This window comes from Symphalangus syndactylus, chromosome 1, assembly GCF_028878055.3.
Source record: "Symphalangus syndactylus isolate Jambi chromosome 1, NHGRI_mSymSyn1-v2.1_pri, whole genome shotgun sequence".
Taxonomy (NCBI): Eukaryota; Metazoa; Chordata; class Mammalia; order Primates; family Hylobatidae; genus Symphalangus; species Symphalangus syndactylus.
This window is the reverse complement of record NC_072423.2, coordinates 28,707,114-29,283,829: the sequence shown is the minus strand read 5'-3', so window position 1 is coordinate 29,283,829 and position 576,716 is coordinate 28,707,114. Positions and strand designations below refer to the sequence as shown.

At 43.1% G+C, this 576,716-nt stretch overlaps 7 protein-coding genes, 5 long non-coding RNA genes, 2 other non-coding genes and 1 pseudogene across 31 annotated transcripts; 10 read left to right on the top strand and 5 right to left on the bottom strand.

The window, feature by feature from the left end:
• Window positions 1-15,622: 15,622 nt before the first annotated feature.
• LOC129461112 (U6 spliceosomal RNA) lies at window positions 15,623-15,727 on the bottom strand. Its single transcript, XR_008650381.2, has one exon. It is a non-coding gene; the product is annotated as a U6 spliceosomal RNA (small nuclear RNA).
• A 55,408-nt stretch (window positions 15,728-71,135) lies between these two features.
• ST8SIA3 (ST8 alpha-N-acetyl-neuraminide alpha-2,8-sialyltransferase 3) lies at window positions 71,136-95,423 on the top strand. Its single transcript, XM_055298124.2, has 6 exons — window positions 71,136-71,202; window positions 72,443-72,505; window positions 87,368-87,866; window positions 89,246-89,368; window positions 91,761-92,318; window positions 94,828-95,423. The coding sequence occupies exons 1-6, from the start codon at window positions 71,136-71,138 to the stop codon at window positions 95,108-95,110; spliced, it is 1,593 nt and encodes a 530-aa protein (XP_055154099.2). The 3' UTR covers window positions 95,111-95,423.
• Window positions 95,424-98,378: 2,955 nt separating this feature from the next.
• Window positions 98,379-103,891, top strand: LOC129492819 (uncharacterized). The gene is made up of 2 exons (XR_008660961.2): window positions 98,379-102,797; window positions 102,848-103,891. It is a non-coding gene; the product is annotated as an uncharacterized lncRNA (long non-coding RNA).
• Window positions 103,892-178,501: 74,610 nt separating this feature from the next.
• Window positions 178,502-234,994, top strand: ONECUT2 (one cut homeobox 2). Of its 3 annotated transcripts, none has more exons than XR_010121326.1 (3): window positions 178,502-180,091; window positions 220,117-222,536; window positions 232,167-234,994. XR_010121326.1 is itself a non-coding variant. In XM_055298110.2 (2 exons), exons 1-2 carry the CDS (start codon window positions 178,864-178,866, stop codon window positions 220,401-220,403), a joined length of 1,515 nt encoding a protein of 504 aa, XP_055154085.1. In that variant the 5' UTR covers window positions 178,502-178,863; the 3' UTR covers window positions 220,404-234,994. The 3 variants fall into 3 exon arrangements, 1 of the variants encoding a protein (XP_055154085.1); XR_008660959.2 differs by having other exon boundaries at window positions 223,178-234,994; XM_055298110.2 differs by having other exon boundaries at window positions 220,117-234,994.
• Window positions 234,995-287,463: 52,469 nt separating this feature from the next.
• Window positions 287,464-325,672, bottom strand: FECH (ferrochelatase). 7 transcript variants are annotated; one of them, XM_055298080.2, is made up of 12 exons: window positions 325,425-325,606; window positions 324,735-324,844; window positions 318,898-319,024; window positions 311,787-311,906; window positions 309,929-310,077; window positions 304,583-304,717; window positions 300,987-301,093; window positions 297,252-297,350; window positions 292,933-293,040; window positions 292,349-292,513; window positions 289,427-289,486; window positions 287,464-288,959 (listed from the first exon to the last, which is right to left on the bottom strand). In XM_055298080.2, exons 4-12 carry the CDS (start codon window positions 311,882-311,884, stop codon window positions 288,825-288,827), a joined length of 1,056 nt encoding a protein of 351 aa, XP_055154055.1. In that variant the 5' UTR covers window positions 311,885-311,906; window positions 318,898-319,024; window positions 324,735-324,844; window positions 325,425-325,606; the 3' UTR covers window positions 287,464-288,824. The 7 variants fall into 7 exon arrangements, with proteins under 7 accessions (XP_055154055.1, XP_055154026.1, XP_055154020.1 ...); XM_055298051.2 differs by lacking the exon at window positions 324,735-324,844 and having other exon boundaries at window positions 325,425-325,672; XM_055298045.2 differs by lacking the exon at window positions 324,735-324,844 and having other exon boundaries at window positions 318,880-319,024; window positions 325,425-325,617.
• On the top strand, window positions 308,425-308,828 carry LOC129492795 (large ribosomal subunit protein eL42-like). The gene has a single exon (XM_055298099.2). It carries the CDS (start codon window positions 308,461-308,463, stop codon window positions 308,779-308,781), a length of 321 nt encoding a protein of 106 aa, XP_055154074.1. The 5' UTR covers window positions 308,425-308,460; the 3' UTR covers window positions 308,782-308,828.
• Window positions 325,673-325,920: 248 nt separating the features above from the next.
• On the top strand, window positions 325,921-327,718 carry LOC134736878 (uncharacterized). The gene is made up of 3 exons (XR_010121302.1): window positions 325,921-326,048; window positions 326,797-326,894; window positions 327,416-327,718. It is a non-coding gene; the product is annotated as an uncharacterized lncRNA (long non-coding RNA).
• Window positions 327,719-335,365: 7,647 nt separating this feature from the next.
• On the bottom strand, window positions 335,366-360,127 carry NARS1 (asparaginyl-tRNA synthetase 1). 2 transcript variants are annotated; one of them, XM_055298029.2, is made up of 14 exons: window positions 359,887-360,127; window positions 358,756-358,835; window positions 354,380-354,538; window positions 354,204-354,293; window positions 349,487-349,565; window positions 347,510-347,580; window positions 345,224-345,310; window positions 342,362-342,583; window positions 342,051-342,250; window positions 341,532-341,667; window positions 340,464-340,577; window positions 337,448-337,579; window positions 336,991-337,122; window positions 335,366-336,425 (listed from the first exon to the last, which is right to left on the bottom strand). In XM_055298029.2, the coding sequence occupies exons 1-14, from the start codon at window positions 359,894-359,896 to the stop codon at window positions 336,294-336,296; spliced, it is 1,644 nt and encodes a 547-aa protein (XP_055154004.1). In that variant the 5' UTR covers window positions 359,897-360,127; the 3' UTR covers window positions 335,366-336,293. The 2 variants fall into 2 exon arrangements, with proteins under 2 accessions (XP_055154004.1, XP_055153998.1); XM_055298023.2 differs by having other exon boundaries at window positions 358,756-358,838; window positions 359,887-360,121.
• Window positions 360,128-360,142: 15 nt separating this feature from the next.
• On the top strand, window positions 360,143-367,955 carry LOC134736670 (uncharacterized). Its single transcript, XR_010120836.1, has 2 exons — window positions 360,143-360,395; window positions 367,713-367,955. It is a non-coding gene; the product is annotated as an uncharacterized lncRNA (long non-coding RNA).
• Window positions 367,956-368,532: 577 nt separating this feature from the next.
• Window positions 368,533-413,974, top strand: LOC129492755 (uncharacterized). 4 transcript variants are annotated; one of them, XR_010120830.1, is made up of 5 exons: window positions 368,542-368,982; window positions 369,771-369,848; window positions 378,342-378,480; window positions 383,052-383,148; window positions 412,567-413,974. It is a non-coding gene; the product is annotated as an uncharacterized lncRNA (long non-coding RNA). The 4 variants fall into 4 exon arrangements; XR_010120828.1 differs by having other exon boundaries at window positions 368,564-368,982; window positions 378,014-378,480; XR_010120831.1 differs by lacking the exon at window positions 369,771-369,848 and having other exon boundaries at window positions 368,533-368,982.
• Window positions 382,087-529,506, bottom strand: ATP8B1 (ATPase phospholipid transporting 8B1). 6 transcript variants are annotated; one of them, XM_055297963.2, is made up of 28 exons: window positions 529,119-529,502; window positions 461,180-461,382; window positions 446,330-446,427; window positions 444,365-444,478; window positions 440,804-440,902; window positions 440,628-440,689; window positions 437,015-437,087; window positions 436,839-436,909; window positions 434,656-434,738; window positions 434,377-434,535; window positions 433,786-433,874; window positions 432,005-432,195; window positions 428,500-428,708; window positions 425,195-425,238; window positions 424,148-424,304; window positions 414,888-415,076; window positions 410,217-410,329; window positions 408,071-408,235; window positions 407,195-407,306; window positions 405,536-405,611; window positions 400,933-401,065; window positions 399,644-399,932; window positions 393,588-393,811; window positions 392,379-392,462; window positions 390,886-391,131; window positions 390,436-390,574; window positions 386,051-386,181; window positions 382,087-384,370 (listed from the first exon to the last, which is right to left on the bottom strand). In XM_055297963.2, the coding sequence occupies exons 2-28, from the start codon at window positions 461,358-461,360 to the stop codon at window positions 384,146-384,148; spliced, it is 3,756 nt and encodes a 1,251-aa protein (XP_055153938.1). In that variant the 5' UTR covers window positions 461,361-461,382; window positions 529,119-529,502; the 3' UTR covers window positions 382,087-384,145. The 6 variants fall into 6 exon arrangements, with proteins under 6 accessions (XP_055153938.1, XP_055153929.1, XP_063495442.1 ...); XM_055297954.2 differs by having other exon boundaries at window positions 461,180-461,385; window positions 529,119-529,487; XM_063639372.1 differs by lacking the exon at window positions 444,365-444,478 and having other exon boundaries at window positions 529,119-529,506.
• Window positions 448,607-461,105, top strand: LOC129492752 (uncharacterized). Its single transcript, XR_008660942.2, has 3 exons — window positions 448,607-448,986; window positions 453,370-453,513; window positions 460,967-461,105. It is a non-coding gene; the product is annotated as an uncharacterized lncRNA (long non-coding RNA).
• LOC129461219 (U6 spliceosomal RNA) lies at window positions 480,775-480,881 on the top strand. The gene has a single exon (XR_008650428.1). It is a non-coding gene; the product is annotated as a U6 spliceosomal RNA (small nuclear RNA).
• On the bottom strand, window positions 489,046-489,536 carry LOC129492749 (small ribosomal subunit protein uS17m-like; annotated as a pseudogene).
• A 25,438-nt stretch (window positions 529,507-554,944) lies between the features above and the next one.
• LOC134732226 (probable ribosome biogenesis protein RLP24) lies at window positions 554,945-567,442 on the top strand. Its single transcript, XM_063615250.1, is given in 3 exon segments — window positions 554,945-554,956; window positions 566,567-566,856; window positions 567,184-567,442. Coding segments are annotated over 3 exon segments (561 nt in total).
• The last annotated feature ends 9,274 nt before the right edge of the window (window positions 567,443-576,716 follow it).

Here is a 576,716-nt window from a genome sequence, read left to right as displayed (position 1 = left end):
GTCTTTACAGTAGCATGATTTATAATCCTTTGGGTATATACCCAGTAATGGGATTGCTGGGTCAAATGGTAATTCTAGTTTTAGATCCCTGAGGAATCGCCATACTGTCTTCCACAATGGTTGAACTAATTTACACTCCAACAAACAGTGTAAAAGTGTTCCTATTTCTCCACAACCTCTCCAGCGTCTGTTGTTTCCTGACTTTTTAATGATTGCCATTCTAACTGGCCTGAGATGGTATCTCATTGTGGTTTTGATTTGCATTTCTCTGACGACCAGTGATGATGAGCATTTCTTCATGTGTCTGTTGGCTACATAGATGTCTTCTTTTGAGCAGTGTCTGTTGGCTACATAGATGTCTTCTTTTGAGCAGTGTCTGTTCACATCCTTTGCCCACTTTTTGATGGGGTTGTTTGTTTTTTTCTTGTAAATTTATTTAAGTTCTTTGTAGATTCTGGATATTAGCCCTTTGTCAGATGGGTAGATTGCAAAAATTTTCTCCTATTCTGTAGGTTGCCTATTCACTCTGATGGTAGTTTCTTTTGCTGTGCAGAAGCTCTTTAGTTTAGTTAGATCCCATTTGTCTATTTTGGCTTTTGTTGCCATTGCTTTTAGGCCAGAGGCCACATTTTTTAACAAGCACTAGGTGATGGTGATTGGCAGGACTTGGAGAAATACTCATCCAGCAGGACCCTTTGAAATACAGATGAGCAAATTAAGGCTGCAAAAGGTGTGGTGACTTACCCAAGATCACAGAGCTGCTGGTGGTGAAAGCCATCAGAACTCTGTCATGCTGACCAAAAGTAATGCTATCAACTCAAGACAGTCCATTCAGTGGTCCACAGGGCTGTACCTGTTTCCCCCATTGCCCAGGACCTCTCACCACTTCCCAAAGTCTTCATTACAAAATGGAACAAAATCAGAGGGAGATTAGAATTTGGGGCAAGCATTGTCTGAATGAACATTAGGAGTGCTCTAAACCCTTAAAATATCGCCATTTATTTTTTCTGTCCCCATCTCCTGTTTATTGCAGAGGATTTGCATCAGTGAACTATGTGATATGTGTGGTTATGGAATGAGCAAAAGGCTGATCTAAGACAAATAGTCAAAGAGCCACATAAATTTTAAGAATTAAATTCAAATAATTTCAACATGTGTGCAATTAATACTTTTGCTTCTAACAACTTCTTTTTATGACAAGGTAGTACCATAAGCTTTAGCTCACAAAAGACCATTTTAAACACATTGGTTTAGGGTTGAGAAAATAATATTTTACAAGATTATCAGAGGAATCCAAGAGGAGGTGATTTCCTCCTCATGTGCTTGAACTTGAGAAGACTTTCAACATAATGGTTGACATATAAAAGACATTTATAATAATTACTCAGGCACTAATGACAGTTTGAACAATAAGAAGCCTTGGTTCCAAACTTCCTTGATCAGCAGTGTTTGCTGTGACTAAGGACCCTGTAGACGGCAGGCATTGACTTTGCTTAACCTTTGCACTTGTAATAAAAATGCAATAAAGTAATTGGTTAAAATAAAGACATGTCTGATAAACAGTATTTGCTTTTTAAGGTAACTGATTAAAATAGAAGCATATCTGATAAATGAGTTTATGGGGGCGGAAATCCATGCCTTGCTAATTAGTCAAGATTCTGTTCCCTACATGGACTTTTTTGCCCCTTTGATGAGAAATGAAGCAGTGGAACGATGACAATGCTGTATAGTACTAACCAATAAATAATATGTGTGTTCATCAAAGAATAAGCAGTTGTTCACATGCTACATGTTTTAAAACACCCTTGCTTCACAACACCAGAAGATACAGCTTTCAATGGCCTATTCAATCACAAAACTGTGCTTCCCATCAGGACACCAATATACTTTGACCTTCTTTGCCATAAAGCTGAGGACACTGACAGGAAGAGCGAGACTCTCTAAATCTCCCCATTACTCAATTCATTGTGATCCACCCTAGAGTTGAAAATCTATGAATGTCTTGATCAACCTTATTTCCCTTGAGAATTTGCTCTACGTTACTTCCCTTTTAAAAAGTTCCAATTTTAATTAAAATTTTCTTTCTTAACTATTAAATATATGAAGGATGACATTCTGTATAATTATGAGCAGACCAGAACAAATTACACATCGAAATAGTAATAAGAATGACAAGAACAAGGGTATCATAAATAAGCAGGCATTGATTGCTCACCTCTCTGTGTCCCCCTAATAGCAGTTAATGAACCTGGAAGGCAGCCATATTGACTCTGGGCACTATATAGAATAGAGGCCCCCAGGACCCAGGAATTCATGCTCCCTGAGCTGCTATGGGCTAGCCCCTAGTGACTAACTTTAATGCAGGTACTTGAGGTTACAATCTTCTGCTGGGATAAACTGCTTGGTCCAATTTGGGAGGAGCTACAAGTTAAACCATCTGTGGGGACCTGCTATTAGGGCAAAAGAGCTGTTCTTTACAGAACCCAGCAAAGGGGGAGAGAAAATTCTCAAGTCATGGTGCAAGCTTGCCTGACACCCAAACCTGGGAGCATCAAATAACAGATGCAGACAAGATAAGCCCTCGCCTTCATGATCAATTGGTACCTCGGAAGTGTCTGTATAGCTACAACCTTCTTCTGGGAAGAAAAATATCTCCCAGAAGAAACCTTTTAAATGCCCGATACTTCTAAACCTGTGTCATGCCTTCTCTTTCTCTCAGGGTTAGAAATAAATGCATTTTTTTAAAGACTTGCCTATTTACTGAGGACTCGCAATTAACCAGAATCCACCTAATTAGAATTTTTGTTTAACTGGATAGTTCCCTCTTGAATAAAAGTGTTTAATAATGCAAGTAGCAAACATTTGCATGGTACTGATCATGCTTCAGGCACTCCACTAAGCACATTACCTCTAAGCTGCATGATTACCCGCAAATATGAGGCAGATGCTATGATTACCCCAATCTGGCAGATGACAAGTCTGGGGCTCAGAGAAGTCACTGCATCTTTGCCCAAGGAATGGAGAGTGAGCCCTGGCCTCAGAACAGGGCTTCTTAAGTTCAACACATTCTCCATTAAAAAAGATGTAACTCTGGCTCCAAGGCTGGGCTTTCAAAGCCCAAAGAAAACCTAGAGGCTTGGGAAAGTTTTGAAAACATTAGGTGTTAAAGTGAACTGAATGATGAAACTTCAGTTGCCCCAGAAATTCAATTAATGTGTCTACCCCATTAATTAGCTTGTTCTCTGTGGTCCCTCTGCATGGGCCCCCCAGCCCTTGAGTTATCCATCTGAGGATAAAATGCCCCCCACATCTAAGGTGACTTACAGCAGAAACACTCCTAGTCAGGCACTAGAAGATTTGGAATACAGCTAGGTGTTAACATAGAATACCCAGACTCCCACTCCAGTTCCCAGAATTATTTGAGTATCACTGATACCAAGCTGGCCTGAAAGGAAGTCTCAAAGATTTCTTTAATAGACTCTCAAATGATTAAGATTGGGTTCTGTTTTCTTCACTTCTAGCCTTAAAAGAAGAGGCCTCACCACCACGGGGCTTTTTACTATATCACCATGCCCTGAAAGAGATAATGTAACTATTTTGTCACCAAGGAGAATAACTACAGCTGTGAAAAGAATTGATGGAATTACCAGGTTAAAGGAAGTAAAGTTGTTCTCTACTCCTTCCCCAATGAATACTGAAACACACTAACTCTGTGCATCAATAATACGTAGAGGCAATATATAATATTACAATATAAATATTAACACATTTACTGAACACATTTATGTTCCAGGATCTATTCTAAGCCCTATACGTATATCATATCATTTGATTCTTATGAAAACTCTGTGAGGTAGATGATGTTATTACTCTACTTTACAGATAGAGAAACTGAGGCATAGAACTCCTAAGTAACTCATCTACTGATAGTAGCTGATGGAGGATTGAGTCTTGGCAGGCTGACACCAGAGTCTAGGATGAAATTAGATTCTTAATGAATAAATATAAATTTGATTAATTGAGAGACTCCTGTGTTTTGGTTGGTCACTCTTGTACCATAAGTGCAATGGGCTGAATGTTTGTGTCCTCCCTAAATTCATATGTTGAAATCCTAACTCCCTTTATGGTGGTATTAGAAGGTAGGATCTTTGGGAGATAATTAGATCACAAGGGTGGATCCCTCGTGAACGGATCTGTGGCCTTGTGAAAGTGACCCCAGAAAGCTCTCACCCTCTTTTCCACCATGCGAGGACACAAAAAGAAGATGGCAATCCTCAACCTGGAAGAGGACCCTCACCAGAACCGACCATGCTGGCTCCCTGATCTCAGACTTTCAGCCTCCAGAACCGTGAGAAACAAATCTGTTATTTATAAATCACCCAGGCTATGGTACTTTGTTATAGAAGCCCAAACAGACTAAGACAATTAAGTACGCTGTACATATTAAGTCCCTAAAAGACAAACATTTGTCAGTTCTCTGATAAGGCTGGAATGTCCAGTTACACAAACATGAGGCCAACCCCTCCTGGGAGAAATGAAGGAAGATGAGAAGACAGAGTTGCTGGAAGCTGGAGGGCAGAGTGCGGCTCCGTAATGATGCCTGCTCCAAGTCTTCACAGAGTCCCAGGGGCCCAGATGGCATCACATTTTGTGGCAGACACAGGTTCCTGGACTACCCCTGGTCTGGGAAGAGTCCATACATTCTCTGTACATGTCCTCTGAGGGCTGAGAAAAGTTGTCCTCTCACTCTACTGGTTGTATCTGAAGTCAGAAAATTTGGGGACTGGAAGATGCGTCTGAAGTCAGAAAATTCGGGGACTGAAAAAAGCCTTAATTTCTTCTCATGTTTTTCCCTTTAGGTCGAACGGTACAAATGTGAAAAACACATCTCAGAAACAGTCTTGCTTTCCTAAAGTTCTTAAGAATTGTTAGGGAAATTAAATGACAACAATGTTCTGGCTCATATTCACTGGGGACTGGAAATGCACTTTTTACAAATCCACCTTGAGATGTCCCCAGGCTGCCCGATGTCCTCCTGAAATGCCTCTTCCTCCTACGGTGTGTTATGCACCAACTCCCGATGTTTCAGGCTCAGTGCTAACCATGTCCTTCTTCTCTATGGATCTGAAATCAGAGGGAAGTGCTACCCAGAGGGACTGCCCAGACCTGGGCTCCTTTTGTTGGGTCTCCACATGCTACCTAACCAATTCAGGTACTTTGTGGAAGACTCTGCAGGAAAACTCAGAGATGGCAACTCACTTGTGTTATCATCCCCTATTACTTTTCTCCACTTGAATTGTGACGATCCACCTAAGCTTTTGGAATTGACATTTTAGTTAAATGTCAATTTCCAAAATTGTAAGTCCACACAAATGGTTAAAACCAAAAGACAATAAATATATTAAAGATGGACATACTCTACCCAAATGGTTAATTCCATGGGGTTCCTTAAGAAAATGTTATTTCCAACATCTGATGGGGCTAAAATTACAGGAAATGTTTATCTTGAGTGATATACTCCATTCAAAGACTTTTCAATAGAGATTCTTAGGTATCTGAACCCCAGACAATGTACCTCTCTATTGTCATCTTCTCTGTAGTCCATTTTCCTCATTATGCCAATTCTCTGACCTCTTCCTCCCTAAATATGTAGTTAATAACTGAAGATAAAGATACAAAGGCTTACAAGTGACCCCTACATGATTCTAACTCAACTTGGGGGAAAAGCAAAGAATTGAGTCAGCCAAGCCTCTGATTTGCCCCTACACCACAGAATTACCAACTTGTTTGATACTATTTTCTAAATTAAATTGTTTTCACACTAAATTGAACAGCTCCAGCATCAACCAGGGCATGAAGAGTGTATTAGGAGTAGTTCTTGTCGGTAACTAGGTTAGGTTCACTATAAATTTTTAGGCCTTAGAACGGAACAGTCCCAGCTGTAAAATGTTTACCCCAATCACTCATAACCATGGCCCTGTGTGACTACCCTGTGTGTCTGTGAGCTTTTCAACAGCTCCACTGTTCCACTGACCTATTTATTTCTGTCTCTCAACTCCTTTTGCAGCAAGAGAAGAGAGAAAGTGTTGTAGCAACAGTAGCCTCATAATCCTAAATCCTTCTGAAGAGGAAAGTGATAATAAGTAAAATGCAATTTCACTTGTGTTAAACTATTCATGGATGCAGGAATCAGCTTGTTAGGGAGTTGGTGGCAACCCACAAAGAAATGAACAACGGATTCTTCTTTCCCAGGCCCTTGAGTTTTTGACCAGGCTCCCTAGGATTCTCCAAGTTCTAAATGAGCCATGAGAGGGCTCCCAGGGGTTTCCTGGAGTGCAGAAGCAGGTGGAGAACTGCAATTAAAGCTCAACTGAAGGCGCAAACACAAAGACAGTTTAAGTTCAAAGTGCTTCCCCACCCAGGCAGTTGCTCAGGTGGGAGTAATTGAGGACAGAGAGGAAAGTGACAGGTGCTAGACGCCAGCCTAACAAGAACAGGCTTGAACTTTGAGGATCAGCAGGGCAGGAGAGCATTGCTCATCCTCTTTTCAGCAAAGTGCAAAGAGATGCTGTGTGCTTGCAACGTAAAGTGCACTGAAGATGCACCTAGATGTGGGGCTTCAGAGAAGAAAACTAAGGTGTGGGCCAGACAGACCTCCCTCCTCTAATCCTTCTAGATCCCAACAAGCTGATTTGGAAAAATGATTTCCTTTACCCTGTGCCTAATGCCCTTAGACGTGAAAGGATGTTGCCACACCCAGATGTTTTAGACAATGTTGGGAGAGTAACACCAAGGCCATTCTTTTTACACCTATAACCCATTCTTTTTACACCTATATTTCCAAATTCTTCTGGGAATTATGTTCCTCATTTAAACTGAGCCATGGAGAGGCCATGAAACTAGCCTTGCTCACCCAGGCAATGTGTGCTCCAAAGCTGATCCAAGACCAAGAGGCATCTGGGGCTACAGATTCCTCTTCACCTTCCTTTTCAAAGAGGAAAGGAATCGAACTGCTCACATTAACCCCACTTGTCTGAGTCTGATAGAAGACCCTGCAGAAGAAGAACCACAGAGTTCAGAAAGGCACACTTCCCACCTTTCCTGACTTCTCCCTTCTACCTCCTTCACATCACAATCCCATGCATTTATCTCTTTCAAACTAACGAAATAGCACTATTAACCTATCAGGCGTCCTTGACTGATTGATTGAGGAACATTAATTTCATTGAAATAAGCTTGACCTCTAGAACCCAAACTGTTAGCAGCTCGATCCTTGGAAGCCAGTAACTGCTCTATCCCATAGAATCTCCAGTGGCATACTACATGCAAATTGTCAGATATTTTCCTTCTATGTTGGGCACACGAATCGAATTGGATCATTATCTCTACCCTTCCTCGCTCTTCACACCTTTAAAGCTCTCCAAGGAGAAGGACCTATGAGTTTTCTTGGTTGGTAGCAGAGCATGCGGACATTGGCAAGTTGCCTTGTAAGAATTGAATTGAAAGAATCTGTAAAGAGGGAAGGAACCAGAAGAGATGATTTAAACAACCCTTTCCAGTTTAGTATTCCCTAATTCCATGATGCCTTTGAAAGGAATGCCTGTTTAAAGTCTCCTTTAACTGGAGGATTTAAGACTTGGGATTCAGATGCTGCTTCTCAGGAAGTGGATTTGGAACCAAGACCTAGGCTTCTAAAGTTGGTCAATGAGCAGAAGAACCAAGGACAACTGACAGACAGTAAACATCTTTTAGAGTAATTTGAAGCAATTATCATGAAACTTCTGATTCATCAGAGATCCAGCCCACCAACAATAAGACTTTTTAAAAGGAATTTGAGGCTGTTCTGCTGTTTAACACAAAATACGACAGAAATTGGTGTCACGGTCTATGTCCTTGTTACTACAAATAAGCAGGTACATTTCTCTCAAAATATCCAAGGCTTTTGTTGTAGAGCCAAAATTGATCAAAGGTTACTGCAATCTAAAAACAAAAGAAAGAAAGGGAGAGAGAATTCTCCAGTTGCCCGGTTGCTAAGCAACCCTAGTCTGTTCTGGTAACTGGGTCTGGGGGTCTTTGCTTTCATTTGCAGCTGACTTTCACGCCATATATAATATATACCAGCATGTTTATTCTCCTGTAAATGCCCAGCAAATAAAAAGCGATAAAGCCCTTTCACTGAAATTATTCATGTGCTAAAAGCTTTTATCCACATCACTGGTGTGACTGACAATATCATACCAGCAAGCTTCCAGAATTAGTTCTTGTTCTGGCATTGTACTCCTGGGCTTTCTTTCTTTAATAAAAGAAAAAGAGCTACAGTTTTATTTAAGCTTCCTATAGGCTGGCATTACAGCTCTTCAGTACCAATGATTAAGATGTCATGTCTATTCCAGGCACATTTATTCTAGTGGCTGTCAACTTTCTAGAGAAACTACCTTTTACATGTTTTTTTCCCCTTTAAAAACTTTGGTTTGCCTCTAGGACTAATCTGCAAGACAGAATTTGAATGAGTTACTTGTCCATTCTGGGAGCTTTTTAAGGAAATCTGAATGGCATACAATACCCTCAGCACTGTTTCTCAAAGTGTGTACAAATGATCACTTATGTCAAAATCAATATTCAGGGGTCAGGCCTGGGAATCTGATTTTCTCAATCGTCACCCATCATGCTCTCCTTCTCATCAGGCGATTTTGATGCATGCCTGAATTTGAGCATTTCTGACTGAAAGAATGCCTAAATGCCTAAATGGTTTTATTTGCACAAATTAATCAATCCTGGCAAACCTGTATTTTAAAATCAGAGACGGGGGGTGGTGTCTCTTCAGGCAAAGGCTTCAGAGTCCCTCAGAAATGACTGACTCTTAGAAATAACACTGTAGGCACTGGCAAGCAGACTGGCCCCCTCTTGCCAGGGAAGGATGGCCTCCCACTAGACAGAAGCCTGACAGTAAAGATGGTCACACATGTGAGGCCTGGCTGAAGGCCACACTCACAGAAGGGGAAAGCTTGCTGGTAAACTGTGTTGCTGGCCCAACCCCTTTCCCCTTTTCCTTTAACTAAAGATTTTACTTTGACACTAAAGATTAGTACCCAAAAGTATATGTAGTGGGTACAAATTTTCTAAGTCACAAATTCAAGTGTGAGAAAGTATCACATTTTTCCCCTCTAACAGGATTTGATTTCTCTCTCAATACCTTATTTCTACCAGATGGCCAGAAACATAGTCTTATTAATTCAGGGAAAACACTGTCGAATTTGGTGATATCTCAACCATTTCAGGTTTAAAACTCAGTCCCATTGAGGATTTCCCACCCTCTCTTATGCCTTCCTGGAGTTGATCCTATACTCCAGGAAAGGAGGGAGCAGGCCTTGTGCAATGTTGCTGTGGTCCCAGTAGAAGCGAGTGTGGAGGGCCTCTCTCTCTCTCTCTCTCTGTCTCTCTTTCTCAGCCTTTGCAGCTATCATGGGTGGCTCATCCTCCCTGGTTCTGGCCACAGGAAGATCCCTTGCAGGCTGGCCAACTCTCATTCTCCCACAGAGAACCCAGAGATTAAGCTGATGTCCTCCTCTCCACATACCTCCTTCCACCCTGATGGTTTGGAGAACTTGTCTATGACCCTTGCTGTGTCCCCAGGTGTTGTCTTGGAAGTTAGTCACATGAGTCCTCTCCACTCTCAGATTTCCAAATTTTAAAAGGAGTTTCAAGAAGAAGGAAGAGTCAGGTGCCCTGCCCTGAACCTAACTCCCTGTCTTCTTTCTCATCAATTTCTTCTTCCCTCCTCCAACCTAAAGTTTCCACCTCCTTGTTGGGGTGAACACTGGGGAAATAGGTGGCTCATATCAGAAGCTGAGCTCTTAGAAGATTAAATCTAAAAAAAATAGGGATGGAAATGAGTGAGGCGTAAGTAAAGGAACTGCAGGAATAAAAATGACCACCTGCAAAAGATAGCCCTTCCCATCTCATCACAGCACATGTACACTAGGTCCCTGGCACTGCATTTATTATGCAAAATGAAAATATACTGTCAACAAAAATACCTTTAAGTTTGCTAAGACTTTTGGTTAAGATGGAGCTCCTTGGTTAAATATCCAAAAAGGTGCCTCTGCAGTAGATTTCAAAGTCTTTCTTATCTTGCTGTCAAGCTGTGGCAGTCAAGGAGACTTTTGAAATAGGCTCCTGATTGATTGATTGTACTACCATGGTTGCATGGGACAAAGCTCCATCTCCAAGTGACTCAAGCTAAAGAGAGGAAATTACCAACTTGCATAACAGAGACATGTGGAGGTTTCAGGCACAACTGGATCAGGAATGGCAAATGATATTATCAGGGCTCAATTTCTCCATCTCTCAACTCTGCATATCGCTGCCTGACCTCATGCTATGAAAGATGATTGCTGGTAGCTCCAAATTCACAACCCCATAGCTGAACAATCCCAGTGGAAATGGGGATTGACATAGCTCTGGCAGAAAAGTCCTGGGGAAGGTTCTCATTGGCTTAGCTGGAGGTAAACTCCCAGCTCTGCACTAATCACTGGGCCAGAGGCATGGCTGTTTGGACAAAAAGGAACAGGTTCTGCTCAAGAAGGAGTCCTGTGGCCAGGTGAGAAGGAGTGTTCTGGGCAACTAGCACCAAATGTTCACCACCCTGGAGACCTCACTGCTATTCTTTCACCTCTTTGTACCAACAGAGTTGCTATTCCAAAGCATGAATAAAACCTCATAACCCCTCACCTCAATAGTCATTTCCACATTTAATAAACATTTATTGGACACCCACTCTGTGCCAGGCTCTGGCCAAGTCTTGAAAACAGCCATAAGCAAATAGATAAGGTCCTTCTAGGTGGGAGCCTACTTCTCAAGACACCCCTCCCAAGCCCTGATTTCTCTCTGTCTCTCCAGCCCCGTTTCCTTCTCCGGGCCAACAATCACCAGCTGCAGCCATAGGGGCCTCGCCCCCACCCCATCTGCTCCAAGTTACACTGTTAGTCTGGACCAGGTTTTCTTGTCCACATATGCAGTAGATACTTCCCACCTGCTCTATCTTTCCCATCTAATTCATCCTTCAAGGCCAGCTCAAATGTCTCCTCTTCCTGGAGCCATACCTGATTGCCCATCTGGATTAATTGTTCCTCCCTCTGCACTTCCACAGCACTGAGGTTCTTATGCAGGTTTTGCATGTCTTCCATCCTGTCTGGTATTCTGGTTATTTGCATGACTGCTTTCTCCAATAGACTGTCATCCCTTGAAGGTCATCATGTCCCTTTAGCCCTTGATTCCCACCCCAGAGCCCCAGCTCTATGCTGTGAATATAACAGGCACCCACTAAATACTAGTTAAATAATAAAACAAAAGCTAAGCAAAAAAGTACTCCAGTGATATCTGTCCATCAATCTGCCCTCCCCTTGGGTATTGGCTGATGTTGAGCCAGGCCACTGTGTAAGGCACACATAGTTATAATATATCCCTGAGCTCCACTGGTGAAACAAATGTGAACACCATCATCAGTCTCCCCACTTCTAAACATGCTGTCCCAAAACCTGGTGGCAGAGCAACATGACTGAAGATGGGGCAGAGTTTCTCCTGTTGCCTCAGAATTCCAGTGAAGATCCAACACTGAAGACAAAATGTGTTAAAATAGTCAACATTCTTAGCTCAGAAAACTAGCAGTTGGGTTCCTTCTTCCTCAACATTCTTAGCTGAGAAAACCTCTGGCAGTTGGGATCCTTTTTCCAGAGTTGACTGAGAGGCATCATTTTAAAAACATCCCTATCACCTCCAATCACTGTTGAAAAAGTATTAAACTGTAAGAAGGGGCTAGTGTTGGGGGAAGCATGTCGTTTCTAAGAATGGGAAAGGAAAATGAAGTGCTCCCCCTCCCTGATCCAAGAGAGGCAGCTTCATGAAACTTCCTTATGAAAATGGGAGTGTCTGTAGGAAGAGGGACTCTATTTACATAACTCAGGTCTGAAAAATAATCTCTGCAAAACCTCATAAAGACAAGGTCTCGACATCGTCCCAGACAACCCATGTGATCTCACTTCCCTTGTACTTTCCAGACCTTTTGTGAACTTGAGCACATTGGAACATGCTTGGCCTCCCTCAAGACACTGTGAGGCCAACTGGTGGTGATATCCAACGCTCATACAGCACTTTATACTCTTCAAAGGCTTTCACATATATAGTTGCTTATTTAATTCTCACATACATAGTTACTTATATAATATGCTTTCACATATATAGTTGCTTATTTAATTCTCATAGGAAACATAATATACCCTAGATCAGACAGACAATTTGAGGTGGAATCACCTAGAACCAGCCATCCTAACTCCTGAATCAGCAATTACTCCTTCCATTGGAACATGCAGGTGTGTTCCTGGGACTGTTTTTGGGTGGTGCCAACGTAGATGTGCAACCACTGAGCAGGCCTGTGTATGACTGGCTGGTGCAGAACTAGTTATCTTCCCATCACTACTGCTTATTCAACCAAATCTAAGGCCTTTTTGTTAAAAGAATGATATTCCCATAAGGCAGAGTCTGTGATCTATACAATCACAACAATTTATGTCTAGAAAGATTCTACTTTGTTTCAGGCACCGGGCTGACATCTATTCTCTCTTATCTTTTGGACATTGAGAAGTAGACATCATGATCTGTCCTTTATAGGTGAAGAAACCAAGGCCAACACTCCTCTGTCAACACTGGACATCTGTGATTACCAGGGCCATGCTTGTCAGGTGTCTAAAACTTCTTCCTGTAGGCAACTCCCTTGGGTTGCATTGTTACCTGCAGAAGGTCCCCATTCAAATGAAAACCAGTTTGCCTGGAGAAAACACATAACACAGACAATCAGGAATGAGGAAGGCCTTGAGGAGATGGGACATTCAACAGATGCATGTGATGAAGGAAAGAAGGTTGGCAGGAAGGTTTAGGGGCTCAGCTAGGTCTGAATAAGATTCCACAGTGAGACCAGGACCCCAGCGTTAACAGAAAGGTATTTGAAAACCAGACATAGTAGACTGGGAAGAAAGTTTCCATTGGTTCAGGTTTGCCCTGGGCCAGTCTTCTTTTACAGAATCAATCATTGAACAAATTAAAATCTGTGACTACTATAGTGCTTCTTCTCCTTCTAACAGGTCCCCGCAGCCACTAGCCTAGGAGTAAAAGGAATTCTCTTCTTGAGTGGGTCACCATGACCAGCATCCCCAAAGAAATCCTCCAAGTCTTTGCAAGCTTCGAGTGGTTTAAATAGTCATTGTGTTCATACATTGCCCTCTTTCATCACCATCTTTTATGCAGCATTAATTATTTTTCCTTTTCGTTCACTGAAAAAGCTTTCAACCGAGAGAATCCTAATTAATTTGAGGCAAGAATAATTTTTCCCACATCTTGCTGCTTCCAGTCTGTGATTAAAATGGGCAATTTCAAAGTGACCATCTTCAAATCTCACGTATAATATTGAGTGGTTCTGCTAAACAGCTTTCAGATGTGCTGTTCATGTGTTATTTTGATGAGAGCTGGTGATGGTGTTAATTTCTGATAGAATACTACAGAATGCTGGGTCCTCTTTTTAAGAGATATCTTTGTGTAACGGGAAGGACTCTAGCACCTCACTTCATCAGATTCAGTTAAGTAACTGAATGTCATATATTGCTCATGGCCTCTCCTCTTCTGTATATTCTCGCACAGGTTGTATACCACATACCATACAGTATACAACTATATGGTATGGTTTCTTTCACATACCATATATTTTACCTTTCCAACTAGATTATAGTCTATTTCAGAGTGGGGCCAAGCTTTTTCCTAATATAACAGATTGGATTATCTTGATTAAAAGTACCATCTCAATTTTGCTAGCTTGACTAGAAAAGAGAGATCATTTAATTTTTTTAAAAGGAACCTCATTTGTGGGCCAGGTACAATGGTGCATGCCTGTAATCCCAAAACTTTGAAAGGGTGAGGCAGGAGATCAAGACCAGCCTGGGCAGCATAGTAGAACCCAGTCTCTATTAAAAAAAAAAAAATTTTTTTTAATTAGCCAGGTGTAGTCCCAGCTATTCAGGAAGCTGAGGCAGGAGGATCACTTGAGCTCAGAAGGTTGAGGCTGCACTGAGCCATGATGGCACCATTGCACTCCAGCCTGGGCCAGAGAGTGAGATGTGAGATCCTCTCTTTCTCGCTCTCTCTCTCTCTCTCTCACACACACACACACACAATCATGTATGTTTCATGGCTTCCATGGGGCACTAACACTAGAAATGGAAAGCCATTCTGACCCCAAGAGGTGGGCATGCTGGGGTTCAAGTTTGGGTGTCATCTGCAGTTAGAGGATTAGCAAAGCCAGGATAAAAGTGAAATTACCCAGGGAGAGAGTGTAAGGTGAAACAGGAACGAGAGCCTGGGGTAGTTTTTGAGCAATGCTATTCAGTGGCTACATGGAGACTTCAGCGGGAAGTGTTTCTGTGGAGTGATGGGGGTAGAAGCCAGGAGAGGTAAGATATGAAGGCAGGGTAAAGAACTAGAAACAGCAAATATGTGCAAGCCTTTTTTTTTTTTTAACTTCAAGTTCCGGGATACATGTGCAGAACATGCAGGTTTGTTACATAGGTATATGTGTGCCATGGTGGTTTGCTGCACCTATTGACTCATCCTGTAAGATCCCTCCCCTTGTCCCCCACCCCGCAACAGGCCCTGGTGTGTTGCTCCCCTACCCATGTCCATGTATTATTGTTCAACTCCCACTTATGAGTGAGAACATGCAGTGTTTGGTTTTCTGTTCCTGTGTTAGTTTGCTGAGGATGACGGCTTCCAGCTTCATCCATGTTCCTGCAAAGGAATGATCTCATTCCTTTTTATGGCTGCATAGTATTCCATGGTGGTGTATATGTACCACCTTTTCTTTATCCAGTCTATCATTGATGGGCATTTGGGTTGGTTCCACGATTTTGCAATTGTAAATAGTGCTGCAGTAAACATACGTGTGCATGTGTCTCTATAGTAGAATGATTTATATCCTTTCAGGTATATACCCAGTAATGCGATTGCTGGATCAAATGGTACTTCTGGTTCTAGATCCTTGAGGGATTGCCATACTGTCTTCCACAATGGTTGAACTAATTTACACTCCCAGCAACAGTGTAAAAGCATTCCTATTTCTCCACAGCCTCGGTGCCATTTCTTGGCTTTTTAGTAATCACCATTCTGACTGGCATGAGATCATATTTAATTGTGGTTTCGATTTGCATTTCTCTAATGAACAGTGATGTTGAGCTTTTTTTCATATGCTTGTTGGCTGCATAAATGTCTTTGAGAAGTGTCTGTTCATATCCTTTGCCCACTTTTTGATGGGGTTGTTTTTTTCTTGTAAATTTGTTTAAGTTCCCTGTAAATTCTGGATATTAGACCTTTGTCACATAGGTAAATTGCAAAAAAATTTCTCCCATTCTGTAGGTTGTCTGTTCACTCTGATGATAGTTTCTTTTGCCGTGCAGAAGCTCTTTAGTTTAATTAAATTCCATTTGTCAATTTTGGCTTTTGTTACCATTGCTTTTAGTTTTTTCGTCGTAGTCTTTGCCCATGCCTATGTCCTGAATGGTATTGCCTAGGTTTTCTTCTAGGGAAAAATATGGAACACTTCATGAATTTGCATGTCATCCTTGCACAGGGGCCATGCTAATCTTCTCTGTATCGTTCCACTTTTAGTATGTGTGCTGCCAAAGGCAGCATAGCAAGGCTTTTAAGAAGTGTGTCTACCAGCTGGGCATGGTGGTTCATGCCTGTAATCCCAGCACTTTTGGAGGCTGAGCTGGGAGGATCACTTAAGTTCAGGAGTTCGAGACCAGCCTGGGCTACAAGGCAAAATCCTATATCAACAAAAACTGAAAAAATTAGCCAGGTGTGGTGATGCACGCCTGTAGTCTCAGCTACTCAGGAGGCTGAGGTGGGAAGATGGCTTAAGCCTGGCAGTTGGAGGTTGCAGTGAGCCATGATCACACCACTGCACTCCAGCCTGAGCAACAGAGCCAGTCTCTGTCTCAAAAAAAAAAAAAAAGAAGAAGTTCGTCTACAAAGGGGAGGAAAGAACAAGAGTGGTAAATGAATGGGACCAGGATCCAGTAAGTTTTCTCTCCCATGTTTAGAATGATCCCATCATATAAATGCAAGCTTCTATAGATATGATTATAAAGAGCATCTTCTTTAAATATGTACACTCCCCCACCCCACCCCCACATATGCACATGTGAACCCTGAAAGATCCAATCCTTCAAAATGGATCCTGGCCGGGCACAATGGTTCATGCCTGTAATCCCAGTGCTTTGGGAGACCAAGCCTGGAGGATCAATCACTTGAGACCAGGAGTTTGAGACCAGCCTGGGCAACATAGGGAGACCCATCTCTATGAAAAATTTAAAAATTAGCTTGGCATGGTGGTGCATGTTTGTAGTCCCAGCTGCTCAGGAGGGTGAGGCAGTAGGATTGCTTGAGCCCAGGATTTCAAAGCTGCTGTGAACTATGCACTACTGTGCTCCCACCTGGGTGACAGAGACCCTATCTCTAAAAAATTAATAATAATAACAATAAAAAGATGAATTCTGAGTGGTTAACTGCACTTAAATTCAAAATAGAGCAAGCTCTATTCTATACCATGAGTTCCCAGAAAATCCATATTTGCATAACTTTGGTACTTTTATAGCTGCCTGTTCCTGCTTACACCACCTGAACTAACCAGTAGGTTGTAGTTCAGTGACCTACAACAACCAATCACAACTCAGCATTAACCAGTCAGAACTAAGCAAGTCTACATCCTTCATTTGCATAAGCAAATCAGAGTGGGAACCCAAGTAGGAACTGTCTCTATAAAAAACAATTTCTCCCTTTGTTTTCTGGACTGCACTTTTACTTTTTGCTGAAGGCTGCATCTACCTATTTTGCAAACTGTTCACTGGAATCTATGAAGCACTTCAGTACTTGGTCTTTCTAGTAGAAAAATTCTCTGGATGAAAAAGTAAAATCCAAAGTTACTGCTTTAGCATCACCATCTAGCCTGGCTATTGTGGTTGGTGGGTCAGTCACACAGTGACACTTGAAACGCCTCTCTGGAGAAGCACAGGGCCTCCTTCCACAGGGAATGGTGGACCCAATCCCCTGGTGCAAGCACTCCCGGGACTCATATGGTCCTTGTCCCATGAAATCTCAGAGGGCTAATTCCACCAGGCTCTGAAGCCCTGTGCTTTTTGTCTGGTATAAAAAGATCCCATAGTACTTCCTGTGTATTTTTAAGCAGTAGTTTGCACCATCTATTTTTAAGTCCAACAGACAGGTCTGGGGGAAGTGTGACTTGCTGCTAACCATGGCAGAATTGGGCCTGGACCCCACACGCCCCAAGGCAGCACCAGGGTCCTCCCGCAAAACACAGGCTGCTTCATTCCCCTCTCTTGGTGACAACAGTTTCATTCTTGACTCGCAGCAAACATTAACTCAAAAAGCTCTGATAGGTTACTTGTCCACACCACAGCCACACCCATTATATTACAAATGAGGAAAACTGAGGTGCAGAGAGGATCAACGACTTGGCTAAGTGCACGGAGCTAGATGTAAAACCAAGACCTGGATGGGTGCGGTAGCTCACACCTGTACCCAGCACTTTGAGAGGCCAAGGCGGGCGGATCATGAGGTCAGAAGTTCAAGACCAGCCTGATCAAAATGGTGAAACCCCCTCTCTACTAAAAATACAAAATTTAGCCAGGCATGGTGGCATGCACCTATAATCCCAGCTACTCAGGATATTGAGGCAGGAGAATCACTTGAACCCAGGAGGCGGAGGTTGCAGTGAGCCGAGATCGTGCCACTGCACTCCAGCCTGTGTGACAGAGCAAGGCTCCATCAAAAAAAAAAAAAGACCTCCCACCCTTAGACCAGCATATTTTTGTCTGCAACAAGCACCAGCATGCATGCGTAACAGACAGGCCTGGTGTATCCCAGTGGCTCAGTAGAAAGGAGTGGAGACCCACTTTCTTAAAAACCTCAGAGCCCTCCAGAGACATGACATTATCCAACGTACTCCCTCTGGAAGAGCCCTGAGTTTCCTGAGCTATAAATATTGAGTCTTGTGAGGTTTCCTCTCAGAGCTAAGGTACAGCTAATGAAGTTTCACATCCGTGCTGAGTTTGACCTAAAAAAAAGTTTAAACTTTCAGGCCCATCAGAATGAGGAGCTTTTTCTTACCCCAATCTCAGTGAGCCAACAAGCCCTTTCAAGAAAGAAATTCCCACAAATGGAGACTGTTGAGGCATCAGTGGTTACTTCTGATCACCACAGAAACCCCCAAACTACTACACCCCTCGCTTCCACAGGGGCAAGGCTGCCTCACCCTCCTACTCCATCTTCTCCAAAGATGAGATGCTGCTGAGTCCACCAGCTTTTATCAACCACTCAGCACTCAAAGTCTACTCCCCTCACATTCAACCCAACTTGGTTCCTTCGTGGTCTTCGCTACTGCCAAGACCCAGTTTTTGGCAGCCTAGAAGATTTCAGTGGCTTACATTTTTCCTCTTATCCCAACTTCTCAATGGCCTACAGCCCTCTGTTCTCTGCCTTGATCCCAGGGAGTTCCATTTGAACATCTTGAAACCCTCCTTGGTTTCTGTGGCAGGTGCTCTGCAGGCTAAACTCCTGGCCTCTCCCAGCACCTCACTCTCCACGGCCACTTTCACTTCTAAGATCTTTGTCTAAAGTTTTCAAGGAAATTAAAAGGCAAGCTAGTTACACAAAGTAATGTGACTAATGCCCTTTAGGCCCATCACCTCCCCTGCTTTGCTGCCCATTCTCCCTAAATCTTTGCAAACCTGATCAACCTGATTGTCTGTCACCATCACATTAACCTAAACTGTATTCTTTAAGGTTAAATCTCAAGTGCTTTGTCTGACCACCCTGCTCTCATTTCTGAATAGCATTTGACAACAGTTGACAACTCCCCCACCAACCCTTGCCCTCCCATGCATTCACATAGGTGCACACACAGGCACACAGACTTCCTTAAAATTATCTCCCTGGTTTTTGTAGCTTTCTCTGCAAACTTTCTGCCACCTCTCTCTCTCCAGTCTGATGATTTTCAAACCTTTCCCCTAAGAGGTTCTCCATCTTGACATATCTAAAACCAAACTCATGGTCTTTCAGACCTACTATCCTGGATCTTGAGTGTCATTACCATCTTCCAGCCCGCCAGACTGGATACCAAGGAGTCATCTTTGTCTCCTTCCTATTCTCAACCCTCACATTTAATTAGTCCCCAAGTCCTGCCAATTCTTCCTTCAAAACATCCCCTATACTTATACCATCATCTTCATTATCACTCTGTTCTCTCCTTTCTAATTCATGTGGCCCATCTCTGCTAGATTAACCCCCTTAACACATTCATCGAGCCTCATCAATGGTGACTCCTATTTCCCATATGAAACTAAAGTTCTGGCTCTAAACTTAAAATGCCCAAACATGCTGATCCTATCCTGCTCAATCACAGTGATTTCCCATTACTCTAAAGCTTGAATTCTTTGCTGCAGTCAAACTCTACTTGTTACATTTCTCCCTTCATGCTGATGAACGATTTGCACTGCCACCACCACCAGGTTGCTGGTCCTTCTCTCTGCATGGAAAGCACCCTGCTCCATTCCACTTTGCCTCATCTCATTCCTGCAGGGCCCTGTTCAACCCTCACTTCCTCCCTCAGGGCAGTTGGTGACACCTGGACACCCCAATCTTGTCTCTAATTCTTTTTGGTCTCTCTGCTGATGCTTCTTATATTAGTACATAGTGCTAATTATTTTATGATGGGTGTAACTATTCAACATATGTTGAAGATTTATTTTGGCCAAGTCACCAAGCTAGGAAATACAAAGGTAGGGAGGGAATATAAAAATATTATTATTATTATTACTATTATTATTATTATTGAGATGGAGTCTCCCTCTGTCACCAGGCTGGAGTGCAGTGGTGCACTCTCGGCTCACTGCAACCTCTGCCTCCTGGGTTCAAGCGATTTTCCTGCCTCAGCCTCCCAAGTAGCTGGGACTACAGGTGTGGGCCACCACGTCCAGCTAATTTTTGTATTTGTAGTAGAGACAGGGTTTCATCACGTTGGCCACGATGGTTTTGATTTCTTGACCTCGTGATCTGCCAACCTCGGCCTCCCAAAGTGCACCGTGCCTGGCTAAAAATTATTTTTAATGGTCTGTACCAGTGACAGGCTTGAGGGTAGGAAGAAGGATTCTGGTTTTCTCATAATCCCCCTCAGCCATCCCTCCCATTCTTTAACATGAACAATTGATGTTTCTTCAATTTTAGGTAAAAGCTATGGAGTCAATACAGGTGCAGCATTCCCTTCTACCCATTGGCAATTCTGGAACCTCCCTTGTTCTGTTAATAGACCAAAAAGAAAAAGTTGTTATTATGTTGAGTATTTACTGACCACAATGTAATACAGTTAGAAGTCCACAACAAATAGATAACCACAAAAAACATCTGAAAACGGATTTTCAAATAACTCTGAAGCTTGATAAGAAATACAAGAAAATTACAAACTGTTTACAACTCAAGAACACTACATGACAAAACTTATGGGATGCAGCCAAAGTGGTACTTAGAAGCCAATGAATAGCAGTAAACAAGTTTATTAGCACAAAAGATTGAAGTTAAATGAACTTAACTTTCAAATCAGGAAGTACAAAAACAACAACAACAACAAAATGACCCAAGGAATGTAGACGAAAGGAAGTAAAAATAATTTTTAAAGAAATTACAAATTAATCAACAAAAACAATGCTTGTCCTTTGACAAGACCAATCTTTGGTAAATTTCACTAAGAAAGAAAGTATACAAACATGTTGAGCCTGAGAAAAGCAGGAAGCTAAATTTCAGCCTGAATTTCAGTTACAAAGCAGGGAACTGTGCAGTCTCAGGCAAGTTTCTTAACTTCTCAACACAGACCCACCATCTGCAAAATGCAGGTAACAAAAAAACAATTCCTACCTCAAAAGTTGTTGTCACAATTAGATGAGATAGCATATGCAAAGGACGTAGCACAATGTCTGGCTCACAGAAACAGACAATAAATAGGGCTATCATAATGGCATTTTAATGTCATAAACCTAAATGAATAGAGTAGTAGGTCTTAGTCCTGGGTTTGCATCAGGATTACCTGTGATGATTTTTAAAGTTCATGTTGAATGATTATTTTTTATTATTGGGAATCTAATTTTCTCATCACAGGAATAATTTTTTTAATTCACCAAACTCTATTGTCAACACAATTGTGTTCCAAAGATACACCCAAACTTGGAGATTTCTGATTCTGTAATATTTTTTCCCAGGCATTTCTTTTCTGATTTCTTCCCATGCAAGCTTCAAGGATGGGAAAGTCTGACACCAGAAAATTTTCCAACTTTTTCATTTCTTCTTCCTTATGAACAAGACTCCATATTCAATGGTTAGATTGGGCACCAAAATATATCACTCAAAAAAAAGGTGTTTTTGTTTGGGTTTCCTTAGAACCAATCCCTCAGACAAGAGTTTTTGAACATGCAGTTTATCTGGGAAGTGTTCTCAGGAAGAATAGTAGGCTAGTGGGAAATTGAGCAAAGTAAGCAAAGAAGCCCAATAAAGTTATGAATGCCCAGGTTGCCACTGTGGGAAATTGAGGCTCAATGCCTTTGAGGGCCTCTGGGACAGCGAGTAGAACACACCTCAGAATTGTCCTACTCAAGGAGTGAGGAAGCTTAACCACCAACTTTCATTTGGCTTGGGTTGAGGGGAGCTCTTGAGCAATTCACTCCAGTGGCAGAGAAAGCCCTCAATCAGAATCATGTTGCTTGCAGGAGGAAGCCATTGGCCTTTAGGAGACTCAAGGGACTGTAGGCATCGGCTACAGAAGCCAACCAATGTCAACCCAATGTTCATGCCTAGGGTAGTTTGTGCACACATTGAAGGGTAAGCAACATACTTTGGAAATTCTTTCATGCTTCCCTTCTACGCCAGATTACCTTTTATTTAACCATCCTAGTCTTTAGGAAGCTCTTCACAAAAATGAAAAGATTTGTGTTTTTTAATAAAAGGACTTGGAATTTAATATAAGTGATCTACAGGGTGCTTCGTGACATACATGCTACTAATTGCTCCCTTACCTTTTGTGTTACCCTGTTCCAAAATTATTGTTCCCTAAAAAAAAAAAAATAATAATCACAGAGTTATCTGTGTGATTGGATGGTACATGTGATCAGGGTACCATGGAAGGGCATGGTATGGGGAGGTTCCAGCACATTTAGCAATTAATATGCCATGCTTAGAGATCTTCAAGAGTATTTGCAACCTTTTTAAAATTAATCTTCACAAAACTTCTAACAGCAAAAATAACACTCACATATTTTTTGCTTTTAGGAATCTCTCAGAAGTCTCTCATCACTCTTAATTCATTTTTTCATAGCTTCTGCTATAATTTATTTTATTTTATTTTACTTCATTTCAGTTTTAAGAGGGAATCTCGCTCTGTCACTAGGCTGGAGTACAGTGCCACAATCTCGGTTCACCACAACCTCCACCTCAGGTTCAAGCGATTCTCCCACATCAGCCTCCTGAGTAGCTGAGATTACAGGCATGCACCACCACGCCCAGCTAATTTTTGTATTTTTAGTAGAGACAGGATTTCACCATATTGGCCAGGCTGGTCTCAAACTCCTGACCTCAGGTGATCCACCTGCCTCGGCCTCCCAAACTACTAGGATTGCAGGTGTGAGCCACTGCACCCGGCCTTCTGCTATAATTTAAATGTGTGCCCTCCAAAATTTAGGAGTTGCCAATGTGATAGTATTAAGACGTAGGGCCTATAAACGATGATTAGGTCATGAGGACTCCCTGGTAAACAACCTTAAGGCCTTTATAAAAGAGGCTTCAGTCAGCCTTCAGTTTCTCTTGCCCTCCTCTCATGTGAGGATACAGGAAGAAGGTCCTCACCAGATTCTGGTACCTTGGTCTTAGGCTTCCCAGCCTCCAGAACTGTGAGAAATGAACTTCTGTTTTTTATAAACTTCCAGCCTTGGGGATTCTGTTACAGCAGCACAAGCAGACTAAGATAGCTTCCTTACAAGACCAAGAACGTAGATGTCCCCATTTTCATATTGAAACACTGAGGCATAGAGAGGTAAAATAAATTGCAAGAGGTAGCAAAAGGTCTCTTTATTATTATCCTCACTTCATAGGACTGTTGTTTCCTCTGCTGAAGAACTGGCTTTGGCTGAATTCTCTCACCAGCTTTTGGCAAGGTCAGATCTGAGCATGATGGCCCATCTCAATAGAAGCAAACCCGTAGCTTGTTGTGGGGACAGAAGTAAGTTCTGAGCTTCATCAGAGAGCCTTGGGACATGGGATGTGCCTTGGAGTAAACTGGACTCACTTGATAAATAAAGATATAAAAACATCTATTTCTCAGTGAAAGTTTTACTTCACTTCAAGGACCTAGACAGTCTCAGTTGCTTAAACCACATCCAGAAGGCCCCATGGGAAGTGTCTTCACAGTCAGGTTAAAAGCTTTCTGCTGCACGGGACACCATCCAGCAAAGGGAATGAACATGCTCAACTTTAAGCAACAATATGGATGAATCTCACCACCATATTGTTGTGCAAAAGAAGCCAGACTCCAAAGTAGACATGCTGCTTGCTTCTGTGTGTATAACACACAAAAACAGGAAAAACGAAAAATTCTGTTAAAAGTCAGCATAATCATTATTCTTATACAGAGTCGTCAATGACAGAAAGTGGGTATTTGGAGACTTTTAGGGATATGGTGGTATTCTGTTTCTTGATCTGGATGTTGCTTTCACATACCTACAGAAAGTGAACAAATCGAAGTGTTCAATTTGTGAAAATGTATACATCTGTACACTAATGATTTGTTCACTTTCTGTATGTATGGTATATACTTTTTAAGTAGACTAAATTTTCAGAAAAATTGAGTGGAAAGTACAGAGTTCTCACTCTGCCCCCTGCCCCTACACACACAGTACACCCTGCCCCTACACATGCAGGGGACAGAGTGAGAACTCTGTACATGCAGTACTACACATGCAGTACTACACACACAGTACTACACATGCAGTACTACACACACAGTACTACACATGCAGGGGGCAGAGTAAGAACTCTGTACATGCAGTACTACACATGCAGTACTACGCACACAGTACTACACATGCAGGGGGCAGAGTAAGAACTCTGTACATGCAGTACTACACATGCAGTACTACAGACGCAGAGGGCAGAGTGAGAATTCTGTACACGCAGTACTACACACGCAGAAGGCAGAGTGAGAATTCTGTACATGCAGTACTACACACGCGGTATTACACACGCAGTACACAGGCAGAACTCTGTACACATGCCCCTGCACATGCAGTACGCCCTGTGCCACACAGGCACAGCCTTTCCCATTACCAACATCCCCACCAGAGTGGTGAATTTTTTACAATTGATGAGCCTGCATTGACACATCATTATCACCCAAAGTCCATAGTTTACATTAGGATTCACACTTGGTGCTATACATTCTATATGTATATAGCCATCTCTCTTCCATTATAGCATCATACAGAGTCATTTCACGGCTCTAAAAATCCTCTGTGCTCCACTGATTCATCCCTTCCTTCCCCCAGCCCCCAACAACTACTAAATCTTTTACTGTTTCCACAGTTTTTCCTTTTACAAAATGTAATATAGTTGGAATCATAAAATATGTAGCCTTTTCAGATTGGCTTCTTTCACTTAGTCGTATGCATTTAAGTTTTCTCTATGTCTTATCATGGCTTGATAGCTCATTTCTTCTTAGTACTGAATAATATTCCATTGTCCATATGTACCACAGTTTATCCATTCACAGACTGTAGGATATCTTGGTTGCTTTCATGTTTTGGCAATTATGAATAAAGTTTCTGTAAACATGCACGTGAAGGTTTTTGTGTGAACATAAATTTTCTTTTTTTTTTTTTTTTTTTTTTTTTTTTAAAGAAGGAAGGGGTTTATTCGGCTGGGGGCATCGGCAAGACTCCTGTCTCAAGAGCTGAGCTCCCTGAGTGAGCAATTCCTGTCCCTTTTAAGGGCTCACAACTCTAAGAGGGTGTGCGTGAGAGGGGCATGATCAATTGAGCAAGCAGGGGATACATGACTGGGGGCTGCATGCACTGGTAATTAGATCGGAACAAAATAGGATAGGGATTTTCACAATGCTTTTCTACACAATGTCTGTAATCTATAGATAACATAACCAATTAGGTCAGGGGTTGATCTTTAACTACCAGGCCCAGGGTGTGGTGCCGGGCTGTCTGCTTGTGGATTTCATTTCTGCCTTTTAGTTTTTACTTTTTCTTTCTTTGAAGGCAGAAATTGGGCATAAGACAATATGAGGGGTGGTCTCCTCCCTTATTCCCCCTCTTTGAGACTCTCACTCAATAGTGGGAGTTCTCACTTTCATTTTTACTACCTATGTCTTCTTGGAAGATAGATGGATAGTGATTCATATAGTACACTTGTGCTGAAGCATTTTGGTGAACTAAGGTAGTGATGGAGCTATTTATCATTTGAAGAAGTACAGGTAGCAAACAAGGGAGCAGTAAGCAGGTTGCTATTACTATTATAACTCTTATTATAAGAGTTTTAATCCTCCTATAGCTGGGAACTATTTTCTTTTTTTTTTTTTATTATACTTTAGGGTTTTAGGGTACATGTGCACAATGTTCAGGTTTGTTACATATGTATCCATGTGCCATGTTGATTTCCTGCACCCATTAACTCGTCATTTAGCATTAGGTGTATCTCCTAATGCTGTCCCTCCCCCCTCCCCCCACCCCACAACAGTCCCCGGAGTGTGATGTTCCCCTTCCTGTGTCCATGAGTTCTCATTGGTGAACATAAATTTTCAACTCACTTAAGTACTGAAGAATACAGTTGCTGCATCATATAATAAGAGTATGTCTAGTTTTTTAAAAAAATGCCAAACCATCTTTCACAATGGCTATACTACTTTCCAGTTCCATCAGCAATGAATGAGGGTTGTATATTTTAATTAAAACTTTTTTTAAAAAAAGTTGAAAAATACAAACAAAAGCCCACTCCCAAATCCAAATAAATTGAGAATATTTAAAAGAATGTGCCACAGATTCTAAATACAAATCTAAAAAGTTTTCAAAAATATTTTGATCAATAGGAATGTCCTTAGAATATAAATAAGTACATAGCCCCCCTATTTGAGCCTCACTGGAAAATGTGTTCAAGCAGGCTTATTAAAACCACAGTGAGAGTTGGTGTACTTTGGGGTCACAACAGGGCAGACCCACCAAATCCAAATGAAGCTTCCAGTTCCTACTAGACCCTTGAGACCTGTGTAGACACAGCCTTTAGCCAAATGGCTTATCTTCTCAGTCTAAGGCAGGTGAATACCTGAAGTCCTCTGACTTCAAACCACATATTTAGATGTCAAATTCTTTTTTACTATTTGCTATTCGGAAAGTATGTAATGCACCCCTCCACCTTAAAAAAAAAAGGTTATTATTTTCTGTTTGTGACAATGAGCTATCCAAAGGAGACAAATGCAACCAGGCACAAAACTTGCAGGATACGAGCTTCTACAGATCATTTGAGGTTGAGAGGTTATCCTCCTTAGTTACAGATAGAGCAGGGGTCCCCAGCCCCCAGGCCATGGACTGGTACCAGTCCGTGTCCTGTTAGGAGCCAGGCTGCACAGCAGGAGGTGAATGGTGGGTGAGCAAAGCTTCATCTGCATTTACAGCTGCTCCTCATTGCTTGCATTACCTTCTGAGCTCCACCTCCTTTCAGATCAGCAGCAGCATTAGATTCTCATAGGAGCACAAACCCTCACATGTGAGGGTTCCAGATTGCCTGCTCCTTATGAGAATCTAATGCCTCATGATCTGAGGTGGAGCTGAGGTTGTGATGCTAGTGCTGGGGAGTGGCTGCACACACAGATTAACAATAGTAGGGAGGTTTGACTGCACAGAGACCATAATAAATCAACTGCTTGCAGATTCATATTAAAACCCTATCAGTGAGTGGCAAGTGAAAATTAAGCTGCATCTGGTGGCAGACTTTATAGTGGCAAGTGAGTTGATGTACTTCAATTGTATGGCTGCATCTGGTGGCCTTAAAAGTATGTTTGAGACAACTTCAAATCTCCATACGATCTGGATTAAAGTCAAAGTAGAATATCCTGAGATTGCCACAGAAGCACTGAAAAGCCTGCTTCCATTCACAACATCTTATCTTTGTGAGGCAGGGTTTTCTGCAGTGACAGCAACCAAAATGAGATGATGGAATAGACTAAACAACACACTTCAGGTGTCGCTGTCTCCCATCAGCCCCAGATTGGACTGCCTAGTTGCAGGAAAACAAGTTCAGGGCTCCCACTGATTCTACATGATGGTAAATTGTGTAATTATTTCACTGTACATTACAATGTAATAATAATAGGAATAAAGTGCACAATAAATGTAATATGATTGAATCATCCCAAAACCATCTCTCTCTCCACCCACCACCCAGTCCGTGGAAAATTTGTCTTCCTGATGCCAAAAAAATTGAGGACCACCGAGATGGAGGGCATCTGTTTCTTGAAATATAAGTTAGAAACAAAAGTAACAGTAATTCTGTGGTTTGTAGTATCCCTTTAACTTTGCAAAGGGTTGGCATATCCACTTAAGCACTCATTCAATGTGCCTTTACTATAGAGTCATATTTTATGAGAAGCAGTAGGTTCTGAAGAAAGTACATAAGGTCAACATTGCCCTTATAAATTCCTTAAGTAATTGTGCAGCACACACGCTCTGTGCATTCACAGAGTTGGCTCATGTTTAGACACCATGCTGTACAAACATGTGGCTTTAAACACTGGGCTGATGATCACACCCAGCACCACAAGATGCTCACTCTAAGCAGGAAGGGGACAGAGACAGACAAAAGAAAACCATGAATTGAGTCTCCTGTCTCACCCTCTCTCACCGGAGCCGGGGTCCACACACTTTTTCTGAAGAGAACCAGACAGCAAATATTTTAGGCTTTGCGGTCTCTGTCACAAGTCCTCAAGTCTGCCATTGCAGCACAAAAGCAGCCATGGACAATAAGTAAATGAATGGGCATGGCTGTGTTCTAATAAAACTTTATTTCCAAAAGCAGGCAGTGGGCAGGCTTTGGCCCACAGCCTATAGTTTGCAGCCTGTTCTTCTTAACATATACCCATTGCCTGGGATTGGCAGCAGAGTTGCAGGCACTATTTAGATTGTTTTCTTTCTCTATTTCTCTATGCAGCTAAACTTACAGAAATGAAATACACAGATGATGCAAGTCTATTATATTGAACATCTGTGTCAGGAGCCATGTGGGGTGCTGAGACATAGGGAGAACGATATCTTGCCCTCACAGGGGTCTTGGATGACTGTGAGCTATCCATCAAAGGTTCATGGTTCTTCTCCTTTTGTCCTGTAGAGTTGTCTCTGGGGTGCAGCTGCTTGTGGCCTCCTTTGCATCTAGGTGGAACTGTGTGACTGTCCTCAACAGTGAAATGTGAGCAGAAGTAACATGAGCCACTCATAGCCAAGATGGTTAAGAAAGAGCTGTGCTCCTCCACACATTTCATCCCATTTTCTGGCTGGATTTATACAACTCCAAGGGTCTAAGGAATGACAGAGCCACAAGACAGAAGGAACTTGGGTCTCTGGATTCCTAAATGGAGGTTCCCATCAATCAAGTGGTTGATAAATGTATTTCTATTGTAAACCTCTAAAACTTGGGGGTTTTAATTGTCATGGCCACTAGCAGTACCTTAACTAGAACAATAGTCCAGCAGAGAGCACAAACCATGAAAACTGTCATCACTTAGGGCAGTGAAAGCCATATAAACAATGTGCTGGGAGGGTACTGAAGAGGAGTGATAGGAGAGCAACTTCTACCTGAGAATTCATGCAAGATACATCAAGAGTCAGTGGGTCTGGAAGGATCAGCTAACCCAGCTTCACAAACGACCCTTTTGACATAACAGGACTCTAAGGTTCGGAGAGGTTAAATGACTTGGGCAAAGTCACTGACCTGTCATTGGCAGAGTCAGAGCTCCTGACTCAACTCTGGTTCTCTTTTCCCTGCATGACGCTGTCTCAAACCCATAATCTGGAAGACTGATGGGACGGGCCAGGGAAGAGTTTGACCAGAAGCTGCATCCTCTGTTCCTCTCCACCAGACAGCTAGTGCCCTGCTTCCAGAGGCAATTCTACTCAGGGATTCATGAATAAACCACCTCCTTTCCTTCCTTAGGGTCCAAGCAAATCAGGACACATGAACTTAGGCTGTAGGAAGGGTCTGGTCCACAGGGCGGAGGTGCTCCCTGCAGTGAGACATCCATGCCCACCGCAGAGGCTGACTGACCCACTCACCGTCCGCCAGCAAGACAGTCAGCATGGGAGTCGGAAGGCAGACAAGAAAATGGAGCACAGCGGGGGCTGGGGGTGGGGGAGAGATTAATGGTTTCTATTTTTTACCATGATAAAAGATTTTTGACATATTAAGTAGAAGAATTTAATACATCTGCACACACCCAAAAGCCAGTTTCCCTAAAGTGGCTCTTCCTGGTTCCAACATTCTTCCTGGTGAGATAATCGGCCCACACTTCACCTTGCTTTTTCTCTCCCTTGAGCATCTCAAAAGCAGATTTCTTCTTTTCTCCTATGGAAACAACCAGGCCTTGGCTCAAAGGGCTGTGAACCACAGGGTGAATAAGTACATACACACACACACACCACTGCACACCACAAACATGCAGCTATCCGGGACATGCTGTTTTTGCCCATTTTAATTATGCTGAAAACAAATCCACCTCCTTTACACTCATGCAAGTGTACAACATAAGATGTTTTGCAACCTCATATCAGATAAAAACTGGACCTAAACCCACTGGTCTGTTTTAAAGAGCAGCAGAATTTCAACCAGAGCAGACTGAATTAAGGCAAACAGCTTTAAAAATATATTAACTATTTTATTTCTTTCTCCCCATCCCACCTCTCATCCATTTGTATCTACATACACAAACCAGTCTGACTGAATACACTTCAAACCAGCTAGAATACTGGTGGGTAAATTGATGTGACCTTTCTGGCCCTAGGTATCATACAACTTTAAAACGTACATTTCCTTCAACTAGTAATTCTACTTCTATGAATTTATCCCCAGATAATAATCACACAAGCAGGCAGAATTTTTTTTTGAAACAGGATCTCACTCTGTCTCCCAGGCTGGAGCGCAGTGGGGTGATCTCATGAACATTCAAGTAATGTTCATTCATATAATGTTCATTTTTCTTTTCCATGTTCTCGAATTGTTTTTCATCAAACAAAAATTACTTATACTACAAGAAGTAATAAAATAACTAAAATAAATGAATAAAATGGAGCAGAGTGACTCAGAGAAACTTTTGATAACCAAGATGCCAGCTACCTGGTATGCCTGAATTCTTCACTAACCTGTCAGCCACTGCAGCATTCAGAGCAGAGTGGCCTAAACGGAAAAGGACAGTTCAAAGTACGCTGCTAATTGACATTTAAGCCCCCTAGTCCTGTGCTTGGGCTGCTAAGGCCCCTTGTCATGAGGCTTCTATGAGGCTTTATAACATAAATATATTTTTTCAAATACAATTATAGTAATTGGAAGACCCTTCTATTCCACTCTTCCCTATATAGGCAGAGAGGGGAATAGGGGCCCTAGAGAGAGGGGCTTGCCTGGGTTTTTGTTGTTGTTGTTGTTGTTGTTGTTGTTGTTGTTTTTAAGCAGAAGGAGCAGAGAGAACAAAGAATAACCTGCAGTCAGCAGGTCATTTGATGGATGCCCTGGCCATCAGAGAGTGGCCCAGAGCGCCTTGGATCCTGGGAAGCCATCCAGGAACTGGCCAGCAAGGAGAGCTCCCAAGTCTGAGTCTCCAGGCTGAGGAGCAAAGGCTGCCTTGGTGGCATTAAAGAAAGGTTGCAAGATTCATCTGTTTAATCAGCAAGCTCCCAGATGATGCTTGGAGTTTGGTATGGATCATTCCAGCCTCTCTCAGATCGATCAACAAGTATTGATTGAGTGCCTACTGTTTGCTGGGCTTGATGCTAGGCATTTTGGGAGATGCAGAATGAGTACAGAACGAGGTCTCTGTCTTCTTCAATTAGCACCACAAGCCCATGCGTAGCAAAGTGGGAACTGCCTGAGTGTGAAGATATGAGCAAAAGAAATGTGGGCGACAGAGAACACTGAGATCAGTGAGGCCAGGAGGACTTCAGACAAAAGAGGTCAGACTTGGAGCTGGATTCAGGAGTAAGGAATATGACTGGTAGAGGAAATATGAATATGTATTAGAGGAATGCTGGTTACATTAACAAACACTCTGAAATATCAGTGCCTTGACACAATAGAAGGTTATTTCTAGCTCACATAAAGGCCTTGTGGCAGTGGGGCTGAGGGACAGGACTCTTCTCCATGTAGTCATTCAGGGTCCCGGGCTACCCAGAATTCCACTAACTTCAATGCATGCCTATCAAGGGCAGCCGGAGCCTCAACATCCAGCCAGCAAATGGGGGAAAAGGTGGGCAGGAATCTCATGGGAGGTTTATGTAGTCCAGGCCTGCATATGGCTCACATCACCTCTCTCACATCACATTGGCCTAAAGTCAGTTTATTGTCCCACCTAGGTGAAAACAGGATGAAAGTGGGGTGCAAACCTTTGGTGGAAGTCTAGCCACAGCAGACAAAAGCCAGAGGCGGGACTCAGCATGGCCAGGTGTGAAGCTGCAGGGAGATGCCATGTTGGAGACCAAAGCTGGACATGGACAAGGAGACTGAGGTAGGGAGGAAAGAAAGAAACTCTAGCAGCAATTCTAAGAGCAAGACTCTACCCAGGCTTCTGATCCCAGACAAATTATAAGTCTGAAAAGCTTAATTCAGGCAGAGGCCTTCATTGATGACCAGCACAGTTGGGTTTGGGGACTTGAATGACTTCAGGGAGAGCCCGTGCTAATACCTAATATGTCATGATGACCACTTGCAGTGTCTCCAACAGGGCCCAATACCCCTCGGCACTACAGGGTTGGCCAGGAATACCAAGGAGTTTGCAACCTCTTCTTTCAATGTAACTTGGGTTTTAGAGAATGTTCACGTTCCTGATGCCAATCAAAGAGACACCATGAAGAGCCTAATTGGAACAGAGGGTCTTGGGGGTTCCTTAGATACCCTATGACAACCTGGTGAGTGGGTTTTCAAGAAGGCTCAAAGCATCTTATCCCTGAAGCTATGGGTGACCTGCTTGTGAATATTAGCTCTAAAAGCTCATTGAGATTTAAGTCCCACTGTATCCCAAGGCAAGAGTGGTGATGAGGTGTTATCCTACAGCTCTATGAGTTCCTATGTTTATGTTTTTTTTCAATGATGGCACCATGGATACTGGCTTCAGACAAGTCACCAGACGTCCCTAGGCCCTCATTTCTATAAAACAAGTAAGTTTGACACCTTGATCTTTAAGGATCTTCTCAGCTGTGGCATTCTGTGGAAGTGAGTTCTTTCCACACAGGAAGCCCACATATGCCTTCATAAGATCTTAGAAATTTTAGAATTAAAACATAGAAATCAAAATGGGTGGGGAGGGGGTCAGAATTTTAGAGATTATAAGCCTAGCACTTCCCAAAATGTGTTTTAGGAATATTAGTTCTGTAAACTAGGATGTGTGAGTATGTGTTTGTCTGTATCTATATCTATATCTATATATCTATATATATATAAAAAACATATCTACATATGACATATACATACATATCTTTACTGTACTTCTATATATACATACCATATATGTGTGTATACAGTATATATATAGTGTAAAAGTTGATGTTCATACTCATGCCAATATGCTAAGAACTATGCAAAGAGTTTTTCATGCATTGGTTCTTTTATTCCTCCCGGCAACCATGTTGTCACCACTATCCCTATTTTATAGCTCAGGAAATTCATGTCTAGAAAGGTTTAGCCCCTGCCCAGGGCCACAACAATTCTAAGTGGAAGGGGAAGATATGAAGCCAACCACGTCTGACTCGACTCTGTGCTTTCAGACATCACACCCTGCCGCTTCCTGAAAGCCTTTGGTCACATCAGTTTGAGAATTGCCGGCTTCATCAAAGGTTAAACAGGTCTCTTTGCTGCAAAACTTCTCAGAGCCCTGAGATTCTCACAGTGTGCACAGAGTGACATGGGGTTAATTCAGAATCTGAGGTGAGATTGAATGGCCTGGAAAGCAGCTTTGTCCCTTACTGGCTGTATGATCTCAGGCACATCGCCTAGCCTCTCTGTACCTCATCTGTAAAATAAGAATAACAACAGCATGTGCCTCATAGTTGCCTGCAAGGATTAAATAGTTTTTATGTTTTGAGATCAAAAACAAGTACTATTTAAGTGATGGCTATTACTAGAGTGGGCGGTGCTGTCGCCTAAATTGAGCCTTGAGCCCAGTTCTCACGTAGCGTCTCTCAGGGGTGGTGGCATGATCTGGGTCATCTTTCTCACTTAACAATGAGGAAGCTGAGGTGACAGGCCTGTCTCAGGGCCACATAGGTTGCTAGTGCAAGAGCCAGCTGAGCTAGAAGTCTGGTCCCCAGACCCCCAGCCAGTGTTAGCCCCTGAAACCCACCCTGCCTCTCTCTAGCAGATTCAGACATTTTTTGCAAATCTAGTTACAGAATTGTAGCTAAACATAAATTCACACAGTGCTAGCTCCTCACCGCCACCCCCCGACACCCTGCCGCATTTAAAGTGTCTATCTAATGTCCAGTACAGGAACTTGGTTTTACTCGGAACAAAAGCGATGTGAAACAAAGTCTTCTGCAGTGGCTGCTGTGTCCCCAGAGGGTGATCTCTCTGACAGTCTCACTACTCTGGCCTTTGAGCTGCCTAAGGCAAAATGACACTATCCGCCAGAAGCACTGGGCATTTGCAGCCACTGACATCCCGACCTCCTGCAGCTGGGGCACTTCCTCTGTCCTAGCTCCGCCCAGAGCACGCCCTGGGAGCTGGGTCTGCTCACCCCACAGAAAGGGGGAGAAAGAAGGAAAGAGGACAGTAATCCCTCTTGGGATCTCCAGGGGAAGCATTTTAGAAAATACAAAGAATTAAATGTGACAATGATCATGAATTAAAAGCAAAGTCAGACAGGGTTTAGGATGAAAATCATCCTATTAGGATGATGTCCCTTCAATATTTATGATTTCTTTGTGATGCTTTATGTATCTCACTGCTCTGGTTTGTGCAACAAGAATGTGTAGGGTGTGTGTGTGTCTGTGTGTCTGTGTGTGTGTGTGTGTGTGTGTAGAGAGAGAGAGAGGGAGAGAAAGAGTGACAGAGCAAGAAGGGGAGTGCAACGGAGAGCTGGAGAGAAGCCTTTGAGCTTCAGGGTTCCATTCTGTCATTCTTTCTCCAGCCACGGCATTGTTTTGTTCCATCTGCTCCCAATGGTTTAGTTATGTCTGCCTGTCTGTTTAAAAGGTCTGATATAAGCACCCAACTTGCTATCCTTTCTTCATCTTGACCATATATGAGAGAGCTCATAAGTTCAGGTACAATATGCTCCTTTTTGCACTCTAGATACAAAATACCTTTCATCCTAGGTTATTGATTACTATTGATTGCTTATAAGGTTCTGAGTACACTGAGAATCTCCCTGGACCAGTGCTCCAGTGCACATCATCGCCTCGTAAAGGCAGAAGACTCTGAACTCACTGCCTACTGAATGGTCTACAGCTCACTGCCTACAGGAACGGTCTATAGGCATTGGCTTGGTTAAAGGATTCAAGTTAATGGACTTCACCCATAAAGTCTGTGAGGTCTCCTTACCTGGTTTGTCCACCTCTGGGCAGCAGACACATGGGAGAGGCCTTTGAGCTGCTGAGAAGGAAATATCGCTCTCAGGCCTGCCAACCAAATAATCACAGCCCATGACCAGCCTTTACAGTGGATGCTGCATACCTACAAACTGATGCAATTAAATAAGAGTTTGCTGAGATCCTTCACTTGAGCTCAAATAATTTTCCTTTTTTACTAAACAAAAAAGATACTAAGTATGTACATTCTATTCATTGCTTTCAATACATCCAAGAGTATCTGACTGAATGAAATCATTTTACTGTTATCCCTCTTTTGATGACTTAGTGCTATGTGTAGATTCAGGCAGAGTCTGTACATGGCATAGAGATGAGAAACATGGGAAAATGCCAAGAATGTCTGACCTTGTCCAGTGCAACTCTGTACATCTGTTATTATTATTCATCTTTCCCAAGAGATGTTTTAGGATCAGCAACACCTATTGTGCAAGTGGTCACAACTGAAAGAGCTCAGGGGCAGTCATTTATTCAACAAGAGTTTATTGAAGACTTACTATACGCTAGATATTGTGCTAGATACCAAATACCCCGCTACCAAAAAGAAGGATAGAGTCCCCATCTTCTGGAGTTCTCATTAAAGACTTTGAGAGCTGGGACCATAACATCCCATTCCCTGGTTAGACAAGTGAGGATACTGAGACCCAGAGGGAAAGGTGAGGATGTTGAGACCCAGGTTGCATGAAGCTACCTGCACTGAGTGCCTGAGCTGGACCTGAAACCCAGGTCTGCCAGCACTGGGCTGGGCTCTGATGCAGCATGCTGCATTTCACCTCGCATTGAAGAAAATGGCCCCAGTTGACTTTCCTGTGCCTATGGCAAATGGCTGGTCAGAGGGCCATGACAATGGGGATCCAACGGAAAGTCACATTTCACAATTATGATGTTGCTGTGGCTTCTGCTTTTTGTGTGCTACATGGACACGCAAAGTAGATCACCAGCTTCCAAATGGCAGCTGCTGGGGCTGTTGATTACAAATAGCAATTTAAAAGGCAAAAAGGTCCTCAAAATATTTATAGAAATTGCTTAAGAATTTTTTCTAGACTAGAGGAGACTGGCTCTTTTCAGATCCCAAGGAGATTACAGACAGAGTAAAGAGTGAATTGGGCTGTGGTGGGAGTCAGGGTGGAACTCAGCGTGGAAATCACTGCCATCAAATTTCTAGGCCCCCATACCGTCAGTGTCCCCTGCAACTGAGATCTGGAACCTAGAGAGCCAGAGGTGCAGCACAAGAAGAGAATAAATAATGATGCAAGCTATTATTTGTTAAGCACCTTCTGTATGCTTGGAGTTTCATTACATCAACATGTCCTTAAATTTCATTACAACCCTGTGAGGTGTGTATTAGTTACCCAGCCGGTAAGTGGTGGGATGTGGCTCTGCATCTGATGCTAATGACCATTCTTTGTCCACTGCACTGCAATAATATGGAGAAGTTTTCCTGGGAAGGAGTGGTGGGAACAAGGAAGGGGGCAAAATTAAAGGAAGGGGAAAGAGAGAAGGCTCAGATGAAGAATTAACAATATTTAATGAGCACATGCAACACACAAGCATTCTGCCAGGCATCTGCTGCAAGGACATCAGGTAAAACAGTACCTCCTGCCATCCCCAACCAGGTTGTGGGCCCAGTGTTCACCCATTGCAAAGCCAGGGACTGTGGCAACACCCTAGACTGCTCCATGTTCCTCATCCTCCACCTCCTGTGACTCCCATTTATCCTTCTGTGTGCCATCCGTCTGCTCTGCTCATTTGTAGAATGGAGATAGTCAGGTGCCTACTTCATTCATGCAATAATATATATATAGCAATTAACACAGCCCTTAACACATAGCAAGTTCTCAGTAAATGTTAGCAGCCATTATTGTACTTTCTTTAACAGCATATTGAAATAATAGTGAAACTGACACATGAGTCTTCCAAGAATAAGATCAAATGCAGGGAGACCTAGGGGTGGGTTTGAGGCCAACTGGTCTACCCTTTTTTGGTAAACACACTTCGTGGTTCCAAGTGTGTGTATTTTTTCCATGTAGAATTTCATTCTCCTATCTTTTCATATCTTATAATTTCTTCAAGACTTAAGTGAAATGCAAGCATTCAAGAAATGGACATCCAGACAGGGTATCTTTTAGGGTAGCATTGTCCAGTTCAAATAAAATATGAGCCACATATGTAATTTTAATTTTTATGGTAGTCACATTAAAAAGAATAACAATTATTCAAAATTTTTATTTAACGTAACATCTCCAAAAATTATCATGTTAACATGTAATCAATAAAAAAATTACTAATGAGGTATTTTACATCATTTTGTTTGTGTACGTCTTCAATATATGGTGGTTATTTTATACCCACAGCACATCTGCATTTGCACTAGCCACATTTCCAGTGCTCATAGCCACATTTGGTTAGAGGCTACCATTTTGGACATTACCCCTTTAGAGAAAACTGACAGTATTCCTTTAAATATCATAACATCTCCTGCATTAATTGTGGGTGTGTGGGTAGATCATTAGAGTAGCAGGTGGGCCTGTTGGTCTCTCTGCCCCCAGGGAATGTGTGAAGAGGGAGCCTGTTTCTGGCCAAAGCAAATCACACAAACCTATCTAAGGCCCTGCTGATAATACATTCATAGAGTTTCACACCCCAGCACACAAACAGACTCTGGCTAAATAGGCTTTTCAAAATACTTTCAGATCCGTAACCACCCCTCCCCAAAACCAGCTTCACAGAGACAATACCTCTGCATCCCAACACACCCTTTGAAAATGGGCACCAAAAGCACCCACTTTCTCTAACTTCCTGATAAGGACACAGCTCTGAATAATTTATTCATTCTTTACAGGTTTCCTGGGCACCCACTGTACTCTGAGCATCATGCTAGATGAATAAGGCATGGCTTCTGGCCTCAAAGCTTCAATAGGGAATAGAAATAATACTGAGAAAAGCCTTTTGGTCTCTTTTGGAATTCTAATCAGAATGATCACGAATGTGTGCTAGAATGGGAACTTTTATGGCTGCCTGGCCTGACAACTTGCTTTTACTCTTGGTTTTGGTTTTCTTTGTTCATTTTCTGTATACTTCCACTCCTCCAGGGTACCTAAGTCAGCTGCCCTCCACTCATTACCACCAGGAAAGTACCAAGTCATTCATGAGGGATACACTCCCATGACCAAAATACCTCCCATTAGGTACCTCTCCAACACTCAGTGGGGGTCAAATTTCAACATGAGATTTGGAGGAGTCAAACACACCAAACTATAGCACCTGTCTTCTTGAGTCAGTTATGATGGTCATCCATTTTACTGTTTCTTTTGTGGATGCTTTCATGAGTCTTCTGGGAGATCCTTCTGGATAGAAGGAAAATTTAAAGGCAAGCAGAGCTCTTGATTATTCTCAATGTCTTACAGGTAACTGACCACAGTTGTCTCAAGGCTGGTCCTCATGAAAGAAAAGGGTCAGAGGCGGCGCTAGGGAAGCATCCCTTCTCCAGGTTAACTGGGTGGCCACGGCTATGTGTAGGTTCCCCAGGGCCACTCAGATAGCCTGGAGAAGGGATGCTTTTCTAGCTCTGCCTCTGGCCCCTCTCCTTCATGAGGACCATCATGCTCCAGTGGACAGGGGCATGAAACTGGGGAATACAATTTGGCCTCAGATAAACTTTGTTTCAAATCCCTACCACCACTTCCTTATGATGCAAGCTCGAGAAACTTATTTTCCTCCATGCATCCCAATTTTGTTTCTTATAAAAGTTTTCTTAACTTTTATTAAATGGTTTAGTTCTTGCCATTCCTCATAAAACCCACTCTAAGGTCTTCTAAATTTCTTTCAAAGTGTAACTTACAGTCCTGATGACATAACTAACTTTTAATCAAACTCTTCAAAAATGTAAAGTTGCCGTCAATACAGGATATGGTCACCATCGTCATTGCCTTTTCTCCTTTTTCTGAAATGGGGATCAATAATAATTGCTACTCAAACCATACCTTTAATAAATGATTGATACCTAAAATATATAAAGAGCTCCTACAACTCAATACCAAGAAAATACATGACTCAATTAAAAAATAGGCAAAAGAACCAAGTAGATATTTATCAAAAGAAGATATACAAATAGCCAACAGGTATATGAAAAAAATGCTCAACATCACTAATCATCAGGGAATTGCAAATTAAAACTACAATGAGATATTACTTCACACCTGTTGGAATAGTCATTATCAAAAAGGCAAAAGATAATAAGTGTTAGTGAGCATGTAGAGAAAAGGGAACCTTTGTATACTGTTGGTGAAAATGTAAATTGGTATAGTCATTGTAGAAAATAGCATGGAGGTGGGCCTCAAAAAATTAAAAATGGAAATGCCATCTAATCCAGCAATCCTACGGCCAGGTATATATCCAAAGGAAACAAAATTAGTATGCTAAAGAGATAACTGCACTTCCACATTCACTGCAGCACTATTCATAATAGTCAAGATAAGGGATCAGTCTAAATGTCCATCAACAGATGAATAGATAAAGAAAATGTTATTTTACACACACACACACACACACACACACAAAATACAAGCCAGCCAACCTTAAAAATAAGGACATCCTGTCATTTGTGACAACATGGATGAACCTGTAAGACATTATGTCAAGTGAAATAAGAAAGACGTAGAAAGAAAATCCAAATGATCTCACTTATATGTGAAATCTAAAAAAGTGAACTCATAGAAGCAAACAGTAGAATGGTGGTTACTAGGGCTGGTGGGGGGAATTGGGGAGATGTTTTTCAAAGGATACAAAATTTCAGTTAGACAGGATGAATAAGTTCAAGACATTTATTACACAACGTTGACGAGCTAAAACAATGTATTGTATACTTGAAAACTGCTAAGAGAGTTTAATTGTTCTCACAACAAATAAATAAGTATGTGATGTAATGTATATATTCATTAGCTTTATTTCACTATTCCACAATATATACATATTTCAAAATATGCTGTACCGACTAAATAAATATAATTTTTATTTTTCAATTAAAAAACAAATAAACAGAAAAAAATTGCTACTACTTATTAAGCCTTAATATGTGACAATCACATTATATTACTGCATCTACCAGTAAGTCAATGATGAAAGAACCTCCATTTTGGAGATTCTGTATTCATTTGACAGATGATTGTTGAACAACTACTATGTCCCAGGCATTGTCCCAGGTGCTAGAAATAAGCAGTGAGCAAAACTATATTTAAATTTCTCCCCTTATGAAGCTTACATGCTATCTTGGGAGAGAGACAACAAGAAAAATATATAGAATATCAAATAACAATAGGCCCAGTGGAAAAAATTAAGCAAGTTAGCAATCATAGCTAAGGTGGTAAGGAAAGTTCTCGCTGAGAGGAAGGTGGGGGCAAGTCATAGGGATATCCGGGGGAAGAGTATTTCAGACATAGGAAATAGTGAGGGCAAAGGTCCTGAGGCAAGAATGTTCTCTTCATGTTTGGGGAAGAGCAAGGAATTCTGTGGCTAGAGAGAAATGAACAAGTGGAGATGTGAAAAGCGATAAGGTCAGAGGCATAACAGGAAGTAAAAATGCAAATCACATAGGGCCTTGAATGTAAGACTTTGGCTTTTACTCTAAGATGGAAATCTATTCAAAGATTTTGAGCAGAGAACTAACAGAATCTGAAGTGCATTTTGAAAGGACCATCTGACTGCCATGCAAAATAGGGAGGGTAGTAAGAGGGAAGCACAAACTCCAGGAAATTGTTGAGTCCTGTATATACTGCTATGGAGAGCCAACAGGATCTGCTGATGAATTGGACATGAAGTGTGAGAGAAAGAGAAAACTGACTCGAAAGTTTTGGCCTGGGCACTTGGAAGGATCCAGAAGGATCCAATTGGGATCCAGAAGCTGAGATGGGGAAGTTTGGAGGTAAAGATCAGAAGTTGAGTTTCAATGATAGTGAGTAGAGCCATTAAGTTGACTGTTAGTTCTGACTCTGGAGTTTGGGATGAGAACCAGTGTAGAAATAGAAACTGGTGAGTCATCAGCATATTGAAAGCTAGGAACTTAGATAAGATGATCAAGGGAGTAAGGGAAGAGAGAAAAGATAGGAGGTCCAAGGACTGAGCCTGCGGCTCATGCCAACATTTGGAAGTTGGCGAGATGGGGCAGATAGCAGGATTCTAAGGAAGTGCAGTCAATGAAGTGGGACAGAAGCCAGAAGGGTGTAGTGTCCAAGATGTCAAATGAGGAAAGTATGTCGAAGAGAAAAGAAGGAGAAACTGAATAAAGTGCAGGTGTTCAGTTAGAATGGCCATCATTAAAAAAGCAGGAAACAACAGGTGCTGGAGAGGATGTGGAGAAATAGGAACACTTTTACACTGTTGGTGGGACTGTAAACTAGTTCAACCATTGTGGAAGTCAGTGTGGCGATTCCTCAGGGATCTAGAAATAGAAATACCATTTGACCCAGCCATCCCATTACTGGGTATATACCCAAAGGATTATAAATCATGCTGCTATAAAGACACATGCACATGTATGTTTATTGTGGCACTATTCACAATAGCAAAGAGTTGGAACCAACCCAAATGTCCAACAACGATAGACTGGATTAAGAAAATGTGGCACATATACACCATGGAATACTATGCAGCCATAAAAAATGATGAGTTCATGTCCTTTGTAGGGACATGGATGAAACTGGAAACCATCATTCTCAGTAAACTATCGCAAGGACAAAAAACCAAACACCGCATGTTCTCACTCATAGGTGGGAATTGAACAATGAGAACTCATGGACACAGGAAGGGGAACATCACACTCCGGGTACTGTTGTGGGGTGGGGGGAGGGGGGAGGGGGGAGGGACAGCATTAGGAGATATACCTAATGCTAAATGACGAGTTAATGGGTGCAGGAAATCAACATGGCACATGGATACATATGTAACAAACCTGCACATTGTGCACATGTACCCTAAAACCTAAAGTATAATAAAAAATAAAAAATAAAAAAAAGTGCAGGTGTTGTGGCAAATAAAATGAGGACTGAGTGTGGATTGTTGGTCTCAGCAGCATGGAAGTCATCAATGACCTTGACAAGAGCAAGACCTTTGGATTGTTGGAGGGTAAAAGCCTTATTATCATGGATTCAAGAGAGAATGGAGGAAAGTAATTAGATAGCAAGTGCAGTCACTCTTTGGTGCCCATGAGATATTGTTCTAGGGCCCCCTACAGATACCAAAATCCACAAATGCTCAAGTACCTTGTATAAAATGACATAGTATTTTCATGTAACTATGCACATCCTCCAAAAAATCATCTCTAGAATACTTAAAATGCCTAATATGAGGTCTACATATCACGTCACTCATATGGATTCAGCACAGTACTCAGCACAGGGGAAATTCAAGTTTTGCTTTTTGGAACTTTGTGAATTTTTTTTCTGAATATTTTTGATCCATAGTTGGTTGAATCCATGGATGTGGAACCCATGGATACAGAGGGCCAACTTGTATAGACAACATTTCAGATGTTTTGCTGAAAAGGAGAGCAAAAACATGAGGCAATGGCTAGAGATGGGCAAGAGAGTTTTGTGTTTTATTAAGGATGTAAGAAATTACATGTTGACATGATGATGGGGCTAGCCTAGCAGGGAGGGAAAAAATTGATCATGCAGGAGAGAGAAGGACAATCTCCAGAACCACTTTCTCAAAAAGGGGATGAAATCCAATGCACAAATTCAGGTTTTGGATCACAAAGGAAAAGAGATTGCTCATCCCTGGTAAGATGAGGGAAGGCAGTACTTTCTGGGCACTGATGCATAGGTGATTAAATTTGGTGATGGAAATGTGTGCAAGTTTCTCTTCTGCTGGCTTCTACCTTCTCAGTGAAATAGCAAGCCCAGGTCATCAACTGAGAGAGGAGATGGGGAAATTTGAGAAGAGACAGTAGAAAATAGTGAAATATGAAATGATCATAATGAGTGAACCCTGAAGATGTAGAAAGACTGCTTCCTGGAAGTTACTGGTCATGAATTCAAGCTGAAACTAGTCAGTGTGGTTGCACGTATTTCTCCTATCCTGTTCAGCTGTGTAGTTGTGAAGCAAGGAGACAGTTGGATTTCATCAGGATTGGGCTTTTGAGAGAGAGTAGCTAACAAGATGAGGATGTCTGTAAGGATGTAAATAGAATGATGGGCCATGAAAATTTAAGGTGGGTGAGGAAGTGAATGAGGACATGGTGGGGGAGGTGAAGGACAGTAAGAAAGTGGCAGGCTCAGCCGGTTGTAGTGTTAAATCAAGTTTAGCCTAAAGCTGCCTCCTTGCATATCTTAAGTCCAGCCTAAAGGTTTCTCTATACATCACGAACTATAACCTAAATAGACTTGTAAACAGACTATAGCCTATTCTTGTGCCAATCACTGAGTTTTGGTCAATCAGTGGTGGCCAACTGTTCAAACTGTGTTCAAATAAGGCAAATGCCATCTGTAACCAATCTGGCTGTTGCTGTACCTCACTTCCATTTTCTGTACATCATTTTCCTTTTTCTTTCCATAAATCTTCTTCCACCACATGGCTGCGCTGGAGTCTCTGAGCCTACTTTGGCTCCCGAGGCTGTCTGATTCATGAGTCATTCTTTGCTCAATTAAACACCTTTAAATTTAATTTGGCTAAGATTTTTCTTTTCATAGTAGGTACTGGGCAAGGAAGCATTATCAAATTTGGGGAACAGAGAGAAGGAACTGACAGATGTGATATGGTGGTCACAGAGTGAGATGGCTAGAACTGAGAGACTGATGGTAATGACAGCCAGAGGTATGACTTGGGAGGACTGTAGGCAGGAGAGTGAGATGAATCAGATGCAGGGAGATTAAGGATCAGGTAGGCTAAAGTAAGAGAGGATCGTCTAGTAGGAATTATGGCAGGAATATTATTGGAGAGAGTAACAGCAAGCTGGGAGGTAAAGCCTTCAAGGAACAAGGGGGATGACTATGGGGTTTGTGAGTGGCTGCAACATTGAAAGGAAGTGGATGGTAGTGTAGGGTGACATGAGATTGGAGCCAGGACTTTAGAGAGGCAACAAGCGTAAGATCGAAGAGCACAGACTGGAGCCAGTCTGCCTGGGTTGGCATGCCAGCTCTGGCATTGATTAGCTCTATAATCTGAGTTTCACTTTCCTAGTCTGTAAACTGAGGACAATAACAGGACCAAACCATAGGATGTTGTGAGGACTGAGTGAGTGCAGGACACTCTCAGTACACGGTGAATGTCATCCAATGTTTGTTGCGTTTGTTACTAAGGAGGAAGACAGACGATGTGGAAACGGAGGTGCCCAGCAATACTTTAATAAGCTGTACAAGGTCTCTCATCTGGTAGGTTGTTCTGAGACCTCAAACTCAGTTCCATTCAGCTCTGAAGTCCATTCTGAACCTCTAGGCTCCACAACTCCGATTGGTAATGAAAGATAGTTAGACAGTCACAGCACGGCCAACACATGTGACCCTTGGCCCCCAAACTGAACAAACTGTGTGGTATATGGGACAGTCCTTTGCTCCCTCTCCCCTGTCCCTCTTTAGTGGTCTGCTGCCCCTCCACTCTGCCCACCTTCCCCTCCAGGCCCTGGTGGTCTCCCTTCTAAAGCCGTCCTCTCAGGAAAACATCTGATGTTTATTCATGCCGAGATATAAAGACTTGAAATAAGATGCCTCATTCCCCCACACCTTAGCTTTGAAACAAAAGGAATCAAGTATAAATAATGGATTTCCCTGATGAGAAGGAGGCCTCTCAGAATGCAGCTGGGCCTTCTGGGATCCCCTAAAAACCCTGCCCTGCTTTTCTTCAGTGTGTTCCCCTCGTGACTGACAACATTGACCTGCTGAGCAGCTGCTGACAGAGATATGAGTGTGGCACCGTGACCTCTGTAGTGGACCCTGGAGGGCCAAGAAGTGGGAGTCAGCCATAAGAACTGAAGTTAAGTGCTCTCGGAGGAAATCACCTGGGCTCAGAGACACACAGCCATTTGCTGGGATCACATGGCTGCTTCCTGGAACCGGGGTCATCTGATGTCCAGCCCTGAACTCTGTACTCTGTCCCACACAGAGGGACAGACTCAGGAACTGACAGCCAGATAAAGGATAAGGGTTTTGTTATCCACACTTAAAACACCTTTTTCATGAAAAGAAATGAAGCTAAGCCTTCCCCCTCACTTTGCTACACAGAGTTTTGTCAGTGCACCATATGCTGTGAGGACCAAGTATAGTTTTTTTGTGAAAAAAATAACATGGTCATTAGAAACTGTGAAGGAAACAATCAAAAAGCTGAGTTAGAGGCAGAGCAGAGGAACTAAATTGTCCTTCTCCTCTCTGCAGCACTTCTGGGCCACCCACGCAGGCGAGGAGGAGCAGCAATGCTGTGGTACTCCTTTGCCTGTGCCCTGCTCCCAGGTACAGGTGCCCTGGGGTGGGAAGGGGTCTAGGTAGATCATGCAGATAGAACAATGTCATGGGGAAGGAAGGAGGAAAGGGAGGAGAAAGAAGGGGAGGGGGAAGGGGGAAGGAGAAGGAAGGGAAGTGGAGGGGGGAAAGGAGGAGAAGGAAGGGGAGAAGGAGAAGAAAGGAGAGCTGGAGAAGGAAGGGGAGGAGGACAGAAGGGAAGAGGAGGAGGAAGGGGAGGAGGAAATGAGGAGGAGAAGGAAGGGGTGGAAGAAAGGAGGAGGAAGAGGAGGAACGGGAGGAGGAGAGGAGGAAGAAGAGAGGACGAAGAGAAGGAAGGGAGGAGGAAGAGAAGGGGGAAGACATAATGATAATAAGCACTCATATTATTATCATCATGCCAGGCACCCTCCACTCTCCACAGCACTTTGAGGCAGCTGTTATTATTGTTCCCACTTTACAGATACAGAAACTGAAGCAAAGGCATGTTAACAAAATGGGAAATAAATGTTTCCTGGCCTGGGAAGAATGTGGAAGCTTTGTCATTCACTTCCATCTCCCAGTCCCTCCTTGCTGGTGCTTGACTTTAGCACAGAAACATTACTGGGTATATACCCAAAGGATTATAAATCATGCTACTATGAAGACACATGCACATATGTTTATTGCAGCACTATTCACAATAGCAAAGACTTGGAACCAACCCAAATGTCCATCAATGATAAACTGGATAAAGAAAATGTGGCACATATACACCATGGAATACTATGCAGCCATAAAAAAGGATGAGTTCATGTCCTTTGCAGGGACATGGATGAAGCTGGAAACCAACATTCTCAGCAAACTGACACAGGAACAGAAAACCAAACACCACATGTTCTCACTCATAAGTGGGAGCTGAACAATGAGAACACATGGACACAGGGAGGGGAACATCACACACCCGGGTCTGTTGTGGGGTGGGGGGCTAGGGGAGGGATAGCATTAGGAGAAATACCTAATGTAGATGATGGGTTGATGGCTGCAGCAAACCACCGTGGCATGCATAATACCTACGTAACCAACCTGCACATTCTGCACATGTATCCCAGAACTTAAAGTATAATTAAAAAGAGAGAGAGAGAGACACAGAGAGAGAGAGAGAAACATAAACTCGTTATCCTGGCTTTCTCAACTCCTGAGGCAGCTTCCAGCCCCCCAATGCACCCTCAAGATGACTTCAAGTGAACTAGTACTGGTGGACCCAGGGTTCCCCCCTCACCCCTCTTGTATTCTGTCACTCTTGCTGTTTTTCTTTTTTTTCTTTTCTTTTTTTTTTTTTCTTTTTTTTGAGATGGAATTTAGCTCTTGTAACCCAGGCTGGAATGTAATGGTGCAGTCTCGGCTCACTGCAACCTCCATCTGCCAGGTTCAAGCAATTCTCGTGCCTCAGCCTCCCGAGTAGCTGGGATTACAGGTGCCCACCACCACTCCTGGCTAATTTTTGTATTTTTAGTAGAGACGGGGTTTTGCCATGTTGGCCAGACTCGTCTTGAACTCCTGATCTCAGGTGATCCGCCCGCCTCAGCCTGCCAAAGTGCTGGGATTACAGGCGACACTCGCTCTTTTGTTCTCTCCTTGAGACAGCCCTGAACAGCCCCTCCTGTACCACCACTTGGGATGTCCTCTTCCTTCATTATCAGTAATTCTGAGGTCTCCTACCTCCCTGAAACTCTGCCTTGGAACTTTCACTAGTTCCTCTTCCTATGCCTACCTCCTACATTAGCCCTTCCCAAAAGTTTTGAGAAGGTTTTAAGGGCACAAAATTTTGGTGTCAATAGATTCTGTTCAAGTCCCAGCTCTGCCTTTAGTTAGTTGTGTGATCTTGGTTAACCTACTACTACAAAGGCTATTACCACTCCCTGAAGGAGTTCCTTATATATTTTGGATATTAACTCTGTGTCAGATATATGGTGTGCAACTATTTTCTTCCATTCTGTAGGTTGCCCTTTCATTTTGTTGATAGTTTTCATTGCTGTTTAGAATCTTTTTTTTGTTTGATGTCATCCCACTGGTCTATCTTTTGCTTTTATTGCCTGTGTTTTTGGTGTCACATCCAAGGGATCACTGCCAAGACCAACATCAAGAAGTTTTTTCCTATGATTTCTTCCAGGAATTTTGCATTTTCGGATCTGAGGTTTAAGTATTTAACTCAATTTGCTACACAGGTACAATTTATTGCAGATTCTATCCCCATCGTTTATCCTTGGTACCCTTGTTGAATATCATCAGTTGACCATATATGCATGGATTTATTTATGGGCTCTCTATTCTGCTCCATTGGTTTATATGTCTATTTTGATGCCAGTAGAATATTGTTTTGATTATTGGAGACTTACAATGTAATTTTTCATATTTTTGACCTTTTTTATTTAAAGATCTTTCTTTTATTTCTCTATCAGGCCACTGTTCTTGATGATTATTATGTATTCTTTTCTCATTTTTTAACTTATTTTTTAATCAATACATTGTAATTGTATATATTTATGGGTGACAATTTATGTTTCAATGTAATATAATTTAAAATCACAAAGTGTGATGCCTTCAGTTTTGTTCTTGATCAAAATTACTTTGGCTATTTGCGGTGTTTTGTGGTTCCATATGAATTTTTAAATTATTTTTTATATTTTTATAAAAACTGCCATTGAGATTTTTGTGGGGATTGCATTGAATCTATAGATTACTTTGAGTAGTGTGGATGTTTTAATGTTATAGATACTTCCAATTCTTGAACATATGATGGCTTTACATTCATTTGTGTCTGCTTTACTTTTTTCACCAACGTTTTACAGTTTTCAGTTTATAAGTCTTTCACCTCCTTGGTTTAGTTTATTCCTAAGTATTCTATTCTTGTTGATGATGTTATAAGTGGAATGATTTTCTTAATTTCCTTTTAAGAGAATTTGTTGTTAGTGTATAGAAATGCAGCTGATTTTTGTACATTGATTTTTGTGTCCTACAATTTTGCTGAATTCATTTATTAGTTCTAACAGTTTTTTGGTGGATTCTTCAGGGTTTTCTGCATATAAGATCATGTCCTCTGCAAACGAATAATTTCACTTCTTTTTCTCTTATCTGGATGCCATTTATTTCTTTTTCTTGTCTCATTGCTCTAGCTAGGACTTGCAGTGCTATTGGGAATAGAAGTGGTGAGAGTGGGCATCCTTGCCTTCTTCCAGGTCTCAAAGGAAAAGTTCTTAGTTTTTCACCACTGAGTATGATATCAGCTGTGGGTTTTTAAATATATGGCCTTTATTGCATTGAGCTAAGTTCCTTTATACCTAATTTGTTGAGAGTTTTTATCATAAAAGGGTGTTAAATACTACAAAATGCTTTTTCTGCCTCTGTTGAGATGACCATGTGATTTTTATCTTTCATACTGTTAATATGGTATATCACATTGATGGATTTGCATATGTTGAACCACCCTTGCATCCCAGGGATAAATCCCATTTGGTCATGTTGTATGATCCTTTTAATGTGCTGTGTAATTTGGTTTGCTAATATTTTGTTGAGGATTTTTACATCCATGTTATCAGAAATGTTGACCTGTAGTTTTCTTGTGATATCTTTACCTGACTTTGGTATCAGGGTGATGCTGGCCTCAGAAAAAGTTTGAAAGTCTTCCCATTTCTAATTTTTGGAAGAGTTTAAGAAGGATTCTATTAATTCTCCTTTAAATGTTCGGTAGAATTCACCTGTGAAGTGTCTTATCCTGGGTTTTTCTTTACTGGAAGGTTTTTGATTACTGATTCAATCTGTTCATTTATTATTGGTCTGTTCAGGTTTTCTGTTTCTTCTTGATTCAGTCTTGGTAGGTTGTATACTTCTAAGAATTTATCCATTTCTTCTAGGTTGTCCAATTTGTTGGGTATAATTGTTAGTAATAGTTTCTTATGATCTTTTTATTTCTGTGGCTTCAGTTATAATATCTCCTATTCCATTTCTGATTTGTTGGGGTATAATTTTTAGTAACAGTTTCTTATGATCTTTTTATTTCTGTGGCTTCGGTTATAATATCTCCTATTCCATTTCTGATTTTATTTGTTTGAATTTTCTCTTTTTTTCTTAGTCTTGCTAAGGTTTTGTCAATTTTGTTTATATTTTCAAGGAACTGACTCTTAGTTTTGTTGATTTTTTTCCTATTGCTTTTTCATTCTTAACTTCATTATTTATACTTTAATCTTTATTAATTTTTTCCTTCTGCTAATTCCGGGGTGAGTTTGATCTTTTTTTCTAGTTCCTTAAGGTGTAATGTTAGGGTATTTATTTGATATCTTTTTTCTTATTTAATGTAGATATTAGTCACTATAAACTTCTCTCGTTATACTGCTTCTTTTATATCCCATAGGTTTATAGTGTTATTTTTTCACTTTTATTTGTCTCAAGATATTTTCTAATTTCCTTTTTGATATCTCCTTTGACCCAATGGCTGTTCTAATTTCCACATATTTGTGAATTTGGTCATTTTCCTTTTGGTATTAATTGTTAGTTTCATTTCATTGTGGTCACAAAAGACAGTTCGAATGGTTTTAATCTTAAATTTGTTAAGACTTGTTTTATGACCTAGCATGTTATCTGTCTTGGAGAATGTTTGGTGTACGCTTGAGAAGAATATGTATTTGGCTGCTGTTAGGTGGAATGTTCTGTACATGTCTGTTAAGTCCATTTCGTCTGTAGTATTATTTAAATATGCTGTTTCCTTATTGATTTTTTTGTCTGGATGATCTGCTTATTATTGTACTTGGGGTATTGAAGTATCCTATTATTGTATTGCTATCTATTTCTCCCTTCAGATCTGTTGATGTTTGTTTTATATATTTAAGTGCTCTGATGTTGAGTGCATGTATATTTATAATTATTATGTCTTCCTATTGAATTGACCCTCTTATCATTATGCAATCACCTTCTTTGTCTCTTGTGATAATTTTTGACCTAAAGTCAATTTTGTCTGATATAAATATGGACGCCTCTGCTCTCTTTTTATTTCCATTTGCATGGGATATCTTTTCTCATCCCTTCATTTTCTCCCTATGTGTGTTCTTAAGTTCAAAGTGAGTCTCTTGTAGCTAAGAGATAATTAAATCTTGTTGTTTTTATCCATTCAACGACTATGTCTTTGATTGGTGAGTTCAATCCATCTTATATTTAACATAATTACTAATAAGTAAGAGCTTACTATTGTCATTTTGTTCATTGTTTTCCGTCTGTTTTGTAAATCTTTTGTTCCTTTCTTTCTCTCTTGTGGTTTTCTTTTGTGATTTGGTGGTGTTTTTGGTAGTGATATACTTTGATTATTTTCTCCTTATCTTTTTTGTATCTGCTATGGGCTTTTTGGGGGTTGCCATGAGGTTTGCACAAAACTTCTCATTGTTATAGCAGTCTATTTTGAGATGATAACAATTTAATTTCAATTGCATACAGTAATTCTACATGTGTGTTTACTCTTTTGCCTTCACATTTTGTTATTAATGTCAGAATTTACTTTTTTATGTTTCTTATTCTGTAACCAATTTTTGTGGCTACAGTTATTCTTAATACTTTTGTCTTTTCACTTTTATACTGGAGTTTAAAGTGATTTCAGGCCTCAAGGTCTTTATAGATATCATTGAGGACTCCAAGTAAAGATATTGATAAATTATTTGGCACACTGCAGCTGGTCAACATATGGAAGCCAATTATCAACTACTCTTTCTGGATTGTCTCATTTCTTCCCACAGCATTGGCTTCTGATTTCCCACTGTTGACTCCTCACTGTTCTTTCCATCCCTTCACACCCTTCTGGCCTCCAGACCTACATTTCCAATCATCTACTGCTAGTCTTCTCCACCTAGATATCTTGCAAGTTTACCAAAGTTGATTAGATTAATTACACCTCCTGGCACACTTCAACACTGCACTCACCAGGCTTCAAACCAGACCTTCCTCCTATACTCCTACCTTGGTTAATATTGTCAGCACACAACCAGCCACCCAAGTAGGAAACCATCCTCTAATCAACTCTCCATATCCAAGTGGCCATCAGGCCATCGTGGGTCTCCATTAAAAGTGTATCTTGGATTTAGCCCCTCTTTCTGTTTCATCCTTTATATATGAGGAGACTCAAAAGGCTCAAAATCATACCTCCCTATATACTGACAGTTATCTGAAATGCCTCCAGTAGGACTTTGTTCCTTTGAGCATCAAACGCAAATACCCATAAAAGATAGTGAGAATACTGGGTCCCTGGAGTAGACAAAATGCCTTATTGAAGAAAAAGGCCACAAACACTAGCTTATTCATGATACTATCTCCAGATGACCTTAAAGAGATCCAACAACTCCAAAACCATGAACTTTAGAGGCTCTGATGCAACTATCTCCACATTTTCAAATCAAAGAACAAGAAGAAATCTATCCATCCTCTATCTATCAATCTTTTTTCATTCACTCATGCATCCCTCCATACATTATAACAGGTGATGAACAATGGGCACAAGCCACCATCTATGGAATCATAAAAAACTATTCAGAATTACAGAAACAGAGAGAGATGCAGAGGTCATTACATTTCTTTATATTTTACATGTATAGGCTGCTTTTCACTTATTGAGAATCCTCTGTGTATTGAGTGCTATCGTAAGCATTGAGGATACAATGATGACTATACCCAGCCATGGTCTTTGCTGCTGTGGAGCTGCTCAGAGGGATGCGGCAGAACATCAGGACATGGCTGAAACTGCCCTTAATTCACACTTTCCATTCCTCTCTTCTGATACCAGTTTTCTCAGTTATGAGGTAAGGTAGGGGTGTGAAGGAAAGAAAATGTCATTGGAATATATAACTAGAGGCTCAACTAGGCTAAAATGAAGATTTATCACTAGCACAGGTGGAACAGTTCACTCCTGTCTCAACACACTTTTCAGTCCACCTCTACTCAGTGCTAGGAGCCCCAAAACAAAACAAGAGGGGAAGGCTCCTGAGTATTAGGACAGGGAGGAAAGGAGGCTTGACTCAACGGCTCTGTTTTCCCTGACAGGGCTATGTTGAGATGCAACTGGGAACAACAAACAAGTTCAAAGAGAATCAGGAGAGAAGACCCCTCTGCATCAGAGCAATTAGAAGAAGTGGCTGGCCCGTTGCAGCACCTGATGGGATTCTGGTGTGCCCCTGCCCATGCTTTTGACAAGCGAATTCTATCTTTCTCCTAAAAAGAGATGTTTACCAAGGGACTCACACATATTGGCCATTCCATGCCCCACTGTGCTTGGACTTTGCTCTCCAACCTTGTCCCAGGGGAAGCCTGGACCCTGTAGGGCAACACCACGCAGCTCCTGGGAAAGTGAGAAATCCAGCTGTCTCCATGGACAACATGACTCAAACAGCTATTTTACTGGATTACTGGACTAAGCAGTGTGGGAGATAAATCCAAATAGCAGCCTAGTGGCTCAGCCCCAGTGTGATGGCCTCAAGGCAAAGCATAAAGCTTTTTCCTATAGCCAAATACAGTCATGTGTCACTTAACAACTGGAGTATGCTCTAAGAAATGCATAATTAAGTGATTTCATCATTGTGTGGACGTCATAGAGTGTACTTACACAAAGATGATATAGCCTCTTACACGCCTAAGCTACACAGTTTTACATATTGCTTTTAGGCTACAAACCTGTACAGTATGAGACTGCACTGAATGCCATAGCCAATAGTAACACAATGGTAAGTATTGGTATATCTAAATGTATCTAAACATAAAAAAGGTACAATAAAAATACGGTACAAAAGATAATAACTGGTATACCTGTATAGAGCACTTGCCATGGATGGAGCTTGCAGGACTGCAAGCTGCTCTGGGTGAGTCCATGAGTGACTGGTGAGTGAATACAAGGCCTTGAACATTACTGTTCACTACCATAGACTTTATAAACACCATACACTCAGACTACATTAAACTTATTTAAAAATATACCTTGCTTCAATTCCAAATTACTCTTAGCATACCTTAGCTTTTTTGCTTTATACACTTTTGAATTTTTTAACTTTTTTATTCTTTTGTGGTAACAGTTTAAAACACAATATATTGTAGAGCTGTAAAAAAATACTTTCTTTACATCTTTATTGTACAAGCATTTTTTCTATTTTTAAATCTTTTTTTTTTTTTTTTACTTTTTAAACTTTTTTGTTAAAAACTAAGACACAAACACACACATCAGCCTAGGTCTACACAGAGTCAGGATCATCAAGATGGCACAGGTGATTGCAATTTTTCAGCTTCGTTTTAGTCTTATGGGACAACTATACACGCAGTCCATTGTTGACTAAAATGTCATTATATAGTGCATAACTGTACTTGACTCCTAGCGGACCCTCAGCTCTGTAGAAGATTACTCAACAGACTGACTCTTAATTGAAGCTTTATTGTTTTTAATTTAGTTTGGCTTTAGACACATGGTTCAACTTGGCCTAGTTAGGTCTGGTATTTACTGGTGCCTCTCATTCATTTCATCATGTTGATTACCACTGGCTTTTCCCAAATTCTGTTCTCCATAGTAATATGTGGCTCTAGTATGGTTCTCCCATTTCCTTTGATGATGTGTTAATATTGAAGGGCAAATGGAAGCCCTAGTTCTGAATGTTATGATCCATGATTGACCCTCTGTCATATCCAGCGCTGGTAGGCTGTGAAGATGGGCTGGGGGGGATGTTGTCAGCAATCAGGGGCAGGCATGGCAAGGACTGTGGAAACAGACCTGGCTGAGGATCTGCCTCCAGGATATAAGTGAGCCAGCCAATGGCCAGGAGCCAAGAGGCATGGCCCAGTGGTCTCCTTGCAGGTCTGAGAAGGTTCAATCTGGTTGGTGGAGGTTGTTTATAGAGCTGAATCCACAAGGAGATTGGATGAGATTAAGTGCAAGGTTATAGGCTCAATATGGAACAGGAGGTTCAGGTGGGGAAACTGAGGCAGAGTCCTGTGGTATGGACTAGGTTAATATGAGAAAGAAGGGGGCAAAACTGTTTATGTGAGATCTGTTCCATCCTAGGCAGCTAACCTAATTCTGCCCTCCTAGGCTGATGCGCTAGGTTTGCCTCAGTCAGGATTGTCTGTTGTCTGGATCAGGGCTGAGCACATGGATAGCCATGGCTCTTGCTCAGAAGTGCGATGGAAGAAGTGGCTAATAGCAGCAATTTGGGGAGCCCATTATGCGAACATCAGACCTTCCCCAGATACCCCCACCTCACTGGTGGTGAGGAGTTCCCCCATATGTTGCCAGAGGAATCTGGCTGGGACTCTAACAGTGATGGTCCTTTATTACCTGCAGTTTGACAGGGAAGGAACAGGCAGGAATAGACCAAGGTTCCGATAAAGATACAAATACATCACCTCAAAGACTGACCCATTAAATGATTGTAACTTCTAACATCTTAGTCTAATCCAGCTTCTCACATTAACAGCTTACTCTCATCAAGTCCCCAAAAAGAATGGAAGCCAGGACAGATGAGTTTGATAAAGATGGCAATGGTTCTCAGCCCTGGTGACACATTAGAATCATGCGCCCCAGTCCCAAAATTCTGAATTAATTGATCTTGTGGGGGACCCAGTATATATTTTTAAAGTCTCCTGGGCGATTCTAACGTGTAGTTGGAGTAGCAATACTCTGATTTAGGGCACTGTGCACTTCCAGGGGGAGGGAGGGAGTACAGAACAAAGGAGCCCAGAGTGAAAGGAGGTCATGAAAGGCTAGGAAAGCCTCCTCCCACCCAAAGAGTTTGCTCGGTGTCTGTCCTGCTTTTGGGTCCTTAGGCCACTTCTAAATCTTTTCACTTCTAATTATTCCCCAGCAAATCCCATCTCCTTCCCCAGCTCAAAGCAGACTGCTATAAAGGAAAAAGGAGTGGAGTAGACCAATGTCTCTTTGTTAAGAAAGTTCCACAAGCATTGTTTTACTGCTTTATTTGGAGTCTGATTTTTTAATAAGACCGGGCAAAAATGGGCATTAGTATTTGAATTAGTCCATTTTTATGCTGCTAATAAAGATATACTCAAGATGGGGCAATTTACAAAAGAAAGAGGTTTAATGGACTCACAGTTCCACATGGATGGGGAGGCCTCCCAATCATTGTGAAAGGTGAAAGGCACATCTCACATGGCAGCAGACAAGAGAAGAGAATTTGTGCAGGGAAATTCCCCTTTATAAAACCATCAGATCTTGTGAGACTTAGTCACTATCATGAGAATAGCACAGAAAAGACCCACCCCCATGATTCAATTATCCTCCACTGGGTCCCTCCCACAACACATGAGAATCATGGGAGCTACAATTCAAGATAAGATTTGGGTGGGGACACAGCCAACCCATATCAGTATTCCACACATCCACAGAGGTACCACTGGTATTCAAGGAAAAACAGTACAAAGCAACAGACCACTCACATTAGGATTATATTTGGTGGTTTTCTCACCCCTAACAATGTTTTTGTAATTGAAATCATTAAATTGGAGCATTAAAAGGGCCCTTCAAGGCCATCTGGTTCAGCCCATACACCCCATGAGGAATCAGCAGGGCTGCATTCAGGAGACATGAATTTACCTTTACCCCAACCTGAGTTTCAATCCCAGCTTGGCCACTTGCTAGCTGAGCCACCTTGGGCATGTAACTTATGTTAAGTTCCCTCAGTTTACTTGTCCATATAATGGGACTCATTATACCTACCTCCACAATACCACAGAGTGGTTGTGAAGATAAATGAGTCAATGACAAATATTAGTCCACTTCCCTTATTAGAATTTTGAATACTGAATGTGATATTTGATCCTCCCACCATCACCACACACAAAAGCATTTTAGCACCATCAATTTCTGTCATTAGCATTTGGGATGTTCTGTGGTGTCAACCTCATTTGATGAAGTTGACTAATGGGCTACCTAGGTAGAAGCAGAAAATATCTTCTCCTAGCAGTTTGCCACAGTGACAGGAAATTCATCATTATTGCTATGCCTTAACTAGCAAGCAGTATTGTCAAAAAAAAAAAAAAATGGAAGGGGGCCCACACTTGGAGTCAAAAGAATTAGGCTCTGATCCCAGTTCCACAAATGTGTAGCTGTATGATCTTGGGCAAACAACTTAAACTTTCTGAGCTTCAGTTTTCTCATATGATAAAACTTGCTCTGCTCACCTAGATATGATAAGCGCCAAATGAAATTGTATATAGCAGCAGTTCCCAATCAGTAGCAATTCTGCCTCCACCCGACCCGAGGTACATTTGACAATACCTGGAGACACTTTTGATTGTCACAACTAGTGAGTAGAAGGAAGGGATGCTGCTAAATAAACATCCTACATTGCAAAGGACAGCCTCCCACAACAAAGAGTTATCCTGTCCAAAATGTCAATAGTCCTGTGGTTGAGAAAGGGCTTTGTAACTTTGAGAGGCTCAGGTGTCATTCTTAAACAACAAGTACCTATGAGGAGGTTCACCGTGGCTTTCAGAGTCATTGCCACCTTCATTCAGCTAATTTCTCAGACCCCTTTCCTACAGGACACAGAACTATGCGGAGGACACACCCCTCTAAGAAGCATTGCTCAGGGCAAAGAGTGCAGGGCTTAGCAGGCTGGGCCCTGTGGAGGGCAGGTCTCCTGCCAGCCAGGGACACTTAGAAGAACAACCCAAGACAACAAGGGCTGTGAGCATGGGGAGGTTTAACCCAGCATCTTCATGTAGGTTTTTCAAAGATGCCTCAAACCCAACATGACTCATATCAAATTCATGTTCATCCCACGTTCACTCCTTCTCCGTGGTTCTCTGCATCAGCAAATGCTACCACCCTTCATCCATGAGTTTGCTCAGGCCAGAAATCCAAATATCTATGGATTCCATCCACTTCTCTACATCACCTGTTTTCTCTCTCTCTCTCTCTCTCACACATACACATACACACACACACATATGCTGCTTAAAAGCCATTGAAATGCTTTTCCGATAAAGACCAAAATTTTTAACACAGCCTGGCCCCTGGCCTGACTCTCCAACTTTATGTCTTACCATTCTCCTCACCCCTGATGCTAGCCAATCAGTTGTGGCTTATTTTAGCTCCTTGAAACCACCAGGCCACAGGGTCTTTGCACATTCTTACCTTATTCTTAGACACTCTCCCATTTTCTTGCCCTAATTAACTCCTACGTTTCCTGCAGATTTCAGCTTCCAGCTTTAGCTTCCAGTCATTACATTTTCAGGGAACTGTTTTCTGACCTCCTTGACAAGCCAGTTCCCTCTGTTATCCCTCTTGTGACCCCACCACCTCTCCTCCATAACCCCTACCCTGCTGGTAGTTTACATTTGTAAAAGTCTTGGATCAAAGTGTATCTCCCTCACTAAAGAAAACTTTCCACCAGATTTGCTAACCATCATATTCACCACATAGTACACAGTGCCTGCCACATAGCAAGAAATGTATCAATATTTGTTGAATATGTGAACATGGATACCAAAGGCAAATTTGAGACCAACTATAAAACAAACAAACAAAAGGCAGAAAAAACACTCTCAGGTTCATTTTAATTTTTGAACCTCTTTTGTGCCAAGACTAGCTTTTGGCCTAATGGAATATTTTTATGCTAAAATGTCTGAAATGCTGTCTGATGCCTCTGAGCACACTTAGGCAAACATGTCTGGTACAAAGAAAGATTATCAGGCAATCTGCCTTCCCTAGCACCAAATACTGTTTTCCCTGGGCACATCCCAGCAGCTGCTGATAAATCCACAGACAGTCCTTCTCAATGATCTTTTTCTCCCAGCCTTATCAAGGCAGCTTCCAGGAACAATGCTTCCACTTAGGCTGGTCCTACATAGGGGTCCATTTTAGGAAACTCTCCTGAAAGTTATCTGACCTGCGCTTTCCTCATCTGTGAAATCCATAACTAGCAACAAGGCAGGAACCAGGCTCTGCCCACCAAGGCCCACGGGGGTGGCTCTGCAGGTGAGGGGATGATTCTTCCACCTCCTGTGTGGTGGAGCCCCCAAAGCGAGCCCAGGCCTTCTCTCTGCATTCTACTCCAAAGGGCAGTTCTCAGATATAGCAACTGTGAGTGATATATTTTTATTTTCCCAGAGCTGCTGTTCAAATGAGATTTAAGCCAACATGAAAGATGGAATGTGCTATTTTTTTTCTTTCCCAAGGTCCTCGATGTCACATCCAGCAAAAGCAGGTTGCCCATATCGTGGTAATTATTGTCTAAGCTCTTATTTTGAACAAAAGGAAATTGTGTGTGTGTGTGTGTGTGTGTGTGTGTGTGTGTGTGTGTGTGTGTGAGAGAGAGAGAGAGAAGGAGAGCGAGAGAGAGAGAGAGATTGACCTGGGGAAGGAGAGGCAAAGAGGGAGAAAGGAAGGAAATAGAAAGAAGACGGAGATGGCAGAGACAGAAAGAGGAATGATGAAGGGAAAGAAAAGGGAGTTCATTCCAGGGAATATTTTTTATTAAATTCCAACACGAGGAAGCTCTGTGTACATGGGCTCCCCGTTTTCTCTTTCTGAAGCCTGAAGGCAAACCAGGATGCTGTGTCAATTACAGAAAAAAATCAATGAAGATACTGTTCAGGAGTCCTTTTCACCATTCAGTGCGGATGGTATCCTTCACTTTCTAGCACTGATTCATTTACTTTCAGCCTCTCTGGGGGCTGCTGACATATTGCTATCTCTGAAGAATCTGAAGCAAAATCACCTTTGTTTCCTACTGCAACTTGTTCCTCCGTGCAGTTCGTTAGAGGAGCCACCACATGTCCTCCCTCGGCTTGTAGGACTGAAGGGCAAGACCTTGCTGGGCTCGCCATGGGCTTTGGTGCCTCCCTCCATCAACCTGCCATCTCCCGCTGAGGCACCCAGGGCCCAGTCAGGCCTCCAGCCTGCAGGCTGACAGCCTCGTGAATTTTCAAACCCTGTTGACTGTGTCTATTCTGACTCTAAAACAAATTCCTGCTCCAGTGCTAGTACCCTCCTAGCTCACTAGCATTGTAGAAGACATCTTCTAAAGAAATAAAACCCATTCCAAAGCAATGGCATTGATGAAGGAAGCCCAGGCATTAAGACACAGAACATCCCTGGAGCAGGCATGGGAAGTGAGGTATGGAGCCACCTGCACAACTGGATTTCAATTATGACAGCGCCGTTCATTTGAGTTAAGTAATATCCTTCTCTTTTGGCCCCATTTTAGATTTTGAACATTTCTAGAGAGGTTAAGCCTTCAGTCCTTGTACTAGTTTCTTATTGCTGCTGTCACAAATTATCACAGACTTACAGCTTAAAACAACAAAAACTTATTCTCTCTCACAGTTCTAGAGTTCAGAAGTCCAAAATGGGTCAACAGGATTGCATTCTTTCTGGAGGCTCTAGGAAAGGATTCATTTCTTTGCTTTTTCTAGCTTCTAGAGGCCACCTACATTCCTTGACTCATGGCCTTCTCTCTCCATTTTGAAGGCCAGCACATAGCATCTTCCAACACAGTGCTCTCTCTCTTGCTCTCTGTCATCACATCACCTTTTCTGGCTCTGTTTCCTTTGTCACATCTCCTTCTCTACCTTTACCTTCTTATGAGGATCATGTGATTACATCAGGCCCACCCAGATAATCCAGGATAATTTTCCCAACTCAAAATCTTTCAATAAATCGTACCTGCAAAGTCCCTTCTGCCTGTAAGGTAGTCTGTTCACAAGTTCTAGGAATTAAGACATGGACATTTGGGAAAGGCATTATTCTGTCTGCTACACTCCCTGACTTTTTAGTATAAGCAAATAAGGCCAACCAATTTCTCCCCAGTTGGTGACAGAGATCAGTGGAGAGACACAGGAGTTGGGTAAGAGGGGAACGGTGTGCACTAAAAAGGGGGCAAAGAGTACAGAGTTGAGAGGTAGAGGTGGTATAGCATTGATTTCATTGATTTTTTTTCCTGACTTTATGAGTCATGTAGAAGGACTGTCAGCTAAAACGGTGCTGTAAATTTATGGTGTGCATTCTTTCCACCCCACCTCTATTCAAACACGATGATGACAGAAAAAGTGAAACCTAATTTAAAAAATTTAAAAGACACAAAACATCCCCACGAACCAGGAACAGAAAAAAATAGAAGCATAGTTAAAGCACCAGGCTTGCTGGGCCTTGAATTCAAAAGGATGTACTCGTTACCGAGCAACCAATGGGCTATGGCTGCCTGATGTGAAGCCAATACCATGGCATCAGCTTTTGAGCAAAGAAAAGCTTTATTGCAAGTCAACTGGCAGCAGACAGGAGGAAATGCTCAAACCTGTCTCCCTGAGCTGGGAGCTGGGACTGGTATTACAAGCATAGTATAATGAGATGTGATCTGATTGGATCTTATAATGAGATGATATCAGGGCTCCATCTGATTGGATCCTGAATCCTGTCATTCAGTGTCTCCTTCTTAATTCAGTTCTTGCGCCTCCATCTTAGCACTTAGGTTCTGCCCATGGTTTCATACTTGGTTCATCTGGGCATGTTCCAATTACATGAGCTTCAACATGGAGGTCTGTGGCTACTGCAAAACAATTCACAACTTTGTCACATAAAAGTTTAACTAGATTGGTCTGGTGTGGCTACATATTCAGTCAACTAAGAGGGTGGTCCCTATGGAATTAAAGGGGTCCCAAGTTCCACGAGGTGAGGCTGACCGTGAAACCAGAGATGGGTTGGGGGTTCCCTGCTTGTGAAAGGGATACAAAAAAGCTTTCTAGATACCCCGGCGAGGGGCTGATGCTGAGTTGAAGCTGTGCACACCTAGGGAGGCAGAGAGAAGCAGGCACAGCTTCACAACCAAGACCTGGGCCAAGCCACCCACTGGCTCAATGAACACTTGTGAGATATTGGCAATATTATTGTGGGCTGGGATTCTCAAGCCAACAATTATTTAGTTCTGACAGGGTGTTCCAAAGGTCCAAACTGCTAGACAGAACGATCATTCTGGTTATTACTGTTGCATAGCAAATCACCCAACAATTCTGTAGGGTAAAACAAGTCATTTTACTTTGCTAATGTATTCTGTAGCTTAGGAATGCAGACAGGGCACAGCAAGGGTGTCTAGAGCCTCTGTTGGAGGTGACTCAATGGCTGGAGTCACCACCTGGAGGCACGTTTGTTCACATATCTGGAAGTTCATGCTGGCTGTAATTCGGGACGTTAGCTGAGCTGTTGGTTGCCCTCTACATGTGTTCTCTCCATGAGGGCTATTTTGGCCTTCCTGATAGCGTGGTGGCTGTGTTCCAAAAGTGAGAGTGAGCATCCCAAGAGAGGAATGTGGAAGTGTATGGCATTTCTTTTTTTTTTTTTTTCCTTTTTTTTTTTTTTTTTTTTTGAGGTGGAGTCTCGCTCTGTCACCCAGGCTGGAGTGCAGTGGCACAATCTCAGCTCACTGCAACTTCTGCCTCCTGGGTTTCAAGTGATTCTCCTGCCTCAGCCTCCCGAGTAGCTTGCATTACAGGCACCTGCCACCACGCCCAGCTAATTTTTGTATTTTTAGTAGAGACGGGGTTTCACCATGTTGGTCAGGCTGGTCTTGAACCCCTGACCTCAAGTGATTCATCAGCCTCCACCTCCCGAAGTGCTAGGATTATAGGCGTGAGCCACCACTCCCAGCCAGTGCATGGCATTTCTACGGTCTTGACTCAAAAGTCACAGTGTCACCTCATAATAATCTATTGACTGAGGCAGTCACAAAGGTTGGTTTAGGATCAACGCGAGTGGACATAGACCCCATCACTTGTGAGGACCATTAGTCAGATTCCAACACAAGCATGTAAGATGGGACGTATTTTTTGCCTAATAACTTGCTGAGAAGTTTTGAGATATCAGAAATATTATTGTGGGTTGGACTCTCCAAGCCAACACTCCAACACTTAGTTCTGATTGAGATACCCCAGGAGGAAAGTAGAGATACCTACTAAAGTATTAGATAGAGTTAGCCAAAGGAGATGGAAGGGAAAACTTCTGCCTCACTCAAAATGAGTCTGCAAACTAATATTCCAAAACCCAAAATGTAAATAATGCTAAGAAAGCTAACCAGAAAAATCAACAACTGAGAGATGAAATCACTTCACAAAAAATTAAAATAATTGAGCAATAAGAAAATGATTTTTATTAAATACTTCTGTGATAATATCCTGAAACAATGAAAAAAATAGTATGTTTAAAAGTAATAAGAGATTATCAAATTAGAAAGCAGAATTAATCAAAACAGGTGATTATAAAAGGTAACTGTAGAAATCTTGAAAAATAAACCACAATGGATGAGATAGCTCTAAACTTGATATGGTAAAAAAGATAATTAGAAAATTTAAATATAGGACAAAATAATTTGCTCATAATATACAACAGAGAATAAAAGGATGAGGACATTTAAAAATGGTGAAGGAGACAGTTTCAGTTGTGGTAATAGTATTGTAGCTTGTTTCAGACTAACTCTCTCACACATAACAATTATAAACTCTGTAAAAAATATTAAAACTAACACTTGAAGACACTGAAGAACAACAAAAAGCAGGCAAAATCTGGAAGAGATATGTCCCTTGAGAGGTGGAAGCCACGTTGGATGACATATAGCCATTTTCAGTTGAGAGCAGACTCCAGACCATACAGTGAAGAGTCACTAGATCTCAAGCAGAAAGCTGCAGTCTTAATGACTTCAGGTGTCAGAGGATAGAGTTCCAGGGCAGCTGGAAATTAGAGAAGGAAATCCTGGAAAGGAGGGAGCCATGGCATGAGGTGCCAAAAATCTGCATACAAACTCCCCTTAAATTATTGGCTCACCCCTAAAATGCACATTCACAATAAGGATTCTAAAAAGACAAGCAGAAATCAAGTTGAAATGGTAAAATAACTAAGCAGAGATATCAGATGACCACCCCAAGAGAGTGAGACCTATCAAGTTGGGAAGTCTCGCTGAACACCTTGAACTTTCTACAGACACTCCCTCTTACTAAAGGCAAAACCGTGCCTCCACATGTTCAAAGTGATCAGTCAGTGATTTAACTTCATGTTAGAATTCTTCAGAGGAGGGTCACAGAATTCAGAGTCACCACAACATATCATCACAGTGTCCAACATGCTATCAAAAATCATTAAGCATGTGAAGACATAGGAAATGTGACTAATAGTCAAAAAAAAAAAAAGTCAATAGAACAGACTCTCTGTCCAACCCTCAGCCCCAATGATTCAGGAAATTTGATTAAACAAATTTTGATATTTTTCTACAATAAAATTCTACTCAGCAAAAGGAAAAAAATGGACTACTAATACATGCAACAAGATGGTTGAATCTCAAAAACACTTTAAGTGAAATAGACCAAACACAAAGATATGTGCTGCGTGATTCCATTTATACAAAGTTTGAGAACAGGAAGAAACTACCCTATGATGAAAAAAATCAGAACAGTTGTCTATGAGAAATGAGAATTGACTAAAAGGAGGCATAAGAAAATGTTCTTGAAGATGGAAATGTTCTTAATTTTGATTGGGATTGTGGTTTCACAGGTGCATACACTAATCAAATAGTACACTTAAAATCTATGCATTTCAGTGTGTATGAAATTCACCTCAATTTAAACGGTAAAAGAATAGTTGGGAGAAATGCAAATCAAAACCACAGTGAGATACCATCTCACACCAGTTAGAATGGCCATCATTAAAAAATCAGGAAACAACAGGTGCTGGAGAGGATGTGGAGAAATAGGAACACTTTTACACTGTTGGTGGGACTGTAAACTAGTTCAACCATTGTGGAAGTCAGTGTGGCGATTCCTCAGGGATCTAGAACTAGAAATACCATTTGACCCAGCCATCCCATTACTGGGTATATACCCAAAGGACTATAAATCATGCTGCTATAAAGACACATGCACACGTATGTTTATTGCGGCACTATTCACAATAGCAAAGAGTTGGAACCAACCCAAATGTCCAACAACGATAGACTGGATTAAGAAAATGTGGCACATATACACCATGGAATACTATGCAGCCATAAAAAATGATGAGTTCGTGTCCTTTGTAGGGACATGGATGAAACTGGAAAACATCATTCTCAGTAAACTATCGCAAGGACAAAAAACCAAACACCGCATGTTCTCACTCATAGGTGGGAATTGAACAATGAGAACTCATGGACACAGGAAGGGGAACATCACGCTCCGGGGACTGTTGTGGGGTGGGGGGAGGGGGGAGGGACAGCATTAGGAGATACACCTAATGCTAAATGACGAATTAATGGGTGCAGGAAATCAACATGGCACATGGATACATATGTAACAAACCTGCACATTGTGCACATGTACCCTAAAACCCTAAAGTATAAAAAAAAAAAAAAAAGAATAGTTGGGAAACATAGAGGATAGATTGAAAAATTTGAAAACACATGTAATCAGACTTCTAGAAGAACTGAAGAACTGATGGCAAGACAACATTCAAAGAGGAAATGGCTAAGAATTGTTGAGGGATGTTGACTCCTCAGACTGAACGTGTACACCAAGTGCCAAGGACAATAAACAAAGATAAATCCCACTTAGACATAGCATCGTGAAACTGCAGAACATTAAAGATAACATCATAAAAGCTATGAGAAACAGGGAAAAAGAAAAGATTTTCTACAAAGACATGCTCATTAAGCTGACCTCAATCTTTCCATCAGCAGCATGGATGCCAGAATACAAGTGAACAATATCTTCAAAGTGTTGAAGGAAAATGTAATAAAAGCCATATACCTTGCTAAGTACCATATACCTTCTAGAGTCAGGGCAAAATAAAGACTTGTTAAATATAAAAAACTGATAGTTTTTTTTAACCACTCACATGCTCCCTGAATAAGCTACTAAAGGACATTTTCCAACAAAAAGAAAAGCCAAATTAGAGGCAAGGTGTGGGGCTAACCAGAAAACTCAGAAATAGCAGAACATATTGGCAACCACCACTAATTAGTAACTACGGTCAGTCAAAGACAATTTTAGTATTTTAAGAGGTAATTAATGTAAAAGTAATATAATGAATGTTCATTGTAGAAAATTTAAAAAGTACAGAAAATTATAAAGAAAGTATAAAAACCACCCAAAGTCCAGCACTCAGAGATCACACTGCTGTTTCCACTAGTCATGTACCCATAACTGAGAACCTGTACCAGTGCATGTTCTTTTCAAGAAGACATTTAATGATATACATTATTACGTTAGATGATTGTTCCACAATGGATATAAACAATCTGCCTTTTGATTTGTCCCTGTATTTACTATTTTCCATAATGTTGCTATAAAAATCTTTGTAGATACATTTTTGTATGAGTCACTGGCTATTTTGTTAGGATAGATCCCTAGCAAAGGCAATTCTGTAAATTCTGTCCATTGTAGCAAGACCTGGCCTTGTTGGAGCAGTTGGAGCATTCAGTTCCTCTCAAATGAAAGGCATCTGGGGAGCATAAACAACCCTGCATTGAGAAGCCAAGATGGGATTTTGAATCTATCCTTGTCTCTGACCAGGCCAATCAATTGCTTTTCTGGGCTCCAGGATCCTCATATATAACAATGGAGTTAGGTAGAGTATTTGGCAGGTCCCTTCCTGCTGTAACTTTCTACAACACACAGGCAGATATCATGTTCAAATCACCAATGATAAGGCCTGATCATGTCCAAAGGAGCCCCCCTTTCCCCAGAAAAAGGTCTGGCTCTACAACAGTGGAAAAATTCTCTCTAGTCCCAGCTCCCAGAGCAAGTGACACCATGAGGCAACAGCTGCTTGCAGAGAGAGGTGAAGCTGAAACCGCACCCCTGGGTGGGATCAGATTTCTCCAGTAAAGACTGACCTCGACACCCAGAATGTGCTCCTGGCTCAGGGTGCTGTGCTGGAGGCCAAGTCGCTTCTCTCACGTGCTCGCCGGGGCTAGAGTTGGCCCATCTCCTCGACCTGTGGCCCTTCAGGCTGAACAGACCCGCAAGCAATGTTCTGGTGCAGCGCTTCCCACAAGCAGAAGATAGAAGACAAATCCCTGAGGTCTGAAAATCATGCATAAAAAGACCTACAGCAAAAGAGAAAAATCCGTTTTTCACTTTAAAATGCATGTGCTTTTTCTACCTTATTCCATAAAGTTTCTGTATTTATTTTAGTGTAGAAAATGTTTCCCCCACTCTTCAAGTAAAATTGATATCCCCCAGAAGATGAACCACATTCATTGTGCGGCTTAAAGTAACCCCAGCACACACAACATCCCCGACCAGTAGAAAGTGCAAGTAGCTGGGTTAAAGAAGCAAGACTGTCCTCTGCCCCCCACCCTCTGTGCTTGCTGTCAGTAGCCTGGCTGTCCTCAACCTCATCACTGTTTCCAGTCCTCAGCCTGGGGGCTACTCCATTTGTCTCTCCTGTTTTTTTCAGTGGTCACATTTTGAAGATGCTAGATGTGTTATTCTGAAAACCAGCTGTCCCTAAATGAGCTATGCCTCAAAGTAACTCCATAGTTGGTGATAGGATATTTCATGATATAGGAGTATTCCACATAAGTGAAAAAAAATAGATTATCATCATCTTGCAACCCTCTAATGAATTAAAAGATCTGGGTCATGATCATCAATGGCTGCTCACACCAAAAGGGAGACAACAAGACACCTTGGGACTTCTGACACAGCACTGCCTATAAAGTACGCCAGGGAAACAACAAAAAACAAGCCTGAATCTGAAGAAGATTCGCAATCCAACTACCAGTTTGCAGGAAATACAGAGGAATATGTTAAATGACATCAATGCAATCAGTGAGATCCACAGCAAAACATCCAATTTCCTCAACAGTAAATTGTAAAAGGGGGGAAAAAGAGAAAGAGGGAAATCTATGAACTAAAAGGAGATATCAAGCACATGCAATCTATGAGTCTTACATGTTCTGATACAAACAAACTCACTATTTAAAAATCACTGGCTGGATGCAGTGGCTCACGCCTACAATCCCAACACTTTGGGAGGCTGAGGCAGGCAGATCACCTGAAGTCAGGAGTTTGAGACCAACCTGGCCAACATGGCGAAACCTCGTTTTTACTAAAAATACAAAAATTAGCCGGGTGTGATGAAGGGCATCCCTAGTCCCAGCTACTCAGGAGGCTGAAGCAGGAGAATCACTTGAACTTGAGAGGCAGAGGTTGCAGTGAGCTGGGATCGTGCCACTGCACTCCAGCCTGGGCGACAGACTCTGTCTCCAAGAAGAAAAAAGAATGATGTGTTCAGTGGGTACAGAGCTTCAGTTTGGGATGATGAAAAAAATCTCTGGAGATAGATTGTGGTGATGGTTGCACAATAATGCAAATGTAGTCAATGGTATTGATCTATACACTTAAAAATGGGTAAAATGGTATATTTCATGTTTTGCATAATTTACTACAGTAAAAATTGTTTTTCATTTTTTAAATGATTTATTTTTCTAACTGCATGCTAGCATGTAAAAAAAAGTTTATGAAACTACTAGGAAAATTTGAACACTGACTAGATATTTGATGATAGTAATGAATTACTAGGGCTGTATTTTATGTGTCTTTATCTTTTAGAGATACATATAAAGGTATTTATGGATTAAATGATGTGATGGCTGTGATCTGCCGCAGATTAATCCAATGCTGGTGGAGGGGGTGGTATAAGTTATATAAGAGTGGCCAGGAATTGGTGACTGTTGTAGCTGATGATGGATACAGGGGTTTATTGTATATTTGAAATGTTCCCTAGTACAAAGTTTTTAAAAGAAGACTCTGGCCTTATATAGTTTACATTTGGCTGTGAGAAAATAGATAAAATATTTAGAATATCAGCTAGTGATAATTGTTAAAAAGAAAACGTAACCCGGGAATATATGAGGAGGTGCAGGCTGGAAATATAAGTTGGGAAATTTTCAGCATTTATAAATGCTTAAAGTCCTGAGCTTTGAATGAGCCATGGTTACGTTCATCTAGGGAATGAGTATAAATAGAAAATAGACTGAATTCTGAACTCTGGGGCCCTCAGACCTCTGGCTGAGAGGTTGGAGAAATGAGGACAATTCAAAAAATAATTCTGAAAAGTCAGTGAGGGAGCAGGAAAACCCATAGTAGCAGGAAGTCCCTAAATCCAGAGACAAACCCATTTCAAAGAGGGAGTGATCGCAAATGTCCAATGACGCTCACAGCCTAGTAAATTCAGTACTGAAGATGGGCCATTAGATTTAGCATCTAAATAGCTGGCCTCATGATACTCCCAGCTTCTGATCTCCAGCTGGCGTCTTGCGTGAGTTAATCCAGTCTAGAGCCAGAGGGCAAAGAAGCCCACAGAGGCCGTCCAGAATGGAGAGGGGCTATGGGAGAGCACCCAGGAGACAGCTGTCACAGGAATCTCGCCTCCTTCAATCCCCATCCTTTTGGAGCATAGACTTCAGAATTGTAGGGACTGTGTTTCATTAGAGCCACAGTAAAGCTATCATCACCATCTTCATCTTCTTCATTTTCATCATCATTCTTGTTTACCCAAAAGGAATCTTAATCATTCAAGGTGCCATGTTTCATTGTGGCAGAGCCAGGATAACATCCCAAGCCTTTGGACTCCTGGTGCAGTACATTGCACCATCTGCCCCAACAACTCCCCAGTCACCCTGCTCCTGTGACCACATTCTCATGGCTGGAAGTTTACAATAAGCACCCCTGCACAGAAATCCCCCAAGTCTGCACACTCTGTAGCTGTTTGTTCTTTTTTTTTTTTTTTTTTTTTTTTTTTCTGAGACAGAGTCTTGCTCTGTCGCCCAGGCTGGAGTGCAGTGGGGTGATCTCAGCTCACTGCAAGCTCCACCTCCCAGGTTCACACCATCCTCACGCCTCAGCCTCCTAAGTAGCTGGGACTACAGGTGCCTGCCACCACGCCTGGCTAATTTTGTTTTTGTATTTTTAGTAGAGATGGAGTTTCACCATGTTAGCCAGGATGGTCTCAATCTCCTGACCTCGTGATCCGCCCGCCTTGGCCTCCCAAAGTGCTGGGATTATAGGCATGAGCCACCGGGCCCGGCCTGTTCTTTCTTATTTGTACCACATGTGGCATCATCCTTAAGTCCCTGGAAACTGGGAGCACAAGGGCCACACTAGGTCCTGATGAAATCCTGAGGTGAGTGGGAACTGTCATTATCAACAAAGAGCTACCTCATCTAAGTGGTCTCTCCTTTCAGCAGGACATGGTGTGCTGTTACCATGCCTGCTGCCAGCAAAGGCTGCCTTCCAGATCGGCTCCTTTCGGACATGTGCAAGGAAATATCCTGGGCAGGCAAAGGTTCCATTGGTTTTCAGATGAAGGGGCTGTTTTCCAGGGGTTGATCCAGGAAACATAAAAGTGGAGACCACTTGGGGCTTCAGTCCACCCTGTGATGTTATTCTTTTTTTTTTTTTTTTTTTTTTTTTTTTGAGACAGAGTCTTGCTCTTTCGCCCAGGCTGGAGTGCAGTGGCGCAATCTCGGCTCACTGCAAGCTCCGCGTCCCGGGTTCACGCCATTCTTCTGCCTCAGCCTCTCCGAGTAGCTGGGACTACAGGCGCCCGCCACCATGCCCGGCTAATTTTTTGTATTTTTTAGTAGAGACGGGGTTTCACCGTGGTCTCGATCTCCTGACCTTGTGATCCGCCCGCCTCGGCCTCCCAAAGTGCTGGGATTACAAGCGTGAGCCACCGCGCTCGGCCCACCCTGTGATGTTATTCTTGAAGATTAAGATAATTTAGGAAGAATAATAAAAAATATGAGCTAATATTTGTTGTGTGTTTGTTATGTCAGGCACTGTTCTCAGCACTTTGTGTGTGTTTTCTGGCTGAATTATTGGAACAGCTTTTGGAGGGACATGCAGGTATTACCCTGACAGTCCAGTCACTCCACTGCCCCACTCATCTGGATGACTGTGTCACTCCTCCTCTCTTCCAAAGCTGCAGGTGTACCACCTTCCTCATTCTTGCTCTCATCTGATGACTCCACTGAGAAAGTACAAGCAACAAGAACAGAACTTCCCCAGCTGCACGTCTTCTACCACCAGAGAGTCTGTGTCAACATGACTCCCCTCCTGCTGCCACGGAAGATGGCCAGCCCTTATGCATACACAGTGGACCCTATCCGCTCTTGCCTACTCTAGGGCATCACATCAGTGGTTCTTCTCTCTCCCATCATCATGTTGTTACTCTCTGCTAGTTCACTCCCTACAGCCTACCTACGTGCTTTAATTTTTCCCATGTTAAAAAAATTCCACTCTTGACTCCATATACTCCTCCAGTTACCACCTTGGTTTTCAGTCCCCATTTACAGCAAAAATCCTTGAAAGAGTTGTTTATTCTTGATCTCTCCAATTCTCCCCCATATCTGTCCTACTGGGGCTTTTGCCTACACCCTTGCATAGAACCCAGTCCTGCCAAGATTACCAGTGACTTACCTAAGGGGCCTCGTGCCCTGGGATGCCTTGGAGACCTTCTGTGCTTTGCTAAGATTGAGTGCGGGAGGGAACTGCCTAGGGCTGCCTCACTCTGTCATCTTCTTCCCCTATTCCCTCCACCTTCCCTTCTCTCTCCCCAGGGGTCTCTACCTCCTGCTCTCCCCACCCCCTCTCCATTTCCCTTTCCCCTTCTTCTTCCCTCCTCTCCCTACCTGCTCTCATCCCACCCCATTTCCACCCCATCCATAAGAGGTGGGCTGTGTGGAGCATGGGTCTCAGAGCCAGAGACACAGGCTTGCACCCTGGTTCTGCCACTCGGCAGCTGAGAGACATGGGTGAGTTGCTTAGCTCTCAGAATTCAGTTCACTGCTCAGTGAGAGGAGAAACTAATGCCTTGTGGTGTTCTCCAGAGGGGTCGGGAGGCCATGTTTGTGTCAGGTCAAATGCAACTCTTGGTGTGTCATTTGCTCGTAGTTTTCCTCTCTGTGGCACTGTCTAAGACTGCCAGAACAAATCACTACAAACTGGAGGACTTAAAAGGCAGAAATTTATTCTCTCACAGCTCTGGAAGCTAAAAGTCCAAAATCAAGGTGTTGGCAGCGTCAGTTCCTTCTGGAGGCTCTGAGGGAGAGTCTGTTCTGTGCCTCTCCCCTGGCTTCTGATGGTGGCTGGCAGTTCTTGGGGTTCCTTGGCTTGTGGCCACATCACTCCAACCTCTGCCTCCATCATCACACGGCCTTCTTCTCTCTGTGCCTCTGTATCCAAATTCCCCTCTTCCTATAAGCACACAGTCACTGGACAGGAGCCCACCCTAATCCAGTATGACCTCATCTTAACTTGACTACATCTGACCTTATTTCCAAATTAGGCCACATTCACAGGTACTGGGGGTTAGAACGTCATATATTTTGGGGGGGGACAAATTCAACCTACAATACCATCCTGAAAGTTTGTGCCCATTGAACTGCAGGCTCACAGATTAAGCAGAGTAGAGCACCATAAGCAGAGTCAGAGAAAAGGCTGTGCTGGGAAGGAGGCCTGAGCCTTAAGCCCTGCAGGAAACACATGATTGCAAGTGAGAACCTGGGCTTCAGGAGGAAGATGGAAGTGGGTTGAAGCCCACCTCCCCCATTTGCTGTGGTGAGCCTTAAACTTTTCAAGGAATCACAGATGCACCCCCCTCAGAAAAGTACTCACACACACACACACATACACACACACACAACTGAGCTTATGATTTCAGGGGCTCGTGGATCTCAAGCACCCGAATCTCAGAAGAAACCCTGACTTCCACACTTTGTGACAGTAGGCAAGTTACTTAGTCTCTCCGACCTTCAGTTTCTGCACTGATGACATGGGGATGTGGTCATTACCTGCAGGCTGTTGGGAAGATGTGTGAGAATTCAGTGTGGTGACATCTGCAGTGCACGTGGCGCAGGTCTGATCTCCAGGGGCCCCAGGGAATGGCAGTCATTGCTCGTGATTCTCTTACCACCCTTCTTTCCCTCCCCGCCGCCTGCTGCTCCTGCTCCCTGGGCATGGACTCTCATTTCCCTCTTCCTCTCCCTCTCCCAGTTGGGCTGGAGATCTTCAGGCTATTGAGCTTGAAGAAGGTGGAAGCTGGGGCAGAGAAGAAGTGTAAGGTGATGAGGCGATGCCCTACTGCTCTCATCCATTACCATTAGAAACGTCTCTCTGCAAGACGTCCTAGCTGACATGGACCGGGAACCATATTTTTAAAAAATAAACATCAGACCTTAAACAACATATCATGGGCACTGTGTCAGAATGTCTCTGGCCAAATTAAACCCCAGCTCATCTGGTTTAAACAATATAGAATATTTGATTTTCCTTCACATAGCTAGAGGTTCTGGTGAATGGAAGCTGCAGGATCAGTTAGTTCCATGGCTCACGACATCCTCAAGGGCCCAGCTCCTTCTGCCTTTCCACTGTATCATCCTCGGTGTTAGCTTTGTCCTCAGCTGTCTCCCCTCATGGTCACAAAATGGGTGCCATCGTTCCAGATCTCCCAACAAACACAATGTTCAGGGGAAGAAGAGGGACTGCTCTTCCTTGGGTCTTATTTTAAAACTGAGGTCATCTTTCTCAGAAATCCTCCCAGACACCTCCCTTCATATCTCGTTGGCCAGAAGGGGCTTGTGCTTCGCTGAGAGAGTGTGTGGAAAGAATATGGAATTAGGATAGTGGGATTAGACTCACCAGAAATTAATCTTTTTTTTTCTTTTCTTTGAGATAGAATCTCGATCTGTCGCCCAGGCTGGAGTGCCATGGTATGATCTTGGCTCATTGTAACCTCTACCTCCCAGGTTCAAGCGATTCTCCTGCCTCAGCTTCCCAAGTAGCTGGGATTACAGGCACGCACCACCAGGCCCAGGTAATTTTTGTATTTTTAGTACAGACAGGGTTTCTCCATGTTGGCCAGGCTGGTCTTGAACTCCTGACCTCAAGTGATCCATCAGCCTCAGCCTCCCAAAGTGCTGGGATTACAGGTGTAAGCCACTGCACTCGGCCCCAGAAATTGATCTTAAGGAGAAGATGGGTGTAGAAGCATCCACCGACAGTGCCTGTTACAGGTACCAATCAGGAGGCTCAGTGTGTTCTGAGGTAATAGAAGATGCATAGCTTGTGGATGAGTCAAGTTTCAATGCAATGATCCAATTGTGAAACACAGTGTACAGAAGATTGCTTAATCCTAAATTGTAAATTAAGGGGAAAATGTATCATTAATGAGAGCAGATAAGAGAAATGCCTAATTCTAACTCTTTATTGGAGAATGGAGAATGAGGGCAGGAAACTGGAGATGCTTGCTTAGAGGAGACGCCAATAATAAAGTGAACACATCTTCAGCATTTAGTATACACCCAACACAATGCTAAGTGCATCACATGCATTAACTCACTGAACCCCTTCAATCGTCCCCTGTCATAGTTACTGCAAGTTCCCATTTGGTAGTGATGAAACTGACGCACAGAGAGGTTAGGTAACTTTTCCTAGGTCATTAACTTGGTTCACTGGTCCCTGAACTAACTTGATTCTGGTTGACTTCAGACCCATTCTGTTACTTAATCCCTGGCCATTCCTCCTTCCTAACCTCATAAAACAAAACTTTCTAAGAAGACAAATATGAGTTCCCCAGATGGTGAAGCTAGAGAAAGGAAGTTAGGAAGTTCAGGCCGAAGGGGCAGCAAATCAGAAGGAGACAAGAAGGATCAAATACGCCTCCTAGAAATGTATTAGCAGGTCTAGGCAGGAGGCGGTTAGGACCTCTGTTAGTTGGTCCAAAAATAAAGGAAGAGGCAAATTGAAAATATATATATACATTATTTTTAAAAGAGGAAGTATTAGTATTAACATTAATATAATTAATGATGGATGGGTGTTGCCAGAACAGAGTTTCACGTCATCAGCCTTAAGAAAAACTGAGTTTCTATAAAGGATTCTTGAGATTTGGAAATGAATCTAGAAAGCCATTCAGTGTCCAAGCAAGTTGGCTCGCAGGCCATACTTGTAGTTCCTCCATATCTGCCAGTCAGTATTCTCCATTCTCTGCCTCCATGTTCCAGAGGGAACTAGGACCCTTCCTCCTTGGTCACCACATAGGCTATTGATCAATGGGTGGGTGGACCACAGTCATGGGTGCACAGCCCAGCACTGTTTCCCAAAAAGGGCCATAGGCAGGGCAGAATCAGCTAAATAGATCCTAACACAAGGCAGGATAACAAAGAAGGGAGAGTCAAAGCTGACCCAAAGAACTGGGAAGATGGGGTTACTGGAAGCAGCAAAGTGGATGGAGAACATTTAAAACAACAAGTTTGTAGGAGGAAGGAAGGTGTTCAGTTTTGAATAGTTGGTTTTGAGAAGACGATGGTACATCCAAGAGATGGCATTAGAGGGGCAGAACTAGAATGCAGGGCAGGACTGCATACACAGGATGAGATTCAGTCACATTGATGTGACCATTCATTCCGTTATTGAGAGTGTATCTGGCACTGTCCTAGGTTCTAGAGCTGCAGCCATGATTAGAATAAAGCCTCTGCCCTTGTGCAGCATGCAATCAAGTATCCAAGCCCTTGAAAAGAAATGATCCTCTGCACAACTCTCCATACTATTTTCTGTATCCTGTGAGACCATGCAAAGAAAAGGTTGAGGCTGAGTTGGGAAAACACAACGAAGATGGTGAACAAACAAAAACTGAAACAGGGAAAGTGCCATCAGAGAACAGAGAATCAAGAAAGCATCATTTTATGGAAGCCAAAAGAGGAGTGAGTTTAAAGAAGAAATTAGTATCAAATGGCCCCAGGCTAGCAGCAAAGAAAAAGTCATGAAATTTGACATGAGGGTTGCCATTGGTAAGCTTCTAGCAATGGTTTTTGATCCCCACTGTGCATCAGAATCAACTGAGGAGCTTTGAAACACACAGATGCCTGGGAGCTAATTTCAAGTTCCAGACTCAGTTGGTCTGAAGTGAGACTTGGTCACCAGTATTATGTTTCAGTGACTCTGATGATGCTAAGAGGCAGGTACAGTCAAGAAATACTGCTTTAAGTCTAACATTTAAGTCTTTAATCCATCTTGAATTAATTTTTGTATAAGGTGTAAGGAAGGGATCCAGTTTCAGCTTTCTACATATGGCTAGCCAGTTTTCCCAGCACCATTTATTAAATAGGGAATCCTTTCCCCATTGCTTGTTTTTGTCAGGTTTGTCAAAGATCAGATAGTTGTAGATATGCGGCATTATTTCTGAGGGCTCTGTTCTGTTCCATTGATCTATGTCTCTGTTGTGTACCAGTACCATGCTGTTTTGGTTACTGTAGCCTTGTAGTATAGTTTGAAGTCAGGTAGCGTGATGCCTCCAGCTTTGTTCTTTTGACTTAGGATTGACTTGGTGATGCAGGCTCTTTTTTGGTTCCATATGAACTTTAAAGTAGTTTTTTCCAATTCTGTGAAGAAACTCATTGGTAGCTTGATGGGGATGGCATTGAATCTATAAATTACCTTGGGCAGTATGGCCATTTTCATGATATTGATTCTTCCAACCCATGAGCATGGAATGTTCTTCCATTTGTTTGTATCCTCTTTTATTTCATTGAGCAGTGGTTTGTAGTTCTCCTTGAAGAAGTCCTTCACATCCCTTGTAAGTTGGATTCTAGGTATTTTATTCTCTTTGAAGCAATTGTGAATGGGAGTTCACTCATGATTTGGCTCTCTGTTTGTCTGTGATTGGTGTACAAGAATGCTTGTGATTTTTGTACATTGATTTTGTATCCTGAGACTTTGCTGAAGTTGCTAATCAGCTTAAGGAGATTTTGGGCTGAGACAGTGGGGTTTTCTAGATATACAATCATGTCATCTGCAAACAGGGACAATTTGACTTCCTCTTTTCCTAATTGAATACCCTTTATTTCCTTCTCCTGCCTGATTGCCCTGGCCAGAACTTCCAGCACTATGTTGAATAGGAGTGGTGAGAGAGGGCATTCCTGTCTGTGCCAGTTTTCAAAGGGAATGCTTCTAGTTTTTGCCCATTCAGTATGATATTAGCTGTGGGCTTGTCATAGATAGCTCTTATTATTTTAAGATACATCCCATCAATACCTAATTTATTGAGAGTTTTTAGCATGAAGGGTTATGGAATTTTGTCAAAGGCCTTTTCTGCATCTATTGAGATAATCACGTGGTTTTTGTCTTTGGTTCTGTTTATATGCTGGATTACATTTATTGATTTGCGTATGTTGAACCAGCCTTGCATCCCAGGGATGAAGCCCACTTGATCATGGTGTATAAGCTTTTTGATGTGCTGCTGGATTCGGTTTGCCAGTATTTTATTGAGGATTTTTGCATCAATGTTCATCAAGGATATTGGTCTGAAATTCTCTTTTTTGGTTATGTCTCTGCCAGGCTTTGGTATCAGGACGATGCTGGCCTCATAAAATGTGTTAGGGAGCATTCCTTCTTTTTCTATCAATTGGAATAGTTTCAGAAAACCTAGGCAATACCATTCAGGACATAGGCATGGGCAAGGACTTCATGTCTAAAACACCAAAAGCAATGGCAACAAAAGCCAAAATTGACAAATGGGATCTCATTAAACTAAAGAGCTTCTGCACAGCAAAAGAAACTACCATCAGAGTGAACAGACAACCTACAGAATGGGAGAAAATTTTTGCAACCTACTCATCTGACAAAGGGCTAAAATCCAGAATCTACAATGAACTCAAACAAATTTACAAGAAAAAAACAAACCACCCCATCAAAAAGTGGGCAAAGGACATGAACAGACACTTCTCAAAAGAAGACATTTATGCAGCCAAAAAACACATGAAGAAATGCTCATCATCACTGGCCATCAGAGAAATGCAAATCAAAACCACAGTGAGACACCATCTCACACCAATTAGAATGGCCATCATTCAAAAGTCAGGAAACAACAGGTGCTGGAGAGGATGTGGAGAAATAGGAACACTTTTACACTGTTGGTGAGACTGTAAACTAGTTCAACCATTGTGGAAGTCAGTGTGGGGATTCCTCAGGGATCTAGAACTAGAAATAACATTTGACCCAGCCATCCCATTACTGGGTATATACCCAAAGGACTATAAATCATGCTGCTATAAAGACACATGCACATGTATGTTTATTGTGGCACTATTCACAATAGCAAAGAGTTGGAACCAACCCAAATGTCCAACAACGATAGACTGGATTAAGAAAATGTGGCACATATACACCATGGAATACTATGCAGCCATAAAAAATGATGAGTTCATGTCCTTTGTAGGGACATGGATGAAGCTGGAAACCATCATTCTCAGTAAACTATCGCAAGGATAAAAAACCAAACACCGCATGTTCTCACTCACAGGTGGGAACTGAACAATGAGAACACATGGACACAGGAAGGGAAACATCACACTCTGGGGACTGTTGTGGGGTGGGGGAAGGGGGGAGGGGCAGCATTAGGAGATATACCTAATGCTAAATGACGAGTTAAGGGTGCAGCAAAACAACATGGCACATGGATACATCTGTAACAAACCTGCACATTGTGCACATGTACCCTAAAACCTAAAGTATAATAATAAAAAATAAATAAATAAAAGAAAAAAAAAAAGAAACACTGCTTTAAAGAAAGGGATTTCAGCAAATGTTCGTTGACTCCATTTAGCCTTTCCACAATGTGTATATATTTCAAAACGTCAAGTTGTACACCATAAATATATACAGGTGTGATTTGTCAATTTAAATAATTAATTAAGGGAACTCTGACAAGGAAAATAAGGAAGTGATTCTTGTAGAGTGATAGCAGTAGAAGCTAAATTGCAGAGATTAAAAAGAAGGGTGTGTTTTTTTCATAGAGAGACTAGCAGTCTTAACATCAGACATGGATGTTTAGCCTCAGTCTCCTGCCTTACTGTGTGATTTAACCTCTTTGTGTCTTATCTGTGAAATCAGGATAGAAATACTTGCTGTGCCCAACTCACAGTTTCCTTGGGAGGTCAAGATGGGATAATAGATGTGACAGTACTTTGAAAAAAGATTGAAGTGCTATAAAAAAGTAAGATTTATATGGTTGTCAGATTTTTTTCCCCAAAGATGGTCCTGAAGATAGTGATTATCAACTGTAAAGACCTACGTGGAACCAGCATCCCTTTCCACACTGAGCTCACAAAGTCAGCACCCTTTGATAAGTGCTCACAGCTACTATCCAAAGGCCTAATGCTGTTTGCAACTCTCGCTTTTTCACAGCTAGCTTTGCACTGGATCTATAATAGATGCAGTTTCCATAGTCTTGCAAATTTTGCCTAAAATTGCTGAACAACACAGCCTTCTGGCATAACACTAGAGTTGAAGGATGCTGCTGTAAAGGTTAAAAAGGAAGTTTACTGTGATAAGGTCCCCAATAGATTGTCAACCCTGTGGTTATAAAGAAAAGGGAAAGCAGAACAGATTGAGAGACATCTGTGAGAGCAAGCAATGCTGCAGGATCTGAAGAGCCTGATTCCTCAGGCAGATGGGGAAGGATTGGCAAAGATCTGAGCCAAACCCAGCAGTTTTTTTCAGTGACCACCTTGAGGTCTACTTGAGTACTTGGATATGCCCACCTACATAATATATGCCATGCTGGGTCTCCAAGAAATGAAGCAATACTTCTCTCAATCTTCTGCAAACTCTGACTGCCCTTGGGGTAACACCTGTACCCAGGTGAGCAGTGGAACTTCTTTGTGGTGACTAAGGTCCAGGAGAGAGGCTTTCTTTAATCATAGATGATCTTAAATGTGAAGAGTAGGATTACAAAGTGCTTTCTACTCACTTTCAGGCTGACATTTTCCTTAGGGGAAAATACCAAAAAAATACAATTCTTTGTCAAGGTAATAGCATACTTAATAGTTCAGCTTCTTTTTTTCCAATTAGCGGCTTGAATTCAGAGCAAAAAGAAAATGAAGGACAAACTGCTAACTAGGAGTGAAGCCAGGTGTCAGATAACTGGAGAAAGCATCAGAGGTATCCCCGGGAAGATCAGTTACCTCCATCTCTCCTCTGAGCCTGCCCTGGCTCCTTCTACTCTGGTTGCAATTAGGACGAAGGTGCTAATTACATTCTCCACCTGCAACTCCTCTGCTATTTTTCACCCAACTTCTTCCACCAGCAGAAAGGCTCACTTCAAAGCTGCCCTTCTCCAAACTGAAGTACAGACACCAAAGCCAGCCACCCCCTCATCTTACACCACCTCCAACAGGACTCAGAGCTTTTTTCATGTAAAACCACAGGACAAAATGGGATTTTGAAATGAAGATATAAGGTTGCTTCACAAGGGTACATGGATCTTCTTATCCGGTGAGAAGTCACTTTCCCTGTGCTCAAACATCCTTGTAAAAATCTTACCAGGAGGAGAAAGGGGCACAGAAGCCAATGGAAATACCAAATCCATGGCTCCTTTCTTAATGACAAATAACTACTTTGAAGAAGGATCCTTCATGCCTCAGGGTACGGAAGCCTAAACCTCTGGCTTGGGAGGAAATGAGGAATAATATTGTAGTCATTCAGTCCTATATTAAAATCTTATCTTTTAAAAAGCTGCTGTGATCTTGGCCAAGTTATTTAACCTTCCTGAGTATCTTTCTCCTACATTAATGGAAAAGAATAAAAATGTTATCATACAGCATTATTGTGAGCATGATTTGAGATAGAACATGCAGGGCCATAATATCAAACATGGTGTAACTCAATCTTTTTTTCTTTTTTTTTTTTTTTTTTTTTTTTTTTTGCTGCTACTGAGACTGAGTTTTTCAATATTAGAAAGTCCAGTGACCTCCTTACTATGTGAATTCCTTGTGAACACAAGACAAGAAATCTCAGCCTGGGGTATGTGCTTATAATTGGAACAGGGGGCCCAGAGCCCAGGGAAGGGGGTGCTTAGTAGTTTATTCTTCAACAATTCCTATCGTTTCATCTGTGGAAGTAGTACTCATCAATAAATCAGCAAGTAATAGGACATTTTTCAAAACTGCATGGAAATGTTACCATTTTATACTGTTATAATCATACACAAACAAGAGTATTTTTCCCCTGCTCTCAAAGATAACGTTGTTGACAATTATAGTTTCAGAAGCACAAGGCAGAAAAACTGCCCCAAAACTCAAGATGAAGGCTAAAATTAGATTTTTTTCAAACACCTCCCCTGACAGTACCTAGTAATGTTATTGTGGCTGTTGTAACCATGGGTGATTGCCTATACACACAGTTGGTGCAATGAAGAGACACAATAGCTTAAAACTAAACTGTAAGATTATTTTTCAAGTAGCTTCTCCAAGTATAATACCTTAGCTTCTAGAAAAAGTAATCTCTGCTAACATTTGAAAAGTCAAAATCCTATGCAAGAGTCTGGGAGATTAACACAATTGAGCATAATAGCTCCTTTCAAACCATTTCCTAGGGACTAGGCTGCAAAAAGCCTTAAGCTTTAAGATGGCTTTCCAAATATATTTTATTTATTCAATGAAGAAAAAGACTATTTGAAGTTTCCATATTCCTTTCACATACAGACACTTCACTGAGCTTTAAGAGAAGCATTCGTCTGTAGGCGCAAAATGAGTAATTCCCCAGCTTCTAGAAAATGCAATCAGTGCAAACATCTGAAATGTTAAAATGTTGTGCAAAATGTCTTTTGTAGAGATATAGAAAAAAAAACCCTGAAGTAAATATCATTTTAAACTGGTCTCAGCATTTATGTTTAAAAATGAATACATACTCATATGCTTAGTATCTGAGGCATAGATCATCTCCGGACAGCAATAGCAGCTGCTTCTTGGGAGGGTAACTGAGGCCCTGAGAGATAACAGTGGGAGGGCGTTTGTTCACAGGGCATCCTTCCTCGGCTTTATATTTTGTACTGTGTGCATGTATTAATATTAATCTAACTTAATCTAACTACTTAATTTAATTAAACATGGTCTCTTCAATAAGCGAGTCAGATCATCCATGCCGGTGGAGCAGATCTTTCTCTACCATCAGTACTGGATACTGACCTTCTCCCTGGCCTGGACACAGCAAACTTCTCTGACTTCTTTTCACACTGAGCACTAGGTGGGTGCTGTGCTGGCACTAAAAGGATACAATGAACATAAGAGGTTGTCTCAGGGCAGTCTGCACAGGATTGCTAGCCCTCCTTTCCCAGGCTCCTGCCTTACTCAGCTTTCTCCAGAGACCAGAGGAGGCCTCTGCATATCTTATGTACCACTCTGGTCCTTTCCTTATTGCCCCCAACCCCTCCACCCTTGCCAACATGCACTCCCTTCCTCAGGAACTCTGAGACACAATGAATAAGGGAAAAAGTGAAAGCCCCCCTTCCTCTGGGCTCTGAAGTACCAGTGAAACATGTCAGGGCCAAATCATCTTCCAGAACACACTAGCCATATGACCTTGATAAAGTCAACCTCACTGAGCCTGATTCTGTACTCTTGAAATGGTGGTGGTCATTATATCCTCAGGGGAATGGAATAGAGATTGAATGAGATCAGTTATGTAAAATGCCCAGCGTTATACTCAACACATAGCATGTGAGCAGTAAGTGTTGGATGATATCGTCATCACTGTCAGTAGAAGCAATGGTAGTTCTCACTGCCAAAACATGATTGTTTCAACCTCCGCAGGCCTGTACACATCTCCAGCTCTCTATCCTGGGACTCACTTACATGCAGTGTGGAATAGTGGAAAGGGTGGGCTTTCCAGCCAGAGGGGCTTTACCCTGAGCAAATCCTTAACTTCTTTTAATGTCAATTTATTTAACTATAAAGTGAGAATAATTCTATACCTTCCTCATAGGAGTGGGAGCAAAGATTATAGATAATATCTACAATGCCCTAGCACCTAAGTGCCCTACATATCTTGGCTGTTTTGACTTTACTCCAAGGGGGCTGATCTATTTACTGGCTCCCGTCAAGCCTTGCCCTCTTCTGCCTCCACATCTTTGTTCACTTCTGTGGCCCTGCCTGCCCTGTTCTCTCTTTCCATCTCCATCTCTGGAAACTTTCATGCCTCTGTTTCATCTGAGAGATTTTATGACACTTTCTCTGACCACAGTGACTTTTCCCACCATTGAGTTCATAGACTGCTTATCTTCTGTAGGGAAATAGGAGGGGCAAACCCAGAAGACTCCAAGACCCTTCCTCTGAGTCCTCTGTTAGACTTATTAGAAATCAAGGTGTTAGGCAACAGCCGGCAGAAAGGACTCCGGTCACATGCAGCCAAAGAGCAGCTCCTCAGTGGACTCACTCTGAGTTTCCCACACAGTTATCTCCATACTGTCTGGGAGGGGTCACTTGCCCTCCTGAAAGTTAATTCCCTGATGCCTTATTCAGGGGTGTCTCATAACATAAAATGGCCAACTGGTTCATTGATAAATTAAGGCACACTGGGGCTTCTGGCACGTGGACAGGCTGGAGGGCCACGAGGTGCATCCGCTGACTTCCGCAGGAGCAGCTGGTGTCTCACCTCCCCACAGGCCTGGCTCCAGCTGCTTCGACACCCATTCAGTGCAAATCACATTGAGTCACTCCTCTCTGTGAACTTTGGATGGTTCTGAGCAGTGCTGCGAGAGGATCCTGATCAAGTCCTTATCATGTCCCACAGGCCCACCCCGATCTGACTCTAGCCTTCTAGGCTCTTCTCTTGCAGCAGTCACCTCCTACCTCTTGCTCTTCCCCAAGCCCACCATAATCTTTCCTGCTTCTAGTCTTTCCTTTACTTGGAATGGCCTTTCTAAACTTCTGTACCTAATGAATCTTACTCATGCTTTAAAATCCAGCTCAAATGTTATCCCCATGAAGAACTTTGCTAACCTCCCAGACAAAGCGTGTTGCCAGTTTTCTCAGCAGTCCTCTAGGGTGGAGCTTTTTGCGTAGTACCTCTGTTACGTTTACATCCTTCTCCCCAACAAGACCATAAGCATCTTGGGGTCAAGGATGATTTTATAATCCCTAAGTCTGCCAAGCATGGTGTCCGATAACCAACACATTTCATTTCATGAATGATTAAAGAAAACAGAAACAAATTAATGAATAAACAATGCTCTTTTTGTTTTGTTTTGTTTGAGACAGCCTCATTCTATCACCCAGGCTGGAGTGCAGTGGCGCAATCTCGGCTCACTGCAACCTCTGCCTCACTGCAACCTCTGCCTCCTGGGTCCTAATGATTCTCCTTCTTCAGCCTCCTGAGTAGCTGGGATTACAGGGGCCCACCACCACACTCGGCTAATTTTTGTATTTTTGGTAGAGACAGGGTTTCATCACGCTGGCCAGGCTGGTCTCAAACTCCTGACCTCAAGTGATCTGCCCGCCTCTGCCTCCCGAAGGAACAATGCTGTTTCTAACAAAATACACCACCTTTCCTGGCCTTCCCACCTAAATGGGTTCCTGGAAATTGTTCTTGGCCAGTATGGGTTGGTGAGGGGCTAGCCAGGGAGCAGAGTTGTGTTCCAAAAAGGTGGGCACTCATGAGAGTGGAAGAAGGGAAGTAAGTTCCTATGTCTAGAATAACACTCTCCTAGAAAACATTAAATCTGGGGGATTTTTCACTTCTGTGCTTCTTATTTTCACTCTCCTATACTCTTGCACAGGGCTGATTTCCAGTGAAATTTGATAAGTGATATTTTGTAAAAATGTCCTGATTTTTTTTTAATTATTAAATAGCTATAATCCCAGGCCTAAAAAATCCCTTATCCAGTAGCTACAGTTGTTTTTTGAAGCACCACCACCAAAATTATTCCCCTGGTAATTATTGAGCAATCTGTTTTCACCCATAAGCCTGGCACATGTAATAAGGATGCCTGCCTGCCTATTTTCTGGCTAATTTGGTCCCTTTACATCATGTGACCTTCAGTGGCCCATATGCAATATGAAAATCATCCTCCTAGGACTTTCTTTAGAAGGTTCACAGAGGTGTGCTAAGCATAAGTAATACATCAGTTTTTAAATCCAGGCAGAGTGAACCCATATCAGATGTCTCAGGAAAGCCTGCAATGCTGTTTTATAAACGGAACAGAAGAGTTTCTTGATCTTTGCTATTCTCTGCAAGAAAATATCTCACCCAAGTACATCTTTTCCTATGTACTCTGTAGCAGGACATTTACAGGGTCAGAGAAAAAGACACTAAAAACTTACCCAAGCTGTTAGCTCATATTTATTAACTGCTTAATATAGGCCGGGGTGCAAAGGCCTTTATATGCTTTGTTTAATCTTCCCCCAAACCCTGGGAGATTTTTATCCCAGTTCTGCAGATGAGGAGACTGAAACACAGAGAAGTTGTAACTTACCCAAGGTCACCTGGCTGTGGATGCCAGAGTAAGCATTTATTTTAATTGATACATAATAATCATACATATATAGGCACATAGTGATATTTTGATACATACAATATATAGTGATCCCATCAGGGTAATTAGCATATTTGTCATCTCAAACTTGTATCATTTCTTTGTTTTGGGGCATTCAATATCTTCTATTCTAGGTATATGAAAATATACAATACATTATTGTAACTACAGTCATCCTATAGAACACTAGAACTTATTCCTTCTATCCAGCTGTAATTTTGTATCCTTTAATAAATCTTTTATCCTCTCTCCCCCCTACACTTCCCAGCCTCTAGTATTCTCTGTTCTACTTTTTACTTCTTTGAGATCAGCTTTTTTAGCTTCTGTGTATGAGTGAGAACATGCGGTGTTTAACTTTCTGTTCCTGGCTTATTTCACTTAACATAATGTCCTCCAGGCTCATTCCTGTTGCTGAGAATGAGAGAATTTCATTCTTACTTATGGATGAGTGGGATTCCATTATGTATATATACCACATTTTCTTTATCCATTCATCTGTTGTTGAATACTTGGGTTGATCCATATCTTGGCTATTGTGAACAATGTGGCAATAAACATGGTGGTAGATATCTCTTTGACATACTGATTTCCATTCTTTGCATAAATGCTCAGTAATGGGACTACTGGATCTTATGATAGTTCAGTTTGTAGTTTTTTTCAGGTACATCTGTACTGTTCTCCATAGTGGCTGTACTAGAATGCATTCCCACCAACAGTGTGTAAGAGTTCCCTTTTCTCTGCATACTTGCCAGCATTTGTTATTTTTTGTGTTTTTGATAATACCCACAGTGTGCTTTTGAAGTCAGGTCTTTCTGGCTCCAGAGTCTGAAGGTGTAACACTACCTCGGGCTGCCTCTCCATAGCATGTTCTTGTTCAAGAAGACTTTTTCTAACAGGTGTCATTCCTAGATGGCTCTCTTAAGATCTTACTCCCTTTGGCATTTTACACCTTACTCATACAATCATTTTTTTAAAAAAAACAGCAATTAAAAAAATACAGTTCAAGTGTTCATCATATCCAGGCATGCAAGCCTTTTCTAAATTTTTTTAAATAATAAAAAAGCCTCACAGAGGAAAGGAGGTTATTTGTGTCCTCCTGACACACACTTTTAGATTTTGGTTAAAAAGTCCCTAGTGGATGCAAAGTGACCCCCTTTGTCATTGGAAACAAATAGGAACACTCTTTGTGCCACTGTCCACAACCACACAGATACGTTTCCCAAGGGAGCTCATCAGGTCTTCAAACATTTAGCAAGCATGACGTGTGTGTAAGAGACAGTATTGGAGAAGGAAGACAAGCCTTGCTCTGCAGAAGCTTACAATCCAGGAGCTCACCCCTTCAAGGAATTTACAGCCTCCAGACAGATAATAACATTAGGTCCACGAAAGCCCACAAGGCAAGAAGTTCAGGGAGAAAGAAGTCATAACCATCCTGGAAAAATCTCAACTTGTTTTGTCAGAACTCAAAGGCCAATTTCTCACCCCTAGCTTCCCTCATTAGTACTTTTTGACTAGTATTGGGAGGACCAAGCGAAGAGTAAAGCTAGGGTAGCAGAGGCCATAAGCTGATTGCAAAGGACAGAGCTAAAGAAACATGCAAGTTTCCCCTGAGCACCCAATTGCGTGACTGAAAATGGATTAATTTGTATTTCTAATGGATATACAAGAAACATGTGAATATGCTAAAATAAATTTAAGTTCAAGCAATGCAAAGTGTTAGTGCGTTTGCCTTCCACTCTCAGAGGCAGCCTCTCTTAATTTGGTTCCTGGGCTCTTTCATACAAAGTTCTGTGTTTTTTAATGGCCTCAGCTTCTGGGAGGCTCAGGCCACCTAACCCATCAGGAGGCCAGGCCCGAAGGATGAGTGTGAAGAGTGGGCAACGGAGAGTTAAGCCAGGGCTGACTTCACCAGGCCCAGTCAAGTCAGGGGCAAGCACATTGTCCATCCACTGGAAGACGGAAAGGGGAGAGGAAGGCAGGCCCTCCCGACTCACAGGTCACCTCGCAACTTTGCTAGGCACTACCCACTCTTAAGGGATAAGTGAAGTATGTGGTGGGCATAAAAGGCGGATAGGGGACTAATTCTGGCAAATTCCAAGAAGGTTTTAAGGGCTCCTGAGGCAGGCAGGCCCAGTTGCTGTTTGGAGCTTCCTTTTTGGGTGGGGGGCCAGGGCGGTGCCTTAATGAGGGGAGATGCTTTTAAACAGCTGCCTTCCAAAAACCATTCTCCCTGCTTCTTTCAGCTGTTGTTTACCCTCCAGGACAGAAAATCCGGTTATTTGTCTCCCTATTCCGTGATATTATAAAGTAATGAATGGTCCATTAAACTAAGTTTGGGATCCCGTCTCCCCACAGCCGCCTCCTCGCCGGCACCCTCAGCCGGGGAGGCCATAGGCTCGGGCTGCAGCCTGGCAGCCTCAGTCCCCCTCCCTCCACCATTTCCCCCTACTCCCTCCCTCTCCTGCACCCCCTCCCCCCGGTTATTTGGGAGATTAGAGTTCATTAATTAAATCCTGTGCTTAGATCGAACTGTAACATTATTCCAATCACATTTATCTTGCAGGCGGCGGCGGAGATGGCAGCCTCGCTGGAAACGCGCGGGGGAGCCTGAGCCGGCGGCCGGGGACGCACGGCGCTGCGCGCTCCTTCGCCACGCCGCCGCGCAGCCCCTCCATCTTCCTGCTCGGCACCCGGCCCCGCGCGCCCCTGCCTAGGGGGTCCCGCTGCTCTCCGGGGCTCTTGCCGGCCCCAACCCCCGGCCCCTGTCGCCTCCCCCCACCCCCGCCCGGGTCCCCCTCCTCCGCCACAAGCGCGCGCGCTCACACACACACACACACACACACACACACACACACACACACACACGCCAGCGAGCTGCTGGCCGCTCAATGGACCGATTTCCCCGGTTTCCCTGAACCCAGCCCAGCCCGGGATGAGAAATTGCAAAATGGCCCGGGTCGCCAGTGTGCTGGGGCTGGTCATGCTCAGCGTCGCCCTGCTGATTTTATCGCTCATCAGCTACGTGTCCCTGAAAAAGGAGAACATCTTCACCACTCCCAAGTACGCCAGCCCGGGGGCGCCCCGAATGTACATGTTCCACGCGGGATTCCGGTGAGTGCGGGCCTCTGTGTTAGCGCCTTCGGGAATTTGGTTGATGGGGTGTTTGGGGAAGGGGAGGTGTGGGGGAGGGGTGTTTTGGCTTCTCCGAGACTCTTTGGGCCAGATAACTGCGCGGTCCTTCCACTCCTCTCTCTAATTCTCCCTTCCCCCTCCCTGTTATTTTTTTTTAACCCAAAGCCCCTAGAAGCCGTTGTCCAAATCTATGTGATTGCATTTCTCCTATTCTTCCTCAGCATCCCTTCCCTCATTTCAGAAATGGGGGTTGGGGGAGGCTTTCAGGAGGGTGAGGGTGGAGGGAAAGACGGTGTGTGTGTTCGGGAGGGGGCGGTGAGCGGAGATGGGCAGGCGTGAGGGGAGCGCCCTCCCCGCGCCCTGTCCGCAGACTCCGCGGGCCGGGCCCGGGTCGGTGCGGGCGGTTTAATGGCGCAGGCGCCGGACTCCCCTCGCGCCCTCCTCCTTTCCCCCCCCACCCCTATCAAAGGACACGCGGGTTTATTCTCAGGAAGCCTGTGGGGCGTTCTCCCTCGACCCTTTCCCCGCTGCCACCGAGCCCCTCCACCCCCCACCACCCCCGCTTTCCGGGATTTCTGCAATTCCCCCACCCCCTGCGGGAAGCGAGCCTCGGAAGGGCCGCCCACCCTCGCCAGGTCGGAGTCACTGCCCGGCGCTGGGCCGGACTGAGAAGGCTCCAGGCGCAGCTTGACGCCGCTCTGCGAGAGCCCCCGCCGCTACCTGTGACCCCGGGAACTCTCCCAGCGGGGCCTCCTGACGGGCAGGTGGCAACTACAAAGTGCCACCTGTGGTCTAAGCTGGGACCGAGGCGAGGAACCCAGAGGAGCCCCGCCTGGACAGAGGAGCGGAGTTGGCCGGGGGTCCCCAGCCAAGTTATAGGAAGTGAAATCGGACGTGGGCTCGGGAAGGAAGAGGTTAAGGCAGGAACCACCCCCAGCCTTTCCCTGGGTCTCCGGTTTCCTCTGCCTTTTCTCCAAAAACAATTCCTCGGGGCTGCAAGGGTGTAGCGGGTCACGCTGGCGGGGTGGCCGCTGTCCACGGTGCTGATTCCCTGGTCCTCGCAGCGCCGCGGGCTTCAGCCCTGCGTCCCGCGTGCACCCTGCTCTCCGCATAACCGCCATTTTATGGTCTCTCCGGCACCCGGAGGGATGGACAATGCAGATGGGGTTCCCTAGTTTTCTTTCTTTCTCTCGGGTGTGTGTGGGAGCAGTGGGTGGACCAAATGAGAGGGGCTCCGGGACGGAACGGAGCCCGCGCGCGTGCCAGCCGCCCCCGCCCCGGCCGCTGGACTTTAATGGCTACCTCGGCTTCCCCGAGCTGAGGCCAGCACGCTTGTCTGTGCTCATGCTCCTCTCCAGGTCACAATTTGCACTGAAGTTTCTAGACCCGTCATTTGTGCCCATTACGAATTCTCTCACCCAGGAACTCCAAGAGAAACCTTCTAAGTGGACGTTTAATCGGACAGCGTTTTTACATCAAAGGTAGGATAGGAGGAAAAGATCCGAAAGGTGCTTTTAAGGATTCTGGAGCTCAAAACAAAACAAAACAAAAACAAGCAAACAAAAACATCTAAAACAACAAACATCTATACCCCCCACTCTCACCACCAGGTGTATCTGCATTGTTTTCTTGGCATGACTGCACAAAGCAATGATCAGGAACCTTCTCCTGCGTATGTAGTGTCCTCTCATAAAAAGGACACATCAGGACCAATTTCAATAGCAAAAAAAAAAAAAAAGTATTTCACTTGGGCTTGATTGAGCACCATGATTTACAGCTAACAAGTCTGGCAAGTACTGCCAAAGCCATCTGTTTTTTAAAAAACAGACAAAAGGTTAGTTGCAAAAAGACCACCCAATGCATTTTCATTTCCTCACTGAAAAAAACTTGAAAAATAGAATAAAATGGTATTGTTTCATTGAAACACACGGAAAATGCCACAATCTGTCTCCATCAAATTGCTCGTGAAAATGCTGGCCCAAACGTATGTAGATATTTAACTATGGTTTTGTTTTAGTTTTGCCTGTTTTCATTGTCTTTACAGATTTTAACTTATTGTAAAGCTACCTAACTTAATTCATACTAATTGTAGCAGTTTCATTTTATACACGTAAGATAGTTTTGGGGTTTTGTTTTTTTAGGTGGAAGGAAGAAGGATGAGATTTGTTCAAATATATTTATTCTACTCAGTGATTCTGGTCTACTCTTAGCAAACCACAATAACTCATTACTCCTTCCTTCATGGTGGGATTATTTTATTGCTAAATGGGATGTGAGCCATCTAGTGTATTCATTAGAAGTGTGAATACTTATTTTACGAACCACTCTATTTAGGGAGTTGTGTTTTGGTCTTAGCATTTCTAGTTATTGCTCTCTCTCTTTTAAAAGTTTAATCTATGGGCAGAATTAAAACAAATTCACTGGGTATTCATGGTCTCATGAAAATACTGTTTAGATGAAAAGTCAACATACAGTCATATGATTAAGATTAACATTTTAAAAACACGTGTTTAATTATAAACTAGTTCATGAAAACTGATCAATTCTAAAACTCTAGAAGTTTTTTTTTTAAATAATTGGAAGGGTTTTAATTCAATATTAATTTTATGGACAGCTGAGAAAATTTTCATGGGTAGAACACATTCTAGTTTTCCCCAAGACACGTTTCTAACTCAATAAAAAATATTCTTCCCACACTAGGCCATGTGACCCAAATGACCAGTCAGAAGAATATTTCCTTCTCAAAACTTCTCTCATTTTAATTAATTAATTAAATTTTTACCAGTAGCATTTTAAATCTGCCTTACCTTTTTAACAACTTGTAAGAGTGGTACTGGTAACTTGGGGAGTTTCAAAGATTTCAGTTGCTGTTGCCTCTATTTTGAAGAATGAAGTCATTTTTAAATTAAAATTCCAAGCAACGTGATGATATGCAAAGCATTTCATTTCATTCCTTCTACATTTAGGCAAAAGTTGTAAGAAATTCAGTGGGTTTACTTAACATTGGAGAATCTAGCAGCAAAGTAGCTTGTTACCAGTCTCTCTTGAATATTTTAAATAGCTGAAACTTTAAGAAGAGATACTTAATTTTACTTAAAGCTCAATATGAAAGCAACGTGAAATTAGTTCTAAGTATCAGTCTTGCCCTGTTTATGTAATGAATTGTTAGAATATGGACATATTTTCAGGATTTATAATAGCCTTCTTTTCTAAGGATTAGATTTATTCAACTAAATTGCGTTTCTATATAATCAAGTAGAAAAAAACTCCCTGTTTCATTATTCAAAGGACCTTAATGAGATTATCATCTCATTTCTATTAAATATTCAGCTACACCCACTGCTATTACCATCTTCATATTTTAATAATAGATAGTGCTATACTGACTCATATCTATTTGGCTCTTATTTGGACACCAGTGATATTTGATATTCTTTGAGCACTTCAGTACAGTAGCAAACAAGTAGACCCTAGTTACAAACTCTATGTTACTAATGTTTGTGCATTAATGTGAGCTTTTTCAGGCCTATGTAAATTGTCTCCCTGTATTTCCTGACACAATTTGCCCTATACCTCCCTGCTGATCAAATAAGATACACTCTTCACGTAGAGCAGAAAACCAAGGTATGGAAGCTAAAACTGTAAGTTGCATTTACAAGCCTCAAAGAATACACCCAGAAATTGACTGAAAGATTAGAATATGTGGAGATTCTGAAGCAGTCCTCCCTTCAAGGACCACAATTATGTATGTATAATCTTTTTTGGATTCAATGAGCCTAAGATTCCCTCTGAATGAAATGTCAGCATAAGACATAAGATGGAAAATCAGTTCTTCTGAATGGAATGCTTTTCATGAATTTCTTTTTATTTTAGGCAAGAAATTCTTCAGCATGTCGATGTAATAAAAAATTTTTCTTTGACCAAGAATAGTGTTCGGATTGGACAACTGATGCACTATGATTATTCCAGCCATAAATATGTTTTCTCTATTAGCAATAACTTCCGGTCACTGCTTCCAGATGTGTCACCCATTATGAACAAGCATTATAATATTTGTGCTGTGGTTGGAAATAGTGGGATCCTGACAGGGAGCCAGTGTGGACAAGAAATAGATAAATCAGATTTTGTTTTCCGTTGCAATTTCGCCCCTACGGAGGCTTTCCAAAGAGATGTTGGAAGAAAAACCAATCTTACCACCTTCAACCCCAGCATCCTGGAAAAATACTACAACAATCTTTTGACTATTCAGGACCGTAATAACTTTTTCCTCAGTTTAAAAAAGCTTGACGGGGCCATTCTTTGGATCCCTGCATTTTTCTTCCACACTTCAGCAACTGTGACCAGGACATTAGTTGACTTTTTTGTTGAACACAGAGGTCAGTTAAAAGTCCAACTGGCTTGGCCGGGAAATATAATGCAACATGTCAACAGGTGTGTATATTTTATTACATTTTACTCATACTCCACCAGATGGCAAATCAATGTTGTAATCTCTTGGGCGTGGGAGCCATCCAATTCATTAGTTGTTGTGATGAGTTTAGTAGTAATTAGAAGAAACTCATATCTTTTGTAATGAGCGAATGAATGAATTATTCTAGCTAAGAAGTTCCATCTACCCACAGCTGGACCAAGTGTCAGATGGAAGGATTGGTGCTTCATCAGTCTCCCGTCTGTATTCTCTGTCCTCTCCCTTGGTAGTAAGGCTATGGAGCAGTCATGGAAATAACCACAAATCAAGAATTTTCTTTAAATAGATAGCTATATTCCAAGAATGCCAATGGCTAAATTAGAGACAAATCAAGTGGTTTTTCTTTTCAGAAACGATGCAGTTGACTTAAATTTATGTGTTTTGTGGATGTCCAAGGTTAGCAAAACACCTAGATAAATCATAAATTGCACAATCTGCCTTTATAATCTGATATTTGAGTGCAAAAACATGAAAAAAGTATTTTATGAGCATGTTGTTATCTCTTGGAATTTGATAGACAGATCAGCCAGAGATGCAGTATTTTCATCTAGTCTGGTGATTTTCAACTCTGGTTGTATATTAGAATCACTTGAGAGCTTTAAAAATACTATTATCTAGGCTCTGCCTCAAGAGATCCTAATGTAATTTATCTGGTGGGCAGGGAGGTGGAGACCAGGTACTTGGTATTTTTTAACAACTCCCCTGATGATTCCAATATGCAGTCAGAATTGAGAACCACTGGTCCAGGGCATTTTATAAAACAAGATTAATTGTAGATTTTTTTTTCTTTTAAATCATCTGGAGAAAATTATCTCAACTTCAGTTTCTCCTATGTAAGTAGCCTCAGTGTCCTAACATAGCCCTAAATATTATTATAAGTTGGGGTGGGTTCTGGGAGACCTGGTAAACAGGGAATTCTGAAGATCTTTGTTCCACAATAGATTTTTCCCATCCTGTAGCCTCCTAAGATGTAAGATCTGTTTAGTTGACCTCTCATAGGAGGAGGAATTACAGCCTAATAAACTGGTTTGTATCTCAATGGTAGAGTGATGCCATAATTTACAGTCCAAACTGGGACTTTTTCTTTGAGAGAAAGAGGGTGCTATTAATAATTACAACACAGATAACTGACAAACTGGGACTGTCCCAGTTCCCCAGGATATATAGTCACCTTTTTAAGTGGTCATGTCGCCCAACTCCTAAGTTTAAAGATAAATCAACTGAGGTACAAGGAGCAGAAGTTATTTACCCAAAGTCAATGCCCTAAATGAGCAAGACCAGACTTAGAAGTCAGGTCTCCTGCCAACCTGTCCCATGGTCTTTTGATCTCCTCATTTTGCTCCTCTTTTGTTCAGTTTAAGTTTGACTATACTGAAAGGGTTGTCAGAGTCATTCTAGCTCCTTAGACAGGAATATTAAAACCAAGACTTAACTTTTAAATTTCATTTGGAAGGGGAAAGGTTCACCTTTGAAATCTTCAAGTAGTGAAGAAGAAACTACATGTGCTTAGAAACTTCCAGAAACTATCCTGTGTGGCTGCCTGCCACAAAAGTGGAGTTAATCATAATGTTTCATAGCCACTCAGGCCTCAAAAAAATACGTGGGTTCAATGAAAACTGGAAGGAAATACAGTCCACAGAAACCTGACTAATGCACAGTTTCATTCTGCCTGCATCTCCAGTGATAAATACACACACCACATAGAAGCCTCAAATATTTGGCAGTGTCAGCAGGAAGGCTTCAGAGTATTAATATTATTTAAATGTGGAAGGACTAATAACTGTAATTTATTATTTACACTTAATGTATCTTACACACTTTCTGAATTTAAAAAATTTAGCATGCCAGATTGTGGCATGCTGAAGATAGGCTTGGGAACCCCTAGTTAGAAGACAAAGAAGCAAGGAATACAATTTTTCACAAGAGAGAAGAAAAATAAGGCTCCACAATCTTTCTAAACCCCGAATGAAGGGTTTATCTCTAGGTTTGAGAAAGGAAGAGACAGAGGAGTTTCCCTTAGATTAAACGACCTCCTTCACCCTATCCAAGAGCCCTTTAAGTAAGAAAAGCACAGTCATTCTTTTTGGTGGCCTTCTGTTGTGTCACCGCTGAGTCAGAGCCACACCACTTCAGAAAAACCCGGGGGCAGCTTCAAAGGCCAGCTTCAAAGGTGTGCAAACAGTGTGATCCCAGGAAATCCCATGCTAAGAGGGGCCCAACACTTGGTTTAATACTTAGCTCTTGCACTCGAAATTTTCAATACTTTTTGAACCAAGAGTCCACATTTTTATTTCTTGCTGGATCTCACAGATTATGTAGCCAGTTGTGCCCAGAAGTTGTTTTTGGTCGCCTAAAAGCAAGCACTATTTAAGTTACATTAACAAATCCGCTACCCAGCCCAGTCAGATAGACCTTGCTGATTGGAACCTTCAACGCTGACCTCTGAATCCACATGTACTTATTGTTCCACAGGTACTGGAAAAACAAACATTTGTCACCTAAACGGCTGAGCACAGGTATTCTTATGTACACCCTTGCATCAGCAATATGTGAAGAGATCCACTTGTATGGATTTTGGCCTTTTGGATTTGACCCCAACACAAGGGAAGATCTTCCATACCATTACTATGACAAAAAAGGAACCAAATTTACCACCAAGTGGCAGGAGTCCCACCAGCTGCCTGCTGAGTTTCAGCTGCTGTACCGAATGCATGGGGAAGGGCTCACAAAGCTGACTCTGTCACACTGTGCCTAAGAACTCTGAACGGAAAGTGCCAAGTGGCTGTTTAAAAAGTGCCCCAAATCAAATTGAATAGTCTTCAGAATAGAACCCTAGAGAATGTCTTAGAAGGATTGTCTGCCATTTAAAAGGAAAGATATCTTTTCTCTTTTGCACTGCTCTTTTAAGAGTTTTAGCAGATTTAGCAGGACAGATGCATTGAAGCCACATGGTTTAGACTTGATTGATAAAGGGAATGTTGCATTTGGGACTATGCTGCTAACGAAAGGGTTTGAAGTATTTTCATGTTTGGATTTTAATAATAAACTGCCTCTCATTTTTATGAGGACTAGCGCTATAGTTTCTGCAGCTCTGCTCAGATAGTCCTCATAATCAGAGGCCACTGGCCAACTGGGGCAGGGTCTGTTTTGCTGGTGGGATCAGACTCTGAAAAATGGAAACATAAAAAACTGGTTTGCATATCTCATCTTCTGTCTATCTCCCTATCTCTATCTCTATCACCATCTCACTCCCTCCCTCTGCAACTACTCCCTGCCCTACCACCGTGGAGTTTAATAATTTGCTAGGAATCCTATTGAATTCGCTTTGCTTGTATGTGTTGCATTTGTACTTGATGTGTTTAAGGTTCTGGGTAACTTTGATGCTTCATGACAAAATAAGCAAATCACGATGGACACCCTTGTGATTCCTTTTTTAAAAAAAAAAATGCCTCTGATGCAGTCCTCACCAGTCCATCCAGTCATTCTACAGCAGGATGATCCCTCTGTGGTGAGTGGGATATAAGGCAGTGCATCTTTCATGATCACAAAGAAAGCCTATGTTGTGGGTAGCATTGCGTCTCTTGATGTAGGCATTGTTATGGCAAATAATAGCACTGTGGCCACATCTGTAAGGCCATTCCAGCCTAAGTTTAGTGTCTCCCATAATCCCAACCCATACACTGGGCTGGGTGTTCTCTCAAAATATAGAGGCAGTGAATCAGCTTAAGACCCTGGGACACATAAAGGAAAAGGAAGAAGAATATTTAGAAGTTGTTATGGAATCCTGTGTACCCCAAAATGTGGTAACCATGTTACCCATTCCAGCTGGGTTAAAGTAGAGGAGGATCTTGGCCAGGCCAGGCGCCCAGGTGACTAGTGCTGAGGTGCAATCATTTTCCGTATCATTGTGTGCACCACCACCAATCCAGAACCATTTGTTCTCTTTGATAACATTGTAGCACTGGATATTCCCTCTTTCCACTGAAGTCAGATCTATACAACTACAAATTAAGCATTTCAAAAGAAAAAGCCATAGTGCAGTGGCAAGAGTTGGAATCCAAGATTATGTAGACCTGCGATGAAGGAAGTAGCTGGCCATTCTCATTTTCTTTATTTCAGCCATATGAGTAGAAATCAAATCATTCCCATCCCTGGCTTTTTACTGAGCAGCACTTTGTTCTTCCAATTCAGCCCAAAGTCTGGCCAAGTTGATGTTAAATTTTAATAAGTCTCTTTCTTCTTTCCAAATGCCAGCCAAGCATATTTGTTATGCATTTGAGTGGGGTAGCTCATTCTTTTCCTGAAATCTCATCTAGATTGCTTGCAATGCGACAAATAACTCTTTAAAAATGTGCTATAGTTCAGTGATCAGCTCATTGCCCCTCTTTAGGAAGGTGAGATCATGCCTAAAATTAAACCAAATATGGTAAGGAAAGACACTATCCTTACGCTCACGTTCTGCCTGGTTTTAACCAAATATGGTAAGGAAAGACACTATCCTTATGCTCACGTTCTGCCTGGTCCTAAACCTGCCTTATTTTTCTTTTCAGAAAGCAATCTAATTAGAGCAACTTGCGTAGATCTAGGTATTAACTAATGAAAGAAACACCAAGTTCAAATGTGTTACAAATTGTGGCACACATTACAATATAATTATAAGGGGAGACATTAAAAACATTTTGTAATTCAGTGGTATAATTTGATGGGTATCACAACCACACTGTGTTTGTTCCCTGTCCCTTTGAAGAGGACTGTACTACCGTCCTCACACTGTGCTCTGTTGGGATCACTGAGAGATTGACAACTGACAGAAGTGTTTAGTTGGCTATTCCTGAGCACTTAGTTCATTTGGTTATAGCTAAGTGATATTAATGCCAATATTACATGGGCCAGATTCTGACTCTGGAGTTTTAATCCCAATGTGCCCATTTGTTTTCACTAAATATAAATGCATAGACACTTTAAACCAAGAAGGTTAAAAGAGGAAAAGACTAGAATCTCTAAAAAAACAGTTTATTGTTCTGTAGTGGACAATTTAAATTTTATCTCATCATAATGCCAAGGATTTTTGTTTGTTTTTTTAAGTTCAGGGAGATGTTTAAAATCTCATTGCAGTCTTGGCTCCATCTTAACCTTAGAGTGGGAGGACTTTCCCATCCCCCACCACCGTGTTATCTATCACTTTAATGAAAACTCAAAATAGTGAGGAAATAGACTTTTCTTCAGAATTTGAGGGGTTTAGAGATTAGGCTCATCTCTGCTTATAAGGAGGACTTCTTGGAGATGATCCCAATAGATCACCCTTCTCTTTTGAAGAATAGCAGCTTCTAGCTGACCATGCAAAATCTCTGTTTGTTTTTCAAGACTGTTTCAAAGATTAAATCTATACAACCACTTTTATGACCAAAAAACTTGGTGTGTCCCAAGTGTCCTAATTAGAAAGGCAGCTGGCTCTCCTGCAGCTCCCAGGCTTGTATAGTCAAGTGCAGTGAACTGGGCAGTAATCAGCTCAGGACCATTGGCTCTTTCCTCCTCTTTCAGCTACAGACACATGCCCTGGCTTTTGCATTGACCTTGCTTTGTTGGTTCTAGACTAATTATATCCTTTTGTCAGACCCTTTCCCTTTTTTAGGATACTTACAACAGAGTCCACTTTCAGCTATTGGAATACATTTTACCATAAAGCCCCCAAGGCTTTCTACCCATAACCCCAACACAAAAAACCAATTAAGTTGCGGCGGGGGTGGGGGAGTAATCACAAACTTTTGGCAACCTGCTTAATGCTAGACCCTGTGTTTTCATCGGTTATTCTGAGTGTCATATGCAGATGCAGATCCAAGGGAGACAGGGCTAAATGGTGGTGTCAAGAATTCCTCCCACACCCCAAAAATTCTTTCCAATATTTGATTATTAAAATGTCTATCATTTCTCCACCTTGTGTCTGTGTCTTAAGTGTCTGTGAATATTGTAAGAGTGCTGTATGTTTAGTAGTGCTGTGTGCCTGGCAGTGCTGACTATGACTACTGTGCCATCTGTCTGTGACCTTGATGTCAGGTACCTGGCCATGGGGCTACCAGCAAGGATGTGCAAAGGAAGAACTGCTGCCCCTGCCCTCAGCTTCCTTATGCCCGAGCCACTACTTATCCGTGAATGTGAGTGTCAAGAGAAACCTAATTTGGTGGGGAAGCCAAGGAATGGGAGAACATTTCTTCTGATTTGAGTCAAGGCACTAATTATTAGACACTCTCAGACAACAAAGCAGTATTGACCTGAGGTCAAAGGAAGCAAGGACAATATTGTAGAATGCTAGGAAACTGGAAATGAAGAGTCCTTCAGCTTTGCCAGTCTTGATTCTTGACTTTACAAATTAGAAAATGGAGACACAGAGAGGCTAGGTGATTTGCCCCAGATGACACAGTCAATTAGTGGAGAAATTATGATTCCTCCTCTAGTACTTCTTGGCCTTACCAGCATCAAATGAAGCTGGCCTCACAGGGAAAGTGATTTTTGGTCTGGGATCTGCAGAGCACATAAAATAAGTTAGAAAGGCTATAAAAGAGGAAAGAAGGTTCTCCTCTCCCTCCCAAAAATGACTTCCCAACACAGAACAATAAAGGAAATGCTTGTGTGGGTATACAACTGTCCACTAATTATCACCTACCTTCTCCCTGAGATGAAAGAAAACACCCTTGGTAAATCATGATTTGATAAATAACAAGTTACTGGTGGTTCATGCTTGACAGCTGGAATCTTACCCAATAAGCTATTCATCTTAGTAAAACCTTGTTTTAGTAATGTATATGCATAATTTAGAAGTTGAAGGCTGAAAATTGTTGTGTACTTCTCCATATATATACAGCTTTCATCCAGGTCCCTTAAGAAATGCCTTCTGTTTTATAGGTAATCTCAACAGCAGACTTTGAAATATTGTGTTTGGTTCAATATGCTAAGAAGATATACAAATAATAACTTTGTGAGTCTTCATGTACACAATGACAAACTGAGCAATTTCCTCTATAATTCTAGATTCTTAAAACCTTTTTTCCCATAATTGTTTGCATGCACTAGGCACAAGCTTCTGTTTAAGTCTCTGCTTCTCCCTGAATGTGTAGAACTGTCATTTTGCTTACAAAGGGGCTGTGTGTTTGTGGCTGGCAGCCCAGATAGAGCACTCTGGGTGCTGGGGTTTGAGGGCACCTTGGCCAGCTGATTGACCTGTCTGGACTTTGTGGCCCAATTAATCGAGGCCACAGATCAGTTGGTACTAAGCATCAAAATGACTCATTATGCCTCTCTCACTCTGATTGCTTTGCCACATAGATAACAACATTTGCAATAGGAAACATTTTAGAATGTCATTATTGTATTATATATTGTCTTATGCAGTATTTCTGAAAATTTATTTTTATTGTGATGACTGATTGAAGACATGTGTATGAATAGATGTTCCTCAGTGAAGCCTATTCTCTTGTTGTTGATGACAGTGGCATCAGAGTGAATGAAGAGTTGTTGCAGAGTAACTGACTTCAGTTTAAGGTTACCCTGGGGTTCTGGGGTTAGGACCCGGATTATGCAGCTGATCTCCCAGCAAACACGGCTGTATGAAATAAGCAACTCTTCAAAATACAATTCTTGCCACTCATTCTGGACCTTTGATTCATAATCTCCTGGGATAAGTCCAACTTACAAAGATTCCCAGGTGATTCATGTGACCACCATTTGGAAACCAGTAATATATACATCCGGAGTCACATATACCATTTTGAACAAAGTAGCTAAATGCTTATCTCCCCTTGGGCGATTGGTTTCACGTGTTCCTTGAAGTTATCATGTTTAATGGCAATATAGACACAGTCTTAGTGACTCAACAATTCAGCTGTTTCAGCCAAATTGACCAGTTGCTAATTTATAAGCAAATAGTATCTGATCAATTTAGTCAGAATGGATGCAAGCCCAAAGACAAGGTGGAGAGCAAGCTTTAATATATACTTTATCTCAAGGCCAGCTCTTCATATTTCCCTCTTTATATTTCAAACTAAGAGACAGATCTCAGGTCACTCATCTTTAGAACTGGTGAGAATGAGAAACAGGGAACTTAAATGATTCATTCAGATTCAATCTGGAAGTCATTCCCAGAGCCTAAAATATTTATCTAAGGGGTCTGATTTATCAACCTCAGGTAGTATCCAAAATGCAAAGGTATTCAGGCTAAAATGAAACCAATCAAAAAAGGAAATTCAAGAGGCTGCAGTTCTAAGACTAACCCAGTATAACAAGGGTGATCAGTTATTACTTGTGGCCTTGTACCACCTCTGTTGGATAATGTGCCACCATCCTAATGAAGCTTTGGCCAGACTTCTTTCTATAGCTGTGCACATAGAAAGGCTTTAGACAACAGTGATACCAAAGGGTTCCTTTGATTTTCCTTCTGTGTGATTCCCAGACAGTTTTAGCTCTTTGGTGTGCTGCCAAATGTTTAACAACTGGCTCTGGAAAACAGTGGAACCCAGATTTTTAGCACCTACCAATTTCCATGGTGTAAACACTCTCATCTCAGCCAATTTCAAGCTACTAACTTAATGTCAACCAGCTGAAAACATAACAATATGTTTTCAAGAGCCAGTATAAGTTGGCTGTAATACAGCATGAGCCAGCTCCAGCATAGCACTGCCTGAACAATTTTTAAGTCAGTGAGTACCAAATAGGAGAGGCAAGCAGAGGTTTTGGAGGGACTTTTAAATGTCCCCTCCACCAAGGGGAGCATTTCCATGTTGGTTAGTTTTACTAATTTTTAGTAAAAGCATATTATTGGATCCTAAGGTGTTCAAATATTCCACGTGACTCTTAGGAACCTCTCAACAGACTCCCCAGTATCTTAGGAGATTACCAACTGTTGCTTTTCTAATTTCTAAGGGTGACCCTTCAGGAAAATATTCTTTAATTTAACTACCAGTTAAAACCATGTTTGGCTGATCTTTTTTAAAAAATCTGTACCTATAGTTCATCACTCGTTTCCCCAACTTTGTCATTTTCCCTATCCACTTGCCCCTCATCCTTCTGACACAATAAAAAAAAATTACAGGTGCCCACAAAACAGTGCCTGCAAAGGAGCAGGGGAAGAACAAGGCACCCAGTAAGCTCACTTGGCTCTACATATCTGGAAAGGCTCTGAGGTTCCAAGGTCTCTACCCCACCAGGGGACACCCAGTAAACGTCACACTGAGAGTTTAAGTTGCACTCAACTGGAGTTGATTTGCCCTCAGAAAAGTTTCCAGTGGTCAAGAAATACCACTGGGTAGGAATATCTCTGGGCAACTTCACTGCTGACTGGGCAAACTTTGTAGGATAAGGTGTCATGTGATGCTTTGCAGTTAGCTAAGCTAATGTAAGGCTGGACCATGAAAAACAAAAATCTGCTAATACACATTTGGCCCCTGCAGTCCCCTGGCACTGAACAATAGAGCAACTGTCCTTTCTCACCACTAGTTGTGAGTGTACTTCCAACTGAGTGTTTAGAAATCAGATACTCTGGTAATCCACAGAACAAGCTTTGTTTGCAAATTGCAAGTTTTTCTGGTAGAAGTCATTCTTAGGTGGGCTTCATTAAATCTTTAGTGAGGTAATGCTGGGAAAAAATATGCCTAATTCCTAGGACACAGTGAGTGGCCATAAGTTGTTATCTGCATGTAGTAAATCAAAATTAGGTCATGAAGGACCAAATCTACTTCTGTTGCTACAATAAAATACCCTACAGGTTCTGTAAGGCATTTCTAAACTGTAAATGCTTGAAACGCAAGTTGGACATTTTCTATACTACGTGTAAAACGCCAGATTATACCCCTATTTTCTTTCTTCCTAATGGTCATTGAAATGAGCTTATTTCTCTACATTGAGGAAGCTACATTTTATTTTAAATGAGTCAGGTGCATGTTCAGATGTTTGTCTGTATTCCCAATAAATTGCATGCAGCCTGAGCACAAGTATGCCCTCACCCTCTGGCTCTTTTCCTGACACCAAACAGAGAAGTCCACAGCTACAAGCACAAGGGGCTTGACAGGTAGGCCTTGTTTTATTATGAACAAATTCACCAGAAAACCATTCTTGAGGAACCAGCCACTCCCATAACATTTTTAGTCTTAGGGAAGAAAATTGGTAGGGACGAAAAATTGGCAGACAGTGGGAGAGAGGTTTGGTCAACATGCATAAGTGGAATAATGTCATTGAAGTACTTGCAAAAAGAAGAGGGAGGTTTCCCTCTGAAGGAATCTAGACCATTTTTTAATACGGAGAATAATTGTACCCCATGTTAGAAATGCTCTTTAGCCATATTTCAAGATCTAGATCTGAACCCATACTGTGCAGAAAGGCACAAGAGCCCTTACAGCCAAGAGCCCTGGGAGGAGTTGAGTAACAGGCTGAGATCCGGTGAGTAAGCATCATTAGTTAGCACTGAAATTCTCCATCGCTTCTCGGCCTTTTGGCTAAGATCAAGTGTAGCACTGAAATTCTCCCAGGACACAAAACAAATGTATTGAAACATCACAATACACTATCATTTACTCACATGGGACAACCACCTAAGACCATAGCAAAACTTTACAGATCTAGATGTTATCTCAAGTCAGGATTCCAGATCAACATCCTCCATGTGGAGATGAGACAACTGAGATTCAGAAAATTGGAGTGACTTATTTGCCCAGGTAGCTAAATGGAATTAGAGTCTGGGTCTCCCAACCACTGATTTCTGCTACACCACACTGTGCTGCTTCCATTGGTTAGATGGACATTGACAATTAATTGTGAAAGCATTAATTAGAAGTCAAGACAAAAGAATGTTTGTGATATCTTCTCTCACTTAACATACTTTGGTTTCACCATTGCATTTTAGCATTTTAAAGAATAGTGTATCAGTATAGAAGGAGGAACAAAGCTCTTTAAGAGTAATGATGAAACCAAAAGGTCAAAAAGTAGAAGAATAGCGAATGTAAGTTATTAAATAAATGAGCAAGAAGTATGTGTCAGGGAAAATAAATGCTTCTTATATTGTTAATACCATGATTCCCTACCCGCTCACCCGCTCACTCACACACTTGATGCATTTGTTTTGGAAAGTGCCATTTTATGCTGAGATACTGGTATTGAAGACTTCCCTCTTTCCCAACTCTATCAGAAGTTCTCTTTCTCTTTGGAAGAAGCCGAGGGCCTTAACGAATCAGACTGACCTCTCTTGTGACAGGCAGCCTCGCCTGCCCTTGGAAACAAGCTGCCAGACTGTGAGGGCCACAGAGACCCAAGAGAAGCCAGCACTGCTAGACTGAGGAACTTGTAAATATCTTCTGCTTTCTTGGTGAACAAGGACAGAGGCAATTGCGTGTATATTGTGACTGTAGTTTGTGAAGAAAATGCAACGGTTTGCTTCAACAGCTCCTCAAATGTACTTGTTAAGTGTGAATGTGCCTGCCTCATTGCCTTGTGTTCCAAACACAGTACTGAATGCGTTGTTTTTAAATAAACTGTTTTCTTGTGCTTTGGGAAACACTGCTGGTTGTCTGTCACATTTGGGAGAGCCCCCCCCAGCCTCCACACACACACACACGTACATGTGCTAACACATACTCACATTTCATCCAGTGAAGAGATTGAGTGCTTCCTCCTGTTTTATATTCTCAGCGTTTTGAGGTCCTTGGAAATTTGTAGGACCCCAGAAAGGTTAAGCTTGGCTGTCTACATCCATGAACAAGCAGGAAATACTCAAAGTTGCCACACGTAACTTTTCCATTGGTCCTTTAAATGCTAATCATGTGACAGGCCTTAACATTATTAATAATAATACATTACTCTGGAAAGTTACTATTACATACATCATTTTATTTAATGAATAATCAGGTGAGGGAGAGATGCTGAGGGAGTTGTCCCTGCTGTGCAGTTAAGTGACAAGTCAAAATGAGAACTCAGACTGACTCCCAGTCCAGTGCTCCTTCCTCTGTACCTTTCACCCCATCCCAGGCTCTCTCTAGATCACCTCCTCATAGAACCTTCCCCAGCTGCTACTGTCAGCCTCTATCCCCTTTCCCTGTGCTGGTTTTCTTCATATCATTTTTAATGGTACTATTAACTTGTTTACTCATTGCTGATCTGTGTTATCCACTATATTATAAGCTCTACCTTCAACAAAGCAGGAAACGTTGCCTGTCTATTCCCACTACACCCCCAATGCCTAGAACAGTGCTATGAGCTAAGTAAACTCTCAGTTGATATTTATAGGATGAATAGATGGATGAATGAATGGGAAGATGGGGGGAAGGAGAGATGGACAGATGGATAAATGGCTGGACAGGTGCACCATGGAGTCTGTGTAACACTTTAACTCTTTCTCATCATCCTCCCCATCTTTGTACCCACACCACAGACACCAAAAGTCTTAGCTTTTCTCTGACTGTGCTGCCTCAGACAGCATTGTGAACAAAACTCAGTAAGCATTTATGGACTCAAGGAATGAACGAACAGTCCTAGGAATTATTTTACTCAATATCTGTGCTCCAATGTCAAAAATGTCTCAGCCTATCAATGCACGAAAACACATCCTGTTCTTGTTCCTGGTTGATTTCAATTTCCAGCAAAAGGAGAAACTCAAGTTGGGTAAAAAAAAATACAGCATGATTGAAAGCATTCCACCTTCAGTAGACAACGGTTGCATCTGAGAGGGCCTGTGGGTCTTTAATTCAAACCTAAAATCCTTACTGTTCACTGCACATAACACTGGGCAAGATATGAACAGGATACAAAATTAGCAAAATCACAATGCTTATCTGAAGGAACTTAAAAAATCTTCTTGGGGAAATGATGCAAAATACTACAGGAGTATTATCTTATAAAGAGAAAGAGAGAGATAGAAAAGGATGACCCCGTGGCCCCATTAAATTTGAGTGAAGACAACAAAAATTTTGGAGGTCAAATGTAATGCTCAGGGCTTATATTTTCTGAAAACTATTTGCCTGGCTGATGATCCCTGGCAAATACACACACACACACACACACACGGTAAGTTCTGAAACAAAACAAAACACAAACTTCAGCAAAACATGAAATTGACACCAAGTTTATTGCAGGCTCTCTGCCTGGGGCTGATTAGTACAAATTAAATTTTTAAAGTAGAAATTTTTTTTCTAAGAAATTACATTACCATAGCTTGATCAAGACAAGGAAGAATTTTTTTAAAAGAGATAGAAAGAGAATCCCCTCTCATAGAAGATCCAACCTAGCCCAAGGCTCCCAGGCCAGTAAAGATGCTGGCCTTCTAATTCCGTCTAAGCAAGAGTGTGAGTTCGCCCTCGGACTAGGTTCCCACACAGGTTGAGGGTCCAGGGGTGGCTGGTATCAGCCTCAGCTCCTGAATCATTCCCCGTTTTGAGTGTGCAATTCTTGGTAAGTGAGGTTGGCTGAAGGAATATGCTGCTCTGAACATTAACTCATACTGCTCAGAATGGCAGAGCTGATCAGGAACTTAGAGATTCAGTCAATTCAATGCTCTCATTTCCAGATGAAGAAACTGAGGCTTGAGAAGAGAAAGTGACTTATTCAGATATGCTCTCCTAGTGAGCAATAGTTTAAGTACCTTATCAGTTTTATAGAAAGAAAAAGAAAGTTCTTTTTTATATCAACTACAAATTCTCAACTCTAAGTAAAAGTATTTAAAATGGCAGTCTGCTCATTTCACTTAAATTAACTTATTTTTATTATTACTAAACTATTCATCAAAGATGTTGGAAAATAGAGATAAGCAAAAGAATATTTTTAAAAGACCTAAACCTTTCATCTGTTTTTTTCTGAGTGTGTGTTTGTTCTGTACAATACATACTATTGTGTTTTCTAGTTTCTTCTCACTTAAAATTATATCAACAGCATCGTTCCATGTCATTAAATATTCTATGATAAACTCAAAACATGAAAGCACTATAACTTATTTAACCTCTTCTTAATTATTGTTTTAAATGTCGGTTCTTTGCAACTTTACATTGCTGTAAACAGTGCTCTGATGAACATCTTTGGAATTAAATGTTTGATTATTTCCTTAGATAAATCCCTTGAAGTGGATTTTCAAGAGGTATGAACAATTTTTGTAAGAGGAGTCTTTTTCAGGAATATTTGAGAAAAAACTCAATGACCAAATTTCTAAATCTTTATTTTCCTAGGAAAGTTACCAACAGGTTAGGAGAAAAACATGCGTCATCATTAAGGAAGACTTCCCTAACAGAAGGATTATGCATTTTTGTGTACTAAATAAGGAAAATAAATAAGCTATTGTTGTGTGCTTCTTCAATTCACTTACCACATCTCTTGTTTAGAATCTGGGAGAACTTCACACACTCAAGACAGAAAGCCTGTCCAATTGCATTATCATTATTAATCAAATAAGAAGCACCCAGGACCATCTGGAAGAGACGGACCTTCAATACAATGATAGATAGCTCTTTTCCTTATTCTGAGAGTATGTTTATTGCTTACTCAATCCTACCAACCTAATAATGCTTCCAATTCACATTAAGCCCAAGAAGTCAAAATGAGGAGGTTGAACTAAACAATCTACCTTGAGGCTACACAAATCCTATAGATCAGTTGTTTTTGTTGAACCTCTTTTAATCAATATCTCCACTTCTATAGGAGAGATGTGAATTTGCTTTAAGCAAATTCAAACTATGAACATACAGATTTTTAAGGCAGATATTATTAAGGGTAGCCAAAGCAGTCACCACAGGCTTCCCTACTACCACTGTCGCTCTCTTAAGTAAATCTGTATTTCTGCCCAACTAAAAAATTGTAAATATGGCCAGGTACAGTGGCTCATACCTGTAATCCCAGCACTTTGGGAGGCCGAGGCAGGTGGATCACAAGGTCAGGAGATTGAGACCACCCTGGCTAACACGGTGAAACCCCGTCTCTACTAAAAATACAAAAAATTAGCCAGGCATGGTCGCGGGTGCCTGTAGTCCCAGCTACTGGGGAGACTGAGGCAGGAGAATGGTGTGAACCTGGTAGGTGGAGCTTGCAGTGAGCCAAGATCGTGCTACTGCACTCCAGTCTGGGCGACAGAGCAAGACTCTATCTCAGAAAAAAAAAAAAATTGTAAATATATTTATCTTCGTGGGCCTTATGGCTTCTGTTGCCTCAGCTCCACTGTTGCAGCACAAAAGCAGCCATAGATGATATATAAATGGATGAGCACGGCTCTGTTCCAATAAAACTTTATTTACAAAAACAGGCAGAGCCAGATCTAGCCCATGGGACCATAGTTTGCCAACCTCTGCTTCAAGAAACAAACTCCTTACTGTATGTAAAATATTTCATTTGACCTTCATCGTATTAGTCTCCCAGGGTGGCCATAATTAATTACTGCAGGCTTGGGTCCTTTTTTTTTTTTTTTAATAGGGTCTTGCTGTGTCGCCTAGGCTGGATTGCAGTGGTGTGATCACAACTCACTGCAGCCTCAACTTCCCAGGCTCAAGTGATCCACCCACCTCAGCCTCCCAAGTAGCTGGGACCACAGGCTTGCACCATCAGGGCTGGCTAATTTTTTATATTTTGTAGAGACAGGGTCTCACCATGTTGCCCAGACTGGTCTCAAACTCCTGGGCTCAAGCAATCCTCCCACCTTGGCCTTCCGAAGTGTGGAATTACAAGCGTGAGCCACTGCACCAGGCATGACTTAGTGTCTTAAAACAATAGAAATTTATTCCCTTGAGGTTCTGGAGGCCAGAAGTATGAAATCAGCATGTCAGCAAAGTTTATTCCCTTTGGAAGCACTGAGAAAGAATGCATTTCATGCTTTTCCCTTGCTTCTGGCAGCTGCCAAACCCTTGTCATTCCTTGGTTTTTAGAAGCATAACTCCAGTCTATGCCTCTATCTTCACAAGGGTTTTCTGTGTGTCTGTGTCTGCTCCCCTTCTCTTCTAAGAATTTAGTGCCCACGCAAATCCAAGATGATCTCATTTCAAGATTATTACTTTAATTACATCTACAGAGACCCTTCCCTCTGGAAAACATTCTGAATGTCCAGGTGGATATAATCTTTTTGGGGTCACAATTCAACTCACTACATCCATTTACAACAGGACCCCTCCACCAAATAACTCAAGGATTCACAGAGTAGAGCTCAGGGAACACAATTCAGTGACACACGGACTCAGATGTACTCTAGATGTGACTGGTCCCCTTCAGAGGTAACAAATCTACCTTGCAAAAGTCCAACAGCATTACTGGGTGATGGAAGTTATGTCCTCAAATTATATTTTATAAAACTTTCCACTGTATTAGACAGTAAATATATGCGCTTCCAACAACAGATTCAAAAACAAACACCACCTCCAAGATCAACAAATTCCAAAGATGTTCCTAATATATAAGAATTTATGTCCCATACCAAAGACATGCTCAGAGCCAAGGATATTGATCTCATATGAATTTTCCAGCTGGGCTGCATGCACCACGATGAAAAAAAAAAGCATGGATAGAGAAAATATGAAAGTTGATCAACCTGTGACATGAAGTGATAAGTTCAGAAAAATGTCTAAAATGTTTCAGTGGACACAGTTGTTCAACACCTTAAAGATCAATTTAAAACTCATTCTCATCTTTGCAGCAGATATCACAGATATATAGATATAGATTTAAACAACTTTAGTCACAAACACTAATATGTCTGATTTCGCTTCCAGAAACCTTTGTGACCTAATCAGCAAACAAAACCTATTGGGAACTAAGGTGGAAATTTAGCTGGAAATATTTTTCTCAGAAATGGAACACATTGAAACTATCTTTAACAACGTGTAGAAAATAGAAACAGTAGCTGATTAAATGGCTTAAAGGAGAGAAAAGTCAGAATTCAATAGGAAATCAGAAACTAAAATGTCCGCAAGACTTGTTTCCTCCTATTGGAAGTACTGTGTTCTTCAAAATGAAACATGAGCAAGAAAATTTTCTGCCTTCAAGTATGTCAATACCAGAATGGCTGCTTGGATCCTTCATCCTTTGGAGACAAAAGTATATGTAATGTGAAGACTTCTAAGAGGACATGGCCTGACTGATCTTTCCTGCAGATAGCCTAGAGTATCCAGATTGGAGGCACACCACATCACATACCCCCAATCTGGGTGTCTAGACCAGGGAATTATCTTCTTGTGCCAGGGACCACTACCTGGCTTATTTGTTCTCATTCTTTAATCCAGCCCTAGGAGAAAGTATTTCCATGTGATGGATCCAGCAAACACTAGGGGAGAGAGAAGGGATGATGGAAGAGGTAAGTTCACTGAGTCTTTGGTACAAAAGGAGAAGGGTCAGGTTGATCTGGATGTTATCTAAAGAAGAGAATCATGAACTACAAACCAGGGACAAAAGATCATTCTCTTAGCTCTTTGTAATTCCCTGGGTTCCTTATTGATGAATACCTAGACTGTTTCCATGTTGCAGGTATAGCTTCCTCTCTGACAGCCCCTTTAAGTATTCTGTTATGGCCTGGGCACGGTGGCTCATGCCTGTAATCCCAGCACTTTGGGAGGCCAAGGCAGGCGGATCACGAGGTCAGGAGTTCGAGACAAGCCTGGCCAACATGGTGAAACCCTGTCTCTACTACAAACACAGAAATTAGCCAGGTGCAGTGGTGGGTGCCTGTAATCCCAGCTACTTGGGAGGCTGAGGCAGGAGAATTGCTTGAACCTGGGAGGTGGAGGTTGCAGTGAGCCGAGATCACGCCATTGCACTCCAGCCTAGGTGATAGAGCAAGACTGTTTCCAAAAAAAAAAAAAAACAGTAGTCTGTTATGGTCTGAATGTTGATGCTCCCCACCCCAATGCATATGTTGAAATCTTAAGCCCCAAGGTGATAGTATTAGGAGGTGGGGCCTTTGGGAAGTGATTAGATCATGAAGGTAGAGACCTCATGCATCTCATGGATGGGACTAGTGCCTTTATAAAAGGGACCCCAGAGAGTGCCTTGCCCCTTCCACCATGGGAGAGCACAGAGAGAAGGTGCCATCTGTGTACCAAGAAGTGGGCCCTCACCAGACACCAACTCTGCCAGTGCCTTGATCTTGAACTTCCCAGCCTCCAAAACAGTGAGAAATAAATTTCTATTGTTTATAAGCCAACCAGTCTACTGTATTTGTCATGGCCACTCAAACGGACTAAGACATGGTCCCAGGATGCTGCTTCAGGAAAATCCTCCTCTATTTCTTTCTTTCTGCCTACACTAACCTTCCTCACACATAGACCCTATAGTTCCCCATCACTCAGCTCCCAGCTTGGTGCCTCCTTCTCTGCTGCCCCTGTATGGATGTAACTCCAACTCCAGATTTCACCTTGTTTTGTAACCAAGATCACTCTTGAGATGCACAAGCCACAATCTCAGGCTTATGATGGTGCCCTCAAACCTAAGCCAGGCCCTTGGGAATGACTGACCAAGCCCGCAGCACCCCAATAACCAAGCCCATTTAGGGAAGGCAATCAGACAGTTATCAGAATAATCCCAGGAGCTGGGAACTAGAAATCTAGCCTCCTCTGCTGCCAGTTTGGGGACATAAAGAAGCCCAAGGGATAAAATAGGAAGTAGCATGGTGATGAAGAAAGAAAAATTAAAAGAGAAATTAACTGAGTCCCTGTAGGTAGGGAAAAAGTTTCTGTAGAAAGAGAGGCAAGAAGCTGGAGTGGGCAGATTCCTGATAACGTCATAGACAAAAAGGCATCTTCAAAAACATATTCATGATTTTGCATTTCTAGCAGTGTTTTAGTCAGCCACATGAATTTCTGCTGTCAAACCACTGAGTTTGGGGATTAATTTATTATCAAAGCATAACTTAGCTTATCCAGATTAATACAATACCTTAGACTTTAAGCTTTCAAAAACAAATATGACCGAAGAATGGTGTGCATATAGAAACTGCCCCAATTTAACCTATTGGTATCCAGCTACAGACCTGACCTCCCCCAAATAGGCTTGCATTCGCCACTCCTATTGCCTCCTCCTGACGTGGAATTATTCTCCCACACTGCCCTAAAGTCCCCACCATGGATGGCATTCCTTGTATTTGTTGCTTCTTTGGACTTTAGCTCATCTTGCTTTGGATTTCTGATGTGTACCTTGTAACCCAACTAATGTAAGTTCTTTAGGGGCCAGGACCACCTCCCCAACCTCCTCATATCCTTTACTCTGATGCATTCCTGGCAGGTACACAGTGTTTGCTAACCGCACAATTGCCGAGATGTACCTGTTGCTCTTCTTACAATCATGTCTGTGAAGTCCCTGTAACAGCTCATCCTGTATCCTTGGCAGTATCAGTTCTATCAACAGAAAGTGTCTCACACAGTTTCAGAAACAGGAAGATGGTGTATCTCAGTTTGTCGTCTTTGTACTAAACAGCAAATTGTAGGATAATTTACTCCTCAGTGATTGGCCTGTCTCAGGCCCAGCCAGAAAGTTCTGTTGTGGTCGTTGTTGCTTTTCTTCAAAAGCAAATTGCTCTGAGAAGTCAGCACAAAGTATGATGCTAATAGAATAGTAGAGATAGTTTTCATGAGTCTATATATCCAGAAATCCCTTCACCTTCCAATGTTCAATCATGACACTTCCCTCTTATCTCTTTAATTAGCATGTTAATTAACAATGGCTGGCTGGGTGTAGTGGCCCACACCTGTCATCTCAGCACTTTGGGAGGCTGAGGTGAGTGGATCGCTGAGCCCTGGAGTTTGAGACCAGCCTGGGCAAAATGGCAAGACCCCAGGCTGGGCGATATGAAAAGACCTCACCTCTACAAAAAAATACAAAAATTATCTGGGCATGGTGGCCCATGCCTGTAGTCCTAGGAGGCCAAGGTGGAAGGATTCCTTGAGCCTTGGAGGTAAAGGCTGCAGTGAGCTATGATCACACCACTGCACTTCAGCATGGGTGACAGAGTGAGACCCTGTCTCAAAAAACAAACAACAAAACAATGGTTATCTCTGCACGTTGAGATTTTTGTGCCTTTCTGTATTTTGTAAATTTTCTCCAGTGAACATTTATTTTTATGATCTGATTTTATGATTTATAAACATTTATTTTTTGCCTTCTTCCTCTACCTCCCATGCCTCCGTTCCCCCCAACCCCCCACAATAAAACCTGATGATTTCATTCAGAATACAGTTAAAGACATGCTAAAATTCCCTCAGGGGATATCAAGGCCTCATCTATGGCTCAGTCCCATCTGTAAGTGACCATCCTGACTGGGGGAAGTACTGTGATGGGTGTCTTCATCCATCGACAAAAATGTTCAGCCATACAACAGAAGCTAAGCAAGAGAAGTCAATAGGCCCCTACACTTGTACAGCTACACACAGGAGTCTCAGTCTCCACAGAAAGTTGTCCCAAATCACCAATTTGGGCTGGATGCCAGTGGTGCCCCATTAACACTCCATGGTGTTCCTGGTGGGGAGACCCAGAGTGGGCACCAGCAGCTCCATGAACCAGGACTCAAACCGGGGAGCAGGAAGGAAATGTCTTGGTCAACACAACCCCAGCCTACTCCTTTCCACTACCTAGAAACAGGACGCCAAGAGATGATACTTTCCAGGTGAACAGGCACCAAAAGTGTAGGCTTCTCAGATTGAGAACCAGAGAATATTTAGAATATTAATATTGGAATTTAGAATGGCATTCACACATTTCAGAGGCTCAGAGAAGCAAAATGATGTCTCCTAAGTCACACAGCTTGTAAATGACAGAGGCAAGACTGGACTCTAAGTCCCTTGAGACTTCAAGTAAATTATGCTTCAATAGGAAAGAAAGAAAATCCAGCCTATAGATATGGAAAAACACAGCAATATTAGCAGTGTCTGCAGTCATGAAGTCATGGAGATGCAAGATTGGACTCTAAGTACCTTGTCATGCAAAGGCATGACATCACACTGGAAAAAGCACAGGGACATCAGAACCAAGGGTGCCTCACCTTCCTGGGACCAGAATCGCCCCCTCCTGGTTCCTTAGCCCAGGATAGATCCACTGGGTCATGTTTGGGTACAAAGAGATCATATTTAGCAGCACAAAAATTGGAAGACTGCCTCCTTTTCTATCTAAGGTCTGGATTTATTTATAAATAAACTTATTCATAAAAGTCTCTGTCCTCCTAACTCTGAGCAGGATATCTGTTCCCTCTTCTAAATTCCACTTCTCTCCCATGACTCTAAGGAGGGTCACTAACTTTTGGAATATTATCCAGTTGCCTCCTAAATATTTTCTACTCCCTGTAGCACTTAAATACACATGTATATTACTCATTGGATGGCTTCTAGGACTGAATTCTAGTCATATGTCTCTTTTAGTAAATTGAGTCCCATCAACTTGATGTTCTAATATTTCAGAATGGCTAGAACCTAGTCACTTAGGACCTTTTCCTCAGTCCCTTCAAATGTTTGGCAGCCAGAGGTGACACTAATAGTTTTTATTCTCTATGGCTCTTATAAATACAGATTAATCGGTTGCCTTCCAAGATTTTTTTTTGAAAGGTGACCGTTGTAAAGGAGATTCATTATTTTCGTATCAGAGCAGGGGAAAGCAGGATCCATTTTTCATCCTATTGAGAAATTAGCTTCATTTTAACAATAGTTTTGAACCTACAAATGTCAATGTCTTCTTATCAGGAAGTCTGTATTATTTCACAGGCATGGAAGGTGGCAGCCCATAGACTGGAAGGGCTGGAGGCCTTTCTAAAACCCCTCTCACTGCTGTGCAATATCGGCTATGCTGATGGATCCTGATGTGGTATCAGATCAAACAGAACCCCTGAGATCACTCATACGATCCAACTCCTGGATGCAGACTGTTGCTGATATGCCACTATCATCTCATATGGCCTGAGACATTTTAAAAATGCTTAGTTATAGGGCAGAAATTCATCCCTCTTTGCCCAGGACAGGAGCAGTTTCCAATTCTTGTACTGGCATAATTATCAATAGAGCTTTATTTGATTCACTCTAATGTCATGATTTGGGCAATATATAATAAAATGGTCATCCTATTTACTGATCATCTAGTCTGGCCACTTCTTTTCATACAAGGGGAAACTAAACCCCAGGGAAGTGAATGAAAGATATCAGCTCCCAAAGGGAGGTGATAGCACCAACTGACCACCCCCAACCACCAGCCAGCCAGGCTGTACTGGCATCTTCATGACTTCATGACCATAGACACTCTGCTAACATTGCTTGTTTTTCCATATCTATAGGCTGGATTTTCTTTTTTTCCTATTCAAGTATAATTTACATATTTAAAATACACAGATTTTAAATGTTCAGTTTCATGAATTTTAACTCCCAAAACAAGATACAAAATATTTCTGTTAATCCTGAAAATTTCCACTGGGCCCCTTTCAGTCAATTCTCCCATCCTAGAGGAAAACATATTCTGATCTCTGGCCCCACAGATTATTTTGCCTGTTCTTTGACTTCATATAAAAGGAATCATACAGCTTATAGGTCTGGAAGGGGTGGTGGAGGGAATGTAATCATTATAAAATATACCCAGTTAGAGCCTTATCTTTAATAAAGGCCCACTCTCCAGAGGAAAATATTTTGCCAGGGCCTTATAGCAGCTTGGGGAAAAGAATTCCTCCCACTCTAGCCTGCTGTAGCCATCCTGTCTCACCTAAGAGAGAAAAAAAATGCAATCCACAGAGCTCAGAGCTTAAAGAAAATAGATTGGGAGTGGTGCAGCCAGGGATAGGAAAGAGAACTAAAGGGGAAAAGAATATGACTGAAGAAACACTTGTGAAGTTCACCTCTCTGAGACACAGGCCCACTAAAAGACTGAGATTTAGGTTAGAGAACGTTCTTTCCTACATATACCTTACTACTACACCAAAAGAATACTAGTATAAAACAGGCGTGTACCGCCGAAAGAGCCACAAAAACATAGGCACTGTCTGAGAAGGAGGACTTAGGAAAGCCCAAAGTCAAGAGGACACAAAAACAGGATAATACAAGAAGCTGAAGCCTCTGGCACCTGTAACTACAGCACATATTAATCACAATCCAAGTCTTAGTCAAATTAATGTAAATTCTCACACGAAAGGCCTATTTAGCTCAGTTTCTATTACCCAAAGCAGCATGCTTTGCTTTCAAGAAAAAACTACAAAGCAAAACAAAATGGAAAAAAAAAGAAAAAAAAGAAAAAAAAAAAAACAGAATCGAAAGAGACAATCATTAGGTCAAGAGTCAGAAATAATACAGATGTTGGAGCAACAGGGAATTTTAAATAACTATGATTATTATGATAAGGACTCTAATGGAAATAAAAGACAACATGAAAGAACAAAACATGGATAGAAATGGAAACACTAAGAAAGAATCAAAAGGAAATGCTAGAAAGTAGAATGGTGGTTACCAGGGGCTAGGGAATGGGGTTTGGGAGATGCTGGTAAAAGGATACAAAATTTCGGTTAAGTAGGAAAAATTAATTCCAGAAATCTATTTCACAGCATAGTGATTACAGTTAATACCATGTATTGTATTCTTGAAAATCACTAAGAGATTTTAAGTTTTCTCATAAAAAATGATAAGTATGAAGTAACGCATATGTTAATTAGCTCAATTTAGTCATTTCACAAGGTATTTGTGTTTCAAACACGTTGCACATAATAAACATATGCAACTTTTGTTTGTCCACTAAAAATAATTATTTTTAAAAGGAAATGCTAGAAATCAAAAATGCTATAAGAGAAATGCAGAATGCTTTTGATGGGTTCATCAGTAGACTGAACACAGCCAAGGAAAGAATCAGTGAGCTTGAAGATAGGTCAATAGGAACTTCCCAAGCAGAAATACAAAGAAAAGAAAGAGTGAAAACAATAGTAACAATAACAGAACATTCAAGAACTCTAGGACAATATCAAATCGTACACCACATGCATAATTGCAATACGAGGAGAATAAAAATGTAATGAAACAGGAGAAATATTTGAAGTAACAACTGTTGAGAACTTTCCAAAATTAATGACACCAAACCACATATCTAGGAAACTCAGAGAACACGATGTTGTTCAGTTCTGCTACTTTATCACTGATTTTTCTGTCAATTGTTGAGGGGGTATAAAATGACCAATTATGACTGTATCTTTGTCTGTTTCTCCCCTTAAAAGGTTAATTTTATGTCATAATATTTAAGTTATCCCATTAGGCATAAGTACAATTAGGAATATTACATTTTTTCATGAATTGGCCCTTTTATCATTATAATATATCCCTCTTTATCTCTGGCAATACTCTTGACTTGAAGTCACTTTTTAATATATTAATAAGCTACACAAACTTTCTTATGCTTAGAATATGGATGGTATAGGTTTTCCACCCTTCTACTTTTGATCTGTTTGTATCTTCATAAAGTGTGTTTCATGCAAAAATCACATAGATTTTGTGTGTGTGTGTTTATTTAATCTGACAACAAAGGTCTTTTATGTAGGATATTCAGATAATTTACATTTAATGTAAAGTTTACTGGAAACAATATATTTGAACAGATGCTTCATCAAAGAAGACATCAGATGGCAAATAAGCACACGAAAAGATGCTCAACATCATTAGCCACTAGGGAAATGCAAATTAAAACACAATGGAATGCTACTACATACTCATTTAAATGGCTAAAATCAAAAAGGCTCACTACCAAATATTGGTGAAAACACAGAGAAGTTGGTTCTCTCATACACTGCTGGTGCAAATGTAACATGATACAGCCACCTTGAAAAACAGTTTGGTAGTTTCTCAAAAAGTTAAACATATATCTACTCTATGATCTTGCCATCCTATTCCTTTTTATTTACCCAAGAAAATAAAGCATAGGTCTATACAAAAGTTTGTGCACAAATGTTCACAGCATCTTCGTTTGTAGTAGCCAGAAACTGTAAATAACAAAAATGCCCATCAGCAGATGAATGGATAAAACACACAGTGGTGGCCGGGCGCTGTGGCTCACGCCTGTAATCCCAGCACTTTGGGAGGCCAAGGTGGGTGGATCACGAGGTCAGGAGATTGAGACCATCCCGGCTAACACGGTGAAACCCCATCTCTACTGAAAATACAAAAAATTAGCCAGGCGTGGTGGGCACCTGTAGTCCCAGCTACTCAGGAGGCTGAGGCATGACAATGGCATGAACCCAGTAGGCGGAGCTTGCAGTGACCTGAGATCGTGCCACTGCACTACAGCCTGGGTGACAGAGCGAGACTCAGTCTCAAAGAAAAAAAAAAACACAGTGGTATAGCTCTACAACTGAATACCACTTAGCAATAAAGAGAGAGGAACTAGTGATATGCCCAACAACATAGATGAATCTCAATGTAATTATGTTAAGTGAAACAAGCCAAACCTAAAAGAGTGCGTAAATACTGCATGATTGCATTCACATAAAATTTTTGAAAATACAAACTAATTTAGAGTGACAGAGAGCAGACCATTGGCTGCCTGAGAATGGAAGGGTAGGTGAGGAGGGTTGAGAGGGAGGATTACAAGTGGACAGAAAGAAACTTTTGGAAATGATACGTACATTCACTACTTTGTGGTGAAGATTTCATGGGTGAATACTGATGTCAAACTTATCAAATTTTATACTTTAAATATTTGCAATTTATTGTTATGTCAATTATAGCTCAATAAAACTCTAATATATTTTTTAAGTTATTTGGAGTCCAGTTGGTTTCTTATCCCTGCCTTTGATGTGTTCTCCCCCTGCCACTGCCCTATTCTTCTTTCCTAGGAAAAGCTCATCACTTTCTGGGTTATATTTGCTTCAGGTTTCTTTCCATCCTTGGCTGATTTTTTATAGTAAAGTTTATGTAACATAAGATTTATAATTTTAACAACATTTAGGTGTACAGTTTGGTGAAACTAATCACATTTACATTGTTTTGCAACCATCACCACCATTCATCTCCGGAACTTTGTCGTCTTCCTGAGCAGAAATTCTGTCTCCATTAAACAATTCCCATTTCCCTCTTTCCCAGCCCTGGGCAACCACCATTCTACTTTTTGTCTCCATTAATTTGACTACCCTAGGTAACTCACAGAAATTGACTCATATACTATTGGTCCATTTTTGGCTGGCTTATTTCACTTAGCATAATGTCCTCAAGGTTCATCCATGTTGTAGCATGTGTCAGAATTCCCTTCTTTTTTATGGCTGAACAATGTTCCACTGTATGCAAACCACATGTTGTTTATCCATTCATCCATTGAAGGACACTTGGGTGGCTTCTACTTTTTGGCTATTGTGTCTGATGGGTTTTTTAAGTTACGGTTTTGTAGCTTATCTGGCTTATTCTTCTTTTTAAGGTGGAAACAGTGGTATTTTGCAACCGCCTATTCCCTGACAAGAATTAGAAGTCCTCTATATATTGAGTTATAATCTCATTTTTTAATCTGTCACAAAATCCTAGAATTGAAAATATATCCATGGCCTGTCAAAGAATAATAACAAGTCATTAAAAAAATCCATAAGTGGAGGTGGAGCCAAGATGGCCGAATAGGAAGAGCTCCGGTCTACAGCTCCCGGTGTGAGTGACGCAGAAGACGGGTGATTTCTGCATTTCCATCTGAGGTACCGGGTTCATCTCACTAGGGAGTGCCAGACAGTGGGCGCAAGACAGTGGGTGCAGGACAGTGGGAGCAGCGCACCATGCGTGAGCTGAAGCTGGGCGAGGCATTGCCTCACTTGGGAAGCACAAGGGGTCAGGGAGTTCCCTTTCTGAGTCAAAGAAAGGGGTGACAGATGGCACCTGGAAAATCGGGTCACTCCCACCCTAATACTGTGCTTTTCCGACGGGCTTAAAAAAATGGCACACCAGGAGATTATATCCCGCATCTGGTTCAGAGGGTCCTATGCCCACGGAGTCTCGCTGATTGCTAGCACAGCAGTCTGAGATTAAACTGCAAGGGGGCAGCGAGGCCCGGGGAGGGGCACCCACCATTGCCCAGGCTTGATTAGGTAAGCAAAGCAGCTGGGAAGCTCGAACTGGGTGGAGCCCACCACAGCTCAAGGAGGCCTGCCTGCCTCTGTAGGCTCCACCTCTGGGGGCAGGGCACAGACAAACAAGAAGATAGCAGTAACCTCTGCAGACTTAAATGTCCCTGTCTGACAGCTTTGAAGAGAGTAGTGGTTCTCCCAGCACGAAGCTGGAGATCTGAGAACAGGCAGACTGCTTCCTTAAGTGGGTCTCTGACCCTGGAGCAGCCTAACTGGGAAGCACCCCCCAGTAGGGGCAGACTGACACCTCACATGGCTGGGTACTCCGCTGAGACAAAACTTCCAAAGGAACGATCAGGCAGCAGCATTCGCGGTTCACGAAAAATCCACTGTTCTGCAGCCACTGCTGCTAACACCCAGGCAAACAGGGTCTGGAGTGGACCTCTAGCAAACTCCAACAGACCTGCAGCTGAGGGTACTGCCTGTTAGAAGGAAAACTAACAAACAGAAAAGACATCCACACCAAAAACCCATCTGTATATCACCATCATCAAAGACAAAAAGTAGATAAAACCACAAAGATGGGGAAAAAACAGAGCAGAAAAACTGGAAACTCTAAAAAGCAGAGCGCCTCTCCTCCTCCAAAGCAATGCAGTTCCTCACCAGCAATGGAACAAAGCTGGACAGAGAATGACTTTGACGAGTTGAGAGAAGAAGGCTTCAGACGATCAAACTACTCTGAGCTACAGGAGGAAATTCAAAACTATTCCAATCGATAGAAAAAGAGGGAATCCTCCCTAACTCATTTTATGAGGCCAGCATCATCCTGATACCAAAGCTGGGCAGAGACACAACTAAAAAACAGAATTTTAGACCAATATCCTTGATGAACATTGATGCAACAATCCTCAATAAAATATTGGCAAACCGAATCCAGCAGCACATCAAAAAGCTTATACACCATGATCAAGTGGGCTTCATCCCTGGGATGCAAGGCTGGTTCAACATATGCAAATCAATAAATGTAATCCAGCATATAAACAGAACCAAAGACAAAAACCACATGATTATCTCAATAGATGCAGAAAAGCCCTTTGACAAAATTCAACAACCCTTCATGCTAAAAACTCTCAATAAATTAGGTATTGATGGGACGTATCTCAAAATAATAAGAGCCATCTACGACAAACCCACAGCCAATATCATACTGAATGGGCAAAAACTGGAAGCATTCTCTTTGAAAACTGGCACAAGACAGGGATGCCCTCTCTCACCACTCCTATTCAACATAGTGTTGGAGGTTCTGGCCAGGGCAATCAGGCAGGAGAAGGAAATAAAGGGTATTCAATTAGGAAAAGAGGAAGTCAAATTGTCCCTGTTTGCAGATGACATGATTGTATATCTAGAAAACCCCATTGTCTCAGCCCAAAATCTCCTAAGCTGATAAGCAACTTCAGCAAAGTCTCAGGATACAAAATCAATGTACAAAAATCACAAGCATTCTTGTACACCAATCACAGACAAACAGAGAGCCTAATCATGAGTGAACTCCCATTCACAATTGCTTCAACGAGAATAAAATACCTAGGAATCCAACTTACAAGGGACATGAAGGACCTCTTCAAGGAGAACTACAAACCACTGCTCAATGAAATAAAAGAGGATACAAACAAATGGAAGAACATTCCATGCTCATGGGTTGGAAGAATCAATATCGTGAAAATGGCCATACTGCCCAAGGTAATTTATAGATTCAATGCCATCCCCATCAAGCTACCAATGACTTTCTTCACAGAATTGGAAAAAACTACTTTAAAGTTCATATGGAACCAAAAAAGAGCCCGCATCGCCAAGTCAATCCTAAGCCAAAAAAACAAAGCTGGAGGCATCACACTACCCGACTTCAAACTATACTACAAGGCTACAGTAACCAAAATAGCATGGTACTGGTACCAAAAGAGAGATATAGATCAATGGAACAGAACAGACCCCTCAGAAATAATCCCACATATCTACAACTATCTGATCTTTGACAAACCTGACAAAAACAAGCAATGGGGAAAGGATTCCCTATTTAATAAATGGTGCTGGGAAAACTGGCTAGCCATATGTAGAAAGCTGAAACTGGATCCCTTCCTTACACCTTACACAAAAATTAATTCAAGATGGATTAAAGACTTAAATGTTAGACCTAAAACCATAAAAACCCTAGAAGAAAACCTAGGCATTACCATTCAGGACATAGGCATGGGCAAGGACTTCATGTCTAAAACACCAAAAGCAATGGCAACAAAAGCCAAAATTGACGAATGGGATCTCATTAAACTAAAGAGCTTCTGCACAGCAAAAGAAACTACCATCAGAGTGAACAGACAACCTACAAAATGGGAGAAAATTTTTGCAATCTGCTCATCTGACAAAGGGCTAATATCCAGAATCTACAATGAACTCAAACAAATTTACAAGAAAAAAACAAACAACCCCATCAAAAAGTGGGCAAAGGACATGAACAGACACTTCTCAAAAGAAGACATTTATGCAGCCAAAAAACACATGCAAAAATGCTCATCATCACTGGCTATCAGAGAAATGCAAATCAAAACCACAATGAGATACCATCTCACACCAGTTAGAATGGCCATCATTAAAAAGTCAGGAAACAACAGGTGCTGGAGAGGATGTGGAGAAATAGGAATACTTTTACACTGTTGGTGAGACTGTAAACTAGTTCAACCATTGTGGAAGTCAGTGTGGCGATTCCTCAGGGATCTAGAACTAGAAATAACATTTGACCCAGCCATCCCATTACTGGGTATATACCCAAAGGACTATAAATCATGCTGCTATAAAGATACATGCACACGTATGTTTGTTGCGGCACTATTCACAATAGCAAAGGCTTGGAACCAACCCAAATGTCCAACAACGATAGACTGCATTAAGAAAATGTGGCACATATACACCATGGAATTCTATGCAGTCATAAAAAATGATGAGTTCATGTCCTTTGTAGGGACATGGATTGAACTGGAAAACATCATTCTCAGTAAACTGTCTCAAGGACAAAAAACCAAACACCGCATGTTCTCACTCATAGGTGGGAATTGAACAATGAGAACACATGGACACAGGAAGGGGAACATCACACTCCGGGGACTGTTGTGGGATGGGGGGAGGGGGGAGGGATAGCATTAGGAGATACACCTAATGCTAAATGACGAGTTAATGGGTGCAGCACACCAACATGGCACATGGATACATATGTAACAAACCTGCACATTGTGCACATGTACCCTAAAACTTAAAGTACAATAAAAAAAGTCCATAAGTAATAAAGCCTCCAATTTCTAAAAGAGTTTATGTTTTTCAATGTCTGTGATGAGATACCTGTAGCACAAATAGGTGTGCAGTCACAGCTGGGTAGAAACTAGAATTCACATGCTTCAATTTTTTTTTTTTTTTTATACTTTAGGTTTTAGGGTACATGTGCACAATGTGCAGGTTTGTTACATATGTATCCATGTGCCATGTTGATTTCCTGCACCCATTAATTCGTCATTTAGCATTAGGTATATCTCCTAATGCTGTCCCTCCCCCCTCCCCCCACCCCACAACAGTCCCCGGAATGTGATGTTCCCCTTCCTGTGTCCATGAGATCTCATTGTTCAATTCCCACCTATGAGTGAGAACATGCGGTGTTTGGTTTTTTGTCCTTGCGATCGTTTACTGAGAATGATGTTTTCCAGTTTCATCCATGTCCCTACAAAGGACACGAACTCATCATTTTTTATGGCTGCATAGTATTCCATGGTGTATATGTGTCACATTTTCTTAATCCAGTCTATTGTTGTTGGACATTTGGGTTGGTTCCAACTCTTTGCTATTGTGAATAGTGCCGCAATAAACATACGTGTGCATGTGTCTTTATAGCAGCATGATTTATAGTCTTTTGGGTATATACCCAGTAATGGGATGGCTGGGTCAAATGGTATTTCTAGTTCTAGATCCCTGAGGAATCCCCACACTGACTTCCACAATGGTTGAACTAGTTTACAGTCCCACCAACAGTGTAAAAGTGTTCCTATTTCTCCACATCCTCTCCAGCACCTGTTATTTCCTGCTTTTTTAATGATGGCCATTCTAACTGGTGTGAGATGGTATCTCACTGTGGTTTTGATTTGCATTTCTCTGATAGCCAGTGATGATGAGCATTTCTTCATGTGTTTTTTGGCTGCATAAATGTCTTCTTTTGAGAAGTGTCTGTTCATGTCCTTTGCCCACTTTTTGATGGGGTTGTTTGTTTTTTTCTTGTAAATTTGTTTGAGTTCATTGTAGATTCTGGATATTAGCCATTTGTCAGATGAGTAGGTTGCAAAAATTTTCTCCCATTTTGTAGGTTGCCTGTTCACTCTGATGATAGTTTCTTTTGCTGTGCAGAAGCTCTTTAGTTTAATGAGATCCCATTTGTCAATTTTGGCTTTTGTTGCCATTGCTTTTGGTGTTTTAGACATGAAGTCCTTGCCCACGCCTATGTCCTGAATGGTATTGCCTAGGTTTTCTTGTAGGATTTTAGTGGTTTTAGGTCTAACATGTAAGTCTTTAATCCATCTTGAATTAATTTTTGTATAAGGTGTAAGGAAGGGATCCAGTTTCAGCTTTCTACATATGGCTAGCCAGTTTTCCCAGCACCATTTATTAAATAGGGAATCCTTTCCCCATTGCTTGTTTTTGTCAGGTTTGTCAAAGATCAGATAGTTGTAGCTATGCGGCATCATTTCTGAGGTCTCTGTTCTGTTCCATTGATCTATGTCTCTGTTGTGGTACCAGTACCATGCTGTTTTGGTTACTGTAGCCTTGTAGTATAGTTTAAAGTCAGGTAGCGTGATGCCTCCAGCTTTGTTCTTTTGGCTTAGGATTGACTTGGCGATGCGGGCTCTTTTTTGGTTCCATATGAACTTTAAAGTAGTTTTTTCCAATTCTGTGAAGAAAGTCATTGGTAGCTTGATGGGGATGGCATTGAATCTATAAATTACCTTGGGCAGTATGGCCATTTTCACGATATTGATTCTTCCAACCCATGAGCATGGAATGTTCTTCCATTTGTTTGTATCCTCTTTTATTTCATTGAGCAGTGGTTTGTAGTTCTCCTTGAAGAGGTCCTTCACATCCCTTGTAAGTTGGATTCCTAGGTATTTTATTCTCTTTGAAGCAATTGTGAATGGGAGTTCACTCATGATTTGGCTCTCTGTTTGTCTGTGATTGGTGTACAAGAATGCTTGTGATTTTTGTACATTGATTTTGTATCCTGAGACTTTGCTGAAGTTGCTAATCAGCTTAAGGAGCAAACACATTCAAAAGCTAGCAGAAGGCTAGAAATAACTAAAATCAGCAGAACTGAAGGAAATAGAGACACAAAAAACCCTTCAAAAAATTAATGAATCCAGGAGCTGGTTTTTCGAAAAGATCAACAAAATTGATAGACCGCTAGCAAGACTAATAAAGAAGAAAAGAGAGAAGAATCAAATAGATGCAATAAAAAATGAAAAAGGGGATATCACCACCGATCCCACAGAAATACAATCTACCATCAGAGAATACTACAGACACCTCTATGCAAATAAACTAGAAAATCTAGAAGAAATGGATAAATTCCTCGACAAATACACCCTCCCAAGACTAAATCAGGAAGAAGTTGAATCTCTGAATAGACCAATAACAGGTTCTGAAATTTGGGCAATAATCAATAGCTTACCAACCAAAAAGAGTCCAGGACCTGATGGATTCACAGCTGAATTCTACCAGAGGTACAAGAAGGAACTGGTACCATTCCTTCTGAAACTATTCCAATCGATAGAAAAAGAGGGAATCCTCCCTAACACATTTTATGAAGCCAGCATCATCCTGATACCAAAGCCTGGCAGAGACATAACCAAAAAAGAGAATTTCAGACCAATATCCTTGATGAACATTGATGCAAAATCCTCAATAAAATACTGGCAAACCGAATCCAGCAGCACATCAAAAAGCTTATCCACCATAATCAAGTGGGCTTCATCCCTGGGATGCAAGGCTGGTTCAACATACACAAATCAATAAATGTAATCCAGCATATAAACAGAACCAAAGACAAAAACCACATGATTATCTCAACAGATGCAGAAAAGCCCTTTGACAAAATTCAACAACCCTTCATGCTAAAATAAATTAGGTATTGATGGAACGTATCTCAAAATAATAAGAGCTATCTACGACAAACCCACAGCCAATATCATACTGAATGGGCAAAAACTGGAAGCATTCTCTCTGAAAACTGGCACAAGACAGGGATGCCCTCTCTCACCGCTCCTATTCAACATAGTGCTGGAAGTTCTGGCCAGAGCAATCAGGCAGGAGAAGGAAATAAAGGGTATTCAATTAGGAAAAGAGGAAGTCAAATTGTCCCTGTTTGCAGGTGACATGATTGTATATCTAAAAAACCCCATTGTCTCAGCCCAAAATCTCCTTAAGCTGATTAGCAACCACATGCTTCGATTCTTAGTCTAGTTGCTCTCCTGCGACATTGTGTTGTCTCTATAGCATTAGTGGGAGATGTAACATCAAATTGAGACACAATTTCACCAATTAATCCATTTTTAAATAAACTGATACGTAAGTTTAACAAAATTCCAATAGAAATTTCAACCAGATAATGGTAATAGAAGGCAGAGATCAAGCAAAGGCCGACTTAACTTGACAAAATGAATATTAAGCTCAGCCTGAAGAATAACCATGAAAAAAAAATCCAAACATTATTGAAAAACAATTAGTAATGAATGACTAGCCTTGGCAGACATTAAAACATATTAAAAAGTTACTATAATTAAAAGCATATTGCTAGTGAATGAGTAGACAGAAAAATCAATATGTTCTGTTCTTGAACAGAAATTCTGAAAGCAGATCCAAGAATTCAGTATCTGATTATAACGACATTTTAAATCAGTGATTAAACAAATGGTATTGAGAAAAATTGGCTAAACATCTGGGAATGAATAGTAAGAATGTTACGGTCATTCAGGTTTCCATATCTAAAGAGAGGTTGTTGTTGCCATTCTCATTGTACTGTTGTTTTTAACACCATCTCTCATGTTTCCATTAATATAATCTGTCCCATTGTATTTATTTTTTTGTTTCATTCACCAGGAAATTTTTACCAGATCACTCAAACATTTGGATAACTAATCACCTTGTAAATAGTCATTTACCCAAAGTAAGCAACATTTTTTACTGGCAAATTTTTACAAATTGGGATTTCTTTCATAGTATAAGCTGCAATGGAAAAGCGAAGGAATATTCTTTAGATATTTTCAAGACTGACATATTATTTACAAATATTCAACAAACACAAATTAAACTTATTCTATGAGGCCATCAGTGTGCTAAGTCCTGAGGATACAAAAGTGATAAGGCTCAGTCCTCCCTTCAAAACGCTGTTTAACCCATCAGTTATGTCAATAGTCTGTCTGCGATATACGTCACCAATTTGCTCATTGTTAGATCACATTGTTTGGTTGTAATAAGAGCACATGGGGTAAAAATATAAAATACTAGACAAAAGTCTAAAATTCCAGAAAAAGTATTCAATATAGCTTTTGCTTATTAGATCTGTGCAGAGATTAAGCAATATCATTAGCATCTGCTACCTGTGTCTGAGGATGTTCACTCTAGCAGATTTGCTGAACAAGATGGATCCTCCAGTCTTTCCCCTCTCGCCCCACAAAGCAGACACAGCTGGATGCTTTATCATTGCTCTACCCTCTCCCTGAACAAATCTGACAAGCTGATCACATTAGGCTGTGACATACAAAATATGGCATAATTGTAGACTGTAATCATCATGATGATAGCTGACTTGATAAGAGAGGTCAAATCCCATTTTTATATCCTGAATTCCTAAAATATTGTTTCGTCAAAAAAATCAATTTCTCATTTTTCTAGCGTTAACTTGAAAAGGGTATAATTGATCAAGCCTAAATCCTTTAGATCACCCAGGACTGTGTGAAAGGCTCAGACCTAGCAAGCCACTTGAGTTAGGGCCCGGCGAACAGCAGTTGTCTCCAGCATCTAACACCCATGGGCCTGAACGGCTTCAAAGCAAGAACACGTTTTATATCCTTTGGTTAAGACTGTGGGGAAAACACAGGCTCACGGAATATAGACGCTCAGCTGGCTCATTTGGGTTTTGTGGTCCAATTTGTGGATGAGATATTTATAAAATCCGGTGATTACAATGCCATCTCATTAACATTCGTTAAATGAAAACCACAAAGTGCAGGATGAGAACTCCAGTCTGAGGGGAGAGGAAGAAGATGCATAGGGAGACTGGTTTGGCTACCTCAGCACAGGCTAAAAGAGAGACCTCAGACAGAGAACCTCTCCCACTTCCTTTAAGTAAGACACGTGACTGAAGGACAAAGGGAGGGAAGAGGAAGGAGGGTAGCTTTTCTATTTGTCAGTTTTTTTCCATCTCTGTGGAAACCAAATCTAAGTCAAGGCCAACCCGATTTTCATATGAATTCAAATTCTCCATTCCTTGTAAGATTTAGCCAAGGAGACATCTCCTCCAGGATATCTGCCTAGGCTACATTTACCCCTATGAGATCTTTGCATGCTCAATGAGGCTGTGTGGACTGGACTCCACTCACAGTATTTCAGCACACAGCTGCTGTTCCTGCCTTGTGACTGATTTCTGCCCTTGTCCCTGTGGGGAGGAATGTGGCTTCATAGAACCAAAACTACGCTGTCAGAAAAGCCTGGATTCCAGTCTCAGCTTGGGCACAAATAGTCCCAGAAGCTCTGATAATATTCACTTTGCAAGAAAGATACAGGGGCAGGGATTGGTGGAGGAGAGATTATGCAAATTCCACAATATCTATCCAGCAAGTGGGCACTCAATAGTAGTTATAATTATTATTATTTTATTAATATTGCTGACTTTTCTCTTTTAGTCAATCTCAAAGTCACAGGCGGTTTAGATAATGCATTCTATGTAGACTCAGCAATAGGATAATTCATTCAGTGGACAGTCAGTAAATACTAACTAAATGTATGAATTATGCTATGTCCACTAGGAGAACATTTCAAAGTTGGGCTCCATCTTCAGTGATTTTATCAAATTTAGTGATTACGGCTAATCTGTGTGCAGAAGCTTTACTTAAGGACTCTGCAAAATTTTCAGACAGGTCTGTCTTCCTTCTTGGTCAATTATAGAAAAGTCTAGATCTCCAGCTTTCCTCTCTCCTAACACCCTACTGCACCCTAGTCCCCATGACAGGCACTAATGCACACGCACAGACACACACACATGCACACATACACAGAGCCAAGATTGATTCAATGGTGCTGACTCACTAAATGGGGAGCCAGAAACTTCAAAGGAATATGCAGAGGCACAGACTACCAGACTTCTGCCACACAGTCAACCAAAAATCCTGACCCATGTCTGTATCTTTTGTGTATTTGGGGATGACAGGCAGAGGACCATCAGCTAGAAAGAACTGTTTCTGTGACTTTAATTCCATGGGGCCTTTTGCGCTTTTCTTTTGCAGACCGGTGCTGCATGTATAATTAACCCTCTGCAGGCTGAGTAACTGAAGCACAAGACTGCTGTCCAGTAGAAGCAGAAGACTGAGGCTGTTCTCCTGGGGGCCAAATAGAGACCAAGAAGAGGAAGTTACAAGTGTGAAGACGATTTTCTAACCCTACTATCCTGAAAGCAATAGAATAGACTGCCTCAGAAAGTAACAAAATTTTCCAGATGATAATGACAGGAACTGTTGGAAAGATTCTTGCATTGGGAGGAAACAGAAGTGGCCAGGTTTTGGGGTTCCTTAACCTTCTCAGATTCAGTAAGCAGGCACCACTGAAAGGCTAGGAGGCAGAAGTAAAGTGAGCACCTTTGATGCAGTAGTTTTGGAGCCATTTAGAAGCTACTGCACTTCCCTGTTTATTATGTCTATGTTCATATGAGAGAGTAGATTGTTATACACAGAGTCACATCATTCTATTCATTAAATCCTTTCACCAAGGGTAGAAGAGGTTTGTAGAAAATGTTTTGTTTTATTTTTCAGCACAAGAATCTTAAAAGCCTTGACTTGTCACCCAATGGTTCCTTCCTTACAGCTGGAATATCCTTAAACTCCTTGTTCGATCTTCCAAACACACACTCTCCTTGTCCCTACGTTTCCCTCTCAATTCTACCCTATGAAGCATAAGTAGAATAAGCAGCAGACAGCCTGGTATGATTTTAAAGACATCCAAATTCCCTTCCACCCAAAATCTAGCTCCTCTACCTAATTGCAACTGTCCCTGAAAAAAAAAACTGCTATCAGAGACACGGATTTAGGTCAAAGCAATTGTTCAAGAAGGACCCTGGCAAGTGCACAATAAGCACCATAAACCTAGAGGCACACATTATTTTTACCAACTTCCTGGCAAAGAAAGTGTCCTGAAAACACTGGTAGCAAGACCAGAAGATCTAGATGAGGGCAGGGTTGGGGAGGAAGCCAGTATGCAAGGTGAAAGATGGATCATAGAGTTAAGAGAATGGCAAAACCACGAGAAGTATCAAAGTAAGGGAGGGGAGATGAGTAGCCAACAGTTCTGGAGTAGAGTGGAAACACTTCCTGAGTGGCTACTCTGTTCTGAGCACTGCATAGTGTACCGAGAAACATCATGGCCTTTGATGTCAGCCAGGCCTGTGCTCGGTCACTAACTCGGCTTACTCATGGTGAGGTATTTAAGTCCATCAGCTCTGGTTTTCTCCTTTGTTTTGCCGGGGCATTAAATGAGATAACTGTGCATGACACTGTCCTTGGCACATACATGTCATTCTTCTCACCCTCCCTTCACCCTAGTTCTACAATTTGACAAGATTGACTCTTGCTCTTTGCTAGAGGTTCTATCTGTTCCAGACAACCACCCTACCCAAAGCACACTCAGTTTCAGGAAGGTGCGAAATTCCACTAGCCTTGGGCCTCAAGCAAGCATCCATCTCCAGAATCTCAGCAGAGCGGTTCTGCAGCCATGCTCAATGGTGAATACTATTTTTCTTTGAAAATAATGACAGGGAGGCAGAGCAAGATAGCAGCATAGAAGGCTCCACCAATTGTCCCCCCTGCAAGGACACTAATTTAACAACTATCTACACCCACAAATAAAGCACCTTCGTAAGAGTAAAAAACCAGATGAGCACACACCGTACCTGGTTTAACTTCACATTGCTGAAAGAGGCACTGAAAAGGTAGGAAAAACCATCTTGAATAGTCACTGCCACTCCCCACCCTTCTCCATGCAGCAGTGGTGTGGTGTGGAGAGCATTTTGCTTGCTGAGGAGAGGGAGAGTACAGCAGTTGTGAAGCATTGAAATCGCTGCTGCAGAAAGCAGAATCAGACTGAACTCAGTTGACACCCACCCACAGACAGAGCATTTAAACCAGCCCTAGCCAGGGGAGAATCACCAATCCCGATAGTCAGAACTTGAGCTCCCACTAGCCTCACCATCACAGGCTAAAGTGCTATGGGTACCTAAATAAACTTGAAAGACAGTGTAGGCCACAAGGACTGCAACTCCTAGGAAAGTCCTAGTGCTGAACTGGGCCCAGAGCCATGAGACTGGCAGGGAACATGACTTACTGTGAGACACTAGCTGGGACAGTTAAGGAAGTGCTGGAATCACCACTCCCCTAACCCCAAACTGCACAGATCACAGCTCCAAAGGAGACCCTTCTTTTCTTCTACTTGTAAAGAGGAGAGAGGAGAGTGGGAAGGACCTTGTCTTGCATCTTGGATACCAGCTCAGCCACACCATGATAGGGTACCAGTCAGAGTCATGAGGCTCCCTTTCCAAGCCCTAGTTCCCAGATGACATTTCTAGACACACCCTGGGCCAGAAGGAAATCTGCTGCCTTAAAGGGGAGAAAAAAAAAAACAGCCCTGGCAGGATTAATCACCAGTTAACTGAAGAGTCTTTGGGCCCTGAATAACCAGCAGCAATACCAGCCACTACATAGAAGGCCTTGGGTAAGACTCTGAGACTCACTGGCTTCAGGTGACAGTCAGCACATTCCCAGCTGTGATGGCTACAGGGTGAGACTCTTTCTGCTTGAGAAAAGTGAAGGAAAAGGAAAAGGAACTTTGTTTTTCACCTGGGTACCAGGTTGGCCGCAGGAGGGTAAAGCACCAAGTAGCCTCTTGGGATCCCCAATTCCAGAACTTGGCTCTTGGGTGGCATTTCTGGACCTGCCCTGGGCCAGAGGGGAGCCCACTGCCCTAAACGGTGAGAGGGTGATTTCCAGTCCAGGCAGCATCTACGAGCTGACTAAAGAGTCCTTGGGCCTTAAGGGAACATCAGCAGTAGTCTGGCAGTACTCCCCATGGGCCTGTGGTGGTGATAGCCATGGGGTGAGGCTCCTCTGCCTTTGGAAAGAGGAAAGAAGAGTGGGAAGGACTGCATCCTGTGGTTTGTGTGCCAGCTTAGTCACAGAACACCAGGTAGACTTCTAAGGTTTTTGACTCTAGTCCCTGGCTCTAGGATGGCACTTCTGGACCTACCTTGGGCCTGGGAGAACTTGTTGCCCTGAAGGGAAGGACACAGGCCTAGCTGGCTTGACCATCTGCTGACTGTAGAGTCCCAGGACCTTGAGCAAACACAGGCAGTAGCCAAGGAGTGATTACTGCAGGCCTTGGATGAGATCCAGTACTATGCTGGCTTCAGGTCTGACCCAGTACAGTCCTAGTGGTGGTAGACACAGGGGTGCTTATGTCACTCCATCCCCAGTTCCAGATGACTTAGAACAGAAAAACAGACTTCATTAGTTTGTGAGAAAGTAAGGGAATAGAACAAGAATCTCTACCTGATAATCCAGGGAATTCTTCTGGATCTTGTCCAAGACCATCGAGGCAGTACCTCTGTGAGTCTGCAAAAACCACAGCCTTACTGGGCTTGGGGTGCCCCCCAAAAGCAGATACAGCTTAGATCACAACACCCAAGTTCTTTCAAATATCTGGAAATCCTTCCCAAGAAGGATGGGTACAAACTATCCCAGACTGCAAAGACTACAACAAATACCTAGCCCTTCAATGCCCAGACACAGGCAAACATCTACAAAAATCAAGACCATCTAGGAAAAAAAAGGCACCAGGGACCAATCCTGGAGAACAGAAATATGTGACCTTTCAGAAAGATAATTCAAAATAACTGTTTTGAGGAAACTCAAAGAAATTCAAGATAACACAGAGAAGGAATTCAGAATTCTCCCAAATCGATTTAACAAAGAGATTGAAATAATTTTTAAAAATCAATCAGAAATTCTAGAGCTGAAAAATGTAATTGGCTTATGAAATAATGCATCAGAGTCTTTTAATAGCAGAAATGATCAGGTAGAAGAAAGAATTAGTGAGCTTGAAGACAAGCTATTTTAAAATACACAGAAGAAACAAAAGAATAAAAAGCAATGAAGCACACCTACAGGATCTAGAAAATAGCCTTAAAAGGGTAAATCTAAGAGTTATAGCCTTAACGAGGGGGTAGAAAAAGAGATGGCATAGAAAGTTATTAAAAGGAATAATAACAGAGAACTTCCCAAACCTAGAGAAAGATATCAATATACAAGTACAAGAAGGTTGTAGAACACCAAAGAAGACTACCTCAGGCATTTAATAATCAAACTCCCAAAGGTCAACATAAAGAAAGGATCCTAAAAGCACAAGAGAAAAGAAACAAATAACATACAATGGAACTTCAATATGTCTGGCAGCACACTTTTCAGTGGAAACCTTACAAGCCAGGAGAGAGTGGCATGACATATTTCAAGTGATGAAGGGAAAAAAACCTTTTACCCTAGACTAGTATATCCAGTGAAAATATCCTTCAAACATGAAGGAGAAATAAAGGCTTTCCCAGACAAGTGGAAGCTGAAGGATTTCACCAATACCAGACTTGTCCTACAAGAAATTCTGAAGGGAGTACTTTAATCAGAAAGAAAAGGATGCTAATGGGCAATAAGAAATAATCTGAAAGTATAAAACTCACTGAAAATAGTAAGTACACAGAAAAACACAAAATATAACACTCTAACAGTGATGTATAAACTACTCTTATCTTAAGTAGAAGGTCTAAACAATAAACCAATCAAAAATAATAACTACAACATCTTTTCAAGAAAAAGACAGTACAATAAGATATAAATAGAAACAACAAAATGTTAAAAAGCAGGGGGACAAAATTAAGGTGTAGTATCTTCATTAGTTTTCTTTCTGCTTCTTTGTTATGCAAACAGTGTTATCAGTTTAAAATAATGGGTTATAAGATAGTATTTGGAAGCCTCAAGATAACCTCAAACTTATACGGATACACAAAAAGTAAAAAGCAATAAACTAAATCATATTGGCCAAATGCCTATAATCCTAGCATTTGGGGAGGCCAAGGCAGGCGGACTGCCTAAGCTCAGGAGTTCAAGACCAGCCTGGGCAACTCAGCAAAACCACGTCTCTGCTAAAAAATAAACAATTAGCCAGGCCATGTAGCATGCACCTGTAATCCCAGCTACTTGGGAGGCTGAAGCACAAGAATTGCTTGAATCTGGGAGGCAGAGGTTGCAGTGAGCTGAGATTGAGCCCCTGCACTCGAGCCTGAGTGACGTAGTGAGACTCTGTCTAGAAAAAAAAAAAAAAATCACCAGAGAAAATCACCTTCAAATCACCTTCACTAAAAGGAATATAGGAAGGAAAGAAAGAAGGAAGAGAAGACCACAAAACAACAAGAAAACAAATAACAAAATGGCAGGAGTAAGTCTTCACCTATCAATAATGACATTAATGTAAATGGACTAAATAAAAAAGATATAGAGTGGCTGAATAATTTTTTTAAAAGACCCATTGATGGGTTACCTCAAAGAAACACACTTTAACTATAAAGACACTCATAGACTGAAAATAAAGGGATGGAAAAAGATATTCCATGCCAATGGAAACCAAAAAAAAGAGTTATACTTATATCAGACAAAATGCACTGCAAGACAAAAACTGTAAGAAGAGACAAAGAAAGTTACTATATAATGATAATGGGGTCAATTCAGCAAGAGGATATAACAATTATAAATATATATGAACCCAACATTGGAGCCCCCAGGTATATAAAACAAATATTATTAGAGTTAAAAAGAGAGATAAACCCCAATACAATAATATCTGGAGACATCAACACTCCACTTTCAGCACTGAACAGATCTTCCAGACAGAAAATCAGCAAAGAAACATCTAACTTAATCTGCACTATAGCCAAATGGATATTTACAGAATATTTTATCCAACAACTGCAGGATACACATTCTTTTCCTCGGCACATGGATCATTCTAAAAGAACTTATGTCAAGTCACAAAACAAGTCTTAAAACTTCAAAAAATTAATAAATTTATAGCTGTAAAAGTGTTTACATCAAAAAAGAAGAAAAACTTTAAACAACCTAATAATGCATCTTAAAGAACTAGAAAAGCAGGAGCAAACCAAACCAAAAATTAGTAGATGAAAAGAGATAATACAGATCAGAGGAGAAATTAATGAAATTGAAATGAAGAAAACAACACAAAAGATCAACAAAATGCAAAGTTGGTTTTTTGAAAAGCTAAAGTTGAGAAACTTTTATCCAGGCTTTAAAAAAAAGAGAGAAGATCCAAATAAACAAAATCAGAGATGAAAAAGGAGACATTATAACTGATACTGCAGACATTTAAAGGATCATTAGTGGCTACTGTGAGCAACAATATGACAATAACTTGGAATCTAGAAAAAAATGGGTAAATTCCTAGATACATGTAACCTATCAAGATTGAACCATGAAGATATCCAAAACCTGAAAAGACAAATAACAAGTAATGAGATTAAAGCCATAATAAAATGCCTCCCAGTAAAGAAAAGCCTGGGACCCAATGACTTTACTGCTGAATTCTACCAAACATTAAAAGAAGAACCTATACCAATCTTATTCAAACTATTCTGAAAAATAGAGGAACAGGGGATACTTCCAAATTTATTCTACAAAGCCAGTATTACTCTGATACCAAAACCAGACAAAGACACATAGGAAGGAAGGAAGGAAGGAAGGAAGGAAGGAAGGAAGGAAGGAAGGAAAGAAGGAAGGAAGGAAAGAAGCAAGGAAGGAAAGAAGGAAGGAAGGAAGGAAGGAAGGGAGAAAGAAAGAGAGAGAGAAAAGAAAGAAAGAAGGAAAGAGGAAAGAAAGAAGAAAAGAAGGAAAGAAAGAAAGAAAACAAACTACAGGCCAATATCTCTGATGAATATTGATGCTAAAATCCTCAACAAAATACAAGCAAATAAAATTCGACACTATATTTAAAAAGATCATTCATCATAACCAAGTGGGATTCATCCCTGAGATACAAGGATGGTTTGACATATGCAAATCAATTAGTGTGACACATTATATCAACAGAATGAAGGACAAAAACCATATGATCATTTCAATTGATGATGAAAAAGCATTTGATAAAATTCAACATCCTTTCATGATAAAAACCCTCAAAACTGAGTATAACATAACTCAACATAATAAGAGCCATATACAACAGACCCACAGCTAGTATCATACTGAATAGGGAAAAACTGTAAACCTTTTATCTAAGATCTAAACATGAAAAAGATGTCCACTTTTACCACTGTTATTCAACATAGTACTGGTAGTCCTTGCTAGAGCAATCAGACAAGAGAAAGAAATAAAAGGCATCCAAATTGGAAAAGAAGAAGCAAAATTATCCTTGTTTGCAGATGATATGATCTTCTATTTGGAAAAAGCTGAAGACTCCACCACAAAACTATTAGAACTGATAAACAAATTCAATAAATTTGCAGAATACAAAATCAATATACAGAAATCAGTAGCATTTCTTTTTTTTTCTTTTTTTTTTTTATTATACTTTAAGTTCTAGGGTACATGTGCACAACATGCAGGTTTGATACATAGGTATACGTGTGCCATGTTGGTTTGCTGCACCCATCAACTCATCATTTACATTAGGTATTTCTCCTAATGCTATCCCTTTCCTAGCCCCCCACTCCCCGATAGGCCCCAATGTGTGATGTTCCCCGCCCTGTGTCCAACTGATCTCATTGTTCAATTCCCACCTATGAGTGAGAACATGTGGTGTTTGGTTTTCTGTTGCTGTATTAGTTTGCTGAGAATGATGGTTTCCAGCTTCATCCATGTCCCTGCAAAGGACATGAACTCATCCTTTTTTATGGCTGCATAGTATTCCATGGTGTATATGTACCACATTTTCTTAATCCAGTCTATCATTGATGGACATGTGGGTTGGTTCCAAGTCTTTGCTATTGTGAATAGTGCCGCAATAAACCTAAGTGTGCATGTGTCTTTATAGTAGCATAAAAATCGGTAGTATTTCTATATGCCAACAGTGAACAGTCTGAAAAAAAATTTTTAATTAATCCCATTTACAATAGCCACAAATAAAATTAAATATCTAGGAATTAACCAAAGAAGTGAAAGATCTCTGTAATAAAAACTATCAAACATTGATGAAAGAAACTGAAAAACACCAAAAAATGGAAAGATATTCCAAGTTCATGGATGGGAAGAATCAATGTTGTTAAAATGTCCATACTACCCAAAGTGATCTACAGATTCAATGCAATCCTTATCAAAATATCAATGACGTTATTCACAGACATTGAAAAAACAATCCTAAAACTTATATGGAACCACAAAAGACCAGGATAGCCAAAACTATCCTGAACAAAAAGAACAAGATGGAGGAATCACATTACCCGACTTCAAATTATACTTCAGAGCTATAGTAACAAAGTAGCATGGTACTGGCATAAAAATAGACACATAAACCAATAGAACAAAACAGAGAACCCAGAAACAAATCCACACACCTACAATGAACTAATTTATGGCAAAGATGCCAAGAACATATTCTGGGGCTGAGAAAACTGGATATCCATATGTGGTAGAATAAAACTAGACCTTTATCTCTTGTCATATACAAAAATCAAATCAAAATCTATTAAAAACTTAAATCTATGACCTCAAACTATGAAACTAGTACAAGAAAACATTGAAGAAACTCTCCAGGACATTGGTCTGGGCAAAAATTTCTTGAGTAACACCCCACAAACACAAGCAACCAAAGTAAAAACGGCAAATGGGATCACATCAAGTTAAGAAACTGCACAGCAAAGGAAACAATCAACAAAGTAAAGAGACAACCCATGGAGTGGGAGAAAATGTTTGCAAACTACTCATCTGACAAGAGATTAGTAACGAGAATATATAAGGTTGTCAACCATTCTATAGGAAAAAAATCTAATGATCCAATTTAAACATGGACAAAAGACTTGAATAGACATTTCTCGAAAGAAGACATACAAATGACAAACAGGCATTTGAAAAGGCACTCAACATCACCGACCATCAGAGGAAAGCAAATCAGAACTACAATGAGATATCATCTCACCCCAGTTAGAATGGCTTATATCCAAAAGACAGGCAATAACAAATGCTGGCGAGGATGCAGAGAGAAGAGAACCCTCATATGCTGTCAGTGGGAATGTAAATTAGTATAACCACTATGGAGAACAGTTTGGAGATTCCCCAAAAAACTAAAAATAGTGCTTCCATATGATCCAGCAATCCCACTGCTGGGTATATACCCAAAAGAAAGGAAATCAGGGGCCGGGCACAGGGGCTCACGCCTGTAATCCCAGCACTTTGGGAGGCCAAGGTGGGCGGATCACGAGGTCAGGAGATCGAGACCATCCTGGCTAACACGGTGAAACCCCATCTCTACTAAAAATACAAAAAAATTAGCCAGGCAAGGTGGCGGGCGCCTGTAGTCCCAGCTACTCGGGAGGCTGAGGCAGGAGAATGGCATGAACCCCGGGGGGCGGAGCCTGCAGTGAGCCAAAATCACACCACTGCACTCCAGCCTGGGCGACAGCGAGACTCCGTCTCAAAAAAAAAAAAAGAAAGGAAATCAGTATATCAAAGAGAAATCTGCAGTCTTGTGTTTGTTGCAGCACTGTTCACAATAGCCAAGATTTGGAAGTAACCTAAGTGTTCATCAACAAATGAATCAATAAAGAAAATGTGGTACATATACACAATGGAGTACTATTTAGTCATAAAAAAGGATGAGATCTTATCATTTGCAACAACATGGATGAAACTGGAGGTCATTAGGTTAAGTGAAATAAGCCAGGCACAGAAAGACAAAGATTGCATGTTCTCACTTATTTGTGGGATCTAAAAATCAAAACAATGGAACTCATGAAGATAGAGAGTAGAAGGATGGTTAGCAGAGACTGAGAACGGTAGTTGGGAGACGGGGGTGAGAAGAAGGGGAAGAAGGGTATAGTTAATGGGCACAAACATAATTGTTAGAAAGAATGATAAGACTAGCATTTGATAGCACAACAGGGTGACTATAGTCAATAATAATTTAATTGTACATTTTAAAATAACTAAGGGGGTATAATTTGATTGTAGCACAAAGGATAAGTGCTTGAGGGAATAGAGACCCCATCTTCCATGATGTGACTATTATGCATTGCATGACTGTATCAAAACATCTCAGCTGGGAGCAGTGGCTTAAGCCTGTAATCCCAGAGATTCGGGAGGCCGACACGGGTGGATCACCTGAGGTCAGGAGTCTAAGACCAGCCTGGCCAACATGGTGAAACCCTGTCTCTACTAAAAATACAAAAATTACCCAGGCATGGTAGCGCATGCCTATAATCCCAGCTACTCGGGAGGCTAAGGTGGGACAGTCACTTGAACCTAGGAGGTGGAGGTTGCAGTGAGCTGAGATTGTGCCACTGCATTCCAGCCTAGGCAACAGAGCAAGAGTGAGACTCTGTTTCAAAAAAAAAACAAAAAAAACCAACTCAGGTATTCCATAAATATATACACCTACTATGTACCCACAAAAATTTAAAAAGAAAATAATGAAGCACTGCAGATGGAACCAGCCATTATACAAACAAGCTAAAAACCTTTTGGGAAACCATGTCAACCAGACAGTGCAGTGAACCAGCCAGTGGGGATGAAAAGGTATCCACAAGGTTTACTAAATGATAAGTCCAGACTGCCTTGAAAAGGGGAGAAGACTGGCCCAAAGAATGCATAAGTTTAAACAAATCCTCAGATCATCACCACAAGGCTGATGTCACCAAGGCTGAGTCACCATCATATGTGATTCCAGAAGCTAGGGCTGTAAGAAGTCACTGCACTAAAGTAAAGGCAAGAAGAACACATGCCAAACATAATGTCTAAGCAGCTGAAGGTGCTGTGGCACTTCCTGCTATTTACCCAGGCCAATTATGTCCGGTTCTAGATGAAAATGGGGTGAACTAGAATAACTTCTCCAGTGGTAAGGAGTCTTGACTACTAACAGTTCAAGTATAAATGTCTTTATCCAGTTGAATGGACCTCATTCATTCCATGAACAAATATTTATAGAGCACCTACTATGTGCCAGGCACTGGTGTAGGTGCTGGGGATACAACTGTGAATCAAACATAAGCTCTGACCTCTTGGATTTCACATCTTAGCAAGGAGACAGACAATAAACAAAGACAAAAAGGAAGAACAAAGGGAGCGAGGCAAAATGTATCACTATCTAAAATTAAAAGCTGGGGTCATATGTTAGAGTGACTAGGTGACCTGAATGACAAGAAGCCGGCCATGCAAACATCTGGGTGACAGCTATGAGTTCTTGCCTCAGGTTTCATAGAATCATGTATTTTCTTACTGAAAGGGACCACAGTGATCAACTTCAACACTCCATTTTTTATATATAATGAAATTGAGACTCAGGCAAGTAGTATGATGTCTCCAAAGTCACTGAAAATTACACAGGGGCTTCTCTGTTTATTTGCAAGAAGGCTTAAACAGACAAAATGATAATTATTCAACAAACATGTATTGAGCCAGTCCTTTTTTTTCTTGAGCCCTGTAATGACCACTCTAAATTCTTCAGAGGAAAATGAGAAATACACAAGTGAAGTAAGCAGAGACTCCTTCTGTACTAACTGCAGGCCTGACCATTTGATACAAAGTAGCAAGGAGGAAGATTTACATGGGTGATTCACCCCAGAAGGCTGAATAGAGGAGGTGGGATGAGTAGGATTTCAATAAGCAGGAAAGGCAGGAGGGTGATCCCATCAGAAGAAACATACTGAATCAGTGCAGAAAACACAAAGAATGGGGCGGGGGGACTCAGGGAAACTAGGGAGTAGTTGAGGAGGGATGGGGCATCAAGACTGGGGATGGAGACACCTCAAACACAGAAAAAGAGTTGGTGGAAGAGGAGTTATAAGACATATAAATGTCACCAGGCTCACCCTTTGCCCATCACTCAGTACCTATCACCTTCCAGCTTGCAAAGGTGCTAACATTTGAGGTACTGAAACTCATCTTGATCCTTTTTTCTCATCTCCTTCACTTTTTCTTCACAACAGGTGCTGCACTGGGTACCCTATACATATCAGCTCAAAATAATACCAGTTATCCACTCATTCATTCAGCACATCATGCCTCCTATGTGTCAGGCACGAAGCTAAGCACTTTACAAAGAATATGTCTTGTAAGCCTCACAGTAACCCTATGAGGTAGGTACTTGTCATTACAATCTTAGCTAGCAAACTGAATCTCAGAGAGGTTAAATAAGTTGCCTGAGGTCATGCAGCTGGAAAACAGTGGAGCTAGGATTTTAATCTCTGTCTTTTGAACACCAAAACCCAAGCACTCTCTAATTTTTACTATGAAAATATTCAAATACAAAATTATATAGAAAGCAAAATGAAACTTTGCCTCCTTCATCATCTAGCCATCAGCCGGTCCTACCTGCTTGAAGACTAGAGGTATTTTGGCTCCCTCTGAAATTCTCTTTTTACCTCTTGTCAAATTTCCCAGACGTAGCTCAACTATGGACAACTTGTACCAACATTTGTTTCACAAGCTATTACTAAGTCCTCCACACAGGAAATATGGAATGTATTTCCACAGGTTTTTGAGCCTTTGCAGGTGGCATAGTACTATCAGTATCACATCTTTCTGAGACACAGAAAAAAAGAATTGGTTAAAAGATGGAAGAGGAACAACAGGGATGAGCCATGAGCAAGTTCAGAGGATACATGTAAGCTTCATGAACAGGTGGTCCAGGCCCACATATCCTCCACCCCTGTTGCCCCAGCACTGCACCATTTCTTCACTGTGAGGGAGGCCTTCGGGACCAGCTGATGTAGGAGAAAAAAGGCTGAGTTGCTGCTGCACTTCAACACACTCTTGGGTGACCCAGAAGACTGCAATGAAGGCAAATCTTCCCAGTAGTCAGAGCTTCAGGTGTTGCCCCATCACCCACCTTACATGGGAAGATAAGTGGTCCAAGGCTAGGCTATACAATAACTCACGGACAATGGCCTAGCTGGTTATCAGAGGTTTGGCAGATCATTTGGAAGACTGAGGACAAGGAGGTCTAGGAAGAGGCATGTGAATAACCTATAGGAAAAGAATATGAACGATGAAAATCTTCATATTATTTGTTGATTCTCATTACATAGCATCTCTGATGGAAGACACCAAACAACCAAGTTGACAGAATGAATTGGCCAACTAACTTCAGCCTATTTTTTTCATCAGCCACTCCAGTGCTGGGATGGTGCTTGATCACATTTAGTAGCAGTGATTGCACAAATGAAGTCTATGCATGGCCCCAGCTTACCAAAGCTACTTGTTGCTGCTACTTGCCACTATCATCACCAAATGTCCAGCCTGCCAGCAACAGAGACCAGTGCTGAGCCCCCAGTGGTGATACCATCCCTCAAAGAGATCAACCAGGCATTTAGTCTCAAGTCAATTACATTGGACCTCTTCTACCCTGAAAAGGGCAGCAATGTATCTTGGCTGAGATAGACACCTATTGCTGCTATGTGTTTTCCTTTTCTGCTACTGCTATCCAATGATTCGCAAGGTGTTTAATGCACCAACATGGGATTCCACAAAACACTACCTCAAGACCAAGTGACCCATTTTACAGCAGAGGTGGTATGACAAAGGAATACATGACCATGGAATCCACTGGTTCTATCACATACTGCACTACTGAGAAGACACTGGCCTGAAAGACCAGTGGCATGCCCTCTTCACGATACAGCAAAGGGGCCATTTTGGATATTATATCCTGGAAGGATGGTGCACTATCATCCAGGACTCAACATATACCCTAAATGACCTATATGATTCTGTGTCCCCAGCAGGTAGAATACATAGGTCCAGGAACCAAGAGATGGAATGATTTATCAACACTGCATCCAGTAACCCTCCTGAGATATTTGTTTTCTATCCACTCAAGGTTAGGCTCTGTAGATCTAAAGATCCTAACTCCCAAAAGAGGAACACTTGTACCTGGGGACACAGTTAAGAGTCCCTTTGAACTTTAAGCTACAGCTGCCACTCAATTACTCTGGGATCCTCATACCAAGAAACCAGCAATAAAGTAAAGAAATCAACCAACCAACTAGCAAGGGTAATCGACCCTGCCCATCAGGAGGGGCTTAGCTTCTGCTACACAATAGAAGTAGGGAAGAATATGCTTGGCAGTCAGTTGGTCCACTAAGAGGTCTCTTGATGTTCCCATGCTCACCACTTAATGGTAAAGCATAAGAATAGCAACCATAGACTGAGAAGGGCACAGTAACTTGGGGCTCAGGACCCTCTGGGATGAGGGTTTCATTACTTCCAGCAGGTAAGTTACCTAGTGAAGCACAGGGAATAGCCAGAGTGGAGGGGAATGAGTGTGTTTAAAAAAAAAGGAGGGGGGCAGTAATAAGCCTTGAAACCAAACTGCAGCAGCAAGCGCTGTAGTATTTCCTACTAAACTTTCACTTGTAAGCTCCCAGGAAACAAGACCAACCAAAATTCAATAGAAGACTTTCCCAAACATAGTGCAGTTATTATAAGAAGAAAGTGGGTTTGAGCGACATGAGGGCTGGATGGGGCATACCAAGGAGATCTCCACCCAGATCCTCTCTTCAGCACAGACACACTCAACCCCTTGCTGCTAAGAATATTGAGTGCTGGGGACTCACAGCTGAGTTACTCACCAGCAATTACCTCAGCTGCAGGGAACTGCCTCATCCAGGATGACAGCCCCTCCTAGGGGACAGCCTATGGCCAATGACTGGCTTATGAAGGAATACGGAGGTCTAACCGTGTGCTTCAAACAAGATTAGCTCCAAGAGGCTGTCCCAGCTCCAAACCTCTGTGTAGAGCCACCTGAGACCTTTTTTACCACAGGAATACAGGTCAGTTGCTTCATCACCTTACAGGTGTATCTCCTGAAAACACCTGCAATAACTTTCTATGTCAAGTCTATTTCAACTCTGTTTCCAAGTCTGTTTCCCAGTACACAATCTCAGGCAGCTTCACTCACACCCATTACCACATGGCCCAAGCAGAACAGCACTGGAACAGAGAGCAGGAGAGTTTCTTGTCTTGGCCCCATCTCCTTTAAGTTCTCTGTTTATTCAAACCTACCTACCCTCTCAAAACCTAGGTGGGTAATCCTCCCTCCATGCCTCATTTTGAATCTATGAGGGTACAGAGATTATTAAACACTTTGCAAAACACTCTGCTCCTTCTAACAAAAAGGGTCAGTAAAGACAGTAAAGTAAGGACATTTCTGACATTTTAATGTCAGAAAGCTCACATGCTGGTGTCATAATAGACTAGTCCATGAGAAAGGGATAAGAAGACTAGGTCATTAAAGTCAAATGACTCTATGAAGGTCATTTAACCTCCATGATCGTGTTTTCTAATCTATTTTAAAAGCTTGCTCTGACTACCCTCAAAACTTTCATGAGACTATTCTTGGTAAAGATAACAATACCTACCTCATGGGTTTCTTAGAAAGACTAGATGAAATCATATATTACAGTATCTGACACATGGTAAACACACCACATATGGCTAAAATCAAATGATAAAATGCCTGCCAATGACTTTGAAAACTCGAACATGCTACAAAAATGACAACAATTATGATTACAATGCAACATATTTAATATGTAATGTTTTACATGTTTTCAGAGGATTGGCCTTGTGTCCCTAACGTGAATACGGTTCCTCTTTTCTGTTTCTTTTAACTACAAAGCAACTAGTGCAGTGTATGCCATTTGGTAAATGCTTAAAACCTCTTGCCTGACTTGCAAGGCAGGGATCAGTGAGTAATACCATGCCTTGGTAACCTGTCACTACTAGAAAGTGCTTCTGTAATGTTCTGTGGAAGAGAGATTTTTTATTTTTTGCATTAGACTGGAAAAGGGGAGAAGGAGCTACATTTCCCCAAACCACCTGAGACATCACCCAATGATTTCAAATGTACTTCTATTTGTCTGAAAGTATTCTATTCAAGAGTTACTTCTAACCACCTGATATTTCAGGGTGCTGGTGTATGTGCACCCATTTTCCTTTGCATTTTATTAAATGAGAAACCAAGGATTATATCTATCCTATGCTCAAACTTTTTAATGGAATCAAAATCCTCTAAGATTATCTTAAATCCGGGTAATATTTTTAAGTGGGACCTGAATTTAGCCAAATAGCTGGGTGGTTTAGAAACATGTCTATCTGTCTCCTTAAAGTGATTCCATGAATTTGGATCTCTGTGTCACTGATCCACTTCAATGTTGGCATATATATTATGAGGAAACACGTTGATAGAAATTCAAGAAACCCTCAAATAAATGCCAGTATATCTCTAGATGAGGATATTTTAGACAGCCCTAAGCTATGTATTCCCTTTCCATGAGTGAGGCTTTTTCCCTTATCCCTCATCTCCCTCTCTTTACCTATTATTAGTGTCCCAGTCTCTGCATCAACCAAACAGCTTTCTTTCCTAGAGTTATCTCAAATCTTACTTTCTACTGCCTTCCTAATACACATTAATTTCCAGAACTCATCTCACTTGCAAAACTTGGAATTTCCCTCATATAAATAATCACTGCAAATGCCAGGCCAGGAGCTTTGTTCAGCTTGATTTCTCCCCAGAGGACTGAGTCTAAGGCATGCGCTGCCACCCGTTATCATGGAAAAAGTTGTAATCATTATAGAATAACTACCTAAGATAGGCCAGGCGCAGTGGCTCACACCTGTAATCCCAGCACTTTGGGAGGCTGAGGCGGGCGGGTCAAGAGGTCAGGAGATCGAGACCATCCTGGCTAACATGATGAAACCCCGTCTCTACTAAAAATACAAAAAATTAGCCGGGCATGGTGGTGGGCACCTGTAGTCCCAGCTACTTGGGAGGCTGAGGCAGGAAAATGGCATGAACCCGGGAGGTGGAGCTTGCAGTGAGCCGAGATGACGCCACTGCACTCCAGCCTGGGTGACAGAGCGAGACTCCGCCTCAAAAAAAAAAAAAAAAAAAAAAAAAGAATAACTACCTAAGATACTCTGTAGCATTTGATATTTGAATGACAGGTCTCTGTTTCACAGAGGAAACATATTATAGCATTTTTTTTTCATTCATTCCTATTATAAAATGTTGTTTCTTCACATTAATGATCTACATTGATATTACCCTAGAAGACCTATAAGATTCACTCATACTTGATTAATTTGAGACACTGATCCCCATACTTCACAGCAGCCATATCTCAAGCTGACTTTTGCATAGAACCTAGAAAACATATCCTTGCAGAGTTCCATTCCCTGAGTTACTGCTCTATGCCAGAGCAACATGATAGAAGCATTAGTGCTAAAGTTTTGATGGTTGAGTCTATGTTCCTTTTCAGGATAATGCCTGTTTTTTCACAAGATCTTCACTGGCTGACCTTAAAAAAAAAAATGAGAAGAAACAGAAATTTCAGATGCCATGGAAAGCCAGGTAAAGGGTCATTTTTTAGCAAAAAATTCAGAAACTCTATCAGACCATCCCATGTAAATGGTCAATTTTATGTCAAGCAGATTCTTCAATCCTCTTCCATGCTGTGTGTACCAATATGCAAATGACCCAGCTGTATAAACAGACAGTGGCTCATGAGACTTAAAGGTGTCAGGGCTAAAGAGAAACACTCCTCTCACTAGCAAGACCATGAGGTGAGACATACAGTCCAAGCACCCACCATGCTGCTGTCCAAGGTCTTCATTCCTGCTTCCTCCTCCTCTTATCCAGTCTCCAGATGAATTTCACATCTGATCCTAACACACTTAAATAACAGAACTTGTAAGAGAATGCCCATATAGAGTGGTAATTAGTGGCATGGTCAGGCAGACCTCCATTCAAATCCCAGCTTCACAACTTATTAGCGGTATGATCAAATTACTTAACCAAATTCTAAGTTTCCCTTTCTGTAAAATGAAGATAGTAGCAGTTTCTATCTCATAGGTTTGTTGTAAGGATTAAATGAGATCAAACAGGTAAAGTCATTGCATAGTAGAACACACAGTGTGGGTTTAGTCATTGCATTGTTATAGCCAACATTTGGCCACTCAGAAATCTAGCCACCACCAAAATATGCCGGCTGCAAAATTATCATCAGTCTTGTCTTGTCTGAATCTAGTCTTCAACATGGCTGAGAGTGTGAGGCAGGGGGATTCCTGAGCCAAGACCAGGAACTGGAATAGAATAAGTAATAATTGTCCTTGCTTTGCCAGTTACCAGATGTGAGTTTCAGTAGCCCATTGACCTTTCCTGGCTTCAGTTTCTTCACAGATAAACCATGAATAATAATGTTTGCCCTGTCTACCCCAGTGAGTTGTAGTGATACATAAATGAGATAAAGTATACCATAATACTTTGAAACTGTAAAGTGATATAAAAAAGTATTATTATTAAATCTCCAGCAATAGGTTCTTATCACAGCCATAGCTGGCAGGATGCTATTCAAACCTAGAGATCCATTTCTTCTCTCACTCTCTCGATCTATTTCTCTGTCTATATTCTAACTACCTATCTATCTATCTATCTATCTATCTGTCTCTGTCTCACTAGATAAGGGAAAAGTCTTCTCAACTAGAGATTCTTTGCTTCAGAGTTAATGCTATATGAGTTGTAAATTATATTCAATAGCAATAGTAGTTTGCATTTGTAGAGTCTCCTTCCTATTGCAAAGCACTTTAAAACTGTCACCAGCTGGAATTCTCACAGTAAAATCTGTTTTGTCTCATTCAGCTTTGTATCCCAATGATCAGCAGAGTAATTTAAAATTTTTTACATCTTGATCAAATGAATAAATAAATCCAAAAGAGAGAGAGAATTGACCAGCAAGCAGGAGAACTATTGCTTGTCCTGTCCCAGACAAGTGACTTAGCCTCTCTGGATGTTACATACCTCATTAGTGAAATGGGGATAAGTATAGCTTGCCTCCTAATGCAGAAAGCTGGAAGGGAGTATAATCCTCTTATTCTATAGTTGAAATGAGGATAAGTGACTTTATGGCCTGGAGTTGGTAAGTACTTAACATAAATATATGTTACACCCCACAACACACTATTGTTTTGTGTAATCAATGTTCACTTATTTACCCACATATTTGTTCTTTCCAATGCTCTTCACTCCTTCCTGCATTTGTTTCCAGATATCATCATTTTCCTTCTGCCTGAAGAACTCTCAAGGTCTGAGAGCAACAAAATCTCTCAATTTTGTTTATCTAGAATTGTATTTCTTTTGCCTTCACATTTGAAGGATATTTTTTCACTGGGTATAAAATATAAATCAGCTTCTTCCCCCAGTACCTTAAAGATGCCATTCCATTGCCTCTAGCTTTCATATTATTATTCTGCCAATTATATATTTGGATTATTTTTATGCATTATCTTTTTTCACAAGCTTTCTGTAAAATTTATTAGAAGTTTGAGAGTTTTCTTTGTATTTATCCTTTTTGAAGATCATAGAGGTTTTAAAACTGTTACTTGATGCATTTCAACTGTTTTGGAGGATTTGGGGAATTATGTCTTCAAATATTGCTTCTATCCCATTTTTTCCCTCATTCTATTCTGGACCTCCAATAATACACGTATTAGGCCTTTTCATTGAGTTGAATAAATTTTTTATACATTTTTCTATTTTACATCCTTTTTCCCTTTCATGCTTTAGCATAAATGTTTTCTATTCACCAGTCTTCCGGCTCCCCAAAAGAGTAACTTGGACGTCTACCATCACCTGCCAATAATGAGGCAGTCTTCCTACTCTTCCCTGGGAAATGTCAGAACAAGCTAGCTAAAACAAATGTTTAAATAAAATCCAAAGTCTCGTACCACAATACTCAAAACATCCACATTTCAGTGAAAACTCACTTACACAAATAACCAAGAAAATATCAACATTAATTTTAAAATAAGAGCAATAGTCACCAACACTAAGATGACAGAGATGTTAGAACTGTATAACAAAGATTTTAAAGAATCCATCATAACTGTTCTTCACTGAGCAATTATAAACATGCTTGAAACAAATGAACAAATCACCTCAAGAAAGAAACACAAGATAATCAAATGGATTTTTTAAAACTCAGTGGATGAGTTAGACAACAGAGTGGAGAGGGTAGAGGAAAGAATCAGTGGAACAGAAGATAAAACAATAGAAATTACCCAATCTGAATAACAGAAAAAAATAGACTGGAGAAAAATAAATAGAGCCCTAGGGACACATGGGACTAAAACAAAAGAGCTAAAATTCATATAATTAGAGTCCCAGGAGATAAAAGGGCAGTGCTGAAAAAGTACTTAAAGAAATACAGCAAAAATTTCCAAATTTCACAAAAGATATACGCCAAAGATTCAAGAAACAGGGTAAACCCCAACAATATAAACCCAAAGAAATCCACACTAAGACAGATCATAGTCAAACTTCTGAAAACTAAAGATAAAGAAAAAATATTGAAAGCACAGAAAGAAAGAAATGATATCTTGCCTATAGAGAAAATATCATTCAACTGGCAGTGGATTTCTCATCAAAAATGATGGGAGCCAGGAAAAAACATGGCACAACATTTTTCAAGTGCTGAAAGAAAAGAACTGTCAACCCAGAATTCCGTATCTGCATAAAATATCCTTCAGAAATGAAAGATAAATCAAGGCTATCTCAGATGAACATAAACTAATTTTTTTGCCAGCAGAACTAACCAAAAGGAATGGCTTTTAAAAATCCTCTAAGTAGAAATAATACTAGAAAAGAAAAAATATTGGATTATCAGAAAGAAATATACAAAAAAGCAAAAATATGAATATACTAAATTTTTCTTCTACTCTTGATTTCTCAAAATTATGGTTGACAGTTGAAGCAAAAATTATAACACAGTCTGAAGTAGTATTAAGTAAATGTAAATGAAATATTCAAAACAAATATAAATGGGGAAGGTAAGGTATGTAAAACAAAGTGAAGTTTCTACACTTCACTTGAACTGGTAAAATGTCAACAATAGCAGGCTGTGATAAGTTATATATATGTAATATAATACCTAGGGCAAGTGCCAAAACTATATAAAGATACAAATTTTAAAATGTAGTAGATAAATCAAAATAGAATTTTAATAAATTTTCAAGTAACACACAAGATATCAGGAACAAACAGAAAGACAACACAAAGCAAAAAAATTAAGCACAATATATCAATAGTTACATTAAGTGTAAATCATCTAAATACATCAATTAAAAGACAAAGATTGGCTTCCTTCCTTCCTTCCTTCCTTCCTTCCTCCCTCCCTTCCTCCCTCCCTCCCTCCCTCCTTCCTTCCTTCCTTTCTTTCTTTTCTTCCCTCTGTGGCCCAAGCTGGAGTACACTCGGCTCGCTGCAGACTCCCTGCGTCCGGCTCCCGTGATTCTCCTGCCCTGGCCTGCGGGCTGCCTGGGATTGCCGCCACGCGCCACCACCTCTCCCTGGTTTTTCTCCCTTGGCTGGAGGCGCGGTTTCGCCTTGTCGGCCAGGCTGCTCTCCAGCTCCTGACCTCGAGTGGCCTGCCCGCCTCGGCCTCCCGAGGTGCTGGGACAGCAGACGGAGGCTCGCTCACTCGGTGCTCGGTGTTACCCGGGCTGGAGTGCGGTGGCGTGGTCTTGGCTCGCTGCAGCCTCCGCCTCCCAGCCGCCTGCCTTGGCCTCCCAGGGTGCTGGGATTGCAGCCTCTGCCCGGCCGCCGCCCCGTCTGGGAGGTGGGGAGCGTCTCTGCCTGGCCGCCAATCATCTGGGTTATGAGGAGCTCCTCTTCCCGGCCGCCCCGTCAGGGAGGTGAGAAGCGCCTCTGCCCAGCCGCCACCCCGTCTAGGAAGTGAGGAACGTCTCTGCCTGGCCGTCCATCGTCTGGGATGTGAGGAGCGCCTCTGCCTGGCCGCCACCCCTTCTGGGACGTGAGGAGCGCCTCTGCCCCGCTGCCCCGTCTGGGAAGTGAGGCGCGCCTCTGCCCGGCCGCCCGTCTGGGAAGTGAGGAGCGCCTCTGCCCGGCCGCCCCGTCTGGGAAGTGAGGAGCGCCTCTGCGCGGCTGCCCCGTCTGGGAAATGAGGAGCCCCTCTGCCCGGCCGCCACCCCGTCTAGGAAGTGAGGAGCGTCTCTGCCCCCCCACCCTGTCTGGGAGGTGAGGAGCACCTCTGCCTGGCCGCCCCGTCTGGGATGTGGGGAGCACCTCTGCCCGGCCACCCCGTCTGGGAGGTCTACTACAGAGGCCAGAAGCAATGTGGGGGCTGGACGTGGTGGCTAACGCCTGTAGTCCCAGTACTCTGGGAGGCCGAGGCGGGTTGATCACTTGAGGCTAGGAGTTCGAGACCAGCCTGGCCAACATGGCGAAACATATGAAAAATACAACTGACAAACCAACCAACCAAGCGACAACAAAACAGGAACCCTGCAATAGATTATATTCCATTTCCTGATCCTCTCGTGATAGAGCCCCTGTCCACAGAAGGCAGACAGCAAGGCAAGAAGGCCTCAGCCAGGACACTCCACTGCGGAATATCCTCTCCATGCCTCTGGGAGCTTATGAGTGTTTCCAGATATGAACTGTTTCTGGGAAATGTCTGATCTCACCTTACCATTTCTGCCTTCAGTTTATTGACATTAACCTACAATTGATGCTGGTTCACCTAAAACTCAGACAAAGACTCCATGAAGAGCAAGAAATCAAGTGATGTGCAAGAGAGAAGAAAAAGAAAGTCGAAGAGATGCAATTAGAAATGCATCCTCTGTCTGTGTCTTCCCATTGAAAAGTGATGAGTTCAGTTAATAGTTTTTATACTTCCTGAAATCTACACGTTTGATACCCCATAGTCAAAATGGGTGCTTATCTGACTTGGAGGGTTTCCTTCAGATATTTGAAGTTGTGCTAACATGACAGCAATGTGAAATACAAGAACATATGCTGGGGATAGGCAGTGCTCAGGACTCTGAGTGGTACATGGTAATTAACAGAATGTTTCTCATGTATGCTGAGAACTGAACAACCCTGTATTTGATTGTATTATTTTATATTTGTAATTAAAAACATACACATATGCACCTATAATGCTGTATATTATAAAATAAATAAGGAATGGAGTAATGACAAAAAAAAAAAAAGACAAAGATTGGATGAGTGGGTTAAAAACCATGACTACAGGAATTCGAGTCCAACATGGTGAAACCCCATCTCTACTAAAATGCAAAAATTAGCCGGGCATGGTGGTATGTGCCTGTAATCCCAGCTACTTAGGAGGCCAAGGCAGAATTGCTTGAACGAGGAGGCTGAGGTTACAGTGAGCCAAGATTGTGCCACTGCACTCCAGCCTGGGCAACACAGTGAAACTCTGTCAAAAAACAAAACAAAACCATGACCTAACTATATGCTGCTGTCTACAAAAAACACAATTCAAATATTAACATAATGAAATAGGTTACAAATGATAGAAAAGGATATATCATGTACATATTAATCAAAGAAAGCAGACATGGCTATATTAATATCAGATAAAATAAGTTTCAGAGCAAAGAAAATTACCAGCAGGAAGAACATTACATCATGATAAGGTCAATTTAATAGGAAGACATAGCAATCCTAAAGAGTTTTCACCAGACTCAGAGCTGCAAAATATGTTAGGCGAAAACTGATAGGACTGAAGGACAAATAGATAAGTCCACAATTATATTTGGAAATGTCAACACCTCTTCCTCTCCCAATAATTGATAGAACATCTTTTTAAAATCAGCAAGGATACAAAACTCAATAACATCATTTACCAATAGGAACTAATTAGCACTTGTAGAACTCACCACTCAAAAACAGAAGTATATACATTATTTTCAAGCATTTATGGAACATAAACCAACATACAACATATCATGAGCCATAAAACAAGCCTCAAAAAATTTAAAACAATTGGGCAGGCGTGATGGCTCACGCCTGTAATCCCAGCAGTTTGGGAGGCCAAGGCAGGTGGATCACCTGAGGTCAGGAGTTCAAGACCAGCCTGGCCAACATGGTGACACCCCGTCTCTACTGAAAATACAAAAATTAGCCAGCATTGTGGCAGGCACCTGTAATCCCAGCTACTCGGGAGGCTGAGGCAGGAGAATAGCCTGAACCCGGGAGGTGGAGGTTGCAGTGAGCCAAAATCGTGCCACTGCACTCCAGCTGAGCGACAAGAGTAAAATTCTGTTTCCAAAAAAAAAAAAAATTAAAACAATTGCAAAGATAGAATGTGTTCTTTGTCCACAAAGGAAGCAAACTAGAAATCAATAACAAAAGTAACAGGAAATCTTCAAACACTTGGAAACTAAATGATACACTTCTACACAATTCATTAAGGGGTCCAAAGAAAATTTAAAGATACACAGAACTAAATGAAAATGAAAATTCAATATATCAAAAGAAGTAGGATGCAGATAAAGCAGTGCTTACAGGGAAATTTATAGCACTAAATGCTTACATTAGAAAAGAGGATAAATTTCAAATCAATAATCTAAACTCCCATCCCAAGAAGTTGGGAAAAGAAGAGCAAAATAAACCCAAAGCAAGCAGAAGGGAGGAAATAAAGAGCAGAAGTCAATGAAATTGAAAACAGAAAAGCAATAGAGAAAATCAATGAAACAAACAGCTAGTTCTTTGAAAACAGATCAATAAAATTGACAAATCTTTAACTAACAAAGAAAAAGAGAGAAGGTACAAATTCCCAATATCAGGAATGAAATAGTGGATATCCCTCAGACCCTGCAGAAATCAAATATATAATAAGAAAATAATATGAATAATTCTACATCATAAATTTTAAAGCTTAGATGAAATTTACCAATGCCTCAAAAAGCACAAATTAGTATCCAGTATGAAATAGATTGAATAGTGCTTTAACTATTAAGAAGATCGAATTTGCAAGTTTAAAATTCTCAAAATAGAAATCTGCAGGTCTAGGTGATTTCATCAGAGAATTCTACTAAATGTTCAAAGAATTAACATCAATTCCTTTTTTAATTTTTTTATTTTTTTAATTGACAAAATTGCATATATATATGGGGCACAACATAATGTTTTTTTGTTGTTGTTGTTTTTGTTTGTTTTTTTAAGATGGAGTCTTGCACTGTCGCCCAGGCTGGAGTACAGTGGCGCGATCTCGGCTCACTGCAAGCTCCGCCTCCCAGGTTCACGCCATTCTCCTGCCTCAGCCTCCCGAGTAGCTGGGACTACAAGTGCCCGCCACCACGCCCAGCTAATTTTTTGTACTTTTAGTAGAGATGGGGTTTCACCAGGTTAGCCAGGATGATCTCAATCTCCTGACCTTGTGATCCACCCGTGATAATTTTTGTGAGCCACTGCACCCAGCCATAATGTTTTGATATATGTGTACATTACAGAATGAGTAAACCAAGCTAATTAACATATCTATTACCTCACATACTTATCTTTTTTTGTGGTGACAATATTTAAAAATCTACTCTTTTAGTAATTCTCAAGTATACAATGCACTGTTATTAAGTACAGTCACTGTGTTGTGCAATAGGTCTCCAGAACTTATTCTTCCTGTCTAACTGAAATTTTGTATCCTTTGACCAACACCTCTCCAGCCCACCCTCCACAAGCCCTTGATAACCACCATTCTATTTTCTGCTTCTATAAGATAATTTTTGTAGATTCCATATTTAAGTGAGATCATGCAGTATTTGTCTTTCTATGTCTGGTTTATTTCACTTAGCATAATGTCTTCCAGATCATACAGTATTTATCTTTCTATGTCTGGTTTATTTCACTTAGCATAATGTCTTCCAGATTTATCCATGTCACACACAAATGACAGGATTTCTCTCCTTTTTAAGGCTGAAGAGCATTCCATTATATACATTTCTCCCCCTTTTGAGGATGAATATATATATATATATATTCACACACATATACATGCACACACACACACAGTATATATATATATATATATATGCGTGTGTGTGTGTAAGTGTGTGTAGGTGTATATAGTAGTCTCCTCATTATCCACAACTTTGCTTTCTGTGGTTTCAGTTACCTATAGTTAACCACAGTCCAAAAATATTACGTACAATAAGATATTTAGAGAGAGGCAGAGAAAGATCACATTTATATAACATTTATTTAATTGTACTGTTATACTTGCTCTATTTTATTATTAGTTACTGTTGTTAATCTCTTGCTGTGCCAAATTTATAAACTCTATCATAGATATGTATATATTGGAAAAAAACATAGTATTTATAGGGTTTGATAGTATCAAAAGTTTCAGGCATCCATCCACTGGAGGTCTTAGAATGTATGCCCTACAGATAAGAGGGGACTACTGTGCCACATTTTCTTTATCCATTCATCAGTCAATGGATCCTTAGGTCAATTCCATATCTTAGCTACTGTGAATAATGCTACAATAAACATGAGATTGCAGATATCCCTTTGACATACTAATTTCATTTCCTTTGGATATATATTCAGAAATGGAATTCCTGGACTATATGGTCATTCTGTTTTTAATTTTGTGAGGAATATCCATTTTTTAAATAATGGCTGTACTAATTTACCTTTCCACCAACAGTATAGAAGTATTCCCTTTTCTTCACATCCTTGTCAAATTTTCTCTTGTCTTTTTGATAATAGCCATCCTAATAAGTGCGAGGTGATGAATTAAACACCAATTCTGTGAAGTCTCTTCAAGAATGAGAGAACAACTCTCAGTTCATTGTATGAAGCTAGTATTATTCTGATATCAAATACAGACAAATATAAAAAAGGAAAACTACAGACCAATGTCCTCATGGATTTAGATGCAAAAATCCTAGCACCAAAATATGAGCAAATGGAATTCAGCAGTATATGAAAATAATCAGACAGCATGACCAAGTGGGGTTTATTCCAGGGATACCAGCCCAGTCCAATACTAGAAAAGCAATCAATGTAACCCACCATATTAACAGGCTAAAGAAGAAAAATTACACTATTATATCAATCAATGTATAAAAAGTATTTGACAAAATTCAACCTCCATTCATGGTAAAACTCTTACAAAAATAGGAATATAAGAGAACTTCCTCAACTTGATAAAGTGAATCTGCAAAACCCAACAGCTAACATTATACTAAATGGTGAAAGACAATGTGTTTGCCCCTAATATTGGGAACAAGGGAAGGATAGTCACTGTCACCACTCTTATTCAATACAGTACTAGAAGTACTAGCCAGTACAATAAGGAAAAAAAACGTTATACAGATCAGAAAGGAAAAAATACTTTCATCCTTGTTTGCATGTGTCTAAATGTTTATATAGAAAATCACAATGAATCTATTTTTTAAAATTAGAACTAATAAGTGAGTTCAGCAAAGTTGCAGGAGACAAGGTAAATACACAAAAATCCATTGTATTTCTATAAATAGCAATGAATATATGGCTATCAAAATTTTAAATATAATATCATTTATAATTTTTATCACCCAAAACAAAATTACTGGGGAAAATGTAACAAAATATATATAGGACTTGTATGCTGAAAACTATGCAACACTGATGAAAGAAGATATAAATAAATGAAGACACATAAGTACATAGATTGGAAGACTCAACATACTAAAAGATATCAATTCTTCCAAAACTGATATACAAGTTTAACATAATTCCAACCAAAATCCCAGCAAGATTTTTGTAGATATAGACATGATTATCCTAAAATATATATGGAAAGGTAAAAGAATAAAACAGATAAAACCATTTTTTAAGGAAAGAATAAAGTGGGAGGAATTAGTCTACCTGATTTCAAGATACTGTCTAGCTACAGTAATCAAGACTGTGTGACATTGGTGAAAAGATAGACACATAGATCAATAGAACAAAATATGGAACCCAGAAACATACCCACATATTTATACCCAATTGATTTTTCACAAAGCTGCAGACACAATTCAATTGAGGGAAAGATAGCCTTTTCAATGAATGGAGCTGAAACAATTGTTCATCCACAGGCAAAAAATAAAAAAAGATCTAAACTTCACACCTTATACAAAATCAACTCAAAATGGATCACAGACTTAAATGTAATATGTAAAACTAAAAAACTATAAAACTAAGAAAAAAATGTGAGAACATCAGGCTCTAGGACCAGGCAAAGTGCTCTTAGCCTTGAAACAGAAAGTGTGGTCCATAAAGAAAAAATTAATAAATTGGACTTCATCAAAATTAACCATATTTGTTCTGTGAAAGGTCCTGTTAACAGGGTGAGTAAACAAGCTGCATACTAGGAGGAAATATTTACAAATCACACATCTGACAAAGGACTACCATCTAGAACATAAAAAGAATTATCAAAATTCAACAGTAAAAAACAAAAACAGTAAAAAAAAATCCAATTAGAAAATGAGCAAAGGTATGAACATTTACAGAAACATATATACAGATGACAAAAAAGCATATGAAAAGCTGTCCAACATCATTAGTCACTAGAGAAATGTAAATTAAAACTAAAATAAGACACTATATACTTACCAGAATGACTAAAATGAAAATATCAATACCTAAGCTGGCAAAGATGTAGAGAAATTGAATCACATATTGCTGGTGGGGAAGTAAAATGGTACAGTCGCTCTGGAAAAAAGTGTGTAATTTCTTTAAAACATGAAATATGCAACTACCAAATGACCTAGCAACTGCACTACTGGGCATTTATCCTACAGAAATGAAGACTTATGTTCACAAAAAAACCTGTACATAAATGTTCATAGCAGCTTTATTCATAAGAGCCAAAAACTGGAAACAACAATCAAGTGCTGAATAGTTAAACAAACTGTGGTACATTTGTGCCATGGAATATTAGCCATAAAAAGGAGCATATTACTCATATACACAACAAACTAGATGGATCTCCAGAGAAGATGAATAAAAAGCCAGTCTCAAGGGGCTACATACTATATGGTTGCGCTTATGTAATATTCTTGAGACAACAAATTATAGAAATGGAAAATAGATTAGTTAGTGGTTTCCTATGGATAATGAGGGAATGGATATGTGAGGGAAGTGAGCATGGCTATAAAAAGCCAATGCGGGGGATCCTTGTGATGATGGACATGTTCTGTATCTTGATTGTATTGATGTTAATATCCTGATTGTGATATTGTACTTAGTTTTGAAAGATGTTTTCATTAAGGAAAACTGGATAAAGTGTACAAGGGATCTCTGTATTATCTCTTACAATTACATGTGAATCTACAGTTATCTCAAAATTAAAATTTAATTTAAAAATTGGGAAGTATAGAGTTACCAATTACTTTGACGGGAAGACTGTGAGAGAAATTTTGGGAAGTAGAAATCAAGAGTGCTTACACGTGTTGAGTTTTAGGTCATTATTACAGACCCAAATATCAAGTGAGCAGTTGGATATATTTGACTGGAGTTCAGAAAATAGTTCTGGACTCTATATGTAAACATGAATATCATTAGCAAATAAATGCTACTTAATGCTATAGAAGATCTCCTTGCATAAGAAGGAAAAGAATATCGAATCAAAACAAGAGAGAATCTAAGATCAAGCCTTAAAAAATTCCATCATTTAGAAGTCAAATAAAGGAGATAGAACTAGCAAGTCTGGAAAGACTGACCAGAGATACAAGCAGAAAAGCATGTTGTCACAAAATAACAATCGAAGGGTGTTTCGGGCCAGGTGCAATGGCTCATGCTTGTAATCCCAGTACTTTGGGGGACAGAGGCGGGTGGAATGCTTGAGCCCAGGAGTTTAAGACCAGCCTAGGCAACATAGCAAGACCTCATCTCTACAGATAATAATAATAAAACATAGCCAGGCATGGTGGCACACCTGTAGTCCCAAATACTCTAGAAGCTGAGGTGAGAGGATTGCTTGAACCCAGGAGGTTGAGGCTGCAGTGAACTATGATCATGCCACTGAACTCCAGCAAGACCCTGTCCAAAAAAAAAAAAAAAAAGTGTTTCAAGAATGCAAAGGTGTCGTCCACAAACTGTAGTTGAGAAAATACAAGATAATGGGACCAGACTTATAACAATGAAATTGCCTGGTCTCTGATTTGCATGATCTAATGCAAAACTGTCTGTGCAATTTTAAGTCTTTTTGTTTTTCTCATTTTTTTTTCTGGACATAGGAGAAGGAGGAAAATCATAGGCTCTCTTTTTGGCCCTAGTTTCATTACCTCAACTGACACTACTTCCTAATAAAAACATTCCATTTTTTTAAGGCAGGGCTTACACTTACTCTCCTTCATATTCATTTATTGGACTCAACCTCTGCTGTTCTCTGCAATTCTTCTACCCTCACTATCTCCTACCATTCTGTCCCTGCTCACACCGTGTGCAAACATCCCAAGCACACACCTCACTGGTTTGTTCTTCTCAGCCTCTTTTGGTACTCTCCTTACATTTCCAAACAGTTCCAGATCCTTACATTTTCCCTATTTAGATCTACTCTCTAGATTATCTCAACCAGTCCTATGGCTTTCACATATCACCTATACACAAACAACTCTTAAATTTCTGTCTCTAGCCCCAACTTCTCACTTTGACTCCTGACATATCCGATTGCCTGCCCAATATTTCCTCTTGAATGAATAATAGACACTTATAGTTAACATGGACAAACACTTGATTTTTCCCCATTCCCAACTTGTTCCTCTTTGTCTTCCCCAGCTTTCATGGAGCTCCCTAATAAATGGTGTGATAGTTTTAAAACATGGTCCCAAATTCTTTGATGCTCCAATGTCCCCTCCTCCTTGAATCTGGAATGGGCCTGTGATGAATTCTAATCATAGACTATGGTGGAAGTGACGTTATGTGACTTCTGAGGCTACGTCATAAAAAACCATGCAGCTTTCTCCTGGTTGTCTTAGAATGCTCATTCTATGGATACTTCCTAATGGAATACTCCTTCTTAAAGCCCAGTCATCATGCTGTAAGAAGCCCAAGCCAATGGAGATAGCAAAAATGATTGTTGTTTAAGTTCACTACTTTGGGGCATTTTGTAGTGATAGAGAACTGGAACTGGTGGAACCTGATGGTAGCTTTATTGTTTCAATTTTTGAGACCAAAACTCTAAAGTCATCCTTGATGCCTTTCCTTTTCTCACATTCCATATCCAAACCATTAGCAAATCCTGTCAGCTCTCTCTTCAAATATGCCCCAAGTCTGACCAATTCTCACCAATCTGACCAATTCTGACCAACATGTCATCTATAAAGTGAATCTCTCCTAGGCAGAGACTCTTGGTGGGAAACAACAGAAACCGACTAGAGCTAATTTTCACAGAAAAATATTAGGCAAAAGGAACATAGATTACTCACAGAATAGACTGAAAGGGATAAGAACCAAGTTCAGAAAAGGATCTGAAATCAATGGGAGTTAGGTGTAAGAAGCACAGCCAGAGAACCAGCTGGGTTGACGAGCTGCCTCTGTTGGACACAGAATGCACCAACACACCAGTGTGAGTTGTAGGCTGTCTCCACACCATGGTCTCTCTGGCATCTGACATCCAAGGAGGTGTATCTTACTGGTTGGATCTAGATGACATTTCTGAGTCACAGCTACCAGGGGATGGGGAAAAAGAGAGTTTGGGCTTTTTGGATTTCACAGTAAGAAGTAGGATCCTATCTTCCATAAAAACTCATTTTACATTTCACAGTGCATTCTCTAAACACAGTAAGTGGGTACAAATTCTGAGCAGCCAAGTAAAAGTGAATGTCTAAGGGTTGGGTGAAGAGAAAATGAAACATTTTCTTTTACAAACAGGCTCCCAATGTATGTTAATGTGTTGGAAATATAACTACTTTGTGAATTAAAGCCTTGGATTCAAGTCCTGTTCTACCACTTACTGAATGTGTGACCCTTAACCAATTCCTTAAGTTCCCAGAGATTAAGTTTTTTCATCTTCAAAATGGGAACAATAACATCACTCCCGCTTATCTTACGTGCTGTTTTGAGGATCAAATGAGTGTGTGAATACTTTGAGGCACTCTTTTAGTTCTCATTCATCTTTGTAACATGGTTGCCTAGCTTAAGGTCAGCCTGGAGTAGGTGTTCCATAAATGTTCCATAAAGGTCCAGAATTAGCAATAACTACAGAAAGGATTTGTAATAATGAAAGCCATTAATTAATTCACGCAAATAAGTCATCTATGTAGGCCAGAAAAGTATGATATTGTCATCCAAGGCCAGTCTTTTTTTTTTTTTTTTTTTGAGACAGAGTCTTGCTCTGTCACCCAGGCCAGAGTGCAGTAGCGCGATCTTGGCTCACTGCAACTTCTACCTCCCAGGTTCAAGCAATTCTCCTGCCTCAGCCTCCCAAGTAGCTGAGATTACAGGCATGTGCCACCATGTCCTGCTAATTTTTGCATTTTTTAGTAGAGACGGGGTTTCACCATGTTGGCCAGGCTGGTCTTGAACTCCTGACCTAAGGTGATCTGCCCGCCTCAGCCTCCCAAAGTGCCAGAATTACAAGTGTGAGCCATTGTGCCTGGCCCAGGGCCAGTCTTAAGTAGTATCAAGTATGGGAGGAGGCCCTGACACTGATCATTTTCGCCACTGACCTCTTTATAAAATAAATATGGAAATAGCAGGGCAACTTATTGCTTCATTATATAGCACAAATTTGGTTCACAGAGAAAACTCCTTCTGTGACAAATTTGAGGGACTCATTAATAGTTCTTGGGAATTATTGTATCATAGGGAAGTTATATAGCTTATTGTCTAAATCTCTGGCCAATGGATTCGAGTTATCCTGAGAAACAAGAACTATCAAACTACAGGATAACTAATAATATAAGTGCACAATCTCTTAACCAAATCCTTTACAGACAGATGCTTTAGAATTGAGAAATTTTCAGATATTTGAAAAATTTTAGTGGTAAAAATTATTTATTACATAACCCCCAGGAAGGTCTGGGGCAGCACTTTCTCATCAAACACAACAATATTTCTGCACAGGTATGTGTGAATACTAATTATAAGTGGAATAAAGACTATAAAAAGGCCGAGTGCAGTGGCTCACGCCTGTAATCCCAGCACTTTGGGAGGCCAAGGTGGGCGGATCACTTGAGGTCAGGAGTTCAAGACCAGCCTGGCCAACATGGTAAAACCCTGTATCTACTAAAAATACAAAAAAAAAAAAAAAAAAAAAAAAAAAGCCAGGCGTGGTAGCATGCACCTGTAATCCCGGCCACTCCCGTGGCTGAGGCATGCAAATGGTTCAGGAGGGAGGCAGAAGTTGCAGTGAGTCAAAATCGCACCACTGCACTCCAGCCTGGGCGACTGAGGAGGCTCTATTAAAAAAAAAAAAAAAAAAAGACTATAAATAGCTTCATATCAGTTCAATTATGGTTACTTCAACATATGAAATTCAAAAAAACTTTTGGTTTTTAGAGCTTTTTGGAATTTTAGAAATGTAGACAAGAAATAATTCTTGTACTTTCCATAAAGAAATTGTACTTTTCATAAAGAAATAGTTTTTATAGAGATAGAAAATGCTCCATGTACTTTTAAAGTCTTTATAAGCTTGAATATTAATATTACTCTAACCTTTAAAATTATCTACATAAAATTACTTTCACAATATCATTTTTAAGTTTTATTTTTAATTAAAAAATAACTGTACGTATGTAGGGAGTATAACATGATGTTTCGATACATGTTTACATTTTGTAATGATCAAATTAGAGTAATTGGCATATTTGGCAACTCAAATATTTATCATTTCTTTGTGATGAGAATACGCAAAAACCTCTTTTCTATTTTGAAATGTATGATACATTGTTATTAGCTATAGTTGCTCTACTATGCAATAGAACACCAGATTTTATTCCTCGTATCTAATTGTAATTTTGGGCTTATTGACCAATGTCTCCCTTTTCCTCTTCCACCCCTTTCCCCCAACCTCTGGTCACAATAAGGTCATATATGACAGACCCACAACTAATATTACACTGAATGGAGAAAAGCTGAAAGATTTTCCTCTAAGATCAGGAACAAGACAAGGATACTCACTTTCTCCTCTTCTATTCCACATAGCACTGGAAGCCTGGAAGTCTTAGCCAGAGTAGTTAGGCAAAAGAAATAAATTAAAAATATCCAAGTTGGAAAGGAAGAAGTTAAATTGTTCCTGTTTGCAGAAAACATGATCTTATATATAAAAAAAAATACCCTAAGGACTCCACTAAAAAACTGTTAGAACTAATAAGCAAATTCACTAAAGTTTCAGGATACAAAATCAACATACGAAGTTCAGTAGCATTTTCATACACTATTAGCAAAAGATCCGAAAAAGAAATTTAAAAATCCTATTTACAACAGCTACAAAAAAATAAAATACTTAGAAATAAATGTAATCAAGGAGGTAAAAGATCTTTACACTGAAAACTATAGAACATTGATGAAAGAAATTGAAGAAGACATAAATAAATGGAAAGATATTCCGTGCTTATGGACTGGAAGAACTAACATCGTTAAAATGGCCATGCTGAAAACCAAACACCGCATGTTTTCACTCATAAGTGGGAGTTGAACAACTAGAACACATGGACACAGGGAGAAGAATATCACACACCAGGGCTTGCTGGAGGGGTGGCAGGCTAGGGGAGAAATACCTAATGTAGATGACAGGTTTATGGGTGTGGCAAACCACCATGGTACATGTATACCTCTGTAACAAACCTGCACGTTGTGCACATGTACCCCAGAACTTAAAGTATCATAATAATAAAAAAATAAACAAGAATAAAATTTTATTATAAGTTTGAATAAGGCAGTAAATCAAATAAATCACCTTTCATATATAATTTTAAAATATACCTCCAGGAAAAAAAAATGGCCATGCTACCTGATATGGTTTGGATTTGTGTCCCAGCCCAAATCTCATGTCAAATTGGAGGAGGGGCCTGGTGGGAGGTGATTGGATCATGGGGGTGGATTTCCCCCTTGCTGTTCTCATGATAGTGAGTTCTCATGAGATCTGATGGTTTAAATGTGTGTGGCACTCCTTCCTTCTCTCTCTCTCTGTCTCTTACTCCACCATGGTAAGATGTGCTTGTCTCCCCTTCACCTTCACCACAGCCATGCTTCCTGTACAGCCTGTGGAACTGTGAGTCAATTAAACCTTTTTTCTTAATAAATTAATAAATTATGCAGTCTCAGGTAGTTCTTTTTTTTATTTTTTCTGAGACAAAGTCTCGCTCTGTTGCCCAGGCTGGAGTGCAGTGGTGTGACCTCGGCTCACTGCAACCTCTGCCTCCCAGGTTCAAGCGATTCTCCTTCCTTAGCCTCCTGAGTAGCTGGGATTACAGGCATGCACCACTGTGCCCAGCTAATTTTTGTATTTTCAGTAGAGACAGGGTTTCTCCATGTTGGTCAGGCTAGTCTTGAACTCCTGACCTCAGGTGATCCACCCACCTCGACCTCCCAAAGTGCTGGGATTACAGGCATGAGCCACCATGCCCAGCCCAGGTAGTTCTTTATAGAAGTGTAAGAATGGACTAATACACTACCCAAAATGATCTACACATTGAATGCAATCCCTAGAAAAATACCAGTGACATTCTTCACAGTAGAAAAAACAATCCTAAAATTTGTACAGAACCACAAAAGATCCCAGATAGGCAAATCCATCTTAAGCAAAAAGAAGAAAACTGAAGGTATCATACTAACTGACTTCAAAATATACTACAAAGCTATAGTAACCAAAACAGAATAGTACTGGCATAAAAACAGACACACAGACCAGTGGAATATAATTGAGAGCCCAGAAATAAATCAATGTATCTACAGCCAACTGATTTTCGACAAAGGTGCCAAGAGCACATAAAACTGATATCCACATGCAGATTAATGAAATTAGACTCATCTTTTACTACATACAAAAATCAACTCAGAGTGGATTAAAGACTTAAATTTAAGACCTGAAACTATGAAGCTTCTAGAAGAGAACACAGGGGAAACTCTCCATGACACAGGTCTGGGCAAGGGCTTTTTGGATAAGACCTCAAAGCACAATCAACAAAAGTAAAAACAGATAAGTGGGATTACATCATACTAAAAAGCTTCTGCACAGCAAAGGAAACAATCAATAGAGTGAAGAGACAACTAACAGAATGGAAGAAAGTATTTATAAATCAGACATTTGATAAAGAGCTAATATCCAAAATATATAAGGAACTCAAACTACACAGTAACAAGAAAATAAATAATCTTATTTAAAAATGGGCAAAAAACTTGAATAGACATTTCACCAAAAACACATACAAATGGCCAACAGATACACGAAAAAATGCTCCAAGCAAGCAAAAACTCTCTAAACATCAGAAAAATGCAAATTAAAACCACAATGATACATCACTTCATGCCTGTTAGGTTGGCTATCAGCAAAAACATGGAAGAGAACAAGTGTTGCTGAGCATGTGGTGAAAAGGGAACCCTTATACACTCTTGGTAGTATTGTAAAGTAGTAAAGTAGTAGAGCCATTTTGAAAAAAATAGTATGGCGGTTCCTAAAAAAAACTAAATATAGAATTACCATGTGATCCAGCAATCTCACTACTGGGTATATACCCAAAGGAATTGAAATCAGTATGCTGTAGAGATGTCTGCACTCCCATGCTCACTGCAGCACTATTCACAATAGCTAAGATATGGAAACAACCTTAGTGTTCATTAATGGATGAATGGATTTTAAAATGCAGTATATATATGAAACGCAATACTATTCTCCTATTTCAAAAAAATAGGAAATCCTGTCATTTCAGGCAACATAGATGAACCTAGAGGATAATATGTTAAATGAAATGAGCCAGGCACAGAGGGACAAATACTATATAATCTCATTCATCTGTGGAAACTAAAAAAGTTGAACTCATAAGAGCAGAGAGCACAATATTATTCTGTTTAATATTCAATTCAGCAAATCCTGGGATTCAACCAAAGAGATCATCTATTTCAACCTGCTGCCTAATTCAGCTGATTCCTACTAATAGCATCCTAGCCAGGTAGTCAGTTAGCCTTTGCTAAACAGTCATATGAGTGAATAATTCACTCCTTCATGGGGCAAGCTGCTGTCCTCTAAGACAACTTTAATCATTGGAATCAAAATCAGCCCCTCTGTCACTTTTACCCTTTGGTCCTAACTCTGACTTAGAACAGGAAAAACTAACCCCTCTGCTGTGTGACAGCTATACAAATATTTGAAGTGGCAGCCATGCACCACATTATTGGACGCTTCTCTAGGCTAAACATTTGCTCTAACTCTTCCATGTAAAGCATGTGTACACACACACACACACACACACACACACAGACACAGTGGAATACTATTCAACCTTTAAAAAAGAGGAAATCCTTTCATTTGCAACAACATGGATGAACCTCGAGAATATTAAGTGAAATAAGCACAGAAAGACAAATGCCGCATGATCTCACTTACATGTGAAATCTAAAAATGTCAAACTCATAGAAGCAGAAAGTAGAATGATGGTTACCAGGGGCTAGGGAGTGGGAGTGGGGGAAGGGAGACATTGGTCAAAGGATACAAAATTTTAATTAGACAGGAGAAATAAGTTATAGTGATCTACTATACAACATGGTGGCTCCAGTTAATAACAATGTACATATTGTATACTTGAAAATCACTCAGAGTAGATTTTTTAATGTTCTTGACACAAAAAAACAAATATGTCAGGTGGTACATATGATAATTAGCTCAATTTAGCCATTCCACAATATAAACAAATTTCAAAACATCATGTTGTAAACCATAAACATACAAAAATTTTTGTCAGTTAAAAATATAAATGAGAAAAAATTCTTTTCCTTCCTGAAATGTATGTATATATACACACATACATATATTGTGTATATATATCACATATATAACATATATATACAAGATATATAACATATATATACACAAAAAAAATCAATTTCCTACTATAGGTCTCACCCAGAAAGTTTACAAACACAGTATTAAAGTATGAGCGGGATTTGAAGTAACACAGACGAGAGGAGAAGCCAAGGAAAAATCTTATCCCATTAAGGATGAATAAATTCCTACAAAACGTAACTCCTTCACTGACCACTGTACTCACCCCACCCCAACTACCCACCACTGTAAGCCATTCCAACATGCAGAAATCAATATTTTAAGTATATATATTTTTAAGTGATTGGTATTCCAAGGTATTACTCACTTTTAAAATTGGTCATATGAGGGCTCAGGGTAAGTGACTCTGGTTTAATATATGTTCATTTGATGGACACCCAGCTTTTTAAAAAACACCAAGAATACAAATACAAAATAACCAGGATTTCTGCTGTTTGCTTATATTGTGTAACAAAACTAATGTTAAACATGACCCTTGAAACTTTCCTGGCATCCTTCAGTCAGATACTATGATGAGTATGATGAGCCAATAGTAAATTTCACTATAGTTCCACTTGGAAGAAAATACTTTTTCCTAAGTTCTTGGATGGGAATAACTTAAAATCTCTTTAGAAGAAATACCCACTCAAAAATCTATAGTAAATTTTAAGACATCACGTAACTCTGAAGCAATTCTGGCTCAGTGATCACTTCAAATTATGACTGTTTTGTTCCTCTCTCTCTGTCCTCAGTTTCTTTTGCCTTTCTTGGTCTGAAAATACAGAGAGGAACCAAAAACTCAGTACATAATTTGAAACTAAAAGCAACAAACCCATTCATTGAAGTATAATAGGTCATTTGGAAATAAAATTCATTTTTTAAAAAGAGAATCCTTTTTTGGAATCCATTTTTGGAATATGAAGTCAATCATTATGCCTTTATTCCATCAGAAATAGCTTTTTAAGGCTATAACACCCAAACTATTTGGATTAAGAATTAAAATATCTAAAGAGCCCATAGGAAATTAACCCAATCATCATAAAGGTCCCATTTTAATAAAAGGGGATCCATATCAAATCAGACTTTATGTGTGGAAGGGACCTTGAAGAGCATCTACAGAAGGAAATGCAGGCTGTTGGTCACACAGCTAGACAATAATAGGATTGGGACCAGAATGCAAGCCCTGCCTCTTGATCCAGGACTTGTTTCCACTGCACCCTTGACCTTAAGAGGGTGATGGAGTAGACCTAATTCCTCTTAAACCAGTCATTTATAACTTCCTCTGACCAACATCCAACCACGTCAAAAGAGAACAAGAAAAAGCAAACAAAAAACAAAAAACAGGTAGAAACTTAGTCCATTACTTTGAGATGGAATCGGACTGTTTTTTCTCTTTGTACAGAAAATGGAGTTATCATCATCACCTCACTAAAATGTAAGGTCCATGAGAACAGGGACCACATCTAATTTATTCATGGTTCTCTTGCGAGCACTTATGTGGTGACATATTTTGGGGTGCTTTTTATTTATTCGTTATTACTGCCCACTATTCAAACACTCTATTTTGAGGTAACTCCCTAAAGTGGGCAGTACAGGTGAAATGCAGTGCCCCCTCTCAGTCCCTGGCGGCTAGGACTCTCGTACATGCTCTAGGAGAGGTCACACCCTAATTGGCTCTTGTAGAAGTGACACAAAAACATAGGACAGTGTGGACGTTACTCTTGGCTGCGGCAGCAGCAGCAGAGACAAGTGGGTCAGCAGAGGCTTCCTAATCAGTCTATTGCAGGGCATGATCCTGGCTTTGTTCCTATTCCTAGTCTCCCTTGGAACTAGGAATTGGTTCCTGCTTCACTCTCCTGCCTTCCTATCACTTCTTCCTCATTTATTCTTCCTGAATTATTTGGTTTCTTCCTCAGACATTCTTTTCTACTCTTTTGTCTAAGGCAGCTTTTGTTGCTTGCAACCAAAAATTCTAATAGGCACATAGTAGGCACTCAAATAAGTCTTAAATGAAAATAAAATTAATGAATTATCATAATTTTTGTAGAACACTTCACAATTTCCAAGCACTCTCTCGTATCCTAATTACTGCACCTGGTTACTGTCTCATTTGTCTTCCAGTTAAGTTATAATATTTAACAAGGGCAAATCCTTCTTGTGCAAGAGTCAAGTTAAAGAAAATTTTAAAAATCTAAACCAGGCTTAGACATGATTTTTCCAAAGTATGCTATGCAATCTCATGGTATTAGGTACCACTATGAATGGTATCATTAAAGTAAAAAGGAAGCCCTAAAAAATGAAATTTAGAATACGAAGTGGGGAGTAAGAGCTGGAAAGTATACGGCATGAAATAAAGTTTAAAACTTTTTGAAGGAGGCTGGGTGTGGTGGCTCATGCCTGTAATCCCAGCACTTTGGGAGGCCGAGGTGGGTGGATCACCTGAGGTCAGGAGTTCGAGACCAGCCTGGCCAAGATGGTGAAACCCCATCTCTACTAAAAATACAAAAATTAGCCAGGCGTGGTGGTGCATGCCTGTAATCCCAGCTACTCAGGAGGCTAAGGTATGGGAGGTGGGGGTTGCAGTGAGCCAAGATTGCACCGCTGCACTCCAGTCTGGGCAACAGAGTGAGTGAGACTCTGTCTCAAAAAAAAAAAAAATTTTTTAAGGAAATTTGATATGCAAATAGTTGCACAGAAGAGATCTAGAAGTGATAACTGAAACTTCAAATATGAGCTGGCATTCGCCAGATGCAATAGCATCAAAGAGCTCTAGAAAAGAGCACTGAAACTTCAGATAGGAAGTTCACCCACCACTCACCAGGTGCAGTGCGGGTAGAAATGGTTCAGTTTAGAGGTCTAGAAATGAGCACTGAAACTTCAGATAGGAGCTGGCATTCACCAGGTACAGTGGAGGCAGAAGTGGTTCGGACACTGAAGGACCAACATCTACAAAGGCAAAAACTATGTCCCTTCAAAACACAAAGAATATTTGCTTTAATCACATGGCTCTAACCAAGGGGGGGAGGGTTGTGAATTCTTAAAAATATCTTCACCCACCCCACCTCACTTTACTAGAAATTGAAGTCAACCATAACCCACACCCTTCTCCAACAATTAAATGGGAAATTTTATAATTACAAATGGTATTTCAAAACTTGATGTTTCAGAATTCCATTAATAATTCCACTACCTTGTTATCAAATTATGTTGATAAGGTAAAGAATTTGACACAGGGCATCCTATTTGGTCTCTGTCAACACGAAGCCCCCAAACCAGGTTTCCTCAGTCTGATAGTTGGAAAACAGTTACAAAATCCATTAGTCCATCTCAGTAAGGGGGAGAGGAACGGCCATTTTGTGTGCAGTGACCTATCCTCAGCCCCATGGACTATGTAGCAGGAGATTTAGTGGCGAGGTTCCTTTTTTACTCTCTATATCTGATCTCCAAGGAGTCAGTGCTCAACTCTTTCCAGGATAAAGTCTGAAGAACACATTTCACCAATAAAAAAAGATGGTAAATACTTGAGTCGTTTCAGAGAGAGAAAAATATGAAACACTGAAGATGAAGCACTTAAAACTTTCATGTTTTTGGATAACACAGTCTATATGTTTTCTGCATAATGTATGATTTCTTTAAACTACAGTATTAAAAATAATTTCAAATTGTAATGAAAAGTCATTTGGCTTTAAAACCACCCAGGAAGAGGATATAAAATGCATATACCAAAAGACTACGACGCGGCTTCCAGTGCTTTTCTGATATAGATCATAATAATTTAAAAAGGCTTTTGTCAGGCTGTTTGAATACATCAAATACTTCCTCATTTCTGTGTCGGCTGTGAGGCTCTAACTATAGTGGCTTCTCTAGCAGGTATTCTCCGCGAAACTGTGCCAAATCTTTCTGAGGACACCCAGATTCTCCTCTTCAAAACAGACATTCCTGACTGGGTCCTAGGGCAGGGAGAGGGGCGTTGGACCCCTACTGTCCTCTGGGTTCTCCGAGCACCAGGACTTGTTGCTCCGGCGGGAACTAGCGCGGATCCACCGGCTCGGCACATCCTGCCTACAAGTAGGGCGGCTTGTGCTGGGAGCCGGGCCCCGGGCCGAGTCGTCCGTGCCGCAGCGGAGAGCTCCGACCGGTGCGGGCCCACCATCCGCTGACCTTCGCCCGGTCCGGCCTGGAGCCCGGTCGCGGCCTCCCTAGGCCTATCTAGGCCGGGCGCTGGTTCAGCGAGGACCGGAAGCTCCCGCCGCCCGCCCTTCCGCCTCCAGGCCGCGGGCGCCAGGCCCGGGGCAGGCTGGGGACGCCCTGGGAGTGCCCCGGGGGCCGCCTTCTTCCCCGCAAGCCCGGGGCGGGCGTCGCTCCCGCCCCCGCCTCGTCTTCAGTTCCCCCGGCGCTTCCCCCGCCGAGTGGGTAGAACAGACCCCAGCCGGGAGCCAGGCCTGCGGCCCCTCGAACACTAGCCGCGTCTGGCCCGCCGGGCCTAGCACGGAGAGAGGCCCTGGGGCTTGGCGGCCGGGGCCGGGAGAGGTCGCGCGGCCGAGGACACCCGAGGGCCTGGGCTGCCTCCCCGCCCTTCCCGGCCCCTCCCCTCGGCCCTGGAATCAATAGTGGCCGCTGACTTTTCACGACAACTGCAGCTGTCTAATTCATCAGCGAATAATTAAATCAGAGGCCGCTGGGCCTGCCTGGAGTCGGAGACGACGGGTAGCTCCTCTCAAATCCTGTCAAATTGGGGAGACAGTGGGCAGCGCGGAGAGCGGACAGGCCTCGCCCTGCGCGGAGGCTGCGAGAGCTGCCTGGACCCGGCGCCATTCCGAGTGTAGGGGGAAGCAAGCCCCCAGGTGTGGGGAGCAAAAGGAATGACGAGGGCACAGGCGGGGGCCCCGCCAAGGCTGGACTCCCTGGTCAGCAGGGCCCTCCTGGCCGGTGCGTGGTCCGGGTGCCCGGCGTGGGGCAGCGGCCGTGGGGCCCATAGACACCATCCTCGCGCAGACTTCGCGATGGTCGCCGAACTCCATCCTCGGGAGGCGCTTTGCCTTTGAGGAAGATGGAGAGGAGTCGGGAGAAGCGCCTAGAAACCGCATTGATTTAGACATCAATCCTGGCCGGCTCCCTCCGCCTCCCGAGCTGCGGGGCCGCGCCGCCCCGTCCCCGAGAAGCGGACCTAGGGTCCGCCGGGCTCTGCCGGGCCGGCAAAGGGAGCGGCCTGCGCGGCCACCCCGCGCCCGCGGCCTCGACGCCGCAGCCGCCACACCAACAACGATTCCTCGTGGCTAACAGGTTTCTCACAGCCCTCCGAGTCGGCAGCGCCGCCCGCGTCCCTCTTCCAACCCGGCCGGCGGGACGCCCTCGGAGCTTGTGCTTTCTGGAGGCCGCCGCGCCCACTGAGCCCGGCCGGGGAGCTGGTTCGCGTGGGCCGCGGGGAGCAGGTCCCGCTTCTCCAACGACCACGGCCCCGGCGGCTGCGAAACGGCCACCTCCGACCCTTGAGTCCGCCAGAGTCGCTTTCCCTTCCACGTTTGCAAGCAAAACAACATTCGTAATAGTGACATCGAGGCACTTTTCCAAACTAAAATGATCCTAAAATAATCTGAATGTACTCTGTTACTTTTGATCGTGTTACCCCGAAAGATCAGCTCAGATTCACTTGGTTCTTTTATTTCTTTGGGAGATGATACTCGAGGAATCTGAAAAAATATATGATTTTTAAAAACGATCTGATTCGCATACCTATTTTAACCTCTCGGTTGGTTTTGTTAGTTTCCAAATAGAAATATTGCCTTTTGAAATCGGAGATGATATTTCTCAAGTTTAAAATCTAGCCAAGTCTTTTTTTTAAATACTCCGTATGAAATTTTTTTCCATGGTAGCTAGACAGTTGAAATTATACACAAAGATTTTTTAACTCTCGGGTTTTCATTGGAAGGGGACGTAATAGTTTTTGTACTAATGCCTAAACAATATTAGATCTTCAATCAAAAAGTATTTCCAGGGCAAATAAATGATAGTTTAAAGAGGGTAATAAATAAAAGCAACACCCGTGCTTAGTGTCTCAGGGCAACTTGAAAACAGCTCCACTTTCAGGGAGTTAAATTTGTCCTTTTTACAGTCAACTGCAACTTTTGCCTTCCTTTGGAAAGGACAACAAAAAGATTTCACGCACAACTTGACCGGAACAAAGGGACATCATGCCAGTTTTTCTTTTGTGGGGTGACAACTAGAAGAGAGGAAAAGTTTATTTTAACCATACTTGAGTTGTACTTTTGGAACCCTCCTTTAAAGAGAAAATGTGACGGCAGATCTTACAACTTAAAAATCGAAGCTATGGGGCTTTGGGGCAGAAGGGACAGATAGCGGAAGCAAAACTGAAAGTCGGTGAGGGGAAATTTAGTCTTCGTTCTCAGACTAAGTTGCCTATTTAAAATGAAATTTTCTTCTAGAGCAAAATCTCCGTTCCCCTAAGAGCTGTGCTTCCCCCACCCCTTCCGCGAAAAGAAGCCCTTGGGTATTTGCAGGTTCGAATCCTCAACCTTCCCTCCTTTGAATTTCATTTTCCCAAAAGAGTAGAATTATTTCTCCCACCAGCTTCTGCAGCGTTAGCAGCCGAAAAATCGGGTGGGTGGGGCGTTGCAGAAAGGGTCTGCAGTTGGCCCCGAATTGGGAGGAAGGAAAGTCCTTGGAAGGGACCGCAGTCCCAGCCCCCAGTCCTGGGGACCGGTCCGGATCAGAGGCCCGGCCACCCACTTCTACCCAAACTCCTCACGGGAGGGGGCTGTGGAAACCAGAGAGGGCAGGGAGCCGGAGAAGCAAATTGTGTGTGTGTGTGTGTGTGTGTGTGTGTGTGTGTGTGTGTGTCAGGGAAGTAAGCGGTTCCCGAAGACACAAAACTTCAACAGTCTCCTATCTATATGTGTAGAGGAGGGCGATCAAGGTCGGCCGCCCTGGTGTTCTTTAAAACTAGACAGGTGGACGCGCTAGCAGCTTAGCTAGGCAGAGCTGGGATTCCGGTTTCCCCTGCAGACTGACACTCACTGGAGCAGGTGCCAAAGCTCTTTGGGGTGGGGTCTCCTCCCCTTTCCCCTCTCTCAAGCCTGCCCACTCTCGGCGTCTGGACTGCGGAGGAAATTGTAGCTTGCTTCTCGCAGCCCTACTCCCCACCTTCTAATCCAGGTGTTGGGCTTGGGGCTCTGAGAAAACCTTCCCCCAGCACCCAGGGCTCCTATAGCTTCTTTTTCCTTTCCCTAAGAGGCCGGACAAGGGTGAGATGAAGACTAACAACCCTATATCTCTCCGTGCTCCCACGCAAAGTATCTTTTGTCAACCAAAAAGTTAAGGGCAGTCCCCTGCCAGCTCTGCTAACCTGGCGTTTTGAATTTTAACAAGATTAACGGAGAAGAAGGAGACAAAAAAGGACGCGTTTGGCCTCACCACCCAGAAAAACAAACAAACAAAAAACTTTCCAAGATCCAACTGCGAATATGAAAAGTGGCGGTGAATTGTGACAGTGAATTTCTGAGCTGAGAAGCCAAAGAGAGTTAGTGGGGCCCGGCTTCGGTTTTAGTTTTATTCTCCCTGGGCTCAGCCAGCCCGAGCTTTCAAACAGAAGAAAATTGAAGCTAATGAAGATCTCAGAGCCACAATTCCGAGGGCCCCTTTTCCGCCACAAGCACCCACTGTCCATCTGCACGTGTAATCACAGAGACTTGCCGTGTCTTCATCACCAGGGGATCCGAGGAAAGGGGAGAAAACTCTCTGTCGTGAAAAGGAACCTTGTGTTATCACTACTATTAATTGTGTATAGCGACCTAAGAGTTTCCTTGTCCTCTTCAAATTCCCCTACAATATTGAAACAGCATTTGTTGTCCCATTCTTACAAACGCTTGAGGCCTTTCTGGAAAACCATTACCATTCAATGGCTAGAAAATTGCTCTCCTTCCTTTTTTTTAAAAAAAAAAAAAAAAAGGGCAGGTGAAGCAGCAGCTACAACAGACAACAAAAACTTTCTCCCGCATAATCTTCGCCCTCAGAATGACAAAGAAATGATATTGACTTACCCTCGAACGGATGATGTGTTTGATAAGGCGGGTGGGGGGGGGGACTTTTTTTGTGTGTGTGAAGATTTCTGTTGAGGAGCTGCACAGACAGCTGCAATTCATGGGCGACGCTGATTGCCAGAAACGCTATGGATTGGCATGGGGTCTGCAGCTCACAGATCCCTGATCAATACCCCTACACTCACACGCCAGATGGTTTGGGGAAGGACAAAAATAAAATAGTCCAAATCAGCCCACCGTTATGTTTGTGTGTGTGTGTATTGCTCTGATAAACCTAGTTGTAGCATAAATGTGTTCTACCCTGACACAAAACCTGACAAGATTTCGAGCATTGGGGTAAAAATTAGCAGCCCTCCTCTACCCTAGATTTCGGTCGTGGTTACTGTTGTATAGTACAAACAAAGATATGGGGCCCCTTATGCAGATTGGGTTTACCTGTGGTCTGTTTATCTTTTTCCGTGAATAATTTATAAAGTCTCTCTTTTAATTGAATGTTCACCTCTCTTTGTGTGTCTCTGTATACCTAAAAACAATTTTAATGTGGAAAACACATATGAAAAACTCCAATAGTAAATATTGTTATTTTCCTGCAATTGCTCACTCAAGTTCAGAATGTTTTTCTTTTACAGTGCAACAGTCTATAATAGCCTTGTTGGCGAAGCTGCATTTTATTTTCATGCTTCTTTTGACCCATTTAAGTTTCTGATCTTCAAGAAAATTGGACCTGTGAATATGGCATGCTAAGTAAATATCTAGGTCCTGATATAATGCTTGGTACAACTGTTTGTCCAGATTCTAATAGCTGTGAACTAGCACTTATCATACACATTTCTGTACAGTGTGTTTGTAAATCAAATGCTGGTGGGGAGCGGGAAGAAGAAGAGAGTAACTTCAAATTAAAAGAAAAATTTCCAAGTTGCAGAACTTCTGAAGGTTAAAGTATGGATGCTAAACAAGGGGCACTTAGAAAGCAACTTTCCCTTATATTTTCTTAAAGAACTATAGAGAAAGAAACATCAAAAATATTTCAAAAAATACTTGAAAATCGTATTTGTATTGATACTCCAAAAATTGTCTTGAAGTAGAAAATAAATATTGTTCTTTTTTAGAAAGAGAAAAGGGCATCCAAACCTAATTCAGTAAAAATTAGGGTGCTCACTAAACAAGCACACCCATTTTCCTTTTAAATGGATTTTGGGTTGAAACATAAAACCTCAAACCACCATTAGAAAAACAACGTGAAAAATCTGCTTTAATTCCAGCCCAATGAAATTATACACAAAGAAGCCAATACGATTTCATGATTTCCCTGAGATCGCCAATATTGATCGAGGGAAGGCGGAGGGATGGTGGGAGTGAGGGAGGAGGGAGGAGGGAGGGAGGAAGGAAGGAAGCGAGGCAGCGAGAAAATACAACTCACCTTTCTGCTCCCAGGCACACTGAAATATAATTCCGAAAAGCAGGTTTATCTCGGTGTCCTGGCAAATGAGTTTAACATTTTGAAAATTTATTTAAATGGCAATTTATATACCTAGGTTTCTGTATGGAGGAAGCATCAGCCTAGGGTAACTGGCCACTCCTTGAGCCTGAAGCCAGCATAGCAGCAGAGGCTACCTTAGCACTGGGGCATATCAGACCCACTACTTCCCAGTTCTGCTTCTCTACTGCCGTATTTCAGTCCCTGTGCACTCATGGACCAAGAGCAGGTTGCACTCTTGTGAACTTTTGTTCAACTCAGTATTATATTTCAAACATTAACTGATTCACATCATCCCAAGTGTCCAGCTGCCATATATAAGATAGGGAGTGCGAAGAGAGACAGTAGGAGGGGGTGAGGAGGAGAGGAAAAACAGAGAAACCAAAACCTGAGTTATTTTACCTGGCTCTTGTTGTGACACTAGAGATGTGAGCAACCAGAAAAGTATGTCTGGCAAACCAGAGGATCTGCTGCTTTCTTACGCAGGCTTTGATAACACAGAGAAGACGCTATTTGAAAGAATAATTGGCAGCGTATTGGCCAGAGCTCAATAAAGTTGATCTATGAATAACGTCACTGTACATTCATGTGACAGGGTGGGGGTGGGGGTGTTGCTCTGAAGCTAGAAGAGAGAGGAGGGCAGCAGAAAAGGTCACTGAGACTAAGAACTGTTTTCCAAATGAATCAAACCTTTCTCTGGCACCAAGAAGGGACATACAGTATTCCGAGCTGTGCCCTTGTTTTCTTATCAAGTTTTCTCTAACAGCTGGAAGTGGTTGAAGGGGGCTGTCTTAAGGAGACCCCCTGCTCTTCTTTTGACAGCTGATCAAAAGAAAATAGGTCACGCTTCTCAAACTTATGGCCACTCTGTCCTTAATTACTGTCTCTTTAAACAAAGGCAACATCTGCGCAACCTCAGCTAGCTTGAATCTTCGGAGGCAAACAGAGCGCAACCTGCTTGGGGAGAATCTGTTACTTTTAAGGCTTTATGCCGGGGGTTGGCCTCTCTGTCTTCAACTACTCCTCCACCCCCACTCGGGCTGCAGAAATCTCCAACTCCTCTGTCCCCCAGTTCCACTCCCACCTCCAGACCTGGGGTTGCCAAACAACGGAAATTCTAGAAAGATGTAGGTGCACTTTTTAAAGCCTTGGCTTGCGAGCGTTCTCGGACTGGCCGGGGCGCTGGTCATTTCAGAAACAAGGTTTGAATATGCAGATGTCAGCCAGGACTCCTTGTCGTCTGCCCACCGCCGTTCCTCTCCCGGGATTCCAGAGAAGCGGGAGTGTGTGTGTGTGTGTGTGCGCGCGTGTGTGTGTCGCGTGTTAGGAGAAAGGTCCGCGGTTGCCGTCTCAGCTGGTTTGCTTACTCTCTGCCCCCAGGAGAAGTTTGCTCACTAGAGACACCAGCGACCCTCCTCACCTCCACCCCACCGGTTCTACACTCTCCCCACTTCTTTCCAAGTCGCTGATGCAGAAAGCACTTGATCACCTTGAAACGGCAGCTCCCGAAATTCTAGTTTTGTTTTGCAATCTAGCAGGGCTCTTCGGAAGCCTCATAACTGAGATTTATGGGCTCATCGGGTAATTAAATGATGTTATTGTGTTAACTTTGCATGCATTACGGCTGCCCGCGCCGCTCGTGGGCCGCCGGCCGGCCGCAGCTCGCTGGCAGCGAGGGCGCTACAGTTGCTCTGGCCGCGTAGATTATGCACGCCCCGGCCTCGGGAATTTACCATGCATTAGAATACATTAGCGCCTGCATTTTAAAAGACTAAACTATTGGCTCCCTGCTAGGGACTCTCGGGAAGTGGCTTGTTAGTGACGAGTGTTTGTCTACACTGGCACATAGCGGAGTCTTTTGCTCCCGGCTTACTCGCCTCCAGGAAAGCTTTGGGGTGAGGCGAAGGCGATTGAAGCACTGCCCCTTCCCCCAGATCGCAGCTGCTCAGGGGGGACACAGCACGGCATCTTTCTCCGAATCTCTCTCGCTCGCTCGCACTCCAGCCTCCCTCTCCCCAGCGACCCCCCCCCTTCCCCTCCCTCCCTCTCCTTGACGTTTGATTCCAGTAGCAAAGGAGGTAAAAAAGGCACCGAGCCGTCAGCCAAACCTGAAAAGCGCGGCCCCGCCCCCTCCACAGCCACTGGTAGCTTCCCGTGGAAGGCCCGCCTCCTGGGGCAGCTGCGGCCTCGGAGTGGCTGGGTGTGGCGCCCGTCGGGCGTGGCCCCGCCCCAGGTCCGGGAGGGTAGGTTGGCTGCCCCGGCGAGCGGCAGAGCCCTTCTGGACAGCTCCCGCTCACCCAAACAGAAGACGTCGGCGCCGGAGCGGGCTCGGACATGGCGAGGCTGCGAGCCGGCCCGAGCGGCGGGGCCCGGTGATCCCTCCCTCCCTCCTCGTCCCCTCCCCTCTCCCGCACGCACGCCCCGTCCGCCCCCACCCCGCCCCCACCCCGGGCGAGCCCGCCCGCAGCCCGGGACGCACACCCGCACGCGCGCTCCCCTCCACTCACTCCCGCACTCCCGCGCCCGCCCCCACTCCCGCGGCCGAGCCCCGCCACGCGCGCCTTGCCCGCCCGCCGGCCGCCCCCGCCGCCCCTGCCGCCCCCGGGCCCCGATGGACTGAATGAAGGCTGCCTACACCGCCTATCGATGCCTCACCAAAGACCTAGAAGGCTGCGCCATGAACCCGGAGCTGACAATGGAAAGTCTGGGCACTTTGCACGGGCCGGCCGGCGGCGGCAGTGGCGGGGGAGGCGGCGGGGGCGGCGGGGGCGGCGGCGGGGGCCCGGGCCATGAGCAGGAGCTGCTGGCCAGCCCCAGCCCCCACCACGCGGGCCGCGGCGCCTCTGGCTCGCTGCGGGGCCCTCCGCCGCCTCCAACCGCGCACCAGGAGCTGGGTACGGCGGCAGCGGCGGCAGCGGCGGCGTCGCGCTCGGCCATGGTCACCAGCATGGCCTCGATCCTGGACGGCGGCGACTACCGGCCCGAGCTCTCCATCCCGCTGCACCACGCCATGAGCATGTCCTGCGACTCGTCTCCGCCCGGCATGGGCATGAGCAACACCTACACCACGCTGACGCCGCTCCAGCCGCTGCCACCCATCTCCACCGTGTCTGACAAGTTCCACCACCCGCACCCGCACCACCATCCGCACCACCACCACCACCACCACCACCAGCGCCTGTCGGGCAACGTCAGCGGCAGCTTCACCCTCATGCGCGACGAGCGCGGGCTCCCGGCCATGAACAACCTCTACAGCCCCTACAAGGAGATGCCCGGCATGAGCCAAAGCCTGTCCCCGCTGGCCGCCACGCCGCTGGGCAACGGGCTAGGCGGCCTCCACAACGCGCAGCAGAGTCTGCCCAACTACGGTCCGCCGGGCCACGACAAAATGCTCAGCCCTAACTTCGACGCGCATCACACTGCCATGCTGACCCGCGGTGAGCAACACCTGTCCCGCGGCCTGGGCACCCCGCCTGCGGCCATGATGTCGCACCTGAACGGCCTGCACCACCCGGGCCACACTCAGTCTCACGGGCCGGTGCTGGCACCCAGTCGCGAGCGGCCCCCCTCGTCCTCATCGGGCTCGCAGGTGGCCACGTCGGGCCAGCTGGAAGAAATCAACACCAAAGAGGTGGCCCAGCGCATCACCGCGGAGCTGAAGCGCTACAGTATCCCCCAGGCGATCTTCGCGCAGAGGGTGCTGTGCAGGTCTCAGGGGACTCTCTCCGACCTGCTCCGGAATCCAAAACCGTGGAGTAAACTCAAATCTGGCAGGGAAACCTTCCGCAGGATGTGGAAGTGGCTTCAGGAGCCCGAGTTCCAGCGCATGTCCGCCTTACGCCTGGCAGGTAAGGCCGGGGCTAGCCAGGGGCCAGGCTGCTGGGAAGAGGGCTCCGGGTCCGGTGCTTGTGGCCCAAGTCTGCGCGCCGAGTCACTTCTCTTGATTCTTTCCTTCTCTTTCCTATACACTTCCTCTTTCTTCTCGTTTTTATTTTTTCTTCCATTTTCTCTTTCTCTTCTGCTCTTCCCCTACTTTCCCTTCTCCCTTTTTTTCTTACTCTCTCCTTGTCCCTGAGATTTCATTGACCGACTCCCCCCATTTCATTTGCCCTCCTCTCAATGTGCCAACCTTTGCCCTCTTTCCGATCTTCCCAGGTACTGGGAGGTGGGATGGGGGTGTGCGTTTTCCTCTAGGAGCCCTGTCTTTCCAAGACTCACAGAAACCAGGACCTGCCCTTATTCAAAACCCCATGCACTTCAAGTCTTTTTTAGACAACACATTTCAATTTTCCGGGCTGGGTAGTCTCCCTGTGCAGAGGCAGTTGAGAGGCTTTGCTCTGCAGAGGGAAAAGAGCTCTCTACTCTCCCACCCACCATATAAGCAAACTTATTTGGTTATTGGCCGAAGGCACAGCCTTGCCCGCGCGGGGAACCGGCGGCCAGGATACAGCAGCGCTCCTGGAGCCCATCTCTGGCCTTGGCGTTGGCGCAGGGACTTTCTGACCGGGCTTGAGGGGCTCGGGCCAGCTCCAATGTCACTACCTACAGCGAGGGCAGGGTGTAAGGTTGAGAAGGTCACATTCACCGCTTTGGGAGGACGTGGGAGAAGAGACTGAGGTAGAAAGCGCTTTGCCTTGCTCACCGGCCGCCCTTGCCCCGGTCCCAGCGTTTGCTGGGATTTGCCAAGATTTGCAGGGGCTCCAGGAGACCCTGAGCACTCGCAGGAAGAGGTGCTAAGAAATTAAAAATTCAGGTTAGTTAATGCATCCCTGCCGCGGGCTGCAGGCTCCGCCTTTGCATTAAGCGGGCGCTGATGGTGCGCGCCTGGCGACCGCGGGGAGGACTGCCGGCCCGCGGGAGGGGACGGGTAGAGGCGCGGGTTACATTGTTCTGGAGCTGGCTCGGCTCTTTGTGCCTCCTCTAGCGGCCAAGCTGCGAGGTACAGCCCTCTATTGTTCTAGGAGCACAGAAACCTCCTGTGTGGGCGGCGGGTGCGCGAGCTAGAGGGAAAGATGCAGTAGTTACTGCGACTGGCACGCAGTTGCGCGCTTTTGTGCGCACGGACCCCGCGCGGTGTGCGTGGCGACTGCGCTGCCCCTAGGAGCCAGCCACGGGCCCAGAGGGGCAAAATGTCCAGGCCCCCCACTGGGAAGGACACACTATACCCTATTGCAAGCCAGGGTGGGCGGCTTCTCATGGACCGGGTGGAGGGGGGTATCTTTCAGGATCGGCGGGCGGTCTAGGGGAACAATTCGTGGTGGCGATGATTTGCATAGAGCGGATCTTGGGATGCGCGCCGTTCCGAGCCAGCCTTGCACAGCTCGCTTCCGGAGCTGCGAGCTCAGGTTTCCACTCCCGATCCCCCGGGCTTTCCTCGCACCGCTGAGCCCAGCTTGTGGGGTGCACTCGACCGACGCCCGACAAGGCTGGGGAATGTGACAGGCAGCAGGTTCACCCGGGCTTGGGGAGGGGGCGTTTCCGCTTTGACAGCATTTTCCTTTGCCGTCTGCTGGTGGATTCCTATTCCCAGTCGGTAATCGCCCCGCAGTGTTGATCTAAGAAGGTAAAGAAAACCAGGTTTCCCTGCAAAAAGCCTCCCCCAAATCGGCGGACTCTGGATACTTTGAGTGGATTTAGAAATTTATGTAATCTTTCTCCTTTAGTTTATTTTTCATCCTCTCCTGCAGTTTTCTCTGATTTGCTGTTGGTTCGGGGCAAGATAAAGCAGCCAGTAGATAGTAATAATTATAGCGGCAGGAAATAAACTGGAGGCTTACTGATAGTTCTTAACATTTTGTCATAGATCCCCCCGAATATCCCAGTCCCTCGCCGGTGGGTTTTAGTACCCGCTGGCTTCTTGGGCACCGGGAACCAGAAGGAACTTGGCAGCTGGTCTTAGGGGTACAGTTAAAGGCAGGATGACAGCTATTCTACTCCTGCTCATCTCAGAGCGCTGCCGCCCCCTCATGCCGGTCGCGCAAAGAACACAGCTTTTAAAAAACACGTGCCTTCTGCCCATATAGGTCTGAAAGTGATGAGGAAAGTAATGCTTCGCCTATTAGCGAGTTTCAGCTTTTAAAATGATCCCAAGCATTGCTAAGATGAGAAAGCGTGGCATCCCGGGGGTCCTCAGCCCCACCCGTGCCCATGGTGCAAGTCTCCAGGGGCAGGCCCGGGAGAGCACTGCCCACTCCGCTAGATTTTCCGCAGAGGATCGCTGAAGCCGCCTTCGTGGGAGACAGAATGCCTCCTCCAGCGAGTGGAAAAGGCCTGCTGAGGACCCCGCTTTGCTCGAGCATTCAAATGTGTGTCTGTTTTATTACCCTGGGTTGAAAAGGGACAAGAGCTTTAGCCTTTTTATCTGGCCATTTTATCAGCAACTACAAGTGTGTTGAGTGGTTATTATTACATAGGAGGCTTTTCAGTTTGGGGTCAGTAGATCAGTCTCTTCAGACACTGACGCAGAAGCTGGGACTGGTAAGTAGGTATTATGTGCTCGGAGCGCTAGGGGACAGGAGCAAATGGAGAAGAAAAGCGGAGGCTTTCTCTGCCCGGAGTATCGATCTGAATCCCCGCCGGGACGCCGCAGAGGGCCCTCGCCGTTGGGCCCCGGGGGTTTAACAAGCCCAGCGGCTCCGCAGGCGGCTCGGCCGGACTCCCAGACCCGTGCCTGGAAGACACCGTCCCTGCCCCCCTCCCGCCAAACCTGCCTCTTCTCTTTCTCTCTCATAGGTTATAGGTTCCCTTTCTCTCTCATTTTGGCCCCGCCCCCGGGTCCTGCCAAACGGCCAAGCAGGCCGGGGTTTAGGGGGCTCAGAGTGAAGAGGTCTGATTTGGCCAGCGCCGGCAAAGCTCACCCTTAGGCGAGGTCACAACAGAGGCAGGGCCTTCCTCCCCAGCCTGCTGGTGTAGTCACAGCCAAGGGTGGCACTTGAAAGGAAAAGGGAGAAAACTGCGGAGAAATTCAGATTGCCCCAACATTAAATTTCAGAGAAATTGACTCCAAATGCACGGATTCGTTCGGAAAGGGCGGCTAAGTGGCAGGTGGTTGCAACCCCGCCCGGTCGGGCCTTCGCAGAGGTTCCCCAAGACCAGCCCTTGCAGGGCGGTTTTCAGCAACCTGACAAGAGGCGGCCAAGACAAATTTCCGCGGGTTCGAGCACACACTCTAGGGCGTTGGGCCCCAGAGACCTCTAAACCAAGCACAAATAAGAAGGGAGAGAACCCAGGCTAGAACTTGAACGGACGTCCCACTGAGGAAAAGCGAGGCCTCGGTGGCAGGCATGGTTTCTTCTGACGCCCGAAAATCGAGCAGAGCGCCCGACTACATTTCCTGCAGAGGTTTCCCGCCTCCAGTGAGCCCGGATCCCCCAGCGGCCTGCCCGGTCTGGAGACTGCTGGTCTCCAGTCCCCGCCGTAGTCCGACGCACGGCCCTCTCCTGGCAGCAAGCTCCCAGCGGACAGTCTGAAGCCAATTCTGTTCAGGCGGCCGACGGCCCTTAGCCAACCCACCATGATGTCGCCTGGGCCACCTGACGCCCGCAGCGGCGGGACACGGCACGGGCAGTGCGCAGTGGCTCCTGCTAGGGGCACCGCGTGCGTGCTTGTCTCCCGCTGCGCCGGGGACGTCCTTGGGTGACACGGGCCGCTGGGCACCTCCCAAGCTAAGGAAAGCGGACCCCCTTCGCAGAGTTTCGCGCCCACCGCCCAACCTCCCACCTCGTCTCTCGCTGCTAGGGCTCCCGACTCAGCCCACCTCTCCTGGCGGTTTAGTTAGGGATCTGAGCTGGAGAGGCTGAAAGCAACCCGTGCCAGTACGGAACAGACGACATGTTTGCCTGCTAGCTGCTTGGATGAATAATTGAAAAGTTCGCTGCAGTCTCTGCTTCGTCAAGTCCCGGGTGCCGGGAGAACACCTTCCCAACACGCATCAGGGTGGGCGGGAGCGGGCAGAGGAGGCAGGACCCGAGGGAGGAGAATGAACCCGAGCACGAGAAGCAGCCCAGGCAGCCAGGCGCCCTCGATGCGAGAGGCTGGGCATTTATTTTTATTCCAGGCTTTCCACTGTGTGGTTATGTCACTTTCTCAAACAAATGTGTATATGGAGGGAGATCGATGCTGATAATGTTTAGAAGATTAAAAGAGCATTAATGCTGGCAACAATAACGTAAACGTGTGGACCCAGATTTCATTGATCTGGAACTTGATCCGGCGCGTTTCCAGTAAGCCCGACGGCGCGCTCTTCCCAGCAGAGCCCTCGCCAGCGCCACGGCCCCGCGGCTTTCCAGGGGTGCCGCTTCGCCAGCTCTGCGCGGGTTCTCCCGCCTGACCGCAGCTCCTCCCCCGCTAGGCCACAGCCCGCCTCTACTTCCCCGAGGTTTTCTCCTCCTCTCGCGGGGCTCCCTGCCCTCTGCACACCCGCCCCCACCTCTACACCCCCCCCCACCCCTTCACCACCCGCCCCTGTGTGCACACACCGCTACTTGCGCTTCCGTCGATCCGCCTGGGCGGCTGGGTCCGCGAAGCCAATGCGCGGAACGGTGCCCGAGTCTTCCTAACTATCCTGTGCCTGGCCGTTGCCACTGGGCCCTTGTGACTAAGCCCAAGTTTGAAAATAACGTGGCTAAACCTGCCTGCTAACGGCAGAGCTTAATCAGCCGCAGATCCCCTCCCATCCTCATCGGTTCTCGTGCTAAAAAGGCTCGCGCACACTTTTTACGCAGGTGCATTCGTTTGACAATTAAACGTGGCCCTAGTAACAAAAGCCTGAGCTTCATCCCTCTGAGTAGCAGGCTCTGCGCTGGACTGGTCGGGTCTAACAGGGAGAATCTTGTGCCCTACCTTGGCTGGGACAAGAAGTGAGAGAAGCAAACTGGGGAACCCCTGCCCCACCACTTCCCACCCCCTGGACGTCCTGGGCCGAGGCCCGGGTCACTGGCCCATCGCGTGTAAGGAGGTGTCATGTGGAACACCTGCATTGACTGGAAAAGAAAGAACTTTAAAGCTCTTCCTTCCCGCTTCCTTCCCACTACACCCTGCCAACCACTCCCCTGGCCAAATGGTGGCTTGTTTTTCCAGAAGGAGCACTAAGGTGAATTTTATGGAAAAAAAAATAAAAGAGCAGGGACCAAAGTGGGAGTAGGATGAGAACTAATTCTTCTGGTACTTTTTTCTTTTTGAAATTATTAATCCCTCCTGTTGAAGAAGGCTGAGCTTTTCCAACAGCGGGTCTCAATCGGGAGGGAAAGCAGTGTTTTCCAGCCTTCTCCAAGAACAGTAATTAATAAGAGGAAGGAAAAGAGAGATGGGAAAGCAAGTCGTGCATTGTTCTGCTTTGAGTTGAGGCAGAGGGTAGGCTGGTGTTTCTTCCTCATCTTCCCACTAGTGTTCTTCCTTAAGTAACCACCTTGGTTCCTAGTCAGAAAGTGCCCTGCCGGACCCTTTTAAACTACAGTGAGATAGCTGGGTAATCAGATATGTAACTAAGGAGGAGAGTAGGTGGTTTCCCTTTGGTCTGGCAGACAACTGGCTCCCTCCCCACAGCCCCCACTTGAAAGACTCCTAGGCTCTGGGAGGGGCGAGTGGGTCTTTAGAGGATAGAATCATAGACTCTCTCCTACTCTCATCTTAGAATTCCAAGATTGGGCAGGATTCCTGGTGAATGGTGAGGGCTGGGCAAAGGATAAACTGATTACCCCAGATTCTCTGTCCCCACAAGGCACCAGCAGCTGTTTCACTCTCCTTTTGAGCCAGGTCTGCCCTGAGATAACAGCACCCTAGGCCAGTTTTACCATCCCAAGTGCCAGACTTCATCCCTGAGGGAAGTAGAGCCAGCCTCTCCTGCTGTCTTCAAACCGAGGCTTCATTTTACAGTCACCCCCTGATGTGAGAGAGAGCCTCCCCACCAGGTTTGCTGTCCTTTAGACATTTCCTCTCTTCAAAGAAGAGACCAGAGGAACAGGACCGAAAAACTCTCAGGAAGAAAGTCCTGGGCTCCATACTCCACGGCTAGTGGCTGGATTTGGCAGAAACTGTCTTCATGAAAAGTGGTATCACGGAGGGGGATCCCTGGAGCAAGGAAGACCTCAAGGGAGAAGCAGAGAGATTTAGTTTCTGGGTTCTTGCCAAAGGAAGGGAAATTAGGAGGGAATAAATAGAAATAACTGCCTGTATAAAGGGCCCTGGGGAGGAGGGTGAAGATGGAGGCACCCTAGGCCTTAAACTTCATCTAGACTCCCTGGGCTGTGCTGACTTCTGACCCTTTTAGGGACCTTTGTTTTTCCTGACTTGGGAAAAGTTGCTTCCTCCAGGGAGACAACTCTTCTTAGAGGGGAGAGTCCATAATGAGGAAGCCCTCTGGGGTGATTTATTTATGCTGTCAGATATAGAGCTCCATCAGGCTAACTCACCCTGTGGGGCCTTGTCACCCCCTCTTATCACCCAGGCTTTTTCCCTAACCAACCTCAGTGCCTTTGGTGCAAAGGCTTTTTGATTTCCCAGTCTCATTCAAGGCAATGGCTGATAAATGTGCATAGGTTTTTCTAGGGGCAGGTGGGGAAGAGGTAGGGATGTGGATTGGGTGACCCAGCCCATCTAATGCCTGACATGGTGCAGATGGGCAAGACTTGGAGGCAGACTGTGGGCTGTGCAGATAGAGATAGCCTCACTTCGGGAGCAGGATTCCTAGAAGCTGTGGACGTTTATTATGAAAAACTGTCCCACACAAATTGTCCCAGAGGGCAGCGAGGCTCTGCATTCCACCTCGGCGCCTCTTTCACCATTTGAGGACCCATTACTCTTCTGTAGAAAGCAGACTTTGTTTGGGTTGGAAGCACACCTCCAATGTAATTTAATCAGCATTGGACTTTGGCTCTTGTAATCAAATATACATATACTTTATCCAGCAGGAAGAAAAATAATTTCTCTGTAACTGGTATTGACTTGAAGTCATGTCATCTCTGGAAAGCATCACATTTTTAAAGGGAAAGGTAAAATTAAGGGGAAAAGAACCCTCAGTGTTAGTGGTTTGCTTTGTCATTACTAAGAAGAGCCAGTTACCACTTAAGAAAGGGCAGAAGAAGCATTCCTAGAGCACAAATACTTGTGCTGCTCCAATGGTAGATATTTCATTTACAGTTTTCTCTGTGAAATCAGCCTCAGAGATGGTTAAGGATAGGAAACTAGGTTGACTGGCTCGCCAAATTCTAGAATGCAGGCTTTATTACTTACGTTGCATTGACATCCTTGAAGGAACCTGTTTGACGGCTCATTTTTCTGCCCTATTTGGAGAGGCCACAGGCAGCAGCAGCTCCTTGAGTTCCAGCAGGATCTGGGTGGGTAGCAAGCCTTTCCTTTTAAGGGTGATTGGCAGCCATTGGCAGCTTGCTTCCCACTCCACCCCAATGCCCTTGAGCATGAAGCTCTCTGCCCTACCGTGTCCTCCTGAAGCAAGCTTGGAGTCCCCACCCCCCAGGGTGAAGTTCTGGGCTTTGCCCAAGTTGAGTCTGTTAGGGAATCTGTTGTAAACACAGATCCATTGATTTGCATTTGTCAGAGAGTAAAGTTAAACCAGTGAAAAGCGAAGCCCTTACCCTTTTATGCAGGGCCAGGGAAACCTTTCATATTGATCCGATTGATCCAACCTTTCCCTTTAAGGAAACCACATAGTTAAAGACCCTCGTTCAATAGATTTACCCTTCGTGCTTGTGATATTCCTTTAAGTGTTCTCATCTAGGATAGCTGGGCATTAAGCCCATGCTCCAAACCAAACAAAAATGAGAAGGGGGGTGGGAAGAGAGGGGGTCAGGAGGCCGAATTGTGGGAAGTGAAATTAAATCAAACTGAAATGTGTAATGACCCAGTTGGGGATGTTTTTCTCATTCTTCTAAAATGACATGCAGGGATAAAGACAAAATAGATGCATTTGGCATCTTTTTTTTTTTGAGAAAAGAAAATCTGCTTATATGCCTAGAGTAAAAATGTCTAAGGAACATCATTTTCTACTGTAAAATTATTTCAATTAAACCACCAGTTTGCTTCATTAAGGTTGGTACACTTAAAAGTAGTGATGTTGCTGCAATTATTTTGGTTCATTTGTAGCAAATCAGAAAAAGGATTGCCCCCAGAAATGCAGTATTTTGGACTCTGTATTTGAGCATAAACACTGAAGTCACTAGAAAAGAGAGAGGATTTGGAGTTTCTGTGTTCTGATGAATGTGGGAAGCAGTGGGTAGAACTTTTGTTGTGGAGCAGAGTAGATGGAATAGGAATTGCCAGATATTGCTCAGTATCCCTCTTGCTTGTAGATATGAAAATGAAAGTCTCATTTGCCTCCAGAACCATAGGCATAATCCATTTCATTTCTTCCCTGATCCTTTTTTCCTCTCTAAATAGCATCCATTTGTGATTTTTTCCAACGTGGTACATGACCTATTCCTAATTGGCTATCTCTTGCATTGTTTTTTTACATTCATGTTTGTTTTATGTGATTGAAAAATATTAATGATTTCGTAGGTGAGCTAATGTATTTATCTGCTGAGCGAGTTCAAAGGGCAGAGTTCAGCTATGGTTCAGGTTAATTGAACAGGAAGCAGTGAGCTCTCCAGGCTGTGTTGAAGAAGGGATCAGTCCCTTAAAATATCACCCTCAGCAAACACAATTTCACTGTATTCATCCTAGAGTCTGATATAAGAGGCTCAGATCAACTTGGATCACTTGTTTAAAAAACCAAAGCAAAGCCCAGTAACTGCAGCAATACCCTGGAGTCCCCCTCGGGGAAGAAGAGTTTTCTCATTGGCTAATTGCTTTATTGGTAGCACTGACCTACAGAGCAGCTGCAGGAGCCTGGATGAAGGCTTAGGCCTCAGAATAATGTGCTCCATTAGAACAGGGCAAGGCATTTTTTGTTTACTCAATTGGAGCTCCCTGCAAAGTGCCATTAACCCCGGCCCAACTGCTTGTGTGCTGCAAAAGCCAAAGGTCACGCCAGTCAGTCTGTAGGCATAGCAGCTCTGCCCTGGTAGGAAGGTTGGGGGCGCATCCTGCTGGCACTGCCCTCCCAGGGGCTTGGGCCAGCCCTCTGGGCCCTTTCGAGAGTTTTGACTAAAGCAAGCAATTGCACAACTTGTTTACATTTCCCAACTGCTGAATCATGTTTGGATGATTAAACAGTTTTGATCTGAGCACCATCAATCACAAACATACAGAAAATCCCCCCACTGCCCCTCTATTTTCTATTTATGTCCCCTTCATTACTGTGCATTACAGTAGACAGAATTGTGCAAATGGTGCTTTTAGCAGAAATATAGTTTGGATAAGTGCTTGGATCAAGGGGAAGACAGACCTCCAAACATGGCTGGGGGGCTGTTTGGTGGAAGAAAGGTTTCAAGTGGAGTCGGGGAGCACAGTCAGGGCTTCCACCGCCAGCAGGTGAACTAGAGTGCCACCTGCCAGGAGTCTTCTAACTGCACTAAGCCCTGCACCTCCCACAAGGTCCAAGCCCCTTCCTTCACTTTGTTCCTAATATCCTTGTCCCCATTCCCCACCCTCCAGATCACTACCCATGCAAGCATTATCTTCCTAGAAGTAGCTTAAAGGGCTTTTTCCTGGTCCTTTGAAACTGTAACCTCTGCCTCTTCTAATTCATTGCCAAGGAGAAATCAACAGTTCTGCTGTCATAGGTGAGGTGATTTGCCCATCCTGCACATTGAGGTAATAGTCTCCTGCTTAGTTGGACTGTGCCTGGGGGAGGAGAAGCAAAGAAAGCAAAAAATAGCCATGGGAGGGAAAACAAATGATTATGTGTGGAAGAAAAATGGCTCCGTTGATTGTGCCAGTGAGGGCTGTGCCAACTGTAAGGTGTTCTGCAAAGATAAAATATTGTACAAAGGAGAGAGGATGGGAGAGAATTAGCATCTACAGGGAGGACATCAAGAAAGAGATATGCCAAATCAGCAAACTCGAGTTGGGCTTTGTGAAATCCCCTGGAAAGAGAAAAAGTGAACCAGCCGTTGTGCAATTGCAAGGAAGTGAGCCAGTGAGCTAGACTTCGAGCCAGACTGTGGAGCTGGCTGTAGCTATGTGGGTGGCAGCTATTTCCACACTTGCTTCACATGGACCTCTGCCTGGAGCCCCTTGGTAGCCGAGCGCCTATGGGTGGGTTGCTGCCTCCACGCCCCGGCGCAGGCTTCAGCACCACGAACAGCGCCATGGAGGAACGCTGTCTGAGCGAGTTGGAGATGGACCCTCTACTGCGGTTAAATCCAGGCAAGAGCCTGACCAATACCTCCAGCTCTGTAGGTCTCAGTGCCCCAGTGCAGAGCCTCATATTTTCCTCTGGAGCCCTGTGGCTTTTCAGTTCTCTGTGCGAGATCAGCGATAATAAAGGGAAGAGGAGGCGGCATCTGTGTGAGAAGACAAAAGATGCTGAAAGACTCCTTCTGAAGAGGAAGAGCATTACCACCGCTGGGGGGCGGGAGATTGAACTATTTTTCTCCATCTTGCTGCCTTCTGCAGGCATGATTGCCACCCTCAATGGGATATTTTAGATTTAGGATTTCCTTTCAAGTGTTACTGTCTGCCTGCCCCCACGCCCCACCCTCCAGGTATACACAAAGGGATGCTTTTGTTTCCCCAGTTGCATGCTCCTGATTTTTGAAAGCATGAATTTCATTATATTAAACAATATTCTCACATTATAGCAGTAGTAATGTCACAGGGAGAGCCAACTGTGGAGCATCACCACCTTCGATAAATCTAGAAACTGGATTTGATTTGTTGAGAGCCTAGTGATGAGGCTCTTTTTAAGAAAAACCTTGCCACTGCTTCTATCCCTGACCCCCTACAAAGGGCCAGAGATGTTGAGTGACTTCCTCCAGGCCACACAGTGGAGTCATATGGCACTGGCCAGGGTGAGAACTGACAGTAGGCACTGACCTCTGACTCTGGCCTTTTTCAATCAGTTGCTCTGCTTTATTTCTGTTTTTATTCCAGAGAAAAGAGATAGGCTGGTCTTTTTGGTCAATGATTGAGCACAACTCACATCTCTTTGGGTTTCGAGTAAAATGGCCCTTGACTTCTCAAAGCTAATTAAAATGTAAAACTTTTGCTTTATTTCAAGTAACTTGAGTTCAGACCTAATTTATTGCTAAGGTGGTTCTCAGGGAGGTGGAGCATTGGAACAGACAAGTATGTCTCCCTTAAAAGTCAAGAGTATGATAAATGAGAATTTTTTTTCCCCGTGACAATTTATCTTCAAGTTCCAGGTAGCTCTTGTGTAAAAGGAGGGGAAATCCAGCCCAAAAAAAAAACAAACCTGGTAGAGCATTCAAATTTGATGTTGAAAAAAATTTGTTTCTGTGTGTCTAAATGCCCAAAATTTTGTTCTAAAAATAAGCAGGAACATATCTGAATCAGATATAAAAGTGGGTGTTAAATATATTTTGTAAGCTTTGACTAAAGAAGTTTCTTCCAGCTGTGTAGTCTTTGAATCTGTGGACATGCCTTTCTCAGGAGTTGTTGGGTTCCACTGTCAAAACCTTTTCCAGTAAAACATGGATTTGGCGACAGTAAGTGTAACCTTTTTGGCCTACTTTATATGCATCACTGCATCTTACTAAAATGAGGCATTACACTCTACAAGGACTTGTACTAAATGCATTTCCTTTGTAGTGAACTCAATATGCTTTTGAAAAGATATTTTGACAGAACTGCCACATAAACAAGACCTTTTCTATTATCTGTTTTGACTCTAAATACTGAAAAATGTGTGGAGTAAGATAATTTTATGCTTTTCTGAATTAGTGCCATAGATCCCCAAACCTAAAAGATGTAGGGGAAAAATCCTTGGATGCAATTGCCTCCTAATGTATACCAGAGTTCATTTCAGTTCATGTTCAAGGGACAAGAGCGAATTCTGTATTCACTTTCAATGACTAACCCTTCTCATCCTTTCTTTCATTCTTCTGAAGAGGAAGAGGTGGACTTCCTGTTGAAGACCAAATCCTCTCCTGCCTTCTCAGGACCCCATTTTTCCTATATATATAGATGTCCCTGCTTTTGTGAAGTTTTCTCTGTCCTCCTAAATTGGGATCTCCTTGGACCATCCCTCCCTTTGCATTTAGAACATAGATAGGTATCGCCTGCTGACTTGTCAGTGTCAGCCCATTAGATTAAGATCCAGAAGAGGAGGTTGGATACAGCATGCAGGAGGCAGCCAATAAATATCTGTGAATAAGTTAATAAATACTTTTCTTTTATATGACACTGTTTCTAGCCATTGTATTTCCCCCATATTATTGTAGATGGCATCTGAACAGGAATCATCAGCCCCAGCACATCATTTAGGAGAAGCATTTCACAATGTCAAGTTCTCATCAATGTCATTTTCCTCCCAAATTACGATATTATAACTACGTATTAATTTTAAGGGAATCTCAAAGTAGGGTTGAGTCTTATCCAAATCTTCAGATTATCGCCAATGGAGCAAGAGATGTGAAATGATCATCACTAGACACTAGACTAAGGACCCATTTTGCCAGTTGGCTCTAGTTCCCCCAAAGTAACCCTCCCCAGTCAGTCAGTTCTCCTCGTTTTCCTGCTCAGACATTGTCCTCACTGTCCTGTCCATGTCTTTGCACATTCTGTTCCTTCTGCCTGGAATTCCTTATCTCATCAGTCCCTCTCCAGGTCCTATCATTCCTAGCCACCTCCAATCCACCTCTGAAATCTTCCCAGCTAACTTTGGCCCATTCCTTTCTCTTTCTTTCTGAACTCGATTTGCAATCATTGCAAATGACAGAACAGCCTTTTTGGCTCTGGTCTTACATTGCTCTCTAGGTCTTTTCTGTCTCCCTTTCTTCCACATGGCTCTGGAGGGGAGATAGCCCATATCTGAGTTCCCCATGACTGCTGATCCATGGCTGAACCCACACCAGGTATTCTTTTTTGAGTAAGTCATTTGATGGCCTCCTGTCTATCTTTACAGAAGCCCCTATTCTCAACGAGAGAATAGATTGGGTATGTTCACTTACATCTATCATTCTTTTCCAGCTTCTTCTCTTAAAAGGGGATATTCTTTTCTTATTTTATTTTTTTGAGCTGGAGCCTTACTTTGTCATCCAGGCTAGAGTGCAGTGGCGCGATCTCGGCTAACTGCAACGTCCATCTCCAGGGTTCAATTGATTATCCTGCCTCAGCCTCCTGAGTAGCTGGGATTACAGGCACCTGTCACTATGCCTGGCTAATTTGTGTGTTTTTAGTAGAGATGTGATTTCACCATGCTGGCCAGGCTGGTCTCAAACTCCTGACCTCAAGTGATCCACCTGCTTTGGCCTCCTAAAATGTTGGGATTACAGGCGTGAGCCACTGCACCCAGCCTGAAAAAGGGGTATTCTTTTCTATAAATGCTTTGGTCATTGATGGAAATATTGGCTTACACAATTTAAAATGGATTTCTATGTTAATCTGAAATGAGACATAAGCTTAATATAGAGAAACAGGGCTTGTGAGGTCTTCGTTAATAGCAAAGGTTGTTCTGCTTCATACAAAGTGGAAAATTTTACCCACCTCAGGGCAATTGTGCCAGCAATCATATCAGCAAATCAGAGGGACTGCTTTCTTATTTTAAGTCATTTTAATTATCAGTAAACTAAACTTGCATTTAAATAGCCATTACTTGAGATACTGCAACTGCTTAGGTTGTTAATAACGTAAAGTTACCTGTGAAGAAAAAAACCAGAGGTTAATATTTTTATGTTTTTATTTTATTTTTATTTTGTATTTTATTCTTTTCCTTTGATGAATCCATTGCTGCCTACACTGTACTGAACTAAGTAGTTAGGAGTGAAAATATATGAACTAGCCCTTGTCCCTCTTTGACTTTACTGTATATTTAAGATTTGAAAGGATATATCCTCACTTACCTTTACAATATCCATATGGAATTGAGTGAGAACAGAGTTTATTACTATCTCAACTTTAATTGGAAACTGAAACTAAGATCATTTATTTGCTATACATCTTATGTGGAATTTATATATTGCCTTGTGATATTTCATCTTTTTTACAGTTATGTTTTGACATTCATATTACATGAGTAACAAATTATGAAGACTAACCATTTATGAACAGAATTTAGTGTTAAATGAAAGCATTCCAGATTTTTATTTTCTGTTGCCTTGAATTGAATGCCTTGCTGTGCTGCATGATAACTAGGTAAGCAATTGACCTGTGTGACTGTCATTTTTGTGCCTTGCATAACCAAACCAAGTTTCCTCTGACACTGAGGCAGAGACAGGCAGGGTTGAGCTGGGCAGGAAGCAGCTCTGAGGCCTCCCTGAAGGGCCTTAGACTCCCAGTGGGGGAGTCAGAGGCCACCCTGTTCTCTTTCTACGGCACCATAGCCTAGACATGGCTGGCACCAAAGGCTATACACTTCTTTAGCCTCCTTTTCTGCCCTCTTCCTAAAGGAAGCAGCTGGGACCAGAAGGAGTCCATATCGCTAGCCCCACTCCTCCCTAACCAGTTTTCCGTCCAGAGCCTTAGATTAAGGCTTGCATAGGCAGATTCTGGAAAGTCCATTAAAAGGGCAGGGTGTGGAGTAAATAGGTGATTGGACTGGAGGGTAAAGGGCGGAAAATTCACAGCAGAGACAGGTGGACTTTTCTAAGTGGATAAGCTACACCAACTCATGAATCCAAGTATTCCACCCCTGGAAAGCATGAGGTGAAAGTAAATTGGTTCCATTGGTGAAAGCAAATCACCTGCCTGAGCCCAGAGACAGGGTGGAAAGGCTCTACAAAGTTACATGGCAAGAAGCGTGGGCACAGAAAAGGCAAGCATGAGGAATTGGGGGCGGGGGGGTTGGTGTTTTTGTTTGTTTGTTTTGTTTTGTTTGCATTCTACCTCATGCCATGTATTTTCGGTCATTTATTCTTGGAAGATGCCACTGCTATGGTGATACACAGACATCAAGGATGTCCAATAGTATAGGGCTAATTTTGGCAACAGACAGAAGATAAGTGTGGGGGTATTTCACATTCATAAGTAACAAACCTATGCCCACCTGGACAGGAACCATGCCTCTTTGTACTGTGACTGTTTGTGACACGCTTGGTCTTCTCGACTAGATCATAGCAAGCAGGGACCCTGAGCTTTGTTCTCCTGCATATTCCCTTTAGCCCCACCACAATGCCTAACACATAGTTTGCACTTAGTAAATATGCAAGGATAAATGATCCCCAGCATCCCACTGCTCAAGTGTCCCTATGGGAGATCCCCTCAAGCCCCACCAGGTGATTGCTTGTAGCTCAACCTGTATTTTATTTTATTTTATAGACAGAGTCTCACTCTGTCACCCAGGCTGGAGTGCAGTAGTGCAATCTTGGCTCACTGCAACCTCTACCTACTTGGTTCAAGCTATTCTCCTGCCTCAGCCTCCCAAGTAGCTGGGATTACAGGTGCCCACCACTATGCCCAGCTAATTTTCATATTTTTAGTAGAGATGGGGTTTTGCCATGTTGGCCAGGCTGGTCTCGAACTTCTGACCTCAGGTGAGCTGCTCACCTTGGTCTCCCAAAGTGCTGGGATTACAGGCGTGCACCACCATGCCTGGCCTCAACCTGTATTGTAAAATAGGGTTTCACTTTAAACTTTTAAATTTTGCTCTACTACAATAATTACCAAATTCCAGGGGAGCAAAGGTCCAAGCCTGTTGCCTACAGAAGTTAAGGCATCCAATTCATATCTCAATTATTTTGTGTTAAGAAAATCTAAACAAGGCAAACACTGCTTAGGGTTTACCAATGAATATAGAAGCAAGTTGGAAGTGGTATCAAAAAGATCAAAAGGTTTGCTCATTTATGACTTTAACAATGTCTAAGTTTTTTTAACCTTAGTTCTACATCTGGAGCATACTTTTTTAAAAATCATAAGCAGTGTTAAAAAATACTTGACAGTTTTGTCTTTATTCTTAATGTGGGTGTTAAGGGATGCTGTCCATTAGTGAGTATACCCCAGGTCATGTGTTTATTGCATCCTCCTTCCCTGCCTGTCCCCTAATGATCTGGTGCACAGAGGGCTACTTGAGCTGACTTATATGGATCTCAGTTGCTGTCGTTTGTGCATACTTAATTCAGAGAGGTGATCACGTTGATTTCCAAGACCCAATTTTTAAGACGTAGATATCTTAGCTGCTCTGACTATGTTGTCTGAATAGGAAAACACTTTAAGCCTTTGGAAGCAATTTTGATGGACATTTCATTGTTTTCTATATTACTCACATAATTAAATTTCCTTCACGTCAAAGTCTGTTTAAAATTAAATTGAGAAATATTTTTGAGTTCCATCGGGCAGATAACTTTGTTTAGCTAGATTTGTTCTGCATACATATGAAATGGCATCCTATGAATCAACTCCCAGTGCTCACAGTTCCCCTGAATGTGAAGAAATGGCGCCCTTAGTAGGCAGTTATAGTCTCCTGTAATCCATAACAAGCTATCCCTAGTTATTGAACATGTTTACCCTGTAATCCCAGAAAGTTCTTGTGTTTTTATGCCTATGGTTTGGCAGGCTGATTTATTCAGATGCTGAGCATTGTGAACTAAATTCATAACTTGTTTCATGCATTAGCTGGAGTCATAGGACTCTTATTTACAGACTCACAGTCCAGCTCACAGCAGCTAGCTTTCTTTGGGTCATACTGGAGTCTTATTTGCATGGCCAGAGGGGTAGAATTCCAACTTGGGTTTGAAAGCAAATAGGGTAAATTATCACAGGATGTATTCCCGTGTGCATCTCTGGAAACAAGACATAGGAACAAACCCTTATTTTTCAACTCCACCCTCCCTGCTACTGAGGACAGAAGAACAAGCCCTCCTCATCTTTTATCCTGCCTCTCCTTGAGACAGTCATTCCACCAAATTCTATGGCAAGGGAATCTATGGTGTTAGAGCTGTAATTGAAGAATTGGCATTCCATAAACGCTGCTTTAATTTTTTTAAAAAAAATTGTTACAAAGAACTGCTTTTTGTTGCATTGTTAATTAGCCTTTGAACATTTTTTATTTCATTATAACCTTCAAGGTCTGCCAGGGTCTTTAAGGTTTCTTGTTTATGGCTTTGCCTCTAAATAACAGTAGGTACATTGTAAGGTTATTGTGAGCCTTAAGTAAGTTAATGCATATAGATGCTTAGAACAACTGGTAAATAGTAAATACTTGCTAAAATAGCTGCCATTATTATTGATTGGTTAATTTTTTGTAACTTCTCCATATATCAGCAGGAAATTTGGCCTGAGTCACCAATGTTCCCATAGTTTTTGTATATTAAGAATATTGCTTGGCATTGTCAATGACAGCATGAGCCAAACAGATCCAGTTTCTATCTGAGCCACCACTTACTAGCTCTGTGATGTCAGGCAGGGGACTACTCTTGAAGAGCCTCAGTTCCCTCCTCTGTAGGAGGAGGACAAGGTAGGTCCTGACATTATCTAGTTGGTGTACAGATTAAATGAGATGCCATAAGGGTATATGGCACCTGGTACATTGCCTCCTATCTCCTCAGTTCTACAGTTAACATCCTATTACACATGGGCACATCTGTACTTCAACATAAATTTTTTGTCATTTTTTCAGGTGAGATTTAGGATGAGTGAGATTGCCAGACTCTACACTCATTACTGGGCATGCTCTTTGCAAACTAGCCAACCATGCAGCCGTACTATTTACTCCTCACCCCCAGTGTCCTTTTAAGACTCCCTTAACAGTTATGGACATTTTGCTAAGCTCATGCTTAGAACCCAGAAGTTGACTGTGCACACAGTAGGTTCTGACTGAATCCCTACAGGCTTAAATTGGAATACAGTCCATTTTGCAAGTGTGGTATGTATTGAGCAGACATTCTGTATTTGATGGAAGTTCACATATAAAAATGGCAACTGAGCCAACAAAACTCACATCATCTGTCTCTATAATGATCACAGGTTTGGGGGGCCTTATCAGAAAGTTATTTTTATAGACACCCAGGTGGTCATGAGATTTAAAATGCTAAGGAGAATGGCTTCCTCTTTAACCTCTTTTCTGTTTTTGATATGTCTGGGCCCTGCTTCTTTATCTTGTTCCCCAAATCCATTCACTTAGGTTCTGACTTGGCTCCCTAGAGAGCTCCTGTTTTGGTTCACACCATCATCTTTATTCCCAAATTAGGATCCTTAACAAGAAAATTTATTTAACAAGAACAATTTATTGCCAAATTAGGATCCTTAACAAGAAAAGAGAAAAGAAAGAAAACCTATAGACATCCAGATGTTGCTTTTTCTAAAGTAACAACTTTATTTGATAATATTTTGAAGCGATGGGCCACCAAATTCTCAACATGCAAGTTTGTTTAAACAGTCTCTAGTATCCTTTCCTGACCCCAAATTACTTTCAAGCATTAATTGTCCTAGTGGTTTCATGGCCACATTATTTCATATTCATTAGTGTTTTCATGAAAAATTATAACACTAATTAGAGTGGCTTCCAGTTAATTCACTTGGTGATTCATTGCTCTCTCCTTGGTGATCTGCATGTGGTCATCCTGGAGAAAGCATCCAAGGGTAATTGCAGCTCTATTCTCTGAGTAATTGCCTAATGCCATTAGTTCTGATCCACAGGAGCATCTCGGGAAGCTCTGATGGGGTCTGGTTACAGCTGCACCCTCGTCCTGCCCTTTGGATGCAGGGAGAAAGGGAAGCCTGCAGTGAGGACTGGTCCTCCAGAGGGGTCTAGGGAAGCATAGGGGAGGGACGTCTTAGAGAAAAGGAAGTAGGGGCAGGGGAGGGAGCTCAGGGATTTGAACATCACTTTAACATCTTCTAGAACCTGGGGTAAGGACAGGATAGAGTAAAATCTGCCCTGAGAACTTGCACATAGAGTAAGGAAGGTGGTTTCTCTTCAGTTTCAGCAGACGTGTGGCCAGGCACTGAGCTGGAGTTTGGAAACCCGGTTCCCTCTCAGAGCTCTGACATCCAGTTCTTCCAATTGAAAGTTTATTTGACCTCATTCCCATTAGGATGGCTGCTGTAAAGCAAAATGAAAACAAAAAATAACAAATGTTGGCGAGGATGTGGAAAAATTGGAACCTTGTGTGCTGTTGGTGGGACTGTAAGATGGTGTAGCCTCTATGGAAATAGTATGGCAGTTCCTCAGAAATTTAAAGTGTGAATTTTCACATGACCCAGAAATACCACTTCTGAGTATATATTCCAAAAGAACGGAAAGCAGGGTCTGAAAGAGATATTTGTACACCCATGTTCACTGCAATGTTATTCACAACAGCCAAAAGGTGGAAGCAACCTAACAGTTCATCAACAGGTGAATGGATAAACAAAATATGGAGTTTTCATGCAGTGGAATATTATTTAGCCTTAAAAAGGAAGGAAAATCTGACATATACTACAGTCTGAATGAGTCTTGAGGATATTAAGCTAAGTGAAATAAGCCAATCACCAAAAGACAAATACTATATGATTTCACTTATATGAAGTATCTAGAATAGTCAAACTCACAGAAACAGAAAGTACAATGGTGCTTGCCAGGTGCCTGAGAGAGGGAAATGGAGAGTTGTTTAATGGGTATAGAGTTTTAGTTCTGCAAGATATAAAAGTTCTGGAGATTGTACAAGAATGTGAATATACTTAACACTATGGAGCTATAACCTTAAAAGTAGTTAAGATGGTAAATTTTGTTGTGTATATTTTACCACAATTTCAAAGAAAGATTATTTGTTATTTATATTATAAATATAATTGCTTGCTCAATTTTTAAAAAAAATTAAAAATAGAAAAACAAAAAGCCAGGTGCAGTGGCATGTACCTGCAGTCCCAGCTACTGGGGAAGCTGAGGTGGGAGGATTGCTTGAGCCTGAGTTCTGGACTGTAGTGCCCCACGCCCATCAATGTCCTCACTAAGTTCACCATCAATATGGTGACTTCCTGGGAGTAGGGTATCACCTGGTTGGTGAGGGAAAAAACAACTACTGCCACATTGCTTTCCGTTCTTTTGGAGTATATGCTCAGTAGTGGTATTTCTGGGTCATGTGAAAATTCACACTAAATTTCTGAGGAACTGCCATACTATTTCCATAGAGGCTACACCATCTTACAGTCCCACCAACAGCACACAAGGTTCCAATTTGTCCACATCCTCACCAACATTTGTTATTTTTTGTTTTCATTTTGTTTTGACAGCAGCCATCCTAATGGGAATGAGGTCAAATAAACTTTCAACTGGAAGAACTGGATGTCAGAGCTCTGAGGGGGAACGAGGTTTCCAAACTCCAGCTCAGTGCCTGGCCACACGTCTGCTGAAACTGAAGAGAAACCACCTTCCTTACTCTATGTGCAAGTTCTCAAGGCAGATTTTACTCTATCCTGTCCTTACCCCAGGTTCTAGAAGATGTTAAAGTGATGTTCAAATTGCTGAACTCCCTCCCCTGCCCCTACTTCCTTTTCTCTAAGACGTCCCTCCCCTCTGCTTCCCTAGACCCCTCCAGAGGACCAGTCCTCACTGCAGGCTTTCCTTTCTCTCTACATCCAAAGGGCAGTTGGGTTTGCTCAGTAGCGGGATACTGCCTGTGAATAGCCACTGTACTCCAGCAGCTTAAAACTCCATTGCTTAAAAACATTTTTTATCAAAAGTTCTGCCACTCCACTGTTCACAATAGCAAAGACTTGGAACCAACCCAAATGTCCATCAGTGATAGACTGGATTAAGAAAATGTGACACATATACACCATGGAATACTATGCAGCCATAAAAAAGGATGAGTTCATGTGCTTTGCAATGACATGGATAAAGCTGAAAACCATCATTCTCAGCAAACTATCGCAAGGACAGAAAAGCAAACACCGCATGTTCTCACTCATAAGTGGGAGCTGAACAATGAGAACACATGGACACAGGGCAGGGAACATCACACACTGGGGCCTGTTGTGGGGTAGGGGGCTGGGGGAGGGATAGCATTAGGAGAAATACCTAATGTAAAAGACGAGCTGATGGATGCATCAAACCAACATGGCACATGTATACCTATGCAACAAACCTGCACGTTGTGCACATGTACCCTAGAACTTAAAGTATAATAATAAAAAAAAGTTCTGCCACTCAAAGAGAACCACATTAATATTTTGCTTTTATTAAAATTATTTTTAATTATTTAAGCAATGCATTAAAACATTCTACTTATAAAAATCAAAATATTAATTATCAGAATAAAGTCCTCTTTGCCTATCTCCTTTAATACCAGTCTTCTTCATTACTTCCCAGCAGTAACCACTCTTCTAGCTACAAAGAGTGGGTCTGCCAATCCAGGCACTTCCAGTGCACTTATTTACCTACATATGTACTCATATAAATTGTATAAATAGATAGGTAGAAAGACAGATAGATAGATAAATAGATAGATAGGTGTCGTAGGTTTGCGCATTGTTTTCACATAAGTGGCATCACACTGCATGCATCATTCCAAAGCTCCTTCTTTCCTTCGATAGTATGCCTACCCTGCTTCTACATATAAATGAGGTTCCTGCAACCCGCATTTATTGCACAGTGTCCCATGGCATGGCTATTTTCATTTATTTAGCCATTTCTGTATTGATGGCAATTATGCTGTTTACCATTTTTGGTTGTTTGCATTGTTTGCTAAGCAGTGATGAGTGAACATCCTTGTACATACCTCCCTGTGTACCCATGGGAATGTTTCCTAGGGTGGACACTGAGAAGCAAAGTGAGAGGTCATGGAGATGCACATACTGTAATTTTGATAGACACTACCACACTGTCTTCGAAATTGGCTCCCCATCAGCAATGGAGGAGACAGCTCCTATTTCCCCGACACTTGCCAGAAGTTAATATATTAGCCATTTTACTTTTTTTTGCATAGTTGCTGGATTTAAAAATAACATTTTGTGGTTGCTTTATTTTGTTATATCTTTATGATTTCTAGTGAGCCTTGATATAGTCATATACTTGCTGGTCATATATATTTCCTTTTCTGAGAATGTCCTGTTCATATCCTTGTTTGGGCATTGTTTTTTGTATATTATGGATGCAAATTTTTGCTTTACAAATTACAAATATGGTCTCAGTTCTCCAGTTAAAAGGCATAAAGTGATTGAATGGATAAGGAAACAAGATCCATCTATATGTTGCCTTCAGGAAACCCACTTCACCCATAAAGACACACATCAACTGAAAGTGAAGGAGTAGAAAAAATATTTCATGCAATTGGAAACCAAAGAAGAGTGGGAGTATCTATATTTATATCAGATAAAATAGACTACAAATCAAAGACTGTGAACAAAGATGAGGAGGGTCACTACGTAATGAGAAAAGGGTCAGTACAGCAAGGGGATATAACAATTAGAAATATCTATGCACCCAACACTAGGGCTCTCAGGTATATAAAGCAAACATTAATAGATCTAAAGGGAGGGATAGACTATAATATATTGAAAACATTTTATCCCATTGTATTATTTTGAAAGTTAATAAGGCTTCTTTTGACTTTGATGTATCAAATTCATCTTTTTTTATTATTTATTTTTTATGAGATAGAGTTTCACTCTTGTCGCCCAGGCTGAGTGCAGTGGCGGCACGATCTTGGCTCACTGCAACCTCTGCCTCCTGGGTTCAAGCAATTCTCCTGCTTCAGCCTCCTGAGTAGCTGGGATTACAGGTGCTCGCCACCACGCCCGGCTAATTTTTGTATTTTTAGTAGAGATGGAGTTTCTCCATGTTGGTCAGGCTGGCCTCAAACTCCTGACCTCAGGTGATCTGCCCGCCTCAGCCTCCCAAAGTGCTGGGATTATAGGCGTGAGCCACCATGCCTGGCCCAAATTAATATTTTTGTTGCTGTTGTTTTACTTTATGTGTTTTGCTTCTTGGGTCATTTTTATTTATTTTATTTATTTTTTAGAGGCAGGATCTCACTCTATTGCCTAGGCTGAGATGCAGAGGCCCAATCATAGCTCACTGCAACCTCGAACTCTTGGGCTCAAGCGATCCGCCTACAAAAGCTTCCCAAGCAGCTAGGACTATAGGTGCCTGCCACCATATCCAGCTAATTTTATTATTTTTTTTTCACACAGATGGAGTCTTGCTATGTTACCCAGGCTAGTCTCAAACTCCTGAGCTCAAGCAATCCCCCCCACCTCAGCCTATGTGCTGGGATTATAGGTGTGAGCCTCCATGCCTGGCCTTGGGTCATTTTTAAACATTTGAATCTTTATTCTTTAATTTGTCTGAAGTTGCTTTTTATAAATTATGTGAAATTGGAATCTATTTTTTTAAATCTCAAATGGATAGCCAACTAATCCAACAGTTTCTGAACAATTCATCTCTTCTCACTATTTGAAATGCAATACTTTTTTATAATATATTATATTCACTTATATACTTGAGTCAGTTTCTGCACTCCATTCTGTTCCATGGATCTATTAAATTCTGTGTCAACATCATCCTATTTAAATTATTTTTGCTTTATGATATATCTTGAGCTCTGATAGGATATATTTTCTCTCCTCATCTTCTGTTTCTACATCTTCTTAGCCTTCCTTGTATTTTCACTTTTCCATAGGAATTATAGAATCAGCTTGAATGTATATATTATTTTGGTCTTCTCAATTATGCATAGGTCACAGAGTTCTATTTATTCAAATGTTTTTTTTTTTTTTTGAGATGGGGTCTCACTCTGTTGCTCAGGCCTGAGTGCAGTGGCACAATCACAGCTCACTGCAGCCTTGACCTCCCTAGCTCAGGTGATCCTCCTACCTCAGCCTCCTGAATAACTGGGACTACAGGCACACCCACCAGACCTGGCTAATTTTTTTGTATTTTTGTAGAGACAGGGTCTCACTCTCTTGCCCAGGCTGGTCTCAAATGGCTGGGTTCAAGTGATCCTCCCACCTCAGCCTCCCTGGTATTGCAGCGTGAGCCACCATGCCTGGACCCCAAATCTTTATTTATGTCCTCAGCAAGTAAAAATAAGTTTTAGTTTTGGCCTTCTGATTTTTCGGTTAGAGTTATTTCTAGCTACTTGTTACTGTTGTGAAGGTTTTTTTCTGTTGCATTTTGGTTTCATAGTTCTTTATACTCAAGTATCCTAACCACTATAGTTTAGTGTTGCTGTTTTTTTTTTACTTCATGTAAACAGACTCTTTGTGTCTGATTTCTTTTTTCCAACATTATCTTCATGCTGTTATGTGTTGCTGCGTGTAATAGCAGTCATTCCTTCTTTTTCATAACTCTATAATATTCCACTAAACTCATATGCCACAATTAATCAATTCCCCTGTCAATGAGCATTTGGATTGTTTCCAGTTTTATTACAGAGCTGCTCTGAACATTCTTGTACATGTACATGCATCCTACTGTACTTAACCATACATTTCTGTGGGGTTTTCTTAATTTGAGTTTCTTCAGAAGCAAACCCTAAAACAAGAATTCAAGTATGGGTAGTTTATTTGAAAGGTGATTCCAGAAAACACTTGTAAAAGAGTGGAGAAGCAAGACAGGGAAGGGAAGAAGCCCAATAAGAGTCACTTCATGAAGCACATTACGAGAGTGGGCAAATGGAGCTTAATCCTGCTGAGTAACTCTGTGAAACTCCATAGAAAACATGCCTTAGAGTTGTTCCAGCTGAAGAACAAGGGTGCTGGGGTATTTATCTGGCAGCTCCAATTATTCACTAATTGAGGAAATCTCCTGGACCCTTCCCCAGCCCTTCTGGCCTGCACTGCATGTGGGCAGGGCAGGCTCTGGCAGCCAGAGAAAGCCCTCAGGCAAAGAGCTGAAGGTACTGGCAGTTAGAAGTTGGGCTGGCGTGCCCCGCAATGGTGAAGGCCAAGAGAGTGTGGCAGCACATGACAGAGTCTGCTATAAGAGAGTCTTTCCATGAGCAGAATTTCTGGGTCATAGGGCACATATATATTCAGCCACTGCAGATACTGCCAAACAGTCTTCCAATCTGTTGTCCCAGTTTGCCCTTCCACCAGCAGCCTAGGAGAACTCCCGCAGGGCTGTGTCCTTGCCAGCTCTTGGTATTGACTTTTACATTTAAGCCATTTTGGTAGGTGTTTAATGTTGTCTAATTTGCAATTCCTGGATTACTGATAATTTTGAACATCTTTTCATGTAATTTTTGAAAATTTGGATTTCTTCTGTGAAGTGCCTGTTCAAGTCTCTTGCCTGTTTTTCTATCAGAATGTTTGGCATTTCCTTATTGATTTCCAGAAGATTTTATATATTCTGGATTCAGGCCCTGTGGCAGACATATGTGTTGAAAATATCTGTGGCTTTCCTTTTTACTGTCATTCCTGTCTTTTGAAAAACAGAAGTTCTTAAATTTTTTTAAGAGACAGGGTCTCGCTCTGTTACCCAGGCTGGAGTATAGTGGTACGATCATAGCTCACTGCAGCTTTCACCTCCTGTGCTCAAGCAGTCCTCCTGCCTCAACCTTCCAAGTAGCTGGGACTACTATAGGCATGCGCCACCACTGCTGGCTAACTTCTTAAAATTGTTTTTTGTAGAGACAGGGTCTCACTTTGTTGCACAGGAGAAGTTCTTAAATTAAAATTAACGGGCCCCAATATATAAATATTTTTCCTTTGGGCTAGTACTTTTTGAGTACTAAGCAATCTTTCCTGTGAGTATGAAGAATTACCCTATGTTATTTTCTTTTTCTTTTCTTTCTTTTTCTTTTTTTTTTTTTTTTTTGAGACAGAATTTTGCTCTTGTTGCCCAGGCTGGAGTGCAATGGCGCAATCTCGGCTCACTGGAACCTCCGCCTCCCAGGTTCAAGCGATTCTCCTGCCTCAGCCTCCCAAGTAGCTGGGACAACAGGCATCTGCCACCACACCTGGCTAATTTTTGTATTTTTAGTAGACATGGAGTTTTACCATGTTGGCCAGGCTGGTCTCGAACTCCTGACCTCAAGTGATCTGCCCACCTCGGCCTCCCAAAGTACTGGGATTACAGGCATGAGCCACCGTGCTCGGCCTACCCTATGTTATTTTCTAAAAACTTTATTGATTTGCCATCCATACCAAGGTCTGTAATCCATGCAGAACTTATTTTTGGTGTATGACATGAGGTAGGGGTCAAGAATTACATTGTGACACAATGCCTATCCGGTTATTCCAGCTCCATTACAGGAGAGAACACGTGTTCCTCATGTTCTGCATATCCAATCTTGTCATTGAATCCAGTGTCCATATGTGTATGGATCTATTTCTGGGTTTCTGTCCTTTTCCACTGGTCTGGAATTGTATGTCCTTGTTGCAGTATTACACCATCAATTGTAGCCTCATTAAAGATCTTGGTGGTTGAAACAGAAAGTTGTCCTACATTGTTCTTCTTCATCTAGAATAGCTTAACTATTCTTCGATTTTTTTGCATTCCCAGTTAAATTTCAGAGTCAGCTTGTCAAACTCAAACTTTCTTTCCTTTCCTGTTGAAAGGAAAGAAAGAAGGAAGAGAGGGAGAGAAATCTCCTGGGATTCTGATTAGAGATTGCATTGTACCTGTAGATCAATATGGAAAGAATTAAAACTCTTTACAATATTGAGTTTTCCAATCAATTTATTTAGGTATTCTTTAATTTCTCTAGCAAAGTTTTGTAGTTTTCCCTGTCAAAGTCTTGTATACCTATTGCTAGATCTATTCTGTGTACATTTTGATCCTATTGTAAATTATATCATTTTCATTTACTGTTTGATGTGTTATAGAGAAATGCAATCGATTTTGTCTACTGACTTGAGTCTTAGAATCTTACTAAATTCTCTTACTAATTCTAACAGTTCATCATGTATTCTCTTGGATTTTTAAGTACACACAATCAATATTGATTTTCTATGTTCATCTTGAAACTGGCCACCTTACTGAACTTTTTTATTAGTTCTAGTAATTTGCCTTTCAAAATCTTGAGTTTTCTAGGTTACAAAACCCAAAAAAAAAAAAGCCCTCATATTAACTTATAATTACGAGGATTGTGTTTCTGGCTGAAGACGCTGTTAAGTAAAAGAAGTATGGAGTCACACTACCTGAATTTGAATCCCAGCCTGTTATTTACTATGTAACTTTAAGTGATTTGCTTAATCCTCTGTACCTTGGTGTCATTAATTATAAGCTGCCTCATAGGGTGGTTGTAATGAGTGTATACACTTAGAATTCTGCCTGTCAAATAATGAGCACTCAACTTATGTAAGCTTTTGCCATATCATCAGTTTCCTAAATTCCTTTAGAAATTTTTCTAAATTTTCACTTCTTATTTATTTTTTCTTATTTTATTGTATTGGCTCCTTTTCCGATATAACACTGAATCATAGTGGTGCTTACACACCTCATCTGAAATTTCAACACTTTGAAACATTTCTTTCTAGTATTTTTTTTGTTTTTTTGTTTCTTGTTTCTTGTTTTTTATATAGGCATGTTGTTTTGTTTTGCTTTTCAGTTTGACGTATCTGAAATTGTCTTTGACTGGACTTCCAAATCTGGTGGTAAACTATGCAAGACAGAGATACTTTTCCAAAGGAATGTCTTTTGTTCAAACTATATTATTCACATAAAGATGAAAAGTAATAATGAAACAATTTGTTTTTAAACATTGAGATTTGGTTGTGAATGGAGACACCGACCCTTTTTCCTTCCTGCAGATTCATTAGTGTAGTCTTAACAAACAGGTGCTCTTCATTCATGTAATAAAACTTTTTAGGATGTTTGGAATGAGCTCAGGGATATTCGTAGCCACATAGGGCTGTTGGCCAATTCTTTTTTTAAGACAATATCACATTTTTGAGCTTTTAAGTTTGACTAAATTCTTAGTAAGCTAGAGTATGTCTTCAAGTTATTTTCATAGAAAGTATTTTCATAGAAAATTTTCATAGAAGTTATTTTCGTAGAAAGCCTATAGCTAGAATTTTTGAGTCATTAAATAACTAAGAATGCCTTTCTACAGGAAAGACCACCTGAACTGCATAAAATTCTAGCATTACCGCCACAGTGTCAGTTTTGCTCTTAATTTCCTCCAGTGCCACTACTGTATTTCTCATTTTCCTGCAAATTTTAAAAATCTTACTCCTCTTTTTTTTTTTTGCAGGGGGCGAGGGTTGTTTGTTTTGGGACAAGGTCTCATTCTGTCACCCAGGCTGGAGTGCAGTGGCATGATCGCAGCTCACCACAGTCTCAACCCTCTGGGCTCAGTTGTTCTCCCTGCTTCAGTCTCCTGAGTAGCTGGGACCACAGGTGCACACCACCCATGCCTGGCTAAGTTTTGTAGTTTTTGTAGAGACAGAGTTTCGCCATGTTGCCCAGGCTGGTGACAAATTCCTGGGCTCAAGCAACCCGCCTGCCTTGGCCTCCCAAAGTGCTGGGATTATAGGCATGAGCCACCTCATCCAGCCCATCTTTTGTCTTACTACTTTTTCATTACATATGGTTACTTACAAATTGCTGTTTCTTCTTAATAATTTTCTGTTCCTGTTTCATAAAAGCCACCTCTTTTTGCATCATATTGTTATATCAAATGATTCTCTAAAATGTTAAGTTTCTGGAAGATATCTGGTAAATTTTCTCTGGTTTTCAGATGAGGATCCGTTTTTGTCTTCTACTATTTTTTCAATTGTCTCTTTTTCCTGTTTATTCATTCTCAATTGAGAAGAGACTCATTCTGGCTTGCCATGGTCAATAGAAAGGGTGTATGTTTTGCTCATGACCTCTTTTCTGGACGTTAGTGCACTCATTCTCTAAGCCCTATACTAAATCGCCAGTTGATACACCTAACGAAGCTTCCTTGTTGTGTGGCCCTGCTGAACTGATGTGCACTCATCTCCTGCATCCAATCCTGGGATGCTGAGAAGCTGATCAAATGGAATACACACAACAACCCCCAGTGTACTGCACATCAAGGGCTCCTCTTGTCCCTGCGCTCACCCTGAATGCTCTGGAAACTACTTCTCCAAGGGAGTGATGTACCAGCCTTGGTGTCCCTCCTCCACCCCGCAGTTTTTTTTTGTTTTGTTTTGTTTTTTGGTTTTTTGTTTGTTTGTTTGTTTTTGGTTTTTTTGCCTAGTTGTTTTCTGAGAGTTACAGTTCTTAATTGGCAGGCGGAAGGGAGTGGGGAGTACTCTGGCTCTTTCAAAAGGCAGCACCTATCAAGTAGATGGATGGCTACTGAATTTAAATTTCTCAACAGTTGGAGGACTCAGATGTTATTTTTTCAATCCTGGTGTCCCATTTCAACCCAGTTCCATTGGCCTTGGCCTTGTGTTTAGGTAAAAAATCTCCAGACCCTCCAAAACAGGCTGACTGCAGTCCTGGTTTTTGGTGTGCTAAGTTTTATGTTTCATTATAGGACTTCGAGACGATTTTAGCAGAAAGTTGAAGAAGCTGCCCCATGCAGCTTCTTAAAATGCTCCTAGCCATTTTAAGCCAGATGTTTGTATCTGGAATTAAATATTTGTTTTAGCAACTCACGACTTCCTGGATGGCTTGCAGGAATGCAGCTTGGCAGCAGAGCTAAAGATCTCTCTTTGCTAGGCTTCTGCATAGGCAGAAGAGATGACCAGGAATTGTGATTTCAAAGGCTGAGTGCCCCCAAACGATTTATTCTAATAGGAAGGTGGGAAATAAGAGCCCCACTGGACTAGACAGAAGGGAATATGGGTTCTCAAGGCTGTGTCACTGCATAGGTGACCCTAGCTGGGAGTTCTGATCTCTTATTTCTAAAAACAAGGTTAGACCAAGTTCTCTCTAAAATCCTGCCTTTCTAGGAGTCTGTGGTTTTAGCAGCTGACCTGGACCATCTACTATTAGAAGCCTGTTCTTTGAGGCTACTCATGTTTGTTAGAGGCTCTGCTGGAGAGAAGCAGAGGTAAGAGATACATCTCCACTCAGTGTGCAGGCTCCAGTGTGCTTCCTACAGGCAGCACCTGCAGGCAGCTACGGGGGCCTGAACCTTCCCCTGGGAGATTTGCCCACCAGGGGCACTCTGGGCCTTTGTCAGGCCCTGCCTCCATATAAGAAAGTTGTGAGACATCCAAGAGGGCTCATTTCCTGAGTCCCCTTCAGTGACTTTGTATTGAAAGTAAAAATAGAGACAGGAAATAAAACTTGTTTTTTTCAGAGAATGTCTTTGAAGCTTGGGAACACAGAATGGTGGCTGTGTGGTCTGCCTCCATCCGACAGTAAGTGGACACTGGGGAGTTGCTCTAACGCTTGTCAAGACCAGCTTGCTCAACATCCAAGTGAAAGCAGAGGCGGTGGTGTGGAGAAAGAGCAGAGATTTGCCATTTATCATCCACATTTCCTTTGTTTTTTTTTTTTGTTTGTTTGTTTGTTTCTAAGACAGAGCCTTGCTTTGTCACCCAGGCGGGAGTGCAATGGCATGATCTTGGCTCACTGCAATCTCCGCCTCCCGGGTCGAAGTGATTCTCCTGCCTCGGCCTCCCGAGTATCTGGGATTATAGGCACATGCCACCACACTTGGCTAATTTTTTTTTAGTAGAGACAGGGTTTCACCATGTTATCCAGGATGGCCTCGATCTCCTGACCTCGTGATCCACCTGCCTCAGCCTCCTGAAGTGCTGGGATTACAGGCATGAGCCACTTCGCCTGGCCTATCATCCACATTTTCTAGATGAGAGGAAGAATGTACTACAGGAAATCTCCCCAGGATCAGAGATTTGTCCTGTGTCAGAGGCGAAGCCCAAGACATGGCTCACACCGATATTCCAGGGCAGTGCCGAGCCTCCCGGGGCTCCGGGCAGCTTAGAACTTGGGGACTTTACCCCCACCCTCCAGCATCTCCAGAATGAGGGGAGTGTGTATCTGTGCATCGTGCATGGCCCCTCCTGCCTTCTTGTTCCTTCTCCCTCCTCTCTCCTTTTTCCTCTTGCTCCGCCATTCTCCCGCCCACAATATCTGCTCTAATAAGCCAGGCGGCAGTGCTCCAACTAGCCCATAGGTGGTTCACACTGGAGTACCTTGTGCAGGATAATTTGCCAAATGGGTTAGAGGTCTGTCTTGCCAGGCCTGTGCATACACCCACAATTAGAAGGGAGTGAAAGGAGGAGGGGAACCTAACAACCAAGAATGGCTCCACATCCATTTGCACAGCGTCCACCCTGTCTCTGCCCTTGGCCTCCCAAATGGATGTTGGTCTGGATGTCACTGGCTCCATTGCCTGTCTGTATTGGCATCTGGTACATGAAGACCAAGTTTCTGAGGAAAGCCAGCTCTCAACCTCGAAACAAAGGCATTAAGTTTCTCATCTGACTCAGGTCAGGCACGTTTGGAGAAATGAGGGCCAAGTTAGAGTTTAGTTCTAGGGGTGGTTGGGGGCAGAGGGCAGGTTCATGGTACTGGCTCCCTGGTCATCTGAACCTAAGTGGCCTTTGGTGATGCGTCAGAAATCACAATGAAGCAAGGAAACCTGCAAGGCATTTAACTGGGAACTATTTATAGTTTCCCAAATTTAGGGAGCACAAAATAATCCAATAATGATTTTAAGACAGCCCCTCCCCATCCATCAAGGCCTGGCTTCTCCCAGGTGGGTGATCAGTGCTTCTGGCACTAGCTGGCCCTGAATGCCCAGTGGAGCTGCTTAGAGCCTGAGCCCCAAGTCTTGTGTGTTAGGCCCCCGCTCCCAAGGTCTCTGTGGCAATGTGCTGGCACCTAATTATTTGCTGACCCTGAGAAGCATGCTTTGCTGAGATTTACAACATTTATGACTTACTGAATATCAAATATTTATTAGCAGAGTGTATAGTTCTTTCATTTTCTTTCTCCCTTGTTTGAATTCAAGGACTCTTATTATTTTTATTTTAAAGGCTCTTGATCATGCAGATTAGTTCCAAAGGAAGGGTGCTCTACTGGACACCATCACCTCTCCCATAGTCTTATCATTCTATCAGTACTGAAGGGCCACCAGTTCAGAGCAGGGAAGTGAAGGGGGGTTATTTCCATTCTTCTTACCTCAAACACCTGTAGGTTTCTCAGGGAACAAGGCCAGAGGTACAAATGTGAACCTACTTTTGTAATTGATTTTTCCAACATAACCCCAATTGACTGCCTTGGTTAATCTTTCCAACAGAACTGCAGCCCCTATGTCCTCCCAGGAGAGTGCGCTCCTTAGTGGAAAGGGTCATGCTCCCTACTTTGCACAAGCCTTCCTAGGAGGGAAGCTGCAAGCTCTTCAGCTGAAAGGTGAAAAGGCCTCTTCTGCAGGCATACTTTTCAAACCTGTATCCTTGGAGGCTAAGTGTCTGCTGACAAATGCACACCCTGGATGGTCTCTCCCCACCTCCGACCCTTGCCCTGACAAGATCACATTGAACTATTCAGGGAAAGTATTTACTGAATGCAAGGAGTATAGAGCAGTTCTGCATTATTTATTAGGGGCTAACAATACCCATCATATGTAGAATGTATTTGGACATAAATTAGTGATGTTAGGAAACTCCAGTGGTCCAAAACCTTTTAGGATCTCTGACACGTATGTAAAAACACATCGTAGTCTTACCTCTTATATAAGGCTGGGAATTGGCTATGAGACAACGTCACAAAGAAAACAAACATCTTTAACCTTTTATTTGCCATTAGCCCTCTGGGCAGTTCGTCTACTATTGAGTAAGACTTGGAATCATGAACTCTTAACCTCTCCTTACACATCTTCTTTCTGCTTTCTCTAAGGAAGGAAGAAAGAATGTTCACATTTCCTGAGTGTCTACTGTGTGCCAAGTGTTACAGCAAGCCTCTTGATGTCCTGGAGTGCTGGGCATTAGCATCCCCACTCTACAGGATCAGGAAACTTAGGCTCACAGTCCTGCGGCTGATAAGTGGCTGACAGGGAGTAGGAAACAGGGTCTTGGCTTCCATCTGAGCTTCTTACAGTACATTTGACTCACCCCTGGGCAGGAAGGCAAAGGTCGTTTTTGGCTTCTGTATCAGTTATCTGTCACCACAATAATGCTGCAAAACACAGAACCACAGCATGGGTGATATACAACAATAAACATCTATTTTTGCCAGGAAGCCTGTTTGTTGGCTGGGTGTGTCTGCTGATACAGGCCGTGCTTGGCTGATCTCAGCTGGACTCAAGTGTGCATCTTTAGTCAGCTGCTGGGTCAGCTGGGGCTGGCCCATCCAGGATGGCCTGGGCCAGGACAGTCCATCCAAGTTGAGTGGGGAGTTTCAGTTCCAGGGCAGCGAGGACTGGAAGATTCTGACCCGGTGTTGAGTTGCTCTTACTTCACAGGCTTCCCAGAAACTGTGGAGGCTGGGAAAGGGTTTTCCAAGATCAAATCCAGGATCCAGTGCTAATTGGGTCACCTTAAACAAACCTGTTTCCTTCTCCAAGAGTAAAATGGGAATCCATACCTCTGCCCCACCTTCCTCTCAAAGATGTTGTGGAAAGAAATTCCCAATGGGGGATCCAGACTTTGGCTTCAGCTGGGACTCACCTCACTGTGCCTTCAGTTCCCTGTGTGAAACTGACAACCCTGGACTGGACAAAACACTGAGGTTCTATGGCTCTGTGAGGAGGACCAAGCTAAGAGAGATAAAAGATGTTCAGGTGCCTTGAAGAGCTAACACCACTGCACCTGCGGAACCGGGTGTCAAGGTGACATGTGGTTCCAGGGTAATTCCCCAACCTGTATCTGCCTCCCTGAACCAACCAGATACTGTCCCCCTTACCTTACCCTCCACACCACACACACACACAACCGAGGTCACTCTACCCTGTGTTCGGGAATGGGCCCTCCCTCATCTCTCTCCTTGCTTCCCCTCCCCACCAGCACAAAGGCCCTGGCTTCCAACACCCCATTATTGCTCAGCATCCAAATATCCAAAGACCTTTCTTACTAGAAGGAAAATGCATGATGCATGAAAAACAGCCTTTCTGGCCAGGGAAGCTACTCGGTTACTGACCACGCAGTCGGTGGCAAGGCCCCTCCCCAAGCTGAGAGAGAAGGGAGAGCACAGGACACCGCAGGGCCTTTTCTGTCCTCCATGATGTTCTCTGGTCTCACACAATCCCTCACCCTGTCCCGCCTCCCTTTCCATCCCCTCTGGATGGGAATCATCCCTGGCTTGATGAGCGTTGCTGCACAACTCTGACCACACACCTTTGTGCTGCCCATGGGTAGGCGATGGACAGGGCCAGGGCCGGTTAGTCTGGATGTCAGAGGGCAGCTGAGCTCCTAGAATGCCCAGGAGCAGCCACTCTGGAGGCAAAGTAGACCTGGCCCACATGGAGTTGGGTTGGGATGGGGAAGGCATGGAGAAAGGGTCAGTTGTGGAGAGACATTCTCTCTCTCCAGGTTAGAGCTGGGGAAGATCAGCTATGGGGAGCAGCACATTCTTGGAAATGCACTTTGTTTGTCCTATTTCTGACCTCCTGAGGAGCAAAAATCCAGTGGCCGCCAGGGAGAAAGCAAGTTGGTGTCTCAAGATCTCAGAGAGGGCTTGTGCCTGAGGTCAGGGCTTCCCTTATTTTACCCTGGGAACCCAGTGTTTGAAAAATTTATCTACCAAGCAACCTATATTTTTAGGCAGTAGCTGTCTGCCATCCTTCTTAATCACAGATTATACACAGATGTGTACATGCCTGCCAGTACCAGGTCCTGGGCCACAGGACACAACCAGCATGACCAATCTGAGTCAATATTACTTATTTCAAGAAGTGGGGCAATAAACATACGTGTGCAACCCAAATGTCCAACAACGATAGACTGGATTAAGAAAATGTGGCACATATACACCATGGAATACTATGCAGCCATAAAAAATGATGAGTTCGTGTCCTTTGTAGGGACATGGATGAAACTGGAAAACATCATTCTCAGTAAACTATCGCAAGGACAAAAAACCAAACACCGCATGTTCTCACTCATAGGTGGGAATTGAACAATGAGATCTCATGGACACAGGAAGGGGAACATCACGCTCCGGGGACTGTTGTGGGGTGGGGGGAGGGGGGAGGGACAGCATTAGGAGATACACCTAATGCTAAATGACGAGTTAATGGGTGCAGGAAATCAACATGGCACATGGATACATATGTAACAAACCTGCACATTGTGCACATGTACCCTAAAACCCTAAAGTATAATAAAAAATAATAATAATAAATAAAAAAAAAAAAAAAAGAAGTGGGGAAAGGCACTATCACCTGCATAGGTAGCCTTATTGTAGGTAAACAAATGACTTCTCTTCGTCTTTGAAATGGAAGCGAGCACTTGGCCTTCCTTGTGGTCCTACATAGGACCTGCTTCCCTGTGAGAGGAAGGGAGCTCAAGAATGTCTGAGGGCTTTTAGGATCTACACCCGCCTCCCCATCAGGCAGTGACACATCAGCTCCTGGCATGCCCTCCCTGCTTTCCTCCTAAAAGAGAGAGGAAAAGAAACAGATCCAAATGGTCTAGACAGGGTTGGGCTAACTTTGCACCTTCCATGGCAGAACTGGCTTTGAGCAGTTGGAGTTCAGGAGACCCTGACCAGCATGTGACTGTGTCAAGACTGAATCCATCAATGCCACTGGAACACCTGCTGTTTCGTTGGGTTTCTGTCGCATCCTTGGGTTGGAGGGAGCTATTGACACTTTCCTGGCTGTTCAGAAATGGGCACATGTCGACTATAGAGTGTAGTAATTGAACAGCACCAAAGCCATTTGCACTCTGCTTGTGCCTGCAGGCACACCTGGCTCCACAGCCCCGGTCTGAGGATGCTGAGGTCACAGCCTCACAGCAGCTCCCAGACGTCATTGGATCTGTCTACTTTTTCTTAGACTTTCAAGGCAGGTGTTCTCCCTCCTGTTTTTATTTTCCTTTAGCTCCTGACCAACTGCTTTTGTCAAAATCAATGGCTGGCAATTGCTAGCTATAAAAACCCTGGGCAACATATGGACATACTGCCTCATTATTTGGGGCATTTGGACTTGCCATACACTTCTAGACTGCAAGCTACAGCTTTACATTTGCTGCTGTGGCATCTGGTGGCTTCCAAAGGCTGTTGGGAAGGCATAGGCAGGATGTATTGATCTGTTCTCTCTGTGCAGTTTGCTTCACGTTAAGTCTTTAATATTTTTATCTTATATTAAATATGTGTGTGTGTATATATATATATAATTTTAAATATATGTATCTCACACAAAATGTAATCTGACAAGCCAATGTGGACCTGTACCCAAACTGTCTAATCACCCTATTAAAAGCACAAATACAGCATTATCTGAAGAATAATCAATATTGGTATGAAAATTGAGAGCTATGTGGTTAATCCAAAGGAGCGTGAATTGACAGAGGATCTCAGCCAATGTTTGCAGAAGATATTTGCCTGGATTTTGTTGTCAGGAGATTATCATGCATCACTATTTATTCAGAATCCTCCAGATGAAGGCTTGGCACCAGTTGTCCCAGGGGTAGGGTCAGGGGCGGTTGACCTGAAGTGGCAGTAGGGGCAAGCATAGTGGTTTCTACATCTTAAAGGGGGCTGCAGAGGTTTATAGAAGCACGGATTCCAGAACCTCGCCCCACATGGTGAAAATCAGAATTTCTGGGGGTGGAGACCCAGAGGCTGCCCTGCAAAGAGGTCCCTTCTGATGTGCAGTTGGGTGTGGGTGCCATTCCCCACAACAGAAGTGTTTATTCTTTCTTTCCCTGGGTCTGCAGCAAACCTGGGATGTGGTGTCAGTGTCATCACATATACTCCAAGGTCTCCATGTATTTCCTTTTCAAATGAAAATCATTTTTCCTGATTTGCCTAGCTCAGAGTTACTGGGGTAATACAATGGGAAGGAAAGTATGAAGTGAAGATGTACCTGTTATCTCACTTAAGCCTCTCTAGAATTGAACATTTTTATTTCCTTATTCAGATGAGGAAGACAGGCACCAAGAGGCTAAGTAATTTGCAAGGCCCCAGGTCTTGGAGGTGGGGAAGCCCAGGTTTGAATCCAGAGCTTTCCATTGCATAACATGCTCCTCTGAGATTGTAGAAATCAGGCAGACCCTTGCAACTCAAACCGAGGCATGTGGACCAGCAGCATCAGCATCACCTGGGTGCTCATGAGAAATGCAGAATCCCAGGCCCTGTCCAGGCTGAACTGCATGAGAATCTGCATTTTGATAAGCCCTCCAGATGATTCCTATGCACCTTAAAGTTTAGCAGCACTGCTGTAGAGGACTTCAGATTGAGCAAGAGAGAGTAGACCTCAAAACAAGGTTTCCCTGCAAAGGCTATTTCTGTGTGTTACCACCACACAGGAATCATCAGAATCCAACAAAAATATGCAGTCCTCACAGGAATGAGCAAAGAAGAAATCATTACCAGTAAGCTGTTGGAAGAAGGATGGCAGTGAGCAGTCTTAGCCCTTTCTGTCTGAGCTCCCACTGCAGGGGAAGTGCTCCTTATCCAAGAAAGCCAAAAGGCCCCAAGAGAATGAGTTTTAAGATGAAAACAAATTGTTTTTATGTGGATGTGTTGTGTGTGTTTAATTTTTGAAGACAATATGAATACTTTTAGAAAGGAGAGAAGGAAAAATCAGGAAGAAAGAGTTTAGCCAAGCTGATACAGCCTAGCAGCTTTCCCATTCAGGGGCTCTCCTCTTCCTGCCCTTTGAGAGTATCAGTGCATTTTGATTATTTCAGGAGTGATTCATTTATATTACTTTATAGCACACAGCATCCAGCAGGGAGGGCAGCCAGTTAGGCAGAAGGAAATTCAGCTTCCAAGTATCTTTCCCATAAGTGTTTGTCCTCAGGTTAAATCCTGTCTTAGTCTGTTAAGGCTCCAATAACAACCACAACAAAATACCACGCCTTAGTGCTTATAAACAACAGAAGATTATTTCTGACAGTTCTAGAGGCTGGGAAGTCTAAGATTAAGGTGCCCGCGGATTCAGTGTCAGGCGATAGTCTGTGTCCTGGTTCATAGAGAAGACTTTCTCACTGTGTCCTCCCATAGTAGAAGGGGCAAGAGGTCTCTCTCAGGCTTATTTTACAAGGGCACTAACCCAATTCCTGAGGGCTCCAACTTCATGGCCCAATCACCTCCCAAAGGCCCCACCTCTTAGTACCATCACCTTGGATGTTAGGATTGTAATATATGAATTTTTGGGGGGACATAAACATTCAGACACCATAGCAGACCCTCCACATAAGATGCTGCCTGCAGAACACAATGAGTAGGAAATGCTGTGCCCGAAGGCCAGGAAACAAAATATACAAGCCAGTGCTTTGAGAAACATAGGAAAGCATCTGAGCAGCACCCTGGGTGCCAGGCTTGGGGGAATGTCAGTCCACTGCAAAGGGATTCTCAACCTCTGGCCAGAATATCCAGTGGGATGGATTCTGAGGGTGACTGCCCCGTCTGGGCCTCTGCTCCTTCCTGGCCTTTCCCCAGTTTTTCCTGTTGAGGCCACACTGTCACCACACCCCTAGCAGAGCTGTGACTTATTTCAAGTGATTTTTTTTTTTTGAGATAGAATCTCACCCTGTCACCCAGGCTGGAGTGCAATGGCGTGATCTCGACTCACTGCAACCTCCACCTCCTGGGTTCAAGCGATTCTCCTGCCTTAGCATCCCAAGTAGCTGGGATTACAGGTGCCCGCCACCACGCCCAGCTAATTTTTTGTATCTTTAGTAAAGACAGGGTTTCACCATGTTGGCCAGGCTGGTCTCAAACTCCTGACCTCATGATACGCCTGCCTTGGCCTCCCAAAGTGCTGGGATTACAGGTGTGAGCCACTGCACCTGGCCATTTCAAGTGATGGTAACACACGTTCTCATGTTTTAGCATTATGATTTGTAATACTGTATTTAACATTTACAGGTCACTTTGCTGAGACACCAAACCTGTCTGTGAAGTGTACAGATTCCCTGAAAGCATCAAGAAGCCATTTGTCCTCATTGTCCCAAACATTCATTGTATCCATGGCTCCAAAAAGAATTAGTCAGGAATACTACAGAGGCCTGGCTGCTGCCTTCTAGGAACTTGTAGGCTAAGGGAGAGGTCGTGACACATAATGTCCTTGACTGCGTATGTCAGCCCAGGCATGGATACTCACTTCTGCTAAATCAAAGAGACTCTGCATATACTAACATATCTACAAGCCTGAAGTCCTATTGTAACGTTGGGCTTCTTCCCCCACCCTCATCCCCTGTCTTCTTGTACTGGCTTTCAGTTTCAAACTAGCCAAATGAGAATTGGCTAAACCAATTTTTCTAGTCTTTCTCTCCCTTGGTCTTCTATTTGTTTTGTTCTAATTTTTCAAAAGTCTGGACGAAAGGAATTTGGGTTGGGATGATACCATCATTCTGTCACTTCTAAATTCATTCTGTTAACAATTTTTAGAGTCACATGGGTAGAAGCTTTGATTTTGAAAAACTATGCACTTTTAAGTTTTGACTCCAGAAGGTAATTTCAACTCAGCTGTAAACAATTCGAGAGGGTGAATATGAAAGAGGAACTGCCTCACCAGGCTTCCCCCACCCCAGGGTCTGGAGTCCTCCCTGCCTTCGTGGCACCTGATTTCAGAGATAAAGAATTTCAAGGATGTGCTAGAGCAGGGAGGATGTAAAAGGGAAAGACAACTGCAGTTAGTTCAAAACCAGACTGTGTGAAACAGCCGTGCTGCTTTCTCCTTTCTCCCATCCCCCACTCACTCACTGATGCCTTCCATCACCTGGAGATTACAGGGAAGGCTGGTTATTGACAGCTGGGCAGTTAGCACAATAAAGTTTAACAGTTTACATCTCTCTGTACAACTTTGTCAATGTTTTCCATGGATCACCTTCTCAGGTGAGCCCACTGACTCCTCTCCTTCTTCTCTTTCCCTTCAAGCGTGCAAACGCAAAGAGCAAGAACCAAACAAAGACAGGAACAATTCCCAGAAGAAGTCCCGCCTGGTGTTCACTGACCTCCAACGCCGAACACTCTTCGCCATCTTCAAGGAGAACAAACGCCCGTCGAAGGAGATGCAGATCACCATTTCCCAGCAGCTGGGCCTGGAGCTCACAACCGTCAGCAACTTCTTCATGAACGCCCGGCGCCGCAGCCTGGAGAAGTGGCAAGACGATCTGAGCACAGGGGGCTCCTCGTCCACCTCCAGCACATGTACCAAAGCATGATGGAAGGACTCTCACTTGGGCACAAGTCACCTCCAAATGAGGACAACAGATACCAAAAGAAAACAAAGGAAAAAGACACCGGATTCCTAGCTGGGGCCCTTCACTGGTGATTTGAAAGCACAATTCTCTTGCAAAGAAACTTATATTCTAGCTGTAATCATAGACCAGGTGTTCTTTTTTTTGTTTTTAATGGCTATGGAGTCCAAGTGCAAGCTGAAAAATTAATCTCTTAGAACCAGACTCTGTTCTCTGAGCATGCTAAGCATCCCAGAAACCCAAATGGGGCCTTCCTGGAGCGAGTTAATTACAGTGTGGTGTCAACCAAGCTCAGGATTGCTTAAAATGTCATCCGTCCCACTTCAGGTCCTGTCAGCTTCTTGCAGTCAGAGTTCCTATGAGTAACAATAGGAGTTTTGCCTATGTAAGGACTCTGAGTTTAGGCTTCCAAGATACAACAATAAGAGAAGAATCTAGCAACAAGAATGACCTCATTTGCTTTCCACATGCTTAGCCTCATTATACCATGGTATGTCCAAGTTCACAGCCATAATATAAAAAACATCAGAATGGTAATTACTGAGCACAAGTTTTAAATATGGACGTTAAAGAAAAAAAATCCAAGGACCTGTTTTTCCAACCCAGATATATTTTCATTGAATGATTTAGAAAGCTTTAAGTTGATCCAGCTTACAATTTTTTTTTCTTTACCTCCTGGAAATCTCATATGGTCTTGGATCCGTCAAAAAAACCAGTCAGTTCACTTGCGCTCCAAGTATCAAGCACAACAAAGATAAACAGAAGTAAGGAAGGTTCTGGGTTCTCCACATCTGGATTTTCAAGACACCTATTGTGAAGTCATTAGGGAATTGATGAGAATATGGCTTCAAGCACATTTTGCAGTTTGCTACAAATTCTATTGTACATAATGCAGACGCACACTCAGGAGGCCAATTTAACTGTTAACGGTGCATGGAGCGAATGCAGCATTTTAAAAGATCTAGGTTTTTTTAGATCATTAATGTGTCCTTCTTGGTTGATCAGTCATCTGGTCCCTCCTACTGTGTGTTATGACCACCACGTAATCCATTCTCACTCTTTCTGATTTGGGGTTTTTCCTCATCCATCCCATTAGTAGGGATGTTTTCTGTGTTTTCTAGCAAGAAAAAAAATCAATCAAACCTGCATACATGTTACTGATGACTGTCATCTAGTCCTAAATCTCTTCTGTTGTTGAATCATCCTTGCAAAACAGCTGAATAAATCTGGAGAAAACACAGCACACCAAAGAAGCAGAATACTGCAAACCAAAGACATTTATGATTTGTCATTTTCTAGCCTAAAAATACTGTGATTACTTTTAGAAATCAGAAAACCTCTGCAACTGCGAATGGCATTCAGCTCTTGCATTTGGCGTATCATCGGGCTGAGTGGACCAGCTACACCAAGGACGTTAGCCAAGCCACCCAGAGGGGTGGCTTTGCCACACCAGTTGTCACCTTCCCATAGCAAGTGGAAGAGCGCCCACAGAACTCTGGGAGATTGCAAAGGTCACAATGTGCATATTTACCAGTGAATGGCCCCGGGTGGGGCCACATGGGGGTGTTCAAAGCAAGCCAAACGCTGCAATGATTCTTTACAGACACTTGAGACTGACTTTTTTATGAATTACTTAATCGAAACCAAAGAAACTTTTTCTGCACCTACTTCTGCAACAAACAAAACTGTCCCATTAAAATGAATAAATAAATCTGTAAATCAATGGAAATCACCACCAATAAGAAGGAAGCACGCCAGAAAATAAACGAAAACAAAAACAGCGAGACACACTGTGTTCAAACAGACCTCTTGGGACATTTTTTGGAAGCAGATTTTAAAGAAAGGGTTGAGACAAAGATAGAAATAAGGAAGAGCCTCAGTGGCTGCTGCTTCATTTGACAACTCACACGGTAATCTTAAAGTTGAAGATTGTCTTTAATTTGTGCCTATGCAGTTTTTCAAAAGAACACGGAACAGAGCAACAGAAACCTCAACAGCTACAATACCAAAGATGAGGATTTCTCACACCTTTTGTTTCAGTTCATTATCTCCTCTTGCCTGGCTAAAATACTAATAGCGCCATTGATCTGTATAAAGGTAATCAATTATGTTTCTCTGAGCAACAAAAGGAAAGGGCCATTTATTTGATTTTATTGTTTCCTTTTAATTTTGTTTTATGGTTTTTTGCCCCAACATGGAATCTCTCAAAAGTTTCCATGGACTCCAAGTTTAATCTGTTGGGATATTGAACAGTTCTCTCTGCTCAGCAGAGGGTAGGGAATAACATTATCACTTGAATGTTCTTTGCTTAACCCTTAGACTTGGTTCCTTCTATGTTCAGAGTCTCATCATCAGGGGAGGGAAAGGGAGTGAGGGTCAGGGATAGGGGTCTTGGTGATGCATCCTCTCCCAAGCCACAGAACCAAAGAGTTTATAGAGGAATTTACAGCCTCGTTTTCACGTGATTGCTACATCCTAACAGGGCTTCATTTGGGGGTGGGGGGAAACATGTAAAAATAATTGCCAGTTTCTACTTTTCTATTAGCTTTTTAAAAATCAGCTGTAAAGTTGCATTTCTAAAGAAAGATATATATAATATATAAAATACATATATAGATCAACTTGACATTGGTGATAACCAAAATTATTGCTGTCCAAATTCATGTCTTGTTTTGGTCCAGTGCTTCATTTGTTAAGTATTCAGTTCAGAATTTTTCTCATTTCTCATGCCATTCCAGAGTTAATTTGCCACTGTGGATGATTTGAAGTATTCAGATCTCTATGGAAGTTTCTGGGAAAGGTTTAAAGTCAAGATCAAGCATTTTAGCATTTAACCTGTTGATAAATGGATCCATGGTGTAAATGAGTTTTATTTGTATTCGAAGTCATCTCTATTCTATCCCTCAGCCTGGATTAAGGTGGTGAGTGAAGTACATCCAACAGACTCGGCCCAGAACTGGGTCCTGACAGTGGGGTGCTCATCTTCTGTAACTGTTGGGAAGGCTCGGTGGTCCATTTTCACCAGTTAAAGAATATGAGGCCAGCCCAGAAATCTGTTCTCCAGGAGCTGCCCTGTCCCATCTGGGTGTGCCAGACCCCCTCAGTGAGCAGGTCCACCAAAGGGACTTCTCACAGGGGAAGCCCAACTCCTGTTGCAATGGGTTAATAGATTTCCTCAGGGTGGTAATTACCAATTCGTATTTTGACAAGCCTATGTGCAACCACAGCTGGCACTGGGGTGGGCGGTGGTGTTGGGTGGGATGGGGGAGAGTGTCTCAATCCTGGAGAGAAAATGTAAAGCAGGTTTTGGGGAGACTCCTGGAGTCCTGCCCCTGGAGAGCCCCATTGTTGTTCTTTGTGCCCCCTCCTCATTCCCCCTATGTGGGTCTCCCTATGCAGGAGCTGTGAGAGAATGTGACTCTCCACAATTTTTATAATTCATCCTGCCTAGGAGATTGTTCCTTGGCTTTTCCCTTGTGTCCCTTTGTCCCTTGCTCACACTCCATGTTTCCTTTGTCAAAGGACTAAGAAAAGAGCATATTTCAGCAGAGGAATGTTCCCATGTGGGTTGATTTCAACCTGGGTATTTCTAAACGAGTCCTTGTGACATGTGTCCAATGGAAATGGTTGCTCTTTTCCAGACTGGATTGAGGAATGGAGCCTGTTTGATTTGGTTAGTGATTCTTTGACATACTAATCTCAGCATTTGGGTCTCCAGCATCCTCTGAAGATGTCTAGACCAGTAGAGGCTGCCTTTGTGACCTGACATTACAACATTGGTCAAACCAGTCCTCTGATAATCAGAACATGTCATAATTGTTAAAAAAAAAAAAAAAAAAAAGCAAGAATTTCTCCCCAAGGAGCTTTAATAAATGTCTCATTCCAGATAATGTCATACCAGAGAGAAGTACTTGCTTTTAGAAAATTATTCACATACATATATAAATATGTATGTGTATCTATACAGTTATGTGTCAAAATTTTAAGCCCTGCAGAATTTCAATTTGTTAGAAATCTAACAGAAAAAAATTTCTATATTGAAAGGTAATAGAATTTAACCCAGTGAGTTTACTCAAGGATTTTTAAATTTAAGTTAATAATTTCAGAGAAAATAACCATTTGGGTTTGGTTATAGTTTAGTATCCATTACCTCAATCCAAAGAAAATTCCAGGCATTCCTCAGCCATCAGCAAAAGAGACAGTGTGAAGGAGTTCTCAGCCAAATTTCACATTCTTGAGGCAACAGAAATCAAAACACTCAGAGCCATTGAGTGGAAAAACAATTTCCTTTATTCCTTTACACAAATAGGCTTGCATTGTTTTTGTTTTAATGTGATTTTGGTACTAGGGATGTAATTATTTCATTCCAGGAAATAATAAAAAAAAAAAACCAGAGCCAATACATTTCTTTTTTTAAAGGAAACAGCAACAATAAAAACTCAACACCAATATTTAAAAGCTTTTCCAAAATGTAAAAGAGGTGTTTAGCTTGCACCATGCATAAAGGTGCAGGCTAGTTGAGCCAGGAAGCATGGCACTTCCTCTGGAGAAATCCAGAAAGTGTTGCTTCTAAGCTCCCTTTTCCCCCTGCAGGCTCTTGTCAATTGTAGGCTTTAGGAAATCCAAAATAATTTTCAATTCAAGCTAAAATGAAATCAACATTTAGAATGTAAATCTGATACACACACACACTTTTCTAAGTCAAACAACATATTTCAAAACCAAAAATAAATACCTTTTAGATAATCAGTTTTCTTTGTCTATACTGGGCACCCACCTACTAGTGCCAGTAAATTCAAGTTGAACAGATTTTTAAAATCACTATTATCTGGGTATGGGGGAAACTTCCCCACTTTTGAAAATGTTGGTAGAATTATGGGAATGTCTGTTTGATTATCATTACCAAAGTCTCATGACAGTATGACTTTGTAGCGAACTCGGATTTTCAGGAGTTTGAATAGTTGGATATTTTAAAATCTAAGAAGAAAAGGCCTGTTTCCAGTGTTGTTGAAGAACAATGGACTCTATTAAAAAGTGGAGAAAAAGATGATACCTGTGGTCAAGGTTGACCACAAGGCCCAGACACAACTACCTTGGTGATAATCTTCTAGATTCGTGACAGGTTAGAGCTGACTTTTTTTGTTGTTGTTGCTGATGCTGGGTGATTCAGACTTCTTAGCCTAACCAGGAAGAGTAAGTGGAAATGGTAGATGAAGAAGGGGTAGAGCTGGTATATCTATAACTTTCTGATATTTGTCTGCCAAACTTGATATATTAGTAATTTTGTTTCTTTAGCTAAGACCAAGTCACCCCTGAAACAACAGGAGATTCTAGTTTTAAAATAAGGCCACAAAAATCCTTACTGAATGAAGAATGGCACCCCAGTTGGTTGTATAAGTCTCATAAGATAATGATGTTGACTTTAAATATGGATGTCTCAATGCCTGTTTTCTATCAATGATTTGTTTGTTTCCAAGGTCAGGGAGGGAAAGAGGGGAGGGTTTATCTGTTTTAGAAAGTCTCAGAATACTTATAAAATACAGAAGTAGTTATTAAAATATATAGGACCTCACATAGGTAGATACAGAACTTACCACTGAGGCTGATGGGCTGTTGTGTGAATCACACAGGACCTTAAATGAGGCTCATTATTCTCAGACACCAAAACGACTCTGACAGCCTGAAGCAGTTATTGCTAGAGCCCAAGCTTTCCTTAGAGGTTTTGGAGTTTGGTTGATTGGAAGTAACAAGCTAATACCTTTTCTAGTGGAGAAAACACATTGCTACCAGCTTGTTCATCCCATAGAAGTCTTCCACTCTGCTCCATTTTTAGCAGCAAGCATTTCATGTAGCATAAACCTTGGCAGATAAGTGTGCCTAAGGCTTATACAGTCTGTCCGCTTGGATGTATACAAATTTAGATACATATTTTAACATGTATTCTCATAGATGACTTTATAACAACACACGTTACCTATAGGTGTCTAGACTGTGTACATACAAGTGTGTACAGACATGCTTCATACGTATATACTGTAATCCATTACAACAAATAAATTTTAAATCATCGTTTAACATGTATGTGGTACTTCTACAGTGTACATTGTTTTCATTATTTATTGTAACATTGAAAACCACAGTGCAGGGAAAACAAAAGTATCCCAGCATCTTCATCCTGTACACTTGGAATTAATTTCATTTGGGCATATCCAAGATAAACTCAACTTTCAAGAAATCTTGTATATTATTTAATCATCTGTGTTAGGATGACACCTACGCTTGATGACTTCGGTTGAATAGCTTTATTCTGGATTTTTCATAACTAAAGCTAAATCCAAAGACCTGAAAAAGGACAAAAAGAAAAAAAAAGAAAGAAAAAACAAAGAAAAAGAAGAAAACGTAGTAAAGTCAAGCGCAAACCAATGGGGAGACAGTGGGCTCTGGTTTCCAGGATTGAGACAATGGTACTGCAGTCTTGGGGAGACTGCGTTAGCTAGTGGGGAGTGGTGATTTTTTCATGCTTGTCACATCTAAATGGTCTTTAACATGAGAAAATTTTAGAGGTTATAATTTCCTGCTTTGTTTTTATTTAGACTATCAAAAGAAGTTATACATGTTGTCAGTCAAAAAATGAGGACACCCTCTGCCCCGCCCCACAGAATGTTTTTTATCTTGTCTCTTTGGGTTATGACCCAACAAGCTAAGTACCATTAATGTAATTAACTTATTTAAATTAGCTTCTAGTACATAAATGTATAGGATTTGTGTAATTATTTAATCATCCTTCCTTAGTTTGATTCTACTCCTTGTACTTATTTATCAAAACCTAGACCAATGGTGCATCAGAGATGCAAAATTCTACTTGGAATACTCTTGAAGTTTAGTTTGCTTTATAAAGCAGTGAAATTCTGTTACAGACAGGGAAGAAATACAGGTTACAAAAATAGAATTTGGGATATTCTTCTCTCTTAAATTAACTTTTAAAATAGTCTAAGTAACAATTATTAAATTATTTAACTTAAGTTCGCAGCCCCACCTGGTACCAGGCGAACTTCACCTCTTAATTATTGTGGCCCTCAGAGCCTTCATATTGTAACTTATTTATTTAACTTATTCAGCATCTGTGAAAGGTGCACTGTATAGTTTATATTTTTAATTTAAAACAACAGAGAGCACTGCAGTTTGTTTGCTGTCAGAACAACAGAGCAAATTTTGTGGACAAGCAATGACTATTCAGCCTGAACCTGTGCATTCAGAAAACATAAGCTGAGACCCTGCTTCACCAGCCTGGATTTCGGGGCTTCTATACAGAAACTGGAAAAATAAATTTTAAAAAAATCGTAAACAAAAAGAGAGAAACCCTTACACTAGCTGCTTCCAAGAATGAACTCTGTGTGTATGTAAAGCAACAAAACAAAAAAGGAAAAAAACAAAAAGCAGAAAAAAGAAAAAAAAAAAGGAAAAACTTTCTATTTCTAGTGAGAACCAAAGAAGGCTACCTCACTGACTTTTTCCATTTGTAATTTTAATCGTGTTGATGACACCAAAGATACCAAAGATTTCTTTCTCTGTGCGGTCTGCATTTTGCTTGTGCTCTTTTATAATTTGAACGATTTTCTCTGACATATGGTATGTAAAGCCACAGCTCAGATACCCCAAAGAAATAATTATCTATGCGACGGCGGCTGCTAATTTGGAAAGGGATATTTTCTGTGTTTCTCTTATATGTTTGCTGTCTGCTCCACATGTTCAAGATGCGAGTTCAGATGCTGCTGTAATTGGATTCCTTAAATTCTGATTACAAATTGGGGAAGGAAACTGGTTGGAAATGGCCTTCAGTCCTAGCCATGGCCTCTATCCCTGCTGGGACCTATCACAGTGAAGATTGCCAATTACTGAACCACAGAAGCTCTGACCATTGAGTAGTTGAGCTGGAAGAGACCTTAGGAATCATGTAGTCCAAGCCCCGGTGGCCCGGAGGAATGAAATAGTTATCCAAATCAAATAACTCTTGAGAGTGAAAGCCCACACACACCTCCTGGTTCCTGCCCCAGTGCTCCACCTATTGTGCAGTGCTACCTCTGCATGAGAGTGGTCCCATATTGACAAATAGGATGGTGGCAATCCTTTAGCAATGAGCAGAGACTGGGGTTTATCTCTTAACAGTTTCAGCTGTAAAATTAGTCACAAGCATTTTCAGTGTCCCATTAGTACATAGTCACATATGGTCAGTTGCTTCGTGAAGGTGGCCTGCCTTGAAATACTAGGGCTCATACAGGATTTTTGCCCTAGGAAAAACATGTTGATCCCAACAGTGTGATCACTTTTGAACCTCTCCATTACAAAGCACTGTATAAATAACTTTTTAATTCAGTGAGAGGAGAAAGTTCATTCTTGGCCTGTTGGCTTTGATTATTATGGGTACTTTAAAGTCAGTATTTATCAAGAAAGGGAACTTGACCACCATTGGCACGTGTGACATTTAAGCTCTTCAGCCTTTTCCTTTTTAGTTGTAGGTGTTTACATTTCATTTCTAAGCCAACTGTGTATTTATGAGAGAAGTTTAAGCCTTACATCATTTGATACTAAAGGGTTATTCATGGTAAATGAAAAATGACCCCAAAATTACAGAGGAATATGCCAGTTTAAAAAATGGCTACTTAAAGTTGCTTCTCTCTTTCCATCTTACTCATGAAATTAATTGGTCCTCTTCAAGTTTCTTTAGATTCCATTAAATGATTAAATCACTATTAAGAGCCATTCATCAACGTGATTTGTGTGTTAGCCAATGAATCTGTCTCAGCTTTTGACCAAATGGGTTTTAGACAAATGCAAAGATCTGCCTCTAGTCCATATAGCTCTTTTTGAGTGCTAGTATTTTGCATTTCACATAATGTAGTTATCTTTGAGCTTTTAAAGAGACCATTTAGACAAAGAAGCAAAGAGAGGAAGAGACCAATCAACTCATCAGTTTCATGCATCAACAAAGCATAGCTAGTAGAGAAATGTAGACGACAGATTGACAAACTGTAGGAAACACTGTTACTCTCTTTCTGAAGTTTTCAAGCACCATCCTATGTGAAAGTTCCCTCCTGTCCAAACAAGCTCAAGGCCCATCTTCTCCCTATACAAGGCAAATCTGTAAGGCCTTCCTTCCAAAGAGCACATTGCTTTGGTTTTCTTCCTAAATTCCTATTGGAAATAGAACTCTCAGAATCCCTGGGAGACAGAGCAAAGATGACTTAATTCATTGAGCAGCAGAGCTCCCCTATAAGCGAACATCACCTTCCCCATCTTTCCTACTGCCAAATCCATACAAGAGAGGATCTAGAAAGAGCGATGGCAGCCTGAACACAGAAAATATCCCCACTTGGCAGACCCCTCCTCAGCAATCCCCCCAGCCTCATGCTTCACTTGCAAAGTGTGACATAACCACGGGACGAGTGCCTTGCTTGAACCAAAGCAACGATTTAGCCAGTCTGGACCTCTCTGTGCTTTTTTTAATTCTTCCTGTGAATACCTCAGCTTCAACTGGGCCTCCATACAGTCAGTTGGTGGGCTTATTGTACTGTGGTGCTTTGCAATGCAACCCTGCAAAGAACAAGATTTGTACTAATACCAAAGGTTCTTTCTCTATGTCTCCTCCTCTGCCTCCCTCGTTCTTCCCTTTTTTCTAGTTCTTCACGGTTCCAAAGCTTTACTATGAACCCGGGCATGTTGGCAATGCAGACCGCGCAATTCCTTACCGAATTTTCTCAGATATACCTCATAGACAATAGTGTTTAGAGTAATGTTATTATAGCGTATGTAATAAATTATTCACTGTTTCTTTTGGTAACTGTGATTTAAAAAAAGAAAAAAGAAAAAAAAGCTTTATACGTTTTAGGTTGTGCTTTTGTAATAGACGAAAAAGGTACGCTTAAAAAGAAAATGTATGTTTTTTTTCCCCTTTGGATTTAATTTATGCTGGATTGGGGAAAGTTGCAGAATGAGCCCAAAGTTTACAGTTTCATATTTTGCTGAAGAAACAATCTGTGTTCATTTGCTCTGTTGAAAAGAATAATTATTTTCTACATTTGTGCTACTTGGTCTGAACAATTAATTGTTCTGTGTTAACAGTGTAGTATTATGATTAGCAACTGCCAATCAGTGCTATAATTTTATGCATGAGGCTAAAAATTTAGCAGTGTGATGCATTGTGGTCTTAATAGCAACATTTTTCATTTTGAACTAGATCTTCCCCTTTGGTTCAATGGACTTTATTTATGCATGGGCGCCTATTGTTTGTTAGCAGTTGTGGAACAGTTGTGTATACATTAAACTGTGAAAATGTACACAGTTCAGCCTCAGACGGTGGTAATATTGGTTTTATTGGGAGATGTGTCACCTCGAAAATACCCTTTACATCCGTTGGGATCTGAAAATGAGTCACATTGAATTGGGTTCCAACTTTATAATGAGAAATGTTATTCCAAATTTTTGAGTTAGCCAATTTGCATTCCACAAATTGGGATCCTCATAACCCAGATATATCACCATATCTGAGAGGGGTTTGAAAGCGACTATTGAAAAACTCACCTTTGCATATTTAATTTCCACCAAAAGGAGTTATTTTGGCTTTATGCTCATGAACTTAGACCTAACTGGCCATGTATATGTAGGTGCAAATTCATCCAGCTGTGGCCCTCTTTGATCTCTGCTTGGGAATGGCTACTTTTGACTGTGCGTGATTTCTTCTAGTATTTTATGATCAGGTCAGCTCCCAGTAGAAACTCAAATGGCATCAATATTACTAATTCTTCTCTGCCCACTTCTCTTTTGTCTGCTCTCCTAGACATTCCCACCAACTGTTTCAGTGATTTGGGCAAAAATACGCAGCCATTTCCCAAAACTTCACATGTGCAGCTATCATGGCCATCCCTCCCTAGACTTGGAGGTGACTCTCACTTGATTTTTACCTGCCCAACAATGTTCCATCTACCATCTAAAAGGGAATATAAGAAGAAGTTTTGAAACCCATTTTAGGAAAACCATCTTCTTTAAATCCTTCAATTATCTGAGGTCTCTATATGTCAAAACTATTTTTCAGTTGCACGGGATTGGGCAAACTTGTTCTTTCTTATACTTGGGTTCAAAGACTCGTTCTCGAGTTTCATATTTCCCAAACCAAAATGCTTGACATAAAGCCAAATCAACTGCCAAGCACACTTTATTTTGCATAGGAGCATGCAGCCTAGCGAACCTTGGTTGAAAAGCAGAAGTCTGCTATGCAAAATATTGGAAATCACTGACAGTATAGCATTCATATTATCTGTCAATGAGAGTATATTGGGAACATGCTCTCGTGCATAATAAAAAGCAACATATTTTTATTTGGCCTTATAAATTAGATTGTGGTAATGTAAATTTTGATATATAGTCTTTTTATTTTTCCCTTATTAATCTGCCAAAGATGGGAACAGATACAAGAATTTTTCAAATTGGCTTTTGTAAGACAGTTGATGATTGTAATAGTGTTTAATCTTCCAGAAAGCTTTATATGTTCTTCCACAATAAAATTGATATTTGTTTCAGCAAAGTTTTCCTGACACTCACAAACCCATAAACTGTTCCTCTTAATGCAGATATTGTAGAATCTACAAAGGTCAAATCCATTTTTGATCCAAAGAAAATAGAGGGGTGTTTGAGACATGAGTGTACCCAGCCCTTTTTTTTTTTTAATCACAGGCAATGCATGGGTCTGGCTGGTTACATTTTGTCAAGAAGACTTGTCTTATGAAACCCAAGGTATATTTTGTTATGCCATTTTATGACCTTTTTTTTTTTTTTAACATTGTGGAAAGTGGTATGTTGAATCAAGTGTAAGCTGAGTTTTCCAGACAACTGAAGTAGCTACATCGTGAATGTTATTTTGTTATTAAAGGGTTTTTGCTCAATGCTTTGTGCCAATGGATGTCCTTTTCCTTGGAGTCACAGAACTATGAAATTACCTCAGCTTGGCCTGGTTTTCTCTCCTGCCCTCTTGGGGAAACATGGGCCTGGCCTGGGAAAAGGCAGGTCATGGGCTGGAAGGTAGGTTTTGGTACTAGGAAGAAATCTCTGTATCTGTCAGCTTTAAAGAGAACTGGGCCAAAAATCTCTAACCTCACTCTCTCTGGACTCCAACACTTCCCTGCAATCTTTTGGTCTTGAGCATGTGCCAGCATGAAGGCAGACTCCAATTCATACATGAAAGGCAAGAAAAAGAAAATAGTAACCTTGAATGTTCTGTGGGCCACCAGGCACTCACCTTTCCCCACCTTGCACTCTACCCAGTCAAGGCTGTTGCAGCCCATCTGGTGGCTTTCCCTGGGACATTACCAAAGGCTTCTTCCTCCATCCTGGGGTTGCAAAGGATCCAGGTCCCCTCCATCCAGTGGGGCTCTTCCACATCAGAAGTCCCCTTCCCACCATCCTCTGCATCCTGCTTAGCTGTCCCATCTATACCTTTTGGAGATGATTATTTAGAAAACAAAGAAAGGTATGGAATGGAGTTTCCTATTGTTTGCTAGGTTATATTTTAGCAATTCTCAATTCTTTGATCTGGAAAAATACAAGAGGGAAAAGGAGACCCCATTATCTCCCTGTGCTTTGCTCCCATCTCAGGGGGCAGGGGCAGTGCACATTGCCAATGCTGTTGGTCTGTCTTGGGGGACAGGCTGAATCACAGCTATTGCCCCAGCCAAAAGCATGGCCAGTCAATGCCTATTTTATCTCTGCTTGAAAGTCCTATTCAAAAAGTTGTAGAATTTGAGGTTTTTTCCCCCCATATCCTTTGCTTTGGTCCAATTTGACCTTTAGCGTAAGAGTCAGCTTTATCTCTAGGAAAGTTTTTTCAGATTATGACAAGGAGCATGCCACCTGGGAAGAAAAGAGTCCAAAGACTAGCAATCGGATAGGTAGTCATACCATTAACAGATACTTCCTTGAAGGTAGAATATGGTTTCCTTTCTTTACTGTTTTGTGTTACACAAGTCCAAGTGATGCCAGCAAACTTCTTACCATGAAATGTTGTAAAACATCTGGCATACTGAAATTTCTGAAACAAAACACAAGCTTCATATTGATAACTTGATAAATAACCACTAAAGTTTAGATGCAGGGACTGAGATGATACAGGCAAAATCTTGGTGTTGGTTCCGCTTTTAATTCGTATCTTCAATCACCTAACCTTCCCTCAATCCAGGAGCAGTTCAGTCTTTTCTCCCCAGGTCTAGGATGCCAAAGAGCTTCATAGGAAAAGATAATTAGGGATTGACCAGCATTTCAATTAATTCTCTTCTTCATCCTTTGCATTTCTCAAAAGTGTTCTCCTGGGCCATAGAGAAAGAGCTGGCCCATTTTTTTTCATTCTTTCTATTCAAATTTTTCCACCCAGACAATACTTTATTAACACAGATACTGTGGATCCTTCCTTGGCCAGTGAATTATTACAAGAGGAACTATCCTTCCACCAAAGTTGAGTGAAAACAAGTTCCAGTATCTTTTCTTCCATCCGGTTTTGTTCTCAGAATCCAAGTCAGTCCTGGGTCTTTTCTCACTTTAGGCCTGGGCCTCAGATGTGTTTATTCTTGCTATTTGAAAATACCTTTAAATTTCACATGCTGGCCTGCAGAACTAGCATCCTTTGTTCTATACTGTTGACTGCTTGATGGTATTGAAAGGTGACTATAATGAGGGAAGAAAGGAGGAGGTAAAGAGAGAATAATTTGTCCCAGATCTGTTTAAAGTTTTAAAGTTAAAAAAGGGACTCATTAAATTATGGGAAAATGGCTATAGAGTATGAGCCTCCTTTGACCATATGCTCAAAGACCTTACTCTGCCACCTGCCTTCTAGGTAGCTATTCTAGAAACTCAGCCCTTTAGTAGAAACCCAACTACCTTTGAAAAGTCTCTTTCCAGATTCCAAAAGGACAAGAGATCAGAGAGTCACATATACGCCTCTTGTTTTATTTTCTTGCTTTCACGGGTATTATCTCCAAGAAAATCGTAGGGAAAAACTTTAAACTGTTCTTTTCAGTTGATCCCTTTGACATCACCTCTCATGTTTAAAATCAGGAAAACACACCCCTAAAATTTGCATTCTCTTCCGTTCTGAAAAAGAAAACCCACACACAAATCCACACTATTACCGTCTTTCACCCTGAGCTATATTTCCAAAGTGTGTTATAATCCAGATTTTGCCCCATCTCAAACATGTTAAGTCAGACTGTGCTGAACGACTTTCCAGGGACGGTCAACAGGGTATATGTTCAGTGGCTGCCCTGAAATCCTGGTGGGGATGAGGATCACACTTCATCATCAAGGGGATGCCCATCCCCGATAAGCTCCCTGTCCTTTTGGAAGATTTCTTTGAATGTTTGTTAATTGCATTTTCAGTTTTGCTCATTTCCCACCCCAATGTTTTGTCTGCCACATCGCTTACACTGGATTCTTTCTATTTTTATTCCTATCATTAAATGGTAGTGCTGTAAATTCTGCAATTAATGTTAAATAAACTGCTTTAATTCATTGACCATGGCTCAGTTGCCTTCTTTCTCTTTTCAAGGAAGGAATTAAGCACTCTTCCCCCTACAGCATCCCATTGTGGTTTCATAAAAAACAGTAAATTTGTTCTTAGTGAGACTACAATTTCTATCTCTGACAGTATGCAAGACACATTTTATAATCAACAAACCTGTTATCCTTGTTATAAATCACAAAAGATGAGAGATGCTCCATAAAAACTACCTTTTTTCTTAACCTGTTAACACTTTAGAGATAGCCTGTCCTAGACTTACCTTTGTATGAGGTCACATATGGTGAGTCAAAAGAAGGGTCGTGTTATTGTCACCCTATGGAAGAATCAAGAAAAATAGACAAAAAAAAATAAGGCCTCATACAAAATCTAAACCCTACCACAAATTAGTTGTATGGCTTTGAGCAAGTCATTTAAATCATCTGGGCTTCAGTTTCTGCACCTGTACAAGGTCAAGGTTAAACCTGGTTTAATCAAAAGTCCCTTCCATCTTTGCATTTGCCCCAGATTTTTGAAAATATTAACACTTTATACAGATTTTATCTTGGCTTATTATTTTCTCTAAGTTAATGAGCCAATGAGTTTGTTTATTCATTTTATTTTATTTTATTATTTTATTTTCTGAGATGGAGTCTCACTCTGTCACCCAGGCTGGAGTGCAGTGGCACAATGGCTCACTACAACCTCTGTCTCCTGGGTTCAAGCAACCCTCCCACCACCTCCATCTCCAAGTAGCTAGAATTACAGGCATGCACCCATCTTAATTTTTTTTTTTTTTTTTTTTTTTTGTATTTTAGTACAAACGGAGTTTCACCGTGTTGGCCAGGCTGGTCTCTCACTCCTGACCTCAAGTGATCTGCCCACCTCGGCCTCCTAAAGTGTTGGGATTACAGGCGTGAGTCACCTCACCCAGCCCATCTATTCATTTTAAATTTAGATATCTGAGATTGGAGACTATTATTCTAAGTGGTGTACCTCAGGAATGGAAAACCAAATATCGTATGTTCTCACTGATATGTGGGAGCTAAGCTACGAGGATGCAAAGGCATAAGAATGATACAATAGATTTTGGGGACTTGGGGGGAAGAGTGGGAGGGGGGCAAGGGATAAAAGACTACGAATATGGTGCAGTGTATACTCCTCAGGTGATGGGTGCACCAAAATCTCACAAATCACCACTAAAGAACTTACTCATGTAACCAAATACCACCTGTACCCCAATAACTTATGGGGAAAAAATTTAGGTACCCACAATCTTCAAAGGAGTCCCATTGAGTTAACCCTTGGTCTAACTCACCTATAGCCCAGCCCATGAAGCACTGATTGCCTTCATCTAGACTGGTGGTTTTCAACCTTGGGTGCACATGAGAATCAGACCCAGAGAGCTTTTATAATATACTGTACCTAAAGTCCATCCCAGACCAATTCATCCAATTCCACAAGGGTGGGCCTCAAACATTGGCGTAGCCATTAGCTTTTGCTAGAGTTAGTTTGTTAGTGGGAACAAACCACTCTAAAACATAGTGGCTTAAAAAACAACTGTATTTATAACTCATAATTCTGTTGGTTGTCATTTGGGGTTGGTCTCAACTGGGTAGTTCTTCTGATTAGGCTGGGCTCACTCATGCATCTGTAGTCAGCTCCCCAGTTGGCTGGGGGCTGGCCAGTCTAGGATGGCCTTAGTTTAATCAGCTGAGCTCTGCTGTCCTTTATCATCCAGCAGAGTGGCCTGGTAGGGTTCCAGGATATCAAGTGAATCACACAAGGCCCCTTAAGACCAAAGCATGGAACTGGTACGATCACTTCTGCTGCATCCTGCTCACTGAAGGACACCATAGGTCCAGCCTCACAGGGGTAGCAGTGAAAAGAGATTCCACTTGTCGATGGGAAAAGCTGAAAAAGCACATTGCCAACAGAGAAGTGAAAGACTGTAGCCATTTTTTACAATCTACCACAATCTATATTTTTAAAAGCTCTCCCAGAGATTCTAATGTGCAGCCAAATTTGCAAAGCATTATTTCAAAGCCTAGTGTTTTTCTATTTTTTTCTCACAATTCAACACTTATCTGTGTTAACTCCCTCAAATGCCTTTATTGTGTTGCTTGAACTCATTGTATGAAAAAACAATTTACAACTTTCAAACTTGTAGAGTAGGTATCATTAGAGGCTGAATTTATACAGATGAAAAAGTCTTCCACAAACCAGAGGGATTTAGACACTGGTTTTATTGGCAGGTGAACTCGCAGCCTCAGCTGCTGGTGGCTGCAGCCACTCACTAAGCCATCCCATGTCCAGGGCTAGTGGGAAGCCCTGGGAAGGCAGGAGCCACACATGGAGTTTTTTCTGTTCAGGAATCTTGGGCTGTCTCAGGCACATGCTGAGAATATTACTGGGCCTAGGCACCACCTTGGGGTCCATCATGGAGATCTTGACTACAAAGCAGCATGGCCTTTGGTTCTAGGATGAAATCCCTCTTATCATAATGTGCTTTTGCATCATTCTTCCTCGAATGTCATGCCCTTATTTATTTGCAGACCTTTGGACAGAAAGGAGCATCTTAAGAGAACAGTTGCATAAATAGTCTCAGCTTATGCCAATGCTAAACTAGATAATCACCAAAACCTCTTCCACCTCTGCTATTTCCTGTTTCTAATGATCCATCACTCTTACTCAGAGAAGGAAACAGTAGCTAAAGCTGGCAAATTTCAATGCTAAGAATCTCTGGTCTCAGTTTAGCCACATCAGGATAGCTAAACTAAGAGAAATGTAAAAGTCTAGGTGGGGCCTTGGAATGAGAGATTAGGCTCACTGAAGGAAAATACTTCCACACTTTGGGAGCTCATTGGCATGAGCCCATTTTTTTAGCCTCTGGTTAAAGCCATTTGATGATGTGAGTATCCTTTAGTCAAAATGCTTTAAGTTATTGGTAACTGCCCTTGCAAATCTATTCTCTTACTTTTGTCTTCTCCCTGGACTCTTCCCTCCTTAAGTGGGGCTAGGAGGGGGGAAATCACTTGCAAAAAGAAAATTTAAAGGAGGAATAAATCCATGTGGACCCATTAAGCATGAGGAAGCATTGGTCAGTCCAAAATGGTTCACTGAGCACAATTATTTCTAGAATTAATAATGGTGGTTGCCAACCTTAGAGGCAGCCACTATGCTGTCACCTCCAGAATCCTCCTTCCTTGATCTGCACAACAATCATTCAGGGGACATAGGCTAGGGCAGGGTGCAACAACGTCAGGACCAAGAGGCAGAATTAGCATTCAAACTCAGATGTCAGAGTTGACCCCGTGCAACTGGTCACTCGGTGCTGCACCATGGAGACCTGGAAGTTAGTAAGTCATGCTTCCTGGGGTTGCAGTGATAGAGCATATATTACCGAGTCATTCCTGCTATGGAGCCATATCAGCTATATTCCAAATAAGTCACACAGACAAAAAAAAAATGCCAGGAGTTCAGAAGAAATGGGGATCATGCCAAATGGGGCTAGTCAAAAAAGAGCTCTCCCGCTTCATAAGATTTCCAAGTACTACAGTTTTATTACTAAATCTAACTGAGCATAACTCAATGCATGGCCAAGTGATCTAGGTTTGTGGGAGTAGATTACATTTCTGCCCCCAGGTAGCTATCCCCAGGTAACTAACCTAACTACCCCAGGTAGTATTTTCCTTGGATTATCAATACGTAAATGTCTGAATCATGCCTCCAGTAGTACTTCTAGTTCTGATTTGAGAGAGAAACCAGTGGTTTGAGTCAGAAGATGTTGATTCATGTCCTAGGCCTACCTCTTACTGATATGTGGCTCTGGGAAAGTCATTTAAATTCCCATCTATAAATTGGGGATAAGAATATAAACTATATCACTGTCCTACCTGTTTCACAAAGTTGTGTGTATATATGAATATATCACTATTAAAGACAACCAACATCTCTTGCATATATATATATATATATATATATATATATATATATATATACACACACACACACACACACACACACACATATACAACATTTTTTGTTGTCACAGCTGAAGAAGTGTTGCTGGCATCTAGAGGGTAGAGGCTAGGGATGCTACTAAACATCCTATAATGCACAGGATGATCACCCGCTACAAAGATTCTCCAACCCCAAGTGTCAGTAGTCCAAGAATGAGACACTCTGCTCCATACCCATTTCCTGGGTCTGGGTATGGACCCAGTCTCTCATAGCAATGTTATCATTTTGTTTGTATGTGTTCACATAAAATCTGCATTGTAGGGTGCATGCATTTTTAATTTATGTAACTAGTATTGTATTAGATTGTCTCACTCTACCTTATGGTTTCTACTGTTTTTGAGGCCTGTTTATATTACTGTGTGCACTTTGATGCATTGCTTCTGCGTTCTACATAGAAATCCACAGAATGCATCACCACATTGTTCCCATCCATCATCTCCAGAAAGGGATCCCCAGGTTGCCTCCCACTCTCTACTATCATAAACTTTGCTACAGAGAACACCCTTGTGCATGTTCCTGTATGGCCCTGCATGAGAACATCTGTGGAGTAAATACCAGGAGTGGAATTGCTGGATATCAGGTAGTTGTATTGTAAACTTGACCAGATATTGACAGACATCTCTCCAGAAAGACTCTCCCAGTCCACACTCAAACCAGCAGGCCGTGACACTTCCTAGGTCCCTCATTTAAAAGGTACTCTTCTTGAAAATGCACATAACCTATGATAAGATTAACATATTAAATCACCATTACCTTCCAGGTGAATCCATCAGACCATCTTCCTCACAGGAAGTAGCTTCAGTGGCCTGGGTGCTTAGGCTAGAAAGGCTTCAGGTAGGGGATGTAAGTAGAAAGAAAAGTGGGAGGACCTGAAGACAGACCCTCTTCTGCCCTCCGGGAAAATTTTCTTCCCTCCTGAATTTGCTGCCATCCATTTTAATGGATTGTTTGTGTCTTCCATTATTAAACTTTTTTTTTTAACTTTTATAATTTCAACTTGAAGGGTGTTTTCTTTTTCCATAAGCAGTCTCAGCCTAAATCAAGGGGAACAACTTAGAGAACCAGAAGCACGCAGGGTTCAGACTTCTGAGAGGCATTCATGCTCATCGTGGCACTGCTCCTGCTTCCTCAGTCATTCAGCTCACCCGCGGGACACAGGGATCAATAAAGCGATAGAACCACAAATAACACAGGCCTATCAGCAATATATTAGCAAAGAGTGTTTAAAAGCAACTTTTAAAGAAGATTCAATAACATTCAACTCCAAAGTTGGCCAACTCCAATGTCCTGAAGCTCAAGTTCATTCCTACCGAGTTAGCAAATGATGGACAACGAGCCTGACTGTCAGACAGATGGGCCTGGACTGCTGGGAAGGCCATTTGGGGATGCCAGAGGGGTTGGACGGACAACAGGGAGCCCCCTGGGAGGGTCTTATGCTCTCAATGGCAGTGCTTTTGAGGGCCAAATGTCCTCAGAGGTGGGTCAGGACGAAATCTTCTCTAGAATAAACAGCTCCTTCAGGTAAGAAAAGGGATTTTGCAAAACCCCGTTACTTTCTAATACTTTTTTTTTTTTTTTCCAGACAGAGTGTCACTCTGTTACCCAGGCTGCAGTGCAGTGACACGATCTCAGCTCACTGCAACCTCCACCTTCTGGGTTCAGGTGATTCCCCTGCCTCAGCCTTCCAAATAGCTTAGACTATAGACATGCGCCACGACGCCGGCTAATTTTTGTATTTTTAGTAGAGACGGGGGTTCACCATGTTGGCCAGGATGGTCTCGAACTCCTGACCTCAAACGATCCACCTGCTTCAGCCTCCCAAAGTGCTGGGATTACAGGTGTGAGCCATTGCACCCGGCCTCTAATACGTTTTTCACCGCAGAACAAGGAGTAGCTACTAGGAAATCCCTTTTTATCTACCTCATGGGTCATTAGGCAACTGAGCTGAGCCTTGGGGTTCCAAATGAGGACCATCCCCCCGGGGGTTTCAGGCCAGAGGCAGAACACCTGCTCTCTGTCAGGTACTGGACTTGATGTTCAATCAGGCAAAAGGTAATATATATAAACTACTACAACTGGGCCTCACACATGGTGTGAGCTCTACAAGTGATTGCTATTCTTATTGTTGATCATTATCATTGTCATCATGATTATTAGATTCTGAAGATTCAAATGTACGTAAGACAAAGTCCTTTCTTTCAGGGAGTTTGTAGGTAAGTAGTGCAGAGACGTAAGAAACCATTAAAAAATAAGCATGTAGAATAATAATTGAAAGTTATAGTAAGTGCAGTGGAAGAAACAAAGGCCTGGAAGAGAGAATTCAGATGATGCAGGGAATTGTAAATAGGATTAAGCTGTAAAAAAGAGGAAATGCTGCTGGGCACGGTGACTCATGCCTGTAATCCCAGCACTTGAAGAGGCCAAGGCAGGAGGATCACTTGAACCCAGGAGTTCAAGGTTACAGAGTGAGATCCTGCAAGCAAAGAAAGCAAAGAAAAGAAAAGAGAAAAGAAAAGAAGAAAAGGAAATCAGAAAGGAGAGGAGGGAAGGAGACGGGGAGGGAAAGGGGAAAGCTGGGTCCCATGGCTTACATCTGTAATCTCAACACTTTGGGAGGCCAAGGCAAGCAGATCACTTGAGCCAAGGAGCTCCAGACCAGCCTAGGCAGTATAGTGAGACCCCATCTCTATAAATAATACAAAAATTAGCTGGGCATGATGGCACATGCCTGTAGTCCAAGCTACTCAGGAGGGTGAGGTGGGAGGATTGCTTGAGTCCGGTAGGTCCAGCCTTCAGTGAGCTGTGATCACACCACTGCACTCCAGCCTGGGTGACAGAGTGAGACCCTGTCTCGAAAAAAAATAAATAAAAGAAGAAGAAATGAGGAAATGCTATGGACTGTGTCCGCTTAGATCTTGATTTCCCAGAATTTTCTTCCCTGCTTAGTTGGGGGTTCATATGAACAGAAGAGAAATTTTGCACAAGAACTGGAAATCAAAAGTAAATCAATGGGCTTTTTTTTTTTTTTTATCCTAGGAAGCACAGTGCAGGGCACCAGTGACTGGTGCTGTCACAGATTACACGTGCTGTCCCTGATCCCCTTGCTGGTGCAGGGCAGCAGTCCACACTGCAGCTCCTGCACTTGCTCCTCCTTTAGCTGCTCCAAATCCTGGGCTGGTGACAGCAGCTCCATGAAGGGTGCCAGCTTTTTCTGCAGCACCAGCATCGTGAAAATTGGCTGTCAGGAGGCAGTGAGGGACAGATGTGGATTCCAGCTCATCCGCAGAGTTCCCACTCATTTTTCTTCCCCCCAGTTCACATTATTTGATTGCTTGTGCTTTTGCTGCCATATCTAAGATCTCCTAATCCAAGATCGTGAAGATTTATACCTATGTTTTCTTCGAAGAGTTTTATAGGTTTAGCCCTCACATGTACATGTTTGACCCACTTTAGTTTTTGTATATGTTATGAGGTAGAGGTCTAGCTGTTGCATATTTTTTTCCCCAGCACCGTTTGTTGAAAAGACTGTTCTTTCCCCATGCTTTGTCTTGGTAACTGCACTATTTTACATTCCCATCAGTAACGCTGGAGGACTCCAATTTCTCTACATCTTTGCCAACATTTGATATTGTCTGTCTCTCTGATTATAACCATCCTAAATGGGTATGAAGCCGTATCTCATTCTCATTTTCATTTGCACTCTCCTAGTGACTGATAATGTTGAGCATATTTTCATGTGGACATTGATTTTTAAAATAAACTTTATGTTTTAGAACAGTTTTAGGTTTGGCCAAGTGCAGTGACTCATGCCTGTAATCCCAGCACTTTGGGAGGCCGAGGCGGGTGGATCACTTGAGGTCAGGAGTTCAAGACCAGCCTGGCCAACATAATGAAACCTCGTTTCTACTAAAAGTACAAAATAATTAGTGGGGCATGGTGGCACGTACCTTTAATCCCAGCTACTCAGGAGGCTGAGACAGGAGAATTGCTTGAACCTGGGAGGCAGAGGTCGCAGTGAGTCGAGATCCCACAATTGCACTCCAGCCTGGGCAACAGAGTGAGACTCTGTCAAAACAAACAAAAAAAAAACAGTTTTAGGTTTACAGAAAAATTGCAAAGATAGTACTGAGAGTTCACACATACCCCATAACCACTTTCCACTATAATTAGCATCTCACATTAGGACAGTACATTTGTTACAATTAATGAACCAATAATGACAGATTATTATTAATTAAAGTCCATTTTTTTTTCAGACAGGTTTCCTTTGTTTTTACTTAATGTCCTTTCCCGTTCATTCCATGTTATGTTTAGGCATCCTATCTCCTTAGGCCCCTCTAGGCTGAGACAGTTTTTCAGACTTGCCTTATTTGTGACACTCTGGGCAGTTTTGAGGAGTACCAGTCAGGTATTTCATAGACTGTCCTCCTATTGGGATTTATCTGATGTTTTTCTCATGATTAGACTAAGGCTATGGGTTTGGGGGGCAACCACAGAAGTAAAGTCCCATTCTTATCACATCATTTCAGGGGCATACACTATTGACATGACTTACCATTGTTGATGTTGACCTAGTCACCTGGCTGAGGTAGTGTTTGTCAGTTTCCCCCACTGTGAAGTTACTCTTTCCCCACCCCTCTTCCATACTGTCCTCTTTGGAGGGAACTCACTATGTGCAGCCCACACTTAAAGAGTGGGCTATCTTTCTTCTTTTCCACTTTCTGTCCTGCATTTCCCATCTTTTCAAAATCTTCAGCTCAGCTCAATCCTAGACAGGGGCAAAGAGTTCATTTGCAGTGACAAAGGGCTGCAAGCTGCTTCCCTTCCTCTCTTCGGCCTTGCCAAGCTTGGACTCAGGAGGAGCAGCCCCATCTTTGAGAAAAGTTACCTGTCTCTATATGTGCTGTTGCGATGGAGACAATAGTGTCAGAGTTCCTACAAAAGTCCCAATCTTAGCAGTTTTGTCCAGCATTCCCTAAATATGCTTCAATCCTCAACTCAGGAAGAAAAAGAAAAAGTTCATCAGATCATTAATGTGCATGCACACACACACACACACACACACACACACAAAGTGTGATGTAGAGCAGACTCTCTGCAAAATTCTGAAGCAGAAGGAATTTATCTTTGATGTCCTCTCTCTTGCCTTTTCAGGCTCTCCCTAGAGGTCCCCCATGAAAGCCCCCATCCTGGCCTGTTCTCCAGTAGCCCTGGATCTCTTTGCCTCTCCTCCTTCCTAAACTGGGAAACAATAACAAGCTAATTAGTAGCTGGGATTGCAAACTGTGTCCAGGACAGGCAGAGTGGGATGGAGACACCAAACTCTCTCCAGGGGAAGAAAGAGGCCAGGGAGGGTGGGTTGGCAAAAGCAATGATTTTTAATTCATTCACCTGTTATTTCCTGAGAACTCTGAAACTTTCCTACCTCTGTGCTTTCAACCTATAGAAAACACAGTCATCATCGAACAGTGAAAAATTGATTCTGCCTCTAGGAGTTTCTATTTAGCCAGGGGACCTAGAGGCAGCTTTAGATTTACATTTCTATCACTCCCTCTCCAAGCCTGATTAAGGTAACCTGTGCTTCCCAATTGCCCCGTTATTTTTCACAGTGGTTACCTTTGGCTTCTCACATTCCCAATCCAACTCCATTTTAGAAATACTAGTCATTTCTCAAAAACTTAGGAAACTTTTTCCCTCTGTGAAGTTTTAGAAAAAGGTTTATTTTCCCCTCTAGGCTTATTTTACTTGGCTGAAGTCATTGGAGACAGCATAGACTTTGCATTTTTATCAGGCCTCTTTCAAATGTGCTGGTGCTGCAGTTGAATTTCAATGACTACATTCAATGATTTGCAATAGAGACTATCAAAAATGCCCACTTCCAAAGCTTTCCTGTTGAGAGAAGTCCAGACAGCACAGCATTTACTGTCTATTTATTCTCAAGGTAAGTACTCAGTCTTCTTATTCTTTTCACAGATAATTATGAGCACTCTCATTTGGGCCCAACATTTATGTTAACAGCCAAAAACACACAGAGTTTAAGATAAACTTTCCTTCAGAAGCTCATAATCCAACTGGGAGTCAAGGTACACACATAATATGGTTAAATAACATTCTAAAGTAGTGTGAATATGTCTGAAATAAGTACTCTAGGACTTACATATCTACAGTAGTCAACTTATGGGACAAAGCCCTCATTCCAACAGTACTGCCATGGCTCAAAATGTGTACATTTGTTGCAATTAATGAACCATCCAATTACAATTAATGAAAGATCCAATCAATGAACTTTTCATAGGGCTAACTCCAGTGCTCATTTAACAATCACAAAAGAAAACCAGCTTGTCTATTTCAATGTTAGAGCTTGGTTTTGTGGTTGCTTTCAATATTATAGCTTCCTATTTGATCACCCACTTTCTTAAGCTTTGACTAGAAATGACTTTAAACTATAATAAAAATCATATCCATTCTCAAAGGAGTATTTTTCAACCTGTTTCATTCTCAATCCACCAGCCTCCTGCCATCTTGACTTTTATCCAGTCTAGAGCATGGAATTTAATCTCTAGTGACACTCTGCCCAAGCTCTTAACTCCTTTGTTTCTGTGGGCTTCCATTCCACACACATGGGAACACCCCAGCCTAGGATTCATTCCACTTTCTGCCTCCCTGGCTTTACACCCAGGTCCTCAGAAACTCGGAGTTCTCCTTGGCTTCTCTCTGTCCCTCTTCCTGATTGGTCACTTGCTCAATATCTCTCAGATCTGCCTCTTTTTCTGTCCCTCTGCCAGTGCTCTGGCTCAAGAACCCTCATCCACCATTTCAATATTGGATCTTTAAAAAGTGTCTTGACTGATCTTTTTGCCTACAGGATGGTCTCTCTCCAACTCAGTGTCTACACTGCAGCCAGATCACTTTTTCTAAATCATTAATCGGATATTGTCACTTCCTAAAACAATTCCAATGGTTCTCCAATAAACATTTTAGGATAAAGTGCAAAGTCTTAGTGTGTCTCTCATGGCTTTTCTTGATCTGAAATCTGTCCATCAGCCTCACCTATTACCATCAAGCCTCCCACCCTAGAGCCACTGACAGGTACCTACAGGCTCCATCCACTTGTTTGCCCCAGCCCTTTATATAGCCTCTTCCTTCTTTCTGGAATACTTTTCATTGGCTGATGAACTCCTACTCACCTTTTAAGGCCTATGTCTGGATTGAAGGTCTCTCCTATGCCCTTCCATGATCCTTCTGGTTGGGGATCTACCCCTTGACTTGCTATCGTCCTCATTGCACTGTGAGTTGCTTTGAAGTAAGTGCTGAATTTTACTCCTTTTCATATCCCCAGAATCTAGCATGATGTCTTCCACATAGCTGTACTCAAAAGTGTTTGCTGCATAAGTAAAAGATTTGATGCCACGAGGACATTCAAAAGGAAAATAATAGCTAATACTTGTAGAGAACTCGCTATGCACAAGGCACTGTCCCAGGCACTTTATGTGTAGTATCTCTTCTTCTTCTTCTTTTTTTTTTTTTTTTTTTTTGAGATGGAGTCTCACTCTGTCACCCAGGCTGGAGTACAATGGTGTAATTATAGCTCACTGCAACCTGCACCTCCCAAGTTCAAGCAATTCTCCTGCCTCAGCCTCCTGAGTAACTGGGATAACAGGCATGTGCCACCATGCCTGGCTAATTTTTGTATTTTTAGTAGAGACGAGATTTCACCATGTTGGCTAGGCTGGTCTCGAACTCCTGACCTCAAGTGATCTGCCCTCCTCAGCCTCCCAAAGTGCTGGGATTACAGGTGTGAGCCACTGTGCCCAGCCGTATCTCATTTTAATTATTACAAGAAACTCTGAGAGAGGAACTATTGTTATCCTCCATTTCACAGATGGCTCACAAAGAGTTTAAGTAGCCTGCCCCAAGTCATAGTAGGCTGCAAGCTTTCAAAAGGCAATTCCAAGAGAAGAATTCCCAGGACCGCCTTCCCTCCCTGGTAAGAGACTGCACCAATGACTGCATTATTGGTTACTGATGATGTCATGCTATTTGCAGCTCTTGCCATCAGGTACAAACAGCCCCTCAAGAGCACTGAAGTTATCATCTAAAATTACTTTTGCTGAATGATGCTTCCCAGGACCTCCGTTTGTGAAAACAAAAGCAGCAAGGAAAGTTGAGAGTCGAGTAAAGATGATTCTTTCTAGAGTCAAGGTGACTAAGCCCCAGTTCATGACAGCCAATTTTCCGATTGATTCTTGCCTTTTGCTATATGAGCTGGATGATTGCTCCATCACAGAACCCTAAACTTACTTTGCTCAGGCTTCCTCAGCATAAGGGTGGGGGATAGGAAAGGCTTTGTCACAGTAGGGGACCTTCCATACTTGCCAGAGAAGATCAACATGAGACAAAGGATGAGTATACGTGTGCCACCTACCTTCTCACTCCCCTATGGTTATTTGATTTTCTGCAGATCTCAGAGCTCCAGAGAACTGATTTTCTGACCATTCAAGATGCCAAGATGATTTAGTTACGGGTAAGTTAATAAATTCATCCTCCTGCTCCATGTCTGTAACAGGACTCGACAGTGACTGTACATCAACGTATAAAGCTCAAGAAGGAATTTTATGAACGTCAACAAGTCTTACAGCTTCTGCCCCAAGATTTTTCCTGACTCTGTCTACTGCCTCCTGACCTCATTTCCCCTCCCTCCTCACCAAACTTTAGGACATTCATCTTCTAGCTGGTCTGTTCCTTTCTCATCTTCCCTCCCTTCCCCTAAGACATTATCCGTACTACAGCTAAAGCTAAAATGACAAAGCATGGATCTGATTATGGCGTTCCCTTGCTCTGAAAATCTGAAGTCTCTTCAGTTGGCTACAGAGTAGTGTAAACACCATAAGTTGGCATCTTTCCTGCTTCCCAGCCTCCTATCCCACTTCCCTCTCTCTTGCTCCAGCCATGTGTCACCATTTACTTCTCCCCAAGAACTCCCATGCACTTTCCCAACTCCATGTTGGAGAATGCCTAGGAATATCCTTCTCTATCCCATCTGCCTGTTGAGGTACTCACTATCAGTAAACAAAGACTAGGTAGTTCAGATAAATCCTTCCTCAGGAAATAATGAGGAAATCTGGATGAAATACAGAAATATTGTATTAAAAGCATCAACGACCTAATAAGATGGTGAAAAACTGCTAACCAAAGTGTGGGAGGGGCCAGGCACCACCTAGAGAGATAAACATCGCTTGGGGAAGCTTTCACCTGGGAGCCTGTGCTGATGCAGAAGAGTTGAGATGCTGGGCTGTGCTTTTGGCAGTCTCTCAAAAGTTAAGGGGACAAAAGATAGACTGGGGGCCTACCAATAGCTAGGATGCTTAAGGACTGCACTGCAGACATTTAGATACCTGGAAGTAAATCAGTTCACATGTGGTCATCTGTTCAGCCAAGAAATTGTCAAACCTTGAGTGTGCATCAAGTTTGCTGCCCAAAACTGCTAGCATCCCCAAGGATTGTGGCAGAAACAAACAAAAATAAACAACTCTCCGGGGGAAGATAACATCATATGAGGTCATAAAGATTTCTATAAACAGTCTTTCAAACACAATGCCCAGCACACAGTCAAAATAACCAAGCTTCTCCAGGAGTGGGGCAAAACCAGAAACCAGCATTAGACTTTGATAACTCAAGGGTGTATATTGTACTTGTAGAGTAGCTTCTCATGAATAGAAAATAAGAATGGAATACTTCTTAACTAATAAGGAGAAAAAAATGGAACAATAGTATTAATAAACCCAAAAGAAGGCAAGAAAGGAAAAAAAAAAGGAAACACAGAGCACGGGGCACAAATTGAAGAGCTATTGATCATTCAAGGTGCAGCTTATATATCCTCTTTTTCCCTAACAATCCCTTATCTCCTCCCCCCAATCCAGTGCTGTCTTCATACTTTAGATTTCCACCACATCATTTATCCCATTGTGCTGTAATTAATTGTTCAAGTGTTTACTTTCCCAGTTGTATTTTGCGCACCTTGAAAGGAGGCATTCTGCTTATTCATCTTTGTATCTTCAATGCATGGAACAGGGCTTGGCTCACAGTACACATTCAACAAATACATATTGAAGTAAATTTAGTTGAAATGAACTAACTAAAAGAACACTGAGGTGTGATGCTTGTGGAGCTGTCAGTGATTGTTCCTGCCTGCAGAGAGGAGCACATGGCTCAGGGAGGCTATCACGTTACTTATTCCCCATATAGAGTATTAGTACAAAGGCTTATGACCCAAGTGGTGCTAATCTTCCATAAGAATTAGGCTGGGCGCTGTGGCTCACGCCTGTAATCCCAGCACTTTGGGAAGCCAAGGCTGGCAGGTCACCTGAGGTCAGGAGTTCAAGACCAGCCTGACCAACATGTAGAAACCCGTCTCTACTAAACACAAAATTAGCCGGGCATGGTGGTGCATGCCTGTAATCCCAGCTACTTGGGAGGCTGAGGCAGGAGAATTGCTTGAACCCAGGAGGCAGAGGTTGCAATGAGCTGAGATCACACCACTGCACTCCAGCCTGGGCAACAGGAGCGAGACTCCATCTCAAAAAAAAAAAAAGAAGTAATATACAGGCCAGTCGCAGTGGCTCACACCTGTAATCCCAGCACTTTGGGAGGCCGAGGCAGGCAGATCACCTGAGGTCAGAAGTTCGAGACCAGCCTGGCCAACATGGTGAAACCCCATCTCTGCTAAAAATACAAAATTAGCTGGGCATGGTAGCACACGCATGTAATCCCAGCTACTTGAGAGGCTGAGGCAGGAGAATCAGTTGAATCTGGGAGGTGGAGATTGCAGTGAGCTGAGATCATGCCATTGCACTCCAGCCTGGGCAACAAGAGCAAAACTGCATCTCAAAAAAAAAAAAAAAAAAAAGATTTAATAGACAAAGAAAATAAGAGATAATTAGATTTCCTATTGTATCACACACTATACAAGTATAAGCTTGGTGATTCCAGAAACCATCTTCCATCCCACATGGGGAAAGTCACGTGAAAGTGGGGCAGTGCAAAAAGCAAAGCAGAATCAGAGTTGGTGAGAGAGACAGATCCCTGGAAACACTGAACCCCTGGATTCAGCTATGACTGAACACATATCCATCTTGACTTCTTTGGCTAAGAGCCGATAAACTCCCTTTGTTGCTTTAAGCTAATGTGATTTGTGTTTCTGTGGCTTGGAAGCAAAAAGAGCCCTGACAAATACAAGAGACTTCTAAGAGAAATTCTACATATGAAAGCTCTTGCACTAACTTGTATTGGGATCGGCAACAAGGTATAGATGATCAGAAGACACTGGAACACTGATAGATCTGACCGTAAGGAACATAAAAACTCAGTAACTCTGATTTTGTAACCAACAGATTAGAATTCATGTATCCAAATATGTATTGATTCTTTCATTCATAGTAGCTACCTTGGGAAACCAAACACTTATTCCAACCATTTGACAAGAACTAAGTGAAAGGGCAAGAGTTTCTATGAAAAAGGCCCCCACATTAGAAGGAGCATGAGGTTTAGAGGCAGGTGGAAACATGAGAATGGGAAGGGTCAATCCCAGGGAGAGGGGATCTAGGGACCACCCCACAAAGAGCAGCGAGGTCTGGAACTAGCCAAGCACTAGCAGCCAGCTCATTGTCCAAGGGCTCTTGGAAAGTGGGGACCTGAGCCTCTGTTTTGAGTTTTGGAGACCTAGCTTTTCTGAGGTCTACCATTCCCTGCCGAGGGCAAGCCCTGATGATGAGTGAGGTGGAGGAGCAAGGATGCCCCTTCTCATGAGAAAGCTCTGAGACATGCCCAGACACTGTGGCCCCTGAGTGCTCATGCTGCTGAGAATATGCAGAGCCCACGAACCAACACATTAAGGTGGATTTGCTTGGGACCAGAAGCATGAGCCCTGGACAGCCTAGAGAGCCCTTGAATTTCCTCCCTTCCCCAAAGAAATTAGTAAGGATGCTATAAATTTCCTTATTCCATTTTCAAAAGCCTCAGTGAAAATTTGCTTCCTCTCTGTGTCCATCTCTTTGACATGTATATACACAATGGCCCTGACAAGAAAAGTCCCTCTCTTGTATATGAGCTGCCATCTCTCTCCACACCACCCCCCATGAATGATGATACAATATTTATTAAGGCTTAAATAGCACTGTTAAGTGCACATGTTGATTTAGAATGATGGAGTGTGTCAGTGCACAGAACAGGAACTCAGCCACAGACCAGGGACCCACAAAGGACCAGGAGATACATCATTAGCTAAAGACCCAAGCTAGCAAATGTCATCAGCAGAGACAAACAAGTGCTTAATTAGGACTTTCTTTATACCTACTGTTAACACCAATTTTTATAAGTGTATTTTCAAAAATAATATAACATTATATATGCAAAAGGTTAAAAAAATTAAACTGTACACACTGGTATGAAATAAAAAGCAAACCCCCATCTGCTGTCTCCCACGCAAGTCCTTTACTCTGGAGGAAACTCTTTTAAGCTTTTTTTTTTTTTTTAGTTCTGATAAGTTACCACCATAATTGTAAATAATATGCATAGATTTCAATTTTTTTGGCTTGCCATGATTAGATATCATTTGCACTATTTAATAGAGGAGGAATTTAGTTCACTTGCAATATTTTCAATCATCGCTCTTGATTTTGAGTTTCATTATATTATTGTATTTGGTTCTTCGATTAGTTGCCTTTTTATTTTAAAATAATATACATAATCCTTTATTTGTGTCCCATCTTCTTTACACAATATCTCTTGTCTCATCCCAAAGTCAAATGAAGAAAGTTGCACCTACACTTGCCCTTCCCCTTCCTGCTCACAACTTGAATTCCCCTAGCTTGAGCATCACCTACACAGTGTCAATTGTTAGACGCACATTCTAGTCTATAAATGCCTTCCGTTTTGATTATAAAAATTGAAACTAGCAAGCATTTAGTTATAACTATGTAAATGTGATTGTATAATTATTGATCACTATAGAAAGAGTATGATCAGACGCACTGAAAAGGAAATATGATCATATGTCGCTAGCTGACTCTCTCTCAAAGAATATTCCCAGGAGAAGGTCAAATGGATTCTCTTTTCTTACATTCCATCAATTGCTCAAAACCAGGCCACATTTTTGGTGGTTTTATATTTGAACCAAACCTTTCTTCTCTGGTTTTTCCATTTTTTTTCTCTCTGGTTTTTCCATTTTTTTTCCTTGGCATTTCAAACTGTGCTTCTTCTTTCCTGAAGAGAGGGGGAAAAAATACACCTGTTTCTTTCCCACAGGGATGAGATTTTCCAGCTTCTTCATTGTCCTGCCTGTTAACTGATCCCCATTCTATGCTTGAAGTTTTATTCAGAGTCTTCTGACTTCATATTCTGATTCGAGCCGTGTTTCTAGACCTGCTGTGGAAGTGTCCCCCGAGATTCCTTTCTGTTTCACACCTAGAAGCGTGGCACTGTTTCTTGGACCATGGCTGCTGCTGCTTTCTCTCCTACATCTAGATGATTGGTAAATAAAGATCCTGAATTCATTCAGAATCCAGCATGGCTGGAAAAGTGTTTATTTCACCTTCATATTTGATTAATAGGTTGGCTGGATATTAAATTTTAGATTTAAGATCTTTTCTTCCTCCAATAAATTTAGACTATAATCTTTTGACCAGGCACTACGGCTCATGCCTGTAATCCCAGTGCTTTGGGAGGCTGAGGCAGGAGGATTGCTTGAGGCCAGGAGTTCCAGACCAGCCTGTGCAACATAGCCTATGTATTAGGTGGTTTTCATGATGCAGATAAAGACATACCCAAGACTGGGCAATTTACCAAAGAAAGAGGTTTATTGGACTTAACAGTTCCACATGGCTGGGAAGGCCTCACAATCATGGTGGAAGACAAGGAGCAGCAAGTCATATCTTATGTGGACGACAGCAGGAAAAGAGAGGGTTTGTGCAGAGAAACTCTCAGTTTTAAAACCATCAGATTTCGTGAGACCCATACACTGTCACAAGAAGAGCTTGAGAAAGACCCGCCAGGTACCTCCCAAAACATGTGGAAATTATAGGAACTACAAGATGAGATTTGGGTGGGGACACAGAGCCAAACAATATCACTCTACAATTTTAAAAAGTTAATAAATAAATAAATACTATAATTTTCTCTCCTCCTGCGTTTTGATGGGAAATCTGAAATCGATCATACCCTCATTCTTTTTTGTGGATAATCTCTCTCTCTCTGTCTCTCTCTTTTCCTGTCTTTCTCTCTCTCTGGATGCTGCTATAATGGCAATGTACAATAGAAACATAACAGGAGCAACATAAGTAATTTAAAATTTTCTAGTAGTCACATTAAAAAAGTAAAAAGAAACAGGTAAAATTAATTTTATAATGTATTTTTATTTAACCCATTTCTGTATATCCAAAATAGTATTTCAACTTGTAATCACTATTTTTAAAGTTATTATTTAGCTATTTCACATTATTTTTCTCATCCTAAGGCTTTGAGATCCGTGGGTGTTTTACTCTTGCATCACATCTCAATGTGGACCAGCTGCATTCACGCACTCGGTATCCACACATGACACCTGGCTACTCTGTTGGACAGGCCCAGTCTAGAATCGTCTCTTTATCTCTGTGGTGCATTGCTTCACCTACAGATATGGGTCTGTTTTCATTTTCCTGCTCAGAAATCAGTGCGCCTTTTGAATTTGTAAGTTTGTGTTTTTCTTTAATTGTTAAGCTCACAGTACTTCAATTTATGGGTTCATTTCCTCTTTCCTCCTGTTCTTTCTCTAATCACTTGAATGCTGGATCTCTTGGAATAATATTTTGTCTCTTAATTTTAATCTCATACTTTTCATCTTTTCACCATTTTGCTCTGTGCTCTAAGAGATTTTATCAAATTCATCTTCAGCCATTTTATTATATTTTTTAATTTTGGCAATTATATCTTTAATTTCCAATCAATCTTTTTTGTCTTCTGGAGATTCTTTTTCATAGTAGCCTGCTCCTTTTTTTTCTTCTGCTTCTGGTTCCTTCTTAAACAAAATTTTTTTTGAGACAAGGTCTCACTGTGTCACCCAGGCCGGAGTGCAGTGGCATGATCACAGCTCACGGCAGTTTTGACCGCCTAAGCTCAAGTAATCTTCCAATTTCAGCCTCCCTTGTAGCTGGGACTACAGGAATGCCCAATTAATTTTTTTTTTTTTTTTTTTAGAGATAGGGTCTCACTGTGTTGCCCAGGCTGGTCTCAAACTCCTGGATTCAAGTGATTCTCCTGCCTCAGTCTCCCAAAGTTCTGGGATTACATGTATAAGTCACTGCACCTGGCCAAAAAAAATTTTTTAATTTGCACATAATAATTGTATGTATTTATGGGGTACATAGTGATGTTGCAATACAGTGATCAAATTAGAATAATTAGCATATCCATCATCTAAAACACTTATCATCTTTGTGTTGGGAATATTCAATATCATAGTAGCCTGTTCTTGTTTTATGGATGCAAGATCCTGGATCTCTCTGAGGAGTCTAGTAAGATTTTTAAAATTCTCTCCATTCCTGAAATACATTTTTCCATTGGGTTTTGTTGTTCATGTTAATGTTAGTCTTCTCTTGTGTGCAACTTGTTTCCTTCATTGTCTGTTGTCCTTGGATTGGCAACATTGTCTACTATGCATTCATCTGCTGAATGAAGCACTAAGTTGACTAATATGGGAAACCATGGTGGGCTTCCTCCAAGAAGGTGTCCATTTCTACACATGACCTCCCCTCTTATCTGAATTGGGATGGTTGTGGGGGTTGACAGTCAACTCAGCTCTTGAGAGCTGGTACCTCCTTACACCCTTTTCCCCAACCCAGGGCCACAAATTTAAAAAGGCTTTATAGTAGGTGTACTAGTCAGTTTTCACACTGCTATAAAGAAATACCCATGACTGGGTAATTTATAAAGGAAAAAGGTTTAATTGACTCACAGCTCCACATGGCTGAGGAGGCCTCACGAAACTTACAATCATGGTAGAAGGCAAAGAGGAAGCAAGCGCCTTCTTCACAAGGTGGCAGGAGAGACATCGTTTGAAGGAGGAACTGTCAAACACTTATAAAAACATTAGATCTCATAAGAACTCACTCACTTCCATGAGAACAGCATGCAGGAGACTGCCCCCACGATCCAGTCACCTCCCACCACATCCCCCCATCGACACATGGGGATTATGGGGATTACAATTCAAGATGAGATTTGGATGGGGACACAGAGCCAAACCATATCAGTAGGACAACAGCATCCACACAGGGAGCTCTAGCCTTCTCTAGGCAGCTCAGTTCATTCTTAGATATGGCTCCATTGTGATTTATTAATTGACTCTCTTACAGAAACTAGAATCTCTGGGCTGTTGATGCTGTCCCCACTTTCATTCTTGGTGCCGTTATGAATTTTTCATCTTTAGATGTCTTTACTGTCCTTTCACTGGGATTTTGTGTTCATCTGCCATCTTGCACTAAAGGATCAATTACCTTCAAGAGAACTGTTCCTCCGCTAAAGCCATTGTTACCCATAAGATAATGAACAAGGTTTTGACTTTTGAATTTTATTTTCATGCCAGAATTTCTATTGCTACTTGTGGCGAAAGCACAGTGTTTTACACTGACAAATAGTGATCCATCTCAACAGAAATTTTAACAGAGCCCGGGTACATGGGTATATTCTAATTTTCCTCTCCGGAGTTCTTTTTTTTTTTTTTTTTTTTTGAGAAGGGGGTCTCACTTTGTCACCCACGCTGGAGTGCAGTGGTGTAATCTCGACTGCTGCAACCTCCAACTTCCAGGTTCAAGCAATTCTCCTGCCTCAGCCACCTGAGTAGCTGGAATTACAGGTGCTCACTACCACACCTGGCTAATTTTTGTATTTTTAGTAGAGATGGGGTTTCACCATGTTGGCCAGGCTGGTCTCGAACACCTGACCTCAAGTGATGCACCCACCTTGGCCTCCCAAAGTGCTGGGATTACAGGCATGAGCCACCGTGCCCAGCTCAGAGTTCTTAAATTGAAACATTTTTTAATGAGATGTATAGAGATATGGCCAACTCCTGTCTTCTCCCTTAATGATCAGTGGTTTGGTGGAATTGAGAAGTGAGGGTTTTTCTGTAATGTGCCATGTACAATAGAGTGGGAAAGCACTGGTCTAATGGTGAAGGGAAGTGGATTCCAGTATCTGCATAGTCACTCTCAGTTCTGGCGATGGCACCCAATGCTGTGCCTCAGTCGCCTCATCTGTAAAGAGGACATAAACACCCTTCCTGCATGTCTTACAGGGCTGATATGAAGAGGAAAAGAGCTGATGTGCTGACACATACTCAGTACTCACTGAGTATTCGTTCATAGATTAAACAAAGTATTCAAGGCAGGGGTCTCTTATTAAGGCTGTGGCTGCTCTGTGGCTGAAGGCCATCAGAAATGATCAACCTCCTTGCCAGCAGCCAGCTTGGTGTGCAGAGTGGACCAAGCTCTGCCATCTCTCCCAGAGGTCTTTCCAGGATGATTTTGCTGGTCACTGCAAAAGCAAAGATATACTAATCACCCTGATCTGACCACTGTACATTATATGTATGACACCATCACTATGTACCCCATAAATGTTTATAATTATTATGTGTCAATTTAACTTTTTTTAGAGCAAAGATAACCCTGTTCATGGCCTTCCCTAGCTTGCTGGCTACTGGCCTTGAGAAGCCAGTGGTTTCTCACACGATGGAAGAGAAACAGGAACAGCTGCCTATGTTAATACACCAAGAAGGCCAGGCACCTGATGGGAGGCTGGGGATTATAAAGCGCCTAATCTCATACTCTTCATGTAGACACGGGGTACCAAGTGGCTCTGAGAGGGAAAGGATGTGCTCAGTTAGTGACAGAGCTAAGACTAGAGTGCTTTGTACTTCTGTGTAATCATCACAGATGCCATCACCCAAGACCACACCTCTCCCTAAAGCTCCATTTTGAAGCACTTCTTGGAGTGCGTATCTCTTCTCACCATTGCGAAGCTGGGTTTTGGGAAGCCATCCTAAACCCGCCTCAAGCCCAAGAAGGCTTTGGACCCCAAATCCATACAAACACCTGCTGGAACTCACAGTTGGAAGAGATCTCTTGGAGAGCAAGTTCCACGTGCCCAGTCCCCAGGCCACTCTTTTTTTACAGTGACCTCCAAAGCCTCTGGACCCAGCTGCCAGCTCCACTCCCAGCTCTGAGGTCCCCCCTGGCAGGAGCACACATGCCACAGCTTTGCACCAAATCCCCAAAGTGCCCAGCACATTCCAGGCTCCCACTGTCTCCAAGGGACCCTAGGGCCCTCCTAGAGAAGGGTAATGGCAGGAAGCCATAATATATTAAAACAGCAGATTAAAACAAACAAGAGCATTTTGGATCGTGTTACACATCACTTTCCTCACGTCTGACAACAGAAAAAAATCAAAGGCGGTAAAAGACAATCGTAGACCATAATGGTCCAATAACTTGGTGATAAAAGTGCTTGTGGGAGCAGCGTGGGCATCGGCGGCTCCGGGTGCAGGAATCAAAGCCCTCTTCCAGATCCACAGTGGTGTACTCAGAGGCATTACTGCTTAAGTGCTCGTTTAAGACTTCCTCCAAAATGCAGCGCACTCGCTGGAGAATCATAATTAGGCCCCAACTGTGGGCCATATTCACACACTGTGCATCATTCTTAAAGATGACAGAAAAAAAATTACCCAGGGCTATGTGGCATGGATATTAGATCTTTTACCATTGTCCTCCATGAAAAAAAAAAAACACTTAATAATCCCCCGTCTAGACTCATAGCTTTTTGAATACTGAGCAATATGACTTAGTTTTGTTTTGAAATGGAAAAAGGAAAGCTGAGAAAACAGAAGGCTGTGAGCAATGGAACTCTGGGGTTTATTTTACAGCCTATAGATGTGGTCAAATCCATAGGAAAGTGGAGTGTAAGGGATCTTTCATTTATGAGGCCCTGTCCAAACCAAAGTCAGACCAAAATTCCAGAAAAACCTCAGATCGCGTTAGGCAGGAGTATACCAGCCCAGATCTGATTAAACATTGGGAACATGTCAACTTCTGAAAAACACTTTCATTTCTTTCTTTCTTTATTCATTTATTTTATTTTATTTATTTTTTCAGACAGGGTCTCACTCTGTTTCCCATCTGGAGTGCAGTGGCAGAGTCTTGGCTCACTGCATCCTCTGCCTCCTGGACTCAAGCAATCCTCCCACCTCAGCCTCCCAAGTAGCTGGGACTACAGGCGCAGAACATCGTGCCCAGCTAATTGTTTTTTGTATTTTTTATAGAGACGGGGTCTCACCGTGTTGTCCAGACTGGTCTTGAACTCCTGGACTCAAGCAATATACCCATTTACTTAGCATCCCAAAGTGCTGGGATTACAGACATGAGCCACCACACCCAGCTGTCATTTAATAGTCTGTATGCTGAAAGAAAATGCCACAAAAATGTGCAGCCATTTTCCCATGTCTCCTCCCCATTTCCTTCCCTACCTTCTCAACCCAAGCCCATTTCTATCCCTACATTTTGGCTCATGGGAAAGAGCTTTCTAGGAATTGAGAAACAAATCTGCCCATGACTCACATTCTCCATGCCAGCCTCAGTGCCTGGCTCACTGCTGCCTTTGCCCCCAGGGCAAAGGTTTCTTGGGAGAACTTCGTTCAGGTCAGGTTAGCTCCCCAGGAAAACTGACCTAAACCTGAATTCAGGTCGTCATCCTCATTTTTAATCTGAACTTACCTACTGCTGTCATTTTTTCATCTGCTTTTTTCAACTGATCCCCTACCCCAAAAGTGGCATCTATTTATTGTTTTTTGTTGTTGTTTGGGGTTTTTCTTATTTTCGTTTTTGTTTTGAGAGGGAGTCTTACTGTGTCGCCCAGGCTGGAGTGCAGTGGCGTAATCTTGACTCACTGCAACCTCCACCTTCCAGATTCAAGCAATCTTCCAACCTCAGCCACCTGAGTAGCTGGGACTACAGGTGTGCACCATCATGCCTGGCTGATTTTTTGTGTTTTTGGTTGAGACAGGCTTTTGCCATGTTGCCCAGGCTGGTCTCGAATTTCTGAGCTCAAGCTATCCACCCCCATCAGCCTCCAAAAATGCTAGGATTACAGGCGTGAGCCACCACGCCCAACCTATTTATCTCATTCTATTCACATAGATTTATACATGTGATTTATAGATTTATGTAAAAATAAATAGTATATTTTCATGACAACTCTGGGTGGTCAGTGATGGATTGTTATTTCCCGCTTTACAGACTCTAAAATCTGCACTTTAATAAGAGCGTCACAACTAATGAAGGAGGTATTACAAGTCAGTGAGAAATGAATGAATTATTTGAATGTGATTTGGAAAAAATTGGCTCTCTTGGTGGTGTAAACATCTAAATCCTTATCTCACATCATAAAATAAAATAAAATGACATATTAAAATTATAATACCCGAAAAACATGGAAAACCATAAGAAAATATAGATAAGTATTTATTCAATGCTTTTTACGCCACTGCACTCCAGTCTGGGTGACACAGTAAGACTCCCTCTCAAAACAAAAATGAAAACAAACAAACAAGAAAAACCCCTTCTTGCATTGAAAGAAGTTTCTAAGTATAAAATAATGCAGGAAGTCACAAGGGAAAGGACTAACAGATTACACAAATATTGTAAATATCTGGATGTCAAAAAATTAAAAGCAAACAATAAACTGAAAAAATATTAGCCACATACCTGACAGGCAAAAGGTTAATATTCTTACTATACAAGGCATTCATACAAATCAATAAGAAAAAGAAATAGAAAAATGGGTAAAGATTATGAATAGATAATTTACAAAAGAGAAAATACAAATGTTTGGCTAATACACATAAGAAAGCTATTCAGCCACAAAAGGAATCCAAAAAATTAAAAATAAAGCCACCAGAGATAGCTTCCTGCTTATCAAATCAGAAAAAAAAATAGAAATATTAATAGAACCGGATGATGCAAAAGTGAAGTGAGAGAAGAATATAAATTATATGACCTTTCTAGAAGGCAGTTTGGGCAATGTCTATCAAGAACCTTGAAAACACTCATGTTTCCTGACCTGGTAATTCCTTTTTAAGGACTTCACCCTAAAAAGTAATTAGAAATGTAGGCTAAGCTGTTTGTAAAAGATAATCCTTAGAGAGTGAGTTATACTGGCAAAATATGGGAACAATGTCCCTCACCCAGAGAGTGGCTTAAATTATAGTGCATCTATATAATGAAATATTGTAAAGACATTAAAATTGAAAAATAATTTTAGTGGCAAGGAAAAATACCCATGCAATAGTGTTAAATGACTAATGCTGCCTGCAAAATAGTCTATAGTATATCAAATATATAAATACATGCCTAGGAAAAAGAACTGTAAAGTAGTATCAACAGTGTTTACCAGTGAGTTGAAGAATAGTACATACTTTGAAAAACACTTTTCTAATTTTTTACAATAACAGGTATTTATTTTATAATCAGAAAAATAGAACTGAGAAAACCCTCTTTTTATTTTTTCATACTGATACTCCATTTATATTTTTAAATTTTTTATTTTAAAATATTTAACTAACAAAGATTGAATATATTCAAGGTGTACAATGTGATGATTTGATATACGTAGACATTGTATAATGATAACGACAATCAAATTAATACATCCATTACCATCCATGTTGTCCATTAGATTTTCAGCACTTGGTCATCTTATAACTAACGTTAAACCCTTTGACCCTGTCTCCCTGTTTTCTCCAGCCCCCACTCCCTGGCAACTGCTGTTCTACTCTTTGCCTCAATGAGTTCAACATTTTTAGATTCCACATATGCGTGAGATTATACAGTATTTGTCCTTCCATATCTGGCTTATTTCACTTAGCACAATGACCTCCGGGTTCATCCATGTTGCTGCAAACAAGCTCCTCTGTTTCTAATGAAAAAGTTTCAAAAAGGTAAACATCATAATGGAACTCCACACCTGGTCACGTGAATCCATAACCACAGTTTTTTCTGCCCTGTGAATTTTTCATTTTACAGTAAGGACAAAACATACAACTACAAAGCCTGCAATACTTTAAAATCACTTCTGAGTTGGTCAGTATACATAATCGCAAGTATATAGTTATTAGTAATCAGTCCTAGTGTTTCTGTGTTTTGCTTTGTCTATTTAATATGATTTAATATTTAAGTGCTCATGTGTCAGCATAGTCAACATGCATAACTTGTTGACAGTGTGGCAATACTGCTGTGTGTTCACCAAACAATTCCCCTTTCACCCTGGGCTTATAGCAAGACTACATTTCCCAGCCTCCCTTGTAGTTAGATGTGGCCATGTGACTGGGTTCTGACTCCTAGAATGTGGGTAGAAGTAATGTTGCCTCCAGACCTCTGAATCTGGCTCATGAAACCTCCCTTGCAATCCTCTGTTCTCCCTCTCTTCCCTCATGGATCTATCAGATACAGGGAGGAAATGGTGGAGCCACTGAACACAGAAGCCTAGGTCCCCTGACTGATGGCATATAGAAACCTCTCTCCCCAACAGACCCACATTGGGTTGCAATGTGTGTAAGAAATAAACTTTTATTGTGCTAAGCCACCAAGGTTTGTGGTTATTTGTTAAAGTGGTTGTCCTACCTTAAGCCCAAAGACTTAGCGACTATCCCATTGTCTTGACAGATCATAGTGCTTATCCACTTTCCTGTCTTGGATATTTTCATTGCTTCTAAATAATGCCATGATTGTCTTTGAAAAAGAATTACGGTTTTTCATTTGCTCCTTTTGGCTCATGCTTATGGAGTATATTTCCAAAAGTGGCATTACCAATGCATTATCGGGGGATAATGTTCATAGTTCTTGTTACACTATTACCAGACTGCTTTCCAGAAATATTGGAGCAAACGAGTGCAGCATCCCCAATACATGGTGTTTCCCACATCTCCAGCAACACTGGGTTTTATTGTTTTTAGCTTTGTTTGCCAATGCTGTGGCACCAACTAGAAAGTGCTTACAAGGTCATTTACACTTGCAATACTTAGTGAGAGTTCCTATACTATAGAGTATCTGGCAGGTAATATTTTGATCTATGAACCTCACCCTACTTACTCACCCTTTGGCCTGCCCTCTGATATAGGCAGCCGCAGGGACATTCACATGCCTCGCATTAGTGACGTGATGACATTGCAAAATACAGTAAAAGGAATCAAGCTTTCACTTCTGCGTTACAAAATAGGCTTCTGGAAACTCACAGCAGAGACCATAGTTTTAAGGGGGGAAGAAGCTTTCTGTATTTCAAAGCCTGGCTTTTGAGCATAAGAAGCCTCAGGCCTGAAAGACTCAGGGCATACGGTTCAGGCATAAATAATAGATTTGGAAGAATGTGTGATCAGTCAGAGCCAGACAGCCCCGCCCCTGGCTGGATAAAGTTTCCCTGGACTGAGGCAGTGGAGAGGTAGAGAAGGAAGAAGAGGCTTAAATGGTGGGTCCTGAAGGCAGAAGGCTGCGACAGGAGCAGCGAGGGGCAGATGGACGATGCATCCCCTACACTGCTCATGTCTACGTGGTGCAGTGGAGAAGGCTGTATGCAAATGCCACTCATTCAGGAGGGGTTCCTGCACAGACACTGTCCTGAGCACTGTGGATATGGCAGTGAATGAAAAAGACCAAGTCCTTGCTTCTGCGGAATGATGTTCTAATGGGGGAAATAGACATCAACAAACAAATAAACAAATACGCAGGCAGTCCTCGCTACAGTGCGCCTCACAGACATTGTGTCTTTTACAAATTGAAGGTTTGTGGCAACCCTGCATGGTGCAAGTCTGTCCGGGACATCTTTCTGACAGCATGTGCTCACTTCATGATTCTGTGTCACCTTTTGGTAATTCTCGTAATACTTTAAGCTTTTTCATTATTATTATTGTGTCTGTTACAGTGATCTGTGATCAGTGATCTTTGCTGTTACTATTATAATTGTTTTTGGGTACCACCAACCGCACCCATACAAGATGGCAAACTTAACAGATGAATGTTATGTGTTCTGACTGTTTGGCCTCCCTATGCCCTGAGACACACAAATATTGAAATTAGGCCAATGAATAGCCCTACAATGGGCTCTAAGTGTTCAAGTGAAAGTAAAAGTCACACAATTCTCACTTTAAATCAGAAGCTGTAAGTAATTAAACAGTGAGGAAGACACAGTGAAAGCCAAGACAGGCTGAAAGTGAAGCCTCTAGTGTCAGTTAGTCAAGTTGAAAATGCAAAGAAAAAGCTTCTTGAAGAAAATTAAATGTGCCACTCCAGTGAACACACAGATGATAAGAAAGCAAAACAGCCTTATTACTGATGTAGAGAAAGTTGTAGTTGGTCTGGATAGGAGATCCAACCAGACACAGCATTCCCTTAAGCCAAAGCCTAATCTAGAACAAGGCCCTAAGTCTGTTCAATTCTATAAACACTGAGAGGAGAGGACAGGAGAGGAGAAGAGAGGAGGAGGAGGGAGGAGGGAGGAGGGAGGAGGGAGGAGGGAGGAGGGAGGAGGGAAGAGGGAAGAGGGAAGAGGGAAGAGGGAAGAAGAAGAAGAAGAAGAAGAAGAAGAAGAAGAAGAAGAAGAAGAAGAAGAAGAAGAAGAAGAAGAAGAAGAAGAAGAAGAAGAGGAAGAAGAAGAAGAGGAGGAGGAGGAGGAGGAGGAGAGGAAGAAGGAGGAGAAGAGGAAGGAGGAGGAGGAGGAGGAAAGAAGGAAGAAGAAAACAGGAAGAGAAGAGGAGTTGGAAGCTAGCAAAGTTTGGTTCAGGAGGTTTAAGGAAAGGAGCCATTTCCACAAACATCAGCACTTGAGGTAAAGCAGCAAGTGCTGATGGAGAAGCTGCGGCAAGTTATCCAGAAGATCTAACTAAGATTATTGATGAAGGCAGCCACACTAATAGATTTTCAATGTAAATGAAACACCTTATATGGAAGAAGATGCCATCTAGGACTTTCATAGCTAGAGAGGATAAGTCAATGCCTGGCTTCAAAGTTTCAAAGGACAGACTGACTCTCTTGTTAGGGTCTAATGCAGCTGGTGACTTTAAGTTGAAGCCAATGCTCATTTTCCATTCTGAAAATCCTAGGCCCCTTAAGAATGATGCTAAATCTACTCTCCTGTGCTCTGTAAATGAAACAACAAAGCCTGGCTAATAGCACATCTGCTTATAGCATGGTTTACTGAACATTTTAATCCCACTGTTGAGACCTACTGCTCAGAAACAAACAAACAAAAAACGCTTTCAAAATATTACTGCTCATTGACCATGCATCTAAGCACCCAAGAGCTCTGATGGAGATATACAAGAAGATTAATATCATTTTCATGCCTGCTAACACAAAATCTATTCTGGGGCTCATGGATCAAGGAGAAATTTTGAGCTTCAGTTTGTATTATTTAAGAAATACATTTTATAAGCCTATATAGCTGCCATAGTGATGCCTGTGATGGATCTGGGCAATGTGTGCAACTCACTTTATCATAATATTTGCTTTATTGTGGAGGTCTAGAACTAAACCCAGTATCTCTAAGATACATATATATATATATATATACACAAACATATATATACACACATATATATACACACACATATACATATATATACACACATATATATACACACACATATACATATATATACACACATATATATGTACACATATATATGTGTGTGTGTAATATATATATGTGTGTGTATGCATATATGTATATGATGTCAGTGGTGATAAGTGCTCTGAAGACAAATAAAACAGGACAGAGAGTGATGGATGGTGGAATTATTTTAAATAAGGTGGTCACAGAAGGCCTTTCTAAAAACATGATATATGAGCAGTTGAAGTGGGAAGGGAGCCCTGAGCATATTTGGGATAGAGCATTCCAAGAAGTAAGAACAGTGAGTGCAAAGGCCAAGACAGAAGTGTGTCTTGGCATTGCCAGACCTGTGAGAAGACCAGTGTGGCTGAAGCATTGAGACAGAGGGAAGAAGATGGTGGGAGGGAGAAAGTCAGAGAGATAGCAGATAGGCCAAGGCACAGTGGATGGGCTGTCTGGACAGACAGGATGGAGGCAGCCTTGGTTAACACAGGGCCTCTCTCCTCCTTTCCCAGCATGGTGTCTAAGTCCCAGAGGGCACTGAGGGGTCAAGGCAATGAGAGTAGTGTGCCCGGGGGGCAGTGTTTGGATCCTCGAGGCCTCCACTGCATCCTCCTGGCTCCGCACCACTAGCCTCTATGTCCACTTTCCACTCCCTACCTCTGGGCCTTTTCTAAGCCACAGCAGACAGTTGGCTTTCTCCATACCTTTGCTTGCAGGGTGCTGAGCAAAGTTCAGAGGAGAAGCTGGTTTCTGGACCCTGGCATCCCTTTTTCCCCTGCTTTGCATCTGTGATGGTTAATATCGTCAACTTGATTGGACTGAGAGATGCAAAGTACTGTTCCTGGGTATGTCTGTGAGGCTGTTGCCAAAGGAGATTAACATTTGAGTCAGTGGGATGGGAAAGGCAAACCCACCCTCAGTCTGGGTGGGCACCATCTAATCAGCTACCAGCAAGGCTAGAATAAAGCAGGCAGGAGAAGATGGAAGAGCATATTTGCTGAGTCTTCCCGCCTTCATCTTTCTCCTGTGCCGGATGCTTCTTGCCCCCAAACATCAGACTCCAAGTTCTTCAGCTTTCGGATTATTGGACTTACACCAGTGGTTTGCCAGGGGCTCTCAGGCCTTTGGCCACAGACTGAAGGCTGCACCATCAGCTTGACTGAAGGCTGTACCATCAGCTTCCCTACTTTTGAGGTTTTGGGACTCAGACTGATCCACCACTGGCTTCCTTGCTCCTCAACTTGCAGACAGCCTATCATGGGACTTTACCATGTGATCCTGTGAGTCAATTCTCCTTAATAAACTCCCTTTCATATATGCATATATCCTATTAGTTCTGTCCCTCAAGAGAACCCTGAGTAATATAGCATCCTTGCTCCTACTTAAGGCCACACTACTGCTAGCTTGGCCCACCATCATGTATATGCACCAGTTTCAAAATCCCCACGCCTTCCTTGCGCTCGGGAATTCAGGCTGAAGTCAACTGATTATGTGAAGAAGTAACATGTACATTGAAATATGAATTAAGGCCAGGCATGGTGGCTAATGCTTGTAATCCCAACACTTTGGGAGTTCGAGGCAGGAGGATCACTTGAGGCCAGGAGTATGAGACTAGCCTGGGCAATACAGCAGGACCCCTTCTCCAAAAAAAAAAAAAAATAGCCAGGTGTGGTAGCACATACCTGTGGTCTCAACTTCTGGGGAGGCTGAAGTGGGAGAATCACTCGAGTCCAGAATGTTGAAGCTGCAGTGAGCCATGATTGCACCACTGCACTCCAGCCTGGGCAACAGAGTAAAATCCTGACTCTAAAAAAAAGAAAAGAAAGAAAAGCAAGGAAGGAAAGAAAACAAAAGAAAAGAAAAGAACCCTCCATGGAAGTTAGTTGCTAAGCAAGATAAATCTCTAACTAGGTGAACATGAAAGAGGAGTTTTTCCTTTTAGCAGCTTCTTACCTATTTCTCCACTCTGGCAGGTGAGCGCGCACACACACACACACACACACACACACTCACGTGCACACCAACACACCCCTGCATGCTCCAGAAGAGCAAGGATCAGGAATCTGGCCCCAGCTATCAACAGATGGCCACTCCTGTTCTAAATGAACTGCCGGCCTCGGCCTCCCTTTCATCTCAAAGGCCATTTGCCATAACCTCATTCATCTGTGCAGACTGTCAAATTCTCTCTCCCAGACTTCTCCTGTGACCTTCATTTTATTCTCTGCTCGTGCCTGAGTGTGGCAGCTGAACTGGATTGATTAAAGTTTTAGCACTGTCTTGTTTTAATTCAAGAGCTAAACTGAGCATTTAAATGAACTCGCAGCAGGACTGACTGGCAGGCTTCTGGAATCTGGTTAACATTCCTCCTGAGGCACTCTTACCCCCCTTATCTCTGCTCTGTGTCCGGGTTGGTTTCTGGGTGAAGTTCACTGTTGGTTTAAAATGACATCATTGGAGCAAGTGAGAGTAGATGAATGTTCACTTCCATCCATCCATCCATCCATCACTGGAGACCCTGGGTTCATTAAGCGTGCGCCAGGCACAGCTTCCCTCTACGTCCCATAATTCATCCATGGGTCTAATGAACCAAGATGGAGTTTGTCAGTTTCCCTCAGTTTGACTAGATGGGACAATTCTTTGGTGCTCAGAATCTTTTATCCTATAGAGAGAGACTGTGAGAGGAAGAGAGAGCAAGTCCCAGCACAGTGACATAAATGTCAGTGCACATCCATTCATCATTTCTACCTACACAGTGCCCACAAGAGCTGGGACACAGAACCCACACCCTTTCTTCTGCAGGTCTTGGTCTGATTGCTATTTTTCAGGGAGTCACCTGGCCTCTCCATTCGGTTATCCCACTGTAATTGCCTGTAGTTGCTAAGACAGAGGAGGGAGCATGGGAGGACAGGCCTAGGCATCCATCACCCAGGGCTGGATCAGGCATATAACTTCATACCATGCCCCCTCTAAACTCTCAAGGGCCTTTTCATCCATCCATCCATCCATCCACCCACCCATCTGTCCATCTGTCTGTCCATCTATCCATCCATCCATCTATCCATTCATATATTTAATTCAGCAAGTATTTATCACTTGCCTTCTATGTAACAGGTACTGTGCCAGATGCTGAGAGTTTTAAAAACATACCCAAGAGGTTATTCTTATTCAGGGATGGTGTGTTAGGCTGTTCTTGTATTACTATAAAAAAAAAAAACCTGTGCTGGGTAAATTATAAAGAAAAGAGGTTTCATTGCTCATGGTTCTGCAGACAGTACAGGAATCATGGCGCATAGTGCCTGCTTCTGGTGATGGCCTCAGGAAGCTTCCACTCATGGCAGAAGGTGAAGAGAGAACAGGCATCTCACAGGGTGAGAGCAGGAGCAAGAGAGCAAGTGGGGAGGTACCACACTGTTTTAAGCAACCAGACCTCATGTGAATTCAGAGCTAGAACTCACTGGTCACCAAGGGGATGGCAATAAGCTGTTCATGAAGGACCCGCCCTCATGACCAAACACCTCCACCAGGCCCCACCTCCAACCCTGGGGATTACATTTCAGCAGGAGATTTGAAGGGGACAAATATTCAAACAATATCATATGGTAAGGCCAGCAGATTAGGAGATGACCACAACTGAAAAGATAGTTTGTTACTTACAGTTCCCAAGAGAAGGGGACACACCACGCCACACCATTCAGAGCCACACAGAGAGGCACCAGGTCAAGTCAGGAGGCAGGAGTGAGGGAAAAGCATGGGCAAAGTCTTTTCTTCATTTGTGGTTCTCAAAGGAAGGAATGGGCGAGGCAGGGTAAGCCACTGAGCAAGTTTAGGATTGGATAGGCTGAATAACTTCAGCAGGCTCTGGGCTATCAGGGTGGTCCCTAGTTGAATGGTATCTGGCCCTAGGGTGACTTTGGGCAGGAGGATAATGTCTAGGGTTTTCTAAGCCTGATGAAAGGAGCCAGTTTGAGGAATGGACTTGGGATGAGTTGGTTTGCATATCGAAGGCATCTTGCAGGCAGGTTTTTTGCTACCTGTAGGAAATAGCCAACCCTGGGAAGGGTAGTCCCTTCCTGGGTCCACAGGGCCCCAAGATGTCAAAGCATCCCAAAATACAGAAAATGAAAACGTGATTAATACATGGGGTTTCAGAAAATGATGTCTGCCCTTAAAGGCTTCACAGACTTCAAAACAAACAAGAGTTTCATACCATATGGCACAAGCTGTGCCAGTCACATTTAGGGATGTCTACCCAGCCACAACTTTCCCATTCATGGGAAATACACCCCAGATCTAAAGGGGTGGGCTACTCAGTGGCCGGCCAGCTTTATAGTTCATGGCTCATCCTCCTGGTGGTGGCTAATTGGACCAAGATGGACACATGGTCCCAAGCTCAGCCAGTCAGATTTCCTCTCCCACTAATTTGGGATTGCGATTCAGAGACCCATAGACCTGTGCTGGCAGGAACAGCAGCAGGTAAACATAGGAGCCAGGAGACAGTCTGACGTCACCATATGTATATCTGTGATCTCCAACCCTGCACAGTGGAGTCATTGGGAGTTCTTAAGAAATACTGAGGCCAGAGTCCCAATTCAGACCACTTCAATCGGAATCTCTGAGGATGGGGTCCAGGTGTCCGAGCTCCTGTCCCAAGTCTGACTCACTCCTCACACCCACAAAAGTGAACTGTCCTGGGCTTGCATCCCCTCTCCAGGATCACCACCTCTGGCCCTGTCCCTTCTTGCTGTGTAGAAGTGACACAGGACTGTGCTATGATTGTTGTGGATATTCCACACACACATAGACTCATGGATCACAGCAACGGGGAGGGGGCATGCTTTAAATTAACACATAACATTCGTGCATTTGCACGGGGTGCATATGATCTTTTGTTGCATGTGCAGAATGTGTAATGATCAAGTCGGGATATTTAGAATCTCCATCACCTTGAGCACTTATCATTTCTATATATTGGGAACATTTCAAGTCTGCTCCTTTAGCTATTTTGAAATATACAATTCATTGTTATTAATTACAATCACCCTACTCTGCTATTGCACATTAGAAATTATCCCTTCTGTCTAACTGCACATTTGTACCCATTAACCACTCTCTCTCCATCCCCTCCTCCCCCACATACACACAAACACTTCCCAGCCTCTGATAACTATAATTCTACTTCCTACCAGAGGGAGCATTTTTTTACCCAGGCTGGAGTGCAGTGGCACTTTCTTAGCTCATTGCAGCCTCCAACTCCTGGGGCTAAGCAATGCTCCAGCCTCAGCCTCCTGAGTAGCTAGGACTACAGGCTCAAGCCACCATATCTGGCTAACTTTGTTTAAAAATCTTTTTGTAGAGACATGGTCTCAATATGTTGCCCAGGCTGGTCTCAGACTCCTGGTCTAAAAGCCATCCTCTGTATTTGTCCATTTTCACACTGCTGATAAAGACATCCCCAAGACTGGGAAGGAAAAGAAGTTTAATTGGACTTACAGTTTCACATGGCTGGGGAGGCCTCAGAATCATGGCAGGAGGCAAAAGGTAATTCTTACATGGCGATGGCAAGAGAAAATGAGGAGGAAGCAAAAGTGGAAACCCCTGATAAACCCATCAGATCTCATGAGATGTATTCACTATCATGAGAATAGCATAGGAAAGACCAGCCCCATGATTCAGTTACCTCCCCCTGGGTCCCTCCCACAACATGTTGGAATCCTGGGAGATATAATTCAAGTTGAGGTTTGGTGGGGACACAGCTAAACCATATCAGCCTCCCAAAGTGCTGGGATTACAAGTGTTAGCCACTGTGCCTGGCCCAGGGGGCGCATGTTAAATCAATGGTCTCCCACTCAACTTCTAATAAAATGAATGTCCATCAAAAGAAGATGTGCAGTGCACCCAAGAAGTCAATACATCAATTAACCAAGAAATATTTTTAGGAAGAGAGATGAATAAGAGGAAAGACAAGGTTCTTGGCCTGGGGGAGTATTTAGTCCAGCTGGAGAGGGCTTTAGATGTTGATGTAGATATGTACACATATAAATATGAATGCACGCGGACAGTCTACTTGACTAACATTAGTAAACCAAGCATGATACACAGTGGAAGAACGACACTCCATGTGATCAGAAAGGAAAGATTTCTCTGGGCTGGGCTAGTCCAGGAAGACTTCCTGAAGTTGGGGGCATTTAACCTGGTCTTGTGAAGAAAGGTGAGTTTCAAACAGGCCTATGGGACAGGGTAAGCAGCTCTGTAGGTGCTTGAAGGACAGCCACCCTCTGCACTTGGTGTGCAGAACAGGCCCCATCAGAAGGTGTTCTCAGCCATAGCCTCGGGCTCTGTCCTCCTCCTTCCCCACAGAGTGAATTTTTTACCACTCAAGCAAACCAGAGAAACTCAAAAGCTTGAACTAATAATGGCGGCCCAAGTCCAAGCATGGGTACGGACCCAGGTGAGGTCCTCTAACCTCTCAGAAAGCAGGTATCAGGAGACAAAGGGGGTGATTGGGTAACTAGGGGAAACAGGAGACCTGGACTCACCCCTGCAAAGATGCTACCTTTCAAAGACACAGGTGCATCAAACACTGGAACCCAGATCCACTCAAAGTCAAACTGTACCCCTTCTTTAAAATAGCTGCTCTAGGGACACAGAGATGGGGAAGAGCTTTGCCCTCACTGCTCACTCTTCCCAGGAGCTAAGCCTAAATACTGAGGGCCTGGACTAAGAATAAAACCCAGTCATAGCTAGGCGTGGTGGCTCACACCTGTAATCATAAGCACTTTGGGAGACCAAGGTGAGGGGACCGCTTGAGGCCAGGAGTTCGAGACCAGCCTGGGCAATATAGTGAAATGTTGTCTCTACAAAAAATAAAAATTCAAAAATTACCCAGGTGTGGTAGTGTACAACTGGAGTCTCAGCTATTTGGGAGGCTGAGGTGGGAGGATTGCTTGAGCCCAGGAGGTCAAGGTTGCAGCGAGTCATGGTAGCTCCACTGTACTCCAGCCTGGGCAACAGAGTGAGACCCTGTCTCTTAAAAAAAAAATAAAATAAAACCCAGTCATTCCAAAGAAAATGTCTTTCCTCTATTTCCATGTTCACAAATCCCTCCCCAGCTCTAGAGGAACTAGCCACCCCGTGAGCCGTCTTCCCTCTGAGTCTCTTCTTCTTTCCCTCGGCTGATCCCTTCATCCTCCCATTCTCCCTGTCTCCATCTCCCTATCTGGACCCCTTATTCCTCAGCTGCGATCAACTCCCATGTATTCAGCCTGCAATTCCTGAACATCCACCTGGCACTGCTAAGCTTTCAAACCCACAATCTCGGGTCTGAGTTTCAGGTCAGGAGTGTCCCTTTCTCCTGCCCTTTGGGGGAGCTCAAATTTCTACCCATCCACTTTTAAAATATCCCTTCCCTCTACTCGGTTTGAGAATAACATCTGGGGACAGATGTGTCTGAATCATCCCAACTTGGGGCTTGGTTTCCCCCTCTGTGCAATAGGGAGTGGACTCTGCCCTGTCTCTAAGGATGACCCTACGCACACACCCCATCCTGACTGAGTATGAGCTTTTTCCAGGACGGCAGGTTATTTGCAGCTGTAGGCTTTCAGCCACACTCGCTTTGCTTCTTTCTGCTGCCGTGAAAGATTTTCCATGCCACTAGGGAGTATAAACGCTCCTCACATGCATTTTTGAAAGACCTTGGAAACCTCTGCATAAATCAGTAGAAGTTCATTTATGGTTTCAGAATATTCTGGCTAATTTATCTGGTGTCAAAGTCCTGAGCCTGAGCCTTCAATTTCCAAGCTGGGCCCTGTAGGGCTCTGCTGCATGTCCCTTGCATGTTTGTTTTGGCTGGCCCTGAAATTCGACCCGGCCACGAGGAGACCTTTGTCATTATCCAAAGAGATCTTCCCCTTCCCAATGACACACTCTTTGGAGGTTTGACTCCAAGCCAGTGCTTCTTCCCCTTTTAAAAAAACCAATAGCAAAGATAGAGCTCTTCCTTCCAAGCCACCAGGTCGCAGGATCAGATTTCAGCCTTGCCCTGATGTCCTTCCTGTGAGTTTGAACTCCGCTGTGCCAGCATGTAGGCCCTCCCAACACCCTCCTGCTGGCCTTACGCGGGCCAGGGCAGGCAGTGTACAGAAACAGGGACCCACTGATGGTGATGCAATGAAAAAAAAAATAACCTGGCAGTCTGCATGTTTGAGCTTTCTGGGGCTGTCTTACCAGAAATCGCTGTAGAAACGTGTGGCTGACATTGTTAGCAATTAGCCCAGTGTCCAGCCCCAGAGGCGATTTTACATCCTTCCTGGCTATGGTTTGAGATTTCATTGTTTGATGCTCCCTGCATTTTGCTCTCTCAGTATTTCTTCTACCCTGAATCATGTGGCCAAGCCTTAAACTCCTGTCCTTTGAGGACAATCAGAATGACACCTTTAGTGTTTGTGCCTTATTTTATGGCCTCATGATCTTGTGCCCTTTGGAGTTCAAAGGTCACATCAGGCAGCAGGCCGGGAGGTTTTTGATGTGACCTTTGAACCCCAGAAAACAAAAGAATGGAGGCCCACAGAGACCATCCATCTAAAAAATGATCCTATAAAGAATGCAACTCAATCAGCCCAGAGCATGCAAATCACATAACATTTTTATGGAGCACCCTGCTAAATCCAAACTTACAGCCAGAAGAAGGGACACAAACCCCATGATCCCAATACATAAATCAAAGCCTGAGAAAAGCAACGACATGAGTTTACAGCTGGCTAAGAATGGAAGGATTTGCAAGATGTGATTTATACATTTGTTTCCTGCCCTCCTCCCATCCCCTGTCTACACACAAACACACACTCACACACACACACGCTGGTCAGTACCACAGCACCATCAGGAAATCCAGCATTTTCCTTTCCAAAGGATTGCCCTGTGCTAAGTCTACCATGGACAGACATGGGAGAGCTGAAAAGACATAGGAGAGACTGAAAGCCAAGAGCTTCCTCCTTGGCCCCCAGAACCATCCTCAGAGACAGGCAGAAAGTCCATAGGGCAGGCAGCCAGATAAGGAAGATGAGGACTTGCCATATAGGTAAAAGGCTGGCCCCACAAAGAAGGCCACATTCTGTAGAACAGATGTCACCTCCCCTACGACACAGATTGTCCCTCAACAGTCCTTAATACCTGGCACACATGTCCCCAGGGCAAAGGTCAGACTAATTTCTGAATTGATGAGAAATACTGTTCAAATAGAGAGCTGAGAGGAGGTGCTCCTGTTTCTCATGACTATTGAAGTTTTGCTTTTTTAAAAAAGAAATATTTAAGTGTGTTTCTAGATGTCCAGATAACATGCTGATGCTGGGTAATAGATCTTGAGAAGTCTGCCAAGTATGTCTGTAGTAGCAAATGTTCAGAGACCAGAACCATGGAGAGTGAAAAAGAGATCCCCTTTTAAATGAAGATTGGATTTGCAGTTAAAATGTGTCTTCTTTCTTTTCTTTTCCTTTTTTTTTTTTGGTTATTTGTTTTTTAAGACAAGATCTCACTGTGTCACTTAGGCTGGAGTATAGTGGCACAATCACGGCTCACCGTAGCCCCGACCTCCTGTGCTCATGTAGTCCTCCTGCCTCAGCCTCCCAAGTAGCTGGGACCACAGGTGCATGCCACCATATCCAGCTATTCTTTTAAATTTTTTTGCAGAAATGAGGTCTTACTTTGTTGCCCAGGCTAGTCCCGAACTCCTGGCCTGAAGTGACCCTCTTGCCTCAGCCTCCCAAAGTGCTGGGATTACAGGTGTGAGCCACCATGTCCAGCCTTTGTGTCTTCTACAGTGAAACTGAAAAATCGTGTAGGTGCATCTAGATCTTCATCATGGATGTTGCATCTGGAAGAATCTCTGCTCTATCTCATCCAGGTTCCTCCTTTCTTTTTAACTTTGCACCAGATTCTAATGTCTCTGAGAGCCATGAATATATTTTTAACTAACTGTCTGAACAGTACCACAGCTGTGTCTAATAAAAATGTGCCTTCAACAGTGGCACCCCAAAGCAATTTCTGATGAAATAAGAATCCTAGAAAGGACCCTAGAAAGAAAAAATCCTGGCCTTAGAATTGGAAGACTAACTCTGTGTGACCATGGTCAAGTCGCTTCACCTGTTTGAGCTCCCATTTCTGAAAGTTGAATGGTCCTGGTGCTTTCTGAGGGCCTGCTCTGCACAGGTCCTGCCCAGGTGCTGGGATAACCTCTATCCTGTCAGACTTAACACTGATGACGTCTCTGTTTCCGGGGCGTCTTACTTAGACAAAAAAGAATGAACTAAACAGCTCCTCCTCTACCCCCATTTTTTAACTAGGGGATTTCACAACCTGTTTCCTACTCAGGAGAGGCAAAATGCAACCCAGTGAACGAAGCCCCATTTTCCAAATGATTCCTAAGCAGCAAACATGATGTTGAAATGTTCTGCAAAATTCTCCGTGCAATTTTGGAAGCCCAGTCTAAGGAATATATATGACTGCTGCTTAAGCTGCTCAAAAATAAGATTAACCAGGGTCTCAGAGTCTTTCTGGCCCAAGACTATTGTGGCTGGAAAGACTAGGAAATTATCCTGGCTAATCTCGATCTCTTTACACATTCCACACGTTCTCTGGACAGGGGCTAGGGGACACTCACCAGAGGTCACAGGGCTAATTAGGCACAGTCAGGACCAAAACTCAAGCTCCACCAGTGCCAGCACACGCTAACAGCAACCCCAGTGCACACTGGGCCATGGCACTGGCTTCTTACCCATCATCTTGGTTCATCTCTACAACAAAGCTGTGGGTAGATGTTACTATTGCATGTCAGAGATGAGGTGCTAGAGTCCTGGGAGGTTCAGTTACTTGCTTAAATCTCACAGCTGATACATGAGGAGACGGGATTGGGCTCAGGCTTTGTCTGATTCCAGGCCTGTACTTGTAAGCACCCACCTCAGCCCTGAAACTCCATCTCTATGCCACAGTGTGGAGCCTCACACGTAGGAGATGATAAGCCCACAGAACCTGAGCGGGAACAGTCTCAGAGGAAGGGAACAACGGGGCATGCAGTGAGTTTAATGGTGCCCCCCTAAGAGATCCTAACACATCCTAACCACCACAACCTCTGAATGGGACCTGTTTTGGAGAAGGCAACTTTGCAACTTTAGTTTAAGTATATCTTAAAGAGATCATCCGGATTATCCAAGTGAGTCCTAACCCAAATGACAAGCATCCTTACAAGAAAGAGAAGAGGAGCCGGGCACAGTGGCTCACACCTGTAATTCCAGCTGCTTGAGAGGCCAAGGTGGGAAGATCGCTTGAGCCCAGGAGTGCAAGGCTGCAGTCAGCTATGATAAAAATTAAAAAAATAAATAAATAAAATCAGAAGAGGAGAAGACACAGACACAGGAGAGAAGGCCATGTGAAGATGGAGGCAGAGATGGAGCCATGCAGCCGCAAGCCAAAGTATGCCTGGAGCCACAAGAAGCTGGAAGACCCAAGGAAGCTTCTTTCCTGGCCCTGCTGACACCCTGACTTTAGGCTTTCTGGGCTCCAGCATTGTGAGAGAATAAATATCTCTTGTTCAAGCTTTGTAGGCCCGCATAGCATGAGAGTCATTGGGTACTTAGGCTTCTGAGGCCAAGGCATTAGGTTCTGCAGAACTGAAATTTCCACACTTTGGTAAGAATGGGCGCTGAATAGCCCCCTGGCAAGTCAGCCCCAGCCCCAGCTGTGCTCTTTACCATTAAACAGCTTCTAAGAACAGAAGGCCTTTTGCCCAGTGGAACCCAGTTCCTTACTCTTAGTAAGATTTGGCAATTGAGCCAAGACATATTCTAGCCTGAGTCAAATATCTAGATTGACAAATTGTCCAAGTCAAGTGTGTGTTGGGGAAAGATTCTTCATTTCACTGAAGGTTTCTTATAGATCCCTAACCCTCCCAAACACGTGTTCAATGCAATTAGATTTTTAAAACTTCCATGATATGGTTAGGCTTTGGTCGCCTCCCAAATCTCACCTTGAATTGTAATCCCCATAATCCCCATAGTCCCCATGTGTCAAGGGAGAGACCAGGTGAAGGTAATTGAATCATGGGGGGCAGTTTCCCCCATGCTGTTCTCATGATAGTGAATGAGCCGTCATTCACTATCACATGAATGGCCAGAGATGACCTGCTTGGGAGCTCAGGCTACCTCAGGCCACACCTGGCTACACTCCAGGCTGAAGAAACTGATAAGTTCCAAGCACACCGAGGAACCTGCCCAAGCACGAGAGTCAGGAGCTCTGCCTTACGTATGTCATATTTTTTCTATCTAGTCCATATTTAATAAACCCAACTTTTTAAAAAAGTAATTGAGTCTCAATCCTCAGAAGCAAATCTTGGAAATATGGAAATATTTGAAGATGCCTCCAAAGCAGATAAAAGGAAAATAGAGGGTTTCAAAAATAGCAGCTTATGCAAGATTTTTGATAAAATGAAATCCCCATAATATAAAATTCCCCATAATATAAAATTCCAGAATACATAGTAAGACCTCTGACAAGGAATAGAGTCAGACACTGCTTCCACCTATGAATCATGCCAAGAAATAACTACCTCTCATTGGGTGTTGAAAAATCCTTGTAAATATATAGTTTGGAAGAAACATAAAAGTCTTACTTTCCTCTGATTTCAGAATAAAGACTCTTCCTCCATCCTCTGACTCCCACAAACTTCGGGTGCACACACATGCAAGTGTGCTCACACACGCATGCGCACACATACACACACACACACACACACACACACACACACACAAAATGAACCAAGAAAGGAAGGAAAAGAGATCAGGAATGAGAGAGCCCACTAATGGATTGGCTTAAGTATAGAAAAACATCCCATCACTGTTCTAGAAAATAATCAATCGAGCACTTAATTTTAAACATAAAAGTAATCTGCCAGGAGACTGTTAATAGATAACCAAATAAATTAACAGTTGTAGGTAGGATTTGAAACCACGTCAGATTTCCCACCAAGCTCCAGGCCCTATGCATACAAAGGGCCTCACCAGCTCGGGCACTTGATCTCACACTGTTTCAAAGTCGGAGATCTCCTTTTAGCCAACATGCCTTCTCAGCGGGCTTGTCATTTCAGGGGATTTTTCTTTGTGTGTCTTCCATAAATTTTATAACACCACTACTTTAAAATATTGATGGGCAACTTGGCCTTGGCCCAGGCCCACAGTGGGTTAGCATGGACATGAAAACCTTCAGGAGGGCAGAAACAGGAAGAACACATTCCCCGCTGCCTTTTCATAAGGGACAATTGTGTAAGTGCGGTGGTTACCTGAGCTGGAGACCTGCCCAGCTTTGATGGATGGCTCTCCCCTCTGGGAGGCTGCTGAGAGCTGTTTGGGGACAGGAGGGCACTCAGGACACACACAGGCAATACTGAGGTACCTGTAGACCCGCAAAGGGTAAGTAAAATCCACACATAATCCACCAAGTTGTTCTAACCTGAAACTCAACTTTCTTAACTCAGACTTTTTGCAAAATTATTGATAAATAAGAAAAAATGGCTTTGTCATCTGTCTCTTCTTCCTATGCCCATCAATCCCATTCTTCCTATAACCCTATCAAGGCAAGTAACCAAAAGTAAATGGTAACAAGGAACAGAAAGAGCAGGATAGGCCGGGTGTGGTGGCTTACGCTTGTAATCTGAGCACTTTGGGAAGCTGAGGTGGGAGGATCTCTTGAGCCCAGGAGTTTGAGTCTAGTCTGGGCAACATAGGGAGACATCATCTCTACAGATTCACACACACAGAATTAGCTGGCCATGGTGGTGCATCTGTAGTCCCAGTGATATGGCTTGGATTTATGTCCCTACCCAAATCTCGTGTAGAATTGGAGGACGGGCCTGCTGGAAGGCAATTGGATAATGGGGGCAGATTTAACCTTGGTGATCTCGTGATAGTGAGTCCTCACAAGATCTGATGGTTTAAAAGTATATGGCACTTCTCTCTCATTCTCTCTCTCTCCTGCCACCGCATGAAGAAGGTCTTTGCTTCTCCTTCGCCTTCTGCTGTGACTGTAAGTTTCCGGAGGCCTTCCAGTCATGCTTCCTGTTAAGCCTGCAGAAACCGCAAGTCAATTAAACTTCTTTTCTTCAAAAATTACCCAGTCTCAAGTAGTTCTGTATAGCAGTGTGAAAACAGACTTATACACCCAGCTCCTTGGGAAGCTGAGGCAGGAGGATCACTTAAGCCCAGGAGGTCAAGCCTGCAGAGAGCCAGGACTGTGCCACTGCATTCCAGCCTGAGTGACAGAGCAAGACCTTGTCTCAAAAAACAAAAACCAAACAGGACAAGAGAACTGATCCCCTAGATTCCTGCCGTCACACTCTCTTCATAATACTCTCAGAAAAAAACTATAACACCACTAAGAGCAATACAGCAATAGTGTGCTAACCAAATTAATACAAGTTAATAATCACTACCATTTATTGGGCCTTCAACACACATACACACACTCATGCACACACACATATCTCAGGCACTGCACTGTACTAAACACATTACATATGCGATCTCATTTCATCCTTTAAAACAAAATCTGCAAGAATAGCCTTTGATTCAGACAACACACTTCCAACAACTTTCCCTACGGAAATGATCGAGGATATGTCCAAAGATTTTGTCTATAAGGATATTTGTCAAAATCATTGTTTAGTAATATGTCATGACAAATAAGACATGTCCATGAGATGTTAAATGAGCAATACAGAGTATAGAAGAAACATATGAGTATTTTTATAATTTTAAAGTATGCATAAAATATGTGGGGTTAGTTTCATCAAGTGTCATAAGATCATGGATAATTTCCCCTTTTTTATGTATCTTACTTTCTACATTTTAAAATAATTTTTAGTAAGAAAAATATATTTTAAAATTATGACCTAGGTACTATGTCCAAATATTCATAGATGTTAATGAATAATAGCCCACTACAGATACAAAGCCCTTTCTAGTCTACACTCTGGTTTTACACGTTGTCTCAGATGATTCTCACACCATCTTTTCAGGTGGGCAGAGCAGATGTCTTACAGTGCTAAAGATTTTTAAACATACAAAAAATAATTAAAAGGTTGGGTGCAGTGGCTCATGCCTGTAATCCCAGCACTTTGGGAGACAGAGACAGGAGGATCACTTGAGGCCAGGTGTTCGAGACCAGCCTGGGTAACATAGCGAGACCCCATCTCTACAAAAAAAAATTTAAAAATTAGCCTGGTGTGGTGGCATGCACCTGTAGTCCCAGCAACTCAGGAAACTGAAGCAGGAGGAGCCCAAGAGTTTGAGGCTGCAGTGAGTTAAGTTATGATGGCGCCACTGCACACCAGCCTGGGCAACAAAAGGAGACCCCATCTGTTTAAAAAAAAAAAAAAAAGAGAGAGAGAGTAATACATCGAACCAAGAGCCTTTCCCTGTCGCCCACAGGCAGGCACACTCAGGCCGCCCTGAAGAGAGGCTGCCCTTGGCTGTGGTCCACAGGGTGTCTGCTCCAGGCTCCCAATGTCCATTGTGGGGGTGCTCCAACTGCCGTGAAAATAATCCGACTTATGACTCCTTGGGCTCCCCATGCTCCCATTACTTCTTAGGTTCTGTAGGATTCTGCTCTGTTTAGGACAGGAAGGGAGCAAGGTGGGGGAACATTCCAGAATACATAGTGAGTAAGACCTCTGACAAGGAATAGAGTCAGCAATGTGCAGGAGCTGGCTCGTGCTGGCTCAGGAAAGCCAATTTTAACAACTCCTCCCAACTCTATGATAAGTAATGTCACGTTGGTAGTTTGGAGCCAGCAGCAGTGGTAGTATTTACACCATGGAAATCAGCAAATGCTACAAATCAGGGTTCCTTTTTCTCCCAGAGAGCCCGTTGTTAAACATTTATCAGCACACCACTGGATGCAGTCTCAGAAAGAAAAATTCGTATATTCAAATGAAGGTCAATCCCTCCAGACCCCTGCTTTAATTAAGCAGGACTACAGCTGCACAGACTAAGCAGGCTGTGAACGTTGTTTTAAAATAACATATTATTCAGAAAACTGTTTATGTATTTACCAACCTTGCCAATCTGCCCACTCTCCATCCCTCCTTGAGGTCACTTAAGTTTGTTTCCTTTTGCTGTGTTTCCCTCAGAGTCGAAGAAAGCCCACCTAATACAGTTCTCTTGTTTATAAACTTGGTGGACCCAAACAATGTTTGAAACAGACAGCCCAGCTCTGAGCAGGGACAGAAGAATGTCCTGCTCACCACGGCAGTGCCCACGTCTGTGTCAGACGACCCAGTCTTGCCCCGAAGTCAGACTTCGCTGAGCCGAAAGGCTTGATAACGTGTTTGCCCCTGTCCTCCGGCTTCCCAGTCGTTGGGCCGTCTTCACTGGTGCTTCCTGAACAACCTCTACGCTGCGCTTTAAGACGACTCAGCTGGGAGTGAAACATGATCAGGAGATAATTTGGCCCAGATGGCTCTAATGCAGGCAGGAGCATTTGGCTCTGCATATCCTTAGTCTAGGGAAACCCATTTAAATTTTTTTGAGAAGGGAATGTAACCAAACAGCCACATACCCTCAAAATGCTACCTCATGTTATACAGCTGCAATGAGATGTCTGATCACGCTCCTGGAGAGACATTCAGCTCTTAGGAAGGTAAAGCCAGGCCAGCCTTTGCTGCTGGATACCACCACGGCTCGGCTCGGTACTTGGCCTTTGGGGGATTCAGAAGGGATCAGGCATAAAACCTTGAATATATTCCTAGCTCCTGAGGATCAAGGGATTGCAGCAAAGGGTAATACCGCAACTGGAAACAGGAGAAAGCATCGCAGAAACAGAGTGAACCAGGAGTTCAGAAGAGGCCCAGGGAGAGGCTTGGGGGACACAAAAAGGTGAAGTGGCTGCACAGAGCAGCTGTCTTTATTTCTGTCAAGCTCTGAGGCATAGGAAGGGGTTAGAATTCATTATGTGACACAGTTTTTCTTTTCTGTCATGCAATTGACAGGAGAAAGATACAAATAAAAGAAGCTGCTTGTCTGCAGAGTGTAGCTTCGGGAAAAGATTGCTTTGCTTCAGGAAAAATAGGACCCATGCAACCCGAGGCTCTAGAGTATGATGGGGACACACGTTGGTGAGAGTCTCACCAGTGTTAGTGAAAAGGTCGGCTGCCTTCAGGAGCCAGCTGGAACTCTACAGCTCTGCACACAGGGTTCCGTCTCATTCTCTCCAGTGTAGTCATGGATACTGTAAGGTGGAGCCCTCCCAGAGGAACGGACGGGAAGAGACCACTTTGTTCCCCACTGTCTGATCTTCAGAATGAGCAATTCACGCTCCCCTGAAGTGGGTGCTTACCCACTGCTGCGCTGGTTTTCCCTGTGACAAGTTTTCAGGGCCAGATGAGACGACAAGTAAAACAAAACGTACTTTTCAGACAGACCTTTGTCATCGGAAAGTTTTTGTCTCTTTTAGCCCTCTGGCTGGAACTGTTAATTGGGAATCACTTTCCATGGATTCTGTTAGTACTACAGGCCCATGGGTTTTTGGTGGAGACAAATGGAATCTTACTAAAAAGACTTATACCCCCTAGTCACTGTGGGGGTAACTTTTGCTCCAAATAGGCCGTGATTATAGAGACAGCTGCCTCTCTCTATCATGAATATGGAGAATAATACAAGTATGCAATCCATAGATATCATTTCCGTCGTCCCAGAAAAGTTCCCTTTTAGACAGCAGTGTGCTGGTAAATGGTGACTAACCAGCAATCTGAAAAACAGTCTATGCATATAATGTATGTGTGAGAGCATGCTTACTATAAATTTTGCTAATCTAAAAGATGTGGAACACACAATTTACAAATAATAATAAAATACACAATACACTTTCCTATAAATTCCATATAGCCAATTCATTCTCAGAGAGTGCTTTTGTTGATTTTTACCAAGCTTTTGTATCTGCAGCCACTTGCAATTCATCAACAACTATAGTTCACACATATCGACATTTTGTTTACATTAATGAGCAATGCAAATATGAAACAACTTCTTTGTATGCCAATACTTCACTTGGATAAGTTGAATAATAGTTTTCAAATAATGGAAGACTATTCAAGTGTTCAAGTGTTTGTGAATATCACAATGTAATGGCTACAGAAACAACTTATGTACTGTGTTATGAACGCTTTTCCCATCACTTTCTTATGTCTAATCAACAACAAAAACATAGGGTGAAATAATTAGAAAGTAATGAATTTAGAATGTTACCTTTGTTTTTAATATAACTTAATTTGAAAGATATTATTTTAATGATTGTTAACTTGAAATTTTAACAATTGGTTCACAAGCCAACATGCCATGTGCCTGTGCAATCAATTCCATGCCATATATACACTTTTTTTTAAATAAGGAAAAGCTAAAAATACGGAATACTACATGGATTATCAAGGTTAAATCTATTCTTTCTTAACATGACAGGAAAGTAAAGCTTTGACCCGCAGAGGAGACTGGAGAGGGGAAGTTGGCCTGTCTGTTCCCATTTCAGGAGCAGGCTAAGAGTGTGTTTCTGGAAACAAAACTGTCAGAGTGAAGGCTCACAAGAAATCAGAAACAGGACCCAGATCTCTACCCAAGGGCTTATAACAAAGGCTCAAAGCAGGCTTTTTTCAAAAAATGTTTTTAATTCCAACATCCATCTTAATGGCCTACTGTAGCCTAATTTAGCCAATAGCTGTTATTCTAAAAATGGAAGCTAATGATTCCAGCTAAAAACAATGAAGCAGGTACTATCACAGTATGTTGTAAGAAACTGATTATCATGGGGTGCATTTTTCACTTCCTTTTCTCCGAAGAAAGGCTTAATAAGAGTCCCACATCAAAAACAAAAGCATTTCTTTCTCTCACGGTACCCCAGAATATTAGGAATGTGTTCTCTAGAGGCAACCACTTCCCAGAACTAGTCTTTGGCAAAGATGCATCACATGCACGGAGCGATGGTCTGGCTGAAGGGCACCACCTGCTATTGCTCATCATATTCGTGCCATTCAACAAATATTAGCAGCATCAATTTACTTCTCCAAAGCACCTGCAGGTACCCACCACTTGGCTCATTGCTATATAGCTCTACACACTTTATATTTTGCAAAATACGTGCATATGGAAAAGAAGCACAACATTTAAGGCAAAGATCAGATAATAGCCATATTGCACAAGTGTCTAGCTGGAGAAAATGGGCAAAAAAAAAAAATAGAAGGTTTGTAAAATGATCAAAATTTTAGATATGCAGGATAAATATGTTCTGGGGATCTAACATACAGCATGGTGAATATAGTTAATAATACTTCAAGTACTGTAGACAGTTGTCCTTCTATACTGGCAGGGAGTTGGTTCCAGGATCCCCCACAGATACCAAAAGTTATCCACGCTCAGGTCTCCATTTTGCTATTAACAACTGAGAAGCTGAATAATCTTAATTTAGGGCGTTGATTTCCGGGTGAGCTCAGAATTTTCTTATTCCAGCTTGTGACATCTCAACAAATTTCCCATTTCCACCTAATGTTGGGAGCCATGTTCCTGGGCCACCTTCAGGATTCTGGCAGAAGGGGTTTCAGGTGAGGTGAGAAGGTTAAGAGGTGAATTGGAGGTTCCTGGCTGATGCACCTGTGCCTTCACGTGCCCCCGTGCACACACACAGACCTTTGCTTACGGCTGCCAGCTTTAAATTCTGCCTTCCCGCTGTCGTTGGGCAAGGTGGTCCTTTGCTGCGTCGACAGGAGCTCATACGGCAGAGCCCCTAGGAATGCAGGTGCCCCCAGTCATCTACACTCTGAGCAGGGGGCAGGTCTTGCTGCTCACTCCACTTGGGGTATGGCTGCAGCTTAATCTCTCACCCTTTGTGGGTAATAATAATATACTTTGGATAAGCACAATGGCATCACATTGAGCAAAGGATCTCTTTTACATGCCTTAAGTTATGGTTTCTTGAATTAAATACCCAATTTATGAGAAAGATTAGCCCACCTCTTGCATCAGCGTGACCTGGAGGTGAGACATGGAGTCAAAGGAGATTATTCCAGAACTTTAAGATTTAATGAGTAGGCCGGGGTTAGTGGCTCACACCTGTAATCCTGACACTTTCAGAGGCCGAGGCGGGTGGATCACAAGGTCAGGAGTTAGAGACCAGCCTGACCAACATGGTGAAACCCCATCTCTACTAAAAATACAAAAATTAGCCGGGCATGGTGGCACATACCTGTAATCCCAGCTACTCCGGAGGCTGAGGCAGGATGATCCTTTGAACCTGAGAGGCGAAGGTTGCAGTGAGCCAAGATCGTGCCCCCGTACTCCAGCCTGGGCAACAGAGCAAGACTCCATCTCAAAAAAAAAAAAAAAAAAAAAAAAAAAGATTTAAGGAGTGCGCTGCCGGGTTTCAGACTTGCACAGTGGAGTGCAGTGGTGCATGGGGCCTATAGCCCTGTGTTTTGGCCAATTTCTCCCATTTGGAATGAGAAGGAATGAGAACATTTACCAATGTCTGTACTCCCATTGTATCTTGGAAGTAACTAACTTAATGTTACAGGCTCACAGGCAGAAGGGACTTGCCTTGTCTCGGATGAGACTTTCTTTGAACTTGGACTTTTGGGTTAATGCTGGAATGAGTTAAGACTCCGGAGGACTGTTGGGAAGGCATGATTGGTTTTGAAATGTAAAAAGGACATGAGATTTGGGAGGGGCCAGGGTGGAATGATAAGATTTGGCTCTGTTCCCCACCCAAATCTCATCTCAAATTGTAATCCTCATAATCCCCACCTGCTGAGGGAGGGACCTGGTGGAAGGAGATTGGAACATGGAGACAGTTCCCCCATGCTGTTCTTGTGATAGTGAGTTCTCATGAGATCTGATGGTTTTATAAGGGGATCTTCCCTGCTTGCTTGCTCTCACTCGCTGCCATGTAAGACATCTGCTTCCCCTTCTGCCATGATTGTCAATTTCCTAAGGCTTCCTCAGAAAGCCGAACTGAGTCAATTAAACCTCTTTCCTTTATAAATGACCTAGTCTCTGTATTTCTTTTCTTTTTTTTAATTTTGGGACAGGGTCTTCCTCTGTCACCCAGGCTGGAGTGCAGTAGTGCAATCACACCTCACTGCAACCTCAAACTGCTGGGCTCAAGCAATCCTACCACCTCAGCCTCCTAAGTAGCTGGATCTACAGGCATGTGCCACTACACCCAGTTAATTTTTATTTTTTGTAGAGTCAGGGTCTCCCTATGTTGCCCAGGCTGGTCTTGAACTCCTGGGATAAAGCAATCCTCCAACCTCGGCCTTCCAAAGTATTGGAATTACATATGTAAGGCACTGCACCCAGCCTCACATTTAAAGGGCGTTTAATAACGAGTTTAGGGCCGGGTGCATAGGCTCATCCTTGTAATCCCAGCACTTTGGGAGACTGAGGCAGGAGAATCCCTTGAGCCCAGGGTTCAAGACCAGCCTGGACAACATGGCAAAACCCCATCTCTACAAAAAATATAAGAAAGTAGCCCGGCATGGTGATGCACTCCTGTAGTCCCAGGTACTTGGGAGGCTGAGGTGGGAGGATCACTTGAGCCCAGGAGGTGGAGGTGGCAGTGAGCCAAGATCGCACCACTGCACTCCAGCCTGGGTGACATAACAAGACTCCATCTTAAAAAAAAAAAAAACACACACAATGAGTTCATTTCTCCTGATATGAAGCAAATTTTGAGTGCAAAAATTTATTTTGATTTTTAAAAAGTTAAGTAGTTCAAGAATGCATATTGTTTAGAAGAGCACTATACATGCAGGGACCTGGGCTTTATCATCACCCTGGCAAGCTAAACTGCCTCATCAACACTGTCCCTGCAAAAGTTTCTGTAGAAGTTGATTCATCAATTAAAAGCCAGATCTGTATATACATAGCTTGAAGAAACTGCCAGCAGTTCATTGCTAATTACCAGAGCAAACATTTGTATTTCAAAGTTGACCAACAGGATGACAATTCTCAAAGCTCTAAAAAGATTTTGTCCTACCAAACGCTAGCCTAATGTATGACCATTACCCATCCATGGTTAGTAACAATCAAAGGCAACACTTCTTACAGCAACAAATGCCATGAGCAGTGATCTCAATAAATGCCTCTTTGCCTGTCACTATAAAAGCCAGTCTGGTCCCAACTCAGTATCAAGGACATTATTCCAGACAGCACAGTACTGCTATCAATTCAGGTTTCCTTAGCAAATAAGTGCTTCAGATAGACTCACAAGGGCTCCTGAATTGGAGTTTTCTGCATCATCTCCATAAAAATATTTTTTCACCTCTAAAGTCATTGAAGAATTGAAGCAGACCCTTAAGAAGTTTCCTTAAGGAGAGAGAGTGGCTCCAAAAATAACCTTCCTTCCAGCACCACACCACTGACTCAGAGAATTCACTTCATGGTGGGATGGTCACTCAAAGTCTACTGCAAACCTAATTCCCAAAAAGGTAATGGAAAAGGCTAGAGGAAAATCCTAAACAATTACCTATGCCTTGTATCTTTCTCTAGAAACACAATCTACTAATAGAAAAACCAATTTGAAATTTTTAAAATGTGGATACTACTCATGAGGGCTGTCATCAACGTAGGAAAACTATTAACTCAAGTGGATGGCATGTTTCTTTTCCTGTATTAAAAAAGCTCCTCACATTTAATAATTTTGATTTAGATCAGTTTTGATTTGACAGACAGCATGAATCAAACTTAGTTAAAACCTTAATGATGTTGTAATATTTATTAACATAGCCAATTCTCAATATGGAAGATTTATGAATCTCCTAATACTTCCACTTTATAAACTGGCTTAAAGAAAAAAAAAAGAAACGCTCTTTTGAAGAACAAAGTTTCAGGGCTTGGAGGAAAGAGAAAGTGATCTTTACAAATTCTTCATGGAACCACCAGGGATTTTTTAATCCATTTAAATACAAACATAGAAGATCAGACTCTGATCTGACATTATTTCTCTATTTTTAGAAACACTTTTCACTCACAAATCCAAGGTGACAATGGCATTAAAAATATTTACAGGAAAGGACTAGCACAAAATACAATATTATGATAGTAGTTATTGCATTAAAGTGGTTACTTTTCTGTATTCTTCACATGTCCCATTGTATGGCTATAAATTTTTATAATAAAAAATTGTAAATTAAGAAAGACTTCAAGCAAAGTATTGTTGACTTTATAAAATAATTCTTAAAACAAATGTGCAGAAAGAAGGCATTCAACTAAGATAGAGAAGATGCTGGATGGAAAGGCTTGCAAAGTCCCGGGAGGAGCTCCAGGGTGAAGCTCATCATTAGCCTTTCCAGCAGCACTGTCCTTGGAGACCAGAAGCAGTGGGAGCCCCTTCCCTGTGGCACCGCGGACTCCCACCAAGGCACGTATCACGAACACTGTACTTGTACACGTTTATTAGCCTTGGGTGTATGGGGAATCTCAGAGCACTTCTGAAATCCGTACTTGATTCCTTTTTACATTGAGGAAAGTGAGATTCACACACAAATACGAAGATGACCAATGAATGGTGGCCTCACTGGCAAAAGCAGCCATTGCAGGTAACCAAATTGCCTCCCTAGCATTCTGTAACCCATGGGCTTAGGGAAAGATTAAGTAACATTTCTTTTTCAAATTCACTTCAAATACTCAACTATGTTCATTTAAAAAACTGCAACTATATGCACGAGACTAAACAGATCTCATTCACACTGCCAGCCCACAGAGGGGACTCTCTGTACCCTTTCAGGAGGGTTTTGGGCAATAAAGCCAAAATCTATACTTAAAATAGGTGTGTCTCATAAGACAAATTTTTAACTCATTTATTAAAGGTCCTAGTGGACATTCCAAACTAGTAGCTTATACCTAGAAAGAGAAAATACAAATGCTTACTGTATAGTTGTATAAAAATAGAAATCCATCAAGAGTCCAATCCTCAAGAAATCACACAATTTGTACCCAAAGGCTGTATATATATCAAGGAAGGATGACTTCCTTCCTTGATCTCTAAATAACATCCTCTCCACATCTGAGGTATCTGGAGGTTGGGCATTTGCCTAATGCCACGGGGTCCACCGACGGGGGTCACAGCTGCTGGCTGGTGAAGAAGGATTTAGTCTCCCTGCAGACAGGATTGACACAGAGCGGACAGCTCAGGGTCAGCTGCTTGGAACACAGCTCGTTTGACTGGATGTGTGAATGCACCAAGTCGGCCAGGGCCTGGAAGACAGACAAGAGGCAAAGATGCATGAGAAGCACAGGGTCTGCTCGTCTGCCATGCCCCTCCTCTGGCTGCCCAGGTCAGCGCTCTGGCTTGGGGTTTCTTTTCATCCAAGTGGTGAGCCCTTTGAACCAAATTCTACAGCATCTTCCTTTCCTGAGAATCCTTAGCTTAGAGAAAGTTAAAACAGAGATTTCAGGAAATGAAAACCTCTTACCCCACCCACTAGGCCTTTTCTCTGGAAAGCAGGTTTTAAATCAGACATAGTTCCAGGTGGGTAGAAATCAGAAAATTGGGGCTATCTGAAGGAAAAAAGACTGAGCAGATAAGGAATTCGATTTTATTTTTGTAATTAATTGGAACTCCAAATGTTCTAATATGTGAGAAAAACCAATATTCTGCAAGAGTTTCTCAGAGGATTACTCTCTGGTATGTTCTACTAAAACGATTGTAACACTGTAGATACCTTAGAGAACAATGGATTTCCATTAAGAGACTCAGCTCTTCTGATGTTTTCAACTCCACACTGAATCAAATGAGAAAAGGGAGGAAAAACACAGACATATTTTATTTTCCTTTTTTTTTTTTTTCAAAGAAACTGCTACAAAAAAATAAATACACACAGATACACACACACAATTCAAAGTCTGACTTCAACTGTTCACAGATTGCTCATTAATGAAAAATAGTCATGGGGCAGGGCTGTATGTTGATTCTGTTATCATAAATTATTCCTCAATTCTTATGTCCTTCCCCTTCCCCATTACCTTCCTACAGGTGGTTTGTTTGCAAATCCTTTTTGTGGTTACACTTGATGAAATTCTCAAGCAATTTAAATCTGTTTACCATTCTTTTTTTATTCTCATTTGCTAGTGCGTAATTTTACAGACTCTTCCTAAGCAGAATGTTGCTTTAAATATAGTTTCATATTTGTTTTGATCACAAGTGCCAAAATGAGGTAAATTAACTTATTGACTATAAAATGTATATTGGACCTACACTGGATCCAATTCAGAGTTGGGTTTTAAAATATATTCTTTTTTTTTTTTTTGAGATGGAGTCTTGCTCTGTCACCCAGGCTGGAGTGCAGTGGTGCAATCTTGGCTCACTGCAACCTCTGCCTCCCAGGTTCAAGGAATCATCCTGTCTCAGCCTCTCGAGTAGCTGAGATTACAGGCGCCCACCACCATGCCCAGCTAATTTTTGTGTTTTTGGTAGAGGCAAAGGCTGGCCTTGCCTCTACCACATTGGCCAGGCTGGTCTTGAACTCCTGACCTCAAATGATCCACCCGCCTTGGCCTCTCAAAGTGCTGAGATTACAGGTGTGAGCCAATGAGTCTGGCCCGAAATATATTCTTATGGAGAAAAATCTAAAGGAAAACAGTGGGAGGATTGTTTCAGTACCATCCCTGCTCCCAGCTCCAAAAATATCCACTGCCTAATAACTGAAAATGGTCTAATTATGATTTACTCAGGTAGTTAGGATTCTTCTCTTTCCCTTTTCTTCTGATAGCTTTTCAATTACTTGATCTTTTGCTTTTTATTTATTTTATTTTATTTATTTATTTATTTATCTATTTTTTTGAGAGGGAGTCTCGGTCTGTTGCCCAGGCTGGAGTGCAGTAGTGCAATCTCAGCTCATTGCAACCTCGACCTCCCAGATTCAAGTGATTTTCCTGCCTCCGCCTCCCAAGTAGCTGGGATTACTGGTACGTACCACCACGCTTGGCTAAGTTTTGTATTTTAGTAGAGATGGGGTTTCACCATGTTGGCCAGGCTGGTCTCAAACTCCTGACCTCAGGTGATCCACCTGCCTCGGCCTCCCAAAGTGCTGAGATTACAGGTGTGAACCACCACACCTGGCCTCAGTTACTTGATCTTTTAGATTAGCATTAACATCAGGAAACTGGCATGGGAAAAACATTGAGATTCAGCAAACACATGGATCTCAACTGAAGAGGCTGTATTCTCAAACTTCATATAAAAGTTACAACAGAATAAACAGTGTTGGCAAAGGGCATTCTCCAACGATGTTGATGGGAGAGTCAGTGATACATTGACTAGAAAAATATATATCAACACTGAAATTCCACTCAGGTAGCTGGGGAGAGGATCACCTGAGCCCGGGATTTTGAGGCTGCAGGGAGCTATGATTGTGCTACTGCACTCCAGCCTGGTTGATAGAGCCAGATTTCATCTCTAAGCAAATTTATAAAATCATAAGAAATTTAAAATAAAAAAACTGTTTTCCAAACATATTGGTATAAACTATATTTTCACTGAAGTTTTAGCAAGTTCACAATTAGCCAAGCTCATGGTGAGATACAGAAGGCATCTTTAAACAAAATCCATAGACAATGCTGCAACCGCTTCTTAGCCAATTACAACTTGCCTGCAAATACTGTGTCAGAACCACTGACAAGAAACTTAGGTGCTCCCTAACTTCACCCATGTCTGATTGATGTCCAGCACGGAAATTCATATTCCACGGGGGTCGGGTGTTGGCTCAAGTTCTCCCCACCCACTCTCTACCCTGCCCTACACATGCTGCCCAGTCCCAGAGAGCGTGAAGTCTCCTGCAGAATGGGCCTCCATCTATCACACTTGGAGTGACCAGGGCCAGAAACTCTGGCAGAGAGGGAAGAAAGGGTTTCTTGGGTCCCAGTGCTTCCACACTTCCCATAAAAATAAAAATATAAATTGGAATAGGTTTTAGGCCAGCTCTCAAAAGCCAGGACATAGATGAACAACAGTTTTTCTCCACCCTGAATGACAATTCACATCCATCTCATATTACAAGACACCAAAGATGGTATTCGTTATTTCAATAATCAGATTGATCACAACATGGCAGCAAAAAGCTAATTAAGTGAGTGCATAAAAGAGGTCAAGGAAATCACACCGCACATTGCTTCCGTGTTCATTTCACGCTCTTCTGTTAAATGACAATGACTCCTATATGCCTTGACACTCAACAAGAAGCCATGTAATAATAGCCCTGAGTAAAGGTCATGATTAGGCAAAGAAATTATAAAACAATAAAATGTTTTCCTTTGGAATTAGTGAGAAGTAAATTTCTTTTTTCTTAAAGAAATATAGTTGTTATTACTTTTGAGTAGCCCAGTAACTCAAACTAAACAAAATGATGTCAGCCACAGTGATCCCCGGGGCACCTGGTTTAAGCAAAGCACAGGTTTCCCCTCCCACTGCATGGAATTAACTCAATGTGTTGAGATTATTACTCAGATGAAGTATTATTCAGGAGAATGAGGACACCGTACATGCAAACAAACACAGTAAACAATATTTCTGAATGATACATTAGTTGCAGAGAAAATTTCCTTTTAAAACAAGTCATGATGGGATAAAGGCAGATGGGTGCATTTACCTCCTTGGCTAAAACTTGAGAGTACTCGATGTCCAGCTCATACAGCGTTTCAATATGGTCGCTGGTAAATGCTATCGGAACCAAAAGGATATTCTTCCTCCCCCTCTCACAAAGCCCTTTGATAGATTCGTCTGTTTGAGGACCCAACCAGGGCATCGGACCAACCTATGCGAAAGATAGACGAATGCGTAAGTGGACCATGCCTCCTGATGGTCTGTAGTACCCCTGTTTGCCCCCCTGGACACATGCACTGCCCCCTGGGGGCAAGATCCACTCTTTACACTGGCTTGAATGGATTTTGATATTTTCACATGGAAACTTGAATCCTAGAAGTTGCCTCAATATAAATAAATAACAGTTTCTGTCATTGCAGCTAAAGGTAAAATATTAAACCAATGGAGCTCCACGAGTCACTTGATTTCCCCTTCTATCTTACCCACTTGCAGAGTTCTTTCTGCCCATGGTAAGCAATCAGGTTATAGAAGAGCCTGTCTATGTGAAAGAGCCAAATCTAACCATTTTATAACTCATAAAATAAACTTTACCAAAAGAGCTGGCTGCCCGCCAGTGTGGAAGCCACCTACCTTAGATTGCCACACCAGTCGGTAGGGGTTGCAGTACCCCAGCCTTTCCATGACTTTTTGGACAGTGGCGCTTACCTCCTGAGGATATGGGTCGCCTCTGTTGACCACCTGCAGCAGAGACACAATGGGTGTTCAGTCATTAACACTGGGAAGGCCCCGAGAGCCTCTGACTATGTGCTGACACGGTGTGGGCCCTGGAACAAAGCCCTCCCTTTCTTCCTCCTGCACCAATGACGATATGGTCTGAGTTCAATCACCAAACTTCCTTAGTTCCACTTCTTCATCAGCCAAAGAAAAACACCGCAGTCAATCATCTCTAAGGTCCCTAAGAGGGTGGGGAATTCCATGTTCCATGTTATTCTTGGGAGACTCACAAGATCTAACTAAAGAGGATGGTTCTCTCTCCCTCATCCAATATATGAAGAAGACACAGAAAAGCTGGGCAGGATGGGAACTTCTACCCTGGTGGTCACATGAGTAGTTGATTTCACAACAGGAACTGCAACAGTGCTGCATGGACAATGTACAGAACTGCTGGATTTATGGTAAACCCTGGTGGAATTAGAGGAGGAAAGCAGCAGCACATCACTGCAGGTTACAGGCACCTCCAAGTGTGTGACCTGCACCTTCCACTTCCTCTCTCCCCACTATTCCTGCAACAATGGACAACAGGCAAACACTCTGTGTACAGCAAATGTTTCATACATGATCCCTTGTTAATACCTCTGAAAATTTTCAACGCAAATTTTAATGCTTTAAATATTTACTGTGTACTGACTCCCTAGCCCTCGCCTGGCTTTATTTTCTTCTATAACATATACTGCCTGCTAATCTACCATGCCATTTTCATATGTATTATGTTTATTATCTTTTCTCCCTACTCTCTGCAGACAAAGATTTTTCTCTGTTTTCTTCATTCCCATATCCTATGATATGGCTGGAAACAGTGCCTGGAATATAACAGGTGCTCAATAAATATTGGTGAAATTAAATATACTGATAGGTCGGGCGCAGTGGCTCACGCCTGTAATCCCAGCACTTTGGGAGGCCGAGGTGGGCTGATCGCCTGAGGTCAGGAGTTCGAGACCAGCCTGGCCAACATGGTGAAACCCTGTCTGTATTAAAAATACAAAGATTAGCCGGGTGTGGTGGCGCACACCTGTAATTCCAGCTACTCGGGAGGCTGAGGCAGAAGAATCACTTGAACTCAGGAGGCAGAAGTTGCAGTGAGCCGAGATTGCACCACTGCACTCCAGCCTGGGTGACAGAGCAAGACTCCATCTCAAAAACCAAAAATTATATATATATACTGACAAACTATTTTATGATTATTACTACTGGTCTGTTTAAAAGCCATGGGAGGCATAAATGTAGATGGAATTAAGGAAACACAAAGCTGCCATTAGGACAGCAATGTGGTAATTACTACAAACATGATCTACCCATGGATGCTAAGATTAGGGGCAAAGTCTAAGGAATAACAAAATCTCTGTATTGTCTCAAAGTATCTCCTCCAAGATATTTTTAATTACAAAGAGAAAAATAGTAATTTTAGGATGGATCAACACAGCAGACACACCCTTAAACAGTGACCAGGGATCACATCACCAGTAGAAAAGCACACTGGCATCACAGACCCCCGGGTGTGATGCACAGAGCAGGGCCCCGCACCCCTGTGGGTTCTTGCCAATGATGCATAACCGCAATCTAATCATGAGAAAACTTCAGACAAACCCAGATGGAGGGACGCACCACAAAACAACTGACATCCTAAAAATGACTCCTCAAAAACATCAACGTGTGGTGGGGCGTGGTGCCTCACACCTATAACCTCAGCGCTTTGGGAGGCTGAGGTGGGTGGATCACCTGGGCCCAGGAGGTCGAGACCAGCCTGGGCAATATGGTGAAACCCTGTCTCTTCAAAAAATACAATTAGCCAGGTGAGGTGGTGTGCACCTGTAGTCCCAGTCGCTCAGGAGGCTGAGGTGAGAGGCTCACCCAAGTCTGGTAGGTTGAGGCTGCAGTGAGTCATGACTGCACCACAGCACACCAGCCTGAGTGACAGAGACCCTATCTCAAAAAGAAAAAAAAAAAACAAGATGATGAAAGACAAGCCAAGTATCAGGACTGTCGCAGATTGGAGGATGCTGAGGAAACCCCACAGCCACACACAGTGTGGGACCCTGGACTGGGTCCTGGAAGAGAAAAAGGACATTTTTGGAAACACAAGTGGCATCCACATGAAGCCTGGAGTGCAGTTAATAGTATTGTGCCAGCACTGGTTTCTCAGCGTTGGTAACTGTACAATGGTTGTGCAAGATGTTAACACTGGGAGAGGCTCAGTAGAGGGTATATGTACTCTTTTAACTCTGTACTCTTTTAATCAGTTTTCTGTAAGTCTAAAAATTCTTCAAAATAAAAAGTTTAAAAAGTTGTCAGAAGGGAACGTAGGGGAAGAGAAGAGTGTGCTAGATCAGTGTTCTTTCTCTACTCTCCAACTGTCCTCCCCATACCTGACTTATCCTTATGACATTGTGGCATTTCCCGGTCCCACAAGGACGCTCAAGCAGCAAAACCTGGAAGCAGCGTGCTCCACCCCCAGGTGAAAGAATAAGGAAGCGAGGCCAGGGTGAGAGGAGGCAAGGCAGCACCTGGAATCCCCACATACAAAAATGGGTTTCGACCGGGCACGGTGGCTCATGCCTGTGATCCCAGCACTTTGGGAGGCCAAGGTGAGTGGATCACTTGAGGTTGAGACCAATCTGGGCAACATGGTGAAACCCTGTCTCTACTAAAAATACAAAAAAATTAGCCAGGCGTGGTTGTGTGTGCCTGTGGTCCCAGGTACTCAAGAGGCTGTGGCAGGAGAATCGCTTGAACCCAGGAGGTGGAGGCTACGGTGAGCTGTGATCACATCACTGCACTCCAGCCTGGGCAACACAGCGTGACCTGTCTCAAAAAAAAAAGCAAAGCAAATGTGTTTGCTCCGGGCTGGTTCAAGAGCTCCCCTTCTGGCATCTCAGGCGAGGTCTCGCCTTACCTGTGATGAGGTGACAGGAGGATGGACACGTGAAAAGGATTGCATGACACCAGAAAAGGAAAAGCAAACCCATTAAAATAGGCAGGCTTCCAGAAGAGAGGAATTTATCTCCAGAGCCTCCTACCGCCCACACGCGGCCCAGCAGAGACGGTGAGTGGAAAATCTGCAGAGGCTTGGCCCTAGTGGCCACCAGGGGGCGGTAAGGCCCAGTTACAAGCGTGGCCCAGACACTGAGGCTGACTCCATTCCCGACGTTGTTAAAACCTCGGTCACCCCTATGAAGATGTAATTATCCACTCTCTGGGTTGGAAAGCAATGGTTTTAGGATACAATGCTAGTCCCGAGCAGATGAAACTGTTTGCTTATTCCAAGCACTTCTATATATCATTACAGTACACTAGCTTGATCATTCTTGTTTCCAACAATACAACAGCTATGGCACAGATTGTAGCATCTGGATGAATAGCCTAGTGTAATATGATGAACTAAGGAGCAGCCAGATCCCAACTTGATCCTCTATGTTCACTTGCAAAAATGTGGTCCTGAGTCAGCAAACTGCAATGGCTGCCTAACAAGTCCTGAGGACAAAAGCATGGGATCGAGAGCGCTTCGTCTGAATGGAGACCCTCCCACTCAACACACAGAAACATCGAGCTGAGCTCTGCTGACAGGGCAGGCAAAAGCAGCCTTCTCTTAACTGTCCCACTTATTAGAAAGTCTTATATATAAATATATTTTCAAGTTATCATTTTAAAGAAAAGAGGAGCTGGGTGTGGTGGCTCACACCTGTAATCCCAGTACTTTGGGAGGCCTGGGTGGGTGGATCACCTAAGGTCAGGAGTTCGAGACCAGCCTGGCCAACATGGTGAAACCCGGTCTCTACTAAAAATATAAAAAATTAGCCAGGCATGGTGGTAGGTGCCTGTAGTCCCAGCTACTTGGGAGGCTGAGACAAGAGAATTGCTTGAGCCCAGGAGGCAGAGGTTGCAGTGAGCCGAGATTGCACCACTGCACTCCAGCCTGGGCGACACAGCAAGACTCTGTTTCAAAAAAAAAAAGAAAAGAGGAAAAGATCTATTTACAACATTATAATTTGAATTCATTGTTATGAGGTTTTAAGAAGTGTGGCTAGTTAAGTTAGCACCAAGTCTGAGATTTGAGAATTCATTCTTGCACTGGGCTTAGGACATAATGGAAGCTGGACCCATTTTACACATTTAGAAAATGAAATCACCCAATCCTCTATCACTAGGTCATCCAAGAAAATGTTCTTACTTACAGACATCGGCAGTGAGTGAGCAGAAAACAGAATGACCACCTCGCTTCTCTTCTCAAGTGGAAAATGGTCCAGTTCCTTTAGAATATGATCTGCAAAGCACTGAGTGAGTAACAAGAAAGGAGGATAAAGAGGACGGGAAAAAAGAAATGGAAGGAAAAAGAAAATATTTTTAAAATGAAGCCTATACCAAAAATCTCAGAGCAACCCTCAAAAATCAGAACTCTCTTTTTAAAAAAATTGCAAACAGTCCAGCCTCTCAGCATTGGTTTATCATCAAAATGGATCATAACAGTTTCAGGGGCCTAGGGAATTTGCTGGGAAACTTCTAAAGCTCACTAATGGCTCACTGCAAATGCGCGCTGTGGATCTGCTTCCCCTCGGGAAGGACAGGGCACACTTCCAGATGGAAAGGAAACACAGATGGGAAGGAGAAGTTGTTTTAAGACCTCTCATTTGCTCCGTTAGCAGGAAAACAGCTTACAGGGTCTTTCTAAAGCCTCCTTAGTTTGGCTTTCAGGAATACCACATTAAATACATTAGTCAGGAATAGTAGGGAAATAAGAAAATGCTGTTCTATTTTTATAACATTTTCTTCTGAGCCTCGTATCCCCATCAAGTCAATTTTTATAAAAACCTTCACAACAACAGATGACAGGTGATAAACACCCATTAAATTCACAGGGCGGGGAAAGATGTGGTAAACTTAGGGGCCCAGTCAGTCACATCTGTGGAACTTGGGAAAGAACATGGTTCCTGCCTCTCCCTCCAAACCTCTGTCCACCAGACCAGGGAGTTCCCTTCGTCTAGCCGGCACTTTGATTCACGTCGATAGGTGCTGAAATACCAGAACTGAAGGGGCTTTCTTTCATCTTATACTTTAATCATTCTCTGTCATTTGACTTATAAAAAATGCTACAAAAGACACAAATGGGTCAACTGACAAAATCAGAATATGAATGTAAATTAAGTAAAAGTTTAAATATTGACGTTAAATTTACTGAAGTTGAATGTTGTATTGTGGTTATGTAAGAGAATATTCCTGATTTTAGAAAACACACTTAAGTGTTTAGGTGTAGAGGATGGTGATATATGCACTTATTCTCAAATGGGTCAGAAAAAAAAATCATGTATATACAAACACAGAGACACACATACATACACACACATGGGGTATGTAAATGATAAAGCAAGTGGGATATACATGTTAATAACACATCAATAGGCCAGACGCAGTGGCTCACGCCAGTAATCCCAACACTTTGGGAGGCCAAGGTGGGAGGACTGCTGGAGCCCAGAAGTTCAAGACCAGCCTGGGCAACACGGAAAGACCTAATCTCCACAAAATTTTTAAAAATTAGCAGGGCGTGATGGCACATGCCTGTGGTCCCAGCTACTCAGGAGGCTGAGGCGGGAGGATCACTTGAGCCCAGGAGGTTAAGGCTGCAGTGAGCTATGATCGTTCCACTCAACTCCAGCCTGGGCAACAGAGTGAAACCCTGTCTCAAAATAATAATAATACAGTAATATAGGTAAAAGAGTAGATGAGAGTTCCTTATACTATCTTAATCTTGTAACTTTTCTGTGTATCTAAAATTATTTCTAAATTGTCCTTTGTAACTTCTTAAAAATTATAAAGGACAATTTATCATTAACATGTAAATCTGCACTTGTTGGTATTTTGATATATCAGTGGTCAGTGAAAACTGTGGGATAAGCAAACTATTCCCTAATAAATATCGAGATATTATTAATCTTTCCAGAACTCTCGAAATTTGGTAAATAAATATCCTAAGGCATAAAATGGTACCTAAAGTTAAGTTCCCTTTTCAGAATTTATAATGTAAATTCTCAGTAAAAGTGATAGGATTAGATACAAACAAAACCAATATTTTCTGGTCTTTGCAGTGTTTGGAAACTAAGGATGCTCAGAAAGGATTATTTTTGGACCTCAGCCTAGATAAGGAGGCCCACTGCAAGGTTTATACAGGAGCCTAGAAGATAAATTTGCTCCAATTAACCCAACAGCTAGATAAATACTGATATTAGAGAAAACAGTAATAAAATAATATTTGGAGCAATTACTACCTATGCCTAGTAGAAATGTGGATTCAAAACAGAATTTGTAGTTTTAAACTATATTTTTCATTTTAGTTTAGGGTTTTGTTTTCTGGTTTCCAAAAATGTCATAACATATCCAAAGCTTAGTGTTTTTCTTTTCTCAGCTTGCAAAGCTGCAAGTAAAAACACAAATCATATGGCTTGCAACAGCCTCTAAGCCATCTTCAAAACTGAGGCGCCATGGGCAAGGAGAAGTGCTATTTAAATCACCTAAAACCCATCTGCGGTATTTTCTACTCCCAACCTCTCTGCAGAATGAAAGAGGCACCAAGCCTCTCAGAGCCTTCAATCACACCATCTAGGAGGGCAGATAAATGCCTCTAAAATTCCCTTTCATTTTATGAACAGAGACTTCCTCAGTTAAGAGATCTTTCCATCGTTTTGCTTCCCTCCTTTTCAAAGGGCTGAATTTTAATGCAAATCTAATTACTCACTTGATCAGGGCAGGCAGATGCTGTGCAGATCCCTCCATTCCCTGCTACCACATGTCAATGCTGACCTGAAACCCCCCTCCTTTCCAATTGCAGGCCTCCCAAAGCAAAACCCAGGCTGCTGGTGCTTCAGGCAGTACTGGCTGGACCCAGCAACACAGCCATCAATGGTGCACACAGAGACCACAACTACAGCCACCCCTAGGGTAAGCTCCTTCTTTTCACTTTTTACTTAAATTGGATTTCAACCCAAATGTTAACCCTTTATATGCCTAAGGAACACTGCTCTGGGGAGAGCTGGCCTGATTTCAATGATGTCTAGCACCATCTAGTGGTCACACATTTAAGTGACACCAGACTTCAAAAGAAGTTGTTAGTAAGGTTTTTTGCCAGGAGTCAGAAAACGTTCAAAGAGTTTTCTCTTTGAAGGAAAAATAAAATGGATGAAATCTAAATGACTTAATATTTCCCCTACCTAAAATAACTCAAAAGCAGAAACTTCTACCAGCAGAACAAAATTATATTTGCATAATTTAGGGCAATATTTTACCAATTGCCCTCTCATATTTGATAGGCAGAAAAGAATATGGTAACATCAGTTCAAAGCTATTAACTTTAGAACTGTAATTTTAACTTATTCTCCTAAAATCAAGCATCTGTTAATAAAAATATTATAAATGTAAATTGTATAGAATAAATATGAAATTTCTTTTAATATGTGAAACTTTCTCAATTGAAATGTTCCATTTATTTTCATGTCTCAGAACATGTAGATATATTACTTTTACATTATTAAAATCGTTTGACATTTTAAAGGATTTAGAAAATAGAAAATTTAATTCGTTGGTCAGTCACTCAACCTACAAATGTAAGTTAGCTGAAACACCATGCACAATCTTTAATGCTCTTCTGGTCATAGGAAACACAAAACTCAAAATATCATTTTGTTATGGTTTGGGACTAAGAGCATTAATCCGAAGAAAGAAGAGTCTAGTCATTTTAATCTTTAAATGTATTTTCTCTTTTCATAATAAATCAAGAATATAATACTTTTATTTAATCCTAAACACACAATTTAAGCAAGGGAACAGTAAAGCTCAGAAGGACATCCACAAACCCAGAAGGGATGAGAAGCTGATTCACACTAGATGCTGGGGTGACAGGCAGCTGGCAAGCACTGGCTTACCTGGATGAGGAGGTGATGTGTGGGCCACCTGTCAATAGTGCTCCACTTCATCATGGGCTTCCGTCCCACCTGATTATAGTATCTGTAAATGGCATTTAAGCTGCTGCCTGAAATATACAGAGGCCACCTAGTAGATGCATTTTGATTATGGTGAAAATAAAAAACAGACTCGTAAAGATAGTATATATAAGTTCAAAGCAGGTAACTCCTTCTATACTGAATCAGTCTAATTACAATCATTTCAATACTCTAAAATGCATATAGATTCAACTACCCTGCAAATGAAGATCACTAAAAAGCAATCAATTTCAATGGACTTTCAAAGATTATTGATGTCAGTTCTAGTGAAAAACAAAATGGCTGTAGAGTTATGAAATATAAGCAGTCATATTTGCAGGGACCAAGTCTTACAACTGAAAGTATGTTGGCCAGGCACGGTGGCTCACACCTGTAATCCCAGCACTTTGGGAGGCCGAGGCTGGTGGATCACCTGAGGTTGGAAGTTTGACACCAGCCTGACCAACATGGAGAAACCCTGTCTCTACTAAAAAATACAAAATTAGCCAGGCATGGTGGTGCACCTGTAATCCTAGCTACTCGAGAGGCTGAGGTAGGAGAATCGCTTGAACCCAGGAGGCGGAGGTTGTGGTGAGCCGAGATTGCGCCATTGCACTCCAGCCTGGGCAACAAGAGCAAAACTCCACCACAAAAAAAAAAAAAAAAAAAAAAAAAAAAAAAAAGCTATGTTATTTTTTTTCCAGTTACTAAGGTTATCAATCCCATTATAGGAAATGTATGGGATGGGAAAGAAAGCAAAAAAGAAACTGACCATTATCCCAGCATGCTAATTATAGTCATTGTTTTACCCTAATGTGGTTCTTTTTTTTCTTTATAGATGTTTTGTTTTACAAAGTTGTAATTTTTAATACATATGCAATTCTGCATGCTGAGTATTTTGAGCATCTTTACTTAATATTATGAAATAAATATTTTCCATGTTACGATAAAAGCTTTGTAACTATTGTTTGTTTGTTTGTGAGACGGAGTTTTGCTCTTGTTGCCCAGGCTGGAGTGCAGTGGCGCGATCTTGGCTCGCTGCAACCTCCACCTCTCGGGTTCAAGTGATTCTCCTGCCTCAGCCTCCCAAGTAGCTGGGATTACAGGCATGTGCCACCACGCCTGGCTAATTTTGTATTTTTAGTAGAGACAGAGTTTCTCCATGTTGGTCAGGCTGGTCTCAAACTCCCAACCTCAGGTAATCTGCCCGCCTGGGCCTCCCAAAATGCTGGGATTACAGGGGTGAGCCACCGCGCCCAGCATAACTATTGTTATTAATGGCCTCATGATAAGGAGAGAAAATTATTGAGGTTTCTGTGAGTTCTCATTCCCTAGAATAAGCTAAATGGACACCAAATCCTTACAAGTAATCTAATAAACTTATATTTCTAAGAGAGAGATGGAAATCATGAAAACTCAAAGCCTAAAGGAAGGCAGATGGTGTCAACCCAATGCAGCTTTTTCCTGTCTAGGGGAGTTAGCATTGGGGTCACACCTGAATCCTATGAAACCAAGCCTAACACACAGCCTCTTCCTCAATCTTAACATAGGGCAAGTCCCAAAACATTTCCATGCTTTCCATCACCAATCCACTGGGCTCTCTAACTATAAGAACTATTACTTGGGTTTCCAATTTAAAATGTTAGTCAGGAGAGAGCATATTTTAAATCAAATATACTCTCAGACTAAGACTCAACTTCCAAAAAGATAAACAGGTTCAATTTTGGTGAGTAGAATACAGTGAATCAGAAGAATTCAAATGGACTCCATTCAAGGTTCAAAAACAATCTCTCCAGAAATCAAAAAGTTGTCACCACCATATCCACATCACCGACCACACTTCACAGGTGGATATCATTTTCATATGTGCAAGGGGGCATTTGGAAGCTACATTAGCTCTTTCAGGTTGTGTGGAAACATTCAACAAACAACCCAAAAAAGTCATTAAGAAGGAGAAAATGTGACTGAGAAATGTGTTTGTGATAAAGAGATACACTGGCTCTGCCACAGTAGTCCATGTCTAAAAGATACAACAGATAAACAGCACTTGAGTGGCCTCGAAGAATTAATGTACTTCCCAAAGCCTTCCACAACTTGGATAGACGGATGTACCTGTCCTTATATGAGATACACTCAAGGAAAACTAAGCATACGCTGAAGTTTTGCATACACTGTCACTTGGTAGAGCCAGCCCTGAAATAAAAACCATAGTCAATCTTCTGTCATGTAAATAACAATCTTCTTAATTTATCTAATTGTGAGAGCAGCCATTTACATATTGAGGTATACTTCTTAAAACAAGGCAAAAGTAGAGCTTAAAAATTCATAAAATCTGACTCCTTCTCCAGTGACATATGACCAGATATTTTGAAGTTGTAGTGGTGCATTTCAAAAAGAAAAATAATAATTCAGGCCGAGTGCGGTGGCTCATGCCTATAATCCCAGCGCTTTAGGAGGCTGAGGTGGGTGGATCATTTGTGGCCAGGATTTTGAGACCAGCCTGGCCAACATGGTGAAACCCCATCTCTACCAAAAATACACAAATTAGCCAAGCGTGGTGGCACATGCCTGTAATCCCAGCTACTCAGGAGGCTGAGGCAGGAGAACCACTTGAACCCAGGAGATGGAGGTTGCAATGACAGAGTGAGACACCGTCTCAGAAAAAAAAAAAAAAAAAGAAGAAAGGAATGATAATTCAAACTCTCGAGGGTATCTGAGAACTCAGGCATTTTAATGGGTTCTCTGAACAAATATTTAAGGCACATAACAAGCTTTGACTTTTTCCAACAGCCTTTTGATTCTTCTTATGGTTATAGAAATGATAAACATTAATATCCAAAAGCAATTTGGGACGAAGAATGTGCTGACTTCAATCCTTGCAATGGAATGCAAACAAATGTATCCGTGGGTGACAGTAGCAGCTTTGCCTACAATGAATGATACACAGATTGCCAAACATCGATTATTCCCCAGCTCCAGTTAAATATACAGAAAACAACAAGCAGTAACATTTTCCAAAATCAAGAACACAGAAAATTTTGCAAAGGGAACCCCAAACTGGGCTTTAGTTCTACCAGCAACCAACTCATAACTGAAGCAAAACAACAACAACAGCAACAAAATATCAGTATTTCCCATGTTGTATGGCCATCTTTGCTTTCAAAATGCGAACAGTTACAATCTTTGCTACATCAGTAAGAAAATCTGGGTAGCCATAAAAAGGTTTATCACACAAACCTAGAAAGAGTCTTAAGGTTCATTACTGATCCATTACACAATGGCATTAAAGCACTGAACACTTACAGCCACTGCCTACCACCCACGCCATTTGTAATTCCCAGCCAAGTGGCCAATAATTCAAGGGACAGATGGACCATGAGATTTCAAATGGACTGACCTGAACTCTCGTGTTTAAAGAAGACAGGTTGAATTTGCCATTCAAATTGCAAATGATTCATCCTTCCCTTCAGTACTTAGACTCCTTGGTTATTTTTGCCAGCACCGTATCTACCTTTCCACTGTCAGAGAGATGCCCTTACCTGTGGTGGAGCAGCTGTACTGTGGATACTGTGTGAAAGCAATAGCCCTTTCTAGGCCATCTCTCTCCATCTCTTCAATTGCTTCTTCTGTTAAAGGATGCACGTACCGAAATCCAATATAGTATTTGTGAGGGGCTATTAGGAAGCACATGTGGAAAGGAGAAAGTGTTAATCTTTATATAGAATCCTCAGAGTCACCAAACATAATGCAATGCCCAGAACAAAGAACAGTTCATGTAATTTCCTACGGCACTGACGGTGAAGGCAAGTTTAGCATATTCCTTGGATCTTATCCACTCTTCAGCTGGTATGTGGACTTTTAATCATGACTTTCTAGGATCAGTACCCCACCCACAGACCTTTACTGCACAGTGGTTTTTAAAACTCAAACTTCTCTTCCTAATTCTCTGTTCTTGGCTGGCATAAGAGAGCCTCAAGAGAAAGGAGGAAAAAACAACACTTATTCTAAAATACAACTTCCCCTTGCATACCAGATACTATGGTAGACACTGGGCATTATTTTTTTAATCATTTAAACCTGATTTTTCAGATAAGGAAACAGAGACTCTGAAGGTTAACTGAACTACCCAAAGTCATACCTTGCAGGTGGTCGAGCTGGAATTAGAGCCTGGGTTTCCCACCCCATGCTTCTCACTCCTCCCAGGCCCCCCACCTCACCCTGCTCCTATTACCCAGTTCCCTGAACCCCCAGGCCACTTCGTTTATATAAAAAAATGCAAGAGCTCTTGGATACGTAAAAAAATTCATTGATAACAAATGATTAAAATGATTCTCCTCATTACACATATGAAACAGTGCTTAATTTGGAGGTGCCACGTGGGAGTGAAAGCCATTGTTCTTGGTACCTAAATGGCCCACGCCCGCTGCATATCCTCATGTTCTTTCCCTGTCCTTTCCCTGTCCTTTCACGAATACCCTCCTCTATCTTCTTTATCCTCCCGCATCTTCCTTTCCTGCAGTTCAAAAACATCCCCAGCACGTAATTGCTTAAGCATGTATAAAGTCATAAAACTACAAGTTTCCTAAACTGACTTAGTCTTGTTTCCTTGCCTTTTCATAGCATTACATATAACTTACACTCAGGGATGACAGTGAGAATCACTACATGAATGTCAGGTAATAATAAGACCATGATAATGTCACTGTCCAAACCATCAGCAGGGGCTGCAACTACGAATGTGACATAAATTGCCACAAGAAACATTTAGGTTAAAGTGAAGGAAAAGATGGGACTTTATCTCATTTATATCTAGATATATACAAGGATGACATTCCTCCTAACTTGACCCAGAGAACTAAGAGCCAAAGGAACACATTCCCAAGGGAGAAGCAGAATGCTATTAGGTGAGAGAAGCATATGTGTGCACAGAAAGGCTGGTCGGACTCAGTATTCTCTGGTTGGGTACTGCAAAAAAGAGGAAGCAAGTAAAACTGAATCATTTTTAGCACTCTGTCCATTTTCAGGCCACCAATTTCATGCTGTCTTGCATAAAATGGTGACTAGCAGTTAAAACATATCAGAGGACATGATCCCATAAGCAAACTCCAAATGACTGATTGCTCAAAGATTATGTGCTTTGTGCTAAAAACTGCCAACTATTACAATACCATCAAATCCCTTGAAGCAACTCTTGGTGATCTGAGCTGAGGTTTAGCAAGCAAGTGGAAACTGCTTTCAAATCTACTTTGAAACAATACGATGATCAGAATGATATCCCCAGTGCTGCAGGTCAACCGGCTTCTCACATTTTCTTTTCGCCTGTCCAGTATCTGAAGGTTACAGTCTAAATGCCTGGGGTCTGGGAGTTCCTCAAATCGTGTATACTAAGAGGTAGAAAGGCTGCACTTGCAGATAAAGACAGGGCAGGTGGCCACATTTTAAAGTGAGACAGAGTAAAATACCCTGGAAAGAACTGATAATGTTTTCTAAATGCTTTCTACAGACAACCTGTAAACACATATTGGAGAAAAGCGGCAATGTACTCTCCAACTGGGCATATCCTGAGGAACCAACAAACAGTGTTCACGAAGAACCCGTGTCCATCAGGGTGGGTTTCACAATGCAGCTGGCTGTCCCTGGAAGGACGCAAGGATAGGAAGGAGCCTCTCTGATGTTAACCAGTGCCACATCTCGTGGGCACATCTGGCCAGAGTGAGCCCAAAACACATCACTCACTGGCCTAGCCTAGCTACCCTCAGAGCAGCTGTTCAATGAACAGTCTTCAGCAAGAACTACTAAAAGACAGAGAAACTAGATTTTTAAACAGCAAAAACTTCATTAATTTAGCATGTATAATAGTTCAAATGTCTGACTTGTACATGATTTTTTGAAAGAAAAGTTTGAAATATGTAGCAAATGCTTCTTAATTTGTATCAGATCATGAACCCTGTGCCAATGATGAATTAAAAAGCTCATGTATATTGAATTTTTGTCATGTTAATGCCTTTCATGATTATCTCATTTAATTTTCACAAGGATCTAGGAGTTGGGTTCTGTTACCATCCCCATTTTCTAGCTAAGGCTTAGTGAAGTAAGTAAACTGCCTGAACCAGAGCAGGGAAGCCAACACCATCAGAGAATAGAACCCATACTCCTACCCATGCTGCATCCGGAAAAGAACAGAATTATTTCATGAGCAGCCCTTACTTACAGCTTCACTAAAAGCAGTTACAAGCTAAACAGTTAAACTATAATTTGTAAAGCATATTTGAGATTTAGACTTTCCATCACAAGATTACACTTCTTGTCTATTTCCATATCTATTCTCTACGTTTCTGCAATGCAATGTAACTACATGAAACCATTTCCTGATATAACTCACTGTCTTAGTTAACTGGTCAATTCTATGAAACCAGTGCAAGTCTCAAAACATCCACACTGGCTACCAAGCAACAACCCCTTCCCTAAAAAATGACAGCATGAAACGTGTTTATCTGTTTGCAATCATCACATTTTCTGGCCTAAAGAGAATTTTTCTTAATAGAAATAAATGAATAGACATAGTTCAAAAGTAAACTTTACAACTGGATAGGAAAGAAAGGATCAGAAGGGAAGAGGAATAAGAAGGAGATGGAGAGGTACCCCAGCAGCCTCACCAGAGACAGGAGGTGGCGGGAAGGATGCCCTTCTGTCTGTATTGCTTTTTCAAGTCTGACAACTCTACCAGAGCTTTAACTCCTGGGCTCAAGCAATCCTTCTGCCTCAGCCTCCCAAACAGCTGGGGTGTGCCCCACTCCCATGCTCACTGGGGTTCTTTATACTGATGGGTACTACAGTAACATAAAAACAGGAAAAATGGGAACCTTTCTGCCTCCTCTTCCTACTGAAGACAGCATAGCAATTGCAAATCTGGTTCACAATAACCCTTTTTTTTTTTTCTGAGACAGGGTTCACTCTGTTTCCCAGGCTGGAATGCAATGGCATGATCATGGCTCACTGCAGCTTCAACCTCCCTGGCTCAAGCGATCCTTCCACCTCAGCCTCACAAATAGCTGGGCCTACAGGCGTGTACCACCATGCCTAATTGTTGTTGTTGTTGTTGTTGTGTGTGTGTGTGTGTGTGTGTGTGTGTGTAGACAGAGTTTCACCATGTTGCTCAGGCTGGTCTCGAACTCCTGGGCTCAAGCGATCCACCTGCCTTGGCCTCCCAAAGTGCTAGGATTACAGGTGTGGGCCACCGTGTGAGGCCCACAGGAAACCTCTGATAATGATAAACTGTTAATGACTGGAGTTTGTTCTCTACTAAGTAGGTGTGAATGGAGGGCTGACATTTTAAAGGTGCACTGTGGCATGCACGGAGGAACTGCATAAGAAATGCCCTTGAGCCGCTTTCCGTGCCCATAGCGCTCACGCAAGCATGGTTAACGTCCCTAAAACCCACCGGACTTTCTGTAAGAAGTGTGGCAAGCACCAACCCCATAAAGTGACACAGTACAAGAAGGGCAAGGATTCTCTGTATGCCCAGGGAAAGCAGCGTTATGACAGGAAGCAGAGTGGCTATGGTGGGCAAACCAAGCCGATTTTCCAGAAAAAGGCTAAAACTACAAAGAAGATTGTGCTAAGGCTTGAGTGCGTTGAGCCCAAGTGCAGATCTGAGAGAACGCTGGCTATTAAAAGATGCAAGCATTTTGAACTGGGAGGAGATAAGAAGAGAAAGGGCCAAGTGATCCAGTTCTAAGTGTCATCTTTTATTATGAAGACAATAAAATCTTGAGTTTATATTCACTTCAGAAAAAAAAAGAAAGAAAGAAAGAAATGCCCTTGAGCCACAGCTGAAAGCAGGAAGCAAGCCGAATATGCAGAGGCACAGTTGAACAATTTTCGAAGTGAGGTGATCTGAGAAGGGGCCAGGGCCCTTTGTTACTTTGTGCCATGGGAACTGGTGGATTCTGAGAGCAGCTGGAGTGGACGCTTACTCGGTGATGTCAGAAAAGAGTGAAATGCTCCTTTTGGTCCTGCCTAGTGGAGCTGTTCTCCTTGAGGGTTCCCAGTGTCACACACCTATCCTGATCCCAAAGCTCTAAGATATATTTGCAATGAATGTAATTCATGTGTCCTAAGATGTACATTTTTTTGGTTTTAACATTTCTCATATCAGTCCAGTCTACAATAGATGGTGTCTTAAAATTAACTGGTAGTGCTTTTGTGTCTTAGTATTATACAAAAACAGGGTGTCCTGCAATCAATTGTGTCTTCGATGTGTTTAATACAGCATTTTTACTTCATCCATACATTTAGTGGTTCATTCTGCACACTATTATTCTGGATAGAGGTTCTCAGAGTGCATAATCCTCTTTTTGGTGCCACGTCCAACAAGGACCTTCAATACCTTACCATGGTGGTATTCTGAGAGCTGAAAGCATCACTGCGAGTTGCTTAGTGTCCTGTGGCTTCCATGATAGCTAGCTAATACTGCTCTAAATATTCTAATCAGCTATCCAACCAGAAAGAAAAGGCAATAGCAGGAGCCTCAATCCATTTCCCAAAGATTTCTTTCCAGTGTAATGATATATGCATCTTTTATTCATGGTATGTTGCTTATGCCTTATACTCTAGCTCAACTTAACAAACATCTCGAACTTCCTTTTGAAACTCATGTCCCAAATCCTTAGCTTTTTTTACTTGTAATGTAAGAAGTCACAGCAAAGGCTAAAGGTCAAGGGATAATGCCTGGAGACCTAAATTAAGTGACCATGTATTATGTAGAAATACCACAAATTGAGTTGCCAGTACATATGAAGCATTTAGCATCTACTACTCTTTTGAATTTCATAACTACTTCGAAAGAACTAATCTAGTTAAATGTTAATGAAGAAACACCATACCTGTGTTGGGGGACAGTTCATCCAGCAGCTTCACCATGCCCTCTCCCTGCTTGGAAGTCCATATCTTGATGGGGGATCCGCCTCCAATCCTGCGGTACTGCTCTTGAATCTTGGGGGTGCGGCGTTTGGCGATGAATGGTGCCAGCTTACTAAATCATTTAACATACAGGTAAGTGGATTTTATTCCACCTTAGCAACCTGAGAAATGTTTTCTACTCAATAAAAAAAAAAATAAGCAAAATTTTAGAGAGCCTAACAAGATTAAGCCTTTAAAACAGAAGCTTGAGGTCATTGACAATAGCCAGCTCTCTTGTTGTAGAATAAGGAGCTAAAGCTATACCCTCTCTGAGGAATACCCAGCTGTGCTCCACAAGCTGTTCCAGTAGCACACCTGAAGATTCAGGACACACAACACCCATGCAGAGAACCCTGGATGTGTGCCAGCTACTGGCGCAACACATTTTGATCCCACACCTAACGAGAACTAGGATATAAGACAAATGAAGTAGACATTTCTCTTAATTTAAAAAATAAAGTCTATTAATCTTATAGATACACTTGCATATAGGAGCAAAGATGTATGCACAAGAATGTTCACTGCAACACTGTAAACAACCTAATTGTCCACCACGAAGCATGGATTAAACAAATTAAGTTACAGCCATATGATGCAATTCTAAATAGTAATCAAAAAATGAGCCAGACCTATATATCGATATAATGTTATGAAACAAGATACAGTGTTAATTTTACACATTCACAATAGCAAAGACTTGGAACCAATCCAAATGTCCATCAATGATAGACTGGATTAAGAAAATGTGGCACATATACACCATGGAATACTATGCAGCCATAAAAAAGGATGAGTTCATGTCCTTTGTAGGGACATGGATGAAGCTGGAAACCATCATTCTCAGCAAACTATCGCAAGGACAAAAAACCAAACACCACATGTTCTCACTCATAGGTGGGAACTGAACAATGAGAACACTTGGACACAGGAAGGGGAACATCACACACCAGGGCCTGTCATGGAGTGGGGGGAGAGGGGAGGGATAGCATTAGGAGATATACCTAATGTAAATGACGAGTTAATGGCTGCAGCACACCAACATGGCACATGTATACATATGTAAAAAAAAAAAAAAAAAAAGCAAAGTTTCAAATATAGTACATAAGTACCTTCACATTTGTGTAACAAAGTGGGGGACGGTGTGTGTGTATGTATGTATGTGCATGTGTGTGTGTGTATGTATGTGTATGCTTGGATATGCATGGACTATTTCTGGATGTAACAGCGCTTTCCTCCAGCTGGATAACTGGGAGTGCAGGGTGAAAGGGACACTTGCCTTTTACTGTAATTACTTTTATACTATTTGTAGTTTTTATCGCATGCATGTATTAATTTTTCATAATAAAAATCTATTTTGAAAGAAAAAGGAGAGAAGGAAGAAGGGAAAGAAGGATGAAAGGAAAAGAAGGGCAGCAACAATCCATATTTATAGTACAAATGAATAATAATCATTGCTTCCCTGAGTGTTAATCAGCCGTTAAGTGCCAAGTACAAATACATCTTTAAAAATCTTTAAAGGTACTTATGCTATGTCAAGACAACTGCAACTTCCAGGGCTCTGGGGAGCAAAGGGCTCAAGGAGAATCCTCACTAACTTATTTGCTCTCTCCCCCTGCAATTTTCTGATACCATATCCTTCAGATATCCAATAGAAAACAATGCTGCTGTTTAACCATTACCAGATATGCATTAAAACTATTTACTGGTTTGAAACTACAGAATTGAGAGACACATGTCAATGTAGTGCCAAGGTTATAATCAAGGTGTTTATATATATCTCACTTCTGAATAGGAAGCGTCATGAGGTCTCGGTCCAAGAAGAGTCTCAGAAGGAAGTCGTGAACATCTCCAAGAGTTTCAGGGCCTCCCATGTTTAGCATTAATATTCCAGTTTTTGGCTTCCTATATAAAATAAAATACAACAGTTGATTTGTCACACTTCTTATTTTCTTCCAGGGTGGAATCTTGGTTCAGCCAGCAAACTCTTATCTAATCTGTTACGTACAAAGGTAAATACTACAGCTCTTTTCACTGCCATCACATGGATACCTATTCAGGGACATCTGTGGCCTCCAGTTCCCCATGGTCCCAGCTCAGACTCGGACCTTTGTCTTTTGGCTTAATCCATGATATCAGTCTTCACTCAGCTGGAAATGTTTCCCTTTTAAAGTCTCAGCCTGAACAGAGATCGAATCTTTAGGGACTGGGAGTCAAGGTAGAAATCTAAAATTGTCTTGCGGCTAAAGCACCTGTACATGTGAATGCCATACGAATACAGAGGTTACCTGACCTCTCCCAACTTGAGGTTTCCTCATCTGGAAAACAGCACCCACCACCTACTCAAAATGCTGTTTTGAGAGTTCAGTGGGTAACATCTTCAGTCACTTAGCATGTGCTGGCACACGGTAAGTTCTACTCTACACAGGGCAGGGTTCCCCCATAATTTTAAATCTCCACAGTCTAATACCAGCCCATCCCCACTCTTGCATCTGCTCCTGTCTCTTTAGTCAAGTATTAAATTAAATGACTACTGACTGAAATTATTTTTTACATTTTATTTTTGAAATGGAGTCTCACTCTGTCACCCAGGCTGGAGTGCAGTGGTGCAATCTCAGCTCACTGCAACCTCCGCCTTCCAGGTTTAAGTAATTCTCTTGCCTCAGCCTCCCAAGTAGCTGGGATTACAGGCACCCAGGCTAACTTTTGTATTTTTAATAGAGATGGTGTTTCACCATGTTGGTCAGGCTGGTCTCAAAATCCTGACCTCGGGAGCCCACCTCGGCCTCCCAAAGTGCTGGGATTACAGGCATGAGCCACCACACCAAGACTGACTGAAGTTATTGCTTGCTCCTCTGCTTCCTTCTCCAGGACCTCCCTCTATTCCTTCATCCATGGCTCCTGTTATGATAAACTTCTCCTCTCCATCCTGCATGTAAATTCACTGTGTAGATAATTCCTGCAAGAACCGGTGCTAACGTTCGAATTAGTCCCAGGCTACAGAATCAACCCCTGAATGAACAGGAAAAAGCAAAAAGAAAGCAGAGCTCCATAACAAGTTTTACGTCAAGCAGCTTCTGGAAACTTAAAAAAACAAAGTACTATGCAAAAATGTAAACCTAAAATCCAGATCACGCTCCGGAGTCAACACAGCCCAAAGTGAGCCAGGCCAGGAGCTCCCCACTCCAAAGCCCCGCCAGAGGGCAAGGTGAAGCCGGTGCAGGACCAGGTGCCTCTGGTATGCTGCCAGGAGCCACCAGAAGACCTTGTGTGTCCCCATGAACAGGTAGCCATGGGATGGCAATAACTGGGGAGCTAAAGAACAAGGAGCATTTCTTCCATTCATTCATTCATCTTTTTTTCATTTTTAAAAATTGACACATAACTCACATACCATAAAATTCACCATCATCTGAACAATTCAGAGGTTTCTAATACATAAGGAAGGGCAGGAAACCATCACGACTAACTCCAGGACATCTTTACCCCACAAAGAATCTTGTATCCATTAAAGCCACTCCCCGTTCCCTCCCCTCTCACCCTTGGCAACCACTAATCTACTTTCTGGGTCTATAGATTCGCCTATTCAGGACACTTCATAGAAATAGAATCACATGATTGTGTCTGGTTTTACTCAGCATAAAATGTTCATGATTGTGTCTGGTTTTACTCAGCATAAAATGTTCATGCTACGTGTCGTAGCGTGAATCAGTACACTTCACTCCTCTTTATTGCTAAATAATATTTCATTATATGGTAATACCCTCTATTCACTTTCAATAAAGCAGCTGAAAAATAACCAGGCTGAAGTTTATCTAAACACTGTTATTATGAATGCTGAGGGGTCTACTTCCTGAATCTCCTGCACCAGACTACCTCTGACTACTGCAGTTACTGAACCAACGCTGCTGAGACAGAGCCTGTATAGAAAAACATTCTTTATGTGCTCGAAAACTAATGATACTATGATGACATCTTTTTTGTTTTTGTTTTTTTGAGACAGGGTCTCACTCTGTCACCCAGGCTGGAGTACAGTTGCACAAACAAAGCTCACTGCATCCTCGACCTCCCGGGCTCAAGTGATCCTCCTGTTTCGGCCTCCTGAGTAGCTGGGACCACAGGCACATGCCTCTATGCCTGGCTACTTTTAAAATTTTTTATATAGACGGAGTCTCGCCGTGTTGCCCAGGCTGGTCTCAAACTCCTGGCTCAGGCTCCCAAAGTGCTGAGATTACAGGTGTGAGCCATTGCCCCAGGCTTATGATGACATCTTAATGGGCAATTTTTAAACAATTATTAACAACATTTGGCAATAATGTAAGGCAGCAGGGGATGTCAAATGTAAACAGGTGGGCACTGTTTTCTTGATCAAACCTGTTGTAAGTGGATGAGGTAAAAATCTGAATTCTCAACCTAATTTTTCAGAATACGAATCAATTCCTGGGGAAGGAGAAATATGGCATTACAATGAGGTCAGGGATTTTCTCATTTATACCCCATTATAAAGATTAACTAAGGTCCCTTTCCACATCATTGCCTTCGACCAGGGTTTCTCAACCTCAGCACTACTGACGTTTGGGGCTGGAGAGTCCTTTGTTGTACAGGACTGCCCTGTGCAACGCGGGAGGCTTAGCAGCATACCTGGCCTCTACCTGTAGATGACAACAGCACACACCCCACCCCAGTGTGACAACCAAAAATGTCTCCAGACATTGCCAAACTTGCCCCAGGAGGCAAAAATGCCCCCTTCCCCCTATTGAGAATCACTGTCTTAGAGAAAGAGGGCTTAATCCCCTTTTAAAAAAACCAAGCAACTGCACTGAAGATGTGGTTGTTATATAACTCTTCCATGCTCGAGTCCTACAACTGCATTAACGGGTGTGTTAAGTTTTCTTTCCTTGATATTTGAAAATTCCAGATGCATTATTTTGTGAAACTAATATTCCTTTAATCTTTCTACTTAGACCACCAGTCTTCTCCTGGGATCCTGTCTTTTGCCCTCAAAATCTGTGACTCACAATAAATTAAGTGCATTTTCCCATGGATTGCTGCCAGTTAACAGATTACTGGTTAAAAAACCTCAGGCTACAAGACTTACCTAAGCCACAGATGGTATCAGTGTGCAAACGGGATTTAGAGCTGTTTTTCATCTATAACACCTGAGCTCAGAACAAGAGTGGCTTTAAAGGGGATGCTAGTCTGCCCTGCTCAGGGTTTTGCAAACGCATGTTGATCTTACACATGAAAGAGACGCACACGACTTGAAAATACCTAAATACACATGCACTTAATTCAAAACTGTGTTGTGCATGATGAATAGCGCATTAGTAAGCCCCAGTCTGACACCCCTCTATTCCAGAATGTGAAGTGAAAGCTTTAGTCAAGGGTCTCCATCTCCTCTCCCTCCAGACAGAATACACCTGAGACCAAGGTCTGAACGTTCATGTTCCGTTTGTTTGAATATAAAAGTGTATACAGCAAAATATATTTAAAACTTCTCACTTGGAAAGGTTTCAACATTTTGCCATTTTTTATATCCCAGGACTCTCAAAATACAAGGTTTTTCCGTGAAATATTAAATGTACGTAATAGAAACTTAAGCTTGTCAATTAATAAACAATAATTCTATTCTACTCTATATGGTCAGCCTCAAGAAAAAGTAGTAAGATCCCAGCTCTTCATTAAACCTCTAAGATATGATTGGCCTGTGGGTCTATGACGCCTCTAGAACAGAATTTGGCGAACTATAGCCCATGCACTAAATCTGTGTACACGCATACACCCCTACTGCCTGTTTTTGTAAATAAAGTTTTACTGGAACACAGCTCCCTTCATTGTTTATGTAATATTTATGGCTGCTCTCACACTACAACAGCGGAGTTGAATAGCAGCAAAAGAGAGAGTTGGGCCTACAAAGCCTGAAAAATTTACTACCTAACCCTTTACAGAACTAATCTGTCAACTCCTAGCCTAGTGTAGTGTCTACTCTAGTATTGCAGTCTAGTCCCGCCCAAGCATTAAGCAGCACAATGCCTTCATAATGTCTTCCACCAGAAGAATCCACAAAGACACTCACTGCTTCACCATTTCTAATATTAAAAAACTAGAAATCACCTACGTGTCCCAGAATGTTGGACAGGGTAGTTTATGACTTAATAAAATACTCTTCAGTTACTAAAATAATATAGACAAATATTTATATGATGATAAAGTAAATAAAAAGAGGGCATTATAAATATATGATGTACAGTATGGTCACATCTTGCTAAATACATACAGAATGAATATTAATAGTCATACAGACAAAATTGGCCTGGCTGGTCGCTCACACCTGTAATCCCAGCACTCTGGGAGGTTGAGGCAGGAGGACTGCTTGACCCCAAGAGTTCAAGACAAGCCTGAGCAACACAGTAAGACCTCGTCTCTATTTTTTTTTAAGAAGAGAGAGAGAGAAAAAATATTGGGTGGTAAGATTATTCATAATGTTTATTTTTTTTTTTTGCCTATCTGTATTCTCTAAAATGATCCCATTTATTTTATATAAATATGATCTAAAGTTACTTAGTAGAATTTAAAGATTTTCATTTAATTTTAATAATATTAAGCCTACTTATATTAATGAGTTGCCACTAGAATAACACACAAATGAAATAATTTTTCTTCTAGGATTCCAAACTGAATCAGTTCTTCAGTTTCTATCAAATCCCAACCCTCAGTACATATGGCTGAGGTGGGAAGAGGGGCTGGGAGGGGCAAGGAGAAATGGAATGGGCCGTGCTTGGCAGGCTGCCAGATGAAGAAGGTATCTAATGCCCATCCCCAACTAACCTCAGGTTACACAGTACTCAATCATCATACCCATGATCATATAGCAAAAAATAATATACAATAAGAAAATTTTGGCCAGGCGCGGTGGCTCACGCCTGTAATACCAGCACTTTGGGAGGCTGAGGCGAGCGGATCACGAGGTCAGGAGATCGAGACCATCCTAGCTAACATGGTGAAACCCCATCTCTACTAAAAATACAAAAACAAAAAATTAGCTGGGTGTAGTGGCGGGCACCTGTAGTCCCAGCTACTCGGGAGGCTGAGGCAGGAGAATGGCGTGAACCCGGGAGGCGGAGCTTGCAGTGAGTCGAGATTGTGCCACTGCACTCCAGCTTGGGCGACAGAGCAAGACTCTGTCTCAAAAAAAAAGAAAAGAAAAAGAGAAAATTTTGGTTCTGGCCAGGCACAGTGGCTCATGGCTCATGCCTGTAATACCAGCACTTTGGGAGGCCATGGCAGGAGAATTGCTGGAAGCCAAGAGTTCAAAAGCAGCCTAGGCAGCAAAGTGAGACCCCATCTTCACAAGAAAAAAAATTTTTTTTAATTAGCTGGGTGTGGTGGCGTGCACCTGTAGTCCTAGCTACTTGGGAGGCTGAGACAGGAGGATCGCTTAAGCCCAGGAGTTCAAGGATGCAGTGAGCCATGATCACACCACCACACGCCAGCCTGGGTGACAGTGCTACACTCATTCTCAAAATAAAAACGGTGGCTCACGCCTGTAATCCCAGCACTTTGGGAGGCCAAGGTGGGTGGATCACTTGAAGTCAGGAGTTCGAGACCAGCCTGGCCAACATGGTGAAACCCCATCTCTACTAAAAATACCAAATTAGCTGGGTGTGGTGGCATGCACCTGTAATGCCAGTTACTTGGGAGGCTGAGGCAGGAGAATGGCTTGAACTTGGGAGGTGTAGGTTGCAGTGAGCCAAGATCAAGTCACTGCACTCCAGCCTGGGTGAAAGAGCAAGACTCCCTCTCAAAAAAAAAAAAATTACAGGCTTACAGCTGTATTCCCAGCACTTTGGAAGGCCGAGGCAGGCAGATCACTTGAAGTCAGGAGTTTGAGACCAGCCTAGCTAACATAGTGAATTCCCGTCTCTACTAAAAATACAAAAATTAGCCGGGTGTGGTGGTATGTGCCTGTAATCCCAGCTACTCGGGAGGCTGAGACATGAGAATTCCTTGAACCCGGGAGGTGGAGGCTGCAGTGAGCTGAGATTGTGCCACTGCACTCCAGCCTGAGAGACAGAGTGAGACTCTCTCAAAAAAAAAAAAAGATATATATATACATATATATGTATATATATATATATATATATTCATACCTGTATAATTTTCATCAAACAATGTGTGATCTAGCAGAAAGGTCATGGAGTTAAATAGGTCCCAGCTACTTTCTCTCACTCTGCCTGATGTTAAAGGGTGCTGTTTCTATGTACTCATCTCGATAACTTCCCTTTATAGAGTCTTCTGTTGCCTCTGTACAGAGGAAGTCTTGGGAGCAGTTGTGACTCCTGTTACTAAAGAGGACCCTTGCAATAATGCCATGCCTACTGCCAGCCACCAGCAGCAGAAGAGGTGAGGTATGAAACGTGTACTTCACTTCTTTAATAGATGATAAATCCTATTACTTCCTTTATAATTACGTTCACTGTGTTAAGGGATGAAAAACAATACTCTAGTTTCCTATAGAAATTCTTGGTAGATCAGTTATTCATTATCCTGTATAGAACATACATTTCATAGGCATAATTATGTTAGGTTCGTAAATACATTTCCAGTATATATAATTTGTGTTATGTGACATATTCCAGAACCAAATTCTTAACACAATTTGCAGACTGTTTGTACTCAACTCTGTGTCTTTTAAGAATAGCCCTGTTGCGGGGAAGGATCCAGTGGGGAAGGAGGGTGTAAAATCTATGGTTTAACAGCTGTTGAAAGGAAGCCAAGAAAATCGCTCCTTCCACACTGGCTTTTCCCAGCACCTTTCCTCCTAGGCAGCTTGTGTCTACTGGTGTCTGCATCGATAAAGAGAAATTCTTATTTGTACCTGATGTTAGACTCATACCTCTTCTGCAGTTGAACTTGAGGTTTTGCACCCTGGGCATGCTGGGCTGTTTCTGTGGCGGCAGCCGCTGCAGCTGCACCTGACTTCCACCTCCATGGCTGACAGACCCTCCAGCTGCTGGACGCCACTGTGACAAAAGTAAAGTGCTCGCATGAAATCTAGCTAGAAAGTAATTTCTTCTGAAGAGGTCCTCAGAGCATAATTCCTGACTTTCAAATTTAAAGAGATGCCATGGCAGAAATGATTTTCCTAGCATTTCTCTGCAGGCAGGTAAAGGAACTTAAGGCCTCTCCAAGGGGATGGGGTGGAGGATCGCTCCCCTAGGATGGCCGATGAGAGCCTGCAGAGAAGCATTTTAGAAACTACACACACCTCCTCTCCCCACCTCGGCTGCAGATTTTGATACAATGCCTCACGAGAACCCCTGCATGAGACCAACATGACTGACAGTAGCGTGCTGCTCCTGTGGAAGGAGAAGGGGCTGCAGAAAAGTGAAAAGCCGCCAATTTCGGGAGTGGCAAGTGGGCCAGTTTTCAAATAGCTGCAGTTCTCCTTTCTGCCTCCAAGGCTTCTTCAGAAAGCACTGGTGCTGAGAACCCAGTAGTGCCCTTGAACCTTGACAAGGGGCCTCTGCTTCCCAGGGCCTGTTCTGGCCCTCCTCCCACTGCACCCCACCCCGCGGGGTATGCAGTCTCTACCACCAAGGAGACATGCCACCCCAGGAGTCCACATCCCACGTGCCAGACCAGGCTCCCAGCGCCCCAGGATTCCCTGTCCCCCAAGCTCCACACCCACTCCCAGGGTCTGTGCAGGCATCTTTTCGGATCCATCCTCCTGAGGGAGGTTGTGCCATCAGTGTATCAAGTCTTGACCTGAATGGTGGCCAAGGGATAACTGTTTGCAGGGGCAAGAGTGGAACTGGGCATGAAGATAGAGAATCCATCCAGGCTGTGTGTGAGGCTCCCTACAAGGCCAGAAAGAGCCGGCGGCAAGAAGAGAAGCAGGAAAGCGTGTGAGTCAGAGGCAACTCTCCAAAGGCCTCTACATTTCTGCAGGAGCTCGGAGAGTTCAAGAGCTCACCCTTCCAGGTTGTGATCAAGGTCTATTTGTCAACACAGGAGGACAGAACGTATTTCCCAGTTTGTTAGCTTGCTATATCCCACATACCATATATGTGCCTTCAAGTATACCCTTGTCCTGGGCCCCACAGGAGGTGGCAGTGGGCCTGAAGAACCCACCCGAATTGAGGAGATCATGTGCCATACTCAGCTGTCATATGAAGAGTACTGGTCTTTAAACATCCAGTGAAATGAAACTGAAGCCATATAGGAAGTACTGAAGATGGCCATGTGAGAGGGCGGTTACTATGGCGCCTGGTGCTATGCACATGACCTTCCCCATTCTCAAACCAGCCGGTTAGAAACCAGCTTGCGATCAGTCTCCTTCTGCCCTCCTACTCCTAAGAGGCAAAGGTGCCCTGAGGAGGAATTCAGGCTGTGGGTCAAGCAGCTCTGACTCTGAATTCAGCTCTGCCACTTACTAGCAATGTGACCTGAGGCCAGGTCTTCCTGAGCCTGTTTCCCCACCTGTAAAATGATACCTTGCTACAGGCATTCTTGTAAGGAGTAGTAGAGCAGAGGAGTGAAGCGCTCTGCAGTGTCCACCATGTGATTAGTGCTGGTGTTAGTTTCAACTGTCAGTTTCTAGAGGACGGGAACTATACCTGCTCTGATTTTATCCCCTAGCATGTCTGTAAAACGTAAGAGAATTATATCTCCAGGCCATTAGATTTCCAACCATCCAGACTGTGCACATTCCCAGCAGAGCCAATTATGTCAGCTTATGCTGAATAATCTTTACCAACTCAAAGTGGAAGTGCAAAGATTCCATAGAGAAGTTCGATTCCATCTGGTTTGAGTTGGTGTTTTTTTTTTTTTTAAAAAAAAAAAAAAAAAAAAAGAAATTCAATTCAAACCAACTCACATCTCCTTTTTTACATAAGTTTAATTCCGAACTTCATCGTGGGATTTAACCAGGTTCCTAATCATGCTGCAATGTCCCTAATTCCTTATATGAGTGAGATTGTATCAGATTCCATGGGCTATGAGAATAAAACCTTGGCATTCCACAATTTGACTGCTGGTACAAGTTTAGCATCCCAAACGTGAAAATCCAAAATCCAAAATGCTCCAAAACCTGAAACTTTTTGAGCACTGGCATGACACTCAAAGAAAATGCTCACTGGAGCATTTTGAATTTTAGATTTTCAGATTTGGAATGCTCAATCTGTAAGTATATTCCAAAACCTAAAAAAAATCTGAAATCCAAAACATCTCTGGTCCCAAGCATTCAGGATAAGGGGTACTCAACCTGTAATAAAATGACATTTCCTCCTTCAAACCTAAAAAAAGGAAGGAGTGCCAGGTGTGGTGGCTCACACCTGTAATCCCAGCACTTTGGGAGGCTGAGGTGGGAGGATCGCTTGAGCCCAGCCATTTGGGGGCAGCCTGGGCAACATAGCAAGACACTCGTTTCTACACAAAATTTAAGGAGTTAAAAAAAAAAAGAAAGGCTGGGCGCAGTGGCTCACGCCTGTAATCCCAGCACTTTGGGAGGCCGAGGCGGGTGGATCATGAGGTCAGGAGATCAAGACCATCCTGGCTAACACGGTGAAACCCCATCTCTACTAAAAATACAAAAAAAAAAAAAAAAAATTAGCCAGGTGTGGTGGTGGGTGCCTGTAGTCCCAGCTACTCGAGAGGCTGAGGCAGGAGAATGGCATGAACCCGGGAGGCAGAGCTTGCAGTGAGCCGAGATCGCACCACTGCACTCCAGCCTGGGTGACAGAGTGAGACTCCGTCTCAAAAAAAAGAAGAAGAAGGAAGCGGTGGGGAGGGACTAGATTTTCCAACTAGTAGATGAGGATTACCTAATAAATTTGGGAGCTAGTAGCTTTTCAAGCTGCGTAACTATTACCATGTCCTACTTACAAAATTATTTTCTCCATGGTTCTCCAGATTCTCAGAGAGGAGAATGATGTTGCTACCAAGGGACCCTTTCCACCCAGGTTTGTTAATACACTCACCCTTCAAGGACTCATCCAAAACACTCCTCTCCCCTAATGATCTGAAGATTCTAGAAAAATGAAGAGTGTCTCCTACCAAACAATTAGCATTTGTCCTGGCTAAAGGAGTTTAAAGTAAACATTCAAAGGGCCAACTGAGACTCTGGAAAAGACTCAGCTCACAGCTGAAGAGAATCTGATAGCACAGGCAGCACTGCGTGGCGTAGAGAGTACGTGTTCGGAAACCAGAGAGATCTGAGCAGAAATCCCACACGGGACCAAGAGGCCGTATGGCTGGGCCTGGGCAACTCACTGAGATGCTGCGAGTCTCACTTTTCTCATCTGCAAAATAGCGATAAGGCTACTTCTGCAGGGCTGCTGTGAAGATAAGACAGGAAAAATATGTCCAGCCCCAAGAGCAATGCCTTGCCACACTGCATGTGGTTAAGCAAAGGGGTGAAGAATATCCAATAGTACAGACTTGCCCATTTATGAACTAAGACCAAGTAATTCTGCCCCTCCTCCTTACATGGGTAACTGATCTACCTTTAGAAGGCCTACAAACAGGCTGGGCATGGGGGCTCATGCCTGTAATCCCAGCACTTTGGGAGGCTGGGGCAGGAGGACTACTTGGGCCCAGGAGTTTGAGACTAGCCTAGGCCACGTGGAGAGACCCTATCTCTATTTTTTTAATTAAAAAAAAAGAGGAAAAGAAGGCCTACAAGCAATAAAAATGATCAAACCGAGAGATAAGCAGCAAAACAGAAGATGACATAAGAAAACGAAACTTCACCGGGCACAGTGGCTCACGCCTGTAACCCTAGCACTTTGGGAGGCTGAGGCGGGCAGATCACAGGTCAGGAGATTGAGATCATCCTGGCTACCACAGTGAAACCCATCTCTACTAAAAATACAAAAAATTAGCTGGGTGTGGTGGCACGCGCCTGTAGTCCCAGCTACTTGGGAGGCTGAGGCAGGAGAATCCCTTGAACCTGGGAGGCGGAGGTTGTGGTGAGCTGAGATCACGCCACTGCACTCCAGCCTGTTGACACAGCAAGACTCCGTCTCAAAAAAAAAAAAGAAAACAAAACTTCATAACTCCTGCAGTGGTGGACACCTGTAGTCCCAGCTACTTGGAAGGCTGAGGCAGGAGGCTCACTTGAGCTCAGGAGTTCAAGACCAGCCTAGGCAACAGAGTGAGACTCGGTCTCAAAAAAAAAAAAAAAAAAAAAAAAAACTCTCAAAAAACAAACTTCATAATTCCTGGACAAATCCAATAGGTTATCATTCAGAAGTATACCTATGACTTAAGAAGTTCCTAAGTTATGACTTCATGTTGTTGCAAAAAGAAATAAAGAAAAAGGAAAAACAGAAAAAAAAAGTTCTTAAGTATCAACTGGTTCTTCAAAACCAAATTAATATTTTGGATCCTTGCGGGTGAGACAGAAGAAGGTAGAAGGCGAGATACACAAGTACTGAAATCTATAATGGCCCTTTTCTATCACATAGGAGATGAGGATTACTTCAAAAGTACTTATAAAATATGCACCATTTTAAAATTAACCTTATAGAAATAAGGTTCTATATTGTAACTATTAATAAACATAGTGGGTACTTCAAAATATTGGTTAGTTGCTGATATGGAGCCAAAATGTTCTAATGTCTTTTATGTAAACCCTACAACTCTTTTATTATCCTGGAATTGTTTTTCTAATTACATAAGACAATATATGCTCAGTGAAAAAAAAAGTTTGGAGGGCCAGGCACACTAGATCATGCCTGTAGTCCCAGCTACCAGGGAGGCTGAGGCGGGAGGATCACTTGATCCCAGGATTTCAAGGCTGCAGTGAACTATGATGGCACCACTGTACACCAGCCTGGGCGACAGAGCAACACTCCATCTCTTAAAAAAACAAAACAAAACAAAACAAACAAACAAAACGTTTAAAGTTTGGGAAGAAAAAGGCACCAAGGAAAAAAATAATTTATATAGATAGCTAAATAGACAGATAATATATGGCCCACTCCCGGAAGCTTCTTATTAATTCTGTGATATGCTAAATACGTAAAGTATAAAACTTTGCTTTTCCACTTTTACTTTCAGAACTCATTTTCAGAAATAATCCTCAGTGTTTTCTCACACAGAAGTTGATCTTTTCCTATCAATCAAAATGATAAATTATTATAACTACACCTTCAAATCAAAGTCTGTAACACAAATAGACTCCAAATCTACTTCTGCTAGAGTTTCTGAATCCTTCCACTTTTAACCTAGACTACAAATAATTTAAAGTTTCACATATTGTTCCACAACCTCAAATCTAGGACCTGTCAGACTTTATTTGCCACAGGAAAGGTCAGTGAAAGAAAAGATTAGTTTAATACTTCTTTCAGCCCCACGACTGGCACTGCGCTGCCTCTTCTTAAAAAACAATGCCCTTTGTTCCCCAGCGCCCTTAGTGAGCTAGCCTCATTGTACACTGGGTCCTTATTATTTTCCTAACAAAGGCACCTCTAATGAGATATGGAGGTTCAGAGGGGATTCTCTCCACTCCAAGTAGGTGTCAGACTGATGAACTTCTTAGAAAAATATGTCCAGTCTGAGTCACCGTTCAGATGCATTAAATAAGCATCTTATTTGTGTGTGGCAGCCTTCTACATGAATGGCTAGACATCTTGAGGATGGCTGTGTACCTACTGTGTGCCAGGCAAGGTGCTCATGTTCAAGGCAAGCCTTAAAAAAAAAAAAATTCGGATTTCAATGTACATTTACCAAAGCTCTGGCGAGGTTAGGTGCCTTGTTCAAGGTGTCACAGTTGGAAATGCTGTCCCAGCCAGGTGTGTGCGATCCACAGTCCCATCAGTTCATCCTGTGGTCAAAACCTATTCACGGTTTACATCAGAAACGTGGGAGGCTGTTCGTGGGTCTTACAAGTTCCCCAGATATCTCTAGAAAACGCTAGCCCAGGCTGCCCCACGGTGGATCCCGCTGCTAAGGAGAAGTGGGCACAGAGGGACCAAGGACCATGGGCTTTCCTCAGCAGGGAGGGAACTGCAGGGCAGATGTCCATGATGGTGATGATGATGATACCTTCCTTACTGTCCTCTATGGCAGGCCCATAACATACCTTCCCTCGCGTAATCTTCTCAACAGTCTGGTTACTGTAGGTGACAATAACCAAGGCTCTGGGAAATTCCAGCCACTGCTCCAAGCCACCCAGCCGACCGATGGGACTTGAACCTGTGCCTCCTGGATCCAGGCGCCCTCCCCGCGGCCTCCCGAGCCCTGAGTGCTGCCCTCACCCCTCCCTTCTCCGCGACGCCCCTCGCTCGGTTGCTCGCAGCATCCCCAAGGCCGCTCCCGGAATCCCCCGGGCGCCAGGGCCCGGGCGCCAGCTGCCCGCTCTGCCCACGCCTTCTCAGGGACACTGGCCCCGGCGACCGCCGCGACAGACCCACTTACGCGGATCGCGGAGCAGGGCGCCCGCGGCGCGCAGGGCCGCAGCCATGTTTGCGCCGAGTGAACGCATTGCCGGGGCAGCCTCGGCCCGAGTCCGGGCTCCTCCCGCGGCGGCGCGCCCAGGTGTCCGCCCAGCAGTGGCCGAGCCGGGTAGCGATCCCCACGCGCGTCCCCAGCCCCCTGACCTCGCGCCCTCCCGGCGCGCCCGCTCATTCGCTGCCGGGCCGGGGCGGGCGAGGCCAGGCAGAGACACGCCCCTCTCGGAGAGCCCGCCCCAGCTGGGCGCCGCTCCCTGCGTGAAAACGGGCGCGGGGACTGAGCTATGAGCCCGCTCCCCACCACCATCGCAAGTTACTGCAAAACCTGCTGGACTCCTAGTTGCGTGCCCTGATTGCATCTGCCAGACTAGCGAAGTCAGGATCCTCAGCCGTGACTCAGCAAATAACTTTTTTCGATGTTTCCATTACTATTATTTAGATATAAGGATGCTTTTGCCTCAGTTCTCCAGTTTGCCTGCCTAGTCACAGCACAAGTGTGCAGATCCTGTTTTGTTTTGCTTTATTTTCAGAATAGAAAAAGGGATTATTCAGTTTCTCTGCACCCTCTCTGTGCAGCTGAATTTGACAGGTGAGACTCAGAAGAGCATTAGGAAAAGTGAAGGCCAGCCTGGCAAGTGCATTTCTTGGAGGGACGGTATGATGAGGTTTGTCTGTATCATATCCGCGCATCTTCCCAGTTTAGCCGCCCGCCCTGCCCCCAAGGTGGCACACTGAGACCATGGGGAGGAACAGGCGCACCTTTCATTCCTACGCCTCCGCCAGCCCACCCTGCCTATATGTGTTCAATGCATTGTGGAGTAGGAAACCAGCCCTTGCTACAGAAAGGTCTCAGGCATCGGTATTCATTGAACAAATATTGAGCACCTACTATGTGCATTGGGAAAACAGTAGTGAAAAGAGCAGACGGGGGTTTACATGGGGTTAGGGGAGACACAGAAAATAATCACAATATGTAATACTTTGAATGATGGAGCCCTTCCACGGCCTCCCCTCTTCTTTTTCCCTCTCAGGAAAAAGTTGGTCCTCCTGATGGTTATAAGCCCAATGCAAAATGTCAAATTAAATGGATAGCCTTTCATATTACCTACAAGATCTTCATATCCAAGCGGATGTCCTGAGAAAAGCACAGTAAAACCTGCTCTAGGTATCAACCCACGTTCCTTATATGTGTGGCTAATTCTCTACCCTCATAACAAAAGTTATAGTCTTCTTAAGTTGCCCTGTAAAGAGGTGATCTTCATGGATAACATACTTCTCTACCTACAGTCTGAACCCATTTTTGTTGTTGTTGTTGTTTGTTTGTTTGGTATTTCCAGTAGATACAGAGTTTTGCCATGTTGGCCAGGCCAGTCTCGAACTGCTGACCTCAAGTGATCCACCCACCTCGGCCTCTCAAAGTGCTGGGATTACAGGCGTGAGTTACCATGCGCGGCCTGAACCCATTTCTTCTAAAGAAACTAAATTAAAAGGCTGCACACCTCACAATGCTGTGCTGGCAGACGTGTAAAGGCCAGAGAATAAAATGGCCAGGGGTGTTAGATGTCTGAGTTATGAAGGCTCTTCTTGTCCCCTCTGGAAGGCCCTGGAGAAAGTCATCCCCTCCATCCAGGGTGCTGGGCCATCCTGCTAGGTAGAGATAAGGGGGCTTCTGGTCCCTCCCAGGCAAACGCTGATGATTAGTGACAAGGCATAAAGGTGCCAAGTCTCACCAATACAAAATCAATGGATGGCACGGGTTAAATTTGTTTCTGTCCAGAAATGATTAAGGAACTAGCGAGACATACTTTATTAAATATTTTAATGAATCAGCATCATTTCTTTTATTCACATCTTGCACTTTCATTTTTACTGACTTCTTGTTTTTTTATTTTTTCATTAATTAATTTTTATTTATTTATTTATTTATTTATTTATTTATTTATTTATTTATTTTAGAGGGAGTCTCACCCTGTTGCCCAGCCTGGAGTGCAATAGCGCGATCTCGGCTCACTGCAACCTCCACCTACCAGATTCAAGTGATTCTCCTGCCTCAGCCTCCCGAGTAGCTGGGATTACAGGTGCCTTTGCTGACTTTTAAAAACTCATTCAAAATTCCTCATGTATAAAATCTCCTGGTGCACATATTAAGAACTCATAGGTTATAACTGAAAACAGAACTTCATTCTTTTTCCCCAACAGAGAGTACCATAACAATTGTTATTCCTAATCTATGGCTTATTTCTTACAAACATTGAATATAACAGCTTTCCAATGAGTAAATTTTTATGTTCTTATGCAGTGAAAGCAGATAAAATGTGCTTCATGTTGGTCCTTTTCAAAACTGGTAGAAAATACAGTCCTTAACCCAGAAATTGTGAACTCTAAATACAGGCTTACCAGAAAAGCCCTTGAAAGGCTAAAGAAATTTGCAGAACCATATGATATACATAATATGAATTTTTTCTGACTTAACATATTTTTAACAAAATGACACACCAATTCCATTAGCAAACAGAAGGCTAAAAAGGCACAGTGTGTGGGCTAACAGAGATAAGGAGCACCCCAAACAGGAGGGAAAGGGTTTGTCTGGGGCCTGGTGACTTCATTAGTGATAAAGCACTCACCTGTCACAGACACCACTCTGAGTGCAGCCTGTGATCCTAAATAAAATGAATTTGTTGGTTTCAGCTCAGTGCTTCAGGGAAAGGGGTGGGAAATCTCTTCATTCATTATTTGCCATGATTGGCACCTCTGAGCTACACAAACTAAATTTAGATTATTCAACTCTGATTCCTTAATCAGGAAAAGAACTGGGGAAGGGAGGAATCAGGAGGGATTCAGGGCAAGAGAAACAGTGGCTGCATGTGACAAATGGTAAGCTATAATCATTACTCAGAGAAATCTGATCGATTGTCCCTAGAATCATTTTACAACAAAGAGGCCACCAAATCCAGGCCAACATGCCATGCATTTTTGACTTGCCCCTCTTCACCATGCAGAGCCTTCAGCCCAATGGTGGTGATGGGTTTATTAATCCATCTGCCCATATTTCCTGACCATCTACCATGAGCAAAACATTAGGTCATGTAGAGGATAAAAGAGTGAAAAGGAAAACAAACAACATTCTCAAACAGCTCATTCGCTTATGAAACAAACGTATGGGAGACTCCAGTCTATGTCAGGCACATGGCAGGCACTGGGTGTGTAGCAATGAACTGGACAGTCCCTACTTGCATGGAACGTACCTTCTAGAAGGCAAGGCAGACGATCGTTTTACAACAAAGATGAAAGACATACAACGTATTGTCAGGTATGGCTAGGGACCGGAAGAAAGCTAAAGGAGGTGGAGGAAGGGAGAAAGGCCGCAATTGCCCAGGTCAGTAGTGCAGTCAGGACCAGCCTCTCTGCAAAGGTGGCATTTCAGCAGGGACCTGCAGGGAGTGAGGGCATTGTCTGGGGAAGAGCTTGCAAGCAGAGAGACCAGCAAGCACTGGAACACATCTGAGGCTTGTATTCATTTCCTAGGGCTGCTGGAACAAAATACCACAAACCAGGCAGATAAATGTGTTGTCTTGAGTTTTGAAGGCTAGAAATGCAAAATCAGGGCGTCAGCAGGGCTGTGCTCCCTCTGAAACCTGTAAGGGAGAATCCTTCCTTTTCTTTTTTAGCTCATGGTGGTGGCGACAATCCTTGGCGTTCCTCAGCTTGTAGATGCAGCACTCCAACCTCTGCCTCCATAGTCACAGGCTGTCTTCTCCTCTTGGAAGGAGGCCAGTCATTTTGGATTAACGGCCTACTCTAATAACCTCATCTTAACCTGACTGCATCTGCAAAGACCCTGTTTCCAAATAAGTTCATGTTTACAGGTACCTGGGGGCTAGGATGTCAACGTGTCTGTTGGGGGAACACAACTCAGCCCCATAACAAGGCTGTCAAGGAACAGCAGGGAGGCCACATGGCTTGAGTAGGGGGGTGGCGGGAGGTAGGGGAACCAGGGTGGATTGATGTAGAACTTTGTAGGTAATGAAAAACTGTGTCTTCTGAGTGACCTCCATTCTTCACTTATACTGCATGACTAAATGTGCCCATTGTGGCTGGGCGCGGTGGCTCATGCCTGTAATCCCAGCACTTTGAGAGGCTGAGGCGGGCGGATCACCTGAGGTCAGGAGTTTGAGACCAGCCTGAGTAACACAGAGAAACCCGTCTCTACTAAAAATACAAAATTAGCCGGGCATGGTGGCACATGCCTGTAATCCAGCTACTGAGGAGGCTGAGACAGGAGAATCGCTTGAACCTGGGAGGCGGAGGTTGTGGTGGGCCAAGATTGCACTGTTGCACTCCAGCCTGGGCAACATGAGCAAAACTCCGTCTAAAAAAAAGAAAAAAAGTGCCCATTGTGATTTTTTTTTTTTTTTTAGCTCATTCATACTGAGTGTTTTTTCCAGCATTCTCTGCTTCCTGGGTGGTGGAAGGGTCCCTAAGAGGCCTTTCTGTTTGCTTCTTCAAGGACCCAGAGGTCCCATCAGTCTTAGACCAAGTTTGTGTGAATATCTCAACTTGGTTGTCCTGTTCCCTGCAGTTGTATAAATTCACAGCCAGGGAGTAGGCATTCCCCAGAGCCCTGGGAAGATGGCAGGCTTCCTTGTGCTTCTCTGGGCTAGAGGGCCAATTTTCTGGATTACTTTTCACAGAAGTGCCGGGCCTCTGCAGCCCTGCTTCATGGAGGGGTCTGGTCCTAGCTCCACCTTCCTATGGCTGCATGGGCATTCTAGGAGCTGGGCACATGATGTGTTCACTGTGAAAACTCATGGAGTTGCATGCTTATGATGTATGCCTTTTTCTATGTAAGTATTATACTTCAATGAAACTCTTTTTTTAAAGGGGCCCCTTGGTGACTTTATCTGGCTGGGCTCTGGCTGGGCTCAATTCTCCCTGGAGCCCCCATTCCTAACCTAACACCTCTGACTTTGAGATTCTCTCTAGCCCCTCCCCTCCAATTCTGATGCCCAGAGATGTTCCTTTCTCACCTAGGATTTTGAGGGCAAATAGACGTATCTAGTAAATCTGTTTATGATGCTCACAAGAGGTGAGCAGAAGTTTCCCTGACAAAAGTGAGAGGGTTTCAGGCTGAGAAGATGAAGGAATGCTTTCCATCGAGGAGGTATCTGAACTTACAATAAGAGGACTGAGATAGGCTGAATGTGCAGAGACAGCACGAAGGTGGAAGAGCACATGAGAACCAGGAGCAAGACCTTCACTTGGCCATAGCACAGGGTATGGCGAGGACTAGGAGAAAAGGCTGGGGTCCCAGCCCGAATGCACTGAGGGCTTGGCCCTTCATAGGCCAGCAGAGGCATCGAGAGCCATGACAGTCAGGAAGGTGGGCAGCTGCTCAGGGCTGTGGCAGAGGAGAATACTGAGCAAGCAGGGTGTGGGTCATAGGACGTAATAGGGGCCAGGCTGAGAGACCGAGCTGAACAGAGTGGCCACAGGTGAGGATTGAGGTGTGGAGCAGAGTGGCAATGGAAGTGAAGATGGCAGAGGAGCAAAAGGTATGGAGAAGGCCAGGCCCAGTGGCTCACGCCTGTAATCCTAGCACTTTGGAGGCTGAGGCGGGAGGATCACTTGAGCCCAGGAATTTAAGACCAGTTTAGGCAACATGGCAAAACCCCATCTCTACAAAAAATACAAAGATTAGCTGGGCATGGCAGTGTGCACCTGTAGTCCCAGCTACTCAGGAGGCTGAGGCAGGAGGATTGCTTAAGCCAGGGAGGCCAAGGCTGCAATGAGCAGTGATCATGCCACTTACACTCCAGCCTGAGCAGCAGGGTAGGACCCTGTCTCAAAAAACATATTTAAAAATTTTTAATTAAAAATTTAAATTTTTTTTAAAAGATAGGGAGAAGTCGAGAGGACAGGCACAGGTTATGGCATCTTAAAGATAAGCAGCAGGCTGGAATCAAGTAACTCCAAGGTTTCTGGCCTTGATGAGGCCGAAAAAGAGAAGCACATTAGTTAGCAGCGGAGCTGGTTTGAGACAAAGCTGGGGGCTCTTTGTCATTGCTGTTCTCATTTTGTTTTGTTTCTAACCGCATATACTTTATGCTGCAGGAAGTAGAAAAGACAAAGAGGTACAGCTAATTTTTTTTTTTTTTTTTTTAGACAGAGTTTCGCTCTCGTTGCCCAGGCTGGAGGGCAATGGCACCCTCTCGGCTCACTGCAACCTCTTGCCTCCCAGGTTCAAGCAATTCTACCTCAGCCTCCCGAGTAGCTGGGATTACAGATGCCTCCCATCATACCCAGCTAATTTTTTCTATTTTTTATAGAGACAGGGTTTCACCACATTGGTCAGGCTGGTCTCAAACTCCTGACTTCAAGTGATCCACCCGCCTCAGCCTCCCAAAGTGCTGGGATTACAAACATGAACCACTGTGCCCGGCCAAATTTTTTAAAAAGTTTTAGTAGTCATTGATATAGCAATAATGATTGAAGCTAGCCATTCATTCATCATTTTTTCAGTCTGCTATGTGCCTTGCATAGCCCACTACTGCCCACAAGCAGCTTATACACCAGCAGAGAAGCAGCTATCTAAACAAAGAGAAATAAAAGGTACAAAGGTCTGCTCTGGGTCCCATACAGCAGTGGCAGGCAAGGGGCAGGGCTGTCAGGACAGCCCCCAGGGAGAGGCTGCTGGTGCCCCCGCATCATTTCCAGGAAGAGGGGGCGGCTGCTGGGGGACAGGCCTTGCAGGTCAGGAGAGCAGCAAGCCCTGTGACAGCAAGATGTGTTCTGCAGCTGCTGGTTGGTCAGTGGGAAGAGACGATCTGAAGGATTTAGCGAGGTGAGCACTGAGTCCTGGAGGTGGGCAGGGGCCAGCTCACAGGGAGCCTGGTAAGCCAGGGTCAAGGTCTGGGCTGGGTCCTGTATGCCACAGACTAGAGTAGCTGCAACAAGGAAAGTTAAGACAGGCTTCTGAGTCACACTCACATTTAGCCCGCAGGAAAAAGAGTCACAATAACTGTAATGGCTTCCATTTATTAAGTGCCAGACACGGAACCGCTGCAACTGGCTTATAAAGAGGAGGTACCACCCTATTTTACAGATGAGGAAAACAGAGTCACAGAGGTCCCCTGACTTGCCTGAATCCAGTTAGCAAGGGGCAGAGCCAGTATTTGGACCCAGGTATGTTTGGCTCCCAAGCCAGGGCTGGCTCCATACCTTCAAGGTGCATCTCACAAAAGAAAAAGGTGACAGAAGACAGGGGTCAGGCCAGGCATGGTGGCTCACATCTGTAATCCCAGCACTTTGAGAGGCTGAGGCACACACCTGTAATCCCAGCACTTTGAGAGGCGGAGGCAGGCTTGAGGTCAGGAGTCCAAGACTAGCCTGGCCAACGTGGCAAAACCCCATTTCTACTAAAAATACAAAAATTAGCCTGTTGTGGTGGTGTATGCCTATAATCCCAGCTACTAGGGAGGCTGAGACAGGAGAATCACTTGAACCCAGGAGGCAGAGGTTGTAGTGAGCCGAGATCACACCACTGCACTGCAGCCTGGGCAACAGAGCAAGACTCTGCCTCAGACAAAAAAAAGAAAGCAAGCAGGAGTCAGAGAGCGCCTATGGAGTTCTCACCACTCACCCAGGTGTTCCTGTCACCAAGGTCATGGATTCGTTAGAGGCGCTGAATTATGAATTCAAATTTGTGGGTGAACCTGAATGCACTAAGGAAATTCTTTTTTAACAGACATAGCCGGAGAATAATAGGTATCTATCTACCCATTCCCATAACCCAGTTAAATTTCACTTATAACCTTTCAGAGTTATATACTGCTTTTTTTCCCATTTACAGAGAATTCATCATTCTCCTTGCTATTTTTTTCCTTCCTAATAGCTAATAACAGATCATTTCTTCCCTTTTGTTTATGCCCACTCCCTTTTGATTGGTCTTCAAATACAGAGTAATGACCTCTGGGTAAAGATGGGGCTTGAACACAGGGGTATAGTTTCACTCTCTCCCAAAAACCACACTGAAATGACAGTAGAGGTTTTGTTCATGATGGTGGTATTTTTTGTTTTTAAGCACAAACCTAAAAGGATGGGAAAAAAGAAAAAGTGAACCACAATAGAATTTTTAAAGTGGCAGCAGATGAATAAATACTTAATGTTTTAGCAGACCCAAGAAAACTGAATCCTGAGCTGGCCATCCATATTAGACAAAAACCATCCAGATTACACTAGGGGGCTCAGGACTGGCAGTCACAGGTACCACTGGAAGTAGGGATGAAAGGAGATGCTAAAATGAGATGGACTGAAAGTCTGTTAAAGCAGGCTGGGCACGGTGGCTCACGCCTGTAATCCTAGCACTTTGGGAGGCTGAGACAGGAGGATCCCTTGAGCCCAGGAGTTTGAGACCAGCCTGGGAAACACAGGGAGACCCTATCTCAAAAAATAAATAAATAAATAAAATCAATAAAATAAAATAAAAAGAGTCTGTTAAAGCAGCAGATTGCCTAGATTCCCACCCTGCAGTGGAGTGACCGCTCCCCCTGGGGAGCTTTTAAAAAATACCCTGGTCCCATTTCTGAAATTCAGATTCAATTGGTCTGAGGTAAGGCCCAAACACCATTATTTTTAAGGTCCCCAAATGATCCCAATGTGCTGCCAAGATTGCTTTTCACAGAGTTGAACTACTCTACGTATTAAGGACAACATTTTTAGGAACTGTTACGAGGCAGCAAGGTGGCAGGGGCTGAACGGCAAGGTGGGAAAGTGGGTCGCTTGAAATGGCTGAAGGACATTTAAGAGGGCAAGTTGATATTTAAGCAATTGAATTGTCCTGTTTGTCTCCAAAACTGAGCAGGTCACACAAGTGCCAAAGGTGAAGGGGGTTTTTGGTATGAAAAGCAGGGAGTTTCAGGGAGGAGAAAGTCACGTGATGAAGTCCTGAGAGGGCAGGGGTGTCCGTGAGCTAGCCATGGGAACGCGGGATGGCATCTGTGACACCTGGATTAGGGTAGTAACTACATAGCGAAGGGAGTGAAGTCCACACGTGTGAGGTTTGCTGCTCACCATGCTCAGTCTCTCGGCCTGAGGTCACCACCTTAACTCCCTTATCCATACCTTATCCTGGCTCTCCTTTAATATTTTAAAACTTTCAACCTGTTTACACCATAAAAATTTAGGCTAACTGAGCCTAACCTCTTCACTTAAATTCTGATAAAATGAATTGCTTAGTTAAGTCATCTACAGCTCATTCACATTCTTCCAAGTATTTTTTACTTAAAGATGCAGGCTGAATAGATTATAAATGCGTCATTTCTTCCTTTTTTTTTTTTTTTTGAGACAGAGTCTCGCTCTGTCACCCAGGCTGGAGTGCAATGGTGCGATCTTGGCTCACTGCAACCTCTGCCTCCAAGGTTCAAGCGATTCTCTTGCCTCAGCCTCCTGGGTAGCTGGGATTACAGGCACCCGCCATCATGCCTGGCTAACTTTTGTATTTTTGTGGAGATGGGGTTTTACCATGTTGCTCAGGCAGGTCTTGAACTCCTGACTTCAGGTGATCTGCCTGCCTCGGTCTCCCAAAGTGGTGGGATTACAGGTGTGAGCCACCGCACCCAGCCTAAATGCCTCATTTTGACCTGTCATTTCACTTAATTGCAAAACAGGATAAAATCTAATGTGTCTAACAGTAACACAAAAAAGATTACAAGAAAGATTTAACCATGACCCACGTATCTAATGTTAAAAAATCATTCCTTCTCATTACCATATAACGTTAGCAGTATCTGCTAAATTTAGTAGTACTTAATTTCACATATATAAATCATAAAAAAGATAAAATAATTGCAAAAGCATGAAAGAATGTGACAAAGAGATGTTCAGCTTTAAGAAAATTAAGCCAGCAAAGAGTTTTTACAGGTGCTCATTTATTGACTGCTGGGAATACGGCCTATTGAGAATACATGACATGCATTTGGTGGAGAAATCAACTAAATCTGAAATGAAGCCATTCAGTAAGCCTGCTGTGAGTTAATAAGGTAGCACAGATTAGATCTAAGGACATGGTGGGGGCAACTCAAACAGCCACTCACAATTGTTATTAAGATTCCAGCTACAATTTCTTTAGGAATTACCAGGAAAGAGGGAACATGAATCTGCCTCTTTACCTTAAACTAATGCTAAGAGGGATATTGTGAATCACTAAAAAACTCTCCCCAAAATTATGCTCTTACTTCAAATCCTTTAAGGCAATTCTATTTTTACAAATTCTTCCATATCAATTTCTATGCCTCAGGATTATAAGCAGCTAAGCACAGTTAGAAAAGATTAATAACTGATACAAAAGACTATTCATTTGATTCTAGTGTCTACTGCTGAATTATACTGTGTTCTAATATGAGCAGATTTTTATACCATATTGCTAATTTCTTCCCCCAAGATTTTTGTTTTAACTCATTGATGCAATAAAATAAATCAGAGAATTCCAGGTACACTTAAAAGGACAGAAAGATAAGTTACTGGAGTATCTTACACCATAATCTAAAATTGTTGAATTATACATACATATAACTTGAATAAAGTGAGTAAAATGCTGAAATGTATCCCTAACTACAGTTTCATGCCAGGTATTTTCCCCGAACTTCATAATGGATATTTTTTCTTAAGATGACAACCTTAATATCACTTGATGTTCAGGTGATTTCAGGTACTTTTTATGGTAGTAGAAAGAAAAACAGAAAGAGAAACAAAAAAAGGGAGATTCTGGCTTTTTGTTTTCTTTTTTAAAGAGCCTGTTCCTTTCATAATCTTTCCTCCATGCTTCTGGAGAAATTGGTTATGGCGTGCAGCGCTGGACAAATCGAGGGTATAAGCATACGTCTCGGATGTGATACCTATTCAGAATCCACGTTAAGAATCGTTCTAAGCCCAAGCCATATCCTCCATGTGGACATGTACCGTATTTTCTCTGTTTAAAAAAAAAAGAAAGAAAGAGAAATAAATACTTAGTTAAAACTTTCATCTAAGGTAGTTAAAATTTTCCACCGTGAAAGGAGGTAGCTCACTGTGGTTAAGAATTCAACTATGGCCAGATTCAGTGGCTCGTGCCTGCAATCCCAGCACTTAATCTCATGCCTTCATGAACCATGTGTAAAGAAATAATTTGGTATGAAAAATCAACCAGGGAATAAGTACCACCCTGGAAAGAAGAGATTTTTTAAAACTTTTAAAATAAGTCAATGTCTCTTTAGAAGAGGAAAATGAAGAAGGGTACTAGATACTGGTAGGATCAATTTTTTAAAACTCAGTTGCAATCAATAAGCCAGCCGTTAAACAGGTTTTCAAATGAAATTAACATACAACTTGGCCAAGACAAAGCTGGCAATATTCACACACCACATTATTATAACCTGCAAACTGAATATAGCTCAAATACCAAAGTACTACCCTGAATTCTCCCCTTTAAAAAATTTCAATATATACAGAACGATTATAGTGAAAAAAATGTTGAGTGCTTAAAAAATTGGTTTTACCTGATCTGTATACCAGTAATAGGGAGTGGGGTCAATCCCTTCCCTTTTATAACCTGCCAGTATTTCTTCACTATCATAGGTACGCATTGAGCCTCCCACAATCTCACCCACATTGGGCATCAACACGTCGACCTTTAAATATAAGTGAAAGAAGATACACAATTACTATCAAGCAATCAGACACAGCACTGCTCTAGAGTTTAAATGAAAATTACAATTAAGCTCCGAGGGCTAAAGGAGCCACTATGATTATATAACATTCAAATATTTACATTTCTCTAATTTAACAAAGCATGTCAACCTCAATCAGGGAAGGGGGAAAAAACCCAACGTCTTTAAATATTGTCATTCTAGATAAAGAATGAAATATTTGCCATGAGCTGTATCTGATTCCAGATGACAGTCCCCACCGCCTTAAAAAGCAAAATTATTAATACACTTTGAAACAGAAACTGACAGATTCAGTAAGACGGGAATCCTCAGGACATCGCTGCATGTAGAAGGACTTGATCTCCACAGGAAATCGACACAGCAAGATTGGTTCATTAATGGTGTCTGTCATCAGTCTCTCAGGAGCTTCTGGGATATCCTGAGGTTAAACAAGACTTCATTAACATTTACAACTTGGATCGCAACAAGACAGAAGCCACTCCTTCACCCTGCACCAGTCCTTCCTCCTATCAATTCAACAGAGTAGAGAATACACACCTACCCTTAACCCATACACATTTGTGTAAAGAATAATTTCTGTCAAAAAGAAATAAACATATTCTTAAAACTCAGTTATTTAATGAAGCGTAAAAGATCTGTCTCCCTCTACAGCATATCTCAAGCACCATGCTGCTTGATGAAGGAAAATCAAAAAAACAAAAACAAAAGCCAGCCCCAAGCTGTGACTAGACACAGCTCAGTATTTTTCTCAGTGGCCCATTTTGTCTAGCTCTGAAGCAAATGAGGTCCACTTAGTCCCATAAGGCATACGGTAACCATGAATGCTCCAGAACATCATTCATCTACACAGAGTATATTACTAATGACACCAATCTTTAAACTCTCCTGTTATCTGCCCTTCTTTCCTGTTGTAATCAATCAGTTATGCCTTCGATGACAGACACAATCATAAGACAGTCAAACTGGTTAAGTGTAAGCACACCTGGAATAGTTACCCAAACAATGTTAGATGATGACTTAAGCTCATCAGTTGCTCTCTCAAAACGTCCTTCTGTACCACACATAAATTAAAGTTAACACATAAAACTGAAAACTCTTGTCCCAGTAAAAAATGGATTGAGAGAACTGGAGAAGACTCAGATTTGTTTAATGAAGAAGTGAAATGGAGGTAGCAATCACCTAGCACACCTGTTTTCAAGCTCCAGGCCCTGGAGCCCTTGCGTACTCGGAGACGCCGAGAGCTAACAGGAGATGAGTGGGAGAGCTCTAGTCTCTCAGCTTGTATCTGCTTTACACAGCGGGGTTCTGCATAAGATTTAGCTAGGGGAAAACAGGTCTTATGTCATCCCCCCAAAGCCTGAGGGTCATGTATCTACTGGAGTGTCCTCATGTGTGTGGAACAATAGCAATGTATAGTAAATGCTGACAGGCTCCCCCTGCCATTGTCCTGGCTAGGCATTGAGCTCCGGTAGTCCCCACAATCTTGCAAAACAGATGTTACTTCCAAGATAGAGATAAGGAACCTGAGAGGGGGGTCACTGGTCTTCAGTTACACAGCACAAAAGAAAAGAGGTGAGAGCTAAGCCCAGCTGGGGGGGGGCCTTCTGACTCCACAGCTTGTGTTCTTTCCACTCAACTACACTATTTTACTAAATATTAGGTACACTAAAAGTATTCAAGTTCTCAATACAAAATTTTGTCATTATACATCATAAACTGAATTCATAGGCTAGGCACAGTGTGGCTCATGCCTATAATCTCAACACTATAATCTCAACACTCGGGAGGCCGAGGTGAGAGGATTGCTTGAGGCCAGGAGTTCGAGACCAGCCCAGTCAACACAGCAATACCTCTATCTCTTTAAAAAAACAAAAAACAAAACCGAATTCACAAAAACAAGAGTGCTTTACATAGACCTAGTATATTGCTTCACCTATTAATTCCTTCTAAAACCCAAAACTAGTTAGCAGCAGCTACACACATTTCAACTGTAAAACAATTAGATGTGCAAATATCATGTAAGTAATGGTTAGATGCACAGGAAAGAGGGCCTAGCATAGTGTTGGAAACTTGAGCCAGATGCAGTGGCTCATGCCTGTAATCCCAACATTTTGGGAGGCTGGGGTGGGAGGACTGCTTGAGCCAAGGAGTTTGAGACCAGTCTGGGCAACACAGGGAGACGCCATCTCTACAAATAATAAAAAATTAGCTGGGCATGGTGACTCACACCTGTAATCCCAGCACTTTTGGAGGCTGATGTAGGAGGAACACTTGAACTCTGGAGTTCAAGGTTGTAGCAAGCTATGATCGCACCAATGCATTCCAGCCTGGACGACAGATGGAGATGCTGTCCTAAATAAAGAAAATTTGCAGCCCCAGTGCATGCTGGGAGAGTGGTTCTCAGGCAAAACCGAAATGCTAAGTTTATCTGGGGCACTAGGCTACCTTCTCCAAGACCTTTTCTCTTGATTTTGCATTTTTAACCAATGGCTATCTTCTTTCTCACCTTCCACATTAAGGAGTTTTAAATCACTCTTTTGGGGGAGGGGATGAACCTCTTTTTAAAAGCACAAGATACATTCTCCAGAAAAAAAAATATATATATATATCTATATACCAACATTTTGCATGTGATTTCAAAGGCTTCACAACCTTCTAAAGCACTCCTACCAGCCTAGAGAATGATAAAGAGAGCTTATAAGCTGTGGCCAACGAAGAACAATGAAGGAAGAGGGAAGAGGCAAAGCATGAGACATGAAGGCAGCTTAGAAACTCACACTTAGCCAGGAGCGGTGGCTCATGCCTATAATCCCAGCACTTTGGGAGGCTGAGGCGGGCAGATCACGAGGTCAAGAGATTGAGACCATCCTGGCAAACATGGTGAAACCCTGTCTCTACTAAAAATAAAAAAATTAGCTGGGCATGGTGGTGTGCACCTGTAGTCCCAGCTACTCGGGAGGCTGAGGCAGGAGAATCGCCTGAATCCAGGAGGCGGAGGTTGCGGTGAGCCGAGATCTGAGATCATGCCACTGCACTCCGTGGGCGACAGAGCAAGACTCCGTCTCAAAAAAAAAAAAAAAAAAAGAAGCTCACTCACACTTACTGGACGGTACAGAACAGGCACTGTCCTAAGGCTGACTCTGTTAACTCAGCAAATCTGCAGCCAACCCCATGAAGCAGGTTCTGCTGTTACCATTTATTTGAGGACAGGCAGATGTCACCCACGTTACTAGTTCATTAACCAGAAGAAGAGAATGGAGCCCAATCCCACCTTGGAAACAATGAGAGAAAGGAATACATACTTCTCCAAATTCATAGAAAGTTCCATCTTCTTTCTTTACATCATGTTCTTTTAGCCAAACGATAGCATCTGAATAGTTCATCCGTTTGAAAGGCCGTTTGGGGGGCTGAAAGTTCTACAGAAGAAAGGAAAAATATAATGTGTGTGTGTGTATATATATATATATATATAAACATTAACACTAAAATTTCCATTAAAAAACTATTAAAAAATATTACTTCAAGGCCGGGCGCGGTGGCTCACGCTTGTAATCCCAGCACTTTGGGAGGCCGAGGCGGGCGGATCACGAGGTCAGGAGATCGAGACCACGGTGAAACCCCGTCTCTACTAAAAATACAAAAAATTAGCCGGGCGTGGTGGCGGGCGCCTGTAGTCCCAGCTACTCGGAGAGGCTGAGGCAGGAGAATGGCGTGAACCCGGGAGGCGGAGCTTGCAGTGAGCCGAGATTGCGCCACTGCACTCCAGCCTGGGCGACAGAGCGAGACTCCGTCTCAAAAAAAAAAAAAAAAAAATATTACTTCAGTGAGGCGTGGTGGCTCATGCCTGTAATCCCAGCATTTTGGGAGGCTGAGGTGGGCAGATCACTTGAGGTCAGGAGTTTTGGACCAGCCTGGCCAACACGGTAAAACCCCATCTCTACTAAAAATACAAAAATTAGCTGGGGGTGGTGGTGGGCTCCTGTAATCCCAGCTACTCAGGAGGCTGAGGCAGGAGAATCGCTTGAACCTGGGAGGCAGAGGTTGCAGTGACTGGAGATTGCGCCACTGTACTTCAGCCTGGGCGACAGAGCGAGACTCCATCTCAAAAAAAAAATACATATATATATATATATATAAAACTTCAGACTAGAAAACTATGTAGACATTCCTAAAATGGAAAATGTGAGCCTCTTATATAACTGAAAACATTATAAAATTGACAGTGACTAACATCAAATTCTAGTCTTCAAAATAATTAGTCACTTATTTCAGCTCACCAAGCCATCAAATCTACAAAAACTGAGGGTGAAGACTTCATTGTCTTCCAAAAAAGGACTGTGACTTTATCTTCCCATAAACACTGCACCTACCGGGTTGAGCTCATGCACTATGCTCCCTGCAGGTGACTTCAATACTCGATCTACCACATCACAAACCAAGTCCTCCAACCGGTTCAGGAGGTCGTCAAAGGTCAGGAAAGGACACTCGGCTTCCACGTGAGTGTACCTGAAGAACGAGACAACAGCTCAGTGCTGCTTTTCTCCTGCACTGTTTTTTTATCCAGCAAGGCTTTTAACATTGGGAAGCTGTCCATAAAATGCCAACAATGCTACCAATTCCCAACTTTGCAAATTAGCTGTGGACTCCCCTCTTCTCCACTGAGTAGCAATTTCTTGTTTGCTCCTTTATATATAAAAGATCAAGTCAAAGTGAAAAAAGAGAACTTAGCTCTGATCTAAGGTGGCAAAACTTTGTTATATGTTCTTCCATTAACCACTTACTATATCAGTTTTTTGTTTTTTTAAACATAGACATAATTTACCTACACTAAGATTTCTTCTCTAAAGATATTACCTAGAAAGAAATAAAACAAAAAGACAACTTCATACTCAGCCAGGTGCCTTCGTGTTCTGGACTGCTCTGCCCGGTATGACTGAGCAATACAAAAAACATCTCCCAGGGCTGGGAGGCAGGTCTCCAAGTACAACTGAGAGGACTGAGTCAAAAACGCCTCTTCCCCAAAATAGTCAAGCTTGAAGAGTGTGGCACCACCTTCTACTTGTGTTTGCACTAATGTTGGAGGAGTAACCTGTTCAAATGCAAAGAAGGAGTAAATCAATGCCTATTGTGAGCACCACTATTCAAGTTTCAAAATGGCAAAAAATGTATTGTTTGCAAAAGCTGACGAACGCATACTTACTTCATAGTACCCCCTATCAAAGAAGTGATCTCTAAAGCACCTGGTGACCATGGATCGTGCTTTTAGGATTTTGCACATGTTTTCTCCTCGGATCATCATGTGTCTGTTGTTGAGCTGGACGTCAACGTCAGACTCCTCATTGATCAGGTTGTCAGCTCCTCCAGCAGGGGCCAACCCAATTAGTTCCCAGAAGTCACAACTCAGCTCATGGCCACCTGGAGCCTGCATTTTTTAAAAGTGGGGTCCAGAGAAAGAGGGAAAAGGAAATAAAAAATTAACAGTATTGAGGATTTTAATTTGTCAAAGTTTTGGTAAGCTGAGATTTTTAAGAACCTCCTAATTCTCAGCCTTAGTTTAGTTTTATATTGATATTTTTATCAATATTCTTTCTGGATAAATACACACTCACATACATACAAATATCTTTTTTTTTTTTTTGAGACGGAATCTCACTCTGTCGCCCAGGCTGAAGTGCAGTGACGCAATCCTGGTTCACAGCAACCTCCGCCTCCTGGGTTCAAGTGATTCTCCTGCCTCAGCCTCCCGAGCAGCTGGGATTACGGGCGCCCATCACCACGTCTGGCTAATTTTTGTATATTTAGTAGAGACAGGGTTTCACCATGTTGGCAAAGCTGGTCTCGATCTCCTGACCTCATGATCCGTCCACCTCGGCCTCCCAAAGTGCTGGGATTACAGGCATGAGCCACTGTGCCCAGCCTGTGCATTTCTATTTTTAAAAGATACTTGTGTCTGGGCGCAGTGGCTCACACCTGTAATCCCAGCACTTCGGGAGGCCGAGGCGGGTGGATCACGAGGTCAGGAGATCGAGACCATCCTGGCCAACAAGGTGAAACCCCATCTCTACTAAAAATACAAAAAATTAGCCAGGCATGGTGGCACACGCCTATAGTCCCAGTTACTCAGGAGGCTGAGGCAGGAGAATTGCTTGAACCCAGGAGGCAGAGGTTGCAGTGAGCCAAGATTGCACCACTGCACTCCAGCCTGGGAAACAGAGCGAAACCCCATCTCAAAAAAAAAAAAAAAAAAAAAAAAGAAATGCACAAACTACAAAATAAACTGTAATCCCACAACCTGGAGTCCCTACTAACTACTGTTAACATGTTGGTATATTTTTCTAGCTTCTACTCACCTACTTTATTTATTTATTTATTTTTTGAAACAGCGTCTTGCTCTGTCGCTCAGGCTGGAGTGCAGTGGTACAATCTCGGCTCACTACAACTTCTGCCTCCCGGGTTCAAGCAATTCTCGTGCCTCAGCCTCCCGAGTAGCTGAGGTTTATAGGGGTGAGCCACCACACCCGGCTAATTTTTTGTATTTTTAGTTGAGACAGGGTTTCTCCAAGTTGCCCAGGCTGGTCTCAAACCCCTGAGCTCAGGCAATTTGCCTGCCTCAGCCTCCCAAAGTGCTAGGATTACAGGCATGGGCCACTGCGCCCAGCCTTACTCACCTACTTTAAATTAACGTATTGGCACACATTAACTTCTTAAATGCAAAGGTTTTATTAAAAGCTGTTTATTTTTGAAACATATATATAGTAAAAATTCAAATTCTCCCTAATAATTTCATTAGAAAGCAATTCATTTTAAAAGCCACATATATGGAACATATAATTATCTTGGTGCCATAAAAATCACTTTATTTGGCAGGGCGCGGTGGCTCACGCCTGTAATCCCAGCACTTTGGGAGGCTGAGGTGGGTGGATAACCTGAGGTTGGGAGTTCGAGACCAGCCTGACCAACATGGAGAAATCCCGTCTCTACTAAAAATACAAAATTAGCCGGGCATGGCGGCACATGCCTGTAATCCTAGCTACTTGGGAGGCTGAGGCAGGAGAATTGCTTGAACCCGGGAGGCGGAGGTTGCGGTGAGTGGAGATAGCTCCATTGTACTCCAGCCTGGGCAACAAGAGCGAAACTCCATCTCAAAAAAAAAAAAAAAAAAAAAAAAAAAAAACAGGCTCTCAAATTCTAATAAGAAATTCTCTGAACATTTTTCGATGGGTTGTTAAGTTTTTATTTCTGTCTGGCTGAAAAGTAATTCATATCTACAGCACAGTGGCTACATTATAGCCCATGAGGATGATTCAGGAATTCCATAAGGCTGGAAATCATTGTATTCTTTTTATCACCTGAGTTGTACAATGTACATATTTCACTGAAAAAGGCATACTGAATTTGACATGTACTTCACATTTATTGTATTTATATGCTGTGATGGTTAATATTAAGTGTCAACTTGATTGGAATGAAGGATACAAAGTATTTTCTGGGTGTATCTGGGTGTTGCCAGAGAAGATTAACATTTAAGTCAGTGGTCTGGGAGAGGTAGACCCACCCTCAATGTGGGTGGGCACCACCCAATCGGCTACCAGCCTGGCTAGAAAAAGCAGGAGGAAGAAGGTGCATGAGCAGACTTGCTAGGTCTTCCAGCCTTCACCTTTCTCTGGTGCTGGATGCTTCCTGTCATCAAACATCAGACTCCAAGTTCCTCAGCTTTTGGACTCTTGGACTTACACCAGTTCTTTAACAGGGGCTCTTGGGCCTTCGGCCACAGACTGAAGGCTGCCCTGTCAGCTTCCCTACTTCTGAGGCTTTTGAACTTGGACTCAGCCACTACTGGCTTCCTTGCTCCACAGCTTGCAGATGGCCTATCGTGAGACTTCATCTTGTGATCTTGTGAGCCAATTCTCCTTAAAAACTCCGTTTCATATATACATCTATCCACTAATTCTGTCCCTCTGAAGAACCCTAATACACATGCCAAATGTACAAACAAAGACACTGGAAAACAAACCAATAAATAAACTATTCATTCACCCAGTGCGAAACTCAATCCACTCACCTGCTTGCCCTTTGGGGTAAGATTTAGCATTCCATACACTGCAACACTGCTCTCCGTGGACAAGAGTACTCCATTGTAGCACTGACACTATAAAAAGGTCAAAGCTCAAATTTAGTTTTTGCATTGATTTAAAAATTCTACCATATAGAAAGTTAAAGGGATTGTTTACAAACAAGTTATCTGATCAAATACTAGTAAAATAAAGAGTGAGATGGCCACTGATTCTTAATATTAAAATATAGCTATTTTTGTGGAAGACAGAGGTTTATCTATATATACACATATACATGTAAATATACACATATACATGTAAATACACATTTTACATACATGGATAAATGACACTGACCCACATCACTTAAAAATATCTGGACAGTTTATTTATTTATTTTTAAAAATCTAGACTATTAAAATAACATACAGGTTAGGCACAGTGGTTCATGCCTGTAATCCCAACACTTTGGGAGGCTGAGGTGAGAGGCTCACTGGAGCCCAGGAGTTCAAGACCAGCCTGGACAACAAAGGGAGAGATAAATAAAGTAAAAATTAGCTGGGTGTGGTGGTTCTTACCTATAGTCCTAACTACTCGGGAGGCTGAGTGGGAGAATTGCTTGGGCCCAGGAAGTCGAGGCTGCAATGAGCTATGATGACGCCACTGTACTCTTTTTGAGAAACCCTGTGTCTCAAAACGACAAACAAACAAACAAAACCATACAGAGCCCCCAACTACACTGTAATCACTTCTTACTAAAGTCATTAGGAAAAAACTGATGGGGAACTTTAAAAGGAAGAAGTCAGGCTGCCAACACCTGAACCCACTAGTCATAAAAATGACAACCGGCTGGGCACGGTGGCTCATGCGTGTAATGCCAGCATTTTGGGAGGCCGAGGCAGGTGGATTACCTGAGGTCAGGAGTTCAAGACCAGCCTGGCCAACATGGCAAAAACCTGTCTCTACTAAAAATACAAAAATTAGCTGGGTGTGGTGGCACGCGCCGTAGTCCCAGCTACTCGGGAGGCTGAGCCAAGAGAATCACTTGAATCTAGGAGGCGGAGGTTGCACTAAGCTGAGATCACGCCACTGCACTCCAGCATGGGTGACAGAGCGAGACTCTGTCTCAAATAAAAAAAAAAAAGGCAACCACACCTTACGTGCCTCTTGACATGATGCAACTAAAAGAACACAGCTTTGCCCATGAAGTAGTTATGCCAAAAAACTGAACCTAATCAGAGCTAACCTCCAATTTATAAAAAATACAGACACTAGAAGAACATGCTAAAGGACACCACAAGGATGCAAACAACCAAATCCAGAATGTGAGAAGTTCCACAGGACAATCCACCAGGGTTTTCCCAAGAAATGTATAGTAATGGGTGGGGGGGGGGGGGGGGGGGCAGGGTGCAAAAGAAGAGAATGCAAAGAGAGCAGCAGAGTTATAAAGTCATATCACTAAATGCAGCATGTTAATCTTGTTAGAATCCTCGTTCAAATCAATCAACTATAAAAAGGCAGTACGAACTGATAACAAGAATCTGGATATTAGATCATATTTAGTAGTTGTATTAATTTGGTGGAGGGTGTGATAATAGTGGGTGACTACATTGTCTTTTTTTTTTTTTTTTTTTTTTTTTCTGAGACAAGGTTTCACTCTGTTGCCCAGGCTGGAAGGTGGTGGCATCATCTTGGCTCACTGCAACCTCTGCCTCCCTGGCTCAAGAGATCCTCCCACCTCAGCCTCCTGAGTAGCTGAGACTACAGATATGCACCACCACACCTGGCTAATTTTTGTATTTTTTGTAGAGATAGGATTTCACCATGTTGCCAGGCTGGTCTCAAACTTCTGGGCTCAAGCAATCTGCCCACTTCAGCCTCCCAAAGTGTTGAGATTACAGGCATGAGCCACCATGCCCAGCCACATTATTTTTCTTAGAGATGCATAAGCATGTGTAATTAAATAAAATGATATGTTGTCTGAGGGGCAATATCATACCAGGATTAGCCATATATAGGTAGTTACAGAAGCGGGGTGATGGGCATTTGAGGATTTTTTATATGGTTCTATTTTGTAATGTGCTGGGAATTTTCCACAAAAGTTTTCTCCCCCTAGCCTTATTAAGGTATAATAAACAAATAAAAATTGCATGTTTATGGTATACAATGTGATGTTTTGATTCATTGACATTCATTGTCGACATAATAAAAGTTTTAAATAAATGTATACAAAACAATAAAGGAATCTACTGAAAACATCTAATTTTCAGGCATAAATAAGAGAAAATATTTACCAACTCATCCGCCAAGACACACTGAAGATAGCCTGTACCATCTCGCAACACCAGAAACATTAAATTCTTTCCTAAAAAATGAGAAATAATAATTTAGGCAGACTGTTCTCAAGGCATCAAATTTTATATATATATATATATATAATTTTAAAGATAGGGTCTCACTTTGTCACCCAGGCTAGACTGTGGTGGCATAATCACAGCTCACTGCAGCCTCTACCTCCTGGGCTCAAGCAAACCTCTAACCTTACCCTCCCAGATAGCTGGGACTACAGGCACATGCCACCACACCTGGCTAATTATTTTGTAGTGACAGGGGTCTCACTGTGCTGCCCAGACTAGTCTCAAGCTCCTGGGCTCAAGCAATCCTCCTACCTCAGCCTCCCAAAGTGCTGAGATTACAGGTGTGAGCCACTGCACCCAGCCATGACTTAATCTTATTTAAAGGAAACTCCAAGGTTAAACACTGAAGTTCAGAACTCCCACATGGCTCCCTGCCCCTGAAGTACCCACTGGTAATACCACTACTCAGTATTTGTAAAATATTTTATTTTCAATGTATTGGATTTTCAAATCCTACATGATCCCCAAGATCCACACAACCAGGGGAAAGCAAGACAGAAGGCAACATGAGTTAAGGGATTATGCCTTATCTACCCTTGAGTCCCCTGTGATGTCTGGGGTAGTACCGTGTACTCAGTGGGTGATGCATAAATGTTCTTGAACAAAATCACTTTTTCTTACTTATGTCCTAAAGGTCCAATTACTGAAATCTACTTAAAACATTTCATTTGTATTTTTGTCCCCCCACCCCCGCTTTTTTTTCAGATGGAGTTTCACTTTTGTTGCCCAGGCTAGAGTGCAATGGCATGATCTCGGCTCACTGCAACCTCTGCCTCCCAGGTTCAAGTGCTTCTCCTGCCTCAGCCTCTAGAGTAGCTGGGATTACAGGTGCCCACAACCACACCCGGCTAATTTTTGTATTTTTAGTAGAGACGAGGTTTCACCTTGTTGGCCAGGCTGGTCTTGAACTCCTGACCTCAGGTGATCCACCCGCTTTGGCCTCCCAAAGTACTGGGATTACAGGCGTGAGCCACCACACACCTGGCCTGTCCCACTTTTCAATGAAAGATTTGCTAATCCCTTATAATAAATAGTAAAAGTCACATGTTTATATATTATAAAATACATAATAAAAAGGGAAAGAGAAAACAAAATGTCAGAACCAAGGGAGAATGCAAATATACTGTTTATAAGAGTCAAAACCATGGCCAAGTTTCAGACCCAGATGTAAACTTCCTATAGTAACATCCCTTGGTTTTCACTAAATAATGAAAACTCAATTTGACAAATATTTACTGGACACATCTTCATCACTCTAATTGCTAACCGTTAAAACAGCATTTAAAAATTTTTATACTTTCAATAGTCATTTTAAACAAGAACAAATTTAAGATATAAATCACTCTATCCTTTAAAGCCAGGTGAGGTGCTATGTGCCTGTAATCCCAGCTGCTCAGGAGGCTGAGCAGGAGGATGGCTGGGGGCAGTTCAAGTCTAGCCAGCATACCAAAAAAAAAAAAAGAGGGCCGGGTGCAGTGGCTCATACCTGTAATCCCAGCACTTTGGGAGGCCAAGACGGTGGATAACCTGAGGCCAGGAGTTCCAGACCAGATGGGCCAACATGGTGAAACACTGTCTCTACTAAAATTACAAAAATCAGCCAGGTGTGGTGGCAGGTACCTGTAATCCCAGCTACTCAGGAGGCTAAGGCAGGAGAATTGCTTGAACCTGAGAGGCGGAGGTTGCAGTGAGCCGAGATAGCACCACTGCACTCCAGCCTGGGCAACAAAGTGAGACTCTGTCTAAAAAAAAAGGTAGGGGAGAAAAAAACCCCTGCAAATCTTTGTATGTTTTTCTTCATCTAAGAGCAGGGATATTTAAAAATTAAAAAGAAGGAAAAGCTTTGCCATTTACCTTGCCTGCGCAGCCTGTGGACCCAGCCAAACACCTTTACTCTTTGGCCTCTATATCCCTCTAATGCACTAATCTTCACCTGTCAAATTGAAATAAACAACATTTGTTCAATAATATCATTTATACACACCAACTTTTTCACTAATATTAAGCAGACGGTAGTAAAGTGTTAAAAATCACAAATGGTGCAAAATTGGAGACAGCCCCTCTACTTCAGCTCAGAACCAAACACATTTCACTGTATTGGCGTGGTTTAAAACAAAACAAAGAAAACAATCCATGTCTTCTTTCTTAGTGTAAAACTGATAATGAGAAACACCCAGAAGAATTTCAGATATTGCTAGATAAAATTAATAAATGAGATTCTTAGTCAACTCTCTGGGCTGAGGAGTGGGCTTATTTAAAATTAAAAACAGCTTCCTTCCTTCCTTCCCTCCCTCCCTCCCTCCCTCTCTCTCTCTCTCTCTTTCTTTCTTTCTTTCCCTCTCTGGCCCAGGCTACAATCTACTCGGCTTGCTGCTGCCCGCGCCGCCGACTGCCTGGGACTGCCGGCGCGCGCCACCCCTGCCTGCCTTTTCTCCTTTGGATGCAGGCACGCGTTCGCCATCTTGGCCACGCTGGTCGCCAGCTCCTGACGCCGAGTGTTCTGCCCGCCTCGGCCTCCCGAGGTACTGGGACTACAGACGGAGTCTCGCTCACCCAGTGCTCGGTGTTGCCCGGGCTGGAGTGCGGTGGCGTGGTCTGGCCTCGCGGCAGCCTCTACCCCCCGGCCGCCTGCCTTGGCCTACCAGGGTGCTGGGATTGCAGCCCCTGCCCGGCCGCCGCCCCATCTGGAAGGTGGGGAGCGCCTCTGCCCGGCCGCCCCGTCTGGGAGGTGAGGAGCACCTCTGCCCGGCCGCCCCGTCTGGGAAGTGAGGAGCGCCTCAGCCCGGCCACCCACCGTCTGGGAAGTGAGGAGCGCCTCTGCCCGGCCACCCACCGTCTGGGAAGTGAGGAGCGCCTCTGCCCGGCCACCCACCCTCTGGGAAGTGAGGAGCGCCTCTGCCCGGCCACCCATCGTCTGGGAAGTGAGGAGCGCCTCTGCCCGGCCACCCATCGTCTGGGAAGTGAGGAGCGCCTCTGCCCGGCCACCCTGTCTGGGAAGTGAGGAGCGCCTCTGCCCGGCCACCCTGTCTGGGAAGTGAGGAGCGCCTCTGCCCGGCCGCCCCGTCTGGGAAGTGAGGAGCGCCTCTGCCCGGCCACCCATCGTCTGGGAAGTGAGGAGCGCCTCTGCCCGGCCTCCCATCGTCTGGGAGGTGAGGAGCGCCTCTGCCCGGCCGCCCCGTCCGGGAGGAAGTGAGGAGCGCCTCTGCCCGGCCGCCCCGTCCGGGAAGAAGTGAGGAGCGCCTCTGCCCGGCCGCCCCGTCCGGGAAGAAGTGAGGAGCGCCTCTGCCCGGGCGCCCCGTCCGGGAAGAAGTGAGGAGCGCCTCTGCCCAGCCGCCCCGTCCGGGAAGAAGTGAGGAGCGCCTCTGCCCGGCCGCCCCGTCTGGGAAGTGAGGAGCGCCTCTGCCCGGCCGCCCCGTCCGGGAAGAAATGAGGAGCGCCTCTGCCCGGGTGCCCCGTCCGGGAAGAAGTGAGGAGCGCCTCTGCCCGGCCGCCCCGTCCGGGAAGAGGTGAGGAGCGCCTCTGCCCGGCCACCCCGTCCGGGAAGAAATGAGGAGCGCCTCTGCCCGGGCGCCCCATCCGGGAAGAAGTGAGGAGCGCCTCTGCCCGGCCGCCCCATCCGGGAAGAAGTGAGGAGCGCCTCTGCCCGGCCACTCATCGTCTGGGAAGTGAGGAGCGCCTCTGCCCGGCCACCCACCGTCTGGGAAGTGAGGAGCGCCTCTGCCCGGCCGCCCCGCCCGGGAAGAAGTGAGGAGCGCCTCTGCCCGGCCGCCCCGTCCGGGAAGAAGTGAGGAGCGCCTCTGCCCGGCCGCCCCGTCGGGAAGAAGTGAGGAGCGCCTCTGCCCGGCCGCCCCGTCCGGGAAGAAGTGAGGAGCGCCTCTGCCCGGCCGCCCCGTCTGGGAGGTGAGGAGCGCCTCTGCCCGGCCACCCATTGTCTGGGAGGTGAGGAGCGCCTCTGCCCGGCCACCCATCGTCTGGGAGGTGAGGAGCGCCTCTGCCTGGCCACCCATCGTCTGGAAAGTGAGGAGCGCCTCTGCCCGGCTGCCCCATCTGGGAAGTGAGGAGTGCCTCTGCCCGGCCACCCATCGTCTGGGAGGTGAGGAGCGCCTCTGCCCGGCCGCCCATCGTCTGGGAAGTGAGGAGCGCCTCTGCCCAGCCACCCATCGTCTGGGAGGTGGGGAACGCCTCTGCCCGACCACCCATCGTCTGGGAAGTGAGGAGCGCCTCTGCCCGGCCACCTATCGTCTGGGAAGAAGTGAGGAGCGTCTCTGCCTGGCCGCCCCGTCTGGGAAGTGAGGAGCTCCTCTGCCCGGCCGCCCCGTGGCTGGGTAGAAGTGAGGAGCTCCTCTGCCTGGCCGCTCCGTCTGGGAGGTCTACCACGGAGGCCAGAAGCAATGTGGGGGCTGGACGTGGTGGCTCACGCCTGTGGTCCCGGCACTCTAGGGGGCGAGGCGGGTTGATCACTTTGGGCTAGGAGTTCGAGACCAGTCTGGCCAACTTGGCGAAACATGAAGAATACAACAGACAAACCAACCAACCAACTCAATGACAACAAAACAGGTCTACCCTGGAGTCATACTCTAATTTTTTCTATTTTCCTCCCTTTCTGATCCTTTATCCCACTTTCTTTTTCTTCCTCTTCCTTCTCCCTCTTCTTTGTCAAATAGAGGATTGAGTTATTATCACTGATCCATATAAAGTCCCTCTCTCATTTATTTTAACTCCCACCCCCATTTCTATTCCCCGACTTCCCATGTGCAACCTTCCTAATATGTTTGATACGCATCTTTTTGTTTGTATGTATTTTTAGAAAATGTTTATTGTTTTTGTATGCAAAAAAAATTAATAAAAAAAAAATAAAAAAATAAATAAAATTAAAAACAATAACAACAACAACAACAAAAATTAATAAATGAATTCATTTGTCATAAGTGGAGCACTTGCTTCCCACAACAGCAACAATCCCAGTCCACATGGAGCCTTTTCCATGAACCCCCAGTTCTTCAATACCTTCCAGAACATGGTATCTAAAAAGGCTAGCTTTTGTGTGGGGGATGAAGGAGAGAGGAGATGAGTAGAGGAAGGGGCTGGTGAATGTGGCCAAAAAACCCCAGCTCCATCACTAAGGAAATAATACAAAAATTCATCGGCAATAAGAACTACTGGAAATCTGGCGGGGTATGGTGGCTCAAGCCTGTAATCCCAGCACTTTGGGAGGCCGAGGTGGGGAGATCACCTGAGGTCAGGAGTTTGAGACCAGTCTGGCCAACATGGTGAAACCCCATCTCTAAAAAAAAAAAAAAAAATACAAAAATTAGCCAGGCATGGTGGCGGGCACCTGTAATCCCAGCTACTTGGGAGTCTGAGGCAGGAGGATCACTTGAACCCGGGAGGCGGAGGTTGCAGTGAGCTGAGATCGTGCCACTGCACTCCAGCCTGGGTGACAAGAGTGAAACTCTGTCTCATAAATAAATAAATAATAAAATAAAATAAGAACTACTGGAAATCAAACCATTTTCATTCATAGTCCAGCAATCTATTTGGGTTCCAGAAAGAAGAAGAGTGAACCTAATTTCACAGTTCACAAACTTTTATTCTATTTAAATAAAACATGAAAATCATAGATTTCAACCTCTTCATTTTATAAGCAAACTGACACTAGAGAGGGTTAAATCCCTTGACCAACATCATGAAGCGCAGCCAGGCCTGGGTCCCCCATCTGCTGGTATTCAGTTGGGACACAATTCATTCAACATGCATTTACTCAATTGTGTAATAAAATGAACCCCTAAAGAACTAGCCTCGTAACTCAAAAACATTATTTCTCTGTGTCCCTTCTGAAAGGAAAGTAGGCCAGGCATGGTGGCTCACGCCTGTATTCCCAGCACTTTCGGAGGCTGAGGTGGGAGGATCCCTTAAGCCCAGGAGTTTGAAACCAGCCTGGGCAATATGGGAGACTGTTTCTACAAAAATTAAAAATAAATAAAAGTTAGCCAGGTGTGGTGGTGCATGCCTGTGGTCCCCGCTACTTGGGAGGATCGCTTGAGCCCAGGAGGCAGAGGTTGCAGTGAGCAGAAACCGCACCACTGCACTCCAGCCTGAGCAACAGAGCGAGACCCTGTCTCAAAATAAATAAATTAAAATTTAAAATTAAGAAATAAAAAAATAGGCTGGGCGCAGTGGCTCACGCTTGTAATCCCAGCACTTTGGGAGGCCGAGGCGGGCGGATCACGAGGTCAGGAGATCAAGACCACAGTGAAACCCCGTCTCTACTAAAAATACAAAAAAATTAGCCAGGCGTGGTGGCGGGCGCCTGTAGTCCCAGCTACTCGGAGAGGCTGAGGCAGGAGAATGGCGTGAACTCGGGAGGCGGAGCTTGCAGTGAGCCCAGATTGCGCCACTGCACTCTAGCCTGGGCGACAGAGCGAGACTCCGTCTCAAAAATAAATAAATAAATAAAAGGAAAGTAAAAACAAAATGTAAAGGAACAAACCACGTGACATGCCTCTCATACACAGAAATAATGGTCTGATGTAGCCAAGTCCATGGTATTTCAAAAGATAAACAAACTTACACATTTTGGCTCTGGGAGACTTGGATCGTTTTTAATGGTAATCTTCTTTGCTTCTTCCAGGTTCTTTTCTCTTCGTAAACTATCTTCTGCCTAATTTTAATGATGAAGCAGTTTGTTAACAGGGTTTCCAGAGTTCTAACTTTAACAACGTTCATGGTGGCAAGGTCAGGACTCACCTCTTTCTTTTCCCGGGATTCACTCTTCATTTGTTCCCTATGCCACATCTTTTTAATGTTCTTCAACTGTGATTTAGAAATAACATTCCACCTCTCATTTTCTTTTTGTGAATCTACGTAAATGGTAGGAAATGGTTCTTTTCCTACTGTCATCAAAGCCTTGGGTAAGGAGGAGAAAAAAGACAGTTCTTGAACACTGTACAATACTTAAAATCAAAATAACATCTCAAGTATAAGGCAACTGGAACAATCTAAGCATAAAGACCCCAAAAGCCAAAAGCTGATGTCAGCACAGTGACTGGTTGAACATTTAAGAAGCACACTGGTTGGCTGGGCGCGGTGGCTCACGCCTGTAATCCCAGCACTTTGAGAGGCCGAGGCGGGTGAGGTCAGGAGATCGAGACCATCCTGGCTAACATGGTGAAACCCCATCTCTACTAAAAATACAAAAAAATTAGCCAGGCGTGGTGGCGGGCGCCTGTAGTCCCAGCTACTTGGGAGGCTGAGGCAGGAGGATGGCGTGAACCCGGGAGGCGGAGCTTGCAGTGAGCCAAGATCGTGCCACTGCACTCCAGCCTGGGCAACAGAGCGAGACTCCGTCTCAAGAGGAAAAAAAAAAAAAGAAGCACACTGGTTAAAGCCGAAGCTCTGAGGTTCTCTCACAAACAATTCTAGCAAGTTCGGGTATACACTATACAGTTCCCCAGGAAAAGCAGACTACAAGCAACAGATCTTAAGTGGCTGTAGCAACCAGCACAGGTACAAGGACAACAGAAGAGACACCTGACAGCAAAAGTCAACTGCAGGTGACATGTAAAAGGTTAGTTCTCTGTGAGAAATCAGAGCAGTGTCAGACATTTTTGAAACTTTCAACAAAACAATGGTTAAGAACACAAAAAGCAGCCAGGTGCGGTGGCTCATGCCTGTAATCCCAGCATTTTGGGAGGCCAAGGCGGGAGGATCACCAGGTCAGGAGATCGAGACCATCCTGGCTAACACGGTGAAACCCTGTCTCTACTAAAAATACAAAAAATTAGCCAGGCATGGTGGCGGGCGCCTGTAGAGCTTGCAGTAAGCCAAGATGGCGCCACTGCACTCCAGCCTGGGCGACAGAGCGAGACTCCGTATCAAAAAAAAAAAAAAAGAACACAAAAAGCTAAACTCATTTAATCTGAAAAATTCCCCCATGTAGAATACCTCTTTCCCTCAATGGGACATATCAGGCATTGCTGTGTTATATATCATTTGATAAAAGTTTATCGTTTGTGGTTTGTAAAAAATAGTTGAAAGTACATAAAAGATGAATATTTTAAAGCCTCAAATAATCTTTCAAAATCTCTTCCAAGTTATTAAATCAAACAAGAAATGCAATGAATTATTCTCTTGTTGCAAGATCTGCAGCCTGCAAAAATGGACTTTTTCTCAGTTCTACAACTGCTGCAGAGAAGGAGGGAATCTGGATCTTTTGAAAACATTCAAGGGCTGGGTGCGGTGGCTCACGCCTATAATCCTAGCACTTTGGGAGGCCGAGGTGGGCGGATCATGAGGTCAGGAGTTCGAGACCAGCCTGGCCAATATGATGAAACCCTGTCTCTACTAAAAATACAAAAATTGGCCAGGCGTGGTGGCGCATGCCTGTGGTCCCAGCTACTCAGGAGGCTGAGGCAGAAGAATCTCTTGAATCTGGGAGGCAGAGGTTGCAGTGAGCTGAGATTGTACCACTGCACTCCAGCCTGGGTGACAGTGCAAGACTCCTTCTCAAAAAAGAAAAAAAAAGAAAAAAAAGAAAACATTCAATAGTTCATCCTTTTAACAACTAGACATTGTAAGAATACATGTAGGGGCCGGGCACAGTGGCACACGCCTGTAATCCCAGCACTTTAGGAGGCCGAGGCGAGTGGATCACCTGAGGTCAAGAGTTCGAGACCAGTCTGGCCAACATGGTGAAACACCATCTCTACTAGAAATAACAACAACAAAAAAGAAATTAGCCAGGCATGGTGGCGGGTGCCTATAATCCCAGCTACTCAGGAGGCTGAGGCAGGGAGAATTGCTTGAACCTGGAAGGCAGAGGTTGCAGTGAGCCGAGATCATGCCACTGCACTCCAGCCTGGGCAACAAGAACGAAACTCTGTCTCAAAAAAAAAAAAAAAAAAAAAGATAGCCATTGATTAAAATGCCAAACCAAGAGAGAAGGTCCCATGAATACATGTAGGTCATTCGGAATTCACTTACTACCTGACAGTCTGTACTGATCCCTCCTTTTGTATCACTGAAATTGAAAGAGCCAAACTATCAGTTCCCAAATCACAATGCTACACTTTTGTTAACAGTGACATTCTGCAAATGTTCATCTAAACAGTGTTGTCAGTTTTCAGGAGCTGCAAAACAAGGCACCTGACAATTCAGAAATGAAAGATTTCCCCTTAAGAGTGGCTAAAAAGTAAAACCCAGCCAAGAGCGTTGGCTCATGCCTGTAGCCCCAGCACTTTGGGAGGCCAAGGCAGCAGGATTGCTTAAGTCCAGGAGTTTAAGACCAGCCTGGGCAACATAATGAGATCTCGTATCTACAAATAAGAAACAAATTAACTGTGTGTGGTGACATGCCCCTGTGGTCCGAGCTACTTGGAAGGCTGAGGTAGGAGGATCCTTTAAGCCCAGGAGGTTGAAGCTGCAGTGAGCCATGACTGCGCTACTGCATTCCGGCCTGGGCAACAAAGTAAGATCCTGTCTTAGAAAAAAAAAAAAAATTAAATTAAATTAAAAACAAGTACCCATGTATGACACACCAAAGTATAACTATATGGTATGACCTAAATGAGAGGAGAATGCTCCCAGATTGGGAGGACTTGATAGTAACTGTAAATGTTCTAACACAGTTAACAAAAAAAGGGGATGCACAGAAAAAGGAGTGTCAAGGAGCTGCTTTTCCTAATACAGTTGAAAGAAGGAACTTTTTTGTTGTTGTTGTCCAGGCTGCAGAGCAGTGACGCAATCACGGCTCACCGCAGCCTCAACCTCCTGGGCTCAAGTAATCCCCCCATCTCAGTCTCCCGAGTAACTGGGGCCACAGGTGCACACCACCATGCCTGGCTAATTTTTTTTTATTTTTTTATTTTTTGTAGTTGGCTGAGTGTGATGGCTTACTCCTATAATCCCAGCACTTTGGGAGGATTAATATCCTGTCTCTATTTATTTTTTAAATTAAATTTATTAAAAAATTTTTAAGAAGTTAAATTTTGTAGAGATGAGGGTCTTATCATGTTGCCCAGGCTCTTCTCAAACTCCTGGGCTCAAGCAATCCTCCAGCCTTAGCCTCCCAAAGTGCTGGGATTACAGACGTGAGGCACCAAAGCCCAGATCCAAGGAAAGAACTTTTAACCATCTTCCTTATGTGGCAGTTGTAGCCAAGGGATTCTAGCAGATGAGTTCAACAGCTAAGACCATGGTCTATTTTAAGAAGGTTGTCTTAGGCCACACTCTACCCTGATATAATCAACTACCTAACACCCATGTTGTGATTCCAAGCCCTTTTTTTCTTTTTCTTTTGAGACAGGGTCTCAGGCTAGAGTGCAGTGGCACAATCATGGCTCACTACAACCTCCACCTTCCAGGCTAAAGCAATCCTCACCTCAGTCTCCAGAGTAGCTGGGATCACAGGCGCACACCACCATGCTGGACTAATTTTTATGTTTTTTGTAGAGACAGGATTTCACCAAGTTGCCCAAGCTGGTCTCAAACTCCTGGGCTGAAGCAATCTACCTGCCCCGGCCTCCCAAAGTGTTGAGATTATAGGCACGAGCCACTGCACCTGGCCTGAGTCCAAGTTCTTGACAAACCCCTTTGACAATGAGCTAAACTCGTTCAAGGATTCTAGATCCTGAGAAATAATAGCATGTTAATAAATTGGCATTCTAGCTTCAAGCTCCAGACTCATGAGTCAACTCTGACAAATGAATCCATTCTTGGTGGTCTTGGAGTCAAATCTTAGGATCACACTCTGGATGGTGGTAAATTCACCAAAAGCCCTCTCAGGAGCCCCCTGGTCATGAGCTCACTGTAACTGAGGAAAGTTAACTTTTATCTTTACAAGAATTGAAAATCCAGCAATCTGACTCATCGGAGAGAAAAATTCCAAGAAGCAATGCCATGTGGTAAGAAAGAAGATACCTTTTTTCAAAATGTTAAAGTAAGTTTAGACTTTGATCATCTAACAATCTTAAAGTCACATATCTGTATGCATTCCTTACTCTCCCATTTCTGAAAATTCTCTTTGGAACCTAGTGTTTGAAATTAAATTCTTGACAAGTCACACGCTAATTGACATAAGTCATTAATAAATGCAGTCTCATTTTCCTAATGAGAAGAGACTCTACCTTTAGACCTGTTTTAAATGGTTTCTCCTTGGTTCCATCTCCCGTGGCATCGCTTCCCTCTCGGTCAGACACGTACAGCTCTGCTGTTTGACAAAATGAGGGTAAGTTATGGTCTGGCCATTAGCTATTAGTCACCTCACTACTTTATTCATTCCTTACCTTTGTAAACAGAACAAGCATCGATTAGTAAAAATTACTGAGGTCCATAAGAAATTTATATCCTAGTTATTTCCCCACTCCATTTCAATAACATCCATCTCATAAAAACATTCGTTAACAATCCAGGTTTTCAAAATGAACTCTGATCATTTCAATTTGTGATGTTTATTCTATCTACTTGGGCACCCAATAATAAAACAAGGGCTTTGAAGTTGGTCAGACATACGCTGCAATCTTGGATTTTGTACCTTAAAAGGCAGGGTGACTCTGGAGAATTTACTTACCCTTTCTGAGCTTATTTCTTTATCTATAAAATAAGAAAAACAATCCCCATCTTCAAAGGCTGTACTGAGGATGAAATAAAATAACACATACAAATCAGATATCCCAGTGCCAGTTTTTGTAGAGATGGCAAATAAACACCAGCTCCCTCTGGTCTTTAAAGGAAACAGAAGCTGTGAGGTTGGAAAATTTCAGAAGGCCTTACAACTAGTAGGTCTGAACAGTGACATCCATCCAGGTTTTTTTTTTTTTTTTCTACTGCACAGTATGGTCTCCCCGGAAACCTCAATAAAAAAATGAGGCTGGGAGAAAAACAACTAGAATCCTAAAGTCCCTTCCTGACGATCACTTCGAAGAACTGCAGGAGTAGGGGCTACCCTGTGTCTGAACCCCTCCCAGCGCCTGAGTCTCAGCGCAATCGGGAGGTTTCGCAGCGGGGCAGGGGAAGGGCCCGGAGCCACCGCCATCGCAGCCCGGGGGAACGACGGACTCGGGGCAGCCCGGCCTGGCCCTTCGAGTCCCGGGCCCAGCAAGGGCCAGGACCCTCCCTCCCTCCCTCCCTGCAATCGGTCCCCAAACATTCGCGGGGCGCCCACTCTGGTAAGCACCGAGGAAAGGGCCAGAGCCCGGCGGGAGCAGAGTTCCTGCCCCAGGCAGGGAACACCGCGCCACACACTGAGTCTCACCCACCTAGCACCATGCCTGCAGTGGCCCTGGTCACCTCCAAGGACAGAGACTGCAACACCGCCACCGTCTTATCACCCCAACGTGCACCGGCGGTTTCCGCGACTCCGGCGTTGCATCAGAGAGCGTAGATCAGAGGGCGCCCGTGTGAATCGGCCGAGAGCCGCGGTTCCATTGGTTACGAGAGGTGGGCGAGCGGCGCCGGGGCCACCATCTTTGGTGAGGGCAGAGGCAACTTCCGGATCCGGAGACGTCCCGCCCCACGCGTTTGTGCAGCTCAGATGGCGCCGCCTGTGCCCTAGCTCCGTGGCCCTGGAGACCCTGGCACGGTGTCACTTTTGCACCCTTCCTTCCCCGCCTCCCCAACTTTCCTTTCTGAATCTTCCAATTCTGCCCCAGCTGGAGGCGTGCGGGTCCTCTTGCAAACCGGACCAAGGATGTCTCCCCGATCCCCGGATGCTGGAGGCTGGTTGAGTTCATGTCACCAGCAAACACCGCGCCAGCTGCGAGACCGGGTGCGTGGCGGTGGAGGGGACGCAGCGGGATGCGTTAACTTTCTTCCTTTTTTTGAGACGGAGTCTCGCTCTGTCACCCAGGCTGGAGTGCAGTGGCGTGATCTCGGCTCACCGCAACCTCCACCTCCCGGGTTCAAGCGATTCTTCTGCCTCAGCCTCCCGAGTAGCTGGGATTACAGGCCCGTGCCACCATGCCCAGCTAAGTTTTGTATTTTTAGTAAAGACAGGGTTTCACCATGTTTGTCAGGCTGGTCTCGAACTCCTGACCTTGTGATCCGCCCACCTCGGTCTCCCAAAGTGCTGGGCTTACAGGCGTGAGCCACTGCGCCCGGCCAATGCGTTAACTTTCTAACCTCCGTGAGCCAACGTCCCTCGGTGTTCAGGACAGGAGCTATGGTGTATGTTGATTTAAAATTATAAGGATTACTGTTAGGAAGGCCATAATAATGTGGTGGAAAGAACGAGGGCTTCTGAATACAAACCTGGGTTCTGCCTTTTACTAACCATGTGTCTTCAGATAAATTACCTAAACTGAATGAGCTTCATTCAGCGAGTTTGGGGACTAATTGCAGGGAGGGAGGGAGGGAGGCTCCTGGCCCTTGCTGGGCCCGGGACTTGAAGGGCCAGGCCGGGCTTCCCCGAGTCCGTCGTTCCCCCAGGCTGCGATGGCGGTGGCTCCGGGCCCTTCCCCTGCCCCGCTGCCAAACATCCCGATTGCACGGAGAGTCAGGCGCTGAGAGGGGTTTATCTGCGTCTTCAGATAAATTATCTAATCTGAATGAGCTTCAGTTTTTCTATTTGTGAAAGATGATATAAATTCACTGCCCGGGCATGTAAGAGGTGCTAATAAAGGGTCTGTCATCATTTTCAACTTTTTTTTACTTTTTTGGGGGGCTTTTTTTTTTTTTTTTTTGGAGACTGGGTCTTCTGTGTTGCTCAGGCTGGAGTGCAGTGGTGCTATCATAGCTCACTGCAGCCTCGAACTCCTGGGCTCAAGTGAGCCTCCCACTTAAGCCTCCCAAGTAGCTGGGACTATAGGTGCACGCCACCACGCCCGGCTTATTTTCATTTTATTTTTGTGGAGATGGGGGAGGGGTCTCCCTGTGTCGCCCAAGCTGGTCTCCAACTTCTGGGATCAAGTGATCCTCCTGCCTCAGCCTCCCAAAGTGCTGGTCTTACAGGCGTGAGCCACCACGCCCAGCCCATTATTCTCAATTTAGTGGAATACCAGAGTTTGCCCCTGAAGCAAAAGAAAACCCTTTTTTTATGAGAGGTCCTCCAAAAAATAACTCTATATATAGGTTCAGGGCCCATCAAGAATACGAACCAAGTCTGGGCACAGTGGCTCACGCTTGTAATCAATCCCAGCACTTTGGGAGGCCAAGGCGGGTGGATCACTTGAGGTCAGGAGTTGGAGACCAGTCTGGCCAACATGGTGAAACCCCATGCCTACTCAAAATACAAAAATTAGCCGGGTGTGGTGGCACGTGCCAGTAATCCCGGTTACTCGGGAGGCTGAGGCAAGAAAATCACTTGAACCCGGGAGGCGGAGGTTGCAGTGAGCTGAGATTGTGCCACTGCACTCCAGCCTGGGTAACAGAGTGAGACTCCATCTCAAAAAAAAAAAAAAAAGTACCAAATACTATTCCTAAGGAATATTTCACCCAATTTTATGAACTTCCCCTTTTCCTCTTTGCTGAATGTTTTCTGTTGGTTCATGGATTAGTATCAATTGCTGCAAAGTAAATTTTCCCAAAACTTAGCAGCTTAAAACCCCGAACATTTATTACCTTAGCAGTTTTTTGAGACGGTCTCAGTTCTGTCGCCCAGGCTGGAGTGCAGTGGCGCGATCTCAGCTCACTGCAACCTCCGCCTACCGGATTCAAGAGATTCTCCTGCCTCATCCCCCCGAGGAGCTGGGATTACAGGCATGTGCCACTATGCCCAGCTAATTTTTGTATTTTGAGTAGACATGAGGTTTCACTATGTTGGCCAGGCTGGTCTTGAACTCCTGACCTCAAGTGATCCGCCTGCCTCGGCCTCCCAAAATGCTGGGTTTACAGGCCTGAGCCACCACGCCAGGCCCTAACTTGCACAGTTTCTGATGGTCAGGAATAAGGTAGTGGGTTAGCTGGAGGTCCTGGCTCAGGTCTGTCATGAATCATGCTGAGGGCAGGGTCTGCAGTCATCTGAAGGCTTGGGTGGGTGGGGATCTGCCTCCAGGCTCACTCACAAGCTGTGGTCAGAAAACCTCAGCTCCTTGCCAGGTGGGCTTCCCATAGAGCTGCTAATGACACAGCCGCTGACTTCACCTAAAGCAAGTGATCAGGGAGAGAGAACATTAGTTACCTTTTGTTTTATAATAAATTACCCCAAAACATCAAATGGCATTTGTTATCTCACATTTCTGTGGAATAGGAATCTGGGCATGGTTTAGCTGAGGACTCGGAGCTGAGTCTCTCCGGAGGCTGCAGTCAGCTTAACTTGAGATTCTTAAGTCTCACCTGGAGTGGATCCCCTTCCACACGCACTCAGGTGGGTGTTGGCCTGAGGTCTCCCTCAATTCTTTCCACACGGGCCTCTTGCTTCGCTAAAGCCAGCAACTAAGATGGAAGTTAGAACCTTTAGTTGCCTAATCTCACAAGGGATATATCCCAATGCTTTTGCCATATTCGATTAATTAGGATCAAGTCACTTGGTCCAGCATACACTCAAAGGAAGGGTATTACACACTGGCATGGATGCCAGCAGCTGGGAATCATGGGCCATCTTAGAAAGCTCCCCACTGCAGTGACCAAAACTGAGGCTGCAGTGCCTTTTCTAACCTGACTTGTTAGGTGAAATGTCATTGTCTCTGCCATATTCTACTGGTCATACAGACCATCCCTGGATGTGAATACCAGGAGGTGTTGCTCACTGGGTACCATCTTAGAGGCTGCCCACCATAGCCCATCCAGATGAATTTCTCCACTTATCCTGCTCCTCCCCAGAGGCTGACTCATGTGAACCACATCAATGGGCTCCCTCGTTCTCTGACTCCTGGTCAGCTGCAGCCAATGGGGAACACTTGTGGAAGAATAGAGGTGGGATGTGAGGTTGGGGTCCTTATTCCCATAGCTCCTCATTGTAGGCTGGCTGCATCCTCACTTGAGGGCCACTGCTCCTGCCAGATGGCACTAAGAGATTCATCTGAACTGCCCTTCATGAATTTAGTTTCATCTGATCATTAAAACTGAATTTACTGGCCGGGCACGGTGGCTCACATCTGTAATCCCACCACTTTGGGAGGCTGAGGCGGGCAGATCACTTGAGGCCAGGAGTTCGAGACCAGCCTGGGCAACATGGCAAAACCCCGTCTCTATTAAAATACAAAAATTAGCTGGTTGTGGTGGCATGCTCCTGTAATCTAGCTACTCAGGAAGTTGAGGCAGGAGAGTTGCTTGAACCTGTGAGGTGGAAGTTCCAGTGAGCCAAGATCGGGGCCTTGGTGACAGAGTGAGATTGTGTCTCAAAAAAAAAAAAATTGAATTTACACAGCAATATTCCATTGTGAAATAAAAAGTGTATATAGGACTGTACAAGCAGGCTGTACAAGAGGGTCATTTAAATTCCTACCCCCGCCTCGGTCCACACCTATAGACTCATAGGATTTCTCTATGTCCAGTTAGTGCAGGATGGAAAAAATGGGCCTAGTGTTCACATCTGCATAATATGCTGGCACATGCCAGACATGAACAGCCATTCTACTCTAGCCTTACTTGGGAGAAGTCCTAAAAAGACAGTGGTGAGGCCGGGCAAGGTGGCTCACACCTGTAATCCCAGCACTTTGGGAGGCTGAGGTGGGCGGATCACCTGAGGTCAGGAGTTTGAGACCAGCCTGGCCTACATGGTGAAACCCCATCTCTACTAAAAGTACAAAAATTAGCTGGGCGTGGTGGCAGGCGCCTGTAATCCCAGCTACTCAGGAGGCTGAGGCAGGAGAATCGCTTGAACCCAGGAGGCAGAGGTTGTAGTGAGCCGAGATCACGCCACTGCACTCCAGCCTGGGTGACAAGAAGGAGACTCCATCTCAAAAAAAAAGAAAAAGAAAAAGAAAAAAAAGACAGTGGTGAAGGGAAGTCATCTCAGATGGTGGAACTCTGAGCACTGTGCCTGGTTTTCCACTTCTCAGCTAAATAGGGATGGCCAGAAGGACCAGGCTGGGAACAGTGGCTCACGCCTGTAATCCCAGCACTTTGGGAGGCCTAGGCGAGTGGATCACCTGAGGTTGGAAGTTTGAGACCAGCCTGACCAACGAGGAGAAATCCCATCTCTACTGAGACAAAAATTAGCTGGGTGTGGTGGGGCATACCTGTAATCCCAGCTACTCAGGAGGCTGAGGCACAAGAATCGCTTGAACCTGGGAGGCAGAGGTTGCAGTGAGCCAAGATTGCACCATTGCACTCCAGCCTACACAACAAGAGCAAAACTCCATCTCAAAAAAACAAACAAACAAAAAAAGGACTGATGGACACTGGCTCAAGGGTTGGCCAGTTGATCAGGGACTAAGAAAGAACAGGATTAAAAATTAGGTACAGGAGGTCTGGTGGGGATGTGGATGGACCTTTTTGAATGGGCATTGAATGTGAAGATTTCTTGTCCTCTGCAAACATCCATCAGAAGGCATTCGGTATGGAGGAGGTCTCTGTCATCTGTGGATGTTGGACTTTTCCTCCAAAAACATCTCAGTTCTTGCTCAAAGAGCCCATATGTGAAGTGGCTGTAGTAATAGGATAGAGGCTATGCATGTGTTCAGCCTCATAAACTGCCCTTCGTCCTGGCTGATCTTGCTGGCCACTGTCACTGTTAAGTACCCAACCTGCCAACAGCAGAAGCTAACTTTGAGAACCTGATAGTACACTATTCTTTTTTTTTCTTTTTTCTTTTCTTTCTTGTTTTTGTTTTGTTTTGTTTTGTTTTGTTTTGTTTTTGAGACAGAAAAAAAAAAAAAAACTCCAGCTCTGTTGCCCAGGCTGGAGTGCAGTGGCACGATCTTGGCTCACTGCAACCTCTGCCTCCCGGATTCAAGCAGTTCTCCTGCCTCAGCCTCCTGAGTAGCTGGAGCTACAGGTGTGCGCCACCACACCCAGCTAATCTTTGTATTTTTAGTACAGACAGGGTTTCACCATATTGGGCAGGCTGGTCTCTAACTCCTGACCTTGTGATCCTCCCGCCTCGGCCTCCCAAAGTGCTGGGATTATAGGCGTGAGCCACTGCACCCGGCCAGGACATGATTCTTTAGGGAGACCAGCTGTCCACTTGACGGCAAGTAAATTACATCGGACTCCTGGAGGAGGCAGCAATATGCCTCCCAGGTATAGACCCAGTCCACACAGGGATGTGCCTTCTCTGCCTGCAGCACCCACGTCTATGGACTTACAGAAAGCTGCATGTGTCTTTATGGTATGCAGCATCTCTCACCCCGGGACACATTTTCAGTAAAGGAAGTGTGACAGTGAGCTCATACCTATGGAATTCAGTGGTCTAACCATGTGCTTTGTGTTAATTATTCAAAATAATCAGACATGCTCCTGTGAACCCAGAAAATCAGAGACAGGTCTCAGTTAATTTAGAAAGTTTATTTTGCCAAGGTTGAGGATGCATCCATGACACAGCCTCAGGAAGTCCTGATGACATGTGCCCAGGGTAGTTGGGCACAGCTTGCTTGTATACGTTTTAGGGAGACACAAGACATCAATCAAAAGAAGAATTACATTGGTTAGGTCTGGAAAGGCAAGACAATTTGAAGCAAAGGCAGGAAGACTGGAAGCAGGGAGGGGGTTTCCAGGTCACAGGTAAGTGAGACACAAATGGTTGCATTCTTTTGAGTTTCTGATTAGACTTTCCAAAGGAGGCAAATGAGATGTGCATCTATCTCAGTGAGCAGAGGGATAACTTTGAATAGAATGAGAGGCAGGTTTGCCTTAAGCAGTTTCCAGCTTGAATTTTCCTTCGTAAAAAGAAAATATTTTGGGGGTCCAAGATATTTTCCTTTCACACTCCCCTCTCCCATACAGAAGGAATATACTTCCCTGCTTCATTTCTGCTGGGCTTAGCCACGTGCATTTACTTTGGCCATAGGATACTGGCACGTGTGATGCAAGCAAAGGTTTACAATGTGTTTGTGCAGTTGAACTTGTGTTCTTGCTTCTGCCATTGTTAGGGAAGCCGGGGCCTAGGAGGGCCAGAGTGACACCATTTTAAGTTCAGCTCCATCTTGAGACTAACAAGGCACACTCCTTGCCAGTCACGACCCATGGTCATAAGATGTTTACAGTTGAGAAAACAGCCTAAAGATACCTGCAAGGACACAAACCTGTAACAACAGAAAGACCAGATGTCCTAATACCCATAACATATGCTTTCAAGATAATTACAGTTATGCTTTAATGTACTTACACACTAAAATGTCAAGGACAGTTTTGTTTAAATCAATAAAATAATAAATTTTGTCATGCCGTCAGCCCACATGCACATAGGCACAGCTTAGTTTAGCCTTTACATAGACAAAACCCCTATATATGAAATTTTTTTTTTTTTTTTTTTTTTGAGACGGAGTCTTGCTCTGTTACCGAGGCTGGAGGGCAGTGGTGCAATCTTGGCTCACTGCAAGCTCCACCTCCCGGGTTCACGCCATTCTCCTGCCTCAGCCTCCTGAGTAGCTGGGACTACAGGCACCCACCACCACGCCTGGCTAATTTTTTGTATTTTTAGTAGAGACGGGGTTTCACTGTGTTAGCCAGGATGGTCTCGATCTCCTGACCTCGTGATCCACCTGCCTTGGCCTCCCAAAGTGCTGGGATTACAGGCGTGAGCCACCGCACCCGGCCTATATATGAAAAATTTAAAATGGCCGGGCACAGTGGCCCAGCACTTTGGGAGGCCGAGGAGGGTGGATCACATGAGGTCAGGAGTTTGAGACCAGCCTGGCCAACATGGCGAAGCCCTGTCTCTACTAAAACTACAAAAATTCGCCAGGCATGGTGGCGGGCGCCTGTAATCCCAGCTACTCAGGAGGCTGAGGCAGGAGAATTGCTTGAACCCAGGAGGCAGAGGGTGCAGTGAACCGAGATTGTGCCACTGCACTCCAGCCTGGGCAACAGAGCAAGAGTCCATCCAAAAAGAAAGGGAAGGAAAGGAAAGGGAAGGGAAGGGAGCGGAAGGGAGGGGAGGGGAGGGGGAGCTAAAACAAAGACGGGGCATTCCTTTGCTTGCTTCCTAAGGACGCCCTACTCTGTAATGGAGGAGCTTTCAATAAACTCTCACTGCACCCTGCAGCTTGTCTTGAATTCCTCCCTGCGTGGAATTCAGAAGGCCTCTTTGGGTTCTGGATCAAGACCGCTTTTTCTGTGAACAATCACCATGAGAAGAACACGCCCCGACTGACCCACTGGTCCAAGGAAGGTGAGACATGGAGAAGACAGTGACCCAATCTTCAGCTTGGAGACACGTCCAGCTGAACTCAGTCCACATCAGTGACCTGCAGATGCATAAGTGAGAATAAACGATTGTTGGGTTAGGCCTCTGAGTTTGGGAGGCATTTTGTTACACCTCTTTACTGTGGCAATATTAGACTAATACATGCTCTATTATCCAGAAGTGTGTGGCTTAAAATAATAGTTGAATGACCAGGTGCGGTGGCTCAGGCCTGTAATCTCAACATTTTGGGAGGCCACGGTGGGAGGATCACATGAGGCCAGGAGTTCAAGACCAGCCTGGGCAACATAGTGGGACCCCCGTCTCCATAAAATTTCTAAAAAATTAGCCTGGCGTGGTGGGCGCACGCCTGTAGTCCCAGCTACTCGGGACGGCCAGAATGAACGGCATTGTTCGTCTGTCTCTTAATTCTGATTCTGGCCAGCAAGGGGCGGCCTCCCCCTGCTGTCCTTGCTGTTAGGTCCCTGCGCCCACTCAGCTTTAAGCTGAAGGTCGCTTTACCGGACCCCACTTCGCTCTACCAGGCGCAGGATGAGCTTCTCTGTTCTTTTAATGTGGCGTCCCCCACAGGCCACCGTACCAGGCCGCGGGTCCGGGGTTAGGGCACTTGACGCCGGCGCCGCCATGTTGTCTCCGGGCCACTTCCGCGTTTCTGGCGCGTAGTCTTGCATTTCCTACTTGGTCCTGCTCGCGGCGCCGCGCCTCCGGGTGTTGGGGAGGCCGGGACGATGGAGAGTCCGGGGCTCGCCCTAGTCGCGGGGACACCGCCTTCCAGGAGCTGTCCCCAGGCAAACTCACAGACATCTTCAAAGAGGCTTCTTGGACATTCTGTTTTTTGCTCCTCAAAACAGGCTTCGGAAAGAGAACAGGCAAACATCACTGCGAGCGCCTCTAGGGCTCCTTTCCCTGTCCCAGGACCGGGAATCGGGGAGGTGCCCAAGCAGAGTTCACTTAAGTTAACAAATCAATGAAGCAGCTGGAAAATCTCAGTTATATTTTAAATGAGATCGAGGGCGGTGACTCACGCCTGTAGTCCCAGCACTTTGGGAGGCCGAGGCGGAGGTGGAGGGTCGCTTGAGGCCAGGAGTCCGAGACCAGCCTGGGCAACATGGTAAGCCACCCCGGCCCCCGCCCCTCTTCAAAAAATACAAAAATTAGCCGGGCTTATTGGCATGGGATTGTGGTCCCAGCTACTTAGGAGGCTGAGGTGGGAGGTCGCTTGAGCCATGGAGGTCGAGGCTGCACTGAGCTGTGATCAAGCCACTGCACTCCAGCCTGGGACTACAGAGAGAGACCCTGTCTCTAATTAATAAATAAATTATAGATAGATGATAGATGCAATAAAAAAATTGGCTTGTAAATGGCAAACTAAAAGTGGAAATTATCATTACAATGAAAATATTAATTTGAGGAACCGAAAACTTAACTTTCCTTTTCCTGTAGTTAAGTTTAAGCACTTAGATTTGCTTCAGTGATTCCCAGGCTTCATGATTGCAAGCTGCTTGCTTGTAAGCACTTTGTCTCTCACTAAAAAAATTACAGTTATTTTAAAGTCCCGCTGGATGCTCACTCTTTAAGGAGGGTGAACAATGGTAACTCCTGTACGGTTAGAGCTCTGAATGAAGCCAGATACATTCCATAGATCACAGAACTAATTTTCTGGCTTGGTGAGCCTGGTCAAGTTTCTTAACCTGTCTAAGCCACAGATGTTTCAATTATAAAGTGATAATAACCCTTCACTGGGAAGGTTATTGTGAGGATAATATGAGATCAAGTATACCAAAATGCCTAATATGTACTTGACATCCAGTAAGCTTTCTGAATTAGGATATAAATGGCATTAATAGTTAATCATTGTTATTCTTTTGTTCCATGATATGCATGAATCACAACTTGAAGCCTTCAAACTGCTGAGAGCTGCTTGGTGGACCTCGTCTCTCAATTTGCCCTTCCCACTAAACCCGTCTTCCCTCAACAGTAAGCTTTCTGGTCAGCATTTCAGAATGTCTCAAACTGTAGGTCCTTCCCACAGCCCCAAATCTCAGCAAATGACCAGTCTCTTGCTTCAAGCTATTAAATGGGTGCTGTCTGACAGCCCTCCCTCCCTTGAAACCTGCAAACTCTCGTGCTTTGGCATCCATCCTTTCCCTCTAGTGCAATGCAAGTCACATCCTCCCTCTGGCTAACCTCTGCACCTATCTTCTGGATTCCCTACACCTCTCCAATCTAATCTTCACACTCCAGCCAGGGTGAACACTTACAAATATAAACACAGTCATTTCATTCTCTATCTAGTAGCATTCCGTGGAGTTCCTTTTGCTCTCAGGGTTCACCTCAACATCCTTACAGGCTTTCCAGGCTGTGTATGCTCTGGCTTACCACTGCTTCTTATTTTCATTTTTTTTATTCTTTTTTTTTTTTTTTTGAGACGGAGTTTTGCTCTTGTTGCCCAGGCTGGAGGGCAATGGAGCGATCTCGGCTCACTGCAACCTCTGCCTGCTAGGTTCAAGTGATTCTCCTGCCTCAGCCTCCCAAGTAGCTGGGACTACAGGCATGCCCCACCATGCCCAGCTAATTTTGTACTTTTAATAGAGACAGGGGTTCTCCATGTTGGTCAGGCTGGTCTTGAACTCTTGACCTCAGGTGATCCACCCACCTCGGCTTCCCAAAGTGCTGGGATTACAGGCGTGAGCCACCACGCCCGACTAATTTTTATTTGTTCTTTTGAGACAGGGGTGATCCTCCCACTTCAGCCTCAAAAGTAGCTGGGATTACAGGCACACACCATCACACCTGGCTAATTTTTTTTTTTTTTTTTTTTTTGTAGAGACGGGGTTTGGGGGTTTTGCCCTGTTGCCCAGGTTGGTCTCGAACTCCTGGGCTCAAGGGATACGCCCACCTTAACTTTTCAAAGTGTTAAGATTACAGGTGTGAGCCACTGTGCCCAGCCCTATTGCTTTTTAAAGGTACAATTAACTTTAGCCCAGGCTAGCTTCTTCACTGAATTGATCTAGGTACGATGTGGGATTTGGGACAGCTGTTAAGAAAGGTGAAGACAGAGTCAAATAGAGAAAAACATTTTCTCTATAGAGGTGGGGAAACTTTCAGAGCAGAATTAATTGTGTCCTCTAAAAGCAATGAAGTCCTCTTGGTTAGTTTGAAGAATGATCATGTATCAGTTTATAGGAATTGAGACTTTTTTTAAATTTTTGAGACGAAGTCTTTCTCTGTCCCCCAGGCTGGGGTGCAGTGGCATGATCTCAGCTCACTGCAACCTCCACCTCCCAGGTTCAAGCGATTCTCCTGCCTCAGCCTCCCAAGTACCTGGGATTACAGGCGCCTGCCACCGTGCCTGGCTAATTTTTGTATTTTTAGTAGAGACGGGGTTTCACCATGTTGGCCAGGCTGGTCTTGAACTCCTGACCTCAAGTGATCCGCCTGCCTTGGTCCCCTAAAGTGCTGGGATTACAGGCGTGAGCCACCGTGCCCGGCCGGAGTTGAGACTCTTAAGGGGTCTCGGGGGGTCTCAGAAGCTCAGCTGATGATATCTTAATCAGGTTTGGGTTCGTTTTTTTTTTCTGTTAGAACAGGTCATAAAAATACTTTCACCCCAAGCCACAAAATCCTATAAAATAGCTCAGTCTTTGACAAATTCAGTAAATATAAAAGAGCCCTTTTGAGTTTCTATTTACTCAAGATGTTTGCAGTGATAAAATCTTGATATAAGTTTTCTAGAATCTTGAACTTTCAGAGCTCCTTTAGAAACAGACCTTTGTGTTGTTTTTATTAAACTCTTCAATGAGCACAAAGTTTTTATGTTGTTCACACAAAATTTAAATAAGGAAGCTGAAGGTAGGTGGGAACCCCCAAATGGATGGTAACAGAAAACTTCCTATAGCATTTCCATAGACTGGTTTATTCATTATGCAGCTTGGCTCAGCAGAACCATTTTATAATGAAACTGCAAGATGACTCCCAGTGGGCAAATCAACGTCTATTCTAAAGGTTGATTCTTATCAACTGGGAGAATTGATTCCTGATGAGAAATGCTAGGCTAAAAAACCCTCCCACATTGACTTCACAAGCCAGATCCAATATCTTTAATCCTCTTATGGAAAAGAAACAAGGAGACATTTCAGGGCTTACAACAGCCTTCCAGAATAATTGCAACAGTCTCACAGCATCAGGGGCCAAAGGAATATTTACATCTTTCCAACTGGAAATCATAAACAGGTTATCTGGAGTGAGACAATCTATATCTTAAACATGGCCAGAGCACCTTGGATTTTTTTTTTTTTTTTTTTTTTTTTTTTTTACGGAGCCTTGCTCTGTCGTCCAGGCTGGAGTGCAGTGATGTGACCTTGGCTCACTACAACCTCCACCTCCTGAGTTCAAGCAATTCTCCTGCCTCAGCCTCCCCATAGCTGGGACTACAGGCATGCGCCACCATGCCTGACTAATATTTTTGTACTTTTAGTAGAGACAGGGTTTCACCATGTTGATCAGGCTGGTCTCTAACTCCTGACCTCAAATGATCCACCCACCTCAGCCTCTCAAAGTGCTGGGATTACAGGCGTGAGCCACCGCGCCAGGCCAGCACCTTGGATTTTTAACCACCATCCTAGATCAGGAAGTTTAAATTTCTCTCCATATTAAAATTTTCCTTCCTCATATTTATTGTTAATACATTACTATTTGATTAATACAAATTACTGCTTGTTAATACAAATACATTCTATTTGATTCAGGTTTTGAAGCAAAATTCCTGATGATTTTAAAACTATGAGAGTTCTTTCTTTCTATGCATCTTATTGCTGAGGTCATCTTAGCTGACAATTAATTGGACAATATAGTGGTAAATCCATACTGGTCTTTGACTCTGAAAATATTCTTTCAAATTCCATTGGTGCTTTCCACTGTTTTGACATGACTTTAAGATGTTTCCCAGACTCTTCTGAGGGCAAAGAATATATGTGTGCATATAAATGGCCTAACAAAACGCACCACTCTGTCTATAGCCATGAATAGGAAGTCCCTATCTCTGGGCACTGCCAGTCACCCAAGAGGACAATGTGAAGAGCTGGGGTTGTTGCTCTAGGGAGAAGCTTGTGGGCTTGCGCGAGTCTCAGTTTGGGAGGCTTTGTGACTTAAGCAGGAAAAATATTAACTCAAATTACTCCCTTTGGCTTAAAAATCATTTCTATTTTTTTATTGTTTAATTTTTGAAATAGAAAATGTATTCATATGGTTCAATATTTTTAATTTTAAAAGTATGAAAAGATAATTCAATATTTAAAAGTCTCATTCCTCATAACCACTTTAACTAGTCTCTTTTTTTTTTTTTTTTTTTTGAGACAGAGCCTTACTCTGTCACCCAGGCTTGAGTGCAGTGGTGCGATCTCGGCTCACTGCAACCTCCGCCTCCCGGGTTCAAGCGATTCTCTGCCTCAGCCTCCTGAGTAGCTGGGATTGCAGGCATCTGCCACCATACCCAGCTAATTTTTGTATTTTTAGTAGAGATGGGGTTTCACCATGTTGGCCAGGCTGGTCTTGAACTCCTGACCTCATGATCCACCCACCTCAGCCTCCCAAAGTACTGAGATTACAGGCGTGAGCCACCACACCTGCCCTACTAGTCTCTTATATCTAGAGAATCTTGTTGAAAATATGACTATATTCCTCTCAGTCTACCTCCTTTATTCCTTCCCCTGAAACAGCTTTCTTTTTTTTTCTTTTTAGGCATAAATAATATACAACAGCCTGGGCACTGTGGCTCATGCCTGTAATCCCAGCACTTTGGGAGGCTGAGACGGGCAGATCACCTGAGGTCAGGAGTTCAAGACCAGCCTGGCCAACATGGTAAAACCCTGTCTCTACTGAAAATACAAAAATTAGCTGGGCATGGTGGTGCATGCCTGTAATCCCAGCTACTCAGGAGGCTGAGGCAGGAGAATCTCTTGAACCCGGGAGGCAGAGGTTGCAGTGAACCAAGATCGTGCCCCCGCACTCCAGCCTGGGCAACAGAGTGAGACCACATCTCAAAAGGAAAAAAATATATATGACAAAGTGTACACATTTAAAATGTGTACATATGCATATGCATATATGTATACCTGTGAAACCATCACCACGATTGGGGATAGGGAAAAAATCCATCACCCCAAAAAGTTTTTTTTTTTTTTTTTTTTTTTTGAGGCAGTCTTGCTCTGTTGCCCAGGCTAGAGTGCAGTGGCCTGATCTCGGCTCACTGCAAGCTCCACTTCCCAGGTTCATGCCATTCTCCTGCCTCAGCCTCCCAATTAGCTGGGACCACAGGCGCCCGCCACCACGCTCGGCTAATTTTTTGTATTTTTAGTAGAGACCGGGTTTGATTGTGTTAGCCAAGATGGTCTCCATCTCCTGACCTCGTGATCCGCCCACCTCGGCCTCCCAAAGTGCTAGGATTACAGGCGTGAGCCACCGCGCCCGGCCTACCAAAAAGTTTTCTAATGTATTTCCCTAGTGACTAATGATGTTGAGCATCTTCTCATGTGCTTTTTTGCCTTACATGTATCTTCTTTGTTGAAGTATCTGTTCAGATCTTTTGTGAGGACAAGGTACGGTTCCAGGTAGGGATCCAAGTTCATTTTTTCGCGTGTGGATATCAAATGTCCCGGCACCATTTATTGAGAAGGCTATCCTTTCTCTACCTCATCACTTTTGTAACCTTGTTCAATATCAGTTGTCCATTGATGTATGGATTTATTTATGGACTCTATTAGGTTCCATTGATCTATCTGCTCTTTAAGCCAATACTATGCTGTTTTGATTGCTATAGCTTTATAACAATTTTCTCTTTTTTGGCCCTAATTTCACATTTATTTTATTTTTAAAATTTTGACTTTTATTATAGATTAAAGGGCATATGTGCAGCTTTGTTGCATGGGTCAATCGCATGACTCTGAGGCTTGAGGTCCCAGAGATCCTGTCCCCCAGGCAGTCAGCATGGTACTTAACAAGTGGTTCTTCAGCCCATGCTGGTAACAACTTTCAAAATCAAGTAGTGTTCTTCCTCCAACTTTGTTTTTCTTCCGCAGAGTTATTTTGGCTATTTTAGGTCCTTTGCATTTCCAGATGAATTTTAGAATCAGCTTATCAATTTTTACCAAAAAAAAAAAAAAATCTCATGGGATTTCAATTGGAATTGCATTGATTCTACATATCAATTTAATCGCCTCCTCTTCTTTCTTTTTTATATGAAAGGTTGTTGCCATACACACAGTTCTGCACCTGGCTCTTCACACTCCACAATGAATGGAGATCTTTCATTCTTCTGCCTTAACTCCCATTATAGTTTCATTGTATCCTGTTGTTGGGATGGAACTTATTTCATTTAACTGTAGTTAAACTGATGGATTGCTAGCTTACTGCTGATATTTTGCTGTTACAAACAGTGCTGCAGTATAATCAGTGTACATGTCATTTCCCTTGTGGGCAAATATATCTGCAGGATGAATTTGAGAAGTGTGATTGCCAGGTCAAAGGGAATATACACTTAAAATTTTAATGGCAAGGGCCAGGCGCGGTGGCTCACGCCTGTAATCCCAGCATTTTGGGAGGCTGAGGCGAGCAGATCACGAGGTCAGGAGATCGAGACCATCCTGGCTAACACGGTGAAACCCCATCTCTACTAAAAAAAAAAATACAAAAAATTAGCCGAGTGTGGTGGCACGTGCCTGTAGGCCCAGCTACTCGGGAGGCTGAGGCAGAAGAATAGCTTGAACCTAGGAGGCAGAGGTTGCCGTGAGCTGAGATTGTGCCACTGCACTCCAGCCTAGGTGACAGAGCTAAACTCCATCTCAAAAAAAAAAAAAAAAATTAATGGTTATGGCTAAATCCTTTCCTAGAGTTTCATTAATTTGTATACTTTTCACTAATACGTTAGAAGGCTTGTTTTGCCATAGCCTTAACAGTGCATTACCAAACTTTCTTGTCTTTGCCAAATTAATAGGTGAATATGGCCTATCAAATCATTTTGATTTTCACTTCTTTATTTCAGATAAGTTTAAACATCATTTCATGTGTTTAAGAGCCATTTGCATTTCTTTTTTTTTTTTTTTTGGCGGGGGGGACAGAGTCTCACTCTGTCACCCAGGCTGGAGTGCAGTGGCCCGATCTCAGCTCACTGCAAGCTCCGCCTTCTGGGTTCACGCCATTCTCCTGCCTCAGCCTCCCCAGTAGCTAGGACTACAGGCACCCACCACTACGTCAGGCTAATTTTTTGTATTTTTAGTAGAGATGGAGTTTCACCGTGTTAGCCAGGATAGTCTCGATCTCCTGACCTCGTGATCCGCCCACCTCAGCCTCCCAAAGTGTTGGGATTACAGGCGTGAGCCACCACGCCCGGCTGTATTTCGTTTTTTTTTTTTGAGACAGAGTCTGGCTCTGTTTCCTAGGCTGGAGTGCAGTGGTGCAATCTCAACTCACTGCAACCTCCACCTCCTAGGTTCAGGTTATTCTCCTGCCTCAGCCTCCCTAGTAGCTGGGACTACAGTTTTACACACCCAGCTAATTTTTGTATTTTTAATGGAGACGGGGTTTCACCGTGTTGGCCTGGCTGGTCTCAAACTCCTGGCCTCAAGTGATATGCCCACCCTGGCCTCCCAAAGCGCTGGGGTTACAGGGATGAGCTACTGCACCCAGCCCCATTTGTACTTCTTTTTCTCTTTTTTTTCACAACCTTGGCTGCTATGGTCTGAAGGTTTGTGCCCCCTTAAAATCCATATGCTGAAATCCTAACCTCTAAGGTGATATTAGGAGGTGGAGACGTTCAGAGGTGATTAAATCAGGAGGGATTATGTCTTTATAAAATAGTCCTGAAGGAGCTTGTTGGCCCCTTCCACCATGTAAAGACACAGTCAGAAGGCACCATTTGTGAACCAGAAAGCATTTCCTCAGTAGGCACCAAATCTGTCAGCCTCTTGACCTAAGACTTCCTAGCTTCTGCCAGAACTGTGAGAAAAAATTTCTGTTGCTTATATAAACCACGCAGTTTGTGGTATTTTGTCATAGCAGCCTGAACTAAGACTTGGACACTTTTTCTCCATTTTGCCATTCGTCTTTGCTTATACCTTTTTTCTTTTTCTTTTTTTTTTTTGCCATAGTGGAGGTTTTAAAAATATTTATGTATTTGAAATTACTAGCCTTTCCTTTGAGGCTTTAGATTTTTAGTCTTAATTAGAAAGTCTTTCTCCACTCCAGTATTTGAATTTCCTCGTGATTTTCTTCAAGTACTTTTATGAAGGTTTTTTTCTTTTACATTTAAATCTCTTCATTATTTGGAGTCTATTCTACTACAGTGCACGATATCTAATTTGTTTCCCTGTTGTCTCAACACCATCTATTTAAAAGTCCATCTTTCCCCCCGCCCACCTTTGATGCCACTTTATATATTAAATGTTCACGTGTTTGAGTCTATTTCTTGATTTTTCTATTCTGTTCCATGGAATGTCTGTGTAATCATGCATCAGAACCACACTACTGAAACTGTTTTTCAAATTATAATATGGCGTAATATCTGGTAGGAGTAGTCTCACCTCATTGCCTACAGTTTTCTGACATTAATTTTTCCATATGAACTTTAGAATCAGCCTGTCTATTACAGGAAACTGTTGGCATTTTTATGAGGATTATATGCCATTTTTAAGTTATTGTAGGGAGAATCAACCCTTTCTAGTGTGATTTTTTTTTCTTTTTTTCTTTGAGACAGAGTCTCACTTTGTCACCCAGCCCTGGAGTGCAGTGATGCAATCTCAGGTTACCACAACCTCTGCCTCCTGGGTTCAAACGATTCTCCTGCCTCAGCCTCCCGAGTAGCTGGGACGACAGGTGCACACCACCATGCATGGCTAATTTTTGTATTTTTAGTAGAGATGGGGTTTCACCATGTTGCCCAGGCTGGTCTTCAACTCCTGACCTCAGGTGATCCACCTGCCTCAGCCTCCCATAGTCCTGGGATTACAGGATTACACGGTGGTGCCCAGCCTCAATTTTGACGACTTTCCCTGATGACTAATGATGTTGAGCATCTTTTCATATGCTTATTGACCATTTATATCTTTTTTTTTTTTTTTTTGAGATAGAGTTTCTCTCTTGTTTTCCAGGCTACAGTACAGTGGCGTGATCTCGGCTAACTGCAACCTCCACCTCCCAGGTTCAAGTGATTCTCCTGTCTTAGCCTCATGAGTAGCTGGGATTACAGGCACATGCTAATTTTTGTATTTTTAGTAGTGACGGGTTTCATCATATTGGTCAGGCTGGTCTCAAACTCCTGACCTCAGGTGGTCCGCCTCAGCCTCCCAAAGTGTTGAGATTACAGGCGTGAGCCACCCATCACGCCCGGCTATATATCTCTTCTTCAGAGAAATATCTAATCAAGAAAATAATTTTTACTGTTTTTATTTTTTGGTTTGTTTGTTTTTTTCCTCTGAGATGGAGTTTCACTCATGTTGCCCATCCTGGAGTACAATGGTGTGATCTCGGCTCACTTCAACCTCTGCCTCCTGGTGTGTCTGGAATTGGTGGGTTCTTGGTCCCACTGACTTCAAGAATGAAGCCACGGACCCTCGCGGTGAGTGTTAACAGTTCTTAAAGGCGACGTGTCCGGAGTTTGTTCCTTCTGATGTTCAGATGTGTTTGGAGTTTCTTCCTTCTGGTGGGTTTGTGGTCTTGCTGGCTTCAGGAGTGAAGCTGCAGACCTTCCCGGTGACTGTTACAGCTCTTAAGGCGGCACGTCTGGAGTTGTTCCTTCCTCCTGGGGGGTTCGTGGTCTCGCTAGCTTCAGGAGTGAAGCTGCAGACCTTCACGGTGTTACCGCTCATAAAGGCAGTGTGAACCCAAAGAGTGAGCAGTAGCAAGATTTATTGCAAAGACCCAAAGAACAAAGCCCCCACACCGCGGAAGGGGATCCCAGTGGGTTGCCACTGCTGTCTCTGGCAGCCTGCTTTTATTCTTTTATCTGGCCCCACCCACATCCTGCTAATTGGTCCATTTTACAGAGAGCCGATTGGTCCATTTTACAGAGAGCCGATTGGTCCATTTTACAGAGAGCTGATTGGCCCATTTTGACAGGGTGCTGATTGGTGCATTTACAATCCCTGAGCTAGACACAAAAGTTCTCTACATCTCCACTAGATTAGCTAGATACAGAGTGTCGACACAAAGGTTCTCCAAGTCCCCACCAGAGTAGCTAGATACAGAGTGTCAGTTGGTGCATTCACAAATCCTGAGCTAGACACAGGGTGCTGATTGGTGTGTTTACAAATCTTGAGCTAGATACAGAGTGCCAATAGGTGTATTTACAATCCCTTAGCTAGACATAAAGATTCTCCAAGTCCCCACCAGATTCAGGAGCCCAGCTGGCTTCACCTAGTGGATCCTGCACCAGGCCGCAGGTGGAGCTGCCTGCCAGTCCCGTGCCCTGCGCCCACACTCCTCAGCCCTTGGGTGGTTGATGGGACTGGGCACTGTGGAGCAGAGGGCGGTGCTCGTAGGGGTGAGGGGAGCCTCAGGCATGGCGGGCTGCAGGTCCAGAGCCCTGCCCTGCGGGGAGGCAGGTATGGCCCAGGGAGAAGTCGAGCACAGCAGCTGCTGGCCCAGGTGCTAAGTCCCTCACTGCTGCGGGCCGGTGGGGCTGGCCGGCGGCTCTGAGTGCAGGCCCGATGAGCCCACGCCAACCTGGAACTCATGCTGGCCCGCAAGCCCCATGCGCAGCCCCGGTTCCTGCCCGCGCCTCTCCCTCCACACCTCCCTGCAAGCTGAGGGAGCTGGTTCTGGCCTTGGCCAGCCCAGAAAGGGGCTCCCACAGTGCAGCAGCGGGCTGAAGGGTTCCTCAAGCATGGCCAGAGTAGGTGCCAAGGCCGAGGAGGAGCTGAGAGCGAGCAAGGGCTGTGAGGGCTGCCAGCACACTGTCACCTCTCACTGGGTTCAAGCGATTCTCCTGCCTCAGCCTCCCCAGTAGCTGGGATTACAGACGTGCGCCACCACACTCCGCTAATTTTTATTTTTAGAAGAGATGGGGTTTCTCCATGTTGGTCAGGCTGGTCTCGAACTCCCAGCCTCAGGTGATCTGCCTGCCTGGGCCTCCCAAAGTGCTGGGATTACAGGTGTGAGTCACTGCACCCAGCCTTTACTGTATTTTTTAGCAGAAAGAAAATGATTGCATTACAATGGTTATTTTTAAGGGCCCCAGCCTCCACTTTTTCCTGAGATCTACGTTGTGTTGTTTTCAGTGTTTTGACAGGCCTTTTTATTTTTATAAATGCCCCAGAAGTTGTAGTGCAGCCCTAACTTTCTAGCAGGACTTTTAGAAGCTGACAATTTTCCTAAGTTTCATTCACATCACATGAAGGCAGCAATTGTTAAAATATATTTAGATTCCATTAGGGTACATTTTGCTATCACATTGAAGTCTCTCAAGAATCATTTTATTCCCATCAGATGTCGTTACTGAGCAGTTTCTAGTGCTGAACATGACTAAGAACCTTTAGGTGGTGCTCTTTGATTAAAAACATTTATCCCTCAAACAAATACAGTAGTATATTGCAGGAAAAAGTGACTTTTTTTTTTTAGAGATGATCTCCCAGGTCTGCTCGATTTTTCTGCCATTTGTATTGCCGAGGCTAATAATTTGCCCATCTCCTCCCAGCCCAAGCACCCCAAGACTGATACTTTTCTATCACCTGCTGCTAATTTTGCCTCCCAAACAGTCTCCCATCTCTGACTAAGAGAGAACCTTCTTGGTGGGGTCACGGCTTCCCTTGCGTCCATGAGCTGTCTGTCCCACAGCCTGGTCAGACTCCAAGAGCCTCATCAGACTCCCACAGCCTCAAACCCCAGGTTTGCCACTCACTTCCTCGCGCACTCCTCTTTGCTCATTTTTCTGCCAACGATTCATCATGTATTTCTAGGACTATCTGCTCACTTCCCACCCCTTACTTTTTTTGTTTTGTTTTTTTGAGACAGAGTCTTGCTCTGTCACCCAGGCTGGAGTGCAGTGTCACAATCTCAGCCCACTGCAACCTCCACCTCCCAGGTTCAAGTGATTCTCCTGCCTCAGCTTCCCAAGTAGCTGGGATTACAGGTGTGCACCACCACGCCCGGCTGCTTTTTTTTATTCTTAGTAGAGATGGGGTTTCACCATGTTGGCCATGCTGGTCTTGAACTCCTAACCTCAGGTGACCCACCCACCTTGGCCTCCCAAAGTGCCGGGATTACAGGTATAAGCCACTGTGCCCAGCCCCAGCCCTTACTTTTGGTTGAGGGTTACCTTTCCTTTCATTCTGGCTAAAGAGTTGAGGTCGGTTGGAAAAATCCAGACTTAACCTTCCTTTTTTTTTTTTTTTTTTTGAGAGAGTCTCCCTCCATTGCCCAGGCTGGAGAACAGTGGCACAATCATGGCTCACTGCAACATCTGCTTCCTGGGTTCCAGCAATTCTCCTGCCTCAGCCACCAGAGTAGCTGGGATTACAGGTGTGCACCACCTCACCTGGCTAATTTTTGTATTTTTAGTAGAGACGGGTTTTCGCCATGTTGGCCAGCCTGGTCTCGAACTCCTGGCCTCAAGTGACCTGCCCACCTCAGCCTTCTAAAGTGCTGGGATTATAGGCATGAGCCACCATGCCCGGCTGATCTCCCTAACTCTAAATCTTTACCCCTCTGTCTCTAAAGTCTGACCACCTTTTTAATTCTTTTAGAGACAGAGTCTTGCTCTCACCCAGGCTTCAGTACAGTGGCATGATCATAGCTCACTGCAGCCTCAAACTCCTGGACTCAAGTGATCCTCCCACCTAAGCCTCCTAAGCAGCAGGGACTACAGGCACATGCCACTACACTGAGCTGTTTTTTTTTTTTTTTTTTTTTTTTGAAAAGACAGAGTCTTGCTATGTTGCCCAGGCTGGTCTCGAACTCCTGGCCTCAAGTGATTCTCCTGCCTCAGCCTTCCAAAGTACTGGGATTACAGGTGTGAGCCACAGTGCCTGGTCCTGATCACCTTTTCTCCATCACTTCTTCCCTAACACTTAGTTTCCCTTTCTCCATCACTTCTTCCCTAACACTTAGTTTCCCTGTCCCTGACTTTCTCACCACTAAAGGACCCCTACATTCCTCTAGAAACCTTGTGGGACTAGATTCTTGTGTCACATACCCTATTGTTAAAAATAACAACAACAAAAGCCAATTTAAATACTTTAGAAGATTATACTTTTCAAAGATTTTACTAAATCATTTTTTTAAACAAAATATACATTAAATCTCAGATTTACAGAATATAGAAATAATTTATCCAAAGAAATTTGCATTTTAAAATTGTTAATATTGCACCCAACAGTATGTCTTTGACACATTTGCATTGTCAGTCTTTCCCACAATTTGTAAAAACAAGAGAGAAATCTGAAACTAACAGAATTACACAAGCTAACTTTTCTGTAAAAAAAAGAAAAAAACATAATTTTTTATTTACAAGTTAAGAAAAAGTTGTAAACGTTCAGGATTTTACTTCCACAGAATAAAAAGCCATACATTCTTTTATCATACCTAGAAAATGAACTATATACACATTGTGATTACCTCATAGGAATTCAACAGGACTGATATTGTGAACATTCACAGCCCAATGGTAAAAAATAGAATTATTGAACTATGGAAACTAGTGTGTGAAAGATACAGAATGAGAAAAATGTCTGGAAAAAAATTACTTTTACCTCCTTGAGGAGTTTCCATAATTACCTAAAGTTATCTTCAAATTTAAAAGGACACACCATTCCCCAGTCTTAGGAATGTGGCTGCCAATAACCTTTTCTCTCAACATAAGACAAGTGAAAAAGAGTGAGGTCTCTGTTCAAGTCCCTTATAAAATACTTTACATATAGGCAGGCAGAAAAGTTTGCTTTCCAAAAGAAAGCTTCGCAAAATATTCTGCAATTTATTACTGATATCCTGAGTTTTTAAAAACCCCTTTTTTAAGCCCATAAATATTTAGATGCTTTAAAAAATGAGGGTAGGGACTCAAATCATTTGGTACTATGGGAAGCTGCTAAAATAATATTGATAGTAAAAGTATGTAATGTGCTATCTCACCTAGTAGTAAACCAAAAATAAACTGAAACTTTATGGAATCTGAAGTTATTTTCCTTGATTAAATAGAATTATTAAACCAATATGAGGAAACATGAAACGATGCAATCTACTATCAACTTTGAAAAAGTGATTGAACCACTTAGCTTTCAGATGATGAACACTGGTAAGTCATTTGTTATTACTATAAATTTTAAAATCTGTTAATAAGATGGCCTATGGGGGGAAAAAGGAGCCTCTGGGAAATTATGCTGAAGATCACAGAAAGGAAAATGTAACTGTAATTTTATAATACAATACCATTTGAACTGAAATACAACATGCTTTGTAATTCTATTGCCCTGGATTGAACTGGATTAAAACGTTCCCTTTCAACCATAATGTACATAACCAGTTGAATAATAGGACTTTTATTATTATTAAAAAAATTTTTTTGAGATGGAGTCTCACTCTGTTGCTCAGGCTGGAGTGCAGTGCCATGATCTCGGCTCACTGGAACCTCCATCTCCCAGGTTCAAGCGATTTCCAGCTAATTTTTGTATTTTTAGTAGAGATGGGGTTTCACCATGTTGGCCAGGCTGGTTCTCCTGACCTCAAGTGATCCACCTGCCTTGGCCTCCCAAAGTGCTAGGATGACAGGCATGAGCCGCCGTGCCTGGCCTATTTTTAAATTTTTCTTAAGACAGAGTCTTGCTCTGTCACCCAGGCTGGAGTGCAGTGGCACAATCTCGGCTCACTGTAACCTCCATCTCCCAGGTTCAAGCGATTCTCCTGCTTCAGGCTCTCAAATAGGTGGGATTATGGGTGCCCACCACGAAGCCCGGCTAATTTTTTAATTTGTGGTAGAGACAGGGTTTCACCATGTTGGCTGGGCTGGCCTCGAACTCCTGGCCTCAGGTGATCTCCCCTCCTCAGCCTCCTAAAGTGCTGGGATTACAGATCTAAGCCACCACGCCCGGCCGGATAATAGGACTTTTAAAAGTCCTATTTCTGGGCTCTGCTATTGTTTAATAGTCCAACCCAAGGAGTTTGTTATAAAGATTATTTATTGTCTTCAATATGTTTGTGATGAATGCAATTCACACACACACACAAAGTCCTGAGAGTCTTTCATAAAAAAATAGACGTGCTTTGTGGCCTCATCCCGGCCTGGGGGTGAGGGATCAGCTGTCCCCGGTGCGCCTGTACTCTGCGGTGCCATCGGCCACGATGGCATCAAGCGGCGAGCGCTTCTTGCGGATGCTGCGCCCGGAGGAGATGAGGTCCGCGTAGCCCCGCTGGTGCGAGAAGGCGTAGGCCGAGCGCCGCGTTAACACGCCCCGGCGGAACACCTGCTGGCGTCGCTGCCACTGCTCCTCTGCCTTCAACCGCTTGCGATGCTTCTGGATCTGCAAGGGGGAGAGATGGGGAGGGATGAAGATAAGGTCCACACCAGGGAGGAGGCCTGGCCAGACGGTGGACAGAAATGAACACTGATGAACTCCCCTGACACCTGCCCCATTTTGATGCAGGCAGCTCTGTCCCCACTTTTGTGTGTGTGTGTGTGTGTGTGTATGTGTGTCTATATCTTTGTTTTTGAGATGGAGTCTCGCTTTGTCACCCAGACTTGAGTGCAATGGCACGATCTTGGCTCACTGCAACCTCTGCCTCCCAGGTTCAAGCGATCCTCCTGCCTCAGCCTCCTGAGTAACTGGGGTTACAGGCACGCACTGCCACACCTGTCTAATTTTTGTATTTTTAGTAGAGACAGAATTTCACCATGTTGGCCAGGCTGGTCCTGACCTCCTGAATTCCTGACCTCAAGTGATCTGCCTGCCTCAGCCTCCAAAAATTCTGGGATTACAGGCATGAGCCACAGTGCTTGGCTATATCTATTTATCTGTCTATCTATCTATGTATCTATCTATCTATCATCTATCTATCTATCTATATCGACATATATATATGATGATATAGATCTATATCCATCTCTGTATAGCTATACATAGATTGATTGATCGATCTACCTACCTACCTACCTGGAGATATATATTGAAGCCGAGGGAAGGTTATCTAACTTTTCCAAGGTCACACAGCTAGAAAATGCAAAGCCAAGATTCCCACTCCCCCGAAGCTAGTGCCCTTTTCTAGTTCAGACCAGATGGGTACAGTCAAAGAGAAAATTCAGTAGGGCCTCTTTCCTGGGTTGTTACTGCATACTGTTGGCACTGCAAAAGGGAGACCTGAGGGATACTGAAGTTTGCCTCACTAGCCTCTACTCTCTCCTTCTTTCTAATGGAAATTGATTGTATTCAGATTGCCCCCCCACAACCCCTCACAGCCACATTTCTCATGGGCGGTGGGCAGGTTGATTTCCCTTGCTAAACTAGTCCAGAATGGGCAAGTGACCTAATTTTGGCACATGAGACCTGAGGGCACTGTACTGGGGCCCTTGGGTGAGAAGTTCCATGGCCCCTAAGGAGCTACAGAATAGTCTCTTATCTCCCCCTGACACTGATAGGTCAGGATCTGATGCCCAGAACTGCTCTGGCCATCTTCCAGCATCCATATGAAGCTAATAATGAAGGTTTCTGAGAGAAGAGATGGCAAGAACTAGCCCAATCCTCTTTTGACAACATTGAATTGTTCAATCAACTGGGCCTGAAGCCTACTAATGATTAATGATGATGCACTACTGTAGAGACATTTTGAGTCACAGCTTTCTGTTCCTTGTAGCGCAAAGGATCCTGCTACAGAAGGTGACACTTTTCTTTAAATAAAGAAAAAAAACCCAACGTGATTTGTATGACAAAATGTTAACACTGTAATTGTTAAACTGAGGGGATAGATATATGGGGCTCATTCTATTCTCCCTTTTTTGTTTATGTTTGGTAATTTTTGTATTAAAAAGCAAACTCCCAATTCCAAAAGACTTATTTGTGAGATAGAGTTAAAGAAAGAGAAGCAATCATGAAAAATCATTCTTACCAAACTTCCCATGAGCTTAGAATTTTGCAGGAAAGGTGCTGTTGGGAAACGCTTTGGTTTCTGTGAGGGACAGAGTTGGGAGAGGACTATATTCTTTATACCTTATCACTTTCTGATGGCCAGATGGTCATTGACAGGAATCGGATGGCAACGACGGGCAGTAAGCACACAGCAACAGTCAGGATGATAGTTAACCAAATGTATGGCTGTCTCAGAGCGTTTGAAGCTGTGCCTGTAAAGAACATGGCAAATGCATCACTGTGGTCCTTTTTTCCTAAGAACATAGTTAATATTTCGCCAGGTGTGGTGGCTCATGCCTGTAATCCTAACACTTTGAGAGGCCAAGGTGGGTGGATTGCCAGAGCTCAGGAGTTCGAGACCAGCCTGGGCAACATGGTGAAACCCCGTCTCTACTAAAATACAAAAAATCAGCCAGGGATGGTGGTGTACACCTGTAGTCCCAGCTACTCAGGAGACGGCAGAATTGCTTGAACCCAGAAGGTGGAGGTTGTAGTGAGCCGAGATCATGCCACTGCACTCCAGCCTGGGTGATAAAGCAAAACTCTGTCTCAAATTAAAAAAAAAAAAAAAAAGAACATAGTTAATATTTCATAATCTATAAATAGATCATTTATGGTAAACTTTTACAACTGGATTGGCCTCCCCAAAATATCCATTATGGCTCAAAGAACAGACATTTTAAAATCAGACTAAGCAAAGCAAAATTGGGAAGGTAAATTATTTGAAACTAGGCAAATGTAAATAAGTGAGCACATAAGGAAAAAAAGCACATTTGTTGACATTGCATTGATCAAAAATGCAAAGTTAGGTGATCAAGACTTCTGACTTTTTGAGATAGGGTCTCACTCTGTTACCCAGGTTGGAGTGCAGTGGCGTGATCATGGCTCACTGCAGCCTCAGCCTCCTGGGCTCAAGTGTCCTCCTACCTTAGCCTCCTGAATAGCTGGGACTACAGGTGTGCACCACCACGCTTGGCTAATTTTTGTATTTTTTGTAGAGATGGGGTTTCACCATGTTGCCCAGGCTGGTCTCAAACTCCTGAGCTCAAGTGATCCACCCACATTGGCCTCCCAAAGTGCTGGGATTACAGGCATGAGCCACAGCACCTGGCCTTCTGAATTTAAGGATTTAAAAAAGCACTTTTCAGCCGGGTGTGGTGGCTCACACCTGTAATCCCAGCACTTTTGGAGGCTGAGGTGGGCGGATCACCTGAGGTGGGGAGTTCAAGACCAGCCTGGCTAACATGGTGAAACTCTGTCTCTACTAAAAATACAAAGTTAGCCAGGTGTGGTGGTACATGCCTGTAATCCCAGCTACTCGGGAGGCTGAGGCATGAGAATCACTTGAACCTGGGAGGCGGAGGTTGCAGTGAGCCAAGATCGTGCCATTGTATTCCAGCCTTGGAAACAGAGTGAGAATCCATCTCAAAAAAAAAAAAAAAAAAAAAGCACTTTACAATTTTAGTTCTGGTTAGAAACTCCAAATAATAAAAGCTATAGCACTGCCAGGCGGGGCGCCTATAATCCCAGCACTTTGGGAGGCTGAAGTGGGCGGATCACCTGAGGTCAGGAGTTCAAGACCAGCCTGGCCAACATGGTGAAACCCTGTCTTTACAAAAATACAAAAATTAGCCGGGGATGATGGCAGGTGCCTGTAGTCCCAGCTACTCTGGAGGCTGAGGTGAGAGAATTGCCTGAACCCAGTAGGTGGAGGTTGTAGTGAGCCAAGATTGCGCCACTGCGCTCCAGCCTGGGTGACAGAGCGAGACTCTGTCTCAAAAAAAAAAAAAAGCTAGCGCTGCCAGTACCTGGTATTTTATACAGATCATGTCATTTGATCAGTTCTGAGAGATGGGTATTATCCCTGTGTCACATAAGTAAATTGTGTTGTGGAGAAGTTAAAAAATTTGCCCAAGCTAACAAAACCAACCATGGCAATGCCTGAATTAAAACCTCCTTCTACCTGACTGGAGCTGTGCTTTTTGACTGCAATTTGTTTTCTGAATTTTTATGTCAGATGAAGTAATAATTCAATTCAATAATACAATCACATAATCATAGACACAACCCAATTTTCAAAATCGAATGACCATCTTCCAGAGCCACGTTTCTCATCATGTTTTGTGTACTTATACTCTCAGTTTGTGAAAACAATGGTCTTGATATTTTTAAAATGTGGTTTTTACCCTGCTAAGTGTGTATGGGATTAAAAAACTCCCTATGGAAATATGCTAAGTAACTGGGTTACTAATATTTTAAAACACAGAGTTAGTTAGTACAGAAAAACACAATCACAAAAAAAAATGAGCTGAATCCCAAGAAGGAAAGGGTTACCACAGCAACGGACTTTTACAACTCAACAACTGGTCATAAAAATCTGAATCTTTTACAGGGAAACTAGTGGTTTTTTTTTGAGATGGAGTCTTGGTCTGTCGCCCAGGCTGGAGTGCAGTGGCGCGATCTCGGCTCACTGCAAGCTCCACCTCCCGGGTTCACACCATTCTCCTGCCTCAGCCTCCCAAGTAGCTGGGACTACAGGTGCCCGCCACCAGGCCTGGCTAATTTTTTCTATTTTTTAGTAGATACGGGGTTTCACCGTGTTAGCCAGGATGGTCTCAATCTCCTGACCTTGTGATCCGCCCGCCTCGGCCTCCCAAAGTGCTGGGATTACAGAGGTGAGCCACCACGCCCGGCCAGGGGAACTAGTTTATGGGGATTGTTTTTCATTGCGAGTCCAAGCTCTCTATTCAAAATAAGAAGCTCATGAATTCTAGTTCATAATTATTTTTATTAATATTTTATATTTATAATATTTATATCAGTTCAAATTCATTCTAGCATTTGTCAATTTGTCATATATTTTATACAGTTGTAATCACTGGTCACATAACTATTTTGTTTTCTATCAATTTATTTATTGTTCTGCACACATATTTCTTGTCTCTTTTTTGTTACTTTATTATTACTTTTTTTTTTTTTTTTTTTGAGACGGAGTCTTTCTCTGTCCCCCAGGGTGGAGTGCACTGGCGCGATCTATTATTACTTTTTTAAGAGGCGGAGTCTCGCTATGTTGCCCAGGCTGGTCTTGAACACCTAGGCTCAAGTGATCCTCCTGTCTCGGCCTCCCAAACTGCTGGGACTATAGGGGTGAGCCACTGTGCCTGGCCTGCACACATATTTCTAATAATGTTGACCACTTTTGAATTCTAGAATTTCATCATATTGGTTATTTCATGGTATGATTAGCTAATTTAATAATATTCTTAGGTCTTGGGTTATTTCCATTTTTTCCTCTTTTTTACAGTTAGAAATGTTATGGTGGTGCCATCTGTACAAATTAACTTTGCCAAAACTTCGTGTGTTTTATTATCTTAGGATACTTTCCCCAAGTAGAAATACCGGGCCAAAATGTGTAAAAAGTTTTATAATCCCTTATGCATTTTCAGATGTTTGGAAAAATTAAAATATATTGCAGTGTTACTAGCAATACTTGTATACTCATTTTTCCAAAAACCTACCAATACTAGGTTTTGGGGGTTTTTCTTTTAAGGAAGGGTCTCACTCTGTCACCCAGGCTGGGGTGGCATAATCATGGCTCTCTGCAGCCTCAATCTCCCAGGCTCAAGCAATCCTTCCCACCTCAGCCTCCTGAGGAGCTAGGATCACCAGCGTGTACCACCATGCCCAGTTAATTTTTTTTCCATTTTTTCTTTTTTTTTTTGTAGAGACGAGGTCTCCCTATGTTGCCTAGGCTTGTCTTGAACTCCTAGGCTCAAGAGATCCTCTTGCATTGGCCTTCCAAAGTGCTGGGATTACGGGCATGAGCTACCACATCTAGCCCCAGTATTAGGTTTCATGGGAAAGAAAGAATAGGCTTTTATCTAGCCTTTTAAGTCTTAAGTTATCTAATTCAACACACGTACAGTGCTATTGTAAAGCTATTTTAATTTGTCTTCCTCCCATCATGTTATGCCCTTTCAACCCACCATCACCATTTAATTTCCAGACAGGACATTAATTTTCACTAGCAATAATAATTTGTATATATTTGTTTCGTTGTGCTTTTTTTTTTTTTTTTTTTTTGAGACAGGGTCCTGCTCTGTCACCTGGGCTAGAGTACAGCAGTGCCATTATGACTCACTGTAGCCTCAACGTCTCAGGTCAAGCAATCCTCCCACTTCAGCCTCTCCAGTAGCTAGAACTACAGGCATGTACCACCATGCCTGGCTAATTTTTTTGTATTTTTGGTAGAGATGGGGTTTAGCCATGTTGTCCAGGCTGGTCTTGAACTGCTGGGCTCAAGCAATCCACTTGCCTCGGCCTCCCAAAGTGCTGGGATTATAGGTGTGAGCCACTGCGCCCGGCCATTCCACCTTGTATATTTTATTACTTAACAGAAGTTATGTCAAAATCTAAACTAATGACATTTGTCTGTACATTTATTTTTGGAATTTGGAAATACCAACCTGTAAATTGAAATGCAGATGGAAAGAGAACATGTATTCCAGCACTATGAAAGTCAAACATGATGCCAAAATAAAGTGCAATGCTTCCAAAAATTGAAAAAGCATTCACAAAAGTCCAATAAGAAGTATCCAAGCCAATCTGTTGGGAAACCAGAGAAAAACAGAGCACTCATTTTGGGGAGTTAGCAAGAAATAAAGGATCTAACAATCCTGAAAACAGAATTCAGCAAGTTCGGCATGATGTGGCTTGAATACCGAACCAGAAACTAAACCATCCTTGACTCAGGCAAGAAATAGAAAATGTGCTTGGTATAAGAGATGAAAATTAGATTTATATTTTGTAAGGGGCACAGGTGCAGTGGGAGTCAGGTGGATGTGCATGCCACCCTATATACAGAAATATAAGTAGGTACCAATAGACACTGAATACTGCCAATGCAAGCCACGTACCTGGAAATTGACTGTTATTGCAAGAGCAGAGGCAATGGTGACAGCAAAAGACTGGTAGTCGGAAGGTGCCTCTCCGTCCTGCCCTACGGTTTGCAGATAAGCTCCAAGAGGTATGAAGAAGAGGATCATCGATGTTAGGACCCCATGCAACAAGCTTACACAGAATCTCTTATAGTTGAATAGTAAGTCTCTTTGTCCCACTATGTATAACCCAGGGAATCGGAGGCTTAGTTTGTCACTCACATCCTTAAGGAGAAAACAAAATGACGGTATTTTATTCATCAGGTCAAAGCAGTCAGAGATATGTTATAATTAATATCTCACAAAAAGTTGCAGCCTGCTGTTAAATTTTAGGAAGGCAAAAACTGAACAAGATAATCGATCAATCCTGCAATATTTGTGGTGTGCAGAGCTCAACCTCATTGCTTAGACCACCATTACTTAACATTTAATTCAGAGAAGGGCTAGGTATAAGTTTATTACTTTGCTACTTATGGAAAGAAAACAAATTAGTAATGTCAAAAAATATGTAGGGAGGCTATTTTTACCTCCTGAGTGAATATATCTTGTTGCAAATCCTTTGGGAAAAAATTTTCTCATACAAGTTGATGAGTTAATTATAAATTATTACTTTTTAGTCTTTATAGTAGTGCTTTCTTTTTAAGAATTGGTATTAGATAAAAATATACACTAGCTACATAAATTTTGGAAAGGATTTAAACTGACTTTAAAATGAGTAAGTTATTATTGTAGAGACATATTGGATTCTCGGGTGCCTTTTTTTCCTTTTCTTTTTTTTTTTTTTTTGGAGACACGGTCTCACTTTGTTGCCCAGCCTGGAGTGCAGTGGCACAAACATTACTCAATGCACTTCAACCTTCCAGGCTCAAGCGATCCTCCCACCTCATCCTCCCAAGTAGCTGGGACTTCACAGGTATGCACTACCATGCCTATAATTTTTAAATTTTTCTGTGGAGATGGGGTCTCCCTGTGTTGCCAGGGCTGGTCTCAAACTCCTGACCTCAAGCAATTTGCCTGCCTCAGCCTCCTAAAGTGCTGGGATTACATGCATGATCCACCATGCCCTGCCTTCAGGTATCTTCATAGTAAGCTCCTACTGTCTAAAAGGAACATAACAAATACGTGTGCCAATGAATTCAACCCAGTCACAGAAATCCTCTTTTCTCTTTTTTTTTTTTTTTTTTGTCTTAGAGATGGGGTCTCACTTTGTTGCCCAGACTAGACTTGAACACCTGGGCTCAAGTCATACTCCTGCATCAGCCTCCCGAGTAGCTGGGACTACACAGAAGTCCTCTTTCCTTATTACAAAACAAGAAGCACAGCTGTGACCCTTGATGCCTGACAACAGAATTATAATAGGGTTTGATCAGAAAGAAGTGAACACCAGAAGAATGCATTGAAACGTTTGCTTGGGACTTCTCTAATGCGTTCTCATCTGTCCAGAAGTGTCCCTGCTCGTGTGACGCTCCTACCTGGTCGAGCAGCCCCATGAGGAGCACGGGCAGGCTGGTGTACAGCACGTTGTAGAGGGTGATGAACCAGTCCTCATATGCAGTCTGTGAGGGGATGACAGAGGCTCCACGTCACCAACAAAGATACATGCCAGCCTAGTTAGCACATACTCATCTGCTTCCTTTATTTAACATTTTGTTTGTTTGTTTTAATAGAGATGGGGTCTTGCTATGTTGCCTAGGCTGGCCTCGAACTCCTGGCCTTAAGCGATTTCCCCATCTCAGCCTCCCAAAGTGTTGGGATTATAGGCGAAAGTCTATGTGCCTGGCCTGTTATCACTATTCTTTTTTTTTTTTTTTTCTTCTGAGACAGAGTCTCACTCTGTCGCCCAGGCTGGGGTACAGTGGCGTGATCTTGGCTCACTGTACCTTCTGCCTCCCAGGTTCAAGCAATTCTTCTGTCTCAGCCTCCCAAGTAGCTGGGATTACAGGCACACGCCACCATGTCTGGCTAATTTTTGTGTATTTTGTTGAGACGGGGTTTCACCATGTCAGCCAGGTTGGTCTCCAACTCTTGACCTCATGTGACCCGCCCACCTTGGCCTCCCAAAGTGTTGGGATTATAGGCGTGAGCCACTGCACCCAGCCCTGTTATCACTACTCTTAATGGCAAGGTAACATGAAAAAGTAACCAAAGATAAAGACAAAAACATACAAGCAAATCCCCTCCTTTTTTTTTTTTTTTTTTGAGACAAAGTCTTGCCCAGGCTGGAGTGCAATAGCGCAATCTCGGCTCACCACAACCTCTGCCTCCTGGGTTCAAGCGATTCTCCTGCCTCAGCCTCCCAAGTAGCTACGATTACAGGCGCGTGCCACCACACCCAGCTAATTTTTGTGTTTTTAGTAGAGACCAGGTTTCACCATGTTGGCCAGACTGATCTCGAACTCCTGACCTCAGGTGATCCACCTGCCTCAGTCTCCCAAAGTGCTGGGATTACAGGCATGAGCCACCATGCCTGGCCAAATCCCCTCCTTTCTAAGGTAAAATGTTTTTACTGCACCAGAAACATTTAGAGAAGTCATGATCGTTCTTAATTATGCCCCAACTGTAAGGAGACACAGCCCCAAAACTACAAATATAGAAGAAATAAATTGTTTTTTTCAGAACTAGATTTTTACTCATTTAAGAGCTCTACTTAGTAAATAACAATAATAACAACATTACATTACCTGCGCAGAGTAGCCATTGAAGAAGGAGTACCAGAAATGAACCAAAGTAAAGGCAAAGTTTTTGTAAAAGAAGTATCGTAGGAACTTGCACATCCTTATGTAAGACCATCGGCCATGCACCAGCAGTAGCCTCTGCAGATATCGGAACTGAGCGAAGGAATAGTCACTCGACATGACAGCTTGCATTCCTTCTTGTCCACTTATTCCAACGCCAATGTGGGCAGCTATAGGGCAGAGGGAGAAAACACTGTGGATCATAAGCTGATTGTGAGGCAAAACATCAGTTGATAAAAATGGTTCCATAGCAAACAAAAAACAAAGACAGACATTGATGGAACAATAATACAGAAGCTCTTGCTCACCATCTGTCACCCCCAGCTCTTGAACTCAACTCAAAGTCTGAGTTACAAGTTGCTAAACAGAGCACACAGTAGGGCCTCCATAAATATTTGGGAGAGGATCTCATGTGGGTGGTGAATTCCATTTGGATTATCTGCCCAGATCACAGCCATCCCTTCCATCCACAGGGTGAGCCCCAGGCACCCATGTGTACACTGTGTCCTTGCCTCTTTGGTAACAGCTGTGTCAGTCATGGGCAGATATGTAATTTGTGGTAGATACTACAAATCGGCTCCCCCAACTTCATTCCACCCTTGTTCTAATTAGAGAGGTGGGAATGGAAATAAAAACCCTACATTTCCCAGACTCCCTTGCAGCTAGGCTCTTTGTGAATTAGGTTCCACTGTTTAGATCCACTTATGACTTGGAAGCAGAAGTGAATCAGAGCCCAGCATCCCTTCCTCTTTTGGTGTTTCTGCAGCAGAGCTCATATTTACTTTCCAGCTACCTGGATGTTGACAGGCAACTATAAAGGCTTCTTAATTAGAAGCTCTTTAGAGGAACCTCTTACCACTTACCAGAAGAGTAGAAGCTCTTCTGGTAAGTAACCCAGCCTAGACCCTGCTTCTGTAGACCAACCAGAGCTTTTGAAAGTACCTAGTCCCCTGTATTAATCTTTTCTTGCTTAAATACCAACTGGGGTCTGTTTCCTGTGCTAAACCCTGACTGACAGAAAACTCAAGCTGAGCCAGTCTCTCTCTTGATATTCTGGAATTAGAAGTCAGTTATTTTATGTCTAGAATTTTAAGGTCTAAATTATTGAGGTAAGAAATAGTTATATTTCTCTCTCTCTCTCTTTTTTTTTTTTTTTTTTGAGATGAAATCTCGCTCTGTCGCCCAGGCTGCAGTGCAATGGCACAGTCTTGGCTCACTGCAACCTCTGCCTCCTGGGTTCAAGCAATACTCATGCCTCAGCCTCCCAAGTAGCTGGGATTACAGATGTGCGCCATCACACCCAGCTAATTTTTGTAGACAGGGTTTCACCATGTTGTCCAGGCAGGTCTTGAACTCCTTAACTCAGGTGATCCACCTGCCTTGGCCTCCCAAAGTGCTAGGATTACACGCATGAACCACTGTGCCTGGCCGAAATAGATATATTTCTTCCTGAAGATTTCTAAGGGGCAGAGAAATAAAGTAGGGGGGAGAGAGGGGTGGGGAGAAGGGAGAGAATGGAGGGAGAGAATGGGGGGAGAGAACGGGGGAGAAAATGAGAGGAGAGAATGGTGGGGAGAGAAGGGTGGGGAGAAGGGAGGGAGGGGAGAGAGAGAAGGAGGGGAAGAAGGAGGAAAGGGAGAGAGAAGGGGAGAGAGACAGACAGACATGGGGTTCCTGGTGCAAATCTATGTCCTTGTTCCAGTATCTTCCTGAGGCCTGGCTTCTTCTTAGACAACAGGAGGTGTCTTTGTATCTTTTAAAATAAATTTACTTTTTTCTTTTAAGTTCCAGTATACCTGTGCAGAACATGCAGGTCTGTTACATGGGTATACGTGTGCCATGGTGATTTGCTGCACCTATTGACCCGTCCTCTAGGTTCCCTTCCCTCATCTCCCACCCCCCAAATTTACTTTTTTCTTAAGCTAGCTTTGGTTGTTCTCCAATACTTGTAATCAAAAGAGTTTTAACCAAGAAACTATTAAGCTTTCAAAGTCTTTTTCATGGCCCTCTAGGACCTTAAGACATTTTTTTTTTCTTTACGGGGAGAAGGTTTCCAGAGTGTATAAAATTAAAGTCACAATTTTATTTATGTTTCCAATAGTCATAAATAACACTTTCAAATTAGAGAATGATTAGTTTTGTCTGGGTATTAAAAGTAATGAATGTGAAGATATACAAGATCATTTAGAAAAGATATGTTGGAACAGACAACCTATCATTGCTCAGACCCTGAAAAGTGGCTGCAATGCCGCGGCGTTTCCAACTAAAAAGAAGCTTCAAATATTCTGCCCTAGTTATAGAACACAAGGTCTGGCAAATTCAAAACATAACTGTAGTGATGTATCCAAACCTATGTTTTTAGTAACACTTTGCAGTTCTAAAAAAACAGAAAAAATTGCATCTCATATAATATTTATGATCTCTTTGAAAACACACAAATATTTCCTATGACCAGCATGGTTGCCAAACTGCTCTTTCCTGCCAAACCATGGCTGTTTCTTTCCTGAACAAGCCACTGAGGAAAGTGCTGAGATTCTCTTGGCTTATGTGGCTGAGGAAGAGGAAGCCCTGCCCCAGGCCCTGGTATCCAGTCCTCAGCCTTCCCACTGAGCAGACCAAGGACAAATGTGAAATGAACACTGTCATAGTTCCCAGGGCAACCAAAAGCACTGAACAGATACACTATAAGGTAACATTGGTGTTTTTTTGTAAAATTTAAGTACAGGCACTTAGAGTTTCCTGAAATCTCAAATGCGGTGTTAGGTGCCTCACTGGTAGACATTCCTTTATCATTGCTTAACAAAAGGAATATTTCCTTGCTACAGCAATAATCCCTCTTGCCTTTTTTTTTTTTTTTTTTTTTTTTGAGATGGAGTCTTGCTCTGTCGCCCAGGCTGGAGTGCAGTGGTGCGATCTTGGCTCAATGCAACCTCTGCCTCCCGGGTTCCAGTGACTCTCTTGCCTCAGGCTCCCGAGTAGCTGGGATTACAGGTGCCCGCTGCCACCATGCCTGGCTAATTTTTGTATTTTTAGTGGAGACGGGGTTTCATCATGTTGGCTAGGCTAGTCTCGAACTCCCGACCTCAGGTGATCTGCCTGCCTTGGCCTCCCAAAGTGCTGGGATTACAGGCATGAGCCACCATGCCCCACCTTGCCTTTATCTCTCTCCCGCTTCACGTACATTCTCAGGGTCTAAGACCAAGAAGAGACAACATCCACCCAGCTGGTATGAGATATCTTCAGGTAGGATAGAGGGATAAGGCAGCCTATGATAGTCCTTGGATTCTTGCTAGGGGCAAAAACATGGTGGGTCATGATTCCTTCACTTCTTCCAGACTACACTGCTAAACATGAATGTTAGCAAATGCTCAGATTATTTTTTGACACTTGAATTTCACTCGACTACTTTATGACCAACAATTTCTTTGTGTGTGTGTGTGTGTGTGTGTGTGTTCTTTTTTGTTGTTGTTGGAGAACGGGTCTTGCTCTGTTACCCAGGGTGGAGTGCAGTGGCACAAACATGGCTCACTGTAGTCTCAACCTCCCAGGCTCAAGTAATCCTCCCATGTCAGCCTCCCACGTAGCTGGGACTACCTGTGTGTGCCCCATACTTGGCTAAACTTTCTGTATATTGTTCTTGATGCGGTTGGAAGAAATGACAGCTTTTACAAAGTACATAAAGGCACTAATACTACTTGAATAACTTCTAAGGAGACCCCCAAAGTTTCCTATATTTTTATCCGAAACGGATGCGCTATACTTATGTATAAAAGTACTATATATAAGTTTACTATAACTTATATATAAAAGTACCTGGGGCCAGGTGAGGTGGCTCATGCCTGTAATCCCAGCAATTTGGGAGGCTGAGGCGGGCAGATTCATTGAGCCCAGGAGTTGAAGACCAGCCTGAGCAACATGGCAAATTCCCAACTCTACAAAAAATAGAAAAATTAGCTGGGCATGGTGGCTCATGCCTGTAGTCCCAGCTACTTGGGAGGCTGAGGTGGGAGGATTGCTTGAGGCCAGGAAGTGGAGGTTGCAGAGAGCCAAGGTTGTGCCACTGCACTCCAGCCTGGGCCACAGAGGGAGACCTTGTTTTTTTTTTTTTTTTTTTTTTAAATGCACCTGGCATATAACAGTTTTTAATAAAAATTTTAAGACAACTTAAGAAAAACAAGATTATCTACGTTGACTTTGTGCAATCCCTCTCATTATGTATTGGTGAACTCAGAGGAACAAAATGTTTCAAGTCTAAGTCACATAATCAGTTGATAAATCCCCAAAGCAAATCTATCCCCTCCCATTATCTAGAAGGCTACTTTATAACTGAGTAAAAATCATGTTTGACTTGTCCTTTTGGCACAGCTAGTTACGTTAAAAGTACATAATGGAAAATAAACTAGAGCTAGCTGGCTACGGAGGAAAGAGATAGATCTAATTCCGAGCAAGCAATGCCATTCACGTGGTAGGACAAGCACATGGAAAAAAAAAACAAAAAAGAACAGTGTGGATGAATTAAACTGCTAGTGACAACAGACATACGCACTGATAAAGAAGGGAAGATGACATACGTCATACAGCTGACTCCTGTTGAGGAAGATAAAGTTGGAATATTCTTAGTATACATCAAGGAGGAGGAGGAAGAGACTAAGAAAAGAAAGAGACAGACTCATGAGTCACAAAATAGACTGAAAAGTCCAGTTATATATAATGCATTTAAGCGACCCAGCATCAGAGGAACATGCAATTACCTATGTACAGTCAGGTAATACTTCAGCTCAGTGATAATAATATGACAGAGCTGGAGGTGACATTGGGGATTATTTCTTTTCCGATGAGAAAACTGAAACCTGAGCATAAGCCCAAGGTGACACCGGATTTTGGCAATAGGATGAGGACGAATATCCAGGTCATTAGTTAGAGTATTTTTATTATAAGATACTCCCTTATAGTGACAGAGGGAGGAAAAAGGAACAGAATTCAGACATAGAGATGAGGGCTGTGGGTGTGCTTCTGCAGGCCTTAATACCAGCACAACTGTATTTCTGCAGGGCAGGACTCAATATTTTAATTGTGTGGACTTAAATTCTAGCATCCAGCAAAAGGCAGCCTTCTAGGGAGGTCAGGAGGATGGTGAGAGCACGTGGAAGCTTTTCTTCAATGCTAAACATGTTACTCTAAACTCACACCACATGACCCAATGATGAAGTTCCCACAGATCTACCAAAGGTAGGAAGAAAGTCCCAGAAAGAAATGCTTAGATGAAGGAGAATGATATTGTCAAAGCAAGCACCAGCCAGAGTTCAATAATTTATGTCTTACAAAACTTATTAAATATCAGGGTTTTTTGTTTTGTTTTGTTTTTTTGAGATGGAGTCTCGTTTTGTTGCCCAGGCTGGAGTGCAGTGGCACGATCTCAGCTCACTGTAACCTCCGCCTCCTGGGTTCAAGTGATTCTCCTGCCTCAGCCTCCCGAGTAGCTGGGATTACAGGTGTGCACCACCACACCTGGCTAATTTTTGTATTTTTAGTAGAGACGGGGCTTCACCATTTTGGTTAGGCTGGTCTTGAACTCCTGACCTTGTGATCCACCCGCCTCGACTTCCCAAAGTGCTGGGATTATAAGGCGTAAGCCACTGTGCCCAGACAATATCAGGGCTTTTAATAAACCAAAATATGAGAAGAACCAGTAAGAGGGAAAAAAATACATGACATCTATATAAAAGAATAAAATATAAGGATAAATTCCCCCCCATAGACCTTATCTTCCTCTTCGCATCCTTCAGGAGCCGTGTCAGCGATACTCTTTCCTCCTGATGGGCTGTGGGCTTTCTGGGGGTAGGGTCACAGGCGTTGTCATGGTTAAGTGACTTTATGAAACATCTGCTCTACGAAAACCTAAGCTGTAAAATCTAAAAAAAAAAAAATCCACTCCCTACACATTCCAGCCATTTCTCCTCTCTAGCACGTTGGGCCCCACTGGCCATCGGTGCATGACTCACTTTTGATCATGTTCACGTCATTGGCCCCGTCTCCGATGGCCAGCGTGATGGCTTTCTTGTACCTCTTCACCAGGTCCACCACCATGGCCTTCTGCTTGGGGGTGACGCGGCAGCAGATGACTGCGCTGCACTCGCAGGCCAGGTCCACAAAGTTTTTCTGCCGCTGCTCTTTCTTAGCTTCTAGCCTCCTTTTACTCTGGGTCCGCATCCGTCTTTCTTCTTCTGTTCTTGGGAACTTCAGCTTCAGAATCTTACTTCTCTTGGTCTTTTTCTCGAGAAGAATTTCATTCTGTGAAATCAGAGAGGGAAAAGGTTACATTCATTTTAGTTTTATCCCAGGAATACCATTCCCAAGATTTAAATTATGTGAAGAATAATTTTTGGTTTATGTCACTGATTATATTTGACAAATAAATTTGATTTTATAACCAAAATATGTATATATGTGTATGTGTGTACACACACACACACAAACATATACACATATATATATATATATATATATATTTTTTTTTTTTTTTTTTTTTTTTTTTTTGAGACGGAGTCTCACTCTGTCGCCAGGCTGGAATGCAGTGGCGCGATCTCGGCTCACTGTAACCTCTGCTTCCCAGGTTCAAGCGATTTCCCTGCCTCAGCCTCCCGAGTAGCCGGGACTACAGGTGTGTGCCACCATGACGGGCTAATTTTTTTTTTTGTATTTTAGTAGAGACGGGGTTTCACCATATTGGCCAGGATGGTCTCCATCTCCTGACTGCGTGATCTGCCTGCCTTGGCCTCTCAAAGTGCTGGGAGTACAGGCGTGAGCCACCATGCTCGGCTATATATATATATATTTTTTAATGGAGATGGGGTCTTGCTGTGTAGCCTGGGTTGAAGTGCAGTGGCTATTCATTCACAAGTGTGATCATTGCATGCTGCAGCCTTGAACAGCTAAGCTCAAACCACCCTCCTGCTTCAACCTTCAGAGTAGCTGCGACTACAGGTGCATGCCACCACATCCAGCTTATAAAATATACATGCAACAAAAATTTAGAAACTCCAACAATCTATAAAGAAGAAAATGAAAAAAACACATTAATTAATAAACCAAGATAACCACTTTTACCTCTTTGGTATACATCCTTTCATATATCATATACTATTAAGTCTCAAACTTGGAAAAACCACACTTTCATGTATAGGGTAAGAGACTTTTAGGTTGGCAGTTAACATGTGAAAGCATCTAAAAGTGGCTCCAAATGAACTTCTTTCTTTTGAGTTAAAGGCACAGATACACTAATGATACGTACCAACCAAGAACCAGTGATGATTAAGGCACGGTTTCCACCGGGTGGAAAAAAAGATTCCTGCACAGGAGGTGCAAACTTTGCAGAGACGCCACCTCTATTCCTCTGGTTTTCCATCCTTGCATGAAGAAGAGAACTAGGGGAAACCAAATTTCAGTGTTTAAAGTATAAGACCATAAATAGGCCCTTGACTCTGAGATAACCTTGACTTAAGAAAAATTGTGACAAAACAATAAAGTTTACCACCTTGCCTATTTTTGTTTATTTTATTTTAATTATAATTTTTTTGAGAGAGGGTCTCACTCTGTCACCCAGGCTGGAGAGCAGTGGCATGATCATGGGTCACTGAAGCCTTGACCTGCCAGGCTCAAGTGATTCTCCTGCCTCAGCCTCCTGAGTTGCTGGGACTATAGGCACACGCTATGACGCCTGACTAATTTTTGTATTTTTTTGTAGCAATAGGGTTTCGCCATATCCCAGGATTTGACCATTTTCAAGTGTACAGCTTACTAGTGTTAACTGTAGTCACATTGTTATCCAGCCAATCTCTAGAACTTTTTCATCTTGCAAAACTGAAATTCTGTACCTATTAAACAATAACACTTCATCTCACTCGCCCTCCAGTCCCTGGTAACTTCCAGTTTACTTTCTGTTTGAATGAATTTGAGCACTCTAGATACCTCATATATGTGAAATAAAACAGTATTTGTCCTTCTGTGACTGGTTTATTTTACTTAGCATAATGTCTTCAAGGTTCATCTATGTAACATATGTCATAATTTCCTTCCTTTTTAAAGTTGAATATATTCCATTATGTGGAGGCACCACATTCTGTTTATCCATTCACACACTGATGGGCACCTGGGTTGCGTCCATCTCTTGGCTACTGTGAACAGTGTTGCTATGAACATGGGTGTGCATTTATCTCTTTGAGATCCTGCTTTCAATTATTATGTGGATATACCCAGAAGTGGGATTGTTGAATCATATGGTAATCCTTTTTGAAATTTTTTGAAGCATCACCATACTGTTTTGCATAATGGCTGCACCATTTTATATATTTCATCAACAACGCACAAAGGTTCCTTCAACAATGCTTGTTATTTTCTATTGTGTTTTGTTTTTGATAGTAGCCATCCTAAAGGATGTGAGGTATTATCTTGCTTTGGTTTTGATTTCTCTTCCCCTAATGATTAGTGATGATGGGCATCCTTTCACATATTTATCAGCCATTTGCATGTCTTCTTTGGAAAAATGTCTACTCAAAGTGCTTTGCCCATTTTTTTTTTTTTTTTTTTTTTTTGAGACAGAGTCTCGCTGTCACCACGCTGGAGTGCAGTGGCATGATCTCAGCTTACTGCAACATCTGCCTCCTGGGTTCAAGCAATTCTTCAACCTCAGCCTCCCAAGTAGCTGGGACTACAGGCGGGCACCACCACGCCCAGCTAATTTTTGTATTTTTAGTAGAGACGGGTTTTCACCATGTTGGCCAGGATGGTCTCAATCTCTTGACCTCATGATCTGCCTGCCTCAGCCCCCTACAGTGCTGGGATTACAGGCATGAGCCACTGTGCCCGGCCAGCCCATTTTTTTTTTTTTTAACTGAGTGACATGTAATTTTAATAAGTCTCAATTCGTCCACCATGGGGGTACCATGTTCTTGGTAATTCATCATTTTTCAAAGACAGCCAAAGGAAGATACAGTTGAAAATGTATACACAGCAACAGAAGAAAGGCAATCTTAGGCCAGGCATGGTATCTCACGCCTGTAATTCCAGCACTTTGGGAGGCTGAGGTGGGCAGATCATTTGAGGTCAGGAGTTCGAAGCCAGACTGGCCAACATAGTGAAACTCTGTCTCTACTAAAAATACAAAAATTACCCAGGCGTGGTGACGGTGCCTGTAATCCCAGCTACTGGGAGGCTGAGGCATGAGGATCACCTGAACTCAGGAGGTGGAGGTTGCAATGAGCCAAGATTGCACCACTGCACTCCAGCCTGGGTGACAGAGAGAGTCTTTCTAAGAAAAAAAAAAAAAAAAGGCAATCTTGATCTGAATTAGAATACTGGCTATTGTTTGTTAGGAATAAACTTATTTTCATATAAACAAAATCGTATCTGTGTTTGAGAAATTCTCAGTGCTTCATATCAACAAATTAAATGTTTGTGTTAAAATGATATATGTGACAAGGCCATATATAACACTTTAATGTGACAGAAAAATGAGTCATGAAATTTTGGAGTGGAAGGGACCTTAAATATCTTGTCCAATCTCTTCGTGTTACAAATAAGGAAATCAAGCCAGAGGAAGATGTGATTTGCCTGCTGCAAGTTGATAGGAAAACTAGAATGAGGACTCAGTTATCTTGTAACTTCTGGCTCAGGACTCTTACTATTATACACAAAAAGCCATTGTTCTTCTCCTTCCAAAGAAGGCTTCTCAGCCTTGGCACTCTTGATGTCTCGGGCCTAATAATCCTTTATTTTACGTGGCCATCCCTTGCATTGGAGGATGTTTAGCAGCATCCCTGGCCTCTACCCACTAGAAACCAGGAGCACTTCTCTGCAGTTGAAACAAGCAAGTGTCTCTGGACAGTGCCAAAGGGTCCCTGGAAGGCAAACTCACTCCCCACGGAGAATCACTGCACTAGAGGATTAAGTATCTAGTATCCCTTTTCCACATCGATTTAATTCTCATTTTCAAGTTAAAAGTGAGTGACTAAGACAAATCATTGAAAGGCCATAAGAGAAAAAAAATGAAGATACCTATTCAAATCATTTTATAGGAATCATCAATTTAAGAGCCACCTGGGAAGATGATTCATCTCTCTATAAAGGTAAATTTGGCTAAGGGCATGGTCACAACATTTGCTACTTGCATACATTTTATCTTTTAATTTAGCTTAGGGACCAATTTTTAACACTTTCAAAAGAGAGACCAGAAATGTTTTTACAGCCCCATCTACAAAAAGTAAACAAAGCCATATAATAATTAATCAGATTACTTGAAGCCCAAAACTACTAAAGTAAACTCATTAAGCGTTAAGCATTTATTTGTCTGTTGCTACTTTTTTTTTTTTTTTTTTTTGAGACGGAGTCTTGCTCTGTCACCCAGGCAGCAGTGTAGTGGCATGATCTCAGCTCACTGCAACCTCCACCTCCCAGGTTCAAGCAATTCTCCTGCCTCAGTCTCCCGAGTAGCTGGGATTACAGGCACATGCCACCATGCCTGGCTAATTTTTGTATTTTTAGTAGAGATGGAGTTTCATCATATCGGTCAGGCTGGTCTCAAACTCCTGACCTCGTGATCCACCCGCCCCGGCCTCCCAATGTGCTGGGATTACAGGCATGAGCCACCGCGCCCAGCCTGTTGCTACTTTTTTAAAACCTAAAAACACAAAGGGGCATGGTTTCTGTGCCTCTATTCGGGCACATAAACTAAATCAGTTCTAAATGGAACTGATTTAGATCATAAGGCTACTGATTTTGTCTAATTTAATGGAATACCTAATATACTAGAACAACTAGAAAATGCTTTATCACCATCATTAGCAATAAGACTAATATTGACCATCAATTCCCTCACCACTTTATCACACCTAGCAAATGTGTATGTTAACAGTTTAATCTGACCTCATGATGGCCTGAGAGAGGCTTTGTAGGGAAAAAGCTTGAGGAACTGTCAGGCCATCAGTAACACATCATAGTAACTGTGTGCAGCATATTTATAGCTTCAGAACAAGACAGGGCTTTTTCATCATACATTTCCAGGTCTGCTGCAACTCTGATTCAAAGCTAACAAACGTTTCAGCATATGTTAACATTTGAATTATCAGGCCTGCCCCACCTAGACTAGATTACAGAGGACCTACATGATGTAACCCACCCACACATTTCCTTCCGGGCAAAAGTTGTTTTTTTTTTTTTCTCCTTTCTTCTATTTCCCTTTCGAAAGTAAAAGTTCCTAGAAAAAGCAAGACAGGACTAATTCATATTAATTTGCTAGTGATATTACAGGCCTTTTACAGGTTTTTTAGTAGGTGAACCGAGTTTTTTTTTTTTTTTAATGAGACAGAGTTTCACTCTTGTCACCTAGGCTGGAGTACAGTGGTGTGATCTTGGCTCACTGCAACCTCTGCCTCCTGGGTTCAAGTGATTCTCCTGCCTCAGCCTCCTGAGTAGCTGAGATTACAGGCATCGGGCCCCACACCCAGCTAATTTTTGTAGTTTTAGTAGAGACGGGGTTTTACTATGTTGGCCAGGCTGGTCTAGAACTCCTGACCTCAGGTGATCCACCCGCCTCGGCCTCCCAAAGGGCTGGGATTGCAGGTATGAGCCACTGTGCCTGGCCTGAGCAGAGAATGAATGGAGAAAAATGGCCTCTGAAGGGCCCCAAGTTTCCCTAAAAGTAAAATCTGCTCAAATTTAGGCTGAACCTTGATTACTTGGAACTGCCTGTTGTTGTCTTGCTTCATTTAAACATGAGGAAACTGCCCCAAGTGACACATTGTAGCCCCAGTTTCTTCATATCTGCTATCTTCTACAGACAGTCTTGTATTTGGAAAGATGAGCTATTACGTAATTTCATACTGCAGGCTCTTACTCACTTAATATCCTCCCCATAGCAGATGGTGGTGTCTTCAGTCAGAAGTTCACAAGCAAATCCTATATTTTCAGCAGTTTCTACAATAGAATAAAATTAAGTCAAATGTCATTCCTGCTGTTTTTATTTTATTTTATTTTGTTTTTTGAGACAGCATCTCACTCCCATTGCCTAGGCTGGAGTGCAGTGGCACGATCTCTGCTCACTGCAGCCTCAACCTCCAGGGTTCAAGTGATCTTCCCATCTCAGCACTGCCCCCAGCCCGCAAGTAGCTGGGACTACGCAACTTGCTGCCAAGCCACCAATACAAAATACTTGTGTGTTTTTTCTAGAGATGGGGTTTCGTCATCTTTGCCAGGCTCATTCTTACTGTTAAACTGAATAACTGATTTTGCCTAGTAATGATATTTTTACTTCATGAACATAACCAGATTCACACAAATACACTATTTTTCTATAGCAATCTGTAGGAATCACATGCAGAAAAAAAATCCTTTTCTCTATAATAAAACAAGTGAAAGTCAAAGTCTAATTTGAAATGTTTTCAATAATAAAACGTGCTATATTATCAAACATATAAACTGGTTATTTAATAAACCAATGTTCATTATATTACTAAAACACTCTCAGTTCATGGTTCAATTACTCTGTTATTGGCAGGGGGAGGGGGGCAGAGGGAAGCATAATAATTTCCACCAACCCTTACGTGAAGATTTTTTTCCCTTTTAAATTACCACCCAATTTGGCATTTATTTAAGGCAAGGGCTGTGCTTCCCGTAACTTTGCAGAGTGTGTAACCCATTGACGATTTCAGAGCAAGAGACATTATTTGATTTCTTGTGGAAGGCTTGCAAAATAAAGTATCAAGGCCGGGCACGGTGGCTCACGCCTGTAATCCTAGCACTTTGGGAGGCCGAGACGGGCGGATCAGATCGTGACCATCTTGGCTAACACGGTGAAACCCCGTTTCTACTAAAAATACAAAAAATTAGCCGGGCGTGGTGGCAGGTGCCTGTAGTCCCAGCTACTCGGGAGGCTGAGGCAGGAGAATGGCGTGAACCCAGGAGGCGGAGCTTGCAGTGAGCTGAGGTCGCGCCACTGCACTCCAACCTGGGGGACACAGCGAGACTCCGTCTCAAAAAAAATAAATAAATAAAATAAAATAAAAAATAAAGTATCAATACCAAACAAGTGCTTGTTGAGTTCTAAAGTTAAAAAATTAAAATCGTTCTTTCCTTAGGTATACAATTTTATTGCCAAGCAATAAAATTGGCAAGAAAATCAAAGTTATTGTTCAGTACTTTGTATTGTTCTACTCTGTGCCCACCAAATGTCAAAGCACTGGAAGGACAGAGGGACAAGAGGGATGGCCCTTTCAGGATGGGAGCCCACATCTGGCTGGAGAGATAAGACCAATTATAATCAGCAAGACATGGCCAGGAGCTAAATTATAAGGAAGAAACTGCTACTGAGGGGGATCGGGAAAGGATGCAGACGGATGTGCTGGAAAAACAGGGGAGAGTTTCTCAGAAAAAGCATCTTCCATCCAAAGAAATAGTGTTTGTACAGGATGAAAAGTCTGAGGAGGTCATCTTGGGCAAAGGAAACGGCGGCTATAAATATTTGTGAATTAACAGATATGCTTCCCTGCACAATGAATTACCCTTTTTGTCTCCAGTAAGCACCCAGATCTTAATGTCAGCTTTTGCAAGTTTTGAAATGGTTTCTGGAACTCCATCCTGTAGCTTGTCTTCAATAGCTGTAGCTCCCAGGAGCTAGAATGTATATTTAAAAAAAAAAAGGAATTAGCAAACAAACCAAAATAATTACAGGTTGCCAACCTGTAAAAAGAGGGGCTAATTATACATCCTGGTTGCTGCTCTCCTGGGGCCAGTGGCCAGTACTGACAGGGAAAGCTGCCATGTTTCACAATTACTGCAAACCAACACAGCTAAAAACTTTTCCCCTAAAGGATGAACTATTTAATTCACCAAGACAAAAATGCAAGTACAAAATCAAGGACGTTAAAAATACACTTTCCTTGTGTATTTGTGGCTTTACACTGACATAAACCATAAACCAGTTGCAATACTAGCTATTTGTTGAATATCTGCCACTGATCTAAACTCTACAAAAACTTTGTATTAAATTTGGAAAACTTTTAGAAACAATATATTTTTCTTATTTCAAGATTTTGCAGAATATGAATTGTTTCAGTAATTCTCCCAATGTAATAAGTATTAGATGCAGGTTTGTTATTGTTTAAAAATTATAATAAATTTAATAAGTGATATACAAATTATGGAATTGAATTAGAACTTCTCCTAATGTATTTTGTCTTTTGGTTTCTCATAATGGCAACTTCTGTTCTGCTCCTATTTTGGTGAACAAAAGAAATAACCTTCTTCCATTGTGCCAGTGTCAAATGCTGAAGTTACAATTATCTCTTAAGCATGAGATCAAATATTTAATAAAACTTAATAAAAATTTCAATTCTGCTTAGAATATCAAAGAAAAAGTTATTAAGGCTAAAACTCACAATTAAGTCTTTTTCAATCTCCTCGTATACTTTATCCAGAGCTTCGTCCCGGTTGGTGGAGGCCATACTGGCAGCCATAAACTTTTTATTCCATTCTATAAATTCTTTTTCTTCAATTTCCTTGTAGCAAAGGCATAGGGTTCTAAGAGTTTCATTTGCAAAGATCTGTGTTTTATTTAAAAAAATAAATCCACCAATGCAAAGAATAGTTAATTTATGTAATTCAGGATCAAGTCTGAAATTTTACTTTGAAGTAATATACTAACAGAATTTAAAAAGAGATCATTAACATGATGGATTCTGTACAAATAAATTTTAGAGAAGGGATTAAATGTCACTTTTTTTTTTTTTTTTTTTTTTTTTTTTGAGACAAGGTCTGGCTTTATCATCCAGGCTGGGATGCAGTGATGCAATCCTGGCTCACTGCAACCTCCGCCTTCCAGGCTGAAGCCATCCTCTCACCTCAGCCTCCCAAGTAGCTGGGACTACAGGTGTGCACCACCACGCCTGGCTAATTTTTGTACTTTTCTTGTAGAGATGGGGTTTCATCATGCTGGTCTTGAACTCATGAGCTCATGTGATCTGCCCAACTCAGCCTCCCAGCATGCTGGGATTACAGGCATGAGCCACTGCACCCGGCCTAAACATCACTTTATAATAGACTTTGCTTTTCTAAACTTCTATAGGGTCCAGGGCTGCACTTCCAGTTTCCAAAGGGAAATGTTTACCTTTCTTCTAAATCTTCTATTACCTTTCTCATTTTCTCATTTTCTCTTCATGACTAGGAAAATGTCAGACCAAGGGAGCTGCCTTGGTGTAATGACGTAAGCACGAACCTGACAACTGTATAACTTGTTCCAACAAATTGTGATACAAGTCCAATCACCTATGAACTCTCCATCAAGCATTATTCCCTCAAACCAATTCTAAAATACACAAGCCATTGTTAAAGCTGAGGTCAAGCCTTTTAATGGAAAAGAGTATCTGGCAATTTTCCAATGGTGAACGATTTAAACATTTTCTTTTTTTTTTTTTTTGAGATGGAGTCTCGCTCTATCACCCACGCTTGTGTGCAGTGGTGCGATCTCGGCTCACTGCAACATCTGCCTCCCGGGTTCACGCCATTCTCCTGCCTCAGCCTCCTGAGTAGCTGGGACTACAGGCAGATGCCACTGCACCTGGCTAATCTTTGTATTTTTAGTAGAGATGGGGTTTCACCATGTTGGCCAGGATGGTCTCGATCTGTTAACCTCGTGATCTGCCGCCTTACCCTCCCAAAGTGCTGGGATTACAGGTGTGAGCTACTGTGCCCAGCCTGATTTAAACATTTTAAACAGTTTCAACATGAACCAGTAAACATCTCATTACTTTATAGTCACATCTTTTTTTTTTTTTTTTTTTTTTGACCAAGTTTTGCTCTTGTTGCCCAGGCTGGAGTGCAATGGTACGATCTCGGCTGACTGTACCCTCTGCCTCCTGGGTTCAAGCGATTCTCCTGCCTCAGCCTCCCAAGTAGCTGGGATTACAGGTGCCCACCACTACGCCCAGCTAATTTTTTTGTATTTTTACTGGAGACGGGGTTTCACCACGTTGGCCAGGCTGGTCTTGAACTCCTGACCTCAGGTGATACACCCGCCTTAGCCTCCCAAAGTGCTGGGATAACAGGCGTCAGACACCAAATACTCAATCAGTTGAACCACTTCTGCCATCTTGGCTAGACAAGATGTGACCTATAGTCAGCTCTGTCATCCTGTCACATATGAATGCTTTCCTTTCTTCACGCTACAACTTGAAGTTAGTGGAGTTCTTGGGGGTCACACACATAATAAGACTACAACCTAGTATGGTTATGTAGCTTGCTCAAGGCCACTGGAAGAGAGCTAAGCCATTCCCCTGCCTCAGTTCTATAGACCTTGAAAACCCACATGCCGGGAGAGGGCACCACGGTGATATCCCAGGAAGTCAGCGGCAGGGGCAGAACTGGGACCCGGGTGACTGTATTCCAACTTTACTGCTCTTTCCACCCCAACTATTCCAAAGCAAAGGGAGGGTCAGCAGTTAACATACAGCTTTCATGCAAACTTAACAGACAGCATCAGAGAAGAAGATCAGAATCCCTTGCAGAAAGAATAAAAGTGAAACTTACATCCAGGGCATCCTGTGTTTCTTGCTTAGTAGGATTCATTCGATGTAACCGTTCATAAATAACAGTGTCGGCACCTTTACAGTAAAGCTTGATATTGCCTTCTGGGGTTCTTACTGGTAGTAAAAGAAGGAAATAAACACAACAAAGTTTGATTTTTTATATATATATTTTTTGTGACAGGGTCTTGCTCTGTCGTCCAAGCTGGAGTGCAACAGTTCAATATCAGCTCACTGTAGCCTTGACCCCCCAGGCTCAAGCAATCCTCCCATCTCAGCCTCCCGAGTAGCTGGGACTACAGGTGTATGCCACCATGCCTCGCTAATTTTTATTTTTATAGACATGGAGGTCTCACTATGTTACCCAGGCTGGTCTTGAACTCCTGGGCTCAAGCAATCCTCCTGCCTCAGCCTCCCAAAATGCTGGGATTACAGATGTGAGCTACCACACCCAGCTAAGTTTGATTTTTTAATAGAAAACTACATTTATAAAGTTAATTTGAAGTGTTACTATCTCATAATTCACTATTAGCTTAAAACCATCAGTTCCTCTAGAAAAGTGTTGCCTTCAACAAAACTGGTAAGTCATTATCTACATTGAATGTAATAGTGAAATAAATATAAAAAGATTCCTTTACAGTCAGCTCTGTTTTTATAACCTTAGTTATTCTTCCAACAAATATTTACTGACTCCCTACCATGTGCTATGCCATGTTCTAGTTACTTTCTTTGATAGACTTTTTCTCTATCCAACCAACAGGAAGTTTCTCACCTATGAACTCACAACACTTACTGCCTTTAATACTCCGACCACAACACCACTCCTTGTGACCATTTTTTTTTGTTTTTTTGATTAATGCAGTAATTGTAATACATCCTTTGCTGCTAACTAGATTTTAAATCAAGGTAGGGCAAGCGTGATAATCAGTCTAGATCTGTGTGAGGGACACAGAAAGCATTCAATAAGTGTGCCTAAGGAGGGTGTAATAGACAGTTAAATCTATATATTTTCATTGGTTAAGAATTCAATCATAGTAGAGAAGGCTTGTAGATACCACCTTAACCAAATGATCAAAGTTAATATCTCCATTAATGAGACAAACTAATAATATATACCTTCTGGCTAGGCAGGGTGGCTCACGCCTGTAATCCCAGCACTCTGGGAGGCCAAGGTGGGCCAATCACCTGAGGTCGGCAGTTGGAGACCAGCCTGACCAACATGGAAAAACCTTGTTTCTACTAAAAAATACAAAATTATCCGGGCATGGTGGCACATGCCTGTAATCCCAGCTACTCAGAAGGCTGAGGCAGGAGAATCGCTGGAACTAGGGAGGTGGAGGTTACGGTGAGCCGAGATCACACCATTGCACTCCAGCCTGGGCAACAAGAGTGAAACTCTGTCTCAAAAAAAAAAAAAAAAAAAAAAATATATATATATATATATACACACACATATATACATATGTATATATGTGTGTGTATATATATAAAAAACATATATATACACATATATACACACATATATCTACATATATACATATATACACATAAATATATGTATATAAAAATAAATATATACATATAAATATATGTATATATACATATAAAAATATATGTATATATACATATAAAAATATATGTATATATACATATAAAAATATATGTATATATACATATAAAAATATATGTATATATACATATAAAATATATGTATATATACATATAAAAATATATGTATATATACATATAAATATATGTATAAATATATACATATAAATATAAATGTGTGTGTGTATATATATATATATATATATGTATATATACACACACACACATACCTTCTGATGTGATACTTAAAGAAGAGCACAGCATCACTTATGGGCTTTTCCTGCCAACAATGTGTAACCTAGCTCTAATCATGAGAGAACATCAGACAAACCCAAATGGAGGGATAGCCTATAAAATAACCAGCCTGTGCTTTTTAAAAATGTCAGTGGATGAAAGATCAAAAAGAGACTGAACCATCCTTGACTCAGAGTCATGATCACCTAATATAACCTATGATCTTGGATTGGATCCTGGACCAGAAAAACAAAGAATGAGCTTCCCTGGTAAAATCTGAAAAAGTCTATTGATTAGATAATATTGTACTGTGTTAAATTTCCTGGTTCTGAACATTGTACTGTATATATAAGTGAGTGTTCCTGTTCTTAGGAAATACCTACTATGGTATATAGTATAGTATTTAGGGGAAAGGGACATTAGGCCTGCAATTTATTCTCTTTTTTGTATTTTTATTTTTTTTATCATGTAATCTTGCTCCTTCTAATGCAATTTACTCTCAAATGGTTCAGAAAACAATAACCTTGCCCGGCCACCCACCGTCTGGGAAGTGAGGAGCACCTCTGCCCGGCCACCCACCGTCTGGGAAGTGAGGAGCGCCTCTGCCCGGCCACCCACCGTCTGGGAAGTGAGGAGCGCCTCTGCCCGGCCACCCACCGTCTGGGAAGTGAGGAGCGCCTCTGCCCGGCCGCCCCGTCTGGGAAGTGAGGAGCGCCTCTGCCCGGCCACCCATCGTCTGGGAAGTGAGGAGCGCCTCTGCCCGGCCGCCCCGTCCGGGAAGAAATGAGGAGCGCCTCTGCCCGGGCACCCCGTCCGGGAAGAAGTGAGGAGCGCCTCTGCCCGGTCGCCCCGTCCGGGAAGAAGTGAGGAGCGCCTCTGCCCGGCCGCCCCGTCTGGGAAGTGAGGAGCGCCTCTGCCCGGCCGCCCCGTCCGGGAAGAAATGAGGAGCGCCTCTGCCCGGGCGCCCCATCCGGGAAGAAGTGAGGAGTGCCTCTGCCCAGCCGCCCCATCCGGGAAGAAGTGAGGAGCGCCTCCGCCCGGCCACCCATCGTCTGGGAAGTGAGGAGCGCCTCTGCCCGGCCACCCATCGTCTGGAAAGTGAGGAGCGCCTCTGCCCGGCTGCCCCATCTGGGAAGTGAGGAGTGCCTCTGCCCGGCCACCCATCGTCTGGGAGGTGAGGAGCGCCTCTGCCCGGCCGCCCATCGTCTGGGAAGTGAGGAGCGCCTCTGCCCGGCCACCCATCGTCTGGGAAGTGAGGAGCACCTCTGCCTGGCCACCTATCGTCTGGGAAGAAGTGAGGAGCGTCTCTGCCTGGCCGCCCCGTCTGGGAAGTGAGGAGCCCCTCTGCCCGGCCGCCCCGTGTCTGGGTAGAAGTGAGGAGCTCCTCTGCCTGGCCGCTCCGTCTGGGAGGTCTACCACGGAGGCCAGAAGCAATGTGGGGGCTGGACGTGGTGGCTTACGCCTGTGGTCCCGGCACTCTGGGGGGCGAGGCGGGTTGATCACTTCGGGCTAGGAGTTCGAGACCAGTCTGGCCAACTTGGCGAAACATGAAGAATACAACAGACAAACCAACCAACCAACTCAATGACAACAAAACAGGTCTACCCTGGAGTCATACTCTAATTTTTTCTATTTTCCTCCCTTTCTGATCCTTTATCCCACTTTCTTTTTCTTCCTCTTCCTTCTCCCTCTTCTTTGTCAAATAGAGGATTGAGTTATTATCACTGATCCATATAAAGTCCCTCTCTCATTTATTTTAACTCCCACCCCCATTTCTATTCCCCGACTTCCCATGTGCAACCTTCCTAATATGTTTGATACGCATCTTTTTGTTTGTATGTATTTTTAGAAAATGTTTATTGTTTTTGTATGCAAAAAAAATTAATAAAAAAAAAAAGAAAAAAAAAAAGAAAACAATAACCTGTATGTATGTGTGTGTACACATATATATGTGTATATATATAGGTATATATAATGAAATTACATATATATAATTAGATATATATTAGATCTATATATAGAGATATATATAATGAAATTTCATTATGTTAACAATTGGTGGATATGGAAGAGTATGAGAGTTCTTTAAACCATTCTTGTAACTTTTCTGTAAGTTTATTTCAAATTACGAATTTAAAGCAGTTCAGTGGTAAGAAGTGATTTTCATCTTCACTTGGTGGTCTGTTACGTGCCTGCATTGCAGGTATGATTTTGATTCATAAGCATAGCTTTGCTTTTCTCAGAAATCTTCTCCTGCTGAGTCCTCCCTTCCCTACCATCAAGTACAGAAGAGAGCGCTCAGAGGTGCTCAAAAAATAAAAGAGCATGTATTGTTTAAAATAAAAGACTGCTACAAATGTCTACCTGCTGCTTCAGAAGTGTTCCACCTGCTGCCCCAGATTCAGCATCTGGCAGCCCACGTGGTTAAAGAATGTCAGCAGCTGTGATCCCAGCTACTCAAGAGGCTGAGGCAGGAGAATCGCTTGAACCTGGGAGGCGGAGGTTGCAGTGACCTGAGATCGCGCCACTGCACTCCTGGGTGACAGAGCAAGACTCCATCTTAAAAAAAAAAAAAAAAAAAAAAAAAACGAAAAAAGGATTAAAAAAGAACATCAGCAGCATTTGCAAGATTCAGAGATACTGCGGCTGTCCCTTTGAGTAGGGAACACAGTGAAGAATGAAGAAAACAATACCAGTTTCAATAAAGCTGCAGAAATCTCCCAGGAGCCAAGTAGCTCATTCACTGGCTGCTTTATCCTGGTGCCACTCAATACAATGGGCACAAGCGACATCTAAATGAGCGATTCATAGACAGACTCTGAGGGGGACTTACCAATGATAGACATTCGCTTCCGGTCACTGTTGAAGTCCAAAATGGCAAGAACATTGTAAGTCCTTTCAGTACCCAGCTCACTGATGGTGATGGTGTTCTGGGTCCTGGCAAGGAAGGCGAAGCCAAAGTTCCTGGCAGCGTTTACCAGGGCACCTTCATCGGGAGAGGCTGCCTGGTAGTTGAGCTGACCTAACAAGGAAGTGAGAGAAATCCCAGAAAAGCTGTAAAAACAAATGCAGAGCTCATTGTTGAGGCCTCTGCTGAGGCTCCTGTGGGGGTCAGCTGGGCTGCAAAGCCCAAAACATGCCCAGGAAAACGAGTCATTGACTCGGAAGGGTTATGCCAAGATTAAAACTTCTTTGTTTTATCTTGACTTATAAACAGTAATATAAACTAAAAGTGAAACATTGGTGGAGAATGAGGGAAAATTCCCCCCACCATCCACAGGAAAAACAACAGGTGTTGACATTTTATCATTCCTTCCAGGGCCTTTTAAAATGTCTGTATCAGCCAGGCCCAGTGGCTCACGCTTATAATCCCAGCACTTTGGGAGGCCGAGGCGGGCGGATCACGAGGTCAGGAGATCGAGACCACGGTGAAACCCCGTCTCTACTAAAAATACAAAAAATTAGCCGGGCGTGGTGGCGGGCACCTGTAGTCCCAGCTACTCGGAGAGGCTGAGGCAGGAGAATGGCGTGAACCCGGGAGGCGGAGCTTGCAGCGAGCCGAGATCGCGCCACTGCACTCCAGCCTGGGTGAGAGAGCGAGACTGTCTCAAAAAAAATAATAATAAATAAATAAATAAATAAAATGTCTGTATCTGAAATTGTTTCTATCAAGCTAAATATACATTTACATCCTGATTATTTTAATGCTGTATCTGAGCATATTGCCATCCCTTTTTAAATTCTTTATAAACATTTGAACAAATGTAAACATGTTATCATTTTCCTATTACAGACACTTAGTTTATTTCCAAATTTTTTTACTCTCAAAAAATAACATTTTAATAACCTTTTTGTATGTGTGTAAAGATTTTTCTGTTTCTTTTTTCTTTTTAGAGACAGAGGTCTCCCTGTGTTGTCCAGGCTGGTCCTGATTTCCAGGGCCCAAGTGATCCTTCTGCCTAAGCCTAATGAGTAGCTAGGACTACAAGCGCATGTCACCACACCTGGCTTATTCTCTTTCTTTCTTGTTTTTCTGAAACAGGGTCTCACCCTGTTGCCCAGGCTTCAGTGCAGTGGCATGATCATGGCTCACTGCAGCCTCAATCTCCCCAGGCTCAGTGATCCTCCTACCTCATCCTCCCAAGTAGCTGGGATTACAGGTACACGCCACCACACCTGGCTAATTTTTTTGTAGAGACAGGGTTTCACCATGTTGCTCAGGCTGGTCTCAAACTCCTGGACTCAAGTGATTCACCTGCCTTAGTCCCTAAAGTGTTCGGATTACAGGCATGAGCCACTGCCCCTGGGCCCCTGGCTTATTTTCTAAGAGCAGATTCCTATTAGGAAAATACTGAGCCAGAGAACACTGATAATTTTAAAACTCATTGCTATACATTACTAATTTGTTTTCTAGGAAGGCTGTACCAGTTTATCTTCCCTCTAAAAAAGTATGTTTTCTTTCTTTTTTTTTGTTTTTTTTGAGACAGTCTTACTCTGGCACCAAGGCTGGAGTGCAGTGGCACCATCTCAGCTCACTGCAGCCTTGATCACCTCAGGCGCAAGTGATCCTTCCACCTCAGCTTCCCGAGTAGCTGGGACTATAGGCGCACATCACCACGCCCAGCTAATGTTTGTATTTTTTGTAAAGACAGGATTTCACCACGTTGCCCAGGCTATTTTTTCTTTATCATAGCTATATTCTCCTTATTTAAAAAAAACAAACAAACAAACAAAAAAAAATAGGCTGGGCGCGGTGGCTCACGCCTGTAATCCCAGCAATTTGGGAGACTGAGGCAGGTAGGTCGTGAGGTCAGGAGATGGAGACCATCCTGGCTAACACAGTGAAACTCTGTCTCTACCAAAAACACAGAAAATTAGCCAGGCGTGGTGGCACGTGCCTATAGTTCCAGCTACTCAGGAGGCTGAGGCAGGAGAATCACTTGAACCCAGAAGGTGGAGGTTGCAGTGAGCCGAGATCTTGCCACTGCACTCCACCCTGGTGACAGACCGAGACTCCATCTCAAAAAAAAAGAAAGAAAAGTTGAAACAAACCAACCAACCTTAGTTTGATCACTATCTGATATCTTAATGTTTAAAAGTTAAATAATGGAAAATTGTCTTCTATTCACAACTACATTTCAACAATAAGAATAAGCTAGGTTCAGTGGCACGTGCCTATAATCCCAACTATTCAGGAGGCTGAGGCAGGAGGATCACTTGAGCCCAGGAGTGTGAGGTTACAGTGAGCTTTGATCATTCCACTGCCTGGCTGACAGAGCAAGATGCAGTCTCTTTTAGGAAAAAAGAAAAAACCAATAAGAATAGGAATAAATCTCACAGCCAGATACACGAAAGAGTACATATGCTACATGATTCCACTTATATAAGCCAAAAAACTGACAGAGCTAACCTGTGTTATTTGTAGTCAGGAAAGTACTTTTCTTGGAGGGTTAATCACTGGAAAGGAATGTAAAGGGAATTCTAGGGGGATTGATAATGTTCTTTTTAAAAAATCTGGGTGCTCATTACAAGAGTATTAGTTTGTGAAAATTCATTGAGTTATATACTTATGATACGTACATATCTCTGTATACACGTTGTACTTCAATAAAAAGTTTAAAAAATACTCTGCCTACCCAAGATCTATTTTTCTACTCTAGTTATTTTGTCTCAAAATAAAAGGAAAAGCATTTCCATGGCCAGATGACTTTGGACAGAAAGAGCCTTTAGTTTTCCAAAATACTTTGACCAGGATGAAGGCCACAGATGCATGAGCAGCTGTTTATCCCCCAGTCTCACTTGGAATGATTGGTGCTCTGGGGTAATAGTGGCAGAGAGAGCTAAACACACCTTCCTTCCTTCCTTCACAATTGGCTCAGAAGATTCACTTTTAAAGTCAATATTAATCACTTCCTAATTAATAATTAAAAATGACACTTAGGTTCTCTCTGTATTTGTTCACCCAGAAAATCAATCACTAGAAGCTATAAATGCACTTCCTAAATCCGGCCATCTAGCAAACATATACAAATGCCAGAGGGCAAACTATTTAACCAGAGACAAATCAGCAGCGTTGAGAACAAAGCCTTTCCCTTCAGCAATTTAAGTTGGCACAGCGATATGTGGCATAATATTGACAGCAAACGCATTTCCAGCAGAGAAAAGAAACAAAATAATAAAAGGTGGTAAAGTTCCCACAAGTAAGACACTCATATCTAGAGCAAACACCTTGATACTTTTATCATTAAAGAAAAAAAATGTTTTCCATTACCTTGTGATAATGGAATCACAGAATTGCAGACTAACAGAGATGGGAAGAACATCAGAGACTTGGTCCAAATTCCAACCTTATGACTGCTGGAAGACACCTGGACTAAAAAACTATGCAGCCATAAAAAGGAACAAAATCATGTCCTTTGTCACAATAGAGATTAGGCTATTATCCTAAGCAAATTAACTCAGGAACAGAAGACCACATACCTACCACATGTTCTCACTTAACATCGGGTACTCATGGACACAAAGATTGCAAAAATAGATAGTGGGGACTTCAAGAGAGAGGAGGGAGGGAGGGCAACAAGGGTTGAAAAACTATTAGGGCCGAGCGCGGTGGCTCACGCCTGTAATCCCAGCACTTTGGGAGGCCGAGGTGGGCAGATCATGAGGTCAGGAGTTTGAGACCAGCCTGGCCAACATAGTGAAACCCTGTCTCTACTAAAAATATAAAAAATTAGCCAGGTGTGGTAGTATGCACCTGCAATCCCAGCTACTCAGGAGGCTGAGGCAGGAGAATTGTGTGAACCCGGGAGGCGGAGGTTGCAGTGAACCGAGATCAGCTTGGGCGACAGTTCAAGATTCCATCTCAAAAAAAAAAAAAGAAGAGAAAAGAAAAACTAACTATTAAGTTCTGTGTTCACTACCTGGGCGACGGGATCAATTGTACCCCAAACTTCAGGATCATGCAATATACCCATGTAACAAACATGCACACGTATCCCCTGAACCTAAAATAAAAGGTGAAGGTGTAAAAACAAACTAAAAAAAAAAAAAAAAAAAAACCAAAGCAACCTTCCTAAGAAAACTCTTTATTTATGGCACATTTAGAGGCAACCAGAAAGACCTTCTTTTTCTTTCACACACTAATTTGTGGCTCATGAAATTGATGTAATCAAAGAAAGATGCTCAAACCACAAATCCCACCTCTCAGTTCTCATTAACCTGATTCCCTAGCTTCAGGGTAATGGTGGCAGAGAAAGCTAAATGCACCTTTCTTCCCTCCTTCACAACTGACTCAGCTGATTTACTCTAATGTTTTTTTGAGATGGAGTCTTGCTTTGTCACCCAGGCTGGAGTGCAGTGGCACGATCTCCGCTCACTGCAACCTCTGCCTCCCAGGTTCAAGCAATACTCCTGTCTCAGCCTCCCGAGTAGCTGGAACTACAGGTGCCTGCCACCACGCCTCGCTAATTTTTGTATGTTTAGTAGAGATGATGTTTCACCATATTGGTCAGGCTGGTCTTGAACTCCTGACCTCAGGTGATCTGCCTGCCTCAGACTCCCAAAGTTCTGGGATTACAGGCGTGAGCCACCGCACCCGGCTCACTCTAATTAGGTGACAACAAACTACCTGGCCGGGCATGGTGGCTCACACCTGTAATCCCAGTGCTTTGGGAGGCCGAGGTGGGTGGATCACCTGAGGTTAGGAGTTCAAGACCAGCCTGGCCAACATGGCAAAACTCCGTCTCTACTAAAAATACAAAAAGTTAGCTGGGGTTTAGTGGTGGGCGCCTGTAATCCCAGCTACTCGGGAGGCTGAGGCAGGAGAATCACTTGAACCTGGGAGGCAGAGGTTGCAGTGAGCTGAGATTGCGGCACTGCACTCCAATCCAGCCTGGGCAACAAGAGTGAGACTCAGTATCAAAAAAAAAAAAAAAAAAAGGCTGGGTGTGGTGGCTCACACCTGTAATCCCAGCACTTTTGGGAGGCCAAGGCTGGAGGATTACTTGAGGTCTCGAGTTCAAGACCAGCCTCACCAACATGGAGAAACCCCATCTCTATTAAAAATGCAAAATTAGCTGGGTGTGGTGGGGCATGCCTGTAATCCCAGCTACTTGGAGGCTGAGGCAGGAGAATTGATTGAACCCGGGAGGTAGAGGTTGCAGTGAGCCGAGATAAGGCCATTGCACTCCAGCCTGGGCAATAAGAGTGAAACTTGGTCTCAAACACACACACACACACACACACACACACACACACACACACACACACACACACAAAACAACCCCTACCTCTCAGATGTCTTTTTCTCCTCAATCCTCTCACCCCCTTTAAATGAGTTGCCAAGTGTCTCCCACATCCATAGCTTTGTCATCCTTCCCAAAGACCCCATGCTAATGCAAACCTTCAGCCTCTGTGCCAGTCTCCAGTACCTGCCTGCTCCAGACTCTTGCACCCAATGTGATGCGCAAAACTCCTGAAACAAGCTCTCTAATCATTAATTCAGAACCTCCAGGTGAAGTGATGGCTTCCAAGCCTTCCACACTCTGCTCTCACATGACCTCTGTGCAGGCGGGAGTCTGCAATGGCCTCAAGGTTCCCATCCCAGTGCTGTACGTTCACTTTCTCCCAGTTACTCAATCAAGCACTAATCTAGGTACTGCTGTGAAGGGAATTTGCAGATGTGTGATCCTAATCGGCTGACCTTAAAATAGATTATCCAGGTGTTCCTGACTTAATTAGATGAGCTTAGAGAGGACAGAACTCTTCCTGGGGAGAGACTTGGAGCAGCATGAAAAACGTTCAACTTAAGGGAGATTCTCCACTGCTGGCTTTGAAGATGGAGTGGACCAGGTGGCAGGGAATGAGGAGAGTCTCTAGGAGTGGAGCGCGACCCAGCTGACAGCCAATAAAGAAATAGGGACTTCAGTTCTACAACCACAGAGAACTGAATCCTGCCGCAACCACACGTGAACGTGGAAGAAGACACAGCTCCAGGTGAGAACATGGCCCAAACTTGATTTTAGTCAGATGCTGAGCGGGGAACCCAGTCGTGCCATGCTCAGAATTCTGCCCTACAGAACCGTAAGCTAATGAACAGGTGTTTTCAGTAGCTGAGTTAAGCTAATTCTCTGCAAAGTAGCAGAAAACTAACACGTGGCAGGGCGTGGTGGCTCACGCCTGTAATCCCAGCACTTTGGAAGGTCGAGCTGGGCAGATCACCTGAAGTCAGGAGTTGGAGACCAGCCTGGCCAACATGGTGAAGCTCCATCTCTACTAAAAATACAAAAATGAGCTGGGCGTGGTGGTGGGCACCTGTAGTCCCAGCTACTCAGGAGTCTAAGGCACGAGAATTTTTTTTTTTTTTTTTTTTTTTTTTTTTTTTTTGAGACAGAGTCTTTCTCTGTCCCCCAGGCTGGAGTGCACTGGCACGATCTCGGCTCACTGCAAGCTCCACCTCTCGGGTTCATGCCATTCTCCTGCCTCAGCCTCCTGAGTAGCTGGGATTACAGGCGCCCGCCACCACGCCCAGCTAATTTTTTGTATTTTTAGTAGAGACGGGGTTTCACCGTGTTAGCCAGGATGGTCTCGATCTCCTGACCTCGTGATCCGCCCGCCTCGGCCTCCCAAAGTGCTGGGATTACAGGCTTGAGCCACCGCGCCCGGCCTAAGGCACGAGAATTGCTTGAACCTGGGAGGTGGAGGTTGCAGTGAGCCGAGATTGTGCTGTTGTACTCCAGCCTGGGTGACAAGAGCAAGACTCTGTCTCAAAAAAACAAAACAAAACAAAACAAAACTTGGAGGTGTAGACCCCAAGGAGGTGTAGTCCTCAACAAAACAAAACAAAACAAAACAAAACAAAACTTGGAGGTGTAGTGCCCTTTCAAGGGATCGTTTCCTGGTACTTTATGGTTAAAAGCCAAAATCAATTTCTTCTCTAAGCTCCTGCACTAGAAACCTAACATGTCTCTATTTGCGCAAACCTTGACCTCAGCTGACAGTGGACAAAGAGCTGCAGTATGTTAGGCTGGAGGGACTTTGTGTTCTTTTTTTTTTTTTTTTGAGACGGAGTCTTGCACTGTTGCCCAGGCTATAGTGCAGTGGTGTGATCCTGGCTCACTGTAACCTCCGCCTGCCAGTTTCAAGCGATTCTCCTGCCTCAGCCTCCCAAGTACCTGGGATTACAGGCACACGCCACCATGCTTGGCTAATGTTTTGTATTTTTAGTAGAGATGGGGGTTTCACCATGTTGGCCAGGCTGGTTTCGAACCCCTGACCTCGTGATCTGCCCGCCTTGGCCTCCCAAAGTGCTGGGATTACAGGTGTGAGCCACCACGCCCAGCCCTGCTGGAAGGAACTTTGTACATCCAAGCTTCTTACTACAACACCGAGGAACGTGGTTCTCAGACAGGGCCCAAACTGGGCTGACTCATCTCTAGTACGTAGTCCAGGGCTCTTCCCATAATATCCCGCTGGGGAAAAATAGAATAGGGACCACAGGATGAATTTACATTTGCCTAAGTTGGCCAGTTAACCCTTAAAATACTATCACGTACTCAGAGAAGAGTACAATAATTGTGGTAATGAGTCAAAACCAAAGAGAACCAGGTGACTTTGTAATATCATACTTTATGCTTATTGCCTGAGTAAAATTGGCTTGGCGAGTCAAATAGACTTTGACCTCTGCTTCCATGATTCATGACCTGGTATCACCCCTTTCTATCCTTCCCCACATTGTCTGCTGATAAACCCTTCCATGTATCCACCCTAATCTGAACTCTGTTACCTTGCTTCATTGCAATATTAGATTCATTCTTGGAAAATGGGTTTCTTTGAAACTTGCTGAAAGGTATCATATAGAGCTTCTATATATTTAGGTGTTTTTTGTTTTGCTTTTTGTTTTTTTGAGATAGGGTCTCACTCCATCACCCAGGCTGGAGTGTAATGGTGAGACCATGGCTCACTGCAGCCTTGACCTCCTGGGCTCAAGCGATCCCCACCTGAGTAGCTGGGACTACAGGCATGTGCCATCACGCCTGGCTAATTTTTTGTATTTTTTGGTGAGATGGGGTTTTGCCATGTTGCTCAGGCTGGTCTTGAATTCCTGAGCTCAAGCAATGCACTCACCTCGACCTTCCAAATGCTGAGATTACAGGTGTGAGCCACCATGTGTTGGCCTGCACATTTAGTTTTTATGCATATTCCTTCTCTGGAAATTTCATACCTGCTACATATGAAACATTAAGGTTGAGAACAGAGAGGGACTTATGTATGCTGCACTGACTGAAGTAAAAAGTGGAAGATGTAGTGAAGTGGATGAAATGAATGAATGAAGTGAGGGAATGAAGTGAAGGCAGACTACGCTTCATTACAGAAACACCAAAAGAACTCCCTTTGCTCTTTCTATAAAGTGCACGTGTATCTATATAATTTATCATTGTGTCCATTTGTGATAAAATGACTAGCTTTCCTTGATACAGGACAAACTTATGTGACAAAGCTGGCACAAACTGCATTGAAGGATTCTACAAAGGAACCTATAAGCCATTCTGGCTTGTTCCCATGAAATTCACATTAATTATGCTCCTTTAAATGGAAAAGGCACCTTAAAGAGATCCAGGCTGAGGCTGATATTATTTCAAACCCAAACTATAACAGAATCTAGTAAATAAGAGCATATATCTGAAATTATTTGGTAGAAAAGATTAGCCAAGTTCAAAGTCCATTTCTGATATAGATAAGGCTTGACTTTTCACTCTCAGTAAATGCTCAGTAATAAATGTGCTAAGAAAAGTTAGATTCTTCTATCATAATTCAAGTACCAATCATTTCTTTCAATAAGATTTCATTTGCAAAGTGAAAAAATACATCTGGAGCTATAACTATGAATAAGATGTAGATTTTCAGGGACAAGAAGCTTGTTTCCTGCTTTGCTCCTCCATAAACCATCTAGTGGTAAGTGCTGAAAAATATTCACTGCATTCAAATATGAGACAGATTTGTGTACTACTTGACATGCATTTGAGCCATAAGCAGGAGTTACCTGGAAACAAAACTCCTGGTCTCTAATGCCTGAGATGCCAGAGAAACACTCACCATCAGTCCTATCCACCATGACCGTGTGGCAAACTGCGAGCAAGAAGAAGAACTGTCGTACTTCTGGCTCTTTCCCTGATTGGATTTGCTCAATCAGATAGTGGTCGTAAAATGCAACCTTCCCATCAGCATATGTATTCCAGCTAAAATCAACTTGCTGAAAGTAATGGAGAAAAACAAAATATGAATTTTATAAAATATTTTTGACTTAACAAATGATATGAACTTTTCTTCAAAGCCAAGGTTTCAATTATGCAAAAACTACCTTAAGATTTTAGCACATTCTTAAATGTCAAGAGGCTCACAACTGTCTTAAATAAAAAGCCCCCTTTTTTTTCTTTTTTTTTTTTTTTTTGGAAACATATATGACCATATATGGGTCTCACTCTGTCACCCAGGCTGGAGTGCAGTGGCTTGATCTCAGTTCTCTGCAACCTCCGCCTCCTGGGCTGAAGCAATCCTTCTGAGTAGATGGGCCTACAGGCATGCACCACCATACCTGGCTAATTTTTGTATTTTTTTGTAGAGATAGGGTTTCTCTGGTCTCAAACTCCTTGACCCAATTGATCTGCCAACCTTAGCCTCCCAACGTGCTGGGATTACAGGCATGAGCCACCATGCCTAGTCCAAAGGTACTTTGTGGTGGACTAAACTGTGTTCCCCCAAAAGACATGTTGAAATTCTAACCTCTGGTACCTATGAATGTGACCTTATTTAGAAACAGGGTCTTTACAGATGTAATCAAGATAAAATGAGGTCATACTCAATCAGGGTAGGTCCTAATCCAATGATTGGTATCTTATTAGAAGGAGAAATGTGGACAGAGACACACAGACACACGGGGGATACCATGTGACAACAAAGGCAGAGACACAGAGTTGTGTTTCCAAGTCTCCAAGCCAAGGAACACCAATGACTGTGGGCAACCACCAGAAGCAGGGAAGAGGCAACGAAAGAGTCTTCCCTAGACCTTCAAAGGAAGCATGGCCCTGCTGGGACCCTGACATCCCCAGCATCCCAAACAATTCTTCAGCTTAAAGGTCTTACCTCTATTTTGTTATGGTTGTGTTGAGAGGCATCCCGACGGTCCCCTGAGAAACAAACAGGACAAAACAAATTGATTCTCCACCTATGTCCAGAGGCCCCTCCTTACCTGGCTTTGCTTATATAGTGATGGTGATAAGACCATATATGGCCTGGACAGGCTAAAATATTTATTATCTGGCACTTTACAGAAAACGTTAGATGACCTCTGGTCTAGATATTCAAATACCAGTGGCTGTCCCTCTCCACTACCTTCTCCTAGGGGCCTCAATCATATCCTCTGAAATGCTTTACCTCCCCCAAGTCAGAAGGACTCACATATGTAAGCCACGTCCTCAGCCCCTCAGTGCCCCACCATCTTCACTGATACTTCTTATGAGAAAAGGCACTCACGGTGCCTACAAGTAGGAGGTATATATGCATGTCCCTATATCATTTTAAACAATTGTGCTATTAAGTATATTTAAAATAGCACCTAGTATTAGCCTTAATATTATTTGTAAATTTACAGAAAATTAAATTTCTAAATGTTTCAGAAAATTAGAACTGAAATCAACTTTTAAAACAATTGGCTGGGTGTGGTGGCTCATGCCTGTAATCCCAGCACTTTGGGAGGCTGAGATGGGCTGATCACCTGAGGTCAGGAGTTCAAGACCAGCTTGGCTAGCATGGTGAAACTCCATCTCTATTAAAAATACAAAATTAGCTGGGAATGGTGGTGCATACCTGTAGTCCCAGCTACTCGGGAGGCTGAGGCAGGAGAATCACTTGAACCCGGAAGGTAGAGGTTTCAGTGAGCCAATATCGTGCCACTGCACTCCAGCCTGGGCGACAGAGAGAGACTCTGTCTAAAAAAAACAAAAACAAAAACAAAAAAGAATTGTAGGCCGGCTGTGGTGGCTCACGCCTGTAACCCCAGCGCTTTGGGAGAATGAAGCAGATGGATCACTTGAGGTCAGGGGTTCGATACCAGTCTGGTCAACATGGTGAAACCCCATCTCTACAAAAAAGCAACAACAACAAATTAGCCAGGCATAGTGGTGTGTGCCTGTAATCCCAGCTACCCAGGAAGCTGAGAGAGGAGAATCATGTGAACCTGGGAGGCGGAGGGGTTGCAGTGAGCTGAGATGGCACCACTGCACTCCAGCCTGGGTGACAGAGTGAGACACAGTCTCAAAAACAAAAACAACAAAGAAAACAAACAATTGTAGTGAAATACACATAATAAAATTTATCATATTAACTAATTTTTTGTTTGATTTTTTTGAGTCAGGGTTTCACTCTGTCACCCAGGCTGGAGTGCAGTGGTGCAAACCCAGCTCACAACAGCCTCAACGTACCCGGGCTCAGGTGATCCTACCTCAGCCTCTCAAGTACCTGGAACTACAGGCACATACCACCACGCCTGGCTAATTTTTGTATTATTATTATTGTTTTTTGTAGGGGCATTTTTTTTTTTTTGAGACGGAGTCTCGCTTTGTTGCCCAGGCTGGAGTGCAATGACGCAGTCTTGCTCACTGCAACCTCCACCTCCCAGGTTCAAGCGATTCTCCTGCCTCAGCCTCCTGAGTAGCTGGGACTAGAGGCACCCACGACCACCCCCGGGTAATTTTTGTATTTTTAGTAGAGATGGGGTTTCATCATACTGGCCAGGCTGGTCTCGAACTCCTGACCTTGTGATCCGCCCACCTCGGCCTCCCAAAGTGCTGGGATTACAGGCGTGAGCCACTGTGCCCGGCCAGAGACGGGGTTTTGTCATGTTGCCCAGGCTGGTCTCAAACTCCTGGGCTCAAGGGATGTGCCTGACTTAGCCTCCCAAGGTGCTGGGATTGCAGGCGTGAGCCACTGCACACCAGTCAACCAATTTTTGTTGTTGCTATTTTGAGACAGGGTCTTGCTCTGTTACCCACGCTGGAGTGCTGTGGTGTGATCTTGGCTCACTGTAGCCTTCAGGTCCCAGGCTTAAGGGATCTTCCTGCCTCAGTCTCCCAAGTAGCTGGGACTATAGGCATGCAGCACCATACTCTGCTAATTTTTAAAAATTTTTGCTTTGTTACCCAAGCTGGTCTAGAATTCTGGGCCTCGAGCAATCCTCCCACCTTGACCTCCCAAAGTGTTGTTATTATAGGCATGAGACACTGCACTCAGCCCATTTTAACCACTTTTAAGCATACGGTTCAGTGGCATCAAGTATATTCACACTGTTGTGCAGCTGTTTCATTTTGCAAAATTGAAACTCTGTACCCATTAAACAATAACTCCCAATTCTCTTGACTCCAGTCCCTGGTAACCATCATTCTACTTTGTCTCCATACATTTGATTATTCTAAGTACTTCATATAAGTAGAATTATACAACATTTGTCCTTTTGTGACTGGCTTACTTCACTTAGCATAATGTCCTTAACCTATTTATGCCTAGTGTTCCATTATTGGAATGCTAAGCATGTGGGAGTTATTTATATCCTACTGGTCAAGGTCATCACCAAGTTCTGATTGCAAAAATTCAAAAAATTGCAACCTCTGGCATAAACGAGTTCAGGTTCATCTGTGTTGTAGCATGTGTCAAATTTTCCTTCCTTTCTTAGACTGAATAATATTTCATTGTGTGTATCCACATTTTATTTATCCGTTCATCCACTGATGAACACTTGGGTTGCTTCTATCTTTTGGCTATTGTGAATAATGCTGCTATGAACATAGGTGTACAAATATCTCTTTGAGTCCCTGTTTCAGTTCTTTTGAGTATATGACCTGAAGTGGAATTGCTAGATCATATAGTAATGAGACTTCTAGTTTTTTTTTTTTTTTAAGATAGAGTCTTGCTCTGTCACCAGGCTGGAGTGCAGTGGTGTTATCTCAGCTCACTGCAACCTCCGCCTCCCGGGTTCAAACAATTCTCCTGCCTCAGCCCCCTGAGTAGCTGGGATTATAGGCGTGCGCCATCACCACACCTGGTTAATTTTTATATCATTAGTAGAGACGGGGTTTTGCCATGTTGGCAAGGCTGGTCTCAAATCCCTGACCTCATGGGATCTTCCTGCTTCACCCTCCCAAAGTGCTGGGATTACAGGCATGGCCACTGCGCCCGGCTGTGAGCCCACTTCTGGCTGCTGTCCTCTCCCATGCATGTGTCCCCAGTGCTGTCATGGTGCTCCCCTGGTGCTCAGCTGGAGAATGGCCCCAGCAGCAGGACTCTGCATCGAGAGGGCACCAGCAATGCCAGGAGACAGGCTATAGTCCAGGTAGTGACCTGTACACAGCAGGCAGCCCCACTCACCCAGAAAATGAGTGACAGCTTCCACTTACCATATATCTGCCCGTTGATACAGCACTTTTTAAAGGTCATGATATTTTGTGTGAGTGTCCCCGTCTTATCAGAGAAGATATAATGGATCTGCCCAAGCTGTTCATTGAGTGTGGTGGTTCTAGCTTTTGCAGGTGTGTCCTTCTCAGCATAGTACATTTGCAGGTCCCAGTTGATGAAGTGACTCTGTCCAAGACGAATCACTTCCACGCTAGGAAGACAGAAGATTATTTTCCGTAGAGAGCTCAGATATGAGTGGCAAATAGTAGAGATTTTATTCTCATTGTACAGACAAGAGCAAACTGCTTATTTACTGCTGTGGTCTGAATGTTAGAATCCCCCTCCAAATTCATATGTTGAAACCCAATCCCCAGTTCAACAGTATTGAGGTGGGGCCTTTAGAAGGTCATTAGGTCATGAGGGCTCCACCCTTATGAATGGGATTAGTGCCCTTATTAAAGTGGCTCAAAGGAGCTTGCTTGCCCCTTCTGCCATGTGAGGACGTAGCTAGAAGGCACCGACTGTGCCTATAAAGCAGAAAGTGAGCCTTTGCCAGACCTGAATCTGCCGATGCTTTGATTTGAGACTTCCCAGCCTCCAGAACTGTGAGCAATAAATTTCAAAGGTCTTCTGTTACATCAGCCCAAACTAAGCCCTCTACAAGGAGACAAACCCATGCACTCAGCCTCTGGTTTCTCCTAACCACATGCATCATTCTCAGGCTTCAGGGTCAAGCTGATTTTAGACAAGTAATTTCCACTCAAAATTGCTCAGTGAGATTTCCCACTTGCTCCTGGGCATTTAGCCAAGACACCCATGTTCAGAATACACAGCCCAGCAGAATGGATGACACAGCAACACTGCAGACAGAGCAGTGGACACAGCAAGCCTGACTCTTTTCCCCCATTCCCCATAGCACCCAGGGGCACTGGAATGGCCATGTTCATCTTTGCCCTCAGTGGTAGGGCAGAGGGAGTGAGAGTACCCTAGGGTACAGACTCCACTGTGCTCTCAAATAGGGCAAAAGGCTTTTGGCAAATACCCTAAATCATGATCCCTAAATTATGATAAGGTTATAGAATATCCAAAATAAGATATTATAAAAGAATCATCTGAATTTTAAAACTATAAGGGACATTACCTATCTCAGTTATAAGGAAGCTGTTTACATAGCCAGCAATTGTTAGGTGAGCCAAGGAAGTCCATAACAAGTTAAACAGATGGAAAAATAATGCTCTCCCCACTTCTCTCCCTTCCATAAATATTTCCTAAGTGCCTACTATGTACCAGACACCATGCTAGGTGCAGGGGACATGTCTGTAAACAAAACAAAGTCCGTTCTCTTAAGGAGGTTACTTTCTAGTAGAGACAGACAAATAAATAAACTAATAAAGAGAGGCTGTATCAGAGGCGAAAGTTCTCTGCAGAAAATCAAAGCAGGGGGCCAGGTGTGGTGGCTCACACCTGTAATCCCAACACTTTGGGAGGCCGAGGTGGGCGGATCATGAGGTCAGGAGTTCGAGACCAGCCTGACCAACATGGTGGAACCCCGTCTCTACTAAAAATACAAAAATTAGCCAGACATGGTGGCATGTGCTTGTAATCCCAGCTACTAAGGAGGCTGAGGCAGGGGACTCACTTGAACCCAGCAGGCGGAGGTTGCAGTGAGCTGAGATCGCGCTACTGCACTCCAGCCTGGGAAACAGAGCAAGACTCTGTCTCAAAACAAAACAAACAAACAAAAATCAAAGCAAAGCAAGGTAAACAGATATGAAGATCTCCAGGAATGAGAAGTGGTCAGAACCAGAATGAGTCGGGAAAGGCCACGGTAATAAGGTATTATTTGAGTAGAGACCTTTGTAGTGAAAGGGAAGCAGATAGATACCTACGTAAGGATGTCCCTGGCAGAGAAAAGAGCAGGGGCAAAGGCCCCGTGGCAGGAAGAATATCAAGGGGCCAGAGTGGTAGAAGCCCAGGGAGGTGGGCTGAGATGCAGAAGGTATGGGCGGAGTGGAAGGCTGAGCACTAGATCACACTTGGGGCCTTGGGGTTGGGTTTATTCTGAATGAGGGTTGAAGGCAAAGCAGAGATACTATCTGGAAGAACTTGCTCCAGCATGTTTTCAAAGGACCTTTATCTCCAAGAAAAATAAAGCAATCATATTTGTCACTTGACATAACTTTATATAAAATTATGTATACAGTTTCTTTTATAATACACACTGATAGTTTTAGGCAAAATTATCTGTGTAATAGTTCCCTCGACAAAGGTAACACTCATCTCAGTTTTTCTCAAAGTAGCTGTGGAACAGATGGCTGCCCCAGGGCTTTCCTTCATGTTAAAAGAACAGTAACTACATGTAATCAAATTAAAAATAAAGCAAATGCACATATAATGACACTAAAATAAAATAAATGCCTCTAATTATAGGTGTGTGTGTGATTCCTATGTCTCTGGGCTATTCTTTATCAGAACTAAGAATGAACTCTGGCTGCTGGGTTTATTCCAAAGCACTATCCCTCCCAAAAACGTCTCAAAGTCAGTTTGGCCAAGGGCAGTGAACTTTCATATTAAAAAGAGAAAAAGGCTGGGCATGGTGTCTTACGCCTGTAATCCCAGCACTTTGGGAGGTGAGGTGGGCAGATCACCTGAGGTCAGGAGGTGAAGACCAGCCTGGCCAACTTGGTGAAACCTGTCTCTACTAAAAATACAAAAAAGTAGCCAGGCATGGTGGTGGGCACCTGTGATCCCAGCTACTCAGGAGGCTGAGGCAGGAGAATTGCTTGAATCCAGGAGGCGGAGGTTGCAGTGAGCTAAGATCATGCCCATTGCACTCCTGCCTGGGCAACAAGAGTGAAACTCCATCTCAAAAAAAAAAAAAATAAAAATAAAGTAAAAGTAAAAAATGAAGAAGTATCACCAAATCAGCTGCTTACCACTTATCAGAGATATGCCCCTGACTTTGTTGTTGTGATTGCGATTTGAGATGAAAAAAAGAACATTTTGAGAGGTTGATGAAGGACAGGGAATTTCTTTCCTAGTAGGAGGTAGTGGCCAGAAAGCACAAGTTCTCCACCTTGGGTGTGGCAGATGATAATAAAGAAGGCTCAGATAAGAGGTGAGGACCACTTCCGAAATGGAAAACTAAGTTTTTCCATCACATGCTAAATCTTCCCCTCCTCCCAGGCCCTTTCTGAAGTCTGTGCTTTGGAACCCAGTGAGAAGGGAACCTTACTAATAAGACAATGACTACAGGAGTAGCAATCGATCTTTGAAATTCCCTAGCCTTATCTGCAAACAGGATGAGATAAAAGGTGCCTGGCACAGAGTGGATACTCAAATGTTAATTTCCTTTTCCTCTCTTACCCTCAATTCTGAAATGAACGTGATTTTCTTACCTGTTCTTTGTGACCTTTGAAACAATGATCACTAGAAATGAAGGGACTATGTTGGGAGAAGGTACAACATTCTTCCATTAAAGCAAAGTGCCAGAGAGGACAGCCTTACCTGACATAGAGAGAGATGGGTACCATGGTGTTGAGAATAATGATATAGCCCCAGAAAACGAGGAATCCACGGTAGGAGGGTGTAGCGTCTTCTCCATCATAGAGGTACCAAGAGTAATTGCCCACCTGTGCTTCCCAATAAGCATGGCCGATGGCAAGACCAGCAGAAAGCAGAATAAGAACAACAAAGATCTAGAAGACAGAAAACATTTAAATGCATTCTGAAGATGGATTTCCATCTTTGAGGCCCTTTGAGAATGCCACACTCATAACCACAACCATGACACCAAAGATGAATGTGAAAAGTTCAAATACAATTTTCATGAAATGAGAAAGCAGGGGAAAATGTTTCTTAAATTATTATTTTTATATGATTTTAAATATGTATATGCAATCAAAGAATAAGTATTAGAAGTATGCATTCAAATTGAACTAAATACTCGAAAAAAATTTTCTTTGGGAAATAGAAGGAGTGCTTAATATTTGGGGTCACCACGTGGGCAGAAAAGAGCAAACATAGCAGGTCTGAGACTGCTTCCTCCAAAGGCCGGCTTGCAAGATTCACCCTGGGCTGGTATCTGGTAACTTAGATGTTTGGAGGATTTCCCGGTTTTTTATTCTCTGATAAGAATAGCTCATGGGCCAGGTGCAGTGGCTCATGCTTGTAATCCCAGCACTTTGGGAGGCTGAGGCGGACAGATCACTTGAGGTCAGGGGTTTGAGATCAGCCTGGCCAACATGGTGAAACCCCGTCTCTACTAAAAATACAAAAATTCACCAGGTGGGGTGGTGGGTGCCTGTAATCCCAGCTACTTGGGAGGCTGAGGCAGGAGAATCACTTGAACCTGGGAGACGGAGAGTGCAGTGAGCCGAGATCATGCCATTGCACTCCAGCCTGGGCAACAAGAGCGAAACTTAATCTCAAAAAAAAAAAAATTTAAAAAAAAACGAACCCATGTGCAAACAGCATGGTTTATGCTGACCATCTGCATTCTTTTGGGGGAGTCTAGAGATTTTGTTAAAAACCTTTGACACTGAGTCTCTCAGGAGCTTCCCTGGTACAGACAACATTTCACATGTGGTGTCATTAATTGCTGCTGGGAGAATTAAGTGCCTATTGTGTGAGTGGCTTGGTGGGGAGTGGGGGCAGGACGGCAGACTTTTGGAAGCTTGTGCCTGGTTTCCTTTGCACTTTGCTCCGTGAGCCTTTGGTGATCTTGCTCTGTGTCCTTTTGTTGTAATGAGTCACAGCTGTGAATATGACTATGTGCTGAGGCCTATGAGTCCTTCCAGTGAATCATCAAACCTGGGAGTGGTCTTGAGGGTCCTCGACATACTTTATTTTTAGCCTTGCCTTGTATTTGGAGCTATACAGTAGATTTTGGGGGTGCTGGGGGAGGTTTGCTTCTAAGAGAACTGCCTCTATGGGAAAGTAACAGCGATGAAATCAACTCTACATTGACTTTAGGAGTCCAGCTTCACTAATTTATCTAGGGCTTCCTGGTTTTCCAGTTCCCATCATTAAAGCACTCAGGGCACTCTACAACTGAAATTTCCCTTCCCAAGGGAATTCTCCTGTTAAAAGTGTGGCATTTCTGAGAACAAGTGAGGCATTTCTGAAAAAAAAATCCCTTCTTCCTGCATTTGAAGCTTGGAGTGCCCAGTAATTTTTCTATTCTACCTAAAGAGGTAAGATTTCTTTGTATTAGAAAAACATACGATAATATTAGTGCAAAAGACAGCAATCTAGATGAGAGATCTGCTGAGATGAAAAATAAATACCGTGTAAACCATGTAGTTCATCAAGTAATCAATTTTAGTTCTTTTAAATCTGGTTTTCCCACTATTCTTCATTATTTTAGTGTCAGCACCTGAAAATGCAAAATTCAATGTAATCAACAATTGGGAAAAATCAATTCACTAGCTCACCAATAAAATTACTCTTCTTGGCCAGGCATGGTGGCTTACGCCTGTAATCCCAGCACTTTTGGAGGCTGAGTTGGGCGGATCACCTGAGGTCAGGGGTTCGAGGCCAGCCTGGCCAACATGGCAAAACCCTGTCTCTACTAAAAATACAAAAATTAGCTAGGCATGGTGGCACACGCCTATAATCCCAACTACTCTGGAGGCTGAGACAGGAGAATCACTTGAACCCAGGAGACAGAGGTTGCGGTGAGCTGAGATTGCACCACTGCACTCCAGCCTGGGCTACAGAGTGAGACTCTGTCTCAAAAAAAAAAAAAAAAAAGAAAAGAATAGCTCATGATGCTATTACTCTTCTTTTGGTTTTGATGGAGAAAGGACAAAAAAGCAATCCCCTCTAAGCCTTTAAAGATCATAGCTGATTAATTTCCCAAGAAACTCTGAACGTACCTGCAAAAATGACTAAGCCGTGGCAGAAATCAGTGTTCCTAATTACGCAGCCACGTAACAAAATTTTATCAGCATCCAAAGGAAAACTTGTGTTTCTCCAAAATAGTGTTCCTGTAAACTTATCTAGTCGGTTATTGGGTTCTTCACATTCAATAAAACCTTTTAAAAATATAAGATTCACATAATTAATCACATACAAAAGTCTTTCTGGTTTTAATCAATAGGAATTGAACCAAGCAACTAAAATTTAAAGCAAAGTAAGACATGTTTTGTACAAACCATCAAATGTTGCCAATGCATCTTCTCTTTGGAGGTACTGGTCTGTGATTTCAAGTGACATCTTAAATTTTAAATTGGTTTCTCTAAAGGAAGGGGGAAAAAATGAATTAAATGAACAAATTTTCAAGTTTGAAATGGAAGTTAATCATCCAAAGTTACATTAGCCATACCTGGACATGAAGGCTAAATAATTAGCTGTTTCTGTTTTCAAACTCTGTTCACCTTGGAACTTCAGGTTTGGATAAGGTTATCCTCTGAACGAGAGAAAATTTCTGACCTTGGGAAATGTTGGTTCCCTTCACTGTTTGTTGTTGTGAAGGTTAGGACTGAGGTGACCACAAACATCCTTCTCATTAACTTGAACTTTACCACCAGCTAGGAATACCAAAGTGCTGTTTGAAAATGTAGTGTCTAATATTTAATCACATTAAGATGATTCTATAACACATATTTGTTAAGAAATTCTGTTTCGTCTCTGTCAAATTCTTTTCCAGAGTGAATAACTGGATCACACGTTTTTGAAAGACAATTTTATTTGGAAAAGGAGGTCTTAGCTTTACTCCCAATTACCCCACCATAGTGCAAGGTAAGGTCGTGGGTGGGCACAAAGGCAGGCCGGGGACAGGTGCTCTCAAGGGTGAGGCTGCCTTCTCATGACTGACGGCTTTATATAGGATTCACGAATACTCAGGAATTTCCATGGACTAGGTACGTTCATTCTCAACCTCACCATTCTGTTCTGACAGGGCATGTTAGGATCTTATGTCTTTGTAAAGCTTTAGAATCTCTCGTGGAAATAATAGCAGTTTTATAGTTGAGAATAAACAGTCAGTCGGGCGCGGTGGCTCACGCCTGTAATCGCAGCCCTTTGGGAGGCAGAGGCAGGCAGATCACTTGAGTTCAGGAGTTTGAGACCAACCTGACAACACAAAGCTCCATCAGGCAACTGCCCATAATCCAATTTGGGTATAGCCTCGGGGCCTTAAAGGGAATGCAGTGTCTTTGTCAGTTAAGCCTTTACAATTAAGAAGTGGTTAATTGGTTTTTAACCAATTAGCCTTTAAAATTAAGAAGTGGTTAATTGGTTTTAAGTATTTTTTTCTCCAAAAAAAAAAAAAAAACCGAAAAAGTGTGATAGATTTCCAACAGTCAGTTGACTGATCTATGAAGCAAAGACAGCCCTAGTTTTCAGTCTCATGATTTCCGCTGTCTGTAAAGCAGTGTATGCACATCTGGAGCGTGAGGCACAAGGAGCAGAGGGAGCAATGTCCCGACTCTACCGCTTGCTGTGTGACCTTGGGCAGGCTGCTGCACCTCCCTGGGCCTCCGATTCATCATGGGTAATACAGACCAATAATATTCATCTCACATGGTCGTTTGGAGGATTAAATGAGCTAATATGTAAAGTGCCGGCAACCTCGTGAGCACTCAATAAATGCCTTGAAAACTGGTCAGAAAACTGGTCAAAAACAGAACTTTATCCTCTTTTAAATGGTAGCATAGTAACCAAAACCAACACAAGGAGAATTCAAAATTGCCTCCTGGGGCCAGGTGCGGTGGCTCACCCCTGTAATCCCAGCACTTTGGCAGGCCGAGGCGGGCAGATCACTTGAGATCAGGAGTTCAAGACCAGCCTGGCTAACATGGTGAAACCCCATCTCTACTAAAAAAGCAAAAATTAGCTGGGTGTGGGGGCTGGAGCCTGTAACCTCAGTTACTCAAGAGGCTGAGGCAGGAGAATTGTTTGAACCCAGGGGGTGTGGAGGTTGTAGTGAGCTGAGATAGCACCACTACACTCCAGCCTGGGTGACAGAGTGAGACTGTCTCAAAAATAAATAAATAAATTGCCTATTGGTAAAGACTTTAAAAATCTGTTCCTTTCTCTGACACAGATAATAACCTCAATATTATTCATATCTGTCTGGACACTGCTCAGCAGTTGATAAAGGGCTCAGACACATATGCCCCTCTCTGATCCTTTTACCTTCCCTGAGAGGTGGAGAAAGGCAGGTAGTAAGAGCTCCACTTCACAGAGGGGCAAAGGTGAGATCGGTAGGGACAGGAAGCAGGTGGCAGAGGCAAGGCCAGATATCAAGCAGTCTGGTCCAGAATGCCCTGATTTCAATGGAATGAATGTGCCTTCAAAGGCCAGCTTTAAATCAGGCCCATCGAGACACACTTACCCATCCAGTTCTGCTGTTTCCACATAGCAGAGGCTGTTAGGCTCAGAGCTAGACAGCAGGAGAACATCAGCCTGTCCAAAACAAAACACACAAATAACACCGAGACCACGAGAGAAAAGCCGAGCACAGGGGCTGGGGGAGAACAAGAAAGAGAGAAGCAGAACTTGCTCACTTACTGGAACAAAATCATTTTTTTTCAGACGAATAACATCTCCAACTTGAATTTCTTTCCACTTAGCAACTTTGAATCTAAGGATTAAAAGTAATGAGGATTTATTGACATTTTAAGTTACAGGCAAGGGAATTACTATTCTTTCTGGATGTTACAGATTCTGGAAAATGTGTAAGTCACAGAGAAAATGCTAAAATTTTGCCCTTTAATGATGTAAACATATTAAGCGGGGGCATGAAAATCGTATTGGCCTCTGAAGGAAGCAATGATGAATGACTTTGATATATTCTTTTCATCTAGGTCATGTAAGGAAGAGTTTATGGGGGCCACTTATGTGTGTGGCAGGGAAATACTTGCCACCCCCTTTTGTTTTTGCTTATGTCCAACTCGCCTCCCTGCTGTGTTCCTTCTCGGTGACCCATCACTTGCTCCCTGCTGGTCCCAGGACAGAAGCACCTACGTTATGGCACCCACGTGGGCCTCCCAGAGTCTTCATGGCGCTTCAGAGCTTGCCTACTCTCTGCTGTTTAAATTATCTTTATTATTTATTTATTAATTATTATTTTTTTTTTATTGAGACAGAGTCTCACTCTGTTGCCCAGGATGGAGTGCAGTGGCACGATCTCAGCTCACTGCAACTTCTGCCTCCTGGGGTTCAAGAGATTCTCCTGCCTCAGCCTCCCGAGTAGCTGGGACTACAGGCACGTGCCACCACGCCTGACTAATTTTTGTATTTTTAGTAGAGATGGGTTTTTACCATATTGGCCAGGCTGGTCTCGAACTCCTGACCTCAGGTGATCCACCCACCTAGGCCTCCCGAAGTGCTGGGATTATAGGCATGAGCCACCTCACCTGGCCCATTAACTTTTTTTTTTTTTTTTTTTTTTTTTTTTGAGACGGAGTCTCGCTCTGTCACCCAGGCTGGAGTGCAGTGGCGCAATCTCGGCTCACTGCAAGCTCCGCCTCCCGGGTTCACGCCATTCTCCTGGCTCAGCCTCTCCGAGTAGCTGGGACTACAGGCGCCCGCCACCATGCCCGGCTAATTTTTTGTATTTTTAGTAGAGATGGGGTTTCACCGTGGTCTCGATCTCCTGACCTCGTGATCCGCCCGCCTCAGCCTCCCAAAGTGCTGGGATTACAAGTGTGAGCCACCGCGCCCGGCCCTGTTAACTTCTTAATAGTAAAGGCTTAACTGACAAAGACACTGCATTCCCTTTAAGGCCCTGAGGCTATACTCAAATTGGATTATGGTCAGTTGCCTGATGGAGCTTTGTGCTGTCACCACAACTTGTGTTTATACCACTCCTTCAGCCTCCCTAGCTCATCATCTTCAGGGCTTTGCACAGGTCTTGACATCTTTCCCCACATTCCCTTGCTAAAGTGAATTTTCCCTTCCCTGTACTGTCACAGCATTTTGTTTTTATCTTTTTTATTCTGATATGGATTTTATTAGAATGATGTGTGCAGGTGTCTCATCTTCTGTCTTGAACTATAAATTTCTCAAGGATACTGCCCTGCCTCCAACACACATTAAGTACTCCATAAGTGTTTGTTAAATTAATGTAGTCAACTGTGATGGAAGCACCAACTCAGCGATCAGCAATGAGTTGTTTTTTGGGCAAGAGGCTTCAGGCAGAACTGCAAATTCAAGTGCAAAAAATAGTAACTAAGGCCTAATTCCAAGACTTTTTATGTGTCAACACTGAGGAAAATAACCTGACTTACAGCCGTACTTCCACTCTGTCTAATTCAAATATAGACTATACCAAGCTATAAATATGTTTAGATGGCTTTTTTTCCTTTGCAAATAAGACAATTATGTTGAAAGTTACCTTTCAAGTGTCAAAAGACAAAATCACAACAACTTAAAGATCTTAATTGGCTTTATTTACAATTCCAGGATTAGGAAACACTTCATTCAGTAAAATAGAATAAGTGTCCCAATGAGCCTAGCAGAGGAGGTTGTTGTTGTTGTTAAGACAGGAGTCTCAGCCTGGCCTGGTGGCTCACGCCTGTAATCCCAGCACTTTGGGAGGCCGAGGCGGGCGGATAGTGAGGTCAGGAGATTAAGACCACGGTGAAACCCCGTCTCTACTAAAAATACAAAAAATTAGCCAGGCGCAGTGGCAGGCACCTGTAGTCCCAGCTACTCGGGAAGCTGAGGCAGAATGGTGTGAACCTGGGAGGCAGAGCTTGCAGTGAGCCGAGATTGCGCCACTGAACTCCAGCCTGGGCGACAGAGCGAGACTCCATCTCAAAAAAATAATAATAAAAAAAGACAGGAGTCTCACTAAGTTTTTCAGGCTGGCCTCGAACTCCTGGCCTCAAGTGATCCTCCTGCCTCAGCCTCCCAAAGTGCTGAGATTACAGGCGTGAGCCACCGTGCCTGGCCAGCCCATACGTTTAGCCTATACCATAGCTACCTACACTGGTAAAGAGGAGCTCTGGGTTGCCTTGAATTTGGAAGTCTACGGTGCATGTCTGGCAGGGCCATGGCCTGAGCAGCCCCTTGCAGTGGGGTCACACCTATAAGAACTTGAGCATTAGCAGGGTAGAGCACAGGGGGCCTCCTCAGAGGAAACTGGAACATCAGATAGAAGAATCTAACAGAATTGCCTCCAATATTTCGGTATTCAGAATTGCCTTCCAGTAGCCCTGCCAAGAAGGTGCTGGCCTATCCATTTGTCATTTCGGACTTACATGCAAATTTCTATTTTAAAATTTCAGAAATATTGAAATGTAAAACATCTACAATTTCGTTTATTGAAAGATAAGCCAATTTTTTTTTTTAATCCTGGAGTTAAGAATTGTATACTAAATTCTTGTAACATTAGGGGAACTGGGGCATAAACATATATTTAAAATGTATTTTAAATCTCCAAGTCATTTTTGGCCATAAAAGAATGGCAGATAAACATAGAGTGATTAGATGTCTGCCTCCAAAGAAATTAAGTTTATTATTTATAAAGAAATTAAGTTCATAAAGAAATTAAGTTCATTATGTCCACTGGGTATGTCGTTTGTATATGTGAAAATCTTTAAAACAATATTATAGTTTAAAACTTTTAAAGTGTTGATATGTTAAAAATGCTAATGAATATTTCCTATGGAATTTAGTACCCCAAATAGTCATCTTTTTATCTATTTTTATCACTATCGTTATTAGATTTATTACAACAGGGGTACATACTCATTAAAAAGATAATTTAAGGCCAGGCGTGGTGGCTTACACCTGTAATCCCAACACTTTGAGAGATCAAGGAGGGCGGATAACTTGAGGTCAGGAGTTTGAGACCAGCCTGGCCAATATGGTGAAACCCTGTCTCTACTAAAAGTACAAAAATTAGCTGAGCATGGTGGTGCACGCCTGTAATCCCATCTACTTGGGACACTGAGGCAGGAAAATTGCTTGAACCTGGGAGGTGGAGGTTGCAGTGAGCCGAGATCACGCTGCTGCACTCCAGCCTGGGTGGCAGAGCGAGATTCTATCTCGAAAAAAAAAAAGTTAATGTACTAATAGCCTTCTACATTGTAATAATTATCTCTGAATGTGTTTCTAGGCAGAGTTATGCATTACATCCTTGAAACTCAGTTACTAATTAAAGAAGACACAGTACCTGCCATCCTTAATGACGTCACACGTCCTATTGTTGATTTCCTTATCCATTTTATGGCGAGCCTTGAGAAGGAAGATGGGGAAATGCTGTTTTAAACATCTCAATAGAGAAGGAAGGCATGAGAACTTAAAGTCATCTCAAAGCAATGAGTAGAACGTTGTATGAGAAATCCTCACCGCATCGTCCACCAGGTCTTTGATTGCAGTGACGCCCAGCACCACAAGCAGGGGCACTAGTGTGGTGTACCAAGCCAGGGTAGAGATTTGAGGAACTGCCTAAAAGAATAAAAGGGTTTGTGTGTGTGTCCATGAAGGCATATCAAGCTTACAGGTAACTTACTGCTAATTCTAAGCTTGCTAATTCCAAGTCTCATCACCATCATCACATAAGTCTACATCCTGCAGAGTGTAGCATCTGGACAACCTCCTTCTAGTGGTTCTCTCTAGCTTCTGGATACCTGGAACAGAGCCCAGAGGGCAGTGGCTCCTGAAATTACCTCATTGCAACCTTAACTGGACACCAAGGAAGTTTTGTATCATGATACCTAAAAGAGAGTTGCTCGAAATTTTTTGCCTCTGGTGGAGTGGAGTTGGGCAGAGTGGGGCCCGAGTCTGCACCCCCCTTGAGCAGAAGCAGAAAGCTCTGATGCCTCCCCCTGGGTCTGTACTGCAGAAGCGAGGATGGCCTGGTCTCCCATCCCCTTCACACGGAGGCAGCAGTGCTTTGGTTCCTCCCCCAGGGTAGTGTCAGTGGGGTCCATCCTCACCCAGCAACAGCGGGATCTAACAGGCTATATGATTGTGAAAATCATATTTAACTGGGGGTGAGGGGGTAGGAGTGGCAAGGGAGAAGTCTCGTCTTAACTTTTTTTTTGTTTTTTTTTTTTGACACAGAGTCTCCCTCTGTCACCCAGGCTGGAGTGCAGTGGCACAATTTTGGCTCAGTGCAACCTCCACCTCCCAGGTTCAAGCGATTCTCCTGCTTCAGCCTCCTGAGTAGCTGAGATTACAGGTGTGTGCTACTACGCCTGGCTAAATTTTGTATTTTTAGTAGAGATGGGTTTTCACCATGTTGGCCAGGCTGGTCTCGAACTCCTGACCTCAGGCAATCCTCTTGCCTCAGCCTCCCAAAGTACTGGAATTACAGGTGTGAGCCACCGTGCCTGGCCAAAGTCATCTTAACTTTTAAGGAATGCATGCATAGTAGGTTCTATACTGCAGGTTTCTCAGTCAGTGGTTTCTGAGGATCCCATGTTGGAGGCAAAGATGGCAAGAGGTACTCGCTGCCTCTGAAAGCAAGGGATTAGGGAGAGCATCTCTGAGGGCATTAGAAGAAAGTGCTTCCTTCATGATCATCACCATTGGCCTATCCAAGAAAGTGAGCTGGCCTTGCAGGAAGCCCTACCTCCATCAAGACAGCCTCTAAGTTTGAATAAAGATTGGGACACTAGTTTAATAAAGTTATTTCATAACCATCCTCCTGATCACTGGGCTATATAATGTAGTGGTTAAAATGACAGGCTTTGGAGTCAACTCCTAGATCCAAGTCTTGGTCAGCTCTACCATTTATGACTTATGGGACTTTGAGCAAGTTACTTTAGCTTACTAGGTCTCAGCTCTTCTCTGCAAAATGGAGGTCATGCCAGGTCTGACCTTCTAGACTAGAAGAATTAAGTGTAGTGACAACACAAGTTAAGAAGCTGCCTACGGCTATTACTGTTATGCTAATTTGGATTGCTGACCTTAAGAGAAGATAACTGGGCCAGGCGCGGTGGCTCACATCTGTAATCCCAACATTTTGAGAGGCCAAGGTGGGCAGATCACCTGAGGTTGGAAGTTCGAGACCAGCCTGACCAACATAGAGAAACCCCGTCTCTACTAAAAATACAAAATTAGCCAGGTGTGGTGGCGCATGCCTGTAATCCCAGCTACTCAGGAGGCTGAGGCAGGAGAATGGCTTGAACCTGGGAGGCGGAGGTTTTGGTGAGCTTCACGCCATTGCACTCCAGCCTTGACAATAAGGCTGCCTCAGCCTCCATCTCAAAAAAAAAAAAAGAGAGAGAGAAGATAACTGGGGTGCAGTTAGAAGACAGAAAGATCCTTCTTCCCACATCACGGTGAATACGCGGAACTCCTCTTCCCTGCTAGAAGGAAGTAAGGGAAAATGGCCTACTTCCTACAGAGCGGCACCTTGGAGTTTGCAGTGCTAACCTCTACACACACCTTTCTAAGCATCTCCTTTGATAACAGGGCCATCCTTTACTATCTGACTTGAAGGTCTTACAGTTTCCTAAATTATCGCGTATCCATTTCTCCTTAGCATCGTCTCTTCTTTTTCTCTCCTCTCCACGCATCCTCCATCCCCACCTAGACACACATTCTACCCCATTTTCATAAAACCTTAGAGGATCAATCCCAGCAGGTGTAACTTTTCCAAATCCAACCCTTGCTGTAAAGAATCTGATAAAGTGCCGGGCGCAGTGGCTCATGCCTGTAATCCCAGCACTTGGGGAGGCTGAGGCGGGTGGATCATCTGAAGTCAGGAGTTTGAGACCAGCCTGGTCAACATGGTGAAACCCTGTCTCTACTAAAAATAAAAAAATTAGCTGGGCATGGTGGCTGGCACCTGTGATCCCAGCTACTCGGGGGGTCTGAGGCAGGAGAATCACTTGAACCCAGGAAAAGGAGGAGGAGGTTGCAGTGAGCCAAGACGGTGCCACTGCACTCCAGCCTGGACGACAAGAGCGAAACTCGGGGAAAAAAAAAAAAAAAAAAAAAGAATCTGAAAAAACCAGGTAGATATTCTGAGCTTAAGCTTTGTAATCCACACGGCAGACACTAAAGGTTGATTCTGGCACTAACTAGTGTGTGCAGAGTTCCCTCGATTACAGCAACAGATATTGCACAGTTAAACTCATGCTCTCTGGATAACTGGATGCTTTGCCACAATTAGGAAAAAAAAATTTTTAAGCAGGCCTTTTAAAATGTAAAAACAGTTCACAAAAATAACCTACTGAAGTTTATGACCAAAATTTTAATAAAAAATCAATGATCTTTCTGGGGGGAAATTCAGCATCTAAATACAATAATAACAGACAAGCATAATAATAGGTTTAATTTTAAGGTGCAAATAATTTTACAAAGTAAGGATTTTATTTTATTTGTTTTGAGATGGAGCTTAGCTCTTGTTGTCCAAGCTGGAGTGCAATGGCGTGATCTCAGCTCACCACAACCTCCACCTCCTGGATTCAAGCAATTCTCTTGCCTCAGCCTCCTGACTAGGTGGGATTACAGGCGCGCGCCATCATGCCTGGCTAATTTTTTGTATTTTTAGTAGAAACGGGGTTTCACCATGTTAGCCAGTTGGTCTCGAACTCCTCAAGTGAGGTGATCCGCCCGCCTTGGCCTCCCAAAGTGCTGGGATTACAGGCGTGGACCACTGTGCCTGGCTGGATTTTAGTTTTATTCACTTCAGGGATACCAGTTTTAACACCCATATCAGTATAACATGAAATTTTTTAAAATACAGAATTAGAATAATATTTCCATTTGCTCCCTTTCCCTGTTCATATAACACTGATTGAGCTGGTTCTGTGTATGAGGCACTGTTCCTTTATGTACAGAACCCTGATGCTAATATAAAACACTTTCAAGATTATTCACATAATATGTGTCTACAGCTTAAATGTTATTGAGTCACTATAATTCAAACAGATTTAAGATAGCAAAGGGCATTACCTGTAAGATAAGAAGAACCAGGAAATATAAATTGGCTGTTCTCTTAAATTGCTCAAACAGATTCATTGGTATAAAGGTAAATGCGTTGTACTTGTATGTTTTAATTGCATTATTCTGTTGGAAAAAATAAGAGTCATTCTAAATGATGTTGTATTTATCACAATGTATATACATCTGCAAAAATCACTAAGTCCCACAGCTTACAGTGACAAAGGAACATAATATGTCAGAAAGATATTGATGATTTTGGCTGGGTGCGGTGGCTCATGCCTGTAATCCCAGCACTTTGGGAGATCGAGGTGGGTGGATCACTTGAGCCTAGGAGTTCGAGACCAGCCCGGCCAACATGGTGAAACCCCCACCTCTACTAAAAATACAAAAATTAGCCAGGTGTGGTGGCATGTGCCTGTAATCTCAGATACTTGGGAGGCTGAGGCAGGAGGATCGCTTGAACCAGGAAGGCAGAAGTTGCAGATCGCCCCACTGCACTCCAGCCTGTGTGACACAGTGAGACTCTGCCTTAAAAAAGAAAAAAAAAAGAAAGATACTGATATTTCTTTTAAGCTTTTAATTCTAGCCAAGCAGCCAAGCCTCAAAATGACTACTGGGAGTCTTATGACAGAGGCAGTAACAAGAAACAGACATCAGACTGTGACCGAATAAATCCTGGTGTCAGATTCCTTGACCCATTAGAGACTGTTAGAAAACAGGGTAAAGGTAGACAACAACATAGCCAAAGCCAGGAAAAGTGACGCTTTTATTTAAGTAAGGAGACAGAGACTGCTATGTAAGAAAGAGCAAAAGGTACTGCAGTGGGTTGCATTGTGTCCTGCAAAAGATATGTTCAGGTCTTAACGCTAATATCTATGAATGCGATCTTATTTGGAAATAGGATCTAGGCAGAGATAATCAAGATGAAGTCATACGTGATTAGGACAGGCTCTAATTTAATGAGGTGCTTATTCGGACTGGGGTCCCTATAAGAGGAAAGTTGCACATAGACACACACAGGAAGAATGCCCCTTGAAGATGGAAGCAGAGACTGGGGTGACTTCATCTGTAAGCCAAGGAACTCCAAGGATTGCAAGTGGCCACCAGAAGCCAGGGGAGAGGCAGGGAACAGATTCTCCTGCAGAGGCTCCAGAAGGAGCCAACCCTGCCAACACCAAGATTTCAGACTTCTGATCCCTGCATCAGCAGAGAGTAAACTTCTGTTGTTTTAAGCCATCCAGTTGTGGTACTCTGTTACGGAAGCCCTCGGAACTAAAACACACATCTTACAACATTTAAGCCCACACTTAATATTTATTATTATTATTATTATTATTATTATTATTATTATTATTATTATTGAGACAGGGTCTCACTCCTGTCACCCAGGCTGGAGTGCAATGGCACAATCTCAGCTCACTGAAATCTCTGGCCGCTGGGCTCAAGCGATTCTCTTGCCTCGGCCTCCCAAGTAGCTGAGACTGTGGGCACATGCCACCACTCCAGGCTAATTTTTGTATTTTGCATTTAATCTTTAAGCATTCTTTATCACATTCCAAAGGTAATAAGCATTTTTGAGTCAAAAATATGTTTAAAATCTCTAAATCCATTCCAGGCAGAGAAGCGGAAGATAAGTTCTTAAGAGATTCCTTTCAAACTCATTACTTTCAAACAGGAGGCTTCTGTGCCATCATTGTATATTCTTTCATAAAACATTTTTAAGAGAGCTTAAAATTTAAAAAAGAGAGAGAGAAAATTTCAATCTACATAATTCTGTTTTGTTTCAAGTCACCCCCTACCCACCCCAAAGGTAAACATCAATAAAAATGACATTCTATAGAAATAATGGTGATTATCAGTAGCCCCAGGCAGGTGGTTATGTGGAAGGCAGGTGTAGCATGAAGGTAGTTAGCATGCCAGCTACTGGAAAAAACTGCATTTTAATAAAAACAATTCAGAAAGTTAACAACTCACCGCATATTTACTCTCCTTAATACAAAAGAATTTTGTGTTCATAAAGTGAGGTTGTTCGTGGTACTTGCGATCGTTTGCTTTCACTTGCCATGTACATTCTTTAAAAAAAAGGGAGAAAAGTTCATAAGTAGCAAATTAACATGTTGTTATGAGTTGAATTATGTCTTCCCCAGATTCAAATGTTGAAGTCCTAAACCTCCATCCCTCAGAATGTGATCTTATTTGGAAACTGCTCATTGCAGATGTAATCAAATTAAAGTGAAGTCATTAGAGAGGACCCTAATTCAACATGACTGATACCTTTACAAAAAGAGAAATTTGGACACAGAGATAGATGGAAGAAAATGTGAAGTCACAGGGAGAAAATGGCCATCTGCAAGCCAAGGAGAGAAGCCTAGAACAGATCTCTCCCTTATAGCTCTCAGAAGGAATCGATCTTGCTGACACCTTGATGCCTAGAGGAAGGCATAAGCATGCCGCTGCTATCAAAGCTGGAGGCAAGCATGCTATAAATCAGGAAGAAAATGAGGAAGCAGGCCGGGCACAGTGGCTCATGCCTGTAATCCCAGCACTTTGGGAGGCCAAAGCGGGTGGATCAAGAGGTCAGGAGTTCAAGACCAGCCTGGCCAAGGTGGTGAAACCCCGTCTCTACTAAAAATACAAAAATTAGCCAGGTGCAGTGGCGGGCGCCTGTAATCCCAGCTTCTCAAGAGGCTGAGGCAGGAAAATTGTTTGAACCCGGGAGGTGGAGGTTGCAGTGAGCTGAGATTGCGCCACTGCACTCTAGCCTCGGCGACAGAGCAAGACTCCATCTCAAAAACACAAAAAGAAAAGAAGAAAAGAAAAGAAAAGAGAACGAGGAAGCACCTCTTTGGCATCAAGTTCTCCATGAACATGCATGCTGGATGAAGCTCCCTTGAGTGACGCACGTAATAGAGTGAACTAGGTTTTGATGAATCCCCACCAAACTGGCAGAGAGGAGAAATTAACAATGAGTGTGGCACAACTATTTTTGGAGATGGGAATATATTAAAAGACACTTGAAAGTAAAAAATTACAAAAATATCAGTCTTAACAACTATAATAATAAAGATATACTTTTGAAAATACTATATTTAACTTTTAAAATGACGTATTGTCCTTGTTTTGTTTTTTTCCTTTGAGACAGAGTCTCACTCTGTCACCCAGACTGAAGTGCAGTGTGTGATCTTGGCGCACTGCAAACTCTGCCTCCTGGGTTCAAGTGATTCTTCTGCCTCAGCCTCCTGAGTAGCTGGGATTACAAATGCCCACCACCACACCCGGCTAATTTTTGTATTTTTAGTAGAGACGGGGTTTCACCGTATTGGCCAGTCTGGTCTTGAACTTCTGACTTGGTGATCTGCCCGCCTTGGCCTCCCAAAGTGCTGGGATTACAGGCGTGAGCCACTGCGCCTGGCAAAATGATGTGTTTTCTAGACTCCTACTCCAAAGGAAATATAGACGATACGGCAAGAGTAACAAGTGTAGGCCGAGCATGGTGGCTCACGCCTATAATCCTAGCACTTTGGGAGGCCGAGGCAGGTGGATCACTTGAGGTCAGGAGTTCAAAACCAGCCTGGCCAACATGGTGAAACCCCATCTCTACTGAAAACACAAAAAATTAGTGGGGCATGGTGGTGCATGGTGGTGCATGCCTGTAATCCCAGCTACTCGGGAGGCTGACGCAGGAGACTCTCTTGAATCTGGGAGGCAGAGGTTGCAGTGAGCTGAGATAGTGCCACTGCACTCCAGCCTGGGCGACAGAGGGAGATTCTGTCTCAAAAAAACAAAAAGGGGGAACAAGTGTAGACTACTGAGGAATGCAAATAATTAACCTGATTGCTTTTTTTAAGCCACAATATCACTATTGAACATTTTTCTCATATCATTTTGGCTGCCTTTCATCGAGTAATCATAACAGTTGTGTTATTACAAATGAAAATTTTCCTGGTATCTTTGTAGCTCAAGTGCAATCTTATCAAAAGGGAAAATAAAAATGGAAATATAAAGCCACTCGTAAGCACTGTAATCATGTATGCAATCAGAACAGCTCATTCCACTCAAAAAGGAGATCTCAAAGTAGGTAGGTAAGACCTTATATAAGGTACTCTTGAATCCATTCTATTTGGTGGTAATTTGCAAATGCATGTGCTTTTAATGGTTTACGTCAGCTCACAGATGACTTGTGACACATCCCAGCCACCAGGGTTCTAGAACACTGTTCAGAACCACTGTTCCAAATTCAGGAAGGCTGAGAAGAAAAACAGACAAGATTTCTCAAGAAGACAGAAAAGGCCAATAAAGGGTTTTTAAAAAGTCAATTTTAGAAATACTCAAGCAGAAAGAAGAAATTGCCCTGTTAAGGAGCTGGACATAATGATCTTTCCCACGCCACCTCTGGTCCACCCCCCTTGTGGCTCTGTAAATTTGCTTCATAATTAAGCCACCAGCTGGTGGTGGCTCTGTCTGGTCCCAGCACTATACCCTCATCCCTGGCCAATTTTGATTTGGATGATTCAGACAGAGAGAGTGGCATCTGACCTCGAGTAGGAGCAGCGAGGGGTTACCAGAAATGACCTTGATCTCTTAATTTTACACTTCTGCCAATACTGTGGGGAGCCTGGAGAAAGTAACCGGTATGTCTTTGTCTGCAATTGAACCACAAACGTGTTTTTACTCAATTTTAGAAATCTGACTGCAGTCAAGTAATCAATAACCCTATTTCCAGTTAAAGATCCTTGTTTGGCCTAATTCAGACAAATCAGGGGACAAACAAATTGATGTCTACTCCTGATTCATCTATGAGTTTAGGCTAATTGCTTGAGCTGTATTTCAATGAGATACCATGAAAATATGAAAACAGGTCTGTGGACAAACACATTTGCAGAAGACAGCACCTTGCAACCCTCTCTTGGAAGTTCAATGGATTTGCTGGTACATTAAAGGCTGTGAGAAGTCCTGTAAAATAAACTGATTTTATTTTATAAGTTAAATATTTAAAATGCTTTAATATTTAAAATAGCTTTTCCAAAATTAATATAATTACAGGCACTTTTTAAAAAATCACAGAACACCTATTAATATGAGCCAAGAAGTGCTGCACTGATGCACATGCCTTTAGGAAGAGCAGCAAAACAGCAGGCAGAGAAATTGACCTTTTTGAGCAAACATTTATTTTAAGTGTCTGCTTGGAACAGAGAACTTTACTGGACACTTGAACTACAAAGACAATTTACAGAAAAAGTAGGTATCTTGCCCCCATTTTCTTTCTTTGTCCTTTTTTCTTTTTCTTTTTTCATTTTTTTTTTTTTGAGACAGAGTCTTGCTCTGTCATCCAGGGTGGAGTGCAGTGGTGCTATCTCAGCTCACTGCAGCCTCTGCCTCCCAGGTTCAAGCAATTCTCCTATCTTGGCCTCCCCAGTAGGTGGGACTACAGGTGCACACCGCCACGCCTGGCTAATTTTTGTATTTTTAGTAGAGACGGGGTTTCACCATATTGATCAGGCTGGTCTCAAACTCCTGACCTCAGGTGGTCCACCTGCCTCGACCTCCCAAAGTGCTGGGATTACAGGCTTGAGCCACCATGCCTGGCCACTTTTTTTCTTTTTTTTTTAAGAGATGGAGTCTCACTAGGTTGCCCAGTGCCTAGGCTGGCCTCAAATTCCTGGGCTCGAGTGATCCTCCTGCCTCAGCCTTCAGAGTAGCTGGGATTATAGGCATGCACCACACTGTGCCTGGCTCATCTCATTTTCTAGAATGGATATATTGACAAAGAAAAGAGAAGAAATAAGAAGTGCAAAAAATGCACCTTCACCATATGGCCCTTTAGCTAAAAGCTACAAAGCTAACAAGGGTGTGCCATCAGAACTATCCATGTACATGTACAGAGATGATTTTAACAGCTGCCATGTGACATGTGGCTCAAAGTCACCCCAAGTCTACTAAATGGTTGTGTTGTCAATATATTTAAATATGGCTACGTGCTCTCCAGAGTGTTCCCATGGTCACCACGTCCTTTGATCAGTGCCATCTGGAAGAGCAGATGAGTGCAGCCCTCCCCTCATCCTCTCTGTGCCGGCTCCGAATGCTTGCTTACAGACCCACCAACAACCAAGAAGCTGCACTGGTTGGTACACACTGCAGCAAACAAGGAAAACAAGATAAAAAGTCCAACATCAAAAAGAAAAAAAATAACAATAGAAACAATTGAAGAGAGAATGGGTAAAGGGCATGAAAAGACAGTTCATACAAAGGGAAATTCAATGTTGCTCTCGCTGAGGCTGGAGTGCAATGATGCAATCTCAGCTCACTGAAACCTCTGTCTCCCAGGTTCAAGAGATTCTCCTGCCTCACTCTCCCGAGTAGCTGGGATTACAGGCACCCGCCATCACTCCCGGCTAATTTTTGCATTTTTAGTAGAGACTGGATTTCATCATGTTGGCTAGACTGGTCTTGAACTCCTGACCTCGGGTGATCTGCCCACCTCGGCCTCCCAAAGTGCTGGGATAATGGGCATGAACCACCGCACCCAGCCTCAAATGGCTCTTAAACCTGTGAGAAGATACTTGGGTTCCTAAAAGAGGAATGCAATTCTTCACTGAGATAGTAGTTTTTATCCTATAATAGCAAAATATTGGCACACGGTAATGCTTGGGATGACATTCTAGGTTCAAAAGAGAGCAGAGAAACAGACACTCCGAGGTAGCCTTTATGGAGAACAATTTGCGCCCGGCCTGGCCAGATCTCAAAATTTAACACACACATGCACTGACCGAACAATCACACTTCTAGGAAATATCCCCCATGTACCTACTGCAGGACTTTTCAGTGCAGCCCTATTTATCAGAACGAATAGAAACAACCCAAATGCCTACTGGGAGCAGCCAGTTAAACACGATTACAATGAAAGCCTATGCAGTCAGCAAAAAAAGAACGAGGTGACCCCATAAATATGATAGGAATGACCCCCAAATTACACTGTTAAGAGAAAAAGCATAAGGGTATCTACCATCTTGTGCTTTCAGCTATGTGAAGCACAGAATTCATACACAATATGAATGCATATATGTACACACACGTGCACATCTATGTTTCTGCATATGTGTATGGGTATATAAGGAAGCAAGTTTGTAAGCATTCTTTGCGCATACAAACGTGTATCTCTCTGGAAGGACATATTTTGAGAAACTGGTAACCGTAGTTTCTTTTTGTCATTTTTTTAAAAGACAAAGTCTCATTGTGGCACCTGGGCTGGAGTGCAGTGGCATGCTCATAGCTCACTGCAGCCTCTGAACTCCTGGGCTCAAGTGATCCTCCCACCTCAACTTCTGGAGTAGCTGAGACTAAAGTGCACGCCACCGTACCTAATTTTTAAATTTTTTTGTAAAGATGAGGTCTTGCTTTGCAGACCAGGCTGGTCTTGAACTGCTGCCCACAAGCTATCCTCCTGCCTTGGCCTCCCAGAGGGCCGGGATTACAGGTGTGAGCCACCATGCCCAGTCCAGCAGTATTTTTTTTTTGGAAAGTAAACTGCATGACTGAGGGACAGAAGAGGCAGGAAGGAAAACTTCATTTTCATTCTGGACCCTTTTCTAATTGGATTCATTTACATGTATTACTGTTTTAAAGCAATGTTTGTGATTCCACTCCTTCCCTCTATTGGCATATATATATATATATATATATATATATATATATATATATATATATATATATATATATAGTGAATATGGAGAGGAGCAAGGTGGCCAAATAGAAGCACCCACTAATTGTAATTCCCATAGGAACATCAAATTTAACAACTATCTACAAACAAAAAAGCACCTTTATAAGAACCAAAAAATCAGGCACTCACAGTACCTGGTTTTAACTTTATATTGCTGAAAAAGGACTGAAGAGGGTAGGAAAGATAGTCTTGAATTGCCAATGCCACCCCTCCCCCAGCCCCAGCACCAGATGTGTGGCGTGGAGAGAAAATCTGTACGCTTGGGAGAGGGACAGTGCAGCGATTGTGAGGCTTTGCATTGAACTCAGTGCTGCCCTATTACAGACAGTAGAAAGCAAAAGCAGCCTGAACTCAGCTGATGCCAGACCACAGAGGGAGCATTTAGACCAGCCCTAGCCAGAGGGGAATCCCCTGTACCTTGGTCGGAACTTGAATTCTGGCAAGCCTCGTCACCGAGGGCCAAAGTGCTCTGGGGCCCTAAATAAACTTGAAAGGCAGTGTAGGCCACATGAACTACAACTCTTAGGCAAGTCCTAGTGCTGAGCTGGACTTGGAGGCAGTTGACTTAGCAGGCACATGACCTACTGAGACACCAGCCAGGGCAGCTAGTGGAATGCTTGCTCGGCCCCTCCCCGCCAATCTCACTGCTCCAAAAGAGACCTCTTCCTTCTGCTTGAGGAGATGAGAGGGAGGAGTAAAAAGAACTTTGTCTTGCATCTTGGATACCAGCTCAGCCACAGTAGGATAGGGCACTAGGCAGGGTCATGAGGCTGTTTCAGGCCCTAGCTCCCAGACAACGTTTCTAGACAATCCTGGATCAGAAGGGAGCCTGCTGCCTTGCAGGGCAAGGACCCAGCTCTGGCAGGATCCAGCACCTGCTGATGAAAGAGCCCTTGACCCCTGAATAAACAGTAGTGATACCCAGTTAATATCCAAGGCTGTGGGCCTTAATTGAGGCTAAGATATTCTGGCTTTAGGTGTGACCCAGCACATTCCCAGCTGTGGTGGCCATGGTGAGAGATTCCTTCTGCTTGAGAAAAGCAGAGGGAAAATTAAAGGGTGCTTTGTCTTGCTCTTGATCTTTCTCTCTCCCTTTCTTTCTTTCTTTCTTTCTTTCTTTCTTTCTTTCTTTCTTTCTTTCTTTCTTTCTCTTTCTTTCTTTCTTTCTTTCTTTCTTTCTTTCTTTCTCTCTCTCTCTCTCTCTCTCTTTCTTTCTTTCTTTCTTTCTTTCTTTCTTTCTTTCTTTCTTTCTTTCTTTCTTTCTTTCTTTCTTCCTTTCTTTCCTTCTTTTCAGAGACAGAGTCTCGCTATGTTGCCCAGGCTGGAGTGCAATGGTGTCATCTCAGCTCACTACAACCTCTGCCTCTCGGGTTCAAGCAATTCTCATGCCTCAGCCTCCTGAGTAGCTGGGATTACAGGCACATACCACCACGCCCAGGTCATTTTTTAAAAATTTTTTATTTTATTTCATTTCATTTTATTTGAGATGGTGTCTCGCTCTGTCACTCAGGCTGGAGTGCAGTGGTGCAATCTCAGTTCACTGCAACCTCTGCCTACCGGGTTCAAGCAATTCTCCTGCCTCAGCCTCCTGAGTAGCTGGGATTAGAGGTGTGTGCCACCATGCTTGGCTAATTTTGTATTTTTAGTAGAGATGGGGTTGCACCATGTTGGTCAGGCCAGTCTTGAACTCCTGACCTCAAGTGATCCACCCACCTTGGCCTCCCAACGTGCTGGGATTATAGATGTGAGCCACCGTGCCCAGCTGTGCCAGGCTAATTTCTGTATTTTTTGTACAGACAGGGTTTCACCATGTTGGTCAGGCTGATCTCAAACTCCTGACCTCATGATCTGCACACTTTGGCCTCCCAAAGTGTTGGGATTACAGGAGTGAGCCACCACGCCCGGCCTAATTTTTTTTATTTTTAGTAGAGACAGGGTTTCACCATGTTGGCCAGGCTGGTCTCTAACTCCTGGCCTCAAGTGATCTGCCCGCCTCAGCCTCCCAAAGTGCTGGGATTACGGGCATGAGACACTGTGCCCAGCCTGTCTTGCACTTGGTACCATCTTGGCCACAGTGGGGTAAAGCAACAAATAGAGACCCCTCTTGGGGTCCCTGAGTCTAGGCCTTAGGTTCTTGGATAACATCTCTGGACTTGCTTTTTGCCAGAGGGGAGCTCACTGCCCTGAAGGGTGACTGAAAGCATTTACCACAAGCTGACTGAAGAGGCCGTAGGTCTTTACTGAACATCAGCAATAACCTGGCAGCACTCCTCATAGGCCTGTGGTGGTGGTGGACACAGGGAGAGGCCCCTGAGCCTGTGGAAAGGGGAGAAGAGTGGAAAGGACTGGCTAATGGTTTGAGTGTCAGCTCAGCCACAGTAGAATAGATAGGACACCAAGTAGATTTCTAAGGTTTTGGACTCCAGTCCATGGCTCCCAGATGGCATCTCTGGATCTGGCTGCAGCCTGGGGGAACTCACTGGCTTGAAGCTAGCCTGGCTGGCTTCATGACAGCGCATTGAGGGAACATAGGCAGCCAGATCATGGTTACAGTGGGCCATGGCGAGACCCAGTGTGGTGCCAGCTTCAGGTCTGACTCAGTACATTCTCAGTGGTGATGGCCATAGTGGTGCTTGTATCACCACACCCCCAGCTCTGGGTGGCCCATAACAGAGGGAGAGAGAGAAGGACAAAGGGAGAGGAGGGAGGGGGGGAAGGGGGAGAGAGAAATAGTGAAAAAGAGAGAGAGAGAGAGAGAGAGATTGATTCTCTTTAGGAGAAAGTAAGCAACAAGAACAAGAGTGTGGGCTTGATAATCCAGGTAATTCTTCCAGATAGTCTGCAAGAAATGCAGTGTTATTGAGCTTGGGATGCCCCCTAATGCAGATATGGGTTCAATCATAATATCCAAGTTCTTTTGAATACCTGGAAATCCTTCCCAAGAAGGATGAGTATAAACAAGCCCAGACTGTGAGGGCTGCAATAAATATCTAACTCTTCAATGCCCAGACATTGATGAACATCCACAAGCATCAAGAACATCCAGGAAAACATGACTTCACCAAACAAACTAAATAAGACACCAGGGGCCAAACCTGAGGAAACAAAACTATATGACCTTTCAGACAGAAAATTCAAAATTGCCATTTTGAGGAACCTCAAAGAAATTCAAGATAGTGCAGAGAAGACACTCAGAATTCTATCAGATAAACTTAACAAAGAGGAAACTCAAAGAAATTCAAGACAACACAGAAAAAATTTAGAATTCTATCAGATAAATGTAACAGAGATTGAAATAATTAAAAAGAGTCAAGCTGAAATTCCGGAGTTGAAAAATGCAACTGACATACTGAAGAATGCATTAGAGACTTTTAATACCAGGATTGATTAAGTGGAACAAAGAATTAGTGAGCTGGAAGACAAGCTATTAGAAATTACGGTCAGAGGAGACAAAAGAAAAAAGAATAAAAAAGAATGAAGTACACCTACAAGATCTAGAAAATAGACTTAAAAAAGCAAATCTAAGAGTTATTGGCCTTAAAGTGGAGGCAGAGAAAGAGACAGGGGTAGAAAGTTTATTCAAAGGATAGTAACAGAGAACTTCCCAAACCTAGAGGAATATATCAATATCCAAGAACAAGAAGGTTGTAGAACACCAAGCAGATTAACCCAAAGAAGACTACCTTAGGCATTTGGTAATCAAATTCCTAAAAGTCAAGGATAAATGGAAGGATCCTAAAAGCAGCAAAAGAAAAGAAACAAATAAAATACAATGGCACTCCAATACATCTGGCAGCAGACTTTTCAGTGGAAACCTTATAGGCCAGGAGAGAGTGGCATGACATATTTAAAGTGCTGAAGGAAAATATATTTCAAGCATGAAGGAGAAATGAAGACCTTCCCAGACAAACAAAAGCTGAGGGATTTCATCAACACTAGACCTGTCCTACAAGAAATGCTAAAGAGAGTACATTAATCAGAAAGTAAAGGATGTTAGTGAGCAATAAGAAATCACCTGAAGGCACAAAACTCACTGGTAACAGTTAAGTATACAGAAAAACCCAGAATAGTGTAACACTGTGACTGTGATATGTAAACTACTTGTAAAAATTCCACAAGAGGTTCTGATGTACAGGCAGGACTGAGAACCCCCAGTTAGTGCAAGAGACAGTGTCTTCCTATGGTGACTTCTATCATTAAAAATCTACTTCTGAACTTGGGCTGCAAAGTAGCAGGAAGAAAACCACCAGCTGAGTTAGGTTTCCATGAGCAAGAGATTCTTACTTAAGGTTCAATCATAAATTACATGACTCGAAAGCACATTCTCTAAAATGAGCATGTTGCCCAAGATCTTAAAAATAAATAGAATAGGCCGGGCACAGTGGTTCATGCCTGTAATCCCAGCACTTTGGGAGGCCAGGGTGGGCGAATCACCTTAGGTCAGGAGTTCAAGACAAGCCTGGCCAACATGGCAAAACTCCGTCCTTACTAAAAATACAAAAATTAGCTGGGCGTGATGGCGGATACCGGTAATCCCAGCTACTCGGGAGGCTGAGGCAGGAGAATCACTTGAATCCGGGAGGCGGAGGTTGCAGTGAGCTGAGATCATGCCACTTCACTCCAGCCTGGGCAACAAGAGCAAGACTCTGTCAAATAAATAAATAAATAAAAATAATAAAATAAAATTAGATGGCACAGTATCACCACCCTTCCCCATCAGTAATCACTCAGTGCAGGAATACCCCTCACCCTGCGACTTTACAAGCATCAATTACTCTGGTGTTCTTAGGCCGTGGAGGTGGATGGCAATTTACAACCGATCAGAGAAAGAAAGAAAATAAGTAGCCAGAGTAGACTCCTATATGTGGTATGTGTCCAAAATGGAAACTGCATCTTATTAAGTGGAACAGCTCCCTCAGCACTTTTCACAGATTCCCTAGGATATCCTACGATTGATATGTTTCAATGAGCCATCTTTATCTGTGTTTTGGTTTCAACTAAATATTAATTCATAGATGCTCTAAAGACCCCACACTCTTAATTCCAGATTATTTTATGAAGATACCACTTTAAGGCTGGGTGTGGTGGCTCACGCCTATAATCCCAGCACTTTGGGAGGCTGAGGCTGGCCGATCACAAGTCCAGGAGATCGAGACCATCCTGGCCAACATGGTGAAACCCCATCTCTACTAAAAATACAGAAAATTAGCCAGGTGTGGTGGCACACATCTGTAATCCCAGCTACTCAGGAGGCTGAGGTAGGAGAATCGCTTGAACCCAAGAGTGGGGTTGCAGTGAACCGATATCGTGCCACTGCTCTCCAGTCTGGGCGACAGAGAGAGACTCCATCTCAAAACATAAACAAACAAACAACCAACAAGAAAACTCCAAAAATACAAAAACTAGTGTTTCCCAGAACACATGCTGAGAAGTGTGTTCGTCAGCAAACAACAGAGCTCATTCCATAGCACCGAAAACATTCCCGCTCATTTCTGAGAATCTTCGCTCAATCTTTACACAAAGGGTAAAGTGACTCCACTCGAACCTGTGGGCTTATCTTTCTCCATGGCACATTCTAACAGCATGTTTGTGCCTGTCCTTCCTTCTCACAAAACACAATAAAGGTCCTTCTACTGAAAAGTACTCTGAATGGGTCTCTCAAAGCACTTGTTTAACAGGAAAGCTTAGTTGGGCTAGGGGATTTCCTTTCTTCAAAAAAAAAGAAAGCAACTTTCTGTGCTACAACCCTCGTTAAAGAAACTAGCGCAGTTCAGGCCGCTTAGGCAGTGCTTTGCTGGAATGGGTGCTGGTCCCTGGTGTTACTCAGCCTGGTGGTACCTCGCAGGGTGACTCATGTTCTGATGTCTTAAAGAACTGATTCTCTGAAGGAAATTGTTCAGGATGTGAAATGTCAAGAAAGACAGATGGTGATAGAAAAAAGAAAGAGAAGTCAGGGTGACACTGACCTTAACTGGGAAATTGCCCAAATGAGAATATAGTGGGAAAGGAAAGAGGGATGAAGAGGGCAAAGAGAGGAAGGGAGGAAAGAAGGAGAGCAGACTGGCTGTGAGGGAGGCAGGGCACATGGGAAATGGGAGGAAAGGGGTCTGGCATTTACTGAACATCATCTGTGTGCTTGGGAAGGGCACAGAGAGGTATTAGAATAAGAATTTTTGTAAAAAGTCACAGGCAAAGTCATTTGATACAGGTTCTGAGAAGCGAGAAACACTCAAATCCCCGAGGAATATAAACCACCCTTGGAAAACATGACTAAGGTTCAAGACTGAGCATTTTTTTTTTTTTTGAGATAGAGTCTCACTTTGTCACCCAGGATGGTGTGCAGTGGTGGGATCTTGGTGCACTGCAACCTCCACTTCCCAGGTTCAAGTGATTCTCCTCCCTCAGCCTCCCGAGTAGCTGGAATTATAGGTGTGCACCACCATGCCGGGCTAATTTTTGTATTTTTAATAGAGATGGTGTTTCATTATGTTGGCCAGGCTGGTATCGAACTCCTGACCTCAAGTGATCCAACCGCCTTGGCCTCCCGAAGTGCTGGGATTACAGGCATGAGTCACCGCACCCGGCCAAGACTGAACTCTTTTAATGCCCATATACCGAAGGTAGAAATCTACAAAACATATGACCTGCAAACTGAATGATCAGGAAAGGATCCTAACCACCGGAATGGGCAGGCAGAGTTATAAAAAAAACAGGGGATGAGAGTTTCCACCCACTACATGCTTCTCTGACATTTCTGCAGGCACCCAATCCCGGTCCCTTTGCTGTGTCCCGGACTACACGTCTGATGGCGTGCCACCAAGCACCAAGAGCAAAGTTGACCCTTGACCCCATGGAGCCAATTCTCCTGCCACCCCATCAGATATCTACATTTGGTAGAGATTCCAAAATTGTGATAGGAGACTAAGCAGTGCAATTCGCGGGGAAAGGAATGAGGAAGAAGCATGTTTTATTCAGTGTTTGGGCAATCAACTAGAACTTCCTTGTAACTTGTCTGGCTGCTTCAGCTTTAGCTAGTTCACCAATATCCAGTCTGGACCTGTTATGACAGAGGCCACCTTCCTGTTCAGATTGGTGGGAATTCCATTTTCTTTCTTTCTTTTATTTTTTTTTTTTTTGAGTTGGAGTTTCACTCTTGTTGCCCAGGCTGGAGTGCAATGGCACCATCTCGGCTCACTGCAACCTCTGCCTCCCGGGGTCTAGTGATTCTCCTGCCTCAGCCTCCCCAGTAGCTGGGACTGCAGGCACTTGACACCACGCCTGGCTAATTTTTGTATTTTTAGTAGAGATGATGTTTCACCATGTTGGTCTGGCTGGTCTCAAACTCCTGACCTCAGGTGATCCACCCACCTCGGCCTCCCAAAGTGCTGGGATTGCAGGCGTGAGCCACTGTGCCCGGCGGGAATTTCATTTTAATTTTGGTCAAGTATCATGATTTTAGTACGTTCTGATTCAAGGCAGAAGGCACTTAAGCTCAATCCTCAACAGCTTGAAATCAAAACCAGAAACCCACTCTAAGAGATAATGCATCTAAATGTTTGCTATGGAAAGGTAGGGGACAAACAACATACAGGAGTCAATGGCCTCCCCAAATTTGGGTGAGATGGGGCTCCCAGGGGTACATGCACTCCCCACACTGAGAATCTCCCTACGGGCAGATTCTGTGACCAGAACAGAAAGAATCATTGCGGAAACGGGATTTCATGGCATGTCACATCTTCTACAGGTTAAAATTATTAGAAAAAAATAGCTCATCCAGATAGCAGAACCCAAGAAAGAGAAACTAGAGGGGGAGGTTGGCATGGGGCAAAAAGAGGCTTCTAGAAAGCCTGCAAGGGCAGAATGGCAGTAACAGAGACCTCGGGAAAACCAGCTAAAATCCGAGGCTTCTCTGACTAAGGCTGCAGGGAGGCGTGTCTGGAGGGCTGAAACCAGAACACTGTAATAATGATTTCTGTGAATGTGATGCTAAGGTTGTTCGGCTAGGATTTTAGAGAACACCATGGAGGAAATATTTTCGCCTGATATCAGATCTGGGGTCCAGAGAGAACAGTCTCAGCTTGTTCATGGAGAAGAGCTACAAGAGAAGCCCACATCTGTTTGCCGGGGTGGGAGAACCAGTAGGAGATGAAGTAGAAAAGCCACAAAGGAAAAGGCGTCACGGCAAAAGCAAGCCAAGTTCTACTGCCCTCAGTGATGTACTGTCTGTGGTCACTTACACTCAACATTGGCAGAGACCACGTGGTCCACAAAGCCTAAATGTTTACTTGCTGGCCCTTTACAGAAAAAGTTTGCTGGCCTTGGTCTAGACCCTGCCTCTGATGCTGGCCTGACCCTGGGCAGACCATATACCTATATACACACACACACACACACAAGGATGGTTATTTATATAACTCATACCGCCAATCCAACAATACTAATAGTTAACATCTAAGACTGATTGATATGTATCCTTTAAAAATTTCTGGGTGCAGTAACATGCAGATTCTTGCATGCATATCTCCATTTTAAGAATATATACACTGGCTAGACATCGTAGCTCATGCCTGTAATTCCAGGAGTTTGAGGGTGAGGTGGGCAGATCCCTTGAGCTCAGGAGTTTGAGACCAGCCTGGGCAACATAGTGAAATACCATTTACACACACAAACACACACACAAATACAAAAATTAGTTGGACATAGTGGTGCATGCCTGTAGTCCAGCTACTCAGGAGGCTGAGGTAGGAGGATCACTTGAGTCCAGGAGGTCGAGGCTGCAGTGAGCCAAGTTCACACCACTGGACTCCAGCTGGGGAGACACAGTGAGACCCTGTCTCAAAATACATATATATATACACACTAACAAAGACCTTAATGTATTTTCTCTGCAGAACTTGTCAGATATGCTCTCCCAGCCCTTCATACTAAGGACAATGGGTACTTGCCCAAGCCCATCCACCATTCTGTCAGTCGCATCCTGAGAAGAGATCAGAGAAGATTCCCTCCTAGACCACGCAAAATAGACCGATCATCTTTGGCACGTGTGGCCACGACCCACGTGAAGATTTATAAGCGACCTAGTCACCGGGACTTCATGTGGTTACCTTTTCTGAATGGCTCCCGGTTCTCCTCCGCTTCCCTGTTGACTCGGTTTTGTTCTGGTTCAACAGCAGACCCCTGGTCATCAAGTTCGTCTTCTGTTTCATCATCACTGTAGGGAACCACTTCGTCATTAGGCTGAGAATCCTCATCAAATGTCGTTTCTGAGTCTCTTTCTGTACTCATTCTGCTGGCAGATTGGAACTACCTGCTCAAAAGGAAAGAGAAACCAGAGTGAATTATGACTCTTGCCCAGTTTTTGGTTGAATCCTGCCTGCATCCTGTTACAATGCCCCTTTTACAGAACATTGTCTAACATGTAAATATTCTGGAATAGTACCCCCAAATTCAACTTAACATGTAAACAAGAACAAAACCATTCAGTACTGATTAAATGCTTGGGTAAGATTTTTTTAAAAAATATGTAGCTGCAAACCTTTTATTTTTAAACAAGGGTGTGTGTATATATATATATATTTTTAAACAAGGGTGTATATATATATATATTTTCGGCAATATTTCAAATTAGGGGGTCTCAACCCAATGAAATAAATTTAGTGGGTAACAATCAACATTAAAATAAAATGAAACAGGCTATAAAATATCAGATTACAGCACATATAATAAGTACTGCTTGATAAAATAGTTGTACACATTCACACGTTTATTTGCATTGTGAGTGTTAATGGAGTTGAATTTCTTACTGTGGATTGCTGGCAAAGTTGACAAACCATTGCTCTAAGATATCTGGTTTCTGCTAACGCTAACATTCTGAGACTTTGTTCTGATACAACATTTTTAATATAACCTTAGCTCTTCCAAGTTTACTGACTTCCCAGGAACACTCCGTAGCCTTTCTATCTTCCTAACTATCACTGCCCACTCTGTATCTGGAATTTGCGTTTGAGAATCTACCGCATAAGATGACTCCATACAAGTGAGAAGAACAAACTTAGATTTATTTTAGGAAAATATTTACACAAATACCTCAGGTTACAGACACACAGCCTGGCATTTACATAAGCATCACAGTGCCGTGTAGTCAGTATTGTTAATGACAGCAGCTCGCATTTATTTTGTGTTAACTGCATGCCAAGCCTTGCACTAAGCACTTTATAGACATGGGCTCTTTGAAACTTCCCACACCACCATGGTGAGTAACAGTATTATTGTTATTCCTACCCAGCAGAGGAGAAAAATCAAAACACTGGAATGCTAAATAACTTGCACAATGATTATTAAAAATTTAAGGCAGCCACGCACGGTGGCTCACACCTGTAATCCCAGCACTTTGGGAGGCCGAGGCGGGTGGATCACGAGGTCAGGAGATCGAGACCATCCTGGCTAACACAGTGAAACCTCGTCTGTACTAAAAATACAAAAAATTAGCCAGGCATGGTAGCGGGCACCTGTAGTCCCAGCTGCTCGGGAGGCTGAGGCAGGAGAATGGGGTGAACCCGGGAGGCGGAGCTTGCAGTGAGCCGAGATAGCGCCACTGCACTCCAGCCTGGGTGACAGAGTGAGACTCCATCTCAAAAAAAAAAAAAAAAAATTTAAAGCAAAAACAACTGCTTCACAAAGAGATGTCTATGCTCTATTTTTATACTATGGTTTATGATATATTTTGGGTGAAAATTGCCTCAAGTAGAACTATGTAGCTGATTGCATGTTTTGCATCAAATCTTAGACCTCTAAAATAATTTTTACATTCACAAATGGACACTTAGGAAATTTTCAAATATTTATATGAGGATTTTTGCCAAGTATTATATAAAACAGTAAAAGCCAAAAGCAAGCTGGGTTACAATTGTCGACTGTGTAAATAAATTGTGGCATCTCATATTATAGGATAATGTGCAACAATTTAGATGATCAGAAGAGTATTTGATGACATTGCATTAATGACCTTAACTTAATAGGTAAGTTATAAAGCCATATATATAGAAAACACCCAGGTATTCACACACACACTTGTTCATTTTCCAAAATTTCAACAACTGACATACATTATTTTATTATTATTATCTTTTGAGATAGAGTATCTCTCTGTTGCCCAGGCTAGAATGCAGTGGTGCAATCTCGGCTCACCGCAACCTCTGCCTCCCAGGTTCAAGCAATTCCCCTACCTCAGCCTCCTGAGTATCTGGGATTACAGGCGTGTATCACCATGTCTGGCTAATTTTTGTATTTTTAATAGAGATGGGGTTTCACCATGTTGGCCAGGCTGGGACATACATTATTTTAAGTGAGATGACGCATGCAAAATGGTCAACTCAGTACATAGCCTACAATAAGTATTCAATAAACATTAACTGTTAATTTTTCATATACTTCTTGGTGATTTGTATGTTTCCTTTTGAAAAATGTCTATTCATGTCCTTTGCCCACTTTTTAATGGTATTATTATTATTTTAAAATATTGCTGGCATTCATTATTACAAAGAACAACTTAGATTCTACTGCATGATGCTGTACTGTGGCACAGTTCTAAAGAGCCCTATAGTCATGGATGCAAAGTTCCTAGCACTACTGGTCCTCAGCACCTCAGGCCATTATCTTATGGCTTCAAAGAATATTCAATCCCCTAATCCATAGTCTTTACCTCTGGCCTTAGCTTTTCAGGAGCAAGCACAAGCCTTCCTGGTGAGAGACAGGACTAGCTGGATTTCCTAGGCCAACTAAGAATCCCTAAGTCTAGCTGGGAAAGTGACCACATCCACCTTTAAACAAAAGGCTTGCAACTGAGCTCACACCTGACCAATCAGAGAGCTAGAGAGCTCACTAAATGCTAATTAGGCAAAAATAGGAGGTAAAGAAATAGCCAATCATCTGTTGCCTGAGAGCACAGCGGGAGGGACAAGGATCAGGATATAAACCCAGGCATGGGAGCCGGCAATGGCAACCCCCTTTGGATCCCCTCCTTGTATGGGAGCTCTGTTTTCACTCTATTTCACTCTATTAAATCTTGCAACTGCACTCTTCTGGTTTCCGCTGGAGCTGAGCTTTCGCTGGACGTCCACCACTGCTGTTTTGCCGCCATCTCAGATCCCCCGCTGACTTCCATCCCTCCGGATCCAGCAGGGTGCCCACTGTGCTCCTGATCGAGCGAGGCGCCCATTGCCACTCCTGCTTGGGCTAAAGCCTTGCCATTGTTCCTGCACGGCTAAGCGCCTGGGTTCGTCCTAATCGAGCTGAACACTAGTCACTGGGTTCCACGGTTCTCTTCCGTGACCCACGACTTCTAATACAGCTATAACACTCACCGCATGGCCCAAGATTCCATTCCTTGGAATCCGTGAGGCCAAGAACCCCAAGTCAGAGAACACAAGGCTTGCCACCATCTTGGAAGTGGCCTGCCGCCATTTTGGAAGTGGCCCACCACCATCTTGGGAGCTCTGGGAGCAAGGACCCCCAGTAACACTGGCAGTACTTATACTTTCATTGGTTATACTTCTACTTCCCTAGTTATATTTATACTTTCCTGGCAGTATGTATACTTTCATGGTTTATACTATTTTAAAATTATTTTTTATTAAATGGAGCTAAGTTTTTTAAGTCTTTTCCACTAAATGGGCATCACCATGTTAAATCTAAATTTCCCTACTAAGTCTTTATTTTATTTTACTTTAAGTTCTAGGATACATGTGCAGAACATGAAGGTTTGTTACATAGGTATACATGTGCCATGGTGGTTTGCTGCACCCATCAACCCGTTGTCTAGGTTTTAAGCCCTGCATGCTTTAGGTATTTGTCCTAATGCCCTCCCACTCCTTGCCCCCACCCCCCGCCCCCAACAGGCCACAGTGTGTGATGTTCCCCTCCTTGTGTTCATGTGTTCTCATTGTTCAACTCCTGCTTATGAGTGAGAACATGTGGTGTTTGTTTTTCTGTTCCTGTGATAGTTTGCTGAGAAAGATGGCTTCCAGCTTCATCCATGTCCATGGAAAGACCACGATCTCATTCTTTTTTATGGCTGCAGGGATTATTTGTTTTTGAGTTGTTTGAGTTCCTTGTGTATTTCTGGATACTAGTCCTTAGTTAGATGAATAGTTTGCAAATATTTTCTCCTATTCAACAGGAAACACTGTTGATTGCTTCCCTTGCTGAGCAGAAGCTTTTTAGTTTAATATAGTCCTATTTGTCTATTTTTGTTGTTGTTGTTGCCTGTGCTTTTGAGGTCTTAGCCATAAAATCTTTGCCTAGACCAATGTCCTAAAACATTTTCCCTATGTTTTCTTCTAGTATAAAGTTTTATTAGGTTTTGTTTTTTGTTTTTTTTTTTGAAAGGAAGATTTCACTCTGAAACTCAGGCTAGAGTGTAGTAGGACAATCATAGCTCATTGCAGCATTGAACTCTTGGGCTCAAGGAATCTTCCTACCTCAGCATCCCAAGTAGCTGGGACTACCAGCACATGCCACCATGCCTTTTTTTTTTTTTTTTAGCCATGGGGTCTCACTGCATTGTCCAGACTGGTCTTGAATTCCTGGGTCAAGTGATCCTCCAGGCTTGGGCTCCCAAAGTGCTAGGATTATAGGTGTGAGGCACCGCACCTGGTCCCATTTAAGTCTTTAATCCATCTTGAGTTGACTTTTGTGTATGATGAGAGACAGGGGCCCAGTTTCATTCTTTAGCATGTGGGGATTTATTTCTGGGTTCCCTATTCTGTTCCATTGGTTTATGTGTCTTTTTTTTTTGCCAATATTATGTTTTGGTTACTACAGCCTTGTTATATATATATATAACAAGGTGACTCTGAAGGTACCATATATAAACATTTTTTATTGTTGTAAAATATACGTACATAAAATTTACCATTTTAGCCATTTTGATTTGTTTTTCTCATTGCAGCCTTCTGGGCTCAAGCAATTCTCCCACCTCAGCCTCCTGAGTAGTTGAGATTACAGGTATAAGCCACTACATCCGACTCATTTTTGTATTTTTAGAAGAGACAGGGTTTTGCCATGTTGCGTAGGCTGGTCTCAAACTGGGCTCAAGTAATCTACCTGCCTCAGCCTCCCAAAGTGCTGGGATTACAAGCATGAGCCACCACACCAGGCCTTGTTTCTCCCTACTTTTTTTTTTTTTAAATTTCTTAAAGCTGTACCATTGGAGAGTTTTAACTTTTTGTTTGTTGGTTGGTTTTCTTTTTCTTATTTATTTATTTATTTTTGCATCTCAGATGTCACTTCCATGATTAGGTTATAAGAAACTGTGACTTCTTCTTGCCAGCCAACTCTTTCCCCTTCCCTGCTTTGGTGAAGCAGCTGCCCTATGGAGAGGCTCACATGGCAAGATGTGAAGTGAGCATTGACCAACAGCCAGCAGGGACTGGAGCCCTCAGTCCAAGAGCCCTTAAGGAATGCAGTGAATTGTGCAATCACTACATGAACTTGAAAGCAGATCTTCCTCAGTCCTGCCTTCAGATGAGACATCAGGCTGGGCTGGCACCTTAATTGTAGCCTTGTGAGAAATCCTGATATGGAGAACCCAATTAAGCTGTGCTCCGATACTTGATTCATGGAAACTGTGAGATAATAAGTGCATGTTGGTTTAGGCTGCTAAGTTTTAGAGTAGCTTGTTACACAGCAATCGATAACCAATACACATACCATTAATCACAAGTAATAATTCTAGGGTCAGGCACGCAATGTAGCCACTATTATTTCCAAGTTATTCCAAAGAGCCCCCATCTAAAAGGCAGCAGAAATCTTCTCTGTTTTCCTAGTTAGTCCAGACACATGCCATACCCTGTTTGGAATCTGCCCAGTATTCTTTTATTTACTTATTTGAGACAGAGTCTCACTCTGTCACCCAGGCTGGAGTCCAGTGGTGTGATCTTAGCTCACTGCAATCTCTGTCTCCCAGGTTCAAATGATTCTCCTTCCTCAGCCTTTCCAGTAGCTGAGACTACAAGTGCATGCCACCACACCTGGCTAATTTTTGTATTTTTAGTAGAGACAGGGTGTTACCTTGTTGGCCAGGCTGGTCTTGAACTTCTGACCTGAAGTGATCCACCCACCTCAGCCTCCCAAAGTGCTGGGATTATAGGCATGAGCCACCACGCCCGGCCAATGCTCAGTATTCTTGAAAGTAAAATGACAAACTTGGTGACAGTTGTAATTAGATAAAGAATCTCATGAAGCAATAGTAATAAAATGTATCTAAGATCTACATTAAATTTAAACTTTATACTGTTACAGAAACAGCATATTTACAGTTCCCAGCAGGAACAGGATTACATTTTTTATTTCCTCCCAAGGCAGGACCTAAAAAATCTAGAAGCCTGGGATAAATAACAAAACTAAGGTATCAACAGTATCACTGTGGTGGGGACAATTCAGCCAGGATCTTTACATATGATAGAAAAGGCTTCTCTGAGTCCACAGCTTCACCCCCTATTCCTCAGAAAGTCCGCCCCAGAGCCCTTTCTCACAAAGGAAGATTGGCTGCCTGGGTGTGATGGCTCACACCTGTAATCCCAGCACTTTGGGAAGCTGAGGCAGGAGGATCATTTGAGGCCAGGAGTTCAAGATGAGTCTGGGCAATATGGCAAGACCCCATCTCTACAAATAATAATTTAAAGAATTAGCTGGGCACCTATAGTCCCAGCTACTTGGGAGGCTGAGGTAGAAGGATCGCTTGAGCCCAGAAGCTCAAGGCTGCAGTGAGTTAGGGTCTTGCCACTGAACTTCCGGCTAGGTGACAGAGCAATACCCCATCTCTATTAAAAAAAGAAAAAAAAATAAGACTGGCTCTTGTTTCATTCTGTACAAGTTCAATGGCGGTCATTAGAAAAGGTACAGGGGAAATCTCAAAACCTTGACGTTTCAGAGATGAGCAGCTTTTTCATTCCCCTGGCCAAGGTTCAAAGGATTTCTTAGTCCAACATTGCCATGGGCTCACAGCATTTCCTAGTAATATTATATTTCTTCTTCTCCATATAAGGCAGCCCCTTCCAGGACAAAGGATTTTTCATACACATTGTCTCATGCAATTGTCACAGAACTATGCTGAGGCGTGTTGCCAGGCAATGTCATTACCTTCTTACTAATGAAAAAACTGAGGTGGTTTCAAAGCTTGCCCAAGGTGATCTAGCTCCTGGCTATTCAGGCCGTCTCCACACATATCCTAGCTCTGTGCTCTCTGTGGTACAGTGAACGCATCGTGGATTCAGATTGGAATTCAAGCTCTGCCCAGGAAGCATCAGAGCCTGCTCCCCACTCCCAACATCACCTGCTTCCCTCCCTTCCCCACACCTACTAACAACATCATTAATAACAAGAAAACCCTAAGCAAAGGAAGAATTTGACAAGCAAAATAAATCAAACTTTGAGGTCTACAGGCAGATCCATCCTACATCAATGAATTCTAAAATGTAAAATGCTTCCCAATGTATGCCACTGAAGAGTGAAGTGAGATCAATCATTATTTCCTAGGCGGTTTTTGAGCTGGGCAACTTGGGAGTCACAGAGGTGAGCAAGAACTTGGGGTGGGTGGGAGAGAGATATTAAGGAACCAAAAAAACCTCAGAGGCAGAAAAATGCAATGGAAAGGCCGAGCGCCAGCACAGCTGGGAGATCTGGGGGAAAGAGCAGAGCTGGGGAAAGGTAGTTTTGGAGCCACCTCCAAAAGTAAGGCAGCCCATGCAGCCTTGACAAGGCTTTATTCCAGGGAGTGAGAGGGCCCACGGAAGGTGTCTGCAAAGGAAAGAAATCTGATCTGCACAGCACTCATCTGACAGGGGGAGGAGTGTGAGTGGCTGGGAAGGTGAGAGCCTGGGAGGGAGACTGTTCAAAAGTCACCCTGGAAACAGCATCTCCTTGTCACAGTTTCTTCACCTGGAACACCAAGTGGTTCCACCTTATTACCTCCACCAACACACTCAGCACCAACACTCAGTGCATGAATCTAGCCACAGCAAGGAGAAATACAGGCCTGGGCTGAACGCGGTGGCTCACGCCTGTAATCCTAACACTTTGAGAGGCCAAGATGGGCTGACTGCCTGAGGTCAGGAGTTTGAGAACAGTCTGGCCAACATAGTGAAACCCCATCTCTACTAAAAATACAAAAATTAGCTGGGCATGGTGGTGTGCGCCTGTAGTCCCAGCTACTTGGGAGGCTGAGGCAGGAGAATCGCTTGAACCCGGGAGGTAGAGGTTGCAGTGAGCCAAGATGGCACCACTGCACTCCAGCCTGGGCGGCAGAGTGAGACTCTGTCTCAAAAAAAAAAAAAAAAAAAAAAAAAGAAGAAAAGAAATACAGGCCTGAACTAGGGTGGTGGCAGCCAGAAAAATGTGCTTAAAATGAAGGCAGGGTGGGGCTGCCATTCTTTTGTCTAGAAAATGAAGGAAAAAAAAGTAAATAAAAGACTGGGGCTGGTTCCCATAGGATAAGAATGCTGTCATTCCCCAGATGTTTATTTTGGAGACTCGGCCTCAATCCACAATGTACTTTTATAGTAAATAATGAAAATTGCCAGGAGAAAAGCCTTGTTATTTTTATGTTCAAGCGTCATCCTTACTTGTTAGGGACAATGGCCTCATTTTTACCCCATTACTATTGACTCTATAATTAGGCTTTAAGTTATATTCACATTTGAGTAATACAAAGTCATAAGAGCTTTATAATTGACAGCTACCTGGAAGCAAACCCTCCAGGGTAAAATAAGTCTGTCAAGCTGAATTAATTTTAATGTTAAAAGAGTCACCAAGCTATTAATACAAAGATTGCACTCCCGAAAGACATACGAAACATCATAGCTTTCTGGAACAAAATATAAACTTTGAAACTTTTGATCTACAGAGAGACAACTTATATTCCCCATCCAGACTCACTAGGAATGGCTTGTTTGAATGAAAAGGCAGTAGAAGAGGCAGATAAGTAAATAGAAATAATAAACACATAAAATGCTACAATAAAAGATGACTCTTACTAGCAATCAAAGAATGGCAAGTTGATGAAAACATAGACACCATTTTATGCCTATTCAGTTGACACTATTCAATGTTTTCAATGTCAGCAGTGGAGATGAATGAATCCTCACCCACCTTGCTTCTGGCCTTGAAATTAGTATATATATTACTGATGGCAACGCTTTATGTACCCAAAACACTAAAGATATATTTGAAGCAATCACCTCATTTATAGAGCCTTTTCCAAGAGGAATACTTCAATGAAAGTACTCTCATTGAAACAAATTTTATTTTATTTTTTTTGAGACAGAGTCTTGCTCTGTCACCCAGGCTGTAGTGCAGTGGGGAGATCTCGGCTCACTGCAACCCCTGCCTCCTGGGCTCAAGCAATTCTCCTGCCTCAGCCTCCCAAGTAGCTGGGATTATAGGCATGCACCACCATGCTCAACTAATTTTTGTATTTATAGTAAAGACAGGGTTTCACCATGTTGGCAAGGCTGGTCTTGAACTCCTGACCTCAGGTGATCTGCCTGCCTCAGCCTCCCAAAGTGCTGGGATTACAGGAGTGAGCCACTGCACCCGGCCACAAAGTTTTTGATTGGCGTCATTAGTTATAAAAAGCAGGAATGGAAACCACATGAGTGTCCAACAAGATCTCATGGTTTTACAATTTTGTTTTTTTTTCTGATGCAGGGCTTTGCACTGTCACCCAGGCTGGAGTTAAGTGGCACGATCATGGCTCACTGCAGCCTTAACCTCCTGGGCTTCAGTGATCCTCCCACCTCAGCCTCCCAAGTAGCTGGGACCACAGGCACATGACACCATAACTGGCTAATATTTTGAGAAAATTTTTGTAAAGATGAGGTTTCACTACATTGCCCAGGCTGATCCCAAACTCCTGGCCTCAAGCAATCCTCCCACCTCAACCTCCCAAGGTGTTGGGATTATATGCATGAGCCACCACCCCTGACCTAAACATTTTTATGTTTTAGTATAGCTATTAAAAATAACAGCTATTTTTATTAACACTATCAGATGAAACGTAGGAAATGTTTTACAGTATTAACCGTGTGGGTGAGGCAGAAATCAGAATTGTGTTCTATAACTGCAGCTTTGTAAATAATACGTTTGTTTTTAGAACTAACATTTGCACTGAAAGATACATAATTCTCTGTGTGTTTTTCCTTTCAAAATAATCTGCAATTAATAATAGCTATCCACTCCCTATATCCAAACACTGCTGAGCAATTGCTTGTATACTGGGTACATTTCGTGCAATTTTTACAGCACACACAAAAGGAAGGGCTTATCCTCATTTTGTGGGCTTGGAGAGGTTAGGTGACATACTTCTCCAGGGTCACATATTGAGGTTTCAACCAGGTCTGTTTGTCCCCAGATCTCTTATGATTTGTCCCAGTGCTGCTCAAAGGGGGAGAAAAGTTGGATCAGGCCATTAGGATTATGCCCACTGATGCTTACTTTTTTTTTTTTTTTTTTTTTTTTTTGAGACAGAGTCTCACTCTGTCTCCCAGGCTGGAGTGCAGTGGTGCAATCTCTGCTCACTACAACCTCAGCCTCCCTGGTTCAGGCAATTCTCTCCTGCCTCAGCCTCCTGTGTAGCTGGAATTACAGGTCTACGTCACCAAGCCCAGCTAATTTTTGTATTTTTAGTAGAGACAGGGTTTCACCATATTGGCCAGCCTCGTCTCAAACTCCTGACCTCAAGTGTTGCACCTGCCTTGACCTCCCAAAGTGCTGGGATTGCAGGTGTGAGCCACCACTGTGCCCAGCCACCGATACTTTCTTAATATCATTCTGTCTCTTTGCAAATGATTACAAAAACAAAAATGGTAGCATGGAAGTGGGTTCATAGAACCCACCGTGCATGGTGCATGGAAGTGAGCTGAGAAGGGATGGTTTGCATGTCAAGGCAGAAGAGATGAAACTTGCTGCATTTTGTCCCTTGTATTACACCTTTCTGGTGCGTTAGTAAACAGAAGATTCCATCTCCCTCCTAAGCTGCATGAAATGTAGTCTGGGTCCACTATTTCCTTCAAGAACCCTTGCTGATCCTCAGCAAAGATCCCCAACCATTACTTAGCACTAAGGACAATGGACCTTGAGTGCCCTGGAGAGGGGCCAGTGACAAAGACAGCTTGAAAAGTCAGTGGCCTAGGCCAGGCATGGTGGCTCATACCTGAATCCCAGCACTTTCGGAGGCCGAGGTGGGTGGATCACCTAAGGTCAGGAGTTCAAGACCAGCCTGACCAACATGGTGAAATCCCATCTCTACTAAAAATACAAAAATTAGCCAGGTGTGGTGGCAGGCACCTGCAATCCCAGCTACTTGGGAGGCTGAGGCAGGAGAATCGCTTGAACCTGGGAGGCGGAGGTTGCAGTGAGCTGAGACCACATCACTGCACTCCAGTCTGGGTGACAAGAGCAAAACTCCATCTCAAAAAAAAAAAAAGAAAGAAAGAAAAGTCAGTGGCTCTCCTTAGTGATCTGTATCCAAAGCTGTGGCTTCAGTTGAAAATACAAACAGATGCTCTTAAAATTCCCACATGGCACCTTTTCATATGTAAATCTGTCTCAAATTTCCAAATATTTATATGTAAACATGTTCCAAAGCTTAAACAGACACTAAGGTGATTGGCACATTAAGTATGATTAGGGCACTTACTTGGTATCTTTTCTAGATACTATCATGGTTTCCTGAACATCTAAGACTGGTCGACAGAGCCTTACCTCTCAATCCATCTGAAGGTTAACACCTTTACAAATTCTGGGTCTGAGATATTTCATCACTGTCTCTTGTGCTGTACTTAAAGTCAGCTTAGAGTACTCAACTTAGACTACAAACTCTTCCAAGGCAGCAGAGTTCATATCCTAAGTTTTGGACCAAGATTTTACTGCAAACATATGGTTAATATTTTATAGGTCCCTTGGAAATACTTGCATTTGGCTTGAAATATCTACAGAGCTTCCTACCAACAGTCAGCAATTCTATCTGTTCTGGCTTTCAGAGTTCGAACAGGTCAAATATAAGGAATGTGTCCAAGCTTCTCCTACAAATCTGATCAGTTTAAGGACCCATGGTAAGACTTCTGATGTAAGGCTTCTGAAACTCCCCATGTTGTCCTGGGATGATGGTGGCGTGCGTTTACAGAGAGCTAACTATGTGCTCTGTGCATCCGGCTCTGCACTATGTATTCGCATTAGCTTACTTTGTTTGTTGAGGATCAAATTATTATCCCCATTCTACAGATAAAGAAACTGTAACTGAGAGGTTAAGTTCTTTGCCCAAGGACATATAAGGGGTAACTAGAATAAAATCCCTTGGAGACATGCTGCCACAAGCCAAGGAACTTCCAGAAACTAGGAGAGAATCCTGCAACAGATCCTTCCCCAGCACCCTCACAGGGAAGATGGCCCTGCAAAACCTTGATCTTGAACTTCTGGCTTCCAGATTTGTGAGACAATAAACTTCTGTTCTTTAAGCTGCTCTGTGTGTGGTACCTTGTTACAGCAGCCCCATCTAACTAATATATGGCTTTAATTTGTAGCTTTTTTTTTTTTTTTTTTTTTTTTTGAGACAGAGTCTCGCTCTGTTACCCAGGCTGGAGTGCAGTGGCGCAATCTCGGCTCACTGCAAGCTCCGCCTCCCGGGTTCACGCCATTCTGCTGCCTCAGCCTCTCCCAGTAGCTGGGACTACAGGTGCCCGCCACCATGCCCGGCTAATTTTTTTTTTTTTTTATATTTTTAGTAGAGACGGGGTTTCACCGTGGTCTCGATCTCCTGACCTCGTGATCCGCCTGCCTCTGCCTCCCAAAGTGCTTTAACATTGGAGAGGGCCTTTCAAATTCCTTAATTCCAATGGAGAACTTCACAGTCAGGTACTGCAAATTTGTTACTTAATGTCTTTAAATTCTGAATCCACCTTTGCCAACGACTGTGTGCACAAAAGGAAAAACTGTGGTTACCTTTTGTAACAAGTTATATAAATAAGACCTAAATGACCATGTTTTCTTTTCTGTTTTCTAATTACCCAAAGGTTAAGCATGCTATTTTAAAGTTTAATTTAATTTAATTTTGCAGCTTACCCAGGTTTAAGAGTTATTTGCAGAGAATAATCAGAAGGAACTGCAACTGGTGTTTAATGCAAATAAGGCCAGGCTGCTGAACTAGGGATGACTCATGCAGGCCTTGTGCAAACATCTATTCTGATTTGCATTTAAGAGAAAAGGTACACCTGTAAAAGTATCCAGCATGTATTAAAACATCTTCAAAATGTTTTGGAGTTTTAAAGAAGTGCCCATTAAAGATGCTTTCTGCTCCATCTCTTAAAAAAAGCATGGCCCCAGGAAAAAAGCTAATGAATTCTAGAACTTTTTTCTGCTGTGATATTTTCTCTTCCCAATCAATGTTTGCTTCCCCTTTAAAATCTCTGTGTACTTTCAAGGGTGCAGTAGCACAAGGTGATGAGGGCTTGGGTTTGATTGAGCAATGCTCACCCCATCTCCAGCCCCTACCCCACAAAGGCAAGTAGTACAGAGAATATATATACATATGATTCTGACATAAAATAAAATGTAAAGCCAACCAAAATGTTTGCATATTTTTTGCTTTTCCACATTCCCCCTTCTCCATAGACCTAGACTTCAATCAACCTGCGTCTCCTATAAAGAGAAAATGACTTTCTTGAATGCAGTTGGACTCCAATGAAAACAATCCTCTTTAACTCTGTTATCATAATACTATTTATAACTTTTACTCAATTAATGTTATTATAAGCTCTTATATATTCAACATGCTACCAACCTGAAAACTTACCCCCAAATTAACCTGATTTAGGTGAAGACACCCTATAGAACTCTGAGTTGAGTCAGGAAGATTGATCCATTATTTAGGAAACAGAGCTCACTGTCATTGTCCCCTGTAGGTCTGGGGAGGAAGCAGGCTCTGGTTGAATTGTCTAGAGGATTCTCTCCCTCCCAGCAACCCATCTCCTTCCCACCCCATCTCCACTCTGTGAGCAAACCTTCGGCTGTCCATCAATAAATCGATGCCAGGGATAAATTCCCAACAATAGCAAATCTAACTGGCCTCAACTTGCTATTTTAACACATTGATCCTCCTAACTTCTGAGAACTCTTTTTAAAAAGAAAGGAAAAAAATGGAATTAGTGTAAGAATAGAGAGAAGAGCATTAAGGATAAACTAGGGGTTTAGCGCCGGGTGCAGTGGCTCACGCCTGTAATCCCAGCACTTTGGGAGGCCAAGTTTGGTGGATCACTTGAGGTCAGGAGACCGGCCTGGCCAACATGATGAATCTCTGTCTCTACCAAGAATATGAAAATTATCCAGGCATGGTGGCGTGAGCCTGTAATCCCAGCTACTCAGAAGGCTGAAGTACAAAAATCGCTTGAACCTGGAAGGTGGAGGTTGCAGTGAGCCGAGACTGTGCCACTGCACTTTGGCCTGGGCAACAGAGTGAGATTCTATCTCAAAAAAAAAAAAAAAAGAAAAGAAAAAGAATAAACTAGGGGTTTAAATAGTCCCTAAATCAGCAATCAGAAATAAATCAGGAGTACCTGCACTCTGCACAACTCAAAGCAAATTGCTGAAAAGCCTTTAAATGTCACATGGATTTGAACTTTACTATTAGATATCTGGAGCTAATTAAAATATTTTCAAAGCGTGTTTTAAAAGTGCTCTGAATAGACTGTGCTCTGGATTTACATGATGCCCTCCTTTCAAATATTTCAGAGTTGTCACATAGGCTCTTTTGCAATATTCATCAATGAAAAACTGAGCTACACTCAACATCAACAGCTGGTGTTTGGGCCACAAAACAGGTCACCTCCAAGTGCTCCTCAGCTAGGCCTGCCTCATATATCAGTTCCTAGGCTCATTCTGGCTATTGCCCTATCTATCCTCAGAGTCCAACCTACTCTTTTCCTCCTTCATCTTAAGAGACGTGTCTACAGTGAATTTGTGTCTTAGTTTTCCAAAGCTTAAACCTCAGGCACAGAAAACAATGTTGCACTAACCATGACAGCTAACTTTGTGCATGTTTGCATGTGTCACATGAGTATTTAAATATTATCAATGTTTGGCTGGGCACGGTGGCTCATGCCTGTAATCCGAACACTTTGGGAGGCCAAGGCGGGTGGATTGCTTGAGACCAGGACTTCGAGACCAGCCTGGCCAACATGGTGAAACTCTGTCTCTACTAAAAATACAGAAAATTAGCCGGGTGTGGTGGCATGCACCTGCTATAATCCAAGCCACTTGGGAGTCCAAGGCACAAGAATTGCTTGAGCCCAGGAGGCAGAGGTTGCAGTGAGGAGAGACTGTGCCACTGGACCCCAGCCTGGGTGACACAGCAAGACTTTCTCAAAAAATAAAATAGAAAAAGAAAATAAATACTATCAATGCTTGTTATGGTTTAAACATTAGTAATTTAGGCTATCAATAAAGAATTTTGGGATGGGCCTGTGGCTCACACCTGTAACCCAGTATTTTGGGAGGCTGAGGCAGGAGGATCGCATGAGCTCAGGTGACCAGGCTGGGCAGTATGGTGAAACCACAGCTGTACAAAAAAAAAAAAAAAAAAATATATATATATATATATATATATATATATATATATATATATATATATACACAAAATTTAGCAGGGCATGGTGGTGTAGCTGTAGTCCCAGTTACCTGGGCAGCTGAGGGAGGAGTATCACTTGATCCTGAGAGACAGAGGATGCAGTAAGCCAAGATGCTGTCTCGAAAAAAAAAAAAGGGGAATTTATTTTGCTGTCTGGACCAAACACAAAATACAATTACACTCACCATACTCTGAAATCAGAATCAATGAGTCTCAAGAAATGGCTTCCATAGGTCAAATGGGGATCTACAAGGCTTCCAGATTATCTTCAAAATCTATTGATAGACATTTCTGTTGCGCTTCATTATAGAAATTACTAGATTTTCACATATGCGTTAGAACTTGGAGAGGCTCTATCTGCTCTGACCGTGCCCATTGCAGGCCCCACCCTAGCTCCAGCCACCTTCTGCTCCCTCACAAGTACACTCACAAGGGCAGCTAGGCACCTTCATTCCTTTTCCAGGTCCTCAAATCCCGATGTAATGTCTTTATCATTTGTACTTTAACAACTTACTGCCTGAACCATTCTTTGCATTATGGCTTGTATTGTGGTTGTTTTCCTTTCTAACAGAGTAAAAATCCAAAGGTGCAGGCAAGGCATGGTGGCTCATGCCTATAATCCCAGCACTTTGGAGGGCCGAGGTGGGCAGATTGCTTGAGCTCAGGAGTTCAAGACCAGCCTGGGCAACATGGCGAAACCCTATCTCTACAAAAAAAATACAAAAATTAGCTGGGAATTACGGTGCATGCCCGTGGTCCCAGCTACTTGAGAGGCTGAGGTGGGAGGATCATTTGAGCCCAGGAGGCAGAGGTTGCAGTGAGCCATGATTGCACCACGGCACTCCAGCCTGGGCAATAGAGTGAGACCCTGTCTCAAATAATAATAATAATAATGATGATGATGATGGTAATCTAAAGGTGCAAGACCATGGCCTATTCCTGTTATTTCTCAGGTGGGGCAGAATCAAGAAATGGTTAAGGGCTCCTGTCTGAGGTTAGACAGATAGGGGATGAAATCCCAGCTCTAAGGCCTGCTACCTGCAGAAGCTTGGGAAAAATATTCTTACTAAGCTCCTCCTTCTCCATTTATAACATGAAGATAATGGTTACCTGACAGGGTCCTTGTGAAGCTTGATCCCATGTAAAGCCCTTAGTAGTGTGCACAGTATGTGGCCCCAGATATCCACTCAGTGAGGCATTCCAGTGATGCATTTCATCAGAAATTCAGTAAGACACACAGATATAATTCATAATATTTCCCCCTTCAGTAAAGCTTAGTTTATTATTAACTATCGTAAACCTGAAACATCAGGGAACTGAAGTTTTCAAGTGAAAAACAGAGTAGGAAAACAATAAAAACCTTTATAATTGCACTTCACAGCTTGCAAAAGCTTTTCATATACCATTAACATACTTATCTATAAAACATCAGTGAAAAGTAGATTATTTTCATTTTATTCTCTGCAATAGCTCCATTGCCCAGAACAGCATGCAACACACAGTAGATCTTTCATAAAGAACTACCAAATGTAGAATCAAGCTCAGAGTTCAAGGCTGTATCCAGATTCTCAGAAATGACAAGATGTAGAGGAACCAGAACCAGATCTTAGCATTTGAATCCCAATCCTGCATCCTTTCCCCTCAATCACACTGTCTCCTGCCCCCAAGGTAAGGTTTCACAGAGCTGTAATTATTTAAGACATTCTATATTTTCTAGATGACAATAACTTCAAGATAAGAAAGGAGAGTACTTAAAAAACCCGATTAAAGAAAAGAAAGATCTGTCTTGTGTCACCAAGGGAAGAGAGAGCCAGTAATATAACTACTTGGATACAGATTTTTGCTTTCCTCAAAGTACACTCAGCAAACCACCTTGATCATGGTATGAACAAGTGAAACAAACCAAATTTCAAAACCAGGTTGAATGAAAAGATGCATTGGCTGAACTTGCTTGGAAATAATATGGAGAGGAAGTGGACAGATCTATAGATAAAAACAACATTGGCCTTGGCCGTGAACAAGGGAGTTCATTTTACTATTTCTACATATGTTTGAAATCTTTCTAAATTAAAACAACGCAACAACAACAACAACAACAAAAACTCTCCTTCAAATAAACCAGTGTATTAACATTAGGTCGCCATTGTGTAAAGCACATGTGTACTAATCGCCAACACAGGCTCTGAAGGGAACACATGCTTTGTGCAGCCATTGGCTCCGTCTTGAAAACTCAGATATTAAATAATCTTTTCGTAGACAGTTAAGAGGAGATTATTCTAAAAAATGAAATACAGGCCGGGCACAGCGGCTCACGCCTGTAATCCCAGAGCTTTGGGAGGCTGAGGCGGGCGGATCACCTAAGGTCAGGAGTTCATGGCCAGCCTGGTCAACATGGTGAAACCCCATCTCTACTAAAAATAGAAAAATTAGCTGGGCGTGGTGGCGCACTCCTGTAGTCCCAGCTACTCAGGAGGCTGAGGCAGGAGAATTGCTTGAACCTGGGAGGCGGAGGTCGCAGTGAGCTGAGATCATGCCACTACACACCACCCTGGGCTACAGACAGAACAAGACTCTGTCTCAAAAAAAAAAAAAAAAATACACCTGAATATTTAATAAAGTGAAAATGTTATAGAAAACCATAATGTTTTATGAGTCAGGGCCACTCCATTTGCACTGGACTTGAGGAGGCATATTTGTTCTTTGGTTAAACAGGAATATTTAGCGTTTACTTGTTCTTTTTGTGCATTACAATTTTTTTCTTTTAAGAATCAGTTTCAGCCTGGCACAGTGGCTCACGCCTATAATCCTAGCACTTTGGGAGCCTGAGGCAGGTGGATCACTTGAAGTCAAGAGTTCCAGACCAGTCTGGCCAACATGGTAAAACCCCATCTCTACTAAAAATACAAAACTTAGCCAGGCATGGTGGCACATGCCTGTAATCCCAGCTACTCAGGAGGCTGAGGCAGGAGAATTGCTTGAACCTGGGAGGCGGAGGTTGCAGTATGCCAAGATCACACCACTGCACTCCAGCTTGGGTGACAGAATGAGACTCTGTCTAAAAATATATATATATATATATATATATATATATAAAATGAAGTAATATTGCTGTTCCTCAGTTTATCATCTGTAAAATGAGTAAAAACAATAGCAGCTGCCTTTTACAGCTGCTGTGAGGATAAAGTGATTCAATATATAGAAAGCTCTGGAATAGGGCTTGACCCAAAGGAAGGCTCAGTAAATATTAGCTATTGTTATTCTTATGTGAGATAATTAAATACTAGGAGAAGAAACACATCACCAAATTGACACTTCAGGGACAGCTGAGAAGTTACTACAGCCCATGCCGGGGCTCAAATTTACTTTCGTGTGTTGAATCATTAATAGCAAGGGAAATACCTAACTCGTAACCTACTGTCCTCAGGCCACAGGAAAATGTCACCCTAGTAGTGAGAGAGACATTAAATATTTTACTCTACCAGCTGCTTAGAGCAAAGCAGCCTGGGGTGTATCCATTACTGCCTTTTTCAGATCTCCTGAAAGATGTCACAAACCCCAAACTCTGGAATTTAGAATATAATATGAACAAAGCATCTTAAGAGTTGGTATCTTTGCATAGTAAATAAATGTGGAATTTTTCAGAATGATAAAGTGGTTTTGTTTATGGTGTTTGCTTTTTTAAGAAATAGAAATTGTCTTTACATCTGACACCTCTGCCACAATATCCAGTGTATATCTTGCCAATAAGAGACACATTACACCAGCCAGCCTAAAATAGTCTCAGGTTGTTTACCAACAATGTGTAATTGTGCATTGGAGAACCCAGGGCTGAAAGTATTCATATATTCATGTTACACTCCCATCAGAATTGCCTTATTAAATGGTTGTAATGCTAGCATCCTACATAAATGATAAAATTCATGCATTATGTAACAACATCAACATTTGGGAAGGGAAAGATTATAACAGACACTGAATCTTTTAATTTTTTTCTCTACCAAGATACAAAAAAATCCTTGATATGTGCTTGCTTTGGCAGCACATGTACTAAAATTAGAATGATATAGAGAAGATTAGCATGGCCTTTGCGCAAGGAGGACACACAAATTCATGAAGCATTCCATTTGTAAAAATTAAAAAAAAAAATTAAAAGCCTTGATAAAATGTCCTGCAGTTTTGACAGTTTCACATTGACTGCTTAATCAAATTAATTCTTGATTATTTGTGTGTTTACTGACTGATGTAGTCATTATCCATGAATCCCAGGCTGGTCTCCCTCTCTGGTCAGCTGCCTGGCCTCACCTAAGTTTACACAGGCAAACTCCCAAAGGGAGCTTTTAACTTTTAACTGTTTAAAAAGTGGTTAGAGGTGATCAATATTCTAATTGTTTCCAGGCCTTGAAAACAGAGAATCCCATATTCTCTCCTGTTCTCTACAGAGCCACAGCAGTGCGATTCCAATTCAATCCAGTCCCCAGCCATAACATAATTAACAGCGCAGCACTGCCAGGGACAGACAGATGAAGAGGGCTTGTGTGCGCCCAGACACCAGGCTCCCTGCCGAACCATTTGAGCTTAAGTTACATATGGTTCATTATCCCCCTTTACCCCTAAATACTTCAGGGATGGTCTCTCACATTCTCTTACATAACCATAGTAGAATTATCAACTTCAGACAATTTAACATTAACAATAACATTCACAGTTATCTAATAGTCTGATTTTGTCATTGACCCAATGATGTCAGTTATAGTATTATTTTTCCTCCAGCACAGGATCCAGTCTAGAATTAGGTGTCACTTTAAGTAGCCATGTCCTTTAATCTGAAACATTTCCACAACGTGTATATATATATATATATATATATATATATATATATATGAAGCATTTACACAACATATATATATATATATATATATATTTTAGGCTGAGTTTCTCTCTGTCACCCAGGCTGGAGTGCAGTGGCATGGTCTTGGCTCACTGCAACCTCCGCCTCCCGGGTTCAAGCAATTCTTGTGCCTCAGCCTCCCAAGTAGCTGGGATTACAGGCGCCCGCCACCATGCCCAGCTAATTTTTATATTTTTCGTAGAGACAGGGTTTTACCATGTTGGCCAGGCTGGTCTCAAACTCCTGACCTCAGGTGATCTGCCCACCTTGGCCTCCCAAAGTGCTGAGATTACAGGCGTGAGCCACTGTGCCCGGCCTCCACAACCTGTATTTGTCATTTACAACACTGACATTAAAAGAATATGGTATTCCTTCTCTCTCTCTCTCTCTCTCTCTTTTTAAAACAGAACCTCCCACCTTTGGGCTTTCTCTGTCATTTCCTCGTGATTGAATTCAAGATCTCTGTTCTTGCTGGAACATCACATAGGTGATGTTGCATCCTTTCAGATGTGACATCTGGAGGCACATGAGGTCTCTACCCCTTGTCAGTGATTGTATTTTGATTTTATACTTTGGTCATGCGGTCAATGTGTTGTTTGATTTCTCCGCTGTATGTATTTTTTGAACTTGTAATTTGTGGGGAGACACTTTTAAGACATCGCAAATGTCCCGTTCCTTATCACAATTTCCTCCTAAACGTGACACTCATGGATGGTTCTCCCCTGATCCAGTCTCTACTACAATGGCCATGAAAGGATGATTTCACAGCACCCATTCCCTCCACGCATATTGGTCAGCCTGGGCATGCCGCTGTAAGCATAGCCTCCCCACTTTCCACTTATTAGTTAGTAATCAATATGGATGTGTAAATTCCTATTTTTTTTTCCAATGGCATATAATTCCTTACTGTCCATAATTATTTTGGTGTCCACATGGTCCCTGGTTTGGCCAATAAAAGCACTGTCAAACTAGCATGTGTCCTTGCGACAGGCTCCCATCATTCTTTCAGCATGTCCATACCTTGTGACAATAACAAGATGTTCCAGGCTCAAGTTGTACCTCTCCTGCCCCAGCCTGTAATCAGCCATTTCTCCCAGTAGCCCTGGTTCCTTTGAATGGGAAATGATAACAGAGACCAAGATCTTGGCCCTTGATGTGCTTGTTACTAGTGGGGTGGCTTCGCTTCTTGGTCCTTTGATGGACAGAGCTAAGTAAAAAAAAAGTATACACACACACACACATACATAGACACTTATGCACACATGCATGCTACATGGGAATACTTATACATGCATGTATTTCAGAAATCAGTTCATACCTATTCCTCCGATTCCAGTTGATTCCCACAATGTTCTTTTCCCCCATCTCCCATTTCCTATCTATATTTTCCTTCTTTCTTAGTGAGAACCCTGGCTCTCCAAAACAGTAACTCATTTGCTCAATGCTAAAATGCATCTAAAACTGTTTCAGAGTTGCTTTGCCAGTATCACTACATAAAGTACACCGTAACAGTTTAAAATTTCTTTGCCAAGTTTCCCTCACCAACCAACTTTAGAAAAGATGGAGCATATATCATAGAATACTGTGTTCATAGCTCCCTGGATTATTTCTTTTTTTCCCCTTTTCACTGTGGTTATGGACTTCATTTGAAATAAAACTGGGTTTCTTCATTTCATGTTGCTCTCAGTTTTAGGGTTTCCCCTATCCCTATTATATATATACTTATATTTAAATATAACTTTAAAAAAATAGGGATGGGGGTCTCACCATGTAGCTCAGGCTGGTCTTAGGTGGGTGGATCATTTGGTCCTCAGCTCAAACAATCCCCCCACCTCAGTCTCCCGAAGTGCTGAGATTATAGGCATGAGCCACCAAGTCTGGCCCCTATCCTTGATTTAAATTTATTTTTGAATATGTAGGACATTAACAGGCTCCCCAAAGCCAAAACGATGCAAAAGGGTGTCTTAGACAAGTAACCCTCCTCACATAACCTCTTCTCCTTGTTCCTACCCACCCTTTGTTGGTAATCGACTTTACTGTTTTCTGTTTATCCGTCCTGTGTGTTTTATAAAGATAAGAAGATAGGCCAGGTGCAGTGGCTCACACCTGTAATCCTAGCACTTTGGGAGGCTGAGGCGGGTGGATCACCTGAGGTCAGGAGTTCGAGACCAGCCTGACCAACATGGAGAAACCCCATCTCTACTAAAAAAAAAAAAAATACAAAATTAGCCGGGCATGGTGGTGCATGCCTGTGATCCCAGCTACTTGGGAGGCTGAGGCAGGAGAATCGCTTGAACTTGGGAGGCAGAGGTTGCCATGAGCCAAGATCTTGCTATTGCACTCCAGCCTGCGCAACAAGAGCAAAACTCTGTCTCAAAAAAAAAAAAAGATAGTTGTATTTTTCCTTATGTTTCCTTTTTTCTTTTACAAAAGTAGAAAATATGTGTTCTTTTGCACTTTGCTTTTTTCACTTAGCAATATCTTCTATAATTACTAGAAGTCACTTCTCAGGCAACTGTTTGCAAGTAGAGAAATATTTATGTCTTATGTCTATGTATAAATCATTTTCCTGGAAAACTTTTAAAAGAACTCCATAGGCCGGGCATGGTGGCTCACACCTGTAATCCCAGCACTTTGGGAGGCCGAGGCGGGAGGATCATGAGGTCAAGAGATAGAGACTATCCTGGCCAACATGGTGAAACCCCATCTCTACTAAAAATACAAAAATTATCCGAGCGTGGTGGCACACCCCTGTAGTCTCAGCTACTCCAGAGGCTGAGGCAGGAGAATCGCTTGAACCCGGGAGGTGGAGGTTGCAGTGAGCTGAGATTGTGCCACTGCACTCCAGCCTGGGCGACAGGGCGAGATTCCATCTCAAAAAAGAAATCCATAGATCCCACCATGGCTTGCTTCCCTTTCTTTCTCTGTTTTCCAAGACAGAACTTATCATCTACCACCCTAGGTCCTTAAAGTCTAGCTTTCCTTTAAAGACTCAACTTTAACTAGGGGTAGCATAGTACTGCAGTGAATTTATCAACCTCTAGGCAAGATATTTACGACTCCAGGGACCTTCCCTAGGCAAAATTTCAATCTAAGGTGGTAGCTCCAATAGTTGCAACTAAGTAAATATTCACTGAGAATTTTTTAAAAATCACCTTGTGAACCTTTAATCCCTGACAGATAATCTGGTAACTCATGGCAAGTGGTCATCAAAGAAACCAGGAGGGGCCGGGTGCGGTGGCTCATGACTATAATCCCAGCACTTCGGGAGGCCGAGGCGGGCGGATCACGAGGTCAGGAGATGGAGACCAACCTGGCTAACACAATGAAACCCCATCGCTACTAAAAATACAAAAAAAAATTAGCCGGGAGTGGTGGTGGGCGCCTGTAGTCCCATCTACTCTACTCGGGAGGCTGAGGCAGGAGAATGGCATGAACCTGGGAGGCGGAGCTTGCGGTGAGCAAAGATTGCGCCACTGCACTCTAGCCTGGGAGGCAGAGCGAGACTCCGTCTCGGAAAAAAAAAAAGGGTATTTGAATGACTCAGAACAGGCCACCATTGCCTGCCCTGTGCAAACCAACTGCAGCTTAATTGTCTCTGACTGGCAATTGCTACCACCCTCCTACCACTCCCATCATGTAGGAGAGCTGCTAGGAGGTCCACTCTGTCACTAGCACCCAAATTCAAAGGCACTAAAAAGAAGCTATCACTCCAAACCCTCTACACACCAGCAAGAAGGAGGTTGGTGCTGCAGTACCTGGATATTCCAAGTTGGCCAATCTCTCCCAATCTCTCCAATATACAAAGATCGGGGGGAAAAATGACTACAAATTATCCTCCCACATAGTGATTTTAATTCCCGGTAGAAATGTAAGTGAAGGAAGCCAAAGATGAATTCAGTACAGTAATGTCATGATTAACAAAGTCTCGGGCTGAACATTTCATAAATACAATCACTCTGGTATAATGCCTGGGTGGATGAGATACTTGAGTAGCTTCTGCTTCTACCTGTCCTAGATCCAGCAGAGGGAAAGGGCCTGTCTCTAAGACCCCTCCAGCTGGGAACAGAGCCTGCAGCCCCAGAGATGCCTGAGGAACTCCCTCCGTGGTCAGCCCATCTCCACCTTCTTCTTTGCTCTTCCACCTTCCCCAAACTGAACATGGTTTCTTTTAAGGGAAAGAGCAGCTAGTGGCTTCCACAAGATCCAGCCCAAGAGTAATGCACATTCTGGCACTTAACCCGAACCTCCTGCAACCTCTTCTCATCTTCATGAAGCTTCTGACAAGGAAATGTGGCTATACTGTACCCTCCTCTTTGTTCACCAAGGTAATAAGGAAGATACTTTTTATTTTTTTATTTAAGATGGAGTTGGCTGGGCGCGGTGGCTCACACCTATAATCCCAGCACCTTGAAAGGCCGAGGTGGGCGGATCATGAGGTCAGGAGCTCGAGACCAGCCTCACTAGCATGGTGAAACCCCATCTCTACCAAAAATACAAAAATTAGCCGGGCATGATGGCGCGCGCCTGTAGTCCTAGCTACTCCACAGGCTGAGGCAGGAGAATCGCTTGAACCCGGGAGGTGGAGGTTGCAGTGAGCCGAGATCGCGCCACCGCCCTCCAGCCTGGGCAACAGAGCGAGACTCTGTCAAATGAAATGAAATGAAATGAAATGAAATGAAATGAAATGAAATGAAATGAAATGAAATGAAATTCCCTGAACTCATAGCCTCAAGCAATCCTTCCACCTTGGCCTCCCAAACTGCTGGGATTATAGGCGTGAGCCATTGCACCCACGCTGTGTTGTTGTTGCTATCAGGGCAACTGTGATATTTATCTTCAAGAAAGTTTTAGATTCAAATGCAATGGACTCTCTGAAGATTCTTGAGATAAGACAGAGAGTGGGAGAGACCTATTCTCTACTCTAGCATGGCACCACGAGCAGTACGGCCTTAGCAGGTCACATCCTCACGTGGGCTCAGGTTATCATCTGTCAGTGAGGGTTCTTGACCAGATCAATGATTCTAAGATGTGGCCACACATCAGAATCCCACAGTGTGCTTTTAACAGCAATAGTTTGTTGAACCTGAACCCAATCTACTGAACCTGGAATGGGGAACAGGTAGAGTCTGTCCCCTACATTTCTCCAGAAGATGGCTGAGGTCCTTTCTGGCACTAAATTTCCTAATTCTATAGGTTTTTTTCTTTTCCTATTTTTTTTTTAATGGACTAGGCCAGGCACAGTGGCTAACATCTGTAATCCCAGCACTTTGGGAGGCTGAGGCGGGCGGATCACAAGGTCAAGAGAATGAGACCTTCCTGGCCAACATGGTGAAACCCCACCTCTAAAAATACAAAAATTAGCTGGGCATGGTGGTGCACACTTGTAGTCCAAGCTGCTCGGGAGGCTGAGGCAGGAAAATCACTTGAACCCGGGAGGTGGAGGTTGCAGTGAGTTGAGATCGCGCCACTGCACTCCAGCCTGGTGACAGAGCGAGACTCTGTCAAAAAAAAAAAAAAAAAAAAAGGATTATTACTGAATAGTTTTAGGTTTACGGAAAAATGGAGTGGCAATCCCCACATATCCTTTCAGCCCCGTGCCTTAGTGTACCCTATTCACATCTTGCATTAGAGTGGCACATTTGTTACAGTTGATGAGCCAATAATGAGATACACACACACACACACACACACACACACACACACACACACACATATATATATATATATTTTTTTTCTTTTTCTTTTGAGACAGGGTCTCACTCTGTTACCCAGGCTGTAGTGCAGTAATGTGATCTCGGCTTACTGCAATCTCCATTTCCCACGTTCAGGAGATTCTCCTGCCTCAGCCTCCTGAATAACTGGGACTACAGGTGCCCGCCACCATGCCTGGCTAATTTTTGTATTTTTAGTAGGGACAGGGTTTCACCATGTTGGCCAGGCTGGTCTTGAACTCCTCACCTCAAGTGATCTGCCCGCGTCGGCCCCCCGAAGTGCTGAGATTACAGGTGTGAGCCAATGTGCCCGGCCCCAGTAATGACATATTGTAACTAAAGTCCCTAGTTTACGTGAAGTCCACAGTTCACTAGGGTTCACTCTTTGTTGTGTGGGGTTTGGCAAATGTATAGTGACACACATGGTACCTAGTTGAAAGAATGCCCTCTTGCATTAAGTCTTACTCTCAAGAGTGGAACACACAGTAAAGGCAGAAGAGGAGAGCAATAGTCTGCTTATATCCCGTGATCCTCAATTGATGACAAATCAAAGATATTTACAGTGAACAGTGGTGCATGTGCCCAGCACCATAAACATAAGCCTACTTACTTTTTTGCTTTTTCATTGTTCCTTTTTAGCACTTGGAATATCTTTCCTACAGGCTGTACTCTCTGTTACTTAAACTATCAAACCCATTATCTCCTGATGAAGGAATGTGCTTCCCAAATGTAGTAATTCACAGGTTCTGTGTCTTTACAGCCTTGAACAATCTTTTAAAAATCTGAGACATAGCAACCAGATGTTGATAGAGATTACTTCTCTTGATCCAAAGATAACTGGCACTTGGCATTCTAAGAAAGTCAGGAGTTCAAAGAATGAGAATCTAAGTGAGGGAAAATGAACTCCTTGAACACACGTTTTGCACTGTTATAAAGTTATTTCTTAGGATTGATTGTCAAAATGAAATGATTGTTAAAAAATTGTACTCTAGGCTGGGCATGGTGGCTCATGCCTGTAATCCCAGCATTTTGGGAGGCCAAGGCGGGCAGATCACCTGAGGTCAGGAGTTCGAGACCAGCCTGACCAACATGGAGAGACCCCGTCTCTACTAAAAATACAAAATTAGCCGGGCGTGGTGGCACATGCCTATGATCCCAGCTACTAGGGAGGCTGAGGCAGGAGAATCACTTGAACCTGGGAGGTGGAGGTTGTGGTGAGCAGAGATCGTGCCACAGCACTCCAGCTTGGGCAAGAAGAGTGAAACTCCATCTCAAAAAAAAAAAAAAAAAAAAAAAAAATGTACTCTAAAGATAGAGCTCTGTTTCCACAAATTGTATCAGAAACGAGAGGTAACATTTCAACATTTAAGTTTTCATATGCATTTATTTTTCAAATTCTAACAAACATTTTCAAGTTTGTTAGAACTAAATGGAACCTACTGGAATCAATTCTATTGATGTCATTTCTTTTAACACAGCAACTTATTACACAATAAGTACTCAATGTATGGGTTTTAATTGACCGAGTAAGTAAATTTAAGAAAGTTTGGAAAACTTTCTCTTCCTCTGACACAATTCTTCACTGTTCTTTTTTTTTTTTTTTTTTTTTTTGGTGATGAAGCTTTGAAAATTTATTTTTCCATAATATAAACATGTCAATCTTTCCCTTTAGCTCCTTCTTCCACTCCTCCTTCACTGTGCTGAAGAGATACTGAGTTCTTACAGATTTTTGCTTAGCTGGGTGGTTTCCGAACTCAACAGACTCTCCAGGTAGGTAGTTCCTGCACAGGGCTTTCCTGTCACTGGATCTATGATTTTTCCAACTTTGAAAATGATCTTGGCCTGTTCATGTTTCACATGCTTCGTTCATGGGACAGGTAAAGCTCTGAGAAGCACGATATCCCCAGCTGTGCACTGCCGAAGGCCATAGTGAACAAAGGAGATTTTCCACTTATTATAATACTTCAATAAATAGAGATCCAGAACAAGCCCGGTCACTCTCGCTTTAGCAGTCTTTTGTATTTTCGTCCCAATCACCTTCCCCACGATCCATCTGGCATGGACAGATGAACGAACAACGGACATGTGGCTTTGGTCACCTCTGCCACGACTGTGCAGCCACCTGCCCCAGGGAGCCTTCCTTCTTTCCTTCCTTCCTTCCTCCTTCTTTCTTTCTCTCTCTCTTTCTTTCTTTCTTTTCTTTCTTTCTTTTTCTCTTTCTTTCTTTCTTTCTTTCTTTCCCTCCCCTCCCTCCCTCCCTCCCTTCCTTCCTTCCTTCCTTCCCTTCCTTCCTTCCTTCCTTCCTTCCTTCCTTTTCTCCCTCTCTCTCTCTCTCTCTCTCTTTCATACAGAGTCTTGCTCTGTAGCCCAGGCTGGAGTGCAGTGGTGCGATCTCGGCTTACTGCAACCTCTGCCTCCTGGGTTCAAGTGATTCTCCTGCCTCAGCCTCCCCAGTAGCTGGGATTACAAGCTCCTGCCACCACACCTGGCTAATTTTTATATTTTTAGTAGAGATGGAGTTTTACCACGTTAGGCAGGCTGGTCTCAAACTCCTGGCCTCAAGTGATCCACCTGCCTCGGCCTCCCAAAATGCTAGGATTACAGGTGTGAGCCACCGTGCCCAGCCTGACACTGTTCTTGAATTAACTTTTCACTTTCAGTTGTCAAAAAGACAGAAAATAAGTGCTGGTGAGGCTGCGGAGGAGTTGAAACACTTTTGCACTGCCAGTGGGAATATAAAATGGTGCAGCCACTATGGAAAATAGCATAATGGTTCCTCAAAAAATAAACATAGAATTACCATAGGATCTAGCAATCTCACTTCTGGATATATACCCAAAAGAATTGAAGGCAGGAATCCGAGCAGATATTTATACAGTAGACCCGTGTTCATAACAGTGATATTCACAAAAGCAAAGAGGTAGAAACAATCCAAATGCTATCTGATAACTGGATACGCAAAATGTGGTATAGAGACAAGGAACTATCATTTGGCCTTAAAAAGGAAATCCTGGCACATGCATAAAGACATGCTAAGTAAAATAAACCAGTCACAGAAGGACACATGCTGTATGATTACACTTACATTAGGAATGCAGAGTAGGCAAATTCAGAGACAGAAAGTCGGATGATGGTTGCCAAGGGTTGGGAGGAAGGGGAGTTGTTTAATGAGTGCAGAGCTTCAGTTGGAGAAGAAGTTCTGAAGGTGGATGGCGGTGATGGTTGCATAACCATGTGAATGCCCTTAAAGACACTGAAGTGTATAATTAAAAATGGTAGGGTCAGGCCAGGCGCGGTGGCTCACGCTTGTAATCCCAACACTTTGGGAGGCCGAGGCGGGTGGATCACGAGGTCAGGAGATCGAGACCACGGTGAAACCCCGTCTCTACTGAAAAAACACAAAAAATTAGCTGGGCGTGGTGGCAGGCGCCTGTAGTCCTAGCTACTCGGAGAGGCTGAGGCAGGAGAATGGCGTGAACCCGGGAGGTGGAGCTTGCCGTGAGCCGAGATTGTGCCACTGCACTCCAGCCTGGGCGACAGAGCGAGACTCTGTCTCAAAAAAAAAAAAAAAAAAAAAAAAAGGTTGGGTCGGGTACAGTGGCTCATGCCTGTAATCCCAGCACTTTGGGAGGCCAAGGCAGGTGGATCACAAGGTCAGGAGTTCGAGACCAGCCTGGTCAATATGGTGAAACCGTGTCTCTACTAAAAATACAAAAAATTAGCCAGGCATAGTGGCAGGCACTTGTAGTCCCAGCTACTTAGGAGGCTAAGGCAGGAAAATCGCTTGAACCCGGGAGGTGGAGGTTGCAGTAAGCCAAGATCGCGCCACTGCACTCTAGCCTGGGTGACAGAGCGAGACTCCATCTCAAAAGAAAAAAAAAAGGCTAAGGCTGAGTGCAGTGGCTCACACCTATAATCCCAGCACTTTGGGAAGCTGACTGGATCATCTGAGGGCAGGAGTTAGAGACCAGCCTGGCCAACATGGTGAAACCCTATCTCTACTAAAACTATAAAAATTAGCTAGGCATGGTGGCAGGTGCCTGTAATCTCAGCTACTCAGGAGGCTGAGGCAAGAGAATCGCTCGAACCCCGGAGGCAGAGGTTGCAGTGAGTTGAGATCACGCCATTGCACTCCAGCCGGGGTGACAAAGCAAGACTCTGTCTCAAAAAGAAAAAAAAAAAAGTTAAGATGGTAGATCATATGTTGTGTATATTTTATCACATTATTTTCTTTTCTTTTCTTTTCTTTTTTGAGACAGAGTTTTGCCCTTGTTGCCCAGGCTGGAGTGCAATGGTGCCATCTTGGCTCACTGCAACCTCTGCCTCCCAGGTTCAAGTGATTCTCCTGCCTCAGCCTCCCCAGTAGCTGGGATTACAGGTGCCTGCCACCACGCCTGGCTAATTTTTTGTATTTTTAGTAAAGACACGGTTTCACCATATTGGCCAGGCTGGTCTCAAACTCTTGACCTCAGGTGATCCACAGGCAGGAGCCACAGAGCCCAGATAACAATAATTTTTTTTAAGTACTCAGTTGTTCTTTATCTCCTTTGGAGAAAGGAGAATAGATTTAAACTGATTTCAGCTAAAAAATTTCCTGATCAGACAAGTTGCCAAAAGAATAACTGGAATTTCTTCTCTGACTATTTCTCAAGTATCTAGCCAGGCAGTGTGCTAAAAGCTAGGGACAGTGGCAAACCAAAAATCACAGATCCTACCTTAATGGGGCTAAGGGTTCAGCCCAATGGCTCTGAAACTTTAGCACATATGAAAATCCTCTGGTAGGCTTGTTGAGCACAAATTGCTAGCCCCTACGCTCAGGATTTCTGATTCAGGGGGACTGGGCTGGGGTCCAAGACTCTTCATTTCCATCAAGCTCCCGGGTGATGCCAATGTTGATGGTACAGGGACCACCCTTTAAGAAGCTCTAGGGCAGGAGCAGGGACTTGTAGGTAAGTAAGCAGTTTCAACCAAGTGTGCTGTGATGGGAATCCACCCAGTATACATACTAGGTAAGGCATCCATCTGTCCTAGGAGAGGTCAAGAAAGCCTTTCCTAGAGGAGGTGCTGCAGAAATTGAGATCTAACCTGAGACCTACAGGACATGGAGGAGTGAGACAGGTACATGAAAGAGACAGAGCATTTCAGTTGGAGAGTGTCCGATTTGCACAAGTCTAGAGGTAAGAACAGCCTGTTCTTGAAATTGCAAATCTTTCCACGTCATGGGCAGAGAGTGATGGGGAAAGTAATGAGCAAGGAAGAGAGACGTGAGGTCTATCAAAAAGGATATTAGGAGCCTACGGTTTCTCCACAGGATAAAAGGAAGCCAACCTCAGGCAGGCTTGCAGCATTCAAGAATTGAAGCTCTAAGAACTAAGGTGAGCTCATTGCCTCCGGGAGAAGGCATAGGTCCAGTAGAGTCGCAGACTAAGCAGGTGGGGAAGGGGGCAGTGGTACGTGCCCCTCTAGTTCTTGCACCATCTCACACAACTCAAGCTCCATTTCCTCAGAAAGCCTTCTGCTGTTCAGGTAAGAACAACCCAAGGCCATTGTGCCATCCAGTACAGTGGCCACGAGCCATGTGCGGCTGTTAAATTAGCTAAAATTAGAAGCCAGATCGGCAGTTGCACTAGCCTCATTTCAAGTGTTCAACAGCCACCTGTGATTAGTGGCTAGAAACAGAACATTTTTGGGCTGAGCTCAGTGGCTCATGCCTGTAATGCCAGCACTTTGGGAGGGTGAGGCGGGTGGATCACCTGAGGTCAGGAGTTCGAAACCAGCCTGGCTAACATGGTGAAACCTTGTTTCTACTAAAATAACAAAAAATTAACCAGGCGTGGTGGTGCGCGCCTGTAATCTCAGCTACTCAGGAGGCTGAGGCAGGAGAATCGCTTGAACCCAGGAGGCAGAGGTTGCAGTGAGCCGAGATCGTGCCATTGCACTCCAGCTTGGGCAACAAGAGCGAAACTCCATCTAAAAAAAAAAAAAAGCTGAACACTTTCATCATCCCAGAAAGTTCCCTAAGCCAGCACTGGTCCAGGAAATGAAGTATAAGCAGGATTAGGTCTAAGACTTGTCAGGCATTTTGGTTTTACTGCCTGAAGCCAGCAAGCAACTGGTTTGGGTCTTCACTCATGAAAACACACACACATACAAATATATACACACAGAGCTCTAAATTGATTTTTAAAAAATCTATAGGGTATAAAGCAAGACAATTAACAATTATACATTATATACAGTCTATAAATATCCTAGGTATCACTTTTATAATGAGATATAAGGAATTCTGGCTGGGCGCAGTGGCTCACGCCTGTAATCCCAGCATTTTGGGAGGCTGAGGCAGGCAGATTACCTGCAGTCAGGAGTTCGAGACCAGCCTTGCCAACATAGTGAAACCCCATCTCTACTAAAAGATACAAAAATTAGCCAGGTGTGGTGGTGGGCACCTGTAGTCCCAGCTACTGGGGAGGCTGAAGCAGGAAAATTGCTTGAACCCAGGAGGCAGAGGTTGCAGTCAGCAAAGATCATGCCACTGTACTCCAGCCCGGGCAACAGAGTGAGACCCTGTCTCAAAAAAAAAAAAAAAGAAAGAAAGAAAAAGAAAAAGAAAAGAAAAGAAAAAAAAGAATTTTCTTAAGCCACTAAGAAGAGTCCTAGAATCATACCTATTCTCCAAAGCCATCTGTAAATCCTAAAAATAACCAGTCAAGGGAATTGAGGGAGGAAAATATAGTCCAGATTAGAATTCTAAAAGGCCATTTTTACTGTTTATGTGCCAAAAAAAAAAAAAAAAAAAAGCTAAGCTTTTAAAGCTTTCTCTATTGTGTATTTTACCAAAGTCAGTATGAAGGATTCAAAATATTACATAGCTAATCCTTACTCCAAGTTCTAAAACTAAAACGCAAGAGATGGTTGCATGCCAAGTTGGTAACAAATCCCTATGCCAAAGATAGAAGTGGAAATTGATGCAAGGAGGAAATGAGTTATGCTGTAAAATGAAACACACACCCAAGAGAAAGGCTTAACCCTTGGGCTGACCATAGCAGCAAACACTGTAACCAGTTAAAAAGTCCAAGAAGCCAGAGGTAGATGATAATTTCTACAAATTCAGAGATGTTCTTGTTTTGCCAGCTGCTCCACAAGGACTTGACCAGCCTGGATAAAAAGAGCCCACCTTCCACTTCCCATGAAGGATCAGATGGGCAGCTTCCCAGTGAGTAAGGTGGGTGGCTGAGTATCCCGATCTTGATGGTGAGGGACAGGTGGCTTTGGGAAGTGTACTCAGACAGGACAGCTTCCTTGCTCAACCGTAGCCTGACCCAGGCATATTAGGGGAGGACCAGCTCAGAAAGAAAGCAGAGCCAAGTGTATGCATTGCTCAAAACCTCTGATGACCAGGAAGGCTTGGCCGCCATTCCCTAGAGCCACGCATTCTGCCTGCCCCATGACTCCTCCATCCTCAGAGCCGTATCTCCTCCTGGGCCTGCCCTGCCAGATCTGATTAGCTCCCTTTTCCCTGCTCTGCTATTAAACGCCTTCCTTGGGTTCAAATAAAGCTAGTTCCTCTAGAGCCTTTCTAGGCATGCCCATGCGCCTTCCCACTCCAAACCCACTATGAATGGAAGACCATTCATTCACCAATTCCTCGTTTAGTTAAAAATCAAGACCCACCAGCAAGAAACTCAGTGCAAGGCTCCTTGGAGGTGCTGGGGTAAAGCAAGAAACTGCCAGTACTTCATTAAGCCAGCAGGCAACTGGTTTGAGCCTTAATTCATGAAAACGCACACACTTCCCTCTAAATTGATTTTTAAAATATCATAAATGCCATCGGACTATCTCAAATGGCAAGAAACGGCCAAAGATGACTCCAGAGTAGATAATTGAAATGGGTGTGGGGAAAGGAAGCTCATTCAAGAGCACTGAGCCTGGGGCATCCCAAATGCACAGCAAACAGTAGATCTGGTTGAAGAACTTTTATTTGTAATTCTGATTTCATAATGTATTAATGATAGCATCAGCTAGCATTTATTGAGCCAGTGCTATGTGTCAAGTACCATACCAAGCATTTAACACACACAAATGCATTTAAATATACAAGGATCCAATAAGGTAGGTCCTGTTATTCCCCTTGTATAAATGAAGACACTGAGGTCAGGAAACTTGTCCATGGTCTCACAAGTGTGCAGTAGAGTCCAGATTAAAATCCAGCCAGCCCAGCATCCTGCTCATAAAACCCTCATGCTGAGAACTGCTGAACTGCATTTTTTTTTTGAGACAGGGTCTCACTCTGTCACTCAGGCTGGAGTGCAGTGGTGTGATCTCAGCTCACTGCAACCTCTGCCTCCCAGGTTCAAGTGATTCTCCTGCCTCAGCCTCCTGAGTAGCTGGGACTACAGGTGCGTGCCACCATGCCCAGCTAATGAGAACTGCTTTTTCTTGCACTCAGGCAGAAGTGCCTCTAGGTGCCCACCCACCCCAGCTGCCAATGGGAACTGCAGTCCAAGATTTCACATTTCAGTTAGATGTCTCAAAATTTGTTTAGATCTTTCCAGAGCAGTCCACAAAATGCCACTTGCCTTGACAGGCCTGTATTATATATGCAATGGCACCACAGAATTTAGTCACCATCCAGTTTGCCTCCATCCAATTTGGGATCTTCCTCACTCCGTGAGACACAAGGCTCCTTTCTCCTGCCTCCAGCCAGCCCATGCTCAGAACAGGGTACCCCTGGAGCCAAATTGTTGAGGCAGGAGCTCCAGATGGGTAGAAATGGGATAGAGGAGAAGGAGAGGTTGAGACAGGGACCTTGAGATGCACAGCAAGCCAGCCAGTGGGGAGGCTACCCCTGGAGGGCAAACCACACGCAGGAGACAGGTATACTGGGGCTTGCCTACTGCGGCAGATTGCAAGTTCATGGCAATATACCTGTAGGTGAAAACGTGTCAACATGCCCCAATGTTAAGGACAGAATAGCAAGGGGACAGTCAGATACGAGTTAAAGTCACCATCCTTCTAGGAACATGGATGTGAATTTTGTTGGTTTTGTTCTGTAACGGAGTCTCACTCTGTCACCCAGGCTGGAGTGCAGTGGCACGATCTCGGCTCACTGCAACCTCTGCCTCCCAGGTTCAAGCGATTCTCCTGCTTGAGTAGCTGGGATTACAGGCACGTGCCACCACACCTAGCTAATTTTTGTATTTTTAGTAGAGACAGGGTTTCACCATGTTGGTCAGGCTGGTCTCAAACTCCTGTTCAAGTGATCTGCCCACCTCAGCCTCCCAAAGTGCTGGAATTACAGGCGTGAGCCACTGCGCCCTGCCTGGACTTGAATTTTTGTCAGAAAGAGATTTGCAATTAATGCTGATTGCAACTGATGGTGGAATTAAGATGGTAAGTCTTACATTACAACCACCTCCTACAATCAAAATGGAGCTGTTTCTGTGGGAGTCAGACTACCTCCTTTAGAGGATATGGGAGTAGTCCAGCACGCATTCAGACAGTTTTATTAAGCATGATATAGTCTACCTCTCTCAGCACTAGGCGTGGTACATCTCCTATTGTTAGGCAATTCCCTTACTGCCTGATCCTTCAATTCACTTTCTTTATAATTACGAAATGGTCTGAGATTACCAGGTTCCCCTTGCTCAAGCTTCCAAAAATAAGGCTGAGGAGTTACATTTGGACATCTGCTCTTCAAAAGCCAAAGGCAGAGTTTACTCTCTGTTAAATAATGAGCTGTCCAGGCATATTTTGATTCACTCAGGCCACATACAGCAGCAAGAGGCGCTGGGCGGTGCCTCAGGTCTATATTTTACTGTAATCCTATAGGTTGGAAATCAATGAGCTGATCAGAACATACCCAGTTTCCAAAGATATGAGTGGCCCCATCAATATAAATTAGTTCTCCAGTAATGTCAAAGGGCACACTTAGCAGCACCGTCGGAACAACCAGAAAAACCACATTCAAAAGGGAACACCGCCTAAGGCACACAACTCATGATAAATACCTGGGAAAAAACCAGTTAGCTGTGCCTTTAGCTGTTCCCACCCCAATTTTCACGATTAAAACTACAATCAACGTACTGATTATTTGGCAGACATCTCTATAATGCTCATACTCCTAAAAAACATGTTATGTTGGTTAACTGAACCTATACAATACTTAGAAATCTCCCTAAAGTTATCCTAAAAACAAAACAAAAACAAAAACTTCGCAAGCTTTCTGAGTTCAAACCTGTAATTTTGTTACATATCAGTGCTTTGTAAAAGAGCTAAGACAGGCTGGGCGCGGTGGCTCACGCTTGTAATCCCAGCATTTTGGGAGGCCGAGGCGGGCGGATCATGAGGTCAGGAGATCGAGACCATGGTGAAACCCCGTCTCTACTAAAAAAAAAATAAATAAAAAATACAAAAAATTAGCCAGGCGTGGTGGCAGGCGCCTGTAGTCCCAGCTACTCGGAGAGGCTGAGGCAGGAGAATGGCGTGAACCCGGGAGGCGGAGCTTGCAGTGAGCCGAGATCGTGCCACTGCACTCCAGCCTGGGTGACAGAGCGAGACTCTGTCTTAAAAAAAGAGCTAAGATAATTATATGGAACAAGCCTCCTAAAATGTAAAATCCCATTGTTCCTCTACTACCCGCCCATCAGTGGCAAATAGACACCTTACCATGACATTCACCTTGAGTATTGCTAGCAGGGGAAGTGGAGGAGAAGGCAGTCAATTATACCTGATTGTCAGGGATGGAGAGAGACAGGAGGGATGCTGAGTTGGCCTTGAAGGTCAAGTCCCAAGCCGTGCCACTATCTGATTGGGAGACAGAAAGTGAGAGGAGAAATGCATTTCTGGAGAGAAATCCCTGGGGGCAAATATTCTGCCACACTGAAGGCACACAGGATTAGTTCAGAGTTACTAAAGTGCGGGTAGACAGGGGCAGAAGAAGAGAGCTGGAAGAGGAGACTGGAAAGCAGACTGAGGCAAGGCTGGGAAGGCCTTGGGTGCTAGAGGCATTTGGAATTTGTGTGCTAAGCAGGGAGAGGCCATTGGAGTTCCCCCATGCATTGAGTAAACAGCACCTCCTGACCGCATGGCAGGTATTCAGTCAGCTGCTGGTGAGCAACGTGGCTCCTGTCCCTATGAAGCTTAAAGTCTAGGGTAAGGCAGACCTTAGGAATTCGGCACACAGAAGCCTGTCTGCTGTGATGGAGAAGTAACAGGGACAATGAGGACACAGAGCAGGGAAGGGGGTCTAGGAAACTATTCTGGAACAAGTGAGTTGGTCCCTGACGTTGAAGCATCTGCAGAGGTGAGGAGGTGGGGAGCAGAAGTGCAGGAACCATCTGTGCAAAGAGCCTGGGGCCTCAACAACAAGAACTGTTTTAATCAGATTTGCATTTTAGAAATGATAACCCTAGGCCTGGAGCGGTGGCTCATGCCTGTAATTCCAACACTAAGGGAGGCAGAGGCTCTACTAACAAATCTCTACTAAGCTGGGTGTGGTGGTGCACGCCTGTAATTCCAGCTACTCAGGAGGCTGAAGCAGGAAAATCTCTTGAACCCAGGAGGCAGAGGACCCAGTGAGCCAAGATCACACCATTGCACTCCAGCCTGGGTGACAGAGCGAGACTGTCTAAAAAAAAAAAATGAAAGAAATGATAACCCTGACCGAGGACTCCAGGAAGAGACGGTGTTAATCTGCGGCCAAGACAAGAGTGCAGAAAGTCCTTACTGTCCTCTGGCAACAGGGGCTAAAGGCGGAGGCTAATAAGGTGGTGCAGACAGAAAGGATGGGATTTATGGCAGAACTTTCAGAGGCAGAAGCAGCATTTTACAACTCACTTCATCCGGGCAGGGAGTCTGGGAGGAAAAACATTGAAAAAGGTGCCCAGTTTCTAGCCTTAGCAACTGCTGCAGGCAGCTGAACTCTGCAAAAGTTCTTATTTGGCTCCAACATTCTATACGCACTTATTAGCATTTTATTCAAGAAGAGGGTGCTTCCCCCAAATGTTTCCATATTGCGAAAGGAAGCTAAATTTCAAACTTCAAGTGTCTACTCAAACCTAACACTGAACCCCTCAATTTCCCTCATAACTCCATTATCCCCCAGGCTTCCTCACGTCAGTAAAAGGCAACCCCATCTCCCAGGTGCTCATGCCAAACACCTAGAGTCATGCTGGAGTCTCATCTTCCCTCCTACCCTGCTCCCTATCCATCTGCAAGCCCTTGGCTCTGCCTTCCGAATGTTTCCAGAACCTAAAACCTCTCCCCACCTCCCTGCGAGCTGCTTGGCTGAAGCTCTGTTCTCCCTCACCGGGATTAGAGGTAGCCCCAGACAGCATGCCTTTCAGTCTAACTCCAACATGGAGGGCAGGCTGATTCTTTCCAAAGGTAATCAGATGGAGTTACTCCTCAGCTCGAAACTCTGCAATGGGTTCTCACTTCTCTCAGAGTAAAACCCAAAATCTATCTGCTCTCTTTCCCTCTCATCTACAGCCACCCTGCTGTCTCCCTGGTCCTGGAGCTTGGGGCCACACAGTATCTATTTCTGTATCTGGAACGCTCTTCCCCAGTAGCCACAAGGCTTAGCGCCTCACCTTACTGTCCTAGCTCTAATGTCACCTTTTTAGGAGCCCAATCAATCGCCACTATATTTAAACCCCAGCCTTGCCAGTCCCTCACCTCTTTTGCCCTTCATGCTTATTTATTTTTCCTTGCACATATCATCACATGTGATAAATGTTAATACCACACATTAGTGTGTTTATTCTCTTCTCCACACAAGAATGCCAACTCCACAGGGGCAGGGATCTTGTCTCTTTTCTCTTTGCTGTATGATGAACACCCAGGACAGAGGCTGGCACAGAGGAGATGAGAAAGAGAAGGAAGAAGAGACAGAGAGGTCAGGTGTGGTGGCTCATGCCTATAATCCCAACACTTTGGGAGGCCAAGAGGGATGGACTGCTTGAGCCTGGAGAGTTCGAGACCAGCTTGGGCAACATGGTGAAACCCCGTCTCTACAAAAAGTACAAAAATTAGTTGGGCTTGGTGGCATGTGCCTGTAGTCCCGGCTACTTGGAAATCTGAGTCGGGAGGATTGGTTGAGCCCAGGGGTCAAGGCTGCAGTGAGCAATGATCACGCCGTTGCAGTCCAGCCTGGGTGACAGAGGGAGATCCTGTCTCAAAAAAAGAAAAGAGAAAGAGAAGGAAGGAGGGGGAGAGAGAGGAAAAAAGAAAGGACGAGGGAAGGAGGAAGGAGAGAGGAGGAATGGAGGGAAGAGGAGAAGGAAGGGGAGAAGAGAGAAGAGAGGGAGGAAGGGAGAAGGGAGGAAAGAGAAAGAAGGAGACAGGGAGGGGGGAAAGAAATAGAAAGGAGGAAGGAATTCTAACTCCGTATTATCAAGGTCACAGATGAGTAGCCTAAAATAAAAAATTGGTTGCTCTCCCTAGGAGCAAGAGATTCTGTCAGGGAGCAGTGAAACAACTGGCCTTTTTTTTTTTTTTTTTTTTTTTGAAATGGAGTTTTGCTCTTGTTGCCCAGGCTGGAGTGCAATGGCTCATTCTGGGCTCGCTGCAACCTCCACCTCCTGGGTTCAAGCAATTCTCCTGCCTCAGCCTCCCGAGTAGCTGGGATTACAGACATGCGCCACCACGCCCAGCTAATTTTGTATTTTTAGTAGAGACGGGGTTTCTCCATGTTGGTCAGGCTGGTCTCAGACTCCCAACCTCAGGTGATCTGCCTGCCTTGGCCTCCCAAAGTGCTGGGATTACAAGCGTGAGCCGCTGTGCCCAGCCTAGGCATTTGTTTAAAATCTATCCATTCATGTGCTCCATTAGTCAAAATAAAAGGCAATATCTAGTAATGATGCCAAGATAAGGAGTAGGCTACATTGGATTCTAATCAAAGGAGGCATGAGTCACTGAAAAACCATCACCATTTGTTGGCTGCTTTCTTCTACAGTTTCTGAACAATAAATAAAGAAGGATTGGCCAATCTCGTTACTTGGCATAACAAACCAGGTAAGCATACTTGATGATTCAATTCCATTGGGAACCAATACTACACATTAAGGAAACAAAACTAACATTGGTGTTCAGCTGAGTTCTGTCCAATGACTCTTTGCCTCCGCTGTGTCTTGTTGGGCATGCTGCTATAATTTTAAAGGTAATGACTGTAATAGTACCACTCGCATTCATGTGAGTTCACATGAATTAGGCTTCCACCGCTCTTGAAAGTAATTTTAATTATCTCGTTTAATGACCTTCACCCTGCAGGAAGGAAACAGAGACGTGAAGAGGTTAAGACAAGTGACGGAGGTCTCAAGGCCAGGCAGGGAAAGAGTGACTAGTTTTGGAGCCTGGGAGTCCACCTACACAATCAACCACAGTCACCCAGATCTGCCCGCTGAGGTGAGAGAAAGGAGGGGAAATAAAACAGCAAGTCCTTTTCTTTCCTTTTCATATCTGTTCTCAGGACTCATTTCCTGTCTAACTCAGAGTCACCTTAGATCCTTAAAAGTGACTGGAACCAAGTCACCAAAAAAAAAAAAGCAATTATTTTTCACAATATGAAGCCTTCTTTGAGAGAAGTTGGCTAGCAAATAATAGGAGAAAAGGCTGGAACAACTGTCTAGGACATTTTCTAATATGTTATTTTCACCCCCCTTCCCTCAAAGGTCAACAAGATACTCCATCGTGGAAGCTTCTTCAAAAGCAGTTCATCTGGATGTCTTCAATACTCCAGATGGCTTCTCTAAGTCCTACTCCAGGCCGATCGTTATGCAATCTGTTATCTTCCTTTCCAACTGTTTTCTCAGGCTTTTTTTTTTTTTTTTTTAAATAGGGTCTCACTGTCACCTAGGGTGGAGTGTGGTGGTGTGATCACAGCTCACTGCAGCCTTGACCTCCTGGGCTCAAGTGATTCCTCCCACCTCAGCCTCCTGAGTAGCTGGGACTATAGGCATGTGCCACTACACCCAGCTGATTTTTACATTTTTTGTAGAGATGGGATTTCGCTATGTTGCCCAGGCTAGTCTTGAACTTTTGGGTTCAAGCAATCTGCCGTCTCAGCATCTGAAAGTGCTGGAATTACAGGTGTGAGCCACAGTGCCTAGCCAGGCTAATTTCTTATCTATTGAAAGCTGGAATCCAATGCAGTAATCCAAAGCAGAAACTATGTAAGATTTCAATCTGTTATATATCTACCATCTTCCTGAGACAGGCCATTGAAAGTCAAATTCTACTGTCATTTGTTTCAGGGGAAAAAAGAAACATGAATATATATGTTTGTAAACACAAAGATGATTTCTAAAAAGATAACCAATAAACTGGTGATGGCCAGTGCCTTTGGGTAGGAGAGTTGGGTAACTGGGGTAAAAGGAGGCAGGAAGACTGACACTTTATTTTTTATTTATTTATTTATTTTGAGACAGGGTTTCACTCTGTTGCCCAAGCTGGAGTGCACTGGTGGGATCTCGGCTCACTGCAACCTCCGCCTCCCAGGCTGAAGCGATCCTCCCACCTCGGCTTCTCAAATAGCTGGGATTACAGGCATGTGCCACCATGCCCAGCTAATTTTTTGTAGTTTTTGTACAGACAGCGTTTTGCCATGTTGGCCAACCTGGTCTCGAACTCCTGAGCTCAAGAGATCCTCCTACCTTGGCCTCCCAAAGTTCTGGGATTACAGGGGTGAGCTACCTCATCCGGCCAAAACTGACACTTAATACCCTTTTGTACCTTTTGAAGGTTGTACCATTTGCATGTATTATTTATTCCAAAAATTAAATGAAAAAATAAATAATAGGTGGAACAAAACTGAAGCTTGGAAACTGTGGGAGCCCTTTATCAGGAAATAACAAACATGATGGTATCACCTCTTGACTTTCCAGTGATGGTCAACAACAGAAGCATTTACCAGATAGCGAGCTCCCCACATGCAAGCGGCAACTTTAATTGTACCTTAAATCTTTGCCCTTGTATTACTTATCTGTTGCTGCCTAACAAAATACCCCCAAATTTAGCAGTTTGAACCACAAGTATTTATAATCTCAGTTTCTTTTTTTTTTTTTTTTTTTTTTTTTTTTTGAGACGGAGTCTGGTTTGGTTACCCAGGCTGGAGTGCAGTGGCACGATCTCGGCTCACTGCAAGCTCTGCCTCCCAGGTTCAGGCCATTCTCCTGCCTCAGCCTCCAGAGCAGCTGGGACTACAGGCACCCGCCGCCACGCCCGGCTAATTTTTTGTATTTTTTTAATAGAGACGGGGTTTCACCGTGTTAGCCAGGATGGTCTCAATCTCCTGACCTCGTGATCCGCTCGCCTCGGCCTCCCAAAGTGCTGGGATTACAGGCGTAAGCCACCGCGCCTGGCCTATAATCTCAGTTTCAATGGATCAAGAATCTGGGTATGGCTCAGGGTCTCCTCGCAAGGCTGCAGTCAAGGTGTGAGCCAGGGCTGCAGTCATCTAAAGGTCGGCCTGGGGAGGATCCACCTCCAAGCTCACTCACAGGGTTGCTGGCAGGAATCCACCCCTATGGGCTGTTGGCCAGAGGCCAGCTCCAGTTCTTTGCCATGCATGTCTCTCCATGGGGCAGCTGGCTTCTCTTACAGTAAGTGAGAGCATGAGAGAGCATCAGCAAGAGGGAAGTGGGGTGTTTCTGTGCCCCAGCCTCAGAAGTGACATCCCATCACTGTGGCCATATTTTATTCACTAGAAGGGCATCACCAGGTCTAACCCCTGCTCAAGGGAGAGGGTTTCCCAGAAACAGAAGAAATCACAAATTACACTTAACAAGAATCCTGAGATATTTTAGAAAGGTTCCAAATCTGGCCAAAAGTAGCTTAAGAAGGCCTTTATGGACCAAGCATAAGAAGTCTAGCAGGGCTGGGTGTAATGGCTCACACTTGTAACAATTCCAGAACTTTGGGAGGCCGAGGTGGGCAGATTGTTTGAGCCCAGGAGTTCGAGACCAGCCCAGGCAACATAGCAAAACCCCATCTCTACAAAAAATGCAAAAATTAGCTGGGCATGTGCTTGTGGTCCCAGCTACTTGGGAGGCTGAAGTGAGAGGATCGCTTGAGCCTGGGAGGTCGAGGCTACAGTGAGCTGTTACTGCACCACTGCACTCCAGCCTGGGCAACAGAGTGATACCCTGTCTCAGTAAAGAAAGAAGGAGGAGAAGGAGAAGGAGAAGAGAAGGAGGAAGAGGAGGAAGAGGAAGAGGAGGAAGAGGAGGAAGAGGAAGAGGAGGAAGAAGAAGTCTAGCAGCAGAGAGAAATTACTTCACTCAAACCAGCATCGAGAGAGGTAGAGAATTAGGAACACTCACAGACAGAGCTGAAAGGCTCCCAGAAGGAGCAAAAATAACCTGTAAAATTAACCTTTGAAATCCAAAGTTAGTGTCAGGTATAGCCTAATGTTCACTTTTTAATTTTAGCAACACCGAACATGGTATTTCTACCTTATTTTTGGTATAATTATCCATTCTTGTGTAAGAAAAGAAAAAATAGGGGCGGGCATGGTGGCTCACGCCTGTAATCCCAGCACTTTGGGAGGCCGAGGGGGGTGGATCACAAGGTCAGCAGTTCGAGACCAGCCTGACCAACATGGTGAAACCCCGTCTCTACTAAAAATACAAAAAAATTAGCTGGGAGTGGTGGTGGGCGCCTGTAGTCCCAGTGACTTGGGAGGCTGAGGCAGGAGAATTGCTTGAAAACCGGAAGACAGAGGTTGCAGTGAGCCGAGATTGCCCGCTGCACTCTAGCCTGGGAAATAATAGCAAAACTCCACCTCAAAAAAAAAAGAGTAACATAGGTAAATTAACGGTTATAATATTAAACAGTCTCTTTTGGCTAAACCTGTTATAAATCACCATGGCATATAAATGTTAGAGCTTAGACGCTGAATAAACCAACTGGCCTTGAAGCCCATGTTTCTAATTCTCATAACAGATTTATTATGAATCTCAAATTTCACAAATTTATCTGTCTATGTAAAATTGTTTTGGAAGATGTCAATAAATGTAGAGAAATGTTTAAAATCTGAAGTTGGAAAAAGGTAAAGCAAACATTAGTTTTTAATCTTTTGCTCACTTGAGTAAATCCTTGCAAGGATTAAAAAATATCCAACTTGTGAAATTTGTTTAAAGTCCTTTTAAGATAAAAATGCATAAATGTATAATTACTCTAAACCTAACTGAAGACTTTATAGAATTCACCCAGTTTGAAAACAGAGGTCTTCTGGCCTGTCTCCCAAGTCATTATGTACAGCTGTGGGAAACATCCTGTTGCATGTTTAAATATATTAACAGCTTCGGGAATTTCACAATTAAAACTATGGTGGGCTGGCTTCCAATTCAGGCAGGCAGGTGAGGGGGTGTGGAGAGCAGGCAAACCAGAAATAAAAACGAGCTTCTTGAAAGATGGGGGAAAGGAAGTCATAATTACTTAGTAATCAGGAGTCCATATAGTTTGCCAGTTCTACTAGACGCTGGAGGGATTTCATTTAAACCCTAAGAAATACACTTGTTCAATCCTTACATTTTGCAACCTTCAAAATCTCTCAGTTGGCTTCAACCAAGAGGTTGCCTGATGGAGGTAATATTGTACACGATATGTAAAAAACTTTTATTTTTTCCGTGGACAGTTTCACTCCAATAGAAGGAAGCTGTGGTTTCACCTTTCTCTCTTTTGTTTTTCCAGCATGCCCACCCCTCGTCCTGACGTAACTGATTAGGAAATGATTTCTAACTGGTCAAGAGTCCAGCCTCAATAGCCACGTCTCTGATTCCATCAGAATTTCTACAGAAGACAATTTCCTTGTCTCAGCAAGGTGTGTATGATACATGTGGCCTGGCCAGGCCGGCTGCTCAAACAGAGCTGTGTTTGGGTCAGCCCACTGTTTAAAATGTTAAAATCAGACATGAAGACCATTCACATGACTGGTCTTCGTGTCTGACTCATGTCTGACACTGCTGGTCAGATATGAGTCATTTCCAAGAACACCAAAAAAGGAAGCCTTAAATGCTGATTGGTCTCCTTCAAAATCACTTGGGAAACTCCAGAAAGGGAAGGGATAAAACACAGGAACTTCTACTTTTTCAAAGTCTCCCGAGGTGATTTTTAATACTCAGAAGTTGGGACTGAGTCCCTGATCTAGGTTGAAGTGTGATGTGAATTCCATTCTTGCCAGTAGCTGGGTTATTTTGATCATTATCTTTATTCTTGAGACTGTTTCACTCCATCTGGAGACAGCTTTGTTGAGTTTTGGCAACACTGCAGAGTTGTTAAAATCATAAAACAGAACCACCTGTTTTTGAGCTATATGGGTTATTAGAAAAAATCTCTAAAATTCTTTATTTTTACAAGAGGAATCCAGAGCTCAGAAAGATTAGGGGAGGTGAGAGTGCTGAACTTGTATTTAGTCTCCCTGGGCCTCAGTGTCCCCATCTGTAAAGTGGAAATTAATATATTCATTAATTGATCAGTTATTGAATGCCTACTAGGTTGTGGACTCCAGGGATGGAGAAGATACGGTGATCTCTCACTATAACTTAAATCCTAACACAGACTGTTACAGTTCAATATGGGGAAACATAGGCAGGTGCAGTGGCTTGCACCAATAATTCCAGCACTTTGGGAGGCCGAGATGGGAGGATAGCATGATGTTGATGCCAGGAGTTTGAGACCAGCCTGAACAACATAAGGAGACCCCTGTATCTACAAAAAAAATTTTTTCAATTAGCCAGGCATGGTGGCACACACCTGTAGTCCTAGCCACTCAGGAGGCTGAGGCTGGAGGATGGCCTGAGTCCAGAAGTTTAAAGCTGCAGTGAGCTGTGTATGATCAGGCCATTGCACTCCAACCTGGGCAACAGAGCGAGAACCCATCTCTAAAAAACAGTAATAATAATATTTAAAATACAGTAAATGCCAGGAGAAGACAATATGCTCAGGTTGCAGTGGGAGCTTGGCAAAACTATACCTAACCCAGCCTGGGAAGCACATGGGAGGCCTCCGCCGTAAGCCAGAAAGCTGCTGCAGTGAAATCCATTTAATTGCAGAATGGAGCAGAAAGGGCAGAGGATGCAAAGATGCCCGCTCGCTATAGAATTTGTGAAAATAAGATGAAGTAATGGTTTGCCAGCAGCAAATAACTACACAGATACGAGCTATGAAATTAAGTAAAACTAATCAAGGCCACCCACAGCTGCTGCATTGTAGGTGCCAATCCAGCATCCTTAAGTTACGCCATTCATTTATTCCATCATTTTCCCCACAGGTTTATATCTAGACATTTCCATAAACCCAAATAAATTTTTTATTATGCATGCAGGCATCCTATAAAGAGTAGACTCTTATATCGTCTACTTTCCAAGCCTTTCTCTATCTTGACTATGCATGAGAGAATCAGCCAGGTTTATCCCAGATTGGCTAATAAGACTCTGGCAAGAACTCAGGCATCAATGTTTTTGATGCTTCCCAGGTGAACTTGAGAATCTCATTTATCAAAAAGTCAAGAATGAATGGTGCGCACACACACAAACAAAAAATTCTTCAGTCACCTCTGGTTTATGCATTTTTAGAAAGGCTCCAGATAATGTGGAATCTATTTGTTTGAGCCTTGACTATAATATGATTCTTTTAGGAAAACAGATTTACTGTCTAAATGATACCAGGCTCAGATTAATTCTAGTTTGTCTTTTTTTTTTTTTTTTTTTTTTGTGAGACAGTCTCACTCTTGTTGCCCAGGCTAAAGTGCAATGGTGCAATCTCGGCTCACTGCAAACTCGCCTCCTGGGTTCAAGCAATTCTCGTGGCTCAACCTCCCGAGTAGCTGGGATTACAGGCACCCACCACCATGCCCAGCTAATTTTTTTATTTTTAGTAGAGACAGGGTTTCCCCATGTTGGCCTGGCTGGTCTCAAACTCCTGAGCTCAGGTGATCTGCCTGCCTCAGCCTCCCAAAGTGCTGGGATCACAGGTGTGAGCCACCGTGCCCGGCCTGGTTTATCTTTTCTAAAGATGATGCACTGGCTGAAGGGAGGCAGGGACGTTCCTAGAAGTATGATGGGTGACAGAGAACACACTGTCCAGGTTAGGAATGCTCTACAGAGAGACTATAAAGTAGAAACTATAAAGATTACAGGGGAAAGAGGGCATCTGATGGAATGCAGGCATGGATAAGATAATATTTATGTATCTTTATGTTTAACAAAAGTTCTAACATGCTTACTGTGGTCCTTTGAAACTGATGACAGGCACACAACAGGATGGACACATATGGTTTAACAAACAAGTCTTTTTTATGTATTTATTTCCTTTAACAATATAGAAAGACTGCGGGGAATACGAACTTTAAAAATATCAAATATGCCTGGTAGATGCTGCCTTAAGTGAAGCAAGACTCCTGATATTCACAAGAAGAGACAACATAAAAGGAAATTGAAGGCCAGGCATGGTGGCTCATACCTGCAATCCCAGCAATTTGGGAGGCCAAGGCAGGTGGATCACTTGAGTTCAGGAGTTCAAGACCAGCCTGGCCAACATGGTGAAGCCCCATCTCTACTAAAAATACAAAAATTAGTCAGGCTTGGTGGCAGGCGCCTGTAATCCCAGCTACTCAGGTGGCTGAGGCAGGAAAATTGCTTGAACTGGGAGGCAGAGTTTGCAGTGAGCTGAGATCGTATCACTTAACTCCAGCCTGGGTGGCAGAGCGAGACCCCGTCTTAAAAAAATAATAAAAAATAAAAATAAACAAGGAAATTAAGCATTGAAGAAAACACAGAAGCCATCTCCTCTACCATACATCGAAGGGCACATGGTGACAGAGCTATTGTCATTTCAACAGTATTTCTGGGCTTCCCCTGCTCTCTACATCCTTGCTACTCGAGAAAGAAGAGTGAGCAGAGGGCGTAACTCAGGAGGGACTCCTACTTTAACTTTAACTGGGGTGGGCAGAGACTAGGCTGAAGAAATGACATTTGGGCCAAAGGCAGAAGATAAGGAGCCTTTCAGAGGAAGAGCTTTTCAAGCGAGAAAGCAGCAAATCTGAAGTTCCTGAGACAGGAAGGGACTCGTCATGCTTCAGAAACTGAAGCAGAAAAAGAATGGAATTTGCAGGGGGAAGCCGGGGTCAGGGAGGGCTGGGCATAGCGAGCTGTGGAGAGAAGGCAGCTGTTGTTAAAACCGCAGCATGAGCTACTACAAGAGTTGGCAGGATCTGAGTGGGTGCTCTGGTTTGGAAGGGGCAGGGTAGAAGTGTAGCCTTCATGTGAGAAGGCTACTGGAATGGTCCAGGAGAGGGAGGATGACAGCTTGAACCTCGCGGATGGCAGCAGAGATAGAGGTTATCAGGTGGCGTCAAGGTCTTCCAGAGGTAGAAGCAACAGTCCTTGGAGATGGATTGGAAATGAAGGCAGGGTGCGGTCTGGAAGAGAAAGGGGTCAGAGATCAAGTCCAGGCTTAAGCCAGAAGGCTTAAGCACCAGCTAGAGGGGTATCATCTTTTCAATTGATGTCAGAGTTCAGTGCTCAAGGTGCTGTGTTTAGGGGCATGCAGGAGAGTATGAAGTGTGCCTATGACTAAGTCCTGCGGAACCGTAGCATTTTAAGAGGACTCCTACCTGTGGTTTAGGATAGAATTCCTCAACCTCAACCCTAGTGACATTTTGGGTAAGATACTTCTTTGTTGTGGAGGCTGACCTGCATAGTGTAGGATATTTAGAAGTATCCCTGGCCTTGACCACTAGACACTTGTAGCATCCTGAATTGTGACAACTTAAAATGTTCCCCAGGGAGCAAAAGTCACATCTGGTTGACTAAGTTAGGTATACTTTTACAAAGTCTTTAATAAACTGGTGCCAGTCTTCTGTCTCAAAAAGTTCACAGGCAGGCCAGGGTAAGAGCTTCACAAATCATTTCAACTTTCTCATGTTCCAGCTTTGTTGACAAGCACCTAAAATTGACTTTAAAAAACCAGGCCTAGTATTAAGGTGGATGCTGCCTCATTGAATTAGAAAACAATTGGAGTTATACTAACCCCAAAATACACGAGATCTTGAAAACTCTTTATCCTTTGTCTTTTGACAACAACATAAACCCAAAATAGAACAGTGAGTGGATATAGGTGTTAGCTGGTTTTTCCCCTGTATGTAAATATTTCATAGCTCAGAGTTATGGGATGGTGTTTATTTCCAAGTAACATTTGTAAAAATATCTCTAACCCAAACCAAAATGCCACAAGTGTTCATTTTTTCCCAAGTAGATGCTTAAAAAAATTCCCAGTATTTTTGTTGCATTTCCAAAGTATGGCAATAAGTATCAAAAGTTAGTGCAAAAATCTTTAAATATCTATTTTTGTTGTTGTTTTGTTTTGTTTTGTTTTTTGAGACAGAGTCTTGCTCTGTCGCCCAGGCTGGAGTGCAATGGTGCGATCTCAGCTCACTGCAAGCTCCACCTCTGGGGTTCAAGCAACTCTCCTTCCTCAGCCTCCTGAGTAGCTGGGGATTACAGGCGCACACCACCATACCCAGCTAATTTTTGTATTTTTAGTAGAGATAGGGTTTCACCATGTTGGCCAGGCTGGTCTCAAACTCTTGACCTCAAGTGATCCACCTGCCTCAGCCTCCCAAAGTGTTGGGATTATAGGCATGAGCCACTGTACCTGGCTGTAAGTATCTATTTGTGTTTGTGACTATTTTACTAAGTTATGAAGTCCAAGAAAGAACTTGGTTATTCTCCTCTGGCAGCTTAGTGAAGGAGTAAAAGCCATAAAATTCACTTAAGTAGGCCACGGTGGATTCTTTTCATTGTAGAGTCACTATAAAAACAGCCAACAATTATTGGTTCATTGTTGTTCAATGGCCTTCTCTCTCATAAAACATGCCTCTAATAATGGCAGCTAATGCTAGTGCCTATCAGTGTGGAAAGGCATGTTTCTGACTTTACTATTTAATGTGTAATTATAGAACAGGTGCTACAATTTAAGAACTGTGCTGGGGGCTGAGCTACAACATGATACTTGCCAAGGTGCTGTTCTCACCGAGGTGGCCACGAGTGTAAACACAGACAAGTGGACCAGCAATGACAATATAGCTCAGGGATGCCACACCCCTGGGCCCACATCTGTCCTGCTTCTCACCTGCTCAAGGTGACAGGACTAAGGAATCCTAACACACCTTTGCTGCTGTGGCTGGACATTACCTCAGAATCCTGCTCGTCAAAAACCTCTCAGCCAGGGATTCTCAATCTGGAGCAGGCATCAGAATCACCTGGAAGTTTTATTAGGACACTGAATGCTGGGTCTTAATCCCAGAGCTTCTGAGTCAGTGAGTCTAGAGTGCAGCCCCCAGTTGTGCTGATGTTGCTGGTCCAGGGACCATACTTTGAAAACCAGTGTCTAGGCAACCACCACTGATCAAGCCACATGTGAGATAAAAGCTAGCTACCATCTCCGAGATGGTACCACCTATGCTAGGATGAGAATGTACAGGGAACCACTAGAACAAAGGAAGGGTCCCTCACTTTGGTCTGGGAAAGACAAGGAATCAGGAAATCTTCCAGGAGGAGGTAGCGCCTCCTGGAATATATGCAACTATATGATGCTCAGAGCTAGTCTAAAAATGGTGCCTGTAACAGTTAGAGAAACAAGCAAAGAAATTAAACAAAAATCCCAGGATCACCTTTTAAGTGGAGACCAATTGGTCCAGGGCAGAGGAGGGGAGAATCCAATAAATTTAACATAAACAGGACATTAGAGCTGAGAATGTTGCTAGGTATCTTCTAATCTAAGCCCCTTTATGTCTTTATTTCTTTTTTTTTTTGAAACGGAGTCTTGCTCTGTTGCCCAGACTGGAATGCAGTGGTGCGATCTCGGCTCATTGTAACCTCTACCTCCCGGGTTCAAGGGATTCTCCTTCCTCAGCCTCCTGAGTAGCTGGTATTATAGGCACGCACCACCACGCCTGGCTGATTTTTGTATTTTTACTGGAGACAGGGTTTCACCATGTTGGCCAGGCTGCTCTCGAACTCCTGACCTCAAGTGATCCACCCATCTCGGCCTCCCAAAGTGCTGGGATTACAGGCGTGAGCCGCTGTGCCCAGCCAAGCCCTTTTATTTCAATAACACAATGTGTTCTTCCAATGGTTCATGAAAACTAGAAACACAAAAAATTTAAAGGGTGTTTTTAAAAATTAAGGTTTGCTTGAAAGAGATACTATTATCTTTTTTACGTCTAGTAAGGGGTATTGAAATACAGCAGATATGGAGAACAACATCGACTTGAAACAGAAAAATGACCCCTAACATCTTAGAGCTTGGACAAATTCTAGAGTTTACAAAGACTGCCAGACAGGATGTTATGTTAGAAATACATTTAAGCCATGTTAAAATAAGTATTCAAATACAAAATTTTGAAGACAGGAAACTTCATAATATTCATATTAAATTCTCAGGATATTCTGGACCGGAAATCATTGTATAATGCCTAAGATATCGTGGCAAACAAAATTTTACAAGCAAATAAAATGTACTTTAGTTCTCACAACGGTCACCAATCTTTATATACCCTTAGTCCTCTGCCAAGTGCAATTAAAGCCATTTTATGCTTACTGATTTCCTTATGACACACACAAAAGAACCTAAAAGACAACATAAATTCGTCTGATAAAAAGTGAGCCTAAAAGCTCCATCGAGAACACTGCAGGTGGAGCTCCATCTGGAACACTGCGGGAGGAGCTCCATCTGGAACACTGAGGGAGGAGCTCCATCTGGAACACTGCGGGAGGAGCTCCCTCTGGAACACTGCGGGAGGAGCTCCCTCTGGAACACTGCGGGAGGAGCTCCCTCTGGAACACTGCGGGAGGAGCTCCCTCTGGAACACTGCGGGAGGAGCTCCATCTGGAACACTGCGGGAGGAGCTCCCTCTGGAACACTGCGGGAGGAGCTCCATCTGGAACACTGCGGGAGGAGCTCCCTCTGGAACATTGCGGGTGGGGAGTGTTGGCTCCGCTCTACCATTTCCTCTTGTAATTTTGGCTTCTTTGTCATGAGCTTCTTTTTCAAAGCTGGCTTTTAGAGCCCACTGATTGCTATTTACTGATTTTCAGTTTTTAAAAAGTCTATTCCTTTAAAAATGCTCTAAAGTTTGTCAAACCTCAGAGGTTAGATACCTTTTTGAATGTCAGTATTTTTTAGGTTTAACATCTATCAAAATAGAGGAAAAACACCTTTAAAATAAATAGGCCTCATTTAAAATTTTATGCGTCTTTTAAAGGGACCTATATAGTATCCATTGTGTAGACATGACAGTACTGGATAAAAGTGAATATTAGTCCCAGCTACTTGGGAGGCTGAGGTGGGAGGATCCCTTGAGCCCAGGAGTTTGAGGCTGCAGTGAGCCATAATTTGACACTGCACTCCAGCCTGGGCAACAGAGCGAGATCCATCTGTAAAACAAGACAAACTGAATACGGAATGAACAAAATAAAACCTATTGTACATCCCTGCTACCAGAAACACATATATTTCATTGTCATCTGGACCTACAAAGCTTGAAATGATTTACAACCTGTAAATTTTGAAAACTGGAAGCTTATGACAAATGAGATCACAGAGAGACATGGAATTACAATGAGAGGGTATCCTATAAAACATCAGGTCCATCATTTGAAGCACGAAAAAAATCAGAGCTTAGAAAATTAACTGGCTGTGCATGGTGGCTCCCAGCACTTTGGGAGGCCAAGGCGGGAGGATCACATGAGGCCAAGAGTTTGAGATCAGCTTGGCCAACATGGCGAAACCCCATCTCTACTAAAAATACAAACAATTAGTCAGGCATGGTGGTGCCCGTCTGTAATCCCAGCTACTTGGGAGGCTGGGGCACTAGAATCGCTTGAACCCGGGAGGCAGAGGTCCTAGTGAGCCAAGATTGCGCCACTGCACTCCAGCCTGGGTGACAGAGTGAGACTCTATCTCAAAAAAAAAAAAAAAAAAAAAAAAAAAGAAAGAAAGAAAGGAAAAGAAAAGAAAATTAGCCGGGCGCGGTGGCTCACGCCTGTAATCCCAGCACTTTGGGAGGCTGAGGCGGGTGGATCACGAGGTCAGGAGATCGAGACCACGGTGAAACCCCGTCTCTACTAAAAATACAAAAAAAATTAGCCGGGCATGGTGGCGGGCGCCTGTAGTCCCAGCTACTCGGAGAGGCTGAGGCAGGAGAATGGCGTGAACCCAGGAGGCGGAGCTTGCAGTGAGCCGAGATTGCGCCACTGCACTCCAGCCTGGGTGACAGAGCAAGACTCCGTCTCAAAAAAAAAAAAAAAAAAAAAAAGAAAAGAAAATTAACTCCTCATCACTGAACTAAAAGTTAAGAAAAGAGTACCCTAACCCAGTTCCTGGCACCACCCACTCCCCCAAACCCTGCTTCCCTTGTGTTTCTCATCTGTTCCATGGGGATAATTCCTGTCCTGCCAACTCCCAAATGAGGAGATTTTAAAACTATAAAGTGCTTTAAAAATGTAAAGAATTGCTATTATTAGCTGAGGTCAGCCAACCCATTCAGTGACTCACCAGAGCTGACATCTCCTGGGCTTGTTTCCCAAAACCAGGCTGCTGTTTATTACAAATCATAGATATTAAAGATGGAAAAAATATCACAACATAGCCCTTTTAGGAGAATAGGAAAATCAATCCTCCTCCCACTCCCACCCCCAAATAAAACAAAATGCTTGGCAGATCCAGGAGTTTCTATAAGGAGCTTGAATATACAGGAAGTCCACAAATTACAAATGATTTTGTGTTCCAAGAGTTCATTTCTTTTTTTTTTTTTTGAGACAGAGTCTCGCTCTTTCACGCAGGCTGGACTGCAGGGGCGCTATCTAGGCTCACTGCAAGCTCCGCCTCCCGGGTTCATGCCATTCTCCTGCCTCAGCCTCTCGAGTAGCTGGGACTACAGGCGCCCGCCGCCGCGCCTGGCTAATTTTTTGTATTTTTAGTAGAGACAGAGTTTCACCGTGTTAGCCAGGATGGTCTCGATCTCCTGACCTCGTGATCCGCCCACCTCGGCCTCCCAAAGTGCTGGGATTACAGGCGTGAGCCACCGCGCTCGGCCCAAGAGTTCATTTCTGGGTGGGTTACCAGATGAAATATAGGACTCAGAGTTATATTTGACATTAACATAAAGAACACATCATTTTTAGTGTCAGTCAGTCCCAAACATTGCATAGGACACACTTACACTAAAAAAAATTATTCATCGTTTATCTGAGATTCAAACTGAACTGTGTCCTGTATTTTTATTTGTTAAATTTGGCAACCCTATCTCTGAGTCATTTGGATCGATTTTCCAACCTTCAGCTGTGAGGTCTCGGAAAGAACCCTCGCCTTGTGAGTCTGGAAACACAACTGCAATTTCTGGTTTTGTCGATTACTAGTTCTGAGACTTCAGGCAAGCTATAATTCCTTTGCTTGCAAAAAGAGACCAGGAAATTAATACACCACGGGACTAAGTGGGTCAATACAACATGTAGAAATACAGTACACTGAGCACAAAATCAGCACCACTTTGTTATACTACCCTACACACATGAAAAGAGTGATTTGGTTTTCAAGTCAGGCCACACAAGCCAATTTTAAAAGTCGGTTTTCCACAAGAAATTCCCTGGCTTTAGCAAGTTCCTATACCATACAAAGCGCCCCTTTCCCACATCTGAGAACGTTTTGAGCCATGTGTGGTGGTCCTGTCCGCTAGGCAACCCTGTATCAGCCCTCCACCCTGTCATCTTTGTCCATAAAGCAGGGCTTGTGACTTTGCACAAATGCTTATTTTTGCTCACATGTACATTCTTTGTTGCCAAAAAATAGTTGATTATTTTACATAAATTAGTGCAAACTAAAAGGCCGATACCAACGATAGGAAGCACTGGCTTCCGAAGCATTTCCAGCATCCCAAACAGCTCCTTAAACCCAATCCTCTGTTGCAATTCCCAAAATTGTGTCTCCAACCTAGACTTCTGAATCACTAATGCTTGACCCCCAACCACACCTAGGTGTCCCAGCAACACAAACTAAACATGATCGAAGCTACGTTCATCTTCTAAAACTACTCCTCGGTCTCAGTGACGCCATCACCTTTAGTCGCTTATGTCAGAAATCTGAAAATTGTTGACAATTCTCTTCTTTTACATCTTCAAATCCAACCCATCACCAAGACCAGGATTCCCCTTGTGAAGTGCGGCTCCTACCTTCCACTTCTCATCCCCACTCCCGTCATCGGGCCCAAACCCCTATCCTCTCCTTCTCATGGACACTGCAGCGCCCAGATTTCCTCTCCTTGCTTCTGGCCTCATTCGCCGCCCCCACTCCCATCCCCCACCAACAACCAACCCATTCCCCATATCGCAGTCTCTGGATTATCAAACAAAACCAGGAATCAAATCACATCACTCTGCTGCTTAAAAATGTTAGTGACTTCCTATCAGGTTCTCTGCAGTTTGGTGCCAGCCTCCCTCATCCCATGGTAGCCCCAGCATCATGTCACACCCAGTATTCTGGCCTCTCACAATTCCTAGAGCACAGCACTAAGCTCTCACCCACCCCAGGGCCTTTGCACATGTGGTTCCCATTGACTGGACCACTCTTCCCCTGACTGGTACCTTCTTATCCTCTAGGTCTCAACTTAAGTATAACGTCCTTCAAGAGACCCCACTCCCTGGGCCATTTTTAAAATTATGGTAAAATGGACAAAGCATAAAATTTACCGTTTTAACTACTTTTATTTTATTTATTTTATTTTTTTGAGACAGAATCTTGCTCTGTTGCCTAGGCTGAAGCGCAGTGGTGCAATCTCCACTCACTGCAACCTCTGCCTCCTTGGTTCAAGCAATTCTCCTGCCTCAGTCTCCCGAGTAGCTGGGATTACAGGCACGCACCACCACACCTGGCTAATTTTTGTATTTTTTAGTAGAGATGGGGTTTCACCATGTTGGCCAGGCTGGTGTCGAGCTCCTGGCCTTAAGCAGTTCGTCCATCTCGGCCTCCCAAAGTGCTGGGATTACAGGCATGAGCCACCGCGTTTGGCCTTTAAAGCCTTCTAAATGATATTAAGTGCGTCCACATGATTCTGCAATTAGCACCACCACCCATCCCTAGAAATTTTTCATCTTCCCAAACTGAAACTCAGGGTCCATTAAAAACTAACTCTCCATTCCCCGCTGGCCCCAGCCCCTGGCAACCACTGCTCAATTTTCTGTCTCCATGAACTTGACTATTCTGGGCACTTCGTATAAGTGGAATCACAAAATATTTGTTTGTCCTTTTGTGTCTCATTTATTTCATTTAGCACAATGTCTTCAAAGTTCATCCATGTAGCATGTATAAAATTTCCTTCCTTTTTTCTTTTTCTTCTTCTTCTTTTTTTTTTTTTTCTGAGGCAGGGTTTCACTCTGCTGTCCATGGTGGAGTGCAGTGGTACAATTTTGGCTCACTGTAACCTCCGCCTCCTGAGTTCAAGCGATTCTTGTGTCACAGCCTCCCGAGTAGCTGGGATTACAGGTGCCCACCACTATACTTGGCTAATTTTTGTATTTTTAGTAGAGACGGGGGTTCGCCGTGTTGGCCAGGCTGGTCTTGAACTTCTGACCTCAAGTTATTCCCCCCAGCCTTGGCCTCCCAAAATGCTGGGATTACAGGCATAAGCCACCATGCTCAGCAAAAATTTCCTTCCTTTGTAAGGCTGAGAAACGTCCTAATCATACGGGTACACCAATTTTGTTTATTCATTCATTTGTCAGTGGATGCCTGGGTTCCTCCTAGGCCATTTTAAAGTAGGTCTTCATTATTCTCTTAGAAATGTCTTATTTTTCTTTAAGGCCTTTATCACAGATTATAATTCTAATATCAAGTTGTTTCGTATCTCTTTTGTTCAATATTTTGTTCAGTCTCTATCTCTCATCGCACTCTCAACAACCCTGTAAGCTCCCTGAGGGGAAGGGCATGTCTGCTTTGCTCCTCACTGTTGTTTACTGCCAGTACCTGGCAATGTAGTGGGTATTTAATAAGTAATTGTTGAATCACTGAATGAAAGAAAATCACTAGGCCACCAGAAGGCCCCTTGTCTTTAGAGTCACTGTGGACCATGTAATCAACTGTGAAGGTGAGCAAATGCATACTTACATCCACACGCACATATTTGTAGCTCTCTCTGCACAAAACATTCCTTTTATAACATGTCAGTCTATTTGCAACTAGCACACATTTCCATGGCCTGTGCTTTTTTTGAAGAATGTGTCACGTGCAAAAGTAGCTAGTGTGTTTGGCAATATAAAGAAATTAAGTATTGACAAATAATACAATATGGATGATATTTTTTATTAATTTTTTTGTTTTTTTACAATTAAAAAAAATTGAGACAGGGTCTCGCTATGTTGCCCAGGCTGGTCTCGAACTCCTGAGTTCAAGTAATCTGCCCACCTCGGCCTCCCAAAGTGCTGGGATTACAGGTGTGAGCCACCACACCTGACCGTAATGTACATGAAAAACATTATGCTAAGTGTAAAAAGATGATCACAAAAGACCACATATCATACGATTCCGTTTATATAAAATGTCCAGAATCGGCAAACCCATAGAAGCAGAAGATAGATGAGAGGCTGCCAGGGGCTGCAGGGACAAGGCGATAAACCAGGCACAGCTAAAAGGTACAGGATTTCTGTTAGGGAGTGATGAAAAGGTTCTAACATAGATTGTGGCAACGGTTGCACAGCTATGTAAATATACTAAGAACCATTGAATTGTATATTTTAAAAGGCTGAATTGTATGGTACACGAATTAGATCTCAATATAGTTGTTTAAAACAAAAAATCCATGTGTATGGAGATGGGGAGTGGCTGGAAAGAGCTTAACCTCCCAATTAGGCAAAAGACAAACAGGATAGGGAGGGGGACTAGGGGCTTGTGAGTGGCAATAGCTGCAACAGCAGCCCTGGCAGGACAGCCTGTGGGTTACAGACTGCCCTCCTGTCAATGAAGGCAAGTCCTCTGCTTCCTGAAAACCGTGTCTCTTTTCTAACAATGCTCTTTCCCCCGAACTAGGAAGACAGGGCTGATAGTAAACACAAAGTTCTCTGAACCAAAGCCTTATATGTATGTTTCTGAGGAGCCTCTTTATAACCTAGTTGCAAGCGATCTGAACACAGCCCAGCAAATTTCCAGTGTTTGAAACTCAGATTTCCTTTTGCCACCCAGGTTCTGCCGAGAAAGTTATCTTTGGCTCCTCTCTCTCTCACACCCCACATCCCATCTGTCCAGAAGTCCTGTTGGCATTTCGATATATCAAAATAAAAGTTGCATGTATGCCTGTGTCCGATCCCATTCTCTCTGTGTCCTTTCTCTTCTGTCTTTCTCAAGAATCTGACATCTCAGCCCCACAGCTACCATCCTGGTGGATGCTACCACCCTGGGAAAAGCTTCCACCTTCACTTGCCTGGCTTTGCCTCCTGCTTGAACTCCCGGATTGGGAGCCTTCTGCCTGGGCTGGTCTTCACACAGATCACACCACTCCAAGGAGCAATGTCCTGCAATGAGCCGCCATCTTCCAAGAAATCAAAGCCAAAGTCCTTACACAGCCTGGCAAGCCCTGCAAGACCTGGCTCCCTTCCTTTCTGCCCTTACCTCCTTCTTTTCCTTCCCTTCCCCACTCACTCATTGGAGGAACAGCTAGGTAAGCCAAGTACTCTTACCTTAGGGCCTCTGCAGCGAGTTATCTGTCCGCTCTGTCTGGGCCACTCTTTCCCCAGAACTTCCTGTGCCACCCTCTCTCCTGTGTGTTTGCTCAAATATGACCTTCTCAAGGAGGTTCCATTGGCCACTCTATTTACAATGGCAACTTGCACCCTTGCCCTCCCATTCTCTTGGTCCCAGTGACCTCAAAGATTCAGGGCGCATTAGCTGCTACTTACATCACCATTCACAGCCTAAGGTTCTCAAATTGACTTTTAAGAATTTTCTTGTTCTACACAAGGGGAGAAAGCCTAAGACTGATGACAAAAGTCTAAACGCTCTTAATGCAGTTGAACTACACAAATAAAGTATCAGATCGCCAAGAGATTAACCGTGTTAACCCCGATATTCTTTTTGTGACTGTGGTTGTCATTAAATAGAAAAGTGGGTGGACACCTAGGGATAGTAGTATTTTTGGTTGGCTTCAAGCTTTGATGAGTTTTTGTGTGTTTTGTTTTGTTTTACTTTAAAAACCTGCTTTTTAAACATGTAAATCCTTATTTGGCTAATTTTCAGGGCACAGTATGAGTATAAACTCATATGAGAGTCTATTGTTCTCTAGAAACTACAGATTAAGGTGTCTTTAACAGACTGACGTCTAATTATTACATAAAGGCGTCTGGCTTTTATACCAAGACACCTATAAGCACATTATTATAGAGGTGGAACATTTGGTAACTCTGCCGTGCTACAGTCTGTAACTGATCTTTTGCCTTGCCATGGATTCTACCCTAAGGGGAAAAACAACCTGACATTAAAAAAAAAAAAAAAGTCAATTATATGGAATATCATCTCTGGAAGGTGGCTGTGATTAGCAGAGATGGCCAGATAGTAGGGCTACAACCCCGGGGCTTTTACACCCACCCTGACACAGAGGAAAGAGTCACCCATAGCACAGACCAGTTGGATGATAGAATGGCATATGACGGTCATGGTGGTGCATGCCTGTAATCCCAGCTACTTGGGAGGCTGAGGCAGGAGAATCACTTGAACCTGGGAGGTGGAGGTTGAGGTTGCAGTGAGCTGAGATTGCACCACTGCACTCCAGCCTGGGCGACAGAACGAAACTCCGTCTCAGAAAAGAAAGAAAGAAAGAAAGAAAAATGGCATATGACCGCCAGCTCAGTGAGAGCAGCTGCAGGTGAAAAGGAGAGGCACGTGCTGCCTTCAGGTGTCTTCAACACCACCCTCCTCCCACATTCCCTGCATTCTTATTTCCATGCTACTCTGGAGGAAAGCATGGTAATAAACACTATAATACGTGGCCCTGCCCATCTTATTTATGAAGGATACATTTTACCAAACTGAATAAGGGGGGCTCAAAAACTGACATGAACAAACAGATATGTGTACGCTCAGGTCTATGGCAGCATTAGTCACAATAGCCAGAGGTGGGCCAGGCGCGGTGACTCACACCTGTCATTTCAACACTAGGAGGCCAAGGCAGGAGGCTAGCTTGAGCTCTGGAGTTCAGCCTGGGCAACATATCGAGACACACACACACAAACACATTTTTTTTTTCTTTTATTAGCTGTGTGTGGTGGTGAGTGCCTGTAGTCCCAGACATTTGGGAGGCTGAGGTGGGAGGATGGCTTGAGCCCAGGAGTTCAAAGCTGCAGTAAGCTATGATCACATCACTGCACTCCAGCCTGGGCAACAGAGTGAGACCTTGTCTTAAAAAATTTTTTTTAATTGAAAAAATTACAATAGCCAGAGGTGAAAACTACCCAAATATCCATCACAGATGAATGGGTAAACAAAATGTGGTATGTGCATACAATGGGATATTATTCAGCCCTAAAAAGGAAGGAAATTCTGACTCATGCTACAACATAGATGAACCTTAAGGACATTACACTAGTGAAATAAGCTAGTCATAAAAGGGCAAATATTGCATGATTCCACTTAACCTGAGGTACTGTAGAATAGTCCAATTCATGGAGAAAGCAGAATGGAGGTTACAGGGACCAGGAAATAGGAAGAAAGGGGTAGTTACTCTTTCATGGGCACAGTTTCTGTTTGAGATGATGAAAAGTTCTGAAGGTGGATGGTGGTGATGGTTGCACAACAATGTGAATGTACCTAATGCCACTGAACTGTGCACTTAAAAAGGATCAAGATGGTAAATGTTATGTATATTTTACATTTAAAAAAAAAGTCAGGCGCAGTAGCTCACACATGTAATCCCAACGCTTTGGGAGGCTAAGGTGGGCAGATCACTTGAGGTCAGGAGTTCAAGATCAGCCTGGCCAACATGGTGAAACCCCGTCTCTACTAAAAATACAAAAATTAGCCAAGCCTGGTGGCCATGCCTGTAATCCCAGCTACTCAGGAGGCTGAGGCAGGAGAATCACTTGAACCCAGGAGGCAGAGGTTGCAGAGAGCTGAGATCGCACCACTGCATTCCAGCCTGGATGACAGAGTGAGATCCCATCTCAAAAAATAAAAAAATAAAAAAACTCCCATGAAATAAACTTCTACACCAAGAAGACAAGATCAGGAGGAACCTCTCCTCCTCTCAAAGTTGTACTGGTACAAATCAGAGCACAGATTTTCTTTTCATTCTTACAATCTTTATAGTCTGATGAACTTCATACACTTAGAGTCCTTATTGTAACAAAAGTTCTGGAGGTTGCTGGGTGCAGTGGCACATGCCTGTATTCCCAACTACTCGAGAGACTAAGGCGAGAATCACTTGAGCTTAGGAGTTCGAGACCAGCCTGGGTAATATCTTGAGACTCTGCCTCTAAATTAAAAAAACAAACAACAACAACAACAAAAACTGGAGATTGATACAGCAGCTACTAGTGCCTGACTTAGAGGACTCACATTTTAATTTTTCAGTATAAAGATAGGGGCATTATTTCCCAGCATGAAATGTACAAAACCTACCCATCTCCCCAAGTGAGTGCATATTTAAACCACCCAAGCCAAAGGGTTACCTATGTTGTTGTTTTTTTGTTTGATTTTGAGACGGAGTCTTGCTCTGTCACCAGGCTGGAGTGCAGTGGTGCAATCTCAGCTCACTGCAACCTCTGCCTCCCGGATTCAAGCGATTCTCCTGCCTTAGCCTCTGGAGTAGCTGAGACTACAGGCGTGTGCCACCAGGGTTTCACCATGTTGGCCAGGATGGTCTCGATCTCTTGACCTCATGATCTGCCTGCCTTGTCCTCCCAAAGTGCTGGGATTACAGGTGTTAGCTATGTTCTTATAGAAAATGTTAAGTGTTCCTTCTGGATCTACAGCTCATGCACAGAAATCTCATAGGATCATGTCAGTAACTCACTAAGTTCCAGGAAGAGAAAATAAGGATGGGTACACGAATCACACCACACTCTATAAAATAAATAATGCATCCAATCCATGGAAGCTTCTCTAAACAGCAAGAATATACATTCTCATACTAAGTGAAGGACAGTATTTGGTGCCTGAGGGTTTCCAAAGAGGATTTTCTAGTGCAACTCAATTTCAATAAAGGTTAGAAACCTGTTTTCAAAAGCCACCTGCACTAAATCAAACAAACCGCAACTCCAGTAGAACAAAAGCCACTCAGCAGCAAAGTAACAAAGCCATAAATGACAGCCCTGTCAATAAAGATCAAGCTACTAGCCAAAGGTCAGGCTCCACAGTACTCATTGCAGAAGTGCCAGGCTTCTCAATCACGCTGCGGGGGATGGTGGCCTTCGCCACTGAAAGGCTGCCCAGGAACACAGGCGACCCTCCCCTCCAGGAGTCACTGTCAGACTGAGAGCTGGTTTCCCACTCCATCCCCACCACAGCTTCCAGGCCCATTTGTCACCTATTAAATGCAAATATACTAGATTGAAAGACTGATAAAGAACACAGATCTTTAGAGTGGAAGTGGCCTGGGCTGTCCCCCAGGACCTAAGGAAACCATCCCTCCATGCAAAGAGGGACAAGGTCCCAAGCAGGAAGAGAACAAACACCCGATCTGCTTTCTTTCTTTCTTTCTTTCTTTTTGAGATGGAGTCTCGCTCCATTGCCCAGGCTGGAGTACAATGGCAAGGTCTCAGCTCACTACAACCTCTGCCTCCCAGGCTCAAGCAATTCTCCTGCCTCAGCCTCCTGAGTAGCTGGGACTATGGGCGCATGCCACCACACCTGGCTAATTTTTGTATTTTTAATAGAGATGAGGTTTCACTATGTTGGCAGGCTGGTCTCGAACTCCTGACCTTGTGATCCACCCACCTCGGTTTCCCAAAGTGTTGGGATTACAGGCGTGAGCCACCGCGCCAGGCCTCTGATTTGCTTTCTCACCAAAGAAGAAACCCAACTCAGGCCCTGTGTGAACCCCACAGACTTCCATGAAGCAGAGAGGTAATTCCGCCAGCATAGTCTAAAGATGAATGAATGAAAGGAGCCATACCAAGGTTCTCTGTCATTAGCAACGCCTACCCAGGATCCACAACTAAGAAAACCACACAGGGAGCAATGAGCCTTTCAAGAAGCCACAGGGTTCAGAAACTGTTGAGTTTTAAACAGGTAGTAATTAAAAAACAAAACAAAACAGAAAAACCAGGAGTGTGGGTCAGACATGGTGGTTCACATCTATAATCCCAGCATATTGGAAGACCCAGGCAGGAGAGCTACTTGAGCCTAAGAGTTCAAAAGAAGCCTGGGCAACATGGTGAGACCCTGTCTCGACAAAAAAAAAAAAAAAAAGAAAAAAAAATAGCTGTGTACCATGGCACACCTGCGGTCCCAGCCACTTGAGAGGCTGAGGTGAGAGAATCACCTGAGCCCAAGAGGTCAAGGTTGCAGTGAGCTATGTTCGTGCCTCTCCCCTCCAGCCTGGGCGACAGAGCAAGACCCTGTCTAAAATAAATAAATAAATAAAATTAAAAATAGAAAAACAGCAGCGTGGAGGATGAGGGAGAGAAGAGACCAACTGATGTGAGGGGTAAAGGGGGATCAGGATCATTCCACGGGCTTCTACTGTGCAGGAAGAGGTAGCACCCAGGTGAGACAGCAACCAGGCCCCCTCACAAGTTCTCCTGCAAGGTTAAGAGGCAAATGAGCACCCTAGTCCTCTGAGCCACCAGGGCTTAAGAACAACAGTGTAGATCGGAGATTTAGAACCTTGCCCCTGCTCTGGGGAACTCTGTCTTTCCAATGCCTGGTGCAAATGGGCACTGATGTTTGCTAAATAAATACTAACTTGTAGAATGATTCCTGTTTCCTACATAGCCCAGGAGAAAGGCAATGGCTGGGTGAGTGATATTTACAACGTCATAGCAACAACACAACAATGTATTAATGACTACCTTTTACTGAGCTGTGTGCTAAGTCCTCTACCTAAGCTATCTCATTTGGAACTCATCACACAGCCTTATGAGGCCATACTATTATTATCCCATTTACAGATGAGGAAACTGAAGCCTAGAGAGGCAAAGTAACTTGCCTTAGGTTATGCACCTAGGAAGCTATGAGGCCTGCGTTCCAACCCAGTTCAAAAGACTCCAAGGCTGGCAACCTCTGTTTTACTGCTGCCTCTGGACTGCTTGCAGGGACCAGTTATGAAACATATTTCTCATTGTGGAAGGGTTGGGCAACAATTTATTTAAAAGTGCGATGCATTTATAAGTATCAAGGAAAGTACTAATATGGCCTTAAAGATTCAGATGATAAAAAGTTATCTGTTTTTTAAGAAAATGAGGCCGGGTGCGGTGGCTCACGCCTATAATCCCAGCACTTTGGGAGGCCACTTTGGTGGATTGCTTGAGGCCAGGAGTTTGAGACCAGCCTGGCCAACATAGTGAAACCCGTCTCTACTAAAAATACAAAAATTAGCTGAGCACGGTGGCACATGCCTGTGATCTCAGTTACTCGGGAGGCTGAGACACGAGAATCGCTTGAACCAGAGAAGAGGAGGTTGCAGTGAGATCACACCACTGCACTCCAGTCTGGGCGACAGAGCAAGACTCTGTCTCAAAAAGAAAAAAAAAAAGAAAATGAGAAACAAGACTAATATATACATATACACACGTATATATACATGCTCCTATCTATATACATACATGCACGTATATATGCTTTCATAATCTTCCTCCACAATACCAGGTCTTCAGTGACAGAGGACCTCAAAAGATCTTAGATTAGGCATTACTTTTAGCTGGGCACGGGAATGGGGATTCAGGAGTAACTTGGTTAACAGAATGAAAAAGATAACTTATCTTCTTTTTATGGTATTAACACTCTTCTGGCAGCAAATTAATTTTTATTTAATAAGTAACAAAAAACCTACAGGCATGAATACAATTAATCTAACTGAATGTCAACAGACCTGAAAACTCACAAGATACCTAAAGACACCACTAAGAAAAACTTTCCAGGAGACTAAACTAGAACCAAGTGTAGAAATAAACTCTAAAATTAAGTGCTTAAGCAATCTAAAAGGCATCTCTTTTTAGAGAGATTTGGGACATAAATTGTTCTGGGGCCAGGCACAGTGGCTCACACCTGTAATCCCAGCACTTTGGGAGGCCAAGGCAGGAGGATTGCTTGAGGCCAGGAGTTTTAGATCAGCCTGGGCAACATAACAAGGCCCTGTCTCTATTTATTTTACGTATAAAAAATTTTAGAAAACAACTTGTTCTGGTACCTAAAAAGCAAGTTCCTCTGCATTCATGAGTGCATCGGTTTCTTTTTCCGTGACCAACACTAAGGAGCAAAGGTAACTAGGAAAAATCTCTCTGGAGTTGTAAGAATTACCTGCATTCTGTGAATGCTGCTTATAAAAAACTAAAATGGAATTTTAATTCGTAAGGCAATAAAATCTTAAAAATATACCAGATACCTGCAATAATAGTATTTTTAGATATCATTCTAATAAAGAAAGTAAGAAACCAACATTCAAACACTGACTATATATAAAGAACATTCATATGTTCTCTGATTTAATTCTTTCAACAATCCAAAGAGATTGATATCTTCTCCCCTCAACAGAGCAGCAAACAGAGGTTCAGAAAACTGAAGAATTCATTTAAGGTTATACAATTAACAAGTAAAAGAACTGAATTCTGTGGGCATCTAAATTCGTATATTTTCCACTACTCCTTGCTTCAAAAGGAAGGAAAAGAAAGAGGAAAGAGGAATGGACGGAAGGAAAGGAAAGGAACATTCTACAGCCAGATTTGGTAGTGACTCCATTAGCACTAAGATCCCCTAGACTGAAAACCAGATTAAACATAAAGTCAGTCCTGAACTTGCCTTACCACTGAAGACTTCTTTTTGCTAAGCCATTTGCTTTACCACATTATTATTTTTAAACTTCTATTGAACAAAAAACAAAACCTCTCCCAGTTCTATCACTAGGATGTAATAACATATGCACACAGGTGTGTGTGTTCCTTAAAATCCATAAGGAAAACTTCAAAGGAGCCAGAGCTGACCTCACACAGGTGGCATCTGTGTTGGACAGTAATAACAAAAACAGTCTTGCTCGGCCCTTAATAACCCACACAAAGAATCACAAAAAGTTACTAAAACACAGCCACTGGAAAATGACGAATGAACAAAGTGGTTAATGTTCTTTCCCAAAATTATAGCAAGGAAAGCTCCACTACATAATGAAAATCATTAAGAGAATTCAGAGTAGTTAACTGCAGGCAGGTGTGACTTCTCCCCCAGAAAGTAATCAGCTAATAAGCATTAATCATCTTGTGCACGGTCTGTGCATTTATAATAGGGTTTAATAAAGCCTTCAACAATAGGCCCAGAATTAATGAATGGCATCTTAGGTCTAACACAAAAGTATTCCTTAGCCGATGAAAATTAGCGCTTCTACTTCACATTTGCTGTTGTGTCCCCCATTTATACGGGCTCGTATTCACTATCCCTGGAGGCTTTATCACGCGTGGTTTTTTTTTTAGCTGTTGTTCCTGAAAGCAGTTAACCTTCATCGATAACCTACCGTGTGCCGGGTGATCTCCAAACATCCCACTCGTTTTTTCTTTTTTTAATTTCCCATGGGTAGTGGCAAAATTTTGAAGGCAATGCAACCAGGAAGATGGGAGCGAATATTTTCTCACGCCAACAGGGAGTCCAGTTTCCGGGAGAGGAACCCGGCGGCGTCGGGAGCTACCCAGGAAGGGCTTGCAGTCCCCCAAGGGCAGCGCGTGCAGGCCAAGGGGGTCGGGTAGGGTTGAGTGGGGACTCACCAGGCAGAAACGCGGCCCAAGTCCCCCTTACTTTTGCGTGTCAATCCCTCTTCCCCATTTTGCATCCTTACTGCAACCCAGTCTCCCCCGTACAACTGTCACGGATCTGCGCTCCGAGCACCGCCCCCCCTCCCCCCTCCGCCACCAACCCCGGGCAGGGACCACAGGCACACGCCTCCCTCGGAAAAGTTGGGCGGACACTTCAGAACTTTTCTTTCACTTTGGGGAGAAGGAGGGAGTTGGAGAAGTGGGGGTGAGAGGTGTTGCCCTGCCACAGGAGCTGGGGAGGAGAGCGATCTCACCCGCTCCATCCCTCCCGACAGGTGGGCCGCGGTCAGATACGTTTGGCCCGCAAGTCCTTTTCGGACACGTTGGCATCTGCTCCCAAAGAGCGCCCCAGCAGAACCCGGTCACTGGGGTCTTCCAGAGGGGCGGTAGCCACCGCACAGGAGCCAGCGGCATCCCTCAAGGAGCCGCAAGCCCTACCTGGCTTAACCCCCGGACATGTGTGTCGCTACCGATCGAAGAACCCAAACACCCTGAGAGTTCCCTCCTTTAGGCAGGTGAAAACCCCACGGAACTCTTCGCAGCGCTGCCTGCCCAGCTGGCCGTGTCTCGCCGTCCCCGAGGCCTCGAGGGCTCCCAGCACCTCCACCCAAATCCCACCTGTGCGGGCTCCGGAGTCCGAGGGCGCGGACAGCTGCTGCCGCCGCATCCCGCATCTCCAAAGTGCGGCGGGAGCGGCCAGGGAACCTGCAGGACACCGCCGGGCCAGCGGGCTTGGGAAGGTCTGGGGGCCCCCGGCGCCGCACCCCTGCTTACCTGGCGTTAGCTGGGCCCCGGCTGGGGCATCCGCCTGGTGCGCTTCGCTCGGAGCGCTCGCTGCGCACCTGGCAGCTGCCACCGCCCTCCCAGCCCCAGCCCTGGCCGCCGCGCTAGCGCTGCATGGCGCACGGGGGCTGGCCGGGGGCTCGGGGAAGCGTGTCTAGTTGGCGGCGGCACCTCCGGCTCTGGCGGCTCGCTAGTGGCTCCTCCGCCTTTCCCCGCCCCGCGTCCGTGCACCCTTCCTCTGCAGCCGCCCTTTTCCCTCCGCTCCGCCGGACCGGCCAAACTGGTTTCTCTGCTCGAGGAGGTGCCTCTCGTTTCCCTCCAGCGGCCGCTGCCGCGGAGCCCGGCTGGGGCTGGGGCTGGAGGCGGGCTCGGCCTTCTCCCCTCCCTCTTTCCCTCCCTAGGGCGGAGAGGGGCTGGACTGCAAGCCCCGGGGCGGCCCGAGGCGGCCCAGGTCCAGCTCCTGCCCCACGCCCTCCGTGCGTCCTGGAGTCAGATGGGCACCCCTGTCAGTCTTCCAAGCCCAGCCTGCGACCCCCTTGCCTCTCCCAGCCTGAGACCTGGCTGCTGCAGCCGCTCTTAGCTCCCCGGGGGCCGCACTCGACACCCCACCTCTCCAACCCAGCGTCACTTTCCCGCCGCCCTTGGCTGGCTTGGCCGTCACCCCGGGTCGAGGACTGAGCCAGCCTGGAAAGCTGGCGGGGCCGCGGCACGCCCGGGACCTGAGCTCCCTCGGTAAGGGGAGCTGTGTCCTCTTGATGCCAAGTCACGTTTGGGGACCGGTCACCGAATGCGCGTCAAGGTTCGCCGCGTGGAGGGTGAAGAAAGAGGCTGCGCCTCAAGACTTCCAGAAACGTATCCTGTGATTGCAGCCAGCAGGCTTTCTGCCGAGTCCAAACGCTCTCAAGTTTTTTGCGTTTGGAGTCAAAAGCAGTTAAGGTGCGGCCCGTGAACCACGCGGTGTAGGTGGAAATTTTGGACTCAGCGCCTCGTTGCTGGCTGGTGTCTGAGCGGGTGAATCGTGCCTCCCTGGCAGTATAGACATTACCCTCCTTCTTGAGTAGACTTTTGCCGCTCCCCGACTATGGACCGAGTCGTTGGGATAAGAATGGAGGAAAATCAAAGATCAGATTTTGCTTAAAATGCAGTAGGGGAGCCAGGACTCCTACAGGGTTCCCAGTCACCTAGAGGCTCACATCTATGCCCAAGAGTCCAGACTCCCAACTGGGTCATCACAGAGGCTTCCTACAGGACGCCGTGCTTGATGGGACTCGAAGATCCACAACTTTAGGGATCAGAGTTGTGTGGAGAGGGTATTCAACGAACGGGTGGTCGACTGGTTGGATCTTGTTTGATACCAACCCCGAGGCTGCTCTAGGCTTCTTTTTCATGAGTCAAACTTGATCTCTGACTAGGAGCTGGTCAGTCACTCAATCTCTCCAGGCCTCAGTTTCCTCATTTGTAAAATGAGATTGGACCAGATGGTCTCTTCCAGCACTTATATTCTGAAGCTAACGACAGAACAAAGGTACTGATGCAAGAGAACATAGGGCCTGTTGGTGACATTGGTTGATCTAAGACGTTTAGACTTGTTTTTGGTAGCACCTGCAAACCATTGACAATTTAGGACCGAGCATGAACATGATCAAGGTTGTGTTTTAGGGAAAATAATAGGGAGATAGTCTAGAGAGGATAAAACTGAAGATGGGAGAATCACTTGGGAGGCTGGGACAGCAACATACGGAGGAGTTGCCAGGGGAAGTAAAAAGGGGGAAATTCAAGGGACACCACAGAAGAGAGATAGGGCACGAAGTGGCCACAATCTGCAACTGACTGGGAGATGGGAGCAATGGAAGGTGAGCCAGGTTCTCAAGACTGGGTTATGGCATGCAAGGAACAGCAGACTCCAAAGGAGGGAAGCCACTTAGGAAGACTCTGCCCCTGTCTGGATAAATGCCAGCAAACCTAGGAATCAAGAGGGGATTCCAGATTAAAGGGGGCACCCCCTCCTTGCAGATCCACTACCAAGTGCTCAACCTGTCCAAGAAAATGTTACATAGAAGAGACTACACAAGGACGCATCCAATCCACACCTGTACCTAGATCTGATCAATACCATTCTGATGTCTGTGTTTATTTACTTGTTTATTTATTTATAGAGACAGAGTTTCACTATGTTGCCCAGGCTGGTCTCGAACTCCCCAGTTCAAGTGGTCCACCTGCCTCAGCCACCCAAGGTGCTGGGATTACAGGCATGAGCCACCACCTGTATTAAAAATACAAAAATTAGCTAAGCATGGTGGCGGACACCTGTGGTCCCAGCTACTCAGGAGGCTGAAGCAGGAGAATCGATTGAACCTGGGAGACTGAGGTGGCAGGCAGTGAGCCGAGACTGTGCCGCTGCACTTCAGCCTGGGCAACAGAGCGAGGCTCTGTCTCAAAATAAAATAATATTCTTTCATTCAACAAATATTTGAGTGTGAGTGCCTACTATGTGTCAGGCAGTTTTCTAGTTGCTTGGGTACATCAATGAGCCAATCAAGTATCTTTTTTTTTTTTTAGACAGAGTCTCGCTCTGTCGCCCAGGCTGGAGTGCAGTGGCGTGATCTCGGCTCACTGCAACCTCCGCCTCCTGGGTTCAAGCAATACTCCTGCCGCAGCCTCCCGAGTAGCTGGGGTTACAGGCACAGCCACCAGGCCAGGCTAATTTTTGTATTTTTAGTAGAGACGGGTTTCACCATGTTTGTCAGGCTGGTCGTGAACTCGTGACCTCGTGATCCACCCACCTCAGCCTCCCAAAGTGCTGGGATTACAGGCATGAGCCACTGCACCCGGCGAGTATCTTAAAAGGTGGCAAATGCTTTGAAAAAATAGAACAGGCTGGACTAGGGGAAGGCCCCTGAAGGAGCTGCCTTTTGGAGTGCTGTAAAATTTGTATTTCTTGATCTGAATGGTAATTATATGAGTAGACACATATGCAAGAATTCATTGACCTGTATGCTTAAGATTTATACATTAAAAAATAATAGACCAGGCACGGTGGCTCACACCTGCTATCTCAGCACTTTGGGAGGTCAAGGCAGGTGGATCACGAGGTCAGGAGTTCAAGATCAGCCTAGCCAAGATGGTGAAACCCTGTCTCTACTAAAAATACAAAAAATTAGCCAGGTGTGATGGTGGGCACCTGTAATCCCAGCTATTCAGGAGGCTGAGGCAGATAATTGCTTGAACCCCGGAGGCAGAGGTTGCAGTGAGCTGAGATCGCCCCACTGCACTCCAGCCTTGGCGACAGTGTGAATAATACTACTACTAATAATAATAATTGAGCAGGACTAAGAGATTAGGAGTGGGAGGATGAGTCACAATTTTAAATAATGTGGTCGGGGTAGGCTTCTTGAAAAGTTGCATTTGAGAAAAAGACTTGCAAGAAGGTAGTGTTTCATCTTTGATGAGCCAAATCCTTTGAAAACCCATCTTGCATGGAACCCACCAGATGGAGGCATGTTAAAACCTTATCCTAGGTGCAGTGCCTCACGCCTATAATCCCAGCACTTTGCGAGGCTGAGGCCAGTGGATTGCTTGAGCCTAGGAGTTTGAGACCAGCCTGGGAAACATGGTGAAATCCCATCTCTATGAAAAATACAAAATAAAATTATTTGGGCATGGTGGCCCGCACCTGTAGTCTCAGCTATGCAGGAGGCTAGGGTGGGAGGATCCTTTGAGCACAGGAAGTGAAGGCTGCAGTGAGCTGTGATTGCACCACTGCACTCAAGCCTGGGTGACAGGGCAAGACACTGTCTCCAAAACAAAAAAACAAAATAAAACAAACAAACAAAACAAAACAAAAAAACCAAAACCAAAACAAAACATCCACACCCACACAACTCCACAACCTTATCCTAGAACATTTCCCCTATGTAAGTCTTCCTCATCTTAGGAAGGAGGTTCTCAGAGTGCATCAGCTGGTGTTGCTGATGAAGGAATTAGCTCACCTGGAAACTGACCTTGTCCTTTCTGAAAGAACCATGCCAAATGTTGGAGTGCCTTGTCAGGGCAATCATTGGAAGTGTCTCACATGCAACAATTTTAAAATGCATCTTACATGAGTCACTGAGAGATGACTTCTTTGTCCTGGCAGAGCCCTGATTCCACCAGCCTTGGCGGCCCTTTCTCAGCATTCTCAGATGGGATTGAATAAACCCTCTGGTTTTATTTAGAAGTCACTCTCATTTAGTAACCAACAAGCTGCTGGGGGAAAGCATGAAATGTAACAGAAATAGCCATTTCTTTTTATGTTTTATTTTTTATTATTTTTTTGAGACAGGGTCTCACTCTGGCACCCAGGCCAGAATGCAGTGGTGACCATTGCTCACTGCAGCCATTGAGCCCAGAAATAGTCATTTCTAAAAGAGGGTAACAATGATTTTCAACTTTTGTAGTTCATAATTGCCTCTGTTTCTTTTTTCCCCCTTTTTTTGGCAGCAGTCTTATGTACATTTGCATGATGTGGGTAGGAAAGCCAGGGAGGTTGCCAAGAGAGCTAGCTCAATTTTACTGAAAATTTATTTCCTGGAAGTTTTTTTTTTTTACAAGATAAGTGATAAAAGATATGTTTAAAGGGAGGTGATACTGCTTGTATTCAGTTCTTTGCTAAGCCCAGTGGTCGTTTAAGCTAAAGCATTTAATGCCAATGGAAAGATTCATGCTGCACTAGGTGCTATTGTAACCCATGCTTGGCAGTCAAGATTAACTCAGTTAAAAGTTCTTCACAGTCATTATCCAGACCAGATCCAGAATTTTAAATCTGATAAGATACCTTTTATGTGAATCTGTCCTAGCAATAAGTGACATTAGAATTTTCAAATATCTGCCCCACATCCTTCAAAATGGCTTTTAAAACAACAAATACAGAAGATATATTCTATTTTCTCTGGCACAATGAGTTTTCCAACATTCCTTCTGAGTTACTAGGCTTTCCAGTAATTTACTACTTAATGACTTCTTTTTTTCTGACTAACATTTTAAAATAAGAAATTAGATTGCAAAAGAAATATTAAACATCAAGTAACTAAATGTGTCTCAATTATTTTGGCAATCACACAGACTTAACACGCATAAAATGTTAGAGGAGGAATTATTCATGTTATTAAAATTCACTTCCCTTTCTTTTGTATTCATAAGCATACAAATGTGTAGGATTGTCTACCATTCTTTTCTACAAGGAAGAGATTTTAATAAACCATTTACTGTCTTTCTCTATGGACATGTAATAAACATTACATTGACCTGATGTTGATAATGTAACTCCAGTTAAACTTAATGAGTATAATTAATACAGACAGTTCATGAATAATTTTCCAAAATAAATTGCAATTGTTGTTAGTATATGTCGCCATGTGTTCATATAGTTGTAGGAAGTTTGTATGTATTATTTTAGGCTCTGTTCTCATCATTTTCCATTGTGTCATGAAAACACATTTACCTTTCCGACTTTATCCCTCTTCCTTCCTGACCTGCCCCCTAAATGTGGCTAATTCCAGGCTGCTGTGAATAGAAGTTTACTAGATTTTTTTTTTTTTTTTTTTTTGAGACAGTCTCACTCTGTCACCAGGCTGGAGTGCAGTGGCGCGATCTCAGCTCACTGCAATCTCCACCTCCCAGGCTCAAGTGATTCTCCTGCCTCAGCCTCCCAAGTAGCTGGGATTACAGGCACGCACAACCACGCCCAGCTAGTTTTTGTATTTTTTTGTAGAGATGGGGTTTCACCATGTTGGCCAGGCTGGTCTCGAACTCCTGACCTGAAGTGATCTGCCCTCCTCGGCCTCCCAAAGTGTTGAGGTTACAGCCTTGAGCCACTGCTCCTGGCTGAAATTTACTAGATTCTGAAGAGCACATGCTACTCCTTCTGTTTGAAATGCCCTACCTCATCTGCCTGATCTCGTCATCCTCCACATCTCAGTTCCCAAGTGGCTTCCTCTGGGAAAGCTTTGTCCTAGTCTCCCCCAAACTAACTAAGGCTTCTAACATTTAGTTGGCTCTTGCTGTTTCCACAGCATTTTGCACCTGACTTCTAGGGAAAGCTTCCCACTGTATTTTCACTGTTTACCTGTCTTGCTCCTCACTGCACTGTGAGCCCATTGAGACATAAAACTGAGTCTTATTTTTCTTGATCTCTTTTGGCATAGAGCATTAAATAGAGCATTCCAGGTGCTTATTAATTCTTATAGAATGAATGAATGGTTGGCATGGTCATAATTCTCAACAGTTGCATAGTATTTTCTCCTGCTGATGATTTCTTTAATCACTTGCTATTCTTGGATGTTTATGCATTTACCAAATTGGTTTCCAGAAATATCTGATTTACCACAACCCACCACTATGTTAAGGGCTTCTGAAGGTCATATTTCTCTCTGGTTCCAGTTATTTTGCAGGCTGTAATCTGTCCCTCTGTATTTCATTGTAGAAACAGTGTGCCTCAGTATACAAAAAATTTTTGTCTTGTTGGAACTAGGATATGAGTAAGCCTTTGTTGCTATCACTGGAGTGATAAAAAGAAGGTTATTCAAATTCTTCCATAAAATCACAGGAGTGCACCGTATGTATGAACACAGCCTTCTGTGTTTTCCTAATTTCCAGTGAGCATGAGTGGTTGTCCCTCCCAGTTAAAGAAAAGCAAATTAAATGCAAAATAAAACAATGAGAAACAATTTTTTACTTATCACATTGGCAAAGTTTTTTTTTTTTTAAGTCTGGTGTTGCAAACACTGGCAACGTTTAGGAGGAAACAGGCACTCATACACTGTAGGTAGGGGTACAAACTGTGCAACTTCTTTGAAGGGAAATTCAGAACTGTATCAAAATTTTAAGATACATGCCATGTGCCCCAAGAATTTATGTCTAGGAATTTATCTTAGAATATACTTGAACATTTATACAAAGGCAAATGTACACATATATTCATGGCTGCATGCCTTTTCTGCAAAAGACCAAAAGTGGCCTCAGGGTCCATTCACAGAGGTTACTTCCATACAATAAAATACTAATCTGCCATTTTTTAAAAAATTAAGGAACTCTAGTTTATTTCTGTATACATAAATAAAATTCATGTGTATAATGTTTATAGGTTTCCATTTGTGTAACATATATAACATAATGTAATAAATAATATAATGTATACATAATGTAAAATATAATGTATATTATGTATGCAATATAATGTATATCGTATGCATATAATATAATGTATGTTATATGTATATAATGTAATGTGTGTGTTATATATTCTATGTATGTGTAATATATGTTAATATATGTCATATATTACACATACATATATGTATATATAGACTGAAAAGATACACAAGAAGTTGGTAATGGTGCTCATCTCTATGAAGGGAGACTAATTTTCACATATATGTTTGTATAGTTGAAACTATTTTATTGTATTGTGTTTTTCCCTGCTTTTCTTGACTGTAGAAACTTTGTTTTTTAACATATTTCTGGATGATTTTTTTAATTTAATTTTTTTGGCAAAAAATATGCATACAAACACATATATATATATATATATATATTTTAAACTCAAATAGTACTGCAAAGTTTCTAAGGGAAGACAACAATCCTGTCATTCCCCTCTTTTCTCAGGCTCAAATGCTACTCTCCAGAAACACTCATTTTAAATTTTAGTTGGTTCTTACATTCAGTTTCTTTTCTTTTCTTTTTTTTTTTTTTTTTTGAGACGGAGTCTCGCTCTTTTGCTCAGGCTGGAGTGCAGTGGCGTGATCTTGGCTCACTACAAGCTCTACCTCCCAGGTTCAAGCGATTCTCCTGCCTCAGCCTCTGGAGTAGCTGGGACTACAGGAGCCCACCACCTCGCCTGGCTAATTTTTGTATTTTTAGTAGAGACGGGTTTTCACCATCTTGGTCAGGCTGGTCTCAAACTCCTGACCTGTGATCCACCTGCCTCGGCCTCCCAAAGTGCTGGGAATACAGGCGTGGGCCACCGCGCCGCGGCACATTCACTTTTTTTCCCCGCCTTCCCCAGATGGAGTCTTGCTGTGTTGGCCAAACAGGAGTGTACAGTGGTGTGATCTCAGCCTACTGCAACTTCCGTCCCCCAGGTTCAAGCAATTCTCCTGCCTCAGCCTCCCGAGCAGCTGGGATTACAGGCGACCACCACCATGCCTAGCTAATTTTTATATTTTTTAGTAGAGGCGGGGTTTCACCATGTTGGCCAGGCTCATTCACTTTCATATTACTAATAACAAGCTCGTTTGGCCATGTCTTGATGTTTTCCCATTTTAGACATTATCTGTTGAATTCCTACCAGTGAGGCAGATTTAACTGGCTTACACATCCCACTCCTGACACCCTCCCATACAAACTCTTGCTCTTACTCCAATCTCAAATCATAATTAGATTGCAACTTATAGCTAAATCAATTTTCAGTGGACACCTTATTATGACTATGGAAATATTGTTTGCAGTTGAGCCATGTAGTATAGTAACATTGCACTTCCTTTCTCATCAAGTTTCTTGGATTTGTGTTAATAATCACCTTTCCCCCTCATTTACTTTGTCCTCCATGTTCCTATCATTAATGCAGTTGCAAAATGTCTCACATAACCATAAAGCACCTCTCAGTATGGCCAGACACAAAATTCAGCTGTTTGCATTTTTTTCCCATGAGACATTCCTGGCTGTGGACTCTGTCCTCTTGCTTTAGGATGAAATGATCACTGTCATCATCCTGAGAATTCCTTTTTTGTTGTACTTGCTAGTTCTGGTGGAGCACATCTGAAAAAGAGAACACTAGGGAAAACTTTTCTGAGGCCTACGGTATCACCTAGGATGCCTTCAATTATAAATAATAGCATTCTGGAATACAAATAGGATTTTTATTACTATTATTAGGTCATCTCTAACTCTCTGAATAGTTAGCAGCTCAATGACGTCATCAGGACCCAGGCACTTTTCATACCCTTGCTGTGCCTTCATCACAACAATGATGATGTGTCCTCTTTATGTCACAGGTGGCTACAGCAGCTGGCTAATTTCATTTGTCAGAAACTGAGTTATACCCTAGCTGCACAGAAGTCTCAGAAAACGAATATATATCATTTACATCTTCTATTGTGAGAACAGGTCTCAAGTCAATAGGAAAGAAGGGATTGGGGGAATAGCTGTTGGATAGGCAACCCACGGGGTCTGCACATCATGTGTATTTAAAAATGTGTTTAGTCTGCATTCATAGTTTAGCTGGGTATAGCATTCTAGATTGGAATGCATTTTTTTCTTAGAATTTTGAAGGCCTTGTTTCAATATATCCTAGATTCCAGTGTTGCTGTCAGATGCTTAATATTATTCTGATTCCCAATCCTTTGTATGTAACCAGCTTTCCACTTTCTGGAAGCTTTTCCTCTGATTCTAAAATATTACTGTAGTGTGCCTTAGTGTAGGCATGCATTGCTTTTTCTTTTTCTTTTTTTTTTTTTAAGATGGAGTTTCATCCTTGTCACCCAGGCTGGAGTGCAGTGGCATGATCTCAGCTCACTGCAACTTCCACCTCCCAGGTTCAAGTGGTTCTCCTGCCTCAGCCTCCCGAGTAGCTGGGACTACAGGCACACACCACCATGCCCGGCTATTTTTTATATTTTTAGTAGAGACGGGGTTTCACCATATTGGCCAAGCTGGTCTTGAACTCCTGACCTCAGGTGATCTGCTTGCCTTGGCCTCCCAAAGTGCTGGGATTATAGGCATGAGCCACCATGCCCGGGCTACTTTTTCAAATCAAAAAGTAATGCAGTTTTTTAGGATGCATTTTTTTAAAAAACAGCAACAAAAAGATTTGAATTTGGATTATCTTTCTCAGTTACACTTACTTTTATCCAACTGCAATTGGCCTGGGGTAAGCTTGGCAACAATGAAACATCTTTTCCAGGCTATTCCCTTTGGAGTCTTTCTTGTTCTCTGGATCCCTAAACTTCTCTTCCCACCACTTGATGCCTTGCCCAACCTATCCTCTTCACATTTTCTTTACAATTAAAACTGACCTAAAACTATTGCTTACCTTTTAGAGCTAATGTAGCTAATCTAATAAATTAATTCACAAAATTAATTCACAAAATGGTGAGCTCTCCTTACACAAAACATATAGGCATTTAATCACAGTCTTCAATATTTTTATCCCAAATGGAAGAGTAAAAGGTGGGAATTTCATAGCAGTCGATGATGATTAAGTGATCTATATTTTCTGTCCTTCAAATCATATTTCCTAATCCAGTTCCTAACATTTCTGAAACAATGCAGAAGAAAATCTTGGCTTTTTAAGGTATGCTTCATTGGATAGCAATTTAAAAATCCACTTGTATTCAAATCTAAACAATCCGTGACATCTGTGGGGCACCTGATCAAGAATTGCTCACATTCCATCTTGTGAGTCAAAGCACAGGATTGCTGTGCTTCGCTGAGTCCTAGCACTGAAGACCTACACAAGCATCTTTCCCATGACTCACCTAAAATACTTAATTTCTCAAAGATGTAGACAATCAAATGCTGGCAGGCGATTGTGTAGGCTGAACTGTCTGGTCCTCAGCTGTGCTGAGTGACAGTGATATGCATAAGGGGAGTTTTTAAACTTTTTTATATTGAACTTTCAGTTGTTGTTTTCTTTAACTCTAACACCTCAAAACAGGAGAGTCATGTGTAAAACAGGAGGGACTGGAGCAGCTGACATGATTGGCACAATGGATGGTCCCTGTGTCAGGTTTACCATAAAGCTAATGATACCTAAACTTCAGGGACTCTCCAAAGCCTATGCCTGATTTTACATTATTAATTTCGTAATTTTTTTTTTGAGACAGAATCTCACTCTGCTGCCCAGGGTGGAGTGCAGTAGTGTGATCTCGGCTCACTGCAACCTCTGCCTCCCGGGTTGTAGTGATTCTTCTGCCTCAGCCTACCAAGTATCTGGGACTACAGGCACATGCCACCATGCCTGGCTAATTTATTTGAGTAGAGACGGGGTTTCACCATGTTGGCCAGGCTGGTCTCGAACTCCTGACCTCAGGTGATCCTTCCACCTTGGCCTCCCAAAGCGCTGGGATTACAGGCATGAGCCACCACGCCTGGTCAAATTTTGTAATTTTTTTTTCTTAAAGAACTCTCCTCTTCCTCAATTGTATAAACTTCAGGCCCCATGAAACCTGGTTTCACACCTGATAGGACCCAGAGCTTCACCCCTCCTTCCTCTCCTCTTCAGCCCTCTCCAAGGAGCCCTAGTCCTCTGCAGAACAAAAATAAAAGACAACCTGTGACTGGGCACAGTGGCTCATGCCTATAGTCCCAGCACTTTTGGAGGCTCAGGCAGGAGGATCACTTGAGGTCAGGAGTTCAAGACCAGCCTAGGCAACATAGTGAGACCCTGCCTCTACAAAAAAAATTTAGTTGGGCATGGTGGCATGTGCCTGTAGTAGTCCCAGCTATTTGGGAGGTTGAAGCAGGAGGATTGCTTGAGCCTAAAAGGTCAAGGCTGCAATGGGCTTTGATGGTGCCACTAGCCTGGGCAACACAGTAAGACTCTGTCAAAAGGAAAGGGAAGGGGAGGGGAGGGGAGGGGAGAGGAAAGGAAGGGAGGGAAGGGGGAAATGAAAGAAAGGAAAGAAAGGAGAAAGAAAGAAAACAACTTGTAACAATTCCTGGACTAGGAATCAGGAGAGAGGGTCTGACACCTGTGCTTGATACTAGCCCTTTGTGGGCCTCAGTCAGGTCACTTGGCCTTTTTCAGACTCCATTTCATCATCTGTGAAATGGGTGTGTTTGACCTGATGATCGCCAAGCTCCCTTTCAAAACTAAGTCTTTGATTCTAAGTCTACTGGGGCCACTTTCTACATTCCCTTACAATAGCTTCCATTCATGGGTTTGTCTTTCCCCACTGAGATGCTGGAAAAACTCACCCTCTGATCTTCTGGGTCCTGCCCAGGCTTAGCCCAGCCCCTCCCTCTTCAAGCAATGACGTCCGTGATGGTGATGGGACTGCTGTCTCTCCTCTCCCCACAATTCACTGTCTCTGCTCCTGCTAGATGAAAGAGGAATGACAGGGTGCTGTTCTATGTGTTAACCCTTCTCAGAATACCTTCATTTAAAATAGAAATTAATATTTCATCTCAATGGCATAACTCTTTAGTGGTGAAATTTTAGGCAGAAGTTGCAGTCAAGTCTGAGGAAGAGAGATCGTCTTGAGCTCTTGCAGCAGGCAGTGTTTAGACTCCCTCAAGCCACAAAGGGACACTGCCCATTATTCCAGAACCAGAAGATTGACCCAGGTTAAAAGGCACAGCAGCCCTGTCAACGTGGGCGCAAAGAGACTTTCACTTGGAATATCATTTACACTCACACAGCAGTGGAAGTTAATTGCATGGTGGAGGATGGGGACTTCACCTGCTTCACCATCCATGCTCCACTTTCCCCCTAGTCACAGATCCTGATATTATTTGGGGGCAGCAGCATGCCCAGCTAAAGGACCACGTGTCCCAGTCTCCCTTCAGCGTCATGTGATAAGTTTCTGACCCATGAGGTGTAGGCAGAATGCTACGTGAGACTTCCAAAAACTCTCTGAAAGTCCAGAAACATGCCCTTCTCTTTAGTCTTCAAGTCAGAGATGTGATAATGATGGCTGCTAAGTGGTTGCCATCTTGGATCTGAGGGGACTTTGCAGATGGAAGTCATTTACTGAGGAGGGTGGACCAGAAACATAAAAAGAGCGTGGCTCCCTGATGACATCATGGTGCTACTCCCTCAGCCCAGACCACCCCATTCTGGACTTATTTTCAGTAAGAAAATAAAATCTTTGTGTGTTTAAGCCACTAGCTCTCAGTTCACTGTCACTCATAGCTGAATACATTCCTGGCTGAAATAAATGAGAAGACTAAACTTTCCACCTTTTAAAGAAAGAATATAGTGAGTAGAAAACAGGGTAAGGTCTAGGAGAGATGCAAACAACCTTAAAACTCAACCATCCTCAGCAGGAGGATATAACATATATATATAATATATATAACATAAAACATAAAACATAACATATATGTTATATATAAAACATATAACATATATGACATATGTTATATATAAAACACACAACATATATGACATATATATTATATATAAAACATAACATATGACATATATAATATATAAAACATATAACATATATAACTATATATGTTATATATAAACACATATAACTTACATAACATAACATATATGTTACATATATCATATATATTTATATATATAACAAGGATACATTCATTTAAACCCCGAATCTCAAAAGTTCAGACAATGTATTGAAAGGGAAAATAAAATAAAAGCACTTTAGTATGAGCATTGGCAGTTTCTGTTGCTCCCCCACAGGGTAGAAGATGAGAGGTTGGTCAGTCAGGAAGTGTCACCTCTGTGCACAACCTGGAGTTGTTTTGGAAGGAGGAGAGACGCCTGGAGCTTGAGCAATGCAAGCGTGATCCCTGCTCTAGGGAAGCATGAGGTCATCTGCACGTGCTCATTCATGCTCGCTTTGCTCCCCGCAGTAGCGGACTCCTAGCACCTCCCTCAGACCCATCTCTGTTTTGGCTGCTCTGGCCATAAAATCTGCACAAGCCTCTGTCACAGTGCTGAGGATACAACTGGTGAGCAAGTCCCAGTGCTGGCCCCGGAGGAGATGAGAGCTCAGTGAGCCGAGAGCAAGGAAACAAGCCATCAGCCCCTGGTAGGACAAGTGTTCACAAGGGGGAAGGCCTGTGAGAAGACAGAGGAGGGGCCCTGACTCATTTTTGGAAGTCCCAGAAGGCTTCTTGGAGAAGATGACATCTAAATAGAGACCTAGAGGATGAGTAGGAGTTTCTGTCCTCCCCTTAGTCACTGTTCAGTGGCAGCTGCTGTCACATGACAGTTTTTTGCCCCAGATCCATAGAGTGAAGAAGGTAGCAATGAGGTAGTTAGAAGAATACACTGCTGGGCTGGGCATGTTGGTGCATGCCTATAATCTCAGCACTTTGGGAGGCCAAGGCAGGCAGATCACTTGAGGTCGGGAGTTCGAGACCAGCCTGGCCAATATGGCGAAACCTCATCTCTACTAAAAAATACAAAAACAATTAGCCAGGCATGCTGGCACATGCCTATAATCCCAACTACTCGGGAGGCTGAGGCAGGAGAATCACTTGAAGCTGGGAGGTGGAGGTCACAGTGAGCCAAGATCACGCCATTGCCCTCCAGCCTGGGTGACAGAGACTCTGTCTCAAAAAAAAAAAAAAAAAAAATTAATTAATTAATTAATTTTTTAAAAAAAGAATACACTGTCTTCTCTTTTCCTTTCCTGGAAGTCTGAAGACAGAACCATCTCATTTGCTCTGGAAGGAGTCAGGGCCAACATCAGGGAGTGGGGTTAAGGGTCAGGGAGGATGCTGAGTTAGGAAATACCCACCTCAGCACACTGGGGATCATGCCCACTGGACTATTCAGGCAGTGAGCAGCAGTACGCATGACCACGAGCCTTCTTCTCACACTCTTCTCCCCATGTGGCTTATTTTGGTAACAGCTTCATTGAGATATAATTTACTCCTTCCCATAGAACATAGCTAAAAAAAGAGAGAAAGAGATAATTTATATACCATACAATTCACCTATCTAAAATGTGCAATTCAATGGATTTTAGTATATTCGTAGGGTTGCTCAGTGATCACCACAATCAATTTTAAAACATTTTCATCGCTTCAAGAGGAAACCCCATACCCTTTGGCTGTCACCCCTCAATTTCCCCAACCCTGGCAATCACTGATTTCTTTTCTCTCAATAGTTTTTGCCTATTCTTAACATCTCAAGAAATGGAATCACTTACATCGTCCTTTGTCACTGATGTCTTCCACGCAGCAGAACGTTTCTGGGGCTTATCCAAGCTGTGCACACTCCTTCATTCCTTGTTATAGCCAAAGTATACACACACCACTTTTCCTGTGTCTCAGACTGATGTCTGGGCCAGTCATCAATCCTATTCGTCAATTTATTCTCCAAACGCGTCTAGAGCAAATACCATGTGAAACCTATGGTTTTATGGCCCCCAAAGCTCCCAATCCATCTTCTTGTCTCCATCTCCATCATCACCATCCTGGTCTGCCATCATCTGTCTCTGGGACCAAGGAGCTTTCCAAAAGTGAAACGTTAGCCTTCAACAGTGACTGCCCGCCCCCAAGGACTTCCCATGATCTCAGAATAAAGACAAAGCTACCTGGCGTGGCTATCAACACTCTGCCCAGTCTGGCACCTCCCTCCACTCTGTTTCAACTTCTCTCTTTTGGCTCCAGCTATCCTGTCTTCTCTCAAACACTGTCACTTGCCACCTTGAGGCCTTGGCCTGGAACAGGCTTTATCGCTCACCTGGTTAAGGCCGGTTTACCCTCCAGGCTGCAGGTCAGTTGTCTCTTCCAGGAGAAACCTTTGCCAAAGGAGTCTCATCATAGCTCTCATAATTCTCATATCACCCTGTTCCTTTCCCACTCTGTCTCCCCTCTACACTGGAAGCTCTTTGAGGGTGGACATTGTCTACTTTTGCTCATGATTGGTTTCCCTCTACCTAACAGTGCCTGGATTAGAAATACAGAAAGGACATCCATATCAACATTTATAGTGTGCCCTGTAACCAGACACTTTTATTGATTAATTTTTTTAGTTTTTTTAAATTTTGAGTTCCAGGATACATGTGCAGGATGTGCAGGTTTGTTACATAGGTAAACGTGTGCCATGGTGGTTTGCTGCACCTATTAACGCATCACTTAGGTATTAAGCCCAGCATGCATTCACTATTTATCACGATGATCTCCTTCCTCCCACCCGCCACTCCAAGCCCCAGCACTGCCGCCCCACCGCCAGGCCCTGGTGTGTGTTGTTCCCCTCTGTGTCCATGTGTTCTCATTGTTCAGCTCCCACTTATAAGTGAGAACACGCAGTGTTTGGTTTTCTGTTCTTGCATTAGTTTGCTGAGGATAATGGCTTCCAGCTCCATCCATGTCCTTGCAAAGGACATGATCTCGTTCCTTTTTACGGCTGCATAGTATTCCATAGTGTATATGTACCACATTTTCTTTACTCAGTCTATCATTGATGGGCATTTGGGTTGATTCCATGTCTTTGCTATTGTGAATAGTGCTGCAGTGAACATATGCACGCATGTATCTTTATAATAGAATGATTTATATTCCTTTTGGTATATACCCAGTAATGGGATTCCTGGGTCAAATGGTATTTCTAGTTCTAAGTCTTTGAGGACTCACCACACTCTCTTCCACAATGGTTGAACTAATTGACATTCCCACCAACAATACAAAAGTGTTGCTATCTCTCCACAGCCTCACCAGCATCTGTTGTTTCTTGATTTGTTAATAATTACCATTCTGACTGGCGTGAGATGGTATCTCATTGTGGTTTTGATTTGCATTTCTCTAATGGTCAGTGATGTTGAGCTGTTTTTCATATGTTTGTTGGTTGCATAAATGTCTTCTTTTGAGAATTCACCACACAATTTTATAAAGACTATCTCGTGTCATCCTTATGATAATCCTATGTGGAAGTTATCTTCAGCTTCATTTTACCAATGAGATAAATGAAACTGTGGTAGTATAAATAAATAACTTGTCTAAAGATACTGAGTAGCAGAGGAAGCATTCCATCCCAGACCCATTGAATTCTCAGATCTAAGATCCTGCTAGGCTGTTTCTGGAATAGAGAGCAGAAAATCCCCTCCCGTTCAAACACTAACTAGATAAGTCCTTCTTCACAAATGCCAAGTAAGCACAGAAAAAGAGCAACAGGGAAAAATTTATGCTCCAAGGAAAAAGTCAACCCCAGACTGTAGGGATCATGGTGAGATTATATCAGGACTGGACCTTGGGGAAAGCTTCCTGATATTTGAGACTCATAAAAAAAAACCTCCCCACAGGTGGTCAGTTTGGTTCTTACTGGCTTGCTGGAAGTAAGTTCTCATGTTTCTAAATGCAGACCAGGTGTTTCATTTGGAATGTTCTTACATTGTTTTATTTTTGGGTGTCAACCTTTTCATTTTAGTCCAGCAAAGAACTTCTTGTTCATTTCCTTTGGGGGATTTATTTTTCCTCCTTTTTCTAAGGCGGCAGTACCTCTACCAGGAAAAACTGGTTACCAGTGCTGTCCTCAGAGTTGTCACTGAGGTGTTTCCACCGAAAGCTTCTCTGTCATTTTGAGGTCACCTGAGAGCATGAGAGCCAGCCTCACTGGTGACCTCATCCCTCTGGCCCTATTCCAGCAGCTTAGCTTTGAGCTTCGTCATCACAGTATAGCAGCTGACTACTTGCTAACTAACATGTTATGCCATTGATAACCAGGAATTTCCTGACTGATGTTGAATGGGAAAAGGATGGCGGATCAGAACCCCTAGAAGGAGGTCATCTTCATATTACAAAGGACAGCCCATTTAGGGAAGTGACTTTGGTGCTGTTTAATAGATTCCCTTTGCTCTGAAGCACCCTGGGTGTGTTCTTTTATAATCAAAACAGCTGATCGCTTTTCTTACAGAGATAAATTTGCTCAAAAATAATGCATCTCTGTATACAATGAAATATTATTCAGCCTTAAACAGGTAGGAAATTCTGACATGTGAATGAACCTTGACAACACGATGCTAAGTAAAACAAGCCAGTCGCAAAAGGATAAATACTGTACAATTCCACTTATGTGAGGTCCCTAGAATAGCTAAATTCATAGAGACAGAATGTAGAATGGTGTTTGCCAGAGGCTAGAGCAGAGGCCCCCAACCCCCAGGCCACAGACCAGTACCAGTCTGTGGCCTGTTAGGAACCAGGCCACATGTCAGGAGGTGAGTGGCCAGCAAGCAAGTGACGAGTGACACTTCATCTGTATTTGCAGCTACTCCCCATCACTCACATTACTGCCTGAGCTCCGCCTCCTGTCAGATCAGCTGCAGCATTAGATTCTCACAGGAGTGCAAACCCTACTGTGAACTGCACATGCAAGGGATCTAGGTTGTTCACCCCTTAAGAGAATCTAATGCCTGATGATCTGTCACTGTCTCCCATCACGCCCAGATGGGACCATCTAGTTGCAGGAAAACAAGCTCAGGGCTCCCAGTGATTCTACATTATGGTGAGTTGTATAATTATTTCATTATACATTACAATGTAATAATAATAGAAACAAAGAGCACAATAAATGTAATGCACTTGAATCATCCCAAAACCATCCCCCACCCTGGTCTGTGGAAAAGTTGTCTTCCACAAAACCAGTCCTTGGTGCCAAAAAGGTTGGGGACTGCTGGGCTAGAGAGAGGAGTTAGAGGGGAGTTCGTGTTTAACAGGGACAGAGTAGTTGTTTGGGAAGATGGAAAATTTCTGGAGGTGGATGGTGGTGATGGTTGCACAATCGTGATTGTACTTAATCTCATTAAACTGTATACTTAAAAATGGTTAAGATGAGGCCCAGTGCAGTGGCTCACACCTGTAATCCCAGCACTTTGGGAGGCCAAGGTGAATGGATCACCTGAGGTCAGGAGTTTGAGACCAGCCTGGCCAACATGATGAAACCTCGTCTCTACTAAAAATATAAAAATTAGCTGGGTGTAGTGGTGGGCGTCTGTAATCCCAGCTACTTGGGAGACTGAGGCAGGAGCTTTAACCTGGGAGGTGGAGGTTGCAGTGAGCCAAGCCTGCACCATTGCACTCCACCCCGGGCAACAAGAGCAAAACTCCATCTCAAATTAAAAAAAATAATAATAATAATGGTTGTGATGGTAAATTTTGTGTTGTGTATATTTTCCCACAATAAAAAAATAATGTGCTGAAGATGCTTCTCAAAGTCTTGCCTGATATTCTGCTACTTGTTCATCAATTGCAAGTTGGCCTGCCACCTACCTTCTTGAGCCTTGTTCCTCAAAGTACGGTCCCTGGACCAGCAGCAGCAGCAGTTGGAAGCTTGTTAGACAGGCAGCATCTTGGCCAGATGCGGCGGCTCATGCCTGCAATCCCAGCACTTTGGGAGGTCAAGGCCGGCAGATTGCTTGAGCTCAGGAGTTCAAGACTAGCCTGGGCAACACAGCGAAACCCCATCTCTACAACATATATATATATAAATTAGCCAGATGTGGTGGCATGTGCCTGTAATCCCAGCTACTTAAGAGGCTGAGGTGTGAAGATGGCTTGGGCACAGGAGGCAGAGATTGCAGTGAGCTGAGATCGAGCCACTGCACTCCAACCTGGGTGACAGAGCCAGATGCTGTCTCAAAAAGAAGGAAAGAAGGAAAGAAAGAAAGAAATGCGAATGACTCAGGCCAGGTGCGGTGGCTCATGCCAGTAATTCCAGCATTTTGGGAGGCTGAGGTGGGAAGAGCATTTGAGGCCAGGAGTTTGAGACCAGCATGGCCAACATGGTGAAACCCCATCTCTACTAAAAATATCAAAATTAGCCGGATGCAGTGATGCACACCTATAATCCCAGCTACTCAGGAGGCTGAGGCATGAGAATCACTTAAACCCTGGAGGCAGAAGTTGCAGTGAGTCAAGATTGCACCACGGCACTCCAGCCTGGGTGATAGAGCAATACTCTGTCTCAAAAAAAAAAAAAAAAAAAAATGAAAATGATTTATATGCAGGTTAAGGTTTGTGGAGAGCTGTTCTGGACCAGTGGTGGGCAAGTCTGCAGGCACACTGGAATCACCTGTGGAGTTTTAAAATTACTGATTTGATTGGTTTAGTGTGGCCAGGCATCAGGATTTATAACTGCTCACATTAGAATTCAAGTAATTCTAGTGTGCAGCCAAGGTTGGGATCAACAGATCTAGATTATCTTTTCTTCTAACACTTCAGTGTTTTCACGCTTTTCTCATCTTAGTGAACACTTATTTCCTGGGACATCATTTCTGCTTGATTCTTCTTAATTATTTCAATTTGTTAAATTCCTTTGTTAAATTTCCCTTGTTAAATTTATCTGACAAGATTCTGAATTCATTCTCTGTGTTATCTTGAATTTCTTTGAGTTTCTTCAAAACAGCTATTTTGAATTATCCGTCTGAAAGGTCACATATTTCTATCTCTCCAAGATTAGCCCCAGAGGCTTATTTAGTTTGTTTGGTGAGGTCACTTTTTCCTGGATGGTCTTGATGCTTGTGTATGTTTGTCGGTGTCTAGGCAATGAAGAGTTAGATATTTATTGTAGTCTTTGCAGTTTGGGCTTCTTTATATTCATCATTCTTAGGAAGGCTTTACAGGTATTCTAAAGGACTTGGGTGTTGTGATCTACATTTGTGGTCACTGCAGCTTTATCTGCATTAGTTGCTACCCCAAGCCCAGTAACACTACGGTTCTTGCAGAGTTATAGAAGCCTTGGTGTCTTGGATAAGATCCAGAAGAATTCTCTAGATTACCAGACATAGACTCTTGTTCTCTGCCCTTATTTTCTCCCAAACAGTCTGTCTCTCTGTGCTGAGCTGCCTGGAGCTAGGGGAGGGGTGACACCAGCACCCCTGTGGCCACCACCACTGGGACTGTACTGGGTCAGATAAAAAGCCAGCACAGAACTGGGTCTTGCCCAAGGCTTGCTGTAACCACTACCTATGTTTGCTCAAGGCCCTAGAGTTCTCTAATCAGCTGATGGTGAAGCCAGCCAGCCTTGTGTCATTCCCTTCGGGGTGGCAAATTCCCCTGAGTGGGTCCAGAGATGCTATCCAAGAGCTAAGGCCTGGAGTTGGAAACCTTAGGAATCTACCTGGTGCTATATTCTACTGCAGCTAAGCCAGCACTGAAACCACAAAAAAAAAAAAAAACAAAAACAAAACTCTTCCCACTCTTCCCTCCACTTTCCCCAGGCAGAGGAGTCTCTCCCCGTGGCCACCACTCACCACTTCCACAGGTGCACAGGGAAGACTACTTTCTGCCAGGGCACCACCAATGTGCCCTTAAGGCCCAAGGGCTCTTCAGTCAGCTTGTGGTGAATGCTGCCAGGCCTGGGACTCACCCTTCAGGGCAGTGGGCTTCTCTCTGGGCCAGGTTAGGTCCAGAAATGCAGTCCAAGAGCCATGGCCTGGAATTGAGGAACCCCAGGCTGCCTGGTGCTCTTCTCCACTGTGGCAGGGCTGATATCTAAGCTGCAGGACCAAGTCCCCTTTATTCTTCTTTTCTCAAGCAGAAGGAGTCTCTCCTCAGAGCCACTACAGCTGGCAATATGCTGCATCACATCAGAAGCCAGCACATCTCAGAGTCTCTCACCCGGGGCCCACAGCATATCCTACCTGGTTACCACTGCTGATTATTCAGGGCTCAAGGGCTCTTTAGTCAGCAGGTGATGGATCCTGCCAGGACTGGGTCCTTCCCTTCAAGGCAGCAGATTCCTTTCTGGCCCAGATGTGTCTAGAAATGTCATCCAGGAGCTAGTGCCTGGAATAGGGGCCTCACGACTCTGCCCAATGCTCTATCCTGCAGCTGAGCTTGTATCCAAGGTGCAAAACAAAGTCATCTTTACTCTTCCCTCTCCTCTGTTCAAGCAGAAGGAAGGAGTCACTTTCATTGCTGCAAGCTGTGCTGCCTGGGTTTGGGGGAGTATTCCTTTAGCACCCCTGACTAGTGTCTCACTAGGTTGCATGCCCCTACAGTACCCTGGCTCTAAGCCCAGCACAGCACTAGGATTTGCCTGGGATTCGCAGCCCTTGTGGCCTAGACAGCCTTTTAAGTTTATTTAGGACCCCAGGGCCATTTAGCCCATGGTGGCAAGGCTTGCCAAAACTCAAATTCCAACCACTGGTATGGGCAATGTCCCTCTGGCTAAGGCTGGTCTAAATGCTCCCTCCATGGGCACCAGCTGAGTTCTGCCCTGTGTTGGCAGCACTGAGTTTTAATGCAAAGTCCCCCAGCCTCTGCACTCTCCTTCCCACAAGCACACAGATTCTCTCTCTGCACCAAGTAGCCACTGCTAGAGGATAGGGGAGGGGTGGCATCAGAGATTCAAGACTTCTTTTTCTACCCTCTTCAGTGCCTGTCAGTGATATGAAGTTAAAACCAGGTATTGTGATTGCTCACCTGATTTTTGGTTCTTATGAAGGTGCTCTTTAGTGTAGATAGTTGGCAAATGTGGTGTTCCTATGAACAGAACGATTGCTGGAGTCTTCTCTTTGGCCATCTTTCTCTGCCTCCCTCCTTGGGCCTGCCTTCCTTCTTTCTTTCCTTCCTTCCTTCCTTCCTTCCTTCCTTCCTTCCTTCCTTCCTTCCTTCCTTCCTTCCTTCCTTCCTTCTTTCTTTTGACGGAGTCTCGCTGTGTTGCCAGGCTGAAATGCAGTGGCGCAATCTCAGCTCACTGCAACCTCCAACTCCCTGGTTCAAGCGATTCTCCTACCTCAGCCTCCAGAGTAGCTGGGATTACAGGCACGTGCCATCATGCCCAGCTAATTTTTGTATTTTTAGTAGAGACAGGGTTTCACCATATTGGCCAGGCTGGTCTCGAACTCCTGACTTCAAGTGATCTGCCCGCCTCGGCCTCCCAGAGTGTTGCGATTACAGGCGTGAGCCACCACACCTTGCCATGAGCCACCGTGCCTGGCCAGTCCTGTTTGAAAAGTCTGAAGTCCTGTTTGAAAAGTCTGAAGTTCTATTTGAAAAGTCTCAGTTGGGAGTGGTGGCTCATGCCTATAATCCCAGAAATTTGGGAAACCAAAGCAAGAGGATCGCTTGAATCCGAGAGTTCCAGACCAGCCTGGGCAATACGGTGAGATCCCATCTCTTAAAAAAAAAAAAAAAATTAGCCAGGTGTGGTAGCAAGTGCCAGTAGTCCCAGCTACTTGGGAGGCTGAAGTGGGACAATCATTTGAGCCCAGGAGACCAAGGCTGCAGCAAGCTGTGATCATGCTACTGCACTCCAGCCTGGGTGTCAGAGAGAGACTGTGTCTCAAAAAAGAAAAGAAACGTCTCATCCTCTTGTTTTTTTTCATAACCTAAATGCATGCAAGAGAGAGACTTCTTGTGACCTCATTGAGCCCCTCATCAGGGCATGAAAACATTTATATTGATTAGTTTTCTAGATAACTAAAACTTACCACTTTTGTGACAAAAAAAAAATTCAAAATTGTCATCATTTGGTTGAAAATATCTAAAATGGGCCTGGCACGGTGGCTCATGCCTGTAATCCCAGCACTTTGGGAGGCCCAGGCGGGTAGATCACTTGAGGTCAGAAGTTCGAGACGAGCCTGGCCAACATGGTGAAACCCCATCTCTAGTAAAAATACAAAAATTAGCTGGGCGTGTTGGTGGGTGCCTGTAATCTCAGCTACTTGGAAGTCTGAGGCAGGAGAATCGCTTGAACCCAGGAAGTGGAGGTTGCAGTGAGCCGAAATCATACCACTGCACACCAGCCTGGGAGACAGAGTGAGACTCTATCTCAAAAAAAAAAAAGGAAAATATCTAAAATGTATTTGTGTGTCCCCAATTCTTAATAGCAGGTCCATGGCTCATTCAATGGCTCATCCAATTATTAGTGAGTATGCTTAGGTGTCAGGATTCCTGGGACTCAGAAAATCAGGACAACTGCTGTGATCACAGAGCTGTATCAACAGTGCTAATTAATAGAGAATACTTGTAACAGAAGTGTTTAATATTATATAAGGAGACTGCATCTGGACACTGAGGAAATCCTGGGCAACTTTAGCCAAGTGAACTCATTCACCTCACTTGTTATGCCTGAGAACTGAGTCCTTTCTCCACGAAAACAAATACAGACCATCTACCACACGACAGCAACTGCTGAGGATCTAGAAGTATAATGGTGAATGAGGAGGCTCCTATTCCCACTGAGATGCGCCCTAGTCTAAGAGATGGGCAAGAAACAAATGATCAAACAGGCAGAGGTTTATAATCCGAGGTGTTAGTAAAAGCCATGAAGAGAAATAAAGCAGGATCGAGAGCTACTATTTTAAATCAGTGCTTCTCAAATACCTGAGGTGAGGACAAGTTTTTCTTTTTTCAATCTGTTTTGGACTTTTTTTTTTTTTTTTTTTGAGAGACGAAGTCTCGCTCTGTCACCTAGGCCTGAGTGCAGTGGTGCAATCTTGGCTCACTGCATCCTCCACCTCACTGGTCCAAGCGATTCTCTTGTCTCAGCTTCCCAAGTAGCTGGGACGACAGGTGTGCACAGCCACGCCCAGCTAATTTTTGTATTTTTTAGTAGAGACGAGGTTTCACCATCTTGGCCAGGCTGGTTTCGAACTCCTGACCTCTGGATACAGAGCATAATATGTTTCTAAACTATTTCTGTTTGGCTTTAAAATCATTTATAATAGAGAAACCAAAATCACACGGTAATAGAAATAGAAGAAGAAATTTTGAAGCATTAGAGAAACCAAAATCACAAGGTAATAGAAATAGAAGAAGAAATTTTGAAGCATTGGATTAAGCCCAGGATATTAATTTTTTCACTTTTCTGCAAAAGGAAGCAAGTGATGCTGTATTTTCAAAATGTGTCTTTAATCATTTGTCAGTAGGCAGTCCCAACAATTTCTCCTGTAAAATTACAGGTCAATTTAAGCTATTTTTTGATGGAAAAAATAGATTCCAGATCTAAGAATTTCCTATTTGTGTATCTTCTTTTGACGGAAAACAAAATTCAAAACATTTTGTCAAATTCATAAGACATGTGGTGGTAAGTTTTGACAGACATGCAATATCAAGATTATCACCTATTTTACTGATAATTATGGAACATGTTATGACAATCTATAATCATAGCATCTGAAGGGACCGTACTGGCAAGCTTCTAACTTCTACTTTTGCCTTTTAATCTTTAGAAAAATATATTGTACTCCTTCCTTGCATGGAAATATTAAGATTACTCAAAATACTGATGATCTCAAACAAATCAGTAAGATTGTTTTTACAATATTTACATCTTTAAAAAGGTGGAACCAAGGCTGGGTGCAGTGGCTTACGTCTGTAATCCAAGCACTTTGGGAGGCCGAGGGGGGAGGATCACTTGAGGCCAGGAGTTCGAGGCCAGCCTGGCCAACATGGTGAAACCCCATCTCTACTAAAACTACAAAATTAGTTGGGCATGGTGCTGTGCGCCTGTAATCCCAGCTACTGGGGAAGTGAGTCAGGAGAATTGCCTGAACCTGGGAGATGGAGTTTGTAGTGATCCAAGATCACACCACTGCACTCCAGCCTGGGAGACAGAGTGAGACTCCGTCTCAAAAAAAAAGGTGGAATCAACCTATTTTTTATCTTTCAGAGGCACAGAGTTTGTTTCACAGTTCAAACATTCTTGATAGATGGCCTCCTTTTTTTATTTTTTTGAGACGGAGTCTTGCTCTGTCACCCAGGCTGGAGTGCAGTGGCACAATCTCCGCTCACTGCAAGCTCCGCCTCCCGGGTTCACGCCATTCTCCTGCCTCAGCCTCTCCGAGTAGCTGGGACTACAGGCACCCGCCACCACGCCTGGCTAATTTTTTGTATTTTTTAGTAGAGACGGGGTTTCACCGTGTTAGCCAGGATGGTCTCGATGTCCTGACCTCGTGATCCGCCCGCCTCGGCCTCCCAAAGTTCTGGGATTACAAGCATGAGCCACCACGCCCAGCCGATGGCCTCCTTTTGACAAACATCATACCTCAACATGCAGTGTTACATATAATCAGCTTTCATATTGTTACATAAAGATAATTATCTTAATTTTAACACATTAGCTTTTATTTAATTCACAATTCTTACTATAATGCTAGTCACATTGACTTTTTTTTTTTTTGTAGTAAGGCGTTATGGAAGAAGCAGTATGTTGGTTTATATTCCAGTGTAAAATCCTTAATCTGTGTATTTATTCTAGAAAACTTTTCTGTCATTGCGGCTACACCATCAGAACTCACTCTGACAGGAAGCTTAAAGTGCAAACTACACTTAAGCCAATATAATCCTTCAGAGTTTTAAACAGCTCAGAGCTACTTGTGTCTATAGGCAATTAAGTTGAAAGAAATAATTATTTGATAGCACCATCTTCAAATCACACATATACTTTAAAAACTGCCATTGGCAGCCATGTGTGGTGGCTCACTCCTGTAATCCCCTCATTTTGGGAGGCCGAGGCAGGCAGATTGCTTGCGCCCAGGAGTTTGAGACCAGCCTGGACCACATGGCAAAACCCTGTCTCTACAGAAAAAAAAAAAAAAATTAGCCAGGTGTGGTGGCCTACACCTTAGCCCTGGCTACTCAGGAGGCTGAGGTGGGAGAAGTTGAGGCTGCAGTGAGCCATGATTGCATTGCTGCATTCCAGCCTGGCAACAGAGCAAGACCCTGTCTCAAAAAAAAAAAAAAAAAAAAAAAAAAAAAAAAAAAAAATAGTGCCGTTGGCAATATGTGTACTTTAGTCAAGTTGCAAAGAAAATACTAGCTTAATTTATTCAGTTGGTTGGTTTCTGTAGTTCCTGAATACACTGAGCTATAATATCATAGGAAAATGGTACCTGAGCTACCTTGTCTGTCAAAGATTTACCCATTTCCAAATAAATTCTTTTTTTTTTTTTTTTTTGAGACAGTCTTGCTGTCGCCCAGGCTGGAGTGCGGTGGCACGATATTGGCTCACTGCTATCTCTGCCTCCCGGGTTCAAGCAATTCTCCTGCCTCAGCCTCCCAAGTAGTTGGGATTACATGCACCCACCACCACACCCAGCTAATTTTTGTATTTTTAGTAGACACGGGGTTTCACCATGTTAGCCAGGCTGGTCTCAAACTCCTGACCTCAAGTGATCTGCCCACCTCAGCCTCTTAAAGTGCTGAGATTACAGGCATGAGCCACCGCGCCCGACCCCAAACATCTTTGCTTCAATCTTTTACTAATGTCTCAGCAATTGTACTTTTCAATCTTAGCAACCCAAAGTGCTGCTTCATAAGATACCTGCAAATTACTAATGTTTGTAAATGAAATACCAAGTGACTGCTTCCATCAGCTTTTTAATTTGTTAGTCTTTCCTTAAGAGGATTTTTTTTTTCCTTTTAAAAAGAGATGAGGTCTCATTATGTTTCCCAGGCCGGTCTCAAACTCCTGTGTTCAAGTGATCCTCCCGCTTCTGCCTCCAAAAGTGCTAGGATAACAGGAGTGAGCCACTGCACCCAGCAAAAGGATTATTTTGGTTTTGAATTTTTCATGCTTTCTATGTAAATGCTGCTTAAGTCTTGATGGTTTCAAAGCATAATTAGCCAGTACAGCTCTATAAATAACACATCATAGTTTTTAGCAATTTGCCATCAATGATCGCTACAAACCCAACGTCAATATATAAGTGAATATATATCTGAGTAACATTAGTATATATGATTTTGCTTTTATGCTATTGGAAATAACCTCTGTTGTCATTATTTGGTTGACTATCACCGCTATTTTTGAAAAAATAAGTCTTTTCTTGACAAAAATAGTCCAGTAAATCTTGGGTCACCATCAGTAAATTAAGGTAAAAAATAAATACAGAAAACCGGGCACGGTGACTCACACCTGTAATCCCAACACTTTGGGAGGCTGAGATGGGTGGATCACCTGAGGTCAGGAGTTCGAGACCAGCCTGGCCAACATAGCGAAACCCTGTCTCTACTAAAAACACAAAAATTAACCGGGCATGGTGGCCTGTGCCTGTAATCCCAGCTACTCGGGAGGCTGAGGCAGAAGAATCGCTGGAACCAGGGAGTCGGAGGTTGCAGTTAGCCAAGATTGTGCCACTGCACTCCAGCCTGGGCAAGAGCAAGATTTCATTTCAAAAAAAAAAAAAAAAAAAATAGAATACAAAATTGTCTTTACAACTAATAATGCTAAACTATAAATTGAAAGGCAAGCCTAATTAAGGGCTAAACTTACGATAATGCAATACATCATAAAAATGAAATGGTGGTCCTAACATGCATGACTAGAATGTAGTGCACTCTACATGTGGCTCAGCACCTGAATTCAACACCCCTCAAACTCATCTCTACCCCGGTCAGTGAGACAAGTCACTGTCTTTGACATTGCAGCAAAATTCTAGATGTGCACCTTCAAAATTTCTGGGCTCAAGTCATGGTCAAATGGCAGCAAACTGTTCACAGACAAACTCCGGTCTGTTTGCCTCACTTGGAGTAGCACCATTTTAAAATGACTGGTCAGGGATTGCCTCTTGATAGAGGTGACATTTGAGCAGAAACTTGAAAGAAGGGAGGCTACCTGTCTTATACATATTTGGGGGAAGGCAGTGTAGGTAGTAGGGCCAGCAGGTGTAAGAAACATGGCAGAAACATGCTTGTGTGCTTTAGAAGTAGCCACGGGGACAGCGTGGTGGCCGCACAGTGGAGAAGGGGCAGGGCCACGTGGGATGAGGTTGGAGACAGTGGGCGGGGGCTAGATGACACTGGGCTTTGTAGTCAAGATAACAACTTTTGGGCCAGGCGTGGTGGCTCACGCCTGTAATCCCAGCACATTGGGAGGCCTAGGTGGGTGGATCACCTGAGGTCAGGAGTTCGAAACCAGCCTGCCCAACGTGGTGAAACCCTGTCTCTACTAAAAATACAAAAATTAGCCTGGCATGGTGGCACATGCCTGTAATCCTAGCTACTTGGGAGGCCAAGCCACGAGAATTGCTTGAACCCAGGAGGCAGAGGTTGCAGTGAACCGAGATAGTGCTATTGCACTCCAGCCTGGGCAACAGAGTGAGACTCTCTCTCAAAAACAACAAAAAAACCACTTTTGATTTTGCTCGGGGTGGGGGATTTGAGATGGGGAGTGACATGTTCAGGTAAGTAATTTACTCCCAAATTAAACTTCCCAGGATTACCCACAATTCCCCTGCATATGGCAAATCTTGCAGTAGATCAGGAGGGTCTGGGGTCAAGAGGAGGAAGCAAACACCACTGAAGTGGCTACGTTGTCCGGGGTATAAACTCAGGGTTCAGCCGGGCATGGTGGCTCACACCTGTAATCCCAGCACTTTGGGAGGCCAAAGCGAGTGGATCACCTGAGGTTGGGAGTTCGAGACCAGCCTGACCAACATGGAGAAACTCCATCTCTACTAAAAATACAAAATTAGCCGGGTGTGGTGGCGCATGCCTGTATTCCCAGCTACTTGTGAGGCTGAGGCAAGAGAATCACTTGAACTTGGGAGGCTGAGGCTGCGGTGAGCCGAGATTGCAGCATTGAACTCCAGCCTGGGAAACAAGAGCGAAACTCCGTCTCAAACAAAACAAACTGAAACAAAACAAAAAAACCCGGGGTTCATTGTCGGGTACCAGAGTAATTTAGAACATGGACACACGGGAGGAGTTTAGGAGTGGAGGTTTATCAGTTAGAAGAGAAGAGAAAGAAAAACAGCTTCCTCTTGAAGTGTGTCTGGAGTTGGTTGCTGCCAGTGGGTTCGTGGTCTCCCTGACTTCAAGAATGGAGCCATGGACCTTTGCAGTGTTAGAGCTCTTAAAGATGGCATGGACCCAAAGAGTGAACAGCACCAAGATTTACTGTGAAGAGCTAAAGAACAAAGCATCCACGGCATTGACGGGGACCCGAGGCGGGTTACTGCTGCTGGCTGGGGGGTGGCCAGCTTTTATTCCCTTATTTGTCCCCTCCCATGTTCTGTTTCTGTCCTATCAGAGTGCCCTTTTTTCAATCCTCCCCACGATTGGCTACTTTTAGACTCCTGCTGATTGGTGCATTTTAGAATCCTCTTGCTCACTACAGAGTGCTGATTGGTGCATTTTTACAGAGCACTGATTGGTGCATTTTACAATCCTCTTTCTAGCTACAGAGTGCTGATTGGTGCATTTTACAATCCTCTTCTAAGACAGAAAAGTTCTCCAAGTCCCCACTCGACCCAGGAAGTCCAGTTGGCTTCACCTCTCAGAAGGAGTCTCCAAGCAGAAAGGACCAGCTGGTGGAGAATGCACTGAGTTTTATAGTCCAGTTTGAGGAGGTGTTGTCTGATTTACTAGGCCTCACAGATTGGTTCCATCAGGTATGACATTTACAAAGCTCTCTGGGAAGGCTGGTCACCCTACCCTAGTCTTCTTATGCAAATGGACTTTCCAGTTGATGGGGGCCATTTTATCTGCTTCTTACCATACATGTGGCTGGCAGAGAAGGCAAGATGGAGCCGCCATCTTGAAAAGGTCTAGTCCTTAGTTCTTGCTGGCATTCATCTGTGCAGCAAGCTGCCAGCTTGCTTGTCTATGTCTGCAGCTCAACTTTTATCAGCTGCTTTTTGTTAGAAAATGATTTGGGGCTGCTTTTCATTAAAAGGAAAGCCCTACCAAGGACTCCCATGCCCTTGCTATCTCCCTAGGTAATTCCTTTTTAACTCCTATATCACCACAAGCCAGCTTTCCTGGGAGTCCCCTAGTTTCTCTCCAGGCCCTAGGTCACTTCCTGTCACCACTGAATCTGTCAGCATCTTTTTGGTGCACTCTGGCCTCCTGGCTCTCCTCCTCAGTAAAGCCTTGAATTAATCACCAACTTATCACGTAGTGAACAGATGTAGCCCTTTCCAAGTCATTCAGGGTCTTCATTCTGAACCCAAATCACACTCTGTGCTTTCAAATATCTCTCCCTTGTAGTTTGGTGTGGGCATAGGACTAAATTCTGGCCAATGGGGCTTGAGCAGAAGTAATGCATGCAACTTTCAAGTCATGCCCCTTGCCCGTTCTTTTCTTTCTACAGGAGGGAATACAGATGAATTGACGTGATCAGGAGCAGCCATGTTGCACCAAGAGAAGATGAAAAAAGCATATGTTGCAGATTGCAAAGTAACTAGGTAAGCATTTGAGTCCCTAAAACTATTCCTGGTATGACTGGTGGCGGCATACTAGCTTGGATTTTTGTGTGTCAGAGAAATAAACCTTCATCTCACTTAAATCAGTATTATTTGTGTACACTTTCTCTGTAGTAGGAGTGAAACTAGTCTCCTAACTAATTTAACCATCAAAAGAAAAAAAAATGTGAGGTGAGAAAATAAGGAATCAAGGAACAAAAGTCAAGTTTTACTCACTTCATAGTTTGGCTTAAAAGCAAGTTTGAATATGTGAGAAATGCAATAAATAATAATCATGCATACAGAGAAATTCCTCAAGTGACAAATCCTTTTACTTTCATTTCCTGTCTTGAGAATTGACAGAGTAAGATTCAGATGCATGTACTGACACTCATGTCAGTAACATCGGCTCAGGTTAGACTTTGGTCGTCTTATCCTTCGACTACCTAAGGGACTCATGGCCAGTATATTTTACAGCCCCCAGGGCCAGTTACTGAATTCTCACCTGAGAATGAATTCCCTAAGTCTGTAACGTTTCATCATCTTGCAACACAGATAAGCCTGTGTTTAGAGCAGGATTTTCCATATGAGTCCTTCCTCTTTCACACTGGGGCTGAGTAGAAGGTGATTGACCTGCCTGAGACTTTATCAGTTTGGAGTTCACGTTCCATGTGGTGTTGGAGGGAGCAACGGAGGCTGTGAAATCAGACATCCTGCTTTTTGACACGGTTGTTTGATGACTCACCCAAGCCATTTTTTATTCTCAGTGCACATTCTAGTTTCCCTTCTCCCGACAGTAGCCTGATGCACCTGTGCTTGCACTGTCCTTAAGCCTGTTGCTATTGTTATGTGGTGTCACTGAGCCCAACACTGCGTGTATGTGTGTGTGTGTGTGTGTGTGTGTGTGTGTGTTGAAAGGGGTAGGAAAGTGAGGATGATTTTCAACCATTAAACCCTCAAGGGACCATCTTCTGAAGCCTGGCATCATCATTTTTGTTCTCAAGAACATTTAAGTCAAAAATAACAAGGCTCCTTTTGCTCATCGTCAAATCATTTTACTTGTTTGATCCAACTGCTAGCTAGAAGGTCAATTCTTTCTGCTGCCATTTCATAATTCTAGTGTATTACAGGCATGAGCCACGGGCACGGTGGCTCATGCCTGCAATCCCAGCACTTTGGGAGGTCAAAGTGGGAGGATCACTTGAAGCCAGGAGTTCAAAACCAGCCTGAGCAACACAGCAAGGCCCCCATCTCTACAAAAAAATTTTAAAAATTAGCTGGGCATGGTGACACCCACCTGTAGTACCAGCTGCTCGGGAGGCTGAGGCAGGAGGATTGCTTGAGCCCAGGAGTTTGAGGTTGCAGTGAGCTTCAAGTTTTTATACCTTCAATCATACCATTTGTGGCTTAGGAACCCCTAATATATTACATGGAGGGTAATGTAGACATCAAGAAAATGATTGAAAACAATTTATGCCTAAATACATTTGTATTCTTCTTTAGAGAAACCTAGTAGACAAACTAAAAGCTACTAAGCAAATAAATCAAGGGATTGTATTTTACAAAATGACTCAATTTATGCATCATTTAAAGAGTGTGGATCCCTTGGGAACTTTAAACATGGTTGCATTAGTTAAACAGTTGCTTCATTCAGATCCCTTTAGGAACTTGGGCAGCACAGGGGAAGGGGTGCCTCTGTTCCTACTGTGTGGTCCTGGTGATCTGTGTAGGTATCTTCTTTTACCGGGTTAAGTGATAAAAATGGTGTCTTGTGCTCTTTTATCCAAGTCCAAGGAGCATCTTTGTGGGTGTGGGGTTGCAATTATACCTTTCCTCCCTGGGCTGAGTCCACAAAGAAGAAGAGAAAAATAACATTTCTGGAGGCCTGGCCAAGCCCTGGAATAAAATGGTTGCCTGAGAGAAACTGCAAGTTTGGGAGGCGGGGACTCTTTTCATTGTAACCAAGAGTGGAGTCCTCCATTTTTTTTCTTTTTTCTTTTCTTTTCTTTTTCTTTTTTTGGGACGGAGTCTCACTCTGTCGCCTAGGCTGGAGTGCAATGGCGCAATCTCGGCTCTCTGCAACGTCTACCTCCTGGGTTCAAGCTATTCTCCTGCCTCAGCCTCTCAAGTAGCTGGGATTACAGGCGCTCGCCACCAGGCCCAGCTAATTTTTTGTATTTTTAGTAGAGATAGGGTTTCACCATGTTGGCCAGGCTGGTCTCGAACTCTTGACATCAGGTGACCCACTCACCTCGGCCTCCCAAAGTGCTGGGATTATAGGTGTGAGCCACCACGCCCAGCCTCCTCCATTTCTTTTACTTTCCTTTAGTCAATCATGGAAACAGTGAAGGCATAAAAGTGTTCATGTTGAAGACCATTATGAAAATCCAGCCACTTCCTGTCTGTTACGCTCCAGCTGCCTATGTCCTCATCATGTAATGGGAGGGTCACACTAGAAGAGGAATGGGCCACCGACTGTCTAATGTCACCATCCTCCTGCTGAACGTGGGGAAAACATCGCTTTTTGCTCTGAACCCAGACCTAACCTTTGGATCTTGCTCTACGCCATGCTCCAAAAAGCCACCACTATCAATCTGAGTTGCCATAAAAATTCAATTTTTTGTTTAATAGACAGGATCTTCAGTGAAACTTAGGCCATCCCCAGTGGTCACTTTCATCTCTAACATCTCATGACTTTATGAAAATAAAACAACCAGCTATCATCAGGGAGAGAACACAGAGTTAGTAGTTAGTGGATAAGGGTGAGGGTCATGCGTGAGTTACTTCCCTTCTCAAGCCCCCTACTCTCTCCTTCAGATCTACATGTTACTGTCTCAGGGCACGTTCCCTGACCATCCTGTTTGCAGTGACAACTGTTGCCTCCCAACTCTAAGTACTCCATACTCCACTTCCCGTTTTATATTTGATCATTAGCGTTTGTGATGGTTAATTTTATGTTTCATCTTGATTGGGTCATGGGGTTCCCAGATACTTGGCGAAACGTCATTTCCGATTCTGTCTATGAGTGGATCATCCTCCTCAATGGGCTGTTGAGGGCTTTAAGGCAGAGGAAGGGAGAATTTGTCCCCTCTTTTTGTTTTTGGAGACAGAGTCTCACTCTGTCACCCAGGCTGGAGTGCAGTGGTGCGATCTTGATTCACTGCAACCTCTGCCTCCCAGGTTCAAGCGATTCTCCCGCCTCAGCCTCCCAAATAGCTGGGGTTACAGGCACGTGCCACCATGCCCAGCTAATTTTTGTATTTTTAGTAGAGATGGGGTTTCACCATTTTGGCCAGGCTGGTCTCAAACTCCTGAGCTCAAGTGATCCACCTGCCTCGGCCCCCTGAAGTGCTGGGATTACAGGCATGAGCCACCTTGCCCGGCCCTGAATTTGGCCCTTCTTTTCTGCCAGATGACTTGAGCTGGAATATCAGTCTCTCCTTCCCTCAGACTGCAGTTTACATCATCAGCTCCCCTGGTTCTCAGGCCTTTGGACTCAGATTGAATGATACCCCTGGCTTTCCCCAGCTGCCAGCTTGCAGATGGCAGATGGTGGGACTTCTCGGCCTCCATAATCACATAAGCCAATTCCTTATAATAACTCTCCTTCTCTTTCTCTCCTCTCCCCTCTCTTACTTTGAGCTGATTATTTTGGGAAACCGCAACCACAGGAGAAGCTCTGAAAACAGAGTGGAAGTTACCCTATCACCCACGTTATCCCAGGAGGACAGGATGACTCTAAGTCACTGGAGACAGTTATCCTTTATTGATGGAGAAGGCACTGACTTAAATCTCCATAACAAATCTTACTCTTATTTGCCAGTTTTTCCTGAGCATAATCAACTTTCCCTACACCCTTCTTTTTGTTTCAGCCGACATGGTATTTAAGTCTGAGTTCAAAGCCACCTCTTTGAAATGTACCAATTTCTCTGGGTATCTCCCCTGTATACTACACGAAGTATACATGTTAATAATCTCCTGTTTATTTGTCTCTTTTTAATCTGTTTTTTGTTACAGTGGCCCATCCCAACTAAGAACTATGAAAGATAGAGAGAAAATTATCTGTTTCCCTACACTTATAGTAATGTAAAGTAGTATAGCCACTCTGGAAAATATCAGTTTCTTAAAAAGCTAAACACTTGGCCAGGCGCAGTGGCTCACACCTGTAATCCTAACACTTTGGGAGGCCAAGGCGGGCAGATCACTTGAGGTCAGGGGTTCAAGACCAGGCTGGCCAACATGTCAAAACCCTGTCACTACTAAAAAATGCAAAAATTAGCTGGGAGTGATGGCAGGCGCCAATAATCCCAGCCATTCAGGAGGATGAGGCAGGAGAATGGCTTGAACCTCGAAGGCGGAGGTTGCAGTGAGCAAAGATCGCGTCACTGAACTTCAGCCTGGGCGGCAGAGCGAGACTGTCTCAAAAAAAAAAAAAAAAAAAGAGGCCGGGCGCGGTGGCTCAAGCCTGTAATCCCAGCACTTTGGGAGGCCGAGGCGGGCGGATCACGAGGTCAGGAGATCGAGACCATCCTGGCTAACACGGTGAAACCCCCTCTCTACTAAAAATACAAAAAATTAGCCGGGTGCAGTGGCAAGCGCCTGTAGTCCCAGCTACTTGGGAGGCTGAGGCAGGAGAATGGCGTGAACCCGGGAGGTGGAGCTTGCAGTGAGCTGAGATTGCGCCACCGCACTCCAGCCTGGGCAACAGAGTGAGACTCCGTCTCAAAAGAAGAAAGAAAGAAAAAAAAAACTCTGATCCCCGAATGCTCAGGGAGACTGATCTGAGTAATAATGAAACTCTGGTCTCCCACACAGACAGCTCTGCATGAATGACTCTTTCTCTATAGAAATTCCCCTATCTTGATAAAACAGCTCTGTCTAGGCAGTGGGCAGGGTGAACCCGCTGGGCAGTTACAGCATGAGGCAGCCTTGTAGTGATGGCACAGTTGTGTATCTCAATTGTGTTGGTGGTTACAGGAAGCTACACTCGTAATAAGATTGTATAGAAGTACACACGTGTGTGCTTATAAAACCAATGAAATCTGAATCAGCTCTGTGGAGCATTTCAATGTCAATTTCCTGATTTTGATTTTGTACAGTAATTATTCAAGATGTTACCACCACTGAAGGAGGCTAGGTATAGGGTACACTGGGCCTCCCTGTACACTTTCTTTGAATCTTCTGGTGACTCTATCATTATTTCAAAATGAAAAGTTAAAAAAAAATTGTAGATGGGCTCTCAAGCTTGGCGTGTGGTCAGTGGGGAACCACACGGGTTCAACACGTGTATCAAGAAGTGTTATTTCTGGATATTAGCCCTTTGTCAGATGAGTAGGTTGCAAAAATTTTCTCCCATTCTGTAGGTTGCCTGTTCACTCTGATGGTAGTTTCTTTTGCTGTGCAGAAGCTCTTTAGTTTAATTAGATCCCATTTGTCAATTTTGGCTTTTGTTGCCATTGCTTTTGGTGTTTTAGACATGAAGTCCTTGCCCATGCCTATGTCCTGAATGGTATTGCCTAGGCTTTCTTCTAGGGTTTTTATGGTTTTAGGTCTAACATGTAAGTCTTTAATCCATCTTGAATTAATTTTTGTATAAGGTGTAAGGAAGGGATCCAGTTTCAGCTTTCTACATATGGCTAGCCAGTTTTCCCAGCACCATTTATTAAATAGGGAATCCTTTCCCCATTGCTTGTTTTTGTCAGGTTTGTCAAAGGGCTAATATCCAGAATCTACAATGAACTCAAACAAATTTACAAGAAAAAAACAAACAACCCCATCAAAAAGTGGGCGAAGGACATGAACAGACACTTCTCAAAAGAAGACATTTATGCAGCCAAAAAACACATGAAAAAATGCTCATCATCATTGGCTATCAGAGAAATGCAAATCAAAACCACAATGAGATGCCATCTCACACCAGTTAGAATGGCGATCATTAAAAAGTCAGGAAACAACAGGTGCTGGAGAGGATGTGGAGAAATAGGAACACTTTTACACTGTTGGTGGGACTGTAAACTAGTTCAACCATTGTGGAAGTCAGTGTGGCGATTCCTCAGGGACCTAGAACTAGAAATACCATTTGACCCAGCCATCCCATTACTGGGTATATACCCAAAGGACTATAAATCATGCTGCTATAAAGACACATGCACATGTATGTTTATTGCGGCACTATTCACAATAGCAAAGACTTGGAACCAACCCAAATGTCCAACAACGATAGACTGGATTAAGAAAATGTGGCACATATACACCATGGAATACTATGCAGCCATAAAAAATGATGAGTTCATGTCCTTTGTAGGGACATGGATGAAACTGGAAAACATCATTCTCAGTAAACTATCGCAAGGACAAAAAACCAAACACCGCATGTTCTCACTCATAGGTGGGAATTGAACAATGAGAACTCATGGACACAGGAAGGGAACATCACACTCCGGGGACTGTTGTGGGGTTGGGGGAGTGGGGAGGGACAGCATTAGGAGATATACCTAATGCTAAATGACGAGTTAATGGGTGCAGCAAACCAACACGGCACATGGATACATATGTAACAAACCTGCACATTGTGCACATGTACCCTAAAACCTAAAGTATAATAATAAAATAAAATAAAATAAAAAGAAGTGTTATTTCTGTTCAGGGCCTATCTACTCTGGCCATTGCATAATGTTCATCTGCAACGATTGCAAGGTGTTCGGATTTTGTAAATCTAAATGTCATAAAAACTTTAAAAAGAAGTGCAATCCTGGCAAAGTTAGGCTGACCAAACCATTCCAGAAAGGAGCTGGTAAAGAGCTTACGGTAGATAATTCATTTGAATTTGACAAACATAGAAATGAACCTATCAAATACTAGCGAGAGCTATAGAATAAAACTACTGATGCAATGAAGAGAGTTGAAGAGATCAAACAGAAATGCGAAGCTAAATTTATTTATTTATTATTTATTTATTTATTTATTTATTTATTTTTGAGATGGAGTCTCACTCTGTTGCCCAGGCTGGAGTGCAGTGGCGCAATCTCGGCTCACTGCAAGCTCCGCCTCCCGGGTTCACGCCATTCTCCTGCCTCAGCCTCTCCGAGTAGCTGGGACTACAGGCGCCTGCCACCACGCCCGGCTAATTTTTTTTTGTATTTTTAGTAGAGACGGGGTTTCACCGTGTTCTCGATCTCCTGACCTCGTGATCCGCCCGCCTCAGCCTCCCCAAAGTGCTGGGATTACACGCGTGAGCCACCGCGCCCGGCCGAAGCTAAATTTATAATGAACAGATTGAAGAAAAATAAAGAGCTACAGAAAGTTCAGGATATCAAAGAAGTCAAGCAAAGCATTCATCTTATCCAAGCCCGTCTTGCAGGCAAAGGGAAGGAGTTGGAAGAGAAAATGGTACAGCAGTTACAACAGGATGTGGACATGAAGATGCTTCTTAAATATCTCTGTAACCATTTCTTCTATGGACATTTGAAAATGCCCTTTGGAGACTTGGAACTGCTAAATTATTAGTTTATTTTTTACATAAGTTCATTTAAATGAAAAGTGATTAAAATGTATCTCTCCTACATTGCCATCTACAAAACACCAGATACTACAGATGTTAGATTGCATCTCAGTATTAAATCTTCACTGATAGATGTACTTATGCAAATCATGAAAATTCTACTTATAACTAGATTAGTGAATTGCGGACATAAAATGGTTATGTCATTTGGATAATGGCACTAGGTAGCATTTGTATAATAACTAATGGCAAAAAATCATGGCTAGTGATGTATAAAATAAAATATTCTTTGCAGTAAAATATTCACTTTATTAATTCTATAGAAGGGGGGATACAACAAGGAACTAACAATTTGTATGACAGTGTCAAATATTTTGATTTTAGTATTTCCTGTTTTGGTTTATTTGCATCTTAGAAGAGCATAATGACATCGTTTGATGAAGCTTAATTATGCTGGACTGTTTCAACTTGGTTTAATCTTTCTGATAGGTAGTTGTGGATGTTTGGAATGAGAACTGAATAATCTTTGCCTGGAGTGACACTACACTCTTCCACTTTGGAGAATACTCAGTTCTAACTTGTGATTCCTGGTAGAAAAAACTTTATTTTTCTAGCCTAGCAATGATCTAGAAGCAGAGGAATCCTAGTGCCTTTTTTAAGTTATTATGTGGTTTTCTTTTAAAAAGCTCCTGTTTTTGGAAAGTAGAATTTATGGGTACAACATCTGCTCATTATTTGCACATAAAATAAAACCATTTAAAAAGAAAAAAATTATAGTTGGACATAAAATAATTTTTAAATTTAAAATTACCTCAGGATATACACATGTATGGAACTAATATTTTATACATAATCTTAACTTGCTTTGGTCAGTGTATCTACTTGTAAATGTGTCTCACCATTCAGTTCCCTGTGTTCTGTTGCTGAATATGGTGTTATAGCACTTCTGGTATGATAGCCGTGGACTGTTCTCTGATTTTCTCCATTTTTTGCTAATGATGTGTAACTATGACATATGGACAGTACCTGGATTGCCTGGTTTGATCACTATGGCTACTTTTGTAAGCATCTCATGGCAAATCTTGTCAGAGCACATATAGATTCTGTGAATCTGCATGGTCAGAGTAAGCTTGCTCTCTTTGGGTGGCTGGAGGGTTATGAGTATTTTTCACAACTGTCACTTCCTGAACTTGACCTTTGGTGTACTTTCCAGATTTGCTAATGCATCTGCTATGCTTGAGGCATGGCTTTAAAATAATATGGCTATAAATAATATGGCTATAAAATAACTTTTTCGGCCAGGTGCGGTGGCTCATGCCTCTAATCCCAGCACGTTGGGAGGCTGAGACAGGTGGATCACTTGAGGTCAGGACTTCAACACCAGCCTGGCCAACGTGGCAAAACCCTGTCTCTACAAAAAATACAAAAATTAGCCTGGCATGGTGGTGCATGCCTGTAATCCCAGCTACTCAGGAGGCTGAGGCACGAGAATTACTTGAACCCGGGAGATAATGCCACTTCACTCCAGCCTGGACAACAGAGCAAGACTCTAAAAAAAAAAAATTGGGCCAGGTGCAGTGGCTCACACCTATAATCTCAACACTTTGGGGGACTGAGGCAGGTGGTTCATTTGAGCTCAGGAGTTGGAGACCAGCCTGGCCAACATGGGTGAAACCCCATCTCTACTAAAAATACAAAAATTAGCCAGGCGTGGTGGTGCATGCCTGTAATCCCAGCTATTTGGGAGGCTGAGGCACAAGAATCTCTTGAACCTAGGAGGCGAAGGTTGCAGTGAGCCGAGATCGCACCACTAAACTTCAGCCTGGGTGACAGAGTGAGACTCCATCTCAAAAAAAAATTATATATATATATATATAAAATATTATATATATAAAATATTATGTATATTATATATATAAAATATTATGTATATTATATATATAACTTTCTCAAAGCAAACGATACCATTTTGATCTCCTATTATGTACTAGTTGTTACATGTATTATCTTATTTAGAACTTATACTAATCTAGTGAAATATATGTTCCTTGTAGAACATAAACAAGAGAAATTATTTATCTGAATAAATGCTGTTCCTAAGCACCGCTATTCCAGCAATGCTGTTGTGGTTCACAGCCCTGTTAAACGTGTCTTTTAGGCTTGTTTTCTGACTCTGTAGCACATTCTTTTGACTGCACTCAGTTGTGGAAAATTTTCATCTTTTAAAGTTTAGGCATCTGTAGTCCCAGCTATTTAGGAGGCTCTGCTGGGAGGATCCCTTGAGCCCAGGAGGTAGAGGCTACAGTGAGCTATGATCGTGCCATTGCACTCCAGCCTGGATGACAGAGCATGACCCTGTCTCAACAGGGTCTCAACAAAACAACAACAACAACAAAACCAAACCAGCCAACCAAACAAAAATAATAAAGTTTAGAATTTGTCTACCTACTTACCTACCTACCTGTATCTATCATCAAAAGTAATTCAGCACAAATTAAAATAAGGAAGTATTTTTCACTTACAGGTTACAGAATGCATTTCCAATGCCACCAAAGATGCAGAGAACCCTCTGTATTGCTGGGGAAAGTGTGAATTGCTACTACTTTTTGGAAAGCATGTTGACAATATATTATGTCCACAGCCTTTAAAAATGTTCACACCTTTTAATGAGTCATTCTACTTTTGGGCATGTATGATATATTTTGAAAACTTTGTAACAATTGACTTCCACTGCAGCCACAGTCTAATGGAGGGAAACAGAAACCCAGTCCACCACCTACACAATCTATTCCAACCCCAATTTACCGTAAGGTTTTACTTCCGTTATGATTTTTTCATGCATTTTTTAAACACATTGGCTTTCTTGGGAGTGTAAAGTTTTTTCAAGAACTAAGTGTATTTTCAAGAACCCAGCACATAATAGATGCTCTGAATAAATTTTATTCACAAATTTTATTCACTGGCTTACGACGATCCAGTCCTATACAGACATTAATTTATTTCAAGACAACCCTATAAAGTAGGCTTTTCTTTCATATTGTATAGGTGAGGAAACTTGAGGCACAGAGAGAATAAGTAATTAGCCCAAGGTCATACAGCTAGTAAGAAGTGGGGTAAGGTGGGAAACCAGGCAACCTCTCTTGAGCTCTAGGCTCTTAACTGCCTCTCCAGTGTGAGCAGACAGTCACAAAATGCGCCAGGACTGCACCAGTTGATATACATGTTAATTAAATAACTATGAACCCAGGACAACACTGATAAATAATCATGAGAAAATTAGAGCATTCTCTTAGTGAAACATTATATAATCATTGACATCATGCTTTCAAAACTTACACGTTAGTCTGGATAAATGCTTTTAACACTAAGCAAAAATCAGGAGACAGAAGAGTATGTGCAGCATGGTTATACCTAACACAAAATGACTGGAAAGAAAAATATCAAAAGTGTCAAGAAGCTGCAAATCAGATGGGCATTCATTCATTTCTCCTTTTCACTGTTAATTTCCATTTTCCTTTAATCAGTCTATTAGTTTGCTACTGCTGCTGTAACAAAGTTCCACAAACTGGGTGACTTGAAACAACAGAAATTTATTCTCTCACAGGAGCCCAGAAATCTGAAATTAAAGTTTGGATAGGATTGGTTCCTTCTGGAGGCTGTTGGGGAGAATCTGTTCTTGCCTCTCTTAGCTTCTGGTGGTGGCTGTCATCCTTGGGGTTTCCTGGCTTGTAGCTGTGTTCCTGCAATCTCTGCTGCTGTCTTCACATACCCTTCTTCCCTGAGCGTCTTCATATGGCCTTCTTTTAAGGAGTCAGTCATTGGATTTGGGTCCAACTCTAACCCAGTATAACCTCATTTAACTCATTATATCTGCAAAGATCCTTTCACCAAATAAGGTCACATTCTGAGGTTCTGGGTAGACATAAATTTTGAGGGGATACTACTTACCCCAGTGTAATGTGCAATTATTTTCTATTTTTTATATTGGAAAAATGTAAACATTAAGAAAATAGAAGCTTGAGCCAGGTCTATGAAATTAGGTGGATGATTAAACAGAATCAGAATAGTTGTAACTAAGTGATGGTACAGCTAAAATACTTTTTTCCAACATGGTCGCAGACATAAAGCAGCATGGCAGCTTAGTACAAGTACTAGATCTAGAAACTTCAGCCTGGGTTAGAATCCTGCCTCCCCACCTGCCTTGTGTGCCTTTGGGTGAAGGGGTCAAACATTCTGAACCTTGTCTTCCACTCCTGTACAGAAAGAAAGCTATGGGTATTTTAGACTTCAACTGTTTCTAGCCAGACAACTGGACTTTCCAAGAGGTCCAGCATAAATAATTTCAGTGGGAAAGTAAACTTTTTCCTGTCCTTTTCCTCTCAGTGGTGCTGGAGAGAGGGGAGAAAGGAGTAAAAGAGATTTTAAAGCCTTGCATGTTCCCCTGGGAGGCCAGCTCATGAATGGATATTTGGCTGAGGTGTGACCTGGAATGTTTTGCACAATGAAGCAAGGCTGGTTGAGCTGGCAGATATCCAAGGAAGGGGGCTGGAGGGATGAGGGAGTCTGTGATGGGGGTGAGGAGCAGGAGGTCACAGCCACGTGGCAGAAGCCTTGCAGCCTGTGGAGGAAAGCCCTAGGGGTGAAGGTTTGCCAAGAAATTCTCAGGACTGAAGGAGAAGGTGCACACTGTTCAGTGTTAGGCTGTCTGCCCAGGAGTGCCATCACGTTCCCCAACGTGAGAACGGCCACTTCTTGGTCGTTTCCTCAACCTTTGATGAACACTTACGACACTGTGGGGAGAGACGGAGAAAAGGACATTGTGCTCTCATCTGGGGTGTCATGCTGGGGCACCCGAACACAGAACCCACGAGTGAGCCTTGAAGGGGCCAACTGAGCCAGAGGTGGTTGGAAGAGCTGCGCCACTCCTGTCCCACTGCAGGTGGGATAGAGTTCCCGCTAATTTCATTTACATTTGTACCTCAAAGCACGAAGTGGTTTAGCTGACTTCTGCTCTTCATGAAGGGCCCAGCTCACATCCTTTAGTAATAATTCAAACATTCTGACTTGCACTAGGCAGCATGTTTATCATAAATGCAAGGACTGCTACTTTGGTGTAGGAAATTATTTAAACGTGTAAACTCTCATATACTAATTTGCAAATCAAACTCTTTTGAAGGCTTTATTTCAATGTCGTTGTTAGCTTTTTTGCCTTTTCTCATTTTCCCACTAGTTTGCTTGATTGCACATTATAGAAAATTCACCATTCTCATTCATTCTGATCCCACATTTAGACTTCTCTTTCAAGTACTTGAAAGAATTTATAAATATTTGCAATACATGATGCAAATTAATCCTTATACACACTTGGAAAGTACCCTGCAATATCTTTCCCCATCTATCACTCACCCACTGTTTATTGCCCTCTGAACAATGTCCAGCCTAGTTCCTTTCTTATTTCGTTACATACATAAAATCATTGCTTCCCATCCACGATCTCTCCTTAGAAACGCTGCCCTTTGGCTGGGCACGGTGGCTCATGCCTGTAATCCCAGCGCTTTGGGAGGCCGAGTAGGGCCGAACACCTGAGGTCAGGAGTTCAAGACCCAGCCTGACCAACATGGAGAAACCCCATCTGTATGAAAAACACAAAATTACCTGGGCATGGTGGTGCATGCCTGTAATCGCAGCTACTTGGGAGGCTGAGGCAGGAGAATCACTTGAAACTGGGAGGCAGAGGTTGCGGTGAGCCGAGATCGTGCCATTGTACTCCAGCCTGGGCAACAAGAGTGAAACTCCATCTCAAAAAAAAAGAAAAAGAAAAAAAAAAAAGAAATGCCGCCCTTCCCCCAGCTACCCTACCTGCCACATTACTACAAACTGCACCACCAGTGAATGTAACCCAAGTTGCAGTAAATGAAATATCTCCCAGAAATTTGGAGTTGGGACATAGGGACTGAGCAACTTATCATCTGTGAAGGACCAGACTGGAGAGAAAGGAGAGAGAGAGACAGAGAGAAAGAGAGAGAAAGAGAAAATGCCTGGAGTTGCTACTCCCAGTTCTCAAATTCAGTTGGATTTCTTAAGATTTATCTCTTACGCCGGGCGCGGTGGCTCACGCTTGTAATCCCAGCACTTTGGGAGGCCGAGGCGGGCGGATCACGAGGTCAGGAGATCGAGACCACGGTGAAACCCCGTCTCTACTAAAAATACAAAAAATTAGCCGGCCGTGGGGGTTCCACCATGTTGGCCAGGCTGGTCTGAAACTCCTGACATCATGTGATCCACCCGCTTTGGCCTCCCAAAGTGCTGGGATTATAGGTGTGAGCCACCGCGTCTGGCCAACCAAATAATTCTTGATTCAGATTTTCAGAGTGAGTCTTCAAAACAAAGTTTATAAAATCAGTGAGTACATATTAACCGTATTAGAAGCTAATCTCATTCATTTTTCTTTCCTTTTCTATTTCCTCTTTTAAAAATGTGAAATGTATCATCCATACAGAAGAGTGAGCAAAATTTACATATATGGTTTGAAGCAGCCCCTGGTTGAAACCATACGTACGTGTTTTATGCACTCTTCTAGGCCTGATAGTAAATATTTTTAGCTTTGCAGGATATATAGTCTCTGCCAAAACTGCGCTAGACTGCTATTACAGCATGGAAGCAGCTATACGAAATATGTAATGGATGAAGATGGCTGTGTTCCAACAGAACTTTATTTATAAAAACAGATACTGGGCTGATTTGGCCCACAGGTCATAATTTGCTGATCCCTTGCTTGAGGAAAAATTTTAAAGCAAAGGTCTGTATAACCACCACTCAAGTTAAGACATAGACACAGACACATCCCTTTGTGTCCCTCCTAGATGAGAACACTTCCGTCCTCTCTAGACTGGGCCCCTATCTTGACACTTGGGATGAACAGTTTCTTGAGTCTCTTTATAACTTTGCCATGTATGTATGCATTTCTAAACAGTATAGCTTATTTTGCCTTATTTTTTGAAAAGAGAGCCGTATTTAATGCATGCATCTTTTTTCTACTCCTCTTCCTTCTTGGCTTGCTTTTATATGTTTGTGAAATTCATACACAAGTAGCTATAATTTGCCTTATTACTGTACAGTTTTTCATTGTATAAGACACCAGAATGTATGTTTGTTTGTTTCTTAAATATATTCCACTGCTGATTAAAATTTGGGGTGTTTTCAGTTGGGGAGCAATAATGAACAATGTAGCCATGAATGTTTCAAATGTCCTCTGAAACCTAAAACCTATTAGTCACCACCTTGTTATTTGGCAGAATATAGAAGCTAGCGGATAAGGGAGGCTTGGTGACACGGTGAATAAAGATTAGCCCCCAGCCTTTCAGAGCAGAGAGGAGAGGGTGGAGAGTAACTCTCAAGGGCAATCCAAGAATATGCAGCACTCATGTCTCAAAGACTTTCAAAGGATTGAAAGAAGTCACAGCATCTTCTCTCACCAAATGCAATTTAATAGAAATCAACAACAAATTTATATAGAAAATTCTCAGGCCGGGCTCGATGGCTCATGCCTGTAATCCCAGCACTTTGGGAGGCCAAGGCAGGCAGATCACTAGAGGTCAGGTGTTCGAGACCAGCCTGGCCAACATGGTGAAACCCCGTCTCTACTAAAAATACAAAATTAGCTGGGTGTGGTGGTGCTCACCTGTAGTCCCAGCTACTCGGGAGACTGAGGCAGGAGAATTGCTTGAACGTGGGAGGCAGAAGTTGCAGTGAGCCAAAATTGTGCCATTTTACTCCAGCCTGGGCAACAGAGTGAGACTACATCTCAAAAAAGAAAAAAAAAGAGAGAGAAAATTCTCATGGCTGGGCATGTTGGCTCACATCTGTAATCCCAGCACTTTGGGAGGCCGAGGCAGGTGGATCACTTGAGCACAGGAGTTCAAGACCAGCCTAGGCAACATGGCGAAAACCCATCTCTATTTAAAATTTTTAAAAAAGAAGGAGAAAATTCTCGTATGTTCAAAAATCAAGAAATTGTTTTAAGAACCACACAGATTAAAGAATAAGTCCTACTGAAAATTAAAAAAAAAAATTTGAATGATAATGAAATACCACATATTTAAATTTGGGGGTACAACTGAAGTAGAAAATAGATGAAAATTTGTAGCCTCATATTTGCATGTAATACACAGTTTAAAATAGACTAAGATAGTGTATTAGTTTGTTTTCATGCTGCTGATAAAGACATACCTGAGACTGGGCAATTTACAAAAGAAAAAGGTTGATTGGACTTAACAGTTCCACATGGCTGGGGAGGCCTCACAATCATGGCAGAAGGCAAGGAGGAGCAAGTCACAGCTTATGTGGATGGCAGCTGGCAAAGAGAGAGCTTGTGTAGGGAAACTCTCGTTTTTAAGACCATCAGATCTCGTGAGACCCATTCACTATCATGAGAACAGCACGAGAAAGTCCCACCCCCATAATTCAATCATCTCTCACTGGGTCCTTCCCACAACAAGTGGGAATTATGGGAGCTACAAGATGAGATTTGGGTGGGGACACAGAGCCAAACCATATCAGATAGAAATGATGAAAGGCTGAAAATTAATGAGCCGAGTATCTATCTAAAGAACTTAGAGAGCCACAAAATAAGCCCAAAGAATATAAAATAAGTAAATATATAGTAGTAATAAGAAAGTAAATAGAAAGTAAGTAGTAGAAAGATAAGAATAGAAAACAATGAAATAGAAAACAAATATACTGCTGGGTGCAGTGGCTCACGCCTATAATCCCAACACTTTGGGAGGCTGAAGCAGGAGGACTGCTTAAGCCCAGGAGTTCAAGACCAGCCTGGACAACATAGCGAGACCTCACAGCTATAAAAATGTAAAAACAAAATTAGCCTGGTGTGATGGCATGTGCCTGTAGTCCCAGCTATTTGGGAGGCTGAGGTGAGAGGATTGCTTGAGCCCAGGAGGTTGAGGCTGCAGTGAGCCATGATTGTGCCACTGCACTCCAGCCTGAGTGACAGAGGGAGATCGTCTCTCAAAAGGAAAAGAAAAGAAAACAAGCATACAATAGAGAGGAATGACACAATCATAAGGTGATTCCTTCATGAGAATAGTAAGATGGCAAAACTCTGGAAAGAGAGTGGGAACATGGATAATGTTATGAATGAAGAAGGAACATTACAAGCCAGGCACAGTGGCTCACACCTGCAATCCCAGTACGTTGGGAGGCCAAAGTGGGCAGATTGCTTGAGGCCGGGAGTTTGAGACCAGCCTGAGCAACATAGCAAGA

Coding starts and splice junctions, on each gene's coding strand:
- ST8SIA3 (XM_055298124.2), top strand. CDS start 71,136: ATGGGTCTCAGAGCCAGAGACACAGGCTTGCACCCTGGTTCTGCCACT. Junction 71,203..72,442: donor TCGGCAGCTGAGAGACATGG/GTGAGTTGCTTA, acceptor TCCCTCTCCCAG/TTGGGCTGGAGATCTTCAGG. Junction 92,319..94,827: donor ATAATGCAACATGTCAACAG/GTGTGTATATTT, acceptor ATTGTTCCACAG/GTACTGGAAAAACAAACATT.
- ONECUT2 (XM_055298110.2), top strand. CDS start 178,864: ATGAAGGCTGCCTACACCGCCTATCGATGCCTCACCAAAGACCTAGAA. Junction 180,092..220,116: donor GTCCGCCTTACGCCTGGCAG/GTAAGGCCGGGG, acceptor TTTCCCTTCAAG/CGTGCAAACGCAAAGAGCAA.
- LOC129492795 (XM_055298099.2), top strand. CDS start 308,461: ATGGTTAACGTCCCTAAAACCCACCGGACTTTCTGTAAGAAGTGTGGC.
- FECH (XM_055298045.2), bottom strand. CDS start 325,491: ATGCGTTCACTCGGCGCAAACATGGCTGCGGCCCTGCGCGCCGCGGGC. Junction 310,078..311,786: donor ATGACGCTTCCTATTCAGAA/GTGAGATATATA, acceptor TAAATGATTTAG/TAAGCTGGCACCATTCATCG. Junction 289,487..292,348: donor CTCAAGTTTTAGCCAAGGAG/GTAAATGCACCC, acceptor CATTTGATTCAG/TGTGGAGTTGAAAACATCAG.
- NARS1 (XM_055298023.2), bottom strand. Junction 354,539..358,755: donor CATTTAAAACAGGTCTAAAG/GTAGAGTCTCTT, acceptor TCCTTACCCAAG/GCTTTGATGACAGTAGGAAA. Junction 342,584..345,223: donor TTACCCCAAAGGGCAAGCAG/GTGAGTGGATTG, acceptor TAAAAAATGCAG/GCTCCAGGTGGCCATGAGCT.
- ATP8B1 (XM_055297963.2), bottom strand. CDS start 461,360: ATGAGTACAGAAAGAGACTCAGAAACGACATTTGATGAGGATTCTCAG. Junction 425,239..428,499: donor TATCAACGGGCAGATATATG/GTAAGTGGAAGC, acceptor TTTGTTTCTCAG/GGGACCGTCGGGATGCCTCT. Junction 390,575..390,885: donor CAATAACAGTCAATTTCCAG/GTACGTGGCTTG, acceptor GTTTCCCAACAG/ATTGGCTTGGATACTTCTTA.